Source organism: Somniosus microcephalus, chromosome 13, assembly GCF_052327205.1.
Source record: "Somniosus microcephalus isolate GS21.2 chromosome 13, FLI_Smic_1.0, whole genome shotgun sequence".
NCBI lineage: Eukaryota > Metazoa > Chordata > Chondrichthyes > Squaliformes > Somniosidae > Somniosus > Somniosus microcephalus.
The window spans coordinates 49006181-49516266 of record NC_140999.1 but is presented as its reverse complement, the minus strand read 5'-3'; the positions used below and the strand labels follow the sequence as shown (position 1 = coordinate 49516266).

General features: G+C 45.0%; 5 protein-coding genes across 16 annotated transcripts; 3 read left to right on the top strand and 2 right to left on the bottom strand.

Moving 5' to 3' along the window:
* The first annotated feature begins 23494 nt into the window (after positions 1 to 23494).
* mpnd (MPN domain containing) lies at positions 23495 to 73874 on the top strand. 3 transcript variants are annotated; one of them, XR_015080575.1, is made up of 14 exons: positions 23495 to 23774; positions 30632 to 30843; positions 34615 to 34845; positions 36654 to 36810; positions 39717 to 39801; positions 45616 to 45712; positions 47406 to 47478; positions 48272 to 48348; positions 62065 to 62233; positions 63609 to 63679; positions 69131 to 69220; positions 70147 to 70239; positions 70672 to 70831; positions 71159 to 73874. XR_015080575.1 is itself a non-coding variant. In XM_086004896.1 (13 exons), exons 1-13 carry the CDS (start codon positions 23525 to 23527, stop codon positions 70756 to 70758), a joined length of 1692 nt encoding a protein of 563 aa, XP_085861022.1. In that variant the 5' UTR covers positions 23495 to 23524; the 3' UTR covers positions 70759 to 71023. The 3 variants fall into 3 exon arrangements, 2 of the variants coding, with proteins under 2 accessions (XP_085861022.1, XP_085861023.1); XM_086004896.1 differs by lacking the exon at positions 71159 to 73874 and having other exon boundaries at positions 70672 to 71023; XM_086004897.1 differs by lacking the exons at positions 70147 to 70239; positions 71159 to 73874 and having other exon boundaries at positions 70672 to 71023.
* Positions 73875 to 80689: 6815 nt separating this feature from the next.
* LOC147108315 (endophilin-A2-like) lies at positions 80690 to 229076 on the bottom strand. Of its 5 annotated transcripts, none has more exons than XM_086004899.1 (10): positions 228848 to 229076; positions 147811 to 147879; positions 140951 to 141023; positions 119377 to 119520; positions 117650 to 117783; positions 113920 to 114078; positions 111493 to 111596; positions 91207 to 91334; positions 87229 to 87279; positions 80690 to 83852 (listed from the first exon to the last, which is right to left on the bottom strand). In XM_086004899.1, the coding sequence occupies exons 1-10, from the start codon at positions 228890 to 228892 to the stop codon at positions 83656 to 83658; spliced, it is 1104 nt and encodes a 367-aa protein (XP_085861025.1). In that variant the 5' UTR covers positions 228893 to 229076; the 3' UTR covers positions 80690 to 83655. The 5 variants fall into 5 exon arrangements, with proteins under 5 accessions (XP_085861025.1, XP_085861028.1, XP_085861027.1 ...); XM_086004902.1 differs by having other exon boundaries at positions 229042 to 229061; XM_086004901.1 differs by lacking the exon at positions 228848 to 229076 and adding an exon at positions 141159 to 141239 and having other exon boundaries at positions 147811 to 147855.
* Positions 229077 to 229163: 87 nt separating this feature from the next.
* Positions 229164 to 304852, top strand: chaf1a (chromatin assembly factor 1, subunit A (p150)). 5 transcript variants are annotated; one of them, XM_086004892.1, is made up of 17 exons: positions 229164 to 229294; positions 234445 to 234524; positions 237900 to 237988; positions 250830 to 250883; positions 251864 to 252702; positions 262527 to 262574; positions 265520 to 265755; positions 266804 to 266864; positions 267408 to 267488; positions 270112 to 270341; positions 277849 to 278020; positions 279075 to 279155; positions 285308 to 285400; positions 285986 to 286238; positions 287008 to 287534; positions 292591 to 292699; positions 304287 to 304852. In XM_086004892.1, the coding sequence occupies exons 4-17, from the start codon at positions 250832 to 250834 to the stop codon at positions 304685 to 304687; spliced, it is 3183 nt and encodes a 1060-aa protein (XP_085861018.1). In that variant the 5' UTR covers positions 229164 to 229294; positions 234445 to 234524; positions 237900 to 237988; positions 250830 to 250831; the 3' UTR covers positions 304688 to 304852. The 5 variants fall into 5 exon arrangements, with proteins under 5 accessions (XP_085861018.1, XP_085861020.1, XP_085861019.1 ...); XM_086004894.1 differs by lacking the exon at positions 237900 to 237988; XM_086004893.1 differs by lacking the exons at positions 229164 to 229294; positions 234445 to 234524 and adding an exon at positions 235890 to 236154.
* A 4337-nt stretch (positions 304853 to 309189) lies between these two features.
* ubxn6 (UBX domain protein 6) lies at positions 309190 to 347472 on the bottom strand. The gene is made up of 11 exons (XM_086004898.1): positions 347317 to 347472; positions 336153 to 336307; positions 333891 to 333949; positions 332989 to 333120; positions 330123 to 330220; positions 328117 to 328192; positions 326184 to 326268; positions 325169 to 325388; positions 316297 to 316427; positions 314593 to 314738; positions 309190 to 313928 (listed from the first exon to the last, which is right to left on the bottom strand). The coding sequence occupies exons 1-11, from the start codon at positions 347397 to 347399 to the stop codon at positions 313803 to 313805; spliced, it is 1311 nt and encodes a 436-aa protein (XP_085861024.1). The 5' UTR covers positions 347400 to 347472; the 3' UTR covers positions 309190 to 313802.
* Positions 347473 to 395964: 48492 nt separating this feature from the next.
* On the top strand, positions 395965 to 496233 carry hdgfl2 (HDGF like 2). 2 transcript variants are annotated; one of them, XM_086004889.1, is made up of 16 exons: positions 395965 to 396172; positions 436914 to 436990; positions 437623 to 437761; positions 442701 to 442847; positions 455111 to 455239; positions 455768 to 455839; positions 458806 to 459034; positions 459442 to 459517; positions 460755 to 461055; positions 474560 to 474675; positions 475653 to 475723; positions 476151 to 476221; positions 489083 to 489184; positions 492283 to 492487; positions 493185 to 493320; positions 494861 to 496233. In XM_086004889.1, the coding sequence occupies exons 1-16, from the start codon at positions 396101 to 396103 to the stop codon at positions 494955 to 494957; spliced, it is 2040 nt and encodes a 679-aa protein (XP_085861015.1). In that variant the 5' UTR covers positions 395965 to 396100; the 3' UTR covers positions 494958 to 496233. The 2 variants fall into 2 exon arrangements, with proteins under 2 accessions (XP_085861015.1, XP_085861014.1); XM_086004888.1 differs by having other exon boundaries at positions 395966 to 396172; positions 459439 to 459517.
* The last annotated feature ends 13853 nt before the right edge of the window (positions 496234 to 510086 follow it).

Below are 510086 nucleotides of genomic sequence, written 5' to 3'. Positions count from 1 at the left end.
AATTAAAGTTGAATTTTTCGGGTGTTTTCAGACTAGTGTGGCCGTAGGCATCATTTGACTGGCTATCCCTTTAATTAAAGGCTTGCCATCCTGTCACTCTTTTTGCTAGCTTATATATTTTTTTCCTTTCCCCCCTTCCCCACCTTCCTCTCTTGGTCCTCAGCCTCTCACACAAACTACAAGCCCTACCCTTCATTGCCTGCCCCTTGCCTCAACCATCAAAAGTCCATTAGCTTCACCATATCTTACTGCACTCACCCAATCACTCACTCAGAGGGTTACAAACCCTCCTGGATTGCCCCGGAGTCTCCAGGAGTGTAAGGTTAATCTCCAGGACTCTGCTGCAAGCAACCCAGGAGAAAAATCACAGAGGCATTCCTGAACTATGGTGCATAACTAATTCATTTGCCTCCTTTATGAACCATCATGGCTATCTGTACAGCTGTAGGGGTTTTGATTAAAGTGATGGTAGCACTAAAGTTATTGTACATGCAGACATTGTTCCTGACAAGGTTTGGAGGTGGCTTTTGATAAGGTGGTATGAATGGGATCTGTGTGAGTTAAAGTATTGGGCCGAATCCAACACTAGTGGCAACGGAACCCTGTGTGAGAACCTCTCTGGATACGTCGAGGGCATCCTGAAACCCATCGTACAGGGAACCCCCAGCTTCTGTCGCGACACTACAGACTTCTTACAGAAACTCAGCACCCACGGACCAGTTGAACCAGGAACACTCCTCGCCACGATGGACGTCTCGGCACTCTACACCAGTATCCCCCACGATGACGGCATCGCTGCGACAGCCTCAGTACTCAACACCATCAACAGCTGATCTCCAGATGCCATCCTACAACTCATCCGCTTCATCCTTGACCACAATGTCTTCACCTTCGACAACCAGTTCTTTACCCAAACACACGGAACAGCCATGGGGACCAAATTCGCACCCCAATATGCCAACATCTTCATGCACAAGTTCGAGCAAGACTTCTTCGCTGCACTGGACCTCCAGCCAATGCTATACACCAGATACATCGACGACATTTTCTTCCTATGGACCCACGGCGAAGAATCACTGAAAAGACTACATGATAACATCAACAAGTTCCATCCCACCATCAAACTCACCATGGACTACTCCTCAGAATCGGTTTCATTCTTGGACACACGAATCTCCATCAAAGACGGACACCTCAGCACTTCACTCTACCGCAAGCCCATGGACAACCTCACGATGCTCCACTTATACAGCTTCCACCGTAACCACGTTAAAGAAGCCATCCCCTATGGACAAGCCCTGCGAATACACAGGATCTGCTCAGACGAGGAGGAACGCGATGGACACCTACAGATGCTGAAAGACGCCCTCGTAAGAATGGGATATGACGCTCGACTCGTCGATCGACAGTTCCGACGGGCCACAGCGAAAAATCGCATAGACCTCCTCAGAAGACAAACATGGGACACAACCAACAGAGTACCCTTCATCGTCCAGTACTTCCCTGGAGCAGAGAAACTACGCCATGTTCTTCGCAGTCTTCAACATGTCATCGATGATGGCGAACACCTCGCTAAGGCCATCCCCACACCTCCACTACTCGCCTTCAAACAGCTGCCTAACCTCAAACAGACCATCGTTCGCAGCAAATTACCCAGCTTTCAGGAGAACAGCGACCACGACACCACACAACCCTGCCACGGCAACCTCTGCAAGACATGCCAGATCATCAACACAGATACCATTGTCACACGTGAGGACACCACCCACCAGGTGCATGGTACATACTCATGTGACTCGGCCAATGTTGTCTGCCTCGTGCGTTGCGGGAGGGGATGCCCCGGAGCATGGTGCATCAGCGAAACCATGCAGACACTGCGACAACGGATGAACGGACACCGCACAACAGTCGCCAGGCAGGAGTGTTCCCTCCCAGTCGGGGAACACTTCAGTAGTCGGGGACGTTCAGCCTCCGATCTTCGGGTAAGCATTCTCCAAGGCGGCCTTCGAGACACACGACAACAGAAAATCGTCGAGTAGAAACTGATAGCCAAGTTCCGCACTCATGAGGACGGCCTCAACCGGGATCTTGGGTTCATGTCACGCTACATGTAACCTCACATGATGTAGAGTCATCCAGACTCGAGTCGTTGTTGGCTTGTTCTCTCTACACAGTTGCGGCCGGACCTGCTGTGATTTCCAGCAAAAAAATAGTTTTTGTTTGTTTTTTGTTTTTCATACAGACCCCAGCATCTGCAACATTTGACCCCTTGTGACCCCACCTCATTGTTCTTTGATGTAATGTTTTCCTGACTGACCTGTTTGGACACCATTCACACCTGTGATTGCTGTGATTATCTCTCTGCCAAGGTGTGATAAAGGGCAGTTAGAAAGATTACCTGTAATCATCTGGCAGTGTTCTCTGACTATATATGCTGTGCTTATATGCAACTCTTCACTTCACCTGACGAAGGAGCAGCGCTCCGAAAGCTTGTGATTTCAAATAAAGCTGTTGGACTATAACCTGGTGTTGTGTGACTTCTTACATTAGTGTCAAAAAGCCATTGCTAAAGTCTGAATTACTCAGAATGACATTCTGAGGTTACCCTCTCTACCAGATGTATTTTCACTTTTGCGTGATAGTGGCCGGAAAGCTCCTTGGAGCTGCTCCCGCTCCCCCGGAAAGTCAATGTGTATAGCCATGGTATCCGCCGCGCTTCTGGTGAAGCAAGGCCACTGGAGTAGGAGCAGCTCCAAAAAAATTCCCACTCATTGATTTGCTGTTTTCCATTTTCCCTCTATTCTCTACTTTCCCATTCACTTTCTGTCTGTCTCTCTCTCTTTCCCTGTCCCTCTGTCTTTCTCTCTCTCTCTTTCCCTGTCCCTCTGTCTCTCTCTCTCTTTCCCTGTCCCTCTGTCTGTCTCTCTCTTTCCCTGTCTCTCTGTCTGTCTCTCTCTCTCTCTTTCCCTGTCCCTCTGTCTATCTCTCTCTTTCCCTGTCTCTCTGTCTGTCTCTCTCTCTCTCTTTCCCTGTCCCTCTGTCTATCTCTCTCTTTCCCTGTCCCTCTGTCTTTCTCTCTCTCTCTTTCCCTGTCCCTCTGTCTATCTCTCTCTTTCCCTGTCCCTCTGTCTATCTCTCTCTTTCCCTGTCCCTCTGACTCTCTCTCTCTCTCTTTCCCTGTCCCTCTGACTCTCTCTCTCTCTCTTTCCCTGTCCCTCTGACTCTCTCTCTCTCTCTTTCCCTGTCCCTCTGACTCTCTCTCCCTCTATTTCCCTGTCCCTCTGTCTATCTCTCTCTCTCTCTTTCCCTGTCCCTCTGAATCTCTCTCTCTCTCTTTCCCTGTCCCTCTGACTCTCTCTCTCTCTTTCCCTGTCCCTCTGTCTCTCTCTCTCTTTCCCTGTCCCTCTGTCTATCTCTCTCTTTCCCTGTCCCTCTGTCTATCTCTCTCTCTCTTTCCCTGTCCCTCTGTCTATCTCTCTCTCTCTTTCCCTGTCCCTCTGACTGTCTCTCTCTCTCTTTCCCTGTCCCTCTGTCTATCTCTCTCTTTCCCTGTCCCTCTGTCTCTCTCTCTCTTTCCCTGTCCCTCTGTCTATCTCTCTCTTTCCCTGTCCCTCTGTCTTTCTCTCTCTCTCTTTCCCTGTCCCTCTGTCTATCTCTCTCTCTCTTTCCCTGTCCCTCTGACTGTCTCTCTCTCTTTCCCTGTCCCTCTGTCTCTCTCTCTCTTTCCCTGTCCCTCTGTCTTTCTCTCTCTCTCTTTCCCTGTCCCTCTGTCTGTCTCTCTCTCTCTCTTTCCCTGTCCCTCTGTCTATCTCTCTCTTTCCCTGTCCCTCTGTCTTTCTCTCTCTCTCTTTCCCTGTCCCTCTGTCTATCTCTCTCTTTCCCTGTCCCTCTGTCTCTCTCTCTCTTTCCCTGTCCCTCTGTCTATCTCTCTCTTTCCCTGTCCCTCTGTCTTTCTCTCTCTCTCTTTCCCTGTCCCTCTGTCTATCTCTCTCTTTCCCTGTCCCTCTGTCTATCTCTCTCTTTCCCTGTCCCTCTGTCTCTCTCTCTCTTTCCCTGTCCCTCTGTCTCTCTCTCTCTTTCCCTGTCCCTCTGTCTCTCTCTCTCTTTCCCTGTCCCTCTGACTGTCTCTCTCTTTCCCTGTCCCTCTGTCTTTCTCTCTCTCTCTTTCCCTGTCCCTCTGACTGTCTCTCTCTCTTTCCCTGTCCCTCTGTCTCTCTCTCTCTTTCCCTGTCCCTCTGTCTTTCTCTCTCTCTCTTTCCCTGTCCCTCTGTCTGTCTCTCTCTCTCTCTTTCCCTGTCCCTCTGTCTATCTCTCTCTTTCCCTGTCCCTCTGTCTTTCTCTCTCTCTCTTTCCCTGTCCCTCTGTCTATCTCTCTCTCTCTTTCCCTGTCCCTCAGACTGTCTCTCTCTCTTTCCCTGTCCCTCTGTCTCTCTCTCTCTTTCCCTGTCCCTCTGTCTTTCTCTCTCTCTCTTTCCCTGTCCCTCTGTCTGTCTCTCTCTCTCTCTTTCCCTGTCCCTCTGTCTATCTCTCTCTTTCCCTGTCCCTCTGACTGTCTCTCTCTTTCCCTGTCCCTCTGTCTATCTCTCTCTTTCCCTGTCCCTCTGTCTCTCTCTCTCTTTCCCTGTCCCTCTGTCTCTCTCTCTCTTTCCCTGTCCCTCTGTCTCTCTCTCTCTTTCCCTGTCCCTCTGACTGTCTCTCTCTTTCCCTGTCCCTCTGTCTTTCTCTCTCTCTCTTTCCCTGTCCCTCTGTCTGTCTCTCTCTCTCTCTTTCCCTGTCCCTCTGTCTATCTCTCTCTTTCCCTGTCCCTCTGTCTATCTCTCTCTTTCCCTGTCCCTCTGTCTCTCTCTCTCTTTCCCTGTCCCTCTGACTCTCTCTCTCTCTATTTCCCTGTCCCTCTGTCTATCTCTCTCTCTCTCTTTCCCTGTCCCTCTGTCTATCTCTCTCTTTCCCTGTCCCTCTGACTCTCTCTCTCTCTCTTTCCCTGTCCCTCTGTCTATCTCTCTCTTTCCCTGTCCCTGTCTGTCTCTCTCTCTCTCTTTCCCTGTCCCTCTGACTGCCTCTCTCTTTCCCTGTCCCTCTGACTCTCTCTCTCTCTCTTTCCCTGTCCCTCTGTCTATCTCTCTCTCTTTCCCTGTCCCTCTGACTGTCTCTCTATTTCCCTGTCCCTCTGTCTATCTCCCGCTCCCTCCCTGTCTGTGTTGCCTGGAATTTCCATGGGGATTTTTCAGCAGGAGGTCAGTGGAACCCCCGGGGGAATGGTGTAAATGGCTAAAAATGCAGTTTGTGCTGTTTCTCCGGGGTTTCCACCGAGGTTATGGCGGGAGAGTGAGAATCCTGCTGATACTGTATGTGATGAAATATTCCATTCATCACTGCCTGTGACTGTGGTCGGTTTCAGTGTCATTTCCCCTCCCCCAGTCCTCATTGTATTGTTTATTGGAATGTGCTGTGTGTGTAGGGCTCCGCCCATACCTGGCCCCTTTTGTAAGCTAGCTCAGTCTGGCCTCAGTCTCCAGAAGGAAGATACCTCTCTCTCTTACGTGTTACTTTCTAAGTTAATAAAAGCCTTGTTTTGTTTCGCTAACATCGAGCCTCGGAATTATTGAGGCACATCAATTTTATTAACTTATTTTTCAACACTATGGATCAACTCCTGAAACCCGAACGTTTGGATTTGGATGAACATGCTCCGGACGCATCAGCACGCTTCGGACACTGGTTTGAGTGTATGGAATTCTTCCTGGACAATTCCGCAGCCGTCAAAGACGCTACGGACGCTGCGAGGATGAGACTCGGAATTCTGCGGAATTGGGTAAGCCACCGGGTTTACCCCCTCATCCAAGATGCCGATACGTACCTGGCCGCCTGCGACATCTTAAAGGCGCATTACCAGCAGCCTACGAATGAGGTGTATGCTAGGCATCTGCTCGCTACTCGCGCACAGCGACCTGGGGAATTGGTGGAGGAGTTCCTAAGCACCCTGAAAATGCTTGGCAAAGACTGCAAGTGCCGAGATGTAAAAGCCGCAGTGTACACCGACGAGCTTGTTCGCGATGCCTTTATCACAGGCCTCAGCTCCACTTACATCCGGCAAAGACTGCTGGAAAAAACGGGGTTGGACCTGAAACAGGCTGCGGACACCGCGCGATCCCTGGATGTGGCCCAGAGAAACTCGGACGCCTACTCTTCAGCCCGCGCCGTCCACGCCGCCACGTGTGCACCGAGGGCGCCGCCATCTTGGAAGGCATCTTCCCCGCCCGGCAGCCCGACACCGGCGGGGCCCCGCTCTCCCCCCAGAAGCCCTACAACAGCCGCGACGCGTCAGGGGCCCAACTGCTACTTCTGCGGGCAGCCAAAGCACACCAGAAACCTGTGCCCGGCGAAAGGCACCACCTGCTTTAAGTGCGGTAGGAAGGGGCACTTCGGGAAGGTGTGCAGAGGGAACCCCGCCGGAAAACCAACCGCCGGAAAACCCGCCACCGCCGCGTGTGCGCCGTGGGAGCGGCCATCTTGGACGCCATCTTGCCTGACCTCGTGGGGTCCGCCATCTTATGAGCAGACAGCGTGGACGCCATCTTGTATCGATCAGGGCCCTACAGTGGCATCGGTCACAGTGGACCAGACCAGGCTGCACCCGCTATCCAAATCAATGGTGGACATCGAGGTAAACGGGTGCCGGGTTAAATGTTTAATTGACAGTGGAAGCACGGAGAGTTTTATCCACCCTGAACTGGCACAGCAACTCTCCCTAAAGGTGGTCCCTGCTCAGGGTACCATCTCTATGGCTGATAAAACCCAGACATCGACCATTCTGGGTTACTGCACAGTACAATTGGGCGTTAACGGAACTGTATACGATAATTTTAAAGTATTAATCATGAAGAACCTATGTGCGAGCGTGATCTTGGGCCTGGATTTCCAGTGCAACCACCAAAGCATCACGCTCAAGTACGGTGGGTCCCAGCCGCCCCTCACAGTATGCGGTCTGGCTACCCTGAAGGTAAAGCCGCCTTCGCTATTCGCGAACCTTACCCCTAACTGCCGGCCAATAGCGACCAAAAGCAGGAGGTACAGCTGGGAGGACAGGCGGTTTATCGCGACCGAGGTAGACAGGCTCCTGAAAGAGCGCATTATTGAACGCAGCAACAGCCCGTGGCGCGCCCAAGTGGTAGTGGTAAGGGGTAGCGAGAAGAAACGGATGGTGATCGACTATAGTCAAACGATCAACAGGTACACCCAACTAGACGCCTACCCGCTACCCCGCATATCAGAAATGGTGAACCAAATCGCCCAATACCGGGTGTTCTCCACCATCGACCTCAAGTCAGCGTACCACCAGCTCCCTATCAGACCAGAGGACCGCCCGTACACTGCCTTCGAGGCGAACGGACGCCTCTACCAATTCCTCAGAGTCCCCTTTGGGGTGACGAATGGGGTCTCGGTTTTTCAGAGGGAGATGGACCGCATGGTCGATGACCACCACTTGCAGGCAACCTTCCCCTACCTCGACAACGTCACCATCTGCGGCCACAATCAGCAGGATCACGACTCGAACCTCGAGAGGTTCCTGGAAACCGCACAAAAACTCAACCTCACCTACAACGAGGACAAGTGCGTTTTCAACACCACGCGCCTCTGCATACTAGGCAGCGTGGTGGAGAATGGGGAAATCGGACCAGACCCCGACCGATTGCGCCCCCTACGGGAGCTGCCCCTGCCCAACACTCCCAAAGCCCTGAAAAGGTGCCTGGGGTTATTTTCTTATTATTCCCAATGGGTCCCCAACTACTCCGACAAAGCCCGCCCCCTCTTGAAAGCATCCTCTTTTCCGCTCTCTGCTGAGGCCCACGCCGCCTTCAAAAGCATTAAGCAGGATATTGAGCGGGCCATGCTACAGGCAGTGGACGAGAACACTCCATTTCAAGTGGAAAGTGATGCGTCTGACTTCGCCTTGGCGGCCACCCTCAACCAGGCGGGGCGGCCCGTAGCTTTCTTCTCAAGGACCCTCCAAGGGCCCGAGATCAGACACTCCTCCGTGGAAAAGGAGGCCCAAGCCATCGTGGAGGCAGTGCGCCACTGGCGCCACTACCTAGCCGGCAAACGCTTCACCCTACTTACCGACCAGCGGTCGGTAGCGTTTATGTTCAATAATAAACAGAGGGGGAAGATTAAAAATGATAAGATTCTTAGGTGGCGGATCGAGCTCTCCACCTTCGAGTATGACATCATTTACCGGCCAGGGGCCCTTAACGAATCCCCTGACGCCCTCTCACGAGGGATGTGTGCCAGCGCCACCGGGGATCGGCTACAGACCCTCCACAACGACCTCTGCCACCCAGGGGTCACGCGGCTGTTCCACTTCATAAAGTCCCGTAACTTACCCTACTCGATTGAGGAAGTTCGGTCTCTGACCAGGAACTGCCGCACTTGCGCTGAGTGCAAGCCTCGGTTCTACCGCCCAGATAGAGCCCACTTAATCAAAGCTACACGGCCCTTTGAGCGGCTCAGCTTAGATTTCAAGGGCCCCCTCCCGTCCGTCGACCGCAATGTTTACTTCCTGAACATTGTGGACGAATACTCCCGGTTCCCATTCGCCTTCCCCTGCCCAGACATGACCAGCGCCACGGTCATTAAATGCCTCAACAGCCTGTTCTGCCTGTTCGGTATGCCGAGCTACATCCATACGGATAGGGGGGCGTCCTTCATGAGTGAAGAGCTACGCCAGTACATGCTGTCCAAGGGGATCGCCACGAGCCGTACCACCAGCTACAACCCCCGGGGTAACGGCCAAGTGGAGCGAGAGAACGGGACAGTATGGAAAGCAGTCACTCTAGCTCTAAGGACCAAGGGCCTCCCTATCTCCCGCTGGCAGGAAGTCCTCTCGGATGTGCTCCATTCGATACGGTCGCTATTGTGTACGGCCACTAATGCCACGCCTCATGAACGAATGTTTGTCTTTCCCCGGAAATCCACCTCAGGCGTATCCATGCCGTCATGGCTCTCCACCCCAGGTCCGGTACTCGTGCGAAGGCATGTGAGGGACCACAAGACGGACCCTCTCGTGGAGCCAGTACACCTACTCCACGCCAACCCCCAATACGCATATGTCCGGCACGCCGACGGAAGGGAGGACACCGTGTCCATAAAAGACGTCGCCCCAGCCGGCATCGACAACAACCACGGCAATAGCAGCAACAACGATCACAGCAACTCTTACCCACCCACTACTCTTTCATCACCCCCGGAAGAACATCGACCAATGGCACCCCCACCAACTACCCCTTCAACAACCCTGGCGGCACCCCCGGCAGAGACCCAGGAGACTAGCGGGGACACCCAGCCGACACCCGCGGCACCACAACAGCCACGTCGGTCGCAGAGGACTATCAAACCCCCGAACAGACTAAATCTATAGAAGGGGTGAATGTGATGAAATATTCCATTCATCACTGCCTGTGACTGTGGTCGGTTTCAGTGTCATTTCCCCTCCCCCAGTCCTCATTGTATTGTTTATTGGAATGTGCTGTGTGTGTAGGGCTCCGCCCATACCTGGCCCCTTTTGTAAGCTAGCTCAGTCTGGCCTCAGTCTCCAGAAGGAAGATACCTCTCTCTCTTACGTGTTACTTTCTAAGTTAATAAAAGCCTTGTTTTGTTTCGCTAACATCGAGTCTCAGAATAATTGAGGCACATCACTGTACTCTTCCCATGTGTCTCTATCTACCTCACTTTCTGCTGTCTCTCTTCAAGTTTCTGTCTCTATCTGTCTTCCTCACTTTATGTTTCTCTCTTCTGTCTCTCTGCCCAGCTCCTTCTCACTGTTCCTATTTTTCTCTAGCTCCCTCTCTCTCTCTCTCCCTGTCGCTCTCGCTCCCTGTTGCTCTCTATCTATCTCTGACTCTCTCCCTCGCCCTCTCTCTCTTTGTTCCATTTCTATCTCCCCTCTCTGCTTTTCTCCCTTTATCTTATTTTGTGACATTTACTTTTTGGCTACTTAACTCTGCTTTTTTTAAATCTAAAAGTAACTTTAAAACTCTTTATTTGTGCTGCTTCCTCCTGGCTCATACTGTCTACTTTGGAGCCATTTAAAATTCAGCTGAAATCCAGCTCTAATTACAGTTTTTCAGTCAATTACAAGTCCAGACACTGAGATGGACACAGGCATGTCATAGACACAACCAGGGCATTATGTGGGCCCAGTAATTCCGGTCCCAACGCGTGAGTGCCGTTGGAAGTGCCGGATTTCAGCATGCACAGCGCATGCGCGGGAAACCGGCATTTCCTCCAAGGGGTTCAGAGGTCCAACGCGTGCGCGCAGGACTCTGCGTGCACGCGTTGAACTTCCTTCTTTTTGACAGGTTTGCCCGTGTGTAAGGGCCTCAACTTTTTAGAAATGTAAAAAGGAGACGTAAGGACTTGATTCTTTAAGGTAAGTGGTCTATTATTTAAAATTATAACATTTTTTCCACAGCTTTATTGTTTTTAAGGACTTTACAGTAAGGTAAGTTTATTTTTAGACCTGATTTCTTAAAAAATTATTTTTTTCAAAAATTTGATTAATTGTTTTAAATAGTTTTTTAAAGTTATTTATAGTTCATTTAATTATTGGGATGTTTTTTAAAATTTTATTTAAAGTTTAAGTAGTGTTTTGGGCACCCGTAGTTTTCATGAGTTTGACAGTTCTTACTATCAAACTCATGAATGAAGTTTCCCTCCCCTGATTGGCTGCCCAGTGCTCACCTGATCCCAGCCGGCACATCGAACTAACTACACCGCTGGATCAGGCAAGCACAGCACAGCGCGCCGACAGCTGAACCGGGCCAGTGACAGGAATTCCAAGCAGGCCCAGGCTTCAGCTGTCGGCGCGCCGGGTAAGTGCACATCGGGGGCTTGCACGCGTGGCAAGCCCCCGAACCTAATTTCTGGGCCGTGATGTATTAAAATTCATGAAAATGAGTCAGCCGTGACTCAGTGGCAGCACACTCGCCTCTGAGTCAGAAGGTTGTGGGTTCAAGTCCCATCCCAGAGACTTGAGCACAAAAATCTAGACTGACACTCCAATGCAGTATTGAGCGAGTGCTGCACTGTCAGAGGTGCCAGATTTCGGATGAGATGGTGCCAGATTTCGGATGAGATGTTAAACCAAGGCCCCATCTGTTCTCTCAGGAGGATGTAAAAGATCACTTGGCACAATTTCAAAGATGAGCTGGGGTGTTCTCCCCAGTGTCCTGGCCAATCTCTTACCTTTAATCTTACTTCTTTGATCCCTCGTTCCAGATTCCTCAACCATTGGAAACGGTTTGTTTCTATCTACAGAAAATTTCAGGTTTCCAGCAGCCGCAGTATTTTGCTTCTGTTTCTATCTATACTGTCCCATCCCTTCACTAAACATCACTAAAATCTGGTCATTACCACATTGCTGTTTGTGGGAACTAGCAGTGTGCAAATTGGCTGCTGCATTTCCTACATTACAACAGTAACTTCAAAAGTACTTCATTGGCTGCAAAGTGCTTTGGAATGTCCTGAGGTTATGAAAGGCGCTATATAAATTCAATTTTTTTTGTCTTTTCTTTTTGAAAATAGGAAAGCTGCCGTCAAACAAGTAAAGGCATTCGCAGCATGCTATGGGTTAATATAATAAACAAGTCGTTGTATAAAATAAATTGTAGGCATGATCAGGTATGGCACTGAGCCATGTAGAACAGAGAGTCCCAGATTCTATCCCTGTTCTGTGCTGTGTTTGCTGATCTTAGCTGGGATAGCAGGTGGGGTGCTACAGCTGGGCTGGTGGTGGTCGTGGGGGTGGCAGGGTGGGAGGTGGGATTAATCCGGGGTTCCTGCTTCTGATTGCTTTGCAGTGACTGCTGCTGGAATATGTGCGTGGACATCGCATGATAGGATCGGCCTCAGCTGCGATGCCCCTACGATCAAATATCCACCGACAGTCGAGGGTAGACTCACATGTAAAGCACGGTCACTTGGGTGTGGTACGACAGGGCAGTCAGTGACCTTGGAGCTATATCCCAGCAAGAGTCAGCGTCCTCAGGAAAGGAAGGGAGAACATACCAAAATATAAATTGTAACGATTGACGTCAAGGCGGATACATGAAATGGCAGGGGCTGGATTACTTTATAAATGAGCAGTATCAAACACTCCTCCCTATTGTAGAATGACCTTGTGGTCTACTTGCAATTTGCAGTTGCCCGTACACTGCGGCCCTTGTTTTGCTGTGTTAAAGATAAGCAATGCTATATTTTAATATCAATGTAATCTGTCTTGGCAGCCAATATGAAGTTTAAACAGGACCCTGTAAAGTCTGTGGGTTATATGGTGAATTAATACACAGACTACAAGAGTAACTTTAACAGGACTTTACTATTCGAAGGTCAGGGCGAATCTGCCCAATCAATCCTTACACAGCACTTATATACCGGTGTGGTCACCACCGGTATTACAGTATACAGTAGCCAAGACAAAGTAGTGCAACCCTTAAAATAGTTCTCTTAAAGGTGGAACGTTACATACACTACAATCCTCCCTTTTTAGGTTAACAATATATACATATTCCCATTAATATAACATCTTAACATATATACAACTTTATGTGAAACAGTTCACAGATTCAGTCTCTCTGGAGGCTTCCGGACTCTGTCCGGATAACGCCTCGGTGGTGTAGTCATTTTCGGTGGTGTAGTAGGTTCTTCTGGCAAGGTCGATTCGGCTTGAAGGACCGTTTCAGGTTCATCGGATTCCAGTATTACCGGATCGGAGGTAGATGCTCTGGGTATCTCTGCTTCAACATTAGACGTATAGAGTTGTGGAGTAGGTTGGGCCTTTGTGGATGATTCTATGATCTGGTCAACATGGCGCCTTATTATGCTTTCACCAATGTCCACGGTATACATCAACGGTCCTAGCCTTTTTCCAATAGTTCCAGGCTGCCATTTCTCGGTACGGTAGTCCCGGGCCAAAACTTGTTGACCTATCTGAAAGGATCTAGTTGGCCTTTCATTCATGCCTTGAAATTGCCGGTTCTCTACGTCCCTTCTGACGTTTGGCTTAATCAAATCCAGCCGGCATCTTATTCTTCTATTGAAAAACATCATGGCGGGAGTTTGGTTTGTGACCGCATGTGTTGCATTCCTGTACGCCAACAAGAAGTTATCTACCTTATGTTGTAGATTTATGTCTTCATTACCCATGGCCTTTATGGCCTTCTTGAAGGTCTGGACAAACCTTTCAGCTAATCCATTGGTGGCAGGATGGTATGGGGCGGACGTATAGTGCTTAACCCCATTGCTTTTTAAGAACTTCCTGAATTCTTCGGACACAAATTGCGGTCCATTATCAGAACAGATCTGTTCCGGCAGCCCATTCCTGGCAAATATGGTCCTTAATACTGTGATGGTTTTTTCCGTGGTGGTGGAGGACATTTTTATTACCTCCGGCCACTTGGAGTGTGCATCCACCGCGATTAAAAACATTGAGTCCATAAATGGACCAGCAAAGTCGATATGTACCCTTTGCCATGGAGATGAGGGCCACTCCCATGGATGCAGAGGAGCTTGTGGTGGCGCGTTTTGGACCTTCTGGCATCCTAGACAGCTCTTGGCTATTTCTTCGATGTCTCCATCAATACCTGGCCACCACACAAACGCTCTGGCTAGGTTCTTCATTTTCACTCCACCCAGATGCCCCTCGTGAAGCTCCTTTAGTACTTTCTGCTGGAGTTTGGGTGGAATCACCACTCTAGATCCACACATCAAGGTTCCTCGGCACACTGACAGCTGTTCTCTTCTGTGCAAAAATGCTGGCAGCATTGGTTCGCCATGTACTGGCCATCCCTCCACCGTTAAATCGTAGACTCGTGAGAGAGTCGGGTCATTTCTTGTTTCCTTTTCGATCATGGAATTTGTTACTGGTAGACATTCCATTATGGTTGAGTGGAACATCTCCACTGGGTCCACTGTAGTCGCCTCTTCTTCCACTGGCAACGGTAGGCGCGATAACCCATCAGCATTTCCATGCTATTTGGACCTTTTGTATTCGATGTCATATTGGTGTGCCCCTAGTAGAACGGACCACCTCTGTAGCCTTTGTGCTGTCATAGTGGAAACGGCCTTGTTAGGGTTGAATATGGACACCAACGGCTGGTGGTCTGTCAGCAATGTAAACTTCTTGCCCTGCAGGTAATGATTGAATTTCTTTACTCCCCACACAAGGCTGAGAGCCTCCCTATCTATCTGAGCGTAATTTCGCTCAGCGGAGGTCAATGATCGGGACGCAAATGCGACTGGCCTTTCCGAGCCATTTGGTAACTTGTGTGAGAGTACAGCTCCAATACCATAAGGGGAAGCATCAGAAGCTAGACGAAGAGGTAGCGTTGGGTTGAAGTGAGCCAACACTTCCTCAGAGGTAATCAACGCCTTGCTTCTGCGAAAGGCCTTCTTACAGTCCTCGCTCCACTTCCATGGTACTTCTTTCCGCAACAGAGCATTCAGCGGATGCAGCACCGTGGATAGATTTGGCAGAAACTTATGGTAATAATTAATCAACCCCAGAAACGACCTCAACTGTGATACATTTTCCGGAGCGGGGGCCTTCACGACCGCTTCGATCTTGTCAGGTGACTTGTGCAGCCCCTCTTGGTCAATGACATGACCGCAGTACGAGATCCGTTTCTGGAAGAACTCACATTTCTGGCGATTAACTTGAAGGCCATATTCCTTCAACCTGGTGAGCACCAGTTTCAAATTTGTGAGGTGTTCCTCCTCGTCTTCTCCCGTTATCAGGATATCGTCCAAGTAACACTGAGTGCTTGGAATACCCTGTAAGACCTGCTCCATGGCCCTCTGCCAAATTGCTGGAGCCGAAGCTACTCCAAAAACCAGTCTATTATATCGATACAAGCCTCTGTGCATGTTGATTGTGAGATACTGGCGTGACTCTTCCTCGACCTCCATCTGTAAATATGCTTGTGCCAGGTCTATCTTGGTGAAGTGTTTCCCGCCAGACAATGAAGCAAAGATATCCTCAATCCGCGGAAGCGGGTATTGTACCGTGTGAAGCACCGGATTAACTGTGATCTTGAAGTCTCCGCAGATGCGGACCTTCCCCGGTCCCCCTGGCTTGTTACTTGATGAAGACTTCATGACGGGAACAATGGGCGTGGCCCACTCACTCCAGTCCACCTTCGACAGTACACCTGCACGTTCAAGCTCCTCCAGTTCTGCCTCCACAGCAGGTCGTATCGCGTAAGGTACCAATCTGGCTTTGAAAAATTTTGGGCTTGCATGTTCTGCAATCTTGATTTTTGCCTTAATTCCTCTCAGTGTTCCCAGTCCCTGCTGGAATACCTCTTTAGCCTCGTCCAATATTCTGGACAACCGTTCAGGTTTGACATCTTTCTTTCCGAAATCTACCGTCATTGTGTTTAGTGAGTGCCAGTCTATCTTTATTTTCCTGATCCACTCCCATCCCAGAAGTGGTGGACCTCCCTCGGGTAGTACATATAAGTCCATTCCTTGGTGATCTTTGCCCTTGTGTCTCACCTTGACTATTATCTTTCCGATGGGGTATACTTTATGCCCCGTGTATGTCTGCAATACTATCTCCGTATCCCGTAGGGGAATATGTTTGAATAACTTTTTGTAATCTTGTTTATTCATGACCGTCAACGCCGATCCGGTGTCCACTTCCATCTTCACTTGGACTTTTGCAATCTGCAGTGTGACCCAGATAGTTTGTCGGTCAGCTTCTTTACTCACATTGTGAATCCTCAGACTACCCAGTTCCTTGCTGTTGGGGTCTGAATCCGAATTCAGTTCATCTGGACTCTTCACAGTCGCCTTATGTACCTTTCTGTACTTCTTCTGCGGTGACTTATTGTTGCTGGTCTTCTTTCCTGACCGGCATACTTTAGCTATGTGACCAAGTTTGCCACATTTTCTACATTCCTGGTTTTTAGACCAGCATTGGTTCTGGTCGTGTGTTGTCTTCCCACAACGGTAACATTTCGTTGTACCCGAAGTCATTTGATCCACACTGAGTACCGCTGTCTTCAGCTGCATTTCCGCCGTGCCTCTCGCTGCGGCTTCGTGCGATGCTGCAATAAGGACAGCCTTATCAAGTGTAAGATTGTTCTCTTCGAGCAGTCGCATTTGTGTTCCTTCCTTCGACATCCCGCACACGAACTTGTCTCTCAGTGCCTCTGTCAGATTTACCCCAAACTGACAGTATTTTGCTAGCCTACGCCGTTCAACCAGGTACTCCGCGTTGCTTTCCTCCTTTAGTTGCGTTCTCCCGTAAAATTTAGCTCGTTCCGCTAACATCAGCGGTGTGGGGTTCACATGATCCTTCAGGACAGCAACAATATTAGCGAAAGACTGATCCGCCGGTTTAGCTGGTGATAGAAGATGCTTCAATAACCCGTATGTCTTCGCACCCATTGAGTTTAGTAAGGTTAGAGCTTTATCATAATTTGCTATCTTATTGACCTTACAATATATCTCGATGCGTTCTACATACGTGGTCCAATCTTCCACATCAGAATCGAATTCGTTGATGTTGCCACGCTTAGGCATCTTCACAATCTTCCTGAGAAACAACAACGAAATTTTTCTTTAACTTTTTTTTTCCAAAAATGGCGGTTTCCCGCGCTTGTCTTCTTCCCCGCCCACTTTCAAAAAGGCGGTTTCCCGCTCCTGTCTTCTTCTCCGCCTACTGGCGGGAGGGGTAAGCTTTTCCCTCGGGCGACGACCGCTGGCTTTCGGGGTTCGCAGCCTGCGCGCCGGCTTCAGTGCGTTCTTTGTTCCCTTTTCTCGGCAGGGCAACCGGCGCTGGGGACAACCCGTTGACGGCGAACAGTTCCAGCCGCTGGCTGAATCTCCTCGGTCTCCCTCGCTCGGCTCTGTCTCTCCCTCAGCGGCTTCCAATCGCGCCTCCCAGCCCTCTCGTTGTCCGGTCCTTTCCTCCCCCGGCTGCGGCTGAGTTCTCCGCGGTTTCTTATTTTTATTTCTTCCCGCGCCTTACGATCCCGGTCGCAGCGCCTCGCGGCCTCGGTATCTGCCCGGCCTTTCGCCGGTCGCGGTCGAGCTGTCTCACGACGCTGTTGCGTCTCCCAGCCCGCTTGTAGCCCGGTCTCTCACACCGGCTGCGTTCCCGCTTGCACCGCGGCTTCCGTGCCCCACGCTGCCCCAGTCTCAGCGCCTCTGGGCCCGACTTCTGTCCGGCTCCTTTCCCCCCGACCGTGGTCGAGTTCACCGCCCTTCCTCCGTTCTTTTTTTAAATTTTCCCCCTACTCACAGTCAACGTGGCCGACTTGCTTCTCGTGGCTGATCGGCTCACTCACCACCGTGGCAGAAGGGACGATCACTGCCTGTTGCTGATGGAAGGCTTCGTGTCTGAATTCTTCCTTCTTCCTTGCTCTGCAGACTCGAGTCTTCTCTCAGCAGAATGACGAGGGCGGGTGCCTCCTCTCGACGCTCGTTAACTGCTTCGGATGTATCGCTGCCGCAGGGTAAGATCGAACTCGTCGCCACTGTAAAGTCTATGGGTTATATGGTGAATTAATACACAGACTACAAGAGTAACTTTAACAGGACTTTACTATTCGAAGGTCAGGGCGAATCTGCCCAATCAATCCTTACACAGCACTTATATACCGGTGTGGTCACCACCGGTATTACAGTATACAGTAGCCAAGACAAAGTAGTGCAACCCTTAAAATAGTTCTCTTAAAGGTGGAACGTTACATACACTACAGACCCCTTGCCAATTTCTTGTCACACCTGAGGCCACAGGCAATTATGAAATGAGCAGAGTATTTTTCTGGACTGTATTTCCAATAGAGTTATTTACATAAAGTCAGTAACTTGGGGCTCATTGTTGACAAGTTTGAATTTACTGATAGCGGAGCCTGCAGACTGCCTGGCCCTACCGTCTCTCCCTAGCCCCTGCATCCTTAATATAGAAATGACAGCACAGAAACAGGCCATCTGCCCCGACCAGTCCATGTCGGTGTTTATCCTGCACACAATCCCTCGTGCCCATCCTGTTCCCATATCTTTTTATCCCTCTTTCCATCAACTACCCATTCTTAAATGTTGGCATGGTCTCCGTTTCAGTACAAAAATATTCTCCTGCTCTCTGTCCTAAATCTCTTACCTTTAATCTTATTTCTATGATCCCTCATTCCAGATCGACCACTGGAAACGGTCTGTTTCTATCTATAGAACATTTCAGGTTTCCAGCATCCACAGTATTTTGCTTCTGTTGCTATCTATAATGTCCCATCCCTTCATAGTTTTAAACACCTCTATCAAATCATCCCGTAATCTCCTCTGTGCTAATGAAAACAGCCCCAATTTTCAAGTCTTTGTATTTGTATTTCCTCATACCAGGCAGCATCCAAGTGAATCTGCACTCTACCCTCGCTATTGCCTCAACATCCTCCCTATAGTGTGGAGACCCAAACTGTGCACAGTACTCCAATTGCAATCTTGCTCAGGTTTTTATATAGTTTCACCATTACATCTTAATTTTTGTTTCCGGAATCTCTTGCCATAAAACCCAGTATTCCATTAGTTTTTTTATTGCCCTATCCACTTGAAATGCTGCTTTGAATTGGTTAGACTAAGTGAGTCAGATCAATAATCACTCTGTATGTTCACTTGCTGTGAAATAAAGCAGCTTAATGATTGATATCTGGCCTCGTCTCACCAGGTGCCTGCTCGATCCTTCTTCAAAAAGATTAGAGAGGCGAGTGGGGGTAAGTGTGAAAGACATAAACATCCAGTTCAGATCACACCATACAAAGGATGTTAGATATTGGGTAGAATGGAGAATCCCTAAACGTAAGATGCTCAGAATACTTACTGCCACATCTCTCCCCTCCTTCAAAAGCCTCCTTAAGCGCTAACTTTTCAAGTGGCCCTTTCATTCACCTCCCCAACTCTTTCTAGGTTCAATGGTCTAGATAAATGCAGGTCATGCTGATTAAAATTGAAGAATTTGTTACATTCACCCATTCACAAGTCAATGTTTTATTGACCTATAAATGTGTACGTTTAACCATTTCTGCTACTTAGATTTTAATCAAGTTTTAAATCACAAACAATTGATCTGTCACTCCCCTGATTTCTCAGCTAGTAAGTGTGCTACCCAGTATAAACGTGGTTCACTTCCCAGTCTGGCCAGATCTAACTGACCTCAGCCATGGCGAGCTATGGAATGACAATTGACCTCAGCATCCCTAAGCGAGGGAGGGGTAAAATCAACCAGAATTCCCACTCCTATTCAGTAACCGTCGCTGGAAAACATGTGGGCTGGACACTGGGTAAGGACAGGCATGGGCTGCACTGAAATGATCCACCCTGGTCGAATATCCTGCTGACTCATGAAAAACTCCTCTAGACCAGTGACCGTTCAAACATACCAGGGAAAAGTCAGGGGGGGGGGGCAAAATTCAGTTAGCTGGGTGCAAAGCAACAAGCGCCCAGGCACGGCGCCGCTAACAGCTCCCGCAAAATTCAGCGGGGGGTTAGTGGCGGCGGTAGCCGGTAGTGCCTCGTGGCGCAGCGCCTCCGGTGATGATGTCCTCTTGAGTGCCGGGCTCTTTTGCCAGCACCCCGCTCCCTGGTGGCCCAGCTGGGCCCCGGGTCGCGCTGCGCAAGGCCCCTCCCCTTTAATAAGGGGAGGAAGGCCTGCAGTACTGCGGCACGTAGCGCCGCGATATTCCCTGGGAGCACCCCAAGAGGGAGGAGGAGCGCTTCCACTAGCACCCCGCCTCTTGCTTGGGGGCGCTACCATTGAATTTCGAGCGCGGAAGTGCTAACTTTTTCAAGTCACTAAAAGTAGCGCCCCGGCGAAGTTAGCGCCCCAAAGAGTGCGTGACCCAATTTTTGCCCCAGCGTCTGCAGGAGAGGAGGGAAAGGAAAAAATATCTTTGTAGCTGTTCAAAAAAAAGTTACCAGCATTTAGTGATGAATCTTGAATTATCAAACATCTGGTTTTATTAGAGGAGCCAGAATACCCAGCAACTAATGTCTGCCACAAACAGTATCTGTCAGTTTGTTCAGTGACTACTTCCTGCATTTCCCAACCCCAGATAAACTTATGCAGCCATGGGGAAGGATTTCCTCAGTGTAGTAAAGTCATTAACATGTTTTTTTAAAATGGGGTTACAATTTGCTAATCTTGGCCCACAGAGAAAATCTGCTTTCCCATTTTGTTTCTCACCTCTCCAATATTATTCCCTCCTCTCCTGAAGGCACTGACTCCACATGTGCTGGTATCTCAACCGATTGATCATTATTTATGCATGAGCCTAGACAGTGGGTGTCACCGAACCCAGTCTTAGGCACCAAAATCTGATTTTTAAAAGAGAAAGTGCATTTTTTCCTCTTACTTCTGTGCATTGTGATGTAGAGTTATTCGTTTTTGAGGTTTTCAATTAACTATTAGCATGGGAGCAAGCCTTTGGCTAGCATTCCTACCTCTGAGTCAGAAGGTGCAGGGTTCGAACCCCGCTCCAGGCAGTCCCAGTGAGTTCTGGCTCTGAATTCTGGATTGATAGCCAGTGGAATACTTGCGTCTGGTGCACGTGGGTGTTCCCCCCCCCAGTCATTGTATGGGTTGTGGGAGCCCATAAAACCCTACCTCTGTTTAGAACCAACCATCCTATCGACTGGTGCAAAGATGTTTACAGCCATAGAAAGAGCGTTCATGTTGCGGCCTGTCAGACTGTTAATCAGCCAGCAAATCCTTCCACTAGTTCACACTGTTCTCCAAGGGAAGAGTGTGACGTTATGAAAACAACTACAATTATTAGGACTAGAGCTGTGTTCCCATCCCCCTATCCAGCCCCTGGGTTTTATAACTATTCAATTCATCACAAAAAAGGAATTCTATCTATCCTGTGTTTGGAGATTTATATATTATATTGAGTTACATTGGGCTGGATTTTCATTCAGAAGTCGGGAAGGAGGCGGGACTACAACTTTCGGGTTTTAGTCCCGCCTCCATCGAGATGCAGCCAATCCACGCGATTTTCCCTTGATTGACCTTGTTGAGCCCGCCCAGCAGGCTCAGCAGGCCAATTAAGGGCCACCCGGCAACAGGTGATGTCACAGACTGAAATTTCATCTGTCAAGACGTGTTGACAGATGAAATATCAGTGTTTCACAGCTGTTTGAAGCTGTCAAACACTGACAGTCTTACTTCTAACCTGAGTCCTTCTACACAGACTCAGTTAGAAATCTCGCCGGCACTGAAAGCTGAAGGCTGTCACTTTTGACAGCTCACGGCCATTCTGCTTTCTGTGCCGGCTGAATGATGGACTCCCAAAGCCTAGAGGAAGAAAGGCTGTAAAGGTAAGTACAGGTAATTTAAACTTCTTTACACACTTTAGACACACCAAACACACTTACCTTTGCACTCATGCACCCATCACTCACCTGAACACCAACATCTCGACCCCTCCAAGTCCTTCAACCCGACAACCTGACTCCTCTAACCTGGCGTGGTTTGGAGCCATCGGGAATCCCACACGACACCCTTCAAAATAGGGATTAGGCTAAAAACTGCCTGTTAACTACCTGTTAACAGGCAGTTAATTGGCACTAATCCCTTCCCGCCTCGGGTTGGCGGGTCCCAGTGCGGGGCGGGTACCCGCCTCCTTTGAAACTTACGTGGAGGTGGGTTTTGGGCGGGATGGTGTCGGGACCCCCGAATTCGGGATTTTTGCCCCCCGCACGCCTTAATGCCCGCCTCACGGTACACTGAAAATCAACCCCATTGAGTCTATAGCACAGAAACAGGCCATTTGGCCCAACTGGTCTATTCTGGTGTTTATGCTCCACACAAGCCTCCTCCCACCACTCTTCATCTAACCCTATCAGCATATCCTAATATTCCTTTCTCACTCATGTGCTTATCTAGCATACCCTTAAATGCATCTATGCTATTCGCCTCAACTACTCCTTATGGTAGTGCATTCCACATTCTCAACACTCTTTGGATAAAGAACATAAGAACATAAGAAATAAGAGCAGGAGTAGGCCATATGGCCCCTCGAGCCTGCTCTGCCATTCAATAAGATCATGGCTGATCATCAACCTCAACTCCACTTTCCCACCAGATCTCCATATCCCTTGATTCCCCTAGAGTCCAAAAATCTATCGATCTCAGTCTTGAATATACTCAAAGACTCAGCATTCACATCCCTCTGGGGCAGAGAATTCCAAAGATTCACAACCTTCTGAGTAAAGAAATTCCTCCTCATCTCGGTCTTAAATGGCCAACCCCTCATCCTGAGACTATGCCCCCTAGTTCTAGACACTCCAGCCAGAGAAAACAACCTCTCAGCATCTACCCTGTCAATCCCCCTCAGAATCTTGTGTTTCAATGAGATCACCTCTCATTCTTCTAAACTCCAGAGAGTCTAGGCCCATCCTACTCAATCTCTCATCATAGGACAGCCCTCTCATCCCAGGAGATTCTCCAGAATTCCCTATTGGATTTATTAGTGACTGTCTTATATTTATAATCCCTCGTTCTAGTCTCTCCACAAGTGCAAACATTTTCTCTACATCTACCCTATCAAACCCTTTCATTACCTTAAAGACCACTATCAGGTCACCCCTCAGCCTTCTCTTTTCTAGAGAAAAGAGCCCCAGCCCATTCAATCTTTCCTGATCAGCATAGTAATGAATTTGCACTTGTAATTGTGCATGAGATCCTAAATCTGGTCATTTGCACCAGGCTACATTTTTGCGAGAGTGAACATAACAAACACTTCATTGAAAAAAAAAATTATAATGAGGTTCTGCCGTTAAATCCAGCAGTACCTCCGTGTCCCCGGCATTGATGCATTCCCCGGCTATTTTTGCCGTTCCCCACCTCTCCGTGAATAATGGGGCCAGAGACGCAGACGCACTAGCAGATCTCCTGTGCCATTGCTCACGGTGAGCCAGTGCGTGCCCTGTTTTATATAAATATATATAGATAGGGATGCTACCAATAAATTGGGAAAAGTTACAGGAAGTGTGTCACTTGAAGTGTGTGCAAGAGTTTTAGTATATAGATACATAAATCACAGCAAATTTGGAGATTTAGAATAAATATAGATCATAGTTAAATAGATTTAAAGAAAGATTTGCATTTATATAGCACCTTTCACGACCACCGGACGTCTCAAAGCACTTTACAGCCAATGAAGCACTTTTGAAGTGGAGTCACTGTTGTAATGTGGGAAACGCAGCAGCCAATTTGCGCACAGCAAGCTCCCACAAACAGCGATGTGATAATGACCAGATAATCTCTTTTTTTGTTATGTGGATTGAGGGGATAAATATTGGCCAGAAGTAAATTGCAGTTGCATAGATTTATGTCTCGCAAATTGCAATGATAGATTTAGAAATTGTTGCATTTTTGAGATTGAGACTAAAATGCAGTTGCATTTGGTGTGCGTGTGCTGTTGGCTGAAGAGTGCGGAGCTGCAGGCTCCAGTGTGTGTTTGTGAGATGAATGAGACACGTGGGGTGTTTGGTGTGTGTTCACGTGATGCGGTGGCAGATTGCTGAACATCCTCGCAGTGCCTGGCTTGTCTGTGTGTGTCTCTCATTAACAAAACCTGCTGCCTCAGTGCAAGGAAACTACCCTTTCAACACACTCAGTCCCCACAGGCTCTCTCCCTCTGCATTTCACCAAAAACACAGCAAAGAGGGGAGCAACCTGCTCAAGAACAAGACAAATAAAGAGCCTCTGCCAGGAATGGGTAAGTCCTTACTTATTGTGTGTGTGCGCCAATATTAATCATTAGAATTCATTTGAATTCTTTACTCGGCCACTTTATTTATCCTCTGCGTGCATTGTGTTTTTCACCTTTTTGGATTTTATTTTCTAAAGATTTTTTTAAATTCCACCCACAATTGAAAAGTGAAACCAAGATGAGCCCCAAGTGTCCCTCAGTTTGTTACAAAGGGAAGACGCAGGGCGCAACTTAACCTGCTGCCTTTTAGAGGGGGGGTGGGGCGCCAGTATCAGATTGACGGCGCCCTCAGCCAATGAGCGCGCCGAGCCGGCGATTGTAACTGTTCTCGGCGGCCAATGGGCGTTTGCTGGGGTTGGGCGGGGTTTCCGCTTTAGCCAAGTTCGGTTGCGGTGCAGGCAGTGTGGTGTTTGTGTCCTGGGTTTATTATTCCAGACCATCTCTTTTATAACCTTGTTTGAAACAGCTTTAATTTGAAGCCCATCCCTTGACTAACTTCCCTTTGGTTAAAAAAAAAAGGACTGGGTTTTTACTTTGCAGAGGTGTAATTTAAATTTTTTTTTTTTAATTCAATTTATTCACCACACAGCTGCAAGATTAACTCATTCTGGGCAAATCGTTCAGAATGTATGTGCACAGGAAGTTCTCCTCCCACCTGTGCTCATTTATATTCTAATAGGTCAGTTAAAAAAAAAAGGGGAAATTAACTGCCTTAAAAAGCTGAAGTAAGTTGCACCACTCAAACTAATTTTTTTGGTGCTATGATTAATTTTTTAATTCTCAGTATTACTTTAGCTACTTGCATTCCTGTTGCAGTAGGTAGGGCATCTTTTGCAGACTTGATTGAAGGGTTTGTGGAAGAGGCAGTTGCTGATTTACTTGTCTGGTTTTTGACGAGATTTCTAATGCGGCCAGATTATTCTTAAACCTAATTTGTAGAAATGCGCTCGTGATTATAAATCCCGGATGTGTACTAAAACCTGCTGGTTATCTGTTTAATAAATGGGTGAATACAATAGGTTGCACTTTAAGTATAGTTTAGATCGGTTCACATGAAGAATGACCATTGGTCTGTCGGATCCTATCCTTCCAGAACATCAAACTTACCGTTTCCCATTACAACTTTGACGTCCTATCAAACAGACAGACAAGACCTCCGATTAATGTCTTATCTGAAAATTGGCACCTCTGACAATGTAGCCCGCCCTCCCTACTGCACGAGATTGTCAGCGTAGGTTATGCACGCAGGTCCTGGAGGATTCAGATTCTGAGGCAAGACCATGAGGATCTGAGTAAATGTAAGACAAGATTCATTCAACTTTCTCCCATCCTTTCCTGAAGGCAGTGACTCGTGCTGGGGTACAGTTGCAGAGGGGTACCGCGCCCCTGGTGCTCTTGGAAATGACCGTTCTTCAGGCGTGAGCTGAGCTCTTTGACTCGGAGGATGTGGAAGCAGAGCCTGGTCGTGTGCTCGCCTGCACGCACGCACCCACCTTTCCCAACAGGTGTTGCTGGATGATGATCATGAGCACGGGCTGATTTTTCCCTATCCGAGCCCAGGGGTGCTGAGGTCATTCGTAGCCCTCTCGCCACCACCTGGCTGAACCAAATGGAATGACTGTGGTATCCTTGTGTCTCAGTGGCTATCCTCATTTCCCCGGTAGAGTACACGCTCAGGTTTATTAGTCCAAACCTACAGTATATCTAAAACCTTAAGGATGGATCTGAAATTATGTTTCTTTATAAAAGCTGCTTTGACGTTCAATTTTGTGGCGTGCTAGTGCTGTTGAACCCGGCTTGTGGGTCCCACATAGTTTGTAGATGGAAGGTCCAATTGTTTTTTTTTGCTAGGTCTTCCTGGCAGCCGGTCCTAATGAATCTGACCAATTTACTTTGGGTTGATGCTGGCTGTGCAAGACCCAGGTATTGGGAACTGCTGCCGTTAGCACACTGCTAAACCTAATGTAAGAGCAGCTACAGAATGAGTTTGTTACTCCCTGAGCTACTTCCTTCTGTCCTGCACCAGCCCCAGCCCCAGCAGACACCAACCTTGCAGAAAGACGAGCATTTATTGAGCACCGTTCACGTCCTCAGGATGTCCCAAAGTGCTTTACAACCAATGAATTACTTTTGAAATATAGTCACTTGTTATAATGTAGGAAATGTGCTAGCTCCCACAAACAGCAATGAGAAAATGACCAGGTAATCTGTTTTAGTGATGCAGAGTAAAGCTCCCTCCATATTGCCTGATCCTGCAGTCCAAGTGAAGTATGGCAGCAGTTGGAAGAGTAAAGCTTCCTCTACACTGCCCCATCAAGCACTCCTAGGGTAGCTACAGAGGAGTTTGATGGCGAGTAAAGCTTCCTCTATGCTGTACAATCAAGGTTGAGTATATCATGGTTAGCAGCAGAGTAAAGCTCCCCGTACTCTGCTCCAACTTCTGAAGAGTACCTACTGCAGCTTCAAGGTGATGTTTTTCTATTTGCCGTACCAAATATCCTGTGGCCTCTCTAAGTGACATTGCCAATATAATGCCATTTGGTGCTGTGGACAGGAAGTGCATTGTGACTGTCCCATAGGAGCCTTACAGCCAGTGACAGTAGACTTTAATCCCTGGTCTCACAGATAAAAGTGCAATGTCTCCCATCCTTCCCTCTGGGCCATTTGTTTTACATAGAAACATAGAAGATAGGAGCAGGAGTAGGCCATTCGGCCCTTCAAGCCTGCTCCACCATTCAACGAGATCATGGCTGATCATCCAAACGCTAGCACCCGGTCCCTACACCGACAGCCATCCCACACAAGCCCTATCCCCGTAACCAATCCCCCCTAACACTAAGGGCCAATTTTTATCATGGCCAATCAACCTAACCTGCACATCTTTGGACTGTGGGAGGAAACCAGAGCACCCCCACGCAAACACGGGGAGAATGTGCAAACTCCACACAGACAGTCACCCGAGGCCGGATTTGAACCCGGGTCCCTGGCGCTGTGAGGCAACAGTGCTAACCACTATGAGGGAAGCATTCATTGCAAGCACTGAGGCGCTTCCAAATAACTGATTATGAGGACTGTGTTGCCCACTGTGGGAATATTCCCATTAAAAGAGCTTTATTTTTCCAACAGCCGACTAATGCTCCAACATTGCCCGGTGCCAGTTAAGTTGAGCAGCCCTTTCAAATCCTGCGAAACTCCCATAACAGCTTCACAATGCTTCAGATAGCTCTGTGGAATTTGTATATTAAGATGTGCCCATATCATAGGTTGTTGTTTACACTGCACCATCGAGACTTGTACTTAATCTGCTGTAAAATGTGCAAAATAGCTTAGACTGAGATGAGAGTTTAGAGAAAGGAACAAAATCCACAACCAACAGACTGTAAATAACTTGCATTTATATATTTCAAAGAGAAAGAACTTGGATTTATATAGCCTCTTTCACAACCTCAGGATGTACCAAAGCACTTTTCCGCTTAATGAAGTACTTTTCAAGTATATTCGGTGTTGTATATAAGAAACATGGCAATCAATTTGCGCACAGCAAGGTCCCACAAACAGCAAAGTGATTAATGACCAGATTTTTAAAAAATTCGTTCCTGGGATGTGGATGTCGCTGGCAAGGCAGGCATTTATTGCCCATCCCTAATTACCCTTGAGAAGGTCGTGGTGAGCCGCTGCCTTGAACCAATGCAGTCCGTGAGGTGAAGGTACTCCCATAGTGCAGTTAGGGAGGGAGCTGGAAGCAGCTGAAGATGTTTGGGCCTAGGACACTGTCCTGAGGAGCTCCTGCAGCGATGTCCTGGGGCTGAGATTATTGACCTTCAACAACCACAACCATCTTGCTTTGTGCTAGGTATGACTCCAGCCAGTGGAGAGGTTTCCCCTGATTCCCATTGACTTCAATTTTACTAGGGCTCCTTGATGCCACACTTGGTCAAATGCTGTCTTGGTGTCAAGGGCAGTCACTCTTACCTCACTGGAATTCAGCTCTTTTGTCCATGTTTGGACCAAGGCTGTAATGAGATTTGAAGCTAAGTGGTCCTGGTGGAACCGAAACTGGGCATCAGTGAGCAGGTTATTGGTGAGTAAGTGCTGTTTGATATCACTGTCGATATCTTCCATCACTTTGCTGATGATTACGAGTAGTCTGATGGAGTGCTAATTGGCCGGATTGGATTTCTCTTGCTTTTTGTGGACAGGACATACCTGGGCAGTTTTCCACATTGTCGGGTAGATGCCAGTGTTGTAGCTGTACTGGAACAGCTTGGCTAGAGGCGCAGCTAGTTCTGGAGCCCAAGTCTTCAGCACGACAGCCGGGATGTGTCGGGCCCCATAGCCTTTGCTGTATCCAGTGCGCTCAGCCGTTTCTTGATATCACATGGAGTGAATTGAATTAGCTGAAGACTGGCTTCTGTGATGGTGGGGACCTCAGGAGGAGGCCGAGATGGATCATCCACTCAGCACTTCTGGCTGAAGATGGTTGCAAATGCTTCAACCTTGTCTTTTGCACTCGCGTGCTGGGCTCTGCCATCATTGAGGATGGGGATATTCATGGAGCCTCCTCCTCCCGTTAATTGTTTAATTGTTCAGCACCATTCACGACTGGATGTGGCAGGACTGCAGAGCTTTGATCTGATCCGTTGGTTGTGGGATGGCTTAGGTCTGTCTATAGCATGCTGCTTCTGCTGTTCAGCATGCATGTAGTCCTGTGTTGCAGCTTCCCAGGTTGGCACCTCATTTTTAGGTACTCCTGGCATGCTCTTCTGCACTCCTCATTGAACCAGGGTTGGTCCTCTGGCTTGATAGTAATGGTAGAGTGAGGGATATGCCGGGCCATGAGGTTACAGATTGTGGTGGAATACAATTTTGTTGCTGTTGATGGCCCACAGCGCCTCCTGGATGCCCAGTTTTGAGCAGCAAGATCTGTTCTGAATCTACCCCATTTAGCACGGTGGTAGTGCCACACAACACGATGGAGTGATGTCAATTGAGGGATAAATATTGGCCAGGACAACGGGGAGAACTCCCATGCTCTTCTTTGAAATACTGCCATGGGATCTTTTACGTCCACCTGAGAGGGTAGACCGGACCTCAGTTTAACATCTCATCTGAAAAACGGCCCCTCTGACAGTGCAGTACTGAACTGAACCGGAGTGTCAGCCTAGATTTTGTACCCAGGTCTTTGGAGTGGGACTTGAAGCCACAAACTTCTGACTCTGAAGCGAGAGTGCTACTCACGGAGCCATGGCTGACGATCGTAGAGGAGAGAGGCTTATGAAGGGAGTTCCAGAGCTTGAGGCCTAGGCAGCTGAAAGCACAGCTGCCAATAGTGGAGCGATGAAAATCAGGGATGCGTAAGAGGCCATTGGAAGAGATCTTGGAGGTGGGCCTGTAGAGCAGGAGGAGGTTACAAAGATGAGGAGGGGTGAGGTCATGGAGGAATTGGATGAGAATTTTAAAATCAAGGCATTCCTGGACAGAGATCCAATGTAGGTCAGAGAGCACAGGGATGAACGGGACATTACCTCAATTTAACGTCTTATTGAAAGAGGAGTGTCTCCAGAAATGTAGCATTCTCTTAACACTGTACTGGAGTGTTAGCCTGAAGTTCACAAACCACAACCTTCTGACCCAGAGGCAAGAGTTCCTAAATTGAGCTGCACCGACATGTGGTTTCCTACAGGAAGTGGTTAATTCTGAGTTCTCTAAATTACCTGAATGTTTGTTTATTTTGAAAATTGTTGACCACTTGGGAGATTTGATTTGCACCTATAGGAATGCTAAAAAATGTCACCTTGCTATAAGTCATGGAGTAACATTGTTCTCTCGGGTATTGAAGATCAAATTTACCATAGTGGTAAATACTTATTTATTTTTTCCCCTTTATTTTATTCATTCACAGCATGTGGGTGTCGCTGGCAAGGCCAGCATTTATTGCTCATCCCTAACCGCCCTTGAGAAGGTGGTGGTGAGCTGCCTTCTTGAACCGCTGCAGTCCATGTGGTGAAGGTACTCCCACAGTGCTGTTGGAGGGAGTTCCAGGATTTTGACCCAACGACGATGAAGGAACGGCGATATATTTCCAAGTCAGGATGGTGTGTGGAACTTGAGGGGAACTTCGAAGTGGTGGTGTTCACATGCTGCCCTTGTCCTTTTAGGTGGTAGAGGTCGCGGAAGCCTTGGCGAGTTGCTGCAGTGCATCTTGTAGATGGTACACACTGCAGCCACGGTATGCCGCTGGTGGAGGGAGTGAATGTTTAAGGTGGTGGATGGGGTGCCAATCAAGTGGGTTGCCTTGTCCTGGATGGTTCCGAGCTTCTTGAGTGCTGTTGGAGCTGCACCCATTCAGGCTCTGACCTGTGCGGGGTCACCAGGCTCTGTCCTGTGCAGGGTCACGGGGTCAACAAGCTCTCTCCTGTGTGGGGTCACGGGGTCAACAGGCTCTGTCCTATGCAGGGTTGCGTGGTCCACAGTCTCTGGCTGCCCTTTGGTACTTTGCTTAAGTGGCCAATTTTCATGTGTGAGTGTTGGCTGGTTATTCAGTCATGGGGGCAACACACCTGAGGCCAATACTGTCCTCATCCAACACACGCACACTTCCCAGCACAGGCTGCTTGAAAGAGATTGGGAGTGGGATCACTGGATTAATTTTTTTTCTCTCTCCCTATCACAAGGGCACTGATGCTAAAAGCGCAGCCCATTTGCTGGCACAGTTGAAACCCGCTAACTCGGTGCAGACCAGAGATCAAACTTGGGGCTTTCAGGTCGCAGTGGCTCAGTACCATACTGGGTGATGCCGTTATCTACTGACCGACCGAGGCCTGATCACCGTTAACTTTACTTTTCATTGTGTTTGCCCTTAGCTTCTGACCCGTCATCACCCGCAGTGGAAGAGGGAGTGGAGGATGAGGAGGATGAAGTGGACGTGAACCTGGAAGAGGCGGAGAATGGAACTGCTGGGAAAATGCACAATCCCCGGGGGACATTGCTCACTCGCCGTGGGATTACACTGCGCGTGCTTCTCAAAGATAAAGTCATCCAGCCAGGAGAAGGCCTGCTGTCCATTCACTATTTAGTAAGGAAACCTTCTCGCTTATATAAACTTACTTTTCCACCGCTGCCCCTGCTCCTCCAGTTTTCTCCCCACCTCTCCTGAAGATCTTGACTCATGGGGTACAGTTCCACAAGCGTTGGCCACCCTTTGGGACCTCGCCCAGGCTTCATTTTCCATGCCCGAGCCTGGAACAGGAGTATCCAAGGCTTCTTGTCTTTGTGGGCCACTTAGGTGTGTGTCTCGGAGCCTCGGGAGCCAATTCTAAAGTTTGATTCCATGTTCCCATCAATTTTCTTGTATCTTAAGTTGCTGATGCCATCAGATCCTTGTGTTCTGATTTTAGGACTTGCCCACCAATGAAGCAACAGCACTAGGAATGTTCCTTTTCTAAGAACATAAGACTTAGGAGCAGGAGTAGGTCATTTGGCCCCTCGAACCTGCTCCGTCATTCAATAAGATCATGGCTGATCTGATCTTGGCCTCAACTCCACTTCCCTGTCCCCTCCCCATAACCCTTGACCCCCTTACCTTCCAAAAGTCTGTCTATCTCCACCTTAAATATATTCAATAACCCAGCCTCCACAGCTCTCTGGGGAAGAGAATTCCAAAGATTCACGACCCTCTGAGAGAAGAAATTTCTCCTCATTTCTGACTTAAATGGGTGCCCCCTTATTTTGAAATTATGCCCCCCAGTTCTAGATTCCCCCACGAGGGGAAACATCCTCACTGCATTTACTCTGTCAAGCCCCTTCAGAATCTTATGGGGGAAAAATTCGGTTGCTTTGCGTCTCCCGTTAGTGCCCTAAGAGGGCGCAAAGCAACTAGCGACTGGACGCGGCGATGTTTGCGCTGCTCGCGAATTGACCAGACATTTTGCGGCGGCGCTAAACACTAACGCCACGATCTCCTGCGCCTGCAGATCGTGACGTCAGTCGAGCGTGCAACGCCCCGGTAGTCCCCCGGACCGGATATTGAGTTTTGCCCCCTGCCTTACCGCCTGCCGTTAACAATGACAGGTTGAGGGGAGCGTTTTGCAGTTGGGAAGGGACTCGGGGAGCGCTATTTAAAGGCGACCGCTTCCTGTCTTTTTTTCAGTGATATTTTTGCACCACGCATTCTGAGAGAGAGGGACTTCTCGAGAGATTCAACGCTGTGTGAAGGAGTTTGGGTACTGAGCAGCACTTTGCAGGTTCATTTTGATTTGACCTTCCTTGCATCGATTTAGAAGAGACTATGGGGCCTGCACTCTGAGCTCTTTCCCTGGGCCTCTCCATTGTTCTTTCCAGCAGATTTGATGTACAGGTCTCTCCAGGCCGAGATTCAAGGCTGCAATGAGCAGGGTGTGGATGGAGAGCCTCCCCTTTAAGAACTGGCCGGCGCCAGTGTGTCTGTGTTCCATTGCTGACTGACATCACATGAGCTTCGCCAGCGCTCCGAGGTAGCGCCTCGCTCCTCAGCGTTAGCGTCTTAAGAGAGGTGTGTAGCGCCTGATTTAGCGCTCCAATCACCTCCAGGGGCGATAGAGGCCAAGTTTGCAGTCGGAGGCGATAATTAGTGCCAGGCGCTAAACTTTGTGTCCGGCCGATAATAGCGCCCCAAACGGGGCGATACCCAATTTCTCCCCCTAAATGTTTCAATAAGATCCCCTTTCATTCTTCTAAACTCCAATGAGTATAGGCCCAACCTGCTCAACCTTTCTTCATAAGACAGCCCCTTCATCTCCAGAATCAACCTCGTGAACCTTCTCTGAACTGCCTCCAATGCAAGTATATCCTTCCTTAAATAAGGAGACCAAAACTGTACACAGTACTCAAGGTGTGGTCTCACCAACGCCCTGTACAGTTGTAACAGGACTTCCCTACTTTTATACTCCATTCCCTTTGCAATAAAGGCCAACACTCCATTTGCCTTCCTAATTACTTGCTGTACCTGCATGCTAACTTTTTGTGATTCATGTACAAGAGCCCCCAGATCCCTCTGTACCTCAGCATTTTGTAATCTCTCCCCATTTAAAAAATAATTTGCTTTTTTATTTTTCCTACCAAAGTGGATAACCTTGCATTTTCCCACATTAAACTCCATCTGCCAGATTTTTGCCCACTCACTTAGCCTATCTATATCCCTTTAGAGATTCTTTGCGTCCGCCACACAATATGCTTTGCCAGTTCCAAGCTGATAAAATTCCCACAGGACAAATCAGCAACATTAACTCCAAACAGGACTAAGTTGCCTGGGCTTCAAGGGCTGGGCACCCCAGCACAGAATAGTGATCATGGTGGGCATTGCAGCCAAGCCCTATCCTGTTCTTTCCTCGTATACACTTTCTAGCAGAAGAGCCACAAGTGGAATTTTTTGCTATTTTTCTCCTTCGTCCAGGGACACTGAGCCATTTGTCGTGATAAACTGTCCTGGCTGAGTTTAACTCTTCACAAACTGGGGCCCAAACCTAGGAGCCCTCCCAGTGTATATGGCTCAGTTCCATACCATTTACAAGAATGGTTCCAGGGACTCCAGTTACGTGGATAGACTGGAGAAGCTGGAGTTGCTCTCCTTAGAGCAGAGAAGGTTGAGAGGAGAATTGATAGAGGTGTTCAAAATAATGAGGGGTCTGGACAGAGTAGATGGAGAGAAACTATTCCCATTGATGGAAGGGTCGCAAACCAGATGACACAGATTTAAGGTGATTGGCAAAAAAAACAAAGTCGACATGAGGAAAAACTTTTTTACGCAGCAACTGGAATGCACTTGCTGAAAGGGTGGTGGGGGCAGATTCAATCACTGCTTTCGAAAGGGAATTGGATAAGCACCTGAAGGGAAAAAAATGCAGGGCTACGAGGAAAGGGCAGGGCAGTGGGACTAGCTGAAGTGCTCTTGCAGAGAGCTGGCACGGGCTCAACGGGCCGAATGGCCTCCGCCTGTGCTGTAACCATTCTATGATTTAGTACACTTAATTAGAGCAGCTTTATTTCCTTTTTTATTTTGTTTAAAGTCTCTTGGCCATCTTAAAAAGTGCATGTGAATCGCAGGACAGGCTATTTCTATAAAGTGACTTAAAAGTTCCTGTAATAACAACAGAAAATGCTGGAAAAACTCAGCAGGCCAGGCAACATCCGTGGAGAGAGAAATAGAGTCAACGTTTCAGGTCGAAACCCTTCGTCAAGACTGAAAAAGCACAGGAAATGAAACCGATTAAGAGGCCAGATTGGGGGCTGAGAAATGGGGATGAGAGAACAAAAGAGAAGTGAAGAGACATTAAGAGGTATTCAAAACGAGACGAGATGGTGATAGGACTAGTGGAGACAAAAGACGGCTCAGATTAGGTGTGAAATGCGCTGGCAGAATGGGAGACAGCTGCCATGTGGGAGAGAAAAAAAGAGGGAAGGGCCAAAACAAAGGTGTGGATAAAAAATATATGTAAAAATGTAATGGGGGCCGAGGTTATGATCTGAAATTGTTGAACTCGATATTGAGTCCGAAAGGCTGTAAAGTGCCTAATCGGAAGATGAGGTGCTGTTCCTCGAGCTTACGCTGGGTTTCCGTGGAACAATGCAAGAGGCCGAGGACGGTGAGGTCTGAGTGGGAATGGGGCGGTGAATTAAAATGACAGGCGACTGGAAGCTCGGGGTCATCCTTACGGACTGAACGGAGGTGTTCCGCAGAGCGGTCACCCAATCTGTGTTTGGTCTCCCCAGTGTAGAGGAGACCGCATCCTGAGCACCATCTTAAAAGTTCCTGTGTTTTGCGTATATGGCCTTGTCATCCATTTATGTTTCCCGCCCTGTTTTTCCACAGGGGAAGACGTTTGTGGGGGACCTGCTGCCCGACGGGAAGATCAGATGGCAGGAAACCAGTCAGGTTTTCAACTCCCCCAGTGCCTGGGCCACACACTGCAAGAAACTAGTCAACCCAGCCAAGAAATCTGGCTGTGGCTGGGCCTCTGTGAAGTACAAGGGACAAAAGCTGGATCAGTACAAGACCATGTGGCTGAGGAAACAGCAGCCGCCACTGCAGGCTGTGGAAATGGTACGGACCAAAAATATAATCCAGTTGAACAGAAAGGAGAGAAAATGCTGGAAATACTCAGCAGGTCAGGCAGCATCTGTAGAGAGAGAAACAGAGCCAACGTTTCAGGTCGATGACCCTTCTGATGATCTGAAATGTTAACTCTGTTTCTCTCTCCACAGATGCTGCCTGACCTGCTGAGTATTTCCAGCATTTTCTGTTTTTATTTCAATATTTCCAGCATCTGCCGTATTTTGCTTTTGTGTCAACAGAAAGGACTGTGGGTTTAGAGACGAGTTTCATTTTCTGGGAAGGGTGGGGGGGGGGGGGATGTTGTTCAAGTTCAGCCCAGACTTAAATAGGATGAAAATCTTCTCTGCCTGCCGGTTGCAAGAGTCTGGTGAGTTTGGGCAATCTCAGCCCAGTTCCTCGTGTTTTAGAGGGGGGTGTCGTGGAGAAATTTAGAGACCGCAGCAAGCAATTAATAAGTCAAAAGCATAAAAAACAGAAAATACTGGAAGCACTCAGTCAGCACCTGCGGAGAGAGCAGACCCGCTGCTGTTTCAGGTGTAATTCTTCATCGGAGCCGGAGCAGTTTTCTGCTGTGCGTGCTGCCAGCAGACAGACACTTTCATCCCCTCACTCTGTTCTGGATTTCAACTCCACCCCCAGAGGTGAAAGGCCAGTGTCTCTTTAAACAGAAAACTGCTGCACCAGCCATTGCCTTTTTATGATTTCAGTGAAAAGGAAGGATGGTAGAGTGTGAACACAGTTTGTATAAAATTGCTTCCTTCGCTGTTTTTAGTGCCTCTGTTAAAATAGCAGAGATCGGAGTTTCATCCAGGCCTGCTGTGCGATGGTATGCTACTATCCTTCAGCATAATATCAAAACTGTGGTAAAAGAAAAGTGGCCCATCAATTTAAAAATTAAAGGATAAAGCCACATTGTTGGGTCGGTATGAAGATGAGGAGTGGTAAAAGTGGGTTCGTGCACCATAGTCTCTGACCTGGAAGTGACTAATGGGATTTTGCAGAGGGATATTTACTCTGTTGTCAGCTAGATGCTGTTTGTATTCGCAGAGTGTCAAAAAGTCATGGCAAGGAGACAGCAACCTCTGCTTTGTTTATTCATAGCAGATGTTGGTTTACAGTTTTCCTGGTAATGGCATATGTCAGGAAATTCCAGAATTCGTCAATATTCCCAGTTTAGCCAAATAATGTCAGCAAGTCTTTAAATCGCATGTACAAAGTAGGCAGTATGAATGGCTGCTTCCAGCTTTTGATTCCCTTATGAGTGTATTAGTGAAGAAATGTATGTTTTTGATTGTCTGTAAGCAGGACTATCAAACATATCCTTCAAAGAGACATCGAGGCTTCCTTCAAGGCTTTATTGGATGAAGGCACAGCCTGGTGTAGCACTAAGCCACATCGGCCAGGCCATTCCAGGCTCGATTCGCCATCTCTGATTGTAGAGGCACTGCAGCTGACCCAAGTGTGCCTGGGCTGAGGAAATGGAAAATCCTCCAGGGTTCCTGCTCCTGGTTACTATTCAGTGGCTCCTGTGCTGGGATATGGTTGTGTGTAGAAGCCCCACAGTGTGCTGGCATCCGCTGCTCTTGGCTCGCACAGCAAGAATGGGCCGTTTGAAGGAACGAGATCCCAGGGGCTGCCTGATGCCTATAAAGGCCCCACTGCAGCATGGAATCAATGCCTTCAGGAGGGGGGATAATTGGTGCAAAATGGCCCCATCTCTTGGGGATCATCACATTTTCCAGTAGCTTTTTAGACCCTGGGTGAAGCAGTCACTAACGGTTTCATCTTCCCCACAGAATTTGGCCAGTGAAGGAGAAGATGAGGAAATTCCTGAAGAGGAAGACTTTGAAAACCGTGGCAGAAAGATCCCTAAATCGGATAATCCGGTCAAGAAGGTGGAAGAAAAGAGCAGGAAACTGCAAGCTAAAAGCCCTCGAGACTCCAGCCTGATGGGTACCACACCTCTTTCATTATTGTTTTGCAGAATTTTACCCTGTGGTGCAATTATTTCATGCTTTCCGTACGCAACATCTACAGGAGCACAGACTGACTCATTGGGTGCAGTACATACTGATGAAACAGTGTAACATGTTTACAGGAGCAGGGTGTTTGATTGGCGGTGGGGAGGAGATGGCTACCCTACCATATCCAGGTTTGGGTCATTTATTCTTTAGGCCGCAGCAGGTGGGGCTGCATTCCCATCTCCCCTCTTGTCCTGTAGTATTGGGGAGAGGTTGCAGGAAATAGCTGAAGACTGCCTGCTATGTAGCTCAGAGCCTCCCAATAATTGGCTCTCCTTGCTGTAGTATAGTGACCAGAATTGTGCACATTACTGTCAGTGTGGCCATACCAGTGCTTTGTACAGACTCATTATCGCCTCCAGCGATTTGTGCTCTATCTCGGCACCTGTACGTCACAAGAGCCGGTTGGTTTTCACTGCGCTATTGATTTCGGCAAGCTATCCACCAACACCCCCAGATTCCACTCCTCAATTCAATTCAATTTTATTTGCCATATGTAACCAGTACTAGTACAATGGAATGCTTACTCCCCGTAGGGACACGTCAGCTATTCTTACAGCGCCGTGTTCAGAAAGTCAATTCAATGGCTTCCAGTGGCAGTGGGAGCACGATGTCCCTCAGCCGCTCCGTCCTCCTCGTCACCGCGGCCTCCTCCTCACTGTTGCTGACTCCACGTGTGGTGGCCCGCTTCTCACGATCCGACCTCTGGCCGCCATGCTCGGCTCCCCTCCTCCCAGTCGGACTGCGAGCTTCCCGCCATGGAGCTGCCGGCCGACGTGCTGCAGCGGGTCGTCGTGGCTTCTGCTGCTGCTCGTTGCGCTGCGCTGCCTCCGCCCGACTCGCCGAACACATCGTCGGGATGTGAATGCTCCGGTCGCCGCGGCCTCCTCCTCGCCGTCGCCGGCTCCACGGTCCGATGGTCCGGGGCCTGCTTCTCATGGTCCGGCCTCTGGCCGCCATGCTCGGCTCCCCTCCTCCCAGTCGGAATGCCTTCCCGCCGAGGAGCTGCCGGCCGACGTGCTCCGGCTGCTGCTGCTGCTCGCCGCGCTGAGCTGCCTCCACCCGACTCGCCGAACACTTCGCTCCGGTTGCAGGAGCGAGCGGCGAGAGCGGGCCGCCTGAAGCAGGGAGAGCGCGCTAGCACCGGACTGTCTCGGCTGCCATCTTGACTTTATCCTGTGTAGTGACCATGTGGCGCCCTGTAACCTGGAACCATTTTGTTTATATTCCCACCGTTTATTTCCCATTCCTCGTCTCATCACCTCTTACTTTATCCACATTAAGTCCTATTTGCTACACAGCAGCCCATCTTCCCAACCTATCCAGATCCCTGTGCATTTGGTTGGTCTGTTTCCTATTGCTTGAATCTCTTTCAATTTGATGTCATTTGCAAACCTAGACAGCTTTCCCAATCTGGGAAGCGGCCAGACATCACTCACTGTGACTACCGTATGTCCGACAGTTGCTGAATTCACATGTTTGTATGGGAAAGATGGGCTTGACTATACAGTGCAATGGATCTTTTTGTCACTAGTAGCGGAAGCTGTGCTGGTCTATGTGTCACAGGTTCTTCAGTCCCCTGGGAGTAAGCCCAGAAGGCAGGAAGTGAATCTGAGGGGACCACAATCTCTGTGGCACCTGGACCATTGCCCTGACTGGTTGGATTTGAGGCAGGCACTGAAAATACATTGTGACCTGCACATCTAATTGTGGATTCCTTGACCTGCACTTACAAATGTCTGTTACAGCAATAGAGGTAAAAATAAAATTCTGGAAATGTTCAGGAGGCCAGTCAACTTTTGTAAAGGTTTATGTTTTGGTCTTGGCACATGATTCAAACTGAAGAAAATATCCCATCCCAAACACGGACCCGATCAATTCTGATTGACCTGCTGTGCACTTCCAGAATTTTCTGTTTTTTGTTTTAGGAAAATTTTGCTTCCGTCAAGTGCTTTCTGATGTAGTGGGTGTCGGAAAGCCTGTTGGGAGTGATCAGGCCCCGTTGAAGCGCACCCTTCGCACTCTTGGTCACCCTGGCACCAGCTGTGTGCAAGAGTGTGGCCCAGGCTGTCCCTTTCTCCTTCAGTTTGACCCCTTACTGACCTTCTCCAGCGACGGCCCAGTAGAAATGGTGTCCAACGCCCCTCTATTTAAGGAAGGATGTAAATGCGTTGGAAGCAGTTCAGAGAAGGTTTACTAGACTAATACCTGGAATGGGCGGGTTGTCTTATGAGGGAAGGTTGGACAGGCTAGGCTTGTATCCGCTGGAGTTTAGAAGAGTAAGAGGTGACTTGATTGAAACATATAAGATCCTGAGGGGTCTTGACAGGGTGGATGCGGAGAGGATATTTCCTCTTGTGGGAGAATCTAGAACTAGGGGTCACTGTTTAAAAATAAGGGGTCGCCCATTTAAGACAGCGATGAGGAGAAATTTTTTCTCAGGGTCGTGAATCTTTGGAACTCTCTTCCTCAGAGGGCGGTGGAAGCAAAGTCTTTGAATATTTTTAAGGCAGAGGTAGATAGATTTTTGGTAAGCAAGGGGGTGAAAAGTTATCTGGGGTAGGCGGGAATGTGGAGTAATCGGATCAGCCATGATCTTATTGAATGGCGGAGCAGGCTCGAAGGGCCGAGTGGCCTACTCCTGCTCCTAATTCGTATGTCTGAGGCCGAAGGTCAGCTGGCGAAGTGGCTCCCTGTCACTCCAGAGGCACTGCCGCTGCCTTTTAATCACACTGTGGGTGGAATGCAAACGGGCACCTAGAGACACTATAACCGTATATTATTGAAACACCCTTTGTACTTTTTGACTTAACAGTGTTATGCTTTCTCACACTTAAGACAATGGGCACAGCATAAAGAAAGCTGGCAACAAAGACCTAGGCCCTGTTCGATACTCCGTGATTGGGAGCAGAGACTCGGGGAGGTAGGTGTTGTATTTAACCAGTTCATTATCTGACCCTTTTTTTCTGGTTTTCAGTTGATTAGATAATTAAATTAATATTTTTTTATTTTTCTCCTCTGCTGAAGGCTTGACTCTCTGGGGTACAGTTCCACGGCACTGCTGCCTCCTGGTACCTTACCTAAATGACGTTATTCCTGTCTGAGGGTGCATTTATATAGTGCCTTCAACATTTGAAAAACATTCCAAGGTGCTACACAGAGGAGAAATGGCATGGATGCAGAGCCTTTCAGGGGGTTTAGAAGCAAAGTTCCCTCTAAGCTGCGCACGTGTGCGGCCGCGCAGTAATCTGCAGGGAACCGCGCAGGCTTTTCCATTGGAAATACTGCACATGCGGGCAATTTAAAGGGACCGCTGTAGGTGTTCGGGTTCACCAATTGTAGATGTTGGACGAATGCCTATCAAATAATCGAGGTCGACTCCAGGAGAACAATCAAATAGTTCTTTAATGCAAGAATAATCGAATTCCAACAGCTGGCTGAGCTCGGTACAGGAGAGCCATTAAGTAGGTCTTAACCAGACGGAGACGCCACGAGGACTGAGTAGTCAGTCCCGGGGATTGCGTCATGACGTCATCGCGTTTGCCCGCGCTTGGGGCAGTCACGTGATGTGCGACGTGACGTCATCGCATTTGCCCGCGTCATCGCGTTCGCCTGCGCTCCCAAAGGGGGAATGCCCCGCACAGGCAAACCGCATATATACATCGTTACGTTAAAGGGAATTATGTACGGTAAGTAAGGGACACTCGGTGGTACAACTACACCGTGCACTGAAAATAAACAGGCCGCGCGCAGCAAAGCGCGGCTTAGAGGGAACATTGGTTAGAAGAGGTGACGGTAGCTCGGCCAGAGGGATGGGTTTTGGAGAATGCAGGAAGGGAGATGGAGGAGCAGAAAAGAGTTTAGAACATAAGAAATAGGAGCAGGAGTAGGCCATTTGGCCCCTCGAGCCTGCTCCGCCATTCAGTAAGATGGCTGATCTTCTACCTCAACTCCACTTTCCTGCATTATCCCCATATCCCTTGATTCCCTTAATATCCAAAAATCTATTGCTCTCTGTCTTGCATATACTCAATGACTGAGCCTTCACAGCCCTCTGGGGTAGACAGTTCCAAAGATTCACCACCCTCTGAGTGAAGAAATTTCACCACATCTCAGTCCTAAATGGCCGACCCCTTATTCTGAGACTGTGACCCCTGGTTCTAGACTCCCCAGCCAGGGGAAACATCCTCCCTGCATCTACCCTGTCAAGCCCTGTAAGAATTTTGTATGTTTCAATGAGATCACCTCTCATTCTTCTAAACTCTAGAGAATATAGGCCGAGTCTACTCAATCTCTCCTCATAGGACAATCCCCTCATCCCACGAATCAGTCTGGTGAACCTTCGTTGCACCCCCTCTATGGCAAGTATATCCTTCCTTAGGTAAGGAGACCAAAACTGTACACAATACTCCAAGTGTGGTCTCACCAGGGCCCTATAAATAATCTTTACTCTTATAATCAAATCAAATCAACTTTTATTGTCATTGTTAGTGCACAAGTGCAGTACAACGAAATGTAGGCTCAAATCCTCTTGTAATAATGGCCAGCATACCATTTGCTTTCCTAATTGCTTGCTCTACCTGCATGTTAACTTTCAGTGATTCATGTACAAGGACACCCAGGTCCCTCTGAACGCCAACATTTCACAATCTCTCACCATTTTAAAAAATACTCTGCTTTTCTATTTTTCCTACCAAAGTGGATAACTTCACATTTCTCCACATTATATTCCATTTGCTATGTTCTTGCCCACTCACTTAGCTTGTCTATATCCCCTTGAAGCCTCTTTGCATCCTCCTCACAACTTATATTCCCGCCCAGCTTTGTATCATCAGCAAACTTGGATATATTACATTTGGTCCCCTCATCCAAATCATTGATGTAGATTGTGAATGGCTGAGGTCCAAGCACTGATCCTTGCGTTACCCCACTAGTTACAGCCTGCCAACCCGAAAAAGACCCGTTTATTCCTACTCTCTTTTCTGTCCATTAACCAATCCTCAATCCATGCTAGTATATTACCCCCAATCTCATAAGCCCTAATCTTGTGTGGCACCTTATCGAATGCCTTCTGAAAATCCAAATACACCATATCCACTGGTTCCCCCTTATCTATTCTGCTAGTTACAACCTCAAAAAGCTCTTAACAGATTTGTCAAACATGATTTCCCTTTCATAAATCTGTGTTGACTCTGCCAAATCCTATTATTACTTTCTAAGTGGCCTGTTACCACATCCTTAATAACAGATTCTAGCATTTTCCCTACTACTGATGTCAGGCTAACTGGTCTGTAGTTCCCCGTTTTCTCCTTCCCTCCTTTCTTAAATAGTAGGGTTACATGTGCTACCTTCCAATCCGCGGGAACCGTTCTAGAATCTATGGAATTTTGGAAGATGACAACCAATGCATCCGCTATCTCTATAGCCAACTCTTTCAAAACCCTAGGATGTAGGCCATCTGGTCCAGGGGATCAGCCATGATCTTAGTGAATGGCGGAGCAGGCTCGAGGGGCCAAATGACCTACTCCTGCTCCTACGTCTTATGTTCTTATTTATTGGCTTTCAATCCCATTTAATTTCTCCAGTAATATTTTTTTTACTCATTTCTTTCAGTTCCTCATTCTCGCTAGACCCTTGGTTCTCCACTATTTCCGGGAAGTTTTTTGCGTCTTCTTCCGTGAAGACAGACACACAGAATTTCTTTAATTTCTCTGCCATTTCCTTATTCCCATTATAATATTTCCTGTCTCAGCCTGTAAGAGACCCATATTTACTTTTGCTAATCTTTTCCTTTTTACATACCTATAGAAGCTTTTACAGTCTGTTTTTATGTCTCTTGCTAGTTTACTCTCATTCTATTTTCCCTTTCTTTATCAATTTATTGGTCCTCCTTTGGTGAATTCTAAAATCCTCCCAATCCTCAGGCTTACTCATTTTGGCAACATTATAAGCCTCTTCCTTTGATCTAATACTATCTTTAACTTCTCTTTTTAGCCACAATTGGACCACTTTTCCTGTGGGGTTTTTGTGCCTTAAAGGAATGTATATTTGTTGTAAATGATGTATTAATTCTTTAAATGCTAGCCATTGCTTCACTACCATCATACCTTTTAATGTAGTTTCCCAATCTACTTTAGCCAACTCGCCCCTCATATCTACGTAGTTTGCTTTGTTTAGATTTAAGACCCTAGTTTCAGATTTAATTAAATCACTTTCAAACGCAATATAAAATTCCATCATATTATGGTCACTCTTCCCTAAAGGCTCCTTTACTACAAGGTTATTAATTAACCCTTTCTCCTTGCACAATACTAGATCTAAAATAGCCTGTTCCCTAGTTGGTTCCTCAACATACTGATCTAGATAACTATCTTGTATACATTATATGAATTTGTCCTCCACACTGTTACTGCAGATTTGGTTTGCCCAGTCTATATGTAGATTAAAGTCGCCCATGATTACTGTATTACCCTTGTTACATGTGCCTCTAATTTCCTCTGCCCTATATTACAACTACTAGTAGTTTGGGGGCCTATAAACAACTCCCACCAATGTTTTCTGCCCCTTGCTGTTTCTTAGCTCCACCCAAACTGATTCTTCTACTTGATTTTCGGAGCCAAGATCCTTTCTCTCCACTTTCTTTATATCATCCTTTATTATCAGGGCTACCCCTCCTCCTTTTCCATTTTGCCTATCTCTTCTAAAAGTTAAGTATCCTGGAATATTTAGCTCCCAACCATGGTCACATTGCAAACACGTCTCCGTTATGGCTATTGGATCAAACCTGTTAATTTCTATCTGCGCTATTAATTCATCTATTTTGTTGCGAATGCTTCACGCATTCAGATACAGTGCCTTTAGCTTTGACTTTTTTCTATTTTTCCCTGATGTCACCTTAGTCACTGATGCCTTATTTCCTCTGTTACTCTCTCTGTCCCTTCCTGACCCACTCTGCTTATTTTTACCCAATACTCTGCTCTAGAGCCTTGACATTTATCTCGCTGCTTTTAAATTTACTCTTTCATGAATCCTCCCTCCCCCCCCCCCTTCATTAGTTTAAAGCCTTGTCTACTGCCCTAGTTATTCGGTTTGACAGGACACTGGTCCCAGTCCGGTTTAAGTGGAGCCCGTCCCAATGGAACAGCTCCCTCTTTTCCCAGTACTGGTGCCAGTGCCCCATGAACTGAAACCCCTTCCTCCCACACCACTCTTTGAGCCATGCATTTAAACCTCGTATCTGTTTGTCCCTATGCCAATTTGTGCGTGGCTCAGGATTATTACCTTTGAGTTTCTGCTTTTTAATTTGGATCCTAGCTCCTCAAACTCTCTCAGCAGAACCTCATTCCTATTTCTACCTATGTCGTTGGTTCCTATGTGGACCACGACAACTGGATCCTCCCCCTCCCACTCCAAGTTCTCCTCCAGCCGCGAGGAGATGTCTTTGACCCTGGCAACACAACCTTTGGAACTCTCGGTCGTGGCTGCAGAGAACAGTATGTAACCCCCTGACTATACTGTCCCCTACCACAACTACATTCCCTTTCACTCCCCCCAACTTGAATGGCCTCCTGCACCATGGTGCCATGGTCAGCTTGCTTTTCCCTCATCCACACAGGCAGCAAGAACCTCATACCTGTTGGACAGGGGCAAAGGCTGAGGCTCCTCCAGCACTGCATCTGGGGTCCCCTTACCTGCCCGAGTTGCAGTCACACCCTCCTGTCCCTGACCACTAACCAGACCTGTACCATTACCTAAGCTAAGGGGTGTGACTGCCTGCTGGATCAAAGGGAGTTACAGAGAGTAGAGCTGAGGCTGCTGAAGATTCAGCTGCCAAAAGTGGAGTGGAGGGTGGGGGAGATGGGAAGGAGGTTGCAGAGTGGGACAGGATGTGGGCAGCTGAACTTAGCGTGACAGCAGCTATCCGATTGTGGAGAGCATTGCAGCCAAGCTTGTCCTGTTTTCTGTGCTCACTCGATGTCCGTACGCTCACTTTCTAACAGAAGGCAAGAACAGCATTTGGGAGCAGGAATCCTGGCTGATTATCCTTTCCATAACCCAGGTGCGTTGCACCCAATTCTAGAGCCCCTACCACTGCCCTACTGAGATTAGCAAACACAGTGCAGACTGACAACCCAGGAGCTTCCTACTCTGTGTAGCTGAGAGTCGTAAACCCCTACTTCTGGCCTATTGGGAATGCCTAGAATTAATATTCAGTTTTGTGCTCAACATGATGAGAGATGTCCATGCTACAGAAAGGCCTTATACGTCTTTCGGATGAGACGTTCAACCGAGGCCCCATCTGCCCTCTCAGATGGACGTAAAACATCCCATGGCATTATTTCGAAGAAGGGCAGGGGAGTTATCCCCGGTGTCTAAGCTGATATTTATCCCTCAAACAACATCAATAAAACAGATTTACCTGATCATTATCTCATTGCTGTTTGTGGGAGCTTGCTGCACTCAAATTGGCTGCCGAGTTTCCTACATTATTACAACAGTGACTACACTTCAAATGTAATTCATTGGCTGTAAAGTTCTTTGGGATGTCTTGAGGCACTATATAAATCAAGTTCTTTCTTTCTTAGCCAAGGCCTGAAATACAGTAAAATTCCATCTATTGGACCTCAACAGTGAACTTCAGTTCCTAACATTTACTGTTTTGCTGAAATTCGAGTGTCACTATTGCAAGTGAGAGAGTTGAGTGATGTTCTAACTTGTTTCCCTCCTCTTGCTGCAGGGATCCTCATACCCTCGTCGAACTGATGTCATTCACATCTGTAAACAAGTTCCAGCCCTTTAATGTTGCAATATCAAGCAACGTGCTGCTACTGGTGGTAGGTGTTCAAGTGACTTAGACGTAAACACTTGGAATAAACATTTTATATTTTCTTCGCTCAGCCCCTGCCTTCACCTGCGCTACCCGCCATTCCCTGATGGAGAGGGCTAATAGGCATTTAGCCCTCAAGTCTCGGCCAATACTGGTCTCCAACCAACCAATAGAAAGTAAATCCTGCTCCTTGATGGCCTGGTGGATGAAGGTGTCACCTGGTATAGTGTTGAGCTACAAAGACCGGAGGAACCAAGACTTGATTCTTAGACTGCACTGAGTTATTTGAGCTCCGTTCAAGTGGTGGTAGGGTTAGCCTTAGTAGTTTGGGGAGAAATCAGCCAGGGTTGCTGCTCCTTGTCACTATGCAGTAGCCCTAGTGTGAAAGTGCATGTATGAGGACAGGAGCGGTCTCAGCAATGAGGTCCTCTGGTAGAATAGCTTGCTTACATTCTTTGCCTGCGCACACGTTATGAGGCATGACCTCGTACAGTGACGTGCTGAAGAGTGGTTCAGAGCTAACGGAACTCCCTTTGAGAATTGCAAGTATTGGGCAAGACTCTCATTGATGAGCCAAGTCTACTGTTCTAGTTGCACATACTGGTATAGTAATGTTACACTCTTTGGCATCAGGGTGTGTTGTTGGCAGTGACAATTCTGTGGGGTTGGGCAGGGATAGCAGAACTATCCTTTCTTGTCTTAGGGTGCCATTGGGATGTGTCACTAAGTCAGTGTCTATCGTTCAAGACGCTGCAATATTGCTAAGTGCTAGTTGAAGGTGAGAGAGCTGCTGAGTAACACCAGCAGCCATTTCATTGTACTGCAGTTCTGAACCAACACCATTGCATTGATTCCATGTAGTTTCATTGAAAAACTTGAGTGAAGGGCTGTGGTAAATGAGTACTAGAACAGACAGGATAACTCGACCAGTCGTGGTCAGGTGTTGCCAAGCGTTGGTTTTAAAAGCCTGTAGATTGTGGGAGGAAGAGTTCTCCTCACAAACTACAGGCTTTTAACATCTGCGGAGGAATGAGTTAGTTAGGAGCTGATGCAATTAATTAATTAACAACAGTGAGGATTCAGAGAGGAGAAAGCGTGCATAGAACAGCACATCCCTCCAAATTCTTCAATGGTCCTGGCCCCTCTTATCTGAACAATCTTCTCTAGCTACATGTTCTAGCCACACACTAGGCTCCTGACTGAGTTACTGCCCATCCATCCACCCTCCACTTTACCTCAGAGACTAATCTGCCGATCACTATGGTAATTCTTGCTAAATCGTCCACTTTGCTACCTCTTCTTCATTCTCTTCAAAAGCCTCTTAAAACCTTTGGGGGTTTGTCTCTTAACCATCCCATCTGCTACTGCGCACGTGTGTCTTCCCCTTTGCAAAACGCTCTGAATGTTCCTGTACGTGAGTGGGCGCAATATGAATGCAAGTTGTTGCTGTGCTCGCAGCTTAGAAGAGAGGAAAGTTCAGAAGAGCAATGACTAACAGATAAGAAAGGAAAAGCAAAGTTTATGATGGAGAAGCTAATTTTCTATGTTTTCCACAATAATTTTAGTACTGAAATTGAAAGTGATGCAAAATAGGAATTACTGTGTGATGTTAAATGAATTGAGCAGGCACTTTCGAGTATTCAGTAATTCTGAGCTCTCCTTCAGTATTCCTATTCCTGAAACCTTTTTTTTCCTTTTAGGATTTTCATTGCCACCTGACCACCAGTGAGGTGGTGGGCTACCTCGGGGGGAGATGGGACACAAGCACACAGCGTAAGTACCTCATAAATCAACCCTATATACAATAGATATAATTTAATTATAGATACTGTATTATTTATAGGTATGATATTGTGTAGCGAAAATACTTGGGTGTAAAAACAAAATTAAACACATTTCACGATAAACTATTAAATTTCTCCATTTAATTGTCTTTAGAATGTTTTGCTTAGAATTATATAGAATATACAGCACAGGAACAAGTCATTCAGCCCAACTAGTCTGTGTTGTTTATGCTCCACACGAGTCTCCTCCTATTCCATCTCCCTGATCTCAGCCTTTCAGCATATCTTTCTATTCCCTTTTCTCTCATGTACTCGACCAGTTTCCTTTTGAAAGCATCTAAGCTATTTGCCTCAGTCATTTGTTGTGGTAGAGAGTTCCACTTTCTAACCACTCTGAGTAAAGACATTTCTCCTTATTTCCCTATTGGATTTATTAGTAACTACCTTGTATTTATGACCTAGTGTTGGATTCTCCCACAAGTGGAAACATTCTCTCCACGTCTACTCTGCCCAACCAATTCATAATTTTAAAGATCTTTATCAGGTCCCTTCTATGTCTTCTCTCGCTCCTCCCCCTCCCCTCCGGCCTTTCTCTTGCTCCCCCACACCCCTGACCTCTTTCTGCCTCTCGCTCAAAGTGCATTGTTAGATTGAAGCCTAGGTAAAATGACTCAATTCTGCTAGAATAGATCCTGATTTGAATAGGTGCTGCTATCTGTAAATCCTGTCCCACCCTCATTTACAGTACAGTTCCCCGCTGACTGCTGTGTATGTTTTGACAGTGCTGACAATTCTCCGAGCTTTTCCCTGTCGAATACGGCTTTCCGACAAGGATGCTGCTTCTGCGGTCGAAGAAGAGGTAAAGCTTATAATTGTTTTCCCAGGTTTCTCCCCCCTTCTCTCCTGAAGATCTTGGCTCCCTGACTGGGGTACAGCTCAATAGGTGGCACGCACCCTCTTGTACATCACCCAAGTGCCATTATTCATGTGTGGGCTAGATAGTGTTGGAAAGCTGCCTGACTCCAAGTTGAGCCCAATCCTGTCCTCTTCCACCGGGTGTATGCACACCTATGCCACTGCAGATGATTTTTTATTCTGAGTTTGTAATTTGCTCTCTGTCCCACTTTGGGTCACTCCTCCCAATTCCCTTGACATTGAGGGCAAGAGGTTACCAATGTCGGCCTTGTTGAACCAATGGCAACAGTACTTGAGATAACCTACTGTTTAACTAAAACTATCAAGCTCAGTAACACTCCACTGCAAATTTCCTGGATTTATCATCTGGACAGTACGTTGATCATGGAGAGCTGTAGACCAAAGGTCACTTTTGCAGTATGACTCTGGTCAGATCAGCGAATCTGCCTCCACTGCACATTCAGTCGTGGGTTTCAGGCCCATTCTGCAGTGAGCAGGTGACAGGACAAGCCTGGTCTACTGGAATCCGATCGAGCAAGTTGTCGGATAGCATTCCTATTTTCAACTTTGTTTCAGACTTTCTAATTCAAGATTGAATTAAAAAGGAAAAATTCTTAAGTTTTCAAACTCATCATATACAGCAGCTCAGCCTCTCCTAACAACCTCCATCTTCAGCCCCTGGCTACAGGTGTCTGCCTCAAACTGGTTCCCGAATCGGTACATTGTCCGGGATTGTCTCTAAATTACATTCTCAAGCTAATATAAGACAGTTATAATCTAACCTAACCTCTCATCTTGTCCATGAGACCCACCTCCTGCTCTGTCGGCCATATTCCCAACAAACTGTTGACCACCCAACTTCCCTTCCTGGCTTCCATGTTCGCTGATATTGTTAACGGTTCTCGCCTCAGGTACTGTCACCCTCTCCTTTCAAGTCTGCCGTCATCACCCCCTCTTCAAAAAAACAAACCCTTGACCCCTTTGTCCTTAAAAACTACCGCTCCATCTCCAACCTCCCTTTCCTCTCAAGTCCTTGAACGTGCTGTCACCTCACAAATCCGTGTCCATCTTTCCCACAACTTCATGTTTGAATCCCTCCAGTCAGGTTTCCCCCCTGCCACAGTACAGTACCAAAATGGCTCTCCTCAAAGTCACAAATGGCATCCTATGTGACTGTTGTTACGTCCGTGTAATAATAAGAAAAGGACTGCAGAGAACGGTACAACAGGTGTTTACTCAACGTGGTTCAAACTGCAACTGAAACAACCGATTACTACTCAGCGTTATATACAGGTGTGGTCACTGCCGGTACTACAGTATACATGAGCTGCAGAAAGTAGTTCCCCCCCCTTAAAGGTACATACATTACAATTTCTCCCCTTTTAGATTAACAGTACCATAACACTCATTTAACAATTAAATATCAAACTAATTACAATTAACACTTTTAACATGCAACATTAGCTGAAAATAGTCTATTTATAAATTCAGTCTTTGGGGAGGCTTTCCCGAGTGTCTTGCTCTTGGTGTGGAGGCGATTCTGGCCCCCTGTCGTCGGTTGGTTCATCAGCTTCCGATGCTACTGTTTCTGGGGTAGATGCTACCTGTACGTCGGGTTCATCACCAGGTACGTATGGGCGAGGCATGGGGTTGACTCGTTCCTGTGACTCTAGGATCTGGTCAGCATGGCGTCTCACGATGCTCTCCCCAACGTCCACTGTGTACATTAGTGGCCCCTGCCGTGTGCATATCATTCCTGGTTGCCATTTCTCTGTTCGGTAGTCGCGGGCCAAGACTGGTTGCCCTACATTGAAGCTCCTTGTCGGCTTCTCGTTGATGTGCTGGAATTGCTTACTCTCAACATCTCTTCGTACATTTGGTCTGAGCAAATCCAGACGAGATCTCAACCTTCGGTTAAAGAACATCATGGCCGGGGCCTGGTTGGTGACTGCATGTGTCGCATTTCTGTAGGCTAACAGGAAATTGTCCACCTTATGCTGCAGTGGAATGTCGTCATCGCACATGGCCTTTACTACTTTTTTAAAGGTTTGTACGAACCTCTCAGCCAATCCATTTGTGGCTGGATGATACGGGGCGGATGTGTAATGCCTTACCCCATTCCTTTTCATAAATCTTCGAAACGCTTCGGACACAAACTGTGGTCTGTTATCAGAGCAAATCTGCTCTGGCAAGCCGTTCCTGGCAAAAATGGTCCGTAGGACTGCAATAGTTTTCTCTGTGGTGGAGGAGGACATTTTGATCACCTCAGGCCATTTTGAGTCCATGAATGGACCAGCAAAATCAATATGCACCCGTTGCCATGGAGATGAGGGCCACTCCCATGGGTGTAGAGGGGCATGTGGTGGTGCATTTTGGACCTTCTGGCATCCTGAGCAGCTCTTTGTCAGGTCCTCGATTTGCTGATCGATCCCTGGCCACCACACATAAGCCCTAGCAAGGCTTTTCATTTTCACCTCTCCCAGATGACCTTCGTGAAGCTCATTGAGCACTCTCTCCCTTAACTTGGGTGGAATTATCACTCGGGATCCACACATCAAGGTCCCCTGGCATACTGACAGCTGTTCTCTTCTGGATGAGAATGCTGGCAACAGTGAGTCGCCATGTGCTGGCCATCCCTTCACCGTCAAATCATATACCCGAGACAGTGTCGGGTCATTTCGGGTCTCCTCTAGACCAGCGTTAGTTACTGGCAAGCATTCAATTATAGTCGAATGAAATATTTAGACCGGGTCCACTGCTGGTGCTTCCTCCGCAGCAGGCAGTGGCAGGCGTGATAGCCCATCAGCGTTTCCATGCTGTTTCGTGCCCTTATACTCGATTTCATATTGGTGCGCCCCTAGAAAAAGGGACCATCTTTGTAGCCGTTGTGCAGTCATCACCGGAACGCCCTTCTTTGGATTAAAGATGGAGACAAGTGGTTGGTGGTCAGTCAGCAAGGTGAACTTCTGCCCGTGCAGATAGTGATTGAACTTTTTCACTCCCCACACTAGGCTGAGGGCCTCCCTGTCAATCTGGGGGTAGTTATGCTCGGCTGAGGTTAGTGACCGAGACGCAAAGGCTACTGGCCTCTCCGAGCCGTCCGGGAATTTGTGCGACAGCACCGCTCCAATGCCATAGGGTGATGCATCACACGCCAACCGAATTGGTAGTGCTGGGTTGAAATGAGCCAACACCTCTTTTGATGTGATCAATGCTTTGCTCTTCTGGAAAGCTCGTTTACATTCGTCACTCCACTTCCATGGTACCCCCGTTTGCAGTAGGGTGTTCAGTGGGTGTAGTACGGTAGACAAATTCGGCAAGAACTTATGGTAGTAGTTCACCAGCCCGAGGAACGACCTCAGTTGTGACACAATTTCCGGTGCTGGAGCCTTGACTACTGCCTCAATCTTTTCAGGGGACTTATGTAACCCCTCTATCAATAACGTGGCCACAATACAAGATCTGCTTCTGGAAAAACTTGCATTTGTGGCGATTAGCTCAGAGCCCATATTCCTTCAATCTAGTGAGCACCTGCTCCAGGTTGGCGAGGTGATCACTCATTTTCGCCCGTGACCAGGATGTCGTCCAAATAACACTGGGTCCCTGGAATCCCTTGCAGGACTTGTTCCATTGCCCTTTGCCAAATAGCCGGAGCTGATGCTACCCCGAACACCAGCCGGTTGTATTGGTAGAGACCTTTTATGAGTGTTGATCGTGAGGTACTGTTTCGAGGCTTCTTCTACCTCCATTTGCAGGTACGCCTGGGCCAGATCAATCTTAGTGAAGCGTTTCCCTCTAGATAGCGAGGCGAAAATATCTTCAATCCGCGGAAGCGGATATTGTACAGTGTGAAGGACTGGGTTCACTGTCACCTTAAAGTCCCCACAGATGCAAACCTTCTTTGGTTCCCCAGGCGTATTACTCAACGACCTCTTCATTACAGGAACGATGGGTGTAGCCCACTCGCTCCAGTCCACTTTGGACAGTACTCCTGAACGTTCCAAACCTTCCAGCTCTGCTTCGACGGCTGGGCGGATCGCATAAGGTACCGGTCTGGCCTTAACAAAAAAAAAAAAAAAACTTTGGCCTTGCATTTTCCTCTATTTTGATTGTCGCTGTTATGCCTTTTAGTGTTCCGAGTCCCTGCTGGAACACTTCTTGTGCGTCAGTTAGCATTTTTGACAGTCGTCCAGGTGTGACGTCGTCATCCTTTTTGGCATCTACAGTCAGTGCTTGTATGGAATGCCAATCTAGCTGTATCTTCCGGATCCATTCACGTCCTAGTAGTGGTGGTCCTCCATCTGGCAATACATATAGGTCCATTTTTGGTGTTTCCTTGCTGTTATATATAACGTTCACCCTTATTTTTCCTTTGGGGTAGACTTTTTGCCCCATGTACTGTTGTGTCTGTGTGTTGATAGAGACACTGAAGACAGGAGTTGGTTTCATAGGTGTTTACTAAACAAAGTCTGGAGGGGAACTAACTGATACAACACAATATACAGGCTTATATAGCCCGAGTGGCCATTACCGGCATTACCGTACACATGGGGCTCTTAAAGGCACATACACTACAATTCCTCCCCTTTTAGCCAACCAGTACATAATATTTTAAGTAATTATTAATTACATGTTACAAGAAAAATAATCTACACATTGCTGCAGTTAATTAATTATAAGTCTGTCTCTCTGGAGGCTTCCTGACTCGGTCCGGATAACGCCTCGGTGGTGTAGTAGTTTCTGGTGGTGTAGTAGGTTCTTTTGGCAAGGCTGATTCGGCTTGAATGCCAGTGTCTGGTTCATCGGGTTCCAGTATCACCGGATCGGAGATAGATATGGGTATCTCTACTTCATCGTTAGGCGTATAGAGTTGTGGTGTAGGTTGTCCCTTTTCGGATGACTCTATGATTTGGTCAGCATGGCGCCTTATTATGCTTTCTCCGATGTCCACGGTATACATCAGCGGTCCTAGTCGTGTGCAGATAGTTTCAGGCTGCCATTTCTCGGTATGGTAGTCCCGGGCCAAAACTTGTTGACCTATCTGGAAGGTTCTAGTTGGCCTTTCATTCATGCCTTGAAGTTGCCGGTTCTCCACGTCCCTTCTGATGTTGGGCTTGATCAAATCCAGCCGGCATCTTAGGCTTCTATTGAAGAACATCATGGCGGGAGTTTGGTTTGTAACCATATGTGTTGCATTCCTGTATGCGAACAAGAAGTTATCCACCTTGTGCTGACGTTTTATGTTTTCATTACCCATGGCCTTTATGGCCTTCTTGAAGGTCTGGACAAACCTTTCAGCCAATCCATTGGTGGCAGGATGGTATGGGGCGGACGTGTAGTGCTTAACCCCATTGTTTTTTAAGAACTTCCTGAATTCTTCGGACACAAATTGCGGTCCATTATCAGAACAGATCTGTTCCGGCAGCCCATTCCTGGCAAATATGGTCCTTAATACTGTGATGGTTTTTTCCGTGGTGGTGGAGGACATCTTTATTACCTCCGGCCACTTGGAGTGTGCATCAACCGCGATTAAGAACATTGGCCTAGAAATTCAGTAAGGCCCCGCCAGGTCTTCAGCGCCCGAAATTTAGCGCTCGCCCGGATTCCCGCAGCACCCGCCTGAAATTCAGTTGCGACGGGCCAAGACAGAGGCGGGCGCTACTGCAGGGTTTGGCCGCCTCGCTTGGGGCGATGAAAGTCTATTTCAGGCGTCCAGCTGCTGCTGCGCCACCCGATGCGGTGCGGCAGGCTGGGGTACTGCAGGCCTCCTCCTTCTCTTAAGGAGGAGCTGCCTGCAGCCGTGAGATCGCCGCTGGATTCCCCCGGCAAATGAGCCCGGCACCACGGAGAAGTGCCGGGCTCGCGGGAGTCAGACAGCAATGCCACGGGGGGGTGGTGCAGGAGTCCGGGGAGGGAGGTGCGGCCATGCGGCCGCCGGGAAAGCGGCCGGCCGCCCCTCCACCTTTATGTGCTGGCCTCTCGGAGCTGCAAGGCCCCGTTTTCCAAACGTTGTTTGCGGGCGAGGCGGCCGCAACTGAATTTGGCCTTCGGAACGGAATCGCGTTGGAACCGGGGCGCTGCGCACACCGATGACGTCATCGGTGCCGGCGCAGCGCTACCAGCTAACGCCGATGTTAGGGCCCAACTTAATTTCGGGCACTAAAAAACTTCTGGCGCAACCCACTCTTTCGCCCCTAAGTGGGCGCAAACGCAACTGAATTTCTAGGCCATTGAGTCCATAAATGGACCAGCAAAGTCGATGTGTACCCTTTGCCAGGGAGATGAGGGCCACGCCCATGGATGTAGAGGGGCTTGGGGCGGAGCGTTTTGGACCTTCTGGCATCCTAGGCAGCTCTTGGTCATTTCTTCGATGTCTCCATCGATACCTGGCCACCATACAAACGCCCTGGCTAGGTTCTTCATTTTCACTCCACCCAGATGCCCCTCGTGAAGCTCCTTTAGAACTTTATCCTGGAGTTTGGGTGGAATCACCACTCTGGATCCACACATCAAGGTTCCTCGGCACACTGACAGCTGTTCTCTTCTTTACGAGAAATCTGGCAACAGTGGTTCGCCATGTGCTGGCCATCCTTTCACTGTTAAATCGTAGATTCGTGAGAGAGTCGGGTCATTTCTAGTTTCTCTTTCAATGGCAGAATTTGTTACTGGTAGACATTCGACTATGGTAGAGTGGAAAATCTCCACTGGGTCTACGGTAGGTGCTTCTTCTACCGTTGGCAACGGTAGGCGCGATAACCCGTCAGCATTCCCATGCTGTTTTGATCCTTTGTATTCTATGTTGTATTGGTGTGCCCCTAGAAAAAGGGACCACCTCTGTAGCCTTTGCGCTGTCATAATGGGAACACCCTTTTTAGGGTTGAATATGGAGATGAGGGGTTGATGGTCAGTCAACAAGGTAAATTTTTGTCCGTGTAGGTAATGGTTGAATTTTTTCACTCCCCATACCAGGCTGAGTGCTTCCCTGTCGATTTGGGCATAGTTACGCTCAGCTGAGTTCAATGAGTGTGACGCAAAAGCTATCGGCCGTTCCGAGCCATCAGGGAATTTATGCGATAATACTGCTCCCACGCCGTAAGGGGATGCATCGCACGCCAGTCTGATTGGCAGTGATGGGTTGTAATGAGCCAAAACTTCTTTGGATGTGATTAAGTCTTTGCATTTATGGAAGGCACGTTTACAGTCTTCGCTCCATTTCCAAATTACTCCTGTTTGTAGCAGTTCATTAAGAGGGTGTAGAAGAGTTGATAAGTTCGGTAAAAATTTATGATAGTAATTTATTAATCCCAGGAATGACCTTAATTGTGAAACATTTTCAGGTGCTGGGGCTTTTATGACCGCTTCAATTTTTTCAGGTGACTTATGCAATCCTCCCTTATTAATTATGTGGCCACAATATGATATTTGATTTTGGAAAAATTCGCACTTGGGGCGATTTGCTCGTAGGCCCCATTCTCTCAGCCTAGTGAGCACCTGCTCCAAATTGGCACGGTGCTTGTTGTCGTTTTCTCCTGTTACAAGGATGTCGTCTAGGTAGCATTGAGTCCCTGGAATCCCTTGGAGGACTTGCTCCATAGCTCTTTGCCAGATAGCTGGAGCGGATGCTACTCCGAAAACCAGTCGATTGTACTGGTACAGACCTTTGTGTGTATTTATCGTGAGATATTTTTTAGAGGCCTCTTCAACCTCCATCTGTAGATATGCCTGTGCCAAGTCAATTTTGGTGAAACGTTTCCCTCCAGATAGTGAGGCGAAAATATCTTCTATCCTCGGAAGAGGATACTGTACTGTGTGAAGGACCGGGTTTACAGTCACCTTGAAGTCTCCACAGATGCGAATTTTTCTCTGTTCTTCAGATTTATCATTATTCAATGCTTTCTTCATGACTGGAACGATGGGTGTTGCCCACTCGCTCCAATCTATTTTGGATAATACGCCTGCCTTTTCCAAATTCTCCAGCTCTGCCTCGACTGCTGGACGAATTGCGTATGGCACCGGTCTTGCCTTAAAAAACTTGGGAATTGCTGCATCTTCCACTTTTATTGAGGCGGTGATGCCTTTCAAAGTTCCTAGTTTCTCTTGAAACACTTCTTTGGCGTTGGCCAAGATGTCATTTAATCGTTCAGGTATGACGTCATCATCGTTTTTTTTCTTACTGGTCACCGTCAGTGCCTGAATGGAGTGCCAGTCTAAACGTATTTTCCTGATCCATTCACGTCCCAACAGCGGTGGACCACCATCTTGTAGAATGTATAAATACAACTATTGTATTTCCTTGCCGTTGTATACAACAGGCACTCTTATTTTTCCTTTGGGGTATACTTTCTGCCCCGTATATGTTTTCAAGATAATGGATGTGTCTTTTAAAGGTATATGCGGAAATAGCCGCTCGTAATCCCGTCGATTTATGACGGTCAGAGCTGATCCTGTATCTAGCTCCATTTTAACTGGGGACCCTGCTATCGTGAGGGTAACCCAAATGGTCTGGTAATCATCTTTGGCAATTACATTATGTAATTTGAGACAGCTTAGTCTCTTGTTTTCGGAGTCGCTATCGCTCTTCTGGTCTTCGGAGCAACTGTCTGTCATCATTTGTACCTTTCTGTACTTTTCTTTATTGATTTTTTTTTTCCTGTCTGTGGATTTTTTTTGTCCAGATCGGCATACCCGTGCAATGTGTCCAATCTTTCCGCATTGCCTGCATGCTTTGTCCTTGAACCAGCAGTCCCTCTGATCATGGGTGGATCTGCCGCAGCGATAACATCTCTCGAAACCCTGTGTCATTTCATGGGTGCTGAAGTCCTGTGTCTTTTATTGTATCTCTGCAGCTCCTCTTGCGGCCGCTTCGTATGATACAGCCATACTGAAAGCCTTGTCCAGTGTTAAATCTTTTTCAGAAAGCAGCCTTTTCTGTGTTCCTTCACTTAGGAGACCGCAGACGAATTTGTCTCGAAGATAATCTGCTAGTCCTGCCCCGAATTGGCAGTGTTTTGATAGCTTTCTTAATTCGGTGAGGTAATCAGCGTTACTTTCATTCTTGTGTTGATTTCTCTTGAAGAATTTGAATCGTTCCGCTATCAGCAGCGGTGTTGGGTTTAAGTGCTCCTGTAGGGTATCAACAATTTCTTTAAAATTCTTGTCCTTTGGTTTGGCTGGAGTGATTAAATTTCGTAACAGCCCGTATGTCTTTGCGCCCATTAGATTTAGCAGTACTGAAGCTTTTTTTTCATCTTCTATTCCATTTGCGGTGCAATATACCTCCACTCTTTCCACATATGTGGTCCAATCCTCTATCTCGTTATCAAAAGCATCAATATTGCCAGACTTAGGCATCCTAGAAAAAAAATGGCGCTTTATAAGAAATAAATTTTCTTTCTTTTCTGCAGAAAAGATAAGGCGTTTCCCGCGCTTCCCCGCCGCTGCTGCCGATGCCAACGCTGTTTCCCGCGGTTTCCGTTCTTTTTATTTTTTTATTTACAGTTGGCGACTCGTTCCCGCCGGACTCTCTCTCTAGGTCTGAACGCCGACCTGCTTGCAGCGCCGGCCGTCTCCCGAGTGCTCCCTCCCCGTCTGTTACTGCTTGCCTCCGCTTTCGCTGCTTGGCCTAGCTGTAGAGCCAGCCGCTGGAGCCCCAGCCCGACGCCCAGCTGGTGAAACCACAGCTTTTTCTTTTTCTTGAGTTTTCTTCAACTTTGGACGCAAGAGGAATCGATGTCCTTGAGGTGCTGCTGAATTGCAGGTAAGTCCGTTTCCAATTCGTCGCCACTGTTGTGTCTGTGTGTTGATAGAGACACTGAAGACAGGAGTTGGTTTCATAGGTGTTTACTAAACAAAGTCTGGAGGGGAACCATCTGATACAACACAATATACAGGCTTATATAGCCTGAGTGGCCATTACCGGCATTACAGTACACATGGGGCTCTTAAAGGCACATACACTACATGTACGTCTTCAAGACAATCTTTGTATCTCTCAAGGGTATATGTGAGAATAGCTGCTTGTAGTCCCTTCAGTTTATGACTGTTAGGGCTGATCCTGTGTCCAATTCCATTTTCACTTGGACTCCTGCTATCTTGAGTGTGACCCAGATAGTTTGGTGATCCTCTGTTTTGATCACATTATGTAGTTTCAGACAACCCAGCTCCTTGCTTCCGGAGTCTGTATCACCTCTGTTCGTCTGAACTACTCTCCGTCACTTTATGTACCTTCTTGTACTTCTCCTGTGGAGATTTCTTGCTGCTGGTTTTCTTTCCCGACCTGCAGACTCTTGCTATGTGTCCTACTTTTCCACACTGTCTGCACACTTTGTCCTTGAACCAGCAATCATTATGGTCGTGTGTTGTTCTGCCGCAGCGATAGCACTTCACTGTTCCGTATGACATTTCATTTGTGCCATATTCTTGCGGTTTCCATTGTATCTCTGCAGCGCCCCATGCTGCTGCTTCGTGTGATACTGCAATGCTGAAAGCCTTGTCCAGCGTAAGATCCTTTTCTGATAGAAGCCGTTTCTGGGTTCCTTCACTTTGAAGCCCACACACAAACTTGTCCCTTAACGTATCTGCTAGTCCCGTTCCAAACTGGCAGTGTTTTGATAGCTTGCGCAGTTCCGTTAAATACTCAGCATTACTTTCATCTTTATGCTGGTTCCTTTTGTGAAACTTAAATCTTTCTGCTATCAGCAGCGGTGTGGGGTTTAAGTGGTCCTGTAGGATTGACACTGTTTTCAAAATCCTTTTCTACTGACTTCTCTGGGGTTACTAGGTTTCGTAGTAAGCCATATGTTTTTGCACCCATTGAATTCAACAATACCAGCGCTTTCTTGTCATCTGGCACTTCATTCGCCTTGCAGTATACTTCTATGCGTTCGATATATGTCGTCCAATCTTCGACTTCATTGTCGAACGCTGTGATACTGCCACTCTTCGTCATTTTTGGGTGTGGTTAGACTGGCTTAAAATAGCGTCTCCCACGCTTTCCTTTCTTCCCCGCTGCGGCTTAAAATGGCGTCTCCCGCGCTGCTGCCAACACCGCTCTCGGCGGTCCTCGTGGCAAATGGCGAAGCCCTGTGGGTTTCGTGCGCTGCTCCTGCGCTGCTGCCAACACCGCTCTCTGCGGTCCTCGTGGCAATGGCAGCGCCTCGTGTTTTCCTGCGTGCCTCTCTCCCCCGTTGACGCTGCTCGGCCCTTGACCACCGGCTGCGCTCTGCTCTCTCTCGCCTCTCTCCCCTGTTGATGCCGCTCGGTCCTGAACACCGGCTGCGCCCTGTGCGCTCTGCCCTCTCTCTCTCCTCCGTCGAGGCTGCTCGGCCTTTTTCTGTGCCGCTCGGTCGGGCTCTAGCCCGTCGCTGTCCGGGAAGGGTCTGCGCAGTACCTGTTGCCAGCCCGTTTCGCTGGACCACCGTGACTGGAAAGCCAAGCCTGGCTCTTGACAGCCTCCCCTGCGATGCTCAAATCTCCGCTGGATGACTGGGCGGTTGCCCGTGGTCGACGCCCGTGCTTCTGGACTCGACCTCCTTCCACTGTTCTCCAGGAGCGAATCCCTGGGAGGTGATGCAGAGTTGCAGGTAGGTTCGAACTTGCTCGTCGCCACTGTTACGTCCGTGTAATAAGAAAAGGACTGCAGAGAACGGTACAACAGGTGTTTACTCAACGTGGTTCAAACTGCAACTGAAACAACAGATTACTACTCAGCGTTATATACAGGTGTGGTCACTGCCGGTACTACAGTATACATGAGCTGTAGAAAGTAGTTCCCCCCCTTAAAGGTACATACATTACAACTGTGACCGTGGTAAACTAGCCCTCCTCATCCTTCTCATCCTGTCTACAGCCTTAGACATGGTTGACCACACCTCAAACGCCTCTCATCTGTCGTCCAGCTGGGTGGGACTGTACTCGCCTGGTTCCATTCTTATCTGGCCAGTCATAGCCAGAGAATCACCTGCAATGGCTTCTCTTCCCGCTCCTGCACCATTACCTCGAGTCCCCCAAGGATCTATCCTTGGCCCCCCTCCTATTTCTCATCTACATGCTGTCCCTCAGCAACATCATCCGAAAACACAATGTCCGGCTCCATACATACGCTACGTTTAGGACACCCAGCTCTACCTCAGCACCACCTCTCTCGATCCCTCCACTGTCTCTGATTTGTCTCACTGCTTTTCTGACATCCAGTACTGGATGAGCACAAATTTACTCCCAACTCTCCGCCACAAACCCTAACCACCGACTCCATCCCTCTCCCTGGCAACTGTCTTAAGACTGAACCAGACCGTTCGCTACCTTGGTGTCGTATTTGACCCAGAGATGAATTTCCGACCACATGTCGGCTCCATCACCAAGACCGCCTACTTCCACCTCCGTAACATCGCCTGACTCCGCCCCTGCCTCAGCTCATCTGCTGCTGAACCTCATCCATGCCTTTTTGTTACCTCTAGACTTGGCTACTCCAACGCTGTCCTGGCTGGCATCCTATCTTCCACCCTCCATAAACTTGAGCGAAATTCTGCTGTCCGTAACCTAACCTGCATCAAGTCCCATTTACCCATCGCCCCTGTGATCGCTGACCTACATTGGCTCCCGGTCCGGCAACACCTCGATTTTAAAATTCTCATCCTTGTTTCCAAATCCCTCTATGGCCTCGCCCCTCCCCTCCCTATCTCTGTAACCGCCTACAACCCGCCAAGGTTTCTGCGCTCCTCCAATTCTGGCCTCCTGCGCATCGCCGATTTTAATCGCTCCTCCATTGGTGGCCGTACACTCAGCTGCCTAGGCCCTAAGCTCTGGAATTCCCTCCCTAAATGTCTCTACCTCTCCTCCTTGAAGGAACGGTGATATATTTCTAAGTCAGGATGGTGTGTGACTTGGAAGGGAACTTGGAGCTGGTGATGTTCCCATGCGCCTGTTGCCCTTGTCCTTCTAGGTGGAAGAGGTCGCGGGTTTGGGAGGTGCTGTCAAAGAAGCCTTGGCGAGTTGCTGCAGTGCATCTTGTAGATGGTACACACTGCAGCTACGGTGCGCCGGTGGTGGGGTGAATGAATGTTTAAGGTGGTGGATGGGGTGCCAATCAAGCGGGCTGCTTTGTACTGGATGGTGTCGAGCTTCTTGAGTGTTGTTGGAGCTGCACTCATCCAGGCAAGTGGAGAGTATTCCATCACACTCCTGACTTGTTCCTTGAGATGGTGGAAAGGCTTTGGGGAGTCAGGAGGTGAGTCCTAATATCTCCTTAAGTGGCACTGTGTCAAATTTTCTTTGATCATGCTCCTGTGAAGCGCCTTGGGAAGTTTTGCTACGTTAAAGGCACTATACAAATGCAAGGTGTTGTTGTAACCTAGGAGAAGATCTATAAATACGCATATTATTACTGTCAGGCGTGCCAGAAGCAACTTTCCGTTTGCATTTGAAGGGATTCCAAGGAGAAGCAAACCTACTTTACACGTCATGTGCACGCGTGTGAAAGCATCAATGTGCTGTGTGCGTCCCGGGACTTGGAATAGGCCCCCACTGCTAAAATGCAACAGGGCTGAGAGTTGGTATAACTACAGTCTGTCCGACGCGCGCACACACCTTGAGCCAGTTTGTGCAGTGCAGCTGCACCTGAATTTGTATCTTCCCTGAACTGATCACAATTTCTCTTCTACAGATTTGCCAGAATCTGTTCCTGCGGGGGTTGTCGCTGGTCGGTTGGTACCACAGTCACCCGTACACACGCGCTCTGCCCTCGCTGCAAGACATTGATTCTCAGATGGACTATCAGCTGAAACTACAGGGAACCACCAACAGTTTCCAGCCCTGTCTAGCACTTATCTGCGGTAAGGAGTTCATTGTGCTTTAGTCTTGGGGCACTGCACTGAAGAGGCGGAGCGAGTAATTTACTGGCACGGTAAAGCAGGGGTGTGTGCAAACTAAGTCCGTGGACCATGCGTCCCCTGAGCCCTTGCAGTCTGGCCCAGGCATCCCGGTCCTATTTGTGCTTCTATTTCTCGATCACTGGTTTGTTCTGCTTGAATTGTGTGGGAGGTTTGGAAAGAGCTGTTGTTAGTGCTGCCGCTTGACTGGTGGCTAACTCTTTTTAAAAAAAAACGTAGCGCCAAGATCTGTTGGCATCGGTGGCTTGAGATATCTGCAAATTAGTGGGAGCGTGGATGTAAACTTTGTACCAGGTCCCGAAGCTCCATCTAGGCAGCCCACAGAGACAAATAACTTGGGACACCTGTGGTTTAAAGCAATTTGCTGCTTCATTCTTTTGCTTGTTACCAGGTTTGCAATCTTCCTGATGTCTTTGTGGTTAAATGCACCGTTCAGTATCATACCGAACCATACAAAGCAGAAAGGTCCCACCTTTAATCCTCTGCCTGCATCGAGTTAGTTCATTTCTGTCAATAGTGGCAGTTAGAAAGTCACAATTGGCCTCAGTGCCCTGGGAGCAATGGTCTCTGTAAGCGGCGCTTTGTTCTGTGCAGTCTGTTTCTTTTAATGCGCGGTCCCTTTAAATTTCTGCGTATGCGCGGTATTTACAATGTAAGAGCCGGTGAGCAGCCTGTGCGGGAGCTTTCTGACTGCTTAGAGGGAACATTGCTTGGAAGTGGTGCGGGAAAGTCAGCCAGGGTACCTGCTCCTGATCACTTTCCAGTGACCCCCTGGTGGAAAGTGTGTGTGGCTGTTGGATCAGGACGGGATCAGGCTTGGCTGTGAGGATCCTCATAGTTGAAGAGGCCATTGACATTGAGCAAGTAGGTGCCAGAGAGAGCTGGCGGCCATGAAATTGTAACCTGGAAAGAATCGGCATCTTCAGGGGAAGGGGAAAGAAAATTATTTGGAAAAACCCCAGTTGGCAGGATAGTGCGAAACTGCTGCATAACTTTATTCTTTTTGGAAGTAGCGGTGGGAGCAAGTGAAATTAACACAAGGCACAGCAAATTAGCAATCTGAAAATGCGGGAGAAAGGGAATTAGAAGCGCAAGGCCATAAGGGAAGGGGTGCTGGCAGTGGGCTCCGGGGCTGGCTTAAGATGACGAGTCGCAGAGCTGCAATCGTTCCTTGGAGCCTAAAACCGTGCCGGACGGGCGATGGATTGCGGCCACGTCGTGAGTGCTGATGGAATTTATCTCCGTCTTGTGGTATTTATTAACACCAATCTCCAAGGGAGGGGGAAAACATCCTAACTGGCTCTCTCTTTACTTACAGGGCCATATCATCACGGAAACACCAACTTGGAATCAAAAATGTCTCCTTTCTGGGTTCTGCCTCCTCCAGAAGTAAGTGGCACCTCCCCCATCTTGTCATTTTCAAATGGGATGGGTATTGTCGGGATCCTCAGTAATACAACAACGTTCTGAATGCAGCTAATGGAGAGTCAGTAAGCCAACCTGCGATCACTGTACTCCGCCTGTAACCTGTCTGTACCCCGGAATTATGGCTGGTGAAGTCCTCCTGAAGATGATCCTTTGATTCTTTCAGAATCTGAACCCAACCTGACATTAGTGCAGGATCGATGGTGCGACTGATCCCATTGCCTACCTCTGCCTTGCCTGAGAGTCGGTATCAAGCCGAGGCCAGGGTTAACCCCCCACCTGCTGGAGCTGGGCTGTGGGTTGGAGAGCAAACCACTGAGGGTGCAGCTAATGCTGCCCTTGTCCTGGAAGGCAGGCTGCTGGAGGTGGAAGGAACTGAAGAGGTAGCAGTCGATTAAAATTTCTCGGGCTCCAGGACCTGCGATGGAATCGAGCCCACTGATTTTTACGGGCGCACCAGTTGGGAGATCTCGCGCAGGCCGCTCACCAGCAACCGCCACGGGAAAAGATAACGCGCATGCGGCCACACAGTATACTTAAAGGGACCGCGCACCAAAAAAAAATTAGAGGGAACATTGGTGCGCACGTGTGCTGCGGCTAATCTAGAGTCCCATTACCTCCGATAGTGCTGTCCCTTACCCCAGTAACACCTCCTCCCGTGTCCCATTACCTCCGATAGTGCTGTCCCTTACCCCAGTAACACCTCCTCCCGTGTCCCATTACCTCCGATAGTGCTGTCCCTTACCCCAGTAACATCTCCTCCCATGTCCCATTACCTCCGATAGTGCTGTCCCTTACCCCAGTAACACCTCCTCCACTGTCCCATTACCTCCGATAGTGCTGTCCCTTACCCCAGTAACACCACCTCCCGTGTCCCATTACCTCCGATAGTGCTGCCCCTTACCCCAGTAACACCTCTTCCCGTGTCCCATTACCTCCGATGGTGCTGTCCCTTACCCCAGTAACATCTCCTCCCGTGTCCCATTACCTCCGATAGTGCTGTCCCTTACCCCAGTAACACCTCCTCCCGTGTCCCATTACCTCCGATAGTGCTGTCCCTTACCCCAGTAACATCTCCTCCCATGTCCCATTACCTCCGATAGTGCTGTCCCTTACCCCAGTAACACCTCCTCCACTGTCCCATTACCTCCGATAGTGCTGTCCCTTACCCCAGTAACACCACCTCCCGTGTCCCATTACCTCCGATAGTGCTGCCCCTTACCCCAGTAACACCTCTTCCCGTGTCCCATTACCTCCGATGGTGCTGTCCCTTACCCCAGTAACATCTCCTCCCGTGTCCCATTACCTCCGATAGTGCTGTCCCTTACCCCAGTAACACCTCTTCCACTGTCCCATCACCTCCGATAGTGCTGTCCCTTAGCCCAGTAACACCTCTTCCCGTGTCCCATTACCTCCGATAGTGCTGTCCCTTACCCCAGTAACACCTCCTCCCGTGTCCCATTACCTCCGATAGTGCTGTCCCTTACCCCAGTAACACTCCTTCCACTGTCCCATTACCTCCGATAGTGCTGTCCCTTACCCCAGTAACACTCCTTCCACTGTCCCATTACCTCCGATAGTGCTGTCCCTTACCCTAGTAACACTTCTTCCTGTGTACTGTAACTGCACCGCACATAGTAAAACAGCAGAAAAACATTAATTAATTTACATTAATTTCTATAATTATTACTTTAGGGACTGGGATCAAACCAGAATTTCCATATATGGAGATATTTGATATCTCAAAATTCCAAATAACAAGACTGCACTTTATTCAGACCCAAGTAACCTTTGGATTGGATCTTTTCAGCACAAAAGAATCTTTTTTTCATTTGAAAAAGCAGATATTTCTGATGATCTAAAGTGGAAACGTACAGCATCAGGTTATTATTAATCAGCACTATTAAAATAATCCTCATTTGATTCATTTAAATAACTTTAGAAAACCACCCACAATCCTGCTCTCGCACTGACTGTGACGAGGGCGTGTCATACATCACACGATACACTTTCCTGCCCCTGGGACTCTAAGCAAAGCTGGATTTGTAAAAGGGAAGTCGTGTGACAAATTGAATTTAACGCTTTTCAGGAAATTCCCGATTGTACTGATAAAGGAAATGTGGATGTTTTGTCTGTGGATTTTCAAAAGAAGAACTTGCATTTATATAGCGCCTTGCACAACCTCAGGACATCCCAAAGTGCTTTAAGTACTTTTGAAGTGTAGTCACTGTTGTAATGTAGGAAACGTGACGGTTAACTAATGCACAACATTGTGATAATGACCAGATAAAATGTTTGTGATGTTGGTTGAAGGATAAATATTGGCCAGGACACTGGGAGAACTCCCTTGTTCTTCTTCCAATAGTGTCATGGGATCTTTTACATCCATCGGTTTAACGTCTCATCTTAAACACAGCACCTCTGACAGTGCAGCACTCACTCGGTACTGCACGGAGGTGTCAGCCTGGTTTCGCTGCTTTATAATCAAACTAGCTGAAGTGCCCGGCGGTGCCGAGGCTTTTTCGAGGGCATGTTGTTGTTGGAAGAGAGAGAGAGAGAGAGCGACTGGGGGGAAGAGAGAGAGCGACTGGGGGGAAGAGAGAGAGCGACTGGGGGGAAGAGAGGGAGGGGAGGGAGGGGGAGGGGAAGGGAGGGCAGGGGAGGGGAAGGGAGGGCGGGGGGGAAGGGAGGGCGGGGGGGGAGGGGAGGGCGGGGAAGGGAGGGCGGGGAAGGGAGGGAGGAGGGGGAGGGCGGGGGGGGAGGGAAGGGAGGGGAGGGAGGGCAGGGGAGGGCGGGGGGGAAGGGCAGGGGAGGGGGGATGGAGGGCGGAGGGGAGGGAGGGCGGCGGGCGACCCCCCCCCCCCCCCCCCCCCCCCCCCGGAGGTGAAGACCGCCGATTGCGCGCGCAGCTGGAGCTGAGACGCGGCGTCTCTCTCGGCCGGCGGGCCCGGTTGCCAGGGCAACCGTGACGCTGACCAAGCCAGAGAGAGAGACACCGCGTCTCAGCTGCTCCTGCTGCGCGCGCGGCCCCCCCCCCCCCCCCCCCTGAGGGTCGCGGCCGCCCCCCCCCTCCCCCCCCGAGGTGAAGACCGCCGATTGCGCCCGTTGCCAGGGTAACGCTGGACGCTCAGCAAGCCCCGGCAGAGAGAGACGTCTCAGCTCCTGCTGCGCGCGCACCCTAGCGGCGCTGGGCTGAGGCTCGGCCCTCCAGCCTTCGAGTGGGGCCGGGAGGTGCCTAGCTCGGGTGTGGGTGCGGAGGAGACGCCGAGGCTTCTAGGCCTACCTGGAAAAACGGGGAAAGGTAGGAAAATTAATGAGATTAGATAAGTTAATTACTTTCTAAATCATTTTTTAAAAAAACAATATGTGTTTTAAAAGCAACGTTTTTTTTAAGACGCAGAAAGCGGGAAAAAGAAAGGAAAAGTTTGGAATCAAGATGGCGGCGACTCACCTCGGTTCAGAACGATAAAGCCCGGCCACACGCGCACCGATTGGCCCAGCGGCACACGCCAGCAACCCGGCGTACGATTGGTCGAGCTCGAGGTCACTCTGTCACTAATGAGCGGATAATGAGATGCTAATGAGCAGAATGTTGAAGGTTTTTGGGATACCGCGGGCGCAATTTTAGCCCGGCCGAAACGTAAATACGCTTAAAACCATCTTGGAAGCGTAAGCTTTCTTTGGAGGTAACGCGCGCGTAGGTACGCCCTGTAACTTTCGAGTGCATACCGCAACGCACACGCGATGACAGATAGACAGAATGACAGAAGTACCGATTTATATATATAGATTCAATAAATCTGGCACCAGAAAGTGACCAAGAAAGCTGGTGGATTGTTGTAAAACCCCAACTGGTTCACTGATGTCCGTCATGGAAGAGAACCCGCTGCCCCTTCCTGGTCTGGCCTACGTGTGACTCCAGTCCCACACTATGTGGTTGACTCTTAGTGCCCCCGGGGCAATTGGGATGGGCAATAAATAACTGCCTGGCCAGTATCACCCACATCCTAAAACAAATAATAAATAAGGCTGCAGAAGTGATTTACTAAGGTGATACTAGAGGTGACCAGTTTAGTTCTGAGAGACACCACAGAAACTGGGGCAATCATTCGAACATAGAAGATTAGCAGGAGATAGTGGTGTTCAAATTATGAGGAGTTTTGACACTAAATAGGGAAAACCATTTTCAATGCTGATTAGAAGGTTTAAAATTAAGGACAAAGGTCGAGGTTAGGAGAACTTTTTTTAAACACAGAGGGTTATTGGGACATAGGATGCCCTACCAGATACAATGGTGAAAGTAAAATCCAGAATAGCTTTAAAAGGAGGCATCGATAAGTATTTGAAAAAGATAAAATTGTGCGGGGAATGGGAATAATGGATAGTTTTCAGAGAGCCAACACAGACACAGTGGACCAATTAGTCTCTGTCAAGTGCCAGCTTGGATCAGAGGTAGCGCACTCACCGCTGAGTCAGAAGATTGGGGTTCCAGTCCCACCCCATGATTTGGATCATTTCAATGCTGAGGGAGTGCTCCATTGCTGGATGAGATGCTAAACTAAAACCTGTTCAAATGGACACCAAAGATCCCCATGGTACTACTCGAGGAAGAACAGGGTGATTCCCCTCACTTGCTGCCCAACATTTATCTCTGAGTCAGTACCATCAAAGCAGATTGCCTGGTCATTTATCTCATTGCTGTTTGTGGAGCCTTGCTGTGTGCAGACTGGCTGCCAGGTATGCCTACTAAACAGTGACCACACTTCAAAAGTACTTCATTGGCTGTGAAGCACTTTGAACGTCCTGATGAATGTCAGTTCCTTCTATCGTTCCTTGTGTGCTGTAAAATTCTGAGGTAGAAATTCAACCCCTGGCCGCCCGTTTTACGCTTGAAATTTGGGGTGGGGGTGGGGCGACCTTTGGCCCCTCCTTTGATGCCCAAAGCCTGCCTGATGCAATATTCAGGCGACCAGGCTCCCCCATCTGAAACAGACGCAAGACTGCTTAAATATGTAAATCGGGATCCTACACAAAATTTCCACGACCGGCTAACTCTAGCGGGTGCCCATGGGCCGCACGCAGCTCATCGACGGTATTTGGCCGAGCCCGGATTCAGATCGGGCCTTGCGTCTGCAGGAATCGGCGGGCGGAACAGCAGCTGCGTCGACCTCGCCCCGGTTTTGAGCGGTAGTGGAATTTCGCGGCCTACGATTCCATACTTGGGCAGCGAATTGTGGGTGGACAGCGAGTGTAGAAATTAGCAGGGAATTGTCACGGGATGTCGTAACGTGACATTATTTGACCCGCAGCAACTGCTAAAGGTTTGGCCATTTTATTGCTGATAGTCTGTGTCCTCTCCATTTGTTTCTGGTCTGTGTATCGTCTCGGCTTTTAATCCATTTTCATCTCTTCTAGCAAAAGCCCAACGATTACGGCGTTCCCATGGAGGTAGAGATGACCTATGTGCAGGATACGTTTCTAACCTCTGATGTCCTACATGAAATGGTACTTTTTTTTTGACTGGTGGACTTGTTTCACAAACTGAAAATGCATCTTTGAACATTTTATAAATGTTCTTCAGTACTCCCAGCCTGTACCCTGCAACTGTAGCATGACCTGCTGATACTGGATTCCTAGTAGTCTATTACAGCCAAATATTGTTGGGGCTCAGATGACGTTGCTACTTAAAACACTGAAGTGGTTTTATAATTTTGTTTGTTCCCTCCCCCCACCCCCATCCCAGTTTCTCCCAGTGTGACTCAAGATAGTGAGTGCCATCATCTGCGGCCTATCTCACCGTGACATCCCCTGAGCTATGGAACTCCCTGCCTAAAGCACTCTCCCATCCTTCAGGAGCCTCCTAAAAATAATTTCTTCAACTGTGCTTTTGGTCTGTTCCGCACCCCACCCATTATTCCCATCTCCTCCTCCTCGTAAAGAGTGCAGCGAGACACCGAAACACCAATGGTGGGTGCCAGGGAAGCAGACAAGAGTCACCATTGGGAACCCCACAACCAGAGTCAAACGTTGAGGAGTGGAGAGGAGAAACCTGAAGGAAAGAAATAATAACCAATAACAAATACATAATAAATTTAAAAGTTTTAACAAATACACCTGCCTGAGGAACAAAAACTTGAAAAAAAATCCTGACCTGCTTTCCTGAGCTTCAGGAACTTTTCAATAATGCCCTTCTAGTCCCACCCAGTGGCCAGAACCTGCAAGTACATGGAGCCCCAAAGCAGTTCTTCAGGTTGTCCAATGTCTCAAACTGTCACATTAATGGGGCATTGCTATAATAACATCACAGGTAGGTGTGGACACACTTTACATTGAAACCCCCTTCGAGACGTCAAGGGGGAGAAGGTGGTGGAAAACAGGACAGACCTGACGACTTTAATAATCTGTAGATTTTGTTGGAATTCCCTTGGCAGATGCTTCTGTTGGAATATTACAAAGCAGCTCCAGACATTGTGAAGTTCAAAGACAAATGGAATGAGGAGACAACATATTTAGATAAAATTAAAGTAAGTTGGCTTTTTTTCCCCCCCTGAATATTCCTTATGTATCTGAGGAGCCCGGATGGTGTGTTTGGGTGTGTTTTGGTCTCCATGTGCACCTCAAAACAATCAAACATTCAGGAAATGTGGATTGAAGAACGGGGTGATGTGGAATTTTTCATTATTGGAGATCATCAGTAAGCATTCTTGGACACAGGCTTTGTGTAACTGCAAAAGTTTTCTGGAGGCTATGTTTCCTGTTACAGTCTCAAATACAATGGCTGCCCATTGTTGTGCTTTGGCTTGTAGGTAACCCCAATCTGTTTGTACACATCAACAATAACAACTTGCATTTATGTAGCACCTTTAATGAGGCATAAGGAAATTCAACCAGATACTGCAATTGCCAGCGTGGTTATATATTAATTTAATCTTTTTCAAATTTATTTTGTGTTAAAGGGATCCCTGGCCAGTAAAACACCAAAGGACCAAAGCTTTGTAAAAGTTCTGGAACACATTTATAACCAGCTAGGTGCCTGCAGTTAGTTAACCTCAGCTGGATTCTTAGCATCTCCGAAAAGGAACAAAGCTGGAAAAAAGAGAGAAGGAACTGAGCAAGGTGAATGTGGAAATTATTCAGAAGAGATCAGGATCAAATCTGAATGCGATTGTTTAGTGTTTTCTGTTTTGAATAGTTTTTGTGGTAGAAACGGAAACAAATTTGCCTCAAAGTGGCTGAATGTTGACACCAGTTTCAGTTTGTAGACTGTTGGCGCTCAGCATCACGATAAAGTGCCAGCAGGATTTAAAACCGTTAAATATTGAGACCTTCATAGACACTACATTCAAGTAATGAATTGAAGAATGTTGTGGGAGTCATTTATTTAACTCTCTTTCTTCCTTTTTGCGCTATCTCCCTGTGTCTTGTACTTTTGCAAGCCTGCAGGACGAGCTGGAATCCTGCTGGTGAATTAGACGAAAAGGCCAGACCCCTAATTGAAAGCATTCTATCGGAGGCTGGAGACGGGGGCCACGATATCGAAATAACAAAGCTGCAAGAGGAGATATTTATATTGAGGGGCAAAAATGACTGCGTTGCTGCAAAACTTGAAGTGGTTCTGATTTGAAGCATCATGCGTTTGATTTTAAATCGTTTAGTACAAAGTTAGACACCCTATACGGGCTTAACCTAAGGTTCACTGGGTCTGCCACCGTCCGAATAGCCGGTGGAGAGTCTCGCTTCTTCTGCTCCTTTGCACATGGGCACAGCTGAGTTTGGGACCTCCCCAATGGGGAAACCATGGAAGTACCAGCAATCCATGTTGGTGGGACTGCCAACATGTGACCCTATCTGCCCACCCCCAAAGAATGTAAACTCCATTTTAACTCCATGCGGCTTCATTGCATTGATTTGCATGTTTCCACAATCCAAATTGGAATCAGCCCAGAGGATATTCATCAAAGCACCTGAGACAGGTGCATTTAGAACCTGTCTCCCCATTCCCCTTTGACCCCCAGGAGACGAGTTGCTTCCTGTGCCTTGGGGTTCACACCCATGAACTACCCAGCTGAGCACTACTGGCAGAGTGGAAATTTAACCGTGTTCCCTCTCCTCTTGCTGTCCAGTGACAGAAAACAAAATCATTTAGATGTGATTATCCCACCAGGCATTGAGCAGGTGAAGGGCCCCTATTAAAACTATAGAACCAATATGGCTTTCCCTTTCCTCTGAGCAACTGGCAGGAGTCATATTTAACAGGTGCCATGGGTGGTGGGTTTCAGGTCAGGAGCTCTATGTGCAGGGAATTGGAGGTACAGATCTATGTACAGCCAGCATCGTAGCATTCCTGTGTCGTCCTTAAACAAGACTCTGCTTGGGCCTACAGCTGACAACAGTTAGTACAAAATATTCACCTCCAATTTTCAAATCAATTCAATTTCTTTGTCACATAACCAAATACAACAAGTGAAATCCAGTCAGTGAAATGCTTTTTTCTTAACGAGCCGAGCGCACCAAGCAGCAAAGGACACTTAGCTGCCTGGTACGCACGGAGCCCGCAAGGACGGCAGCCATCTTCATCGGCGCCACACAGAGCTGTTGTCTCATTCTCATACCTAGTTGGACAAAAACTTAAATGCAGCAGTTCCAGGCATCAAATAAGGTTCTGGTGAGCCAGATACAAGTGAGTATGGGGTCACAGGCCTTTTACGGCCGTGGGTTAGTAGATGTTTCTTTTAAAAATAATTGGAAGGTGCTTTGTTAAATGTAAATACCTCCCACACTGACTTCCTACAGAAAACAAATTCTGAAAGTTTTACAAATATTCAGCAAATCCTCCTCCTGCTGATCATCAAGACACTATCCTGTCAACTTTGTAATTCTGATCTCTGGTTGTTAAAGGGCCACTGGCATCAGTTGTTTGGATAAACGAACCACTCGATGTGTTAGAGCCATACAAACTGGAGGATTCCAGGCTCCACCCAGGTCTGTTGCTGATCTTACCCAGGGTGGCATTAGGGGTGCAATGCATTGGCCTTAGCACCCGCCCCCGCCCCCCCCACCAGGGCTAGAAAGTGGAAAGTTCAGCCAGAGGTCCTGCTCCTGTGTGGGGACAGGATTGCGTTGGGCTATTTGGTCAAATAGCATGTGACATTCACTGACGAGATTCACGTGATGGTCACTTGGACAAGGCACGGGAGAGTGCCTGGCGCATGATTTAGTGCCTTCCGAGGAGCGAGCAGGCGAGGAACGTCTGGGACAGTTCAAGGGTAACCAAGGGCCTGATTGTATCTAAAATGGCAGTGGCCTTGGATGCTGCTGTGATCATTTCAAACACTTTTTTGACCAGTTCAAATCATCTTTGTTTGCCGCAGAAACTCTTATCGACTGCTGTCCGAGTTCTTAAAGTCTGTGGCCCACTTGCTCTCCTCCACCCATTTAAATTGTGCCACCCTGTTAACTCTAATCATTCACCACGCCCCCCCCCCCCCCAACAAGAGGACAGTGGTCCTTGTAAAGCCAGAAGCAAAACCTTCCCTGTCTCACACACACTCGAGGCACTCTCTGAATTGCTTCTCCTTGAAGCTGGGGTGCAAATAAGCAGAGGTTGCTCGTACTAAGGGATTCCGCAGGCCCAATAGCAACAACTACGAATACCAAAAACTAAATAGTGCCTGGCACCAGCAACAGCATTTACTGTGGCCACCAGATGGCTCTGCTCTCCTGAGCCAGCAATTGCAGCACTGCGGGGGGTTTGAGGAAAACAAAACTTGTCTGTTCTTTAGCCAATGTGATACCACGATTAATAGTATGCTGCTTGGGCCAGAGGCCCCGATAGCCCTCGCAAGGCGGGTTTCCAAAGAGCAAAGCAGCGCTGCCAGTAAACAAACAGATACCACTGTCGCCATTTTATCTGGCTCAGCGAGGGCTGGTTGAGCTCTCCATCGGTACAAACCAGCAGTGCAACTTTTAGGTGGTTGGTCTTTACGGACATTCCCCCGACATTAGGAGGGCGGCTGCAGCTTTTCATGAGTGGATACAGTAGTTTCAGTAATACTGTAGTACTTGTGAGTTTTACCAAAGGGGTGCAAGACATTGCCGGGCTGAACACTGGGAGCAGCTCCTCAGTATCAACATGTTCTGTGTGTGGGGGGGGTGGGGGGGGGGGGGGGGGGGGGGTGCGGAATCTGGCAGTTTCTTACTTGAGTGAAATCACTTTTGCCAATAAAGCAGCTGCTCTTTACCTGTGGGATAGATTGCCAGTCGCTAATGGCCTTCTACAAATGCTTAACACAGTAAGACCACAATCCCTTTTGCACTATCATAACATGGGAAGATTAACTGGTTAACACCCGTGGTAAAAATAGTACAAAGGAGAATTTGGTACAAATACATTAAATGCTTGCACCAGAACACCACCCTTGTGGGTGAACAGGCTCTGAAATCAGCATATGGCCTTCAACTGAAATGTAGAGATTTACTAGGAATCAGTGACCCTTTTATTCCCTGTGTCTCTTGTCCCTAGGCCTATTTATCATGTTGGTAGCAACAAAACATAGTAATTGCATTTAAAGCAGTACGCCCTTATGAAGGGACAAAACAATCATGCATGATGTGTGCCCGAATTGTCCCACTGTAGCGGGAGTGCGTATTCATTAAATGGACCCGATTGTGTGATGCCAGTAATTCAACACCTCAAACTTTCCCCACCAGCAGTGGACGAGCCTGTAACAACCAGTGTTGCACAGTTAAAAATGGCTTCTCAGACACAACTGTCTGTGGCACTTGAAAGTTACAGGAGCGTAATTAAGAGAAAAACTTGCACCAACAGAAAATTGCCTATTTGACTTTCGCAGTCACACTTTTTAAAAAAAGGTATTAACAAAAGCCACAAATGATCTCTAATTGACCTGAGGAGCTGTTAAGATCAATTAGCCTCTAATTGACCTCAAAGACACAGCAATTGCACTTTGTGACTTTAAAGGGGGCACAGCTGCATTTTAGCAGCAGAATAATGTGTTTTACATGGTATAATACTCCTGTTCTTGGCAGAATATCCTCTGACTTAGTGTGAAGAACACTACGTGGGATTTGCTTGTCGCTCAAAGACTCCGCAGACCCATCCATTAGACTTCACCTGAATCCTAGTGACAGCGCTGATTTTCAATCCTCGTCAACCATGGTTAATATAACTTGCACCTTTCAGGGACTGTGGGAACATACATCCGAAAAATGCTTTAACTGTTGGAATTCTTGTCTGTCTGCATTGCGTATTGTGACTACAGGTGTGCCACATGGTCCGTGGTACTGGGCGTTAGTGATTATATTTTTATATGAATTTTTCTTGTAGCACTTTAGAGTTGCCAGTTTTTAAGAAGAAAAAGTTTTAATTCTCAATCTTTTCAAATGTCTGTATCATACAAACCAGAAGGTGGTCGAGTTTGATTGACTGACTTTATCTATTTTGTGTTAGCAGATTTTAGCCGGGTGGGGACAGGATGCAACAATAATGCTGCTACAGCTAGCCTCGCTGAGCTAGGGAGAGGAAGAACCAGCCGGGGTTCCCACTCCCTATCCTGGCCCCTGCTAGAACGTGTGTATGTGGAGGTCAGGTGATTGGGCTTGACTTTGGTGCCATGCATGAACCTTCCAACACTCGCAGCCTAGATTTAGACAGGAAGAGTAGTCACTGAGGCCAGGCACTGGGGGGGGGGGCTGCAGGGGTCGTGGAGCGAGAAAGGGGAAATATTTCCAGAAAAAAGCTAACATATCTTCCGATATCATTGGGAGGAACGTGGGCCCCCCCGCCCCCCAAACACTTTCTCAAATTAATCAGAACAGGCATTGCGTGAACAAACTCGGGCTGGTTTTCCACAACAGAACTATTAATATATATTTTTGATAAGTTTTATTTTTCTACTTAATTCGGTTTTATTTTCTTCCTGGAGTATAGGTTCTGTAGGTTTTGGACTGCTAATTGTGTCACTCAAATTGGTGTTTTGTTTCTGCACCTCGCTCCTGTGGTAGAGGATCCCGTCATTACAAGCCCCTCAGTGTCCCAACCGTGTGATCTGGAATTGCTACTGTTTATGCTCAAGTGTCACAGCCATCCAGCACTCACACCAATGTTAGTAGGCAGGCGATCGACTGAAAACACTTCTTCCGGCTCTTTCCGATAACTTAGTAAATTAACTAGGGAGGGAGACGAGGAGAAATCAGCCACGGTCAATATCCAGATACTCTTACTGGAAAGCTTGACAATGCGTGAGGACAGGATCCGGCTCAGCCCTGATGTCCGGCTTAGGTGAAGCGTGGCTACTTGGATTAGGTACCAGAGGGAAACTGATATTTGTGGAGCTGGACCTTGCAGCCATGGCAGAGAGAGGGACACCTTGTGAATAAGGTATACCAACTCTCTGCTCAATGTTTTCCCAGTCACAGCGGAAAATTGAGCTGGTTTACTAGTAGCCTGGTTGAGAACAACCGAAAGGGCTCAAACCACACATTGGTACCAAGTTGCCTGGCTATTGACAAATGGTCCAACTAGAATTTAAGGTAGCCTGGGTGTTGCTTAACAGCATAATTGAACTCTACATGGAGTTTCAAGTTCCTCTGTAATTGGTCCTAAAGGGATGATGTAGATGAGAAATAAAATATTACCAAAAGAGCCAACTACACCTCTTCCTGTGGCCATTTATGGGATAGTAAACTGGAGGTGGATGAAACTTGAGATGCGTCTTTAACATATGCACGTGATATTCAACATGCAACCAAGACTGGCTATAGCCCAGACTGATGGGATGAAACGTCTCTTGCCAGCGGGCCATAAGGGCTCAGTGTGAAATGAGTTTGGGGCAGTTAATGTGTAATGCCCCAGTGCACAGAACAGCCCCTCATGTGGCACTAAATTGCCAATCTCTCAGGCCACAGGAGGCTGATATGAAAATCTGTCATACTAGTACAGTAAAGGGTGTTGAGGTTGGGACGCTTTGTTGGAAAAAAGTAGAAGCTTTACTCTGCGACTATACAGAAGCGTACCTAACCTGGGATTGATTAATGCAGACACTAAGTTCCCCCAGCACTAATGTTCCTCACCTTAATGAGCACAGAAGAAATTATAAAGACTGGCCTAGCACTGGGTGCATCACACCCATTATTGTACTTTGCAGTGTCTTCAAAGGAGGAACAGGCCCATTTAAACATCTGTTTCTGCCATGCCTTGAAAAGGGGATCTGGCTTATTGTAGACTGTTACTGAATACACCACGTGAATTTAATGTAAAACTGCTGTAAATATTCATAAACTTTCTTTTATGAATTGCAATTATGTTGTGGAGAGGAACCCAGATGTAGACACTTTTTAAAATCTAAAATATAATTTTTGTAAGTTTTAGTTTTCATTAATAAAATGGTTTTGAAAATCAAACTTGTGTTGAACTGTGTTTGTATTAAATACAGTCCTCAGGAAGTATCAAATGCATTGCCCAGTCTGTTACTGGCCCTTAGAGATCAGGAAGCTCCCCAACTTGTGGTACTAAGCCATATACAACACCAACTTGCACACAACTAGAGGGACAGCAACAATAAACAAGAACTTACCTAAAAGCTTATTAAATTATTTTTCCTTGTGGATTGGAAATTTGGATTTAATCCCGTTTACTCTCTCCTAGTTAGTAATTTTTTCCAGCTGTCTTTCCCGATTCCTGGAACCTAATGGGAGCTTAATGCAGTTAGACATTCCAGCCAACATTACGTGCAAAAAGAGGTCCTGATATGTAAAAGCAACTCTCTTGGGAAAATTGGAACACGTGGAATGTTTGAACTGCCACGTAATTGATCTTAAAATTGAGTTGTGCGACTGATGCCCAGTTTGTGGTTTTTAAATGATGGCCCAGTTGGTAAATGAACCGCCCAGGGTGAAACTGACCTAGAAGATCTCGGTTAGGATTGCTAGTCAGTACTGAGTTAGCTGACCATTTAACAAGCCCCTGCCCAGAAATGCAGGAATGTGGATAGGCGAGGCTAAAATCCTTTAATTACAGAAAAAGTATACTTTTTTTTAATAATCCAGCATTAAAATCTCAAATCAGGGTTCAAGGCTGCATATGCCTGAGATTTCATTAGCAAGTCGTTAATTGCAGACAGAACATATTCTCCCGCTTTACATTGAAAGGAATTTTGAACCTGCTGGTGAGAGGATTCATTGCGGTGCTGCTCATGGTCAAAGAGACAGTCCACACCCACCGTCTCTTCACACAAAATGGGCACTGGGCTAATGTAACTGAAGAAAGAGCAGCATCCCAGCTGAGTCAACGGATTCAGGACAGGACTGAAAATGTTTATTGGACTGAAAATGTTTATTTCACATCAATTGAGAACAGAGTTGCAGGAGTGGGTGAAAAAAGATGACATACCCACAGAGCAGTCACAAACTACAGTAATTACACTGCTGGCTACAGGCACAAAAAATAAATCTGTTTTCTCCAACCAGGAAAAAAATGAATTTTGACTTGTGGGTGTTACTGGCATCTGAAGTTACTGAAGACTGGTTTGAAAGCATTAAGATTATGCAGTCGATTGGATTTCTCCATGAGACCGGCCAGAAAGCTATAGCCGTTTCCAGGCTTCCTCCAGCCAGCCATTTAACCTCAAAGCTTTGACATATGGGGATCTTGACAGCTTAACGGTTAGTCATTTGCTGTTACCAGAACTTGGAAATTGCCAACAGTTGGATGAATTAAAAGTGTTGTGCTGATTTGGGCTTGTGTTTTATGCTTTTGATGGATCCCAACTGCAAAAGATGTGGTTGAGAAAAAAGCTAGGCTTTATTTCCCCACTGTTGGGCGAGTGACTTGGATGGAGTTACTGGAGGGTCCCCAGCAGATTCAGGAGGATTGCAAATATTTAACCTGTAACAAAATCAGGAATTGTAACACTCTACTTGAATCAAGACAGAAGTGAAGCTGTTCAAACCTGCCAGACAGCCTGCATCAAATCCAGTACATGTTTAATGATTGCATGAGGCCCAAATTGCTACCCAAGAACCATCATTTTAGTCTTGGAGCCAGTGAAAATGGCACTTTCAGAGCAGCTCAGCAGCAAAGTACTCATCATACTCACCAGGGATGGTAGAACAGGGCCTGTAACACTGTTCCACCTTTGATGCTCTGCGTCAGTGTTAAGCTTTTGTAAGTCGGATATACACTGGGTTGACTCTAATCCACCCTAACCTCAGAAGACAGCACTTAATACACCAGCGAGACAATCCTATTTCCCACTCCAGCTGTGAATAAAATTGCTAATTTAATAATAAATTGGGAGTTTTATGTGGCATCATGTGCCAGAAACTGGATTGCAATTGCTCACACTTGTTTCACTCAGAACCCTTACAAACAGCAGTTTCACCCCAGAACAGGTTTGATCAAAAAAAAGTCAGATGGCTGGAAGGGTCTTGCAGACAATAGTCATAGACCAGTTCTTAACAGAAGTAAGCCACAGCAGAAAAGAGGATAGAGTTACCAGGCTAGAAAGGATTAATTTGGGTCTTCAGCTTTAAAAAGGATATAAGTAAACAATATAGAAAAGGTAAATCAAGAACATAACTTCAAACTGAATTGTGGAAAGGGGACAGGTACAAACTGGCAAAAGGCTGATGTCAGCTCTTCACACAGAGATTGTTCAACATGTGGAACAAACTTCCTGGCAGAGAAGCAGAAACAAAAAAACCTTGAATTATGTAAGATACAGTTGGATGCTGTAGATATGGGGGAGGGAGCAAGCAGACGGTCTGGTCTTTCTGCACAAAAGAAAAAATGCTGGCAATGTTGGAAATCGGAATTGAAAACGGAAGTGCTGGAAATACATAGCAGGTCATTCAGCACCTGAAAAGAGAACAGACAGGTTAGCCTTTCAGGTGCATAGATGTCTTTAGAATGCTTTTCTGGAAGATCGAGTACAGCCTGCCTTGCCTGTATTTAGTGATTGTGACTGCTCTTTGTCAGATCGTGTGTTACAGGGCAATAGCAGACTATTTAAATTATACACCCACCACTCAAAGCAACTTCACGTTGGCTAATAGAGTTTACAGTTCTTGAGGATCTGTGCCTTCACTGGCGCCGTTACATCTTAAGCTGATGTGCACAGTAGAACTGCACAACTGGGGGGTCCTGAGCACTGCTGTCAACCGAAGGCCAAAAAAATAAGAGCATGTACCCTAGTTTTCATTTATTTCCACCTGGTCTGGAGACCTCTGTTCTGAAGCAGGTGTCATGATTTCAATTTGCTCCAACGACTTTTATTCATTCTCCTCATAAAAAGGCAGCTTTCATAGGGGAGTCTGCACTCCCTGTGAGCTTAAACACAATCTTGTGTTGTGCATGGGATACATATCTCATGCCAAATAACCCATCCTCTTCTTAGGAGGTACTTACATTTACTTAGTACCTTATTGCATCTTCAGGATGTCCCAAAGTGCATCCCAGAAGAAGAATTACTTCTGAAGTGTAGTCACTGTTGTTTTGTTGGCAGCTATAGAGGCCAACTGCACATAGCAAGATCCTACAAACAGCAAATGAGATGAATGCCCAGTTAATCTGTTTTTAGTGACATTTGTTGAGGGACAAATGCTAGCCATGGCACTGGAGAACGTGCCTTTCTTTAAACTGTGCTATGGGATCTTTTAAGTCTACCCGAGCTGGCACGTGGGACCTTGGTTTAACGCTTCATCTGAAAAACGGCATCTCCAACAACACAGCATTCCTTCAGTAATGCGCTGGAATGTCAGCCTAGATTAAGTCCTGGAGTGGGGACGTCTGACCCAGAGACGAGATGATACTGTCCAAAGCGAACACACACTAAGCTATACTGTCTTGTAAGGAATTAAAAAGTTAGTCAAATGCATATTTCATGTTTGACATTTTGGTCTGAAACAATCCCAAAAGAAAATCACTTTAGATTTATGCAAATCCCAGCCCAGATGTCACCTGCTATTTGTTTATTCTTTACATAATCTGAACAAAACACTACATCGTTTATAATTGTACTAAACATAAATCTACATGCAGGATTAAACAGTAAAAAAGATACATATTTTGAGTTATAAGCTCGTGGCTCTTATAATTATCAAAAGATAGATCAAATTCATAAAGAATTAGTACAGGTATGGTCACAATCTTCTCATTTTCACGATGAGTTGACGACACTATCAAAAAGTACTAGACAGATACATGGTACGTCATGATTAGTGTTAAAGAGCTAGTGTCAATATGGGAGTGCTACAGCATAATACCTGCCAGATACATGCTGCACGTGTTGTACCAGGTCATCATTCAACATCGTGGAGGTCAAAACAAGAATAGTTACTGAAAGCTTGAACTTGCTCATCATTAAACACAGGGAGCCAAAAGTTAGACTGTAGAAAATGATAGTGGGGACAATTCAAGTCTCACGGAAAACAAAATTCATTCCAGTTTTTGCCAAGAGAGAGGAGTGTGAAGGATTTGAATTTGTTACTGTGCACAACCTTTTTTGGATTCAGAAAACAGAACAGGTCAGGTGCAGCAGCAATAAGGTAAGGGCTCAGGGAAGTCGAAGAGCGTGCGACAGGACCGCCTTCGCTTACTGTCTCCACTTCCCTGTAAGACTGAATTGTGCCCCATTATATTGCAGACCTGGGGTCCTTCCAGATCTGCTGCATATACACCATAGGGTGGCATTCATAGCACCGGCTTCAATGTGCAAATTGTTCAAAAGTTAAGAATGTGACTACCATTTTTAGCTGCAGACACCCTCCAACCTTAGTGAAAGATTTGTACAGGCCAGCAATTTGAAGGTAGCCTGTTTGGGTTGGGGGATGGAAGAGAGATGGGGGCTGAGAGTTCAGCCCACCTGCAAGGAAGACGAAATAGTGGCCTGAGCGACCAGCGCCCAGGCGGGCAGGAGGGCATTTCTACCTGCCAGTGCTTTGGGTGCAGAGGCAGGGGATAAAACCACCTCACAGGCACATCCTGTATCTCGAGAGACATTTACGCCTGTTTATTTATATTACAGTGCTCCCTCCAACAGTACGTACACCAATGCATTTATGCTGAAGGTGCCTCCAGAGGCAGAGCACGAACAGAGGTTGGCAGATGGAAGGTTTAAGCTGTTCCTCCTGTGTATTGGATACAACACATGTCCTCTACTAGGGCCTTCTCTTCTATATAAAAAGTGGTTCACAGAAATGAGGTACTGTTTAAACATGTACTTGTAAACCAGTTGGTCTAATTATTTATAGCTTTCACACAACAATTGCAACCATGTTACAGTCCAGCAGTAGTCACTCTATATGTCTTCTAAATCAAATTAATTAATTTATTTGGACTCACACCACTAACACTCAAACACCCTCAATTGTTCTAAAACTGAGAAAAATGAACTTCCAGGTAGCTGGATCTGTTGTGGAGAAGACTTCTCATGAATTTTTTTTAATGCTTGTCCCCACCCCCATTTCCTCCTCTCTTCAAAGTGCTGACTCTTGCTGGGGTGCAGTTCCATGGGCACCAGGCACACGCCAGCACTTCGCCCAAGGAGCTAGTCTTCATTCATGTCAATGGGGCTATTTGTCTATGGCGGCATCACAGCAGAGCATGATCCCGTCCCATCCGATGCGAACACATATTCTCCAACAGGATAGCGATCAGGAGCAGGAACCCTGGCTAGTTTTTCCCTCTCTCTATTCTAGGGAAGTTGATGATTGATTTGAACAGAACCACAAAGATTCCCTGCTAACTATACAAGGTCATGACTTGTGAGGGAGGAAAAAGCATTTCTGTCACAAACCAGCGGACAGGATTTTCCTGGAAAAAGTCAAGTCTAAAACAGAGAGGAACAAAAGTCCTTTTTTGATGCACATCTTAAACTCAGGATCTTCCACAGTGGGTAGTCAATGTAAACATGGGGCAAACAGAAGGCAGTGGTGGGTTAGACAAAGTACGCTAACCAGTGAAGTTCAGAGACGTAAGTTGTACTGCCTGACATCACTACATGGATAGTGCTGGGTGCTGGGAATGGAACACTTTCCATTTCAGGCACCCAGTGTCACAGAGGTCAGGTACAGCACGGTTAAGCTCCCTCGACTGGGCTCAGTTTATGCATCTCAGTCCCAACCTCAGAGTAGCGCTCCCTACTGCACCAGTGTGACATTTGTCCATTTCTCACACCAGCCATCCTGTGGCCTGTCTGAATGAGATTGCCAATTTGTTGCAGTAGAAATTGGATTCAGCCTGGCCAAGCTCATTTCACATAGGACCCTCTTAGTCTGCAGACAGAGGAGACTTTCATCCCATCAGTTGGGGCTGAAAGCGAATCTAGGTACCAGAGGTGAAAGGCTGGTGTCTGACCCACTGCACCACCCAAGTCCCTGTATAGTGTGAATTATTTCAATATAAGCCCCATGTTAGTGTGAATTGGGAACAAAAGCAATTTTTAAAAATCCCTTTTTAAAAAAATGAAGGTGATGTGCGTAACCCAAGGTCACGTGACTCCGCAGCAGTAACTGCACAATAGAAACTAACTTACTGATGAGCAGCACAGGAGGGGGTACCTCATACACTACCCTACTGAGTGCGATAACACTGTCACAGCTGTTTCTTCTACAAAGCTAATGTCTAATTTCAGCCCTTTCACTTTGCCAGCACTAGACAGCTACAGAAAAAGATCCTTTGACCTAAATGCTGACCTTTCACAACCATATTGCAATACATGCAGAGTAACTGGAGCTGCACCTTGCATTAACACAGAAAAAAACATTTGTCGATTCAAAATAAAAAATGACGATGCATTGCACGCAATGTAACACTGCACTGTGAGAAACAACCCATGGAAGTGGACTAGTGTTTTAAATTAAAAGGAATGTTGAAAGTCTCCCTCTCTCCACATCTGCATCCGGTGTCCAGTTCAGCACCTTTACTGAGGTAATGGGACCAGCACTTCCACATAGTTGACGGGGAAGAATCCCGATTGGCCGTGGAGCATTCCTTCATACCAGTTGTCGTCAATCTGATTGGTCAATGTGATGGTGTCGCCTTCCTTGAAGCCAAGCTCCCCTTCATTCTCTGGCTCGAAATCGTACAGCGCCTTGCAGCACGGCTGGTCTAGGTGTGCTACACACAACACAAAATGCACTCGATGAACACTTTTAGTAAAACAGCTTTTTTTTTCTTCCCTCTTCTGGCTTTTATTGGGGTAAGGTTCCAGGATGTCAGCTGCCCTTTGGTACCTCACCCAAGTGGCCATGATTCATGTGCAAGCCCAGATAATGAGTGTCAGGAGGCTATTTGACTGTAGCATCTCAGCGAATAGTCATCCCATCCACACCCCAAATCCACACAGATCCACTTTCCAGCAGGAGTCAGTAGCTAATCTTTCCCCCTATAACCTAGGCGCACGGAGGCCAATTTAAAGGCTCAAGTGTTGCTCTGGGTGAGATCAGTAATACATCGCAGACTAAGGATTGAATCTGGGACCTACTTGGACATTGCACTTACCAACCGAGTCAGTGGAGAGAAGGGGAGGAATCTCCTTAGATGGTGCGAGGTTTCATTCATTTTTGAACTTCCAAAAAAAGCTTTTAGTAACTTACAGAAAGTGGGCTTTTTATTATAAAGCAATTCAGCAAATGCAAATGGATTGTAAAGGACATCTAGAGCCAAGGGGTGGGAAGGCAGGAAGATAGGTCACACTGAAGCACCCATGAACCCTTGAAAGCAGAGTGACATGGATTCAATCTGCTCACTCCATTGAAATCCAATTCTCGGCTGTGCTGCTTTGGGTGGGGAATCAAGAGACGTCATTGAACAGCAGCGCTGGTAAAAGCTGGGATCAAATCACCTGTTCTCTTGGCCACAGGAGGGAAGTGACTTGCCAAGATCAAAGATCATGGAGGGAAAAGCAGAAAGAAAAGGGGGAAAAGTAGAAGATTTGTACCCCTGTTAAAAAGTTAAAACAAAATTGTTGAACTGGAGTATTCAAACTGTGAATTTAGTGCCACACAATTAAACAATGGCGTTGGTTGGGACTGTCTAAAATCTTTTAGGCAATTTCGAATCATAGGGAGAAAACCGTAAAACCTGGGTAGGGTTTGACTCTAGGACACTGTGTGAACCCAGAGCATCAATTCACTCTCCCAAGGTGGTGTATTTACAGATCTCCCAAACACATTCCCACTCAAGAAATCAGAACAAAACAAATGATCGAGTTAGAATCTACTATACTCTAAAAATCAATGCAATCTTAAGGATAGAAAAGAACATTTTGAGCAAGGTTGCTAACTCAGCTAGTATTCAGTGCATTTAAATTCTTTTGTTGAATTCATGTTAACATTGCCACAGGCGCATTGCATTGACCTACCAAGTCTGCACCAAAAAAACACACAGCCGGCAAGATCCAGTCAAAAGGGCAGTCTGACACTAGAGTGGCACTTTACCTGCCGCAGTGTAGCAGAAGCCAGTGCATGTCATGACATGAATTGTGAAACTCTTATCAACCAGCGTGACTCAAACCCCTCAACTGTATCCTACTAGATTCACACGATTAAGTGTACATGGACAGGTGAAGTGGGCCACACAGAGAGTGGTCTGGTTTCCTCTGTGCACCACAACACCAGGCACACAGAAACAAACCCCATTGCCATGAGCTAGTAGGAGTGAGATACAATTTAGGCACCTCACTCACATCTGGACCCTTGTTAGAATAAGGATACAGAAGCAAATGCCAATTACTGGGAACCTTATTATATCTCCCTCCATCTCTACCTCATCCTCACCACTGCTGAAACTCTTACCCATGCTTCATCACCTCCATGTGCTCTCTCTCCCTCTCCCTCACGCCCCTAAGTTCCACCCTACAGAAACTCCACCCTATCCAAAATGCCTCTGACCACATCCAATCTTGTACCATGTCCCACTCATTTATCAACCTTATCATCTTCATCTTGTCCTGGCTCCATTTTGCCCAACTCACTGACTTTGAAATCCTCATCCTCATTTACAAGTCATTTAGCCTTGACCAGCCCCTTACCTCTGCAACCTCCTCCTGCCCTAGGTGCCAGTTTGCATCCTCTGCTCGTCAGACTCTTGCCTACCGAGCACCCGCTCATTCTCCACTCCACCTTACTGACACAGCTTCAGCCATCAAGCCCTACAAGCTACAAACTCCTCCCTCTTGCTACATCACTCTCCACTATCAAAAGTCTCCTGAAAGCTTTGATCAAGCCTTTGGTTCCCTCTCTTTACTGCTCCTCAGCGTTCATTCCACTCCCATTTTGTGGAGTACCTTGGGACATTTTACTACGTTAAAGGTTCTACATAAGCCACGGAATGTGTATGTGGCAACCTCAAACTAAATACAGTGCATCTCAACGCATGCAGGTACAGCAAGGGCTGACATGATTACTACACATTAAAGTCCGATTAGTTTTAAATCATTATTACAGCGTTGTTAGCACAAATGACAACCCATTTCCCAACAAATGTAATTGATGATGCCTGAAAATTAGTCCCAATAGTGAAATACAAAAGTCCGATACAGAAAGGTTTGAATAGTGAGTTATAGCAGAGTGAGAAGTATAATGTACAGCACTGGGTTTCAAACTGGGAGGTCGCAGACCTTTGGGAATCAGTGGGTTCATAATGTGAAAGCTGGATGTCAGTCAGTGCGGTGGTGAGTGATTGCACCAAGGATTGATGCAACGATCAACATGTTGTGTGGGGCAAAGCAAGCACAGCTCCCCGCTGACACAACACATTGGAGCTCAAGTCCACAGAACCGAGCACGAGAATTCTGTAAGTGTTCTTCAGCACTTCAATATTTGGTGCCAATGTTTTCTGTACTGGCAGCAGCGTCACCCTTTGGGTCACTGGCATTTGGAAATTTTAGGGCCAGTGTTATGCAGGAGTGCGCTCGTGTACCCTCTTCACACTTGAACATAACATCTCAAGACTAACAGGGAATTAGACAGATGCTTGAAAGAGAGAATTGTTAATGGAGTATGGAGAGCAAGCAGGAGAATGGGATTAGACTTGGTGGTTCGTGTGGAGAAAATCACTAGCACAGACATAATGGGGCCCCATGGCCTGTTTCTGTTCTGTAGCATTCCATGATTATGAATGTTGGCAGGGAAGTTTGGAAACCACGGGTGTACAGGAGAAGGAAAATACCATAGTGGCACAGCAGAGGGAGTTGGTGCTCGGGGTAGCACTACAAAAAGCAGAATTTTTGCACACTGCCCTCACACTCTCTCAAACAGTGGGACAAACAGCTCTTCTAAAACCAGATGATAGGGATACAGAGATAATTATGGCTATTTTCAGTGACTAAACAGCTCAGCAAAAAAAAATCCTTTAAATTCTTCTTACGCATTTTGATCACAGTTAAACATACGACCATTGATCCTTATTAAATCATCACAACCCCTGACAGCAAGGTTGACGTCTTTTTATCCATCAGAACTAAAAGCTGGGTATTAGCTACTCTACTCACAGGGGGATCCGCTGGCTGGCGTCCTATTGGGCTTGTCTGAATGGAAGGAGGCTGTTCACGGGAAAGTTAATGTAAAAATTAAAAATAAAATTCAATACAATGTACAAATCTTCTCTATAATTAGTAAACCAACTACTATCGACTGAAGACAAAACCTCTGTTAACTGATAGCAGCCATTACTTTCACCTCCCTCTCCCCCACCTCACCCAGAACCCAGTACCTTCCTGCAGTCAGACGGACATGGCTGTGTGACTCCAAGCCCTCCACAGGTGCCGTCACCATCAGTCACTGTACAACACAGGTTCTGTACAGTGCGGCTGCTCTTGCTTTTCTTCATTTTCTCTTCCCCCACCCCAACCAAAATTAGAGAACCCCTCCCTCCTCCGAGATCCAAAATCAGCCAAGACCTGCTAGAGCGGGGGTTTGTAGATTAGGCCCCGATACAATACTGGGTTGCTCCTGACATCCTCTTTTGTACGCTGGAGGGAAACAACATTTAATGCACAGTATTTGGAAATCAAAGAATCGTAGAAATTCTGTGACAGGGCTAGTTCCCCCACCAAAGAGATCTACGCTAGCCCCATTTCTGCTCTTTCAACTGCTTAATGCATTCCCTCTCAAAAGTTATCAACTGAGCTTCAACAGCAACATGTGGCAATGCATTCCATATTCTAACAAGTCTTTGTGTGAAAAAAATTCTTCTAAATTCTTTATGTACTAATCCCAAGATTCTTACCAATTCAGCAATCAGTGAATATAATTTTTCACAATTTAGCCTGTGGCTGAAGAGAGCACATTGAGCAGTATAGCACTACGGTCAGATACTGATGGGTACAGCTCTTTCACTGGGGGTCAGAGCAATTTGAGGGGATGAATAATGAGCATCACACAGGAAGTGCACTGCACAACATTGCGTACAGACTTAAATGCAATTTTTGTTGTTATTGAACATTACAACCAAAGCACTAAACGGACTTGGTAACAACACTGATGAGCAGCAACTGTGTATAGCCTGGATGTTTAGATCAGCACAGAGTGCGGGGAGAATTTACTGTTCTCCTTATGGCTAGCCATTTATACATCTGAATTACTGCTGACAGGGCAATAATATGCACATAATATAATAAACAAATTGCTAATTCCGTAACATGGAAAGAAATGTTATGATTAAGAAAAACACACAAATTCACCCTTTCGACTAGTTTGGGGATGGGTGAATGAGGGGCAATACTTCATACTGAAAGTGCCGCTATCCTCCCCAATGTAACTTTTTTTTTACACAACTATTAACAGTGTAGTTCTATTATTTTTCTTCCTCCTGCTCTTGCAGTTGCTGACTCTGGCTGATATATGGTTCCACTGGCACCAGCAGTCCTCTGGTACTTTGCCAACTGTCCAATCTTCATGGGAGAGCCTCAATAGTAAATGCTGGCAGGCTAATTGACAGTGGAAAGCATCACAGCTGAGCTTGATACGGAGTGCGTTGCCCTCCCTTACCCAGGGGTCTTGAGGCCAAATGCAGCAGTACCAGTGCCACCCTGTCCAAGATCAGCTAATTCAGCACAGACCAGGAATCAAACTTGTAGCATTCTGGTCTGTAACGGAACATTTCAATAGCATTATTGTACCAAGACTGGTTAGCGGGAGCCAGAAAAGATGCCTGTTCTTCCTTAATGCTGTGACGGTCAGCCAGAGATGCAGCTGCTGGGTAAGTTATGGAGTTGGAAGATTCTGGCATAGTGGGTCTTCGTGAGGTATTTGAGAATGGCTTACGAACTGGGTATCTCCTGTCATGGCAGAAACATTTGAACATTTAAAAAGGGCACTCTCTGAGAATGGGGGTGGGGAAGGCAGGAACGCAGTCCACTGAATACGTGGATGTTGGGCGAGAATAAGATCAGGCTGAGCTGTGATCACTTCTATGATCAGATAAACTGCTGAGACTCATTGTTAGGCTCACGCATGAAGAATAGCTAATTGGGCAAAGTATCAGGGGGATGCTGATTCAGTACCTTGTAAGTCAGTGCCCTTTGGAATAGGAAGGAGAGAATTAGCAGGGGGAAAAGTGCAAAAATTAGTAAAACACATATGAAGATGGGCAAGTAAAAGGTGATCGCCATGAAAAAGCTCAGAACTATGGCAAATTTGTAATCTCTGCGGCATTACAAAAATCCCAGAGCCAGAACCAAGGGTGGATCTATTTCCCCTTTGCCTCAATACCTCACAAATTCTTTATGTGCGAGGCTAGATAGCAGACAGGCTATTTGACTGCAGAGCACCAAGCCCAGTCACCCAAAGTCCACATACATGCACTCTGCAGCAACTATTGTTCAGGCCTCAATCACCAACTCGGGACAGTCCAGGGACCTTCTGCTCTGTTCAGATCAGTTACTCACTGGCTGTAAAAAATGATCCAGTGGGGGAAAACTGTTAAGGTACAGTCTTCAAGTAATTTACAAATTTGTCTGTCTTCCTGCTGTGCAGCAGATGTGAGCCACACAGCAGCAATGTCCTGTTCAGAAGCAGAGGCTGTAACGCATTTAATTTTTGTGCCAGACTGTCATCAATTTGATTTATGCAAACTCCCGACACAAATTTGCAGCTCAGCTCAGCACATGAAGTTAAAAAGCTCAAAAGAATTAGACAAAAATTCTAAGAAAACCAGGAAAATAATCTCGGAAATTAGTTGAATGGGTGGAACAGACGTTTTGTTCTTTGGGGAAGAGAAGTTAAACTAGATCTAGATGCAACAGAAAAAAGTCTGCTCATGGGAGTGAAAGATTGATTGATGATAATGAGTTCACCAGAGATGAGTTCTTCACTGCTCACTGTTGGTTAGTAGCATGAACTAATGGACACTCGTACATAAAAGAAACAGAAGCCACTTTTATATTGTGCTAATACTGCCGGCTCCTAACACTAGCACAATGTAAAAGATAAAATTGCCATCTGAGGCTGGTGGCCAAGAAGACCATAGCAAAATATAAAAGCAGCTGAAGCTCAGCTCTCAAGTCAATTCTTTCCCCTGTCATACTCAAAAGCCAAGTGTGTGCTGGTAGTTCATAATAACACTGGCAAACTCTTTGGTCTTTGTGACCAGCACATCAGGGTCTGTAACTACACAGTAGTGGAGGTATCAGTGCCCAGATAATAACTGAACTCTTTGCCAAAAAAAGTTAAATTCAAAGATAATCGATTTGTTAACTGTTGAATACTGGTAGTGGGACCCAATACCCGATCTAGGGCACCCATGAGCAATTCATTCAGCAACCGTTAGCTGGTCTGATATTCTGGCTAGTGGTCGAGAGTCTACTTCAATTCTTGCTTCCTCCCAAGTTTCTCCCCTCTTCTCACAAGGGGAGGCAGTTCCACAGATGATGGCTACTCTCTAGTACCTTACCCAAGTGGCTGGTCTTCATACACAGATCTAGACAGCTAGTGTCAGCAAGGCTTTTTGTCTATGGACCGCATCACAGGCTAACTTGGTCCCGAGCCCATTACGCATCCACATTTGCACTTTTCAGTAGGAGGTCCCTATTTAGCGATCAGGAGCGGTAATCCTGGCCGATCATTTCCCTTCCTAGCCTAGGATTGCTGAGGTTAATTCTGGTGCCCCAACTGCCACTAGGGGGGAGATCTGGTAACTCAGCACAGACAGGGATCAAACCTGGGAACTTCCTGATTTGCAAGGCTGAGCCAGAGGGAGCTGAAACCCTCCCTAACTTGATCCACCTTGGAGCAAACCCTGCTGTTGCATGGAACGGTGCGGAAATCCTCCATTTTTTAAACCCACTCTCCTGGTTTTACCAAAGTGCAGCTCAAGGAAAGCAAAGGATTCACAAAGAGGGTTTGCGGTGGTGTGGAAGAGCTTGTGGGAGGACTGACTGGCCAGTTAAGGTCTATTCACACTGTTGTGCATGACATCTCATGGCTCACTAATAATAGGCAAACAAAAAAAAAACCCAAAAATTGCTTACCTTGTGATTTTGTTGGCCCACTATAGGAAAAACCTCCATTGGAATGGTCTGTCTCTCCATATTCAGTGTAAGTGCTTCTAGGCTTGGGCTGGTATTCACGCTTGGGGCGACCCGATGCATCCCGTATCCTGTGTGTAACGATTAGTAGCATCAGACAAGGTGCACGATTAATGAGACAATTAATATTCACCACACTGTATAATGGAATCATTAGAATACATGACTACCAATTTACTTCATCGACGCTACATGTGGGGCTGATAGCACAATTGTGTCTAGATGAAAACCTATTTCAGGTATGACTTGGCTGTGTAAGATCCCATCACTTTTAACTTTATATTCATCATACCACTATCATATGTTTATAGAAGGTGGTGGGGAAAGTAGGGGAATGCTGAATACTCAAAATACCCTTTTAGGCAGCTGGCCATGAAAAAGGTTTAATAGGACATTGAAACTGTATAAAGCAGTTCAACATTAAGACTCTGGATACCAAGTCACAATGGAAACATTCAGACCAGAGAGTCAAAGAAGAGCCACGATGCTGACCCTTAACCTCAGAGGACTGAGCTCTCGAGACTGGAGAAACTTGGGCACTTTAATATTGAAACAAGGTGAGAGAGAGAGCCGTAGAGGTGCACAAGACATTCAATGGTCCAGAGCACTATTTCAATATAAGCTAAGCCAAGAAAGGGGAAAAAAAAACAGGGCACAGGGTAAAGCTGGCAGAAGATCAACGATTCCATGACTACTAGCTAAAGCAAAGACTTACTGTTAGATCCGTGTGTTAATGGAGACACGGAATGCAGGAGTTGATTTAACAAGTGTTTACTGAACAAAGTCTGGAGGTGAACTAACAACACAAGACGCTACACAGGCTTATATACCAGAGTGGTCACTACTAGTACTACAGTATACAGGGGCTTCAAAAACATAGTTCCTCTTAAAGGTACATACACTACAATCCTTCCCCTTTTAGATAAATAGTTCATAACATTTTAAGTAATCATTAAATAACATTTTTACAAGAACAATAATATACACATTTGCTGAAGTTAATCAATTACAAATTCAGTCTCTCTGGAGGCTTCCTGACTCGGTCCGGATAACGCCTCGGTGGTGTAGTAGGTTCTTTTGGCAAGGTCGATTCGGCTTCAATGCCAGTGTCGGGTTCATCTGGTTCCAGTATCACCGGATCGGAGGTAGATACTATGGGTATCTCTGCTTCATCACTAGGCGTATAGAGTTGTGGTATAGGTTGTCCTTTTTCGGATGACTATGATCTGGTCAGCATGGCGCCTTATTATGCTTTCTCCAATGTCCACGGTATACATCAGCAGTCCTAGTCGTGTGCAAATAGTTCCAGGCTGCCATTTCTCGGTATGGTAGTCCCGGGCCAAAACTGGTTGACCTATCTGGAAGGTTCTAGTTGGCCTTTCATTCATGCTTTGAAATTGCCGGTTCTCTACGTCCCTTCTGACGTTTGGCTTGACCAAATCCAGCCGGCATCTTAATCTTCTATTGAAAAACATCATGGTGGGGGTTTGGTTTGTAACCACGTGTTGCATTCCTGTACACAAACAAGACGTTATCTACCTTATGTTGTAGATTTATGTCTTCATTACCCATGGCCTTTATGGCCTTCTTGAAGGTCTGGACAAACCTTTCAGCCAATCCATTGGTGGCGGGATGGTATGGGGCGGACGTGTAGTGCTTAACCCCATTGTTTTTTTTGTTTTTTTTAAGAACTTCCTGAATTCTTCGGATACAAATTGCGGTCCATTATCAGAACAGATCTGTTCAGGCAGCCCATTCCTGGCGAATATGGTCCTTAATACTGTGATGGTTTTTTCCGTGGTGGTGGAGGACATCTTTATTACCTCCGGCCACTTGGAGTGTGCATCCACCGCGATTAAGAACATTGAGTCCATAAATGGACCAGCAAAGTCGATATGTACCCTTTGCCATGGAGATGAGGGCCACTCCCATGGATGTAGAGGGGCTTGTGGTGGGGCGTTTTGGACCTTCTGGCATCCTAGACAGCTCTTGGTCATTTCTTCGATGTCTCCATCGATACCTGGCCACCACACAAACGCTCTGGCTAACTTCTTCATTTTCACTCCACCCAGATGCTCCTCGTGAAGCTCCTTTAGCACTCTATCCTTGAGTTTGGGTGGAATCACCACTCTGGATCCACACATCAAGGTTCCTCGGCACACTGACAGCTGTTCTCTTCTTTGCGAGAATGCTGGCAACAGTGCTTCGCCATGTGCTGGCCATCCCTTCACTGTTAAATCGTAGACTCGAGAGAGAGTCGGGTCATTTCTCGTTTCCTTTCAATGGTAGAATTTGTCACCGGTAGACATTCCACTATGGTCGAGTGGAACATCTCCACTGGGTCCACTGTAGGCGCCTCTTCCACCGTTGGCAACGGTAGGCGCGATAACCCGTCAGCATTCCCATGCTGTTTTGTTCCTTTGTATTCTATGTCATATTGGTGTGCCCCTAGGAAAAGGGACCACCTCTGTAGCCTTTGCGCTGTCATAATGGGAACGCCCTTTTTAGGGTTGAATATGGAGACAAGGGGTTGATGGTCAGTCAACAAGGTAAATTTTTGTCCGTGTAGGTAATGGTTGAATTTCTTCACCCCCCCACACCAGGCTGAGTGCCTCCCTGTCGATCTGGGCATAGTTACGCTCAGCTGAGTTCAATGAGCGTGACGCAAAAGCGATCGGCCGCTCCGAGCCATCAGGGAATCTATGCGATAATACCGCTCCCACGCCGTAAGGGGATGCATCGCACACTAGTCTGATTGGCAGCGATGGGTTCTAATGAGCCAACACTTCCCTGGACGTGATCAAGCCTTTGCATTTATGGAAGGCACGTTTACAGTCTTCGCTCCATTTCCAAACTACTCCCGTTTGTAGCAGTGCGTTAAGCGGGTGCAGAACTGTCGACAAGTTTGGTAAAAATTTATGATAGTAATTTACTAATCCCAGGAACGACCTTAATTGAGAGACATTTTCAGGCGCTGGGGCCTTTACGACCGCTTCAATTTTTTCAGGTGACTTATGCAACCCTTCTTCGTTAATGACATGGCCACAATATGATATTTGTTTCTGGAAAAATTCGCACTTGGTGCGATTTGCTCGTAGGCCCCGTTCTCTCAGCCTCGTGAGCACCTGCTCCAAGTTGGCAAGGTGCTCGTTGTCGTTTTCTCCTGTTACAAGGATGTCGTCTAGGTAGCATTGAGTCCCCGGAATCCCTTGCAGGACTTGCTCCATAGCTCTTTGCCAGATAGCTGGAGCTGATGCCACTCCGAAAACCAGTCGATTGTACTGGTACAGGCCTTTGTGTGTGTTTATCGTGAGATACTTTTTAGAGGCCTCCTCAACCTCCATCTGTAGATATGCCTGTGCTAAGTCAATTTTGGTGAAACGTTTCCCTCCGGATAGTGAGGCGAAAATATCTTCTATCCTCGGAAGAGGATACTGTACCGTGTGAAGAACCGGGTTTACAGTCACCTTGAAGTCCCCACAGATGCGAACTTTTCTCTGTTCTTCAGATTTTTCATTATTCAACGTTTTCTTCATGACCGGGACGATGGGTGTTGCCCACTCGCTCCAATCTATCTTGGATAACACGCCTGCCTTTTCCAAATTCTCCAGCTCTGCCTCGACTGCTGGACGAATTGCGTATGGCACCGGCCTTGCCTTAAAAAACTTGGGAATTGCCGCATCTTCCACTTTTATTGAGGCGGTGGCGCCTTTCAGGGTTCCTAGTTCCTGTTGAAACACTTCTTTGGCGTTAGCCAAGATTTCTTTTAATCGTCCAGGTAGGACGTCATCGTTTTTTTTCTTACTGGTCACCGTCAGTGCCTGAATGGAGTGCCAGTCTAAACATATCTTTCTGATCCATTCACGGCCCAACAACGGTGGACCACCATCTTGCAGAACGTATAAATACAACTTCTGTATTTCCTTGCCGTTGTATACAACAGGCACCTTTATTTTCCCTCTGGGGTATACTTTCTGCCCCGTATATGTCTTCAAGATAATGGATGTGTCTTTCAAAGGTATATGCGGAAATAGCCGCTCGTAATCCCGTCGACTCATGACGGTCAGAGCTGATCCTGTATCTAGCTCCATTTTGACTGGGGACCCCGCTATCGTGAGGGTAACCCAAATGGTCTGGTAATCTTCTTTGGCAATTACATTATGTAATTTGAGACAGCTTAGTCTCTTGTTTCCGGAGTCGCTATCGCTCTTCTGGTCTTCGGAGCTACTGTCCGTCATCATTTGTACCTTTCTGTACTTTTCCTTATTGACCTTTTTACTGTCAGCGGATTTCTTTCCAGATCTGCATACATGTGCAATGTGTCCCATCTTTCCGCATTGCCTGCATGCTTTGTCCTTGAACCAGCAGTCCTTCTGGTCATGGGTGGATCTGCCGCAGCGATAACATCTCTCGAAACCCCATGTCATTTCATGGGTGCCGAAGTCCTGTGGCTTTTGCTGTATCTCTGCAGCTCCTCTTGCTGCTGCTTCGTATGATACAGCCACACCGAAAGCCTTGTCCAGTGTCAAATCTTTCTCAGAAAGTAGTCTTTTCTGTGTTCCTTCGCTTAGGAGACCGCAGACAAATTTGTCTCGGAGAGAATCTGCCAGTCCTGCCCCGAATTGGCAGTGCTTTGACAGCTTTCGTAATTCGGTGAGGTAATCAGCGTTACTTTCATTCTTGTGCTGATTCCTCCTGAAGAATTTGAATCATTCCGCTATCAGCAGCGGTGTTGGGTTTAAGTGCTCTTGTAAGGTATCAACAATCTCCTTAAAATTCTTGTCCATCGGTTTGGCTGGAGTGATCAAGTTTCATAACAGCCCGTATGTCCTTGCGCCCATCAGATTTAGCAGTACCGATGCCTTTTTATCATCCACTACTTCATTCGCCTTGCAATATACCTCCACTCTTTCCACATATGTGGTCCAATCTTCTATATCACTATCGAAAGCAGTAATATTGCCAGTCTTCGGCATCTTGAAAATCTAAAATGGCGCTTCCCGCGCTTTTCCTCCGTCCCCGATGGATCAAAATGGCGCCTCCTGCGCTTTTCTTTCTTCCCCGCCGAGTTGAGATGGCGCCTCCCGCGCTTTCCCGCTGCTGCCAACGCTGTTCTCTGCGGTTCCCGTTGCGACCTGCAGTTTAACGCGGTATTTCTATTTTTTTCTTTATATGTCGCTTCAATAGTGTCTCTGTTACTTGGAGAACCATTCCCGTCGTGGAGCAGACCCTCTGGGACTTTCCCCTCCCTCTGCTCGGTCTGAACGCTGACCTGCTTTGCAGCACCGGCCGCGCCCTGAGTGCTCCACCCTCTCTCTCTCTTTGCTTCTGCTTCCCGACTCGCTGCCCGACCCCGTTACAGAGCCACCCGATCGAGCTCTAGCCTGCCGCAGCCCAGGAAGGATCAGTGCACTACCTGCCACCAGCCCGTTTAGCTGGGGAAACCACAGACTGGAGACCAAGCCTGGCCCTCGTTTTCGAGTTTCTTCGAGTTATTTATTTATTTATTTTTTTCTTGCTTCTGGCTTCGACCTTCGTCTGAGGAATCGATTCCCTTGAGGTGCTGCCGAATTGTAGGTAAGTTCGTTTCTAACTCGTCGCCACTGTTAGATCCGTGTGTTAATGGAGACACGGAATGCAGGAGTTGATTTAACAAGTGTTTACTGAACAAAGTCTGGAGGTGAAGTAACTACACAAGACGCTACACAGGCTTATATACCCGAGTGGTCACTACCGGTACTACAGTATACAGGGGCTTCAAAAACATAGGGCCAGAAATTCGCGGCCAAAGGCGTGAGTGCGCTCGGGGTACTCACACATCTGGCCGTTGGAAATGCCGGCGTTCAGCATGAACAGCGCATGCGGGGAACGCCGGCATTTCCAGACCTCGAGCGCGTGCGACTGCACAGGCAGCGCTTGCGCAGTGAACTTCGTAGATTTCATTCATGAAATCCGTGAGGGTAAGTCCTCAGAAGTTACACTTGAAAAAAGCAAGTGTAAAGTGGTTCATTGGCTGCGGAGGAAGAAACATTTTATCGTGGAGCTTCTGAAATGCAATATTTTTGTTTGGGAAAGGGAGGGAAGTTATTTTAAGAAATTTTAAGTAAGTTTTAAAGTTAAAATTTTTTTTTTTTTTTTTTTTTTTTAAAAAAGGGTTTTCAGAACGGTAGGTAGAAGGAGCAATTGTGGCTGTGTGAATGGAATGTGAGAATGAGTTATGTATGTATGTCCACATATATTCCTTTACGTATATGTATGTATGTTTTATATTCCTTTACTAATGTGTATGAATGTATGTTTTTAATTATGATTTTCCAGTAAGTTACTTTCTCTGAAAGTCATAATTAAATAATACATTCATACACATAAATAAAGGAATATATACATAACACGCAAAGGAATATATACAGGCATACATACTTTCAGAAGCTCCACGATAAGAAATATCTTCCTCCGCAGCCTCTGGAGCAACTGTACCCATGCTTTTTTCATGTGTAAGTTGTAAGGACTTGACCTCACTGAAAGCAGTAATGAAAGCGGCGAATTATACTGCGCACGCGCTGCCTGTGCAGTCGCACGCGTTCTGCCTCTGAACCCCTTCGTTCAGAGGACAGGAAATGCCGGTTTTCCCCAAAAGCACTGTGCATGCTGAAAACCGGCATTTCATCCGGCCAGATGTGTAAGTACCCCGACCGTACTCGCGCAGTTGGAAGGGAATTACTGGGCCAACATTTTACATGTCAATAAAATGAAAAATTTAACAATTGCACGACTTGCCCCCTCGCATCTGCGACTGAGGGTCCAAGGAGGTGCATTGCGCAAGAGGTCATCATCGTACGTATCCTCACACTGTTCCCTTTGGGGAACTGTATGAAGTGGTGGAAGGATTTATGGCCGTGATTAACGCTCATTCCGTGACCGTAACCATCTTTGAACCAGCCATTAGGGTGGTTAGTCCTATGGCGGGAGGGTTTTACAGGCTCCCACAACCCATCTGAGGGGGGGGGGGGGGGGCCCACCAACACCCACGGACGCAAGTATCCCGCTGGATGTCCACCCAGAATTTAAAGTTGGAACTCCGACTCCACTTGCCGGGACTGTCTGGAGTGGGGTTCAAAACCCTACTCCTTCTGGCCCAGCGGCGGGGATGCTTACTGCTACGCAAAAGGCCCACTCCGCACAAAAGGTGACACCCATATGTTTCCTGCGCCTTTTCCCTCCCCGTGACTGGAGCCCTATGCTGCCATTTCACGTTGCTAATCGGATTGGGCCTTTGTCATAGCGGTAGGATCCCCGCCGCTGGGCCAGATCAGGGTAGGGTTTCGAACCCCGCTCCAGACAGTCCCGGCAAGTGGAGTCGGAGCTCCGGCTCTAAATTCTGGGTTGACATCCAGTGGGATATTTGCGTCCGTGGGTGTGGGTGGCCCCCCCTCCTTGTAGCGCTTGTGGGAGCCCGTAAAACCCTCCCGCCATAGGACTAACCGCCCTAATGCCTGGTTCAAAGATGGTTACGGTCACGGAATGAGCGTTAATCATGGCCATAAATCCTTCCACCACTTCATACAGTTCCCCAAAGGGAACAGTGTGAAGACACGTATGACGACGACATTGCTAAATAAATAAATGGAATTTAAAAAATTCTTTTAGGGCTTTTAAAAGTCTTTAAATTGCTTTAATTCTGTTTAAAACTACTTCAGATTACTCAAAATAATGTAAACATTTTAAAAAGTTTATAAAAGTTACCAAAATCTTCAAAAAACTTCCAAAAACCTATTTAAACTGCTGCTTTGCATGTAAAAATGCTTAGCAGCTTGACAGAAACATTGGGGGCGTGTCCAGTGAAACTGAGACCTCAAGGGGCGTGTCTCACTTGCACTGCACGCTCCTGGCTTCGCGCTGGCTGCACTCCTGGGCGGCGTGACGTCATACGCTGCCCGGGATTCTTCTTCTGGAAACACCAATTCCAGGCGTCCCTGGAGCTGATCGGCAGTAGCGCGGGGTAAGTGCAGAAACGGGGCTGCAAGCCCCGTTCACCAATTTCTGGCCCATAGTTCCTCTTAAAGGTACATACACTACACTTACGGATTTCAATACTGAAATAAACTCCAACAGCTCCATCTCAACTTAGGCTCAAATGGAGCATAAACGCCGACATGGACTGATTGGGCCGAATGGCCTGTTTGTGTTGTATATTCCATGTAATTCTATGTAACTGGGACACCAACAAAAATACTACATTCTGGGAAAAAAGTGATAAAAGGCAGCCTTCAGCAGGCCCCAATGACCACATATTTATCCTTATTTAGGTTTGTGGATGAACCCTGTGCAGCCTCCATTTACTTTCAAACTGATCTTTCCACATTTAGACACCACTCTTACACCCGGATAATTGCAGAAACGACCAAGTGATGCACAACATCTTACGCGTGGAATTTACCAGAAAGTTCAACTGAATCGAAGAATTTTTTTTTTTTTTTTTTATAAAAAGAATTGCATTTATATAGCGTTTAATCACATCTCTCAAACACCTCAAGGTGCTGCATGTACACTTAATTATTCTTAAGTACAATGGCTTATGCTGGCAAACTTGCAGACTATTTGTGCACAAGATCCCAGAAACATCAATGAGAATGTACAATTAATTGGTTTCAGGCTGAGCTGTTTGGGGGTGAATGGTGGTCAGGGCACCTGGAGAACCCCTTGCTCTTTGTCAAATAGTGCCATGTGATCTTTAATAAACACCTAAACAGGCAGACAGGACCTCTTATCCAAAGTTTGGCAACTCCAACAATGCAGCACCCCTTCAGCACCATCGGAGTGTCAAGCTAGATTAAGAGTTGAAACAATTGGAACTTACCACCTTGTGATCCAGAAATGAGCACCTTTCCTACTGAGGCAAGTTGACACACTTTTAAATGTATACATTATTTTGCACACCATTAATTACTAACAACTTCCATTCTTTCTAAAGTAATCCTTAGCAGAAGTCACTCTCAAAACAAACACTGGGTTGCTGGGCCCAGACCAGCTGTTTCTGGAACGGACTAGCCACGCTATAACATTTCTGATCTGTTAATAGAAACTGACTGCAGTTAAAAAAGTATGGATGACCTCTGCACAACACTTCTATTCTTAGGGTAAACTGCACTGCAGCACTGTGTTCAGTGTGGTTTTCCTGATCATACTGTGGAAATTTTGTTTGTGCTGCAGATACACACAAGTGAAGCTGATTTACATAATAATTACAGCACAGAAACAGGCCATTCGGCCCAACAGGTCCATGCCAGTGTTTAGACTCCACACAAGACGATTTCAATATATATAAAAAAAAATTGGGAAGAACAAGTGAGGGGAAAAAAACTGGAGTGTTGCAATTTAGTCATAATGAGGCTTTCAAATTAATTTTGAGCGCTGCAGTAGGTTGTTTCTCACACCAGGATCAGAGCTTTCCATCAGCCTGTACTTTTCCACTGAGGTTTTAGCAGACAAGCTCAAGAATTATTGGGGCTTTTATAAAAAAATCAGATGCAGTCTTTTTTGTCTTGTTCTTCCAATTCTCTCTCCTCCTGTTCTGAAGGTGCTATCGTGGTCTGGATTATGGCTCCACAGACTAACCAGCCACCCTGCGCTACCCGCCCCCATCAATGTTTCCATGCTTCAAGTGCAGGTTTAGGCTAAGCATCTGCAGACTATTCCACCATGAGAGAGGCCCAGACACGACTCCGATCCTGTCCTCATCAGACGTCCATTTTCCAGTAGCGGTCACTGGATAGGAGTTGGAACTCTGGTTGATTTTCCTTCTCCTTAGCTCCAGGGGCATTGAGGACAACTATAATGCCACCCAATACTGCCCAGGCTAACTCAGCACAGCCTAGGAATCAAACCTGGGAATGTCTCTGGCTCAGATACATCCTTTCTTTACCAGATTTGGTTGTTAGCTTTTCTTTCGAGAATGAAAATTCCTATACTGACCTTTAGCTGCTTCATTATTAAAAAGCATTTTGTTTAGATCCAGCAAATGTTAAAACTTTTATATTTTTCACCAACTTTTATTTGTAAATTTGAAAGTCAACCTCACAATGATTTGTGGTTTATAAGACATTGGGCCGGAATTTGCGGCCCTGATGACGGCAGCGTTTGCCGTCATTTTGCCTTTGAAACTGCCCGCAACTTCAGTAGTTAGCGCATGTGCAGCCTAACATGAAAAACCTGAAATTGCGGTCTGTTATTCGCTGCTCCTCCTCAGGCTGCGCTGTGCCCCTCCCTTCCCCCCCACCCCCCCGGCAAATCAGTGAAATCTCTCAAATCATTGAAACGGGCGAAAATGTCGGCTCTTCTGCGGTAATACCAGTGTTTTGGAAGTTTTAACAGCGTACTGACTGCTAAACAAAGGTTATGACACTGAAAAACTCATTTTAATTTTGTGGAGTGTCAAATTTATCCATTTCAATAAAAATTAAAATTTAAGAAACTTTAAAAAGTTTGTTCATCTTTATTTCAGGTTTGCCTTATCCTCATGTGAGAGCCCCAATCTTTGTTTAGCCCTCTCTAACATTAAAAAAAAAGTTAGAATCAAAAGGAGCTGACCCACTTCCTGGTTTGCTGTCTGAGAGAATTCTGTGCTTTGATTGGCTGCTTAGACAGCTTGTTGACGTCACAGCTGCTCTTCGCTGGGAATCCCCGTTAACTTGTGTTGATCTCAATTACGTGTCAGAAAAGCCAAACTTCTCAGCAGAGATGGCGAGTTCTTTGTGCGAAGCTTACTTCGGGGCCAGCGGCGAACACCTTCGCTTTGCTGCTGACCACAGATTACGGGCCAATGAAATTCCCTCTTATACAAGTCAAGGTTAGTAAAATATCAAAATGCCAAGATAAATGTTTTCAGTATGATGATGCTAATTTGGTTTCCCATGAAAAGTAAACTGCACAGATCAACATTTATATAATTACTCCAATCTCACATGGAACAGACCCCTGCGGTCAGAACACAACAACACATCATCAATAGAAACTTGAATTCTATAGGCTTGATTGATGCATCTTAGCAACAAACTGTCAATTCAATTCAGCAGCAGTGACCGAGAATATGCAGTCCAATTGTCAGGCCTCAGTCATACACCATCATCTCTCATTTGCCAATATGCAGAATTTACAGTACCATGGTGTCAAATTTACTCAAGCTCTGCACAATATTTAACAAATGTGGGAAGTCACACAACACCAGGTTATAGTCCAACAGCTTTATTTGAAACCATTTAAATGAAGTGATTTCAAATAAAGCTGTTGGACTATAACCTGGTGTTGTGTGACTTCCCACATTTGTCCACCCCAGTCCAACACCAGCATCTCCACATCATCAATATTTAACAAACCTGAATGATCCCTTTATTTCAATCCATCCTTACTTTTCCCCTCCTTATGGCACGGACTTATACTGGGGTACAATTCCATTGGCTGCTAGCAGCTCCCCATACCTTGCACAAGTGAAAATTCTTTGTGCATGAGCCTGAAAAGTTATAGGCTATTCCTCCACGGATGGCTCCATAGCTGAGCCTGCAGGGGTCATTGAATACTGATCAGGTGCAGGAACGGATTTTCCAGTCCCCAACGCAGAGTCACCAAGGCCAAATATAGAATCCCTCCCAACTCCCAGCTTAGATCAGGCAGTGTGAAAATTGAACTGTGTGGGACCTACTGGTAAATGGCTCACTAACTGACTAGCGCTGCTAACTGAGCTAACAAAGGATCTCAAGGGCGTGCAGAATAACACTGTAAGAACAAGTAAACTGGCATTGTTTTCCTGCCCTCACCCAGGAAATATGTTAGATGGGGAGGGTGTGAAAGATAAAACCAGATCACACCGAGTGTATAATTTTGACTTAATCAAAGCCTTTTCATAGTATTTCTCATTGTTATTTGACTTTTAAAGGAAACCCAGTTTTAAGTTTCTCCCTTAACCAATATCTCTCCAGGCCTTCAACATTAGAAAATCTGCCTTAAATCCAAAATTACATAAAAACAGATTGCAGCTGTAATCGTATATTCAAAACACTATATACTGCACACGCGGGCATGACTCACCAGCTCCAAGATTCCAACATCTGCAACAAATTATATTAGCCTGGAGTTAAACAATGGCATGATTTTAAAGAAAAGAGATTGGAATATACTTATTCAGTACCTTTGCAAACTACTAGTAGTTTCAGGATGCCATGGATAAATAAAGAGATTGCAAACCAATTAAAATGCAAGAGGAGGGCTTATAGGGACTATAAGAATGATGAAAATGCTAAAGGAGAATGAGAAAATAAGAGGTTAAGAGCAGGATAAGGAAAGCCAAGAGCGAGCATGAGGAAAAAAAATTCAAGAAACACCAAAAGGAACAGTAAAGTACATCAGTAAAAAGAGAATAATTAAAACCGAGGTGGGACCCAAGAGAGGATCGTCAATTTGTAAATGGCAGAAGTATTTCATAAGTACTTTAGTAAAGGAAAGGATAACGGACAGGATGGGAGTCCTGAAGTGGCTGAGAGGGAATTCAGCAAAATTTTACAAAGTTACTTAGGCTAAAGGAAGACTAAGTGCAATCATCCAAAGGGATACATTCTACAATACTGAAGATGAGGCAGGAAATTGCAGAGGCCCTTGAAATTATATTTCTGGTCTCTATTGAGTGTGGATGCAGGCCGTAGGACTGGAGGCTGGCCAGTATAGTACCCAATTTAAAAAAATGTAGTGTGTGCTAATCTAAGTAATTACAGGTCAGTTATCTTAACATTTGTGGTAGGGAAAAATTTAGAGTCTTTAATTAAGGCTGAAATTACCACCTATCTAGATAAAGAGAAAACAGAATTAGCCCAGCATGGGTTTCAAAAGGGACGATCAGGCCTGAAAAACCTCAAAATTCTTTGTGGAGATAACAGCCGTGGTAGATGGGGGAAATGCAGTGGATGTAATGTGCATGGATTTTAGGAAATGGGAAATTATTAGAGAGATTAAGGGATATGAAATTAGGGGGAAGGATGACAAACCAGATTAAAAATGGGTTCGGAATGTAGAAAACAGAAAGTAGGAGGTAAAGGGACGTTTTCCAAGTGGTTGGCAGTAGATAGTGGTGTCTCAAAGTTCACTTCTGGGATCACTTCCGTTCACTGTGTATATCAATAATTTGGATATACACCTAGAGGGAGTGGTGTTGAAATTTGCAGATGCTACCAAAATAGTAAATATAGTTAACTCTCAAAGACTGAAGGAAGCTGCAAAAGGATATTGAATGGACTAAAAAGTGCCAGATGGAATTTAATGTTAGTAAATGTGAGGGGATACATTCAGTTAAAAAAAAACAGTAATTATAATCTGAAAGTGGGCCTGGTGTTGTGGAAGAGCAGAGGGATTTGAGAGTACAGGTTCACTGGACATTAACAGCAGAACCTCGGGTTGCTAAAGCTGTAATATAGAGGCAGTGGAATTTTAGTTTTTAAATTCTATACTTGTGATAAAACCTAAGAGGTAATGATGAGCTAATATGAGATCCAAGTCAGAGTACTGTGTGCAGTATTGAGCTCCACACTATAGGTAGGATATGGAGCTTTTAGAGAAAGTACTACGCAGAAGCAGCTGCCTGGTATGAAGAAATACAAATATGAAAAGACCTGAAAAATGGGGCCTTTTTTAGTTAGACAAATGCAGATTACAAGATGATATGAAAGAAGTGTTTGAGATGGGACAGGGCAGACAGACGTTATTTCCAGTAGTCGAGGGGTCTAGAACAAGAGATCATAGATACAAGATTAAACGCAAGAGATTTAGAACACACAACAGGAGAAATGTATTGATAGAGTTGTGAAGTTAAAGGTTGAGGCAGAAACTACATCAACATTTAAATTAGATTAGATAAGTCGATGAAGGAAACAGGCAGGTAAATGTGATTAGGAATATTTGCTTGCGTGGAAGGCGAGACCCAACATGGATTGGTTGGGTCAAATGGTTGTTTCCATGTAGTAACTTTTATGTATTTCTGAAAATAAAATCCAGTGGCCTAGAAATTCGGTGGCTGTGCCACCAGTTAGCGCCCAAAGAGGGCACTTAGTGGGTTTAGCGCCACTGGCCATGCCTCCCGTGAAATTTAGGGGGGTGCTAATGGCAGCGTTAGCCTGTAGCGCTGCGCCGCCACCGATGACCTCATCGGTGTGCGCAGTGCCCCACTACCGCCCCGATCGCGAAATTTGGTACCGCCCCCCGCTGTAACGCCGGTTGCAATTTGCGACCGGTTCAGGGGTGCCTACCTGCGGCGGTAGAGGCGCTAATTAGAGGTGTGCGGGGCGGCCATTTTTTTTTGCTGGCCGCCTGCCAGCACCTCTTCGCGCCGCCATCCCCGGCCTCCTGAGCCCCCCCACGTTGTGCCGGCTGTGTCCCACTGAGCCCCCCCACATTGTGCCGGCTGTGTCCCAAGAGCCCTTCTCCTCAGTGCCGGGCTCTTTTGCCGGCACTCGCGATCTCTGATCGCGCTACAGCAGTCCCCTCCCCTTTAAGAAGCGGAGGACGGCTTGCAGAACCGCAGTGCGCCGTGCCGCAGCATGTGGCGCTGCGGCACGTTGCGCTGCGATTTTCAGTTGCAGCGCCCCAAGAGGGATGCGGGGCGCCTCGAGCAGCACCCCACTTCCGTTTGGGGCGCTGAAACTGAATTTCCGGCTGGCGCTCGCGGCTCCTTCCAGGGCGGTACTTCCGGCGCCCAGGCGAGACTGGCGCCCCAAACGGGGCACCACCGAATTTCTAGGCCAGTGTCTTTAGATTACATTTTGATGTTCTGGCTGCTCTGAAACACTTCCTATAAACCTAACATTAATGTTTGTTGTTTTTGAAAATTTCCAATTTTAATTGCATCATTTATGGTCTGTTTTATTAGTGCCATTAGCCCAGGTTTGCTCAAACTCCTGATATTCTAAGGTAGGTTCGATACAGCTTACCTGAAAGTGAATCAACTTTTCTGTATTTCAATACACAGTCAATCAAATTCCTCACAAACTAGAAAGTGATTTATGAAGACTACAACTTCTGGGTTTTATACTCTGAAAGGAATTTGTCACAATGTGGTTACGGGGGAGCACTGGAACTGTGATGGATCTGTCAAATTATAAAAGGTAATGATTATTAATGCACCTTTATAGGATTTTATACAGCTTGTGGCCCCCTTAACTCGATTACTACTTGCTAAAAAAAGGTAGCCCATCTATATATACACATGATGAAATGTGCACAATTTGGGGCTCATGTGCCTGTGCCATTCCAATGGTGGTGAATCACCTCCGTCTAGGTAGGCTGCTTATCCAGTGTTAGACACAAAGTTCACCCAGGTGCTAGAAACAGTTAATATCAATGCACAGGCTGCAAGAAAGAGGCAGAGCTAATCTTCTGAGTTTGCTGGCCCCACCAGTGGTGAGTCTGTTGTAGCAGACATTTCAGCCAGGCTATTTGATGATGGTGTTGATTGACAGCTCCATACTCGGAATCCACTGGAGAGAAACAAAATACTGGAGCCTTTTCCCAGTTTGGCAGTCCCCTTCTTGGTACACTGCAGTACGGTTGAGGGTAATGAAGGATTTTAGTTTCATGTAACACTTTTCTTCACAAACATGTTGCAAGTTACAAGAATGACTGATTTCTGTGGTTTTGTTTTTTTGGAATGGGGAGAGTGAATTAACCAAAGTTCTGAAACCTAGTGAAATCTACAGTGCTTGCTCTTATTTCAGTTTAATTTTACTTAATAAACCTGATTCAGTTTTTAGCCTGAGATATGGTCTGTCAAGTGGTATTTGCTCATCATTCTGAGAGATCAGGAACTTATGGTGGTAATCTATATTATTTCCAGCATGTAGATCAGTAAAATGATTCATTGTTCAACCTGTGGCTTGTTACCAGATTATTTCATGCAAAAGGTCACGTTTTGGCTCACAGGAAGTGCAGTTTTGCCTGTCTTTCACTTTGGGCATGACAGAAAGTATCTGGAGTGCACCCGAACTGAAACTGAAACAAATACCATGTCACAGCTCCTTAGCCAGAGAGTTTAAATCCTTGCACAGCTAGACTCTCCAACCCCTTGTCCTTCTAAAGGCATTGGACTCCAGCTGTGATACAATTTCAGAGGCACCAGCAGTCGTAAGGGACCTCATACAAGGAATCCCTTCTTTGCAAGTCTTGACAGTGAGCTTTAATAGGCTACTGGATTATCACAGCCAAGTCTGATTTGTCCACACACATGCTTTCCAATAGGGGTTGGTGGATAATGGTGAGGAGAGGGTATCCCTTTCCTGGCTCAGGGGCACCACAGTCAGTTGAAACACACCAACAGCTGCTCTAGCTGACATCTGCTAACTCAAGATAGATCTGGAATCAAATTTGGGGCTTCGGGCCGGTATACATTAATAAGGGGTGTGCTTTTAGCCTCTAGATCGCTCTGATGAATAGCCAACGTACCTTAATGATGTTTTTACATTGTTAATCTGCTGTTCTCAATATACATGCATCTCTGATGCTGTCAGCACTTTATCAATGCAAGGAAAGAACACCACCAACAGTATCTACAATCTGACTTTTTGTGGGTCCCTCGTGCTTCGGTCAGACACAACAAAAACAAATTCTTATTGCTCATTTTCTGCCAAAGCACCACTTTCCAACAATATTAAAATGCCTCAATTGTGAAAGCTTCCTCTTCACCAACTCACTCCTTCAATCAGAGTTTGATGTAGTGGAAGGAAGGGAGAGGGAGACAAGAAAAACAAACAGTGGAGCAAGGGAAGGAATAAACTGAAGTGAAACCCTCTTCTTAGGCAGTCCCTCGGAACCGAGGCTGACTTGCTTACACATTAAAAATAAGTTCTCAGGTGACTAATGAGTCCAATGCAGGACCTACAGTCTCTGTCACAGGTGGGGCAGACAGTGGTTGAAGGGGTGGGTGGGTGGGATGCTTGGGTTGACGTGCGCTCCTTGCACTTGGCTTCCGCTTGCTCCCAGCGAAGAGGCTCGAGCTATTCGGCGCCTTCCCGGATGCTTCTCTTCCACTTTGTACGGTCTTGGGCCAGGGATTCCCAGGTGACGGTGGGGATGTTACACTTTTTCAAGGAGGCTTTGAGGGTGCCCTTGAAAGGTTTCCTCTGCCCATCTGGGGCTCTCTTGCCGTGCCGGAGCTCCGAGTAGAGCACTTGTTTTGGGAGTCTCGTATCGGGCATGTGGATAATGTGACCCGTCCATCGGAGCTGATTGAGCGTAGTCAAAGCTTTGATGCTGGGAATATTGGCCTGAGCAAGAACACCAACGTTGGTGTGCCTATCCTGCTAATGGATTTGCAGGATCTTGCAGAGGCAGCGTTGGTGGTACCTCTCCAGCGCTTTGAGGTGCCTGTTGTACATGGTCCATGTCTCTGAGGGATACAGGAGGGCGGGTATCACTGCTGCCGTGTAGACCATGAGCTTGGTGCCGGGTTTGAGGTCCTGGTCTTCAAACACTCTTTTCCTCAGGCGACCGAAGGCTGCACTGGCACACTGAAGGTGGTGTTGGACTTCGTCATCGACGTCTGCCCTTGTTGACAGTAGGCGCCCGAGGTATAGAAAGTGGTCCATGTTGTCCAAGGCCTTGTCGTGGATTTTGATAATCGGGGGACAGTACTGTGTGGTGGGGGCAGGTTGGTAGAGTACCTTTGTCTTACGGATGTTTAGTGTAAGGCCCATGCTCTCGTACGCTTCGGTGACGGTGTTAACGATGGTTTGGAGTTCGACCTCCGAGTGTGCGCAGACGTAAGCGTCGTCTACATACTGTAATTCGACGACAGATGATGGGACGACCTTGGATCCGGAGTGGAGGTGCCGGAGGTTGAGCAGTTTCCCGTTTGTTCTGTAAATTAGCTCCACTCTAGCGAGGAGCTTACTGAGGGTGAAATGGAGCATTGCAGCAAGGAAGATCGAGAAGAGTGTTGGTGCGATGACACAGCCTTGCTTGACCCCGGTCCGTACGTGAATTGGGTCTGTGGTGGAACCGTTGGTCAGAATGACCGTATCACTCATTTTCTGCAAAAGCGCCACTTTCCAACAATATTAAAATGCCTCAATTGTGAAAGCTTCCTCTTCACCAACTCACTCCTTCAATCAGAGTTTGATGTAGCGGAAGGAAGGGAGAGGGAGACAAGAAAAACAAACAGTGGGGGAAGGAAAGGAATAAACTGAAGTGAAACCATTGTATTTCTAACTACATCCATTTGGAACTGTAGGAGGTTTCCTTTGAAAAGCCGACACATGGCACGTTCACAATGTGACAGCCAGGATGTGCTTCATGCTGCACAAAATACAAGCGGAAATTTCCTCAATGTTCAAAGATCACACACTAACTAGAGCTACTTGCTCTGAGTAAATGCGCCATTTTTTCTCCCCGTTTTTAAAATAACCTTTCCTGGCCGACAATCAAATCACCAGAATGAAGTATTTGCAGTGAACCAGGCTTTTAGAAAGGGAGCCGTTTCTAAGGAAACGGATTACAGACTGTCCAACAACAGACATTCTGAGAATCTCTCAGAAAGCACAGCGTCTTTACCAGATAGAAATGGACTTTCTGCAAAGCCAAAGAATAACACATGGAGCTCTAAATTCAACACACTGGCCTCCAATTAATGGACCCCCCTCCTCTGGCTGGACACAAGACAAAATAACCAAACTAATCCTGAAGTGAATTTCAATTAGTTAGCAACTTCAAGCTTAGTATTCATTTATGCTACTTTAACACTGCACTTAGTTTTATTACGTTAAAGGTGCTATATAAATGAAGTAGTTGTTGCAAGTGGGATGGTAGGGGCACCAGCTCTCAAAACACAGATCTCACAACCCAGTGGCTACCCAATAGTACACTTTGATTTGCTGAGGCTGACCATTGGAAAGACACTTTTTTCTGGGATTCCAACTGCTGTGAGAAATCTAAATGGTGGGAGCCGATGGCCCCAACACCTCACTAAGGTGCAATATAAAACTGTTTCAATGACCATGGTGTACAAATCTGGGCTTTTAGAAGCACAATCACCAGTGACAAACAGGCAATCACAATTTCCATCCATTGGTACACTGGTATGACTGCTAGCATAAAGCATCTCATAATAAAACTAGAATTGACAGCTAACGTTTTAGCAACATGCTTTACCATCCCTTCATATCGCGTAACTACATTACAACAGTAAAAGTACTTCATTGGCTGGAAAGTGCTTTGGGACATCCGGAGGTCATGAAATGCGCGATATAAAAAAAGACTTGCATTTATATATCGCCTTCCACGACCTCTGGGCATCCCAAAGTGCTTTACAGCCAATGAGATACTTTTGAAGTGTAGTCACTGTTGTAATGTAGGAAATGTGGCAGCCAATTTGCGTACAGCAAGCTCCCACAAGCAGCAATGCGATAATGACCAGATAATCTGTTTGTTTTTTTTAAAGTGGTGCTGATTGAGGGATAAATATTGACCAGGACACTGGGGATAACTCCCCTGCTCTTCTTCGAAATAATGCCATGGGATCTTTTACATCCACCCGAGAGAGCAGATAGGTCCTCAGTTTACCTTCTCATCCGAAAGACGACACTGTTGACTCCCTCAGTACTGCACTGGAGTGTCAGCCTAGGTTTTTGTGCTCAAGTCTTTGGAGTGGCTCAGAGGTGAGAGTGATACCAACTGAGCCACAGCTGACACTGATAATTATGTCTTTCTTTTATAAGTGGTTTGTTTCGCGCAGGAATAGTGGTACTTGCTTAGAGAGATCGCTCAAAAGCAAAAACAAAATAAATCATAAAATAAATTTTCCATATTCTCAAATTGCAATAGTACCATGACATTTTACTTACCAAAAACATTATTTGCCAATCTTGGCCTCTTCTCACCCACTTGATTCTGATGGAGGTTACCAGCCAGTACAGTAATGATCTGTGCTACACACACACGCCACTCTCCAGCATTTTAAATGTATAGCTGTTTAGAGAGTGACATTTAAAGTGCTGGTGACCAGAGCACAAGTTGACTAACATCAGCTGGTATCTTCCTCTACAATCAGACAGGTGAGGAGAACATCAAGACTCCGTCTTGCACCTTATGATCCCGATACCACAAAGATGTATCCTTACATTTAGGTTAAGGGCTCCCAAATCACGTGAAACAACCCTACCTCACTGAAAAGCTGACTGGGGTTGTATATATTTTGTTTCTTACCTCTCCTTTAGCTTATCAGAGAGCTCCTCCAGAATTTGTACGGCTTGCCTGTGATAATCGAGTTGCGCCTCCACCAGGGCCGACATTTGACTCACCTGTTCGATCTGCAAGAGAATTATTCATATTTGGTTGAGGCCATTTTAAAGTATGTACAAATTGTTAACAAATGAAAATCATAGATGGCTTTGACCCCCATGAAATAAATGGCCCCCATCCTAAGGCGCCCTACCTGTCCAATATCCGTTTACAGAGACAAGACAAGACTGATTCATGCCTAAACCCTTTTAACATTTATAAATTCTGCTGCGCATTCTCTTCAAAATTGGCCCAGGATCAACAAAAAACACACGAGGGGCAGTTTCACCCCGAGACCAATAAAGTGTATTTGGGAACCTGTATATGTTTGACACAATGGGCCATCTGCCTCTCTCATCATTATGCTGGTTCTTCTTTCCCTTACTGTCTTATTCCAACTGAATATATGAAAAATAAAGGTATGGGACCTCTTTATTTAGTACCAGTGCACTCTACGGCACTCAAGTACAGTATTGAGGGAGTTCTGCAGTTAGGAATTGCAGTCCTTTGCATGAGAGGTTAAACTGAGGTTCTGTCTGCCCATTAAAGATGGCATTATTTAAAGGAGTGATCCTATTGTCCTGACCAACATTCGTCCCTCCGCCAATACCACCAAAAATCACTGAATAACTGTTGAGTCATCCCATTGGGATCTTGCTGCTGCACCATGGCTGCTATGTTTGCCAACATAACAGACACTGCAGTCCAAGAGTGGTTCACTGTGTCAAGTGCTTTGGGACATTTCAATGACATGATATGGCTTATATCAATCCAAGTTATTTCTTCCACTACTAGACACTAACAGGGGTTCACACAAGAAAGGACACAGATGATGTTGCAAGGATGGGACAGGAACCTTGAGGGAGGGAGGAAACAGCAGATAAGAGGAGAATTCAGCGACACGATTTCAGGAGTATGCATGGGTATTTTTCAGTATCCAGCAGCACAAACAGGGCAATTCCTGTTTTGGGTATGACTCATCTTCAGAACTCTGATTTCTAAATGATCCCTTGGCTGAGCCCCCAGATGAAGCAATCTGCAGGATTAGATTATTCCAAGTCAAGGGGCAGAACCAAACATTCATTCTGCCCTGACTTGAACACTGGATAGTTCGTCAACAAAGTTGTGGAAATTGCTGTTGAGCATAACTAAAATAATTTATGTTGTTACAGAAATGAAGTTAGATTCCTTATAAATCTAAATAACTCTTCAATGGGAGCTTGGTAACTTTTCTCAGTGCACTCAATAAAGCTTCAGATAGTTCCTGTAATGTTCTACACACATTTATTTTATATTGTTTGCATTAGATGATTGGCTGAGACAGCACTTACTCCATTTCCTTACCACTTCATATAAACCAGAAAGTACAATCCTTGGAGGTATAATGGTACATTTACGAGCTGAATGATCACAAGTAAAACAGTAAAAGCACTTTTATTCTACAACATCTGTCATCATTTTCTTGCCTTTCCATCAGAAGGCACTGACCTTTGCAGAAATCGTTGTTAGCAAAAAAGGTGTGCGTTGGTCGGTTATTTGACTAGGGGCATCACAGCGGAGTCTAATTTGCTCCTTTGATGAAATGTATGCATGTGCAACTTCTAGCAGTGGCATTGGGTAGTGATCTAGAGCAAGAATTATAATGCTGACTTTTTTTCATTTAGCCCAGAGGTACTGAAGCCAAATGTCATTCCCTTACAGCTGAGATGAGCAAACTCGGAGAACAGAAACTCAATTGGGAACATTCCTGGTCTGGGTATGGCGCAGTACTGCACTGAGTGGTGCCTTTACTAAGCCACCGGGGAACTAATGTTTCCACCACAACATATAATCCTGTCATCAATATTCAAAGCCATATGAAAGAAAGAAAGAAAAAAAGAAAAAAGTAAGAAAGACTTGTAGGAAACGCGGCAGCCAATTTGCACACAGCAAGCTCCCACAAACAGCAATGTGATAATGACCAGATAATCTGTTTTTGTTATGTTGATTGAGGGATAAATATTGGCCAGGACACCAGGGATAGCTCCCCTGCTCTTCTTCAAAATAATGCCCTGGGATCTTTCACGTCCACCTGAGAAAGCAGACAGTGCCTTGGTTTAACGTCTCATCCGAAAGACGGCACCTCTGACAGTGCAGCACTCCCTCAGCACTGCACTGGAGTCTCAGCCTAGATTTTTGTGCTCAAGTCCCTGGAGTGGGACTTGAACCAACAAACCTTCTGACACAGAGGCGAGAGTGCTACCCGCTGAGCCACAACTGACACTATTTATTCCAAAGCATGAATATAGCATCATAAACATATAGAAGAGAGAAAGCAGAACAGAGTAGCTGGATTTATGACATTATTCTTACATCAGTTTCTAAAAGGTTGTACATGCTAGTTTCTGCGACATCTTTGGACTCATCGAATTTCTCCATGGCCTGTCTGATCTCCTCCTCAGGAATTTTACCCTGTCGCTTCTTCTTGTAGTCATAGTCCAGGCGCCGACCCTCTAGCTTCTTCAAGTGATGCTACAATGTCAAAAAGAATATGTAATATGCAATAATTTCTAAAATATTCTTGTACAGTTTTTTGTTCCCTTTTCCCCTGAAGGCCCTTACTCTTGCATAGTTACCCTTACTCTGCATAGTTCGACTGGTGCCGACAGTCCTCGGAGACCTTGCCCACATAATCAATCTTATGTGAACCCAGATAGTGAGTGTTGGCAGGCTATTGGACCTCTGAGCAGGCATCATAAGCCAGCCCAACCCTGCTGTGACTTTTCCTCTCTTTCTCGTAGGGGCACGGAGGCCAATTGTAGCACTCCAAATGACATCAGCTACCTCAGCACAGACCAAGATTGAACCCGTAGTCTTCTAGTTTACGTAGCCTGGTAACACCCACGCAGTGCATTAACTCATTAAGCTATATAGGAAGCTTTATCAATCAAGTTATTACCTTTCTCATGCAGTGAAATGCTTTTTGATAAATCATATTTGTCCTGTTCCTTTAGCTGTTCAGTGCTACCTCTTTAGTGTCATAATTCAGTGGGGAATGGGGGTGTTTCAACATTGAGGTCACTACTGTTCCATGGTCAGCTGATGGGACAGACTAGTTTACTGTCATGATACGCTGTGTCTGGCAGCCAGATCAAAAAATTCAGTCAACATGGACAACAAGTTAAAGTGACTACCGAGGTTGGGACTCCAACAAATCAGTCTCTTTGGGAGATGGTGTGGTTGTATATCAAGGTTTCCATCAAGATGGGAAAACCAGAGCACTGCAGTCAAGATTACTTTAGTCATGTTCAAAGGCCACAAGTTCCATCTTCCCCTTCTGTTTCCTCTGCAATCATATGGAATATACTTCCCTTTTCTTTAGGTCTCTCCAGGCTCATAACCCAGGATGATAGTTAGACAACCTACCCCTAGACTTTTGACGGAGCGGTTCTTCTGCCTGTTTCAAAGAGGTGCATGGAAAAGTGGCTGCGGTCTTTAGAGCTTCCCTCCCAGAGAGGTGGGGGAGCAAAAAGCATCTGTCCTCCACTCAAATGTTTTCCCCAATAACACAGGTAGGATCAGATATGTGAAGAATGAACCCACCCTCTACTCACTATTTTACCAAAAAGTACAGCACACCAGTGCCCTGAATTGCCTTTATATTGTCACTAAACACGTTTCTTGACTGATTTATTTTGACACTATGGCTTGGGCTCCGTTCCCCTACCCCCAACTCATTTTTGGGAGCACAGGAATATGAGCAGGTTATTCAGCTCCTCAACCTTGTTCTGCCATTCAAATAGATCATGGCTGATCTGCACCTCAACTCCATTTAGCAGCCTTTGCTCCAAATCCTTCGAGATCTTTACCTAAAAAAATCGATTGATCTCAGTCGTGAAAATTTCAATTGACCCACTGAAGCATCACTTCATCAATTCCGCCTGCCTTGGAGATGCCCTGCTGACCCCAGGATATCTCCAGCCCCGGGATCATTAACATAAAGGAGGAGGGGTTTCCCAACCTCTGGTGAGGTGTCATGCCTCAGTGGGAGAAAAAGATAGCCTGCTAGCTTCCCAAGTAGAATATTTTTTTCTTCAATGGGGCCTGTGCATGGCAGTACGCAGAAATCACTTCCATGGACTTCCCTTCAGTTTTTGCAGAGACCACCTCTGCCGATCCCGGATCGCAGGGATCTAACAGGGAGCCTGTGTTCAACATCTGAAGACAGTAAATGGCAGGAAACACAGCAGAGGCCATGTTTTTCTCATCTGCGTCTCTTTATCCTGTGCAATTCCCCGACAAACCAGCTACTTTTTTCTGGTCTACAGTTACGGTTTATTAACCTGCCTTATTGCAAAACACATCTTAAATACGAAGTACAAAAAGCAACAAATATTTTATGGATTTCAATCTTGGCCAGTACTGGCTTTCTTATTGGAAAAACAGGTGTACAGGCAGCACTTAAGAACTTGGGATTGTCACTTAGCTCTTATCGTGGGTTCATTGAACTTGAATTTAATGACTGTGTGACAGTCTATTGTTTTCTTGGCTAACATCAAACGCCGTCTCATCTTAGATCACAGCTGTTGGTTTAAACAGATGATCTCAGTAATGTAAATAGCGGGGCTTTCCTATGGCATAAAGAACTGGCTTGTTTAATTATACAAATTAACTATTTGAATTAGACCGGCAAATTGTTTTCCTGTTTATTCACATTTCATCAATCAAACTCGAGAGTGAATTGCGCCAGAGTTCACTTCAAGTTTGAAGGGTTGATCAATACTGGCACGTCCAAAATCAGAGTTCCCAGTGGTTTGTTAACTGGTGGCGTCATTCTGCATGTGAACAAAATCAGTTTGGATAATTTTGCACAACTACAAATATTTATTAACATTATCCTTTTAAAAGGGACAACCGATTGGGGAACAATTTTGAGGCATCATTACATTTTTTCCCTCTCTAGCCCTACTGAACTTTGTCCTTCGAGATCCAAACTGCAGAAGATCCTTTTTGCACAGCTGATATTTGCACTTTAGGTCTGAAACCAGCAGCAGGAACCATCTTGCCACAACACTATACAGTATATGATTGTGAATGCAGCTACAGTCTCACTTCAGATAGAAGATAGAAATGTATAGCTCCCTCTTTGTATTTATTAAGTTCTATTCACTTCCCAAGCATGGACCCCACACAGCTGAATGCACGCCAAATGTAAATGTGTAGGAAATTGCTAAAAACATGGCTTCCAAGCCACTGATCTTAGAGAGGAGAGCCTTGGCAGTTTTAAATTTAGCTTTCGGCCAGTTGCACAAAATCTGTGCTATTGAAATAGAAGTGTGTGTCTTATATTGATTTAAAAATTGTACGAGACATTGTTTGATTCAATGAAGAAAACAAACTATCTGGGAGCTACCTAGAAGTATTGGTTTTGGCACCTATGAATGTTAAGACAGCAAAAGAGTGCTTCCAAAAGCTGAAAAGATTTGTGAATTACTTTGTGTTTGTGTTCAAGTGGAGACATGGAATTTTCAATATCAAGAACCATATTGTGAAATGGACAGACATGCACAAACTAAGTCAGATGTGCTTAGTAAAGGTAATTAACCCATTTAGGACATTCTCATTGCTTGTGTTATACATACACTGTACTTTCAGCATCTGTGGTTTGTCATGCTTCTCATTGTTATTTGTTTGTAAATAGTTATTAGTGACTTACCCTGGTCTATGTGATATCAACCATTTCCAAGAGAATTTGGAAATGTGGTTAGCCTCTATGATGTACACTCTGTAGGGAGAGCATCAAAAAGGTGCAGATTCCACATCATTGGGGACAAGATCTGTTTATAGGAACAGCTGCATTAATCCCCCCCCCCACCCCAACAACACACCATAACAGGCATGAATAGGATCTTTTAGTGGGACCAGGGTAAAAGGTCATAATGTGACAGTGAAGTTCAATTGTACTCACAAACCATTGAAGCCCAATAGACAAAATAATAATTCCAAAATATATTTAAAAGTAGTGTTTCGTTTGGGGGTGGGGGAGAGAAGTATGGCTGGAGAATCATGAATGCAATGTGTTTACCTATAGATGACCTTTTACCTGAATTTCTTTGAAATCTTTATCACATAGACTTTGTAATGGGTCAATAAAGTTCTGTTTGACTTCAATATCCAGGGAGTCTTTAACCTCAGCCATCCGCTTCATCGATTCGCCAACATCAATGAGAGCCCCGCCTTAAATCAGAAAATTTAAATGCAAGAATCAACTGAAGTACATAAAACTGAAAGGATCGTTACTTCAGCGGATGACAAAACCAGTTCCACCCCTATACCAAATGTTCTTCCTCCTCTCCTGATGAGGATGACACATGTTGGGGGGGACACTACTTGCCCTCTCATATCTCTCCGTGTGTATACTTCACACGTGGTCTTGAACAATGAGTTCAACTGTGAGAGGCATCAGTTAAGTGCAATCCTGTCCTTATTTGACTTCCACACAAGCACACATTCCATCAGGGTTCACTGACTAACAAGGAGCGAGAGCTGCATCTCCCTTGTGGAGGGGTGCTGTCAATTTAGCACTCCTACCGCTACCAGCTAAAGCTAGCTAACTCATCACAACTCAGGAATTTGGCTTGAGACATTTCTGGTCTACGTATCTCAGTTTCATAATGGGTGGAGTTTTCAATAATTGAGCCACGAGAACAACCTACAAAACCGCAGTTATTGACAATCAGCTCATTTCAGCATCATAAATGTACAAGGACAAAACAAATTGTGTACAGAGGTGCCAGTGAGAGAATCTATGTACTTCTCAGGAGAGCCTCGGAGCTCAAAGTAGACTACAACTTCGAACACAAAATTAAACCCAAAAATCCATTTATGAAAAAAAATGCTTACTGTTAAATTCCTCAACAAAAGTTACTCTGTGCAGTACCATTACTTCTGGAAGCTTCCATACAAAACCCTTGTTCCTTTTTCCTGCTGGCTACCCCATACTAGGAAGAGTAAGTTTCACTTCATAGTTCATTTTTTTAATGCATTTTTCCTCCTCTTGCCCTTTTATTCAGTTTCCCCATACACCTAGCCAAGAGGGCAACCAGCAAATTGGTGCTGGGCTTCATTCGACACTGTTCTGAAGCTAGTGTCTTGGAGATATGTCAGAGTGAGTAACTCAGGTTACTTCTTCGTGGAGAAGCAACCAGCCTTCACAGCACTTCCAAACAAGGTGCGTCAGAGCCGGTGCCCAACATGTGGGGGAAATCGCTGGAACTAACTTTTTGTGAACAATTCTGAGGCACAAGCTAGGACTTTAATAAGCTGCACTGCCATGCTAGTTCGTCAATGAAGTGTCTCCATATTTAAATCTATTTTTTTTCTCCTCTGCTCCCCTTCTTTAAAAAGGTCCATGTCCCTTTAGACGAAGATGGAGGAGCAAACTGTTATCAAACATGGCAACTGTGAGCAGCCTCAACTGACTCACCTTCCCATTATCCCTCCAGTCCTGTGGGAGAGCCTCTCATTTCCACCCAACACTTTCCCTCACCTCGCCCCCCCCAGCTGAGACCAAGAACTGGTTCTGTGATATACAATGCAAACCTCTGCCAATCCACTCTGCACTGCAATGCACGAATACAATACTATACAATGAGGACATCTGCCTAGTTATCTTCAAAAAAAATTGATTTACATGCACATAAAATAAAGTAACAACAACAAAAATATCCAATATTGACAGTATGGATCCCAAAAGCCCTGGGTTACCTAACTCTGGCCTTCACTGGTTACTGTTGATAAAATGATCACTAATCAAAATACTTCACGTACCAAAATTTGATTCTTCACCCAGATCCTTCCCAAATTTTATCATGGATTCTCCGAGAAGCCCTTCCGGTTGAGGGTAGCCTGGGTTTTTCACCTGTCCGCGAATCTTCGACACTGTGTTCAGCATTGTTAGTTTAGCTCTGGATGCTGTGTAAAGAGGCAATGGGTTAATTTTGGCAATCAAAAGGACTTAAAGGATTCCACCTACCAGACAATTTTCCATCCTGCGGAAAATCTGAGAACTTGAAAGTCTTTACAAACATAAGTGCTCACGTAATCATCAACAACAACTTGTACTTATATAGCACCTTTAACGTAGTAAAACGTCCCAAAGCACTGCACAGGAGCATTACAAGACAAAAATCTGAGAGCCACATAAGACGAAATTAGGGCAGATGAAAGAGGTAGGTTTTAAGGAGCACCTTAGAAACATAGAAACATAGAAGATAGGAGCAGGAGTAGGCCATTCGGCCCCTCTTCTGTGGTAGAGAATTCCACAGGTTCACCACTCTCTGGGTGAAGAAATTCCTCCTCATCTCTGTCCAAAATGGCTTACCCCTTATCTTTAGACTGTGACTCCTGGTTCTGGACTCCCCCGCCATCGGGAACATCTTTCCTGCATCTGGTCTGTCTAGTCCTGTTAGAATTTTGAGATCCCCTCTCATTCTTCTAAACTTCAGCGAATATAAGCCCAATTGGCCCAATCTCTCCTCATACGTCATTCCTGCCATCCCAGGTATCAGCCTGGTGAATCTTCGCTGCACTCCCTCCATGGCAAGAACATCCTTCCTCAGATAAGGCAACCAAAACTGCACACAATACTCCAAGGTGTGGTCTCACCAAGGCCCTGTACAACTACAGCAAGACATCTTTGCTCCTGTACTTGAATCCTCTCGCTATGAAGGCCAACATACCATTTGCCTTCTTAACCGCCTGCTGCACCTGCATGCTTACCTTCAGCGACTGTTGCACAAGGACACCCAGGTCTCGTTGCACTTCCCCTTTTCCCAATCTATTGCCATTCAGATAATAATCTGCCTTCCTGTTTTTGCCACCAAAGTGAATAACGTCGCAATTATCCACATTATAGTGCATCTGCCATGCATCTGCCCAATCACCCAACCTGTCCAAATCATACTGGAGTTTCTCGGCATCCTCCTCACAGCACACACGCCCACCCAGCTTTGTGTCGTCTTCAAACTTATAGATATTATACATCTAGTTCACTCGTCTAGATCATTAATATATATTGTGAATAGCTGGGGTCCTAGCACCAATTCCTGCGGTGCCCCACTAGTCACTGCCTGCCACTCGGAAAAAGACCCGTTCATTCCAACTCTTTGCTTCCTGTTTGCCAACCAGTTCTCTATCCAAGTCAGTACCTGACCCCCAATCCCATGTGCTTTAACTTTACACACTAATCTCTTATGCGGGACCTCATCGAAAGCCTTCTGAAAGTCCAAATACACCACATCCACTGGTTCGCCCTTATCTATTCTACCAGTTACATCCTCAAAAAATTCCAGTAGATTAGTCAAGCACGATTTACCATTTGTAAATCCATGTTGACTTTGTCTGATCCTGTCATTGTTTTCCAAGTGCTCTGCTATTACATCTTTTATAATGGACTCTAGCATTTCCCCCACTACCAATGTCAGGCTTATATTTTCCCGTTTTCTCTCTACCACCTTTTTTGAATAGTGGGGTTACATTAGCTACCCTCTAATCCATGAGAACCGTTCCAGAGTCTATAGAATTTATTTATTTATTTATTTATTTTTAAAAGGAGGAGAGATAGAGAGGCATAGAGGTTTAGGCAGGGAATTCCAGAGCTTAGGACCTAGACAACAGAAGGCATGGCCACCAATGGTTGAGCAATTATAATCAGGGATGCTCAAGAGGGCATAATTAGAGGAACGCAGATATCTCTGGGGGTTGTGGGGCTGGAGAATATTACAGAGATTGGGAGGGGAGAGGCCATGGAGGGAATTGAAAGCAAGGATGAGAATTTTGAAATCAAGGCGTTGCTTAACCGGGATCAATGTTGGTCAGCGAGCACAGGGGTGATGGGTGAACGGAACTTGGGGCGAGTTAGGACACAGGCAGCCGGGTTTTGGATGACCTCAAGTTTATGTAGGATAGAACTTGGGAAGCCAGCCAGGAGTGCGTTGGAATAGTCAAGTCTAGAAGTAACAAAGGCATGGGTGAGGATTTCAGCAGCGGATGAGGTGAGGCAGGGGCGGAGACGGGAGATGTTACAGAGGTGGAAACAGACGGTTTTAGTTATGCTGCGGATACGTGGTCGGAAGCTCATTTCAGGGTCAAATATGACACCAAGGTTGCGAACAGTGTGGTTCACCCTCAGACAGGTGTTAGGGAGGAGGGTGGAGTCAGTGGCTTGGGAACGGGGTTTGTGGCGGGGACCGAAAACAATGGCTTCGATCTTCCCAATATTTAATTGGAGAAAATTTCTGCTCATCCAGTACTGTATTTCAGATAAGCAGTCTGACAATATAGAGATGGTGGAGGGGTCAAGAAAAGTGGTGGTGAGGTAGAGCTGGGTGTCGTCAGCGTACATGTGGAAACTGACGCTGTGTTTTCGGATGAGGTTGTCAAGGGGTAGCATGTAGATGAGAAATAGGAGGGGACAAGGATAGATCCTTGGGGTCACCAGAGGAAACGATGCGAGAGCAGGAAGAGAAGCCATTGCAGGTGATTCTCTGGCTATGATTAGGTAGAGAAGAATGGACCCAGGCGAATGTAGTCCCAGCCAGCTGGACGACGGTGGAGAGGCATTGGAGGAGGATGGAGTGGTCAACCGTGTCAAAGACTGCAGACAAGTTGAGAAGGACGAGGGGGGGCAGTTTACAAAGAATGTCATTTGTGACTTTGAGGAGAGCCGTTTCGGTACTGTGGCGGGGCACAATACAAAAAACATTGAATAGAAATTAAAAAGCCAGTATAACTTCATGAAACTCAATGTTGCCCCTAGGATTTTCATGTTAATGTCTGAATTTTCATACTATGCTCACTTGAGCTGAAAAACCTAGCAGTACAATTATGCGCTCTAACTGTCCTAACTTGGGTGCATCAGTAGAGAGCATTTTGAGCTGTATACTAGGGTGAATTACAGGTTTTGACACTGGTATTAGGTACAATTTGAAGTCATAAAGTTAAAGAGTTCCACACAAGGGTAATGAACACTGACGCTGCTTTTATCCTTCTAGTGCTGCTAACTACTCTCACACAGGTCTTGCAGGGCCAGCAGCAACCAAAAGCTAAATGCACCGGATTTTTTATGACCATCTGCCCAAAGATGTTCAGCTGTCTAACTTGAGGTACGCGTGGCTACAAGCCTGTCCCTGGTAATGGTGAGAGCACTTTGAGGTGATGAATTTTAGACCTTTTTATATTGATACGAGATGGTTATTTGTACCATCGGTTCCCAAAGCACAGGTCTCACTCATCTGGCAGAAGCTTGCCAGATTTGCTAAATCCAGCTGCCAGAAAGATCTCATAATAAAGTGGCTCTTCCCAGTAGCTGTATTTAGAAAATCTGGCAGGTTTACATTGAGTTTGCTGTTAGCTGCACAAGACCCACATTTTGGGAAGTAGCAGCACACTGACACCAATGTAGAAGGAGAACAAGATTATCATAGAATGATACAGCACAGGATGTGGTCATTCAACCCATCGTGCCTGTGCCGGCTCTTTGAAAGAGCTATCCAATTAAGTCCCACTCCACTGCTCTTTCCCCATAGTCCTGCAATTTTTTCCTTTAGCAAACAATAAATATACTGGATAACAATAAAGCAAATGGGCTTGCACAAATTTCCCTATGTGGTATTTGAACAAATACGATAAATAATTCTAGTGGAAACATTGATAAATGATGTAAGACAAGGCAACAGGAACACAGAATTTCACTTTTTTTTTAATGTTCTTATCTGGATAGTAATTAAAAACAGGAACCTTGCCTGATTTTTCTCTTTGCTGACACAGGTCTGTTACAAGTTTAGGGTCTTGTACCTGAGAGAATATCTAAGAGAGCAGAGTTAGTTGCTCCTATAAATCATCTGAGAGGGCGTGACCTTACTACCCAATATCTAAATATACAACAGCGTAACCCAGGGGATAACAACAGCATCCCCTTGTGATCTGAACTGGATATTAGTGTCATTCACACATATGCTCAAAGGTGGACCGAGTAAAAACTTGCTGAGATGAGCCCAGATACAAACTAAGCTGATTTATTGCTCAGTGAGTGAACATTCAGAGCAATAGTTGTGATAAGATTCATTTAGTTCAATCTGTACAACTTGTCATTGCATAACACAAACTAATGAATACACCACACTTCCCCACATTGGTAGGTCAACTTACTTACATAGTGGACTGTTGTTCTTTTGTGGAGCCAGGAGGGGTACTCCTGCTGCTTCAAACTCCACAAAATACTACAAATGTTTGTCGTTTTTGGACCTTTTTTAAACATTGTGAGGTTGGGCTGCTCAAGACCTGAAAATGCCAGTTGGAGCTTGCAATGGGAAAAAATGAATTTAGGATCCGTGTCTGAAATGAGTGCAGGAGCCTCATTCCAATATTGAAATGAGGCCTGCGCTCATTTCAGGCAGCCACCAGAGCTGGCTCAAAAAATGTCCCGACTAATTTAGTAGTGGCCTGAACTCCCGTGCAGATCTGGCGCGAGCCTCAGTACTACTAAATTGGTTATCATTGCATCTATTTTAGGCCCATAAAACAGGCACAGCAATGTTAAATTTATACCCATAATGGAAGAAAAGGAGCAAATTTTGAAGCTGAGGACCTTTAGTTCTAGGAGCATTAAATCAAACAGATTGTGCACTGATTTTGAAGTGTTAGATGAAAGTGTGGAAAGATAGACGAGTTGATAAAGGGGTTCTATTCAGCATACAAGGTACGACACCCCCACCATAGATGTGAGGGAAGTCGCCAAGACAATAAGAAAATTCAGCAGTCAGCCCCAGGCTTTACAATGCTATCTCCCCAACGTACACAGGAAGCTAGGAATGGCTATCAGCATCACTCAACATATGCATCCCTTCAAGAGTTCTGTGTTTATCTTGTTTTAAACTAAATTCACCATTTCCTCTGATGGCCTATGAGTAAAGGCACCACCTAATATAGCACAATCATACAAAGCAGAAAGTCCTGGGCTTCACACATCACATCACAGAATCCCCACAGTGCAGATAGAGGCCATTTCGGCCCATCGAGCCTGCACCGACACATGTCCCACCCTATCCCCGTAACCCCCGGTATTTAATCCCCTAACACTAAGGGTCAATTTATCATAGCCAAATCAACCTAACCCGCACATCTCTTGATCCCCAATTTGTGCTGAGTTAGCTGATTTCAGTAGCTGGGTTTCCTGCTCGATTGTTATCCAGTAATCCCTGTTGGAGAAGTAGGTCTTCGGCAGCGTTAGGAGAGGACAGGATTGAACGTGGCTGTATTGCATTCCATGGTTGAACAGCCTGTCAACATTTAGTGTTTAAGCTCACAGGACAGCCACTTAGGTGAAGTACTGGGAGGCCATCAGCCCCTGGGGAACCACAAACAGTACGAGTCAGCCTCTTCAAATGAGATGGGGCGAAAACTACAAGGCATGTCTGACCATAACAGCACAGGATTTGAACAATCGGAAGTTTTTTCCTGTAATGTAAACAGGTCATGTAGTAAACACCTGTAGCACGATAACCACATTTACACTTAGTAATTTTTTTGTCCTTTGTTTTAAGTGGGCTCAGCAAAAGCACTGATTAAACACGGAGAAAAATCCAGTTTCTTTCAGTATGTGCAATTTCTTTAGCCAGGGTTTTTATTTGACGGGTGTGTGGTGGTGGGGGGGTGGGGGAGGAGAAAAGAGTAACCACATGGGGAGAATGGCTAACAGACATGGTAAGGAAAGAAACCAGTATATTGTTAGCCAAGTATTTGAGAGTCCCTGGAGACCTAATGCCCTCAAATAAGTTTTTTTTCCCCCCAGAATAAAACTTCATTTATAATTTTGTCACGTCTAAAAGGCTCTGTAATTTTCCAGATTTTTTTGTATTCTGTACAATATTGAACTTCAGGAATGTACTGAGAATTTTGCAATGGTCCATCTGGAAATTTATTCTAAAAGCTGGAAAGGAAATTCAGCACTGAATCCTCAGAGTTCTGCATTTCCTTATCCCTTTGAGAACATAAACCTGTTTCTCATTTGCTGACAATATTCAATAAGTGCCGTTATAAATCACAATGCAGGGATTCGCGGTACAAGAACAATGCTTTATAATAGTTTTTATACTGAGGCCAATATTTTGTTTCCAATATTCTCAATCTGGTTACTTTTTAAAATGAGGAAACCAGCTACCCCAGAGTTCAATCTTCGACGATGTGACAAAGAACACAAAGTGCAGCTTATGGGAGCAATATTTGTACAAGATGCAGGACTGTACACAATGCAGAGATGGTTATCTTCACGTTTTATGGCCTTAAATCTACAAGCTGTACAAACATAAGTTGAGGGCTGTATATGTAAGAAATAGGAGCAGGAGTAGGCCATTTGGCCCCTATTGCAACCAAAGTACTGGTATCTTTAAGACAATCATTAATTTTCAAAACATAAAAAGGTTTTTCACAATTTTCTTCCTCCTCCTGAAGGTGCCAACTCATGCTCAGGTACAGTTCTGTGGGACCCAGCTGTCCTCAAGTATTCTTGCTAAGTAGTCATTTTTTATGTGCAGGGCTAGACAGCAACTGTCAGCAGGCTATTCAACCATGGGACATCACAGTGGAGCCTAATTCTGTCCAAACATGCACTTTTCAGCAGGAGTAACTGGATAGTGATCAGGAATGCTGGGTGATTTTCTCCTTCCCAGTCCAGAGGTCATTTGTAGCCTCGACCAGAAATCAATGAACACAACAGAGATCAAGGAATGATTAAATTATTCTTAAGCTTTTTTTTGGCCAGGTTAAATTTGTTCCATGCGGAGAATGGAGCAATTTTCCATTTTTGGCATCCACACAGACGAGAATAGCACAATCAGTTGCAGAAGCTCTGTAGAGTGCTGAACAATATGTTGTCGTTCAAGCAGTAAGCCTCAACTAGAATGAGTAGATATGACACACAATGGCCGACTCCTCACTATCTATTATCGCTAACTAGCTGTCACTTAGTTGAATCCACACAGGTCTGTGGCTGCGAAAATAGTTCCAAATATCCTGCTGTTCACTTTTCAATGATATTGATTCACAAAAGGCCCCTCAGTAATGTGTCTCAATTTACACCATTTTCAATTAAAAAGTTACTCTCACTCAAATTCAAAGCATATTTACTTGACAATTTTCACCTAACATCATGTTTTTATCTTGTGATAAAGGAGAATATACAATTCGAAAAGGTGGTTTAAGTTCCACCAAAATGGACTATACAACTCCTTTATTCATCAATTTTCTCCTCCTCCTTTCCTGAAGGTGTTGACTCTTGCTGAAGTACAGTTTGACAGGCATGGTTACCTCCATCTTCTCCACCTCCAGCGTGATCCCAACACCAAACACACCCTCCCCTCCCCTTTCAGCATTCCAAAGGGACCGTTCTCTCCGTGACACCCTGGGCCATTCCTCTATTATCCCCAACACCTAACTCCCTTTTACCTCCTCCCTTCCCACCATCCAGGGCCACAAACACTTCTTCCAGGCAAAACAGTGAGTTACTTGTACTTCTTTCAATTTAGTATACTGCATTCGCTGCTCACAATGCGGTCTCCTCTACATTGGGGAGACCAAACGCAGATTGGGTGACCGCTTTCCAGAACACCTCCGTTCAGTCCATAAGGGTGACCCCGAGCTTCCGGTCGCCTGTCACTTTAATTCTCCGCTCCACTCCCACCACTCTATCCTCGGCCTCCTACGCTGTTCCCAGCTTTCCGGGCTCAACATTGAGTTCAACAATTTCAGACTATAACCTCTGCCTCCATTTTTTCCAGATGGCAGCTGTTGCTGATGATTCTGATATTCCCATTTACACCTCCCCATGACGCATCTTTTGTTTCTTTACTTGTCCCATTACCATCTCCTCCTTGCACCATCATCCCTTTTGTAATTTAATCTCTCCTGCCTTCAAACCAATCACAGACCTTCCCTTTTCTTCTTTGCTTCAGCAGCAGCGGAGGCGACAGCGGCAGTGCGAACCTGCGAGGGACGAGGCTGAGCGGCAGTTTAAAAAGGGCGCCAGAGTTCAGGTGAGCCCCCACAGCGGAGGCGGCGGTGCGAACCTGCAAGGGACGAGGCTGAGCGGCGGTTTAAAAAGGGCGCCAGGGTTCAGGTGAGGCCCCACAGCAGCAGCGGAGGCGGCGGCGCGAACCTGCGAGGGACGAGGCTGAGCGGCGGTTTAAAAAGGGCGCCAGGGTTCCGGTGAGGCCCCACAGCAGCAGCAGAGGCGGCGGTGCGAACCTGCAAGGGACAAGGCTGAGCGGCGGTTTAAAAAGGGCGCCAGGGTTCAGGTGAGGCCCCACAGCAGCAGCAGAGGCGGCGGCGGGGGGAACCTGCGAGGGACGAGGCTGAGCGGCGGTTTAAAAAGGGCGCCAAGGTTCAAGTGAGGCTCCACAGCAGCAGCGGAGGCGGCGGTGCGAACCTGCGAGGGACGAGGCTGAGCGGCGGTTTAAAAAGGGCACCAGAGTTCAGGTGAGGCCCCACAGCAGCAGCGGAGGCGGTGGCGGCGGTGCAAATCTGCGAGGGACGAGGCTGAGCGGCGGTTTAAAAAGGGCGCCAGGGTTCAGGTGAGGCCCCACAGCAGCAGCGGAGGTGGCGGCGGCGGTGCGAACCTGCGAGGGACAAGGCTGAGCGGCGGTTTAAAAAGGGCACCAGGGTTCAGGTGAGGCCCCACAGCAGCAGCGGAGGCAGTGGCGGCGGTGCGAACCTGTGAGGGACGAGGCTGAGCGGCGGTTTAAAAAGGGCGCCAGGGTTCAGGTGAGGCCCCACAGCAGCAGCGGAGGTGGCGGCGGTGGTGCGAACCTGCGAGGGATGAGGCTGAGCGGCGGTTTAAAAAGGGCGCTAGAGTTCAGGTGAGGCCCCACAGCAGCAGCGGAGGCAGCAGCGGGAACCTGCGAGGGACGAGGCTGAGCGGCGGTTTAAAAAGGACGCCAAGGTTCAGGTGAGGCTCCACAGCAGCAGCGGAGGCGGCGGTGCGAACCGGCGAGGGACGAGGCTGAGCGGCGGTTTAAAAAGGGCGCCAGAGTTCAGGTGAGGCGTACCAGTCTCCGAGCTCAGAGGGAGGGAGAGAAGTAAAAAATAATTGAAGTGTGACGTCACCAGAAAGCAGGTAGGTGATTGGTTGGTGAGTATTTCTCTCTTTTTAAACTTAAACTCTGTGGTTTATAGTTACTAAGGTCTCTCTGGTGTAGCAGGGACTGTTGGTAAACCATTTAACTGTAGTGTAATAAGTGGGATTGATTGATTTAATTTAAATTCAATTAATTAAAGGGTAAGTCATGGCAGGACAGCCCGGTGCCGTGGTATGCACCTCCTGCAATATGTGGGAACTCGGACACTTCCTGTGTCCCTGACAAATACGTGTGCAGGAAGTGCATCCAGCTGCAGCTACTGACAGACCGCATTGTGGCACTGGAGCTGCGATTGGATGCATACTGGAGCGTTCACGATGCTCGAGACATCGTGAATAGCACATTTACGGAGTTGGACACACCGCAGGTAGAGGTTGGACAGGCAGAAAGGGAACGGGTGACCAACAGGCAGAGTACTAGGCGCAGGCAGGTAGTGCAGGGGTCCCCCTGTGGACATCCCCCTCTCAAACAGATGCACCACTTTGAGTGCTGTTGGGGGGGGATGGCTTATCAGAGGAAAGCAGCAGCAGCCAACTTCCTGGCACCAGGGGTGGCTCTGCTGCACAGGACGGGAGGAAAAAGAGGGGTAGAGCTATAGTAATAGGGGATTCTATTTTAAGGGGAATAGATAGGCGTTTCTGCAGCCGCAAACGAGACTCCAGGATGGTGTGTTGCCTCCCTGGTGCAAGGGTCAAGGATATCTCAGAGCGGCTGCAGAACATCTTGGAAGGGGAGGGTGAACAGCCAGTTGTCGTGGTGCATATAGGCACCAACAATATAGGTAAAAAGCGGGATGAGGTCCTAAAAGCGGAATATAGGAAGTTAGGTAGTAATCTCAGGATTGCTACCAGTGCCACGTGCTAGTCAGAGTAGAAATAGAAGGATATTTCAGATGAATACGTGACTAGAGGCAACGGGGAGGGATTCAAGTTCCTGGGACATTGGAACCGGTTCTGGGGGAGGTGGGACCAGTTCAAACCGGACGGTTTGCACCTGGGCAGGGCTGGAACCGATGTCCTAGGGGGAGTGTTTGCTAGTGCTCTGGGGGAGGGTTTAAACTAAAATGGCAGGGGGTTGGGAATCTGAGCAGGGAGACAGAGGAAAGGGAAACAAGGATAAAAGCAAAAGATAGGAAGGAGAAAAACAAAAGTGGCAGTCAGAGAAATCAACGGTTTAAATCAAACGTGGCCACAGTAAATAATAATTCTAATAGGTCCAAGAGCATTAAAAAAACAAGCCTGAAGGCTTTGTGTCTTAATGCGAGGAGCATCCGTAATAAGGTGGATGAATTGGCTGCGCAAATAGAGGTAAACGAATATGATTTGGTTGGGATTACGGAAACGTGGCTCAAGGATGGCCAAAGCTGAGAACTCAACATCCAGGGGTATTCGATATTCAGGAAAGATAGGCAAAAAGGAAAGGGAGGTGGGGTAGCATTACTGGTTAAAGAAGGGATTAACACAATTGTAAGGAAGGATATTAGCTCTGATGATGTGGAATCTGTATGGGTAGAATTGAGAAATACCAAGGGGCAGAAAACGTTAGTGGGAGTGGTATATAGACCTCCAAACAGTAAGGCGGAGGTTGGGGATGGCATTAAAAGGGAAATTAAAGAAGCGTGCAATAAGGGCACAGCAGTGATCATGGGTGACTTTAATCTACATATAGATTGGGCTAACCAAATTAGTAACAATACTGTGGAGGAGGAATTCCTGGAGTGTTTACGGGATGGTTTCCTGGACCAATATGTTGAGGAACCAACCAGAGATCAGGCCATCTTAGACTGGGTATTATGTAACGAGAAAGGATTAATTAGCAATCTTGTTGTACAAGGCCCCTTGGGTCGGAGCGATCATAATATGATCGAATTCTTCATTAAGATGGAGAATGAAGTAGTTGACTCAGAGACTAGGGTCCTAAATTTAAATAAAGGAAACTACGATGGTCTGAGGCGCGAGTTGGGTAGGATCGACTGGGGAATGTCACTCAAAGGGTTGACGGTGGATAGGCAATGGCAAACATTCAAAGACCGAATGGATGAACTACAGAATTTTTTCATCCCTGTTTGGCATAATAATAAAACAAAAAAGGTGACTCAACCGTGGTTAACAAGGGAAATTAGGGATAGCATAAGATCCAAGGAGAGGGCATATAAATTGGCCAGAAAAAGCAATAATCCTGAGGATTGGGAGCAGTTTAGGATTCAACAAAGGAGGACAAAGGGATTAATTAAGAAGGGGGAAATAGAATGAGAGTAAGCTTGCAGGGAACATAAAAACTGACTGTAAAAGCTTTTATAGATATGTGAAGAGAAAAAGATTGGTGAAGTCAAGTGTAGGTCCCTTGCAGTCAGAATCAGGGGAATTTATAATGGGGAACAAAGAAATGGCAGACCAACTAAATACATATTTTGGTTCTGTCTTCACAAAGGAGGACACAAATAACCTCCCAGAGATGCCAGGGAACATAGGGTCTGATGAGAGGGAGGAACTGAAAGAAATCAGTATTTGTAGGGAAATGGTGTTAGGAAAATTGATGGGACTGAAGGCCGATAAATCCCCTGGGCCTGATAATCTACATCCTAGGGTACTTAAGGAAGTGGCCCTAGAAATAGTAGATGCATTGCTGGTCATCTTTCAGAACTTGATAGACTCTGGAACAGTACCCATGGATTGGAGGGTAGCTAATGTTACCCCACTATTCAAAAAAGGTGGTAGAGAAAAAGCGGGGAATTATAGACCGGTAAGCCTGACATCGTCGGTAGTGGGGAAAATGCTAAAGTCCATTATAAAAGATGTAATAGCAGAGCACTTGGAAAGCAGTGACAGGATCGGACAAAGTCAACATGGATTTACAAAAGGTAAATCGTGCTTGACTAATCTACTGGAATTTTTTTGAGGATGTAACTGGTAAAATAGATAAGGGAGAACCAGCGGATGTGGTGTATTTGGACTTTCAGAAGGCTTTCGATAAGGTCCCACATAAGAGATTAGCGTGCAAAATTAAGGCACATGGCATTGGGGGCAAGGTATTGACTTGGATAGAGAACTGGTTGGCGGATAGAAAGCAAAGAGTTGGAATAAACGGGTCGTTTTCCAAGTGGCAGGCAGTGACTAGTGGGGTACCGCAAGGATCGGTCCTAGGACCCCAGCTGTTCACAATATATATTAATGATCTGGACGAGGGAATTGGATGTAATATCTCCAAATTCGCAGACGACACAAAGCTGGGTGGGAGGGTATGCTGTGAGGAGGATGTCTTGAAACTCCAGTACGATCTGCACAGGTTGGGTGATTGGGCAGAAACATGGCAAATGCACTATAACGTGGATAAATGTGAGGTTATCCACTTTGGTGGCAAAAACAGGAAGGCAGATTATTATTTGAATGGCAATAGATTGGGAGAAGGGGAAGTGCAAAGAGACCTGGGTGTTCTTGTGCACCAGTCGCTGAAGGTAAGCATGCAGGTGCAGCAGGCGGTTAAGAAGACAAATGGTATGTTGGCCTTCGTAGCAAGAGGGTTTGAGTACAGGAACAAGGATGTCTTGCTGCAATTGTACAGGGCCTTGGTGAGACCGCACCTTGAGTATTGTGTGCAGTTTTGGTCGTCTTATCTGAGGAAGGACGTTCTTGCCATGGAAGGAGTGCAGCGAAGATTCACCAGGCTGATACCTGGGATGGCAGGAGTGACGTATGAGGAGAGATTGTGTCGATTGGGCTTATACTCACTGGAGTTTAGAAGAATGAGAGGGGATCTCATTGAAACCTATAAAATTCTGTCAGGCCTGGACAGACTAGATGCAGGAAGAATGTTTCCGATGGCCAGGGAGTCCAGAACCAGGGGTCATAGTCTAAGGATAAGGGGTAAGCCATTTAGGACTGAAATGAGGAGGAATTTCTTCACCCAGAGAGTGGTGAACCTGTGGAATTCTCTGCCACAGAGGGCGGTGGAGGCCAGTTCATTAAATATATTCAAGAAGGAGTTGGATATATTTCTTAAGGCTAAAGAGATCAAGGGATATGGGGAGAAGGCAGGGACAGGGTACTGAATTTGGATGATCAGCCATGATCTCATTGAATGGCGGAGCAGGCTCGAGGGACCGAATGGCCTACTCCTGCTCCTATCTTCTATGTTTCTATGCTTCCCCTCCCCCGTCTCTGTACTTGCTTAAAACCTGTTGTATCTCTAACCTTTTCCAGTTCTGACAAAGGGTCATCGATCTGAAACGTTAACTCGGTTTCTCTCTCCACAGATGCTGCCTGACCTGCTGAATATTGCCAGCATTTTCTGTTTTCAATTCAGATTTCCGGCATCCACAGTATTTTGCTTTTGTACCTCCATATTCTTCATATGCACGCCCAGATGGTGCGCATCAGCAGGCTATTCATCTGTTTCAGGCATTACATTTGTGCGTGATCCTGTTCCCACACGAAGTACATCAATAATTTGGATATAGAGCTATAGGGAGTAGTGTTCAAATTTGCAGATGATGCTAAAATAGGAGGCTTTGTAAATTATTCTGATAACCAAATGGAAGTAGTAACAGGATATTGCCAAGATGGTGAAATGTGCAAAAATGTGGCAGATAGATGTCAATATGGGGTGGTAGATTTTGGTAAATAATTATATTTTGAATGGGGGAAGGCTGGGTGATGTGGAAGAGCGGAGTGATTTGGGGGTTCGGGTTCATAAGATATTAAAAAGCAGTAGTGGATAAGGCCATGAAGTAAGCTAATGGAATACTGGGTTTGTGGCAAGAGATATGGAATATAACAGACAAGATGTAGTGGGAATCTATATAAAACCTTCGTAATACTACTTAGGAGTACTCCATCAGGTCTCTTCTGAGTCTTCTCTTTTCCAGAGAAACATTGCTCAATCTTTCCTAATACAGGAAACTCTCGTTTAAACGGCACCTAAATATCCGGAATTCTCTATTAACCGGCAAAATTCATACTCCGAAAACAACACCTCAATAACCGGAAACGTTGCCGAGTCCGAGTCCAAGTCTCCTGCGGTGGCCGAGTTAGTCAGTGGGGGTAGTTCTCCAAACAGCCACTACTCGGCTTCTTGGAGCTGTCGGAAGTCCGAACACCTCAATAACAGGAGTCTGACTCTCCCGCGCTGCTGGTAGTCTCTTTAACACAACATTCTGTCGGTGAGTACCCAATTATACTGAACATTTCTTGATTTTTTTGTTTGTTAAAAATAGCCTCGGTAGATAACCCTCTCCGTCATCCGGAATTTTTAATCAACCGGCACCATCCCGGTTCCGGATACCAAAGAGTTTCCTGTAGTTGAATCCTCTCAATTCTGGGAACATCTTTGTAAATCTTTTCTGTATTTACTCCAGTACTTCAACATCCTTTTTGTAGTATGGAGACAAGAATCGCGCACACTACTCCACGTGTGCTCTCGCCAAGGTTCTATATAAATTGAACATTACCTCCCTGCTTTTGGTTTTATTCCTCTAGAAATGAACCCCAGTACTTTATGTGTACTTTTTATGGCCGTATCAACTTACATTGCTACTTTTAGTGATTTATGTATCTATTTCCAGATCACTTTGCTCCTCTACCCCATTTAGTTTCTTAATTCCAAGGAATAAGTGGCCTCCTTATTCCTCCCACCAAAATAAACCACCTCACAATTTGCTCTATTGAATTTCATTTGCATTTATCTGCCCACTCTACAAGTCTGCTCGTGTCTTCCTGTACTTTAATGCAGTCCTTCACATTATCAGCTATACCCACCCCCCCCCAAACAATTTAGTATCAACTGTAAATTTCAACACACCTCTAAATTCACAAGTTCAAATCATTCATGTATATTGATAAAATAGTGGTCCCAGCACAGATCCCTGCGGAACATCACTTCCCACTTTCCGCAAGTCTGAGAAACTTCGCTTAACTCCTGTCCTCTTTTGTTTTGTAACCATCTTTCAATCCATTCTACTACCTGGCCCCTGACTCCACATGCCCTGATCTTTGTCATGAGTCTCGTATGTTGCACCTTGTTGAAGGCCTTCTGAAAGACCAGCTCATGGGGTGTAGTATGATGCATTTGGAGCTTAAAAAGAGAGGAAACTTGAGAGGTACTATGACCATTGCAACATCTACAGAAGGAGTGAGTCAGCTGATAACAATAGCTGTAGCTATCTTGTAAACTGTACTACTATGCATCAAAGCGTAGAAGCCAATTGTTCACATTTTGCCTGAGCAAACAGCTTTTGACTAGGCTTACCCACATGCCTACATTTGCTCACCAAAACCTGCCTTTTTACTGCTTGGAGCGGAGTCATCCCAGGTTAGATTTTTGTGTGTGCATATGCATGGAGCTCCACATGTTTGTAGGTGAAAGTTCTGGGTTCCAGAGTGGCTTATGCCACAGTAAGTGAGTGAAAGACAATCATATTTTCTTCAATCTCACATTTAATTTTCAAATGAGGGATAGTGGCCAGGGAGGTTTTTGACCTCACTTTGAAGGAAGGTTCTTCCCCAGTTCAAAATAGTTATTCACACAAGATAAAAGAGCATACTTAGCAAAGAAATTCTGACTTTAGAAATGGTATTCCTGCTGCACTAAGAGAAAGATTCCAGCAGTCATTAAAGTAATAAATAATGACCACAGAAACAAGGGCAGATGTCTTTAGCTATTACTTGCATTATAGTTTGGAGGATTAAGCAGATAGTTAGAAGTTATTGCTACAGATAAACTGGTTATAATAATTTTCTAGCTTTGAGAGTTATTTCTAAAGAATGTGAACTTTTTTCCCCTCTTGATTACACCTTGGACGTTTTTCTATGTTGAAGGTGCTATGTAAATGCAAGTTGTACAAACAATATTGGTGTATGATCGAGAAGAGTGACTGGGAGTCAGGTTTGGACGTTGCATGGTGAAAACAGTAATTTTATGCAGGCAAGAATAGTACACTGACTAGAGCAAAAAAAGTTATAAAATGCAATAAAATATTCCCAAATACCATCAAGCACAAGGTGCAGACTGGAATCTGTGTTGATATTGAACTTATTTATTTAGGTATGTTCAGATATCAATGTCCATATGTAATAAATTATGTTAAGAATGTGTAAGCTTACATCTGGAACTTAAAAGCAACTGTGTGGGGAGGGGGTGATTATGATTCCTTTATCTGTTGTGGAATGAACATATTTCTGATACAAATCTACATCCTGGTACTATGGGGAATTTGTTTTGTCTTGCATCATGAAGTAGGAATTGGAGCCCTAGGTTATATCGTGTGCACAATGACCCTTTAACATTCTTTCTTGGTGGGGGGGGGGGGGGTAAACAGGGCCTCTTTTGGATTGAGATGGCTCCGTGGTAATCTAAGTTCAAAATCAGTTCAACCCTCTGGGGTACCTGAACCAGGCAGGTCTGCAGTACTCCAGGGCACTGTTGGTGATTGACCAGCCAGCCTGACTTACCCGAAGGGGCAGGGCAGACCCCAGTGTTTAACTGCCAATTAGACAGTTCAGTAGAATTTTTTTTTTTTTTTTTAATTGCAACAGGCCTTTAATACATCTCCTATCCATTTCTTCTCCATTAATAGGCTTGTAGCATGGCAATTTCAAACTAGACATAGCTGCTGGTCTAGGTGAGAAATAAATGGTAATGGTCTTGGAGAACAGAGGCAAGAACCATTTACAGGAAACTCTCGATTTACCGGCACCTAAAATAACCGGAAATCTCTGTTAACCGGCAAAATTCAGGAGTAGGTTCAGGTAAGTTTTACTTTATATTAGTGGCCGTTCCTGGATTTGTGGCTGTGTAATCGGGGTTCCTGCACTTGTTGCTAAGCAACAGGGACGCTTGGTCTGTGTGGCCAGGGTTCCTGCAGCTGTTGCTAAGCAACAGGGAAGCCTGGATTTGTTGCTGTGTACGGAGCTCTCGTACCTTTTAACTATACCTCTCTGTAATCCGGACTTTTTGATAAACCGGCACCACGTCAGTGCCGGATAAAAGAGAGTTTCCTGTACTCACCTTGGAACTGACTCTTCTAAGGTTGATGAATAGGTAACCTTGGTGTCCCAGTGTGCACTTTGCAGTTTCTAGTCACAGGAGGAGGATTATAGTGAGCCTGAAAGCTACCTGGAATCTCACTATTAAGGACTTCTAAGGGGTTCTTCGAGATGCACATCAGATGCTTTGAAGGCTCATAATGTAATCAAAGGAATTGGCTGCATTTTGCTCTCAAAGGAAGAGTGTGGGCAGATTGTGGCTTTATACAAAATTGTGGAGTGTCCTAAGGCTCAGGAAACGTGGTTATACTGAGAGTCTACCTTGTGCATCATGTGAACTTCATGGGGAAGCAATAGAAATACAAAACCAAATTTTGGATTTTATCTGGGACAATCCATTGATGATTTGGCCGACCAGATTATAAAACAGTCTAGCTGCCTGATCCATTCAGGGCAAGTTAGGAGACTCATGCAATCCATCAATGCCAAAAGAGGAGTGAGGCGAGTTATCCACTGTCAGCCATCTTATTGGATGTCTTCATCAACAGTCTGCTGGAAGTCATCAAAAAGGATAGTCTCAGTCTGTTCTGGACATTCTGAACTGTGCTCCTTTTCACAGATGATAGTGTTGTTGCTGGATTCCGCTGGTGCTTCACTCAACATTTTTGGCTTCAAAAAAGTTACAGTACACTCTAAAATGTCAGAAAATTAACCAAAGTGTAAAATACCAAAATTAACTGAGGAGGGAGGGGGATACATTTTACACCATGTGTTGTCTTCTGTCCCAAAATTTCTAAATCCACCACTGCAAAAATGACAGTTCTCTGTAGTCATTTTTTTTCAGTTTAATTCAAACAATGGAATATTGGAAATAACAACAGAAAATGCTGGAAAAACTCAGGTCAGGCAACATCCGTGGAGAGAAATTTGAGTTGACGTTTCGGGTGTTTCGACCCAAAACGTCAACTCAAATTTCTCTCCACGGATGTTGCCTGACCTGCTGAGTTTTTCCAGCATTTTCTGTTGTTATTTCGGATTTCCAGCATCTGCAGTATTTTGCTATCGTAATGGAATATTGGGTATAGCTAGACCTTAAATCACAACAAGGTTACCTCGCACTGCACTTGAATTATAACTGCTGCTTTTCAGAGGTCGTGAGAGACACTTAAGTTTTTGTTTCCAGAGATCAAAACTGAATTGCTGAATAGGATTCCAAAACACTAATAAAAATCCAGGTCCCAATTTAATTAAAAAAAGGAATTTAATTTATTCAGTCACCTCGAAGCACTGGCCCTAGTCATAAGCCTTAATTCAAGGTGTTTCTTCAGTTGTCAGATATTTTGGGGGCATGATGGATTTTTTCACGCTGTTTGCCAGCTTTTGAGTTTTGTAATAACAACAGAAAACGCTGGAAAAGCTCAGCAAGCCAGGGCAGCATCCTTGGAGAGAGAAACAGAGTTAACGTTTCAGGTCCATGACCTTTCGTCAGTACTGGAAAAAAGCAGGAAAAGGAACCTGCTTTTTTCCCAGTTCTGACGAAGGGTCTTCGACCTGAAACGTTAACTGTTTCTCTCTCCAAGGATGCTGCCCTGGCCTGTTGAGTTTTTCCAGCGTTTTCCGTTGTTATTTCGGATTTCCAGCATCCGCAGTATTTTGCTATCGTATTTGAGTTTTGTAGGCTGGTATATATGTAGTAAACAACTAGTGGCTTGGTATTCATACTGGTTCCTTATTAACTGTATATTTTAACAGCCAGGAGCACATCAAACAAATTATAGAAGACCAAAAAAAAATCAAAATGTAACTTCAACTGTCCAGACTGCGTTTTTCCTGTGCACAATTATATTAACAGCACGGGGAATCTGAAGGAACTGGGTTGTTTACCAGTCATCATTTTACTCAGTTCCAATTACAGAGACTCCAGAATCTATGCAGCCAATTGACAGCTGTAAGCTATTACTTGAACTCCAACGCACAGATAGGTATTGACCATTTTTAAAATTGTTTTTGAGGCTGTACCACAAATATTTTTCTCAGACATGAGAAATTGCAGTGAAAAAGACAATTTTTGTGAGCGAGTGCAGCCAGAAAAGTGTAGTCAGCATTTACAGCCGTATTTAGTTTAGTCTAGTCCAGTCGTTATAAAAAGGACTAAATTCACTTCAACATCCCTGAACAACATTGCAGTCACTGTTCATGAGGTGTCCGTTGGTGGTCCCTCTCTCTAAACGTCACAGGGACTCAAGAAGAACAATAATAAGTAATAAATTATGTGAAAGGCTACAGTCCAGAGTGCAGGGCACCAAGGATGAAAAGAGTACAAGAGAAGACAAGGTAATCAAAATGTAGTGATTAGGTGGCATCAAGTTTGGGTGTTAAAAGCATGCAGCCATCAAGACAAGACTGAGGGAGGTGAGAAGTCCACAGTTTTGAGGTAGGATGAGTTAGAGTAGTGGTTAGCGCCAGGACTCTGGATTTCAACACAGTGACAATACAGGGAGGAGGAAGAGCATGTTGTGAAGGAATAGCCATATTCAGAAAAAATACACCATCCTATGAACAGAATTCTGACTTTATTAAACATGACAAACTGGGTTTGAAAATCTAAAAGCCTCAATAATCTAAAGCTGTAAACAGCATACAGGCTTTTGAGAGAAGATAAGTTGTTGACACTGAGCTGTAAACAGCATACAGGCTTTTGAGATAAGATAAGTTGTTGACACTGAAACAATAGCCCTATTGAAGCAGAGGGTTAGAGCTTCCAGAAAGTCTGAGCTTTGGAGGGAACACAATGGAATGCCCAGTTAAAAGTGTCATAAAGCAACACTTCAGGAAAGAAACACATAAAATTAAAGAAACATGTGCCTTTGTAAAAATAACATCAAATGAAACATGGGAGGCATCAGCCGTTACATTGTTTTTGTGTTAAACTTGGAACACCGAGGAGACACGAAGTCTGTAATACAACCAACTGAGGTAGCTAAGAAGACAATGATGTACCCGGTTGAAGTGTTTTTAATTTACATGTTGTAAAAAGATTCTAACAGAAGACCTTCGTAAGAATGGCATCAAATAGAACCACTGCTGTCACATTGTTTTTATGATAAGTTTTGAACACCTAAAGGAGAGACACGAGTCTGAATGGTACAAGCTGAACTAACTAATAGCAGGGGTCAACAGAAAAATGACTAGGGATAATTAGCTTACATCAGCAGAAAACTTCAAAGGACATACCACTGAAAAAAGGGTATAAAAATTGGACTTTCAAATAGGAAGACAGAATTCGCTGGAAGGGGCAAAGCGATTCTCGGCTTCAGAGGCTCTGTAAGCCTACAACACTCTGAGTCTCGGATATCAAAAGGTATTTGATTTTGGTGGATATCATGGAATAAGACTAAATAAGAAATGTAAAAATGTAACGACGTTAAGATTTGAGAATAAGGATCTCTGAGAATAAGAATTGTAAGCTATTAGTTTTTGGAACTGTTAAAGTTGCGATTGAATCAGCAGCTGTAATTACATGTCGGTTCTTTAATAAATCTATATATTTTTAGAATTGTCTCACATAGTACTTCTGTATCAAGCTCGCAAACTCAATCTGAGTACACTCTTTGGTGAGGAGTTGCAGAATTCTGGGGGAGTTTTCCGGACCCTCATAATATCTGGAAGGTTACAGTCTAGTTAAATTTATTAAAAGTGCTATCTGGAGGACGGTAACATCTTCAGGTCATTCCTTTCCTTTAGGGAGAGGTAGTCTGGACCTTTAGACCCAGTTAAGCGTCTTTAGGATTCGGCTACCTCTAACTTTAGTTGAAGGTGAACGTCTGGGGAATACGCCTGATCCGGGGTGGCCCGAAAGGGGCTAGGACTAGTAATTATCCCTTCAATGTAGCATGGTGTATTTACAGCTTAGGAGGAAGAGAGAGGTTTCTGCAAATGTGGCCGAGGCATTCCCCTCTCTGGCATTAAATCTCTCCCTGTGGGGAAGCACTCTATCATCTCTGTTCGGTACCAATCCAAATGTGGATGAGACCAGGAGTCAGCAGAGGAGGGATCGACTTCCCTCCCAATGCTCCAAGTGTTGGTGTTACACCCTGCCCCAAAACATTAAAAAAAAAAAAAATTCCATTTTGAAAAGCAGATAAGGAAACACTGAATAAAGAAACACTAAAAGTGCCTGGTTAACTCAAGACTATAAACCATTTACATTTCAACATTTCAGAAAGTCTTTACCTGGATTCGGCTGCAGGTACTCCGTGGTTTTTGTCAGGACATCGGCCACAGCTTTGCTGGTAATATCCACTTTCTAAAACCAAGCAACAGAATGATTATCAATAACTATTTCGCTGTGTATTATAGCATCAAGAAGCCATAACAAAAGAATTATACTAATAATCTGTCATTGAACTGTAAACTAGAACATGCACATCATACAGTTCACCTGTGGCATTGACTTCATGCATGTGTGCAAAAGGCCTCCCACAGAGCTCACTTGCCCAACGCCTCACGTGGCCTACAAGAGCTATGAAGAAAAGTGATTCTTACTTCTGTGAGGGTAGCAAACAACAAGGAAGATTTTTTATACAGAATTGATGAGACAATCTGGAAGTTCTATCTCAACCAGTTACCACACATTTCTGGGTTGAACAGCATCAAAGTTATCTGGTACCACCATATGAGGGATCAATCTCTATGTTCAATGACTCACGACCAAGTCCCCGCTTTATACCAAGTATTGTGGTATTTGGCTAAAGTCTGATGTGGTGACTTTTATGCACTAGGTGTTTTAAACAAACCACCCGCCCCACCCCACCCATGAACTGTTTGAATGGAGTTTGAAAGGATCAGAACTGGGGCAGGATTGTACATAATGATAGGTCTGAAGGTGCCACTGTATAGGAGAGTAGATAATTTCCATCAATCTTTTAATCTGCAATTTGGTTCCCTTGAACCACATAACATCCACCAGCTGCTCTAGTCCACTGCTCCTACAAGTGCTGCTGTGGGACAGACAGCTGGGAAGTACCCAAGAGTGTTCTTGAAAGATCAAGGGGGTTGAAATCTATTGAATTGAAGGAGAAAAGATGCCATTAAATAGAAAGGACAGAGTTACTAATATTCATGAATCTGCATGAGTGTTTAAGTGTAGTTTTGCGATAAGCTATGCAGGCTGGAAGATTTCAAGTTCTATTCCTGCTCTGTGGTCAGTTTTTTGATATCAGCTGGTGCAGCATCCGAGATGCTACAATTAGCCTTAGTAGCCCGAGGTTAGGGAGGGGGTTTGGGAAATCAGTTTGGTTTCCAGCCCAATCACTATCTTCTGACTGCTGCTGGAAAGTGCAGAAGTATGGATGCAAGGCAAGGACAGGACTAGTTTCAGCAACAACATAACACTTTTAACATAGAAAGATGTCCCAAGATGCAAAGGCATATGAGACAAATAGAAACTGAGGCAAAGAAAGATATTAGAAGGAGTGAGCAAAAGCTTGGCCAAAGAAGTGGGTGGGTTTTAAGGAGAGTTTTAAAAAGGAGAAAGGTGGAGGAGTTTAGGGAGGAAATTCCAGAGAATGAAGTCTAGACGACTGAAAGAAGGGTAAGGATGCAGAAGAGGACCGAGTTGGAGGAACACATAGTACTGGGAAGGTTAGAGAGATAGGAAGGGACAAGACCATGAAGGCATTTGAAAATGAGGATAAGAATTTTAAATGAGGCAGTGGGGCACTGGGAGCCAAAGTTGGTCACCAAGGACATGAGTGATGGGTAAATAGTACAAGATATCAGCAGGAGAGTTTTGGATGAAGTGAGGTTTACAGAGAGTGGAGGATGGGAGGCCTGCCAAGAGAGCAGTGGAATAGTCGAGTCTGGAGGTAACAAAGGCCTGGATGAGATAATCAGCAGCAGAAAGGCTGAGTAAAGGGCATGGCAGGTAATATAATGGAAGTTAAGTAGGCGTTTTTTGTGACAGAGAGGATATGGGGTTAGAAGCTCAGCTCTTTATCGAATAGGAGTCAGAGATTGCAAGCAGTCTGGTTGCACCCGAGACAATGGCCAATGAGGTGGATGGAATCGGCAAGGATAGTGATAGCCCCAGAAATTGCCCACCGACACAATGTCTGGGCTGATATGAAGAATGGCCACTTGGGCAAATTGCTAGAAAGCTGCAGTGATCACAGAACCAACCCTCCGCAAAATTCGGTTCCCTCAGGAGTGATGGGGGTAGAATAGGAAAAATAAGTTTACATGAAATAATGGTTTAGGGTCATGTGCAATGGTTGCTGTTAAGTGAATGTGAGCATGGAGTACTGTACTAGTTTCTCATTATATTAAAGCTTTGTTTCTTGGCAGCTGTTGCACGTTAAAAGTCATTGAGTCATTCATATTTAGAAGGGATATTTCAAATAACTGGTGCAAGTGATAAGAACAATTATTGTTTAACAGCCTGGTATTAAAGACTATTTGTTACAGGCTATTCGGTCCAAGATGAATGGATGCATCAAATGTGTCATTCTTTTAAGTATGCATACTTAAGCTGGCTGTACTTCGTTAGGGACTTCTCCGTAACTAGTGGGGTGCCACAGGGATCAGCGCCGGGGCCTCAACTATTTACAATCTACATTAATGACTTGGATGAAGGAACCGAGTGTAATGTAGCCAAGTTTGCGGATGATACAAAGATGGGTGGGAAAGCAAGTTGTGCAGAGGACTCAAAAAATCTGCAAAGGGATATAGACAGGCTAAGTGAGTGGGCAAACATTTGGCATATGGAGTATAATGTGGGAAAGTGCGAGGTTATCCACTTTGGCAGGAAAGATAAAAAAGCTAATTATTATTTAAATAGAGAGAGATTACAAAATGCTACAGTTCAGAGGGACTTGGGGGTCCTTGTGCATGAAACACAAAGTTAGCGTGCAGGCACAGCAAGTAATCAAAAAGGCAAATGGTATGTTGGTTTTTATTGCAAGGGGGTTGGAGTATAAAGCAGGGAAGTCCTGCTACAACTGTAAAGGGTATTGGTGAGAACACACCTGGAGTACTGCGTACAGTTTTGGTCTCCTTATTTAAAGGAAGGATATACTTGCATTGGAGACAGTTCAGAGACGATTCACTAGGTTAATTCTAGAGATGAAGGGGTTGACGTATAAGGAAAAGGTTGAGCTTATACTCACTGGAATTTAGAAGAATGAGAGGTGATCTTATTGAAATATATAAGATACTGAGGGGGCTCGACAAGGTAGATGCAGAGAGGATGTTTCCCCTCGTGGGGAAATCTAGAACTCGGGGGTATAGTTTCAGAATAAAGGGTCACCCTTTTAGAACGGAGATGGGGAAGAATTTCTTCTCTCAGAGGATAATAAATCTGTGGAATTCTCTGCCCCAGAGAGCTGTGGAGGCTGGGTCATTAAATACATTTAAGGTGGAGATAGACAAATTTTTGCAAGATAAGGGAGTGAAGGGTTATGGGGAGCGGGCAGGGAAGTGGCTTTGAGCCCAAGATCAGCCATGATCTTATTGAATGGCAGAGCAGGCTCGAGGGGCCAAGTGACCTATTCCTGCTCCTATTTCTTATGTTCTTATGTAAGGAATGAAGTGTGTTTGCTTTTTAACATCCAGCAGATGGCAACAAATGCAATTCTTTCCCCATTGAAACCTGTTCTACCCGTTTTCCCCAGTTCACTCAATCTGCTTTTCCTGCACATCACAAACTTCACATCCTCAGATTCGATTAAAAACCTATTCACTGCACATGCAATGTTGAACCAATTATGGAAACCAGATGTGGATTTGAAGGGAAGCTGCTGGACCTTGGTAAGCTGCCACATTTTAGCAAGCCCAAGACCGACCGAGTTCCAGTATTTACTTTGCAGATCATGGAAAATTAAATCGAGAACCTCCACATTGGAAAGATGAGAAGTGAAAAGGCTTTTTAAAAAGACTGTCATCCAATTTAAGAAAAAAATTCTGGAATGCCTAAGCACGAACCAGGCAAGCCAGTCCAAAATCAAACTGTGGCAACCCGAGGCTGTGGGGGAAATAAGAGGACCCTGTGTTCCATCTTCTTTGCACTGATCAAAGTAAACCCTTTCTGGAGCAAGGTTGTGCTAGTACTCTCTAGGAGGTGAAAATCATTTCCCTCTAGGCAGCGTTGCACCCTTTTGAGATACCTCGACAAAGGACCAGAGCCCGCAGTGCAAAACACTAAAGGTTGAAAACAGTAGATGATGGAGATAAATTAAGAAATGATTAGGTGACACTAAGCTAGAACTTTCAAAATCTTCAGTTTGTAGTGGAAAGGAAGGACCTTGTGGGAAGGGGAAATTGAAGGATACTTTAGGATCAAGAGAAGACAACAATGTTGGAGCAGGGACAAATGAAGGTCTGTCCTTGGAAATGGTGTGGCGATGGAGCATCCCAGATGGAGGAAGACAAAAGACAGTAAAGGACATTAACTGTGTTTAGGTGCTGGTGTTTTGAATGGGGTTTTTCATCCAAGGAGACAGAGGTCTAAGGCTGCACTGAAATTACACTGTGGGAAGATTAGCATCTAAACATTTTGTATACTCATCTAATGAATGTGCCAGCCTGCTTATTTTGAACAGATTAACACCGCCATGAAAATAGCAGTTTTGGAATTGAAAACAAACATGTTAAGTGTCTCTATGCTAATCTTCATACACTATAATTTCAAAGCCCAGGTATACACTCAATGCCGCCTTTAAGCACACTAGCTTCCTCCACCTCTCCTCCCTTGTCCAGCTCAATGTAACTGCCCTCACTTGGTTCCACTCTTACCTATCCAAACACTAGCAGTGGCAGGTCTTCTCATCCCTGCAACATTACCTCCAGAGTCACCCCCCCCACGGATCTATCCTTTGCCACCTTCTCTTCCTCATCTACGTGCTGCCCTGTGGTGGCGTCATCCACAGACATGGGCTCCGCTTCCAAATGTGCACTGATGACACCAGCTCCACCACTCCACTAGCTGTCCCAATCCATGCACTGTCTGTGTTGTCAGATTGCTCGTCAGACATCCAATCTCAGATGAGCTGTAATTTCCTCCAGCTAAAAATTGTTAAGGCTCCAAACAAAATTACAATTCCATCCCCTTTTCCCTTCACTATCTAAGGCTGACCCAGACTGTTCACAACCTCAGCGGCCTACTGGACCACCCCACCCCGAGCTGAGCTTCTGACCCCATATCCTCTCCATCACAAAAGACCACCTACTTCCACCTTTAATAATTGCCCACCTCTGCCCTGCCTAGCCAGTCTGCTGCTGAAACCCCTCATCCATGCCTTGGTTACTTCCAGACTTGACTATTGCAATGCTCTTCTGGCTGACCTCCCATCCTCCACCCTCAGTAGACTTCAGCTCATCCAAAACTCTGCTGCTAAAACACAACAAGTTACCCCAAACCAATCACCCCTGTCCTCACTGGCTTACATTAGCTTCCCAATGCCTCAAACTTAAAATTCTCATCCTTGTGTTTATATCCAATCGTGGCCTTGCCCCATCCCATCTCTGTAGACTCTAAGCGATACAACTCTCAAACTCTTCATTCACCTGACTCTGGCCGCTTCTACATCTTCCCTTCCCCCTCCTCCCCCCACCATTGGCGACATCAATCCCCCACCCCCCTTTCAGCCACCTAAAGGCTCACGCGCTGGAATTCCCACCCTAAGTTCTTCCACCTCCACCTCCTTTGTTAAGACCCTCCTTAAAACCCACCTCTTTGACCAAGCTTTTGGTCACCGCTCTAATATCCTCTTCTTTGGCTCGCCATTCATTTGTTTTCTTACACCTCTGTGAAGCACCTTGGAATGTTTTTTCTACATTAAAAATGCAAGTTGTTGTTGAGGATGAAAGAAGGGTACCTCAGATGTACAGAACACAATAAACAGTATAGAAAAGGTAAATCCTGAACACTACATCAAACTAAACCCTGATAGTAGGAGAAAGGGGCACAAGTGCAAATAATTTATGGTAAATTTAGAACATGTGTGTGCGTGTGCAGGGTTGTAAGTCCTTTCCAAATGGAAGAGATGGGGAAGCTTTTCTCCTGTCATGCAATATGAGGAACAAGCATAAAACACAATTTTCAACATCAGAGTTTAAGAATGTGCTATTATTGTGGGGTTTTGATGCTGGACACATTTGACAAGATAGTACAGTACTGATGCCAATAACTAATTACTGATCTGAGAGATGATGCTCATAGCTAACAGTTGCTGCAGAAGAGATTTGCATCACTAGTGGACCGATTAGTGTAAAATACAGTGCAAGTGTCAACCCTTCAAACATTACAGCCAAGCTACTTTAAGAAAAATTGCCTTAAGGTGCTGACTCTGCTGGTGTACGGTCATAAAGGGTAACTAACCCAGTAGTACCTCACCGACATGGCCAATCTTCAGGTGCCAGTAATACAGACCAGGAAGATCTCAAGTTCAACTCCTGGCCTGTTCAGAGTTAGAGGAGTGCAGCCGGGATACCAGAAGGATGCTACAATTGGCCTCAGCAGCCCTGGACTTGGGCGGTGGGAGGCAAAAGGGTATGACGTTGAAATTTCCCCATGGAGTTTAGGTGCTAAGAGCATACTGATGTCTTTGTAAAAATGTGTTAGATTGTTGTAAATGATCTAACCTACAATCTGTGACTTAATGTATCCTGGCTTTGTGGTAATGTACAGCATATTAGCCAAAGCTGAGTGATTTATGACTAACCTCAGATTATACAGGAGAGCCAAGTAAGTCTCAGTGGAGCAAGAAAAACTGATGCAATTTCCTATCTGTTCCACAACATATCCAGCAAGACTCCCATCAGAATTGTAAACCAGAGTTAGTGAGCAGTAAAGCTAGATCAGTACACATTACAAAAGCAGAAGACGATGTTGCATTACTGGTAAAATAGGTCAAATGACAAAAAAAGACAAAAAACTGTAGCTGGTACAGTGTTATTTGAAAACATTTCATCAGTGGCTACAATCCTGACTAATGTCATGCTCAAGGGCCACCCTCAGGAAGTATTGCCGTATTTTCGGCACCATTGGTTTTCGTTGTGCAGTGTATGATTTGAAGGAAATCCATTCATTCACTTACCCGCTCCATCTCTTTGAAGTCTTCATCAAGCTTCGTTCCTTCTGCACCACCCACCTTTTCGCTGACAAGCTAGGGAGAACAAAACAAAATCATATGAACTTCCAAAATAAGAAATTGCATCAGTACTTACAGGACCCTATGCCATGCCACATCATCTGCCCAACATAAAAAACATGGGAAGCCTTACAGCAATGAGGTGGGGCACACAATTTTTATGTAGTCCAACAATTGTCTCAAGTACAGCGCGGTCACCTGGCTAAATTTAATGTATTGGTACCAAGAACTTATAGAAAAAAAACAATATGCTTTCAAGTTGGGTGATACTCTTGAGACACTCAATTCATCAGCTCAACCTGCTCGTACCACTGTTGACAGATGTGTTGTATCACTCAAAAAGTATTGCTTTCCTTTCTTGGAGTGTGTTCCTGTACTTTACAAATGACTCAGAATAAGTAAATTTGCATATAATTAGCCTCTGCCAAGTACAACACAAGTATGATGCTTACATGACAGGAGGTGTAGGCAGACGGGCATAGATCTATCTATAAATATATTAACAATTATAGATCCACATGATGCTTGACAGCTTTTTCCATTATAAATTCCAATGCCCACATTTATAATGGTGCCTATGTAAACTTGTCATCCTGGCATGACATCCTCCACCAATGTAGGTGCCATAACTCCATCTTTGGTGGAAGGATGGACTACAGTACAACAAGTTTACATTAGGTAGCTTCCATTAGAAATGTGGACATTGGAATTATTAATGTAAAAATTAAAATATAAAAGTAATGACCGAATTAATTACTTTAAAATGGGGGCTGAAGTACTTCTGTGCGCCCCAATCCAAATAACCCCCCAACTCTAATCCTGCTTCATTTGAAGACTACACCTGGGTATGGTAGCACAGTGATTATGTTACTAGGCTAGTAATCCAGAGATGCGTTCAAATCCCACCAGGGCAGCTGGGGAATTTAAATTCAGTTAATTAAATAAATCTGGAATAAAAAGCTAGCATCAGTAATGGTGACCAAGAAACTATCGGATTGTTGTAAAAACCCCTCTGGTTCACTCATGCCCTTTAGGGAAGGAAATCTGCCGTCCTTACTTGGTCTGGCCTATGTGCGACTCCAGACCTACAGCAATGTGGTTGACTCTTAACTGCCCTCTGAAATGGTCTAGCAAGCCACTCAGTTGTACCAAACCGCTACAAAGAAGTCACCACACAGACTGCAGTGGTTCAAGGCGGCAGCTCACCACCACCTTATCAAGGGCAATTAGGGATGGGCAATAAATGCTGGCCTTGCCAGCGACGCGTACATCCCATTAACAATTTTTTTTTAAACTGTGTACAAAAATGAAGGACAGGAAATGACCAGCTCGTCCACTGAACCCACACCATACCCTCATGGGGCTACTGCACACCACGACTCCCATCCGTACCCCCAAGAGATCGACTGGTATTGATTAAACGTCACCCATATTCTTCTGTGTCACACCAGCTCTTATAGCACATTCCCCGTAACACTTTGTTAACAAGGCATCTATTTTTATAGAACAGTGAATCCTCTGATTAAGTGGGTTTACAGATTACCCACAGCATTGCTCACATTTTACTGCAGTCAATATTCATCTTCACAATCCCTAAACCATCTGATCATGCCCAAATTTAAAAGCAAGGCTGATAGTAGAGGTTTGGAACATAGGAACAGGAGTAGGCCAATTAGCCCATCGAGCCTGTTCTGCCATTCAATGAGATCATGGCTGATCTGTGCCCTAACTCCATATATCCGCCTTTGTGGTATCCCTCAATACCTTTGGTTAACAAAAATCTATCAATCTCAGCTTTAAAATTAACCTAGCATCAACTGCTGTTTGCGGAAGAGTTCCAAAGGGCATCTGCACCCCCAGATCCCTCTGTTCCTCTACCCCATTTAGACACTTATCTTCCAAGGAGTATGTAGCCTCCTTATTCTTCTTACCAAAATTTATTACCTTGCATTTATCTAGATTGACGGTCATTTGCCAATTAATGTGTTTCCCAAGGGGCATTCCTCATGTGTGTTAAGAGTGAATGTTGGTAGACTATTCAACGATACAGCCAAGCACAACTGCACCCTCACATAACATACACGAACTTCCCAGTGAAATGGGGCACAAACTCTGTCCGGTTACTTCACTGCCTCCCCCGAAGCACTGCCTCCCTGGCTGAGATCAGCTAAGTCAGCACGGATTGCGATTAAACTCAAGACCTGTATGGGCCACAGAGCTTTCAGTCACAAAAATAAAAATCTTCAGGCTTTGTTGTTGAAAATGAATTGCAACCACAGTTGGGGCAGCAATACAACTACAGAAAAGTGGCTTAATTAGCTCCAATTGCTAAGTGGTTGATTACACCACTCGGTGCAGCACTATGCCACATGAACCAGCATATTCCAGATTACAACATGGTGAAGAGACATATATTTGGCCTAACAAAGCTCCGAACTTCAACACACTGCTCTAAAGACATATTTTATGAAACAGATAGATGAATTCGAAGTGAAAAATATTCCTGTTAGAAGAAATCCAGCATCAGCACATCATATTTCTCAAATGTTGGTGTCATTGCTGCTAGAAACATTGATTTCCCAGCCTACACTTCATTTAAGATCATTAGGCTGGATCATGACAGGTGATCAATAAAACAGCATAGAATGCATTTGGAAAAACACCATTATATTTACAGCACAGTGCAAAATTCCTGCCATGGTGAGGAGATTGGGGGTGGTGGGGGGTAAAAGAGATACAAGACGCAAAAACTGACAACCTCAAACTCGTCTATCTTTCTACCTTTGTATTAGAGTCTCAATAAAAGAGCCAGATTGCCTATTACACAACATGAGATATGATAAAAAAAATGTAAAGTACTTTTTTTTATATAAAGGAATCACTCTCATGTTTCCCCTCTTTTCTCCTTAAGGTTGTTACCTCATGTAAAGTATGGTTCCATGGACATCGCCCACTTCAGTACCTTGACTCAAGTAGCCATTCTTCATGCCAGTAGAGACAATGAGTGTCAACAGGTTATACCACTGTGGGGAGCCGCATAGCAAAACCTGATTTTGTCCTCATCTGACATCCACCTGTGCGATTTCCAACTGACGCCACTGGACAGCAAATCGGGAACAGGAAGTTTGCCTGATTTCTCCCTTCCCCAGCGCAAGGGCACTGACCAATTGTAACACTCTTACTGATGCCCCAGCTGAGATCAGCTAAATCATCGTAGGTTAAAGGTGGAACCTGGGAGCTTTCTGGTCAGTATGGTTCAGTTCCACATGGGCAGTGCCTTCACCAACTGAGCCATTTGGGTGCTTAGTTTTGCTCTTCATTTGCCAGCTGTTTACAATATCACCATTTTGTCAGAGAACACTTCAAAAAAATAAAGCCAGCTTGACAAGCCAAGCATTAATCCACCGCTAAAAGTAGCCGAGGTGACTCATGATGGGCTTGCTCCTCACCGCCTATTATTGCCAAGACACTGCCATAGGAGACAGTATGATCCAAATAAGTTAATGCAACTGAAATAGCTCCAAATATTCATCCATCCACTTTTCACTGACAATGCACCATACTAAACTATGTTCACAATTCTATTAATCTCTTAATATTAGTTCACAATCTCCAATCAAGTCAAAAACTCTTCTTGGAACTGGAAAGCCAGAATTGAAAATAACTAGGACAGATCTTTCATCAAGTGGTGTTATTTGGCTTATTTAGTGTAGATACCAACAGTAAGAATAAATCACATGTAAGCAGTACGCATTATGTGATACATGTGTGGAAGTGGTGTAATATTCCTCAGGTACTTAAACATTTGACACTTCTCTATTTTGGGTCATGGGAGTCAAACGTTTGTGCTCTGCTTCCCCCTATTTGCATGGCTAAACCAGCTCTCTTATCCTAACATAGTCCTAGGCTCATGAAAAAGCAAGTAGCTAGCACATGGATTCAGACTCCAAATTACAGAAGCATTAAATGCAAAAATGTCTTTAATTCATCCCTTCAAATTACTTCCATCACCAGTGACAGACCTGTAACCACCAGTACTTCATGAAAATTAAATTTAAAACACTGGTCTTCAAATCCCTCCACATCGTACCTCTGTAACCTTTCCTAGACTGGAGTCGCCTCCTTTATCCTCCGGTACTCTGACTCTGGGCTCCTGTGCATGTGCATCCTACTCCTCCAGTCCACTCCACCATTGGTGGCAGACACTTCAGTTGCCTTGGGCCTACTCTTTGGAACTCACCAGCTGCAGAAGACTTGTGCATGGAGAGCTTGCAGCACTAGAATAGCAGTAAACCCAGTATAAAAACAGATTAACTAAGAGTAAAGCGGGAATCAAATGTGGGCCTTCCTGGTTCAGTATCTCACCAGGACCTCCTAATATTTTGTGTTTTGGGAGATAATCAGGCAACATATTAAATGCCATAACCCTTTTATGTTTGAGATTTAATTTGTTCAGGATTAGAGCAATCTTTCAAGGTTGATGAATAATATCCATTTTCAAAAGCAGGTAGTTATCCAGTAATGTTTTCTCAAATCTTGTTTATAAACTTGCTAACCCATCCCATGTCTAAGCATGGTTGTAATACTCGGTTCTTGGGTGATGCTTACATCCAAAGGTGTAGTACATTCCACACTCAGCACCGTCATACTTTCATTTCTTGAACAAAAGAGCATACAAAACAATATGATACAAGCAGATCTTCGTACAACTCTATTGCAGCCAACAATGACATTCGTGGCCTGAAGATATTGAGACACCAGCCAGCCTCTCGCCAAGTTGTGACTGGCACTGTTTGGCAATCAGACACTGTACAACAAAGGGTCAAATATTGGGTGGGGGGAGCAGAGGAAAGAAAAACAGGAGCGTTGGAAATTTAAAACAGAAAATGTTGAAAATGTACAGGGCAGCAAATATCTCAGAGAAAGACAGGTTTCTAAAGTGACATGAGCATGAAGCAGCTTAAACCACACTCACACATCTCCCAAGGACACTTTTCTAATCAAGCTTCAACAGCTGATTATAACTCTTGATTGTAGCATGTTAGAAGACAACTTCATACTTGCTTCCTCATATACATGCTATTGCTGATGACATCACATTAAGTAGTGGCAGCCTAGGAGCTACACCAGACTTTTAAAGAAGTTCATTTGTACTAAGGCATATTCAATTTTTTTTTTTTTTTTTTGAAAGGCACCAAGACGAACATGTATATAGTAAAGATTCTTACATTTTGCCTCCCCTTTATGAAAATGGGAAAGGGAAATGATTATTATATGGAGAGCAAATGCGTTGCACAGTAACTTCCTGAAAAATCAGTATTGTTTGTTCAGTCAAGACAAATTGCACTTTTGAGCACTGTCACTGTTCGCTGCAAGAAACAAGTTGACACTGCACAGCATCAATAATACTCTGACGAATATCAGCTGGAAAACTAAATTAACCCTCCAGTAATCACCATTAAAATACTAAACTGATAATTTTTTCTCCATGCACACAATTGACATTTTGCTTTGATTTAAGACACAATTAAGGGGGCTTCTCACTGAACTAGATCATTCCAGCTGGTAGCAACTTTGGACAGTATATCAACCAACTGTCAGTGCACAAAGTTAGTTACCATCACTCGAAGAATGATGGAGTGAACATCGATATAGATTTATGCAGAGCTTTTAGACATGATGGGTCCAGCATTCCATTTCAGATTTAGATCACAAAGAAACTCAGGGATGAGAAAAGGCCATTTGACCCATCAAGAAAGAACTTGCATTTATATACATATTAAGAACATAAGCCGGTTCTGCCATTCAATAAGATCATGGCTGATCTTCGACCTCAACTCAACATCCCTCGATTCCCCTAGAGTCTAAAAATCTATATCTCAGCCTTAAATATACGCAACAATTCAGCATCCACAGTCCTTTGGGGTAGAGAATTACAAAGATTCACAACCCTCAGCGAAGAAATTCTTCATCATCTCAGTCTTAAGTGGCCAACCCCTTATCCTGAGACTATGCCCCCTAGTTCTAGACTCTCCAGCCAGGGGCAACAACCTCCCTGCCCCCATTTTTCATGCTGTATGATTTTGCCATTCCCATTTGCGACATTTTATCTTTCCTGCCTCTTACATAAGCACAGTATATTCCTTCATTTCCTTCCTCCCCTCCCACCGCCCCTGCTCAATACCTGTTACATCTCCAGCTTTTTCCAGGTCTGATGAAGGGTCCCAGGCCTGAAACGTTAACTCTGTTTGTCTACACGGATGCTTCCTGGCCTGCTGAGCATTTCCAGCATTTTCTGTTGTTATTTTAGATTTCCAGCATCTGCAGTATTTTGCTATTGTCTCAGCATCTACCCTGTCAATCCTCCTCAGAATCTTATATGTTTCAATGGGATCACCTCTCATTCTTCTAAACTCCAGAGTATAGGCCCACTCTACTCAATCTCTCCTCATAGGACAACCCTCATCGCAGGAATCAATCTAGCGAACCTTTGTTGCACCCCCTCGAAGGCAAGTATTTCCTTCCTCAGACAAGAACACCAAAACTGTGCACAGTACTCCAGGTGTGGTCTCACCAAAGCCCTGTACCATTGTAGCAAGACTTCCTTACCCTTGCAATAAAGGCCAACATGCCATGTGCCTTCCTAATTGCTTGCTGCACCTGCATGATAACACCTACATTTCTCTGAACACCAACATTTAATAGTTTCTCATCATTTAAAAATATTCTGTTCTTCCATTCTTCCTACCAAAGTGAATAACCACACATTTCCCCACATTATACTCCATCTGTCACCTTATTGCCCACTCACTTAACCTGTCTATATCCCTTTGTGACTCTGTGTCCTCCTCACAGCTTACTTTCCCACTCAGCTTTTTATCGTCAGCAAACTTGGATGCATTACACTCGGTCCCTTCATCTAAGTCATTAATATAGGTTGTAAATAGCTGAGGCTCAAGCACTGATCCTTGGGGCACCCCACTAGTTACAGCCTGCCAACCTGAAAATGACCCGTTTATCCCTACTCTCTGTTTTCTGTCGGTTAACCAATCCTCTATCCATGCTAATATATTACCCCCAACCCCATGAGCCCTTATCTTGTGTAAACGCAGGACTTGGATCCAGAAACTTCTGACTTAGAGGCAAGAGTGCAACCAACTGAGCCAAACTAGCACCGGGCCCGAGTGTATTCGTTTTGAGACTATCCTGGAGTGTTGTTACAGTGACCGTCTGTAGATTCTATTTTGCCAAAAGCACCACAGAAACATGGAATTACTCAAAAAATCACTAATATCTAGATGGAAAAATTGCATGTAAACTGGCACTCAAGCCAATTTAAATCATGAGTTGTGGTACTGTCAGGTAGAAAAAACACTACCGGTCACAAGACTAAAGAAGATGTTGTGAAATATTATACAAGAAGCTGACCATTAAGAGAACTGAAGCCTAGGGCAGAGTATGTGCTGCATTGTTCTTAACTTAGACCTTCACTGAAAGGGTTTCATATGAAGGTCACTTTTGAAACTGCTCAAAGAATTTGCTATTATATCACGTCTCACCATGTCGTCAGGACATCCCAAAATGCTCCAAATGCAATCAAATATTTCTGAAGTGTAGCCACTGTTATGTTGGCAAACATGGCAGCCAATTTAGCACAGCAAGATCCCACGAACAGTAAATGCAATGGATCACGAATCAATCTGCTCTTAATTGTATTGGTTGAGGAGGATGTTACCCACGACACTGGCAGAACGCCCGGCTCAACTCAATAGAACGTCACGGGATCTTTTATGTCCACTTGAACAGGCAGATGGGACCTCATTTTAATATCTCAGTTCTACATGTGTGACTGCCTTGATTATGTGCTCAAGTCCTGGAGTAGGCCTTGAACCCACAGCTGTCCAACTGAAACAAGAGTGCTAGCAAGCGGACAGTAGAATACTAAAATGGAATCAGGGTCATTTCAGTCTCCACGTTTGATTTTCCATTCTGATACACAGTATAACTTGCATGTCAGACACAGCTCCCTAGAGCAGGCATCTGGATAAAGGTCAGTGGTCCTGAATCATTGCAATTGATTTCACAGGCCACTTTGGAGTGAATTAAGAGTTAACTGCATAGTGTGCACTAAAGTTCAGGTGTAGACCAGACCAGGTCAGGTGTTTCAGGTTCCCTTCCATGAAGGACATTACTGAAACAGTTGAGTTCAAACTGGCAGCTCTCCGTCATTTTTAACTGGCGCTAGCCAGATTATTAAATTCAATTTCACAATTTGCCACGGCGGTATTTGACCTCTGGGTTGCTAGTCTAGTCCAGTACCAGTACTATAAGCACTGCATTACATACCCAAAGGTCACTTGTGTACATTTGCCGAAACATTTTAGTCAGAACCCTGACCAACACCATAAAGATTCAATCCCCAATGACTAATCAATTTAGGATTAGCCAATCCTGCCCCCCCCCCCCCACATGATAAAGTGTTCATCGAAATAAAAACAGAAAATGCTGGAGATGCTCAGCAGGTCAGGCAGCATCTGTGAAGAGAGAAACAGAATTAACATTTCAGGTCGATGACCTTTCGTCAGAACTGGAACAAAGCAGGAAATGGAACAGATTTTTAAGCAAGTGTAGAGGCTGGGAAAGGGGGGAGGGGATGAAAGAACAAAAGGGAAGGTCTGTGATAGGATAGAGGGCAGGAGAGGTTAAGAGACATTAAGAGATATTCAAGGCAAAAGGAGGTGGTAATGGGACAGGTTAAGAAACAAAGGATGGCTCTAGATGAAGTGTAAATTGCGCTGGCAGAATGGAAGACAGCTGCCATGTGGGAGAGAAGAGAAAAAGACAGACAAAAAGTGTGGATAAAAAATATATCTATGATAGGGGCTGAGGTTATGATCTGAAATTGTTGAACTCTATGTTGAGTCCAGAAGGCCGTTAAGTGCCTAATTGAAAGATGAGGTGCTGTTCCTCGAGCTTACGCTGAGTTTCAGTGGAACAATGCAAGAGGCCGAGGACGGTGAGGTGAGTGGGAGTGGAGCCGAGAATGAAAGTGACAGGCGACCGGAAGCTCGGGGCCCCCCTTACAGATTGAACAGAGGTGTTCCGCAAAGCGGTCACCCAATCTGCGTTTGGTCTCCCCAATGTAGAGGAGACCGCATCGTGAGCAGCGAATACAGTATATTAAATTGCAAGAAGTACAAGTAAATCGCTGTTTCACCTGGAAGGGGTGTTTGGGGCCCTGGACAGTGGGAAGGGGGGAGGTATAAGGGCAGGTGTTGCATCTCCTGCGCTTGCACGGGAAGGTGCCGGGCGAAGGGGAAGGGGTGTTGGGGATGATAGAGGAGTGGACCGAGTTCATCGAACCTGATTCCACATTACATCTTACTGTAAAGGATTGCAATGCAAATTGAAGTATATTCTGTACTTTCTGTTCACTAACCCAACTTGATCTTGTGCATTAGCACGCAATAGTTAAACTGCAGCTACCAATCAGAGCGCAGTTGGCAGACCCATATTACATGACGGGCACCAAGCTACACTGACAGCAGAACTCCTCTGATACCTCATTTTTAATGTTGAGAGTGTGAATGGCTTTGTCCTAATGTTATTCCATACTATAGATCACCTGGGCTCTTTTAAAATGCAGCTTTGCACTGGAGTGGAGTTATACATTAGCCAGTGTGTACTTAATGTGGTATGAAATACGCTCTTCAGATTGTATTAGCATCTGCCTGTTCCAGCGGTTCAGGTGCATGTTGCAGATTCCATGAAACTATTCAAAGAGCAATAAATTTTCCCAGTATACTGAGCAATATTCCTCCTTTAACCACCCCACCAAAAACAGATTAACTAGTCATTCATCCCATTGCCGTCTCCGGGACTTGCTACATTTATACAACAGTTACTGCACCTCAAGATAATTCGCTGAAAGCAACATACTTTGGCATGTTTAAAACACAAGATTTAGGTGCCATAAATGTGCAAATATTCCTTTTAATCCATTTGGATGTCAGCCCAACACCGGAGATATATTTCACATTGATAAAGACTCCCAAAATGGCTTTGCATAAGTGTAGTGTAACTGCAATCTAAGATTACCCATCAATAAGAAAATTAAACCTTCATTAAACAGGGAAAACTGCCAAAAGTAACTGCTATTATTCTTCACGCATGCACATTGACTACAATTTTCACAAAATATATGATTTAAATTCATCAATTAACTCTTTCTTTGTTTAAATTGATCATGTTTCATCTGTATCTATCCACTGGACTGCATTCAGATGCCATCAAGAGAAATTTATTCCTGGTATTAGTGTCAGCCTCGGGGCTAGTTTGTAATGGAATACAATGAACGTATTTGGAAGAGCAACAAAATGATATGGCAACAGATGACTATGATTATGCACTCCTAGTGTGCATGGTCACCCTTTGCTCCAATGCTTCATGTGAATGGGAGGGAAAAGTGTACCTGGTAACAATGAATATAATTCAGGACCACTACCCAGTCAAGTGTAAGGAAGCTGATGAATCCAAGTTAATAGTTCCTCATATCAGACCATTCCATAGATATCCTGTACTTTTTAAACTACAGTATCCTGGCTTCAAACAAGCACACAATGTGTGCTTAGCAAGAAATGAATGTCAGAGAAAAAAATAATAAAAGAAAATGTTAAATATATTTACAGTTCTGGGACACTGATAGAGAAAAGTGATCAGAAACACAGATTATTGAGTTTCCGGATCTCAGCTGGGAGTACTGAAAGAGAACAATTGGCCTCAGCACCTGGGGTTACTTGCTTCTAATTGCAATCCTCTGACCACCACTAGAAAGTGGGCTTGTGATTGATAAAGAACAGTGGTACACTCAGCTGTAATCTCCACTGCCCAAGACTCACTGTAGAATGGTTAGTTGGGTATGGTACAGATTAGTGCATGTGCCTATGAACTATACCTCAGCATGATTTGGTGCCTACAGGAGAAGAGCTGATGAAAATGCTGGTGATGGGGAGGGAGAACAGCAAGTGGGATTTTTTTTAAACTATATTGAAGAGGCTTTGCTGTCTCAATCCATCTTTAATACAAGGGGAAGTGACTGACATTGAAAAGACAGATGAAATATTTGTTGTAAGCTTTTTTCCTCTCTCTGTGGCAACAAGAGCAGGTCAGAGGCTAGGTATTCTGCGACGAGTGTCTCACCTTCTGACTGCCCAAAGCCTTTCCACCATCTACAAGGCACAAGTCAGGAGTGTGATGGAATACTCTCCACTTGCCTGGATGAGTGCAGCTCCAAAAACACTCAAGAAGCTCGACACCATCCAAGACAAAGCAGCCCGCTTGATTGGCACCCCATCCACCACCTTAAACATTCACTCCCTCCACCACCGGCATACCGTGGCTGCAGTGTGTACCATCTACAAGATGCACTGCAGCAACTTGCCAAGGCTTCTTCGGCAGCATCTCCCAAACCCACGACCTCTTCCACCTAGAAGGACAAGGGAAACAGACACATGGGAACACCACCACCTCCATGTTCCCCTCCAAGTTACACACCATCCTGACTTAGAAGTATATCGCCAGGTCAAAACCCTGGAACTCCCTACCGAACAGCACTTTGGGAGCAGCATCACCACAGAGACTACAGCGGTTCGAGGCGGCGGCTCACCACCATCTTCTCAAGGGCAACTAGGGATGGGTAATAAATGCTGGCCTTGCCAGTGACGCCCAGATCCCATAAGCAAATTTAAAAAAATAAAATAAAAAATACCAGTGTGTGGTGCAGCCAGCAAGGAGTAGGTACATGTCAGTGTGGAGACAAAACTGAAGTATTTAAACTGGGTCTTCCGGACTACTGATTTTCAGGGCTCCAATAAAAATGCTGCTCCAAATTCAGAATGCAAGTCCCTTGTCGGGACATCATCACATTGGCTGTAGAATGATTGCCTGGACCCTTTGCGCATCAGAATGTTACTTTGCGTGAACATCCTGATGCCAATCATTTGTTCATGTGCACTGGCCAAACCATCGTTTGATCTGTGGATGCACAGAATGCCGGGATAAAGTCCTAGACGGAGATGAACTACATTGTTTAGGCTGTAAGCGTAAAAGAGTGAATTTGAGGTTTCTTTTCCATGATCTGGGTGTCTTGTGCCATGCAAGGTAGAAGCTGGTAAAAGAACACTAGGTTCAGTTAACTGATCTCATTCAAGACAGTGTTAGAAGTTACAATTGCCCTCAGTGCTGTGGGTTAGGGTGGGGAAAATCAGCCAGGTTTCCTACCCATGATTGCTATCCAGTGGCCCCGTGTTAGAATGTGTAAGTGGATGTTCGGTGAATACCAGGTTGCGCTTGGTGGCACTCTACGATACAATGGTAAGCCAGAATTCATCTTCTGGCTTTCACATGAATAATGGCCACTTGGACATTGGAATGAAGGGCAACCGGTGATATGGAATGGTACCCCATCAAGGAATGCCTTCAGGAGGAGACGGGAAAGGAACAAAAAGTAGTTGAATGAAATTCCAATGGATTTCCAAGGCTCCCAAAGGCCATTGAACATTTAAAGGGTTTCAACAAGTGGTTTATTTTGCAATTCAGATGTTTTCATTAGTACATAAATCAGAAGTTGCATACCCTGGAAGGGTTTGGATTTCATCAGCATGCATCTTCATTTATGGGACCACACATGAATTTGCACAAATATTTTACACAGATTTGTACAAATCTTTGCCTACTCCTCTCCCACCCCCACCCCACACACGTTACAGAGCATCAAGAACATTGAGGAAAACTATAGGAATGTACTCTAAAAATGTACAGCCTTAACTATGAGCCCCAGCCCTGCATCCAAGTTTCTCAGTATGGACAAATATTTGTAGGCACGAGCTACGGCTGTGACCTGTCTCATTTTGTTGTGTTATTTTATACTGACCCATGCAAGGAAACAGGTGTATGTTAAAGGAAGAGGCCATGGAAGATTACTGCAATTGCCTTTCCTGGCACGGAAATGTTAAAGAACAAGTCAAAGAAAACATGCCATTTCCTTGCCAACTTCCATCCAATCTACCACGAGACCTCACACTGTTAAGGCGTCATAATTTATTGCAACACATTTCCCCTCCAAAGGGAAGCTGAAATTGCACATGCTGAAAAGATGGATTATATGCAAACAGTCCTTATTGATTGCACTTAATAAAAATAAGCATCTAAAAACTGACACTCGCATCTGAAACTCACTAGTCCAACCTCACAATCGAGATTTCAGAATGAAGTTTCATTTTACGTAAAACTTAAAACAAAATTCCACTACAGATTTTCCAATTTTCTCCCTTCCCCTCATGAAGAATTGACTCCTGCTGGGCCCTGATTCAACAGGCGCCAGCAACCTTCTAGCATCTTACAAGTGGTCATTCTTTATGTACAAGCCCAGACAGCAAGGCCAGCATTCTCCTCTTCGGGGTGGATTAACACCAGGGAGAATTACTGTCAATTAAATTGCAAGAGTAGGACACGGGGCCACAGATTCAAACTAGTAAAAGGAAAGTTTAGAACAGATATTGGAAAGTTGTTCTTCACACAAAAAGTGATAAAGACATGGAATAGTGAGAAGCAAAAATCCTGGATTTATTTAAGAATGAATGCTAAAATGAGGGGACTTCACGATGGACAGACCAAGAAGGGTCGAATGGCTTGCCTCACCTGTAAGTACTTTGTGAAATGCACCTGAGCAGATCCCTGCACTCTCACCCACCAATCCACAAGTGTGCGGGGCCCTAGACCCGAGCAGAACTTTAGCCCACATACTTCCATAGTCTTTTAACTGACATAGAACTAAAAGCTCAACTTAAGCTCCCTTTGAGATTGAACAAAGTAACTCTCTGCTCAGTTTTTACAAAATTGTAGTAGCAAACTATTTGTTATTTTGAAACATCCACATTTAATTTAACTTTTTTTGGTACCTAAATGCTTGGTTGTTCTTTCCATGTCCTGTGCACTTTCACCTAATCATATTTTGTGTTAAAACCCCAATTGTCAGGAAATTTAAATAGGTTACATTAAAAGGAGAAATTACACAAAGCTTGCCAACTAGATCCAATTTGCATCTGCTGAACAAGGTCAGCAGGAGTTTAGGAAATTAATGGTAAAATTTGAACATTATGTCCACTTGTACCAAAAGAAGCACTGAGCAGTACAAATTACAAATGTTGTCCTTCCAAATTTTACTGTCTGAAGAACCCATTTTGGGGCCGTGTTTATATTGTAAGTTTAGTGTTGCTGCTAACTTCACAGCGTTAAAGGTGCAGTGTAAATTCAGAGTTAGGGCCTGAACCAACTCCAAGGAGAAGTTTGGCGAGACTCATGTTGCTTTGGTTCGACACCACATGGAGCGTAACTCCAGTACAGTAACAAACCTCGTTTAGAAAGTTGTTCGGGAGTGCCTGTCTACTTTTAAGCCTACCTGATGTTAATTTCAACATTGAAAGCGAGAACTCTCTGAAAATAAAATCACAACTGCTAGTAGAGGAGCACTGTGCATGCTTATAACCACACATGCTCAGAGCTCTCATCTGAGCAGGACTATTGAGAGTACCAGTCAGACAGGAAACAAGCCAACAGGATATTAGCTAACAGGATACTACCTGGCTGGGAACCCATACTGCAGCCCTCATTGTTTAACAAAAAAGGTAGGTGGAATTGTAGGCAATGTAGATGAAAGCATAAAATTACAAAGGGATATCAACAGATTAAGTGAATGGCCAAAAATTTGGCAAATGGATTTCAATGTAGGCAAATGTGAGGTCATCCACTTTGGACCGAAAAAGGATAGAACAGAGTACTTTCTAAATGGTGAAAGGCTAAAAACAGTGGCGGTCCAAAGAGACTTGGGGGACCAGGTACATAGATTAAATTATCATGAACAGGTACAGAAAATAATCAAAAAGGTTAATGGGGTGCTGGCCTTTATACCTAGAGGACTAGAATACAGGGGGGTAGAAGTTATGCTGCAGCTGTACAAAACCCTGGTTAGACCACACCTGGAGCACTGTGAGCAGTTCTGGGCACCACACCTTAGGAAGGATATATTGGCCTTGGAGGGAGTGCAGCGTAGGTTTACCAGAATGATACCTGGACTTCAAGGGTTAAGTTACGAGGAGAGATTACACAAATTAGGGTTGTATTCCCTAGAATTTATACGGTTAAGGGGTGATCTGATCAAAGTTTTCAAGATATTAAGGGGAACAGGTAGGGTAGATAGAGAGAAACTATTTCCACTGGTTGGGGATTCCAGGACTGGGGGGGGGGGGGGGGGGGTAACAGTCTAAAATTAGAGCCAGACCTTTCAGGAGTGAAATTAGGAAATACCTCTACACACAAAGGGTGGTAGAAGTTTGGAACTCTCTTCCACAAACAGCAATTGATGCTAGATCAATTGTTACATTTTAAATCAGGGGTTGATAGGAAGGTATTAAGGGAGATGGGCCAAAGGAGGGTATATGGAGTTAGGTCGCAGATCAGCCATGGTCTCATTGAATGGTGGAGCAGGCTCGAAGGGCTGAATGGCCTACTCCAGTTCCTATGGTGAGATACCGTTGATTACTGCTGCCACTGGTTGCTGTGGGAACAATTTCAGATGATGAATTCAGAGCATCACAGAAGTGTATTGGTTTAAGCACTATTGTTCCCTCAGAACATTGGCACCAACAAGCTAAATCAAGTAGCACTGCAGGTTGCAAAAAAAGGCTCTCCTCTGAAACTCACCTCGAGGTGGTGCAAGTGTCTGCTTGATGCTGAATGCCATGATATTACTGCGTTTAGTACATACCAGTCAAGTAACAATTCGTGAAGATTACTGATTTTGTTGGTGAAAGTCCATTATTTCCACAAAGCACTTTCAAACACCTGGAGTACTATAATTTAAAAATACACAGTGTCACTTGTCACATACCCCACTTTATAAAAAAAACAAAATAGTGCAATACGATGTTTTGGTGGGCAGCCCAGCTGAAGGAAAACTTTGAGAGATTGATTACATTCCAAATCAAATAAAGCAATATCTCATTGCAGAATTGAGTATGATATGCTTGAGTAGCCAGTCTTTACTAACTCCTTATTAGAAATGGCATTTGAACACAACAGTGGTGCTGTTTTACTTCAGATACTGACTTGACAGTGGCACCCGCTTTAGCAGCAGTGCAATGCCAATTCCACACCTCTCTCAGTTCCCAGAGAAAACAAAGTGTGGCGCACGGGTACTTACAAACGCACAACGCTCTGCTAAACATCACCAAAATGGCAGTGAAATTTTTCATGTTAGTGAAGAAGCAACTGTCCTGTTGGTCCTTTACTAACATTAGAGTTAATGGTAGTCTGTGGGATATTTGTGAACTTTGAAATTTAGCTTTAAAAAGTTTGTCTCATATCAGTTGCAGTTATATTGTAACCGGGCCCCATTACATTGCAAAGCAGTCTACAAATCTGCACTAATTAGCAAAGGGCACAAAAATGTTTGATGTTCTATGCAATCTGGCAGTGTTTTGATGTGAACATTTGGGTAAAAGTTCTTCAGCATCAGTGTACCTCAGCCTGAAGCGCCCAAAATTCAAGCAGTAAAAGGGTCCACTGCCCAGTAGGTAGTCTCACACCAAACATGGACATTGAAACAAAGGAGCTCTTGGTTTCCATTTCACTGCACATTTGTGTCACTGCAAAGTGCTTTTGGCTTCACGCAGTGCAAGATGTGCAGCATAACTGCCCATATTATTCCTGTCACAGGATGCAGGTTATCATTTTATCATCAACAGTTGGAGGTTTTTTTTTAGTAGCAGTGTGATGAAAACTTTAATCTCAGTTGTTTCACTAAATGCACAGATCCATTTCTAAATCTGATGAGCAAGAGCAGTGTATGTAGACCATTTTGACCTGTGTGTCAAAAAAAGCAAGTACATATTACAAAGCAGGCACACCAGACCTAAAGAATGAACATATGAACATAAGAACATAAGAAATAAGAGCAGGAGTAGGCTATATGGCCCCTCGAGCCTGCTCCACCATTCTATAAGATCATGGCTGATCATCGACCTCAACAATGATTGTAAGGCTATCCGTCAAATCATTTCCTGATCAGCTTTTCTTTTGCTGGCTGAAATATTCAATGCCATTTCTATCAGTGATACAATGCAAATATATTCCTTTTTCATTTTTCTTCAATTGAAAACATCTAGGTGAAGGGCTAATGTCCATATAATAGTTGGAGAAGATTGAGCAGCCATTAGGAGGTGACCAAGCTTCAAGGATTTTGCTCTTCGCCCCCACCCCCCAGTTTTTTCCCCTCTCTTCCTTCACTCTTAAAGTAGCCATGGTGTGGAGATGCCGGTGTTGGACTGGGGTGGACAAATGTAAGAAGTCACACAACACCAGCTTTCGGAGCGCTCCGAAAGCTTGTGATTTCAAATAAAACTGTTGGACTATAACCTGGTGTTGTGTGACTTCTTACATTTGTTCACTCTTAAAGGGATGGACTTTCTACCGGGGTACAGTTCCACAAGCACAAGATGCCTTCCTGTGTCCTACACAACTGGCCACTCCTCACGTGTGAACCTAGAAAGTGAGTGCAGTGGGCTATTTGACTGCTGTTGAAGGAGAAGAGGATGACAGCAGAGTCCAATCCTGTCTTCACCTGACAAAAAAAACAAGCACACTTCCAGTAAAGGTCACAGATTAGTGATCAGGAGCAGAAGAGTGTCCAATTTTCCCCTTTCTAACCCAAGATTGCTGTGCCCAATTCTAATGTCCGTACTATCCATCATGGCTAGGTGAGATCACCAAACAGCACGGATCAGAGATCAAACATGAGACTTTGCTGCTATGTGTGATTCAGTTACTCGGTACGTTAAATAAACAAATCTATTAACTTTGGGTTTTAAAAATCTGTGGATTGTAGAAGGAATGGACAAATGAGGGAAGCAAGGAGATGTAGATCTTGAGATTGAGTGAGTTAAGTGCAAGAAATTGTGCACCGAGTCTTGGTTTCAACAGAGAGAGGATGAAGAGCATATTTGGAGCTTAGGAACAAGGGAATAAAGTTCCCCAGAGCAATGACAAAAGAGAGACACACAGGTTAACAAGGCCATAAAAAAAGCAAACCAAGCACTAGGATTTACTTCTAGAGGGATAGAATTGAAAAGTAATGAAGTCATGCTAAACCTGTATTGAACCCTGGTTAGACCACACTTGGAGTATTGTGTGCAGTTCTGGTCGCCATATTATAAAAAGGATGTGGAGGCACTGGAGAGGGTGCAGAGAAGATTTACAGGGATGATACCAGAAAAGCAAGGGTACACCCATCAGGAAAGGATGAACAGGCTAGGTCTCTCTTCTCTTGAAAAGAGAAGGCGGAGGGTTGACTCAATAGAGATCTTTAAAATCATGAAAGGTTTTGATAGAGTAGATACAGAGGGAGTGTTTCCACTTGTGGGGAAGAGCAAAACTAGAGGCCATCAATATAAGATAATCACCAAAAAATCAAATAGGGAATTCAGAAGAAACTTCTTTACCCAGAGAGTGGTGAGAATGTGGAACTCGCTACCACAGGGAGTGGTTGAAGCAAATAGTATAGATTCATTTAAGGGGCAATTAGATAAGCATATGAGGGAGAAAGGAATAGAGGGTTATGCTGAGACAGTTAGATGAGGAAAGACGGGAGGAGGCTCGAGTGGAGCATAAACACTGACATAGACTGGTTGGACCGAATGGCCTGTTTCTGTACTGTATATCCTATGTAAAGTAAGGTTGGGAAAGATCGAGATTGGAAGCTAGAGGTGACAGAAGAATGGCCTGTCAGACAAGAAGCTATTTCTTGTATCCTGTCCGGGGGTGCAGGAGAGGTGTTAGCAGAGCTTGCCAGATGTAAAAACCGGAGAGAGGCGAGGCCCGAGACCACAGCTGGGGCAGTCGGGAGAGCAGGAGGCCAGTAACTGGTGAGTTTAAAAGCTCACCTTTCGCGGGCTTTTTCTTTCACAGCTGGTGCAGTCGGGAGAGCAGGAGGCCAGTAACTCTTATATAGGTGGAGCTGTTGCTAAACCCGAAACACTACAGTGTAGTGTCTCCCACCCTTCCACCTCCTCTAACCTTTTAGGGGTTAGGGGAAGTTGAAAAGGTAGGTTCAATTTATTTCATTTCAGGAGCCTAACCTAGGTGGAGAAGGTTCCAGGACAGGAGGCGGCAGTGAAAATACAACACCAGAAAACAGGTAGGTGACTGGTTGGTGAGTACTTTCACAAACTTATTCTAAGTAGAATTCAATAATTAAGCTAAATCGTAGTAAATAAAAGGGTATTGTAAGGGTTAAGTCATGGAAGGGCAGCTCGGACCCGTGTCATGCTTCTCCTGTGCCATGTGGGAAATCAGGGACACTGTCCCTGACAACTATGTGTGCAGGAAGTGTGTCCAGCTGCAGCTCCTAGCAGACCGCATGGCGGCGCTGGAGCTGCGAATGGACTCACTCTGGAGCATACGCGATGCTGAGGATGTTGTGGATAGCACATTCAGTGAGTTGGTCACACCGCAGGTAAAGGCTAGCTCAGACAGTAAATGGGTGACCAAAAGGCAGGGTAAAGGCAGGAAGGTAGTGCAGGAGTCACCTGCGGTCATCTCCCTCCAAAACAGGTTTACCGTTTTGGGTACTGTTGGGGGAGATGACTTATCAGGGGAAGGCACCAGCAGCCAGGTTCAGGGCACCATGACTGGCTCTGCTGCACAGAAGGGCGGGAAAAAGAGGGATAGGGCTATAGTGATAGGGGATTCAATTGTAAGGGGGATAGATAGGAGTTTCTGTGGCCGAGACCGAGACTCCAAGATGGTATGTTGCCTCCCTGGTGCAAGGGTCAAGGATGTCTCGGAGCGGGTGCAGAGCATTCTGAAGGGGGAGGGGGATCAGCCAGTTGTCGTGGTACATGTAGGTACCAACGATGTAGGTAAAAAGAGGGAGGAGGTCCTACAAGCTGAATTTAGGGAGTTAGGAGCTAAATTGAAAAGTAGGACCTCAAAGGTAGTAATCTCTGGATTGCTACCAGTGCCACGAGCTAATAAGTTTAGAGAGAGTAAGATAGATAAGCTAAATACGTGGCTTGAGCAGTGGTGCAAGGGAGAGGGATTTAAATTCTTGAGGCATTGGAACCAGTTCTTGGGGAGGAGTGACCTGTACCAAGGGGACGGTCTACACCTGAACTGTGAGGGAGCCGATGTCCTCGGGGTAATATTTTCTAGGGCGGTTCGGGAGGATTTAAACTAATTTGGCAGGGGGATGGGAACCTAGATAGTGGAAAGGAGGGAAGTCATATGAAGTCAGAAATAGATGGTAGAAAGGTGAGAAGCAATAAGCAAAGGAGAGAAACACAAAGGGCCAAACTAATTCATAATGAGAGTGTGAAAAAAGCAAGCCTGAAGGCTTTGTATCTTAATGCTAGAAGCATTAGGAACAAGGTGGATGAATTAGTTGTGGAAATAGAGGTAAACAATTATGATTTGATTGGGATTACAGAAACGTGGCTGCAGGGTGGGCAAGGCTGGGAACTTAACATCCAGGGATATACAATATTTAGGAAGGATCGGCAAAAAATGTAGGGGAGGTGGGGTAGCATTGCTGGTAAAGGAGGGGATTAATGCAATGGAAAGGAAGGATATTAACTCGGATGAAACGGAATCTGTATGGGTAGAAATGAGAAATAGCAAGGGGAGGAAAACGTTAGTGGGTGTGATATATAGGCCTCCAAATAGTAATATGGAGGTGAGGGAAGGCATAAAAAGGGAAATTAGAGAAGCGTGCGATAAGAGCACAGCTGTCATCATGGGTGACTTTAATTTACATATTGATTGGACTACCCAAATTAGTAAAAATTCTGAGGAGGAGGAATTCCTGGAATGTTTTCGGGACGGTTATCTGGACCAATATGTCGAGGAGCCGACTCGAGATCAGGCCATTTTAGACTGGGTATTGTGCAATGAGAAGGGACTTATCAACAATCTTCTTGTACGAGGCCCCTTGGGTCAGAGCGATCATAATATGATCGAGCTCTCAGTCGAGATGGAGAGTGAGGAAATTGAATCAGAGACTAAGGTCCAGAACTTAAATAAAGGGAATTACGAGGGTATGAGACAGGAATTGGGTAAGATTGATTGGGTGGTGTTTCTGGGGGGATTGACAGTGGATAGACAATGGCAAGCATTCAAAGATAGAATGGAAGAATTCCAGAACATGTTTATACCGGTTTGGCATAAAAATAAACCTAAAAAGGTGGCTCAACCGTGGATAACGAGGGAAATTAGGGACAGCATAAAATCAAAAAAAAGGGCATATCAACTGGCAAAAAAAAGCACCAGACCGGAAGATTGGGGGCAGTACAGGATACAGCAAAAGAGGACAAAGGGATTAATCAGGAAGGGGAAAATAGAATACGAAAGTAAACTTGCAGCAAACATAAAGACAGACTGCAAAAGCTTTTATCGGTATATCAGGAGGAAAAGACTGGTAAAATCCCAAGTCGGTCCCTTGCAGTCCGATTCGGGAGAATATATAATGGAGAATAAGGAAATGGCAGACCAATTAAACTCATACTTTGGTTCTGTATTCACAAAGGAGGACACAAATAACCTCCCAGGAATATCGGCAAACATAGGGACTAATGAGAGGGAGGAGCTGACAGAAATTAGTATCTCTAGGGATATGGTGTTGGGTAAGTTGAGGGGACTGAAGGCCGACAAATCCCCGGGGCCTGATAAACTACATCCTAGGGCACTTAAGGAGGTGGCCCTGGAGATAGCAGATGCTCTAAGGATCATCTTCCGGAACTCCATTGACTCGGGAACAGTACCCATGGATTGGAGGGTAGCTAATGTTACCCCAATATTTAAAAAGGGGGGTAGAGAGAAAGCAGGGAATTATAGACCAGTAAGCCTTACATCAGTTGTGGGCAAAATGCTAGAGTCCATTATTAAGGATAAAATAGCGGAGCACTTGACAAATGGGGAAAGGATCGGACAGAGTCAACATGGATTTACAAAGGGTAAATCGTGTTTGACTAATCTGCTGGAATTTTTTGAGGAAGTAACTGGTAAAATAGATGGGGGAGAGCCAGTGGATGTGGTGTACCTTGACTTCCAGAAAGCCTTCGATAAGGTTCCACACAAAAGATTATCATGCAAAATTAAGGCTCATGGGATTGGGGGCAATGTATTAACGTGGATAGAGAACTGGCTGGCGGATAGAAAACAGAGAGTTGGAATAAACGGCTCGTTTTCGGAGTGGCAGGCAGTGACCAGCGGGGTGCCGCAAGGATCTGTCCTGGGACCCCAGCTGTTCACAATATATATAAATGATCTGGATCAGGGAATTGGATGCAATATTTCCAAATTCGCTGACGACACTAAACTAGGAGGAGGGGTGGGCTCTGATGAGGATGTCAGGAGGCTACAGTGCGATTTGGACAGGTTGGGGGAATGGGCGGATACGTGGCAGATGCACTATAATGTGGATAAATGCGAGGTTATCCACTTTGGGGGTAAAAACAGGAGGGTAGATTATTATCTAAATGGCAATAGATTGGGAGATGGGGAAGTGCAGAGGGACCTGGGTGTTCTTGTGCACCAGTCACTGAAGGAGAGCATGCAGGTGCAACAGGCGATTAAGAAGGCAAATGGTATGTTGGCCTTCATATCAAGGGGGTTCGAGTATAGGAATAGGGATACCTTACTACAGCTGTACAAGGTGCTGGTGAGACCGCATCTGGAGTATTGTGTACAGTTTTGGTCGCCCCATCTGCGGAAGGATGTTCTTGCCATGGAAAGAGTGCAGCGGCGATTCACCAGGCTGATACCTGGAATGGCAGGAATGACCTACGAGGAGAGATTGAATAGTTTGGGCTTGTACTCACTGGAGTTTAGAAGATTGAGAGGGGATCTCATCGAAACATATAAAATTATGGCAGGCCTGGACAGGCTGAATTCAGAGAGAATGTTTCCAATGGCAGGGGAGCACAGAACCAGGGGCCACAGTCTAAAAATAGCGGGCAAATCATTTAAAACAGAGATGAGGAAGAATTTCTTCACTCAAAGAGTGGTGAGCCTGTGGAATTCCCTGCCACAGAGGGCTGTGGAGGCTAATTCAATAAATATTTTCAAGAGAGAATTGGATATATTTCTGAAGGCTAAGGGGATTAAGGGTTACGGAGAAAAGGCGGGGACGGGGTACTGAACTGGTAAGATCAGCTAAGATCTCAGACGAAGATCAGCCATGATCTCATTGAATGGCGGAGCAGGCTCGAAGGGCCGAATGGCCTACTTCTGTTCCTATCTCTATGTTTCTATGTTTCTATGTAAGAGTAGCATTGATGTATTGATGTCTTAAGACTTGTGCTGTCAATACTGTTGAGAGAAGTAGGATGAAACCACAATGAGCAGTGAACCTACAGTTGTCAAGATAATAGTAACACGAAAACATGAAGAGTTCAATTCTGGGACATGGGCTCGATTCCATCCCAAGGCATCTCCTTAGTCTAATGGCTGCAAAGAACCAGAGTTAAAATGAGTTCAGGCGGACTCAAGCTCGTTACTAGTCAACCCACAGTAAAGCAGTCAATAAGTCTACACTAACTGACAGGGACCACAAAGATGGTGGGCGCTATGCAAGTGACCAGGAAATGTTTGCTATGAACACTGGTTACACAAATAAGGAGAAGGGGGGGGGGGGGGGCGGAAGTAGCCAGTTTCCCTGCAGAAACATCCATGATTCACCAAAAATTATAAAGTCAATAAAAGTGCTAGCGAGGAAATGAAATACAAACGTAGGCGAAAGGAAGAGACCCCCCTCTAGCCCAACCTGCGTAATGTACCAAAAAAATCAGCAAATAATGATGGAGAGTTTGTTGTTTCCCTTTTGGGACGGGGATTAAGTGTGCTCAACAGATAACAGACAGATGACAGATACTTCCTCTCTGCTACAACAATGAAAACCAGCTTTGATCCAGCCTCTCTCCCTGAAATGCGGTTTTAAAAAGTATTGAGGGACACAGATTTCAACGGTGCTAAAACTTGTGCAGTTTTTGTTTCATAGATGAAACAGGATACCCAAATAAAGAGAAGCTGCATTTCATTCTCTCCCCCTCTCACCCCCTTCCCCAACCCAGGTAGCTGCAACAGGATACGTTTTTTTTTTAACCATTGTCAGCATTTACAAATGCAGGGCAGATGGCTGCATGTAGAAGACACCGGGTACAAATCACGGAGACATGCATTCCAATCTAGCCTCTCAAAGGGAATGCACAGCCTCAACATCACTGGTTGCAGTTGATAACTGTACTGGGCAACCCAGAGGCTAGATCAGTGTTAGCAGGTTGAATTTTCTTTCCTTTTTAAATAAACGCTAGCAACACCAGTTAGGAAATAGTGGCCAGCTTAAAATGTGATGGGCTCGCCAGCTTCCATTTGTACTTACAGGTGATGAGGGGACTGGCTCAGCTGAGTAAACTGACAGAAAAGTGTTGTCCAAGTCTCAGAGCTTCATGGACACTTTCTGTTATGGTTATAGCCTCTGACTGATTTATGCTATGCAGTATTATCTGATATGTATTTAGCAGGGATCAATCCAAAAACACAACATTTATTAATAAGATGTTTTGGTGGAGGTTTGAGTTTTTTCTATCCCCCTCCCCAAAAGAGTACAAGTCCCTGGTAGCACAGAAGCACTCAGAATATGAAGCAGTATAAAGTATATTCAAAAGTTGAGAACTCTAAGAAATATTAACAATTTGTTTAACTCAAGACTTCCTCTTATGCTGTTGTACTGCGAGATACTAGCTATGCAGTTTTGGCATATGCGGAGGAAAATGCTTCAGAAGATATTTTCTATGTCAAGATCCAAGCGTCAGAATCAAGCACTTTCATGAAGTTATAGCAAACTAAGATGCACATTCCATCTCCCCCCACTCTACCTCAACAGTGTGCATCTATGTAATTTAATTACCCCAGAACATACAGTACAAACAAGTGCAACTGAAAGTGACCGAGTAGTCGACCACAGAATTTTATGCACCTGCCATTTACACTGATCCAAATTCAGTTTGAGACAGATCACATTTAACATTACAGAAGCATGATAGGGGCTATTTTTATGTGTGTACAACTAAATTAATTTGACCGAAGGTTCTGTCTCTTTGTCTTGTACACATTTGGATAGACCCTGAACACAGAGTTCGCTCATCTTGGCTGTGATGGCAACTGGGATGCTGTAAACCACCTCAGTACCCCTGAACTATTTGGGGGGGGGGAGGTGTAGAAAAGCAGCCAGGCTGCTCGTGCTTGTTCACAATCCTGTGACCCCTTGCTGGAGAGTGAGAGAGAAAACAAGAGTAAACTGGAGTAGAATAAATGACACTAATTTAAAAGGGGCTTTACTTGATAAATTATTTTGGCTTGGAAGTGGGCATTTCATTTACACCAAGGATAGAAGATTAATAGTAAGTTTGACAGAGCTAGCTGATTATTTCAACCACTAGGTTTTACAACTTATATTGCTTGATCTTTCTAGTCAATGGTTGGTACATCTTACAGTACCTACTAACATTAAAGTTCCTTCTTCAAATCTGCATCATGTTACATTTCTCCATTAACTTTCATCCATTTACATGCAGTGCAGTTTTAGTTCATAATATTTTTATTTCTTGTTGAAGCAGCACAAGGTCATATATTCAAGCAAGGTTAAACAAAAATTCCCTACAATGCTTGGCAACAGTGGACTAATAATGTTTGGCCAGTTATCAGATTTAAACAGATACCCTCACCATGACCTCCAGGATATCCTTGCCATTAGTGTACCGGAAGTCACATGGAGGATATCTGGTCAGAGATAAATGTTTAAAATCACCATTCTCCAGTACAGACCTATCAAAGTGTCCTTCCCAAGAAGCGATAGTAACACCCCCCACCACCACCATTTTCTCATGCCATGATACCAATTTGTGCCAGGGGTACAGTTCCATAGGCATTCCCCATTCCACAAGCCATTCTTCGGGTTAGAGTCCATAATGTAATAGCCTGCTGACATTCACCAGCGAGGGCTCACACAGGAATAATGGAGGGGCACACGTAGAACTATACTCCAGAAAGGAGTCAAGGCCATTAGGAACAATTGGGGGTGGGTGTGAAAGCAACCTGTTTGTTTTGACACTCGGTTAAACCTATTTGTGCGAGAACTGAAAGAACTGCAAACCTCTAGTCTTTTTTTTAAATAAACGTTCAGCCTACAAGCGATCTAGATTTTATGTAACAGGGCAGCTGCGAAACTGACTACATAAGTTATAATGCCAACGACATTTTAATCAAAATGGAATATTTGATAATATGCTGATTCTTAAAAAGGTCAAAAATTTGTAAACAACTTTTATCGAGTAGCTTAGTGCATTATTGCTGCATTATATGCTACTGAGAGTAAATTAATGACAAATTTCAGCAAATCTACATGGTGTGCATAGGGGGAAGTAAGAGACATCAAGCAGAGGCCAGGTGCTAAATGACAACCAGTAGCACTGGACTGGAGATTCGCTTGCTGTCCTGTTATATACCAGCTGAGACAGAAGTCTGGGAAGCAACTTAATTGAAAGTGTTTATATCTCACTGTATGTGCACATGAACTGTTGATGGAAGAGACTACAGGAAACTTTGTGATATCCGGCACCGACGGGACCGAGCTGTTGCCGTCCCATCAAAACTGCCCGACAAACCAGCGCTAATGTTAAAACATACGGAAGCTTTTGAGCTCCGTATCTAGCAACAAACCCTGTTACAGCTTCTAAACAGTCAGCCGTAGCTTGCAAGCGTCTCTGTAGCTAAGCAACAGCTTTAGCTAGACCTTGCAGAGCCTGACTGGTGAAAAAAAAAAGCAACGAAAAGAAAAAAAACTTACTGAACCGACTCCTGAATTTTGCCGGTGGCTCGAGCATTCCGGACAGTTAACCTCCGGATAAACCCAAGTTTCCTGTACTGTGAACAGGACACTATACGAACACAAGAATTGGGAGCATGAGAAGGCCATACGGCCCCTCAAACCTGCTCCGCCATTCAATAAGATCATGGCTGATCATCTACCTCAGCTCCACTTTCCCACCCTATCCCCATCTCCCTTAATTCCTTTAGTGACAAAAAATCTATCGATCAGTCTTGAATATACTTATCGACTGAGCATCCACATCCCTCTGGGGTAGAGAACTACAAAGATTCACAACCCTCTGAGTGAAGGAATTTCTCCTCATCTCAGTCCCAATTGGCTGACCCTTTATCCCTAGACTATGACCCTAGTTCTAGACTCTCCAGCTAGTGGAAATTGCCTCTCAGCATCTACCCTGTCAAGCCCTCTAAGAATTGAATACATTTCAATGAGATCACCTCTTTCTTCTAAACTCCAGAGAATATAGGCTGTACTAATAAAATGCTGACCAGTTTTAAGAAAAACTTTTTTTTTTTTTTTTTTAAATTACAATATCTGAGCAATGTCATACTTTCTACAACAGTGAATGCATTCTCCTTTCCAAAACAAAATTAGAAGCTCCCTAATTAATGACCCAGTTGGCAATGACAGCAAGTAACTGAACCACAGTCACTATGAAGAATGGCCAATCGGATGGAGTATCAGAGGGGGTCAAGTGCCTTCTGGAACCGTATCCTATGAAGAGTCAGTGCCTTCAGGGGAATAGGGGGAAAATAATTTGAAATCAAAAGTTTTTAAAATGAAATTAACAGTACCATGGTGAAACTTTGAAGATGTAACTAGTTGAGTTTAGGTTTAGCTTACTCCAGATATGTTCCTATTCACTTCCTCTTCCCCTATCACCAGTCATTTCAATAGGACAATTGTAACTGGAGCTGATAGTATAAAATGAAAAACAGGAATGCAACAAAGAAGGTTAAACATCCAAATATAAACAAAGGGAGACATTTATTAAATGATAGCACAAAGAAGCTACAATGTAATTCACAAAATGACACCACAGCACAATTCAGAATATTCTTCGGATTAGCGAGTCAGCCACAGACTTAGGTGTTTATCGTTTAAAAATACTACAGTGATCGTCCAAGGATTTAGACTTCAATTTACTTACAACAAATACCAATTTGAATTGCTGGTTTGGTTAGCAAATAAAAGGATGGATAGAGAGCAGCCAGAGTTACATTTATTGTGCCTGTAATCTCGACTGAGCCAATTTCTTTATACCAGAACACTAGCTGAAGCATAATCACTATTAGAAATGTTGTTTCAAAGATGGATCAAGTTGGAAAAATGGGGAAGGCAATATAAATTAAATGGTACAATTTTAATTTTAAAGGTGGTGCAGGAACAGGGCGGGGTTCACAAACAAATCTTTCAAGGGGGCAGGAGAAGCTGATACTGCTGTTTAAAAAAAAAAAAATACAGGCTTTATAAATAGAAGCATAGAGTACAAAAGCAAGGAGGTTTATAGTAAACCTTTATAAATCACTGGTTAGGCCTCAGCGTCGAGTACTGGGCCCAATTCTGGGCACCATACTTTAGGAAAGATGTTAAGGCCTTGGACAAGGGGCACTGGAGATATGCCAGTGAGGAGCAGAGACAAGAGAAGCAGCGATTGTTATCCTTCAAATAGAGAAGATTAAGGAGAAATTTAATAGAGGTGTTCAAACTTGAGGGTTTTTGATAAGAGTGGATAGGGAGAAACTGTTTCCACTGACAGGAGGGTCAGTAACCAGACAACATAGATTTAAGATAATTGGCAAAAGATGCGGGTGGGGGAGTGGTGGTGGAAATGAGGAGACAATTTTTTATGTAGAGAGAGTTATGATCTGGAATGCACTGTTTTAAAGGGTGGCAGAAGCAGGTACAACAGCAACTTTCAAAAGGGAACTGGATATATACTTGAAAAGGAAACATTTGCAGGGCTATGGGGAAAAAGTAAGGAGTGGCACTAATTGTTAGATCTTGCAAAGAGCCAGCACAGACACGATGGGCCGAATGGCCGACTTCTGTTCTTGTATGATTCTGTAACTGATTAGAATGGAATCAGGAGGGGAGCAGAATACAGTCCAGGCACTTGTTCATGGAAAGCTATTCCTGGTTGCAAGGTTTGAGATTACAATCAGGCTACCATGGCTGGACAATGTTTAAGAACACACTTATATTTATATAGTGCCTTTCATTTGTTTCAGTGGTATTGAATGAGGGATAAATGTTGGCCAATCCACAGAGAACTCCGATGCTCCTCTTCAAATACCATAGGATCTTTTACTTCTGCCTGAACAGGCAGACAGAGCTACAGTTTAACGTTTCATTCGAAAGACCGCTTTCACTGCACCAACAATGCAGCACTTCCTCAGTACTGCACTGGTGTATCAGCCTAGATTATGTGCTCAAGTCCTGCAGTGGTGTTTAAAATCGATGACCGTCTGACTCAGATCAGAGTGCTACCACTGAGCCAAGCTAGCACTGTAAACATGTTGAAGAGCCTTGGCAGGGGGAGGAGGAGATCCAAGAAAGAGAAAATTGGCTAATTTGATATTATGGTAGGTAAATGCACTGAGGCGAATAGCATAGATGCATTTAAGAGAAAGATAGGTAAGCACATGAGGGAGAAAGAAATAGAGGGTTATGCTGATAGGGTTAGATGAAGAGGGGTGGGAGGAGGCTCACGTGGAGCATAAACACCGGCAGAGACTGTTGGGCCGAATAGCTAGTTTCTGTACTGTACATTCAATGCAATTCTATGTAATACCTTAAGGCACATAGTTTAAGCACCAGGCACTGCCGGGTCAGGTATTGCATTGGCCCTGTGCTATGTTGCAATAATATGCCTTAATCCCAATCTCAGAGTAGCAACTCCTAACTGCACCTGTGTGAATTTTGCCTTTCCAGCCAGCCTTATTGTTTCTTTGAGCAAGCTGACAATTTAATGGCAATTCGTACTAAGTATAGATAATTCCACCCTGTGAATCTACACCCACTAGAAATTTGAGGTTACCCATAATCATTTAATTTAGGCACCTGAAAGCCAGCATACAAAGGTGACCGTCATCCTAATAGCCTGGGCTGGATTCAAGCATAGGTTTCAGGAGCCAAAGGCCAGTGTATAACATACTTCACCCTCCAAAATCCCTTCCCTGCTGTCCCTAGTGCGATAAAACTGGTCCTGAATTTTTTGATGAGAATTTTTTTTGAAATCCTTAAGTGCTTCGATTGCTGTAAAAGCAGGCGTCTATGGGGCAGAGATTAAATGCAGCCATCCACAAGATAATAAAATATACGATAGAGATGTAGCAGATGGAAATCAAGCTGCTTGTGACTCACTGCTATTTTCTGGCTCTTGCATGGAGAGGAAGGATTGCAATGTTTAATTTTAAATTGAGGGGAATAACTGGAAACCCTACACAAAGATTAAATACTATTCCCTTCTCGGTGGGACTCTTATTTTATAGCAGGAATTATTAGAAATCTAGGTTTTTAATGCTTGAGCAACAGCAGCTTCAGTGGCTTTTTAAAAAAAAAGTCCCTCCAATTTTTTTCTTCAAGATACTGATTGTTGCTGGGGGCACAGGTGCCTCATCTAAGTGACTGTCCTTGTGTGAGCCATTCTAATAATCCTGTGTATACCATGGAGGCTTGACAGCCACATGTATCGTTTAAATCCATGTTCACATTAATTTGCATAATTTGTGTCAGTATAGCTCAGGGGGTAGTATTTTCAACTCAAGAGTCAGAAGGATGCAAATTTAAGCCCCACTGCAGGGCTTGAGCACATAGTCTAGGCTGATATTTCATAGCAATACTGAGGGAGCTCTGCATTGAGGGAAGTGCCATCTTACAGACGAGACATTAAACCAAGACATTAATTGGTCTGCTCAGGTGGAAGTAAAAGATCCTATCGCAGTATTTAAAGAAGAGCAGGTGAGTTCACCCAGTATTCTAGCCAACACTTATCCTTCAACCAACACGATTAAAACATTAACTAGTGCGGTTTATCTCAATGCTGTTTGTGGGACCTTGCTGCCTGCAAATTAGCTGCTACATCTGCCTACAAAACAACAGTGATTACACTTACGAAAGTCATGAATTGGTTGTAAAGTATTTGGAATATCCAGAGGTCATGGAAGGCACTAAAAATTGCAAGCTTTTTTTATTTATTCTTCCCTTATTTGAATTGGCTGACACCAACAAATTTTAGTGTTCGGATTTTGGAGTTAATACACCAACTTAACAATACAGCTACAAACAGCTCTTTCCAAATCCACAAAATTCAAACAAAGCAAACCCCAAAAAATAAATATAAATGTAACTAGGGATTGTGTTATCTAGACCTCAAGGGCCACATCGCCAGAGCTTGTTGGCTGCTTGCGCCATAGTTTGGATTCCCCTGCACTAAACAATCGGGAACCAATAACTAACCTAATTCGAAAGGACAGTAAGGTAGCTCGGGCATCAGCAGTGCTTGTATTGTTATTGTTCCCATTAAGCTCCTGAGAAAGGAAGTTCACTGTGCTTTAGGTGAAGGTTGAAGGTTGGGGAAGTTGAGGCTTGTCTATTGCAGACGTATTCATATCAAGAATGTTAAATTGCGCCAACTAAAATAGTACTGCTGGAGGAATATTTCAGCAGAGTTAATTAAAAAATTCACTCACAAAAATAACCAAGATTTGTAATTGAAGGAGGGAATATCCAAAATGCGACGTTTGAGAGGTCAGTCACTGAATCAACACAAAAATATATATTAGTAAAAACTGCAACTCCTCGAAATAAATAAAAGGAAGCTTGAGAGAGCAAAGAAAAAGCATTTAACTTCTGCAGCAAAAACTTGAAACAAGTTGTTGCCCTCTAAATATTCCATAAAGCTCTCAACATCAGAATTTTAAGTTTTGGCTGCAAGACATGGAATGAAAGTTCATTTTATTAAACTCATTTCAAATTGTAAACATTAAACCACCCACTAGCAAACTACTCTCTGTACAGTTAGGGTAGTTCGAATTTCTGCCCTGACTCATACAGAAAAACAGCTGGACGTATTACTGGGAATCTGCCAATTGGTTTATTAACTTTTTGTAAAAAAACATCCAACTTTTCTTTTTAAAGGGAAGCAAAGGATTTTAAGGTAGAGAATTTATTCAGATTCTCATCTAACTCCAAGTTTTCCTTTTTGTAATCTTTTGCCATTTCACCTCTAAGTCAACTTGCATCATTCACCAACTGTCAAAAGCATGCAGGCTATTTACACAAACAAAAATTCTGCGGATGCTGGAAATTTGAAATAAAAGCAGAAAATGCTGGAAAACACTCAGCAAATCAGGCAGCAACTGGAGAGAGAAACACAGAGAACATAACATAAGAACATAAAAAGTAGGAGCAGGAGTAGGCCATACGGCCCCTCGGGCCTGCGCCGCCATTCAATAGGATCATGGCTGATCCGAATCTAGACTCACGTCCACTTCCCTGCCCTCTCCCCATAACCCCTAATTCCCTTATCTGCTAGGAAACTGTCGATCTCCATTTTAAATTTATTTAATGTTGCAGCTTCCGCAGCGCTCTGGGGTAGCAAATTCCATAGATCTACTACCCTCTGAGTGAAGAAGTTTCTCATCTCAGTTTTGAAAGGGCAGCCCCTTATTCTTAGATTATGCCCCCTAGTTCTAGTCTCACCCATCAGTGGAAACATCCTCACCGCATCCACCCGATCAAGCCCCCTCACAATCTTATATGTTTCAATAAGATCGCCTCTCATTCTTCTGAACTCCAATGAGTAGAGGCCCAACCTACTCAACCTTTCCTCATACGTCAACCCCCTCATCTCCGGAATCAACCGAGTGAACCTTCTCTGAACCGCCTCGAGAGCAAGTATATCTTTTCTTAAATATGGAAACCAAAACTGCACGCAGTATTCCAGGTGTGGCCTCACCAATACCCTGTATAACTGCAGCAAGACTTCCCTGTTTTTATACTCCATCCCCCTCGCAATAAAAGCCAAGATTCCATTGGCCTTCCTGATCACCTGCTGCACCTGCATACTAACTTTTTGTGTTTCATGCACCAGGACCCCCAGATCCCTTTGTACTGTAGCACTTTGCAGTTTCTCTCCATTTAGAAAGTAACTTGCTCTTTGATTTTTTCTGCCAAAGTGCATAACCTCACACTTTCCAACATTATATTGCATCTGCCAAATCTCTGCCCACTCACTTAGCCTGTCTATGTCCTTTTGCAGGTTTTTTTATGTCCTCCTCACTCACTGCTTTCCCTCCCATCTTTGTATCGTCGGCAAACTTGGATATGTTGCACTCAGTCCCTTCCTCCAAATCGTTAATATAGATTGTAAAGAGTTGGGGTCCCAGCACTGACCCCTGCGGAACACTACTAGTTACTGATTGCCAGCCCGAGAATGAACCATTTATCCCAACTCTTTGTTTTCTGTTAGATAGCCAATCTTCCACCCATGCCAGTATATTACCCCCAATCCCGTGATTTCTTATCTTGATCAGTAATCTTTTGTGTGGAACCTTGTCAAATGCCTTTTGGAAGTCCAAATACACTACATCCACTGGTTCCCCTTTATCCACCTTGTATGTTACATCCTCAAAGAATTTGAGCAAATTTGTCAAACATGACTTCCCCTTCATAAAACCATGCTGACACTGTCCTATTAAATTATGTTTATCCAAATGCTCTGTTACTGTTTCCTTAATAATGGACTCCAACATTTTGCCAATCACAGATGTTAGGCTAACTGGTCTATAGTTTCCAGCTTTTTGTCGACTTCCCTTCTTAAATAAGGGTGTTACATTAGCAGTTTTCCAATCTGCCGGGACCTTTCCTGAGTCCAGGGAGTTCTGGAAAATAATCACCAATGCATCCACAATCCCTACCGCCACTTCTCTCAAGACCCTAGGATGTAGGCCATCAGGTCCGGGGGATTTATCCGCCTTAAGTCCCATTATTTTACTGAGTACCATCTCCTTAGTGATTTTAATCGTGTTTAGTTCCTCCGCCCGCCCCCCCCCCCCCCCCATTGCCCCCTGTTTGTCCAGTGTTGGGATATTTTTAGTGTCCTCTACTGTAAAGATTGATACAAAATATTTGTTCAGCGTCTTTGCCATCTCCATGTTCCCCACCACGAGTTTCCCGGTCCCATCCTCTAAGGGACCAACGTTCACTTTAGCCACCCTTTTTCTTTTTATATAGCTGTAGAAACTCTTGCTATCTGTTTTTATATTTTTTGCTAGTTTACTTTCATAATCTATCTTCCCTTTCTTAATTAATCTTTTAGTTATTGTTTGCTGGCTTTTAAATGCTTCCCAATCTTCTATCCTCCCACTAGATTTGGCTAATTTATATGCCCTTGTTTTCAGTCGAATACTATCCTTTATTACTTTACTAAGCCACGGATGGCTGTCTTTTCCTTTACTCCCCTTTTTCCTCAGTGGAATATATTTATCTTGAAAGATGTGAAATATCTCCTTGAATGTAGACCACTGCTCTTGTACCATCTTACACTTTAATCTGTTTTCCCAGTCCACTTTAGTCAATTCTGCTCTCATACCGTCATAGTCTCCTTTATTTAAGCTCAGTACGCTGGTTTGAGATCCAACTCTCACCCTCAAACTGAATTTGGAATTCAACCATATTATGGTCACTCATTCCAAGGGGATCCTTTACTAGGACATTTTTTTTATTAATCCTGTCTCATTACACAGGACCAGATCTAAGATTGCCTGCCCCCTGGTTGGTTCAGTTACATACTGCTCAAGGAACCCGTCCCTAATGCACTCTATGAACTCTTCCTCAAGGCTGCCATGCCCAATTTGATTAGTCCAGTCAATATGAAAGTTAAAATCCCCCATGATTATAGCTGCTCCCTTATTATGATGATTTGGCGAAAGGTCATCAACCTGAAACGTTAACTAAAGTTGAAGTTCATGGAATTGAAGGCAAATTATTGGCCTGGTTAGGAAACTGGCTGAACGGCAGGAAAGAGTAGGGATAATGGACAAGTACTCAAATTGGCAGGATGCAACTAGTAGTATCCCACGGGGATCTGTATTGGGGCAGCAACTATTCACTGTATTTATTAACGACTTAGATGATGGGATAGCGAGCCACATATCCAAGTTTGCCGATAAAACAAAGATAGACGGCATTGTAAGCAGTGTAGATGGAAGCATAAAATGGAAGATATTAATAAATTAAGTTAATTGGCAAAACTGTGGCAAATGGATTTCAATATATGCAAATGTGAGATCATCCACGTTGGACTAATAAAGACTATATCCGAGTACAGGAAACTTTTGATTTACCGGCACCTAAATAACCGCAAATCTTGGTTAACCGGCAAAATTCAGGAGTAGGTTCATGCAAGTTTTACTTCATATTGTACTTGCCTTCCTCGATCTGTTGCTGTGCAAGGGTGTGGCTGCAGCTGTTGCTGAGCTACAGAGACGCTTGGAACTTGTGGCCATTGTTCTGAACCTGTTACTAAGCAACAGGGTTTGTTGCTTTATACGGAGCTCTCATCTCTCCGTATCTTTTACTGTAGCTTTCGGTTATCCGGAATTTTTGATGAACCAGCACCACGTCGGCGCCGGATAAAAAAAAAAGTTTCCTGTACATTCTAAATGGTGAAAAGCTAGAAAGAGTGGCGGTCCAAAGAGACTTATGGATCCATGTACTTGGATCGTTAAAATGTCATGGACTGGTACAGAAAATAATCAAAAAGAGGCTAATGGACTGCTGGCCTTTACATCTAGAGGACTAGATTACAACAGGGTAGAAGTTAAGCTACAGCTATACAAAACCCTAGTTAGACCACACCTGGAGTACTGTATTCAGTTCTGGGCACCACACCTTCGGAAGGATATATTGGCCTTGGAGGGAGAACAGCGTAGATGTACCAGGATGATACGTGGAGTCCAAGGGTTAAATCACAAGGAGAGATTACACAAACTAGGGTTTTATTCACTGGAATTTATACGGTTAAGGGGTGATTTGATCGAAGTTTTCAGGATATCAAGGGAACTGATAGCATAGATAGAAACTATTGCCGCTGGTTGGGGAGTCTAAGACTAGGGAATATAGCCTAAAAGTTAGAGCCAGGCCTTTCAGGAGTGAAATTAGAAACACTCCTACATGTAAAGAGTGGTAGAAGTTTGGAATTCTCGTCCGTAAACGGCAGTTGATGCTAGGTCAATTCTTAATTTTAAATCTGAGATCGACAGAGTTCTGTTAACCGAAGGTATTAAGGGATATGGGACAAAGGCGGGCATATGCAGTTAGGTCACAGATCAGCCATGATCTCACTGAATGGTGGAACAGGCTTGAGGGGCTAAATGACCTACTCCTGTTCCTATGGTTCTCTGTCCACAGATGCTGTCTGACCTACTGAGTATTGCCAGCATTTTCTATTTTTATATCAAGCTACTTACTCCTATGGCTCGGTCCATCCCAATCTATTTAAAAATGGTGCCTGGCAGTACACAATTTTGCAAGATACACTGCATTGTCTCCAACTCTTATTCATTCTTTCCCAGAAGCTCAAAGCCATTGAACTCATCTTCCTCAGTCTTACTTTCCTTTGGCAACCTACCAAAGCTTGGCGTCATCTTAGCTCCCACTCCTTTCAAACTTCGTGGTGTCCTGCATTCCAGGCCTTGATCCTTCACCTAGCTTTCTCAGTTTAGAAAATATTTCATCAAACATTTAAATGACTGAAAAACATTTAGATACATTTCAAAGAGCTCTTAAGGTGTACTAAGTTCTGGACCATTACTACAAGGAGAAAGAAAACAAGGATGTGCTTCTGGAAAATTCTAAGCTTCCAGCTTTCCCCTGTACATCGTAAGTGGTGTCATGTAGCAACCAGCCACATAACAGCTGGGAACCATTTCCTCCTCTTTTCCGTTCTCTCCCTCTACCTCCAACCCCATCCTCAGCAAGACTTCATTCACTCCCTGAAGCCCATCTGTTTTACAGATTTTTTTAAAGAATGTATTTATTGCTGAGCACACAAAAGCTTACTGTAGTTGGGAGAAGTACTTCAGGAGGCGATGCAACCTCTAATAGATCTACCCAGAGAAAACTTGTTCAGGATTAGAAATATAGTTAGGAAAACAAGTATACTGTCATTTGCAAAGTTACTACTGCAACAGGGTATTTAGATTAGCAGGTTTAATTCAGAGGGTCAGTGATTTATCCGTTGTATTGGCAGGGGGATGGGAACCAGAGAGTGGATTCAAAAGGGAGAGAAGCAAAGCTGGAAATGGAAGGCAGAAAATTAGTAAGCGAGTTTGGTAGGCAGAGGAAACAAAAGCTAGAAAACAGACAACAAGGGAGTTTGGCAGTGCTAAATGGTATATACTTCAACACAAGGAGTCTAGGGAATAAAGCAGATGAGCTGAGGGCACAGATAGACATGTACGTGGGAGTATGATATTATAGCTATTACTGAGACATGGCTGAAAGGGCAGCTCAACATTCCTGGTTACAGGGTTTTCAGGCAATAGATAGAGGGAGGGTAAAAAAGGAGGGGGGGTCACAATATTGATTAAAGAATCAATTACAGCTGTGAGGAGGGAGGATATCTTAGAAGGATCATCAAATGGGTTGAACTGAAAAACAAAAAAGGGGCAATCACACTGCTGGGAGTGTACTATAGACCTCCGAACAATCAGAGGGAGATAGAAGAGCAAATATGTAGGCAAATTTCTGAGACGTGCAAAAATAGGGCACTAATAGTAGGGGATTTCAACTTCCCTAATATTAACTAGGATAAAATTAGTGTGAAAGGCATAGAGGGAGCAGAATTCTTAAAATGCATTCAGGAGAACTTTCTTAGCTAGTACGTAGCAAGCCCAAGAGAGGGCGTGGTTTTGGACCTAGTTTTAGGGAATGAAGCCAGGCAGATGGAAAGGGTATCAGTGGGAGAGCATATTGGTGGCAGTGATCATAATTCAGTTAGATTTAAGGTAGTTATGGAAAAGGACAAGGATAGACCAGGAATAAAAGCTCTCAATTGGAGAGGTAAATCAGTGTCAGAGCAGTGGGAGGCATTCAAGGAGGAGATAGTGAGGGTTCAGAGCAAGTATGTTCCCTTAAAAAAAAGGGTGGGACTAACAAATCTAGAGCTCCCTTGATGTCAAGGGGCATACAGGGTAGGATAAAGAAAAAAACGGAAGCTTATGACAGATACCGAGGACTCAATACTGCAGAAACCCTAGAGGAGTATAGAAAGTGCAGGGGGGAAATCAAAAAGGAAATTAGGAAAGCAAAGAGGGCATGAAAAAATATTGGCAAGTAAAATCAAGGAACGCCCAAAGATATTTTATAACTACATTAAGAGCAAGAAGATAACTAAAGTAAGAGTAGGGCCTATTAGGGACCATAAAGGTAACCTGTGTGTGGAAGCAGAAGACATGGGTATGGTTTTTAATGAATACTTTGTGCCTGTTTTCACAAAGGAGAGGGATGATGCAGACATTGCAACCAGGGAGGAGGAGTATGAAATATTAGATGAAATAAACAGTGAAAGAGGAAGTATTAAGGGGTTTAGGATCTTTGAAAGTGGATAAATCCCCAGGCCCGGGTGAAATGTATCCCAGACTGTTAAGAGAAGTGAGAGGGGAAATAGCAGAGGCTCTGACCATCATTTTCCAATCCTCTCTGGTGTGGTGCCAGAGGAATGCTAACGTGGTACCGTTGTTTAAAAAGGGAGCAAGGGATAGACCGAGTAATTACAGGCCAGTCAGCCTAAGTGGTGGGAAAATTATTGGAAAAAATTCTGAGGGACAGGATAAACCTTCATTTAGAAAGACACGGATTAATCAGGGACAGTCAGCATGGATTTGTTAAGGGAAGGTCGTGTCTGACTAACCTGATTGAATTTTTGAGGTGGTTACAAGGAGGGTCGATGAGGATATTGCGTTTGATGTAGTCTATATGGATTTTAGCAAGGCTTTTGATAACATCCGCATGGCAGACTGGTCACGAAAGTAAAGCCCATGGGATCCAAGGCAACGTTGGATCCGAAATTTGGCTCAGAGGCAGAACAAGGAGTTTTTGTGACTGGAAGGCTGTTTCCAGTGGGGTTCTGCAGGGCTCAGTACTGGGTCCTTTCTTTTTGTGGTATATATCAATGATTTGGACTTGAATGTAAGAAGTATGATTAAGAAGTTTGCAGATGATACAAAAATTGGCCGTGTGGTTGATAATGAAGAAGAAAGCTGCAGACTGCAGAAAGATATCAATGGACTGGTCAGGTGGGCAGAACAGTGGCAAATGGAATTCAATCTGGAGAAGTGAGAGGTAATGCATTTGGGGAGGGCTAACAAGGCAAGGGAATACACTATAAATGGCAGGACACTGAGAAGTGCAGAAGATCAGAGGGACCTTGGTGTGCATGTCCACAGATCCCTGAAGGTAGGACAGGTAGATAAGGTGGTTAAGGCGGCATATGGGATTCTTGCCTTCATTAGCCGAGGCATAGAATATAAAAGAGCAGGGAGGTTATGCTTGAACTGTATAAAACACATGTTAGGCTGCAGCTGGAATACTGTGTGCAGTTCTGGTCACCACATTACAGGAAGGATGTGATTGCACTAGAGGGGGTGCAGAGGAGATTTACGAGGATGTTGCCTGGGCTGGGGAATTTTAGCTACGGGGAGAGATTGGATAGGCTGGGGTTGTTTTCATTGGAACTTAGGAGGCTGAGGGGAGACCTAGTTGAGGTGTATAAAATTATGAGGGGCCTAGTTAGAGTGGATAGGAAGGACCTATTTCCCTTAGCAGATGGGTCAATCACCAGGGGGCATAGATTTCAAGTAATTGGCCAGAACTTGAGGAGAATTTTTTTTCACCCAGATGGTGGTGGGGATCTGGAACTCACTACCTGAAAGGGTGGTAGAGGCCAAGACACTCATCACATTTAAAAAGTACTTGGCTATGCACTTGAAGTGCCGTAACCTATAAGGCTGGAAAGTGGGATTAGGGGGATAGCCCTTTGTCGGCCGATATGGACAAGATGGGTCGAATGGCCTCCTTCTGTGCTGTAAATTTCTATGATTCTATGATTGCTGGATCACGTAAAAAATTACTGCAGGTGAAAGATGGCAGGAGGCAAGCAGAAGATAGGTAACCTCTCATTTTATATGGCATGATTGATAACTTGCACGTTAAAAAAAATCACAAGTGCAAGCTGAATACCAAATTGGTCTTTCCAGTAATGGTCAATATTTGCCAAGACACAACTCTTCCCCCCCCAGGGTTAAGTTTCCTTTTTGCTGCTAAAAGCATTTCAAGATATATCACAAGTGCCCAAGAGCTCAGAGGGTAAATGTGCCATACAAACAAGGAAGACCCCAGGTTTAATCCTACCTTAGTCATGGCAGCAGTGGGTAAACAATTGGCCTCCATGTCCTCAAGCAAAGAAAATCTCAGATTCCTCCTCCTAACTAACCACCATCCAGCAAACATAGTTAGTAAATGCATAAATGTGGAGGTGGGTTTGTCAGGACTGAGCTTGATGTAATCTTCTTCTTAGGCAGTCCCTCGGAACCGAGGATGACTTGCTTCCGCACTAAAAATGAGTTCTCAGGTGACTGATGAGTCCAACGCAGGACCTACAGTCTTTGCCACAGGTGGGGCAGAAGGTGGTTGAAGGGGCTGTGGGTGGGGTGCTTGGGTTGACGTGCGCTCTTTCCGCTGGGCTTCCGCTTGCTCCCGGCGAAGAGACTCCAGGTATTCAGCGCCTTCCCGGATGTTTCTCCTCCACTTTGTGCAGTCTTGGACCAGGGATTCCCAGGTGTTGGTGGGAATGTTGCACTTTAAGGAGGCTTTGAGGGTGTCCTTGAAGCGTTTCCTCTACCCACCTGGGACTCTCTTGCCGTGTCGGAGCTCTGAGTAGAGCGCTTGTTTTGAGAGTCTCGTATCGGGCATGCGGACGATGTGGCCCGCTCATCGGAGCTGATCGAGCGTCGTCAAAGCTTTGATGCTGGGGATGTTGGCCTGAACGAGAACACCGACGTTGGTGCGCCTATCCTGCCAGTGGATTTGCAGGATCTTGCAGAGGCAGCATTGGTGGTACCTCTCCAGTGCTTTGAGGTGCCTGCTGTACATGGTCCATGTCTCTGAAGCATACAGGAGGGCGGGTATCACTACTGCTCCATAGACCATGAGCTTGGTGCTGGGTTTGAGGTCCTGGTCTTCAAACACTTTCTTCCTCAGGTGACCGAAGGCTGCACTGGCACACTGAAGGCGGTGTTGGACTTAGTCATCGACATCTGCCCTTGTTGACAGTAGGCTCCCGAGGTATGGAAAGTGGCCAACGTTGTCCAAGGCCTCGTCATGGATTTTGATAATCGGGGGAGTAGTAATGTGTGGCAGGGGCAGGTTGGTAGAGGACCTTTGTCTTATGGATGTTTAGTGTAAGGCCCATGCTCTCGTATGCTTCAGTGAAGGTGTTGATGATGGTTTGGAGTTCGACCTCAGCGTGCGCAGACGCAAGCGTCGTCTGCATACTGTAATTCGATGACAGAGGATGGGACGACCTTGGATCTGGACTGTAGGTGACGGAGGTTGAACAGTTTCCCGTTTGTTCTGTAAATTAGCTCCACACCAGCGGGGAGCTTACTGAGGGTGAGAAGGAGCATTATAGCCAGGAAGATCAAGAACAGCGTTGGTGCGATGACACAGCCTTGCTTGACCCCGGTCCGTATGTGAATTGGGTCTGTGGTGCATCCGTTCGTCAAGATCACGGCTTGCATATCGTCGTGAAGCAGGCGGAGGATGGCGACAAACTTCTGAGGGCAGCCAAATTTGAGGAGGACACTGCATAATCCCTCATGGTTGAGTGTCGAAGGCCTTTGTGAGGTCAAAGAAGGCCATGTACAGCGTTTGGTGCTGTTCCCTGCATTTCTCTTGTAGTTGACGCGCGGTGAAGATCATGTCCATTGTGCCCCTTCGTGAGCGGAATCCACATCGAGACTCTGGGAGGAGCTCTTCAGCCACTGGGAGAAGGCGATTGAGGAGGATTTTTGCGATGACTTTCCCTGTGGTAGACAGCAGGGAGACTCCTCTGTAATTACCACAATCGGACTAGTCACCTTTCTTGAAGATGGTCACGATTACAGGGTCTCCGAGATCCCCTGGCATGCTCTCCTCCTTCCAGATAAGAGAAATGAGTTCATGTATTCGCGCCAGTAGTGCTTCTCCACCATGTTTTAGCGCCTCGGCGGGGATTCCATCTGCTCTTGAGGCCTTGTTATTCTTCAGTTGTCGGATGGCCTTTTCAACCTCATGCCAGGCTGGGGTTGTGTTGAGATGGTGGCAGGTAGCATGCTGCGGGATGGATTTGTGGACACTCGCGTCGAAGGCAGTCTCGGTTAAGGAGATCTTCGAAGTGCTCCTTCCAGCGGGCACTGACTGCCTCTCTGTCCTTGATGAGTACCTCTCCGTTCTTGGCCCGCAGTGGGGTAGAACCTTGGATGCTTGAGCCGTAGGTGGTCTTGACTGCGATAAAGAATCCACGCACGTCGTGGTCGTCGGCTAGCTGCTGGATCTCCTGCACTTTCTCCACCCACCATCTGTTCTTTAGGTCGCAAGTTTTTTGTTGGCCCTCAGCCTTCAGGTGTCTGTAGAGCTGCTTTCTTGCTCTCGAGTTCTGTTGCTGTTTCCAGATCTGGAATGCCTTGCGCTTGGGCTCATTAGCTCCTGGATCTCCTGGTCATTCTCGTCGAACCAGTCTTGGTGTTTCCTGGTCGAGTGAGGATGTAATGCCTCAACAGTGGTTCAACAGAATCTCAGCACTCATGTTAAATTCACATGTAAAGAATGCCCATTTTGGGTGAGGAGCAGTGCGCTCTTTGAAGTTAGGATTAAGACACTTTACTTGGACAAAGCATTGTTTACTCTGCATCTGATCTTGCAATGAGTGAGCTTGGAATGCTTAGTTCTGATGCTGGAATGGATCATATTCCTTGCACTGACATTCCTCACCTTGAGAAGTACACAAAATAAAACATCTCCCAAGATATAATTTTAAGGCTGCATTTTCATTTTTGGTCTGCACTGTATTTGGTTTCAGGAACTGGTCACTGGAAGGCATGATCTTGTTCAGCTGCACATTACAAGATTCTTCCTCATCAAACCCAATATATCATGGCACATCCTTTTTTATAGTATCCAACACTAATATTCACACATAGGTTACTCGAGAATGGCTTACTGAAAATACATGTGTCCATAGCATGATTAGCAAGAGACGCATTTTTGTAACATTTTAAAATCGTACCACTGGAGATGAAAAATATGTTTGTTACATTCCAGGACCCTTTTTTTTGTTGAATAACCTGGAGGCAGGGCCAAGGCCCATTGTGTAGGAAAGCACCAGAGCTGAAGAGAGTTAGAAAGACGACAAGACAAGTCAAGTAGCTGTGGTTCGTTGACACCAAGCTTGGATTTTAAAAGCCTTTGGAGTATACGAGAAAGGGTAGATGAAAAGGGGGAGGGGAGTTTTGAAGCTCATGCAAATAGAAAATAGAATGTACAGCTTCACGAAACATATAAATTGTCTTCCTCTGATTTCCATACAACATAAAAACAGTAATACATCCCAATGCAGACAAAAATAATTACAAAATATGTTAATTGAATAGATTTCAGACTAAAGGCAGGATCTTCACAGGAATCCCATAAAGCCAGCATGTCCTTAATTAAAATCTCAAGGAAGGTTACCAATTTACACAGATGTGTAAGAATGCAATTAAGCTGCCTGTTTTATCATCACTACTGCATGATTAATGAAATACTGACAATCCATAATTACAGATGGTGAATTTGTTTAGAATAAAGTTAGGGGTTGAACTAATTGAGGGAACCAGAGCTGTTGGTGAGACAGGTAAGAGATAAACCACCATTTGGCCCAATTAAATTATACTTATCTCTGGTTGCCATTGAGCAGATGTCAGAGATTATTTTCATAACATGCTATCAACAAGCTGTCAAATAAAATGTCTTCATTCTGTTATTTTTGTGCTGTTCTGCGCAGTGAATCCTCTATTAATTGGTTATTTTGATCTTTGGGCTTTTGCACTTTTTAGCAACCCAGAAATTCATTGCTCCCCCTCCTGGCGTCCCCAAATCACAAATCATTCCACAATCAATTAGATGGCCAGACATCTGGTTCTAGGCTTTGTCAATAGTGCTCTGGATGTAGCTGCTGATAGATATCCAAGAGAATCCTGCAGTGACTCATTTCCCTGCTTTCTGCTTTTCTTGGGCGGGGGGGGGGGGGGGGGGTGGGCAAGAAAGGGAGGGCTGTTGGTGGAGGAACAATTCACAACATATTGATTTGGGACACTCACTGCATGAGAATTACTGGTGTCAACTCCAATCACAATAGTACACTGCGGATGCCAATATACTGGACTAGCTGTCACCGAATGCCACAGTCACTTAGAGCCGTCTGTATATCAACCAAACCTTCCAGAATTCAAGCTTTACTATTGTGTGGGAATGTAAATGTTCTTAATTGGAATACTCTGCTCCCATACCCCAGCAAGTGTGGCATGGACAGAAATATTGGGTGATGGGGTGAGACGAGAACACATTGCTGAGCAGTACATAAACTGCTTTTGGGGAAGGGGAGGGTGGGGGCTAATGCCACTTATCAATCATGAACACAAAACTTTGAGAAGTTCATAAATATCAGTAGAACCTGCAGTGAGAGTTTCAGCCTTGTAAACAGACTGTCAAAAAATTACTTAAAATGGGAAAGTGCTGTGTGAAAAATGTTAACAGTTTTAGGCATGATGAGCACAGTTGCAATGGCAGGACCTCAGACAAAGGCCATGTAGTGGAATTACACTCATGGGGGCCCTGGCAGAGGCCTCTCTATTCCCTCCTCCCAGCTGCATATGACCAAACAGCCTCAGGGGGAAACATACCATGGCCTGGGGCCCTGTGCAATTTCACTGGCTACTTACCCCTGAAGCATCACGTGACATTGGACCTAACCCCTTTGTCCCCACCTCACTCAACTGCTCATTCTGCATACATGAGCCTAGACAGCGAAGCCTCATCAGGACCAACAAATGTACACTTGCCAGCAGAGATCACTGGATAGCAATTAAGAGAAAGCCCTGACTCATTTTGTTTTACCTCCTTAGCCCAGGAATACCGAGGCAAACTCCTACACCATACTACGATAGCAAAATACTGTGGATGCTGGAAATCCAAAATAACAGAAAATGCTGGGTTCTGTAGAAGGGTTTCGGCCCGAAACGTTGACTCGGTTTCTCGCTCCACGGATGTTGCCTGGCCTGCTGAGTTTTTCCAGCATTTTCTGTTGTTATTTCCTACACCATACTGTTGCACCAACTGTGATCTGCTAACTCCACACAGAATGGGGTTTGAACCTACAGCATTCCTATATATGGTTCAGTAACATGGCTGGCAGGGAACTGTATGGTGCGCCCATTAACACAAAGATTTGTGTATGCATATTTGGTGCCAAAACAGATTTTTTTTAAAAATGCTGAACCAGTCACACATTTGGTTTTAATTTTTTTTTGGAAGAAATTCTAGTCCCATTATTGGAAGCAAGGAAACTGTGAAACAGTTAACTTCTCCAAGAGCTGCTTTCAAGTCTTTTCCATAAAATCTTACTGTATTCAAACTGAGTAGAACTGCTGACATCATCTAAACAAAATATATCTGGCAGCAAAGACAGTTTGAATAGAATCTGCATAAACCGGTTGGACAATGCTACAGTGCAGTGCAACATTTGGCTCAGCTGCAGTTCCCCCACAGCCCTCCCTGCAGTCAAATGGGCTGACAAAACGCAGCGTCTTGCACGCTGAAATTTATCACACATGCAACATATTAAAGATTCACTAGCATTACTGTAGTCTCGAAAAGTCATTTTCTGTTAGAGAATTGCTGTTCCAGCCCAGATGTATCAACTCCTTAAGAAGTCAGTTAGAAGCCAACGGTTTGTTCTGAATTGCCCAGATAGTTCAGCTGGTAAAGACACTATGGTAGGTAGGCAGATTCAGCCTCACAGTCCGGGAAGGTGCCCGGGTCCAGCCCTCTTCTCTGTTGAGTTAGATGATCTTATCTGGGATGGTGGTAGGTGCTCCAATTGGCCTCAACATTTCTGAGTTATGGAGTGAAAAGAAAATTCACCAAGCTTCTTATAAATTATCCAATAACCTCACTGAAAATGAGTTGTGGGGGGGGGGGTGGTGGTGGGGGGGAAGGTGGGCAGGATTTGGCTCAGCTATGCTGCCACCTCCATCCCCAGTCAAATGGGAAGCCAAAACTCACTGTATAAATGCCTACATGAAGAATACCCACTTGAATAAGATACCAGAGTTCTGCCAGCACCTGTGGTACTGTACCCCATCAAGAGGCAATACCCTCAGGAGTGCAACAAAGAAAACTGATGGAGTTGAGGAAAGAGAGTGAGCCTGCTAAATCTTAATATTTGATCCTAATCCATTTTAAAAGTAAATTAATTCATCCAAAATTATTTCTAAAAAAGAGCTGAATATCCTATTTGAATGGCAAAAGGTATATCCAGAAATTCAGACAGATTTTTTGAATTCCAATTTTGCTCCAATTATTGCTAGCACAAAATGTTTTTTGGTAGAGTCCCAAGAAATGTGACACAGTATAGCAATTCTCTGTTACACCACATTCATAATAGAGAATCTGTGAGGTTTTTGACTCTAGATTGCAGGAAGTGCACAAGTGTATATAAATCCCCTGATAATCAGTGTTATGTTAAACCAGGAGGTAAAACTGCCAAAACAACTGTAAACAAACCTTAGTGAACTAGATTAAGAAATTACTGGAAAATAGCAGCGGGTAGGACATGTATACAATTGTAATTCAGCCACTGCTGCACGTTTCCTAGCAGTCTCGGCAATGTAACAACAACAGGCACCCACGAGCAGATCACCCACCCTACTCAGCTGTAGGTGATGCATGGACCAAGGAGTCTGGAACTAAGAGGGGAACGTATCTACAACTGCAATAATGATTTGGGGGTTGGGGGGGGGGGGGGGGGAGGGAAAAGAGAGGGGAATTTAAAAAAAAATTGTTTATGGGATCAGGGTGTCACTGGCAATGCCAGCATTTATTGCCCATCCCTTGTTGCCCTTGAGAAGGTGGTGGTGAGCCGCCTTCTTGAACCGCTGCAGTCTGTGTGCTGATGGTACTCCCACAGTGCTGTTAGGGAGGGAGTTCCAGGATTTTGACCCAGCGACGATGAAGGATCGGCGATATACTTCTAACTCAAGATGGTGTGTGACTTGGAGGGGAACTTGGAGGTGGTGGTGTTCCCATGCACCTGCTGCCCTTGTCCTTCTAGGTGACTAGGAGACACCTAATTGTGTCTCTAGGATTACGCAAAAGTATTCCTGAAAGTTCTATCAGCATTGGGTACCGAAAATGGGAAAGTGATCCATTTCCCAGCATTTACAGCAACTTGAACACAAAACACTCACATACTCATCATGAATAAAGCTGTTAAATCTCATGAGTGTGTTTTACAATGAAGTTGAAAGCCATATTAAAAATCCTAGGATTCTGAAACATAGAAACTTTGTTTCCAGTTCCAAGGATATCGCGGTCAACAACTGACCCATAAGCAGCTATCTGAGTGCATGTTGTAATGCCCAAAGACAAAGGGCCTACACATTGCATTGAAAGTTATGCCTAACAGATAGTCAAAAGTTTACTGCCTATAAGCATTGTCAATTGATAGGTTTGGTTATATTCTTGCGTTACAGCTTAGACTTTTATCTGAACACTTCTCTGATGCTCCCAGCTGGGTGAGTTTCCATAAGCAGAGTCTTTTATGAACCAAAGCCTGCATTTTATAGCAGGTGCAGTGATGCAAATCATGATAAAAAATCACTTACAGATGCCAACCATGTTTTCAGAATACAATAAAATGCCACTAGACCACTATATACAGGCTAAACTACTTGGTTGAATTTATTTACAGATAAAGTACATCAATGCAAAAAGATTGCAAAATATTAAATTGTTTAATATATCGCTATCAGTCCACAAGTGATTAAAACACCCTTTTGGGGTTTTTTCAGTGCCTGGTCAACAAATTCTTAGAAAATGCAGACTGTGATGTTCCATTGCAGATCATTTCACACCGGAGTCCCATTTTCCACTTGGACAAAGGGCCTCAGGCAAATCGAAGACGATAGAACCCAAGGAGTTCCCTCGTTGACAAAGTGGTCTTATCCTTATTTCTTTGCAAAAGCCAGGCAAGCAAATGTTTTCTGCACCTTGATTGACAAAGTCAATATGGCTAAAAACGGCCCGCTTCCTTTGCATATTCCCGAGACTGGGCTACACACCTGGTCGCCATTAGTAATTACAACTTATCAAAAAAATCACAAGCGATCTCAGCCGGAGCAGTCGTGGGGCCACAATTACTCTGTGTCGCAGGAGATGGAGGTTCCCAATTCTTGAGGCAATTCAGCAACCCCTGCTGGAACGTTCACATGTGCATGTCAGATTTGGCTATGAAGCCTTCACATTCAAATAGTCTGCTAATACTCAATGTCTGGTAGCCATTTAATCAAGGTTGCAGAGAGTGGCAAGCAAATGGAACTTTCATAAGTAGCAGGAAATTGATAAAGATTTATTATATTACACACTTAATATGAAATCAGCAAATGTAGAATATAATCGTGGGATTCAGACATCAACTTTGCTCTTTCTCTCAAAAAAAAAATCACTGTTTGGGTTACTTCCTTGCAACTATTATTCTTCCTTTAATACAGGGATGGCATATGACTCTGTACCACAGGCATCAAGTTACATTGCCAGAACTAATCCACAACACATCAGGTAATGCAGTTACAAACTAACGTATCATGCACTTACTAGAAATGCTGCACCGATTTCCTTCAACTACAATAGGTTTACTTTACAATCTGGGAAAGAAGGTTAAACAATTGTTACTATGGTTGCAGGATAACCTTCATGGAATCCAAGAAATCTATCCTTGGTCAGAAGTGCATTTGCATACTAAACTAGCTATTCCACTGCCCACTCTGCACATGCCACTTTTTTCATGAACAATTTTTTCTCTTCCTGTTTTCTCATTTTTACTTCCTCCTCAACCAGGCACCGACTCCTTGCTAGGGTACAATTTCATGAGCACAAAATGTCCTCCAGCACCGCAGCCACATGGCTGAAAGTCCCATGTGATTTCAACAGTATGTCAGCCTATTCCATGCAGGGGCATCACAGCCAAAGCCAATCTTGTCAGATTGGTCTAATTGGTAGCGCACTCACAACTGAGATAAAGCTGGATTTTCTCAATGGAGACGTGCCGGGGGCGGGACTTCTGGTCGCTGGGTTTCAGTCCGCCCTCAGCGACGTCTGACCAACCCAGGCTATTTTCCCTTGATTGGCCTTGTTAAGCCTGCCACCGGCCAAATAAGCGAAAGCCGGTGACAGATGATGTCAGCGTATGACGCTTCATCTGTCGAAAACTTTTTGACAGATGACTTGGCAGCATTTGACAGCTTTGAGAAGCTGTCAAACACTGGCAATCTCTGTTCGAAGGTGAGCCCTTGCACACAGGCTCACCAAGATCTCTCTCCTCAGCAGAAAGCAGTTGGCTGCTGCATCCGAGAATGCAGCAGCCATTCTGTCATCTCTGCCGTTAAGATGAGGCACCTCCGGATCCTCAAAGGTTGAAGCCTGCAGAAAGAAGCAAAGGTAAGGAAACCTTTTCCAACACTTTACACTCACCTCTCATACTTACCTGTCCACACTTGCACCCATCACTCATCTCCACAGCGGACTTGTCGATCCCTCTCACCCCCGCAGACGCACTGTTCACCTCGCTGACCTTGGCGAGGTTCGCAGACGTCGGGAAGCCCGCAATTGCAGGCGTAAAATGGGGAAAAGCCTCAAAACTGCCTGTTAACTACCTGTTAACAGGCAGTTAATTGGCTCTAAGCCCCTTCCCGCCTCGAGGAGACGGGTCCCTGCCTCCCGGGAAGATGGCACAGAGGCGGGTTGGGAGTGGGGTCGGTACCCGCTCCCAGTTTCTGCCATTTTCTCGGCAGTCCCGCCTCCATACCCGCCTCCCCAGGGGTGGGAAAATTCCCCCCAAAGGTTACTGGTTAAAGCCCCACTCCAGGGGTCAAGCAGCTAATCTAGTACAGTATGCAGGGAGTGTTGCAGTGTTGGAGGTCCTGTCTTTCAGAGGTGGTGGTAAACCGAAGCTCCTACTGCCTGGTCCGGTAGACATAAATGATCCCACAAGGCTATTCAAAGAATACGGAATTCTCTTCAAGTCCTGACCAACATTTTTCCCTCAACCAACTCTAATCAAAAACTAACCAACCATTTATCTCATTGCTGTTTGTGGGAACTTGCTCCTGAATTTGCCTATGTAACAAAGTAACTGTACTTCAACGCAATTTATTGTACGTAATGCACTTCTGGGACGTCGTGAGAACATTGATAAGGTGCAGTATAGATGCAAATTGTTTCTTCTCTTTACCAATGTCCACAGATGCACTTCCATCAAGGGTGTTTGGGCAGGGATCACAAGTGGGATTCACACCCAATTTTCCTCTTCCTAGCCCAGAGGCACTGAGGCCAATTTAGCAGAGTATTTAACCTGGAAGCTTTCTGGTCTGCATGGGCCAGCTACTGTCTGAATCAGCTGAACCATTGGGGGAACACTCACTAACATTTCACTCCAGAATAAACTCATCAATACATGGATGAAAAAAGTTAATCTCAAAAACCTTTCTCTCTTCACATTAGCAGACACTTTTTTTATATATACAGTTCCAAATGGAATTTGCAAAGTGTGCTTGTTCTACTAAGTCACTATCAATTCCCAAACTTTTTCAAAGACCAAATCCAAATGTCTTGCACAAGGGTCACCTCAGCAAACGTTCAACAGACCATAGTATGATACAGCACAGAAACATACAAGATTCTGAGGGGGATTGACAGGGTAGATGCTGAGAGGCTGTTTCCCCTGGCTGGAGTGTCTAGAACTAGGGGGCATAGTCTCAGGATAAGGGGTCAGCCATTTAAGACTGAGATGAGGAGGAATTTCTTCACTCAGAGGGCTGTGAATCTTTGGAATTCTCAACCCCCAAAGGGCTGTGGATGCCGAGTCCACATTTGAGTTGAGTATATTCATGGCTGAGATAGGTAGATTTTTGGATTCTAGGGGAATCAGGTGATATGGGGAAATCAGGCATGAAAGTGGAGTTGAGGTCAAAGATCAGCCATGATCTTATTGAATGGCGGAACAGGCTCAAAGGGCCGTATGGCCTACTCCTGCTCCTAATTCTTATGTTCTTAAAAGGAGGCCATTTGGCCCATCATACCTATGCTGGCTCTTTGAAAGAGCTTTCCAATTAGTCCCACTCCCCTACTCTTTCCCCATTGCCCTGCAAACTTTACCCCTTCAAGTATTTATCCAATTCCCTTTTGAAAATTATTATTGAATCTGCTTCCACCACCTTTTCAGGCAGTGCATTCCAGATCATGACAACTCACTGCAGAATTTCCTCCCCCCCTCATGTCACTCTGGTTCTTTTGCCAATTACCTTAAATCTGTGTCCTCTGGTTACCGACCCTTCTGCCACTGGAAACAATTTCTCCTTATTTACTTGATCAAAACCGTTCATGATTTTGAACACCTCTATCAAATCTCCCCTTAACTTTCTCTGCTCTCTCCAAGTAACCCCCCATCCCTGGTACCATTCTAGTAAATCTCCTTCGCAGCCTCTCGAAGGCCTGGACATCCTTTCAAAAGTGTGGTGCCCAGAACTGGCCACAATATTCTAGCTGGGCCCTAACCAGTGTTTTATAAAAGTTGAGCATAACTTCCCTGCTTTTCTACTCTATGCCTGGATTTATAAAGCCAAGGATACCGTATGCCTTTTTAACATATATGGGCAATTTCCCATATAGTGAGTTCATGTCTCAGGTGCCACCTCAGGCTGTTACCAAGTGGATGCCAGGCACTTCCACGCAGAAAGGAGGAAAACCCTATAGGAATGATAGCGCTAATCGAGCCCTTCTACTTGTTCGACAGATGCTGGGCCAGTCTTGCTTCCCAATAACATTCTTTTGCTTTCTCTCACAGAACTGCAACAGAAAAAGGTCAGCACTGATGACCAGCTGCGGCAATAACCCACAGCTGGATGAGCTATGAATGGAGGCACATTGAGCAGCAAGTCTGCTGAGGGCCACAGGCAAAGGAGGCAGGCCACAGGAGAGACCTGAAGTGATGCTAATTATGCAAAAATTAACTCTGATGTGTCTTCTTGCTATGTCCAGCACTGCAAATTAAAACAAACAATGTGATTCCATTCAATACTACGATATCAAATTGCTAGAATTGAACCAGAATTGCCCCAAGGTTGGTTTGACCTCAGGATACAAGTATGTAGGTAAAGCTTTTCCAGAATTCCACAAGCAGCATCAAATAGGAAGTTATTGTGCACGTGACATGTTTCTATCATTTCACTCCTGGCCTGCGTTCTGGAGGCTGCAAGGAGACTTAACTGACGTTTTCAACATTTTGAATTGACAAAACTGATCCAGGAAATTGCTCACTGTGGTGAAGGATTCAAAAGCCAGGGATACGAGTTAAAAAATGAATCAGTTAGGAGTAACAGCCAAAGTTAGACAGAATATTTTTCACCCAAAGAATTATAGAGCTAGAAATAGGTTACCAGGGAAGGCCATCGAGATGGACAGTAATAATGGGTCCATGAGACAATTAGATATGTTTTTAGAGATGGGATTGAGGGCTACTGTGAGAAGCCAGATAACTGGAGTTAATCCAAAAAATGCCTTTTCCTCTTCCTCAAGTTCTTGCTGCATTTTACTCAAAACTTGGAACCAAAAGAATTATGGCCTGTATTGCAAATAGAGGTTCAAAATGGATGCCAGGCTGGGCAATTTGGAGTTCTACAGGAACATAATTCGTTGGGCAGAATGGCTTTTTCTAACTTTAATTTTCCTTATGTACCAAAATGTTATGTAGGCAAATGCAGCAGCTAATTTGCACATTGCAAGGTCCCACAAAAAGCAAATAAATGAATGACCAGGTAATGTGTTTATTGCAGTGCTGGTGGAGAGGAGGAGGCTGGTCAAGACACTGGAAAACAAATTGTTATTCTCTGAATAGTACTATGGGCTCTTTTACATCCAAGTTTTGGATGAGCTCAAGTTTATGGAGGGTGGAAGATAGAAGGCCAACCAGGATAGCGTTGGAATAGTCAAGGCTGGAGATACCAAAAACATGGATAACGCTTTCATCAGCAGATGGGCTGAGGCAGGGGTAGAGATGGGCGACATTTCGGAGATGGAAGTAGGTGGTCTTACGGATGCAGAGAATGAGGTTGGAAGCTCAGTTCAACGTCAAATATGATGCTGACATTACGAACAGTCTGGTTCAGCCTCAGATAGTGCCCAGGGAGGGGGATACAATCAGTGGTGAGTGAACAGAGTTTGTAGCGAGGGCCATAGACCAATGGCCATAGTCTTCCCAATGTTTAATTGGAGGAAAATGCAACTAATCCAGGACTGGATGTCGGATAAGCAGGCTGATAACACAAAAGCAGTGGAGGCGTCGAGAGAGGTGGTAATGAAGTAGAGCCGAGTGTTGCCAGCATACAGATGGAACCTAACGTCATGTCATCGGATGATGTCGCCGAGGGGCAGTATGTAGATTAAAACTAGGAGGTGACCAAGGATAGATTCTTGGGGGGCTGCAGAGGCAACGCTGTGGGGGTGGGAAGAGAAGCTGTTGCAGGAGATTCTCTGGCTAAGACTGGACAGATAAGAGTGGAATCTGGCGAGGGCAGTTCCACTCAGTTGGCCATCGGAGGAGAGACATTGGTTACAGAGAAGTCAAGAAGAATGAAGAGTGATAGTGCACCACGGTCACAGTCACAGAGGATGCCATCTGTAACTTTGATTGGGGTTGTTTCAGTACTGCGACGAGGTGGAAACCTGATCGGAGATGTTCAAACATGGAGCTGCAGGAAAGATGGGCACAAATTTGGGAAGGAAAGGGACGTTTGAGATGGGGCTGTAGTTTGCAAGGGGTGGTTGTTTTGAAGAGGGGGGGAGCTGATGACGATAGATTTTAAAGGGAGAGGGTCAGCAAATGAGGAGTGGGAACCATTTAAAATGTCAGCTGTATGGGTTCAGATAGGGAAATTGAAAGTCAGCAGTTTAGTGGGAATAGGGTCGAATGAACAGGAGGTGGGTCTCATGGACAAGATGAGCTCGGAGAGGACATGAGGGAGACAGGAGAGGAAGAGAAAGATGCGGGTTCAGGGCTAGGGGAAGGGGAAAGTTAAACTTGGTGGATAAGGGGAAGAAAGCGATACAGCAAAGGCAGTTGAACGGATGGTTTCAATCATAGTAAAAAAGTTCAGGAGCTCCTCGTACTTGTTGTTGGAGATGTGGGTGGAGGGGAGAGGGTTTTGGGAAGGCGGTTGGTAGTGAAAAAAAAAACTGGGTGTTATTTTTGCATTCCAAGATGATCCTGGAGTAGTGAGCAGTTCCACTTTGCACCAAAGCAGTTTCATTTTGTACTGAAGTTACAGGTATAGTGTAAAACTCAGTCTCACTCTGCTTAGCACTGGTATCAGGTTCAGCTTTGATCTGGATTGGGCTGCATTTACACTATAACAGCAACGTCAGTGCAAAGTGAACCTGCTTCTCGACAACACTACAGTTGTAGTGTGAATGCACAGAGACTTATCTTTTTGCATCCCTCACCTTATTCCTACAGAGTCTCACTGCTTCAGTCAGTTTGGGCCATGACACCCAATTATTTATAATACACAAACTTAGCATTGATGCAAAACCAAAAACAGCACTAATGCTAAACTTGTACTAGAAATGCACCTTTAGATGGTATTCTTTGTTTATTTTATTAAAAATATATTATTGGACCATAATTTGCTGTGCAGGGCATCTGTTCATTAGATTTGCCCCTGCAAGTTTAAGTTTTTAAATCTTTTGCATGGCAAGTTGCTGAAAGTGCAAGCGGTTAACATTGCAGCAAGGGAAACAGAGCAAGCAACTGTGTATCTCGTTAACCAATCAGATTGAAGGATTGTGAAATTAACAGCGCAAGGACCAAGAAGGAAATGCAAGTCAGAGTGGGTGAATTCAATGTCAAATCAGATACAGGGAAAGAGAGAGGGGGAAAGAAAGATTGGATTGAGAGAGAAAGTAAAAACATTTTTTCTACATTTTTAAAATCTCCAACAATTAAAACCTGAAGGAATAATACTCCACACTTATAATAGTTAATTTTCAGTGCCAGAGAAGTTGACTAGCAGTAATTAACACTTATCACATTGTTAAAAGGGTATTTATGGAATGGACAAGACTTAACTTTGTGGTGAGTTTAGTTCAGATCTACTGCACAAGTACAGCAACTTCGCGCCATTCAATGGTGAGGCAGACAGTGAGACGCTGTTATCGCGAAGCTAAGTCGGCACAACTCGGACACCAACTTTTGGATATCTGAGTTTAACTGCGCACCTGCCTGAAGCTGCACATAAATAAACAGCGAGTGCCATTAGACTCACCGTTAGTTTAACAGCAGAATCTGGGCCATTAGTTTTCATTTTGCAACTGCAGGAACCTATTTCTCCAAATTGATGGTGCTTGTTTTCTTTGAAAAGATGAACTTCAGTGTCAACGTGGAACTAACAGACTTCTCTGCAGACTACCAAACTGCAGTCAGTCCAAGAGGTGGGGAAAAAATTGTTAATATTGGAGGGTTTTTTCAGATTGTAGATTGCATTGTGTTCTGATTGCAAGCTACACCACAGTTCCAGGATTTGATACAAAGGTAAAGTGGTAGAACTGCTCACTGGGATTGAGTAAGTAATTACATAGCCATTAGTGACAAGCCTCATCACTGAAAAGCTTCCTTATTCTTAAGTATTTGATCAGCTGAACCAAGTTGACTTCTGAATCATTCATTTACTGGAAAAAAACATAACATGGAATGCAAAGCCTTGCTGTGTTTGTATGGTTGCAACATTTTTTTTAATATCACAAGACTAGTTTCAGCTGACAGACCTGCAATATGAAGAAGATAGTCCAGTCGTGGCAAATTTGCCCCGTTCATATTGCAAACAGTTTCAGAATTTGGAGCACACAAAAGAACTGCCGAGGCTTTTTCAGACCCCAGAGGGAAACATGAACTGCATAGGCACCAACAGCAACACTAAAAGAAATGGCAGTAATACAAAAAAAAACATACGCAATGCTTCTATTCTGCCAGCAGACCTCCTGTGATGTTGGATGAAGGGTCCATATCGGCCAAAAATGCGAAACGCACACTGCTGGCCCATACAGACCTAAAAGAACTTACTGGCTCACTGATGCCATTCATAGAAGGAAATCTGCTACCCCTATCTGGTCTGGCCTACATGTGATTCTAATCTCATACTATGTGGTTGACCATTAATGCTCTCACTGCAACTAGGGATGGTCAATTAATAACTGTCTTGCCAGCATCTGCCACATCAAGAACAAATTAAAAAATATATAATGGAAAAGATTTTCCCCAATATTTATGACACATTAAGAACATTCCTCATCCATTTTACCCCATTTTTCCTACCAGTTCCACAGGTGCTATCCACCCTCCAGTACCTTGCTTACATGGTCATTCTTCATACATCAGTCATTTGTTGGCGGGGGGAGGGGAGAGAAATGACTATTAAACTGTGTTCACCCGACAATGCACTTTCCGACAAGGGTCACTGGATAGCGATCAGGAGCGGGAGCCTCAGTTGACTTTTAATTCGGGTTTCTCTTAAGTTAATAAATGGAGAGGAGGACTTGAGTGGAGAACAAAGGAAAATTTTTAAAAATTAGCAATAAGGATGCCAGCAAATAAAGTCCGAGGTCGAGTATAAACTTATGGAAAAAAATCAATTTCAAATCAGACGAAACTTATTCACAAAAAGGGTATAAATGTCTGGAATAATTTGCTAGCCAGGACAGTGAAAATATTTCAGGGATGTTGAAAATGCAGCTGGATATTGGGGTGGGGCAGATGGAATACTGGATTGGCAAGCTTCAGTAGGCTGGGCAGCCTTTTGCCATCCTTAGCCTTTCTTCTGAGATTCCCAGAACATCAGAAACAGGGAAAAGGCAGAAAAATGATTAACGGTGAAATCAACAATGGACAAAATAGCTAGTGTGTTGGTAAGTTCGCCATTCTTGTCTCCCAATAGCTGATTCAAATGCAACAAGGTATATTGTTGTATTACAGCAGAAGATGCTGTGGTGAGGAATGTCATCACATTGCAACTTTTACTCAGCATGCTAACCATGGTGGTTCATTTGTAACAGAAGACTCTTTATGAGTTAGACTCAGAATCTCACACGTGGCAAGAACCCATCTAGGGTGAGCGCTCATCCTTCCATAAAAAGAAAAAGATAAATAACAGTTGAGTCACTTCAGTATATTCTTAACCACATCCTAGCAGTGGTTTGGTGTGGCATTTGCAGCATCTCAAATGGGAGATACCGGCTGGCATGAGTGGATCAACAGAAAAATGAGAAAACAAGGCATTTTATTTAAAATTTCATTTACAAAAAGAAATTTAACTACTATTGTAAAATTATTCTTTTTATTAAAATATAAAACTAAACAGCAGCTGATCCTACACTGACCAGACTGCAGTATCTCAAGATTTGAAATCACCAGATCACAAGCATGGTGGATCTTTATCTGGCTCTATTCTATACTTTTACTTTCTCTCTTCCCTCCCCCAAACCTTTCCTGAAGATGCAGACTCTCACTGGAGTACAGTTCCAGAGTGCCTGGACCAAATATTCCATGTTTGAGCCGAGACAATGAGTACTGAGAGGTTATTCAACAATGTAGGGCATGACAGCTGAGCCTGGTCTTGTCCCCATCTAACATGCAATCTTCAGAGTGAGTGTGCGTGTGCTACTGAGCTATCAGGAAATTGAATGCAGAACATATAACTGGTTAATCTCCAGCAAACTACATGGTTACATGTAAGTAGGTCATACACTTTGGATCCAACAAGGATAGGTTAGAGTATTTTCTAAATGGTGAGATGCTTGGAAAATTGGACGAGCAGAGAGATTTAGGGATTCATGTACAGAGATCACTAAAAGCTAGTGAATGGGTACAAAAAATTATTTGAGACCAACCCAGAGGCACCCAAGCTACAAATCAACCCCCAAGGAGATGCCTCTGTTAACTACAATTTCCAATTTTCTCTCACCATTAAGGTTCTGGAATACAGTTCCAAGGACCAGGATGCCCTCCAGTATATTGCCCAAGTGACCATCCCTCATGCAAAAAGAGGCAGTGAACATCAACAAGCCATTCAACTTGGGTAGGACTAGGATCAGTCACTGAAGGTAAGCATGCAGGTGCAGCAGACGGTTAAGAAGGCAAATGGTATGTTGGCCTTCGTAGCAAAAGGGTTCGAGTACAAGAACAAGGATATCTTGCTGCAGTTGTACAGGGCCTTGGTGAGACCACACCTTGAGTATTGTGTGCAGTTTTGGTCGCCTTATCTGAGGAAGGATGTTCTTGCCATGGAGGGAGTGCAGCGAAGATTCACCAGAGTGATACCTGGGATGGCAGGAATGACATATGAGGAAAGATTGGGTCGATTGGGCTTATACTCGCTGGAGTTTAGAAGAATGAGAAGGGATCGCATTGAAACTTATAAAATTCTAACAAGACTAGACAGACTAGATGCAGGAAGGATGTTCCCAATGGCCAGTGAGTCCAGAACCAGGCATCACAGTCTAAGGATAAGGGGTAAGCCATTTAGGACTGAAATGAGGAGGAATTTCTTCACCCAGAGAGTGGTGAACCTGTGGAATTCTCTACCACAGAAGGCAGTGGAGGCCAATTCATTAAATATATTCAAGAAGGAGTTGGATATATTTCTTAAGGCTAAAGGGATCAAGGGATATGGGGAGAAGGCAGGGACAGGGTACTGAACTTGGATGATCAGCCATGATCTCATTGAATGGCAGAGCAGGCTCGAGGGGCCGAATGGCCTACTCCTGCTCCTATCTTCTATGTTTCTATGACCGTGGGGTAATCCAGCTGACCCCAATCTTTAACAGGACATACATATTTACACGCACTGCTTTCTAGTTCCAGCAGGAGTCACTGGACAGTGGGAATAATGGCTGTCTTCCCCTCCCCAGCACTGGGTGTTGACACTAACTGTAGCACCCCTACCATTGGAGATTGAATCTAGCACCTTCCTGGTTTTAATGAATCAGTTCTACTCGGTGAAAAATTAACTAGTTGAGCGATTGTGAAGTCGACAAGAAAAAACTCAAATAATGCAAAAAGATAACTCAATCGACCTTTCTGATTTAATACCTCAGCATTGCACACAGGTTTACACTAACCAGACTTTGGTTCTTAAACTGATTCAATATTTACTGAGAATAATGTAACAGTATGCTGCACAGGTTATGACTCAATTCAACTGTTGTGGGAATAAAGACTAACTTATCAATTCAAATACCAACACAACAAATAGAATTCACCATTTGTGTATATTGCCATGGCTATAGCTTTAAATGCTAATATTTTTGAAGCAGCATTTTGTCACCAATATTAAATGTGATTTAGACAACACTGGCTCCTAGTAATGTGTAAAATACATATAAAAATGGTTAGCATCCCAATGGTTTAGTACAGGGGGTGTGCAAGACATGGCGTGTTAGCTCTCATTATGCAGTCCATGAAGCCGTAAGCCTTTTTTCCCTATTTGCATGCTTGTTTGTATAGGTTTCTTCCCCTGTTGGCTAAAAAACATATCCCTTCATTGGTCTACATCCTCCAGTAAGGGAGCAGTCTTTTTCAATCCTCCAGGCCCACGAAGCTCAAAACACTGCATCCAACAAATGAAACAGTAACCTCGAAGAGTAAGTGACGGAAAAGACTGCGCAGATGGCAGAGAGTGGAGCAAGAGGCAGTGAAGTAGGCCAAGTATGGTGGCAGCACATGGCGATGGAACAGACCACACCAGGCGTGGTGGAGCAACTAGACCGTGCCAGGAAGAGGATAGCACCAGCTGTGTTTGGAATACAGAAAACAGGGAGCTCCAGCCAGCCAAAAGGGTAAGCGAAGAACAGGCAGCCAGCTAATTTTAGTGCACGAGCGTCTTACCCAGATTTCTTTCATATGAATGGCAATGGGAAACTGTGCAGTGTTGCCAACACTCAGAAATCCTGTGATGTCTGCAAAGATTTCAGGGGAAAATTTGGATTGCTTTGCGCCTCCCGTTAGCGCTAACGGGGTGTAAAGCAACTAGTGCCCGGGTGCGGTGCCGCCCACGCCTCCCGTGAAATTCAGCAGGAGGTTAGCTGCAGCACTAACAGGTAGCACCCCATGGCGCTACACTGCCAGCGATGATGTCATCGCCATGCGCAGCGCCCCGGTCGCGATCTTCGGGAGCGCCCCCGACTTACCACTGGGCGCTATGTCCGATGGGGTCAGGGGGGCCTATCTGCGGCCGGGGAGGTGCAATGTAAAGGCGAGGTGCGGGGCAGCCATTTATGTTGCTGGCCGCCTACCAGCACCTGCCTGCGCTCCCGTCCCTGGCCTCCTGAACGGTTCCCCCCCTGCGGAGTGCTGGCTGCGCTCCAACAGCCCGGCACTTCTCGAGTGCTGGGCTTTTTTGCCGGCACTCCCGATCCCCAGGGGCCCAGCTGGGCCCCGGGTCGCACTGTGCAAGGCCCCTCCCCTTTAAGAAGGGGAGGAAGGCCTGCAATACTGCGGCACCCCAAGAGGGGTGCGGGCCGCTTCCAGTAGCCCCCCGCTTCCCTCTTGGGGTGCAACCACTCAAGTTCTGGCGCGGGGGCGCTAATTTTTCCGGGGCGCTAAATGTAGCGCCCCATTTCAATTTTTAGCCCTTAGATTCTAACCATGATTCTGCCTGATACAAAAGCATTTCCAGCCCACTCATTACTTGTGGCACATGGTTCCAGCCACCTATCCAAAAAGTTGGACACTTCTGATTTAGTAGGTAATCTAAACTAGTGTGGGACTGAGCCGTATAGACCTTCAAGACCCCAGGTTTGATCCCTGGTCTTATGCTCCAGTGAGCTGACCTTAGCCAGGATTGCAGTAGGAGCACTCGAACAGGCCTCAGTGCCCCTGTCCAGGGGGAATACCCCAGAGTTATTTGCGTTTACTGCACCCAATTAACTCTCCTGGATGTGCGCGCAGCCGCACACATGAATGGGCTCTGCTGAAGTTCACCACAGTCAAATAACAGACCAACAGTCACCCTCTCTGTTCACACACATGGCCACAAGGTGGGACTTAAGCCAGCCATTGCCCATGGTACCTTGATCACAGTATAAATCAGCACCTTTAGATGAAGGGGAACAGAGAAAAAAAAATGTTAAGTTACTCCGACAAGCAAGTCATCTTCCTCCCTCAAACTTAAAAAGACTGTTCGCATTATTTTACTTTGTTTTATACTGCAAACTAAAATGATCCTACTGTTAAAATCCCTAAACATTTCCTGCTGTTCTCAAAGCCTGGCACACACACTAACATAAGCTACCCAAATCCCTGACATTTGCCGTTTGAAAGGAAATAGCTTTACTTAAATCCTGCTCGTTTCAAACCATTTCCAGTTGGTCTGTTGGAAAAGTTACTGAATCAGCTACTTTGCCCAAGTAAATAAACAAACATTCATAGCCATTCTGTATCTGTTAACAAAATTTAAGTTTCTCTCTGTCCTTCCAGACTTTCAGCAGTCATCCCCTACAAGGACCTCTTGGCTGTCTTTTATATCAATTCATTCATCAAGTTCATAAACACTGGCCTTGCAAACATATCAACCAAAATAAGTGCTCATGATAACTTCCCCCACAGCCTAGGTTTTATATTTTGTCCTCCAGATTTGCACGGCCTGCAGCATATGGGAATTCCTAGACGCTTCTTGCAGTCAGGATGACATGTGCAGTAAGTGCCAACTGTTTGGCCAACTTGAGATCTGGTTTTCGGAGCTCGAGCGTCAGCTGGAGGCACTGCGGTGTATCCGCGAGGCTGAGAGTTACGTGGATAGCAGGTTTTTAGACGTGGTCACTCTGTAGCTTAAGAAAGAGAGGGAATGGGAGACCACCAGTCAGAAGGAGGGGGGCAGGCAGGTAGTCAGGAAAGCCCCAGAGTGCATCTCACTGAACAACCGTTTTTCTGTGTTGGAAAACAGTGAAAGTGACAGTTCCTCTGGGGAGTGCAGCCAGAGCCAAGTTCACGGCACTGTGGATGGCTCAGCTGCACAAGGGGGGAGGAATCAGAGTGGAAGAGCAATAGTGATAGGGGATTCTATCGTAAGGGGAACAGATAGACGTTTCTGTGGCCGCAGAGGTGACTCCAGGATGGTATGTTGCCTCCCTGGTGCCAGGGTCAAGGATGTCACTGAATAGCTGCAGGGCATTCTGGAGGGGGAGGGCGAACAGTCAGAGGTCGCGGTTCACATTGGTACCAACGACATGGGTAGAAAGAGGGGTGAGGTCCCGCAACAAGAATTTAGGGAGCTAGGTAGCAGATTAAAAAGCAGGACCTCAAAGGTTGTAATCTCTGGATTACTCCCGGTACCACGTGCTAGTGAGTATGGGAATAGGAGGGTAGAGCAGATGAATGCGTGGCTAAAGAGTTGGTGCAGGAGGGAGGGCTTTAGTTTCCTGGATCACTGGGTCTGTTTCTGGGGAAGGCGGGACCTGTACAAGTCGGACGGGTTGCACCTGAACCGGAACGGGACCAACATCCTTGCGGGGAGACTCGCTAGTGCTGTTGGGGGGGGGAGGGTTTAAACTAACTTGGCAGGGGGATGGGATACGGAGTGGAGCTATAGTAGGGGGTGATGCACAGCCAAATAGAGGAAAAAACAAGTCAGCCTGGAAGGCAGAGCAAATATGTAACGGCACAAGGGAGTATGGCAAGGCTGGATGGCATATATTTTAATGCAAGGAGTCTTACAAGTAAGGCAGATGAATTGAAGGGGTTGATGAACACATGGAAGTATGATATTGTTGCTATCACAGAGACATAGTTGAGGGAGGGGCAGGACTGGCAGCTCAATATTCCAGGGTATAGAATCTTCAGGCGAGACAGAGGGGGGTGTAAAAGAGAAGGGGATGTTGCAATATTAATCCAGGAGTCAATTACTGCAGTAAGGAGGGATGATATCTTAGCAGGTTCCTCTAAGGAGGCCATATGGGTAGAACTTAAAATCAAAAAAGGGGCAAGCACTTTGCTGGGAGTGTATTGTAGGCCCCCAAACAGCCAGGGGAAGTTGAAGAACAGATATGTAGGCAAATCTCAGAAGTGTAGAAATAATAGGGTAATAATAGTAGGGGATTTCAACTTCCCCAATACTAACTGGGATAGTCAAAGTGTGAAAGGCTTAGAGGGTGCGGAATTCTTAAAGTGCATCCAGGAGAGCTTTTTGAGCCAGCATGTAGAAAGTCCTACAAGAGAGGGGGCAGTACTGGACCTAATTCTAGGGAATGTAGCCGGGCAAGTGGTAGAAGTGTCAGTAGGAGAGTATTTTGGTGACAGTGACCATAATTCGGTGAGATTTAAGGTAGTCATGGAAAAAGACAAAGATGGACCGGAAATAAAGGTTCTAAATTGGGGGAAGGCCGATTTTAATATAAGGCAGGATCTGGCCAAAGTGGACTGGGATCAGCTACTTGTAGGAAAATCCACATCAGAGCAGTGGGAGTTATTCACAAAGGAAGAGAGAGTACAGTGCCAACATGTTCCCGTAAAGATCAAGGGTGGGACCAACAAGTCCAGGGAACCCAGGATGTCAAGGGATATACAAGAATGGATTAGGGAAAAAAGGGAGGCTTTTGGCAGATACAAAGGACTAAACAGTGGAAGCCCTAGAGGAGTATAAAAAGTGCAGGGGGGGGGTACTTAAAAAAGAAATTAGGAGAATGAAGAGGGGGCATGAAAAAACACTGGCAGGCAAAATGATGCGCTATCAATTACTCATAAAAGACTGAGAGTTAAGAGAGTAACTAAAGGCTTTTATTAACAAAAGAATGAAGGTCTACCTCGAGTGGTCGACCGGTCCAGAAATACAAAGGGCTGGGGAGCAGTCACCTTTATACTAGGACTTGTGGGAGGAGTCAGCCGAGGCATGTCCAGGCATGTACACAGTGGAATACAAACAGTGGTTTACCACACAAAATAAATGAAAATCCCAAGGTGTTTTTATAGGTATATTAAGGGCAAGAGGATAACCAGGGAAAGAGTAGGGCCCAAAGTGGCAATCTGTTTGTAGAGCCGGAAGATGTAGGTGAGGGTTTCAAATGAATATTTTGCATCGGTGTTCACTATATAGAGAAGGATGATGTAGGCATAGAAATCAGGCAGGGGGATTGTGATATACTTGAACAAATTAGCATCGAGAGGGAGGCAGTATTAGCAGGCTTAAAAGTGGATAAATCCCCAGGCCCAGACGAGATGTATCTCAGGCTGCTGTGTGAGGCAAGGGAGGAGATTGCAGGGGCTCTGACACAAATTTTCAGAACCTCTCTGGCCACAGGGGAGGTGCCAGAGGACTGGAGGACAGCTAACATAGTACCATTATTCAAGAAGGGTAGTAGGGATAAACCAGGGAATTGCAGGCCTGTGAGCCTAACATCAGTGGTAGGAAAATTATTGGAAACAATTATGAGGGACAGAATTAGTCTCCACTTGGAGAGGCAAGGATTAATCAAGGATAGTCAGCATGGCTTTGTCAGGGGGAGATCATGTCTACCCAATTTGATTGAATTTTTCGAGGGGGTGACTAGGTGTGTGGATGAGGGTAGTGCAGTTGATGTAGTGTACATGGACTTCAGTAAGGCTTTTGACAAAGTCCCACATAGGAGACTGGTCAAGAAGGTCCAGGGCTATTTGGCACATTGGATCCAAAATTGGCTTAGTGGCAGGAGGCAGAGGGTGATGGACGAAGGTTGTTTTTGTGACTGGAAGCCTGTGTCCAGTGGTGTACCGCAGGGATCAGTGCTGGGTCCCTTGTGGTTTGTAGTGTACATTAATTATTTAGATATGAATGTAGGAGGTATGATCAGCAAGTTCACAGATGACATGAAAATTGGTGGAGTGAAGCCTCAGGCTACAGGACAATATAGATGGGTTGGTCAGATGGGCAGAACAGTGGCAAATGGAATTTAACCCTGAAAAGTGTGAGGTGATGCATTTTGGGAGGACTAACAAGGCAAGGGAATACACAATGAATGGTAGGACAGAGGATCAGAGGGACCTTGGTGTGCATGTACATAGATCCCTGAAGGCAGCAGGACAGGTAGATAAGGTGGTTAGGAAGGCATATGTGATACTTATATTCTATGCCTCGGCTAATGAAGGCAAGAGCAGGGAGGTTATGATGGAGCTGTACAAAATGTTAGTTAGGCCACAGCTGGAATACTGTGTGCAGTTCAGGTCGCCACACTATTGGAAGGATGTGATTGCATTAGAGAGGGTGCAGAGGAGATTCACCAGGATGTTAACTGGGCTGGAGCATTTCAGCTATGAAGAGAGACTGGACAGGCTGGGGCTGTTTTCCTTAGTAAGAAGTCACACAACACCAGGTTATAGTCCAACAGCTTTATTTGAAATCACAAGCTTTCGGAGCGCTGCTCCTTCTTCAGGTGAAGAAAGCTTGTGATTTCAAATAAAGCTGTTGGACTATAACCTGGTGTTGTGTGACTTCTTACATTTGTCCACCCCAGTCCAACTCCGGTATCTCCACACCATGTTTTCCTTAGAGCAGAGAAGGCCGAGGGGGTACCTGATTGAGGTGTACAAAATTATGAGGGGCATAGATAGGGTGGATAAAAAGGGGGTAGATAGAAAGGAACTTTTCCTCTGAGTAGAGGGATCAATAACCAGGGGGCATAGTTTCAGGGTAAGGGGCAGGAGGTTTAGAGGGGATTTGAGAAAAAACTTTTTCACCCGGAGGGTGGTTGGAATCTGGAACTCACTGCCTGAAAGGGTGGCAGAGGCAGGAACCCTCACAACATTCAAGAAGCATTTAGATGAGCACTTGAAACGCCAAAGCATACAAGGCTACGGACCAAGTGCTGGAAAATGGGATTAGAATAGATAGGGCTTGATGGCCGGCGCAGACACGATGGGCAGAAGTGCCTTTTTCTGTGCTGTATAACTATGATTTTTGGCCCTCCTCTCCTGATTCTACCCTTTGACACCTCACCCAAGTGGCCAGTCTTCATTTCGAAGCCTCGACAGGGTCAGGAGGCTATCTGACCATGCTTACAGTAGGGGATAATCATATTATCAGGTGCCCACATATGCCTACTTTCAAGCATGGAGGCCATTGCATGCAGATCAGAGTGGGAAACTTGGCTGATTTCCCCACCCCACCCCCTCCTCTAACACAGACACGCTGAGGTCACTAAATTCTCTTTCTGCTGCCTCAAAACCGGAACTTTCTTGGTCTGCACCTGCAACTACTTAATTAGAAAGAGTCAATTGTTAAGCAGAAATATTTTAGTGGTCAACTTTATCATACCAGAATTCACCCATTAATTCTACAACACTGTCATATCATTTCTAAGGACTATATGATACATTCATGCAGTAAACCATCTATGTAAGCATGAGCATTTAAGTACAGTTATAATGACAGGGAGGATTGATGAAGGGAATGCAATGGATGTTGTCTACATGGATTTTCAGAAGGCATTTGACAAAGTACCACATAGAAGGCTGGTTAACAAAATTGAGGCTTGTGGGTCAGTGGCAGCTTGGACAGAGAAGTGTGAGGTGATGCATTTTGGCAGAAGGAACAGGGAGAGGCAATATACACTTAATGGCACAGCTTTAAAGAGTGCGCAGGGACAGAGGGACCTGGGAGTTAATGTGCATACGTCCCTGAAGGTGGCAGAACATATTGAGAGTGGTTAGCAAAGCATATGGAATCATGGGCTTCATAAATAGAGGTATTGAGTACAAAAGTAGAGAAGTTATGCTGAACCTTTATAAAGCACTGGTTAGGCCACAACTGGAGTATTTCGTCCAGTTCTGGTTACCACACTTTAGGAAGGATGTGAAGGCCCTTGAGAGGGTGCAGAGGAGATTTACCAGAATGGTTCTGGGGATGGGGATCTTAGCTACAAGGACAGGTTGGAGAAGCTGGATTTGTTTTCATTAGCGCAAAGGAGGTTGAGGGGTGATTTGATAGAGGTGTACAAGATTATGATGGGTTTAGATAGGCTAGACGGGGAAAGGCTGTTCCCACTAGTTGATGGTACAAGGACTAGGGGACACAGATTTAAGGTTTTGGGCAAGAGATACAGGGGGGATGTGAGGAAAAACTTTTTTACGCAGCGAGTGGTGAAGGTCTGGAACTCTCTGCCGACGGAAGTAGTGGAAGTGGAGACACTCAATGTTTTCAAGGGGAGACTGGATAGGCACTTGAGGGAAATAAACTTGCAGGGCTACGGGGATAGAGCGGAGGAATGGGACTGACTGGATTGTTCTACAGAGAGGCCGAATGGCCTCCTTCTGTGCCGTTATGACTCCATGACTAAGTTCTGAATGTATTCTTAGAAACATAATTACAATATTTTGCAGATTATGAGCCAATTTGGACACAGCAACTTCAGGTTTATTGCAAATGCCCAATCGGAGGATACAATATAGTATATGATGGACACAACAGGTACAACAAAATATACAATTATTCATTCTTATGCTCCATGTTTTCCCATTAATCCCACTCACTGTTATTCGGTCCCAGATATAAGCAATCATTTGTAGTCTTATTTGAAAACAGTTTCAAATGGCGGAAACAATCAACCCAGTGTTAAATTTTATGGACACATGGTTCGTTCATAATTCACTTCCATTACTTTTGCCTTTTAACTTGAGATGACCTCTTTTTGAAGTATTTTTCTCCCCTTTCCCCTCCTGGTCTCCCATCACTATTTGCAGCCAAACTGTTTCATGGCCTCGAGTAAAAGAGTAATTCTGCCAGCAGAGCCTGGGATTACTCTCCTTTCCCTTGTTGTGGGATTACAAAAACAGTTACTGCACTCCAAAAATCATTTGTGGAAAGATACTTATAAATACAAGTATTATTACGCCTATAATAAAAACAGAACATGCTGGAAATACTCAGCAGGTCAGGTAGCACCTGTAGAGAGAGAGACAGAGTTAACGTTTCAGGTCAATGACCTTTCGTCAGAACTGGAAAGTGTAGGGGCAGGGAGAGGGGGGAGGGGAGGAAAGAACAAAAGGGAAGGTCTGTGATAGGGTGGAAGCAGGAGTGATTAAATGACAAAATGTATGAAAGTACAAAGCAAAAGATGGTGGTAATGGGGCAAGTAAAGAAACAAAAGGTTAGTCTAGAAGAGGTGAAAATGGGAACGGCAGAATCATCAACAGCTGCCATGTGAAAAAATAGGGGCAAAGATTATGATCTGAAATTGTTGAACTCTATGTTGAGTCCAGAAGGCTGTAAAGTTCCTAATCGAAAGATGAGGTGCTGTTCCTCAAGCTTCATTGGAACAGTGCAAGAGGCCGAGGACGGAGAGGTGGGAGTGGAGCAGAGAATTAAAATGACAGGCAACCGGAAGCTCGGGGTCATGCTTACAGACTGAGTGGAGGTGTTCCGCAAAGCGGTCACCCAATCTGCATTTGGTCTCCCCGATGTAGAGGAGACCGCATCGTGAGCAGCGAATACAGTATACTAAATTGCAAGTAGTACAAGTAAATCGCTGTTTCGCCTGGAAGGAGTGTTTGGGGCCCTGGACGGTGGGAAGGGAGGAGGTAAAAAGGCAGGTGTTGCGTCTCCTGCGCTTGCATGGGAAGGTGCCGGGTGAAGGGGTGTTGGGGGTGTTTGAGGAATGGACTAGGGTGTCGCGGAGGAAGCGGTCCCTTTGGAATGCTGAAAGGGATGGGGAAGATGTTCTTGGTGGTGGAGGTGGCGGAAATTATTACGGTTATTGTCTCAAGGTTAGCAAGTGTGTGAAGAAGGTGGGGAGTGAACATGTGGTACCGTTCCATGGCACACGTTGGTGCTGCAATGCGCCGCTCTTCTCTTGACAGCCTCAAATTAGTTCATATAATTTACAAACTTCTCGACCCAGAAAACCTAAATTCAGCAAGGCCAGCAGTGGAACTCTATAACTGGGCTTAGTGCCTCGGCTTTAGGTTGGGGAAAAATCCCACCCCTGATTGTTATCTCATGACCCAGCTATTAACTGCATACATAATGGACACCAGGCGAGGACAGGATTAAGTTAGTCTGTGATTCCCTCGGCAGTCAAACATTCAGAGTCAAGGCTCGCATGTGAAAAATGGCTGCCTGGGCGAAGGAGGTGACCAGCACCCGTGGAGCTAAAAGGAATCAGCATCTTCGGGAGAAAGATTGTTGGGAAAAAAAGGAAATTTGAAGATACAACCAGTTTCATCACTAAGATTTCAGTAAAGCATAATGGCAGGCGAGAGAAACTTTTGTAGTTTGCATCAATTATGAAAAAAAAAGCAATACTTTGTTCTTCCAAGCATGGGTTATGTCAAGAGAGCATTTTGAGTTGTATAGTACTTGGGTGAGGTACTGGTGGCTGGAGATATCTAGTAATGGTTGGAGCAATTTGAGTTAATTAATTATCTCAGCATCAAAAGCATATTCAATTAAGCGTGATTTTCCCCCAAAATGTATTGGTACAGATATGTTAATATGTCTAGTGTCAATATTGATACCTGATTTTAGTCTGTTTGTTGATCACCTCTGCATCCCTATTGGCTCAGTCATAACACTCTTGCATTGGAGTCAGAAGGTCATGAGTTCAAACCCCACTCCAGAGACTTGAGTACATAAACTAGGTTGACACTCCAGGGCTGTACTGACGCCGAGAAAGAAACTAAATACAGAATTTGCATTTATATACCTTTCATGAGCTCAGGACATCCCAAAGTGCTTTATAGCCAATGAAGTAATTTTGAAGTGTATTCACTGTTGTAATGTAGGGAACACGTGGCAGTCAATTTGAGCACAGCATTTGACCACAAACAACAATGAGATAAATTACCAGTTAATCTGTTTTAGTGATGCTGGTTGAGGGATAAATATTGTCCAGAGCACACAGAACGCCCTTTCTCTTCTATGAATAGTGCCACTGAATGACGACACCTCTGATGGTGCAACAATCCCTCAGCATTGGACTGAAATGTGAACCTAGATTATGAGCTCAAATCTCTGGAGTGGGGCCTGAACCCACGACCTTCTGACTCAGACACGAGTGCTACCACTGAGTCAAGGCTGACACCCGAGTGACTTGCTGTTGGGAGTGCGAAGGAATAGCCAGGATTCAGAGAAATACACGATACTATGAACAGATTTCTAATTATTAATAAAAGACATACTGGGTTTAAAAGACAAGTCTCAGCAGAAAGGCTGTAAACAGAATACAGGCTTCTGAGAAAAGATCAGTTGATAACAAAGCTGTAAACAAGCTTTGAAATGGGAATTAGTTAAATATTCTAATAAAATGAAAGATTGAAGCAAACCATTGGTGGTTCCGAAAGGTCTACCGTTTGCAACGAACACAATGAAAAGGCCCAGTTTAAGGTGTTACAAACTAACACGTTGAAACAGAAATACAAACATTAAAAGAGGCATGTTCCTATGAAACATGACATCAAGAAAAGAAACATCTGCTGGTCAAATAGTTTTATGTTAAACTTGGAAAACAGGAACCGTAAGATGAAATATGCAACCAATTGAGATAGCTAGAAAGCAAGTAAACACACAGTTAAAGTGGTTTTGATTTACATATAGTAAAAACCATACCAACAAGACTTTGAAGATATAACTTCAATAGATGACACCAAGCAATTGCATTGTGTTTGTATTGAACATGGAGAATAAGGAAAGACACAATGTCTGCAAAAAAGCAGTTACGCCAAAATTAAGAATTGAATGAAGAATCTTTGGTAAGAATGGCATCCAACAGAAACCATAGCTGTCATTGTTTTTATGGTGGTTTTTGGAACACCTAAAAGTAGAGAAATAATTATGCATGCAATAGTTGAATTGATAGCAACATAGAAAGCATTCAAACAGAGGTATCAATAAAGACAACTAGCTAACATCAGCAGAGAACATCAAAGAAGAAGCCAAAGCCAAAAGGGTATAAAAATAAGACCTTTTTTAACAGAACGTCAGAACACGCTGAACGGGCAGGGCATTTCTCAACTTTCCAGAGCCATCTCTAAGTTTTTAACTATGAGTCTCGGGTATATCAAAGTGATTGATTTTTGGTGGATGTTCTGGATTTAGAAATAAGAAATGTAACAAAGTAAAGATTTGAGAATAAGGATCTCTGAGAAATAAGAAATGCAAGCTAATTGTATTTTGAATTGTTAATGTTGCGACTGATTCAGATGTTAACTGAATGCCGGCTCTTAAATAAAACTATATATTTTTAGAATTGTCTCAAAGAGTGAATCTGTATAGACTCACGAACCCACAAATTCTGTGCACTCTTTTGTAAGGAGTTGCAGAATTCTGGGGGATATTCCGGACCCTTATAATATCCGGAAGGTTACAGTCTAGTTCAACTTATTAAAAGTACTATCCGGAGGATGGTAACATCTTTAGTCGTTCCTTTCCTTTAGGGAGAGATAGTCTGAACCTTTAGACCCATTTAAGCGTCTTATGGAATTCGGCTATCTCTAACTTAAGTTGAGGGTGAATGTCTGGGGAATACGTCTGATCTGGGGTAGCCCAAAAGGGCTAGGACTGTAATTATCCCTTTAGGAGGTGCCATCTTTCAGGGGAGGACAGGAACCTATCGACCCTCACAGGAGGAAGTAAAAGATCCCATGGCACTCAAGAAGTACAGGGGAATTCTCTCATTGTCCGAGCCAATTACTGCCAAACAACCGCGCTGGGACTGATAATGAACTATTACAAGTGTGGATCATTTCTTCAGGTTTTAATTATTGTTAGAGATTTTCAAAATGTAACTTTTTTTTTACTTTTCCTTTCTGGCTCTTTATCCAACTTTATTTCCCTCTTTTTATTTTTCTTTCTGTACCAGATTTGACATTGAAGTCATCCACCATAATTTACACTTCCTTCTCAGTCCTTGCACTATTAATTTCACAATCTGATTGGTTAAGGAGATACACAGTTGGTTGTCCTGTTCCCAGACGCTCGGTTTCCCTTGCTGCGCCATTATTAGCTCGCATTTTCAGCAATGCCACACAAAAAAAAAATTAAAAACCTAAACGTGCAAGGACAAATCTAACTATGCACTGCTACAGCAAAATTCAGCCCAATATTCTCTTGTCCAGGAGAAGGCTCTACAACCTCTCCTCGTAGCTCAAATGTGTTAAGCTAACAGTTTGGTTTCCCTTTTCTGCACTGCCTCCAATTATAGGGCAGAACACAATGGATGAATGCATCTTGCATTTATCCACATTAAATACCATTTGCCACACCTCAGCCCATCACTCAACCTCTCCAGATCCTTTGTATTTGGCTTGCCTAGTGTACACCTATTTCCTTTTGCCCCACTATTGGTGGCTGTACCATCAGCCGCCTGAACCTCAAGCTCTGGAATTCCCCCCCTGAACCGCACTGCCCTCTAGATTCCGCTCCTCCTTCAAGACATTTATTAAAGCCCAAGCTTTTGAACAATGTATGTTCATTTATAATTGCCCTTTATATTGGCTGGCTTGTTTTAGATCCACTTTTTTGTAATTAAAGAACAAACATGCATTTATATAGCACCTCTCCCAGTATAAGGACCTCCCAAAATGCTTCACAACCAATTCATTGCTTTTTTTGAAGTGCAGTCATCGTTGTTTTGTAAGAAAACATGGCAGACAATTTATGCACAGCAAGGTCCCACAGACACCAATGTTGACTGCAGCATAAATATTGACCAAGACACTGGGAGAAGACCCCTGCTCTTCCTTGAATAGTAACATGGGTCTTTTATGTCCACTTGAACAGGCAAATAGGGCCTCGGTTTATCATCTCATCTGAAAGACCGGACCCTAGTACTACAATGAAATGTTAACCTGGATTATGTGCGCAAGTCTCTGGAGTGGATCTATAACCGAAGACCATCTGACTCAGGCAAAAGTGCTACTAGTGGGCCAAGCGAACACATTGTGCTGTAGCACTTGTAAATCAGTATTAAATCTCAAAAGGAGATAAATTTCAATAAAATATTTTAAATCTGTGTCCATTGTTTAGCTTTTAGTTGCAAATTTATTTTAGTCTATCCCAATTAAGTAGATTCTGAAGAGCCATAAAGCAGCTCATTTACAGAAGCCTATTGTACAAAGTGGAAAGTGTGCAGCAGATAAACAACCCTCTTTTCTCTTTTGTTTAGACTAATCCATATGTTGCTCATCTAAATGTGCAGGCTTAACATTTTATATAGTTCAGTTAACCTTACAGTGCACGCCATTGTACTGTAGCCTGAACTACTTTTCCAACTGTGTTCAGAGATAATGAAAAGAAATAAAGTTAAAACAATTTGCAACACACAAAGGCACAGAGAGCAGAATGTCCCACATCAGATTACCAGTCTGTACAGATTTAGCTTGGCTCAACTTGGGCAACAGTTGGAACATGCACAATTCACACAGAATCACACAGAATCACAGAATCTACAGTGCAGATAGAGGCCATTTCGGCCCATCGAGCCTGCACCGACACATATCCCACCCTATTCCCGTAACCCCACGTATTTAATCCCCTAACACTAAGGGTCAATTTTATCACAGCCAAATCAACCTAACCTGCACATCTTTGGACTGTGGGAGGAAACCGGAGCACCCGGAGGAAACCCACGCAGACACAGGGAGAATGTGCAAACTCCACACAGACAGTCGCCCGAGGCCAGATTTGAACCTGGGTCCCTGGCGCTGTGAGGCAACAGTGCTAACCACTATGCCACCGTGCCCCCCTTGGTCTCAGTGCCACTGGGATAATGAGGTTGCGGGGACAGAAAGTCAGGGTTCCTGCTCCTGATCATTAGCCAGTGACTCCTGCTGGAAAGTGTTCATTCGTAGCCAAGTTATGATGCCCCTCACAGTTGAATAACCAACACTTACTGTGCTGGCTAATATGTAAAAAATGGCCAAATGGCAAAGCACTGGAGGATTATTTTCTTAGCACTACGGCATGGGTCGAGAGAAGAACATTGGGGAGGACAATAAAGGGTTAATCTGCAACAGTGGAACAATATTGCTAGAAGCTATAGTTCAGTGTAATTTATGAAGATGCCCTTCAGCCTATAGTCTCATTATGTAATGGAATTTAGCTTTTATTCAAATTAGATACTCAATGTGACAACACAAATCCCAAACAGTATCAATTTTGTCAAAATATTGTAGTGACAAAAATGACAACTGCTCCAGCTCCCTATCTGGCAATGAATGCAGCCTATACATTACTGACATAACTGTGAAATGGATACACATACATTGAAGAGCAAGGTGTTAGGTTAATATTTTTTATCCTGTTCAAGGGTAACCATCATTGTTGGTGGTAACTGTGGAAGCAAATGGAAGTGATGTATCACATTACAACCATGTCGGCTTCAGTGAGATTTTGTGCCATTCTGTATTGGTGCAGATAAACTAAATTAACCCAGTAACAGTCATTAACATCCGTTATCACGAATGGCTCCAATTATGACCCCCTACAAATTGCTGAATCCTGCCACATGTCAGGAAGAGATCCTGCAACATCATATCATGATACCAAGGTTACAATCGGGGAGTGACATGGCTTACAGGAACGTGTTTAACTAAGAAATAACACACCTGCCTTCGATTACTCAACGGATGAAGTAAAATAATCCAGGCAGTGCATTCTTTTTCAGTACAGCATTCACTCACACAAGAGATGAATTTTTCTGCAAAATAAAACTGGTCTAGCATCATATTTCTGACTCCTCACTTCTGCCAGTCATGCACCTACATAGCAAAACAAGTTGTAACAGTGTGACAAAAGGAACAGAGAAAAAGTACCACACTCTAAATTCAACAAAAATATTCTAATATGAAACCTCATTAGCAAAAAAAAAATCAAAGAATGCAAGATGGAGTAGAAAAGATTAACAGCAGAATCGAACAGAAATGTTCAAATTATGAAAGGGTTTGAGTGTAATTAGTGAAGATTATTCTACCAGTTGATGAATTGGTAGCGAGGGACCACAGACTGAGGATTAATATTATAAAGGAGGGAGGCAAGAAGAAATCTTCTAATCTTTTGATTAGAATGTGGAATAATTACCACAAGTTATTGAAGCAGAGTGAAAATATTAAAGGTTACGGAAAAATGTGGAGAAATCGGATCAGAGTACTTAGCTCCAGTGGGGGAAATTAGCAGCGGAAAGAGGGGCCAAATGCCTCCCTCGGAGCTGAAGTTTCTATCATTCCATGACATGGACACAAGTAAGCAGCGCGGTGGCTCAGCTTATTGTAAAGTAATCTGAACTCTGAGTCATGTACTATGGCATTCCAATGGATACACAAGAGTAAATACTGTATTATTGGGTTATTATTTTTAGCAGAACGCCCTTCTACAAGCTGCAGAGCCAGCGGGCCAAGTGCTCCAGCAGTAAGGCAACACTGGCAGCAGCAGCTTGATACAAGGAATAGAATTCCATGCCACAAGTGGAAATTTCACACTGCCACACAGCTGAGAGATTCTGACTGGATAGACGATTCATAAGCTTGATCCTGTGGATTACCACATCAGGCCCATCTTTTTTATGCAAGACAAATACAAGCCAATTAGGAAAAGATTTTACAAAGAGAAATAAACAAATTTCAAGTATGAGCTTGGCTCATGGCAGCATTCGCACCTCAAATCAGAAGTCTGCAGTGCTGAAGGAGCGCTGCACTGACATCGCTGCCTTCTTTCAAAGGAAAAATTAAATAGAGGCTCCTTCTGCTTGTTCATATAGACATAAAAGATACCATAGAACTATTTAAAGAACACCACTCAAGAAACAGATTAACTACTCATTCATCTCACTTGCTGTGCCCAATTAGCTGATCTATTTGCGACATAATGGTGACTGCTCTTCAAAACTGGTTGTCAAGCACTTTGAGATGTCTTGAGGCACGAGTACTTTGTTTATTGGAAGATTTGATCAAAATCAACCCCCGCAACCTACGCAAACACTGCAAAAGTACCCCAAGCCAGCTCCCCGCCATTACTGCCCAATGGTCGGCACACCCCTTACATCCACCTGCCAAGGAGCAACTTCAACCATTCTACTTAACTGTACAGATCTATATATTTGCAAAGAAGGACATGGTCCAACACAAGTCATTACTCATCTGAATATGTTAAAATGTGCTTATATCCAAGCATCGTGAGGCTGTCCCCGCCCCCAGTTTCTCCCCTCCTTTCCACATGGTACTAGTCCAGCTGACACAGGCACCCCCCAGTACTTCATCTAAGTGGCCATTTTTCACAAGCAAACCAAGATATTCTATGTGATCACGTCCTTGCTAAAAAGCTACCCAAGTAGTGGTCAAACTAAAACCCATTTTAGAAACAATTCTGGTGCAAGTACTAAAATACCCATTCTGTTGCCAGGTGCACCACAAACCCTATTTAAAAAGGCAACAATAATAGAATAATGCACAAATAAATGAGAACTGATACATTCACAGCTCAAACTATATTATAAGTCTCTCATTTTATATTCATTCTAACTAGGAAATAATTTGAAATGTCCACCATTTACTAACATTTCCTACTTCTGCTATAAATTTGGACTCAAATATCTGGTGCATTACCATAAAACAGTATACTCAAATTATGAGCACCTGATGTGGAATATTAATATTAATCTGCCTTCATATCTACATAACGTAAGAATTAGGAGGAGTAGGCCATTCGGCCCCTCGAGCCTGCTCCGCCATTCAATAAGATCATGGCTGATCTTCTACCTCAACTCCACTTTCCTGCACTATCCCCATATCCAGTGATTCCCTTAATATTCAAAAATCTATTGATCTCTGGCTTGAATATACTCAATGACTGAGCCTCCACAGCCCTCTGGGGCAGAGAATTCCAAAGATTCACCATCCTTTGAGTGAAGGTATTTCTCCTCATCTCAGTCCTAAATAGCCAACCCCTTATTCTGAGACTGTGACCCCTGGTTCTGGACTCCCCAGCCAAGGGGAAACAGCCGCTCAGCATCTCAGTCCTAAATAGCCGACCCCTTATTCTGAGACTGTGACCCCTGGTTCTGGACTCCCCAACCAGGGAAACATCCTCCCAGCATCTACCCCGTCAAGCCCTGTCAGAATTTTCTATGTTTCAATGAGATCACCTCTCATTCTTCTGAACACTGGAGAATATAGGCCCAGTCTACTCAATATATGTTGATGAACCAGTATGGTTACAAGAGTTCCAAACAAACAAGTAAGTTTGCCTCACTAGAAAATTGTGAACACATCAATGCTACACACAATGCATAGGTTTAGACAACACATCCCTTTTCAAAGCTCTACACTACCATTTTTTCTCTCCCTACCTGCTGCCCCCCACCCCAATCACCCTTGCAGAGTTTAGAAGCACAGACAAGTCTCTGCCACTTTATCCAAGCGGCCACTGTTCAGGTAGAACCCCAGACAATGAATGCTGTGGGAATATCAGAGCTGATCTAGATTCTGTCCTCACTGGATATCCACATGCACCGATTAGTAATCAGGAGTGGGAATCCTGATTGAATTCCACCCCCCCAATCTCAGAAGTGCAGATGCCAATTGTAGCAAACCAACTGACACTCAGAGGTGCTAATTTGACACAGCCCAGGGATGGTGCCTGGGGCCATTCTGGTCAGTGTGGCTTGGCCATAATGCAAAATACTACAGCATTACTACTGCTGAAACATAGGATTTCACAAAGTGTACAGGTTTAGCTAACACACCCCTAAAATGTATTTCAGAAACAATTCTACCAGTACATGCACTGTGTATGATAGATAGATATATATCTCCACCTGGCCAAGGTACTGGGGGAACTTTACCCCAACAAGAGTTGGTACCTTCAGGAAGAAAAGGGAAGGAAATCAGAAAAATGCAATTTAGGTCTCAATTTAAAAAAATAAACAGAGGTGAAAAATCAAGGCTAATCTTGGTGGATGCTACCAAGACTAAAAAATAGGAAGATGAAAAGATCTTATAAAAATGTATTACCAAAACACATATGTAATAAATATATAATAAAATACATATAATGCAGCACAGTTATATGATAATTTTATTCAGAGCTGATGAACAGACAATCTGGTACTTTATATTCAAGTCCAGTGTTAAGCCCTCAATGTTACACAGGTCATAATTCATGTTTCCTACTCCGCTCCAAGAGAGAAATCTTACATAAAATATGCTGCCTTTGTATGACTTCCAACGACAGTCTACTTATGTGATTGCACTCAAACGAACAAAGCTGTCCATAGAGTGCCTCAAGACTTCCTCCCACGCTTTAGAATTGCAAAGTCTTAGCTGAGCAATTCCACTGCCGAGATCATTCTTAGAATGAAGTCCCTCTGTGTACTGTCATAATATCTTCATAAGTTGTCCCACCCCCCGAAACCCATTTTACAAATTTTTGCAAAACTGCACTTTAATTTTTTCAAATACACACACATTCTGGAATGCCTGCAAGCCCTAGTTGTCATAGAAACAGAACTCTTCAAGATAAATCATTTTTTCCTCTCCTTTTCTCTTCTCCCACCCCCAATCAAAGACACTGACTTGCTCGGTTTTGGGTCCACTGGCGCTTCTCCAGTACCCAAGTTGCCATTCTTCATGTGTGTGCTAGACACTGACTGTCAGCAAGCTATCCAACCACGAAGGACATCACACCCAAGCCCACTCCTGTCCTCACACAACAGCCACACACAAGCACTGTCAAAGAGAGGTCACTGGATAGCAGTTACGAGCAGGAATTTTGGCTGATTTGGTTATGGCACAGGCTGTCCCTCCCGCAAACATCACCACAATAGCCATTCGGCATATCTTTCTCTCTCACTTCCACTATTGCCTGAAAGTAACTAGCACAGAATTAAACGTTTCAATTAAAAAAAGCTGTCAATACATTGAAATTAAATTACCACACAATGTGGCAAATGGGTTTCTTTACAAAAAGAACCAATGAGAAACCAACAGTTTAGTGAATGGCAGCCAATCAGATACACCAGTGGATTTTGTTTTCCTACCTCTACTGAATAAACTTATGCTGCACCATGGCTCCACAGCCACCAGCAATCTTCCAATACTTCATCCAACTGGTCATGAGACTGGGGTTGTTTTCTTTGGAACAGAGGAGACTAAGGGGAAACTTAATTGAGGTGTATAAAATTATGAGGGGTCGAGATAGAGTGGATAGGAAGAACCTATGTCCCTTAGCAGAGAGATCAATAATGGCGGGAGTGGGGGGACATAGATTTAAAGTAATTGGTAGAAGGATTAGAGGGGAGTTGAGGAGAATTTTTCACCCAGAGGGTGGAGGGGGTCTGGAACTCACTGCCTGAAAGGGCAGTAGAGGTAGAAACCCTCATTGCATTTAAAAAGTACTTGGATATTCACTTGAGATGCCGTAACCTACAAGGCTACGGACCAAGAACTGGAAAGTGAGATTCGGCTGGATAGCTCTTTTTCAGCCTGCACAGACACGATGGGTCGAATGGCCTTCTTCTGTGCTGTAAATGTCTATGATTCTATGAGTTCAGTGTGACTATTTGACCATGGGGAAACATCATAGCCAACCTCAATTCGATCCTCACCCAACATCCATATAGATATTTTACAGAAGGAGTTAACTGTTGGATGGAAATCAGGAGCAACGACGCTAATTTTCTATAAGTCAAGGTAGGTACTAAGGCCAACCATATCACCCCAACTGCTGATCCGGCTGAAATCAGGGACTAAACCTAAACTGTTTAGCTTAGTACAATAAGCTGTGAATTTTTCATCTTAGCCACCAGTTACTAATTTATGGGTTGAAGTTAACTGCTATACTTTTTCATTACCCAGAGGCATGGTATGAAAGTGCAGATGCTTTAAGTTTGAAACGTCCAGGCAACCAGCAAGTAAACAGAGCTTGGATGCTTCACTTGTGACAAAATTATACCACCGCCTCCCTATAAACCCTTAACATGAACGCTGAAACACCGCAGGGCTGTGCTTCTGGAGGAACGCTATTTTAGAAACACTTCCAAGATCAAAGCGTTCAAAAAAAATTCAGTGATAAACATCGCAATCGACTGGCTTGAAATCGGTCGTGCATTTTCAAATTAATAAACTGACAGGTTGTCAATGTTAAAAAAATATTAAAAATACGATTGCGTCTGATAATTTGGGATATAGAAAGGTTTTATAACCAGTCTCTCTTTTCCCCCCCATTTAGATAATAAAATACAATTATTTGTCCTAAAAACAAAGCATCTTTCCGGTTTCCCGTTCCCAATTTCCTTCTACACAGGAAAAAGTTGCATTCAAATTTGAATGCATTCGAATTTGCTGACTAGCGAATACCAAGTTAAAAGTCTAATCGATTCCACAGCAGCAAACATTAAAAAAACTTGTTTTTTATCCTTTTACATAAACTTGCTTATGGGGAAAGGAGTCGGGGGGGGTTGCATTGACGCCACATTCCCAGCCACACTGTTCACGCTGCTGCAGTGAGTGAGTTGCACTGTTGGTGCTGGGCAGCGCCAGCTGAGTGACACTGGCAGCACCCGGGGCGCGAGCTCATTCCTCCACACCGAAACCCCCGGCCCGGCCCAGCCCGGCCCGCTGCACCGCCTTACCTGACTCGCTTTGTAAAACTGCTTCTTCAACCCAGCCACCGACATCCTCGCACACTTTGAACGGACGACAATTTTTTTTAAAAACCCACAACAGGCGGCTGTTTTTAATTATTATTTCCTTCTCTCTCTCTCTCCTCTTGTGTTAAACAAGCGCCGACGGATCCCAGCTCCCAACGCTCTGTCAGGGATCTTACATGGCAACCGCAGCTACTTCCGGCAGCGCAACAAGGAGCGCCACCCGCCGGCAGGGAAGGATTAAAGGCTGAACGGCTGGCCTGGTCCTCCGGACACAGCGCCCACTGCCGTACCGTCTACAGATACAGCGCCACCTATCGCCCTGGAAGACAGGCATTCTCCTCTCTTTGTGAGCTCCTTGGGATTTACTCTGAACAAAATAGTCCTTCGAAGGTGTCAATCTTCGTGGCTATTGCTCAGGAAGGTAAAAAGGTAAGTGGTCGGAATCTGTAAGCGTAGATATTATTTTTCTTTTTCGTTATTAAGAAACCCAAAAGGGAAGGGCCTAGGTCTCCTAGTTCAGGACCTCCTGAAAGTTGAAAAGGTGAGGTGAGTCAAAAAAGTTTAAGTTGGAGGGGAGATTAACTGCAAGTCTGTTTAAATGTATTGAGTGAATATATATTATCCTTATAAGTATGGGAAAAGTGAAAACCGGTTTTAATTTTACGCAAGGGAGTTGCCCTCCAAAAGCAGCAGACCTAACAGACCCATCTTTGATACTCTAAACTTGAGGTTTGCATCAGGGTTTTCTGTCTTGCTTTTTGGGAGGGCCAGAGGAGGAGAAGTTTTTTTTCTGTCGCGCAAGATTGAAATGTGGGTCAACAATGCCCTTAAATGAGTGTAGCACACACTACATTCAGGAGAAGGGTTGCCTCTTTTTTTTAAAACCATTTATTTTTAACCTCCATTCCATTGCAGTACAAACTGATCCTTAAGCTCTGCTACTGGCAACGGGAAGGTACGCAAGAGCCGGTCAGAGTAACTCAGTAGCCAATTTTTGCTGTTTTCTTGTGGGCCACTACCTTGCTGCTGCTCAGCCACTTTGCTTTTTTTTCTTCTCCCCTCATCCAAATGCATTGCTCGATGCTGGGGCATCTTTCCATTGACAGCAGCAGCAGGACTCCAGACCCCCACCTAAGTGCTGATTCTGCATGTTTGAGCCGAGGTGGAAAATGTCAGTAGGCTATTAAACTGTGAGGTGCCATCTTATGCGAGTCCAGACCTCTCCATAAATGCAGTTTCCAGCAAGGTTCACAGTCCTTAGGTTGGAGCACTCGGGGGAAATTTTAAACAATTACCCTGCCTGAGATTAACTAACCCAGCTCAGACAAGAGTTAAGTGTGGGGCCTTCCTAGTTTGTATGGTCATTCCTTAATTTATTCACATTCACCAAGAACAGAGGAGATTACGGGGTGATTTGATAGAGTTGTTTAAAATTATGAAGGTATGGGACAGGGTAGATAGAAACAGACTGTTTCTAGTGTTTGAGGAGTCTAGAACAATTGGGCAGATATTGATTTAAATGTTGTGGCGGAGCCACTAAGGGACTCTGATCAATTGTATATAATTCCCTTTAATAATATGTTAGCTACAGCCTGAGTCTGTATCTTTGTTTTCACTGTTTACATGTACAGATCACTTTAATAGCACGGGTAAACGCGATGACGTCACGCCGTTCATCACGTGATACCCCACCGGCGGGAAAAACGTGATGATGTCATGACGTCAGCCACGGGACCGCCCAAGCAGTCCTCGTGGAGTCTCCGAACTGACTAGACCTATATTCGATGTTCTCCTGTAGTTATCCGTTAAACTCTGTTAGTTTTCATTAAACCTCGTTTATTTGATCGCCTGAGTGGACCTCAGTCTTTTGATAGGAACTAGACATTCCTACAATGTAAGAGATTTAGGACAGAGAGCAGGGGGAATGTTGTTACATAGAAGGTTGTGTGGCCATGGAATATACTACCAAACTTAGTGATGGAAGCAAGAGACCATGTCAGTGTGTAAGAATAGGTTAGATAGGTGGCTGAAGGATAAAGGGATATGGGAACAAGGTGGCCACATGGGATTAGGACATCTGCTCATGTTGAGGAATGCACCGACACAGACTGGATGGGCCGGTCAGCCTGTTTCCATATTGTAATTTCTATGTCATGTGCTTGATGCTGGAAACTGAGGACTACTGTGAGCATTTTATCACTTTGTGGTGCTGTGTTTAGTTAAAATTATATCATATCTTCAGGGGTGTTTAAAATCAATTTTTACTGATTTTCTTTTTACGCTGTTAAATTTCCAGATTTTTATGGGGTGGTGAATCAGCAAAATCTGATTTCCTTCTGAATTTGAGGAAAAAAACCTGAAAGTTCCCATTGTTTTCTTATCAAAGATTAGGTCTGCAGATTTCACACCCTATGCCATGTCAGGACGCATGTTGTCAAGCCTTGATAATTACTACATCCATGTTATTATCAAAATGAATACATTGCATATAATAATCGCAATGTGCGAGTTACAGCCCATACTGTAAAATTTAATTTTAGCACCAACGTTTTTTATTTCAATTAGATGTTAAAAATATTAATGCTTCCTGATACTATGGTGGTGATGTGCTACTTTGAGTGTTAATTTAAGCAGTAAACACTTTGCAGCACAAAAACAATCAATGTATTTCACTGCTAAAATAACAGTATTTAGTGATCATAAAAAGTTGTATTACCGTAGAGGCCCATGAAAGTGGTATCTAGTAACTGTGTGAATAATTGTTAGTTGTCATTTAGCTTAACTATACCTTGTTAGTCCCTTCCTTGTTTCCTGACAATTTAGTGATGTTCAAAATAAAAAATAGCTTTTTCTGTTTTACTCGAAATTTAGCCTGTTTTATGGGGTCAAATCTCCCTCTTTCCCCCCCCCCCCCCAACCTATTTTGTCCCTAGTTCTTGATTTAAAAAGTAAAAAACTGAAAAACACCTTGTGGGCAAAAAGCGATGGGAAAAACTGACTTTAAAGGCCCTTAACTTTCATTATCACTGGCTTGATGGCTTACTTGCTTCTTGTTAGGGGTATTCATAACATGGGAATCCTAAAATTAACTAACAGTAACTTTTAAAGGATGAGTCAATACCTGAAATGCTAATCTGTCTTTTCTCTATTTAGATGCTGACGGACCTGCTGTGTATTTCCTACATTTTCTGTTTTTTATTTTCAATATTAGCAGTTTGCATCTTTTTATTCTTGCATTTTAAGTATCCTGTCATGAACCGATATTCCTGTCATAGATGGTGTTGCGTGTTTATGTACCTTTTTATGTACGTTGTTAATAAAATGTACACTGCACACATTAAAGCTGCAGTGACCACCGGTGATCATTTTTTGAGAATGTAGGGTGCCACTGAGGAATTGTTTGTGGATTCATTTTCTTATCCCCCCCCCCCCACCACCCCCTCTCTCCTGAAGGCATTGAATCCTTGCTGGGGTTTGGTTCCACAGGTACTAGGTGCCTTTCTTTAGCTCAACTGAGTGGCCTTTATCAAGTGTGAGCCTTGACAGTTGAATGCAGATAGAAATAAAACCAAGACTGATCTTGTCCTCATCCTGATATCCACATGTGCACTTTCCACATTGGGTAGCAATGAGGAGTGGGAACCTTGGCTGATTTTACCTTCTCTAACTTATGGACACTGAGAGCCATTGCAGTGTCCCTCAGCTGAGATCATCTAGCTCAGCACAAACCAGGGATTGAACCTGGAACCTTGCTGGTCTATACGGCTCAGATACACACGAGATAAAATCACAGCGCCATTGGCAGCCTAGAGCTGTTTTTATTGCGTGCATCAAGTCTGTGAATATTTAATTTATGGGAACATAAATAAGAATTGAGTTTTCTCTTTTAAAAATGTAACGGACATAGACATTTTCAAGATCCATTTTAAATGTAGACAGTGCCCCTTGTAGGACAATCAGATTATTACATACAAAATAACAACAGAAAATGCTGGAAAAACTCAGCAGGCCAGGCAACATCCGTGGAGAGAAAATAGAGTCGACGTTTTGGGTCAAACCCTTTGTCAAGACTGAAGGCCAGGCTGGGAGAGAACAAAAGAGAAGTGAAGAGACATTAAGAGGTATTCAAAACGAGACGAGATAGTGATAGGACTAGCGGAGACAAAAGACGGCTCTAGATTAGGCGTGAAATGCGCTGGCAGAATGGGAGACAGCTCTTCACTTCTCTTTTGTTCTCTCCCAGCCTGGCCTTCAGTCTTGGCAAAGGGTTTGACCCAAAACATTGACTCTATTTTCTCTCCACGGATGTTGCCTGGCCTGCTGAGTTTTTCCAGCATTTTCTGTTGTTATTTTGGATTTCCAGCATCTGCAGTATTTTGCTATCATATTATTACATACAAACACTACCTGGACAGTCATAGCCTTGAAACAAAGGGGATAATTTTAACTTTGGGCGATATTGGTTCAGCTGCCTGTTATACACCCCGACCGATTATATTTTCCATTGAAGCAAGGGAGATCGGGCGGGGTGTATAATGGGAGGCCAATTCGATATCCCCCATTTTACACCCTCGCTCAATATTAAAATTACCCCCAAAGAGTCTCACCAAATGAATGCAAAAAAATGGTTCTGTTTACAACATTCCAGTGAAGCAGACTGTGGTGGAAAGTGCATGTGCTGTGTTAGTGGGAAATGGTGTTTATAATACTGCTATCTAAATCGTGCCTTTCAAGTTGAATTGTCTCAATGTACTCTGCACAATGAATTACTTTTTGAAGTGCAGTAACTATTGTTCTGGAGGTAAACATGCTGTTCATTCCTTCCCAGGATTGTCCCACAAATAGCCATGAGATGAATCTATTAATCTGTTCTAGGGTGGTTTTGCTTGAGGGAAGAATGTTGGCTCAAACACATTTGAAATCCCCCCCCCCGTTTTTCAGTTGGTGCTGTGGCATCTTTAACTTCCAGCGGCACCACTGGACCAGCCAGAGGCGATTTTGGTTTCACATCTCAATCACAGTGCCTCACCTCTGACAATGCATCACTCCCTCAAGTACTGAGTGTTGATCTAGGCTAAAGCCTTGTTTTGGGGCTTTTTTAAATTCGTTCCTGGGATGTGGACGTCGCTGGCAAGGCCAGCATTTATTGCCCATCCCTAATTGCCCTTGAGAAGGTCACGGTGGTGAACCGCTGCAGTCCACCTGGTGAATGTACTCCCACAGTGCTGTTAGGGAGGGAGTTCCAGGATTTTGAGCCAGCGATGATGAAGGAACAGCGATATATTTCCAAGTCAGGATGGTGTGTGACTTGGAGGTGGTGGTGTTCCCATGCGCCTGCTGCCCTTGTCCTTCTGAGTGGTAGAGGTTGCAGGTTTGGGAGGTGCTGTTGAAGAAAGGTACGAGCCTTCTGACTTAGAGGTAAGAGTAATACCAAATTAGCCAAGCCGACAAATGTTAAGCCCTTAAGTTTTGTTACAGGTATTTGTTTGTTACAGTTGTAATGGATGCAGTCAGTGAATTCACTTAAAATAAACAGCAATGTTATTTTTTCCTGACTTTTTTCTCTTACTTTCCTGAAGGTGCTGACTCTATTGGCTGTATACTTCCCAGGCTCTCTCGTACCTCTACCAGTATGATGCTTTGTGTGGAAGCCTAGACAGTGAGTATCCAGCTATTCAACCACAGAGGATATTCTAACTGAACACAATTTTCACACAATTTTGTCCTTGCCCAATATACTCACACTTCCAGCAGGAATCACTGGATAATGATCAGGAGTGGGAATCCCCAACGGGTTTATTTCCTCCCTAACCCTGCAGCATTGTCCATTGCTACAGGGGGCAGGGCGTTTTCCCACTAAGTTTTTGAAGCATCCCCTTATAGTAATAACCTAACCATTATTTTATAATGAATTTGGATTTTCATGTATCGTTGGGGGTGGGGGGCTTTTCATGGAACCCGAGGAAACTATAGGTTTTTAAAGGTTTATATAGAAGCCACAGTTGCTCGGCAAAAATGAGCTCATTTGTATTCTAGAGATGATGCCAAAGTTCATGCAATCAAAAATATAAATGGAGCATATTTCTGTTGGAAAAAATATGTGGAGCTTTGGCGGTTACCCAAGCTGTACATTATCTGTAATCTACATCTAATGCTTCAGTCAAAGAACTGCAACATTTAAAAGGCACTGAGGATGAGAGAAGAGGCTGCAGAGTTTATTGTTTTCCTTTATTCGACAAAATTTATAAGACAGTTTATTGGTATTTGGCCACGCAAAACATGAATCTGTCCATCACCGAGGAGACCCTGACCCGTGATTTACAGAGGATGAAGTCCTACTTCGGCCAAACCCACAAAAGACCGTCACCTCCACATTCTACCTCAACACCCATCAAGCAAACCAAGCTTTGAAAGTCTCCTTTTGTGGCGCAGAGGTAAACCTTGTCAAAAAACCCTCCTATTTAGGAGTTACACTCGATCGTACCCTGTCGTATAGACAACATCTCCAGAACCTTGGAAATAAACTAAATGGTAGGGTCAACTTGATCCAGAAACTTGCCGGATCCACACGGGGAGCAGACGCTCAAACCCTCCATACGGCAGCACTCGACCTGGTGTACTCTACAGTGGAGTACTGCTCTCCGGCATGGCTATCAAGTCCGCATGTCAAATCCGTTGATGTCCAACTGAATTCTACTGTGAGAATTATCACCGGTATGCTTTTATCGACACCAACACCTTGGCTGTCCGTGCTTGCAAACATCGCACCACCACACCTATGCCGTGAATATGCAGTCTCCAGAGAATACATCCGCTACACCAGCAAAGACATGCCGATCCAGGCCGACTTGAACAACCTACCACCAGCCTGTCTCAAATCTAAAAGGCCATTTGGACCATCGCCGAAGCCCTTCAGCGATCTTCCCACCGCCTTGATAACAGATGGTGAAATGCTTGGAAGAACTGTGACATACGGAATGGATTCCTTATAGAAGACCCCACAGTACAACCTGAAGGATCAAAACTTCCTCGCAAACAGTGGGCAACCAGAAACCGCCTCAGAACCAGTCATGGTAGATGCTGCCACCTTCTCCATAGATGGAAGATTAAAACTTCCCCATCATGAGACTGTGGAGCTCCTAATCAGACCCTGGAGCATATCATTGAGCACTGCCCTCAGAGGAAATTCGCAGGCAGCCTACAAGATATCCACGCTGTTACACCGGAAGCTATGGCCTGGATATCTGACTTGGATATTGATTTGCTTTGCTACTACCATACGAAAGAAGGTATTTGCATTATCGATTTATTCATAGTTATTTGTTCTTGCAAAAGAATTCTATATTTTATATTAATAATAGATTCCACTAGTGCTGTGCTAGGGCATTGAGGACAATCCTGTCTATTCAAAGCGCAAAAATTGTGAAGCTAGCCTTGGTTACCTGGTGCAGTACCGTAGCCAAACATCAGTCTGGAAATCTGCTGTATGAGGCTCGCACACTTCAAAGACAACAGAGTGTTAACAGTAGAAGATGGGCATTGTCACAGAAAAGCCAAACAGTGACAGTTGGCATATGGACTACAATGGCGAGCTGTTCATGTGGCCATCCATGTCCATTGCACATTGCTTAATGGCACCATTTCTGCAAACGCTGCTAACTGTTTCCTATACATGTGTCTCCTGATCACCTTTGTTTCAGAAAGACTTCTATAATATCATTGTACAAGTGGAATTTGTTACTACTTCGCAACTTTCCTTATTCATTTTTAGAAGGATGCTGGTCGAGTCAATGTCATGTTTTTTTGTGGTAATTAGTGAAGTCAGTAAACCGACTGATTGATATAGTTTGCCATACTGTGAATTTAAGTGCAAATCTAATTGCCAGTATTCAAACTCGGGACCAGGAAAGGTTCATTGAGCCCTATAAGCATGTGTCTTTATCATTGATCTCAACCCCATCCAGCCACATTCCCATGTTAGGCTTGAAGCACATATATGATTAGGATCCCTACCTCTCTGGTTTTCAACCAATTTGTGAGTTGACTACTCAGAAATTCTGATAAAGTAAATTCGCCATTCTTTGTTTATATATAAAAAAGGTGCTCCCTCCTATTTTAAATGCTGCTGTGTCTCGTTATGCAGACACAGTACAGCAATTATTAAGGTTTTCAATTTTCATCAGAACTCAAATGGTCCTTTGTACTGTTTTGGACTTTGGAAAGAGCGACGACCCAATATGTAATTGTGATGGTTTATTACTGCATTACAAAGTTGTTACCGGGGCTTCTGTCCCAAGTTACCAGTAACTGCTTCAAACCTATTTACTAGATCATCCAGTTTGAACAGATCTTCACTAACTGGGAGAAATGTCTCCATTTATAGCTACTTATAGCCAAATTATAAATGTATGTATAAAGAACACATTTCCAGTTTTGCTATAATTAGTGAACAGTGGATATCTTCCCCTAATATTCCTTCGCCCGTGTGGAGCATAAACACCAGCATGGACCAGTTGGGCCAAATGGCCTGTTTCTGTGCTGTACTTTCTATGTAATCATTTTGAGTATGGTACTCTCAAGTAATTTGGAATATTCGGCCACTTTAAAATACAAGTATTTTGACAGCTGTGGTCACCAAGGCACAATTTACTCCCTGGAGGCAATGCAGAGCTGATTCATGAGACTGATCCTTACTGAGTTATGGGGAAAATACTGATGAAACTTGGGCCCTTCAGCTTCAAAAGGTGGAAACTAAGCGGGGGGTGCCATAGAGGTATTTAAGATAGTAAAAGGTAAATCTGGAACACTGCTTCAAGTTAAACGCGACAGTAAGACGAGGAGTTGCAGGTTCAAACTGATGAAAGGCACATTTAGGACTGGTGCCAAGAAGTTCTTCTCCACAACTAATGGAATGGGCTTGCAGCTAAGATAGTGGAGACAAAAATCTAGTCATTTAATGTAAGGTCAAAACTTTGCTATTATCAGGCACTGACAAACCTGCTGTGTGTTTTACCATTTTCTCTTTTTATTTCAGGCTCCCAGCATTGGCAATTTTTTTCTTTTAATCTTGGAAGAGGACTTTACAGCTATAATTTTGAATAACGTTTCCTCAATTGGTTTTGAGTATGTAGCCAGTTTAAAATTCAAATGCATTCATCAGCATGAATAAGTAAAAATTAACAAGTGTCTGTTCAGTGCATGCTAGTTACTTCCAAAGTTGAGTTCATTGGAGTCCAAATGTTTCCCAGTATATTGCAAGTGTATTCCAGTACTATATTTTCCAACAAGGAAACATCTCTGCAATGGTAAGTGGCACAGGGAGACCTAAAGTGGTCAGAAGTTCACTCAACGGGTCTGTGTGCAGCTCAATCTTATACTTTGCCAGCTACTGTACTGCTCTACCATATGAACTAGGAAGGGCCCAAGTTTCATCCACAGTCGGTGTTGGGTTACTGATCTTAACTGGGGCAGCAATAAGGGTGCTAAAATTGGCCTCGGCACCCATGGTTTAGAGAGGGGAATTTCAGACAGGGTTCCTGATCCTGATCACTATCTAGTGTCCCATGTTACAAACTGTGTCTGCATATGGATGTTGAGTGAGAACGTGATTGGGCTAAGTTGTGACAGGCTACCCCTGTAAGTAGCCACTAGAACAAGCGTGATAGATGAGCAGGACTTAATATGGCACGGGATACCTACAGCAGAATTTTACATTAACTTTAGATATTCTAAGGATTTTTTTCCTCCTAATTTTCTCCCCTCCTCTCCTAAAGGTGCCAATTCTTCATGTCCGCCCAGACAGTGAGTGGCAGCAGGCGATTCAATTTTTACTTCTGTGCCTGGACAAAGGATTACATCAACAGAACTCACGTGATCCTTTGTCCAGTTTTGGACGGGGGGGGAGGGAAGAGAGAGGGTGAGCAACCCAATTTCTAATTCTGATGGTTTATGTTGCACTTTTAAGTAGCCAACAGTAGAGACATTTCACCCAGTCAGTGAAGAACTGTTGAAATTGGCTGATCTACTGAATAGGTTTCAAGTAGTAATCACTGTCATTTGGCCCAAGCACCCTCATGTGACCGCTTTGCAATGGGTTCAGAAAAGCAGATTGCATCTGACCAATTTACTGCTATCTTTACGGAGGTTGCGGATCTGATATATCAGGGTGAGGCAGTGAACTTTATCTGCCTGGATTTCAGTAAGACAATTAACACTAATCTACATAGAAATTTGACTTGTAAGGAGTGTGCTCATGGGATAGCTGGCAAAGTATTCGACTGAACTGATATATGGCTACAAGTCAGCATAGGGTGGTGGTGCGTGGGGACGTGTCAGTGAGACTAGTGCCAGTAGAGTCCCATAGAGATCAGTATTCGGGCTGTCTTTGTAACTTTTCTAAATCATTTAGAGGATAGAATATTGTTCCAAGATGTGGTGTCAGCCTCGGCTCAGTGGTAGTACTCTTGCCTGAGTCAGAAATTTACAGGTTTAAGCCCTGATGTAAAAAGACTACTGAGCACTTGGTTTGAGTATAAAACAAGGCTTTAATCAACTGTTTCACAACCATGAGATTCTAGTTACATCACTATTTCCTGGTTAGAAAAACATCCTGAACAAACTGGATCCACGCCTGAGTACTTATACTCCTTGGACGGCGCCACCAGCTGGCCGCCCAGTGTTATTTCATGAGTCATTTCTTCATAAATGATAAGATTCATGACAAGCCCCACCGCAAAGACTTGAGCGCACAATCTAGGTTGATACTTCAATGCAGTACTGAGGGAGTGCCATCTTTCAGATGAGATGTTAAACTGAGGCCCTGTCCTGTCTGCCTACTCAACTTGAATCTCCCTTGAATCTACCCTTTGAAGGGCCCATAGAGGCACCTGTTGTTGCCTTATGAGCAGCAACCCCAACTGCCCCATCTCTCTCATTAACCTTCACACCCAGTGCATCCACTGAGGACTAACCTTGCCAACCTCCTTGTCCCATCCAACACCACCCTGGACTCTGCCAATGATCAACAATTGTTGCTATATAAATGCAAGTTCTTTTTTGAAGTTTGCATATGACGCTTAATTGGGTGCAGTAGCCATTGATGCGAATGAATATGCAATAATCCAAAGGGATCTGGGCATTCTAGGTCAATGGGCAGAGAGGTGGCAGATGAACTTCAACACAGGTAAGTGTGCAGTCACAAGATTAGGTAGAAGCAGCAAGAATGTGGATTACATATTAAATGGCACACTGCTCAAGCTAACAGAGCAGGAAAGAGATCTGGGAATTTGGTTGTATAGATCATTAAAACTGAGTTCAGTGTTTGCAGATGGTGAAGAAAGCAAATTAAATGTTAGAATGTATAACTAAGGGTATGACCTAAGTCTAAGGAGGCTATGATGACGTGCCAGCTTATGGTGAGTTTGGAGTACTGTGTTCAGTTTGGGTCTCTGTGTTATGCGAAAGATGTATAATTATTGGAAGGAGTCCAGAGGGCTGCAAGGCTGATTCCTGAACTTAGGGGGCTGAGTTACGAGAAAGGATTGTCCACCCTGAGGCTTTACTTTCTGGATTAGAGGCGAATATGGGGAACTTGCTGCAGGGTTTTAAGATTTTCAGAGGTATAAAAAATTTGGATTCAGAAAGTTCTGTTGAGTATGGGGATTGAGGAATGGGGACACAGTTTAATATTCAGGGTGTCAATAGAAAATAGGAAATTTAGACCACTTTTTTAAGCAACTGAGTGATATAACTGTGGAACCAATTATCAGTGGAGGTGCTAGAACAGAGACATGGCATGGTTGAAAACCGGACTGGATGAGTTCTGAAGAAAGGTCATCAACAATAACTTGTATTTATATACAGCATTTTCTATTTTTATTTTGGATGAATGATTATTGAGAGAAGAGATGCAGGGTTATTAATTCCAGAATCACAGTAAAGAAACTAATGGGTGGTTTGGAAGGGTAAGCTTGATGGGTTTTCTCCTGTCTAAAACATTGTTGCTATCCTCAACTTTTTCTTGGATTTAAGATTCCTCGAGATTGACAATCCCTTAAAAAAGGGTGAAATGTTGCTCAAGATGTTGCTGATTAATTATAATAAAATATGTATATATGTTGGATCCAAAGTTCCCACAACAGTTTCCTCCAGCCTATCTCTTTGCCTTTGAAATCAGTCATTTCCGAGTTTGTGCCGGCTGATCATCTAATTGGCCAAACCATCTGTCAATCAGAATCCGCCCAGCCTTTCTCCAGTGGCCACTCAGGGGGAGATAGGGGCGGACTCGACACGGTGACAAGTTTAGTATTTTTTTTGAAGCTTAGTTTTAGGCTCTGGACAAAACCTTTTGTCAAAAAATGATGTGTAAAAAGTTTTCAAAAATTACAGTGCCGTTGAAGCGGCCCACGTGACGGAGAGCAGCCAATGGAGGAGGAGGTGATGCCGGCTCGTGTCGGTTCCCGCCAAATACAAGCGGGCTGGGGGTTGGGGGAGGGGAGTGAGCAGTGAGCGGGAGCCGGAGTGAGGGAGGGCGAGAGCAGTGCCGCGCTGAGCCGGTCCACCACAGCCCAGGACTCGGCACCAACGCCGCCGGGGGGGGTTGGTGGGGGGGGAGAAGAACTGCTGCTGCTGCAGACCCCGAGCCCAGCCCAGCACAGCAAGAGCAGGCGGCCACTCGCACAGCGGCGAGAGAGAGCCGAGCCGAGGTGAGTGAGGCTCCCAACTGGCGGCAAGGCCCCGCCTGAGGTACTGAGCGAGTGAAGGTACCCGGGCCCCGGCACTGACAAGGCAGCTCATGTATCCTGACAGGCCCGGGGCACCCTGAGTGGCTGAGTCCGTGCCGGCTTTGGAGAAGGGGGAGCAGGAGATAAACCCGCACTTTGAATCACTTAAAGCAATTTTTTTTTGGTTGTTAAAACAAGAATTAAACTCGTTTTAAGGCGATGACAGGAAGTTTGCCGGCGAACGGTACGCAGTGGCCCCCCGACCCCTTTCACTCAGCTGCTGAGCCGTAGAAAGGCGGGAGAGGCAGAGAGTCGGATTAAATGGAGCAGCATCAGGATCGGGCAGGGGAGATCAGTTGTTTAAAGACTAATATAAACTATATCTGTACTTCAAATCAAAACATCTATCTTTAGACATTTCTATTTCGTCAGTGTTTGGGTGAACATCTAGTCTTGAATATTGTTTCAGGTTGGGGTTCTGAAACTTTTTTGATCACTTTTTGGGACTGTTTACAGTGCTGTTGACTCTTGTATAAAGAAACGGAATTTGTAAACAAGCCTAACTTCTTTTTTCTCCATTCTGTAATCCGATTTTCACAGTACTCCTCACTTTTATTCCCCAAATTTGTACGGGATTCTCTTTGTTTCTTTTTCCTGGTCAATGCTTCAAATTTTAATTTTCCGTCTAACATTACATCTTTTAAGGCATTAAACAGTAATTTTACATTTTTACAAGCAATAGAGTTGGTTCATGCAAATGAATTGTGAAAATTGAAAGTTCTTGGTGAATCCATAGTAAATGAGTATTGTGCTTCCTACTGCATTGCTCTCATACGTGCAGCATTTCATTGGAGGCAATTTTTAACCCCTTGTGAATACTTGTGCAGTGAGATCACAATGGGTAACACAAACATGCTGATATACATTCCATGGATCAATCATAAGGTAACCAAATTAATTGCATTAAAGGGGTTCTGGTGACCCCATGATAGCAAATACTGTGTTTTATGAAAGTCATCTCTGATGTGAGATGAATTTTGTTTCATCCATGCTAGTGGTCATTTTGAAGTTTATGTTTACTTTTTTTCCAGTGCGAAGCGTTTGGTTGGAGACTTCTCCAAGATTTCTTGTGCTTGATTTACAGTTGGGGGCTGTGATATGTGCTTTGGTTGGGGGAGGGAAGAGAGAGAATATAGCTACAGCAACAAAATGGTACTCTCCGAATGACAGCTGCCTTGTGAATGGCACTAAAATGGTATGTTTCAGCAGATAATTGAAATAGCATTGAGCAAAGTTTTTTTGTGATTCCCATCTTTTTGGGTGCCACTGTCATCCCAGGTGGGTGGGCAGGCAATGATTACCTCTGCCTTTAATTCGCTGTTGGAAGATTGTGAATACCCTGTGTGAGCCTCCCCGCCCTCTTTCCCCCCCCCCCCCCCGGCCTCCCAAAAAAAAACCTCCCTGTACAGAACTGTTTGATGCGGCCCTTACAACAATGTGATTTAAGATCGGGACCCGTAAGGAATAAACCATTTTGTGGCATATATTGTAATTCTGGATTGCAACAGTTTTTGCAAGGATTTTGGCAGCGTACTGACAGTTGTGAGATGGAATTTAATATCAATTTCTGGAAGAGGTTAATAAAGTAATGGATAGGTGTACCAGCTGAATGTTAATATGTTGGCTTGAAGGTGTTTTTAGCTGGACTGTTGGCATCTTATTTCCCTACTCTTTGTAAAAGGGAAGATTAATCATGTGGAATTGCCCTATGTGTCCAAGAAACTAATTAAGCAGAAGGATGTTCTGTATTTTAATGGAGGTATTGGGGAAGGGAAACTTATCCTTAAGTCAACAGTTGAGTTATCTTTCAGGTTTTGAGAAGGGTAATGTGTCTCTTGCATCTTTTATAGGATTGTGCAAATCTCTCACAAGCCATTTGTGTACTATTGAAGCCAGAACCATGGGCACTTATCTTTTACATTTCACCTCCACCCTGCCATTACTTGTTGCTTCCCTTTACTAGTCAGCTGAGATTTAAAACTTCTCATTGGGATGCACTTCTGCCTTTTGTACTTGGTGGCAGCACTAGTGGTGCAGGACATGCTGTGCCATTGTTCACTCAGGATAAAGTAATTTATAGATCAGAACTATTGCTTGGTAACAAGCTGCTTAAGGGTATTTCTCTCTTTTTCTCCTTCTTCACCCCTTTTCAAATAAACACCTTTCTGCTTACCTGGCAACCTGGACAATGCACGTTGACATTCAAGCTCCTTTTCACAAGGTATGCTGGAGATTCTAAAAGTAAAAAACCTCTGTAGTAAAGAACTGCGGACCAAATGGAGAAGCCTGTGTCCAATCCTGACCCTAAAATCTTGAAATGTTTTGGTGTGCTACCAGAAGTTGAGCTATTCTCTAAATATCATTACATGCCTTGAGGAAATCTCTGAAGTAGCTTGGTTATTTTGTACAGTTTTACACTGCTGAAGCCTTGCATTTTAGTCTTGTAAAGCTGAGTGGCCATGCAGGAGCAAGATTACTGTATGCAACACCTCAAATTATGCTTCACAACATTTCAAGGGGCGTTTGAGCTCGTTATACCTCAATCTTGTACATGGCAGGTTAGTTTTTAAAGTCACTTGGCTGAAGAGATTCCTGATTTACACTCAATTGAGAATTTATAAAAACCATTGTTAAACTAAAATCTTAGGTTTGATTATCCTGTTGAATAAGTAGAATAGCTGTAATTTTTTTCTGTTGTATGCAATGGTACATTGGCCATAATGTTGATCAGTGTTTATCACCGTTGAGTGGATGTCATTGTGATAAATGTTTGGGTGTAATAACTGAGGTTTGTGAGACTTTTGGATAAAAATACTTGCTACCACTCCAGATAGGGCGGAGTACAAATATTCTATGCTATGGGATGTGAGTTATGCCAAATAAACTAATGCAGCTAAATTCCAAAGCTCTAGCCTTAAAAGTGCTGGGTAGAGGCTCTACTTTTCTTCCTCAAATTGTTCTTGAACACTTTGCGTGGTGTGTTTCAGAGCTACATTGGTGAATGCCTGAGCAGGCTGCACACCTGCAATCTTTACTGTAGGAAGCAAAGCGAGTGCACCACTGAACAAGAAAATTACCATCTATAGATTGTAAGTGTTTGTTGTATTCACACTCCTACCTCTGCTAAAGCTGGGTTACAGTTTGACAGTTGCTGGCACCCTTCCAGTTGCTACATATTGTGAACCTGGAGAGTGATGGCAGGTTATTCAACTATGGAGGGCATTACACCCAAGGTGTATTTTTACCTGATAGCCACACCTGAACTTTCCAGTAGGGATTAATGGGTAGCACTCAGAAGCAGGAACCTTGCCGTACTACTTTTTTGTCACTCTGTTGGCCATACACTGTGCAGGCAATTCTAGTCACTGCTACTACCTTGGTTGACATTGGATAATTGAACCTGGTCAGAGTGGCCCAGTACTCCTTTCTGCAAGATATTGATGAGCAATTTTGTTTGTCATCACTAGGATTATCATGATCAATTTTCCACATTTATTCATAGTGAAATCTTTGCCTTCTGAAATTTATGCAGTCTACACTTTTTGTGCAAAGTTGTTTAATTCAAATGACCTGATACAATTTCTTTTGCACTAATATGTTCTTTGTTAATTCAGAGCACTGGATAATTCAACTTTTGTAGCTCACAGAATGAATTTGAATTATCACTGGACTGTATTCTGGTAACTTGCAATCTAACAATTTTGTTAAGTGCCTGTTCATTATTTGAAGGGTTCAGTCAGGACTTTAGCAGCTAAGATGGAAACTATACGTAGAATACAGTTGGTTACCAGCTGAAGTGCACATGGCAATGCTATCTCCAAATTTTTGAAAAGTATGAGATAGATAAAGGAATTTAATATAAAAATAAGTTGAGCCCCATTGCAATAAAAATATATATATATATATATTTCTGCAGGTGTCTTTTTTTCCCCAAAAAAATCCTTATTTCTTTGGGAGGTTTCTGGGCCAACTGCTTCCAACAGGGAAGTCTTTGCAGATACTCAAGTCAACTGCACCAAAACATTTCTTCATCTTTGAATGCATATGAAGAAATGCAAATGTCAACTCTTACGGTTGTTCTCAGAAGCATGCTACAGGAAACTTTTTTTTTTTATCCGGCACCGACGGGACTGACGTGCCGGTTCATCAAAAATTCCGGATAACCGAAAGCTATAGTAAAAGATACGGAGCTGAGAGCTCCGTATAAAGCAACAAACCCTGGTGCTTAGCAACAAGTGCAGAACAATGGCCACAAGTTCCAAGCGTCTCTGTAGCTTAGCAACAGCTGCAGCCACACCCTTGCACAGCAACAGATGGAGGAAGGCACTGAGTGCGAGTCAGCAGAGAGTGCTGTGAGTTTGGGTAAGTGAGTTAGGGTAAGTGGGGTGTTAGGTGCTCTCTTCAAACTTTAACACTGGGTTGTAGTTAATAAGGCCTTTCTGGTGCAGAGTGACTGTTGGTAAACCATTTAACTGGTGTAATTAGAGGGATTGATTTAATTTAAATCCAATTAATTAAAGGGGATACCAGCATCTAAAATCGGGCAGAGGGTGTCCATAACTAACAATAAAAAATTTAATTAATTACATAGAATGGAGCAGGTGATGTGTTACTGTTGTGAGATGTGGGAGCCGGTGGACCCCATTGAGGCTCACGGTGATTACGTCTGTGACAAGTGTCTGCTGCTACAGGAACTCCAGCTCCGTGTTGATGAGCTGGAGTCTGAGCTTCAGACACTGTGACACATCAGGGAGGGGGAGAAGTACCTGGACTCTGTGTATCAGGAGGTGGTCACACCTATGAAGTTAATTAATTCAGATGTAGCCCATGGTTAGGGACAGGACAGTGTGACTACAAGTGAGGCAGGTACGGGGATCCAGGAGGTAGTGTTGGAGGAGCCGCAGCCCTTGCTCTTGTCTAACAGGTTCGAGGTTCTTACTCCATGGGGACAGGAGCAGGGACTGCAGGGAGGATGAGCAACCTGGCCACAGCACCGTGGAACGGGGGGCCATTCAAGAGGGGAGTAAATAGAAATGTTGTAGTGGTAGGGGACAGTATTATTAGGGGGATAGATAGAGTTCTCTACAGCAGAGAGCGAGAGTCCCGAAGGCTGTGTTGCCTACCCGGTGCCAGGGTTAAGGACATCTCCTCTGGGCTGGAAAGAAACTTGCAGTGGGAGGGGGTGGATCCAGTTGTCATGGTCCATGTTGGTACAAACGACGTAGATAGGACAAGGAAGCCGGTTCTGTTAAAGGAGTATGAGCAGCTAGGGGTCAAATTAAAAAAACAGAACCTCAAGGGTAATAATCTCCTGAGCCACGAGCGAATTTGGCTAGGACAAATAAAATTAGAGAGTTAAATGTGTGGCTCAAAGACTGGTGTGGGAGAAATGGGTTTTGCTTCCTGGGACACTGGCACCAGTACTGGGGCAGGAGGGAGCTGTTCCGTTGGGACGGGCTTCACTTGGCCAGTGCTGGGACTAGAGTCCTGGCGGATCATATAACTAGGGCTGTAGAGAGGGCTTTAAACTAACTAGTGGGGGGGGAGGTTCCCAGAGAGCAAATAATAAAAATGACAACAGAGAAGGTCATAGACTTAGGTAGCAGTGGGGAAATTAAAAACCAGAGTGTGTCAGGAAGGGGCAGAAGGTATGGAGTAAAAGGTAAAGTAATAAAAAGGGCAAAAGCAGGAACTAAGTGTCACAAAACATATTTGAAAGTTCTCTTATCTGAATGCACGTAGCATTCGTAACAAAATAGACGAGTTAATGGCACAAATAACTACATATGGGTATGATCTTGTGGCCATTACAGAAACATGGCTGCAGGGTGACAATGCCTGGGAATAAAACATACCAGGTTATTTAACGATCAGGAAGGACAGGCAGGAAGGAAGGGGAGGTGGGGTGGCTATGTTAATAAAGGAAGGAATCACTGTAATACAGAGAAATGATATTGGGTCAAAAGATCAGGATAATGAAACAGTTTGGGTGGAGGTAAGGAATAATAAGGGGAAAAAAACACTAGTGGGCGTAGTCTATAGGCCTCCGAACAGTTGCAACTCTGTTGGACTGAGTATCAATCAGGAAATAGTTGAGGCTTGTAATAAGGGAACATCTATAATTATGGGGGATTTTAACTATCATATTAATTGGACAAATCAAATTGGGCAGAGCAGCCTTGAGGATGAGTTCATTGAGTGTATTAGGGATGGGTTTCTTGAGCAGTATGTAACTGAACCGACCAGGGGGCAGGCAACCTTAGATCTGGTCCTGTGTAACGAGACAGGATTAATTAAAAATGTCCTAGTAAAGGATCCCCTTGGAATGAGTGACCATAACATGGTTGAATTCCATATTCAATTAGAGGGTGAGAAGGTTGGATCTCAAACAAGCGTGCTAAGCTTGAATAAAGGAGACTATGAAGGTATGAGAGCGGAATTGAGTAGAGTGGATTGGGAAAATAGATTAAAGGGTAAGACGATACATGATCAGTGGTGTACATTCAAGGAGTTATTTTACAACTTCCAAAAAATATATATTCCACTGAGAAGAAAAGGGTGTAAAAGAAAAGACAGCCATCCGTGGCTAAGTAAAGAAATTAAGGATAGTATTCGACTAAAAACAAGGGCATATAAGGTAGCCAAATCTAGTGGGAGGATAGAGGATTGGGAAAACTTTAAAAGACAGCAAAAAATAACAAAAAGATTGATTAAGAAAGGGAAGATAGATTATGAAAGTAAATTAGCGAAAAATATAAAAACAGATAGTAAGAGTTTTTATAGTTATATAAAAAGAAAAAGGGTGGCTAAAGTAAATGTTGGTCCCTTAGAGGATGAGACCGGGAAATTAATGGGAAATATGGAGATGGCAAAAACAGAGTGAATATTTTGTATCAGTTTTTACAGTAGAGGACACTAAGAATATCCCAACACTGGACAAACAGGGGGCTATAGGGGGGGGGGAGGAGCTAAACACGATCAAAATCACTAAGGAAGTGGTACTCGGTAAAATAATGGGACTCAAGGCGGATAAATCACCTGGACCTGATAGCTTACATCCTAGGGTCTTGAGGGAAGTGGCGGTAGGGATTGTAGATGCATTAGTAGTAATTTTCCAAAACTCCCTGGATTCAGCAAAGGTCCCGGCAGACTGGAAAACTGCTACTGTAACACCCTTATTTTAAAAGGGCAGTAGACAGAAGGCTGGAAACTATAGACCAGTTAGCCTAACATCTGTGGTAGGTAAAATTTTGGAGTCCATTATTAAGGAGACAGTAACAGGACATTTGGATAATCATAATTTAATAGGACAAAGTCAGCATGGTTTTATGAAGGGGAAGTCATGTTTGACAAATTTGCTGGAGTTCTTTGAGGAAGTAACATATAGGGTGGATAAAGGGGAACCAGTGGACGTAGTGTATTTAGACTTCCAAAAGGCATTTGACAAGGTGCCACACAAAAGATCATTGCTTAAGATAAAAAATCATGGGATTGGGGGTAATACTCTGGCATGGATAGAGGATTGGCTATCTAACAGAAGGCAGAGAGTTGGGATAAATGGTTCATTCTCAGACTGGCAATCAGTAACTAGTGGTGTTCCGCAGGGGTCAGTGCTGGGTCCCCAACTCTTTACAATCTATATTAACGATTTGGAGGAGTGGACCGAGTGTAACATATCAAAGTTTGCAGATGATACTAAGATGGGAGGGAAAGTAGTGAGTGAGGAGGACATAAAAAACCTGCAAGAGGACATAGACAGGCTAAGTAAGTGGGCAGAGATTTGGCAGATGGAATACAATACTGGAAAGTGTGAGGTTATGCACTTTGGCAGGAAAAATTGTAGAGCAAGTTATTATCTTAATGGCAAGAAACTGGAAAGTACTGAAGTACAAAGGGATCTGGGGGTCCTGGTGCACGAAACTCAAAAGGTTAGTATGCAGGTGCAGCAAGTGATTAAGAAGGCCAATGGAATGTTGGCTTTCATTGCTAGGGGGATAGAATATAAAAATAGGGAGGTATTGCTTCAGTTGTACAAGGTATTGGTGAGACCGCACCTGGAATACTGCATACAGTTTTGGTGTCCATACTTAAGACATACTTGCTCTCGAGTCAGTACAAAGAAGGTTCACTCGGTTAATCCCGGGGATGAGGGGATGGACATATGAGGAGAGGTTGAGTAGATTGGGACTCATTGGAGTTCAGAAGAATGAGAGGCGATCTTATTGAAACATAGAAGATTGTGAAGGGGTTGGATCGGGTGGATACGGGGAGGATGTTCCCGATGATGGGTGAAACTAGAACTAAGGGGCTGCTCTTTCAAAACTGAGATGAGGAGGAACTACTTCACTGAGGGTGGTAGGTCCATGGAATATGCTGCCCCAAAAAGCTGTAGAAGCTACATCATTACATAAATTTAAAACAGAAATAGACAGTTTCCTAGAAGCAAGGGGAATTAAGGGTTACGGGGAGCGGGCAGGAATTTGGACACGAGTCTAGGTTTGGATCGGTCATGGCCCTGTGGGTAGCGGAGCGGGCCCAGGGGCCGTGTAGCCTGATCCTGCTCCTATTTCGTGTGTCTAATTCTGTTAGATTCAGGAGATGGTTCTGTGATAGTGGATTGGCGGTTAGGATCAGATCAGCCATGATCTTATTGAATGGCGGCGCAGGCTCGAGGTGCTGATTGGCCTACTCCTGCTCCTATTTCTTATGTTCTTATGAATATGAAGTAAAACTTAGCTGAACCTACTCCTGAATTTTGCCGGTTAACCGAGATTTCCGGTTATTTAGGTGCCGGTAAATCAGTTTCCTGTATTTGGTATGCACATTAAGTATCAAAACCAGTTAACCTGCCATAATGACCAGAAATTCTCTCTCCATCTGAACACTGAAATTGATTTAATAAAATGATTTTGATCTGAAGTATCATGTTGTTTTAGATTATATTAAAAGTTTCTGAAAGACAGTAAAACTTTGGATTTATTTTTGACAGTTTAAAGTACGGTATTAGATTATTTTAACAATTACTGTGAGGGGTGAATAAGGTTAGGTTATGTGCTGTAGGACACTTGACTGACATTTTTATTTATATAGGAAAGGTGTTAACTTGCTCTTTTTTACATACAAGTGGTTTCAAGTTTTTTCTGTTCTTTTGTGTGAATAACTTTAATTTTTTTTCTTTGCAGTAATGGAGGAGTGCAAGTTGAAAGCAGCCACTCCAGCAAAGAAACTGGTCCAAGGTAACTTAATTCTTGTGTATTACAGTAATATGTTGTGTTTCCTGATGGTGGTATAATGGGTTGCAACATGGTCCTTTCAGGCTTCTGAGACTTGAACTAAGTTTTAGCCTAGACAGAAACCATTTAATGTCTCCCGTGAATTGAACGCTACCCTTATTGTTTCATCCAGTGGTACGCTTGAATGGTTTTTTAAAACAAAATCCTTTGCCAAAGTGGTGCTTTGTTTGGAAGTCTAGTTTGTAGCTTTTCTATTTCTCTCTTTATCCCAACCTCATGACTGTAACCTACCATATGTTCTGTGAAAATCTCTTGCACCTTTACACTAGTCATCGAGTTGATTTTTATCCTCAGTGACCCACTGCTGATGGTTTTTAGCAGGGTGTTGCTTTTTATGAAAAACAAGTTACCTCTGCAGGAGGCATGGTCAGAATGGCACAGGAGTACTAAATGGACTCGAGCATAGCAGGATGTGACTTCAACTAAATTTTGAGATTTAACGCTGAATCCTTTACATTTTTTTTGATAATTGGCAGGGCAGAGTTGGGGCCGTTGCAGTTGGCCACCATCGAGCTGAGCCAGGGAGAGGAGAAATCATCCTGTGTTCCTACATGTTATTACTATCCAGTAAACCATGGTCGAAAGTGCTTGTGTGTGGACACCAATTGAAGGCATTATAGTACTCGGCCATGATGCTCCAGTGGTCTCCAAACCTGCTGACACTCAGTCAAAGCTCACACATTAATAATTGCAACTTGGGTGAAATACTACAGTGCTGTTGGTGCTAATTAATGAAGCAATTTTGAGTTTCTGGAGTGCTGCTGGCAGCTATAAAGTCCATACTCAACCACTGGATTGGAGGGGCAAAATTGGAAGAAACCATTCTGTCTGTCTTTTTTTGTTTTTTAGTATGTTGTAAATTGCTCCTTGTTTCTAAATCTGTTTAATAACGGTAGAAACTTTCGTTTATGCTTATGTTGCAGCGCGATTGCCTTTCAAACGTCTCAACCCTGTACCAAAGCCAGAAAATGAAGAGACTACTGATGCCAAGCGGGCAAAAATATCGACCAGTGCACCTGCACAACTAGCTGCAGTCAAACTGATTGCCTCTGATGAGGATGTTGAAAATGACTGCAAAGTAAACTTGGACGGCCAAACTGGAAATTCTGCAACAACAGATGGGGATCTGGCTCCTTCCAAACTTGTTAATGGGAAAGGACCTCTTGATGATTTCTTGCATTCCATTCAGAAGAGTAATCCTACGGTTAAGATTCACAGTAGCAAACTCCATTCCACGACAATTGACTTAACATGCGATTCTAGCAACGAAGTCTCGGACAGCGTAGACACCATAGGTGTAAAAATGGTGACTTCTGTTAAAGATCTAAGTAAGAAAGTAAAAGTTGATTCTGAAAAGAAATGTAACTGGCTGGATAGCCTGAAGCCAAGAGTAACTAAAGGGGTAAATTCTTCTCAATCTGTGAATTCTGAAAGTTCAGCACCTGGGCAGACTAGCAGGGAAACTAAAGCAAAGCAAGGACAAGAAATTGAAGGCGATAGCCTTGTTGCTAACCGTGTGCTCAAAGGCAGAGTTCCAGTAGTGGTTTTAAAAGATATAATGGCTGACAAGTCATGCTGGACTGGGAGTCTAGAGAAGGGCATAGTGCAAGTGGAAGGAACTCGGTCACTTGCAAATGAAAGCAGCGACTCACCCGTCAGTTCATTATCGAGTTCTGTTTCAGCTACTGATAGCTCACCAGAAGCAAGATCTCGAGAGGATGAGAAGAGTCCCAGATCTACATCATCAACTCCTGGAAGCAAGGTTGATACAAAATTATTATTTTTGCACATTCTGAAATTTGGGGGAGGGGAAGAGAAAGAAGTGTGTGTTAATGTCTATACTTCTAGTACATTCATGAGAACGTACTTTATACTACGTCCACTTGAACTGTGAAACATCTAGGAATGCAATTATGCATGTGTCTGGAAAAATCATTTTGAGCTGTTTAACAAAGATGAAATGCTACTTATGGGAGTGATGAGAGCCATTTATAAAAAAGAGGGTTGTGCAATATTAAAGTCTATCAACAAGTGCATTTAAAAACAATTCTGTATAGCATGTTTTCAAAGTGGTAAATAAGCCTAATGTACACTACATACACTTGAGCCTCAATTGTTACCTTGTGTATTTTTTTTCTGACATTATCCAAGTTTTAAATTGACATTTGGTCCCCTTCTGGTTGTGTTCCAGTTCCAATAGGCAAGATTGCCACTTGATGATTCTGTGGTTGTTGGCTGCTGTATTCACAAGTTTAAAGACCTTTTGTAAACATAACTTGGCACTTTCAGTTCTCCTGCATCATTTCTGTTATGAAATCTGCCAACATGGCATGTTTTAAAAAATTTTTTGAATATAATGTGATATTGCTGTACCTTACCTGCATATAATGTTTTTAATTGTATAGCCTCCCTAGACAAAATGATTGTGCCCATGAAAATCAGACTGGCTGCCTGGGCTATAGTGGGTGCAGTACTGTTCCTTTTCATGTAAGTGAAGGAAAACGAAAACAGAAAATGTTGTAAATGCACAGCAGGTTGGATGGTATCTGAAACCGGCACCTAAGTTAACCCACAAGGGTGGGGTCACTCAATCAGATTGTAACACTTTACCGGAAACACTTTCCTTACGTTTCCTACATTGCAACAGTGACTACGCTTCAAAAAGTACTTTGTTGGCTGTAATGCGCTTTGGGACGTCTGGTGGTCGTGAAAGGTGCTACATAAATGCAAGTTTTATTTGGAGTCTTTAGATAATTAAAATAGCCTGCAATTATGACTAATACACACTCGCCTAATTTATCTCAAATTTCAACAATTTTTTTCAACTGCTTGGCATTCTAACATTTCCAGTAATGTGACTGATCTCTTGGTGTTCCTTAGCTCAATCCAGCGATTCTGTTTTAACCATTTCTCGTATTCTCGCGCTAGGATTTTGTCTTTACTATTGCTAGCTCTTTCTTTGTCACCTCTTCTACCCTATCCACCCTTAAGTTTTATAGCAATATTTAATTGCCATTTTATTTCTGTTCTTTTACAAATACTGATCCAGTTCCCTTTTTTAATGAAATAGCCTCCATTAATGGTCACTTGTAAAGAATTCCATGAGGAGACTAATGATCTAATAATCGTCTTTGGTTGGAGGGGGGCGCGGGGAAAGATCCTTATAATTTAATTCTTCTAGTGATCATCATCAGTCTACGGCAACCAGTGGAAACAATCTTTACTACTTGCCATCAAGACTTTTCATAAAGGTTCTTCTCTCCTTTTTCTCCTGCCCCCCCACCACCAACCTTCTCTGTTTGTGAAAAAGCCCACATTGGTCAAGCCTTTCTTCACAGCTATAACATTTTAATCCTTCTAGTGAATCTTCATTGTAATCATTCCATGGCTCTAATATTTCTATAATTGGTTGAACCCCATGTGTACAAATTTAACATTTCCTGATGTCCCATGTATAAAACTCTCTGAATCCTATTTTGCCTTTTGTCTCTTCTACACTCCCATCATTTATAAAGATTTCTGCATTCATAGTTCTTTTCCTGCACTCATAAGAATCTTGCTGTTTTATCCTGTACTTCGTTTGACTTTTTCCTAAAATGTACTATTTCACATGTCTGCATCTGCCACAGTTTGCCATACCACTTTAAATTGATAATCAGCAAATTGTGATGTGATATTCTCTTGTGCCTGTATTCTAATCCTTACTTGAAAACAATGTGGTCACAAAATTGCTAAGTAGAGTTGGCAGTGGGACATTCTGAGGAATTGGTAATATAGAAGCATACTTTTGTTAGGTAGTGCTGAGAATTTGCAGTAATTAAACACCCAAAAGCCATTCACCGACTGGAGAGAGGCAGAGCAGATGCCATTGCTGGCTTCAGCTCCTCCAGAATGCATCAGAAAGCCTGTCTGCAGCCATCAAATTGGTCAAGATAAAAAAAACTCAACATTTACTGCTTTAAAATACAGAATTATCACTGTTCTCAATTCCTTTCCTTCTTTGTTAAAGCAGCCTGATCACTTCCTACATAAAGAAAAGTTTGCTTTTTAAACCAACCCTAAATGCCTTTGTGACAGAGACTAGTCTATTTGCAGTGTAAGAGAGTATCAGTCAGTGTTTTGTCAAATTGTTGCTTCTCTAAGCAAGTAGTGGTCACGGCTGCATCTGCAGATTGCCAGCTGCAGACTGTGTTCAGTGATGTTGCCCTAAGTCCAACTCCTCCCTAATGAACCCAATTCTGGGATTACTGAATAGGAAACTCCTAGACCTTGGGCTGTAATTTAATCATATTTTGGAAAATCATGAATTAGTAATGTTGAAATAGTACAAGTTATGAAAAGTTTATTGTGGCAATAAACTCCCCTTCTGGTTTTTTCCCCTTCCACTTTTATATATCTCTTGCTGCTATTTTCCCTACTTAACTGTTTTCCTTATTACCTTTTTTTTGCCATTTTTGTTTTTCACATTTGTTGTTCCTGTTGGCAGATTAGAGGCAGTTGTGGACTAGATGTAGCAACGACAGCTGTGTGATTGGGAAAGGATGCGGGAGCCTGGAATTTTTCTGTTTCCACAGGGAGGAGGAAGTGGGAAGAAAGAGTAGGGGTACTGGTATGCCCTTGCTCAACAGTCCTGTGTCAACCTTATTTGCTTGAGTCAGTCTTTGGCCAAGCCCTCATAGCATCCTACCCTCTCACTCCCAGAGCACACCTCTAGTAAAAGCATTTGTTGGGTAATAAAACAATGCTGCCAGATTTCGCAATGAGGGCACGCATGGTTGCTGACTTCCCAACCGTGCTGTGGTTTTTTTTTGTTCCCATCCAGCCTCAGAAATGAACCATACTGCAAGTCCTGAGTACAGACGCATAGCAGTGCTGCTCTGAACAGGAGCCACATGTTAGCTTTGTGTTCTCCTGCTGTGAGAGCTGACTACGTTAAAAAAAAAATTGTTCAGATGCTAATTAACTTGATGTGCATTACTATCTTATTTCAGACTTCCAGCATTTTATTTTTACCTCTACTATGTATACAATGTCAAGTGGCTCTTCGTTTATAGCTGAATATGCTTTGTATCTGAAATTCCACCCTCAATCTTCAAAATGCTAAAATGAGTGAGATATTGAATGGGATAAAAATTGATAGAGGAGGTACTAGAAAGGCTGTCGGTGACTTATCAACGTTAAGTACAAGGAGCAGATGGGATGCATCCTAGGATGCTGAGGGAAGTAAAGGTGGAAATTGCAGAGGTACTGGCCATAATCTTCCAATCCTCCTTGGATACGGGGGTGGTGCCAGAGGACTGGAAAATTGCAAATGTTACACCCTTGTTCAAAAAAGGGTGTAAGGATAAACCCAGCAACTGCAGACCAGTCAGCTTAGCCTCAGTGGTGGGGAAGTTTTTAGAAACTATAATCCGGGACAAAATTAACAGTCACTTGGACAAGTGTAGATTAATTCAGGGATTACTTTTGTTAAAGGTAAATCGTGTTTAATTAACTTGATTGAATTTTTTGATGAGGTAACAGAGGGTTGATGAGGGCAATGCGGTTGACGTGGTGTGCATGGACTTCCAAAAGGCATTTGATAAAGCGCCACATAATAGGCTTGCCAGCAAAGTTTAAGCCCATGGAATAAATGGGACAGTGGCAGCATGGATACGAAATTGGCTAAGTGACAGGAAACTGAGTAGTGGTGAACAGTTGTTTTTCAGACTGGTGAAGGTATACAGTGGTGTTCCCCAGGGGTCGGTACTAGGACCACTGCTTTTCTTGATGTATATTAATGATTTGGACTTTGGTGTACAGGGCACTATTTCAAAATTTACGGATAACACAAAACTTAGAAGTACAGTGAGGAGGATAGGGATAGACTTCAAGAGGACATAGGCTGGCGGAATGGGCAGACATGTGGCAGATGAAATTTAACGCAGGAAAGTGTGAAATGATACATTTTTTGGTAGGAAGAACGAGGAGAAGCAATATAAACTAAAGGGTACAATTCTAAAGGGGGTGCATGAACAGAAAGATCTGGGGGTATATGTGCACAAATCGTTAAAGGTGGCAGGGCAGGATGAGAGGGGTTTAAAAAAGTACACAGGATGCTGGGCTTTATAAATAGAGGCATAGAGTACAAAAGCAAGGAAATTATGATGAACCTTAATAAAACACTGGTTTGGCCATAACTGGAATATTGTGTCCAATTCTGGGCACTGCACTTTAGGAAGGATGTGAAGGCCTTAGAGAGGGTGCAGAAAAGATTTACAAGAATGGCTCTAGGGATGAGGGACTTCAGTTATGTGGATAGACTGGCGAAGCTGGAGTTGTTCTCGGAGCAGAGAAGGTTGAGAGGAGATTTGATAGGTGCTCAAAATCATGAGGGGTCGAGACAGAGAAACTGTTCCCATTGGCGGAAGGGTTGAGAACCAGAAGACACAGATTTAAGGCGATTGGCAGAATTTCCAAAGGTGACATGAAAATCTTTTTTGCACAGCGAGTCGTTGTGATCTGGAATGCACTGCCTGAAAGGATGGTGGAGGCAGATTCAATCGTGACTTTCGAAGGGAATTAGTTAAGTACCTGAAGGAAAGAAATTTGTAGGGCTGTGGGGAAAGGGCGGGGGATTGGGACTAGCTGAAATGCTCTTGCAGAGAGCTGGCACGGGCTTGACAGGCCAAATGCCCCCCTACTGTGCTGTAATGATTCTATGACTCACTTGCTGCTTTCTCAAGCCACTTAAGATTTTATGGAATGTGAACGGGGAGCTGAACCACTAGCCTAGACCTGACACCAAATCCACCTGCTAAGTGTATTCTACCTATCCATAATGCCAGATTGCTCTTTTGAAAATGTTGCATCTATTCCTGTATTGCAGTTGAAATGACTGCTCCTGAAATATTTGGTTTGCTAAATACTATATCCCTAATGTATTTTGCAGCATTACTTTTATGTATGTTAATGAATTTTCACCTTTTGACTTTAGTGCTGCAGTTTACCTCCCCTGTTTCCTGTAGCTAAATTGTTCTAATCTGTGTCCTGCTTTCTTCGGCTTCTCCAGGTTTCTAAATTATTAGTAAAACCTTGTGAACAGGGTGCAGTAGGTGATGCGAAGGTCATGAACAGTGGTGCCTTTTTCCCGAAGCCCGTGTTATGAGCTATGCAGTTATATATGTAACTGAAATGACAAACCTGGCTCAATTTCGAGCAGCTTTTAAAATAAAATAAAAAGACAACCAGGCACTTCAGGATTTAAAGAAGGAAAATTGTTAAAAGGTTAATAACTTAATTTACACAGTATTGTTCTTTGTAAAAATGAGACCTTTTTGGCACAAAAATGAGGGGTGATTGTAAAGAGTGCAAAGGTAAGAAATTTAACATGGCAATATAGTAGTACTTCTCATGAATAAATCTTGGGTTTGGTAATCTTTCTGTATGAAATTCCTGCTTCATCCCCAGGCTACGTGCCAGCTGAGGCCGAACCTGCTCCTTGGCCTCTTGCTTCAGCCAGCTGCTATGAGGCATGCATGGCTGGCCTGTAACATGACCCACTTTCTTCCTGCGTACTGGACTAACATTCTCTTCAAAGCAATGTAGCTGAGAATGAGAATCTGATCTGTCTTTTGCCCAGTATGCTGTGTTCCCACATCACTAACGGGGAGGTGATGGTTTCCCCCCCCCCCCCCCCCCCCCCCCCCAATTAAATTAGTCCATCTGGAAGTTAAATATACCTGACGGCAGATTTTATGAATTTGCGCTCCCAGCATGATGCTTCCACAACTGGTAACACATTAGGAAATCGTGGAATCTCTCAACTCGATTTTCCATTCATTTATTTTAAAATATGCAATATCATGGCCAGTCCGTCTGCGATTTCCCAATTTGCTGTATGCTACCCAGTGGCCTCACCAGCTGAACAGCAGGGAAGATTCAATCTCTGATCTGTGTTGGATTAACTGACCTCTATTGGGAATGGAACGGGATTCAACAGTTGATCTTTGCCCTGCTGGGTTCGCGAAGGGGAAATTGTTCAGGTTTCCCTAATGATCTATCCAGCAACACCCTGTTCCTGTTACAAATGTGTGTGTTGGATGAGGACAGGATCAGGTCTGGGCATGATTCCTCCCATGGTAAACTGGACTAACATTCACAGAAGTTGGCCGATGAAGTGACACTTGGGTAGTACTTTATACTCTGCTTTGGAGGGAGGGATTGAATTCTGAAATCTTGAAGTATCCATTTTGGAAGCTCGAACCCAAACATTAATTCCACTTTTTTAAAATCTTTTTTTTCAACCTCCAGCTAACGTGCAACTGTTTCTGCAACAATGGAACCATTGAAAAGGGGGTGCGGGCAGAGAAGATGAACTAATTTCATGTAGTCAGGGATTGGAAGGATTTGGGCTTGGCACTGGAGCAGGAGTCAGTGGACCTTGTAGGCAGACCTAACCTAAGCAGCATGCCCTCTATCTTCTGTTTCAGACCCCCAGAGCTAGAGTGTGTGGCAGAATAAGCTTTGAAGCATTTTATATTGTAGCACTTGGCTGTATTTGTGCACCCTGTTTGTTGAGATTGCCATTGCTTTATACTAGTAAAAGAAAAGATTTTATCGGTCTTTGAAAAACCACTGTAGCTTCATTGGGGCACTCTAGATAGGCTAAATTCCTTTTATCAGTTTGTTTTTAAAAACTGCACAGGCTCTATTGGGGATTTTATCTACTGCAGTACAATATTTTTATTATTATTTTGAAGTCTGATATTTACACTGCTTTCTGTCTCATTTAACATTGTAAAATGTTTTTAAAAGATAAATTTTATTTGAATTGTATTTTGGGATGAAGGATGTCTGCTCGGGAATGGATGCCTTTCCCCACAGTATCAACAGCTAGCACTTTGGGTACAGCATATGAGCCAGGTGCAGTGTAAAGATTTCATCCGATCTTTAGTCTATATTTCCTCTTCAGCCTCCGCAATGACATCAAATTCTCCAACTGTGTAAAGTTTCCTTTTTTCCGGCTGTCCATTCTGATTATCAGATTGTCGACAGTTTTGTGCAGATCCTGCAACTGTTGGAATAAGATTGAGCTGGATTTGAATCCAGATCCCAGAAGTGAGTGGACAATGTGCAAACCCCCTTAAATCTTCAAGATTTTTTTTTTTTTGAAATGTATATAAAAGTGTCCTTTTAGAAGATAAATTTGTACGTCCTCTTTATTCTGGATTATTGTGCTGGGAAGGAGTGTTGCGTGTGGCTAATCATGATTCCTGGTATCTTCAGTTATCCTTTTGAAATGGCAGCATGTGTTTTATGTCCTTTTGCGTACTCCTTAAAAGCTATAAAGAACTAGATGGTGTAGTAGGGTAGTGCGACTTCTCTTTTCTGGGATCCGGGTTTGAATCCAGCCTAGACTGATTGGCATCAGAGTCTCTCCTATACTAGCTATTAAGATTTAATGTGACTTGAGTTTCATATTCTGACCCTGGGCCTATACAGACAACAGCTCAATCGAGCTTAAATTGATACCAATCCATACCAAGGATAATGGTGTGGGGAATGCAAAACTTCACACTACAGGAAACTTTCTGGTATCCGGCACTGACGGGACCGAGCTGGTGCCGTACCATCAAAACTGCCGTAGAAACCAGCGCTAATGTTAAAATATACGGAGCTTTTGAGCTCCGTGTGAATCAACAAACCCTGTTGCTTAGCAACAGCTTCAAAACAGTCGGCCGCAGCTTAAAAGCGTCTCTATAGCTAAGCAACAGCTTCAGCTAGACCTTGCAGAGCCTGACTGGGGGGAAAAAAAGCAACGAGAAGTAAAAAAACTTATAGGAAATGGCTCCTGAATTTTGCCGGTAGATAGAGCTTTCCGGACATTTAACCTCTGGTTAAATGAAAGTTTCCTGTCGTATGGTAGTAAAATTTCCTTCATGGTTTTTAAAACTTTTTTTTTACTGGTAGTTCCTGCAAGTACAGCTGAAATTTTTTTAAAAGGTCATTGAATGTGTATGTCCTGTATCAAAAGCTTTTGACGTCTCTTGAGCATGCCTGATCCAAGCTGAAATATATTGGGCTAGTAATCAAATTTTGAAACTGCTTTAACAGCATTGAAATCATGTTCATCAATTCTTAGAAACTCTCCTTTCAATTTGAATGAGTACCTATTTGAGCATGTCATTTCTTGTGATGTAATTTGATTTTGACATCTGTAATTTTTAGTTGATCTGGGCCATCTTAAAGCAAAAGTGGTCCTTGACTGGCAAATATAAGTGTAGAAATTCAAAGGATGCTATGCCAAATAACTTCTTTTTATTAATGGTATTATACTGAGAAAATGACCAATTTTACTACCATGCTGTACCAGCTGAGCCAATAACCTTCTTAAAAATTTTTTTAAAAAAGTTAAATGTTCAATAACTGAACTTTGCCATTTAGCTGATTATTACACAGTTGGTCCAAAATTGAATCTACTTCATGAAGTCAGCTGCAGTTGTGCATTGGCTTGTTTGAAAGCTGCTGCTTTAGGTACTGTGCTAAAATATAGCTGAATTTCCTAGTAAAAGTCAAATTACTTTTAAAGGAACTTAAAATAATGTAACCAAAGTTGAGGGCTTGCAAAAATAAAGAACTTGAAGCTTGTGTGCTTTCAGTATAAAAAACGTTTGCAACTGTACCCAGGTTTCTCTGTTTAAAGCCTTGTGCCTGGAGAAATTCTTGTGTAATTTCATGCCAGCACTCCCATGGAAATGTGACATTTCAGATCAGGCAATGGCTGGAATAGCAATCGGCCAGCGGTTCTGTGCAGCATATGTTTAGTGAAGACCCAGCATTTTTCTTTTCCTGGATGATATTGTGAAGTTGTTAGTGATTAACTCTGGCATTTTTATGGCCATGTACTTGCCCAATAAGTGATTATTTAATAAAGTTGCAGACAGTTAAATTGTTAGCAGTTTTTTTCTGTGCTCCTGCTGTAAGTCTCTAAATTGGAAGAACTTAACTGTGACCTGTTTTTCCATCATCTTAGTGCATGAAAATCTAAAAATACTGTCAGTGGGGAGAAAATGGATGCCTAAGTTTTCAGGTATCTTGCAGTTCATCTAAAATGCAATCTTAAACTATAGGGAGACTGAATTAGTGCATACTGTCCTCTTGTCTTAAACCTGACTTTGAATGTAGCCCGATACTGATGAGATTCACTTTTGAAGCCCTGGTTTAACTATCACAGCCTTGTAACTCATTCCTTGGAGACATTGTTCTATGTATGTAAATCATTCGGAAGAATTTAAAATTGAGTGATATTTGTTGAACAGTAAAGAACAAAATAACTAATTTTTTATCTATACCTCATGTCGGATGCTATCATTTTATAACCTATTGCAGTAATATTCCCATAACTTGTTGGGGAGTATCTTCAGATGATTTCAAAATGTTGCTGCCATGCAGCATTGTTTTAAAAGGGTGGTGTACATGTAGTGAGGGATTTTCAAACTGGTCAGGACGACAGTTGGGATTGTGCCAGTTAGCTTTTCTGTTTAATATTGGGTGTAGAAGTTTTATTTCCATGCTCTATTTAAAAAGAACTATTGTGATTTGCAGATTACGCAGACGCCCAAGCTGCAAGGCAAGAGACTCCAGCAGCAACAGGTATTCTGATTTATTTGCTTAATTAACTTAATGGCAGTGGTGTATTGAGTTAATTATTTGTCTGGACTCCAACTACATCACAGGTGTAGAATCATGAACTCCTCCAATTCTGACCCACATAACTTCTTTTCAGATGACTTCTTGTTGTGTTTTCTGTTGCTCTAGCATCCAGGATTGTTTTCAGAATTTGGAAGCAGTAGTAATCCTGGTGACTGCATAGCATCTGATATTATGCAATCGAGCACTGACTCCAGAGAGATGACCTGTTGCCATAGATGAAGGGCCAGATTTGTATGGTGCTGTGAGACTCTTGATCTAACTTATACAAAGGAATTTTCCTTTGGCTGTATTTTCCGGTGGCATCCATTTTGAAAGTTTACAAAATTGGAAGGAAATTATTCATTGTGGCAAGGATAGCTAATGCAACCCTTTGCGATGTAATATACTGTATATTAAGATACACAGAACATGAAATCTTTACTTGCCTGGAATATCCAGTAATGTACATGTTTGTTCAAAAGAAAAAGTGAAACCTAAACAGTTTTTGTTCAAATCAGAACACCTACCTTGAACCTCTGTGTTGACCCATTTGAACTCTGTTTGTTGTGATTTTTATAAGTTATTTGGTCTTGCCTGTGCTGACAAAGTGAATGAGTGTCACATTTTGATAGCAATGTGATACCGGGGCTGGGTAGCCCTCAAGACTGAAGCTCATTTGTCTTTGGGGATAATGTTGCTTACTTCCACATAGAAACATAGAAGATAGGAGCAGGAGTAGGCCATTCGGCCCCTCGAGCCTGCTCTGCCATTCAATGAGATCATGGCTGATCATCCAAATTCAGTACCCCGTCCCTGCCTTCTCCCCATATCCCTTGATCCCTTTAGCCTTAAGAAATATATCCAACTCCTTCTTGAATATATTTAATGAATTGGCCTCCACTGCCCTCTGTGGTAGAGAATTCCACAGGTTCACCACTCTCTGGGTGAAGAAATTCCTCCTCATCTCTGTCTTAAATGGCTTACCCCTTATCCTTAGACTGTGACCCCTGGTTCTGGACTCCTCGGCCATCGGGAACATCCTTCCTGCATCCAGTCTGTCCAGTCCTTTTAGAAATTTCTAGGTTTCAGTGAGATCCCCTCTCTTCTAAACTCCAGCGAGCATAAGCCCAATCGACCCAATCTCTCCTCGTACGTCATTCCTGCCATCCCAGGTATTAGTCTGGTGAATCTTCGCTGCACCCCCTCCATGGCAAGAACATCCTTCCTCAGATAAGGCAACCAGAACTGCACACAATACTTCAAGGTGTGGTCTCACCAAGGCCCTGTACAACTGCAGCAAGACATCCTTGTTCTTGTACTCGAACCCTCTCACTACGAAGGCCAACATACCATTTGCCTTCTTAACCGCCTGCTGCACCTGCATGCTTACCTTCAGCGACTGGTGCACAAGGACACCCAGGTCTTGTTGCACTTCCCCTTCTCCCAATCTATTGCTGTTCAGATAACCTGCCTTCCTGTTTTTGCCACCAAAGTGGATAACCTCGCATTTATCCACGTTATATTGCATCTGCCATGCTCCTGTCCAAATCATACTGGAGTTTTTCAGCATCCTCCTCACAGCACACACGCCCACCCAGCTTTGTGTCGTCTGCAAACATATATGTATATGTTTATATATGTGTGTGTGTGTGTATTCCAACTCTTTGCTTCCTGTCTGCCAACCAGTTCTCTATCCAAGTCAGTACCTTGCCCCCAATCCCATGTGCCTTAACTTTACACGCTAATCTCTTATGCGGGACCTTATCGAAAGCCTTCTGAAAGTCCAAATACACCACATCCACTGGTTCTCCCTTATCTATTCTACCAGTTACATCCTCAAAATTCCAGTAGATTTAGTCAAGCACGATTTACCTTTTGTAAATCCATGTTGACGTTGTCTGATCCTGTCACTGTTTTCCAAGTGCTCTGCTATTGCATCTTTTAAAATGGACTCTAACATTTTCCCCACTACTGATGTCAGGCTTACTGGTCTATAATTCCCCGTTTTCTCTCTACCACCTTTTTTGAATAGTGGGGTAACATTAGCTACCCTCCAATCCATGGGAACTGTTCCAGAGTCTATCGAATTTTGGAAGATGTGATCATGATCATATTGTATCTAAAAGGACAATGTTTGCACAATTGAGAAATGTTTAATAGATAAAAAGGACATCTAATATAGGCAGCTGATTATTTGGTAACAAACATTTGGTAAAGCAACTTCTAAACTGCTTGTCTAGTTATTAGAGGTTCTCTATGCGACCAACCAGGGAATATTAGGGTGCATTCTGCTTATGCTATGACTGCATCTTGGGCAAATCTGTAGCAATGGTTTTTTTTAATTCTATCTGCAATCGGGCATCTTAAACTAATTGGCACGTTTGCACCACAATGCTCCCAATTGGTCCCAAATTTTAATGCTAGACTTTATCGTCTGTTTTCTTCCTCCTCCTTACCGCTTTGTCAGAGTTCAGTTGTGGAGATTGAACAAATAAGCAGTGTTATTTGCTTGCTGTAAGTGCTGGTCACTGTTATCTCAAATAGAGTTCAGCCTCCTTGCCTCATGGTTCTCTCTGACCTTCATATAGTTAGAACTTCCTGTTTTGTGTGTGTTCCTTCTTTGCGAGACTTGGGTCTCTGCTATGACATTCTTTTGGAAGAACTGGAATATGTTTCCAGGATGTGTTCCTATGCACAGCAGGGATTGAACAATGTGGTCCATATTAGATCACACTCTTAAAGGATTAATGTCTTGGTGGTTTTTCCTCATTTGATGGGAGTTAAAGTTGAACTTCATTCCAGGAGTGCCAAAGACTCTACCTATAGTAGGTACTGCTAACATTCCATTAATAGCTTTAAACATATTTTTCACATGTTGAAGCTTTATGTTTTCCTTTGTGTCATAGGAGCGTGAAGAGAAAAGGCAAAAACTTCAAGTAGAAAAGGAAGAGCGGGAACGTGTAAGAGAAGAGGCCAGACTTGCCAAAGAACGTGCAAAGGAAGAAGCGAAGAGAAAAAAAGATGAAGAAAAAGAACAGAAAGACAAGGAGAGGAAGGAGAAAAGGGAGAAAGAAGAGAAAGAGAAAGCAGAGAGGTTAAGATTAAAAGAGGAAAAACGGAAGGAGAAACAAGATGCACTGGAGTGAGTAGCTCCCTCCCCATCCTTTAACTTGTAGGATTTTGATAAGTATAACCACTTGCTAGGGACGGTTTGGGTAGTTGTCGAATTCTGTTATTTCAATTCTTGGCTCGTCTAGAAAACATTGCTGTAAGACAGGTTTGTAAAACTGTTTTCCATCATGATCCAAGATGCACTACCGTAACCGTCTCCCACTTAAGCAGTTTGGTCTAGTGAAATGAAAACACAAACACAGCTGTGTGTTTCTAAGCTCTTTTCTTACAATTTGTCCTAAAAAGGAATACTTTTATGTTTTGATACTGCATGAGCAGTGTCCAAGCTTTAGAATCTGAAATACTCTGCAGTCAGACACCTATATGCAATTTAGTTTTAACATTTATTAGACTAGTATTGTGTAAATTCTTGCCTGGATTGACACATACTGATTTTGGCGCACATTTGAGGTTTGCTGTGATCTTAATGGGACTGCGCTAGCCTGTCCACATATTAAGAGAAAGAAGTTGCATTTATATTACACCTTATGCCTTTAGGATATCCTAAAATGGTGCACAGCCAATGCATCTATTTTGAAATATGGTTTCTGTTATATGTCGGCAAACGCAGCAAAGTCAAAACAATTGAATGGCTATGTAATCTGTTTTCAATAGTGTTGATTCAGGGAGGAATGTTGGTGAGAGAATGAGGAGAACTCTATGCTTCTCCAAGTAGTGCCATTGGATCTTTTATGCCCACCTATGCAGATAGATGGTGGTTTGATTTAAATTGTATCCAAAAAACAGCACCTCTGACCACGTCCTCAGTGCTACACTGAAGTGGCTGCCTGGATTATTTCCGAGTTCATCGTGGAGCTTGAACCCACAATCTTCTGACCTTGAGAAGCAAGAGTGCTGTCAACTGAGCCAAGCTGATACTAAAACACCACTATTTATTTTGTACAGTATGCATTTCTATGTTTTTAATGAAGTATTGGCTGAATATTATTTGCCCTTTTTGATTTGTCCACCTGGATGCAAAGAAAGATGTATTAAACATATAATTGCTTTTATATAAGGGCCAAATTGGAAGAGAAGAAAAAGAAGGAAGAGGAGAAACGGTTGAAAGAAGAAGAAAAGGTAAAGACAAATTATCTCTTTCAAATTTCCTGGCCTTTGGCCTTCCCTGATACTTTTGCAGCTGTCAATTTAGCTCCAACTATTACCCCCCATCGCCACCTTTTGATATCCTTATCCTCATCAAAATCTTTACACGCTCATCCTGGTTGTTCCCCCCCCCCCCCCCAATCTTTTGTTTCCTCAAGTCCAAGGGGGCACACACTTGAGCATATCTGGCAAACAATTGGTTTCACCATCCATCACCAGAACTGGCTGAACCACATCAAAGTGCCATCGTACCTCATTCTCCTCTGCCAGAGCTATCCCAGGATCATCCTGGAGAGCATAGATAACCCTGGCTGCTGCTGCTTTACATATGCTGCAATAATCTATCTACCCATAGATGTGCACTGGAAGTACTTAATTAATGAAACTTTGCCCCATTTCCAAATTATGTAAATTCACTCTTAATGTGGTAGCTTGTACTGTGTTGCACTCTGATGTTCACTCTTGTATGATAGCTATATTGCCCATTGAGGTGTGCCATGTTAAATATGATTACAGCGTTTGAAGGCAGAAAAAGTGAAGGAGATTTCAGAAATAACTAGATTCTTCCAAAAGCCAAAGGCTCCACAAGCCCCTAAGGTAAGAATTATTTTCATAGACTTAAATATAGTTGCATCTTGTCTGAAACATTCTCTCTATAGTGCAAACAAAGTTAAATCCTAACCTGTGTAAGGTGCTTCCACCAATATCTCAATATCTTTCTTGATGTTGTGGCCATTACATTTTTAAAAATATGATGTAATCATGTGAGCAAAATATTGCCCATGGACTTGAAAATAAATGTTTCTTTTTACTTTTATCTTTGCCCTATCTTTTATTTTCCTATCCTGACTGAGTAAGCAGGTGCACAATGCTATCAATATACCTTAGTTTTCTCTATTCTATGGCATTTCAACTGTGACCTGTGACACTGATATAATAGGAATTAGGAACTGCTTCTGATGAAATGTATATTGTAATAAATGAGCTTGAGTGATTCCAATTCTGTGGTTATACTGCTCTTGAACTAGCTGCAAGATGAAGATGGGTTGACTTTGTGATCTAGTTTTATTTTCCTGTGTGAAACTTGCCTTGCCTCTGCTCTAATTTTGGAACTAGAGGATGTCAGAATAAAACTTGACCAGCCTGAATCAAGATTATAGTTTGCAAGAAAATTTGTGCCACTTGTTCTCATCCATCCTCCCTCCCTCCCTCGCTCGCTCCCTCCCTCGCTCGCTCCCTCCCTCGCTCGCTCGCTCCCTCCCTCGCTCGCTCCCTCCCTCGCTCGCTCCCTCCCTCGCTCGCTCCCTCCCTCGCTCGCTCCCTCCCTCGCTCGCTCCCTCCCTCGCTCGCTCCCTCCCTCGCTCGCTCCCTCCCTCGCTCGCTCCCTCCCTCGCTCGCTCCCTCCCTCGCTCCCTCGCTCGCTCCCTCCCTCGCTCGCTCCCTCCCTCGCTCGCTCCCTCCCTCCCTCCCTCCCTCCCTCGCTCGCTCGCTCCCTCCCTCCCTCGCTCCCTCCCTCCCTCGCTCCCTCCCTCCTCCCCCCCCCCCCCCCCCCCCCGTTCCTTCCTCTGTCCCAACCCCCAGGCTCTGAAGCAATACAAACTGTATTTTAAGTATTGGATCTGGTCACAAAGAAACAACTGAGACATTCAAGTGTGGAAGCAGTACAAAGAACCACCAGAGGGATGGTCTCTTGTGTAAATAAACTTGGACTTTTCAGCCTTGAAAGAAGGTGCCTGACAGAGTGCATGCATGTATGATAGTTAAGAGAGTCGAAAATGTAAATCTGGAATATTACTTCAACTTAAATTAAGTGGAAAAGGAGACAACGGTTCAAAGTAGTAAAAGGTAAATGTAAGGCTGATACCAGGCGGATAGTCATACAAAGTGAGCAACAAATGAAATGGGCTTCCCAATAAAGTAGTAGAGGTGAAAACCCTGGAATTAAACAGTTAGATGATTACATTTGGGAGTCTTTCCAGGTGGATGAGTGAGAATGTGTCAAATGGCCTTTTTTATCTGTAATTATCTTGTGTGAAATTGGTTAACATAGTCCATGAGTTCCTTTTTTAAAATGGAGCTATGTGAATATTTGGGAAGAGACTGAAGATTTATTTTCTGCTTTCACCTGGTTGCTCTTTTAGACTTGTGATTTCCACAAGCTTCTGGGGTTGTTGTAACCTCCACTTTGCCGGACATTACTGCTGAGACTGTATTCTATGCAAGACTGCTATTCCACTACCTGAACAACTTGTGTGGGATCAATTTCTGCTCCTCCACTTGCCAGCTCTGATCTGCTGCCGTCTTCTATTCTGCTCTGAATGCTGCTGAATGATCTCCACCCTGCTACTGTACACTTGCTTCCTGTGGCTACAGACTACTCTGCCCTGCTCTGTGCACTCCACTCTACCTTAAGAACTTTTCCATTGCCCTTTGCTGGACTTGGTTAGATAAGTTTCTTTGGCTCCTGCTGCTCAGCTATTGTGTGTTTCTTGCCCTGCGGCTATTCCGCAGATCATCACCCTCTGCCTCCCAAGTCTTTTGCTGCTCTCGACCTCTGAGTTTTAACTCCACTGCTCCATGCTGCTTTGTTGGTCCACCAGATCCATTGGCCACTCCATATCTCTGCTGGATGCATTGGTCAACCTCCATTGGATCGTGATTTAACAGCAGCAATTCCACTGACGGCTCCTAAGTCTACTTCCTCACTTCTGATGTTGAATATTAGTTGGAGGCTGCTCCAATTTCACCCAATGTTGTCTACAAGTGGACTTCATCCCACCCACAGCCTCCTGGCCCACAGAATATAACTCTTGGACTGTTTTTCATATTCATTCCTCCCTGCCCGACTGAATGTCTTGCCTAAATTGGACTGTTTTTCATATTCATTCCTCCCTGCCCGACTGAATGTCTTGCCTAAATTCTGTCCTGCCTGTGTAGCCCAGAATTCCCTTTGTCTATCTGCTTATTTTGATGCCATTCCAGATCTGAGCCCATTCCTTGTTTCCTTTTTGTTTAAGCCTTTCGTTTCTCTCCCTTTCCATTGATTAGATTTCATCCATAATTTTGATACTTTTTTGCTGCATTTGGCGAACAGTCACATTTCTTTCTTTAATACATTATTGTGAAAGTGCACCATAATCGAATACTCCCAACAAAAATAGCACACACTATATGTACAGTGCATACTACATCTCTAACCAAAAGTCCATCTGTTCCTCAGACTCTAGCTGGATCCTGTGGGAAGTTTGCTCCTTTTGAAATCAAAGAACACATGGTCCTTGCTCCAACAAGCCGGATATGCTTAGATCAAGAAGTTCTTGAGCAGTTAGATGAGTTGCTGGAACATCAGAGTTTTAACTCTAATTACTTCAAAGAATTGCACAGCCAGAAGCCCAGAACATCGGGCCCTACAAGTCCCAGAATAAGCATCACAGAAGGCAGTTCATGCAGGTAAAGATAAAGTATGATATTTTTCAGAATTTCTATTGATTTTCCTTATGAATTGGTGGGGAGGAGGATCGCGACAATATCCAGGTGGAGACAAATGGATTAATATTGTAACAATCTTCCCTCCCTCCACTGCCTTCCTTCCCCCACCTTTTTTATTAATGACCTTAAGACACCTGACGTACAGTTTTTAATGTCTTATGAACCTGAACAGTCATCCCTCTTCTTCCTAATCATCCAACCTTCCCCCATTCAAAGTATAATTTTTTTTTGCCAAAATGTTAAAAGCAAATCGTGTTTAACTAACTTGATTGAGTTTTTTGATGAGGTAACAGAGGATTGATGAGGGCAATGCGGTTGACGTGGTGTACATGGACTTCCAAAAGGTGTTCAACAAAGTGCCACATAATAGGCTTGCCAGCAAAGTTGAAGCCCATGCAATAAAAGGGACAGTGGCAGCATGGATACGAAATTGGCTAAGTGACAGGAAACCGAGTAGTGGTGAATGGTTGGTTGTTTTTCGGACTGGAGGAAGGTACACTGAGGTGTTCCCCAGGGGTCGGTACTCGGACCACTGCTTTTCTTGACCTATATTAATGACTTGAACTTGGGTGTACAGGGCACAGTTTCAAAATTTGCAGATGACACAAAACTTGGAAGTGTAGTGACCAGTGAGGAGGATAGTGACAGATTTCAAGAGGACATAGACAGACTGGTGGAATGGACGGACACGTGGCAGATGAGATTTAACACAGAAAAGTGCAAAGTGATACATTTTGGTAGGAAGAACGTGGAGAGGTAATATAAACTAAAGGGTACAATTCTAAAGTGGATGCATGAACAGAGACCTGGTGGTATATGTGCACAAATTGTTGAAGGTGGCAGGGCAGGTTGAGATAGTGGGGGGCAGGGTTCAGATGAGCGGAAATTTAAAAAGTCAATGAGAAAGGAGAAGGTAATAGTGCAGGGTATCGATAGGGGTAATGATAACCAGAGTGACAGGAAGGGACAGAGCATATAAACATGAGTGCATCAGAAAGTGGGGTCAGAGTAGGGAAAAATGGTAAAAAGACAAAATTAAAAGCTCTTGTTATGAATGCTGCGTGCATTCAGATAAAGATAGATGAGTTGTCGGCACAAATAGAAGTAAATGGGTATGATCTGATGGCCATTACAGAGATGTGGTTGCAAGGTGACCAAGGCTGGGAACTGAATATTCAGGGGTATTTGACATTTCGGAAGGATAGGCAGAAAGGAAAAGGAGGTGGGGTAGCTCTGTTAATAAAGGATGAGATCAGTGCAGTAGTGAGAAATGATACTGGCTCAGAAGATCAAGATGTACTGAAGATCAAGTTTGGGTGGGGATAAGAAATAATAAGGGAAAGAAGTCAGTAGTGGGAGTAGTCTACAGACCCCCTAACAGTGGCTACACTGTAGGACAGAGCATAAATCAAGAAATAATGGAGATTTGTAAGAAAGGTACTGCAATAATCATGAGCGATTTTAATCATCTTCATATTGATTGGACAAATCAAATTTGCCACGGTTGCCTTGAGGAAAAGTTCATAATGTATTTGGGATGGTTTTTTAGAACAATACGTTGTGGAACCAACCAAGGAGCAGGCTACCTTAGATCTGGTACTGTGTAATTAGACAGGATTAATTAATTAATGATTGCATAGTAAAGGTAAAGGATCCTCTAGGAAAGAGTGATCATAGCATGATAGAATTTCAAATTCAGTTTGAGAGTGAGAAAGTTGGGTCTCAAACCAGTGTCCTTAACTTAAATAAAGGCAATTATGAAGGCAGAGTTGGCTAAAGTTGACTGGGAAAATAGATTAAAGGGCAAGACAGTGGATAAGCAGTAGCAGACATTTAAGGAGATATTTCAAAACGCTCAGCAAAGATGTATTCCAGTGAGAAGGAAAGACTCTTAAGAGAAGGCTGAACCATCCGTGGCTAACTAAGGAAGTAAAGGATAGTATCAAATTAAAAACAAAGGCATACAATGTAGCGAAGATTAGTGGTAGGCCAGACAATTGGGAAATTTTTAGAGACCAGCAAAGGATGACTCAAAAAATAATAAGAGAACATAGATTGAGAGTAAACTAGCAAGAAATATAAAAACAGACACTAAGAGCTTCTACAGGTATATAAAAAGGGAGAGTAGCTAAAGTAAATGTTGGTCCCTTAGAGGATGAGACTGGGGAATTAATAATGGGAAACAGGGAAATAGCAGAGACTTTGAACAAATATTTTGTATTGGTCTTCATGGTAGAAGACACTAAAAGCATCCCAGTAATAATCGATAATCAAGGGGCTATAGGGATGACAGAACTTAAAGCTATCACTAGAGAACAAGTACTCGGTAAAATAATGGGACTAAAGGTTGACCTGATGGCCTGCATCCTAGGGTCTTAAAAGAAGTGGCTGCAGAGATAGTGGATGCTTTGGTTACAATCTACCAAAATTCTCTGGATTCTGGAGAGGTCCCTACGGATTGTAAAGCCGCAAATGTAACGCCCCTATTTAAGAAAGGAGGAAAACCGAAAGCAAGAAGCTATACACCAGTTAGCCTAACATCTGTCATTGGGAAAATGCTGGAGTCCATTATTAAGGAAGTAGTAGCAGGACATTTAGAAAATCATAATACAGCCAAGCAGAGTCAGCATGGTTTTATGAAAGGGAAATCATGTTTCACAAATTTTCTGGAATTCTTTGCAGATGTAACAAGCAGGGTGGATAAAGAGGAAGCAGTAGATGTAGTGTATTTGGATTTCCAGAAGGCATTCGATAAGGTGCCACATAAAAGGTTACTGCGCAAGATAAGAGCTCACTGGGTTGAGGGTAATATATTAGCATGGATAGAGGATTAGCTAACTAACAGAAAACAGAGAGTCGGGATAAATGGGTTATTTTCCGGTTTGCACTTTGATGAAGGGACCGAGTGTAATGTAGCCAAATTTGCTGATACAAAGATAGGTGGGAAAGAAAGCTGTCAAGAGGACACACAGAATTTGCAACGGGATACAGATAGGCTAATCGAGTGGGCAAAAATTTGGCAGATGGAGTTTAATGTGGGAAAATGTGAGATTATCCACTTTGGTAGGAAAAATAAAAAATCAAATTATTATTTAAATGGAGAGAGATTACAAAATGCTGCAGTACGGAGGGATCTGGGGGGATCCGTGTACATGAAACACAAGTGAGCATGCAGGTACAGCAAGTAATTAGGATGGCAAATAGAATGTTGGCCTTTATTGCAAGGGGTTGGAGTATAAAAGCAGGGAAGCCTGTTACAACTGTGCAGGGTGCTGGTGAGACTACACTTGGAGTACTGCGTACAGTTTTGGTCTTTTTTAAGGAGGGATATATTTGCATTGGAGGCAGTTCAGAGAAGATTCACAGAATCACAGAAACCACACAGTGCAGATAGAGGCCATTTCGGCCCATCGAGCCTGCACCGACACATATCCCACCCGATCCCCGTAACCCCTATACCAACACATATCCCACCCTATCCCCGTAACCCCACATATTTTAATCCCCCTAACACTAAGGGTCAATTTATCATAGCCAATCAACCTAACCTGCACATCTTTGGACTGTGGGAGGAAACCGGAGCACCCGGAGAAAACCCACGCAAACACGGGGAGAATGTGCAACTCCACACAGACAGTCACCCGAGGCCGGATTCGAACCCGGGTCCCTGGCGCTGTGAGGCAACAGTGCTAACCACTATGCCACCGTGCTGCCCTTCACTAGGTAGATTGCTGAGATGAAGGGGTTGTCTTATGAGGAAAGGTTGAGCAGGTTAGGCCTATACTCATTGAAGTTTAGAAGAATGAGAGGTGATCTTATTGGGCCAGAAATTCGCGGCCAAAGGCGTGAGTGCGCTCGGGGTACTCACGCATCTGGCCGTTGGAAATGCCGGCGTTCAGCATGAACAGCGCATGCGGGGAACGCCGGCATTTCCAGACCTCGAGCGCGTGCGACTGCACAGGCAGCGCTTGCGCAGTGAACTTCGTAGATTTCATTCATGAAATCCGTGAGGGTAAGTCCTCAGAAGTTACACTTGAAAAAAGCAAGTGTAAAGTGGTTCATTGGCTGCGGAGGAAGAAACATTTTATCGTGGAGCTTCTGAAATGCAATATTTTTGTTTGGGAAAGGGAGGGAAGTTATTTTAAGAAATTTTAAGTAAGTTTTAAAGTTAAAATTTTTTTTTTTTTTTTTTTTTTAAAAAGGGTTTTCAGAACGGTAGGTAGAAGGAGCAATTGTGGCTGTGTGAATGGAATGTGAGAATGAGTTATGTATGTATGTCCACATATATTCCTTTACGTATATGTATGTATGTTTTATATTCCTTTACTAATGTGTATGAATGTATGTTTTTAATTATGATTTTCCAGTAAGTTACTTTCTCTGAAAGTCATAATTAAATAATACATTCATACACATAAATAAAGGAATATATACATAACACGCAAAGGAATATATACAGACATACATACTTTCAGAAGCTCCACGATAAGAAATATCTTCCTCTGGAGCAACTGTACCCATGCTTTTTTCATGTGTAAGTTGTAAGGACTTGACCTCACTGAAAGCAGTAATGAAAGCGGCGAATTATACTGCGCACGCGCTGCCTGTGCAGTCGCACGCGTTCTGCCTCTGAACCCCTTCGTTCAGAGGACAGGAAATGCCGGTTTTCCCCAAAAGCACTGTGCATGCTGAAAACCGGCATTTCATCCGGCCAGATGTGTAAGTACCCCGACCGTACTCGCGCAGTTGGAAGGGAATTACTGGGCCAACATTTTACATGTCAATAAAATGAAAAATTTAACAATTGCACGACTTGCCCCCTCGCATCTGCGACTGAGGGTCCAAGGAGGTGCATTGCGCAAGAGGTCATCATCGTACGTATCCTCACACTGTTCCCTTTGGGGAACTGTATGAAGTGGCGGAAGGATTTATGGCCGTGATTAACGCTCATTCCGTGACCGTAACCATCTTTGAACCAGCCATTAGGGTGGTTAGTCCTATGGCGGGAGGGTTTTACAGGCTCCCACAACCCATCTGAGGGGAGGGGGGGTCCACCAACACCCACGGACGCAAGTATCCCGCTGGCTGTCCACCCAGAATTTAAAGTTGGAACTCCGACTCCACTTGCCGGGACTGTCTGGAGTGGGGTTCAAAACCCTACTCCTTCTGGCCCAGCGGCGGGGATGCTTACTGCTACGCAAAAGGCCCACTCCGCACAAAAGGTGACACCCATATGTTTCCTGCGCCTTTTCCCTCCCCGTGACTGGAGCCCTATGCTGCCATTTCACGTTGCTAATCGGATTGGGCCTTTGTCATAGCGGTAGGATCCCCGCCGCTGGGCCAGATCAGGGTAGGGTTTCGAACCCCGCTCCAGACAATCCCGGCAAGTGGAGTCGGAGCTCCGGCTCTAAATTCTGGGTTGACATCCAGTGGGATATTTGCGTCCGTGGGTGTGGGTGGCCCCCCCTCCTTGTATAGCTTGTGGGAGCCCGTAAAACCCTCCCGCCATAGGACTAACCGCCCTAATGCCTGGTTCAAAGATGGTTACGGTCACGGAATGAGCGTTAATCATGGCCATAAATCCTTCCACCACTTCATACAGTTCCCCAAAGGGAACAGTGTGAAGACACGTATGACGACGACATTGCTAAATAAATAAATGGAATTTAAAAAATTCTTTTAGGGCTTTTAAAAGTCTTTAAATTGCTTTAATTCTGTTTAAAACTACTTCAGATTACTCAAAATAATGTAAACATTTTAAAAAGTTTATAAAAGTTACCAAAATCTTCAAAAAACTTCCAAAAACCTATTTAAACTGCTGCTTTGCATGTAAAAATGCTTAGCAGCTTGACAGAAACATTGGGGGCGTGTCCAGTGAAACTGAGACCTCAAGGGGCGTGTCTCACTTGCACTGCACGCTCCTGGCTTCGCGCTGGCTGCACTCCTGGGCAGCGTGACGTCATACGCTGCCCGGGATTCTTCTTCTGGAAACACCAATTCCAGGCGTCCCTGGAGCTGATCAGCAGTAGCGCGGGGTAAGTGCAGAAACGGGGCTGCAAGCCCCGTTCACCAATTTCTGGCCCATTGAAACATATAAGATGCTGAGGGGGATTGACAGGGTAGATGCAGAGAGGATGTTTCCCCTAGTGGGGGAATCTAGAACTAGGGGGCATAGTTTCAGAATAAGGGGTTGCCCATTTAAAACGGAGATGAGGAATTTCTTCTGAGGGCTGTGAATCTGGAATTCTGTGATTCTATGTGCCACAGGCCATTTAGCCCCTCAAGACTGTTCCACCATTCAGTTGGATCATGGCTGATCTTTACCTCAACTCCATTTACCTACCGTTGCTCCATATCAACCTCGGTCTCGAAAATTTTAATTGACACAGCATTCACAGCCTTTTGGGGAATGAGTTCTAGATTTGTAGTACTGTGGGGGAAAAGTGCTTCCAGATTTCACTCCTAAATGGTCTAGCTCTCATTGTAAGGTTATGCCCTCCTTGTTCTGAATTACCCCATCAGAGGAAATAGTTTCTATCTACCTCCTCGATCCCTTTACCATTTTAAACCTCAATTTGCTTACACCTCAACACTTGTTGACATTGAATTCCATCTGCCACTTTTTGTTCATTTCTTCATCTTCTCAATATCTCTTTGCAGCTTCCTTTAGTACTCCAAATTATTTACTCTGCCTCCTATGTTAATGTCTGTAAATTTTAACATCACATCCGCTAGCCCTATCTCCTTGTACGCTGAACAGAACTCTCTTTCCTTTCTTCTAACCAGTTTTGAATCCAATTGCTACCTTCCCCTAATTCCATACTCTAATCTTCTCCAGTATTCTCCTTTGTGGTACCTTGGCAGAGGCTTTCTGAAAGTTCATGTACATGCACTGTATTTCCTCCATCCAACATGCCTGTCACCTTCAAAGAGCTCTGAGTGTGTTGCTTTGTTTCTCTTGACATCTTTGCCAAAGTTGTCCAGAAATGTTCCCTGATTGGGATAACTTTTAATCGATGGATATTCAACTTAATGTTAATTGTGGGAGACTCAAATGTTTCCACCATAAATGCAGGAATTGGTTTGTTACAGGTCCTTTTATGGTGCTATTTGTTACATGCATAATTTTGAGGCGGAGGTAAACTGCAGGAATTGTTTACATTCACAATCGCGCTGCCCTTCCCTCTTACATTCTGGGTGAAAAGTGGGTGTCAGCTGTGTAGGTAAAATGATCAGCTTGTAGAATTGTATTTTGCATATTGGAAATCTTTCCTGATTTTGGGGGGCTGTTACCTGCAGCGTACTGTTTTGACAGTAAGCTGAGGTTTGACGGTCGCTGTTATAGTTGTACATGCACAGGGTTCTTGGGCGCAGTGAGTAACTGAAGAAGCAGTGAACCACCCAGTCTCGTTGCAGATGATCTACGTTCACTTCTGAATTAATGCTAATTTTACTCTTTTTTTTCTAGCAGTGATGTGATTCTGATAGACACTAATCCAAGTAATGGAACCGTTGATCGGAAAAAGTTTTGCAGGATGAAGCTGTTGCAGTTTCGTGAGAATCATCGCCCTGCCTACTGGGGGACCTGGCAGAAGAAGAGTGTGAAGGTGAACCCTCGGAATCCTTTAGCTAAAGATGAGGTAAGGAAGTTGGTGCAGAGGTTATTGGGGGAAGAGAAACTGACTAAGATAAATTGGGGATTTCTCCTGAAATCATCAACCTTTCAGTATAAAATGTAACGCCAGGTCCTGTTAGAAATGGAGTATTTAGGATAATTATCCTGGGAATAGGCTAAAGGTTTTAACAATGGTGATTGAAGTGTCCTCTGAGCCCATGATTGGTTCCAGCCTTAACTACCTCCCAGATGTGGGTTTAAAGCAACATTTACAGGTACTGGCGAAGTGTCTCAGGATATTTAGAACAGCAGGACAGTTTGTCATACAGGGTGAATAAGGGAGGCAGCTTTTTATTCCTTTGAACCAAAATATTAGGGCATGTCGAACTAGACCATGTCTGTGCATCTCCTTGTGGCAGGTTTAAGAGCTATGATATCAAAATGTCTCACCTGGTTGTGCTCTTCAGTCAGTTGTGGTGCCTAGGGATCTAAGAGATGGATCACTTAAAAATAGGTGGAAAGGTTCTGGGTAAATGCACCACTTGTTTGCAGATTTCCGAGCCAGCAGCATGGTTTCACACCATCACTCTTTGCTTCCTAAGATGCACCCCTTAAGTGTCCGAGCAAAGGAGACTGGAGTTGAGTGTCTGCATGCTATTAATAAAATTTATCTTTCTGTGAAGGCAGACAAAATGATGTTTGAGTATTTTGCTAATATGGAATGGGGCAACAGGTTCTACCCCTTTAGTTTAATGGGAAAATTACTGGATAATTTGTGGTATATGAAAATAATTTAATGTTTTATAAGGCCCATCCTTGTAACCTTTTAGTACAAATGGAATGTGCTAATGCCCTGGTAACTGTTGCTAGGTTACACTGTTCTATCTCTGCTTTACACTAAATGCAGTGAAAACCATGTTTTTGCTCCTTGACATGGTATTTATGATTGTAATAAAGAGTGCAGGAGCTGATTGTTATCCTAATTGTGTAAATATTTGCTAGTAATTCCAAAATTGAAGCTGATTTTTTTTCCCCACCCTCCTTTTTTACTAACCTGATATTTAAATTTGTTCCTACAGAAGTTGTTGGATTATGAAGTGGATAGTGATGACGAGTGGGAGGAAGAAGAACCTGGAGAATCTCTCTCTCATAGTGAAGGAGTTAGTAAAGACTTTTTATTCTCATTTAAAGTAAAACATTTCACTGTTTAGGGAATGTCTAACAATCAATTTTATAGATGCTGTGTGGTATGTGATAAAATGTACATTTTTTGTTTGGATGGATTTAATGGGAGAACTGACAGTATTAAATGTCACCTTGATCACACACTTTATATTGCACTCGAGCTTTTCCAGTTGATATCAGTAGTGTACAGAAATGTGCAGGACCAGAGAGACAACTCCAGTTCATTTGGCTAGACTCCCCAAGAAAAAAAAAATGCTATGTACTATTTTACATCCCATCCTTTTCTTTGCTAACTCCACATTTCTGTATGTAGTAGGTGGCGTGCAGCAATGTGTTCTGTGTCTAATCAGTCTGTAATGTGATGACTGGAAGGAAAAATCTTTACAAAACAACAAGTGACTACACCTTTTAAAAAGCAACTCTTCGGCTGTGAAATGTTTTGGGATGTCCTCAGGACATGGAAGAAGCTGTATAAATTCTGTTTCTTTCTCCTTCCCATAGGAAAAATGATTGGAATAACAGTGCTCCCCAGTTTCTGTGTTTTATTAGGGTAAACTGAATCTCTACAGACTGCCAAATGTACAGAAATCAAATTTGTAAAATACATATGATCACTGAAAAATATCTTTCCATTAAGTTCTAAAGCAATTTTACTTGCACTGAAGAGGATGGGAAGCTCTGTATATCAGTGATACCTTACTGTAATTAATTGGAACAAAGAGTAGTTCTGGAAAATGGAGGTAGAGGTCCAGCAGAGGATCATCATTGCAATAAACTAACTGGAGAGCTCTTTTTTAAAAATGTGTTGACCCATGAAACATAGTATTTCACATCCAATACCATTTAGTGTATTTATACCTTGCATTCTGACACTTGTATATTCCACCAAGAAAACTTCTGTCAAATATTCAACTAGTAATTCCTTTAAAATTAACATTTGTACTCCAAGAAAAGAAGCTACAAATGAGGAAAAGTTGTTTTTAAACTCACTGCTGGAAACTGAAACCGAGCTGAGTCTCGCCCAGAAGGATCTTGACCCATCTTTATTTCAGCTGCTGACTGAATTGTGCATTTTCACCATTTTTCTGTTGCCGACAATGGGAACATTTGATGGAATGCGCAACTTAGCACGAATGTGTACAGCATTACAAAAATGCCAGGGATTTGATTTTTCATTGAGTCTTGCATGCTTTCGAGAAAAAGATGATGTTGTGGCGGTGCCACCATTGGGCTATGGACATTGTATATAATTCCTTTTTACAGCTCTGTTATATAGTCTGACGATGTACCTTTTAAATGTATCTGTTACTGCACTCGGGCTTCATTCCTGTACTCTACGTGATGACGTCAGAGCTCAGAACCCTCTAGCAGTTCCAGACAGTTGGAGAGAGGGTCATAGCTCGGAACCTTCTAGCAGTTCCAGACAGTTGGAGAAAGGTTTCCAAGCAGACCAGACATGTTTCCAGTTCATCCTGTAGTTGTTAACTTGCTTCGTTTACTCATTAAAATTTATTGTTTTGACTTCGTGAGTTGAACTCCATCTTTTGGTAAGGAACAGAGGTTCCTACATTGGTGACCCCGATTTTCTTCGAACGAATTCGTTGAAAAAACAACATGGACACGAACGCCGTCACGATCAAACTACCGCACTTTTGGGAGCAGCAGCCAGCCGCGTGGTTTTGCCAGGCAGAAGCTCAATTCCGGATCCGGGGAATTACAGCGGATTCGACCCGTTACTACTACGTGGTCTCCGCTCTCGACAGTGCCACGGCCTCGCGAGTCGTCAGCCTCCTCAAGTCCGCCTACCGACGGCAAGTATGAAGCATTAAAAACCCGCCTTCTCCAAATTTTCGGTCTGTCCAAATCCAAATGTGCCCGACGCCTAATCGCCATGCCCGGTCTCGGGGACTCGAAACCCTCGGAGCTCATGAGCCAGATGCTCACGTTGCTCGGCTCGGAATCCCAATGTTTTTTATTCCGTGAGCTTTTCCTCTGCCAGCTACCGGAGTCCGTGCAGACCGCCTTGGCCAACTCCGCAATCACGGATTGTGCCGAACGCGCCGCGGAGGCGGATAACATCTTTTCGGTCGCCCAACAGTCCTGCGCAGCCACAAAACGCCCAGGCAGTCTGAAGCCCCCCGCCGACACTGACCCAATTTACCCCGAGCTGCAGCCATGTTGCGCCACCACGAGTCACCCATCCCCCATGAGGACGAACCAGTCTCCTCTTCCTACGGGTTGGTGCATTTACCATTCTCGTTTTGGCGCGAAAGCCAGGAATTGCCGTCCACCCTGCAGTTTCTTCCAAAAAAGAAAAAATCCTTTTTCAAGTCGCCAGGGTTCAAGTCGCCAGGGTTCGAGACACCATTCTAATCCTGCTGCACACGCGGGGATCACGATGTCTGTGGGATCTGCAGGAAAACTCCTGTACATCATTGACTCCCTTTCAGGACGCCGCTTCCTCTGCGACACTGGCTCCCAGTGCAGTATCCTGCCGGCGTCGAAGCTCGACCTGCAGTCCGGCGGCCAGGGTCCCTCCCTCGAGGCAGCTAACGGCGCAGCCATCCGCACGTTCGGCAAGTGTTGGGTCCAATTAAGTTTCGGCGGCCAGCGTTTTAGATGGGAGTTCATCACTGCAAGGGTTTCGCAGGCCATCTTGGGGCCGGATTTCCTCTGCGCTAATGGTTTCTTAGTCGACGTTCGACACTGCCGGCTCATCAACGCCTCGTCTTTTCATTCGGTACCCTGCCACCGAAGCACTGCAGCGCATGGGTCTGTGGTTTTTGCAGCCCCCGCCACCAATGATTTCTCTCGTCTCCTCAAAGATTTCCCCGAGCTCACCAGGCCTACCTTCTCTGCATCAGTAGCAAGACACGGTGTGACGCACCATATTACTACTACAGGGCCCCCCGTTTACGCAAGAGCACGTAGGTTGGAACCCGGCAAACTTGCAGCGGCCAAGGCAGAGTTTCACATAATGGAACGCCTAGGCATCATCCGACGGTCCAATAGTCCTTGGTCCTCGCCCCTGCACATAGTCCCAAAGCCAGGCGGTGGACGGCGACCATGTGGCGAATACAGGCGCCTGAACGAGGCTACTACCCCGGACAGATATCCAATCCCTCATATACAGGACTTTTCGGCCCACCTGGCGGGGAATTGCATTTTCTCTAAAGTATACCTCGTACACGGCTATCATCAAGTGCCAGTTAATCCTCAAGACGTCCCCAAAACCGCAGTCATCACACCCTTTGGGCTTTTTGAGTTTCTCCGTATGCCGTTTGGGCTACAAAATGCAGCACAGGCTTTCCAATGGCTTATGGATTCCGTCTTTCGAGACCTAACATTCGTCTTCGTCTACTTAAGACGACATCCTCATCGCCAGTACCAGCCACACTGAGCACATCACGCACCTGCGTGCCCTGTTCTCTCGCCTTAGTCAGCATGGCCTAATCATCAACCCGGCCAAGTGCCAGTTTGGTCTGCGCACTATCGACTTCCTGGGCCACAGAATCACCGCAGATGGTGCAGTCCCTCTAGCCTCCAAGGTGGAGGCCGTCGCATCTTCTCCCCTGCCGAAGACCGTGAAGTCCCTCCAGGAATTCTTGGGACTGGTCAACTTTTATCACAGATTCGTTCCCAAGGCAGCCTTGTTGATGCAACCATTGTACGAGGCCATCAGAGGCAGAGCAGGCAAAGATCAGACAGAGTGGACACCTCACATGAACCAAGCCTTTGTTGATACCAAAAATGCCCTGGCTGCAGCAACCATGTTGGCTCACCCCCCCCCCCCCCCCCCCCCACCCCTCCCAGGCGCAACCATCGCCCTCACTACAGACGCCTCTGACTACGCCATCGGGGTGGTACAAGAACAGTGGGTCAATGGGGCTTGGCAACCGCTGGCTTTCTTCAGCCGACAGCGGAGGAAGAATGAACAGAAGTATAGCACCTTCGACAGAGAACTGTTGGCACTCTTCCTGGCCATCCACCATTTCCGCTTCTTCCTGGAAGGACGGCCATTTACGGCTTTTGTTGATCACAAGCCGCTGACCTTCGCGATGGCTAAGACAACAGAACCATGGTCGGCGCGCCAGCAACGCCATCTCCTATGTCTCGCAGTTCACCACCGACATCCAGCATGTCTCCGGGAAGGATAACATGGTGGCGGATTGCCTCGCCCACGCTCAGCTCCACGCAGTACATCTTGGTGTCGACTATGTCAGATTGGCGGAAGACCAGAGGGCGGATCCCGACGTGCAGGCGTACAGCACCACACCTTCCAGTTTGCAAGTGGCTGACGTGCCTTTCCAGTCCGCAGGGACCACACACCTGTGTGACGTTTCCATGGGTGTTCCACGCCCAATCGTCCCGGCCGAATGGCGCAAAAGAATCTTCGACACTATCCACAGGTTGTCGCATCCCGGCATGAGAGCATCTCAGCGGTTAATGGCGAAGAAATTCGTTTGGCAGGGCATGCATCTCGACGTCCGTGACTGGACAAATTCCTGTGTGACCTGCCAGAAAGCCAAAATACGATGCCACATTAAAGCCCCACTCTCCACTTTTCCGGTCCCGGAGCGCCGTTTCGACCATGTACACGTGGACCTCGTTGGCCCTCTTCCTCCTCACTCATTTTCTCACCATAATTGACCGCACTACTAGATGACCAGAGGCGATTCCTTTGGTTGCAACCACGGCAGCGGACATCTCCAGGGCTTTCATCTCGTCATGGGTGGCACGTTTTGGGGTACCGGCTGACAGCTCTTCGGACCGAGGACCTCCGTTCACCTCTGAGCTTTGGAACGCCGTTGCTCAAAGTTTCGGTGCCAAACTTCATCGTACCACCGCCTACCATCCACAGGCGAACGGCCTCTGAAAGGTTTCACAGGTCTCTTAAAGCAGCACTACGTGCCGGTCTTACCGGGCCAGGGTGAATAGACAAGCTTCCTTGGGTGCTCCTAGGTCTTCGCACAGCGCCAAAGGACGACCTGCAATCTTCCTCGGCGGAGCTAGTCTTTGGGCAACCGCTCAGGGTTCCAGGTGATTTTTTTCCCTCCTCACACTGAACCTTGGTCTCCAGCTCAGCAACTCATCAGCCATCAGGAAGCGGCCAAGGACGTCATCCCGGTTCCTATTTCACATCATGACCCGCAACGTTCCCACGTTCCAGGGGACCTCAAGAACGTGGGGTACGTGTTCATCCGGCAGGATGCACACAAAGACCCTCTCAAGCCACCGTACACAGGTCCTTTTCGTGTCATCTCCTCAGGCGATAAGACCTTCATAGTCGATATCGGCGGTAAACGCGACCACATCTCTGTAGACCGGCTGAAACCTGCTCATCTTGACCTCAGCGCACCAGTTGTCACTGCCCAGCCGCCTCGTCGCGGTCGTCCTCCTTCGACTGCCGGTGTCCCACAGTCGACCACCAAGACACCAGGGTCCATTGCACCAAGTCGCCTGCGATCGTCGTCGTCTTCTGCTTCGGCAACGTCATCCCAGCCTCAAACTACGGCTGTTTCATCTTCTACCTCTTCATTCCAGCCACCAGAGTACCGTAGTCGTTCGGACAGGCTTGTCAGACCTCCTTCTCGCCTTACCTTCGCCGTTAAAAGCAATTCTGGGGGGGCGCATGTGGCGGAGCCACCATTGGGCTATGGACATTGTATATAATTCCTTTTTACAGCTCTGTTATATAGTCTGACGATGTACCTTTAAATGTATCTGTTACTGCACTCCGGCTTCATTCCTGTACTCTACGTGATGACGTCAGAGCTCAGAACCCTCTAGCAGTTCCAGACAGTTGGAGAGAGGGTCATAGCTTGGAACCTTCTAGCAGTTCCAGACAGTTGGAGAAAGGCTTCCAAGCAGACCAGACACGTTTCCAGTTCATCCTGTAGTTGTTGACTTTGTTTGCTCATTCAAGTTTATTGTTTTGACTTCGTGAGTCGAACTCCATCTTTTGGTAAGGAACAGAGGTTCCTACAATGTATAGAAATGTTACTCCTAATCTAGGGCACGGGAATAAACCAATTGCGGTGCAAATCTATACTTAATGTAAAAGAAAGAAAGACTTGCATTTATATACTGCGTGTCGCATTTAAAATTTTTACTCCTTCCTCTTTAGGATGATGATGATGAGGCAGATGATGAAGATGACGACGATGGATTTTTCGTCCCTCATGGCTATCTGTCTGAAGGAGAAGGTGCAACTGATGAGGTATGGGTTCACAGTTTGAGACAATGGGATTTGTGGTTAATCGATCACCAAGCTATCGTAACAAAACCTTCTTGGCTACCCGATAGCTCGTGAACAAAGGAACTATTTATGATGTAGTACTAAGCCACGCAGATCAGAATGTCGGCTCATCTGTGCCGAGTTCACTAATGTAAGTTGGACCAGTAGCTGCGTTTAGTGCACCTGGGTTAGGGAAAGGGTAAGCTTGATTGCAGCCAGTGGATAACAGGGAGTGTAGTGGATGCCAGGTGAGGACCAGATTGGGCATGGCTGTGATGCCCTTGTGATCAAATAGCCTGCCAATACTTGCCCTATATAAATTAGCCACTTGGATGAGGTACTGGTGTGTTGCCTGTGGAGCCCCCCTCCACCTGAAGACAGATTTTTTTTTTTTAATTGGGAGATTTGGAGTGCTGCAGGGCAAGTTTCTGCCTGGCATCTCTCTGCCCTGGCTGCGATCAGTGAAAATGACTTGTACCAGCAGATGTATTAGCGTCTCAATGATCCGTTCCATTTAAATGCTGACTCTTCTAAAAGGTGTGGCTATTCAATTTTTGCTTTGTTCAGGAGGGCGAAAATCCTGAAAAACAGAAAATCCGTCAAAGGATGAAGGCAAAAGAATGGGATGAGCTGATGAAAGGGAAGAAATTCCAGGTGCTGCAGCCCACCCTGATTGGATGCTTTTGGGAGAACGGCAGTGAGGTGTTGCACAGCTCGGCCATGAAGATACTTCAGCAGTTTTCAGTCCATCTGTTTGAAAACCAGATGGAAGATGAGCAGCTACAGGAAATGCACAATGGAAAATTAAAAGAAGAACAAAGTAAGAGAACTTTATACAGTGTTTTAAGTCCATCTAGAATTTGGAAGGTGCAGAGAATATTTAACTTTTTTAGTTCAAACTGTATGTGACAATTCTTAAACTTTGATTCCTAAATATTCTTACATTAGCATCTTAAGAAAATATTGTAAGATTAATTGGAGTGCATACTACAATCTATGGGGAAAAATGCCTGTCTTTTTACTAAAGATTATATCTGAAATGTACAGAACCTTATGGAAGCATAGACTGTTTCTATGGCAGATCAGTGTGTTGCTTTTCCAGATGCTCCACGGACTAGTTTTTAATATATTAAAAAAAAACTTCTCTTTTCCTGGAGACTGTTACGTGTAGCTAAACCAGCAGATAAGGCCTTCGCTTAATGGTTTATCCGAAAGACAGCATCTCCAAAAATGTACCACTCCCTCTACTGCACTGAAGTATCAGCCTAGGTTTTCTGCTCATTTAGCTGAATCTGCATCCTTCTGACTTGGGCAACAATGCTCCCGTTTTAGCCAAGCTGACATTTATTGGGGCTGAACTCCCAACTTTGGGGTGTTTGCTTTACACAGAAGATCCAGACTTTTACCCACTGAGAAAATACTTCAAATGTACTTGCATTGTTGCAGCATTGACTCATAACATGTTTAGACCATGTGATCCTTAGTGTCCTGTCTTGCAAGTCACAGTAAAGGATTCAGTGGGTTTTTTTTTGTGCATGTATAATATGAAATGCTCCCTCCGTCCTAAGTATGTGTTTTCTCCTCCTCAGTATTAATAAACCTGCTTCCACTTCTTCATGGAAATGTGAATGGAAGAAAAGCCATAATCAAGGAATTTCAGGAGTGGTACAAACACAAACCTTCTGCAGACATGCTGGCGCTCCCTCCTTCTGATTCTACGAGTCCCCTAGGCTCTGATGCCTCTAGACCTGAGACTCCCACGGTGGATGAGGACTTGACCATTCCGTCCAAGGCAAAATTACAACGGCTTATTTCAGAAAATGGAGTATATGAAAAAAGAATGGCTTTCAGACTGAGGTGCTGGTACGTACATGAAGAGGTGCTGAAAAAGTTTAGGATGGAGAACCTTCCTGTTCCAGGACAGTGGAATTACCTCACCCAAGTCCAATCTACAGCCAAGGAGGAGAGTACCATTGCAGCAGGAAGTGTACAGAATTCTCCCAGTTTGGGGAGGAACACTGGGCAATGCGTAACTGGTTCAGGCAAGAGGAAGTCAGCTGGAAGTATGTCGATCAAAAAGTTCATGCATAAGTTCGTAGATGCTGAAGCAGGTCAGGTGAGATCTTGTCCTTTGAGTCAATTGCATTCAAGTTGTCTGTTGAATGTTGGCCCCTTGTATGCTTTCTGTTCTAAGTAACTTCTTCCCCATCGCTACCACTTTATGGAGAAGATAATGTACATTGCATTCCTATGGCATTCCTGAGGAAAACATTACAAAGTACTTCACATTGAGAACAAAACGGTGGACATAGCAAGCGAAAATGGAGACAGTTAGAGTAGATCAAAGACATAGTTGAAGAGTAGTGTTTTTGAGGAGGACTTTGAAGCTGAGACGGGTGACGAGGTAGTAGCTGAACAAGAACCTGCTAATGTTGAAGTGGGAGATAAAGGGCAAGCTCAGTGTTTGGCAGAGAATAGAGGGAGTGTGTGTGAGGGGAGGGGCCTTAAGATAGGAAGATCGCCACGGTAAGATGGGTGGGGCCACGGAGGGACGCAAGCTAAGATCATTTAAAGTCAACTCACCGGGGTACAGGGAGCCAATGGAGCTTGGAGAGAATCGGGGTGATGGGAGACTGATTTCATCTGGGTTAGAACGTGGGTTGCAGTGTTTTCAGGTTGAACTTTGAGGACAGTTAAGGCTAAGCGACAGATAGTTAAGTGATAGACAAGCTGAAGCTCAATGTTGAATGCACAAACTAGGTTTTCAGCAAGGGAAGCAGGAGTTGAGGAGAGCAGTCTTGATTTGGGTGTTTGGGTTGAAGCCTAGCTCAAGGTTAAGCAATATGTCTCTTCTGTAACTCCTAAGGTGGCAGTCAGCGAGGTTGATGAGGTCAAAGTCAGAGGTACGTAGATGCTGATAGAGCTTTGCCAAAATGAAACCAGAGGATTTTTTTTGTCAGTTGGAGAGTGTTGCAACGGTTTCTGAATCGACAGCAGTGGCAGAAAGGTAGAGCTCGGTGTTGTCCGCATACAAGTAGAAGCTGATCCCTTATTTCCGAAGTCACCCATGGGTAATGTGTAGATGGTGGAGAGGACCAATGGAGCACACTGGAGGTGACTGGACAAAGGAGGAGAAGCCACTGGAGGCATTACGGTGCATGGAAATGTACAGGTATGAACGGAACTAGGAAAGAGCAGTGCGCAGAGGTGAACTGTGGAGGAAACGCTTGAATTTGGAGTGGTGAACGGTGTTGAAGGTCCCGGGGAGAGTGAGGAGGACGAGATAGTCACAGTCATACAGGATATCATCTGATTTTGGTGCAGTATTCGTGTTGGTAGAGGAGCAGAAATTAGATTGGAGGGTCTCAAATTGGGAGAGTAGACCTGTGGCAATTTAAGAGTGAAAAGGAAGATTGAAAATTGGGTGCAAATTGGGGAGTATGGAGCAAGGTAATAATCTTGGAGGTAAGGTAGTGCCAGAGGATAGTGATAGGCTGATAACATTTGCCTGAGAGAGAGAATTTGGATAGTCAGATACTGGAGTGGGAGAGGATGAAGGGAGAAAGTGGTAGGATTCATGGATGGGATGATGGAGAAACTGCAGAGAGAAGAATGGTTGAAGACTTAGTGGGGAGAGGGGAAGCTGAGACTCAGGAGGCAGTGTCACTATGGGTGACCTTGATTTTTGACACAATTCCCTGTGGATACTTGCCAAAACCAGTCTCCACATAATTTATTAGCTGCATGTAGACCTTCAGTTGTGCCTTCTGCCCTGACAGACTGCTCCAAGATATCATTGTTGGAAGACCGCTTCATTAGAAATGGAAGCTGTGACCTTGGACTTGCCCAAGAGCCAATCCAGAGCCCTGAGCAGGCATGCTGCCAGCTGGTATCATGGTTTCCCACTGTTGTGACTTTGGGTTGGTGCTCAGGCCAGTCCAGAGTCCTGGGGAACGATTTTGCCAGCCCTGGGGAGGTGGGACTACTGGGAAAATGGCAGAATCTTGGGTGGGGGGGGGGGGTGGGGACCCATTCCGCCTCCGCGCCATCTTCCCAGGAGGCGGGTACCTGACCTGCACCGGGTCCCGTTCCCTGGAGGCGGGAAGGGGATTACAGCCACTTAACTGCCTGTTAACAGGCAGTTAAGAGGATTATCCCCATTTTTCCAGCAGAGGTGCGGGCTTCCCGACGTCGGGAAACCCTGCCAGCGTTGGTGAGGCGAGCAGTGGGTCTACGGAGGTCGGAGGGGTCCAAAAGTGCGCTCTAGAGGTGAGTGATGGGTGCAAGTGTGGAGAGATAAGTGTGAGGTGAGTGAAAAGTGTTAGAAAAAGTTAACTTACCTTTGTTTCTTCCTGCAGGCTTCAATCGGTGGGGATCCAGAGGCTCCAGCATCTCAATGGCAGAGATGACCGAATGGCTGCTGCATTCTCCAATGCAACAGCCATCTGCTTTCTGCTCAGGAAATAGGGTTGGTGAGTCTTGAGTACAAGAACTCACCAAACAACAGAGAATGTCAGTGTTTGACTGCTTCTCAAACGATGACAATTCATCTGTCAAAAATTTTTGATAGATGAAATGTCATACGCTGACGTTCTCTGTCACCGGCTTCCCCTTAATTGGCCTGCTGAACCCACTGGGTGGGCTCAAGGTCAGTCAAGGGAAAATAGTGTGGGTTGGCCACAAGTTGATGGAGGCGGTACTAAAACCCAACGAGCAGCAGTCTCTCCTCCAACGAGCCACACGAGTTCCTCATTGGTGACGTCTTGGTGTAGTCTAGCAGGAAGTGTCTACTGAGGATTAAAAATGGTGGGGAAGTTTCTGCTTTGGGGAATCGGTGACACTGTTGCACTTTTTTTACACACACACCACGCCCCCCCCCCCCCCCCCCTCCGAGTTTCTGCTCAAATCTATTTGCATGTTGCTGAACCAGTGCAATCGGGCAGCGTTTTAAAACTCAAATTGCTTTTTAAAATATTCCTTGATATATTGGATGCAGTTTGATTAATACAGCTGAAAATGGGTTTATCACAAAAAATAAGCATTTTTAATCCGTGTCAATCCAGCATCTGAGTAACCCAATGTTAAATTACTGAAAATTACTATTAAAAAAATATAAAGAACCATATTGGTGTACAGTCGTCAGTTTCTTAGTAAATTTAAAAAATATATACTCAAAAGCTTTTAAAACGTGCCTATTGGTGTCATTGCTCCCAAAAGAACACTTTTTTAATTTTCAGAGCCTCCTCGAAGGCCTACAAATGAGTGCAATTGGAGAAATGGTGATTAGTTCATCCTGGGGGCTTGGCCAGTTTTGTGCTGGGAGACTGGCTTCCAGCACTATGTTCTTTAAACTAGCGCAAAAGATCGCAAAAGCTAGAGTTGCACTGAATGTAATTTGTGCTTAAAATTCCGTGATCTTTTGCAACAGTTACGCCGCTTATGGCTGAATTACACTGAAAAAACCCAGCGCAGCAGAGCAGAAACTCCAGGCCATATCAAATTTAGATTTCTTTTTTCTAAAATGAAGGTATACTCCTGGATGTTGCTTACCCTTGAAGGGATATAGAGAAAGTATTGCAGTAACTACATTTGTGAACTTTGTACTGATCAAATTGGGTGACATTTTGCTGTGGAATGGAACACTTTTTTTTCCATTTCTGGTGTTTCCCAGGATAAGTGCAGGGTGGTTCAATACAGGATAAAGCCTCAAATGTTCCTCAGCCCCAACTTCAGATCGGCACCTGTGTGACATTATCCAAGTTCCCACACTGGCCATCCTTTGTCTTTTCTGAGGGATTGCCAATTGAGCAGTTTTGTGTTGTGGATCTGTGCCCATCAGGAGCTGCATTAAGACTGTCCAGACTCTCCACTTACATCCCATAGGTGTCTCGATGGCAGCTGTTTCACCAGCTGCATTTGCTAGGGTTTGTAACTGAGAGCCTGCAGTGAAAACTTGTAGTATCTTGACATGAAGATGGAAAGTTTCAATTTAATTGAAAGAGCTGGCTTCTGTGTCCGCATTCCAGCTTATTATCACTAAACTATTGATCTGTCTCAAAATCTGAGCAAACAACTTCAAAAAACAATGTTAAACTATTGCTACTAAGTGAGAGATCAGTTTAAATTACTATTTATTTATGGAGTTTCTACTTGAGGGTTAGAGAATAAATGGACTGCAACTGTTTAAAAACACTTAATGTTATTGTTATACCAAAGCATTTTATATAGTAAGTTGTGCAGTTTATTAAATCATGATTTGAACCGAGAGAAAGTAAACTTGTGCTGCCATCCTATCGGGACTTTCCCCAATTTAGAAACTATCCCTTCCCACCCTATGTGGTAGCTGAGCTGTTTTTCCATCATTTGTACTAGTTGATAGTTGAAGCAAAGAAAAGCTGCTTATATTCCTGAGCTGATTTTTCAGTGGAGGGATGGTGCCTTTTTTTGCTCCAGCATCTTCTCCATTGTCAATGAAGCACTGTGGAGACCCACAATAGGGGAAACTATTGTTGCTTCGAGGGTTAAAACTGGAGGACTTGGGCTAGTGGCACCTGGTATCATTAACATGTCTGAGAACGCGAGTGCATTGATGGAACAGGCATGAAGAGCTGTGGGCCAGCTGCCTGGTCAAATGCATGATCCAACTTCATAAGTGGCACCTTCACAGGGGAATGGTGTATGGATGACCAGTGTCCATAGGGAAACTTTAACAACAGAATAATGTCATCTGCCTTAAACACCAGATCCTACTACTATGCCAGAAGTACTTTCCCACCCAAGTTTCCATGGTGATGCTCCAGGAAAGAGAAGGGGTGATTAATGCCTATTGTGTAAAACATGGCTTATGGAACAATTCTTAAAATGTTAACCACTGGGCAAGGCTTTCCACTAAGTGTAGAATGGGTGTTTAAAATTACACTCTTATCAACAAGTGTTTGCCAGTGGTTTGATCTCGTGTTAGCCAAATAGTGATGTACGTTGGTGGCCCAGCTTAATTTTCTTTCCTCCTTGCCATGATCTGGTTAGAAGAGCTCATTTTAAGGCTTGCTTTGTGGCCACAACAGCTTTTCTCTGGTTCCTGTGAAGCCTCACTTTTGCCAAGTGTTAAGCATACAGTGGAGATGATCTTTTGAAAGAACAGATTAACCTTGCGATGCACTTCTGGTTTCTAGGCTGAAACTACAGAGACGGATGGTTTTCAGGCGGATACAGAAGAGGATGATGATGCAGATTGTGTAATCGTTGAAGTACAGATGGACAAGGCTGTTCCAATCAAAAAAGGTACACGCTTCCTCAATGTGCCAATAAATTGCTGCATTAACTATATGGGGGAAAATGGCAAGAGACCTGAGCCTTTGAGTTTTGGGCAGACTTGCATGCATTGTGTTAAATTCTATCTTGTGTCCCTATGTTGTTCCTATTATCTAGCTGTTCTCATTCCCAGTTGGAGCAATAGATTCTTTAAGGTATTTCCTCTCTTGCAGTTGGCTTACCTGCTTTTTGTTTTTGTAGCCAGTGTCAATACCTTCTGTTTTTAGTGAGCTTCCACGCTTGTTTGCTGCCAAGCCCAGTGTTGACTATTTTATCTACGTGTTTTTTCAATTAAGACAAAGTTGGTCTTTGGCACTTGGCTTCAAACATCCGTAGATTGTGCCTTATTTGCCCTCCCAGTTATAGATGGTCACTGATGGCTGCTTTTCTACCTGAGATTTTGTGTGTGAAGACTGCTGGTTTCTAAAAGAGCTCAGTGTAATGATTTAAATACTGATGGGTGATCTGAGGACATAATTGTTTCCTCCACATACCAGGAACAAACCTGGATTTGTTTGAGATTTTATAGATACTTTTGGTATAAATGTTGGGTAACCTTCATTGATAGATGTTCAGATGTCACCTTAAGGTAATATAGAGTCATAACGGCACAGAAGGAGGCCATTCGGCCCATCGAGCCCGTGCTGGCTCTCTGGAGCGATCCAGTCAGTCCCATTCCCCTGCTCTGTCCCTGTAGCCCTGCAAGTTTATTTCCCTCAAGTGCCTATCCAGTCTCCCCATAAACATTGAGTGTCTCCGCTTCCACCACTTCCGTCAGCAGCAAGTTCCACTTCCTCACCATTCACTGCGTAAAAAATATTTTCCTCACATCCCCCCTGTATCTCTTGCCCAAAACCTTAAATCTGTGTCCCCTAGTCCTTGTACCATCAACTAGTGGGAACAGCCTTTCCCCGTCTAGCCTATCCAAACCGTCATAATCTTGTACACCTCTATCAAATCACCCCTCAACCTTTACTCTAATAGAAACATAGAAGATAGGAGCAGGAGTAGGCCATTCGGGCTCTCGAGCCTGCTCCGCCATTCAATGCAATCATGGCTGATCATCCAGATTCGGTACCCTGTCCCTGCTTTCTCCCCATACCCCTTGATCCCTTTAGCCTTAAGAAATATATCCAAATCCTTCTTGAATATATTTAATGAATTGGCCTCTACTACCTTCTATGGTAGAGAATTCCACAGGTTCACCACTCTCTGGGTGAAGAAATTCCTCCTCATCTCTGTCCTAAATGGCTTACCCCCTTATCCTTAGACTGTGACCCCTGGTTCTGGACTTCCCGATCATCGGGAACATCCTTCCTGCATCTAGTCTGTCCAGTCCTGTCAGAATTTTATAAGCTTCAATGAGATCTCATTCTTCTAAACTCCAGCGAGTATAAGCCCAATCGACCCAATCGCTCCTCATACGTCATTCCTGCCATCCCAGGTATCAGTCTGGTGAATCTTCGCTGAACTCCTTCCATGGCAAGAACATCCTTCCTCACAAGGCGACCAAAACTGCACACCATACTCGAGGTGTGGCCTCACCGAGGTCCTGTACAACTGCAGCAAGACATCCTTGTTCCTGTAATCAAACCCTCTCGCTACGAAGGCCAACATACCATTTGCCGCCTTAACCGCCTGCTGCACCTGGTCAGTGACTGGTGCACAAGGACACCCAGGTCTCGTTGCACTTCCCCTTCTCCCAATCTATTGCCATTCAGATAATAATCTGCCTTCCTGTTTTTGACACCAAAGTGGATAACCTCACACTTATCCACGTTATATTGCATCTGCCATGCTTCTGCCCAATCACCCAACCTGTCCAAATCATCCTGGAGTTTCTCGGCATCCTCCTCACAGCACACACGCCCACCCAGCTGTGTGTCGTCTGCAAACTTGGAGATATTACATCTAGTTCCCTTGTCTAGATCATTAATATATATTGTGAATAGCTGGGGTCCAAGGACCGATTCCTGCGGTACCCCACTAGTCACTGCCTGCCACTTGGAAAAAGACCCGTTTATTCCAACTCTTTGCTTCCTGTCTGCCAACCAGTTCTCTATCCAAGTCAATACCTTGCCCCAATCCCATGTGCCTTAACTTTACACGCTAATCTCTTATGCGGGACCTTATCGAAAGCCTTCTGAAAGTCCAAATACACCACATCCACTGGTTCTCCCTTATTATTTTACCAGTTACATCCTCAAAAAATTCCAGTAGATTAGTCAAGCACGATTTACCCTTTGTAGATCTATGTTGACTTTGTCTGATCCTGTCACTGTTTTCCAAGTGCTCTGCTATTGCATCTTTTATAATGGACTCTAGCATTTTCCTGGCCACTTACTCTCATATATTCTATTTTCCCCTTCTTAATTAATCCCTTTGTCCTCCTATGTTGAATCCTAAACTGCTCCCAATCCTCAGATTTTTATGCTATCCCTAATTTCCCTTGTTAGCCACGGTTGTCATTTTTTTTGTTTTATTTTTATGCCAAACTGGGATGAACAAATTCTGTAGTTCATCCATGCGGTCTTTGAATGTTTGCCATTGCCTATCCATCGTCAAGCCTTTGAGTGCCATTCCCCAATCAATCCTACCCAACTCGCGCCTCAGACCATCGTAGTTTCCTTTATTTAAATTCAGGACCCTAGTCAGTCAACTACTTCATTCTCCATCTTAATGAAGAATTCGATCATATGATCGCTCCGACCCAAGGGGCCTCGTACAACACGATTGCTAATTAATCCTTTCTCATTACATAATATCCAGTCTAAGATGGCCTGATCCCTGGTTGGTTCCTCGATATATTGGTCCAGGAAACCATCCCGTAAACACTCCAGGAATTCCTCCTCCACCGTATTGTTACTAATTTGGTTAGCTCAATCTATATGTAGATTAAAGTCACCCATGATGACTGCTGTGCCCTTATTGCACGCTTCTCTAATTTCCCTTTTTAATGCCATCCCCAACCTCCACATGACTGTTTGTTTGGAGGTCTATATAGGTCTATATACCACTCCCACTAAAGTTAACTGCCCCTTGGTATTTCTCAGTTCTACCCATACAGATTCCACATCATCAGAGCTAATATCCTTCCTTACAGTTGTGTTAATCCCTTCTTTAACCAGCAATGCTACCCCGCCTATCTTTCCTGAATATTGAATACCCCTGGATGTTGAGTTCCCAGCCTTGGCCACCCTGGAGCCATGTTTCCGTAATCCCAATCAAATCATATTCGTTTACCTCTATTTGCGCAGCTAATTCATCCACCTTATCATGAATGCTCCTCGCATTAAGACACAAAGGCTTCAGGCTTGTTTTTTTTTAACACTCTTGGACCTATTGGAATTATTATTTACTGTGGCCACGTTTGATTTAAACCGTTGATTTCTCTGACTGCCACTTTTGTTTTTCTCCTTCCTATCTTTTGCTTTTATCCTTGTTTCCCTTTCCTCTGTCTCCCTGCTCAGGTTCCCAACCCCTTGCCATTTTAGTTTAAACCCTCCCCAGGAGCACTAGCAAACACTCCCCCTAGGACATCGGTCCCGGCCCTGCCCAGGTGCAAACTGTCCGGTTTGTACTGGTCCCACCTCCCCCAGAACCGGTTCCAATGTCCCAGGAATTTGAATCCCTCCCCCTTGCACCATTCCTCTAGCCACGTATTCATCTGAAATATCCTTCTATTTCTACATGTGGCACTGGTAGCAATCCTAAGATTACTACCTTTTTTGAGGTCCTATTTTTTAATTTACCTCCTAGCTCCCTATATTCAGCTTTTAGGACCTCATCCCGAATTTTACCTATATCGTTGGTACCTATATGCACCACGACAACTGGCTGTTCACCCTCCCCTTCCAAAATGTTCTGCAGCCGCTCTGAGACATCCTTGACCCTTGCACCAGGGAGGCAACACCCCATCCTGGAGTCTCGTTTGTGGCTGCAGAAACGCCTATCTATTCCCCTTACAATAGAATTCCCTATTACTATAACTCTACCCCTCTTTTTCCTCCCGTCCTGTGCAGCAGAGCCACCTCTGGTGCCAGGAAGTTGGCTGCTGCTGCCTTCCTCTGATGAGCCATCCCCCTCAACAGTATTCAAAGTGGTATATCTGTTTGAGAGGGGGATGTCCACAAGGGACCCCTGCACTACCTGCCTGCACCTACTACTCTGTCTGTTGGTCACCCCTTCCATTTCTGCCTGTCCAACCTTTGCCTGCGGTGTGACCAACTGCTTAAACGTGATATCCACGACGTCCTCAGCATTGCGAATGGTCCAGTATGTATCCAATCGCAGCTCCAGCGCCGCAATGCGGTCTGCCAGTAGCTTCAGCTGGACGCACACATGGTTGTCAGGGACACAGGAAGTGTCCCTGAGTTCCCACATAGCGCAGGAGGAGCATACCACGGGGTTGGGCTCTCCAACCATGACTTACCCTTTAATTAATTGATATTAAATTTAATCAAATCAATCCCACCAATTACACTACAGTTATTAAATGATATATTTAAGGGCCCTGGTTTACCAACAGTCCCCTACACCACAGAGACCTTAAAAACTATAAACACAGAGTTAAAGTTTAGAAAGAGAAATACTCACCAACCAATCACTTACCTGCTTTCTGGTGACGTCACACTTTGATTACTTTTTACTTCTCTCCCTCCCTAGAGATTAGTAAATGTACCTGGTCCTCGCCGCTGCTTTTAAACCTCGCCACCGCTCAGCCGCCTCGTCTCTAGCTGCTCTGAGGTCTACCTGGTCCTCGCCGCTGCTCGTGAAAACAAACCCAGCTTCTCCAACTTGTCCTTGTAACTAAGATCCCCCATCCCCGGAACCATTCTGGTAAATCTCCTCTGCACCCTATCGAGGGCCTTCACATCCTTCCTAAAGTGTGGTGACCAGAACTGGACACAATACTCCAGTTGTGGCCTAACCAGCACTTTATAAACATAGAAGATAGGAGCAGAAGCAGGCCCCTCGAGCCTGCTCCGCCATTCAATAAGATCATAGCTGATCATCCAAATTCAGTACCCTGTTCCTGCCTTCTCTCCATATCCCTTGATCCCTTTAGCCTTAGGAAATATATCCAACTCCTTCTTGAATATATTTAATGAATTGGCCTCTACTGCCTTCTTTGGCAGAGAATTCCACAGGTTCACCACTCTCTGGGTGAAGAAATTCCTCCTCATCTCTGTCCTAAATGGCTTACCCCTTATCCTTGGACTGTGACCCCTGGTTCTGGACTCCCCCGACATTCGGGAACATCCTTCCAGCATCTAGTCTGTCTAGTCCTGTTAGAATTTTATAAGTTTCGATGAGATCCCCTCTCATTCTTCTAAACTCCAGCGAGTATAAGCCCAATCGACCCAATCTCTCCTCGTACGTCATTCCTGCCGTCCCAGGTATCAGCCTGGTGAATCTTCGCTGCACTCCTTCCATGGCAAGAACATCCTTCCTCAGATAAGGCGACCAAAACTGCACACACTACTCAAGGTGTGGTCTCACCAAGGCCCTGTACAACTGCAGCAAGACATCCTTGTTCCTGTACTCAAACCCTCTCGCTACGAAGGCCAACATACCATTCGCCTTCTTAACTGCCTGCTGCACCTGCATGCTTACTTTCAGCGACTTCCCCCTTCTCCCAATCTATTGCCATTCAGATAATAATCTGCCTTCCTGTTTGACACCAAAGTGGATAACCTCGCATTTATCCACGTTATATTGCATCTGCCATGCTTCTGCCCATGCTTCTGCCCAATCACCCAACCTGTCCAAATCATACTGGAGTTTCTCGGCATCCTCCTCACAGCACACACACCCACCCAGCTTTGTGTCGTCTGCAGACTTGGAGATATTACATCTAGTTCCCTCGTCCAGATCATTAATATATACAGGAAACTTTGTGCTATCCGGAGATGAGCTATCCGGCAATCTGGAGCCACCGGCAAAAATCAGCAGCAGTTTTTTATTCTTTGTTTTTTTTTTGCTTTGTTTGAACAGTCAAGCTGTGCAAGGTCTGCAGCTATAGCAACAGCTTCAGCTACAGAGCTTGCAGGCCACACCCGAGTGTTTAGAAGCTGTTGCTAAGCAACAGTGTTTGTTGTCAAATGAGATAAGAATCTCCGTATCTCTCAACATTAACTCTGGAGAGTACGGCAGTTTTGAGGCAACGGCAGCAGCTCGGTCCCGTGGGTGCCGGATAGCACAAAGTTTCCTGCATTGTGAATAGCTGGGGTCCAAGGACCGATCCCTGTGGTACCCCACTAGTCACTGCCTGCCACTCGGAAAAAGACCTGTTTATTCCAACTCTTTGCTTTCTGTCTGCCAACCAGTTCTCTATCCAAGTCAATACCTTGCCCCCAATCCCATGTGCCTTAATTTTACACGCTAATCTCTTATGCGGGACCTTATCGAAAGCCTTTTGAAAATCCAAATACACCACATCCACTGGTTCTCCCTTATCTATTTTACCAGTTACATCCTCAAAAAATTCCAGTAGATTAGTCGAGCACAATTTACCTTTTGTAAATCCATGTTGACTTTGTCTGATCCGGTCACTTTTTTCCAAGTGCTCTGCTATTACATCCTTTATAATGGACTCTAGCATTTTCACCACTACCGATATCCAGCTTACCGGTCTGTAATTCCCCGTTTTCTCTCTACCACCCTTTTTGAACAGTGGGGTAACAATAGCTACCCGCCAATCCATGGGTACTGTTCCAGAGTCTTATCGAATTTTGGAAGATGACCAGCATGCATCTACTATTTCTAGGGCCACTTCCTTAAGTACCCTAGGATGTAGATTATCAGGCCCTGGGGATTTATCGGCCCTCAATCCCATCAATTTCCCTAACACCATTTCCCTACAAATACTGATTTCTATCAGTTCCTCCCTTTCATTAGACCCTATGTTCCCTGACATCTTAGGGAGGTTATTTGTGTCCTCCTTTGTCAAGACAGAACCAGAGTATGTATTTAATTGGTCTGTCATTTCTTTGTTCCCCATTATAAATTCCCCTGATTCTGACTGCAAGGGACCTACGTTTGACTTCACCAATCTTTTTCTCTTCACATATCTATAAAAGCTTTTACAGTCAGTTTTTATGTTCCCTGCAAGCTTACTCTCACATTCTATTTTCCCCCTCTTAATTAATCCCTTTGTTGGATCCTAAACTGCTCCCAATCCTCAGGTTTGCTGCTTTTTCTGGCCAATTTAAACGTCCTCTCCTTGGATCTTATGCTATCCCTAATTTCCCTTGTTAGCCACGGTTGAGTCACCTTTTTTGTTTTATTTTTATGCTAAACTGGGATGAACAAATTCTGTAGTTCATCCATGCGATCTTTGAATGTTTGCCATTGCCCATCCACCGTCAAGCCTTTGAGTGACATTCCCCAATCAATCCTACCCAACTCGCACCTCATACCATCGTGGTCTCCTTTATTTAAATTCAGGACCCTAGTCTCTGAGTCAACTATTTCACTCTCCATCTTAATGAAGAATTCGATCATATGATCGCTCTGACCCAAGGGGCCTTGCACAACAAGATTGCTAATTAATACTTTTTCATTACATGATATCCAGTCTAAGATGGCCTGATCTCTAGTTGGTTCCTCGACATATTGGTCCAGGAAGCCATCCCGTATACACTCCAGGAATTTCTCCTCCACAGTATTGTTACTAATTTGGTTAGCCCAATCTATATGTAGATTAAAGTCACCCATGATAACTGCTGTGCCCTTATTGCATGCGTCTCTAATTTCCTGTTTAATGCCATCCCCGACCTCCACATTACTGTCTGGAGGTCTATATACTACTCCCACTAACGTTTTCTACCCCTTGGTATTTCTCAGTTCTACTCATACAGATTCCACATCATCAGAGCTAATATCTTTCCTTTCGCTTGTGTTAATCCCCCTCTTTAACCAGCAATGCTACCCCACCTCCTTTTCCTTTTTGCGTATCTTTCTTGAATATTGAATACCCCTGGATGTTGAGTTCCCAGCCTTGGCCACCCTGGAGCCATGTTTCCGTAATCCCAATCATATCATATTTGTTTACCTCTGTATTTGCGCAGCTAATTCATCCACCTTATTACGAATGCTCCTCGCATTAAGACACAAAGCCTTCAGGCTTGTGTTTTTTTAACGCTCTTAGATCTTTTAGAATTATTATTTAATGTGGCCATGTTTGATTTAAACCGTTGATTTCTCTGACTGCCACTTTTGTTTTTCTCCTTCCTATCTTTTGCTTTTATCCTTGTTTCCCTTTCCTCTGTCCCCCTGCTCAGGTTCCCAACCCCCTGCCATTTTAGTTTAAACCCTCCCCCAGAGCACTAGCAAACACTCCCCCTAGGACATCGGTCCTGGCCTGCCCAGGTGCAAACCGTCCGGTTTGAACTGGTCCCACCTCCCCCAGAACCGGTTCCAATGTCCCAGGAATTTGAATCCCTCCCCCTTGCACCATTCCTCTAGCCACGTATTCATCTGAAATATCCTTCTATTTCTACTCTGACTAGCACGTGGCACTGGTAGCAATCCTGAGATTACTACCTTTTTGAGGTCCTATTTATTAATTTACCTCCTAGCTCCCTATATTGAGCTTTTAGGACCTCATCCTGGTTTTTACCTATATCATTGATACCTATATGCACCACGACAACTGGCTGTTAACCCTCCCCTTCCAAAATGTTCTGCAGCCGCTCAGACATCCTTGACCCTTGCACCAGGGAGGCAACACACCATCCTGGAGTCTTGTTTGCGGCCGCAGAAACGTCTATCTATTCCCACAATAGAATTCCCTATTACTATAGCTCTCCCCCTCTTTTTTCTCCCGTCCTGTGCAGCAGAACCACCCCTGGTGCCAGGAAGTTGGCGGCTGCTGCTGCCTTCCCCTGGTAAGCCATCTCTTTCCTCCCCCCCCCCCCCCCCCCCCCCCAAAATCAGTATCCAAAGCGGTATATCTGTTTGAGAGGGGGATGGCCACAGGGGACCCCTGCACTACCTGCCTGTGCCTATTACTCTGCCTGTTGGTCACCCGTTCCCTTTCTGCCTGTGCCACCTTTATCTGCGGTGTGACCAACTGATTAAACGTGCTATTCACGACGTCCTCAGCATCGCGAATGGTCCAGTATGTATCCAATCGCTGCTCCAGCGCCGCAATGCGGTCTGCCAGTAGCTGCAGTTGGATACAGTTCCTGCACACATTGTTGTCAGGGACACAGGAAGTGTGTGTCCCTTAGTTCCCACATAGCGCAGGAGGAGCATACCACGGCACTGGGCTGTCCTGCCATGACTTGCCCTTTAATTAATTGAAATTAAATTAAACAAATCAATCCCACCAATTACACTACAGATAAATGACATATTTAAGGGCCCTGGTTTACCAACAGTCCCCGCTACACCACAGAGACCTTAGAAAGTATAAATCACAGAGTTAAAGTTTAAAAAGGAAATACTCACCAACCAATCACTTACCTGCTTTCTGGTGATGTCACACTTCCATTACTTTTGACTTCTCTCCCTCTGAGATTGGAGAGTCGTAAACCTACCTGAGTCTCTGGGGCCTTTTATAGCCTCGCCGCTTGCGTTTCCTGCCGCTGCCGGGAAGGTTCAGCATAACTTCTCTACTTTTGTACTCAATACCTCTGTTTATGAAGCCCAAGATCCCATATGCTTTGCTAACCACTCTCTCTATGTCCTGTCACCTTCAGGGACCTATGCACATTAACTCCCAGGTCACTCTGTCCCTGCACACTCTTTAAAACTGTGCCATTAAGTGTATATTGCCTCCCCCGTTCCTTCTGCCAAATGCATCACCTCACACTTCTCTGTATTAAATTCCATCTGCCACTTGTCTGTCCATTCTGCTAGCCTTTCTATGTCCTCCTGCAGTCGATTGGTATCATTCTCACTGTTTGCCACTCCCCCAAGTTTGGTGTCATCGGCAAATTTAGAAATTCTACTCTTCCAATATCCAGGTCATATCACAAAAAGCAGTGGCCCCAGCACTGACCCTTGGGGAACACCACTGTCTACCATCCTCCAGTCTGAAAAACAGCCATTTACCACAACTCGCTGTTTTCTATCGTTAAGCCAATTCCTTATCCAAGCTGCCACTGACCCTCCTATTCCATGAGCCTCAAAATTGTTAACCAGCCTTCTATGTGATACTTTGTCAAACGCCATCCTAAAATCCATGTAGACAACATCCATTGCCTTCCCTTCATCAGTCCCCCTGTTACTTCGTCAAAAAATTCAATTAGATTAGTCAAACATGATCTGCCTTTTACAAATCCGTGTTGACTCTCCTTAATTAGCTTAAACTTCTCCAAGTGCCTGTTTATTTTTTCCTTGATTATTGTTTCTAAAACTTTACCCACCACTGATGTTAAACTGACCAGCCTGTAGTTACTAGGATTGTTCTTGCACCTTTTCTTGAACAATGGTGTCACATTTGCCACTTTCCAATCCTCGGGCACCTCCCCAATTCCCTTTGCAATCTGGGATGCAAGCCATCTGGACCAGGCGACTTATCCACTCTAACCATACCCAGCCTTTCTAGTACATCCTGCCTATCAAATTTCACCCCTTCCATTGCTTCTACCTTTTCCACTTCTACTGATATTTTGTCAGCATCCACCTCCTTAGTAACAACATACTCATTGAGCATTCTAGCCTTGCCCTGCGCCTCTAAGCATATATCACCTTCTTTGTTCCTAATGGGCCCCTACCCGCTTACTGTTTACATGCTGGTAGAAGATTTTTCGGTTCCCTTTTTATATTAACCACCATTCTACTCTCATTGCCAATCTTACTTTCCTCTTCACTTCCCCTCTCAACTTATTCTATTTGGTCTGATTCTCCCTTGAAGAATTCACCTGACATGCATCGTACACCCTTTTTGTTTCATCTTCTCTATCTCCCTCGTCATCCAAGGAGCCCTTGCTTTGGTTTTCTTACCCTTCCCTCTTGTTGGAATGTACCTAGCCTGTACTTGGAACATCTCCTTAAAGATCACCCATTGTTCCGTTAGTTTTTCCTGTCAGTCTTTGGTTCCATTTTACCCTGGCTAGATCCTTTCGCATCCCATTGAAGTTAGCCCTATTCCAGTTTAGAAGTTCCACTCTAGATTGTTCTTTGCTCCTCTCCATTGCTAATCTAAATCTTATTATACAATGATCTCTTGTTACCCAAGTGTTCTCCTCCCACAGACACTTGGTCGACCTGGCCCACCTCATTCCCCAGCTCCAGATCCAGCAATGCCTCCTTCCTAGTTGGGCCAAGAACATACTGGTCAAGGAAATTCTCTTGAACACATTTCAGAAATTCCTCCCCCTCCTTTCTCTTTACCCTGGCATTGTCCCAATCGATATTTGGGTAATTAAAGTCCCCCAATATCACCACTCTATAGCTCTTGCATATCTCTGCGATTTCCATGCAGATTTGCTCCTCTACCTCCCTCTCACTATATCTACGAAACAACCATGGGAATTTACATGGCTTCTAGTTACTAATGAGATGTTGTTTCTCTTTTTTCACCCACCTGCCTCCAAACCCTCAGTGAGTAAGGAAGAATCTGCAGATTCATGCTCTGCATTGGTCAGGAGTGAGGAGCAGCCCACCAAGTCTCGCTCTGCATTGGTCAGGAGTGAGGAGCAGCCCACCAAGTCTCGCTCTGCATTGGTCACGAGTGAGGAGCAGCCCACCAAGTCTCGCTCTGCATTGGTCACGAGTGAGGAGCAGCCCACCAAGTCTCGCTCTGCATTGGTCACGAGTGAGGAGCAGCCCACCAAGTCTCGCTCTGGATTGGTCAGTAGTGAGGCACAGCCTGCAGAGTTGTGTTGTGATTTGGCTGCTGGTGATGCTCAGTCTACAGAGCTAAGCTCTGAACTGGCTGCTGATGAGATGATGGAAATTGAACCCTGTGAAAATGCTGCTGTCAACCCACCCAACAGTACCTGAATTGATTTAAGATATATATACTAATAGCTGTATGTATGTAGGGTGCTTTTTTAGAAACTTTTAAGAACATTTTTCTGTATCACTTCATAAACTTGGACTTAAAATACTTGAAGTTCTGTAAAAAAAAAAAAAAAAAAATAATAAAATGGCACTTCTCCAACAAAATATTGTAATTTGATAATTGAAGAAATTGGCTGATCACAATATAATTAAAATCATTGGCATTAATAAACTCATTCGGTTACTATGTACAGTATGAAATGTCTGCTTGTATAATGACATTTTACAGACTTAAAACCTTACTGTCCTTGCTTCACTTTGTTTTGAATATATCTGGTAATGCACTACAGATTATTTGTTGAATGTGGATGTTTTAGAGACAGAAAAATAGGAGTAGGCCATTCGAGCCTGCTCCACCATTCAATATGATCATGGCTGATCCTCTATCTCAATACCATATTCCTGCTCTCTCCCCATACCACTTGATTGTGTCTAGAAATCTATCTACTTCTTAAATATATTCAGTGACTTGGCCTCCACAGCCTTCTGTGGTAGAGAATTCCACAGGTTCACCACCCTCCGAGTGAAGAAATTTCTCATCTCAGTCCTAAATGTCCTACCCTGTATCCTGAGACTGACCCCCCCAGCCAGGGGAAACATCCTCCCTACATCCAGTGTGTCTAGCCCTGTCAATTTTATACGTTTCAATGAGATCCCCTCTCATTCTTCTAAACTTTAGTGAATATAGGCCTAGTCGACCCAATCTCTCCTCATACGACAGTACTGCCATCCCAGGAATCAGTCTGGTGAACCTTCGCTGCACTTCCTCTATGGCAAGTATATCCTTTTAAGTAAGGAGACCAAAACTGCACACAGTACTCCAGGTATGGTCTCACCATAACCCTGTATAACTGTAGTAAGACATCTTTGCTCCTGTACTCAAATCCTCTTGCAATAAAGGCCAACATACCATTTGCCTTCCTAACTGCTTGCTGCACCTGCATGTTTGCTTTCAGTGACTGGTGTACAAGAACACCCAGGTCCCTTTGTACATCAGCATTCCCCAATCACCATTTAAAAAATAATCTACCTTTTTCCTACCGAAGTGGATAACTTCACATTTATCCATGTTCTATTGCATCTGTCATGTATTTGCCCACTCACTCAACTTGTCCAAATCGCCTTGAAGGCTCTTTGCATCCTCCTCTCAATCACACCTAGTTTCGTGTGGTCAGCAAACTTGGAAATACTACATTTGGTTCCCTCATCCAAATCATTGATATAGTGAATAGCTGGGGCCCAAGCACTGATCCCTGCAGTACCTCACTAGTCACCGCCTGCCACCCTGAAACAGACCCATTTATTCCTACAATCTGTTTCCTGTCTGTTAACCAATTTTCAATCCATGTCAGTATATTACCCCCAATCCCATGTGCTTTAATTTTGCACACTTAACCTCTTATGTGGGACTTTATCAAAGGCCTTCTGAAAATCCAAATATACCACATCCACTGGTTCTCCCTTATCTATTCTACCAGTTACATCTTCAAAAAACTCCAGGAGGTTTGTCAAACACTATTTCCCTTTCCTAAATCCATGTTGATATTTTCTAAGTGTCCTGTTATCACATCCTTTATAATAGACTCTAGTATTTTCCCTACTACTGATGTTGGGCTAACTGGTCTATAGTTCCCTGTTTTCTCTTTTCTAAATAGTGGGGTTACATTTGCCACCCTCCAATCTGCAAGAACTGTTTCATAATCTATATAGAATTTTGGAAGATGACAACCAATGCATCCACTATTTCCATGGCTACCTCTTTTAGTACTCTGGGATGCAGATTATCAGGCCCTGGGGATTTATCAGCTTTCAGTCCCATTAATTTCTCCAGCACTTTTTTTTACTAATACTAATTTCCTCCTCACTAGACCCTTGGTTTCCTAGCATTTCTAGGAAGTTATTTGTGTCCTCTTCTGTGAAGACTGAACCAAAGTATATGTTTAATTTCTCCTGTTTGACTGTAAGGGACCTACATTTGTCTTCACTGATCCTTTTTTTACATACTTGTAGAAGCTTTTACAGTCCACTTTTATGTTCCTTGCAAGTTTACTCTTGTACTCTATTTTTCCCCTCTTAATCAATCTTTTGGCCCTTTTTTGCTGAACTCTAAACTGTTCCCAATCCTCAGGCTTGCTACTTTTTCTGGCAACTTTATATGACGACTCTTTGGATCTAATACTATCCTTAATTTCTTTTGTTAGCCATGGTTGGGCTGCTTTTCCTTTTGTGTTTTTGCACCAGAAAGGAATGTATAACTGTTGCCAATCATGCATTTGTTCCTTAAATGTTGGCTATTGCCTATCCACTGTCATGCCTTTTAATGAAGCTCCCCAATCTATCATAGCCAACTCACTCCTCATACCATTGTAGTTTCCTTTTCGATTTAGGACCCTAGTTTTGGATTGGACTTTCACTTTCCATTGTAATGAAGAATTCTATCATGTTATGGTCACTCTTCCCTAAAGGACCCTGCACAAGATTATTAATTAACCCCTTCTCATTGCACAATGCCCAATCTAGGATAGCCTGTTTCCTAGTTGGCTCCTCAATGTACTGGTCTAAAAAAAAATCTTGTACACACTCCAGGAATTCATCCTCCACAGTATTATTGCTAATTTTATTTAACTTGACATTTACTGCAATACAACCTACCCTTTTCACAGTGCCATTCATCTGCAATGAGAAACCTAGTTTGTAATGCTATTTACTTGTAGAAAATGACCTATTTTTGGAACACCTCTAACTTTTTATATTCTCATTAATGGATGTTGATTTTCATCCATTTTATTTCTCCTTGCCCCCTCCTTCCAGCACCCACAAGTGAGTGCTCTTAAAATTACTTAATACATCAGGTGCACATGGGTTATTTGGAAGTTGGTCACTGCAATTGTCTGTCAGATGAATAGTGAGAGTGTAATAGACTTTGAACCCCAATCCATTTTTACAAACTTGTACTAAGGTTACTGCAATACAACTACCCAAAGGTGACATGTGGACATTAGTTGCTATTGCAATGGGAGCTTGGAGACTGGTCTTACCATTTGTTGGATGCATATGTTTGAATTTCCAATAATTGTGTTAAAGGGGATGGTGTGTATTTAAGTGTCTAGTTTATATCAAAATCAACACCTGTTCACAAGTGAGATGATGGTCTTGTTGAAAGAAAGACTTGCATTTATATAGCACCTTTTATGACCACTGGATGTCATAAGCACTAAGTGTAGTTACAGTTGTAATGTAGGAAATATGACAGCCAATTTGCACACAGCAAGTTCCTAAAATCAGCAATGTAATAATCAGATCATATGTTTGTGATGTTGATTCAGGGACACTGGAGAGAACACCCCTCCTCTTCAAAATGCCATAGATCTCATGTCCACCGGAGAGCACAGATGGCAAATGTCTCATGAAAGATGGCAACTCTCAATACTGCACTCGAGTGTCAACCTAGATTTTTGTGCTCAAGTCTCGAGTGGGACCCATAATCTTGACTCAAGCAAGGGTGCTACCAACTGAGCCATGGCTGCCAGTTATATTTGTTGAATTAATTAATTTATTTGGAGGAAAATGTTGAGTGATGAGAATTGAGCAAAAATCATGATACTTTAGAATTCTTTGGCATTTGCCTTTTAATCTAGATCAATGTTTATACAACCTACAATGTGTCCTCCTGCTGATCCCTGATCAATGTGTATGGGAAGAAGCTCATGATCCTAAAGCCTAAATGAATTAGGACTCCTGGTGCCTGTGGCAGTCTACCCTGGCACCAGCTGCTTTGCAGGGGTGCAACAAGGATAATAAAGTGTGAAGGGGTGAGAATTTACTCAATACCATGCTGTGCGTACACCATTTACCCTGAGAGTGGCTTGTTAATGAAATGTGCGGGGGGGGGGGGGGGGAAAGAGAGGAGAGAGCATGCAATGCTGAGGTTTACACTGACTCAAAGCCTTTGACAAGGGCAGGGAAGATTAAATGGTATGGAATTCAGGGAAGAGTAGCAAATTTGATTCTAAAATTGGTTAGAAGGGAGTAAACGAGCACTTTGGTTAAGACTGGGTAATGGCATCTGATTTTGTTCTGAGACCCCTGCATAAATTAATGATTTGGATATAGGTAATGGAATACTGGATTTTATGCAAGAGATGAATCTGCATAAAAAGATACAATAGTGAAGTAAATGTTTTAGCACAAGTCAAAACTTTCTAAATGTTCCTTAACTGGGACCCTCTCATTTGTCTTGGCACAGACTAGGAAGCAAACCTGGGCTGCATGATCTGCATGACCATTTCTCATTACCTTTGCTCAGTGAGGAACAAGCAGAGCATGTGATAAACTTCAAATAATCAAATTTTGTTTGGAATGCAAAAGGAAAACCAGACTATAGTATATGCATCTAGGATGCAGTTAACCCACTAACGTGAAAGTATATTAAAGACAAACAGTTGAATTGCTAAATGCAATTAGTTTATTACTTGAGTAGGTAGTGTATGAAAACTACAGCAATATTACATAACCATAATGTGCAAAACTTTAGTACATTATTCAACACCTCTAGCCTTCAATCAGTAAAATCAATCAGCAGTAGCTTCATTCTTAGCTATATAATAATTTATCTTTGTTAAATATATGGAGCAAGTGACTAGTTATGGGGGGGGGGGAAGTTACAAAAATGATTAGCTCCTGCAAATTAAGATATTTTTCCACAGCACAATTTCATTGAAGTACAAATGCCACAGTAATTAAAGTGCAGTCATTATTAAAATGTATGCAGTGATTTCTGTTGCTGCATCATTAACAAGATCAAAAACTGACAATAACTCTTCTCTCCCTGCGAGTAAAGATGTCCCCCATTTTAAACTCATTTTAATTTACAGCATGTCAAAAGTCTTCCAATTTTTGGTGTGGAGCAAGTCATTAATATACATTAAACATAGCAGTTTGGTAATACAATTTTCAGCTTTACAACATTTTAAAGAATAGTTACTGTCTGGTTCAGTAGTAGTTGTCATTAATAACAAATCTGAACGGATGGCCTGGCTGCAAGGTTACACTAATTAGCCGCAGTGCCCAGGCTAAAAAAGGAAATAAAATCGGTCCCAAGAACAAACACCAAAATGAAGAGCGGCCAAGAAAAACACTGGGCTCGGCTGTGTTACTCCACAGTTGGCAAAACCCTGCCCACAACAATCACAGTTTCAGCTCTCACATAAAAACCACCCTGTGTTACTGGAGAACTGATAGCACTTGTTGAACTGTACCCCAGGAAGAGTCAGCACTGAGGAGGGAAGAGAAGAAACTAAATGGATAGTGCCTCTTTTGGGCCTAAACTCAAAATGAAATACTACAAGGCCCTTGGCAGTATGGATCTATGCTGCTTTGCAAGTTTAAAACAAGGAAACTTCTTGACTGGAAGTGGAGTTGAGGTCGATGACCAGCCATGATCTTACTGAATGGCGGAGCAGGCTCGAGGGGCCGTATGGCCTAATCCTGCTCTTATTTCTAATGTTCTTATGGAACCAAAGCTTAATTTTTTTTAAAGTAATGATTGACAAACATAGGTAACTGCCTTGAAAAAGATTTAGGATGGGTTCTGTAATCAAGGTTCAGTACTTTGATCTAATCTCAGTTTGGTTTAGTTTTGAACACAAGACCATTTTGAATAGATGTGCAGCACTAATGGGAGACCTCGCTCACTGTAGAAATATGCAGTTACTGGGTAAGCGCTCCCTTTTCATGTATATGATGTAATTGTCAGCCTGCAGTGAACTCCATCAAATTAAGAATTCTAAAAGGTTCAATTGGTCAGTATTTGCTTCACATCTCCAACATAAGTATAACAGCTCAGCCTGCATTCAATGCACAGATGGAGGCTGGTCCCTGACCCATTAACAGTTCCAGTAACAGTAAGGTATGGTATGCAGCCGAAGCAATTAAAACACTCCAAGCATAGCCAGCTGACCAAAGAAACTTAAAGCTGCTCAAAATATGTTTGGCAAACAGTGTGGGCAGGCCATGTGTATAACCAAACATTCAGTAAATTGACATGCAAATAATCAGTATTTGGACAGAAATGCCAAATTATTGTAAAAGCCACTGTTGAAATCACACTTTTAGAAATTTGTTCTCCAACCGGAAATGGCAGGAAGATCCAGAAGTGGAGTTTATAATTTGTATTTAAAACAGTTCAGATCTAGCAATTTTATAAATAAAGTAGAACTACATTTACAAGTTATTTTTATGCTTTTTTTTTTAAACAAAAAAAAGCAGAATTCCACCAGTTTTCAAATGTTATGCTTCATTTCCTGGCGCAATACCAAGTGTTATAAAGAAAAGAACTTGCATTTATATTGCACCTTTCACATCCTCAGGCGCTTTACAGTCGATGGATTACTTTTGCAATGTCACTATTTTGTAAGTAAATGCAGAAACCAATTTGTACACAGCAAGGTCCCATAAACAGCGATGACCAATTAATCTGTTTATGGTGAAGGATAAATGTTGACCAGGACACTGGGAGAATGCCCTCTACTCCTCTTCGAATAGTGCCACGGGAGCAGACAAATGGCCTCAGTTTAATGTCTCATCTGAAAAACAGCACCTCCAATAATGCATACTCCCATTCCACTGCACTGATAGGGCAACCTAGATTATGTTCTTGTGGGGTGGGACTTGAACCCACAACCTTTTGACACACAGGCAACAGTGCAGTGATGATTCCCAACCCACTCCCCAATATTTGTTGGGGACTAATCTATGAGCACTGGCTACACATAACCTATGACTGAGTTTTGGCAAACAATTCAACTGAGGATTAAGAGCAAATCCACTCGCATTACATAATTAGGAGCAGGAACCCAGGCCTATATTTCTCCCTCCTACCCCAGTCCAAGAATGCAGAGGCCAATGGCAGCATCTGTACCACTTTCACCCACTAAAATCGGCAAACTCAGCGGAAAGAAGTGATGGCACCCGTGCCTTTCCTGGTTTGTATGGCTTAGTTCCACACCGGCTTGCCTACGCAAGAGGCACCATACTTCAAAAAGCAATTCAACTGACAAGTGCTTTGAAATGTCTCTGCATGATTAGGTGCCATATAAATGCAAATATTTGTGTGTCATTTACCGAGTAAGCCCTGCCATTCGCTCACACTTGGAGGACACCTGTATCCTGTCTTTTGTTAAAACACTTCCTCTTTTCCCCTCAGTGTTCAACTATACACTATCATTTATTAAAATTACAGTATGAAACACCTTTTAGAAATCTCATTTACATAATAAATTACTTAAAATGTTAAGTGTTGCACATACTGCATTGTTAGCCAAAGAATAATATTGAATTTGTTGCTAAATAAGCAATATTGTAGAGGAAGGCGTGCTATGGGGTACAAATTAATACTGTATCATGGCAGGCTTACTTCAAACGAAACAGGAGGAGTGGAATGGTTTACAGGGAAAAACTAGACATTAAGAATGTAGGGAAATTATAGCATCACAGTTCACCCTCAGAATAACAGCCAAAAGATGGTTTGAATTCTACAACCCAGATAAGAACAGGAAATGCTAGGAATACCTAGCAGGCCAGCCAGCAGGTGAACGAATACAGCCCAAAGGGAAACACTTTGACTCAATGGTAGGTTGCTGTGTAAACTTAGCCTTCCTCTGACTCCACTCAATGGCTCACGTATGCTTTCACCTGAGCTGGCATACAATATGCTGTTATTAAACTGCTTCGATTTGTACTGCAGGCTCGCAGACTTGCACACAGAAAAGGGAAAACACATGGGGCTTCCGGCAGCCCACTTTATCCTGCAATGGTCCCTTCTTAGTGATGTCACCACTGCCAATGCTAATTTAATTTGATGTGTTCATGGTAACGGAGCCACTCGGGTCGTTTTTTGCAAGATCTGGTTCTTTTCTGAAACTATGAGACAAGGTACAAAGGATAACTTTTGGCAGTTCAAAGCAGACTTTTATTTATCACACTGCAAACATCACAGAATATAAAACAAACCTCAGCAAGAACCAGCTACAATTCTATCATGGGGTTTAGACAGTATCACAAATAAATTATCTGAACTCAGAGATGGAGGTCAATGGGTAAAGAGGCAGTGAATATCATTCAACCTACTCAACAGCAGTCCCCGGTACTGGAATACTAAATGCAGCACATGATTGGTGAATAACATATGGTTAAATTAACACCAAGACCAGATCCTGTTCAAAACTAAGTTTAGCACCATCGGTTTAATCAATGGTCTCAAATCTTTGCCTGTTGCCTTCTCTGTAACCAGAAGGTCCATTTATTTTTGGAAAGTACGCTCTTCCACTCATTAGTTTAAACTGTTGACGTGCAGAACTTCTCAACTAAGAGTTGTTCCATTTCAACATAACTCTCTACTAACTGGGGTTACACTGTGCAACCTAGATTCAAACCCATTCAGTTCTTCTGCCCTTTGGGAAGTATCTCCTTAAATGGGCCAGGCCAAGAGCAAGAACCTGGTATCTAGGAAACTGCATCCAACTGCTGCATTGTATGGTGTATTAATACAGCAATGTACAGGAAACTTTGGTTTATCCGGAGGTTAACTGTCCGGAATGCTCGAGCCACCGGCAAAAATCAGGAGCCGTTTCGTTAGTTTTTTTTTCCACCAGTCAGGCTCTGCAAGGTCTCGCTGAAGCTGTTGCTAAGCTACAGAGACGCTTGCAAGGTACGGCCGACTGTTTAGAAGCTGGGGTTTGTTGCCAGATACGGAGCTCAAAATCTCTATGTTTCAACATTAGCGCTGGTTTGTCCGGCAGTTTTGACGGGACGGCAACAGCTCGGTCCCGTCAGTGCCGGCAACAGCTCGGTCCCGTCAGTGCCGGATAGCACAAAGTTTCCTGTACTGTCACCGGCCTGCCTCGAATCACGTTACTTCAAATGGCTCCAGAAAAATTCTTGATTTCTCCCCTCCTCTATGATACAGTATTAACATGACTCCATTTATATTATATTATACAGTATAAAATAAAATTTACATACAATATTCAACTGAGCATTCAAAGTCCATTTTTACTTATACAAGTGTTTGGACGTTAGACAGTAGTTCTCCTTTTAGCATGTTGGTTTGACTTTGTCCTGCAGCCTCGAGATCTGCTAGAACCTCTGCATCCCACGTCAAAGTCAGCAATGCAGCAGGAACCTGAAAACAACAGAGCAAATGTCGATGCTGCAAGTTTAATGGGACATTGGTCTTGAAGACAGTACTCCTTCTGACTGGATAAAACCTCCACCCCCCTCCTTCCAACACAAAGAAGTCTCAGCTTGTACACATATCAGATGATCATGAATAAAAACAAAGATACTGGAAATTCACATCTGCATCTGTACAGATAGGGTTAGGAGTGGAAACTGGAAAGCAGTTCTGATAAAAGGTCATTACTTGAAACGTTAGCCAGCGTTTACCGTTTCTTTTCATTTCACCAGTCAATCCTTTGCCACGTTCAACATCAGCCTTGTGCCCATGGAACACGAGCACCATCCTAGTAGATGCTGGCATTTGTGCCATTTCCTATCCTCTAGATAGGAAAATGCTAAAAATAGGTAACAAAATAAGTAACACTCCAACCCCCTTCCTGATGCTGAAGACAGCAAATTTGAACATCTTGCTACACCCAAAAGGCCAGATGGTTCCTCAGTGTAAGAGGTGGGGGAGGAACAGATCACCCAGAGCACCTCCTGGCTAATTGTTTTCAACAGGCTTCACCAGAGGCCAAGGAACGGGGAGACACCCCCACCCACCACCTCTGACTGAAGGGAAAAGGGAGAAACACAAAATAGAATAGGGAAATTGTAAAGCAGTTTACCAATCCCACTTCAATAAACATTGCAGATTCATCCTTCAGTTTCTGTCCTCCAGGGGCCACCAGTTCAAATGGAATCCAGTCATTTTCCAGAACACCGTGGATAAATTCACGAAGAGCTAAAACCCTCTCTCGTGCATAGAATGTTCCTGGAAGAAAGGAATGCGCTTAATAAATTTAACACCAAAAGGCAGAGATTCACATTTACATTTGCCCTACATGCGGCACAAAGGTTGATACGTCAGCTTTAGTTATCAGACATTGATGGCCTCAGCAGAGTGCAACACACATTTCCTAAAACTGTTAGGGTTATAAACATCATTTTATTCAAAAAAACATTGCATTATTCTATCAAGCTCATGTCAACACATTGAAATACAAGTATTCAATTCCCTTGCCTAAACAAATTTGAAATCCTGATAAGGAGAGTGCTGTGATCTATGCCTTAAAAAAGGTGTGTAGCCTTTTCACACATGTGGAGAATGTAGGAATGAGAAATAAGCCCAAAGGGCATTTAAATGATTAGAAATAGTCATTAGTAGAGGAGAGGAGAATCGAGTCACTTGAAATCTTTACAAAAAGTTATTGGCTCAGTAATTCGGGTCCCAACGCGCGAGTACGGACGGGGTACTCACGCGTGGGCCCGTTGGAAGTGCCGGATTTCAGCATGCACAGCGTATGCACAGAAAACCGGCATTTCCTCTCCTCTGAACCAAGGAGTTAAGAGGCAGTTCCCGTGCGACGTTTCAGGCAGTGCGTACGCGTTGAACTTCGTTTTTTTTTGACAGGTTTGTCCGTGCGTGAAGGCCTTCACTTTTTACGAATGAAAAAAGCAGACGTAAGGGCTTAGTTTTAAAAGGTAAGTGGTCTAATAATTAAAGTTAGAAATTTTTTTCCACAGGTTTATTATTTTTTAAGAATTTACAGTAAGGTAAGTGTATTTTTGGACCCGATTTCTTGAAAAAAATGTTTTTGCAGAAATTTGAATAATTGTTTAAAATAGTTTTTTTACAGTTAATAATAGTTCATTTAATTAGTGGGATTTTTAAAAACCTTTTATTTGAAGTTTAAGTACTGTTTTGGGCGCCCGGAGTTTTCATGAGTTTGACAGGTCTTATGTCTAACTCATGAATGGACTTTTGCAAACTCCCATTGGTTGCCCAGTGCTCACGTGATCCCAGCCGGCTCATCGCACTAAGTACGCCGCTGGATCACGTACGCACAGCGCGTCGGGAGCTGAACCGGGCCACAGACCGGAAATCCACGCAGGCCCAGTCTTCAAATGTCAGCGCGATATGTAAGTGTAGGTCGGGGGCTTGCACCCGCGGGAAGCCCCCGACCCGAATTTCTGGGCCATTGAACACTAGCTCCTGCAGTTAGAAAAGATCACAAGACAGAAATGATCTGCATATAAAACAATCTAGAAAAGAATAAATGTATAGATTGTGACCTTTTATTGTTTTATTTCATTCCAGCAGCTACATAATATAATGCATATATATTTACAGTGAAAATTCTATCAAGTATTCACTTGTTCATCTTTTATAAAATAAAGTTAATTAATTTAATACAGGACACTACCAAGGTTTAAAGGAATTGGAGTGAAGATGATTTAAATCAAGAAATCGTGAAGCAACACCTTTCTTGGGATTTAACAGTCCATAGGAGTATGGTCAGACTGACTGCAGATTTCCAAAAGGAGATTACCTTGTAAAATGTATCCATCTGGGAACCTGATGCGCAAGAGGGTGTAGTTATATTTCTTCAACTCCCTCTGCTCATCTCTCTCCCTCATGACTTTAGTTCTCAGCATGATCGTCTTTTCCACAGCTTCTGATCTGCCATAAAACATCCAATTGCCGCATTACTTTAATTAATACAACAAAGATCTACACAGACAATGCATCACCCACTGTGGCACCGGCATAAAGACCAGGTTCGATTCTGGGTCTGAGCCAAGTAAGCTCTCAGCCAGGCGACAGTAGGGATGCTACCAATAGCCTCAATGTTCCTGGGAAGGGAGGGGAAAGAAATGACAGTTTTTACAGCACAGAAACAGGCCATTCATCCGAACTGGTCTATGCCTGTGTTTATGCACCACACGAGCCTCCTCCCACCTTACTTCATCTCCCCCATCAACATATCCTTCTATTCCCTTCTCCCTCATGTACTTCTCTAGCTTCCCCTTAAATGTATCTATGCTATTCACCTCAACTACTCCATGTGGTAGCGAGTTCCACATTGAAACCACTCTGGGTAAAGAAATTTCTCCTGAATTCCTTACTGGATTTATTGGTGACTATATTATATTTATGACCCCTTATTTTAGACTCCCCCACAAGTGGAAACATCTTCTCTGCATCTACCCCATTGAAACCCTTAATTTTAAAGACCTCTATTAGGTCACCTCTCAACCTTCTCTACCCCAGCCTGTTGAGTCTTTCCTGCCAATTATAACCACTCGGTTCCGGTTTCATCCTTTTAAAATTATTTTTGCACCTTCTACAGTGCTTCTATATCCTTTCTATAATATGGAGACCAGAACAGAGCACAGTACTCGAAGTGTAGTCGTATCATCCAGGGTTCACTTTTCCCATCACTAGCCAATGACTCATGCTGGAAATTACATACATTTGGAGATAGGACAGGGACAGGATTTAAGTCAATTGTGATAACACTCAATGGAAAGAACAACATTGGGGCAGAAATTCCTCCCCAAACGCGTGAGTACGGAAGGGGTACTCGCGCGTCTGGCCGGAGGAAATGCCGGTGTTCAGCATGCACAGCGCATGCGCTGAAAACCGGCATTTCCTCTCCTCTCACCCAAGAGTTGAAGAGGCTAGCGCGTGCGCTGTAGGGGGCAGCGCGTGCGTCTTGGATTTCCTCTGTTTTGGGGGATTTGCGCATGTCTAAAGGCCTCCGGTCTTTACGCTTGTAAAAAGCACACGTAAGTATTTATTTTTACAGGCAAGTGGTGTTTTAGTGCAATTTAGAATTGTTTTCCCCCCCCACAGGTTTATTATTTTAAAGAATCTACAATAAGGTACGTTTAGTTTTAGACCCTTTTTACTAAATTTTTTTTTTTTTTTTGAAAAAAATAAATTAAGTTTAAATTATTTTTTTTAAACTTATTTATACTTAATTTAATGATTGGGATGTTTTTTTAAATTTTATTTAAAGTTTAAGTAGTGTTTTGGGGTGCAGTACTTCATGAGTTTGACAGTTCTTACTCTCAAACTTATGAATGAAGTTTCCCCTCCCCTGATTGGCTGAACAGTGCTCACCTGATCCCAGCTGGCACATCGCACTAACTACGCCGCTGGGTCAGGTTAGCACAGCGCGCCGACAGCTGAACCTGGCCTGTGAAAGGAAATCCACTGCGGGCCAGGTTTCAGATGTCTGCGCGCAGGGTGCGCGCACATCGGTGGCTTGCACGCGCGGCAAGCCCCCGACACCAAGTTCTGGGCCATTGTATTTATGTAGTGGCTTTCCTGTCTTCAGGACCCCCCCTAAGTACTTTACAACCAATGAATTACTTTTTGAAGTGCAGTCACGGTTTTTGTAGGCAACCATGGGAGTGAATTTGCATACAGCAAAGTCCCCACAAACAATAACCAGTTAATCTGATTTTGGTGGCAGAGGTTGTGGAAAGAATGACAATGTGGGCAAGGTACTGGACGGCTGCCAGTGCTCATGGAGCTGTATTCCAGGAGACATCGTCAGGAGCAAGCAAAGAAGGGGAAAATGGGATGGGGAAGTCCGTACAGAACTCCATGCCATTGCTGAACACAGCACACTCTTGGTTATCAAAAGGGGAGAAACTATTTATGGCTTGGAAAGTTATACAAAAATGGTGCAACAAAGGGTCAGAGAATCGACAACAACTTGAACAATTTAAAGCCAAATTAGCACAGTGCCATGGAGGTGCAAAAACTGTGCCAGTATGGCAAGATACAGATTGGCACCTATGAATCCCAACATCTAGTTCCCAATCTCAGGCAGCATCCTGTGTACAGAGCTTAGGGGCAAAGAAAATTGTCAAAAAAAAGCAACATAAGCAGAGGTTAATAGGGCCTGTTCACCTGCTCAGCATTGACAACACTCACGATTCTCGAAACAGTGTCTCAACGCAGCACTGAAGTGGAACTGAAAGAGTTGCCCTCAGCTTTGCTTCAGTACAAACTTGATCCTCCCACTTGGGCGCGGCCTAGGACTGCTTTCGAAAAGCGCATGTTTTGGCAATGCTGTCTGCTCTCGTGTGTAACCCTTAGTGACCACTGCAAAGAAACACTGGCACATTCTGTTCATAATTTGGAGGAAAGAGGGTCACAACCAGAGGTTGGCAATGCTATTCAATTCTCAAAAAGTAAAAACTGCCAGTCAATAACTTCTATAAAATCTTCGGATTTGCCAGTTGTACAAGAGTCGTCGCTGCTGCTGTGACGTTATTCATACAGTCGGTTAATGCCATGTTTTGCTACTCGGGGTCACTCAGAGAGAGGCATCACCACCATAGAAAAAGGCAATTAAACAAATAATCCCCCCCCCCTCCCCCAATAGCCATCCTCGTGGACATATACTCTTAAAGTTGATCTCTTAAAACAACTTTGCTTTTGTCAGATTGCTGTGCAAGTGACACCACTTCTGACGCGCACATCTTGCACAGCTGATGACAACGCCAAAGATAAACTTGCAAAGGCTATCCACAGGAAGGCTCGTGTGTCAGGAGCTGGCAACACCCAACACAATATTAAAGCAGTTTATATCAGGATCAAGACAGAGAGGGTTTTGTGCCAGTGAAGAAACTTTCACCAATTCTTACACAGCAGTAGCTGAACCCAGTGGGACGCAAGGCCGAGATCTGTAACTCACTGTGAGGAGCACCAAGAATGTAAACCCGTTTCACTGATCTATAATGCAGAACAGTGGAAAACCAACCCCCACTGCTTAATAATAAATGACTTGCATTTATATAGTGCCTTTAACTTAGGAAAACGTCCCAAGGCACGTCATAGGAGTGCAATCTGACAAAAATTATCACCGAGCTAAGGAAGGAGATATTAGGATAAACCGACCTCTTTGCCCAGCTTTTAGACACCCGTCATATATTGCAGAATAGTTGAAAAACCACCACCCCCTCCCCCACTGGCTAATGGTAATTGATGGATAATCAAGTCCCCAAATGTTACAGCAACACCCTCAACACAGAAATGAGGACAAGTACAAGTACAATACAAGTGACTGTGCCAGAGCCACTAAGGGACTCCGATCAATATTTGTATATTGTGGCATTGCCACATTGGGGAAACACTGTGTATGTAGATAAACCTGTATAATCCCCTTTTAACTGCTGTATTCCCCCTCCCCCCGCAAGACAGTTGCAAGCTGAGAGGAATAAGGCACGTTCAGACTTGCCTGCTGCTGATAGAAGGAAAACCAACCAGGTTCCAGCAGGTGATCAATCCGTGAGTCATCACAGGTTCGCAGGCTTCACGAATTCAGTACTGTATTGAGAGAGTTGGAGTAAAGACCTATTTCTTTACGCGGGAGACCGTAGTCCCCCACAATATAAGTCCCTTTAATAATGTTAGCTACAGCCTAAGTCTGTATCTTTGTTTTCACTGTTTACATGTACAGAGCGCGATCACTTTAATAGCGCAGGTAAACGCGATGACATCACGCCGTTCATCACGTGATCCCCCACCGGCGGGAAAAACGTCATGACGTCAGCCACGGGACCGCCCAAGCAGTCCTCGTGGAGCCTCCGAACTGACTAGACCTATATTCGATATTCTCCTGTAGTTATCCGTTAAACTGTTAGTTTTCATTAAACCTCGTTTATTTGATCGCCTGAGTGGACCTCAGTCTTTTGGATAGGAACTAGACATTCCTACATTGGTGACCCCGACTTTTGCAAATGGTTTTCGCAGAAGTTACTGAACATGGAATCGAACGCCATTGCTTTGAAGCTAACATCGTTGCGGATCAGACCCATTACTATTGTGGTCTCCGCCCTCGACAGCGCCACAGCCTCGTGGATCGTCAGCCTGCTTGGTAATCCACCAGAAGATCGCAAGTATGAAACGATAAAGGCGCGGATGTTACAGGTCTTCGGGCTCACGAAGTCGGAGTGCACCCGCCGGCAGCTCAATATGCCCGGCCTCGGGGACTCCAAGCCGTCCGAGCTCATGAGCCAAATGCTCACGCTCCTGGGCTCCGAACCAGAATGCTTCCTCTTCAGGGAGCTATTCCTCAGCCAGCTACCGGAGCAAGTTCAGGCTGCCCTAGCCAGGTTGAAGTCACAGACTGCGCAGAGCTGGCTGCCGAAGCGGACAAGATCTTTGCGGTGACACAGCAGTGCTGCGCTGCCACGAGGCGCCCATCCCCCACAGACGCTGCTCCAGCCCCTCAACCTGCGGGGTTGTGCTTTTACCACGCCCGTTTTGGCGCGAAAGCAAGATGCTGCCGCCCTCCCTGCAGCTTTTCGCTCAAAAAAAAACCCAGCAGCCGCCCTGTCGAAAGAGGACCGGTTATAACGAGGCCCCGTGGCTGCGATGGCAATCGGTAATTCGGGAAAACTCCATCACCGACTCCCTATCTGGTCGACGTTTCCTCTGCGACACCGGGGCGCAGTGTAGCATCCTACCCACGTCAAATCTTGATCTATAAGCCGGGGGGGCACGGCCCCTCCCTCGAGGCGGCCAATGGCGGAGCCATTCGGACCTTCGGAAGATGGCAGGTCCAAGTGTGCTTCAGCGGCCAGCGGTTTTACTGGGGTTTCATCATGGCCAAAGTCTCTCGAGCCATCCTCGGGGCTGATTTTTTGTGCGCCAACGGCCTCCTGGTGGATGTACGGCACCGCCGGTTGATCAATGCGGCCACTTTTCACTCCATCCCGTGCCACCGCGATAACACCGTGGCGCGCACGGTCTCCTGTGCGTTCCCACCTCCGGATGACTTCACTCGCCTCCTCGGAGATTTCCCAGACCTGACCAGACCCACTTTCTCTTCCACGGCCACGAAACATGGTGTCGAACATCACATCACCACTACTGGCTCCCCGGTCTACGCACGGGCCCAGCGCCTTGAACCTGGCAAGCTCGCGGCTGCGAAAGCGGAGTTTGACACGATGGAGCGGCTAGGGATTATTCGCCGGTCAAATAGTCCCTGGTCTTCGCCTCTCCACATTGTTCCGAAACCTGGCGGCTGATGGCGGCCTTCCGACGCCTCTACTCCTGATCGGTACCCGATCCCTCATTCAGGATTTCTCTGCCCATTTGGCGGGAAATACCATTTTTTCAAAAGTCGACCTTGTTCGTGGCTACCACCAGGTCCCCGTACACCCGCAAGACGTCCCGAAAACTGCAGTCATCACCCCATTCGGCCTGTTTGAATTTCTGCGGATGCCGTTTGGATTGAAGAACGCTGCACAGGCTTTCCAGCGCTTGATGGACTCCGTGCTTCGGGACCTCAAGTTTCTATTCATCTACCTCGACGATATCCTCATCACCAGCCCTAATAAAGAGGAGCACATCTGCCATTTGCGCACCCTCTTCAGACGCCTCAGTCAACACGGCTTGATCATCAACCCGGCCAAGTGCCAGTTCGGCCTGCAGCAGATTGATTTTTTAGGCCATCACATCACATCGGACGGCGCAATTCCCCTGCAAACGAAGGTGGAGGCAGTTACTTCGTTCCTGCGCTCGCAGACCGTAAAGGCCCTGCAGGAGTTCCTCGGGATGGTAAATTTTTTATCACCGGTTCATCCCTAATGCAGCTCTGCTCATGCAGCCCATGTACGAGGCCCTCAAGGGCAAGTCCGGCAAGGATCCGATTAGCTGGACGGTCGACATGGACCGGGCGTTCGTCGACACAAAAGGCGCTTTAGCCAACGCAACCATGTTGGCGCACCCGCTGCCAGGTGCCACCATCGCCCTTACCACCGACGCGTCAGACTACGCCATCGGCGCAGTGCAGGAACAGTGGGTGCATGGGACGTGGCAACCGCTGGCATTTTTCAGCCGTCAACTATGGCGAAACGAACGGAAGTACAGCACGTTCGACCGGGAGTTGCTGGCCCTTTTTCTGGCCATCCGCCATTTCCGGTTCTTCCGAGAGGGACATCCGTTCATGGCTTTTGTGGACCATAAGCCACTAACGTTCGCTATGGCCAAGACCGCCATACCGTGGTCAGCTCGGCCACAACGTCAGTTGACGTTTATCTCAGAATTCACCACTGACATTCAGCATGTGTCCGGTAAAGACAACTTGGTGGCGGATTGCCTCTCCCGCGCGACCGTTCATGCAGTCCAGCTCAGCATCGACTATGCCCTCATGGCTGCGGATCAAGCCTCGGATCCGGAAGTCCAATCTTACAGAACCAACCCCTCTAGCCTCCAAGCGGCCGACGTCAAATTCCATGCCGCGGGCACTACGCTACTCTGCGACGTCTCCGTAGGAGATCCTCGCTCTATCGTGCCGGTCGCCTGGTGCCGAAAAGTTTTTGACGCCATACACGGGTTGTCGCACCCTGGCATGAAGGCCTCGCAACGGCTGATGTCGTCCAAATTCGTGTGGTGGGGCATGCACATGGATGTTCACGACTGGGCCAACACCTGCGTGGTCTGCCAAAAGGCCAAGGTGCAGTGTCACGTCAAGGCTCCATTGGCCACTTTCGCTGTTCCGGAACGTAGGTTTGATCATGTGCATGTGGACCTGGTGGGGCCACTTCCGCCTTTGCACGGGTTTACTCATCTTCTTACAATGGTGGACCGCACCACTCGATGGCCGGAGGCGGTTCCTTTGTCATCCACCACTTCTGCAGACGTCGCCAGGGCATTCATCGCCTCTTGGGTCGCCCGTTTCGGGGTACCGGCGGACATCTCGTCTGATCGTGGGCCGCAGTTTTCTTCGGAGCTCTGGAACGCTGTGGCTCAGGGGCTCAGCGTCAAGCTACATTGCACCACTGCCTACCATCCACAGGCGAACGGCCTGTGCGAACGATTCCACAGGTCGCTCAAGGCCGCACTGCGAGCCAGCCTTCAAGGCGGGGGCTGGGTGGACAGGCTTCCATGGGTCCTTTTGGGTCTTCATACGGCGCCTAAAGAAGATCTTCAATCGTCCACGGCGGAGCTCGTATATGGCCAGCCGCTACGCGTACCAGGGGATTTCCTTCCCACTCCAACAGAGCCATGGTCCGCATCCCAGCAGCTCACCAGAAGTTTCGCTCCAGTGCCTACGTCACATCACGGCTTGCTGAGCTGAAGAACGCCGACTGTGTTTATCCGCCACGACGCTCATCGGGATCCGCTCAAACCCCCTTACACTGGTCCTTTCCGCGTGATAGAGCCAGGAGACAAATCTTTTTCAGTCAATGTCGGAGGTAAACCGGACCACATTTCGGTTGACCGGTTGAAGCCGGCTCACTTGGACCTTGACCGCCCAGTCGAGATCGCACAACCGCCGAAACGTGGCCGACCGCCCACAGTCGCCGTGCCAGACCAAACGCAACCGCCTGCCAGCTCGCCCATCAGCTTCCACTTCAAGGCTACAGAAGTCAATCTGACAGGCTTGTCAAGCCTCCTCTCCGTTTTACTTTTGCTATTAAAGACAATTCTGGGAGGGGGGGGGGGGGGGCCACATGTGGCGGAGCCACTAAGGGACTCCGATCAATTGTATATAATTCCCTTTAATAATATGTTAGCTACAGCCGGAGTCTGTATCTTTGTTTTCACTGTTTACATGTGCAGAGCGCGATCACTTTAATAGCGCGGGTAAACGCGATGTCACGCCGTTCATCACGTGATCCCCACCGGCGGGAAAAATGCGATGACGTCATGACATCAGCCACGGGACCGCCCAAGCAGTCCTCGTGGAGCCTCCGAACTGACTAGACCTATATTCGATGTTCTCCTGTAGTTATCCGTTAAACTCTGTTAGTTTTCATTAAACCTCGTTTATTTGATTGCCTGAGTGGACCTCAGTCTTTTGGATAGGAACTAGACATTCCTACATGACTAAAGAAACATTATATGGTTTATTCACCAAGAAAAGGGGATTAAATACAAACAGATAGGGTGTTAGCAGGCTGTAAATTGAGCCATCGTTCGCACAAGGCTCCGTCCCATGAAAACTGTCGCTGACAATTGGTAAAGCAGCTAACAGATAGCAGACTCTCCACTGTACTCTGCAACTGGAACACGTACTAAAAAGAGAACAAATCCCAAACCTTTAAATGATTTTTTCGAAACAAAGCATTTTTTGGCCAAAATGATCGGAGAGCCAGCTTGGCTCAGTTGGTAGCACTCTGATCTGAGTCAGAAGGTGGTGGGTTCAAGCCCCACCACGCAAGGATGCAGTCTGACACTTCAGTGCAGTACCGAGAAAGTGCAGAGTTCAGCTGTTCAGATGAATGTAAAAGGTTGCAGTGGGGAAGAGGGTTGGGGGTTGGCACTCTGGAAGGATGAGATCAGACCTTCGTCATCCAAACAGAACTAATTTTAAAAAATACAACTGTTCCTCTAATTATTAAACCAGAGATTTGAATCCAGCAGCCCCTATTGTATGAATCAAGCCTCACCTCATCAGTTGCTCCCGTTTAATTTCTTCAGCACTCAGGTTGTAGAAGTCGCTGGGTAATTCAAATCTTGCTGCCTGGGGTGAAGGTCGAAAAACTTTGATCCGTCGGTCCAATTGTGCTCTAACTGGCTCAGCACTTAAAAGTTCATCCTTATATTGTCTAAGCTCTTCAAATGTGGTGAGAAACTCCTCATTTAACACATAAAAATCTTCTTCATTTTCTACAAATAAAAATATAATAAAGGTTTGTTAAGTTCCATAAAAGGTCAATTTCTTACCCCACTGAAATCCCACTTTGTTGGTTTCTCCTTCCCTGCAGTGCTGACACAAACAGACAGGAGTGCTAACTACGGCAGAGCAGCTCCATTCATTGTAATTGGAAGCTGCAACTTTGGACCAGCCCCAGAGCCAAACTGAAGGCACCAACCCCTGGAAAATGTGCCATTCACTGGGTACTTACTGATGAAAGGGGGAGGTGGGGGCAATGTTGTCGTTAATTTGTTTGGGGTGCGCGGCCCCTTTAAGGAGTTGTGTGACCTGTTCAAAATACCAGGCATGCGCGTTTTTTCCCCACTGAAAAGCCAGGAGTGCGGTATTTTGACAGGGCCACGCAGCCCCTTAAAGGGAACATTGGTTGGGGGGGGGGGGGGCGGGGGCGGCGGGTAAAAGAGCTTTTTCATCAAGGTGTCTTATTTCAATGACGCTTCAGGTCATTCGACGATGGGCACAGTGACTGTCAAAAAATGTTTTTAATGTTTTTTCTGGTTGAATAGAAAAAAGTCCTTTGGAGGAAACTTCAGCCCAAAGATTCAACTAAGATTCACACTTTTCAAAGCAAGCACTAATTCACTTCTGCACTGATGTTACTACTTGCACACACACAGGGCCACAGCAAACACAAACAGGTAGTGATCTGGTCCACACAATGGCTGATCAGGAGATGGCTGAATGCGCTCCGTACAGTTTAGAAACAGCTCTGAACAATCTATTGAGAGTTACTGAAGATTCATGGTTACCTTGTCCTGATACAGGCAGCATTTTCCTTTCAAACCCAATCGACTGTAAAAATTCATATGTTCCTTCCAGTTTGGATATCTTTTCCTTGGAGGGAGAGAGAATTCTTTAAAATTCACCTACTGAAAACATTTGACTGCTAATAATTTCATAATTCACTTTCGCCCATGAGAATAATACAAACTTAGACAAAGGTTAAGTCGACAAATCGATCACAATTTGGTAATCCCAGAGGGTCCATAAAGGACAGATGTATACGCAATAAATGGTGGTGAACTAGCTAGGCAAGAAGCTAAAAGATATGACCATGGCAGTAGACTCAACTTTCAACACATCCAGGCATTATGGAGCAGCAATTAACAAAACTAATACAATGCTGGGCCATTTTGCTAAAATCAGAGCGAGGCCGGCATGACCCCTCCCATAGGTACTAACTTCAGTTCTAGTCACCAAGCCCGAGAGGTGGTGCAGAGACTGATCGAGTGTCTGAGGATGGAGTTGTGAGGTTAAACCAGCACTCCTCAGAATTGAAAGGACGACAAGAGGGAACCTCATTAGATATAAACTGGAATAGAAAACATTAATCCAGAGCTCTAGTCCAAGTTAAATAACTGTAGGGCAAAGGGGGATGCAGGTATAATATTTAAAAGACTGATGTCAGGATGCATTTCTTCACTCAGAATAATTAAAACCAGGAATGGTCTTCCTGGTAGGGAAATGAAACAACTCTAGAGTCATTCAAGAGGTAGTTGGGTTCCGTAATGGGGACACTGTAGATTTCTAGGAGAGGATGCGACGAGTGGATTTAATTAGCTCTCATCTGTACTTATGCTTGTGACAGCTAAAGTGGGAAATGGGAACATTCATTCTGGCATAATAGGAGCTTTTATTCGGAGGTTGGGATTAAGGCATCCTTTGGATTCAAACATTTGTCATTCACATCTGCCAGTAATGCTAATTTTCTGCATTTCTTGGTAACATGTCCCACGGACACCAGACTCTTCACATTTCAGGTCTTGTATGTCTGCCAGGGTCTTTGGTGAAATGACTGGGCAGTCTGTATACAGTTCCTAATGCACAGTTCCTAATGCACACAGTACCACATCACTAAACTGGTTCTGGTTCTGGTTCCATATTAAATTGAGGATCTCATTCAGGGAGGCCGCAGGACTGCTGTTTTCGGAACTGGGAAAATGTTGCACTGGTGCAGTGGGGTGAGGGTGAGGTGTGGGGGGGGGGGGGGGGGGGGGGAGGGGAATGCCCTACTGAGTTTGGGACGTGGAGTAGAGGGAGCTTTACTCCACATCTAACCATGCTGTACCTGATGTGGAAGTGTTTGGTGCCTAAAATGGAAAGTGTTCACTGCCAGCACTAACATCCATCATCTTCAATACATTTTTCAAGAAATTAAAAAAGTCATTCAGCATTTTGTCTCAAGGGTTAAGTGCTCCTGTTAACTGTGACACTGCCTGCCCTTGGAAATGAGTCTTAAATAGAGTCACTGATTTACTGTGACTGAATCAGTTAAATTCCATTTTTATTAAATGAGGCTCTGGATTTCTACCAGTGTTTTTGAGATTGTATTTCGATTCCATCCATTCTTCCATGAAAACCAGCAACTATTGGCCTTGGATGTGAAGCATCACAATCCACCACTGGGCTGAAGATAGCACTCCAAACCAAGTGGTTTTGTGACAGAAAACAGTCCAAAGATGTGCGGGTCATGGTTGATTGGCTATGATAAATTGACCCTTAGTGTTAGGGGGATTAAATACGTGGGGTTACAGGGATAGGGTGGGATATGTGTTGGTGTAGGGGTTACGGGGATCGGGTGGGATATGTGTCGGTGCAGGCTCGATGGGCCGAAATGGCCTCTATCTGCACTGTGGGGTTTCTGTGATTCTGTGAAAGAAGAACATTAATTGGGACTTTTACCTGGAAGACTTTATTTTGCAACTTGATTTTTCTGTATTTCTCTTCACTGGGGTTATTGCATATGTTATCAATGTACCTGTAATTTAAACAAAGTTTGAAGGACAACACAGAAACTTGGTTTACTTCTATAGAATTTTTTTTGTAAAGAGGGGGGAAAAAAATGAAAATTGAAATAGCAGCTGGAAACACTGGAAATGCACAGCAGGCCTGTCATTATCTGAAGAGACAAAGGTCAGGTTCATGTTTCAAGTGGCAGCGGGGGGTAGAGGGAGGAGTGCGAGGGGGCGGGCAGGAGAGAAGCAGAGACCGAGCGAGAGAGAGAGAGAGCGCGAGAGAGAGAGCGAGAGAGAGAGGCAGAGACCTAGAGAGACCAAACTCGAGGCAGAGACAGACCACGAGGCCGAGACCGCGGTAGCGAGAGAGAGAGGTATTCAAAAAGATATTTAAAGGAATGGCAAGTAATTAAAAGAAACGTTTAACAGGAAAGTTAAAAATGAAACATAAAAGTATGCAAAATAATAACAACCAGGAAACAAGTATGGGAGACCCAGTGTACAAACGTTTGTGTTTATGGATCTGAACTTATCAAAAATCAGGAGGAAAACACATTAATTCCTTCACCACTGGCTGTTTCTTCCCCCATTCCCATTAAAACTAAAACTTCAAGAAGTTTAAACAATCTTGTGTGTCGATACAGGGACAATAATAGTGTCAGAATGCCAGCAGGTTGTACTGGAGGGTTACAGGACACAATATTACACCAGCCATTTCCACCACATCAAGCTTATGATCTCAACTGTTCTCGAACTGTTGACGTTGGGAAAACATTCAGAGTGGAATGCTTGATCAAAAAGAGGGAGACAGATCATAAGCCCTTTTAAACACATGAGGCTGTGTTTATTTTTTAAGAGAAAGTTACAATACAAGATACATGTTTAAGCCAAAATGTGCAACTTTTGAGTGAGAGTTGACAGGCCTGACCATGCTACTGAGGGGAGGAGCAAAGGGAGATGGTTACCTCACACCACTGCAGGAAAAGGCAAGGGATCCAGGGGAGCACAAAACTGTTCACAGAACAAGTCACCCAGTCAGATGGATAAAGAGATCAGGAGAGGTACAAAAGCAACACTCTGTATCGCAACGGCTGGAGGAGATGAGCAAGGCTCAGAGATGAAATTTACCAAAGAAATTTACTGTGAACCGTTCTGGTCTCCAGATTATTAAAAGGACATAGAGGCACTGGAGAAGGAGAAAAAAATGTTTACTAGAATGATACCAGAACTGAGATTATACCCATCAGGAAAGATTGAACAGCTGGGGCTCTTTTCTCTAGAAAAAGAGAAAAGACTGAGGGTGACCTGATAGAGGTCTTTAAGATTATGAAAGGGTTTGACAGGGTAGACTTGGAGAAGATGTTTTCACTTGTGGGAGAGACCAGAACTAAGGGCCATAAATATAAGAATTACTAATAAATCCAATAGGGAATTCAGGAGCAACTTCTTCACCCAGAGAGTGGTGAGAACGTGGAACTCGCTACCACAAGGAGGAGTTGAGGCAAATAGCATAGATGCATTTACGGAGAAGCTAGATAAACACATGAGGGAGTAAGGAATAGAAGGGTTAGATGTTGATAGGGTTAGATGAAGAGGTGTGGGAGGAGGCTCGTGTGGAGCATAAACACCAGCATGGACCAGTTGGGCATATGACCAGTGTCTGTGCTATAAATACTTTATAATAATGTATAACTGTTACAGTTTTATTTATATTTATTAATAGTTTCTCTTATACTCATTTCACTAGTCATCTAAACAATATATCAAAGTCTAGTTTAGTGGTCAATAAGATATTGAGGTGGACGAACTATCTGGCAACAATGCATGCTTGTGCTTTCACAGTACTCGATTGCACAGTCCGAGACCGATACAGAAACGCACACGACAAACACAATTACATTTCCATAGTTAGAAATTAATCCAAGGGAACAGACACATTCGTCCTTTACTTACTTGCCAAGAGTTTCACAAGCAACCTTTATTTTTTCTTTATCCCTGTTAAATGTGTGAATCATCATTATAGAGGCTCGTATGGGATCGTCAGCAAATTTCTAGATTGGAAAGATGTGATCCATTTAGAAAGGGTGCACGACCCCAACAACTTGCACTTTCAATATCCAAAACATCCCAAAACAGTTTACTGAGAAAGAACAAGGGGAATGGACATCAAGCCAAGAGAGGGTGTTAGGAGAGGTGACTGAAGGCTAAATTGCCATACAGTACACGCAGAACCACTGAAGTGCTTTTTACATATCATACAGCAATGCCGCAAGAGCAAAGTTCCTCCTAAAGTGCGCGGCCGAATCGGGAGGTCCCACGCAGGCTGCTCACCAGCTGCTGCACAACAAATTTAAAAGGGACCGCGCACTTAGACCGCAAATTAGAGGGACCATTGCTCAAGAGGATTGACTGAAACATCTACTTTTCCCTCCTCCACCACCAATTATCAATTTTCTCCTCTCTCCTGAAATTGAGCTCTTCAAGTGGCAGGCTACCTTCAGTACATCACCTGAGTGACCATTATATTTATGCACGAGCTTCGACATCAAAGACATTACAGCCAAACCAGATTCTGCTCTCACCCAACATACATACCTAAAAAAATTATGAAAATATAATAGACACGCACATAGCTACCTACGTACTTCCAGCAGGAGTCACTTTGTAGCAGTCAGAAGTGGGAACTCGGCCCGATTTTCCCTTTCCCAGCCCAGGGATGCTGAGGCCAGTTGTAGCGCCCATACTGCTACCCCAGCGAGTCTTCTGACTTGCTCAATTTCCAGTGCATCTGGGCACAGACCCAGGAGAACCTCCCCTAGCATTTAACGTAACTCATTTAAAAACATTTTTTTTTTTTTTTTTTAATAATCCTCTCTATGGAAAAATGGTCATAAGATCCTGAAATGTGACAAGGAGCTGCAAGGAGTTTGCACAGAAGACTAAAGTCGAGAATTAAAAGATAACAGGCTGGTACATAGGGCCGGTGGAGGTTGCAGAGGTCAGGAGGGGCAAGACCTAGAAGGGTTTGTAAACAAAGGCTTTGAATTCAGAGGTTTAAAAGATGGAGCCAGTGGGGGTCAGCGAGGGTAAGGGTGTCAGGCTATCAGGACTTAGTGTGGGCCAGGATACAGCCAGTGGATTTCTGGATAAGTAGGAATTTAGTAAAGGGAACCAAGCCCAACAATAAAGGGCTAAAATGCCATTTAAAAAAAAAATCAAGATTAATGTTAAAGAAAATTAAGTACGTGTCAAGTTCAAGGTTCCAAGAACTTTTATTCAATATTTACCCAGCCAGCCATTGTTTCTACAGTCTTAGAAATACTGAATATTCTGCCTCCTCTTTCAGGGTTCTTGCTGTGTAAACACCCACTCAACTCTGCCCTCACACCACTTGAGGAAGAATTTCAGTCTACTACAGGCCAGGCACCAATTAAACAATCAGTTCAAACAGGCACCAATTAAACAATCAGTTCAAACAATACGCTCAGCTATTGTGAGGTCAGCACATATCATTCACGCATACAGCCCCTTAAACACACAAAACTGACCTCTAATCAATTTCAGTTGCAATTTTTGGATAGCTCTTTCAAAGAGCCGGCACAATGGGCTGACTGGCCTCCTTCTGTGCTGCATCATTCTTGGCCAGATTTGATGTGAATAACTGGGTAGGAAGGTAAGGTCTTTGCAATATTGATTCTCTATTTTTTTCTCCCCTCCTCTGCTATTAAAAAGGTACTGAATTTAGAAAAAAAATGGTTCCCAGGATGTGGACACTTGAAGTCTACATTTATGGTGCATGCCTAGTTAGCCTTCTTTGTTGAACCATTGCAGTCCTCGAGGCATTCATGCTGATATTTTTCTTGTTACTATGATTCATAGCAGTTTTGTTCTTTTATCACAACTGTGTGGTTTTCTAGGCCACTTCAGAGGGTGGGGAGAGTCAACCATGTAGTGTAGATTGAATTACTTGTAGGCCAGCCTAGGAAGGACACTAGTGAACCAATTGGGTATTTACGACAGTCCACCAGTTTCATAGTCATCTTTCTGATTTATTGAAGTCAAATTGAACTCACTAATCTGGGTTGCTAGTCCAGCACCATAACCACTGCACTATCATGCCAGTGTTGAATCTGGCTAGGGTATAATTTCACAGGCACTGGGCACCTGCTGGTACATCACCCAAGGGATCATTCTTCACATATAAGTGTCCAGCCAGAGTGGCCAGCAAGCTATTTTACCATGGAGGGTCATCGCAGCAGAGCCCAATTCTATTCTCGCGCAACATCAACACAAGCACATTTTCCAGCAAGGGTTACTAGATAATAGCCCAAAGCAGGAACTCTGGGAGATTTTACTCCTCCGGAACACAGAAGCTAACTATAGTATTCCCATCAGGGCCCTGCTACGACCCAGCTAACAGCACAGACCAGGGATCGAACAGGGACCTTTCTGGTCAATGTTGCCATATGATGCAGCTACACACGGGGAGTCAGGGGAGAAATTTAAACTGTGTGCCTATACAAGGCGCTTAGATACCTCCCTGCAAAAGACATCTCATGGGACGAACAATGCATGCCACACTAAGAAACATTAAGGCCAAAAATTAAAATTAAAATTCCAAGCCATTCCGAGAATTTATGCAGTGGGTGGATCTTGTACAGAGAGTATACTGAGCCCACGCCACAAGGACACTGCAACAACTTCATTTTAAAAACTGAGCCCCATTGCTCTACAAAGGCAAATGGAAAACTGATCAAAGGCTCCTTTAATTAATATTGTGAAATACCAGCTTAGTTACAGCACTGTATCTAAAACCTACCACAAGAATGGCCTCCTTAATATGTGACTCTCTCGCACTTTTGGAGATCGAGGTATTTGTTAAAGGGCAGATAAAGTAAACGCCAGACACAGAGAAGCTGGTGCGATCTTCCTTCACAGCGCTGCTCGGACCCTAGGATCACAATGAAGAACTTTTTATTGATAGTTTAATGTTTAGAGCATTTGGTCCTTTCTTTATCCTGATATTAAAACACTACTGTGGAGAATATCATGGGACATAGCTAGCAGGAGTGCTGTAGGACTGCTGAAGTTTTTTTGGGGGGGGGAGGGTGAAGAATTCCTGATCATTGGGAAGTTTGTACTATGTTCAGTAGGACCCTTGTAGACAAAGCAGAATTTCATCACATTAGACTGACCTGGATTTAAGCCCAAAGTCATTGTTGTGCTTAAAAAAAAAATCAAATAATTTAAATTAAGCAACATAAATAACAATAAAAAAATTTGCATTAAATTCCCATTTTGCAATCATCTGATAATCGGAAATTGACTTGGAATTAAGAATAGACGGACGGTGATTATTTTTTTTAGGTCCATAACTGCTAGTTATGTACTTTTTATGCTGGTGCAATCTCTATCTATAGTGTCAGAATTACTGACTTCAATACAATCAGGGAGCAATAATATCCCAGCACTGTGGCACATAAATAGGACAGTTTGACACCGCTTAAAGATGTGAACTTCTGGTCTGTATAGCTCAAATGCTATTCCCAATTGAGAATTGAGTCATTGGGAGAGTTTCAAGTTTAAAGTTAGAGTTAAAAAAAAAAGTACATGAAGAACATACACTTAAAACTATAAACTATGTCAAAGGTAACCAGGTGCAATTTTTGGTCAGTTAAAAAAGACTCCATATTTAATGCAATATATTATTGCAATACTTACCTGATGGTTTAGAGTTTGCGCTTCAGGGAATGCAGCCTCTGCCGTCAGTTCGTTCTTTACTGTATTAAAAATAAATTATGAAAATTCAGATAACCGCTTCGCATAAATTCAAATTAAAAAAATATAAACCCAGTGTCTGAATTGAAACAAGGCAACATTTATACAAGAGGTATTGTGCACAGAGTTGTTGTGGCAATCCCCTTGTGCAACAGATTGATCACACACTTCTCAGCCCATTCACTGAACACAGCAGTTCTCGCTCTTTCATAGCACAACATTCGGTTTTATGGGCTCCTTGACCCTTTAGAGTTACACGGCTGTCAAATTCTGAAATCCAGTTTGCAGTCTGACCACTTGGTGGCGTAGTTGGCTCTTAATGCCCCGTGACATAACCTAGCACGTCACTCAGGTGTAAACTATCGCTACCAAGTCCAAACTTGGTAGCAACCCCCTTAACTTTAGACAATGAGGAAGGCGAGTGCGTGACACAACAGAGGTACAGATAAGGGAGATCATTTAGCCCGTTATTAGATTATCGATCAGAATAAAAGACGTATATTCCTCACCACTGCCTCTGGGACCAAGATGGCCCCCTCATGTTGCAGTGACCAGAACTCATTGCCTTACTCTAGGTATCAGTCACAAGCTTTCGGAGCGCTGCTCCTTCTTCAGGTGAAGTGGAGAAATGCATAAAGACACAGCTTATATAGTCAGAGAATCATGTCAGATGTTTACAGGTAACCTTTCCAACTGCCATTTATCACACCTCGGCAGAGAGATAATCACAGCAGTCAAAGGTGTGAATGGTGTCCAAACAGGTCAGTCAGGGAAACATTACATCAAAGAACAATGAGGTGGGGTCACAAGGGGTCCGTCTGTATGAAAAACAAGACAAAAAACATTTTTTTTGGCTGGAAATCACAGCAGGTCCGGCCGCATCTGTGTAGAGAGAACAAGCCAATGTGATTGGCATTGGCTTGTTCTCTCTACACAGATGCGGCCAGACCTGCTGTGATTTCCAGCCAAAAAAAATGTTTTTTGTCTGTTTTTTTGTTTTTCATACAGACCCCAGCATCTGCAATATTTGACCCCTTGTGACCCCACCTCATTGTTCTTTGATGTAATGTTTCCCTGACTGACCTGTTTGGACACCATTCACACCTTTGACTGCTGTGATTATCTCTCTGCCGAGGTGTGATAAATGGCAGTTGGAAAGGTTACCTGTAAACATCTGACATGATTCTCTGACTATATAAGCTGTGTCTTTATGCATTTCTCCACTTCACCTGAAGAAGGAGCAGCGCTCCGAAAGCTTGTGATTTCAAATAAAGCTGTTGGACTATAACCTGGTGTTGTGTGACTTCTTACATTACTCTAGGTAGAGCCTGACCAGAGCACTCTAATAGCTTCAGCATGATTTCTGGGGACTTGCATACAACTTATTTGGCAATATATTCAGCATCCTGTTCAATTTATTTATTACTGCCTCACCATGTGCTAATCAAGCTACTTGGATTTGTTACCAGATTTATTAATTCTTTGTTCAGGGGTACTTGCCAACTTTTGGTCGAGAGCCAGAATGCCAAGCAGTGACCTGCTCAAGGGTCATTGTCATAGACTGACTCCTTGTGCTTATTTTAAAATACTATTTTTTTTTTTCTTCTCATTCCACAATCTCAGCTATAACAACATCCCTCCACCCACATCGATGAGCCTAGGTATACAGCCGGGCAGGTTTGAACCTAGGCTCACGAGGGCAGGTGGGTCAAGTGACCCACAGATTATGTTGGATGTATCAATGGTAACTGATACCAGTAGTTCTATCTTTTCAATAGCACTGCTGAGAGATTAGATAGAATAAACTCGACAGTATGGTCACTGAGTCTGTTCAGCATATTGGTACCAATTCATTAGAGGTTGGAGGGGGGGAGGGGGGAATATATAAGCACATACACTTCAATGCTGTGATATTCTTAATTCAGCACCTCATATTTCCCTCACTGCTCCTACCATCAGTGATATTGTTGTACCCACCAGTACTTTATCCCAGCGAAGTACAGTTCTAAACGTGCTCACCAAGCACAACCCAAGTTTGCAAGTTTCAAGAATCAATAATCTTACTGCTGAGTTTTAAAATGCCTACAATGCAGCTGTGCGGAAATGTCACCGGTCCAATTATATACTTTACTAAATCCTGGTGACAACCCTCTGTAAAGGTCAACGGGCTCAGTACATTTTGCTCCCCTCTCCATGTCCACCTACCCTCTCTCTGCAAGCTGCTCGATCCAGATGTGCTTCGCCCCTTATGCTGCTTAATTTCCAGTCTTGATAAAGCTGCAGCAGCTGCCATCTGAGATTCTTCGGCCGGCAGTCTGCGAGGTTTCTCTGGCCCCTTGGATTTGGTTTCTGTTGGTTTTCTAAACCAGACCACAGTAACAGAATTTGTTTGTCAGTATGGAGTCGCTTATAATTTGAAACCTGTGCGTGCAGTTTTATGCCAGCAAATGTCCATTTTTTAGTGAATTCTGCATGTAATGAGGTGTTTTATATCAGTCCTAGCAGAAAACAGCAACTATAAAAGGTTATAGGATTCTTCATATGTGGCAAGAGTTAAATTTGCTAAACCGGACATAAAAAATTTAACATGTTTTTTTTTGGAACAGGAAAAGATTAGACCAAATAATCCCACCCCTTCTTCAAGATGAATCGCACCCATCCACATTCTCAACTTACCTCGTGGACCCAGTTGCCTCTTGCACCTGTCTGTTTCAATGCCCTTCTGTGATAAATTATTCCCAGGGCAGACTGGCCATCTGGGAAATCAGTGCCCTTGAATGGTCCACAGCGCTCTATTATCGGCGTCCGTCTCCCTTTTTGTGAGAATCCTGTGCCCTTTCAAGGGAGCCATTCCCCCCACCCCCCAGTTTATTGCACACCCTTTATGGCCCTCCGAGTGAAAAAGTTCTGCTCAACTTTCCATCTTACTCGTAGTTTACTATTTTCTTTTAAATTTGTGTCCATGTTATTTAAATCCTTCAACATAGCGAACAATTTTCCTGGATTAATTTTGTCAATTAGGTCACCTCAGTCTCTTTTCCAAAGAAAGCAATCCAGCTTCCTTAACTTTTCCTCAAGTTAAATTTCTCATGCCCAGAATCAGCTTTGTTGTATACCTCTATACCACCAACGGTGGCATCATCCTTCATGTGAATACAGCTGCACACTGAACCCGACCAGGTCAGATCAATGCTCCATAGCTATACAATCTCGATTTGTTTGTAACTAAGCTCTCTGCTGACAGTTCCATAGATTTACCCACTGTAATCCTCAGATCTCTTTCTTGATCAGCATCCTGTAGCACTGTTCCATTTATCACATACTAGCTCTTTTGGTTCCTTGCTCCTAAACTCCCATGTTTACTTTACACATGGTTTATCAAATTGTGCATCGGAATTACAGGGAAAAAAATCTCATAACTCTGAAGGAGCAAGATTCTTTCAGGAAGAAAAAGAGAGCGGGGTGTGTAACTGGATAGCACAGTAGGCTACATACTGGACTTTCACCTCCGCGACGTGGGTTCAAATCCAGCACAGACATAGGGTGAAAGCCTCCTCTGTCGATTGGCTGCAAGAAAATGATTTTCAGCAGTCATAATCCAGTTCTTAAAACCACAGGGAAATGGAAAAGACGTCACATAGCTACAGTTGGAGATGCTCTTCTGAGATTGAGGCACATTGTTGAGGCAGCATAGAGGGATCTTTACTCTGCATCTGGCTGTTCTATACTTGACCCGGGAGTGCTTAATTATGTCACTGGATGTCTGATATGGGAAGAGTTCCATTTGTAACACTAATATCCTTCACCTTGATGAGCATAACATTTGGGAAAAAAACACACACACCTCTCCATGAACCCTACACCATGCACTGTAAAAAATAAATAAATAAATAAAATGGGATGCATGCAAGAGATTTCAAGGCTGTGGTGTTTATGACATCGCAGGCCTGCTTTGCTTAGATCACTGCCTTGCTCCCAGCTGGGCATAATTTCTCCATGTCACCGTCAGCCTCTATTCGCATGAGCTGAGACCATCACATCGATCATGTCACTTTATAATACCACATGGCTCAAAGAAGCAAATAATCTACCAGTGGCAGCCGCCATCAGGATTAATACAAGCTAGAAACTCAGTCGATCAGGCAATCCCAGTGGCCCAGTTGGTAAAGGGGTACAGGGACCAGGAAGATCCCATGATTCACGCTGCAGTGTGTGTTCTCATGCGATGCACTCTGGTACTTTGCCAACTGCCCATGCCAACTGCCCATTCTTTAAGTGCAAGCCTAGACAGGAGGAAGGGAAGGGGAAGAAAGGAAGAGAGCGAGTGCGAGAGATTTTCCTTCCTCCCTAGCCCAGGGGGAACTGAGGCCAACTGTACCACCCCTACTGCCACCTGGTGGAAATCGGCCAACTCCGCAGAGATGGGATGGAGCTTGGGATATTCCCGAACTGTTTGGCTTAATTACACACTGAGCAATGCACTTCGAACTAAGCCACCTTAGTAAGTGCAATAATTCAACAAAAAAGAGAAAAAAGAAGTTATTTATAGGGGAAATGCAATAAAGTAATTAAAATGGAACAGGGATGGAGGTACTAAATGCTGATTACATGGTGCTTGTGGGTGGAGTACACGGATACGTTAAGGTTTCGCAGCATGTTGAGCTTGTGCTGGGAACAATGCTGGTTTACAGTTGAAGCAATTTATTTGTTCTTGATCCTTGGGGTTCTGGTGGCTCAGGGAATGAGGGAAATATTTCTATGCCATTGCTCACTGGATGACGTTTGCTTGTCTCATCTCGTGTGTCTTTGCTTTTTTCCCCCCACCCCCTCCAGAGAACCACAGGGGTGTGCACTGGGTAGATTACACCAACTTTGTGCATGCCCAATGCAAATCACTTGATGCAAAGCAGATGTTAAATGTTAGATATTTTACTTCAAATCTGAAGACTGAAATAAACATGTTACATATGCAGCACCGCAGAAAGCCTCTTTCAACAACAAACTTAATTGAGTAACAGCTCCCCGAGATCTACAAGACTGTAATCCAACACACAGATCCAAGCATTTGGCTTCATGGGCCAGTTGCATACCATGGAGTCCTGGAGGCAGGGGAGCACATATGAAGTTTAAATCTATCCTCCTATTAATGTGCACATATGTCAAATTGCTGATACTAACTGATCTCAAGTGTTCTGATATAGAATTTATTCAGAGGCCAATAGTGCTCAGACCAGCCCTTTCCAAACCCACAGGCCCACTAAAGTCAAAACAGGACAGATCCGTGAATAAGAAATACAAACGCGTTTAGGGGTTGCCTGGGGTTCAAGGGTTGGAATACTAGGGCTTATGGGCCGCAGGTTGGCAGTACCTGATCGACAAAACACTCTCTCTGAACGGACAGGTTACACAGCCGCCGAGTGGACAAATTAAACAGTAGCATAAACTGAGCTAATCAGCCCAGGAGAGTCGAAGGCTCGATTCTCCATCAGTGCCAAGCAGGCTGCTCTCTGTTTCAGCAGCAGTATGGTGATACAATTGGCATCAGTGACCTTTGGGTTGGCGTTTTAGGACAAACAAGTTAGTCAGGGCTCGCATACCTTATCGCCATCCAGCAACCCTGGAAGTGCACATGTGAAGACAGGACAGAGGTTGACTGTGATGTCCCTTGTAGTTAACCAGCCTGGTGACATTCACTGGAAGGCTGACATGATTAATGGCCAGTCAGGTGAGGTCTTAGCAGACATCAAAAGTGTTTGAAAATGTACCCCAGCTAGGAGATTACAGGAAAAACTAACATTGGAAACTGTAAGTTTGTAGCTTAGTGCCACTCCTAGTTATTTCCTCCAGTACAATTTAAAAACTTTAGCACCTCACCGATATTGGGACAGCTCGTGACTTTCTGCTGAGACATTTACAAGAGGAAATTACACTCCGATCCTGAAGTTATTACTGAAGTGTTACTAGGGATTCACTTACAGTCAATTAGAAGGAGGGCAGCTCTATTGCAGGGCTATGGGAAAAGAGCCGGCAGAGTGGGATTAACTGGGTAGCTCTACCAAAGAGCTGGCACAGGCACTATGGGCCGAATGGCCTCCTTTGTGGTGTGCGATTCTATGACTCTAACTACAAGGACAGAATGCATAACCTTAAGTGGCAATTGAATTACTTCTGTCATCCTGGTTCATTTACTCCCTGTCCTCTAACCTCCCTTCACCTGAAGACCCGGTTTAATCTTGATTCCCTGTGTACAACATCACAGGAGATTGACCAGTTATACATCCTGTAAGAACTCTATTCCATTCTCCCAGTTTCTCCGTCTCCGCTGCATCTGCTCCGACGATGCCACCTTCCACACCAGTGCTTCCGACATGTCTTCCTTTTCCCTCAACCAAGGATTCCCCTCTACCATGGTTGACACGGCCCTCGCCCGGGTCCATTCTATCTCCTGCACTTCAGCCCTCACCCCTGCCCCTCCCTCCCGGAACCACGATAGGGTTCCCCTTGTCCTCACCTTTCACCCCATCAGCCTCCACATTCAACGGATCATCCTCCGCCATTTCCGCCACCTCCAACGTGATCCCACCACCAAATGCATCTTCCCCTCCCCTCCCTTTTCAGCATTCCGTAGGGACCGCTCCCTCCGAGACACCCTAGTCCACTCCTCTATCACCCCCAGCACCCCTTCCCCTGGCACCTTCCCGTGCAAGCGCAGGAGATGCAACACCTGCCCATATACCTCCCCCCTTCCCACTGTCCAGGGCCCCAAACACCCCTTCCAGGAGAAACAGCGATTTACTTGTACTTCTTGCAATCTAGTATACTGTATTCGCTGCTCACAGAATCACAGAATCTACAGTGCAGATAGAGGCCATTTCGGCCCATCGAGCCTGCACCGACACACATCCCACCCCATCCCCGCAACCCCACGTATTTAATCCCCTAACACTAGGTCAATTTATCACAGCCAATCAACCTAACCTGCACATCTTTGGACTGTGGGAGGAAACCGGAGCACCCGGGAGGAAACCCACGCAGACACAGGGAGAATGTGCAAACTCCACACAGACAGTCGCCCGAGGCCAGATTTGAACCCGGGTCCCTGGCGCTGTGAGGCAACAGTGCTAACCACTATGCCACCGTGCCCCCCTGTGTTGCCTGGCCTGCTGAGTTTTTACAGCATTATCTGTTGTTTTTTTTCCAGATTTCCAGCATCCGCAGTATTTTGCTATCGAAGAAGCTGCATGGTCGGGGGGGGGGGGGGGTGTCACTCGGGCCCGCTGTGGCTTGGAGGGGAAGTAAGCCGGCCCAAGGGCCCCCATGGCGGCTGGTGTCCCAAAGTCCGGGCGCGGCTGCCGGTCTCTGGAGGAGGTTGTTTTCGGCGAAGGTCAATTGCAAACTGGGGCCTTTATTACCTCCACAGTGACCCGTGACCCTGGACCAGGTGTCCCCCCCCACCTCCCGACTTTCAAAAACGCAGGACGCATGCGTAGCTTGGAAGAGGCTGAAGTTGCTTAATATGACGTCACGTCATTAAGCTGGAACTGCGCAGGTGCAAGAAATTCTAAAAGGAAAATCATGACTTTCTAACAGATGACTCGCGAGATGGGGAAATTTTTAATTATAAATCGCATGTCTCGCGATTAATTCGCAAGAGTTGGCATTACTGACTACACATTTGGCAACAAAGTGATGCCAAAACCACTTTGCATGACTGTATAGTTTAACTGGCTCATAGAGCAGCCTGCAGATCACTTAATTGCTCTTCTGCACACGATTATATGCAAATGTTGTAGTCAGAGCAACCAGTGGCCATTAAAAAGGAACAATTAAAATAAGCAAAACAAAGACTGGTAATAAACAAAATGTGCAGAATAACCAGTGTTGAAAATCATAGTAGTGATCACTTCAGGTGAGCTCAATCACTGGTACGGTGATCTTTCCCAACCCATTCCCATAAATACACACGGATACAACTTAAACAACTTGCATTTATATAGCGCCTTTAACAGTAACAGTAGCATAGTGGTAATGTTATTGGACGAGTAATCCAGAGGCCTGGGCTAATGAGCCAGAGACAGGAGTTCAGAATCCTACCATGCTTATTATTGCCCATTCTGTAATAATGAAGGCCAACAATTTCATAACAAATTTTCAACTTTTCTTTATTAAATACCTCTGCAATAGTATTTAGTGTTACCAAAACAAGTTTAATTTAGTGTTACCAAAATAAGTTTCAACATACATTTAAATTCAGGGCTTTAATTCAATATCTCCCTCCAAACTTGAAAAAGGGTAAAATCCTTCAAGAATATGCTGTTTATATTCACAATACAGGGAACGGTAACATAGTGGTTATGTTCCTGGACTAGTAATCCAGAGACATGAGTTCAAATCCCACCACGACAGCTGGGGAATTTAAATGTAGTTAATTAAATAAATCTGGAATAAAAAGCTAGTATCAGTAATGGTGACCATGAAACTATCGGATTGTCATAAAAACCCATCTGGTTCACTAATGTCCTTTTGGGAAGGAAATCTGACGTCCTTACCTGGTCTGGCTCCAGACCCACAGCAATGTGGTTGACTCTTAACTGCCCTCTGAAATGGCCTAGCAAGCCACTCACTTGTAAAAAAAGAACTGCTATAAAACTGGACGGACCACTCGGCATCGACATCGGTACTGGCTACAGACACGACACAACCCAACCAGCCCAGTCGACCCTGCAAGGTCCTCCTCACCAACATCTGGGGACTTGTGCCAAGATTGGGAGAACTATCCCACAGACTAGTCAAGCAACAGCCTGAGAGTCAGACTCAGAATCCTTAGGGTAGTGTCCCAGGCCCAACCATCTTCAGCTGCTTCATCAATGACCTTCCCTCCAACATAAGGTCAGAAATGGGAATGTTCGCTGATGACTGCAGTGTTCAGCGCCATTCACAACTCCTCAGATAACGAAGCAGTCCATGCCCGCATGCAACAAGACCGGGACGACATTCAAGCTTGGGCTGATAAGTGCCAGGCAATGACTATTTCCAACAAGCAAGAGTCTAACCACCTTGACATTCAACGGTATTACCATCGCCGAATCCCCCACCGTCAACATCCTGGGGGGGGGGGGGGCGGGGGGGTCACCATTGACCAGAAACTTAACTGGACAAGCCACATAAATACTGTGGCAACAAGAGGTCAGAGGCTAGGTACGCTGTGGCGAGTGTTTCACCTCCTGACTCCCCAAAGCCTTTCCACCATCTACAAGACAAGTAAGGAGTGTGATGGAATACTCTCTACTTGCCTGGATGAGTGCAGCTCCAACAACACAAGAAGCTCAACACCATCCAGGACAAAGCAGCCCACTTGATTGGCAACCCATCCACCACCTTAAACATTCACTCCCTCCACCAGCAGCGTACCGTGGCTGCAGTGTGTACCATCTACAAGATGCACTGCAGCAACTCGCCAAGGCTCCTTTGGCAGCACCTCCCAAACCCGTGACCTCTACCACCTAGAAGGACAAGGGCAACAGGCGCATGGGAACACCACCACCTCCAAGTTCCCCTCCAAGTCACACACCATCCTGACTTGGAACTTTATCGCTGTTCCTTCATCGTCGCTGGGTCAAAATCCTGGAACTTCCTACCCAACAGCACTGTGGGAGTACCCTCACCACACGGACTGCAGCGGTTCAAGAAGGCGGCTCACCACCGCCTTCTCAAGGGCAATTAGGGATGAGCAATAAATGCTGGCATTGCCAGCGACGCCCACATCCCATAAACGAATAAAAAAAAAATTTAAAAAAATGTAGGAAAATGTCTCAAGCCACTTCACAGAAGCACAATCAAACAAAAATGGATAACGAGCCAAAGGAGATGATATTAGGAAGGGTGACTAAAAGCTTGGTCAAAGAGGTAGGTTTTAAGTAGGATCTTAAAAAGGAGAAGAAGGGAAAGAGGGAGAAGAGAGGGACAAAGAGGGAGGAGACCTTTAGGAAAAATAATTCCAGATTTGAGTTCTTTATTGCCCAAGTAACCTGTCCCTACTAACTTTTGTATTATATATTTTATGTTTCACATTCTTCAGCATTATAGCACTACACCTGCAATCTCCTACCTACTACTTTGACAAGGCTATATTGCATGATTACTTAGAATGTATTCAAAGAGAGAGCATAATGGCATATTCTGGTTAAAAGCACTGTTAACACAGCCACCTGACAAGAACATTTTCTAGTAATTGCATACTTGATGCATTTAGATACAAGTTGTGACTGTACATATTACAGCCAAATATTATTTAAGAAAAGGCGAGCAGTGCCTAAGCAACCAGGCACAAAACTGCACCTGGACACTACTAGTTAAATTCGATTTTGGAACCAACAGCAAGCATTTTAAATTCAGGTGTTTTCCACTACTCTGGCACAGGTTGGTGTGCTGAATGTTAGCTAGTTATAGCGGATAACAATTGTTGATCTAGGTGCGTCACAAAGAAAAATCTTTCAATTACAACACTGTATAGAGAGAGAGAGAGAGAGAGAGAGAGAGAGAGAGAGAGAGAGAGTAAATTACAATACTTCACAACATTTGAACATGGTAAACACTTTGCAGTACCCTTCACATACTGGTTAAAGTCACTGTGCAAACAAATTGCTCAGCTAATGAGGATTTCTTAAACATTATACACTTCAGTGTCTCAGTCTGTCGGTCTCTCACGCCCTTTTCTAACCAAATTTCTGGCATTAAGCATCACTTTTTAAAGCAATACATTTTTCTCCCTGTGCACTATTCAATTATGTAAACATGGTCTTTAAAACAAACTTGGCCAAAGAGGGGGACCTTCACAGGCAATTATTGTAAAAGGGAACTAACTTTCATAAGACCTACTTTGTTTTTCATTTTTAGTACAATTATTTGCCATTCCTCTGGTCAGAGCACTTGGTTATTTTTCCTCTTTCTTGGACCACCAAAGGTGCTAACATTTTTCCTCTTTCCCCCAAAAATTCTACCGAACCATCAGTGCAGGAGAAGTCATGATGGCAAACCAGAACAAAACAAACAAGGTTTAATCCCTGGGAAAGCATTATAAACAAACAACTTGCAGTTACATCACACCTTATACATAGTAAATCGTCCCAAGGCACTTCACAGGAGCGTAATCAGACAAATAGACACCAAACCAAAGGCGGAGGCATTAGGACAGGTGAAGATAAGCTTGGTCAAAGATGTAGGTTTTAAAGGAGAGAGGTGTGGAGGAGTTTAGGGATTATTTTTTAAAAATAGAATAAAAAAAGCATTTATGGTCCGCATGTAGATAGCTTTCCTCAGGCAAGATTAAGGATCTGACCCCAAATAAAGAGGGGGAAAAAAAAATCACAGGCAGAATCTTCACCAGACCACTCCATGGAGCAGCAATCGATCACAACAATCTAACACAGCACCAGAGAGCAAACAGTAACTATAGCCTGGCAAAGATCAGTGCCTTAGCGAGAGGAGGAAATTTAATTTAAAAATCCTTTCGACATATCTCTCCTTTAATCTTCCAAAATTCCCTTGACTCTGGAAAAGTCCCAACGGATTGGAAAACTGCAAATGTAACACCCTTATTCAAAAAAGGAAGCAAGCAGAAAGCAGGAAACTATAGGCCAGTTAGCCTAACATCTGCCATTGGCAAAATGCTCAAATCCATTATTAAGGATGTAGTAGCAGGGCATTTAGAAAATCATAATACAATCAAACAGAGTTAACATGGTTTTACAAAAGGGAAATCGGTTTGACAAATCTATTAGAGTTCTTTGAGGAGGTAACGAGCAGGCTGGATAAAGAGGAACCAGTCGATGAAAAGGCATTCAACAAGGTGCCATAGAAAAGGTTACTGCATAAAATAAGAGCTCATGGTGTTGGGGTAATAGATTAGATAGAGGATTGGCTAACTAACAGAAAACAGAGTCGGGATAAATGGGTCATTTACAGGATGGCAATCTGTAAATAGTGGGGTGCCACAGGGATCAGTGCTGGGACCTCGACTATTTTCAATCTATATTAATGACTTGGATGAAGGAAGCAAGTGTATTGTAGCCAAATTTGCAGACGATACAAAGATAGGTGGGAAAGCGTGTTGTGAGGAGGACTTAAAGAATCTGCAAGGGCTATAGATAGGTTAAGAGAGTGGGCAAGAATTTGGCAGATGGAGTATAATGTGAAGTTATCCACTTTGGTAGGAAGAATAGAAAAGAAAAATATTATTTAAATGGAGAAAGACTACAGAATGCAGCAGTACAGAGGGATTTGGGTGTCCTCATACATGAAACACAAAAGGTTAACATGCAGATGCAGCAAGTAATTAGGAAGGCATATGGAATGTTGGCCTTTATTTCAAGGGGGATAGAGTATAAAAGTAGGGAAGTCTTGCTACAACTGTACAGGGCGCTGGCGAGGCCACACAGAGTACTACGTACAGTTTTGGACCCCTTATTTAAGGAAGGATATACTTGCATTGGAGGCAGTTCAGAGAAGGCTCACGAGGTTGATTCCTTGGATGGAAGGGTTGTCTTATGGAGGAAAGGTTGAGCAGGTTGGGCCTATACTCATTTGGAGTTTAGAAGAATGAGAGGTGATCTTATTGAAACATAAGATTCTGAGGGGGTTGGGCAGGGTAGATGCTGAGAGGATGTTTCTCAAACGAGGGGGGCATTGTCTCAGAATAAGGGGTCGCCCATTTAAGACAGAGATGAGGAGAAATTACTTCCATCAGAGAGTTGTTAATCTTTGGAATTCTTTACCCCAGAGAGCTGTGGAAGCTGAGTCATTGAATATATTCAAGGCTAAGAGAGACAGATTTTTGAGCAACAGGGGAGTCAAGGGTTATGGGGGGCGGGCAGGAAAGTGGAGTTGAAGCCAAAATCGGATCAGCCATGATCTCATTAAATGGTTATGGGGGGCGGGCAGGAAAGTGGAGTTGAAGCCAAAATCGGATCAGCCATGATCTCATTAAATGGCGGAGCAGGCTCGAATGGCCTACTCCTACTCCTTATTTCTTATGTTTAAGTTTACGAGACGGGTAGAAGGCAAAGATGGCACAGTCTCACATATCCGCATTATGGTGGGTGCGCCTCGCAGACAGATAGTCCAGGACCGTTATCAGGGGAACAGGAGCAGTGAGATTGATCAGAGAGAGTGAGGCAGACTGAAGACTGATTTATACACGCGGAGCGGTCGTTCTTTAGGAAAAGGAAAGGAATTTAATCCTGAACCCAAAGCTCCAAACTTCCTGAGGTCTTCGATTCCGGTCTCCCAGATGTTGCTTTCCCCCAGCTCCAGCTCCAGCTCCCGCTCTCGCACCCTCTCCCTCTCCCCGTCTCCACGGTATCCCTCTCACCTGGTGTCCTCGGTCAGGGCATGGCCCGGCCCCAAGTTTTTAAACTTTAAATCCCGCTTCAACTCGCCAAATAATTTCTTCATCTTTCTGCCAGGCCCCGTGTGTCACATCATCACAAGTACCCCCCCGCGCACCGGAAACCCACGCCGCGCCCAGACCGGAAGCGAGCCATTTCAAAGCTGCACTGGCGCCGTTGCCAGGGGCAACACACGCAGCGCCAACTTGCAGAGGCTGCAGGAGGCCAACACCAAGGTTCGTATTGTTGCCAGAATTGGAAACTTCCACTTCTAATCAATGGCAGAGTGAAATAAAAAAATAACATCTGCAAATGCTGAACATAGAAAATAAAAGCAAATGATAGAAAAATGCAAATCTTAAGCAAACGTAGAAGAAAATCCTGGAAATCTGAAAAAAGCAGGGAATGCTAAGCAGATCAATCAGCATATATGAAGAGAAGAGACAAATTAATGTTTACGGTACAGGCCAGTGGAGTCCCATAGGGTTTAGTCCTTAGACCTCCGATCTGATGAAAGGTTACGCCTGAAATGTTAACTTGCCCTTTCCTCTTTAAAATGCCTTTTCTTTAATTAAACTATAAAGAGATACTGGGTTGTCCCAGTGTCATCAAACAAAAAACTTAACAAAAGTGCCCCCTTTATAGAGGGGCACAACTAGTTGATTTAGAAAACTAAATCATTAATAAAAAAAAGGAAACTTACCAAATGAAATAATAATATTGCCACCCGTGTCCAATATGGCCTTGTGTACCCAAGTCCAGGTCATTAATATATATCAATAAGCGCAGTGGTCCTAATACCAACCCTGGGGAACCCCACTGTATTCTTATATATATACTAGCTGGAGTGCCCGGCGGTGCCAAGGGTTTTTTGAGGGCATGTTGTTGTTGGAAGAGAGAGAGAGAGAGACTGGGGGGAAGAGAGAGAGTGACTGGGGGGGAGAGAGCGAGCGACTGGGGAGAGAGAGAGAGCGACTGGGGGAGAGAGAGAGAGCGACTGGGGGGGAGAGAGAGAGCGACTGGGGGGGAGAGAGAGCGACTGGGGGGGAGAGAGAGCGAGAGACTGGGGTAAAGAGAGCGAGAGACTGGGGGAGAGAGAGCGAGAGACTGGGGGAGAGAGTGAGAGACTGGGGGAGAGAGAGCGAGAGACTGGGGGAGAGAGAGCGAGAGACTGGGGAGAGAGAGCGAGAGACTGGGGGAGAGAGAGCGAGAGACTGGGGGGGAGAGAGAGCGAGAGACTGGGGGAGAGAGAGAGAGAGAGAGAGACTGGGGGAGAGAGAGAGAGAGACTGGGGGAGAGAGAGAGAGAGACTGGGGGAGAGAGAGAGAGACTGGGGGGGAGAGAAAGAGAGAGACTGGGGGGAGAGAGAGACGGGGGAGAGAGAGAGAGAGACTGGAGGGGGAGAGAGAGAGAGACTGGGGGAGAGAGAGAGAGACTGGGGGGGAGAGAAAGAGAGAGACTGGGGGGAGAGAGAGACGGGGGAGAGAGAGAGAGAGACTGGGGGAGAGAGAGAGAGTGAGACTGGGGAGAGAGAGAGAGAGACGGGGGAGAGAGAGAGCGACGGGGGAGAGAGAGAGCGACTAGGGGAGAGCGACGGGGGGAGAGAGAGAGCGACTGGGGGGGAGAGAGAGTGACGGGGAGAGAGAGAGCGACTGGGGGAAGAGAGAGAGCGACGGGGGGAGAGAGAGAGCGACTGGGGGGGAGAGAGAGAGCGACTGGGGGGAGAGAGAGCGACTGGGGGGAGAGGGAGAGCGACTGGGGGGGAGAGAGAGAGCGACGGGGGAGAGAGAGAGCGACTGGAGGGGAGAGAGAGAGCGACTGGGGGGAGAGAGAGCGACTGGGGGGAAGAGAGAGCGAGCGACTGGGGTAGAGAGAGCGAGAGACTGGGGGAGAGAGAGCGAGAGACTGGGGGAGAGAGAGCGAGAGACTGGGGGAGAGAGCGAGAGACTGGGGGAGAGAGAGCGAGAGACTGGGGAGAGAGAGTGAGAGACTGGGAGAGAGAGCGAGAGACTGGGGGAGAGAGAGCGAGAGACTGGGGGAGAGAGAGAGAGAGACTGGGGGAGAGAGAGAGAGAGAGACTGGGGGAGAGAGAGACTGGGGGAGAGAGAGAGAGAGACGGGGGGAGAGAAAGAGAGAGACTGGGGGGAGAGAGAGAGAGACGGGGGGAGAGAGAGAGCGACGGGGGAGAGAGAGAGCGACTAGGGGAGAGCGACGGGGGGAGAGAGAGAGCGACTGGGGGGGAGAGAGAGTGACGGGGAGAGAGAGAGCGACTGGGGGAAGAGAGAGAGCGACGGGGGGAGAGAGAGAGCGACTGGGGGGGAGAGAGAGAGCGACTGGGGGGAGAGAGAGCGACTGGGGGGGAGAGGGAGAGCGACTGGGGGGGAGAGAGAGAGCGACGGGGGAGAGAGAGAGCGACTGGAGGGGAGAGAGAGAGCGACTGGGGGGAGAGAGAGCGACTGGGGGGAAGAGAGAGCGAGCGACTGGGGTAGAGAGAGCGAGAGACTGGGGGAGAGAGAGCGAGAGACTGGGGGAGAGAGAGCGAGAGACTGGGGGAGAGAGCGAGAGACTGGGGGAGAGAGAGCGAGAGACTGGGGAGAGAGAGTGAGAGACTGGGAGAGAGAGCGAGAGACTGGGGGAGAGAGAGCGAGAGACTGGGGGAGAGAGAGAGAGAGACTGGGGGAGAGAGAGAGAGAGAGACTGGGGGAGAGAGAGACTGGGGGAGAGAGAGAGAGAGACGGGGGGAGAGAAAGAGAGAGACTGGGGGGAGAGAGAGAGAGACGGGGGGAGAGAGAGACTGGAGGGGGAGAGAGAGAGAGACTGGGGGAGAGAGAGAGAGAGACTGGGGGAGAGAGAGAGAGACTGGGGAGAGAGAGAGAGAGAGACTGGGGGAGAGAGAGAGAGAGAGACTGGGGGAGAGAGAGAGAGAGACTGGGGGAGAAGAGAGAGAGAGAGAGACTGGGGGAGAGAGAGAGAGAGACTGGGGGAGAAGAGAGAGAGAGAGAGAGACGGGGGGAGACTCACCGCCGCCGCCAACTACTCGCAGAACGTTTGCAGCCGGCCGTCTTATGACGCGGCGCTCCGAGGTCAGGTAAGGAGGAGAGCGGCGGGTAGAGCGGAGCCCTGGGCCTGACCTCCCGCTCGGAGCCCGGGAGCCCCGGGGCAGCGGCACTGTCTGCAGCGGGCGGAGAGCAGCCCCGAGTCCCCCCTGCATGAGGAGGAGGAGGGGCTGCAGCGGAAAACGCTGCCCCGCTCACAGCCGTCAAAGCAGGAGCGCATTTCTTCCTCCAGCCGGCCAATCGCGGCCTAGCGCTTCAGGCCCGGCCGGGCTCTCGGGACGCGACTGAACACGGGGGCGGGGTCAACGGCCCTGGGTGGACGTGCGCGTGCACCATGCGCGTGCCTCCGGGGCTTGTTGTTGTTGGCGGTTGCACTGAGGCTGCAGCGCGAGCGCGAATGAAGTTCGAGCAACTTCCAAGCAGATTGAGTTGTTTTGCCGCAGCCTCAGTTCCGCCCCACCAGCCTTTACAAAGATGGCGGCGGTGGCTACGCTCGGCTCAGACCCGCCCGGCCAGCCTTTAGAAAGATGGCGGCGATCGCGGGCCGCTTGTTGAGCGGGACAGGAGGTGCCTAGCTCAGGCGTGGCTGGGCAACAGAGGCCAAGGCTTCGAGGCCTGGAAAAACGGTGAAAGGTAGGAAAATTAATGAGGTTAGAGAAAAGATTTACAAATTAATTAACTTTTTTGAGAAACAATTTGTGTTTTAAAAGCAACTTTTTTTTGCTGGAAATGTAGATTTGAAAATAAACACGCAGAAAGTGGGAAAAAGAAAGGAAGAGTTAGCAATCAAGATGGCGGCCACTCACCTCAGCTCAGAAGGATTAGGCCCGCCCACACACGCACCGATTGGTCAACCATCAGGTCACTGAACTGTAGGATTGGTCAATCATCACGTCACTCAACTCTAGGATGGCCCGCCCGCACACGCAATGAACCCGCCCCCGTGACGCAGCGATTGGTGAACCGTCGTGTCGCTCGACTGTACGATTGGTCAACCTTCACGTCACTCAATGCTAATGAGCGGATAATGAGCAGAATTTTGAACGTTTTTTGGATACCGTCTGAACAATTTTTGTCTGACCAAAAAGTAAATATGCTTATGACCATTCCGGAATCATAAGCTTTCTTTTGATATCGCATGTGTAGGTACGCGCTATAACTTTTGAGTGTATAGAGTACATACAGACAGACAGACAGACGGAAGGACAGACAGACAGACAGACAGAGAGACAGAAGAACACTTTTATTTATATATAGATAAAAAGTGGTTGGTTTGTCTGTCTGTTTGTCTGTCTGTCTGTCCGCTATACACTCAAAAGTTATATAGCGTACCTACACGCATGTTATATCAAAAGAAAGCTTATCATTAGGGGAGTCTCATAGGCATATTTACTTTTTGGTCAGACAAAAATTGTTCGGACACTATACAAAAAACGTTCAAAAAAAGGTTGACCAATCCTACCGCTCATTAGCGTTGAGTGACGTGATGGTTGACCAATCCTACAGTTCAGTGACCTGATGGTTGACCAATCCGCCGTCTGTGGGCGGGCCTAATCCTGCAGCCTCCCGAAACTTCGCCGCCATTTTTTTCATCCCCACAGCGACAGCACCAGCCAAACAAACCCCCACATTGCGGCTCCGGGAGCGGGAGGTGAGTTGGTGTCCCTCGGGCCGGGCCTCACAACCGCTCGGCCCGAGACACAGAGCGGGCGGGGGAGCGTCAGCGGCCGGCCGTTAACCACACCACAGCGCCCTGCCGCACCGGGAGCTCAGCTGGGGTCCGTCTCGGCCCCAGAGCCCGGCTGGGCCTCAACCGCTAGGCCCCGCACGTCCACCGCGGCCGGGCTCAGTTTTCAAAGCCCTTCCCCTGGTCCCAAATTATCACAGCGGTCCGGGCCTGAGGCGCTAGGGAGGGAGAGGGGAGGGAGGGACAGAGAGCAAAGCAGGGAGAGACAGGGGGAGAGAGAGAGGGGGAGGGAGAGGAGAGCGGGAGAGTGAGAGAGAGGGAGGGAGAGAGAGAGGGGACAGACAGGGGCAGGGACAGAGACGGGGGTGGGGAGAGACAGAGGGGACACACAGAGGGGCAGGGACAGAGAGGGGCTCAGAGAAAGAGGGGGAGGGAGAGAGAGAGGGTCACGGAGGGAAAGAGTGACACAGAGCGGGGGAGCGGCAGTGCCCGGCCCTAAACCGCGCGGCCCACAATTGCCCTAAAATGCTGCCCTATTGCGCTGGTTCATTGCAGGTTTTACGTTCAGCGATACGCAAATGAGTTTGAGCGGAAACTTGAGAAATAAAAACACTTCTCAAAACTCGTGCACTTTTGGGTGCAATTTGCATCCGGCTCGCCGATTGCACCCAAAGCGGAAACTCCAGGCTGCTGTGTGTTTCCAGCATTTCTTTTTTATTTCAGTAATAGAGTGGCACGTGCCGCAACAAATCATAGCCTGCGGCCTCAGTCATCTGTTAAAGTATCAGTGTCAACCTGGCTCAGTTGGTAGCTGCATTGTCACAACGGGACTTCAACTGGGCTGCAGTGACCAGTCAAGTCCTAATATTCAATCCTTAGACCTCTGCTGTTCATAATATTTATTAGCGAACTCGATGAGGGTGCCAAAACGTGTGGGAAAGGATATTGTTTAAAGACATTTACAGAGAGTATAAATGACTTCATAAGTGAATAGCAATTGCAATTAAAAATGTATAATAAAAAGTTTTTTCAACAATATTTTAAAATAAAACAAGTTCAAGAATGATGCACAACCAAAAGTAAAGCCATTTCTGTTGAGGCATTCTCAGCTACACTCTTTTTTAAATACATTTTTGTGCATATCAAAATGAGACATGTTAGCACTGTGAAAATGAACACTTCCCCATTTCAGGCACTCAATCAAACACTCCCAGGTCACATATAACACAGTTAAATATAAGATCTACTTATGTCGGCTGATGTGTTTGATTCTTGAGAGGGCATTTGTGATCTTCAAAAGGAATTCAGCAACATCGAGGTGCACTGACACTAAAGCATAAGAAGTCGGCAACAGATTAAAAGTGGGTGAAATACTCCATCAGGAGCTGTCAGTGTTTGAAGATAAAGTTTAAAAAGTGTGAAAAATAATGCAGTACTTCACCGTGGGAGTGGTGCAGTATGCAGAACCCTCCAAGTGGCATGTGATAGCAGCAGAGACCAGGGAACCAGAGGAGAGGAAGAATTGAAATGGGAACAACTGAGAGAAGCAAAATTAAGAGTGGAGCACCATAAAGAATTATAATTAGGACAGAGGTGTGCTTGTTATGTTATGCACAAAAAATTGATTTTTCAGGGATGAGTGAACCATACTCAGTAACTGAATCATCACAGGATGGTAAAATGGATGGACTAGCACTAGACCCCAAAAGAGAATCATTGGAAATGGAGATAACTAGATATAGGATTTCCTTGAAAAAGAGAAGTACAGGGGGAAACCAGCATTGGAAATAGGATAACCTGGTGCCCATCTTCAGAAAGCATGATAAAACAGATGCAGGCAAGAACAAACCAGGTCTTCACTACAGAAGATGATGCTGAGTTACTAATAATACATTGTGCAGTTGATGCTAAATTTGAAAGTATCAAAGTGAATGCAGGTATAGTCCTTGCTAAAATAAGGAATCGCAAATCAGATCAGGCTGTTGATCCTGGTGACACTCACCAAGGGTGCACAAAGAAATGCGAGCCTCTTGCTCCTTTGTTTTACAGCTCACTAGGTTCTAGAATTGTTCCCATCGATTGGAGAGAGATCCATGTGGTGCAAATATTCAAAATGGGCAGTTATTCAGAACCAAGGAATTACAGGCCCACTGACTTGACTTTGGTTATAAGCAAGTTGCTAGAAGGGATCATTGGAGATGAACTATATGACCATCTTAACAGAGAAGGGGTTATTAGACTATCAACGTGATCTCTGGAACACAAGGTCATGTCTCACCAACCTGGTTGAATTTTTTGAGGAAATTACTAGGTTGGTAGCCTAGTTGATATTATATACTTTGATTTTCAAAAGGTTTTTGACAAGGTGCCACACAATAGGCTACTTAATAAGATAGAGCCCCAACAGGCAGATTTTGGGTTGGATAAGGAATTAGTTGCATTCTTATCGGCAGAATGTCATTATTGATAGCAGTGGTTCTACAGGTATTGGTGTTAGGGTGGTTGCTTTTCACCATCTTTATCAATGATCTGGATGAAGGCATTGGGGGAACTGTCCACAAGCCCACAGATGATACAAAGTAATGTGTGGGTGTTGGCGGCTTAGATGAGAAAAATATATGACAAACAGATCTAGATATGAATCTGTACCGTAAGGCTATTGCAAAAGCAAATATAGTGCTAGGACACATTGTCAGGATGATCAAATACAAAACAAAAAATACTATACTGATATAAGACTTTGGTTAGACCTCATCTAGAATACTGTGTCTACTTTTCGTCCCCTCACATTGTGGGTGATATAGAGGGCCTGGAAACAGTTCAGAGGTTGCCACTAGATTGATAACTAGTTTAAAGGCCCTTAGTTACCACATTAGGCTGAGAGTGCTGGGCCTTTTACCCTAGGAAAGTGTAGACTTCAAGATGATTCTTGTGATCTTGTAAACCTACTTGTACACTGTCTTGTAGGGGTCGCAAAATCCCCTCAGCCCCCGAAGATCGGGAAATATTAATCCACATCATGGACGAAGACCTGTGTGATTTAAATTGTCTTTGGGTTGGACAATGTTTTAAAACATACCTAGGACCGCAAAAGGCTGCGTTAAAAAGCTCGTAAGCTAGGCAGCACTTGGACACTGGAATCAAAGAACTTTGTGAAAATCGCACACTTCAAGATTGTACATTTTATTAAAAGATGTACTCTTGAGTTTTGGACTGTTTAAATTGCCCAGGGCATAAAAATGGCTGAACAGACCTCATGGAAACAGAATTTTAAGTTTGAATGGAGCCCGAGCTGTCAGTCACCCTGTGGTATTGGGCGGGTCCGGTAACCTACAAGCTGCTTGTTTACACTGGGGAGTAGCCCGTTTGAATCAGCCAATCATCAGACAGCAAGCACACTGGGTTGTTTACACACATCCATTCACTGAAATTGACTCTAAGATCAAGGGCTTGAAACTGCCAGCATGAACAAAGGGACTTTGTTTGCTAAGCACTCAAGACTGTCAATCAATTATGGTTCCAGATGACCACAGGACAATGCTTTGTTTACAAAGCAATTGAATGCTATTAGCATTTGTTTGTATATCAAGTGGACACATCCAAACTGAGGAGGAACCGTTTAAATGAATGGGAGAACACATTCAAACCACTGCAGCTTTATTCAAAAGCCATCACAGACAATGGACACATTTAAACTGCAACTTTATCCAAACCCATCCCAGACAAGTGGACAGTTTGGATCTCTTTTGTTTTAGCCCAGAAACATCAGTTATGGCCCGCCCCAAAAAAGGGGTATAAAAGATAGCTTCCCAGAAGCATCTCTCTCTCTGGCCTTGCCTCCGTGTGCCTCTACAGCGTGGGAGTCTGTCTGAAGAAGTAAAACACCAGCAGTTTGCTTTTAAAACACTGGGGTGTTCTCTTTACTTCGGGGCAGTGAAGATCTAGGTTCGCAGGGCACGGAGCTGGCATTGCAGCGGTGAGCATATATTTTTTCTGGCCTTCCACAAGGCAACTTAGGATAGGCATAAGGGTGGGAGTAAAGTGGGAATTTCATTAGAATTGCGATTTTAGTCGTTTTCCCTCGTTGTGTCCGTTTTTCCTCCCCTATTTAAGCAATTTTACCGTGATTACTTTGATCGTGTGGTGTAGTTTCTTTAGTTTTAATAAAGTTTGACTTTCTTGCATCCAGACCATTTGTCCGTTTTTAATATATCATTAATTATAAGTTCCTCCAGTCAGAACTGGAGGGGTGGGTTTAGCGATTCGAAACCGCTGATTGGAATTGGTCACAGTGCAGTGGTAAAGGCTGCCTGACCAGGTAAATTACCGTAAACCAGGTAAAGGATGCCCCACTACAAATTGGCGACCGCGGCAGGACTGGAGGCAGTTTTTGATATGATAAGTGGTCTGGATCTGGAGAAAGCATCAGCTCTTGCTTTTCTGGCTTTCAGTCTGTGGGTAGCCCTGCAGAAGTTAGCGGCAGCATGTAAGCTGACCTATTATAGTATAGGTGGCTGGGTTAAGAAGGGTGAGATGAGGGTGCGGGAGGAGGTTACAGAGGCCAAGAATCGGGAGTCAGAGTTTGAAAAATGCCAGGCGGAGGTAGAACGCCTCATAAGAGAGGTGAATGAGGCCAGAGATAGTGGGATGAGGGTGCGGGAAGAAAATGCACGCCTCACACTAGAGGTCACGAAATGCCAGGCAGAGATAGAGCGCCTTGTGCAGGAAGTCACAGAGGCTAGGGACAGTGAGATGAGGCTGCAGGAGGAAAACGCACACCTCACCCGAGAAGCTAGCGAGGGCAAAAGCCATGCGAGGCACAAGATAGAGTTCCTAAAGTGCCAAATTACAGAAGCAAAGAGTAACGAGATGAGACTGCGGGAAGAGAATGCCCGCCTCACCTCAGAAGTAACGGAGCAGGAGGAAATGGTTAGGGAGGTAAAGGCAGCTTATAAGCTGGCCTGCGACCAAAGGTTTAGTGGAGCAGATCATACCCCATGTAACAGAAAGATAGAGAGTTTGGTTATGGAGTTATTAAGGACTAAAGGGATGGTATGTCTCATAAGTCCGAAGGGAAGTCCGTCAGACAGTACCAGCAGCCCAAATCAAACCGCCCCACAGGCAGCACCCAGAACAGAGCTGGCTAGGGAATTAGAGATCTCAAGACCGCAGCCCACAGCTCCGAGTTTTGAAGAGCTCTGGCAGCAAGAAGGGGTGGACAATGGGGTGGTAGGAGAATGCCAGCAGGTCCCGCTAGGCAGGCGGGGACCAGGACCAGTGTACCCCCTCCGACAACGGAGGTACGGTCCGCCCGTGAACGATAATGACCCAGGGGCTGTTCAGCATACCTATCTGCTACCCTATGATACCCAACAGCTCAGAGGCCTGGTGAAACATATTCCCCTGCTCTCCGAAAAAGGAGATCCCTCAATGCACTTCCAAGAGATAGAACAGGCAGCCTGTGTTAACGGCTGTGATGACGAAGAGAAAGCCAAAATGTTGCTTTTCTCTGTAGATAGTAAGCTCTATCAGACCCTTTCAGATGAGGCTAAGAGAGGGCAGAAGGGTTTTGAGGACCTAAAGGAGGAAATGCTGGAAGAACATAAGAAATAGGAGCAGGAGTAGGCCAATCGGCCCCTCGAGCCTGCTCCGCCATTCAATAAGATCATGGCTGATCTGATCCTAACCGCCAATCCACTATCACAGAACCATCTCCTGCATCTAACAGAATTAGACACACGAAATAGGAGCAGGATCAGGCTACACAGCCCCTGGGCCCGCTCCGCTACCCACAGGGCCATGACCGATCCGAACCTAGACTCATGTCCAAATTCCTGCCCGCTCCCCGTAACCCTTAATTCCCTTTACTTCTAGGAAACTGTCTATTTCTGTTTTAAATTTATGTAATGATGTAGCTTCTACAGTTTTTTGGGGCAGCATATTCCATGGACCTACCACCCTCTGAGTGAAGTAGTTCCTCCTCATCTCAGTTTTGAAAGAGCAGCCCCTTATTCTAAGACTATGCCCCCTAGTTCTAGTTTCACCCATCATCGGGAACATCTTCCCCGCATCCACCCGATCCAACCCCTTCACAACATCATATGTTTCAATAAGATCGCCTCTCATTCTTCTGAACTCCAATGAGTAGAGTCCCAATCTACTCAACCTCTCCTCATATGTCCATCCCCTCATCCCCGGGATTAACCGAGTGAACCTTCTTTGTACTGACTCGAGAGCAAGTATGTCCTTTCTTAAGTATGGACACCAAAACTGTACGCAGTATTCCAGGTGCGGTCTCACCAATACCTTGTACAACTGAAGCAATACCTCCCTATTTTTATATTCTATCCCCCTAGTGTCAGGGATGTGGGGAGCCACGGGGCTGTATAGATACGGGGCCGTGCTCTCCGGGCAAGGTAGGTTCTGGACCCAAGTGCAGAAAACGAGGCGAGAGGCAAATATACAGTACTTTGTTTGAACTTTACTAGATTCACACATAACTAGATTCATACAAGGAACACAACAATATACATAGAACTCGAGACAAGTTACAAAATGGCTAGTCAAGAATAGGAACTCAGGACAGCTTCCATGAGGCAACCTACTTGTGCATACTGAGCTGGGATAAGCTTACCACAAGCGCAACCAGCTTGCCGAGACGAGACTCGAGACAAGCTATCACGAGGGGCTGCCACAGGGGTAACAGGCTTATCAATACAGAGCTCAAGACAAGCGCCAACATGGCAACACGCTAGTCCAGCCCAGCACCTTATCAAGACTAAGAACAACAAGAACACAGACTTAGATACATCTTAAATACAGAGCTTGAGAACCATGGCAGCCAGCTAGTCAAAGCCAGCAGCCACAGAGCGAACGCTAGTCCCCGGTTCCCCGGTTCCCCGGTTAGGACTAAGCACAGAGGAAAGCAACCACAGAACTTATATACCAAGAAAACCAGGTGAAACCCATGAACAGCTAACAGGCCATTAAGAATTAACACAGGAGGCTAGGAACAATTAACAAAGGGCTAGAAACAAACAAGTGAAGGTGCCATCTAGAGGTTACAGAAGGAACTGACTGGCACCCTCACAACCTCATTGCAGGCCTTGCTCTCTGAGGAGCAGGTTGTGCTGCTGCTGCTGCTGCTGTGTGGGAGGTGGTGGTCGCCTTGGCCTGGGAGTGGAGGGGAAGGAGTGACCCCAGGCCACCGCTACCAGCAACCTACCATCTACATTCAACCATCTACATCTACCGAGGTGCCTGGAGAGGGAGGAGTAGAGGACAGAGGAGGCCAGCATTACAACTGGAGAGGCCTTCCATCACTGCCTCCCCAAATTGGCCTCCAGTCCAGGAGAGGGAGAGAGGAGAGAGGAACACCACTCAGCTCCAACTTGGAAGGAGGGGAGGAGCTGCATCTTTCAACATCTGCAGGTGGGTGTCTTTTGTGCATTCCCCTAAAGACTTTGTATTCTAGGCATGGGGAGGAAAGAAGACGGGCCGAAAAGCCTCACCTGGGTTGGCTGGAGCTGCCCAGGTGAAGCTTTTTTCCCTTACATTGAGAAGACCTGGTGTGGGGCTGAGCCTGGGCTTTCTCCAGCCTACCCAGGCGAAGACATCTTCTCCCACTGCCCGAAGACCATCTGCCTAAGACTTTGTTTTTCCATCGGGGAGTGCACCCTGCCGACACCCACCCACCGAATACCACCTTGAGTGGGGACCCTGCCTTTGCGGCCCCCCTCCTTCCCACCCCCCCTCTCTCTCTCTCTTTGTCCTCTCTTTGCCTCTCTGAAAAGGCACCTCCTTTTAAATCTACTAATTGCCAATTGAGCAGAGGGAAGGAAGGCCCCTCTCCCATTTAACTCCATCAAGGGGAGAGGCGGGCCAGTTACTTTAAACTCCCTCTGCTCAAGGGAAGACTTTTTACATTACCAAGGCCATTAACACCGTAGGGCCTGTGACTTGGGGTGTGTGTAGCTCTTTAAAGAACCACCCCACTATGGCTTCCACATCTGCGGCGGTGACGGGGCGGGCAAGAACCTATGCGGCGGTGGCGACCAAAGCCACGGCTACTCCCGCTTCTGCTGCTGCCCCGTCGCCGTTCCGACTCATAACAAAGAAGCTTGGGGTGAAGAGCTACACCCACCCCAACATGACCATCGAGGCGTGCGTGAAGGCCATGGCTGGGGTTGTCGGCCCTCCAGCCATACTCGTCGCCTCGAAAATGTACGGGAAGGCTGTGTTCTTCCTGGAGTCGGAGCGGGCGGTGGCCCTGGCCATCACCAAGGGGCTCACCGTGGGCGGGACCTTCCTGCCGGTGGACCCTCTAGAGGCCACCGCGCAGAGGGTCGTATTATCGAACGTCCCGTCCTACATCTCGAGTGAGCTCCTCCTCCCCCACTTGCTCCAACTTGGGGAGGTGAGGTCGGGGATCACGCCGATCCCGCTCAGATTCCGGGAAGCCAGCCTTCGCCATGTCTTCTCCTTCCGGCGCCAGGCCTTTGTTCAGCTGGCGTGGGAGGGGGAGACTGACGGGGCTTTTTCGGTCCTCCATGAGGGGACCCTTCACCGCGTCTTCTGGACGATGGACGGCGTGCGGTGCCACGCCTGCAAGGAGGTGGGGCATATACGAAAAAACTGCCCCGCCTCCAAGGCCACCAGGTCGTCTGGCGTGGCCGAGGCTGGCGCCGCCGCCGCTCCTCCCCCCGGGTCTGGCCGTGCCCCCCCCCAAACAAATACTACCGGGGTGCGGTCGTCGTCGGAGGTCGATTCCATCCAGGCCTCCGGCGAGGGGGAGGAAGTGCGTCCGGTCGGGAAGAGGGCGCGGAAAAATAAACACCGTGGGGTGGGCCCCCCCAGGGAGGGCGTGCTCCTGGATTTGGAGCCCCTGACACCCGAGCGCGTTACCGCGTTAATCAGGGAGGGCGAGAGTGGGAGGGACCTCGTGCCCGAGCCTGTGGCCGCGACCGCCGAGGCGGGAGCGCCAGAACCTGCAGCCGGGCTCGGGCCCGAGGGACCCGACGAACCTGCTCCACCGGAGGGAGCAGGGGAGGCTCCTGCAGAAATGGAGGTCTCCCCCTATCTCTCCACTTTAAAAAGAAGGCGCGACCCCCAGGAGGAGGAGGAGGACCAGGAGGAGGAAGGTCCCTCCGGTCAGGGGGAGTCGTCGCCCGCCGCGGGTACTGCGCCCCACCCCACCGCTGTCACCATCGTGAGCGATCGGCAGGGGTCGCCTGTCCCTGGGGAGGCTGAGGCAGAGGTGTCTGCCCAGCTCGTGCCTCCCGGGGATGGGGACGAGACCCTGCCCGTGGGGGGGGGGGCCGCGGAACAACCCGCGGACGTGATCGATCCCCTTTCGGTGGCGTTACCCCTCGACGAGTCGGGCGGCCTGGAGTCTGGGTCGGGCGAGCTCGAGGAAGATGAGCTCGCCCAAAGCGGCCCGGACATTTCCCAGGTGCTGCTCGACCTCGTCGAGGATTTCGCTAGAAATACCCCTTCTGCTGGGTCGGAGGCCAGTGGCGCGGTAGCGGAAGGCCATCTGTCTGTGTCTCTGGCGCCGGGCGACTTGGAGGAGGTCGGTTTTACATATTGTCCGGTCTCTCCGGTCGTTCCGGCGCCTGGGGCGGAGGGGGGCTCCGCACCGCCGCCGTCCTCTGGCCCGGCGCCCCTGCAGGAGCCCAGGGAGGAATCCTCCGCCACCGATCCTGGGGGTGCGATCCGGGCGGAGGCGGGGCCGGCCGTCGCGGCCGAGCCGTTTGCTGCGCTTTGCGTGACGGACGGGTCGGCCGCCGGTGGCGACCCCCCGGAGAAGGACGGGGACTCGGTGGTGGGGGCGGAGGACGACTGGGATTCCATCGCCGATGAAGCGATGGATGACCTCCCGTCCCTCGCCGGGACCCCCCTCATTCCCATCGAGGAACTCCGGGACTTTGTGGCCACGTGCCAGGGTCGTCACAGGACTCGGGTGGCCCTCGACAGATGGCCGGACCTGGCGCTGCTCATCGGGTCGGCCCGCACCGCCGTCAAAGCCATGGACGCGGGCGCAGGCGTGAGCCCGCTCGGGCTGCGTCAGCTCCGGTCCTTCCTCACTGGGCTGCTAAGGGAGTGGCGGTCGACTAGCGGCCGCTCTCCCTTCCCCCGTTAGATATAAGTAGAGGTTGATCTATGCTTCTGAGATGAAGATAACCATAGCCAGCCTCAACATCAATGGCAGCAGGGAAGCTAGCCGCAGATTTAATAACTTTTCGGTCCTTCGGGACGGGAAGTATGCGGTGTGCTTCCTGCAAGAAACCCACACCGTTCCGGGAGACGAGGCCACGTGGCTCCTGGAGTGGCAAGGAGGGGTCAGCATGAGTCACCTCTCCAGTGCTTCCAGTGGGGTGGCTATCTTGCTGGCCCCGCATTTTCAGCCGGAGATCTTGGGGGTCAAGGAGCTCGTGCCGGGCCGCTTGCTCCAGGTCACTGTTCGCCTGGGGGTTGTGCCACTCCATCTAGTGAACGTGTACGCCCCTGGGGCCGGTGCGCAGCAAGCGCGCTTCTTTGAAGAAGTGTCCACTCTTCTGGGCTCCATCGACGCGGGCGAGTGCGTCATCCTCGGGGGGGATTTTAATTGTACCCTCGAGGCGAGGGACCGCACGGGCACCCTGCCATGCCCGGCGGCGATGGAGAAGTTGAGGGACCTGGTCGGGTCCCTCGACTTGGTGGACATCTGGCGAAATCTCCATCCCGACTCCAGCGCCTTCACTTGCGTGAGGTCTGGGAGAGGAGCGTCCAGAATCGACCGCCTCTACATTTCCCGGGCATACGTCTCCTGCGTTCCGGCGGCTTCCTTGCGGCCGGTGCTGTGCACGGACCACCACCTGGTGTGGGCGGAGCTCGTTCCGCTGCGCTCAGGGGGGGTCCGCGTATTGGCACTTTAACAACCTGCTGCTGGAGGACGCACGGTTCCGGGATTCGTTTAGTCGGTTCTGGGCCGGCTGGAGAAGGAAGCGGGGGGGCTTCCCCTCCTTGAGGCTATGGTGGGATGTGGGCAAGGCTCACATCCATCTCTTCTGTCAGGAGTACGCGAAGGGGTCGACCAAGAGGCAGGAGGCCCGGGTTGGGCAGTTGGAGAAGGAGGTGCTCGACCTGGAGTCCCGTCTCGGTCAAGTCTTCAAGGACCCGGCCCCGCGGATGGTGTACGAAGAGAAGAAGGGCGCGCTGAAGGACCTGCAGCTTGTCGGGTCCTGAGGCGCGTACGTGAGGTCGCGGATCCAGTTCCTGCGGGACCTGGACCGCGGCTCCCCCTTCTACTCGCTGGAAAAAAGACGGGGGGTCCATAAGCAGCTCTTGGAGCTGCTGGCCGACGACGGATCTCTGGTCTCGGATCCGGAGGGAATCCGTGCGGAGACCCGTGCTTATTACGGGGCTCTGTTCTCTCCGGATCCGTCCAGCGAGGATGCGCGCAGAGTTTTGTGGGAGGAGCTGCCGAAGGTCGGCCTGGAGGACGCCGATAAATTGGACGCTCCTCTGAGTCTGGAGGAGCTGACCGGCGCCCTCCGCCAGCTCTCTAGGGGAAAGTCCCCGGGGCTGGACGGGCTGACCGTGGAGTTCCACAGGGCGTTCTGGGACGTCTTGGGGGGCGACTACGCGCGGGTCCTGGGGGAAAGTTTGGCGACCGGGGAGATGCCCCTCTCTTGGCGCAGGGCGGTTATTGTCCTGCTGCCTAAGAGGGGTGATCTCCGCCTCCTTAAAAACTGGCGCCCGGTCTCCCTCCTCAGCACGGACTATAAAATTTTTGCCAGGGCTATGTCTGCTCGCCTAGGCGCCGTGCTGGCCCACATGATCCACCCCGACCAGTCCTACACGGTCCCGGGCCGGACCATCCATGATAACATCCATCTGGTCCGGGACCTGGTCCACCATTCCCAGAGGGCTGGTCTGTCGGTCTCCTTCCTTTCCCTGGATCAGGAGAAGGCGTTCGACAGGGTGGATCACGAGTATCTCTTCGGGACTCTGCGCGCATTCGGGTTCGGGACGCATTTTGTCGCCCGGATCCGACTTCTGTACGCTGCCGTGGAGTGTCTGATTAAAGTTAACGGGTCCTTGACGGCGCCCCTTCGCTTCGGGAGGGGTGTGCGTCAGGGATGCCCCATGTCCGGCCAGTTATATGCCGTTTGCGTAGAGCCTTTCCTGCGCCTCTTGCGGAAGAGGTTGACGGGACTGGCTCTGCAAGGGCCGGGCGTGGAGGTGGTCCTCTCGGCTTACGCCGATGACGTGCTCCTCGCGGTCACAGATCCCGCTGACTTGCGGAGGATGCGGGAATGCCAGCAGATTTACTCGGACGCATCCTCCGCCAAGATCAACTGGGAGAAATGTTCTGGACTCCTGGTGGGTCAGTGGCGAGTGGACTCCCTGCCGGAGGAGTTCAGGCCCTTCGCCTGGAGCACCACGCAGCTCCTCTACTTGGGAGTCTACCTCAGCCCTGCCGAGGACGCCTGGCCGGCGAACTGGCAAGAGTTGGAGGCCAAAGTCACCGCTCGCTTAGGACGCTGGACAGGATTGCTCCGAGTGTTGTCCTACAGGGGTCGAGCGATGGTCATAAACCAACTGGTGGCCGCCATGTTGTGGTACCGGTTCGTCACTTTGATCCCTCCCCCTGCGTTTGTCGCCAAGATACAGAAGAAGCTCGTCGACTTCTTCTGGGACAAAAGGAAGCACTGGGTCTCTGCCGCGGTTCTGAGTCTCCCGCTTAGGGAGGGCGGTCAGGCGTTGGTGTGCCTCCGCACCCAGGCTGCGACTTTCCGTCTTCAGACGCTGCAGAGATACCTGTACGTTGAGAATCCTCCGAGATGGTGTGTGCTGGCGACGTATTTTTTCCGCCAGCTGCACGGCCTCAATTACGACATGCAGCTCCTGTTTTTGGAAGTGGGCGGCAGGCGTGCCAGCCTGCGGGAGCTGCCTGTCTTCTACCAGGAACTGCTATGGGTTTGGAACTACGTCGCCTCCAGGCGGAGCTCTCCCCCGTCAGGAATGGCGGCTGTCCTCCGGGAGCCGCTGTTCAGGAATCCGCACCTCCACGTCCGCGAGTTCGGGTGGCTGGCGGAACGCAGGGCTGTGCCTGGCAGGGTGACTAGAGTCGGGGACCTACTCGATGGCGGAGGAGCAGGCTGGATGGCGCCGGAGGAGTTGGCGCTGCGCATGCCTTGGGACAACGGCCGGCTCGCGGTCGATGCCATCGAGGCGGTGAAAGCGACGCTGCACCCTGGCGCCACGAGGTGTATCGAGGCGGCTCAAGCGCGTGGGGCGATCCCGTCTGAGCTTTCCCCCGTTCGGACGGAATTCCTTATCGGCGCCCTGCCCCGAAACTCCCCTCGGGGATCGGCGCCTCACAACTTGAGCCGTCTCGAGGAGATGCCCTCCATGCCTTTTCATTCCGCACGGAGGGGTTTCCTGTACGGGCTGCTGCTGCACACCTTCCACTTTGTCATCTTCGCCTGCCGTCCGGACACGCCGTGGCGTGCCGTTTTGCCTTCCGGCGGAGGCGGAGGTCCCCAACGGAGGGCTCTCTATGTGGGAGTCCTCCCTTGTTCTATTGGGGACTTGGCCTGGAGGGTGTTGCACGGAGCAGTCCCGTGCAATATATTGTTAAATAGATTCACGGACACCCAGACCGCCTGTTTGTTCTGCGGTCTGGAGTAGTCCGTTTTCCACGTTTATGTTCAATGTGTGAGGTTGCAGCCCCTCTTCCATTATTTGAAGGGGCTGCTCCTCGATTTTTGGTTGCACTTCAGTCCCACGCTCTTGATCTACGGTCACCCGGTGCGGAGGGGAGCGGTCAGGCTGGAGGACCTCCTCGTGAGTCTGCTCCTGGGACTGGCAAAAAAAGCCATTAATTGGTCCAGGCAACGGGCGGTCGAGGGGGTCATCCAGCCAGATTGCCTCCCTCGCTTCCGCGGCCATGTTCACGCCCGGCTGGCCCTGGAGATGGAGCACACAGTGTCCGCCGGCGCGCTCGAGCACTTCCGTGATCGGTGGGCGCCGCGGGGACTGGAGTGCATAATTGGATTAAATGACCAAATTTTAATTTGATTTGTTAAGCTTTATTTAAAGATTTATTAGAGTTTTAGTTACAGTTTATTTGTTCAATTTATTTTGGCCTTACAAAAGAGGAACAAACAAGTGAAGGTGCCACCTAGAGGTTACAGAAGGAACTGACTGGCACCCTCACAACCTCATTGCAGACCTTGCTCTCTGTAGAGCAGGTTGTGCTGCTGCTGAGCTGCTGAGTGGAGAGTGTGTGGTCGCCTTGGCCTGGGAGTGGAGGGGAGGGTGAGACCCCAGGCCACCACTACCAGCAACCTTCAACCACCTTCAACCATCTTCCTCTACCGAGGTGCCTGGGGAGGGAGGAGGAGAGGACAGGGGAGGCCAGCATTACAACTGGAGAGGCCGTTCCATCACTGCCTCCCCAAATTGGCCTCCAGTCCAGGAGAGGGAGAGAGGGGAGAGGAACACCACTCAGCTCCAACTTGGAAGGAGGGGAGGAGCTGCATCCTTCAACATCTGCAGGTGGGTGTCTTTTGTGCATTCCCCTAAAGACTTTGTATTCTAGGTGGGGGGAGGAAAGAAGACGGGCCGGAAAGCCTGGCCTGGGTTGGCTGGAGCTGCCCAGGTGAAGCTTTTTCCCTTACATTGAGAAGACCTGGTGTGGGGCTGAGTCTGGGCTTTCTCCAACCTACCCAGGCGAAGACATCTTCTCCCCCTGCCCGAATACCTTCTGCATAAGACTTTGTTTTTCCATCGGGGAGTGCACCCTGCCGACACCCACCCACCAAATACCACCTTGAGTGGGGACCCTGCCTTTGCGGCCCCCCCTCCTTCCCACCACCCCCCTCTCTCTCTTTGTCCTCTCTTTGCCTCTCTGAAAAGGCACCTCCTTTAAATCTATTAATTGCCACTTGAGCAGAGGGAAGGAAGGCCCCTCTCCCAATTAATTCCATCAAGGGGAGAGGCGGGCCTTTAGTTTAACAGCTCCCTCTGCTCAAGGGAAGACTCAAAACAAAAAAACCTACCTGAGGCCTTTTAGCACCTTCAGGCCTGTGACTTGGGGTGTGTGTAGCTCTTTAAAGAACCACCCCATTATGGCTTGCACATCTTCGGCGGTGACGGGGCCGGCAATGACCTATGCGGCAGCGACGGCCAAAGCCACGGCTGCTCCCGCTTCTGCTGCTGCCCCGTCGCCGTTCCGACTTATAACAAAGAAGCTTGGGGTGAAGAGCTACACCCACCCCAACATGACCATCGAGGCGTGCGTGAAGGCCATGGCTGGGGTTGTCGGCCCTCCAGCCATACTCGCCGCCTCGAAAATATACGGGAAGGCTGTGTTCTTCCTGGAGTCGGAGCGGGCGGTGGCCCTGGCCATCACCAAGGGGCTCACCGTGGGCGGGACCTTCCTGCCGGTGGACCCTCTAGAGGCCACCGCGCAGAGGGTCGTATTATCGAACGTCCCGCCCTACATCTCGAGTGAGCTCCTCCTCCCCCACTTGCTCCAGCTTGGGGAGGTGAGGTCGGGGATCACGCTGATCCCGCTCAGATTCCGGGAAGCCAGCCTTCGCCATGTCTTCTCCTTCCGGCGCCAGGCCTTCGTTCAGCTGGCGCGGGAGGGGGAGACCGACGGGGCTTTTTCGGTCCTCCACGAGGGGACCCTTCACCGCGTCTTCTGGACGACGGACGGCATGCGGTGCCACGCCTGCAAGGAGGTGGGGCATATACGAAAAAACTGCCCCGCCTCCAAGGCCGCCAGGTCGTCTGGCGTGGCCGAGGCTGGCGCCGCCGCCGCTCCTCCCCCCGGGTCTGGCCACGCCCCCCCCAAACAAATACTACCGAGGTGCGGTCGTCGTCGGAGGTCGATGCCATCCAGGCCTCCGGCGGGGGGGAGGAAGTGCGTCCGGTTGGGAAGATGGCGCGGAAAAATAAACACCTTGGGGACCCCCCAGGGTGGGGCGTGCCCCTGGACTTGGCGCCCCTGTCACCCGAAAGCATCGCTGAGTTGATCAGGGAGGGCGAGAGCGAGGGGGGCCCCGTGCCCGAGCCTGTGGCCGTGACCGCCGAGGCGAGAGCATCAAAACCTGTGGCCGGGCTCGGGCCCGGGGGACCCGACAAACCTGCTCCACCGGAGGGAGCGGGGGAGGCCCCTGCGGAAATGGAGTTCTCCCACTATCCCTCCGCTCTAAAAAGAAGGCGCGACCCCCAGGACGAGGAGGAGGACCAGGAGGAGGAGGTCCCTCCGGACAGGGGGAGTCGTCGCCTGCCGCGGGTGCTGCGCCCCTCCCCACCGCTGTCACCATCGTGGGCGATCGGCAGGGGTCGCCTGTCCCTAGGGAGGCTGAGGCAGAGGTGTCTGTCCAGCTCGTGCCTCCCGGGGATGGGGACGAGACCCTGCCCGTGGGGGGGGTCGCGGAACAACCCGCGGACGTAATCGATCCCCTTTCGGTGGCGATAACCCTCGACGAGTCGGGCGGCCTGGAGTCTGGGTCGGGCGAGCTCGCGGAAGATGAGCTCGCCCAAAGCGGCCCGGACATTTCCCAGGTGCTGCTCGACCTCGTCGAGGATTTCGCAAGAAATACCCCTTCTGCTGGGTTGGAGGCCGGTGGCGCGGTAGTGGAAGGCCCTCTGTCTGTGTCTCCGGCGCCGGGCGACTTGGAGTAGTTCGGTTTTACATATTCTCCGGTCTCTCCGGTCGTTCCGGCGCCTGGGGTGGAGGGGGGCTCCGAACCGCCGCCGTCTTCTGGCCCGGCGCCCCTACAGGAGCCCAGGGAGGAATCCTCCGCCACCGATCGTGGGGGTGGGATCCGGGCGGAGGCGGGGCCGGCCGTCGCGGCCGAGCCGTTCACTGCGCTTTGCGTGATGGACGGGTCGGCCGCCGGTGGCCACCCCCCGGAGGAGGACGGGGACTCGGTGGAGGGGGCGGAGGACGACTGGGAATCCATCGCCGATCAGGCGATGGATGGCCTCGCGCCCCTCGCCGGGACCCACCTCATTCCCATCGGGGAACTCCGGGACTTTGTGGCCACGTGCCAGGGTCATCACAGGACCCTGCTGGCCCTCTAAAGATGGTCGGGACTGGCGCTGCTCATCGGGTCGGCCCGCGCTGCCATCAGAACCACGGGCGCGGACGCGGCCGTAAGCCCGCTCGGGCGGCGTCAGCTCCGGTCATTCCTCACTGGGCTGCTAAGGGAGTGGCGGTTGACTAGCGGCCGCCCTCTCCCTTCCCCTGTTAGTCTTAAGTAGAGGGTGAATTATGCTTCTGAAATGAAGATAACCATAGCCAGCCTCAACATCAACGGCAGCAGGGAAGCTAGCCGCAGATTTAATAACTTTTCGGTCCTTCGGGACGGGAAGTATGCGGTGTGCTTCCTGCAAGAAACCCACACCGTTCCGGGAGACGAGGCCACGTGGCTCCTGGAGTGGCAAGGAGGGGTCAGCATGAGTCGCCTCTCCAGTGCTTCCAGTGGGGTGGCTATCTTGCTGGCCCCGCATTTTCAGCCGGAGATCTTGGGGGTCAAGGAGCTCGTGCCGGGCCGCTTGCTCCAGGTCACTGTTCGCCCGGGGGGCGTGCCGCTCCATCTAGTGAACGTGTACACCCCTGGGGCCGGTGCGCAGCAAGCGCGCTTCTTCGAAGAAGTGTCCACTCTTCTGGGCTCCATCGACGCGGGCGAGTGCGTCATCCTCGGGGGGGATTTTAATTGTACCCTCGAGGCAAGGGACCGCACGGGCACCCTGCCATGCCCGGCGGCGATGGAGAAGTTGAGGGACCTGGTCGGGTCCCTCGACTTGGTGGACGTCTGGCGAAATCTCCATCCCGACTCCAGCGCCTTCACTTGCGTGAGGTCTGGGAAAGGAGCGTCCAGAATCGACCGCCTCTACATTTCCCGGGCATACGTCTCCTACGTTCCGGCGGCTTCCATGCGGCCGGTGCCGTGCACGGACCACCACCTGGTGTGGGCGGAGCTCGTTCCGCTGCGCGCACGGGGGGGGGGTCCGCGTATTGGCACTTTAACTACCTGCTGCTGGAGGACGCACGGTTCCGGGATTCATTTAGTCGGTTCTGGGCCGGCTGGAGAAGGAAGCGGGGGGGCTTCCCCTCCTTGAGGCTATGGTGGGACGTGGGCAAGGCTCACGTCCGTCTCTTCTGTCAGGAGTGTGCGAGGGGGTCGACCAAGAGGCGGGAGGTCCGGGTCGGGCGGTTGGAGAAGGAGGTGCTCGACCTGGAATCCCGTCTCGGTCAAGTCGTCGAGGACCCGGCCCTGCGGAAGGTGTACGAAGAGAAGAAGGGCGTGCTGAAGGACCTGCAGCTTGTCGGGTCCCGAGGCGCGTACGTGAGGTTGCGGATCCAGTTCCTGCGGGACCTGGACCGCGGCTCCCCCTTCTTCTACTCACTGGAAAAAATACGGGGGGTCTGTGAGCAGCTCTTGGGGCTGCTGGCCGACGACGGATCTCAGGTCTCAGATCCGGAGGGAATCCGTGCGGAGACCCGCGCTTATTACGGGGCTCTGTTCTCTCCGGATCCGTCCAGCGAGGATGCGCGCAGAGTTTTGTGGGAGGACCTGCCGAAGGTCGGCCTGGAGGACGCCGATAAATTGGACGCTCCTCTGAGTCTGGAGGAGCTGACCGGTGCCCTCCGCCAGCTCTCCAGGGGAAAGTCCCCGGGGCTGGACGGGCTGACCGTGGAGTTCCACAGGGCGTTCTGGGACGTCTTGGGGGGCGACTACGCGCGGGTCCTGGGGGAAAGTTTGGCGACCGGGGAGATGCCCCTTTCTTGGCGCAGGGCGGTGATTGTCCTGCTGCCTAAGAAGGGCGATCTCCGCCTCCTTAAGAACTGGCGCCCGGTCTCCCTCCTCAGCACGGACTACAAAATTTTTGCCAGGGCCATGTCTGCTTGCCTTGGCGCCGTGCTGGCCCACATGATCCACCCCGACCAGTCCTACACGGTCCCGGGCTGGTCTATCCATGACAACGTCCATCTGGTCCGGGACCTGGTCCACCATTCCCAGAGGGCTGCTCTGTCGGTCGCGTTCCTTTCCCTGGATCATGAGAAGGCGTTCGACAGGGTGGATCACGAGTATCTCTTCGGGACTCTGCGCGCTTTCGGGTTCGGGACGAAGGCTGTCGCCCGGATCCAACTTCTGTACGCTGCCGCAGAGTGTCTGATTAAGGTTAACGGGTCCTTGACGGCGCCCCTTCGCTTCGGGAGGGGGGTGCGTCAGGGATGCCCCATGTCCGGCCAGTTATATGCCATTTGCGTAGGGCCTTTCCTGCGCCTCTTGCGGAAGGGGTTGGCGGGACTGGCTCTGCAAGAGCCGGGCGTGGAGGTGGTCCTCTCGGCTTACGCCGATGACGTGCTCCTCATGGTCACGGATCCCGTTGACTTGCGGAGGATGCGGGAATGCCAGCAGATTTACTCGGACGCATCCTCCGCCAGGATCAACTGGGAGAAATGTTCCGGACTCCTGGTGGGTCAGTGGTGGGTGGACTCCCTGCCGGAGGAGTTCAGGCCTTTCGCCTGGAGCACCACGCACCTCCTCTACTTGGGAGTCTACCTCAGCCCTGCCGAGGACGCCTGGCCGGCGAACTGGCACGAGTTGGAGGCCAAAGTCACCGCTCGCTTAGGACGCTGGACAGGATTGCTCCGAGTGTTGTCCTACAGGGGTCGGGCGTTGGTCATAAACCAACTGGTGGCCGCCATGTTGTGGTACCGGTTGGTTACTCTGATCCCTCCCCCTGCGTTTGTCGCCAAGATACAGAAGAAGCTCGTCGACTTCTTCTGGGACAACAGGATGCACTGGGTCGCTGCCGCGGTTCTGAGTCTCCCGCTTAGGGAGGGCGGTCAGGCGCTGGTGTGCCTTCGCACCCAGGCTGCGACTTTTCGTCTTCAGACGCTGCAGAGATACCTGTACGTTGAGATTCCTCCAAGATGGTGTGCGCTGGCGACGTATTTTTTCCGCCAGCTGCGCGGCCTCAATTATGACACGCAGCTCCTGTTTGTGAAAGTGGGTGACACGCATGCCAGCCTGCGGGGGCTGCCTGTCTTCAACAGGAACTGCTATGGGTTTGGAACGTAGTCGCCTCCAGGCGGAGCTCTCCTCCGACAGGAATGGTGGCTGTCCTTCGGGAGCCACTGTTCAGGAATCCGCACCTCCGCGTCCACAGGTTCGGGCGGCTGGCGGAGCGCAGAGCTGTGTCTGGCAAGGTGACTCGAGTCGGGGACCTGCTCGATGGTGGAGGAGCGGGCTGGATGGCGCCGGAGGAGTTGGCAAGGCGCATGTCTTGGGTCAACGTCTGGTTCGCGGCCGATGCCATCGAGTCGATAAAGGCGATAGTGCCCCCCGGCACCACTAGGCGTATCGAGGCGGCTCAAGTGTGTGGGGCGATCCCGTCTGAGCTTTCCCCCGTTCGGACGGAATTCCTTGTCGGCGCCCAGCCCCGTACCCCCCCTCGGGAACCGGCGCCTCACAACTTGAGCCGCATCGAGGAAATACCCTTCGTGCCTTTTCATTCCGCACGGAGGGGTTTCCTGTACGGGCTGCTCCTGCACACCTTCCACTTTGTCATCTTCGCCTGCCGTACGGACACGCCGTGGCGTGCCGTTTTGCCTTCCGACGGAGGCGGAGGTCCCCAATGGGGGGCTCTCTATGCGGGAGTCCTCCCTTGTTCTATTGGGGACTTGGCCTGGAGGGTGTTGCACAGGGCAGTCCCGTGCAATAGGTTCTTAAGTAGGTTCACGGACTCCCAGACCGCCTGTTTATTCTGCGGTCTGGAGGAGTCCGTGTTACATGTATACATTGAGTGTGAGAGGTTGCAGCCCCTCTTTCATTATTTGAAGGGGCTGCTCCTCAAGTTTTGGCTGCACTTCAGTCCCACGCTCTTGATCTACGGTCACCCGGTGCGGAGGGGAGCGGGCAGGTTGGAGGACCTCCTCGTGGGTCTGCTCCTGGGCCTGGCTAAGAAAGTCATTAATTGGTCCAGGCAGCGGGCGGTCGAGGGGGTCGTCCGGCCGGATTGCCTCCCTCTCTTCCGCGGCTATGTTCGCGCCCGTGTGGCCCTGGAGATGGAGCACGCGGTGTCCGCCGGCGCGCTCGATCACTTCCGTGACCGGTGGGCGCCGCGGGGACTGGAGTGCATAATTGGGCTGGAGAACCGAATTTTAATTTGATTTCCAAGGGTTTAGTTGAAGTTTTTAACGGTTTATTTACAGTTTTATTGTTGATATTATTTGGTTCTTTAAAAGAGGAACAAACAAGTGAAGGTGCCATCTAGAGGTTACAGAAGGAACTGACTGGCACCCTCACACCTAGCAATGAAAGCCAACATTCCATTGGCCTTCTTAATCACTTGCTGCACCTGCATAGTAACCTTCTAAGTTTCGTGCACCAGGACCCCCAGATCCCTTTGTACTTCAGTACTTTCCAGTTTCTTGCCATTAAGATAATAACTTGCTCTACGATTTTTCCTGCCAAAGTGCATAACCTCACACTTTCCAGTATTGTATTCCATCTGCCAAATCTCTGCCCACTTACTTAGCCTGTCTATGTCCCCTTGAAGGTTTTTTATGTCCTCCTCACTCACTACTTTCCCCCCCATCTTAGTATCATCTGCAAACTTTGATATGTTACACTCGGTCCCCTCCTCCAAATCGTTAATATAGATTGTAAAGAGTTGGGGACCCAGCACTGACCCCTGCGGAACACCACTAGTCACTGATTGCCAGTCTGAGAATGAACCATTTATCCCAACTCTCTGCCTTCTGTTAGATAGCCAATCCTCTATCCATGCCAGAATATTACCCCCAATCCCGTGATTTTTTATCTTAAACAATAATCTTTTGTGTGGCACCTTGTCAAATGCCTTTTGGAAGTCTAAATACACTACGTCCACTGGTTCCCCTTTATCCACCCTATATGTTACTTCCTCAAAGAACTCCAGCAAATTTGTCAAACATGACTTCCCCTTCATAAAACCATGCTGACTTTGTCCTATTAAATTATGATTATCCAAATGTCCTGTTACTGTCTCCTTAATAATGGACTCCAATATTTTACCTACCACAGATGTTAGGCTAACCGGTCTATAGTTTCCAGCCTTCTGTCTACTGCCCTTTTTAAATAAGGGCGTTACATTAGCAGTTTTCCAGACTGCCGGGACCTTTGCTAAGTCCAGGGAGTTTTGGAAAATTATTACCAATGCATCTACAATCCCTACCGCCACTTCCCTCAAGACCCTAGGATGTAAGCCATCAGGTCCAGGTGATTTATCCGCCTTGAGTCCCATTATTTTACCGAGTACCACTTCCTTAGTGATTTTGATCGTGTTTAGCTCCTCCCCCCCTTTAGCCCCCTGTTTGTCCAGTGTTGGGATATTCTTAGTGTCTTCTACTGTAAAGACTGATGTAAAATATTCATTCAGTGTTTTTGCCATCTCCATATTTCCCACCATTAATTTCCCGGTCTCATCCTCTAAGGGACCAACATTTACTTTAGCCACCCTTTCTCTTTTTATATAACTATAAAAACTCTTACTATCTGTTTTTATATTTTTTGCTAATTTACTTTCATAATCTATCTTCCCTTTCTTAATCAATCTTTTTGTTATTTTTTGCTGTCTTTTAAAGTTTTCCCAATCCTCTATCCTCCCACTAGATTTGGCTACCTTATATGCCCTTGTTTTTAGTCGAATACTATCCTTAATTTCTTTACTTAGCCAGGGATGGCTGTCTTTTCTTTTACACCCTTTTCTTCTCAGTGGAATATATATTTTTTGGAAGTTGTAAAATAACTCCTTGAATGTACACCACTGATCATGTATCGTCTTACCCTTTAATCTATTTTCCCAATCCACTCTACTCAATTCCGCTCTCATACCTTCATAGTCTCCTTTATTCAAGCTTAGCACGCTTGTTTGAGATCCAACCTTCTCACCCTCCAATTGAATATGGAATTCAACCATGTTATGGTCACTCATTCCAAGGGGATCCTTTACTAGGACATTTTTTATTAATCTTGTCTCGTTACACAGGACCAGATCTAAGGTTGCCTGCCCCCTGGTTGGTTCAGTTACATACTGCTCAAGAAACCCATCCCTAATACACTCAATGAACTCATCCTCAAGGCAGCCCTGCCCAATTTGATTTGTCCAATTAATATGATAGTTAAAATCCCCCATAATTATAGATGTTCCCTTATTACAAGCCTCAACTATTTCCTGATTGATACTCCGTCCAACAGAGTTGCCACAGTTCGGAGGCCTATAGACTATGCCCACTAGTGTTTTTTTCCCCTTATTATTCCTTACCTCCACCCAAACTGTTTCATTGTCCTGATCTTTTGACCCAATATCATTTCTCTGTATTACAGTGATTCCTTCCTTTATTAACATAGCCACCCCACCTCCCCTTCCTGCCTGTCCTTCCTGATCGTTAAATAACCTGGTATGTTTAATTCCCAGGCATTGTCACCCTGCAGCCATGTTTCTGTAATGGCCACAAGATCATACCCATATGTAGTTATTTGTGTGATTAACTCATCTATTTTGTTACGAATGCTACGTGCATTCAGATAGAGAACTTTCAAAGATGTTTTGTGACACTTAGTTCCTGCTTTTGCCCTTTTTATTACTTTACCTTTTACTCCATACCTTCTGCCCCTTCCTGACACGCTCTGGTTTTTAATTTCCCCACTGCTACCTAAGTCTATGACCTTCTCTGTTGTCATTTGTATTATTTGCTCTCTAGGAACCTCCCCCCCACTAGTTAGTTTAAAGCCCTCTCTACAGCCCTAGTTATATGATCTGCCAGGACTCTAGTCCCAGCACTGGCCAAGTGAAGCCCGTCCCAACGGAACAGCTCCCTCCTGCCCCAGTACTGGTGCCAGTGTCCCAGGAAGCAAAACCCGTTTCTCCCACACCAGTCTTTGAGCCACGCATTTAACTCTCTAATTTTATTTGTCCTAGCCAAATTCGCTCGTGGCTCAGGTAATAATCCAGAGATTATTACCCTTGTGGTTCTGCTTTTTAATTTGGCCCCTAGCTGCTCAAACTCCCTCAGCAGAACCTCCTTCCTTGTCCTATCTATGTCGTTGGTACCAACATGGACCACGACAACTGGATCCTCCCCCTCCCACTCCAAGTTTCTCTCCAGTCCAGAGGAGATGTCCTTAACCCTGGCACCGGGCAGGCAACACAGCCTTCGGGACTCTCGCTCTCGGCTGCAGAGAACTCTATCTATCCCCCTAATGATACTATCTCCTACCACTACAACATTTCTTTTAACTCCCCCCATGGGTGCGAACGACGGCAGTCCGTTCGATCGCATAGGGAAAACGGAAAACACTGCAGAAGGAAGGGGAGACCCCACAGGCATTTGCAGACGGGCTGTGGCCAGTCTACAACAGCGCGTTGTCAGGGGGACAAGATAGGGCACACCTGAACCAGCGGCAGCGGACCCAATGGCTTCATTGCCTGGTGTCCAATTGCCTGCCGCAGATAAAAGCAAAGGCTGATACTTGGTTTGACCACCGAGACCCCCTAGCAACCGAAGGGACTGTAATCCGGCAGCTCATGGCAGCATATAGGAACGATAGGAATAGTGGGACACACCAGCAAAAGGATAAGGTCAACAAGGTTAAACCTGGGGCTCAATACAAGAAAGAGTGGTGCCAGGAGGGGAGCCATCCCTCCCAGAAAAAGGTCACTTGTTACAGGTGCGGGGAGGATGGCCACTGGCACAGGGATTGTGAAAAGCCTGGGAGAGACGATAAAGCCAGGACCCCCGCAGCCCCAACTCAGAAGGCAGAGACAGAAACTCCTCCCGATACAGTCGAGTCCGTCATGGAGTCGATAAAATCTTTCCTCAGGGCCAATCAGGGAAAGGTAGCAGCCATCAGTGGTGCTGCAGCCCCCTCGCCCACCTCTGCCTCCCCACAATGACTGGAGCCCGCGCAGCCTGTCTATCTGTGTAATCTCCGGTACGATGAATGGAAGAGACCGCTCGTACAGATGGAGGTAGAGAAGGTTACAGGGACTTATCTATTGGATACGGGGGCATCATGCACCGTGATCCATACGGATAATCCCACCACCTCACCTCTGTCTAACGGGGTCCCATACATACTATTGGGATTCACCGGTCAGGAGCAGGCGGGGGTACGAATTTATGGGCAGGCAGCAGACAGCATGGGGAAGCAGCATCGGAATAACCGGCTGCTGCTCGAGCCTAACAAGAGCCACCAGTGGGAGATAGGAGACCTAGTGATGGTAAGAAACTATGCCCGGGTGGGAAGTTTAGAGCCACTCTACATGGGACCCTATAGTACAGTTGATAGGGCCAGCCCCATGGTCTATGCAGTAAAACTACCCCGGTGCACAAAGTGGTTCTACGCCAACCAATGTAAATTGTATAACTCTGACCATACAAGTTCAAGTTCACAGGCTGTAAAGACAGGCGCTGTGGCTTGTTTCAAGGGAAAAGTTGTCCGGCCCACCAATTGGGACACTTCCCCGCCCCAGTGGGACCTAAGTTTTGGCCAAAGTTTAAATTTGAACCAGTTATTTAGTTCAGAAACAGAGAAACCGCAGCCTGAGAGTAGAAATCTGCAGGCTGCCGCGAGTTCATTCACAGAAAATCACTTGGGGGGCTCCAGGGAGGAGCTGCCCTGTGAAGAGACTGCCTACGCATGCGTAGTCGCTGGTCTGGAGACAGGAATTCCCCAGTCTTTTGAACGGACGGTTCGTGCAGGCGCAGTTCCCCAGCCCGTGACCACAGTGGCTCCCCTTCACTTTTCCCTCGCAGGCGCAGTCGCCTGTTTGAATACAGAGGTTTCACAGCCTCTGCCGTGGGACTCCGGGGAGGAGGTTCGTGCAGGCGCACTTCCCCAGCCTGTGACCACAGCGGCTCCTCTTCAGTTTTCCCACGCAGGCACAGTCGCCTGTTTTAGTACAGAGGTTTCACAGCCTCTGCCGTGGGACTCCGGGGAGGAGGTTTGCACAGGCATAGTTCTCCAGCCCGTGACCACAGCGGCTCCTCTTCAGTTTTCCCACGCAGGCGCAGTCGCCTGTTTGAGTACAGAGGTTTCACAGCCTCTGCCGTGGGACTCCGGGGAGGAGGTTCGCGCAGGCGCAGTCGCCTGTTTAAAGGGACAAGCTTCCCAGCCGCATCTAGAGTAGTTCCCCCTATGGTGTGGGACTCTGGGGAGGAAGGGATAGCAATTCCTCTTGCAGGAGACATATGGAAAGAGCCGGTGCCAGGTTTTGGACCTGGAGAGGAAGATTTTCAGCCACCAACAGCGGGTGGTGAGGGGATACCTGCCCCCAGTACAGGAGTGGGTAGGGAAAAGGAGACAAACCCAGATTACTGGCAGGCTGACAGGTATATTAAACAGTGCAGGCTGTTTGCATCAGGGGGAGAAGGTTCCCAGCCAGCTAGGGCTGTGACCCAGGCTCAGGGTCCGTCAGCCAAAGTTTCCCCCACAGAGACGCCCCTCAGAAGGTCTCAGCGGGTCCGCAAGCCCAAGATAAGATGGTCACCAGAGTACCCGCCACAAAGAGCAATCTCCCGAGCCCAGGAGGAAACAGATCACAGAGGTCCCCAACTAGCAGCCATAAGCTGCCAGGGACAAGAAGCAGGAGGCAGTCCAGCTTCGCTGCAGGCAGCAGTAATCTGCGACAGTGACACCAGAGATTAGCCTGGCCGTCTGGAGACGGGCGGCATTTGTATTATAGCTTTGTGTTAAGTTACCAATGTTTATAGCTTGCTTTTAAGCTGTTTAAATTTTAAGTTTAGAATGTAACTAGTAGTTTTCAGTTTAAGTTTAAAGTTTAAGTTTATAAGTGTGCCAAGTGCTTGTATTTTGGTCCGAGGTTGAGGGACCCGACCATGTCTCCACCTAAGGCAGCAGGTCAGTGATAGACCTGGCTGCATGTACTTTTAAGTTCTTTTGCAGGAGAGTGGACAAAGGAGCAGCCCTGTTCGCCCAGCCCGAGCTGGGCATCGAATGAAGATATGGTTATACAGAATGTTGGGGATCACCTCGCCACTGGACAAATCCAGGAGGAGACCCCGCAGCGACCTTCGGGAGAAACCGGACAGGGTCTGGAGGAACCTGCCTACTCATCCTATGCAGAAGAGATGGCCCCAGCTGGGTGCCCCACCCCAGCACTATCCTGACCGAATTTCACTTGTGGGAGACCTCGCTATTGAGGAGTCATGGTGGGGAAGCGCGGGCGTCTTGTCAAATAGGGATGCGTTCCCCGGGAGTGGGTGGTGATGGCCCGGGAAAGATTGTAAAGGGGAGGGGGAGACCCAAGAGTCGCGTGGGTGCGTTCGGGGAAGGGAGGAACTCACCCGGGGCCCACGGGCAAAGTTAGAGTGTAAGTGTGGCTGGGAAGGATGAGTGGGTGGCCGGATCTGGGATCCAAGTTTGAGTGTGGGGCCAGTGAGAGCCGCCACACAGGCACCCATCATTTTCTGCAGCCAGTCGAAGGAAGACGAGAGGGGAGGGACTGGGAGTCGCGATACCATACTCCCGGTCTCGGTCTGTGAAACATGAGGGGTACCCCGTCTCCACAAAGGGACAAGGGAACGGCTCGGGACTGGCGGATCAGACTGTTCTGTAAAATCCATTCTGTATATTTTAAAAGTTTAAGACCATTAAAAGAGGGGGGGTGGTGGAAAGAACATTTACTGCCCGGGTGGGAGGAGCAATACCCACTCGAATTTCGTGACCCATCATTGGCACGTGATGGTCGGGGTTTATTTCAGCGTTTTGTTTCAAATGTTTAATGAAGATTTTTGTATTTTGTTTTACAGTTCCAAGCAGTGCAGAGGCGTAGGACCCTCTCCGTGCTTGGGATCATTTTGATTACATTGTATAACCAAGATTGCAACATTTTGTAATATGTTATAATGTAACAAGCGGTGCAGGGGTATGAGACCTGATGTAAGCCCCCAAAGTGTGGACTAAGTGATATACAAAGTCGACAACACTGGCTTGTTATAAGAAAGACAGACCCAATAATTGAAGTAGAAACGGTTTATTCAGGCCTGGGGAGCTATGGCTCTTGCGTCCCAACACAAGGCTCCGACTCCACCGAATCTCTTGAGGTTCACACAGTTATACAAAAATTAAGGCCCTGCCCTAAAGGCGGGGATAAGCTTATTAGCATATACAGAATTATAGTTAAATTGTAATTATAAAACCGTGACATTCCATTCTTCCAGTCGCTTACAAATCTCACATTTCGTTATCAGTTGGTCCTGTTACTTTCTCATGACCCAGGGGCCTCAACTTTATTACTTTACGATCGTCCATTTGCTGTTGTCAGATGGCTTGGTCTTTTTAAGTATTTCTCTAAGATAGTAGATCTTTCCAAAGCGGGCAATCCGCAGATTTTCTGTCTCTCTCTCTTAAATTATTTCTACAGAGCAAAAACACTTTAGTTAGTTAAAAGAATAGAACCCTATTGAGCTTCACACTTAACAAACCCTTAAGTGCAAAGGTGTCGACTCGCGTGGCCGAACCCATATATCTCTCCCTCTTTCTAAGGGGTTGTTTTGACAGTTTTAATCTCTCAGCAGTTAACCCGTAGTCCTGTTTAAACCTTATCTGGGTTTATACAACTTTTACAGACTTCTATTGTTCAACTCGGAGCACGAATTAACCTATTCCCTCCATTTTGTATATTGGTGTTACAGATGAATCCTGGTTTGTTTTTCCTTATTAAATCCAATTTTTAATATCTTACTTCAGTCCCCCCTTTTGACCTTTGGACAATTGCTCCAAACAGGTCAACATGTATTTCCACTTCCTGGTGTCTGCCAGAGCGTGCACTCCCTGGCCTTCTACCAGTTTAGGTTATACATGTATATATATCTTATCAATTTGGAGGCCGACTTCCCCCTCTGTGGTATGGTGGTCTTTCCTTTACGGTGGTCTTTCCTTTAGGGTGGGCTTTCCTTTATGCACTCCGTCCGGTGTAACCATTCCTGGGGCCCCTTAGACCCTACACTAATGGTTAAGGCTTTCCTGCTCAAGCCTGTCCCTCATTCCCACGTGGGGTGTGTGACGTGCCAATTCGAGACTGTCATCACACACCAGTCCTCATTCACCACCCTCCTTCTGCCACCCTCCTTCTGCCACCTCCATCTTACGGTTGGCCGGCCCGGTCTTTAATTACCATGCCCAATTAATCCCACATAATTTCAGGGCTTCCCATCGCGTCTCACACCATTTGCCTTGGAGAGGCGGGGGAGTTGTCCATTCTTAACATCGCTACCTGCCCCTCCTCAGGCTCTACTTCCTTCACCGCACCAATTTCGGCCTTACTCATTCTGGCACAAAGGCACTGGAGAAATAAAAATACACAATATATCAGAATAACAATCAAGAGGAATATCATTATGCCTTGTACCACCGAGGCGCCCAAAGTCCCCGACCATCCTGATCCCCAATTGTCAAAATATGAGGAAGTGGGTGAGTTTCCTCTAATGTTGTACTAATATCTTTTTGTTGTTTCTTTAAGCCTTCTTCTATTTTATGATAGTACTTTAAAATTTCCTTTGTTTCCTGCCGTAACTTCTGCCAAGCTTCCTCTAACTTAGGAATTGCCTTGGGCTCTGGTATGACATAAGTTTCAACCCTTTTTAGTAAGTCTCATATTATCAAATGACCAGGTTTTCCTATGTGTAGGTATCTTTAGACCAATACAACGGTTTGGTTGGGGAATGGTATAAGCCATATCTTGATATTCATATTTCTGTTCAATTGTGGTGACACAACAGGTCCCATTGTTCCTTGATGCTACCCGGGTCCGGTGTATCCCCTTGGGTGAACCTCGAGGGTGCAATTGGTAATTTTCGCAAATCCGCACTCGGATGTGTCTCCCTCGGTGGGGGGGTGTGTGCACACCCATGTCCTTCCCTTGTGGTGGCACCCGTCCACTACCACCCCCCTTTAGGTTTCATTCTTCTGTTTATTATCTTCATCCCTTTCCCAAAGTGTCTTGGTAGGGACATCATGATATTTAACCCACTTTCCCTTTGTACTTCTCCTATATTAATCACATCGTATCGGGGTTGTCCCCCTTCTGGGAATTGTGGGATGGCCAGTACAATGCCAATCATCTTAGTCCATGGGGTCAGACAATCACCTGCCCGGTGTACTTGTCCCATTTTACACTCCTTACATAGGCTTTTATTTGTGTCAATCCAAGGTTCCAGATCCTTATTAGTAATCCAATCAGGGATCTGTCCATTATTTATTTGCCTCATGTTATGCTGAGCATTCGACAATAGCCATGAGCCCTACGTGGCACATATTAGTTCCTTATCGGTTTGGCGAGAAGCATTATTAAGTCTATCAATAATTGTATTGATTGTTTCTGCATGGGGGGCTACTATCTCTTCCACCCCCGACAATTGCATTATTGTTTGGTTTCCCTGCCAGTGTCAATTGCTGGCTATTTCCAGTAGCTTGTTTTAGTAACTTCTCTATTTTTGCTTGTAATTCTTCTACTCCTTCGTTTACTCCTTCTATGTCCAAGCTATTGACTGTTGCTAACCCGGCCGCATACCCTGCTCCGGTCGTTTCCAATACTCCCGTTTCTTACATCTTTGTAAGATAGATTTTTTTCTGTGGATCCTCTAATTGTTTTACCCACAGGGAGTTCCAGGTTTGTTTTGTATCTCAAAAGTACTCATATTAATGGCAAGCTTAGTAACTCTATGTGCTACACTAAAATACACCTCATCCTGTGTTCTCCTTATTACTAATCCCCCTCGATAATGGCAATACTTATATTTATCCCTAGAATCAAGGCGAGGACGCTCCATCTCATTCCGGACGTCCAATGTTCCTGTAATTACAAAAAGGGGGCTGGTCGTCACCAGCCAGTTAGAATTATTCTGCTCTTATCCATTTTATCAGTTCAAAATGCTGTACATCTGGTTCATTTCTTGTTCTGTGGCTCTGTCCCCAGACATACCTGAAGATGCAAACTATGGCATATAATATTATCATCATACACAGCCTATTATCATCATACACAGCCCTATCATTGATATATGTAGTAACTCCCCTTCCCATTCTTTATATCTTCTAGTATACTCCTCACTCTGTCAAAAAGGGCACCATCTCTGGTTTACTCATTGTCTTTCTTATATATTTTTAACTGGGTCCAGTGTTTCCACCTTCCTTTACCCGTTCCAGACCCATCTACATGAGCACATGTGTCATTATTCATTAATACTTCATAAGGTCCTGACCATCTGGGTGCTAGCCCTGGTTTGGCTGGTATTATTTCTGCTATCACTTTGCTATCTATTGCTAAGACCTCCTTCTGGTCGTCCCGTGTATCCTGTTCTCGATCCCGTATAATCTGTTGGTCTTTGGCCTCATGTCTCTAACTATCTGTCCAGATTTATCTTTGGGTAACAGGACAGCTTCCCAAGCAGCCTCCCTGCCGTTTGAGACGGTGCTGCAATTAGTTTATAAGATAACTTCCATTTATCAAATCCTAATTTTCCTTCTATCACTGTGGGGAAATATTAACTCAACATTAAGAAATTTACATTTAATAATGTCCAATATCTTTAAATTCTGTTCAGTAATACTGAAGTTGTTACTTGGTGAACTCAAACAGCTGTCAGTGGAAAGGGTTAACTCCTTCGCAGGCTTTTGAAGGTGGAGCTAAACATTATTGCGTCACTTCACGCAACCCAAAAAAACATCCCTGACTGAAAGAGTTGTGGTTTCACACTTTGATTCAACATGAACATTTGGGCTTCATTGGTCAGATTCCCTCTCTCAATTGCTCGTTTAGCTGCCCATCCTCTCGTGTGCTTTAATTTATTATTATGCACTCTTTGGGTAGGAGAGAGGTTCCTTCTAATTCCTTGGTTATATTCTTGTCTCTTACGGGTCTTCTCCTGGTGTCATATATCCCTGCCTACTCCCGCTATCATGTAATCAGACACCACCCCAAAGGCATTCCGACTATCTATATAGGTTTACACATTTTCCTTTGGCTACCCCCCTTTGATCAAATCCTGTATAGGCTGGGCCATTTCTACTTTGTTTCCCGGGCCTGCCTGTTTGTTTGACTTATAATCTGGGGGCCAGTACACTTCATTCGCTTTAGGGTTGACTAAAGCTCCTACTTCTCACAGTATATCTATCCCTAGGATTGTTCCTTCCGTGTTCTCGCATACCCACAACTGTGTAGGTATTATTATACATCCAATTTCTAGTAAGACTGTTTCGCTCTTATAAGCCCTGATTCTTCGTCCACCGATTCCTGCTATACTAACTGAAAGTTTCGTTCGGGGTAAGGGTAAGTCTGTCAATGAGATTGTGGCTCCTGTGTCTATTAACATTTTTTCACTGTCGGCCCCCTACCAATACGTCAACAAACATCCTCGGATCCCCCTCCCCTCTCTGGCGCGGTCCCTTCCTGCTGCCATCCCTAGAAGCTTGCGAGCAATCAAAGCACGCAGCCAGTCCTAACGCCCCTCCCATCTGTTTTTGGGCATTTGTCTCTTCCCTTGTGTCACTATGTATCCTAGGTAGACTACTTCATCCTTCCCTACCTATACCTTTCTAAGGTTTAACTCTAGTCCCGCCTTCTATAAGGCTTCCAGTACCATAGTCAATTAAATATTGTAGAGGGACCTGCCACTATCAGATATTCTTGCGGAGTGGAGTTATCTTATTCAATTCGGACTACACCAATTTACATCAACCAGAATTTCACTGTGGCCACAATGAAAGTCTGGTTTTAATAGGTTAATTTACCTCATAACTTCAAGGTTAGATCTTAGACTGAAACTTAATCTTTCATTAAACAAACTTTTTGTTGCTCTTCTCAATTTTTACACTCCAGCTTAACTTAAATTGTAATAGTTTTTTTTCATTCTGAGGGCACAATCTTATTTGCACATTCTTAAACTTCCAAAATCCCCGACAAGACAAAAGGGTTAAATGCTTTTACTTTAACACAGAGAAGTGGGTGGAGCTACAACACACAGCAGACAGTTCTTTTTCTTAACAGACAGATTTTCAGACAAAGGAATATTGAATCCTCTTAAACATTCCTAATCAGGAAAACATCCACACTCACACATTTTTATACAAACTGTAATTCCAGCATATGTCTAAGGTTCCTTTCACTCAGCAAATCTCGTGTTTTACTTGTCTTGGTACAGATGCTAATAACTTCCATGTTGGTAAAGCTTTAAGTTTATCTTTTCCTTCCTTTTTAAATCTGTGACTCAACAGCTTTCCCTAGTTTCCAAATCCCTGTTTGTTTGTTTTTTTTTTGCTGGGGTTTCAAATTGGTTCGCCTGCAAATTAGATCTTTTTCCTTCTTTATCTCTCCCTTCTGTTTCAATTCCTTACATTATCTGTTGCCTCTTTATCTTTAGCTCCTCCCCACCAAGCCTTTGGCTCTCTGCACTGTTTCTTTTTATTTTCCAGGAGTCGGGTTATAGAATCCAGGTCCTTTGAGGATTCTTCTTCCACCCTCTTAGTCACAACTAACTGCTACGTTTAATGCTTAATTCACGGTATTGGTGAATTAGGTTTGTACGCTACGTTGTTCGCCCCTATAGCGTCACCTTAGTTAGTTTCTTGCTTTCTGTTAGTCACTTCGTTTTGTTAGACACACACCAACCCCTTAGTCCCGAGGTTTTGGTACCGTGGGGTCTGTAGCTCCCGGCGTCCTACTTGATCCTGGCCGTCACGTGGGACTGCTGTCCTCTTAATTCAGGCTCAGGCTAGGTGCTGGGGACAGACCTCACCCTTGTCCGTTCTAACCTCTTTATGACCGTAGGGTTTTATCTCATTCACTCACCACGGTGCACCCATTCATTCAATTGTTGAGATTTCGCCGTCTCACGGATTTTAGGGAACTACCTGTCCCAAAGGTTGGTAGGGAACTACCTGCCCCTACTGAGGTTTTCCCGCCTCACGGTCCTTAGGGAACTACCTGTCCCAAAGGTTGGTAGGGAACTACCTGTCCCTACCGAGGTTTTCCCGCCTCACGGTCCTTAGGGAACTACCTGTCCCAAAGGTTGGTAGGGAACTACCTGTCCCTACCGAGGTTTTCCCGCCTCACGGTCCTTAGGGAACTACCTGTCCCAAAGGTTGGTAGGGAACTACCTGCCCCTACCCCTACTGCAGTTTACTTTTTAACCGCCTTCAATTAAAGGTGTCTTTCTTTTTATAGTTCTTTTATACGTCGATTCTGACTCAACGTCTCGCCAGCAGTTAACCCCTAATTTTACAGGTGGTAATTAAAACATACTCACCCGTCTTAGGTTAACGCTGTCCGAGAGTCTGGTTCAGAACGCCCATCCCATCCTCGTCGCCAATTGATGTAAGCCCCCAAAGTGTGGACTAAGTGATATACAAAGTCGACAACACTGGCTTGTTATAAGAAAGACAGACCCAATAATTGAAGTAGAAACGGTTTATTCAGGCCTGGGGAGCTATGGCTCTTGCGTCCCAACACAAGGCTCCAACTCCACCGAATCTCTTGAGGTTCACACAGTTATACAAAAATTAAGGCCCTGCCCTAAAGGCGGGGATAAGCTTATTAGCATATACAGAATTATAGTTAAATTGTAATTATAAAACCGTGACATTCCATTCTTCCAGTCGCTTACAAATCTCACATTTCGTTATCAGTTGGTCCTGTTACTTTCTCATGACCCAGGGGCCTCAACTTTATTACTTTACGATCGTCCATTTGCTGTTGTCAGATGGCTTGGTCTTTTTAAGTATTTCTCTAAGATAGTAGATCTTTCCAAAGCGGGCAATCCGCAGATTTTCTGTCTCTCTCTCTTAAATTATTTCTACAGAGCAAAAACACTTTAGTTAGTTAAAAGAATAGAACCCTATTGAGCTTCACACTTAACAAACCCTTAAGTGCAAAGGTGTCGACTCGCGTGGCCGAACCCATATATCTCTCCCTCTTTCTAAGGGGTTGTTTTGACAGTTTTAATCTCTCAGCAGTTAACCCGTAGTCCTGTTTAAACCTTATCTGGGTTTATACAACTTTTACAGACTTCTATTGTTCAACTCGGAGCACGAATTAACCTATTCCCTCCATTTTGTATATTGGTGTTACAGATGAATCCTGGTTTGTTTTTCCTTATTAAATCCAATTTTTAATATCTTACTTCAAGACCCCTTATTGTAACATTTTGTAATCGATGTATCTGTAGATGCCTACCGTACCACGTTTTTTCTCGGATTTGAGGGGAATAGACGGGTCGGGGGATCAATGAAAGGTAGCTATAGGTAAATACAGGGGATGATTGTTTGTGGGGGGTCAGAAAATTTTGCTCACTTCTTCAAGAGGATGCTACAAGCAAGTTGGAAGTATCCAAGGGTGCAATGTAGGGGTTGCAAAATCCCCTCTGCCCCCGAAGATCGGGAAATATTAATCCACATCATGGACGAAGACCTGTGTGATTTAAATTGTCTCTGGGTTGGACAATATTTTAAAACATACCCAGGACCGCAAAAGGCTGCGTTAAAAAGCTCGTAAGCTAGGCAGCACTTGGACACTGGAATCAAAGAACTTTGTGAAAATTGCACACTTCAAGATTGTACATTTTAGTAAAAGATGTACTCTTGAGTTTTGGACTGTTTAAATTGCCCAGGGCATAAAAATGGCTGAACAGACCTCATGGAAACAGAATTTTAAGTTTGACTGGAGCCCGAGCTGTCAGTCACCCTGTGGTATTGGGCGGGTCCGGTAACCTACAAGCTGCTTGTTTACACTGGGGAGTAGCCCATTTGAATCAGCCAATCATCGGACAGCAAGCACACTGGGTTGTTTACACACATCCATTCACTGAAATTGACTCTAAGATCAAGGGCTTGAAACTGCCAGCATGAACAAAGGGACTTTGTTTGCTAAGCACTCAAGACTGTCAATCAATTACGGTTCCAGATGACCACAGGACAATGCTTTGTTTACAAAGCAATTGAATGCTATTAGCATTTGTTTGTATATCAAGTGGACACATCCAAACTGAGGAGGAACCGTTTAAATGAATGGGAGAACACATTCAAACCACTGCAGCTTTATTCAAAAGCCATCACAGACAATGGACACATTTAAACTACAACTTTATCCAAACCCATCCCAGACAAGTGGACAGTTTGGATCTCTTTTGTTTTAGCCCAGAAATATCAGTTATGGCCCGCCCCAAAAAAGGGGTATAAAAGATAGCTTCCCAGAAGCATCTCTCTCTCTGGCCTTGCCTCTGTGTGCCTCTACAGCGTGGGAGTCTGTCTGAAGAAGTAAAACACCAGCAGTTTGCTTTTAAAACACTGGGGTGTTCTCTTTACTTCGGGGCAGTGAAGATCTAAGTTCGCAGGGCACGGAGCTGGCATTGCAGCGGTGAGCATATATTTTTTCTGGCCTTCCACAAGGCAACTTAGGATAGGCATAAGGGTGGGAGTAAAGTGGGAAGTTCGTTAGAATTGCGATTTTAGTTGTTTTTCCTCCCCTATTTAAGCAATTTTACCGTGATTACTTTGATCGTGTGGTGTAGTTTCTTTAGTTTTAATAAAGTTTGACTTTCTTGCATCCAGACCATTTGTCTGTTTTTAATATATCATTAATTATAAGTTCCTCCAGTCAGAACTGGAGGGGTGGGTTTAGCGATTCGAAACCACTGATTGGAATTGGTCACAGTGCAGTGGTAAAGGCTGCCTGACCAGGTAAATTACCGTAAACCAGGTAAAGGATGCCCCCCTACACTGTCTCAACATTGTATCTTGACTTCAGTCTCCCAGAAGTAGCCCTATTGCACCGATGGTACCTTTTCATGTTCTACGCAGCCACCCTGTGGCCTCTCTAAACAAGTTTGCCAATTAGTTCCAAAGGTTTATGTTGTGGATGAAGCTCACTACTGGGGAGACCATCCCAACAGTTTAGTCTAGATTCAAGCTCACATTGTAGATGTAAAAGTTCAATATGCTAATCCACTGTGCTACCCAATCCCCCAGCTACATTTGTTTCATTATATACTTAAGGCCAATTCAATTGCCATTTTAAAGCCATAGCTTCTGTCCTTATTTTTCATATACTACTAGCCAGTCTCCTGTGACATTGCGCACAGGGAGTTAAGATCAAGAATCATCAGAGCAGGGATGAATTTCACAGGTACATCTGACAGATATATTTTTTAAAAGATGCTAATTGTGCCATAAGAATATAAGAAAGCATGTAAAAAGGAAAGGCCATTGGCTCATCAAACCCACTTTTTCCACAGACAATGTAGAATCTACCCTATCATGGATATGCCCCATCCATTTAGTCTTATGAGGAAAAGTTAGCGTAAATACTCGCTGATCCCTAATGGTCATTCAGAATATCTCCATGGTAGTCATCCATCCTCACAGCTTCACTATTTAATCTATTATATATTAAAAACAGTGAGTCATTTCAATATTCCAAAGGTAATGTGCCTGTAGGTGGCATTGTGAACATAATGTTACGTTATGTGAATAACTGATTACAATGGAGCAGCACCAAACATATGGCAGTTACAAACTGCACCCTCCATAATCCCCAGGTAGGCTTCTGATCATAAAAATTGCAGTTAATCTCTCCTAGGAAATGGCGAAGAGTTAAAACTAAAGTCTGGAACAACCTGTGCAATGAGATTTTGAGGCTTCACCTGTCATCGGTATGGAATTTCTGAAAGTAAGCCTGAACTTTCAAAGTCCATCAATTAATCTACTGAAGATGGTTGCACCGCCAAACAGTGATTGAATTTGGAAGAGATTGCAGTGAAAACACTCGTACTGCATTGAATAAATTAAGCAGGAACACAGAAGAAAAGTTGAATGTTTGAAACAGAAGCATGTAACAAACTGGAGTAGTGATGCATGGGCTTTCTCACCAAACCAAGCCATGAAAGTGGAAAATATGGCACGAAAACAACCATAACATCTGCAACAATGCATTTATATAGCATCTTCAATATAGCAAAGCGTATCAAGGTGCTTCATAGAAGGAAATATTAGGAGGGGCGTCTAAAAGATTGGTCAAAGAGTCGGGATTTTAAGTGCGGTCTTAAAGGAAGAGAGGGAGGTGGAGTTGGGGAGGTCTGGGAAATAATGCCAAAGTATAGGGTCCAGATGGTTGAAGGCACAGCCACTAATAGTAGGGTGAAGGAACAGGGGATGCACAACACCAGAGTTGGAGGTATTCAGAGTTCTTGGAGAGTTGTCAGATTGGAGAAGAAAGGGAGGGGTGAGGCCTGAAGGGATTTAAACATGAGGATGAGAATTTTAAATGTGAGGCATTGGGGAACTGGGAGCCAAAGTAGGTCAGTAAGGACAGGAGCGATGGATGAGCAGGACTTGGTGTGGGATAGGTTATGGGCAGCAAAGTTTTGGATCAGCTGATGTTTATGGAGTGGGGTCCAGCCAGGAGAACATTGGAATAGATGAGTCTGGACGTGACAAAGGCATGGATGTGGGTTTCAGTGACATTGTGCAACACCTCTCACAAAGTATACCCCTCACCACTGAGCAGAAATTGTGGCAATCTAACTGACCAGTGATTACACCCTCTCCACCACACAGGACCAGAGTTTGTCCCTCCACCCTGTCTAACAACCCCACCCCCACTGAACAGAAATTCCAGCAGAACATTCCCCCACTGAACAAAAATCCAGCTAACTCGCCCCCCGCCTCCCCCCCCACCCCGTCACTTAGTAGAAATTTGGTCAAAACCCCAACTCTCCCTGAGGGCAAACTCAGCCTTCCCTGCCCCCTATTGATAACAAAGAGATCTTGTCAACCCATCCCCACTGAGGACAAAGATGACCTTCGCCCTACCCACCGAAGAAAAATTCAACCTTCACCCCTCCACTGAAGGCATATTTATCCTCCTCCTACCACTGAGAACAAAATGGGTAATTCCTCCCACCACTGAGCTCAAACTGGGCCCTCCCCTTTCACCTTAGAACAAATCCTCTACCTCTCCCGCTGAGCTGAACCTTGTGACCCGGTGCTTAGAACAAATTCGGACCTATTCTTGTCCCCTTTGAACATTAAATTAACTCCCCACCAATTGAGAAGCATATTTTTCTCCTACCACCTGCTGAGAAAAAAACTTGTGCGTCTTCTAGCCCTTCACCCAGAATCAACACAGCACCTCTCCCCACCCTGAACAGAAAACCGACCCTTTATAGCATTCTACCCTTTAGAAGAAAAATGCCCTTCACGTGGTGATGCTTCCTCCTCCCACTGAGAGCAAAATTAATCCTGGCCCAGTGCCACCCAACCATTTCCCATCCAGCAATGCCTCCTCTCCTACATTCACTGCCCCCATTCTCTTCCTCCGCTCTATTCCTCTCCCCTCTTCGTCCCCCATCAACCAAAACCTTTCTCGTAATCCAACCCCTCCACCCCTTTGCTGTGAAGAAATAGGTTCTTGTTCAGTGCTGAGCACCCATTCTCACTTTCCTTCACCCTCTCCTCCAGCCATTCTCTTTCCTCCTCTCCTCACCCCTCCCCATTCTCTCGCCTTCATTCTTCTCCCCGCCCCTTCCCTGTCTGGCATTCTCTACCTTTCCCACTCACTCTCCATCCTCCCATACCCATGACCCCTTCCCCAGTTATCCCATTATTTTCTAATCTGCTGAACCTGAATACCAGGCTTGAATTTTATGCCCCAATGCCATAGGAGATCTTACATTTATCTACGTCTTTAACATAGGAAGAGAGGTGGAGAGGCAGAAGGGTTTAGAAATGGAATTCCAAAGTTTAGAGCCTAGAAGGCTGAAGGTGCGCCTGCCAAGAGTGGAGCAGAGGGAGAGGGAACAAGAGGTCAGAGTTGGAGCAATGCAGAGTTCTGGGGGGTTGCAAGGCTAGAGGAGGTTACAGTGATAGGGAGGGTCTAGACCATGAAGGGATTTAACGACAAGGATGAGAATTTTAAATTGGAGGAGGTGGGGGACCAGAAGCCAATGTAGGTCAGAGTTGGGGAGTGGGACTTGGTGTGGGATAGTATATGGGTAGTACAATTTTGGATGAATTGAATTTAACGGTGTGTAGGATGGGAGGCCAGCCAGTCTGGAGGTGACAAAGGCATGTTTTAGAGTTTCAGCAGGTGAGCTGAAGCAAGGGCTCAGGTCGATAATGTTACAGAGATGGAAGTTGGTAGTCTTTGTAATGGAGCGGATACAGAGCCATCAGCTCAGCTCAGGGTTGAATAGGATGCTGAGGGTGCGAACACTCTGGTTCAACTTTAGAGAATGGTCCTGGAGGAGGATAGAATTGGTGGCATGGATATGGAATTTGTGGTGCGGGTCAAAGACAATGGCTTTAGACTTCCCAGTGTTTTAACTGGACGAAATTGTGACACATGCAAGACTGGATATTGGAACAGCAGCCTGACAGCAAAGAGGCAGCGCAGGGGTTAAAAGAGGCGATGGTGAGGTAGGGCTGGGTATCATCAGTGTACATGTAGAAGCTGAGCCCGTGTCTTCAGAAGATGTTGCCAAGAGGCAGCATGTAAATGAGGATAGGGACAATTATGGATCCTTGGGGATAGCAATGTGGGGGCAAAAAGAGCAGCCAGCAGCCATTCTGGAAATGCTCTGGCTATGATTAGATAAGTAAGAGTGGGACCAAACGAGGGCAATCCCACTGAGCTGGACAATGGAGAAATGCTGGAGGAAGCTGGTGTGGTCGACAATGTCAAACACTGCAGAGAGGTTGAGAAAGAACAGGAGCAAAAATGCACCACAGTTGCAGGGAATGTCATTTGTCATTTTTATTAGGATCGTTTCAGTGCTGTGGTAGGGATGGAAACCTGATTGGAAAGATTCAAAAATGGAATTGCAGGAAAGATGGTAATGGATTTGTGAGGTGACAACATGTTCAAGGACTTTGGAGCGAAAAGGAAGTTTGGAGATGGGATTATAATTTGCAAGGTCAGAAGGGTCAAGGGTGGGATTTTGAGGTGTGACAGCAGATTTGAAAGGAAATAGGACAGAATCTGAAGATTTGCAATGTCAGCTAGCTTGGGGGCCAGAAAGGGAAGTTAGGTGGTCAGCAGTTTAGTGTGAGTGGTGTCAAAGGAAAAGGAGGTGTTCTCTTGGACAAGATGAGCTCGGAGAGGGCATAAGGGTAGATAGGAGGGAAAGATTCAGGATCGGGTTAGGGCAGGAGGGAGCCTGAGTAAGATTTGGTTTGCTGGGCAAGAATTGGAGGAATGCAACAGAGGTAAATGAACAGATGGTCTCAACCTTAGTGACAAAGAAGTCAAAAAGCTTGTCATACTTATTGAAGGTGAGGGTGGAAGGAGCAGGGGAGAGGGACAAGTATAAAGAAAAAACAGCAAATACCGGAGACCTGAAATAAAAACAGAAAATGCGTCAGCATCTGTAAAGTCAAAAGACAGATTATTGAGGTTTTATGAGTGTAACCCTAATTTGAACATTTTAATACAGTAAGAAAGGAGAGAAAAAGAAGCCTGATGCAACAGTGAATAAAGGTGATACAATTAGAGTTGGTGGAGCAAGAGAGACTTTGGTATTATAGTTGACGAAACATTGTAATCTTTGTTATAATATGGTATGGAGAGGGAATAAACAGATGCATAATTCAAAGAAATTGATACTGACACGACAGAACATTTGTGGCATCGATCTTGAAATACTGCATCCAATTTTAGTGACTATACTTCAAAATTCACAGATCTATTGGAAATGCTTCAAAAATAGCAATTAATGTGCTTTTAGGTCTCAGATGACTAATTTTTGATGAAAATATTAGGGATGTTAACTTGGTTTTAATACAAAAATGAAGCCTGAAGGTCATGATTCAAGTATTTAAAATAATACATTGATAAAATGTCTGGGAGAAATCATTGGTGTGAACCCATCAGAAGAGAACCATAATTTCTGTTGCATACCAGATGGTGTAACTAGGTGCAAATGGAGAGAACCATAACAAGGAGAGATGTCTCATTAATGTTATCCTATTATTTCCTGGAAGCACATAAAAACTTAGCAAAATTGTATCACAGTATCTATCAGCAGATGTGCTGACAAAACATGTTCCAATTACTGAATCAAGGCATCAAAACCCAGCAAGTGTTTCAGCAAATGGTGGTTTACTGTGCATTTTAAGGGTCAGTATTTAGGCAGAAATGCTGCCTTGTTGAGAACATCACAATCAGAGGTAGTAGTTTGCCTTTTGTCTAGGCTGCTGGGCTGGTTTTAACCAGCATTCCCACTTCATCAGTATCCATCGACTCCTTCTGGAAAGTGTACTTGTGTGAATTTGGGTGAGGATAGGAGCAGTTTGGCTGTCCACAGTCAAAATATCCTGCTAACAGTCACAGTCCAGAGCCACACATGAAAAATCATTACTTTGGCTAGATACTGGAGGGCAGCCAGTGTTGATGGAATTGTCACCCAGCAAGTCAGCACCTTCAGCAGACAGCGTAGGACAGCAGAGAAAATTGGAAAAAAGCATAAAGTTATGGAATAAATTGTCAGCTGAAATGCTGAACCATTGAAGGAAATAAATAGATTTTTATCTGTATAAGGAACAGACAGATGCAGACACGGAGGAAGAGCTAAAATAGTCTGTTTAGATCTGGAACATGAACTAAATGTTGGCATAAACTGGACAACATGAATAGGATATTTTGTCCATTTAAACTTTTTTATATTTAATATGAAACTTGCACCATTGGAATGGTCATCAATTGGTGGCATTCTTCATCTCTGCGTTTGAAGGTCGTGAGTTTAGACCCCTGTCCAGGATAGATCCCATAACCTAGGTTGACACTTTCGTGCAGTACTGATGAAGTGCTGCAGGTGCTATTCCTAAGATGAGGTGTTAAACTGAGGTCCTGTCTGCCTATTCAGGTGGATGTTAAAGATCTATTTGAGGAAGAGTAGTATTGTGACAATTAAGTAATGCAATTTACTGTAACTTTGCAACCAAGTGGGCATATCATACCCAATTTTCACCCCACTTTGCTACACAGACAGGATATTAAAGCCCCATTTAATACCTTTTAATGGTTCATGACTGCCCATCCTGAAATACTATGCACTGCAGGCAGACCCTTGAGAATTCTGAATTCTAGATTTTTCTGACATACTAGTATGCTATTTTTGTTACTGTATACTAATAAATGTTTTATTTTTCAAATGTCTTTTGACAGCTGTGTCTGCCATTCAGAAGTTAGGACCAGGGGTACCCAGGAATGTGTCAATATTTGCAAAGGGTCGTCCGCCCAGAAATGTTTGAAGATCATTGATTTGGGCTCACAGACGAAGAACGGCCACTGGGAAAAGGTACAGAGCTGTCACATTTTCCAAGTCCAAAATCAGATTGCATTTTTCCCCCAAACGCTGAGATGCATGAGATGGATCTGACCGCGCATGTGCAAATGCAGAACTGGTATGCTGTGCATGCAGCGGTCAAAATTGTACTTTTTCTGATTATCAAAATTACCAAGACAGTCACCCCCAATATGGACAGGTGGCCTCCCAACCCAACTCCTCCCCTTTTGCAAGGTAGCAGAGGGCTGCCAGTGCTGGGTTAAGTGCCTCAGCACCTGAAAAGAGAAGGAAAATTATAGGGGGAAATCTTGTGAAATAGCCTCTAGGCAACAGCCTAGAGACCATAGCTGATTATCCCACATTCAAGCCAACCACCCCCTCCCTTTCTACGCATCACACGAACCTGGCAGCTCCCCCCCCTGCCTGACGTCATAAGACTGACATCCGCACCCGCTAATCAGAGACTGGGATTGTGGCCTAGTGAGCAGCAGAAGCCAATCAGAGGTGGGAGAAGGCGGGACTTCTGGCAGCAGGTTAGGCTTTACCCTCCCCCCTCGGGCGCTGTACAGTATTGGAAACGCTAGGAATCGCGCTGCGGTGCTGCCGGAGTCCCGTTTTATTTAAAAAAAAATTATTGCTTCATATCAGACAAGACCGAGCAGAAAATGCCTCACAATTTCAAAGCGGGAGACCTGGTCTTCGCCAAAATGAAGGGTTACCCTCACTGGCCGGCCCGGGTGAGTATCGCGCTGTCTGATGCGCTTTGGCGGGAGGGAGAGAGTCTGACAGGGGGAAAAAATATAAAAGCAAAATCAAAACTTTTTAAATTTCAAATATGGCGCTCGAATCCGTGTGAGGTAAATTGAAACCCTTCTCCTTTTGCATTTCAGTTTTTTTCCTCTTGTGGCCAATTCTTTTGTTGATATTAATGGAGAAGGCAAGAGGCCCGAGGTGTTTTGGACCTCTCTTTCTTTGTGAGAACTTTCTTTTTTTAAGCCGATATTAATGCCGAGTCTCTCTTTATTGGTGCGAGATTTGTGGCTGAAAGTTTTTTTTGTTTGGGGGGGGCGGACGGATGTGTGTTGTACAGTGGATTTTTCTGGATGCACTCGCGGTACTGCGCATGTCTGGTGCTTGCGATGCATTGTGGGGGTTGTAGTCCTTCAAACTGACCAGGGTTCGTGTGATGCAATGCAGGCCGTGGTCCTGGCGGACTACATTTCCCAGCATGCAGCGCGCCGAGGGCTGCTGCTACACACAAGCTTACCCCAACCTATCCCATGCCTGTGTATCATCATTACCTGACAGGTTACCTGGAGAAAGTGCTCGGGTTAAATTTCTTCAGCCCACATTTGTAACTGGATTCTGCTAAAAACATTAATTAATATTATGGGTGATTACGTAGAAACTTTACACTATAATGTAACAATAATAAGGTGTCAGCCTTGGCTCAGTTGGTAGCACTCTTGCCTCTACGTCAGAAGTTTGTGGGTTCAAGCCCCACTCCAGAGATTTGGCGTGTAATCTAGGCTGCTACTTCAGGGCAGTACTGAGGGAATGCTGCACTACTGAGGGAATGCTGCACTATTGGAGGTGCCGTCTTTCAGATGAGACGTTAAACCAAGATCCCATGGCACTATTTGAAACAGAGTTCGCTTGGTGTCCTGGCCAACATTTATCCAAAACACCAATGATATTGTAATTAATTTCATTGCTGTCTGTGGGACTTTGCTGTGTGCAAATTAGTTGCCATGTTTCCTACATTACAACAACGACTACACTTCATAAAGTACTTGGGGACATAGCATCAGGAGTAGACCATTGAGGGGCTGCACTGCCATGCAGTTAGATCATGCCCGACCTACCCCTCAATTTCACTTTCATACCGTTTCTCCATATCCCTTGATAACCTTACCTAACAAAAAATGATCTATCTCAGGCTTGAAAGCTCCAATTGTTATAACATCCAACAAAGATCATCCTAGATGTACCCTCACTGGGAAGCAGGATAATCAAGTAGTTAAAAACATAGTGGTTACGAGGAGTGATAACAAAACTGCTAAGGAGGTTCAGGTTTTGTTGATGGGTTTATAATTATTTGATTTTAGAGGCTCGATTACTGCTTTTAAATTATTCCGGAGTATATTTAAAAAATAAAGTATATTGATGCGGATCTGTTTTTTAAAAATCTGTGCCAGTGTTTTTGCTGATACTGAGTGTGAATGTAATATATTGTGGAGATGCTCAAACTGAAAGATTGATTTGAGTGTTTTCTTCTATTCCTATTTCTGAATGTGATCAATGGGAGTCAACACCAAAATTGTGTAGATCTGGAGCTTATTGGTAATTAAGAACACTTCTTTGCTGAAAACCTGCACCATATTAATGGTGCATCTACAGTGTACATATGGTGCAGAAGTCCCAGGAAATTATGGGGTGAATACGCCATGCCATAATTTCTTGCGACTTTTGCGCTGCTCCCTTGCCAAAAAAATTGAACAGCTAATTGTCATAGGCCCTCATTAAAATCAATGGCGAGATTGAATTTGCTGAATTAACGCAACTGAGATATCCACAGCCACTTAGACCATTGCAGAATGGCGCTGGTGGGCTCAGTATGTTTGGTGCAATAACAGGAATCTTTGTTTATATTATTTTAAATTAATAAATAATTGTTTCCTTAATTAGGTGCTTTTTAAATTATTCAGTGGTGCAGTTATGACTGTGTCTCAGATCACTGGTGCAAAGCAACAAAAATTATATATATCTGGCAGGAGCAGGTTTCCAGTTCCTAGCCTTAAACTACCATCCAAATATGACTTAAAAAAAAAAATGAAATGTTGATCGTTAATCCTATGTGTTATGAATGGGAACGTTTACTATGTGCCCATTTGCACCTTATTACAATCCAAGCAGCAAGAAGAAATTGTACAGGGATTATAGACTGCTTGAGCAATTGAGGACTGAAAGCCCCTGGTTTATTTGTACATTCTCAATGGGTAGTGTGGGCGGGTGGGGGTCACTGTACCGTCCAATGAACTACAGACAGATATTTTAAAAGTCCTTGAGCGAAACGGCGCGCTCTCCCATTTAAATTTGTTCTTTTTTCTGCCCACCAGTTCAACTTTTAAACATCTACATTAAACACTTCTGAGCCTGAGTAGCATCATATCGCAATATGTTTTTACTTTGGCCATTGACCGCCCTGCTACCAATTCGCCACTAAGCTTGCTGTGGCGTATTCTAATTATTTTTTCAGCAAATTCTGGTGTAAATTCGCCACTGAAGGATCGGAGAGCACAATGATGTAACCTGTGGCATTTGTTACCAATTTCACCATTATAGCGAATTCTGGGCCTTTGTGATGTCTTCTGTGTAATGACAGACATTGGTCACTAGGGTTTTGGTAGAGTATAATACTGAGTTTTTGAAAAACACCCAACTGTATTCTACAAATTTACGCTGTATCTGGAGAGAGCATTTTGTGCTGTATAACACTAAGCTGTTACAGGTCGACCATAGTGGTGGAAGTGACAAAACACTCCATTATCACAGAAGTAGCACTTGAGCTCAAGTGCAATTTTTTTCCCCTCACTGTCTGGTGAGAATGCTGATGTCTGAGGTGCAGAATTACTGTATGTGGATCTATGGATATAACATACAGTTTAGTGGGATGTTATTTTTAATGCCCCATATATACTGTAATGCATTTTGTGTCCTGTGCACAGTTGTGGTTTCCACTTTCTAAACAGGATATAGAGGCACTGAAAAAGGTGCAAAAAAGATTTATAAGGATGATACCTGAACTGAGAGGTTATATCCATCAGGAAAGATTGAACAGGCTGGGGCTCTTTTCTCTAGCTGTGACCTGATAGAGGTCTTTTAAGATTATGAAAGGGTTTGATAGGGCAGATGTTTCCACTTGTGGAGGAGACCAAAACTAGGGGCCATAAATATAAGATAGTCACTAATAAATCCAATAGGGAATTTAGGAGTAAATTCTTCACCCAAAGTGGTTAGATTGTGGAACTCGCTACCACAAGGAGTAGTTGAGGTGACTAGCATAGATGTATTTAAGGGGAAGCTAGATGAGGGAGAAAAGAATAGAAGGATATGTTGCTGGATATGCCCTCCATCTCTTTAACAGTTTCCTGGCCCCAACCGTCTCCTTTTCACTATGGACGTCCAATCCCCCACTAGGATGGCCTTCGGGCGCTCCGTTTCTTCCTTGAACAGAGGGCCAACCAGTCCCCATCCACCACCACCCTCCTCCGCCTGGCTGAACTTGTTCTCACATTGAACAACTTCTCCTCTGACTTCACTCACTTCCTCCAAATTAAAGGTGTTGCTATGGGAACCCGCATGGGCCCTAGCTATGCCTGCCTGTTTATGGGATATGTGGAACACTCTTTGTTCCAGTCCTACTCGGGTCCTCTCCCTCACCTCTTTTTCCGGTATATTGATGACTGTATCGGTGCCGTTTCCTGCTCTCGCCCTGAACTAGATAAGTTCATTCACTTTACTTCCCATTTCCACCCTTCCCTCACCTTCACATGGTCCATCTCCGACTCTCCCCTTCCTTTCCTCGACTTCTCTGTCTCCATTTCTGGCGATCGGTTTTCGACAAACATCCACCACAAGCCCACCGACTCCCACAGCTACCTGACTACACTTACTCCCACCCCGCTTCCTGTAAGGTCTCTATTCCATTCTCTCAGTTTCTCCGTCTCCGCTGCATCTGTTCTGACGATGCCACCTTCCATACCAGTGCTTCCGACATGTCTTCCTTTTTCCTCAACCGAGGATTCCCCTCTACTGTGGTTGACATGGCCCTTGACCGTGTCCGTTCCATTTCCCTCACTTCTGCCCTCACCCCTTCCCCTCCCAGAACCACGGTACGGTTCCCCTTGTCTTCACCTTTCACCCCACCAGCCTCCACATTCAACGGATCATCCTCCACCATTTCCGCCACCTCCAACGTGATCCCACCACCAAACACATCTTCCCCTCACCTCCCCTTTCAGCATTCCGAAAGGACCGTTCCCTCCACGACACCCTGGTCCACTCCTCAATCACCCCTAACAGCCCTTCTCCTTCACCTGGCACCTTCCTGTGCAAGCGCAGGAGATGCAACACATGCCCTTTTACCTCCTCCCTTCCCACTGTCCAGGGCCCCAAACACCCCTTCCAGGTGAAACAGTGATTTACAGGAAACTTTGGTTTATCCGGAGGTTAACTGTCCGGAATGCTCGATCCACCGGCAAAATTCAGGAGTCGGTTCAGTAAGTTTTTTTTCTTTTCGTTGCTTTTTTTTCACTAGTCAGGCTGTGCAAGGTCTAGCTAAAGCTGTTGCTTAGCTACAGAGATGCTTGCAAGCTACGGCCGACTGTTTAGAAGCTGTTGCTAAGCAATAGGGTTTGTTGCTAGATACGGAGCTCAAAAGCTTCCGTATGTTTTAACATTAGCGCTGGTTTGTCCGGCAGTTTTGATGGGACGGCAACAGCTCGGTCCCGTCGGTGCCGGATATCACAAAGTTTCCTGTACTTGTACTCCTTGCAATTTAATATACTGTATTCGCTGCTCACGATGCGGTCTCCTCTACATTGGGGAGACCAAATGCAGATTGGGCGACCGCTTTGCGGAACACCTCCGTTCAGTCCGTAAGGGTGACCCTGAGCTTCCGGTCGCCTGTCACTTTAATTCTCCGCTTCACTCCCACTCTGATCTCTTTGTCCTTGGCCTATTACATTGTTCCAATGAAGCTCAATGTAAGCTCGAGGAACAGAACCTCATCTTTCGATTAGGCACTTTACAGCCTTCCGGACTCAATATCGAGCTCAACAATTTCAGATAATAATCCCTGCCCCATTTTTCACGCTGTATGATTTTGCCATTCCCATTTGCAACATTTTCACAGTATGTTCTTTCAATTCCTTTCTCCCCTCCTAACCCCTCCCCCTGTCTCTGCACCTGCTTGATATGTGTTACATCTCCAGCTTTTTCCAGTTCTGATGAAGGGTCCCAGACCTGAAACGTTAACTCTGTTTCTCTCTCCACGGATGCTGCCTGGCCTGCTGAGTATTTCCAGCATTTTCTGTTCTTTCAGATTTCCAGGATCCGCAGTATTTTGCTATTGTGATATGTTGATGGGGTTAGATGAAGAAGGGTGGGAGGAGACTCGTGTAGAGCATATGGACCAGTTGGGCCGTATGGCCTGTTTCTGCGCTGTACGTTCTATGTAATGCAGTATTAAAGCTTTTGAGATGATAGATTTGTAAATATTTGAATGTGTTAAAGACACTTGGTAAACTTTTCACTCTCTACTTGTGTTTCCTACTTCAGTACAATAAACCAGATAAGATTCCATATTTAATAGAGATGTGCAATATGAGTTATACTGTGCTGCTACGCATAGTTTTGTGTGTATGCTCTTTTATACCTGCTCGCCTCACTAAAAGGAGGGAAATGCAACAAACTCCCAGGTCCCATTATAGTTTTGTTGTGTCAGTCAGCCAGAGTGGAGTGGAGCAGGATAATTACATAAGAAGTAGGAGCAGTAGGCCATACGGCCCCTCAGGCCTGCTCCACCATTCAATAGGATCATGGCTGATCCGAACCTAGACTCACGTCCACTTCCCTGCCCTCTCCCCAAAACCCTTAATTCCCTTATCAGCTAGGAAACTGTCTATCTCTGTTTTAAATTTATTTAATGTCACAGCTTCCACAGCTCTCTGAGGTAGCAAATTCCATAGATTTACTACCCTCTGAGTGAAGAAGTTTCTCCTCATCTCAGTTTTGAAAGGGCAGCCCCTTATTCTAAGATTATGCCCCTTAGTTTTAGTCTCTCCCATCAGTGGAAACACCCTCCCCGCATCCACCCGATCAAGCCCCCTCACAATCTTATATGTTTCGATAAGATCGCCTCTCATTCTTCTGAATTCCAATGAGTAGAGGCCCAACCTACTCAACCTTTCCTCAGAAGTGAACCCCCTCATCTCCGGAATCAACCGAGTGAACCTTCTCTGAACTGCCTCGAGAGCAAGTATATCTTAAATATGGAAACCAAAACTGTACGCAGTATTCCAGGTGTGGCCTCACCAGTACCCTGTATAACTGAAGCAAGACTTCCCTGCTTTTATACTCCATCCCCCTTGCAATAAAAGCCAAGATTCCATTGGCCTTCCTGATCACCTGCTGTACCTGCATACTAACCTTCTGTGTTTCATGCACCAGGACCCCCAGATCCCTTTGTACTGTAGCACTTTGCAGTTTCTTTCCATTTAGATAATAACTTGCTCTTTGATTTTTTCTGCCAAAGTGCATAACCTCACACTTTCCAACATTATATTCCATCTGCCAAATTTCTGCCCACTCACTTAGCCTGTCTATGTCCTTTTGCAGGTTTTTTATGTCCTCCTCACTCACTGCTTTCCCTCCCATCTTTGTATCGTCGGCAAACTTGGATACGTTGCACTTGGTCCCCTCCTCCAAATTGTTAATATAGATTGTGAAGAGTTGGGGTCCCAGCACTGACCCCTGCGGAACACCACTAGTTACTGATTGCCAACCCGAGAATGAACCATTTATCCCAACTCTGTTTTCTGTTAGATAGCCAATCTTCCACCCATGCCAGTATATTACCCCCAATCCCGTGATTTTTTATCTTGTGCAGTAATCTTTTGTGTGGCACCTTGTCCAATGCCTTTTGGAAGTCCAAATACACCCCATCCACTGGTTCCCCTTTATCCACCCTGTTTGTTACGTCCTCAAAGAATTCGAGCAAATTTGTCAAGCATGATTTCCCCTTCATAAAACCATGCTGACTCTCTCTGATTAAATTATGCTTATCCAAATGTCCTGTTACTGCTTCCTTAATAATGGACTACAACATTTTACCAACCACAGATGTTAGGCTAACTGGTCTATAGTTTCCAGCCTTTTGTCTACCTCCCTTTTTAAATAAGGGCGTTACATTAGCAGTTTTCCAATCTGCTGGGACCTTTCCTGAATCCAGGGAGTTTTGGAAAATTACCACCAATGCATCCGCAATCCCTACCGCTACTTCTCTCAAGACCCTAGGATGTAAGCCATCAGGTCCGGGGGATTTATCCGCCTTAAGTCCCATTATCTTACCGAGTACCATCTCCTTAGTGTTTAGCTCCTCGCCCCCCCCCCCCATAGCCCCCTGTTTGTCTAGTGTTGGGATATTTTTAGTGTCCTCTACTGTAAAGACTGATACAAAATATTTGTTCAGCGTATTTGCCATCTCCATGTTCCCCGCTACTAATTTCCCAGTCTTGTCCTCTAAGGGACCAACATTCACTTTAGCCACCCTTTTTCTTTTTATATAACTGTAGAAACTCTTGCTATCTGTGTTTATATTTTTTGCTAGTTTACTTTCTCTCACTGACTTTATTTTTCCTTCTCAAGGAGATTGGGAACACTTGATGTAGGGAGTTATGGCTATCAATCCTATCCGCTATCACTTTGGTCCAATGCATTCATGCATCTCCTGTTTTTCTTGCAACATACATTTGTAAATGTGTCTGTGGCAGCTACTTCACGAAATGAGTTATAAAATAAATCGTTTTTATACCGAGTATTCTGTATTTTTGATGTAAAACTTACTGATTATAGGCTGTAGAATAAACTTTTAAAGTTTGTAATGCTTTTTTCAATTGTGACTGACTTGTGTTGAGGTAGTTGGCATTATTTAGTGATGTGCTCTGTGGTGAGCAATGATATTGGAAGGGCTATTTTAGTGGAGGCTATCGCTGTGTGGCGAGAGCCTTGTCTAGCTGTGGAACAATGTACTGTAGGAACATAATCAAGACATGGTAGCTTCCAAGTCAGTATGAGGATCAAAGATAATTTGACCAATTTACCTTTTCTCAGTCAACAGTGTGATCCATTATTACTTTGTAGTTGGAAGTAACAGAAGTTTCTTCCTAGTTTCTTGAAGGAGGAATAAGCAACATGCAGTTCTGGGTACTTCATTATGGGAAGAATATTGCAGCCATGGAAAGGGTACAGGGAAGATTCACTAGAATTAACTAGGGAGGATCTAATAGAGTTTTTAAAAATTAGATGGCTTTTTAAAAAATTCATGCTCGGGATGTGGGTGTCGCTGGCAATTTCTTGGGCAAGGGCATTTCTTGCCCATTCCTAGTTGCCCAGAGGTGGTGGTGGGCTGCCTTCTTGAACCACTGGGTAGCAGTTTTTGATACAACTGAGGACAGTTAAGAGTCAAACACGACACTTGTACCAATACCAGCTTTTTACTCCTGCGAGTCTTTTTTTAAACTGAATCAAATTCTCAAACTGTCATGGTGGGATTTGAACTTGTGTTGTCTGGATTATTAGTACAGGCCTCTGGATTCCTAGTCCAGTAACAATACCACTACACTACTGTACCCCATTGAAGTGGTAATTAATGAAAGGTTGTTTCCACTGGATGACAAAATAATAACAAGGAGGCATGGAATCAGGATTATCACTAGAGGAACAAAGGGGGAGGTTAGAAGACATTTTCTTAAGGGTTATTGGAATGTGGACTGCTTTGTCACAAGTGACTTTTGAGGCAGAGATTGTAATATTTAAAAGGGAATTGGTTAAGTGTTTAAAAACAGAATATAAAATGAATGGCGTATATAGTTGAAGAGCAAGCACTGGCACAGGTTAACATAGCTGGTCAGATTCCTGCGGGGGCTGACCGGAAAAAATCATAACAAAAGTGAGTATTCCATCTGTTGACCGGTATAATGTAGTGTGCTTTCTTATTTAGTAGGTTGCAGGAAGCATTGTAGAAGTTAAATTTTGGAATTACTACTGTTTGGTTACATGTATTCTGCAAAATAAACTCGTTTCTTGATTCTTGCATTGACCATATCTCACCAAAATGTTCATTACTTCCACCTACCAGAACATTGTGTGGAATGTAGTTACAATTAAAAAGCATTTCACTCTTTCCCTTCAGTGGTCTCCGTTAGATATAGGCTTGGAGTTTAACTGCTAGCAGCTTTCTGGCAGGACACCACGCTAGCGAGTTAATTTTCCAATTTTAACAGCCAGGCCACATTAAAATCCTGTTGGCCGACTTCCCAGCAGAAAATTGTGTGGCCCAGAAGCTGCCCACCAACACCAGATAGGTGGCGGAATTGGGTGCTGTGCATGTTTCGCAAGGGTCTCGAGTCTGGGACAGTGGGTGCATGAGCTTTCCTTGTTGGGCCCTGAGTGGCATTTTGCTCCTCGCACAAAGGAAAGTAAAAACAACTTTCCCTTTTTGGCATCTTCCAGCGCTGATTCTGTTCTGTCCTGGGTTAGCCTGGCGGGAAAGTCAAAGCAGCTTCCCCACTCAGGCCTGAGTTAAAATTGCAGTCAGGCCCTGGTGACTTCATGAGGACCCGATATGCATATGTAAAGAAAGATCCCACCGGCTTTGGGTGGGTGTCCTTGCCGCCTGCTCAGAAGAGTAGGTTAAAATCACATAACGTGGAATACTGGTGTCTTCAGGCCAGGTAACTGGAGGACATTTTAACTGCTTACCCTCCCACTTTCCGCTGGGTGGGTAGAGTTAAAATCGTCCCCGTAATTTTCTTTTTGTGATCAGGTTGTTAGCATATACTGTTGACATTAAAGAAGCTATATGTCATAATTCGAATCACCAAAACTTATTTGATATCCAGACCATGCCTTAACAATCCATATTAAAATATTTTAAGTTACAAGCAAGTTCTTAAGATTTATGTTACCTCAATATAATATTGCTAGTGGTGGAATTTTGGATGTGTTTCTCTAGGCTGGCATTAAACAGCCTGCATTTAGTATGACTGTAGTAACCTATTATAAATTACATTTATAATGTTGCTGGAAAATGCCTATAGGTAAGCATTCCAGTGATGTGTTTTTTGGTTCTAATGTGCCCTTGTACAACATTTAAAGAAGCTAGCTTCTTTAATTGTGCCTGCTTACTTGCGTTTTGATATGAGTTTGCCAAAAATGGACTTACCGTCTGTAGTTTGGTGCTCTGTCTGCTGTAATTCCTTTTTTATTGGCTTTCTTTTTCTATCCCAAGAGTTACATACGTTGTGAGGAAATTTGAGTTTCTTTTGCCCCAAGTTGAATCTTGTACTGTACCTGAAGTAGGCTCTCTTTCACTTGAATTTTTCAATTTAAAAGTCATCCTGGACCTGAGGCCCAAGGTAACTTTCACAGTGTGTGTTTTCTTAACTTTATGCAAATTTGTTCAATCTGGCATCAAATGTGAATTTAGGGCTTGAAACGAGCTGAATATTTTTAAACAAAATATTTTTGTTGCATATTATACACACTTGCTATTGGAGATAATTTGTTTTCGAAAAGATATGAGTTAGAAGTTGCTGGTCTTCTTCTGATTATGGGTATGTTCAGTGACGCTAAAGTTTGTAAACCTGCAGGACCCCAAGCTTGATCTCTAGTCAGTGTTGAGTGAGCTGTTTCCACTGGAGCAGTGATATTAATGTGATGATTTGGCTTCAAAGGTGACGCTTTAAGGAAGCGGGGATCAATCAGAATTCATATTCCGAACACAAATGCTGGACATGCACTGCAAATTGGTTAGCATCTGTAAAGATATAAGACAGGTTTGGACATTTTGGGTGCGTATCAATTCCAATTCCATCACTACAGTGCATATGGGAAGCTGAGAGTTTTGTGGATAGCACATTTCAGGAGATGGTCACCCTGCAGCTACAGAGAGTTCAGGAGGAGAGGAAGTGAGTGAAATTCGGGCAGACTAGGAGGAACAGGCAGGAAGTGTAGGAATTCCCTGGGAGTGTTGAATACCAGTGAGGGTGATGACACCTCGGAGGAGTGCAGTCAGAAACAAATCCATGGCAGTGTGGGAGACTTGGTGGCAGAGGGGGGCACAAGAAAGTGTAGAAATGCAGTTGTTATCAGGGGGATAGACAGATGTTCCTGCTACCACAGACGTGAGTCCTGAATGGTGTTGCCTCCCTGGTGCCAGGGTAAAGGGTATCACTGAACGGGTGTAGCACATCTGTGAGAAGAAAGTGAACAGCCAGAAGTCATGGTTCATGTTGGACTCAGTGAGATTAAAAAATAAGAAATTGGAGCAGGAGTAGGCCATACGGCCCTTCGAGCCTGCTCCGCCATTCAGTAAGATCATGGCTGAACTTCTACATCAACTCCCCTTTCTCGTCCTAGCCCCATATCCCTTGATTCCCTTAGTGCGCAAAAACTAGAAACATAGAAGATAGGAGCAGGAGTAGGCCATTCGGCCCCTCGAGCCTGTTCCGCCATTTAATGAGATCATGGCTGAGCATCCAAATTCAGTACCCTGTCCCTGCTTTCTCCCCATATCCCTTGATCCCTTTAGCCTTAAGAAATATATCTAACTCCTTCTTGAATATATTTAATGAATTGGCCTCAACGGCCTTCTGTGGAAGAGAATTCCACAGGTTCACCACTCTCTGGGTGAAGAAGTTCCTCCTCAACTCACTCTTAAATGGCTTACCCCTTATCCTTAGACTGTGACCCCTGGTTCTGGACTCCCCGCCATCGGGAACATCCTTCCTGCATCTAGTCTGTCTAGTCCTGTTAGAATTTTAAAGTTTCAATGAGATCCCCTCTCATTCTTCTAAACTCTAGCGAATACAAGCCCAATCGACCCAATCTCTCTCCATACGTCATTCCTGCCATCCCAGGTATCAGGCCTGGTGAATCTTCGCTGCACTCCCTCCATGGCAAGAACATCCTTCCTCAGATAAGGCGACCAAAACTGCACACAATACTCAGGTGTGGTCTCACCAAGGCCCTGTACAACAGCAGCAAGACATCCTTGCTCCTGTACTCGAATCCTCTCGCTATGAAGGCCAACATACCATTTGCCTTCTTAACCGCCTGCTGCACCTGCATGCTTACCTTCAGCGACTGGTGCACAAGGACACCCAGGTCTCGTTGCACTTCCCCTTTTCCCAATCTATTGCCGTTCAGATAATAATCTGCCTTGCTGTTTTTGCCACCGAAGTGGATAACCTCGCATTTATCCACATTATACTGCATCTGCCCAATTATCCAACCTGTCCAAATCATACTGGAGTTTCTCTGCATCCTCGTCACAGCACACACACCCACCCAGCTTTGTGCCGTCTGCAAACTTGGAGATATTACATCTAGTGCCCTCATCTAGATCATCAGTATATATTGTGAATAACTGGGGTCCTAGCACTGATCCCTGCGGTACCCCATTAGTCACTGCCTGCCATTCGGAAAAAGACCCGTTTACTCCAACTCTTTGCTTCCTGTCTGCCAACCAGTTCTCTATCCAAGTCAGTACCTTACCCCCAATCCCATGTGATTTAACTTTGCATGCTAATCTCTTATATGGGACCTTATCGAAAGCCTTCTGAAAGTCCAAATACACCACATTCACTGGTTCTCCCTTATCCTACCAGTTACATCCTCAAAGAATTCCAGTAGATTAGTCAAGCATAATTTACCTTTTGTAAATCCATGTTGACTTTGTCCGATCCTGTCACTGTTTTCTAAGTGCTCTGCTATTACATCTTTTATAATGGACTCCAGCATTTTCTCCACTACCGATGTCAGGCTTACCGGTCTATAATTCCCCGTTTTCTCTTTACCACCTTTTTTACATTACATTAGCTACCCTCCAATCCATGGGAACTGTTCCAGAGTCTATAGAATTTTGGAAGATGACCAGCAATGCATCTACTATTTCTAGGGTCACTTCCTTATCGATCTCAGTCTTAAACATATTCATCGACTGAGCATCCGCAGCCCTTTGGGGTAGAGAATTCCAAAGATTCACAACCCTCGGTGAGTGAAGAAATTTCTCCTCCTCTCAGTCCTAAATGGCCGACCCTTAATCCTGAGACTATGACCCTTAGTTCTAGACTCTCCCGCCAGGGGAAACAGCCTCTCCGCATCTACCCAGTCAAGCCCTCTAAGAATTTTATATGTTTCAATGAGATTGCCTTTCATTCTTCGAAACTCCAGAGAGTATAGGCCCATTCTATTCAATCTCTCCTCATTGGACAGCCCTCTCATTTTAGGAATCAGCCTAGTGAACCTTTGTTGCACCACTAAGGCAAGTATATCTTTCCTTGGGTAAGGAGACCAAAACTGTACACAGCACTCCCGGTGTGGTCTCACCAAAGCCCTATATAATTGCAGTTAAACTTCTTTACTCTTATACTCCAACTCCCTCTCAATAAAGACTAACATACCATTTGCTTTCCTAATTGCTTGCTTTATCTGCATGTTAACTTCCTGTGATTAATGTACAAGAGCACCCAAATCCCTCTGAATACCAACATTTACCAGTCTCTCCTTCTGTTTTTCCATTCTTCCTACCAAAGTGGATAATTTCACACTTCGTCACATTATATTCCATCTGCCACCTTCTTGCCCAATTACTTAACCAGTCTATATCCCTTTGCAGCCTCTTTGCGTCCTCCTCACAGCTTACTTTCCCACCTAGCTTTGTATCGTCAGCAAACTTGGATATATTACACTCGGTCCCCTCATCTAAGTCATTGATATAGATTGTAAATAGCTGAGGCCCAAGCACTCCATTAATTACATCCTGTCCTCCCAAAAAATGATCTGTTTATTCCTACTCTTTGTTTTCTGTCCGTTAACCAATCCTCAATCCTAAGAGTTTTTATAGTTATATAAAAAGAAAAAGGGTGGCTAAAGTAAATGTTGGTCCCTTAGAGGATGAGACCGGGAAATTAACGGTGGGAAATATGGAGATGGCAAAAACACTGAATGAATATTTTGAATCAGTCTTTACAGTAGAGGACACGAAGAATATCCCAACACTGGACAAACAGGGGGCTATAGAGGGGGAGGAGCTAAACACGATCAAAATCACTAAGGAAGTGGTACTCGGTAAAATAATGGGACTCAAGGTGGATAAATCACCTGGACCTGATGGCTTACATCCTAGGGTCTTGAGGGAAGTGGCGGTAGGGATTGTAGATGCATTGGTAATAATTTTCCAAAACTCCCTGGACTTAGCAAAGGTCCCGGCAGTCTGGAAAACTGCTAATGTAACGCCCTTATTTAAAAAGGGCAGTAGACAGAAGGCTGGAAACTATAGACCGGTTAGCCTAACATCTGTGGTAGGTAAAATATTGGAGTCCATTATTAAGGAGACAGTAACAGGACATTTGGATAATCATAATTTAATAGGACAAAGTCAGCATGGTTTTATGAAGGGGAAGTCATGTTTGACAAATTTGCTGGAGTTCTTTGAGGAAGTAACATATAGGGTGGATAAAGGGGAACCAGTGGACGTAGTGTATTTAGACTTCCAAAAGGCATTTGACAAGGTGCCACACAAAAGATTATTGCTTAAGATAAAAAATCACGGGATTGGGGGTAATATTCTGGCATGGATAGAGGATTGGCTATCTAACAGAAGGCAGAGAGTTGGGATAAATGGTTCATTCTCAGAATGGCAATCAGTAACTAGTGGTGTTCCACAGGGGTCAGTGCTGGGTCCCCAACTCTTTACAATCTATATTAACGATTTGGAGGAGGGGACCGAGTGTAACATATCAAAGTTTGCAGATGATACTAAGATGGGAGGGAAAGTAGTGAGTGAGGAGGACATAAAAAACCTGCAAGAGGACATAGACAGGCTAAGTAAGTGGGCAGAGATTTGGCAGATGGAATACAATACTGGAAAGTGTGAGGTTATGCACTTTGGCAGGAAAAATCGTAGAGCAAGTTATTATCTTAATGGCAAGAAACTGGAAAGTACTGAAGTACAAAGGGATCTGGGGGTCCTGGTGCATGAAACTTAGAAGGTTAGTATGCAGGTGCAGCAAGTGATTAAGAAGGCCAATGGAATGTTGGCTTTCATTGCTAGGGGGATAGAATATAAAAATAGGGAGGTATTGCTTCAGTTGTACAAGGTATTGGTGAGACCGCACCTGGAATACTGCATACAGTTTTGGTGTCCATACTTAAGAAAAGACATACTTGCTCGCGAGTCAGTACAAAGGAGGTTCACTCGGTTAATCCCGGGGATGAGGGGATGGACATATGAGGAGAGGTTGAGTAGATTGGGACTCTACTCATTGGAGTTCAGAAGAATGAGAGGCGATCTTATTGAAACATATAAGATTGTGAAGGGGTTGGATCGGGTGGATGCGGGGAGGATGTTCCCGATGATGGGTGAAACTAGAACTAGGGGGCATAGCCTTAGAATAAGAGGCTGCTCTTTCAAAACTGAGATGAGGAGGAACTACTTCACTCAGAGGGTGGTAGGTCCATGGAATATGCTGCCCCAAAAAGCTGTAGAAGCTACATCATTACAAAATTTAAAACAGAAATAGACAGTTTCCTAGAAGTAAAGGGTTATGGGGAGCGGGCAGGAATTTGGACACGAGTCTAGGTTTGGATCGGTCATGGCCCTGTGGGTAGCGGAGCGGGCCCAGGTGCCGTGTAGCCTGATCCTGCTCCTATTTCGTGTGTCTAATTCTGTTAGATTCAGGAGATGGTTCTGTGATAGTAGATTGGCGGTTAGGATCAGATCAGCCATGATCTTATTGAATGGTGGAGCAGGCTCGAGGGGCCGATTGGCCTACTCCTGCTCCTATTTCTTATGTTCTTATGTTCAATCCATGTAAATATATTGCCCCCAATCCCATGAGCCCTAATCTTGTGTAACAACCTCTTGTGTGGTACCTTATCGAATGTCTTCTGAAAATCCAAATATACTACATCCACTTGTTCCCCCTTCTCTACCCTGTAGTTCCCCCCTCAAAAAAAATCTAATCGATTTGTCAAACATGATTTCCCCTTCATAAAACCGTGTTGACTCTGCCTAATCATATTGTGATTCTCCAAGTGCCCTGTTACCACGTCCTTGATAATAGATTCTAGCATTTTCCCTACTACTGATGTCAGGCTAACTGGTCTATAGTCCCTTATTTTTTCTCTCCCTCCTTTCTTGAACAGCAGGGTTACATTTGTGACCTTCCAATCCACTGGGAACATTCTAGAATCTAGGGAATTCTGGAAGATCAAAACCAATGTATCCACTATCTCTGCAGCCACCTCTCTTAAAACCCTAGAATGTAGGCCATCAGGTCCAGGGGATTTGTTGGCTTTTAGTCCCATTAATTTCTTTACTAATATTAATTACTTTGTTCTACTAATATTAATTACTTTGTTCCTCACTCTCATTAGACCCTTCGTTCCCCACAATTTCCAGTATGTTCTTTTTGTCTTCTACTGTGAAGACGGGTACAAAATATTTGTTTAACGTCTCTCCCATTTCCTTATTCCTCATTATAATTTCTCTGCCTCCAAGGGACCCATGTTTACTTTTGCTAATCTCTTCCTTTTTACATACTTGTAAAAGCTCTTACAATCTGCTTATTTTTTGCGAGTTTACTTTCGTATTCTATTTTTGCCCTCTATATCAATTTCTTGGACATCCTTTCCGGATTTTTTAAAACCATCACAATCCTCAGGCTTACAACTTTTTTTTGATAACATTTTAAGCCTCTTTTAATCTAATACTACCCTTAACTTCTCTAGTTAGACATGGTTGTACCACTTTTCCAGTGGAGTTTTTATCCTTCAAGGGAATGTATATTCATTGAGAATTATGAATTATTGCTTATCTACCGTCATAACTTTTAATCTAATTTCCCAATCTACCTTGGCCAACTCGGCTCTCATACCTCCGTAATTGGCTTTGTTTAAATTTAAGACCCTATTTTTGGACTTAACCACATTACACTCAAACTTAATAGGAAAATCACACTCAAACTTAATAGGAAATTCTATCATTTTATGATCACTCTTCCCCAGAGGATCCTTTACTATAAGATTGCTGATTAACCCTGTCCCATTACACAATACTAGATCTAAAATAGCCTGTTCCCTAGTTGGTTCCTCGACAAATTGTTCTAGAAAACTGTCTTGCATGCAATCCATGAACTCGTTTTCCATGCTACTTTTGCCAATTTGGTTTGCCCAGTCCATATGAAGATTAAAGTCCACCACGATTATTGCAGTACCCTTGTTACATGATCCTCTAATTTCCTGATTTATACTCTGTCCAACACTATGATTACTGTTAGGGGGCCTATAAACTACTCCCACCAGTGTTTTCTGCCGTTTGTTATTTATTAGCTCCACCCATACTGATTCTACATCCTGTTTATCCGGTCTAAGATCCTTTCTCACTACTTCCTTTTATTATCAGGGCTACCCCACCTCCTTTTCCATTTTGCCTAACTTTTCTAAAAGTCAAGTACCCCGGAATATTTAGTTCCCAACCTTGGTCAGCCTGCAACCACGGGCTGGATTTTGTCAAGGGGGAGTTTTTGGAGGCGCGACTCCCACTTGTCGGGTTTTAGTCCCGCCTCCATCGACTTGTGGCCAACCCACGCTATTTTCCCTTGATTGACCTTATTAAGCCCGCCAATTAAGGGAAAGCCGGTTACAGGTGATGTCAGCGAGTGACGTTTCATCTGTCAAGAGCTTTTGACAACTGAAATGTCATCGTTTGACAGCTCTGTGAAGCTGTCAAACACTGACAATCTGTCTTCTAAGTTGCGTCTTTACTCAAGACTCAATTAGAAAGCCTTCCTGCCCAGAAAGCAGAAGGCTGCAGCTTTTGACAGTTCAGCGGCCATTCTGCTTTCTGTGCCGGTGAGCTGAGGGACTCCCGAGACCTGAAGGGAGGAAGCCTGCAGGAAGAAGTAAAGGTAAGTAAAACTTATTTAAACACTTTACACACACCTCACACACTTACCTCTGCACACATGCACCCATCACTCACCTGCACACTGGACATCTCGGCCCCTCTGACCCCTACAGACTGACAGCCCGCCTCGCTGACCCTGGCGAGGTTCGGAGCTGTCGGGAAGCCCACATTTCAGGGCTCAAAATAGGGATTAGCCAAAAAACTGCCTGTTAACTGGCAGTTAATTGGCACTAATCCCCTTCCCGCCTCGAGGAGACGGTACCCGGTGCGGGTCGGGTACCCGCCTCCTGGGAAGATGATGGAGGCGGGATGGGTACCCGCCCCCAGATTCTGCCATTTTCCCGGCAATCCCGTCTCCAAACCCACCTCCCCAGGGCTGGCAAAATCGCCCCCCCATGTCTCAGTAATGGCTAGTAGATAAAACCTATTTATCACTATTTGTTCCATAATTCATCTATGTTGTTATGAATGCTTCGCGCATTCAGATATACAGGAAACTCTTTTTTATACGGGACCGGCATGGTGCCGGTTTATCAAAAAGTCTGGATTACAGAGAGGTATAGTAAAAGGTACGAGAGCCCCGTACACAGCAATAGATCCAGGCGTCCCTGTTGCTTAGCAACAGGTGCAGGAACCCTGGCCACAAGATCCAGGCGTCCCTGTTGCTTAGCAACAGGTGCAGGAACACAGCCACAGATCCAGGAACGGCCACTAATATGAAGTAAAACTTACCTGAACCTACTCCTGAATTTTGCCGGTTAACAGAGATTTCCGGTTATTTAGGTGCCGGCAAATCGAGAGTTTCCTGTAGTAATTTTAATTTTAACTTTTTACTATTTTTCCTTTTATGTGGCTTTAGTTGCTAATGCCTTATTACTGTTGTTAAATGCTCTGGGCTAGATTTTCAGTCGCTTGCGCCAGCAGTTAGCGCCTTAAGAGAAGTGATTTCCGGGCGCTATGCGTGTAGCGCCCGGGCGCAGTGCAGTTTGCGCCCCGCCCCAAATTAAGTTGCCCGTTAGCGCCGGCGCAAAGTTTAGCGCCCGCCCGGATGCGCGCGCAGAAAATGACGTCACATCCTCGTGCAACGCCCTTTGGCCGCCCCGATTCCAAACTTCAGTCGGACCGCCCCATTGTGCGGCGGGCGGCCGGAGCGTTTGGAAAAAGGAACGCAACACAACCAGCGCGGGCCCCGGGGGGCGCTAATTAAAGGGAACGTCCTCTCCAGTATAAAGGCCAGCCTTTTTTCAGAAAACAGTCTTGTGCAACGCATTTCTGGAGACACAACAAGGAGGATAGCTAACTGGTTTCAAGCAGCAAGAGCCAGGTATTTTTGGACTCAGGCCATAGCGCTGCAAGTGGCCATTTGGAAATTAGACTGTTTGCCAGGATTTGATGGGGCCTGCATGGGGTGCCAACGCGGAGCTGCAGCGCCATGTCCGTAGGGCTCGCAGACGCATTGTGAGAGGGGCAGCCCTGGCTAGAGGCAGAGGGGGCTACAGGCGTCGGCCACGTAGGCCTTACCCAGTCAGGCTATACCGCCAGCAGCGCTCCTACCTAAACATGAGTGCCGCGCGATGTGTTAAAAGGCTCCGATTCCGAAAGGAGGTGATTGCAGAGATCTGCCACCTGCTTCGCCGAGATCTGCGGCCAAAGCTCAGGTGCAGGACGTCTCTGTCGGTGGAAGTGAAGGTGACGGTGGCATTGAACTTCTATGCCACTGGCTCCTTCCAATACGCTGCTGGGGACATAGCAAACATCTCCCAGTATGTCGCGCATCGCTGCATCCGCCAGGTGACCGAAGCACTGTTCAGAAGGAGAAGCCAATTCATCTCCTTCCCCATGGCCCTCGAGAGCCAGCATCAGCGCGCATTGGGATTTGCCAGACTCGGGGAATTCCCCTTGGTGCAGGGCGCCATTGACTGTACGCATGTGGCTTTGCGGGCCCCTCTGGAGCATGGCGAGCAGTATCGCAACAGGAAGGGCTACCATTCTCTGAATGTGCAGCTGGTATGTGACCACAAGCAGCGCATCATGGCAGTCAATGCCAGCTTCCCAGGCAGCAGCCACGATGCCTTTATCCTGCGGCAGAGTACTGTGCATGACATGTTCCAGGCACAGCCTCCCCCAAGAGGATGGCTCATCGGGGACAAAGGCTATCCTTTGTGCACCTGGCTCATGACCCCGCTCCGCGCGCCCAGGACCGCTGCTGAAGAGGCCTACAACGAGAGCCATCAAACCACCCGCAACATCATCGAGCTAACTATTGGGGTCCTCAAGCAGCGGTTCCGCTGCCTTGATCGCTCCGGAGGAGCTCTCCAGTATTCGCCGGACCGGGTCTCCCAATTTGTGGTGGTTTGCTGCATGCTACACAACCTGGCTATCCGCAGGACTCAGGCACTGCCACCTGACGTTGGACCTGCACCTCAGGAGGAGGAGCAGGAGGAGCATGAGGAGGAGGAGGAGGAGGAGGAGGAGCAGGAGTACGTTCCCAGGAGGGAGCGACCAGGGCCAAGGGCCGCACGACGCCACCTTATTACACGGTACTTCTAAGCCCCCTGTCAGGGAATGGCCAGGGGCCATGAGGGAAGATGAATGCAGCCGCTCCGCAAGCCCTCAGCCGGCGAAGCCAACAAACACTAAGAAGAACAACCATGGAGACTGCATGAATAAAGATAATTTTTTATTGCACAAAAATGAAAAAGCCCTTCCCACATGAATCCCCAAAAACAATAAACGGGCCCCACAAAAAGCCCAACAAATGACTCACTCCCACAAACTGGGGAGGAGTCACTCCACCTTTCTTCAAACCGGGCCTCAACGTCGGCCTAACGCAAAAAATAAGCCCTCCAACAACACAACCATGGGCAAAATAAAGATGGCCACCGCCATATTAAAGGAAAGCTGCCCACACCCTCTACTGAGTGGCCCGCGAGGGCGAGACCTTGGCCAGCCTTTTGCCTCCCCTGCCCGGCCTGCTGCTCCTTCGCAAGCTCTGCCCAGTGGCTGCTGCGAGGCTGGGGGAAGGCGCCTGAGGCTCAGATGCCCTTCCGCCAGATGCCGCTGGGGGGCGGCCTACACGGCGTTTGGGCCTCGAGGGGCCGTCTGCTGAGTGGCGCACCTGAGCCTGGCCACCATCAGCTGCAGCCGCTTGCCCTTGACGCCCCAGTGGGGGAATGGCGGCGACGGATGGCGCAATGTGGGCCAGCTGGCGTCTGGGATGCGCTGGCTGGTGCTGTGGCGCGGTGGCACTCGGCCGGGCCCGCACTGCAGGATCCGCAGCAATCAGCCGAGGGGCGGCTTGCTGGGATGGTCCAGCGCGGCGGCTGCCCTGGCGATGCCTGCCTGAGACAGCGCGTGTGGCAGCAGTGAGTGCCCCTGTGGTCCTGGTGTGCGCGCGCATCACAGCCGCCAGGGTCTTGACGGCATCAGTCAGCATGCGGCCACTCGCGGCAGTTGCTGCCCCGAACTCGCGCACACTGGTCGCCAGCGACTCGATGGCCTCAGGCATGCGCCCCACCACGCTCATGAGCTCCGTGTGGCGCCGGTCCGAGTCCTCGGCCATCTTATCCAGCTTCCGCACCTCCTCCGAAGTGAAGGTGTCCGGACTGGAGTCGCGACTCTCCCGCTGGGGAGGAGGGGGCCGAACTAGGGGACCCTTGCCGCGTTGGTGGCGGCGAGTGTGCCGAGCAGCAGCACTCCCCTCTGATCCTTCCCCCCTTTGGGGGGGAAGGCCGCGGGCCACGCGCACGGCTGCTGGGTGGCTGGACGCCACTGGTCCCAGAAGCTGCATTGCCCTGCGACAGTTCCTCCAGGCACTCGTCCAGTGAGGAGGTGTCAAGCATTTCCTCCTCTCCTGCGGGACGTGACTGTTCCCCCGAAGGTCCGGCTTGCTCCTCCTCCTCCTCCTGCTCGGAGGTGCTGTCACTGGCAGCTTCAGGGTCCTGGTCGTCACCAGCTGAAAGCAGGAATGCACAAGAGTAGCTTCAGAGTGAGGAGACGGCGTCAGCGAGGGAGTTAGGACTGGTGGCATTCAGCGCATTGGTGGGACAGTGGCAAAGGAGGTAGCTCGGATGGGCCAGTGCGACGCGAGAGGGCCAAAAGGCGAGGTCCTTACCATTGCCGGGCAGTGGAGGGTCGGATACACCGCACGCTGTGGGGACAATCACACGGGCTCCCATGAGCACACACACGCGCTCCTCCAGCCGAGTGAGCTTCTGCAGCTTGGCGCGGCCACTCCTGGCACGGGCCTGGCGATTAAACGCTACTTTAGCCTACAAGAGAAAGGACGGGCTGTAAGTGCACAGTGAAGCCCTGATGTAGTGTGCACTGCCTCCCATGGTGGAATAGCTTGGACAGAGTGAAGCCCTGATGTAGAGTGCACTGCCTCCCATGGTGGAATAGCTTTGCCAGAGTGAAGCCCTGATGTAGAGTGCACTGCCTCCCATGGTGGAATAGCTTGGACAGAGTGAAGCCTGATGTAGAGTGCACTGCCTCCCATGGTGGAATAGCTTGGACAGAGTGAAGCCCTGATGTAGTGTGCACTGCCTCCCGTGGGGGAATAGCTTGGCCAAAGTGTAGAGTGCCGAATGGCCATTTGATGCTCATGACTGTCCCAATGCTGCTGGCTGAGGGCTGGCCAATAGGACTTTCAGCTCCCTTTGCCCATCATGTCAGGTGTACATGCAAGAATGAGGAGGAGACTGGAAAGGCTACTCACCTTCACAATCCTGGTCAGATCGTTGTATTTTTTACGACATTGTTTGTGGGTCCTGGGGGCATCGCCGGTGAACGTCACCCTCTGGGCGATCTGCTTCCAGGCTTTGGTGTAGTCATGGTGGGTTGGATTCCTCCCACTCTCTGGAAACAAGATCTTGCGCCTCACCTCCAGAGCTGTGACCATTATGTCCAGATCACCCTCTGAGAAGCGCAGGGCACGCTGACGGGCCTTCTCTGGCATTGCCATGACTCCCTGGGGCTGAGCAGCAGTGTTGAGGCCTCTTTGCAAGGCTGCAGTGTGCAGGGCGTGGCAGCAGACCAATTCGTCCCTTCCCCCTTTAACAGCTGGTCGGCACCACGGGGTCTGCTGTCAGTGCAAAAATGACCGCACCCGCGCTGCGTCCTGCCTGGGCGCTATCCCTCTGGACCGCCGGCTTAGTGCCTAAAGGTAGGAGTGGAACGCCTCTTTTAGCGCTCCACCACTCTCTTAGGGCAAAGCCACTGAATTTCCGGCAACGGGGCGCTACTTTGGGGCGGGCGCTAACTTCGGGCGGGCGCTAAGGTTAGCGCCCCAAAACTGTCTATACTGAAAATCTAGCCCTCTGTCTCTTCCTGACACAATCTGCTTGATCTTACCCAAATTGCTACTCTGCTCTACTTGACGTTTCTCTTCAAGCTTATAAATTTACCCATACCTGAACCCACCCTCCCCCTTATTAGTTTAAAGCCCTATCTACTGCCCTAGTTATTCGATTCGCCAGGACACTGGTCCCATCTCAGTTTAAGTGGCACCCATCCCAACGAAACAGCTCCCTCTTTTCCCAGTACTGGTGCCAGTGCCCCATGAATTGAAGCCCCTGCCTCCCACACCACTCTTTCAGCCACACACTTAAACCTCTAATCTATTTGTCCCTATGCCAATTTGCATGTGACTCAGGTAGTAATCCAGAGATTATTACCTTTTTGAGGTTCTGCCTTTTTAATTTGTACCCTAGCTCCTCAAACTCCCTCAGCAGAACTTCATTCTTAATTCTACCTATGTCATTGGTTCCTACGTGGACTACGACAACTGGATTTCCCCCTTCCTGCTCCAAGTCTCCAGCCGTGAGGAGATAACGTAGGTAGGAAAAGGGTTGAGGTCCTACAGGCAGAGTTTCAGGAGCTAGGAAAAAGATTAAAGAACGGGACCTGAAAGGTGGTAATCTCTGGATTACTCCCACTACCACGTGTTTGTGAATACAGAAACATGACGGTGGTGCAGGTGAATGCATGACTGGAGAAGTAGTGCAGGAGGAAGGGCTTCAGATTCCTGGGGCATTGGGACCAGTTCTGGGGCAGTATGGACCTGTACAAGCCGAACGGGCTGTGACCAATGTCCTCGCAGGGAGATTAACTAGTGCCGTGGGGTAGGGTTTAAACTAACTTGACGGGAGGGGAACCAGGATGTAGCGGCAGAGAAGAGAGACAAGACGCATAGAAAACTAGGAGGGACAAACAGCAACAGAATAAAGAATAGCGTATAAAGAGCAGGAATTAGATGGAGGGAAAAAAGCAAAGCTGACTAGCATGGTGTTGGAATGCATGTGTGTTAATGTGAGGAGTGTTACAAATAAGGTTGAGGAGTTGCAGGCTCAAGTTGACAGATGGGGTTATAATATAGTGGCTATAATGGAGACCTGGCTTAAACATGGGCAGGAATGGGAACTAAACATTCCTGGCTACAATATATTCAGGAGGGATAGGGAAAGAAAAAATAAAGGAGGAGGGCAGTGGTAGTTTTGATCGAGGGTAATATTACAGTTCTACAGAGGGATTATATACCAGAGGGTTCAAAGACTAAATCTATTTATAAACTCAGGGATATACCTGTTTATACACTGTATGAATGGAACCGCGTTTATATGTTCAACCATAAATGTATTTTGATGCTTTGGCAACATAAGATGTACCTTATCATGCCAATAAAGCGATTTGTATTGTATTGTATTGTACAGGAAACTTTGTGCTATCCGGCACCGACGGGACTGAGCTGTTGCTGTTCCCTCAAAACTGCCGGACACACCAGCATTAATGTTGAAGCATACGGAGCTTTTCATCTCCGTATCTGACAACAAACACTGTTTGTTAGCAACAGCTTCTAAACAGTCGGCCCGTACCTTGGAAGCGTCTCTGTAGCTTAGCAACAGCTTCAGAGAGACTTTGCAGAGCCTGACTGTTGAGGGAAAAAAAAGCCACAAGAAGAAAAAAAAAATGGCTAACAAAACGGCTCCTGATTTTTGCCGGTGGCTCGAGCTTGCTGGACATTTAGCGCCTGGATAACACAAAGTTTCCTGTAGTTGGAGTTGAGGAACAGAAAAGGAGCTGTTACATTGCTGGGTGTTTACATTAGACCCCCAAATAGTGAAAGGAGGTAGAGGAGCAAATCTGTAGGCAAATTTCAGGGAAATGTAAAAATAATAGAGCAGCAATAATAGGAGACTTCAATTACCCTGATATAGACTGGGGGGAAACACATAGTAAAGGACAAGGAGGGGAAGAATTTGTAAAATGTGTACAGGAGAGCTTCCTTAATCAGTATGTTTCTACCCCAACGAGGAAGGAAGCCGTGCTGGATCTAGTTCTAGGGAATGAAGTGGGCAAGTGGAGTGTGTTTCAGTGGGAGAAGATCTGGGAAATAGTGATCATATAATTGGGTTTAAAATAGTTATGGAAAGGGACAAAGAAAAATCAAAGGTGAAAATACCCAACTGCAAGAGAGCCAATTTCAGTGATTTGAGGAGAGATCTAGACAGGTGGACTGGAAACTAAGATCGTCCAGGAAAACTGTAAATGAGCAATGGCAGGCTTTCAAGGCTGAGTGTGTTTGAGTAGAAACCAAGCATATTCTCATAAGGAGGAAAGATGGGGCATCCAAAGCTAGAGCTCCCTGAATGACAAGGAAAGAGAGGTTAAAATAAAACCGAAAAAGGTTTACGACAAATGTCAGGTGCAGAATACAGAGAGTGCAGGGGGAAATTGAAAAAGGATATAAGAAGGGCAAAGAGAGAATATGAACAGATTAGCGGGTAACCTAAGGGTATCCATAAATATTTTATAAACAAAAACAGTAAATGGATAGTTAAAGGAATGGTAGGGCCGATTAAGGATGATAGGAAATCTTGTGAAATATGCTGGTGTCAGTCCAGTGGGCCAATGTTAATTTTTAGCCCCACGTGAGTGCAGAGTTACTGAACCATCACGATTTTCTGACATTCTCTATTTGTCTTGTAGACTGAGCTTTCTTAGTAACCAGCCTGTGCAGTTCGCATGCAGCCAAATTGTTGACTGATTCAAGACTTATTAGTTTCCCTAACTATATCAAGGTATTGGAGGATGCCTCTTTGTGAGATAGTGTGACAGGAAATGTTTGTTGTCTGCAATGTGTTATAGATTTGCACGGCAAAAAATGATTTGTGTGAAATAATCTCTCCTCTGTGTGAACTTTCCTGCTTGCTCAGATATAGTTGTCTGAGGTTGATGCAGAAATACTTACAGAAACTAAACTTTATCCCTTGGATTTTTCTTGAATCCAGAGGAGCAAGCATGATTCAATGTTTTGACATACAGGATTGCAGTTTGTAACTTTGAGTTGTGATACATTCCTCTTGCTGCAAATGTCACTGGTTAAGGTCAGGACTAAATACTTTTAGATCAAGCTCGGCTAAAATTATTCTGCGACACATGAACTTGAAATTTAGACTGGGAGAGGAAAAAAAAGCCACGCTATAAAATTATGATGGTGTAAGTTAAAAGTAGAGAAAAAGAGAAGGGCCTAGAAGAAAAATTGGATAACAATCCTGACCAATATAAGACAGTTAATAATAGTTTTCTTGAGAATTACAGTATTAGGGCTACTAACTTAGTTGTATAAATGGCAATCTCTTTCATTTAAAAGCTGATTTCTATAACAAAATTGTTTTAATGGTGAAGGAAAGAAATTCCTCTTAATGGAAAAATGGGTGTAATAACTATTCTTGCTTTTAAATTCTCACAGTTGTGCCTCCTGAAGTAGTACAGCTTAGATCGAAAACTCAGTGGAGTGCGAGGATTTCTTTACTCTGTGCTGCTCTGCGTTGGTGCTCCAGCACCTTTGTGCCATCGTTTCTTTCTCGGTAGGGACTGTGGGTGATACCGCTTGACACTAATTTGCATGTGCTAATGACTTTTAGACTCTCCTTGTCTCTCCGGGGACTAAGTGTGCTAACACAAGGTCCCCAGTCCTAGGATAGAATTTGTACATTCCTGCAATTTGTTATGAGTAATTAGTTCTAGTCAGTCACTGTAAGAACGTATCTGTTACTGTTTTCAACTGTAAGCTTGCTTTACTAAATTGTGGGACTCTTATTAGCAGTAGTCCTTGCTTACAGTTAGATTTGCTATCTAACGTGGAATAGCATTTAAACTGCACAGCTGTCAATGTATTGCATAGTGCTTTTTGTTCTGATAAAATCAGGAGAGTGAAATTTTGTATTTGTGAGTCATGCTTGTTGATATCTGGTATTAAACCAGTCCCTGCAGCAGTACAGATGCCAGCTGCAGCTTTCAGCAGGCGCTGTGATCAAACTTGAAACCTGTAGTTAATGATGAATTTCGAAAATCATTTGACTTGCACCTTGTTTATTTCCTCTTGTATTGCTGCAGCTTACTATGCAAATGCAGTAACAACTCAGTGCACGTTAACTCATCCGAATTAGTTACTCCCAGCCACAGATACAAGGTTTGATTAATTACTTAATTATAATTTCAGGGCACCCACACATATATGCTTGCTCAGATTTAAATATATTGGTGAATGCAGGTGTTGAAACATTAACTTTTTTAAAGCTGTTTTATTGTTTTGAATCGAGATCTCTGTTGAAGTTTGCATGTAAATCACGTAGTTGAATACACATTGCTGTTCTTTTGTGTGCCCCATAGCATAATATACTAAACAACCCTAGTGCCAGTGTTGCTTAGAACAGACCCATTCTCCCCAATACAGAAGAATAGGTCATAAAACCCCATCAAAAAATGGGGAATGTGAAGAACTATAGAAATGCGCTGTTCCTAATTGAGATTATGCTGATAAAGTGTTCCAGATCCTTCGTGCAAAATAGATCTGAGCAGACTACAGCTCTCATGAATTATTATCATTTTAACTTGTGCACCACTATTGAAACATAGATTTTATATGCACCACTGCCCCAGGTGGTGACCTTGCCAGATTGCTTTGTTGTTTTTGGGCATATCTAATATAGACATTTCAAACCCTTTTTTTTTAGAAATGTTACCTTGATACATAAATGCTGTTGCAGTCTTTAAAAGTTTAATGGGAACATCGATAATAGAAGATTTGGGCTATTTTAATTTTTACAGAAAATCTATCTATATATAATTAATATATATTTAAAGAAAATTATGTCTGCACGCAGCTCCTGACAACTTTTTCAGATATAAATTTCTGTATTCACATTTAAAGTGGAAACTACCTGTAAACTTGTCACAAAATGTAATTACATCCTCACATCAATGGAGACACTCATAGAATCATAGAATGGTTACAGCACAGGTGCTGACTCTCAGCTAGTCCCACTGCAACACCACTACTTATAAGAGGGTGTAATTCAAACAACAAATTTACATAGGCAATTTTGGTTATAAATGTGGATATAGGAGTTTATAGTAGAAATATAAAAAGGACAGAATGTATAACTTTACAGTGGAGTTGAATTACATCTGTGTCCCAGTATAGTTATCCCCTGCCCTCTAACCCCACCTCCCCTAAAGACTACATTTGTGTCTGCAATGCCGTGGGAGATTGATACATTACAGATTAAGAATAAAAGAAGGGCTTTTTTGACTAAGGGGTGTGCATGTGTGGAAAGTGCCCCAGCTATATAGTAAAGAAATGGGGAGCAAAAGTGTGGGCATGTTCTTTTTTTCTCGCCAGTTTTCCCTTTTGCTGTGACCATTAATTCCTTGTTGGTGTACAGTAGCATAGGTTCTAGTTGCCCTGAAATGCCTCAGCCAAGTGGCCACTATTCATATGTGAGCCTTGCAGGGAGTGTTGGCAAGCTATCTAATCACAGGGGCAACACAGCTGAGTACAATCTATCTTCATCTATCGTCCACACATGCGCACTTCTAATAATGTTGCTGGATCAAGCTCTTTTCAATCTCCCGCCCCAATCCAAGATTGCTGAGGTCACCTGTAGCATCCCTACCACAGCTGCAATTCCAGCTAGATCCACTAGCTCCGCACAGACTGGGAATCAGGATATGTAGCCTTCAGTTTTCCCCCCTCCTGTTCTGAGCCTGCTGATTCCTGAGACGGTGGGTGCCATGTAACCTCTCTTCAAATGCTGAGCCCAGCAGTGATTGTTAGCAGGCTATTCAACCAGTTGAACCCAATCCTATTCTCTCTTGATATTCACACACAAATGCGCTTTCCAGCTAACACTACGGATATGGAACTGTGGTGGAATGTATATAACAAAATAAGTAATAGTATCTCCCCAACCATGAGGCCAGTTGTAACATCCCAATTGCTGATCTGACTCAGATCAGGTGTTGGACCTGGGATCACTTGGCATAGAAATGCATGGGGTGCTTGCTGTCTTTACCAACAAGGCCATTGGGCAACTTTGGACAGAGCGTTAGCTACATTTGGACCTGAAAGTTAGGAATTGCAACTACTGTCGGAGTGAACTTGTACCCATGTCTGCAGCACCTATTATGTCTTCCCAGTGTGATCCTCTCATGCACGTTGATGAAAATAGAGGTATATTTATTTGGTGTTAATTGTTTGAAAATCCATTAAAAATGACCCAAGAATAAATGAATTACTGACACAAAACAATCTTTACGCTGAGCTCTGCACAGAGCGACATTAAACGGAGTGCACTTAAACAAAGTGTTTTATTTGGGAATTTGGAAAGAGTGGGAATTTGGAGAAGAGGGGGAAGGAGTTGCTGCTTTTTGTCTACACTACTTGAGTGCTTTGTGGTACAGGTGGATATTTAATTTAATTAGCCATAACTTAATCTAGATCAAGTAAGTAGTCAAGAAACTAACCTGTAAACTAAGTTACTTAAATACAAATTTAATTAAATAGAACTAGGTCATATAGGGATGGCAGTGCAGGTGGTGTGCTGCAACTGCAGCATGTGGGAGTTTGTGGAAGCATTGCGATCCTGGACAACCACATTTGCAATAAGTGCCTGCACCTTGACGAACTTCAGATTGGAGTTTTTGAGCTGGAGTTTGAGGTGCAGACATTGCGGGGCATCAGGGAGGGGGAAGAGTTAACTGGACACTTTGATCCAGCAGGCAGTCACACCCCTTAGGTTAGGTAGTGGTACAGGTCTGGTTAGTGGTCAGGGACAGGAGGGTGTGACTGCAACTCAGGCAGTTAAGGGGACCCCAGGTGCAGTGCTGGTGGAACCTCGGCATTTGTCCTTATCCAACAGCTATGAGGTTCTTGCTGCCTGTGTGGACGAGGGAAAAGCCTGCAGGATGGATGAGTAATCTAACCATGGCACCGTGGTGCAGGAGGCTATTCAAGAGGGGAGAGTGAAGTGAACATAGTTGTGGTAGGGGACATTATAGTCAGAGGGATAGATACTATTCTCTGCAGCCGCGACTGGGAGTGCCGAAGGTTGTGTTGTCTACCCGGTGCCAGGGTTAAAGACATCTCCGGCTGGAGAAGAACTTGGAGTGGGAGGGGAGGATCTAGTTGTCGTGGTCCACGTAGGAACCAACGACATAGGTAGAATTAGGAATGAGCTTATGCTGAGAGAGTCTGAGGAGCTGGGGTCCAAATTAAAACTCAGAACCTCAAAGGTAATAATCTTTGGATTGTTACCTGAGCCATGCGCCAATTGGCATAGGGATAAGCAGATTAGAAGGTTAAATGCATGGCTCAAAGAGTGGTGTGGGAGGCAGGGGATTTACTTCATGGGGCACTGGCACCAGTACTGGGGAAAGAGGGAGCTGTTCCGTTGGAACGGGCTCCGCTTAAACCGGGCTGGAACCAGTGTCCTGGCGAATCAAATAACTAGGGCAGTAGACAGGGCTTTAAACTAATGAAGGGGGGCTGGGAGGATTCAGGAAAGAGTAAATGTAAAAGCAGCAAGAGGAATGTCAAGGCTCTTGAGCTTTGGGTAAAAATAAGCAGAGTGGGTCAGGAAGGGACAGAGAGTGTAACAGAGGCAATAGGGCATCAGTGACTAAGGTGACCTCGGAAAAATAGAAAAAAGTCAAAGCTAAAGGCACTGTATCTGAATGCACGAAACATTCACAACAAAATAGATGAATTAATAGCACAGATAGAAATGAATAGGTTTGATCTAATAGCCATTACAGAGACGTGGTTGTAAAGTGACCAAGGTTGGGAACTAAATATTCCAGGATACTTAACTTTTAGAAGAGATAGGCAAGATGGAAAAGGAGGGGGTAGCCCTGATAAAGGATGGGATAAAGACAGTGGAGAGAAAGGATCTTGGCTCTGAAAATCAAGTACAGGAAACTTTCTGGTATCCGGCACGGACGGGATCGACATGTTGCCGGTTCATCAACAATTCCGGATAACCGAACGCTATAGTTAAAACTTACGGAGCTTCTGAGCTCCGTATCTAGCAACAAACCCTGTTGCTTAGCAACAGCTTCAAAACAATCAACACAGCTTGCAAGCGTCTCTGTAGCTTAGCAACAGCTTCAGTTAGACGCTTGCACAGCCAGAAATGAGTTTAAAAAAAAAGTAACTAAAAGTAAAAAAAGTTACCTGAACCGACTCCTGAATTTTGCCGGTTAACCGACATTTCCGGTTATTTAGTGGCCGGTTAATCGAAAGTTTCCTGTAGTAGAATCAGTTTGAGTGGAGCTAAGAAACAGCAAGAGGCAGAAAACATTGGTGGGAGTTGTTTATAGGCCCCCAAACAGTAGTTGTAATGTAGGGCAGAGGAAATTAGAGGCACACGTAACAAGGGTAATACAGTAATCATGGGGGACTTTAATCTACATATAGACTGGGCAAACCAAATTTGTAGTAATAGTGTGAAGGACGAATTCATGAAATATATACAAGATAGTTTTGTTGATCAGCATGTTGAGGAACCAACGAGGGAACAGGCTATTTTAGATCTAGTATTGTGCAATGAGAAAGGGTTAATTAATAACCTTGCAGTAAAGGGGCCTTTAGGGAAGAGTGAGCATAAATATGATACAATTTAATATTAAGTTCGAAAGTGATTTAGTTAATTCCGAAACTAGGGTCTTAAATCTAAACAAAGCAAACTACGTAGGTATAAGGGGCGAGTTGGCTCGGGTAGATTGGGAAAATGCATTAAAAGGTATGATGGTAGACAAGCAATGGCTAGCATTTAAAGAATTAATACATAATTTACAACCAATATACATTCCTTTTAAGGCACAAAAACCCCACAGGAAAAGTGGTCCAACTGTGGCGAACAAGGGAAGTTAAAGATAGTATTAGATCAAAGGAAGAGGCTTATAATGTTGCCAAAAAGAGCAGTAAGCATGAGGATTGGGAGAATTTTAGAATTCAGCAAAGGAGGACCAAGAAATCGATAAAGAAAGGGAAAATAGAATGAGAGTAAACTAGCGAGAAACATAATAATAGACTATAAAATCTTCTATAGGTATGTAAAAAGGAAAAGATTTGTGAAAGTAAATGTGGGTCCCTTACAGGCTGAGACAGGAGAAATTATAATGGGGAATAAGGAAATTGCAGAGAAATTAAACAAATATTTTGGGGGTGATTTTCATTCAGAAGTCGGGAAGGAGGCGGGACTACAACTTTCGGGCTTGTAGTCCTGCCTCCATCGAGATGTGGCCAATCCACGCGATTTTAACTTGATTGACCTTGTTGAGCCCGCCCAGCGGGCTCAGCAGGCCAATTAAGGGCCACCCGGCAACAGATGATGTCACAGACTAACATTTCATCTGTCAAGACATTTTGACAGATGAAATATCAGTGTTTCACAGCTGTTTGAAGCTGTCTGACAGTCTTGCTTCTAACCTGAGTCCTTCTACACAGAATCAGTTAGAAATCTCACCGGCACAGAAAGCTGCAGGCTGTCACTTTTGACAGATCGCAGCCATTCTGCTTTCTGTGCCGGTTAAATGATGGACTCCTGAAACCTAGAGGAAGGAAGGCTGTAGAGGTAAGTACAGGTAATTTAAACTTCTTTACACACTTTAGACACACCAAACACACTTACCTTTGCACTCATGCACCCATCACTCACCTGAACACCGACATCTCGACCCCTCCAATTCGATGGCCCGACTCCTCTAACCTGGCGTGGTTTGGAGCCGTCGGGAATCCCACACTTCAAGTTTTAAAATAGGGATTAGGCTAAAAACTGCCTGTTAACTACCTGTTAACAGGCAGTTAATTGGCACTAATCCCTTCCCGCCTCGGGTAGGCGGGTCCCAGTGCGGGGCGGGTACCCGCCTCCTTTGAAACTTACATGGAGGCGGGTTGGGGGCGGGATGGTGTCGGGATCCCCGAATTCGGGACTTTAACCCCCCCCCGCACGCCTCCAATCCCGACTCCACGGGCCAATGAAAATCGACCCCTTTGTGTCTGTCTTCACGGAACAAGACGCAAAATACCTCTCGGAAATAGTGGAGAACCAAGGTTCTAGCGAGAATGAGGAACTGAAAGAAATTAGTATTAGTAAAAACATAGTACAGGAAACTTTGTGCTATCCGGCACCCATGGGACCGAGCTACTGCCGTTTTTTTAAAAGCTCCGGATAGACCAACGTCAATGTTATCAGATAGGAGCTTTTCATCGCAGTATCTGACCACAAACACTGTTGCTCAGCAACAGCTTGTAAACACTCGGCCCGTGGCTTGGAAGCGTCTCTGAAGCTGTTGCTAAGATACAGAGACGCTTTCTAGAGCCTGCCGTGTCTGACCACAAACACTGTTGCTCAGCAACAGCTTGTAAACACTCAGCCCAGTAGCTTGGAAGCGTCTCTGAAGCTGTTGCTAAGCGACAAAGATGCTTTCCAGAGCCTGCCTGTGAAAAGAATGCTAGGAGAAAAAAAAACACCTAACCAAAACGGCTGCTGATTTCTGCCGTTAGATCAAAGTTGCCGGACATTCAACTTCCGGATAGCTCAAAGTTTCCTGTACTGGAGAAATTAATGGGACTGAAAGCCAATAAATCCCCAGGACCTGATGGTCTATATCCTAGAGTTTTGAAAGAGGTAGCTATAGCGATATTGGATGCATTGGTTGTCACCTTCCAAAATTCCATCGATTCTGGAACGGTGCCTGTGGATTGTAAGGCAGCAAATGTAACCCCACTATTTAAGAAAGGAGGGAGAGAGAAAACATAGAAAAATAGGAGCGGGGTGGGCCATTCAGCCCTTCGAGCCTGCTGCACCATTCAATATGATCATGGCTGATCCTCTATCTCAATACCATATTCCCGCTCTCTCCCCATACCCCTCGATGCCTTTTGTGCCTAGAAATCTATCTATCTCCTTCTTAAATATATTCAATGACTTGGTCTCCACAGCCTTCTGTGGCGAGAATTCCACCGGTTCACCACCCTCTGAGTAAAGAAATTTCTCCTCATCTCAGTTCTAAATGTCCTACCCTGTATCCTGAGACTGTGACCCCTTGTTCTCGACCCCCTAGCCAGGGGAAACATCCTCCCTGCATCCAGTCTGTCTAGCCCTGTCAGAATTTTATACGTTTCAATGAGATCACCTCTCATTCTTCTAAACTCTAGTGAATACAGGCCTAGTCGACCCAATCTCCTCATACGACAGTCCTGCCATCCCAGGAATCAGTCTGGTGAACCTTCGCTGCACTCCCTCTATGGCAAGCATATCCTTTCTTCGGTAAGGAGACCAAAACTGCACACAGTACGCCAGGTATGGTCTCACCAAGACCCTGCATAACTGTAGTAAGACATCCTTGCTCCTGTACTCAAATCCTCTTGCAATGAAGGCTAACATACCATTTGCCTTCCTAACTGCTTGCTGCACCTGCATGTCACTTTGTACATCAGCATTTCCCAATCTATCACCATTTAAATAATACTCTGCCTTTTGGTTTTTCCTACCGAAGTGGATAACTTCACATTTATCCACGTTATACTGCATCTGCCATGTATTTGCTCACTCACTCAACTTGTCTAAATCGCCTTGAAGTCTCTTTGCATCCTCCTCACAACTCACAATCCCACCTAGCTTTGTATCGTCAGCAAACTTGGAATTATTACATTTGGTTCCCTCATCCAAGTTATTGATATGTATTATGAATAGCTGGGGCCCAAGCATTGATCCTTGCAGTACCCCATTAGTCACCACCTGCCACCCCAAAAAAGACTCAATTTATTCCTACACTCTGTTTCCTGTCTGCTAACCAATTTTCAATCCATGCCAGTATATTACCCCCCATCCCATGTGCTTTAATTTTGCACACTAACTCTTATGTGGGACTTTATCAAAGGCCTTCTGAAAATCCAAATACACCACATCCACTGGTTCTCCCTTATCTATTCTACCAGTTACATCTTCAAAAAAACTCAGTAGGTTTGTCAAACACGATTTCCCTTTCATAAATCCATGTTGACTTTGTCTAATCCCGTTGATATTTTCCAAGTGTCCTGTTCTCACATCCTTTGTAATAGACTCTAGCATTTTCCCTACTACTGATGTTAGGCTAACTGGTCTATAGTTCCTTGTTTTCTCTCCCTTTTTTAAATAGTGGGGTTACCTTTGCCACCCTCCAATCTGCAGGAACTGTTCCATAATTTATAGAATTTTGCAAGATGCCAACCAATGCATCCACTATTTCCATGGCTACCTCTTTTAGTGCTCTGCGATGCAGCTCATCAGGTCCTGGCGATTTATTGGCTTTCAGTCCCATTAATTACTCCAGTGTAGGAATAGGTGTATTCCTAACAAATAATGGAGCTTGACTCGGAAGAACAACAAACAGGATTTTAATGTTGGATTAGATGAAGTACAGCAAACAACGTAGATCGATGTAGGAGAGTCGTGGAACAGGTCTTTCCCCAGCGGGAACGCCACGAGGACTGACTAGGCAGTCCGGAGGTTTGTGCGATGACGTCATCACGTTTGCGTCGTGACGTCATCGCGTTGCTCGCGTTTTCCCCGCGCTTGGGGCGTCACGTGACTTGCGACGTGACGTCATCGTGTTTGCCCGCGCTTGGGGCGGCCACGTGAATTGCGTGATGACGTTATCACGTTTACCCGACATTGGAGCTGGCCGTTGCGGCCGAAGTCGCGGGAGCGGGATGCCGAGCTGGGCCGGCGATCGGAGCGGGAGGCCGAGCTGGGTCGGCGATTGCCGTGGGAGGCCGAGCTGGGCCAGCGATTGCCACGGGAGCGGGAGGCCGAGCTGGGCCGGCAATTGTCGCGGGAGCGGGAGGCCGAGCTGAGCCGGCTCGCGTTTACCCGCGTCATCGCGTTTGCCCGCGTCATCGTGTTAGGTCGCGTTCTTAAAGGGGCAACGCCCCGTACAGGTAAACTATATACATCGTTAAGTTAAAGGGAATTATGTATAATAAGTAAGGGACACTCGGTGGTACCGCTACACCAGCACTTTTTTTTACTAAGACTAATTTCCTTTAATTCCTCCTTCTCACCAGATCCTTGGTTCCCTAACATTTCTAGGAAGTTATTTGTGTACTCTTCTGTGAGTATTTGTTTAATTGCTCTGCCATTTCCTAGTTCCCCATTATAAATTCTGCTGTGTCTGACTGTAAGGGACCTACATTTGTCTTCACGAATCTTTTTCTTTTTACATACTTAGAGAAGCTTTTACAGTCCGCTTTTATGTTTCTTGCAAGTTTACTCTCACTCTATTTTTCTCCTTAATCAATCTCTTGGTCCTTTTTTGCTGAACTCTAAACTCGCAATCCTCAGGCTTGCTACTTTTTCTGGCAACTTTATATGACTCTTTAGATCTAATACTATCCTTAATTTCTTTTGTTAGCCATGGTTGGGCTGCTTTTTTTTCCTTTTGTGCTTTTGCGCCAGAAAGAATGTATAACTGTTGCAATTCATGCATTCGTTCCTTAAATGTTAGCCATTGCCTATCCACCTTCATGCCTTTTAATGAAGCTCCCCAATCTATCATAGCCAACTCACTCCTCATACCTTCGTAGTTTCCTTTGTTTAGATTTAGGACCCTTGTTTCGAATTGGACTTCTTCACTTTCCATCTTTAATGAAGAATTCCTTCATGTTATGGTCACTCTTCCCTAAAGGACCCTGCACAACAAGATTATTAATTTACCCCTTCTCATTTCTCAATGCCCAACCTAGGATAGCCTGTTTCCTAGTTGGCTCCTCAAGTACTGGTCTAAAAAAAAGGGGAACTACAGACCAGTTAGCCTGACCTCATTAGTAGGGAAAATGCTAGAATCTATTATTAAGGACGTGGTAACGGGGCACTTAGAAAATAATACGATTGGGCAGAGTCAACACGGATTTATGAAAGGGGAATCATGTTTGACTAATTTGTTAGAGTTTTTTGAGCTTGTAACTTGCAGAATAGATATGGGGGAAACCAGTGGATGTGGTGTATTTGGATTTTCAGAAGGCATTCGATAAGGTGTCACACAAGAGGCTATTAAACAAAATTAGGGCTCATGGGATTGGGGGTAAAATACTAGCATGGACTGAGGATTGGTTAATGGACAGAAAACAGAGAGTAGGAATAAACGGGTCATTTTTTGGGTTAGCAGGGTGTAACTAGTGGGGTACCGCAAGGATCAGTGCGTGGGCCTCAGCTATTCACAATCTATATCAATGATTTGGATGAGGGGACCAAATGTAATATATCCAAGTTTGCTGATGATACAAAGCTGGGTGGGAATGTAAGTTGTGAAGAGGATGCAAAGTGGCTTCAAGGGGATATAGACAGGCTTACTAAGTGGGCAAGAACATGGCAGATGGAATATAATGTGGAAAAATGTGAAGGTATCCACTTTGATAGGAAAAATAGAAAAGCAGAGTTTTTTTTAAATGGTGAGAGTTTGGGAAATGTTGGTGTTCAGAGGGACCTGGGTGTCCTTGTACATGAATCACTGAAAGTTAACATGCAGGTACAGCAAGCAATTAGGAAAGCAAATGGAATTTTGGCCTTTATTACAAGAGGATTTGAGTATAAGAGTGAAGACGTCTTGCTGCAATTACGTAGGGCCCTGGTGAGACCACACCTGGAGTATTGTGTACAGTTTTGGTCTCCTTATCTAAGGAAGGATATACTTACCTTAGAGGGAGTGCAACGAAGGTTCACCAGACTGATTCCTGGGATGGGGGGGGGGATTGTCCTATGAGGAGAGATTGAGTAGACTAGGCCTATATTCTCTAGAGTTTAGAAGAGATGAGGGGTGATCTCAGTGAAACATACAAAATTCTTACGGGACTTGACAGGGTAGATGCAGGGAGGATGTTTCCCCTGACTGGGGAGTCTAGAACTAGGTGTCACAGTCTCAGAATAAGGGGTCGGCCATTTAGGACTGAGATGTGGTGAAATTTCTTCACTCAGAGGGCGGTGAATCTTTGTGCAGGAAACTTTCTGGTATCTGGCACTGACGGGACCGAGTTGGTGCCATCCCATCAAAACTGCCGTATAAACCAGCGCTAATGTTAAAACATACGGAGCTTCTCAGCTTCAAAACAGTCGGCCGCAGCTTAAAAGCGTCTCTGTAGCTAAGCAACAGCTTCAGCTAGACGCTTGGGAGCCACGACTGGGGAAAAAAAAAAGCAACGAGAAGTAAAAAAAACTTATAGGAAACGGCTCCTGAATTTTGCTGGTAGATAGAGCTTTCCGGACATTTAACCTCCGGTTAAACGAAAGTTTCCTGTAATTCTCTACCCCAGAGGACTGTGGATGCTCAGTCGTTGAGTATATTCAAGACCGAGATCGATAGATTTTTACATATTAAGGAAATCGAGGGATATGGGAATAGTGCAGGAAAGTAGCGTTGAGGTAAAAGATCAGCCATGATCTTCTAGAATGGCGGAGCACGCTCGAAGGGCCAAATGGCCTACTCCTGCTCCTACTTCTTATGTTCTCTGATATTGTTAAATAAAACCTTACATGTAATGAGAATATTTCAAGGCATCTGATCTGAAAGGAATTGTTTGTATAACAGATCCTGTACAGAGTGAAAGGACACCTCAAGATTACATCGTGTTTAGAACTTGGGGCCAATTTTATAAGTTTGTATTCAGCCAAATAGTAATTGCTGTTCTTGCTGAGAAGACTCATTTAGTAAAAAGAATACAGAAATAGATTTGAAATTAAAATCATAGGATGATATAGCACAGAAGGAGGCCATTCAGCCCATTGTGCCTGTGCTGGCTCTTTGAAAGAGCTATCCAATTAGTCCCATTCATAGAATCATAGAAACATAGAAGATAGGAGCAGGAGTAGGCCATTCGGCCCTTCGAGCCTGCTCCGCCATTCAATGCGATCATGGCTAATCATCCAATTTCAGTACCCTGTCCCTGCTTTCTCCCCATACCCCTGGATCCCTTTAGCCTTAAGAAATATATCTAACTCCTTCTTGAATATATTTAATGAATTGGCTTCTACTGCCTTCTGTGGTAGAGAATTCCACAGATTCACCACTCTCTGGGTGAAGAAATTCCTCCTCATTTCTGTCCTAAATGGCCTGCCCCTTATCCTTAGACTGTGACCCCTGGTTCTGGACTCCCCGACCATCAGGAACATCCTTCCTTCATCTAGTCTGTCCAATCCTGTCAGAATTTTATAAGTTTCAATGAGATCCCCTCTCATTCTTCTAAACTCCAGCGAGTACAAGCCCAATCGTCCCAATCTCTCCTCCTACGTCATTCCTGCCATCCCAGGTATCAGCCTGGTGAATCTTCGCTGAACTCCTTCCATGGCAAGAACATCCTTCCTCCGATAAGGCAACCAAAACTGCACACAATACTCGAGATGTGGTCTCACCAAGGCCCTGTACAACTGCAGCAAGACATCCTTGTTCCTGTACTCAAACCCTCTCGCTACGAATGCCAACATACCATTTGCCTTCTTAACTGCCTGCTGCACCTGCATGCTTACCTTCAGCGACTGGTGCACAAGGACACCCAGGTCTCGTTGCACTTCTCCTTCTCCCAATCTATTGCCATTCAAATAATAATCCGCCTTCCTGTTTTTGCCACCAAAGTGGATAACCTCACATTTATCCACGTTATATTGCATCTGCCATGCTTTTGCCCAATCCCCTGCCCTGTCTCGATAGCCCTGAAAATGTTTCCCCTTCAAGCATCTTTCCAGTTCACTTTTGAAAGTTTATTATTGAATCTGCTTCCACCCTTTCAGGTAATTTTGGGTCCTTGAATTTAGATTATCTTGTATTAAAATAAACTTGTGTTCCTTTTGAGAACGGAGCTGCTTGTATGAGCTCGCTGCAAGCCCCAGACTGATGCTTTCTATGTGTTTACAACTTCTGGCAGATATTCAAAAGGCTAGGAAAGAAATGACCGTTTCTTTGCTACAGTTGATGTCACCAGAGTTCTGGCAGTTGGTAATATTTGCTGAATATTACCATGCTTTTAGTCTGGATGCTTGATTTCTGATCTAAGGTGAAGATAAAAGAAATAGTTTACAAGAGAGCTTGTGTGGGGGAAATGTTGGCTGTGTGTGTGTGTACGTGCGTGTGTGTACACACAAGTGGAGCAGGCTTGAGGGGCCGTATGGCCTACTCCTGCTCCGCAGTCGTATGTTCTTAACATGGTTACCAATGACGTTACAAACGTTGTTTCTCTGATTATTAATGTACAGTTCATTTGCATGTTGAAATGGACACAGTGATATTATGACCTGAACAAATCATTGGGCGTGTGTGTTTCAAACATGTAAACGGAGCTGTTTATGTTGGAAAATTAGTGTTTGTTGAACCCTGAAGTATATTAACTCCATATTGTTCGGTTTCAGATTGACGATGTTGCAGAGGGAGCTGTGAAACCGCCATCAAATAAATACCCAATTTTCTTCTATGGCACTCATGAAACGTACGTATCTCTGCCTTGTAACAGCACAGTAATGTATGATCAGTCATTATATCTCAGTTGTGAATCTGGATTTGTTTACCAGCATACACCATCATTTTCTAGTTTTCAATCCTGAAAGTTTTTCATCAGTGTGGTGCTTGTATACAGGAATGAGTCTTTGTTTTGCCAAGTAGTAGCAGGTTTCAATCTGGTCAGTGACGGCACACTTGTATAAAAGGTGATGTTTAATTTTGCATAGTGTTCAAGGAAATAATTGACTGTGGTTTAGAGTATTTTAGAAGGACAGATATGTGTCAGTACTTGCAATGCATGGTTGGGCCATAGCCTTGCAAGTACAGTTGGCAAATAAAGTGCTAAAAAGTCATCTCTAATCTTGTATTTTGCCTTTACTTTTAAACCAAACAAAACTGGAAAGGAGAAGGAAAGGTTACCTGGAGAAAATACTCCCTGATTTGCAATCCTTCAGATTTTACACTTTTAAATCTCCACTTCTCTCCCTTCCCCACTTTCACCCTCAAATAGTGACCAATTTTGTATTTTATACACAAATGCATAAATAATGTTTGAAGCTAACACTGTCTCTTAGCCTGTATGGTCCATTAGTTTATGTTTCTTTTATTTTCGTTGTCCAGGGCATTTTTGGGACCAAAAGATATTTTCCTTTTTGAAAAATACAAAGACAAATATGGAAAACCAAACAAGAGGAAAGGATTCAATGAAGGATTGTGGGAAATACAAAACAACCCGAATGTCAGCTTTGCCGCGCCACTGGTGAGTTAGGCATCATCCTGTCTTGTGTTGAGTTCCACTGTTCCAAACCAAGTTCATGGCAGTGTTATGCCTGACAGTGAGAGACGTAGGCCTAGTGCGTGTGAAATCTTGTGGTAATTTTAAGATCATCTCCAAGTTCTCTTGTCAGCAGGATTATACTATATTAACCGTGGGAATCTTTCACTTGTGTATAACTATAATAACAGCAATGGTGCAGGTGGAAATTTCCCAAAATTTGAGATTGAGGATAAAAATGACTTGTGTTGTCCAAATATTCGCGGTCACAATATCCAGTTGCTGCCTGCATACATTATGGAAGCAGATGGGGAAGCAATCTGGGAATTACTAATTTATATTTTGCAATTCTTTTTATAAAATATATATATATTCTATTAATTTATGAAAAGTCAGGGAGGAGAAAAAAAACATTTGGCCGGTCAAAGTTTGTGTCTCTAGTACACTAATTGTCCCATTGTGGCTGTGACAAATTATGGATGATCAGTGTCAGAAGGGGAAGACCATTCTGCAGCATGTTTAGGGGAATAGGAGGTACACCTAATCAAATGATTTTGGACAGGTGAAAGTGTAGCTGGTGCAGGAGAGTGGGATACCTTATTCTGTGATGCATTGCAGGGGAAATATTTCAATCTTGATGTGGAAGTAGGCTATCCAGAGCTGGGTAAAGGCTGTAAAGAAAAGCTAGGCTGAAGCAGTCTAATAGCAGCTGCAACCTGATGCAGCAAGAGGTTCCACAACTGAACCCAGCTTAACCACAGGCTGCAGGGGTAAGAGATTTCTGTTGTAGCAGACAGAAGATTTCTTGTGAAATTTCCCAGCACACAATCAACTAGGGAAGCCTAAATAGGTTTAACTGACTGACTTTAAGCTCAAGTGTTAAGCACAGCAAGAACAGATTGTTGCACTTTTATTAGCCCTATACCTCCAGTGATATGACTTGAGTATTGTAGAATGTGTGAGCAGATGCTACCCTTGCCCATTATTAAAAAATCTTTTACAAGGGTGGGTATAGATATCGTAGGACCAATACTTGTCAGAAGTAGATCAGGGATACTGTACATAGTAGACTATTACATTATGGTACCCAGATACAATGGCTCTTAATACATACCAACACCACGGCCAGCACCATGTTCGAAATGTTCACCCAGATTGGGTTCCCAGAAAGTATTCTGCTGACCTGGGTGTTATATTTTGATATCCCAGTTAGTGCTGCACTCAGTGTAGCAATGCCAGGTTCGACCCAATACCATCCTCTGATAAATTGGCTGATGAAATGGTGTAATGGCACCCTGAAATGCATGTTGCACATGTACACTGAACAGGACCACAACAACAACTAGCATTTGATATAGTGCCTAACGTAGTTAAAACGTCCCAAGGCACTTCACTAGCGTTATCAAACAAAATTTATCACCAAGCCTCCTAAGGAGATATTAGGACAGGTGACCAAAAACTTGGAGCATCTTAAAGGTGGAGAGAGGAGTACAGAGGGTGGTGGAGGGGGGGCGGTGAAATTCCAGACCTTGAGGTCTTGAGAACGGAGTTAAGTAGTTGCTCGATCTTTTGGTTGTGCATAAGGAGCTGCCATAAGATACAATTGGATTTTTGCCATTTGAGTTGCAATACTGATGCCAAATGTGTGGATTGTTAAGCATGATCAAAGAGCCTTGATTGTGGAAGACCCCTGACAAGGATTGGAATGTAGTGGGTTATGTTCAAGAAATTGCATCACTACTTAAGCCAAGCATATGTAGGAAAATCTTCAGCATGTACAAAGTCACCAGAAAAGTTTGTACAATTGAAATGTTATGGAACTTTTGTAATATATTCTGGCTGTGCCTTTGGGTCTCGGCCTTCTGGGCGGAATAATGGACATGTAGAACATTCATTCAGCAAAAGCTGTTGCGGCTAGGATGATTAACACTTTCAAATGTTGTGATCGGTATAGATGACTACTATCCCATGGAGAACGATGATTCCTTGTGTTCATGTGTAAAATCCAGAACCAAGCCTGGAATGAGAGGGCTGTCCTATGAGGAGAGATTGAGTAGAATGGGCCTATATTATGGAGTTCAGAAGAATGAGGTGATCTCATTGAAATGTATAAAATTCTTAGTGGGGTTGACAGGGTAGATGCTGTGAGAGGCTGTTTCCCCTGGCTGGAGAGTCTAGAAGTAGGGGTCATAGTCTCAGGATAAGGGGTCGGCCATTTAAGATGGCGATGAGGAAAAACTTCTTCATTCAGAGGGTTGTAAATCTTTGGAATTCTCTACCCCAGAGGGCTGTGAATGCTCAGTCGATGAGTATATTCAAGACTGAGACTTGAAAATCCAGCACTAGTACAATTGAATGGAAATAGCACAATTTCATGGGAGTGCACTGCAATTCTGTGTCTGCGCACAGTTTAAAAACAAATGTGATTTTAATTATGAGTCTGTAGTAGGAGAAAACGCTGTGGATTGAATAGCAGGGGTTGTGAAGGCCAGCAGGGTTTTTAAATGCATTGATTAATGGAGTTAGTTGAATGTGATTGAAGCATATTTCAAGCCAGATTGGGGAGCAAAGTAATGTGTGCAGTTTTACTGAACCTAGAATCTGAATGGAAGACCCATAACGACCTGTTAGTCAGCTATGATAATAGAGAGGGGCAATGCTGCTCTCCTGCTTGGGTTAAATCTACAGTGGCTGTGCAGTTAGATGTGTAAGCCATTGGTTCCATATAATTAATTTTCTGCTAATAGAGGATTGCTGATTTTATTTTTAGTTAATTTCCATATAAATATATTTAAGGAGCTCTCTGTGGTGTTAAGTGTCTGGTTTAAAGATGTTGTGGAGTTTATTCAATCTGTTATTTTGTAGGCTGCCATTTTATTTGCATGGCTGCCCTTCAGGATCTGCAATACTTTTATCATCATTTAAGGTGCCCTGCTACTCGATTCCTTCATTGTAAAACCACAGGACAGACTCATCATGGATGTTGTGATGGAATTTCCTTCTCTGCATTTACCTCTTGGTTTGTGTTGGGGACAGAGTTTGCATTTTTCAGTAAAATAATGTGACAGAGGATAGCAAGTGCACAATAGCAATGCTTGAGTGAGTGTTGTATAAAATTGGACTGTAAAGCTGCAGTGTACAATGAAGACCCTGAAGTTTAGTGGATAGAAGCACCACCTGGTGTGGTCCAGTTATATTGACCAAAAGGTTCCAGGTTCAGCCATAGTCTGCTGAGTTCGTTAGTCTCGGGCAGCATGGCATTTGGAGTGCAATAAATGTCCTCCATGCTTCTGGGCTGGGGAGGGAAAAAGTCAGTCAGGAATTCCAATTCCTGATCTCTATCATAGAATTACAGAGAAATTACAACACTGAGACAGGCCATTCGGCCCAACCGTGTTGGTGTTTATGCACAAGTGAGCAGTAGTCCTAATCGAATGTACCTGCTTGGTTCCCATATCCCTTTATTACCTTTTCTTCTATTACCTTTTCTTCAACTACCTATTCTTAAGTTTTGACATGGTCTCTGCTCCAATTACAACTTTCTGTGTATTTAAAAGAGAAAGAAGGCTTATCCTGCTGTCTCTCCTAAATGTCTTGCGTTTAGTCGTATCTTTGCCCAGTGATTGCAGGGTCTAGAACATGGGGAAACAGTCTCTATCTATTTAATCTGTCCCATTCCTTCATAATTCTAAATATCTCAATCAAATAACCCTGTAATCTCCTCTGTTCTAATGAAAACAGCCCTAACTTTTCCTGTCATCTTATTTGTATTTCCTCATACCAAGCAGCTTCCTGCGGCAGGTGGTGAGAGAACCGACACGAGGGAAAAACCTACTTGACCTCGTCCTCACCAATCTATCTGTCGCAGATACATCTGTCCATGACAGCATTAGTAGCGGTGACCACCGCACAATCCTTGTGGAGACGAAATCCTGTCTTCACACTGAGGACACCGTCCATCATGTGGTGTGGCACTACCACCGTGCTAAATGGGACAGATTCAGAGCAGATCTAGCAGCTCAAAACTGGGCATCCATGAGGCGCTGTGGGCCATCAGCAGCAGCAGAACTGTATTCCATCACAATCTGTAACCTCATGGCCCAGCATATCCCTCACTGTACCATTAGCCAGGGGACCAACCCTGGTTCAATGAGGAGTGCAGAAGAGCATGCCAAGAACCACAACAGGCCTACCTAAAAATGAGGTGCCAACCTGGGGAAGCTACAACACAGGATTACATGCATGCTAAACAGCAGAAGCAGCATGTTCTAGACAGATCCCACAATCAATGGTGGATTCTCCACCTCCCCCCTGCTTTGTGGGAAACTGACTTCTACTTTGTGCCTCCTTACAAAGCCTGCAACTAAGATTTGCATCTAACTTGCTATGTGAAAGAACATGGGTACGCACCCATATCCTGGGACTCATCCATCAATATATTCGTGGTTCATTGTGCTACAGTGGCTTGCCCGGGGATGAATTGTTTTTCTTTTCCAGCGCATTGGGTGAGGCAGCTCAGGGGCTGAGTGACAAGCTGGTTGATTGTTGGATAGCAGAAATATGTTTGAAGTCTATGCTACCCACACATGTGATGTACAAAATCACAGTTTACTCCATTCTCCCTAAAACTTGCCACTTTCTCTTCCTTTAAGATGCTCCTTTAAAGCCTGCCTCTGAAAAAGTTTTTAGTGTCCCGTCCTAATATCTCCTTCAGCTTGTTGTCAATGGGGTGTTTTACTGCATTAAAAGCGCTATATAAATGCAAGAAGTTCTTTTTTTTTATACTGCTTTCCCAGGGACAAAACCCTGCTAGTTGTTGGCTTGGTGTGCATTTTCCTTGAAAATGAAGAGAATGAATAAATAATGACCCTGCAACTTTTATTTTCTTTATGCCATGCTGACCCCGTTTGACTATTTTGTTTAGCCATCAAGCTCATCAGACAGTGAAGTTCCAGAAAATGAAGTGGCCCCAGGAAGTGGGGCAGAAGAGGAGAAAGAAGTGAGTGATGTGGAATCTGACAAGGGCAGCATTGAACAGAGTGGAATCAAGAGGAAGCCCCTCCTTGCAAAGGTAAACCCTTAACAATGAGACTGTTGTTGGTCTTTTGTTTTTTTAAATATCTAGCCTTATTAAGAAGGAGGCTTGTTTTGCTGCCCCCCTCCTTTGCGCCCCCATCCCCTTCTCTCCTGAAGATGCTGACTTATGCTGATGTATTGTTCCATTTGTACTGTTTACTCTTGAGTTTCGTATCCAAGTGACAATATAAACTAAAGTGTACAATTCTAAAGGGGGTGCATGAACAGAGAGACCTGGGGGTATATATGCACAAATCGTTGAAGGTGACAGGACAGGTTGAGAAAGCGGTTAAAAAAGCATACGGGATCCTGGGCTTCATAAATAGAGAGTACAAAAGCAAGGAAATTATGATGAGCCTTTATTAAACACTGGTTCAGCCTCAACTGGAGTATTGTGTCCAATTCTGGGCATCGCACTTTAGGAAGGATGTGAAGGCCTTGGAGAGGGTGCAGAAAAGATTTACAAGAATGGTTCCAGGGATGAAGGACTTCAGTTCGTGGATAGACTGGAGAAGCTGGGGTTGTTTTCCTTGGAGCAGAGAAGGTTGAGAGGAGATTTGATCGAGGTGTTCAAAATCATGAGGGGCCTAGACAGAGTAGATAGCGAGAAACTGTTCCCATTGGCGGAAGGATCGAGAACCAGAGGACACCAAGGATTTATGGTGATTGGCAAAAGAACCAAAGGTGACATGAGGAAAAACATTTATGCAGCGAGTGGTTAGGATCTGGAATGCACTGCCTGAATGGGTGGTGGAGGCAGACTCAATCATGGCTTTCAGAAGAGAATTGGATAAGTACCTGAAGGGAAATAAATTTGCAGGGCTACGGGAAAAGGGTGGGGGAATTGGGACGAGCTGAAGTGCTCTTGCAGAGAGCCGGCATGGGCTCAACGGGCCGAATGGTCTCCTCCTGCACTGTAACCATTCTGTGATTCTATAAGTGGTTGTAAGTATCAGTTTGGTCACTCGTAGCACTCTTGCCTGAGTCAGATGATCAATGGTTTAATGGTTCAACTTGAGCACATAACCTAGGCTGACATTTCGGTGCAATACTGAGGGAGTGTTGCATTGTCAGAGAGGCTGTCTTTCGGCTAAGAGGTTAAACCAAGGCCCCACCTGCTTGTTTAGATGAATATAGAAGATCTTGCAACACTTTTCGAATTAGAGCAAGGAGTTCTACCGGTGTGCTGACCAACACTTATCCCTCAACCAACACCACTTTTTAAAAAAATAAAGAGTACAGGAAACTTTGGTTTATCCGGAGGTTAAATGTCCGGAAAGCTCTATCTACCGGCAAAATTCAGGAGCCGTTTCCTATAAGTATTTTTACTTCTCGTTGCTTTTTTTTCCCCAGTCAGGCTCTGCAAGGTCTGTAGCTAAGCAACAGCTTCAGCTGGAGATGCTTTTAAGCTGCAGCCGACTGTTTTGAAGCTGTTGCTAAGCAACAGGGTTTGTTGATTCACACAGAGCTGAAAATCTCCGTATGTTTCAACATGTCTGGCAGTTTTGATCTAACGGCAACAGCTCGGTCCCGTCGGTGCCGGATATCACAAAGTTTCCTGTAACTGGTCATCTATTTCATTGCCGTTTGTGGGACCTGTGTGAAAATTGGCTGCCACTTTTGCCCACATAACTGACTGCCTTTTCAAAAGTATTTTAATGGCAGTGAATCATTTGGGACATTCCGACGATGTGAAAAGCCTACATAAGTGCAAGGTCTCTGTGTGCTTGTCTCTGTGGTGCGCTCGGGCAGCGCAGTTACCGAATAAGCCATTGAACAGTTGAGGGGATTCAATGCTGGTATATGAATACAATTTTAGTCAGCTTGAATTAACTGTGTATTGCAAACTTCAATTCTTGGTCGACACAGCATTCCAAATGAAGGAAATTTGCTAACACACACCAATCCATAGAAATTACATTGCAGTGTATTATTGGTCTTAACTTCTATATAAATTACTACTGTGGATACCAGGTAATAAAAATATTGGCCCAGCATTTGTAGTCAGCGGCGAAGCAAAGGCGTTTGCCACTGGCCCCGAAGAAAGCTGCCCACCGAGAGATCTCGATCTGTGGTGAGAAATTTGCCTTTTTTGACGCGCAAGTGATTTCAGTGCAATATAGTGGGGAATCTCTAACGCGATCTGCTGTGACCACTGTTTCCCCCCGCCCCCACCTCCCCCCCCCCCCCCCCCCCCAAGATGCGCGGGTTGCGCAGTTACCTCGAGGCTGCCACGCACCAGGTGTTGCAGGCTGCACAGTTCTGCTGGAGCGGGCTCCAGTGCGCAGGCGCTCTTTTCAATCGCGTCCTACACGCCCGTTCTTTATGCCCGCAGGAGCAGGCTTCGGCTCCTGCAAGCTGGACCCATTTCCACGCCTGCGCACTGGAACCCACTACAGGCCTGATCCTGAGGTATTGAATGTGAGCAATGTGATTATCCACACAACCAGTTTTGCGGCCTTTACGCATGTGCGCGGTATCCCAGAGCCGCGCATGCGCATTACCCAACAGTTGCGGCCTTGTAGCGTGGCCACATTTTCTTCAGCTCCGTGGTTGGGGGGGGTGGGGGGGGAAAGAGAGTGAGAGAGACGGGGAAGGGGGTGGGGGAGAGAGCGAGAGACCGGGGGGGAGAGAGAGGGAGACGGGGAGGGGAAGAGGGAGACTGGGAGGGAGACTGGGAGGGAGGGAGGTAGGTCGAGAGAGAGAAACCGGGACAGAGACAGAGAGGGGGGAGGGGAGGTGAGGATCCAGGCGTGCGCATGTAGTCCATTCCTGGGGACTGAGCAGTTGCCGCACTTTGGAACAACACAGATGGAGGCGTAGCACATGTACAATGGCTGCTGGAATGAGGCTAAAGCAAACAATTTTTCAGCCCACGGTGACATTTTTGGTTTAAATTTGGATTACAGGAGCGTGATGTAGAAGTCCCAGTTAACTTTTGCCAGGCGCTGTCCCCCTTTTGAAAGTTTATCAGGGTTATTTAAATCATGTTATGAGAGAGGGAAAAATGTTTGTGCCCCTGTTTGTATCTCGGAGTCTGTGAGAGACGGAGAGAATGGCAGCAGAAAAAGAGGAAACAACTTTTCCAAAACTGATCCCAACTTATCGCCAAGACTGGGGATAGATAACCTCACCACCTTCTTAGGAAGTTTAACCACTTTATTCACTTTCTGAATTGAGCTCCGTTTGGAATTCGTTTATTGTATTATTTTTTGTTATATGTTTAATGACGGCGTTGAAGAGAGAAAGAGAAACTTGGAGCAACTTCTTCTGTCAAAGCTGCAATGAGACTTGAAAGAATTTAAAGATTTTTAATGAACTTTTTACAAAAAATTGAGTGATAAAAACACTTTTTTCCCCCTAAGTTTCAAATACGATTTTGGAAGAAACAAGCAAAAATCAATTTTCATCCTCATCTAAACAAGTTTCAACCAGCTCTTGAAGTCCAAACACTTTTTAAAAGGCTCAGAATTGCTAAAAACGTTTTAAAATTGAAATTTCTCAATATTTGATTTTGAACAATCGACTGATTTACACAAATATGCAACCATGCTGTTGAGGAGGGGGAGGGCAGGGGAGGATTTGTAGGAGTTGCATATTTTTTAAAAAAGTCAATAAAAAGTAATATCATTAAGACGTTTAGGAAGAAAACTAAAAAAGGGGAAAAACACAAACCATCGATCTATAGTCCGAACAAGTCCCAGGAATAAATTAAATATAGATTTCCTCTTAAATGTTTAGTGGGGTGTTAATAGAAACAAGAGTTATGTAATAAAAACAGAAAATGCTGGAGATACTTAGCAGGTCAGGCAGCATCTGTGAAGAGAGAAACAGAGTTATGTAATGATGTATAAAGATTGCAGGAAGCTACTTTAGAAGAAACCACAAAAAATACTTTGATTAAACTGATAATGTTACAATTTCGATTTGGTATAAATGTTTGAAATAGGAGATTCAAAATTGAGAGTACAATGAAGTTTGTTTCCAGCTACTGTATTAAATTATTTTAGGTACTTCGCAATTAAACACTTTTTGTGATAAGAGCAGGGATTAATATTGTGGAGAATGTTTATTTGAGAGAAAAACATTAGAAGTGAGATTTGTAAATTAACATCTTTACGTCACCATATTAGTAAGCATTTCCAAGTCAGTCTGATTGGTTCTCCTGTCCTGGAAGAAAGACGAATGTTTGTTTATTTCTGTTAAATCAGCTTTTCCTGCTTTTTGTTTTTAATTCGGCGACGCAAATTGTCTATGTGTTGTTCTGCACTTGTGAATAAGTGCTGCATTTCTGACATGTTACATGGCGGGTGTGCTGGTTCAAGAAGACAATGTTTATTAATGGAAGTGATTGAAATTGAAAATACGGATACCCGTTCTTGTTCAATATTTTAATTCTTTTTAATACTGTGAACTAATGAACTACAGCACTTTATATTTGTTGGTTGTCAGGTTGCATTGTGATTAGAATATTAATCACTTATGTGGACGTACAGCGCGTCAGCGTCATAGGAAAGCTGCTACTCCTGCTGCTTGTGCAGCCATTGCTATAGTGACATGAGGGATGGGCTAATACGTTGAAAAGCTTAAAATGAATACTAATTGCACGAATAGGTATGCCTCTTTCAGCTTACCTTGGGTTTTTGGATTGTTTGTCGATGCATAAAACAGAGTGACATTTCTGAAGTGTTCATAAATTATTATGCAGTTCTTTTATATCCCAGTCATTCTGACAAGTAATTTAAAAAAAATAGTGTTTGTACATGACGAACTAAAAGCTTTTAATTAATTCTATCATAAACAAACTTGCAAAATGGAAATGGAAATGACAGATGAATTTCAATATAGAGAAGTGTGAGGTGGTGCATTTTGGTAGGAGGAATAAGAAGGCCACCTACTCCTTGGAAAATAAGAATCTAACTGGGGTAGAGGTGCAAAGGGATCTAGGGTATAGTTTCACAAATCATTCAAAGTAGCAATGCAGGTTAAAAAAGCCATAAAAGTGCAAATAAAGCACTGGGGTTCATTTCTAGAGGAATAGGATTCAAAAGCAGAGAAGTTACGTTAAACCTGTATCGAACCTTGTCTGATTGTCTCATGATTTGAGATGGTGGGGTGGCAATATGGCATTACTGTATATATGCCTTTAAGTGGTTGCTGTTGCTGTCGTCGTTGTAAATGTGTTGTAAAATTTGCCCACGGACGAAATGGTCGCGCTCAAAGGAGTTCATGGCCCGCTCAGTACAAAAAAAAATTAGGGAACATTGGCTGTGACATTAATGAGCTGTCTAAGCAGCCAATCACAATGCCGAATTCTCACAGACAGGGAATCAGGAAATGAGAACCTGCTTTTATCCTGATTTTAAAAAAAAATGTTAGAAAGCAAAACAAAGATTGGGGATCTTGCATGGGGATAAGGTACATGTAATGAATATAAATAAACTTAAAAAATAATTTTTTTAAGGTTCTTTAAAAATTGTAATTTTTATCATAATGGAGAAATTTGACACTCCACAAAATTAAAATTAGTTTTTCAGTGTCATAACGTTTAGCAGTCAATACACTGTTAAAACCCCAGTTATACCTAATCCAACAAGGCCTAACATTTAATGGGGTATTTAACAGTGATATTAGCGCAGAAAAGACCAATGTTTCGTCAGTTTCACTGATTGCTGGCTATGGAGGAGCGGCCACATCGCAGCCAATGTCGGTGCAGTGAATGACTGTCTGCAACTTCAGGATTTCTGTGTTTTAGATGCGTATGCGCTACATCCTGAAATTGCGGTCAATTTCAAAGAGGTAATAACGGCAAACGCTGTTCGTTTGCTGTTACTACCCACCGCAAATTCTGGCCTGATCTGTCTTGCTTCCCTGTAACCGGAGTGCCAAGCGAATGGCACGCATTCGAAGACCTGTGATTTTCAAGCAGTTTTTTTTGTTTGCAGCTTGCCCCCAGGCCCATTGGAGGACCAGCACAGCGGCCTCTGATTTGCATTGTGTCTGACAACTACTCTTGGAGCCCAACTAAAATTGGGTCCCAGAGCCAAAGTGCAAAGTTCACCTCTTTTTTATATTGATGATGTGCTGTTAGCAGCAGCTGCCCAGTAGTCTTACTGACAACAGCATATTACCAATAGAAAAGTGCCGTGAATTGTTTACTCCAGCACTGCAATCAAGGGATGGTTCAAACACTTGCTATTTATTTGAACTATTAAGAACAGGTACCATTGCATCCTTTGTCATTTAGCTCTGTAAAATTGCATCGTTAATGCTGACTAATGGCTTCATTAAACGTTAATGCTACTGTTGTCCTAGGTAATGTTGTGCAATTTCAGTTCTATAATAATACAGTATAGGTGTAATGAAGCAATGGTTTTGTGTATTAAATAACAATGTTGAGTCCCTTGATGGTTAAAGCTGGTGATGTATCATGGTCACAGGAACAAAAAAAAACATTGAATGTTATGAACTTGGACCCATGGCAGTATTTTAGATGCCACAACATTTCTTTAATCTTTTACAATTAAAATGATTCAAGTTCCTATTAACGATCAATGAACAGAATTTGGTCTTCCCAAGGAGATTGCATGTCTGGTTGGTAGGGGGTAGGGATTAAGGCAGATGGGGATCACGATGTGCAGGCTTGACAGACCATCTGGACTTTTCCTGTCCTTCATTTTCTTTGTTCAAACTTCAGTAATAAAAGTACCACACAGTAATAACAGAGAGTGCTGGAAACACTCCGCAGGTCAGGCAGCCTCTGTAGAGAGAGAAACAGAGTCAACGTTTCGGGTCGAACCCTTCATCAGAACTGGAAAAGGTTAGGGAGGAGAGATTTTTAAGCAGGGGCAGGGAGGATGGGAGGAAAGAACAAAGGGAAGGTCCGTGATAGGATGGAAGGCAAGCTAGAAAGGGGTGAAAAATTACAACAACTTGCATTTATATAGCACCTTTTAACGTAGTAAAATGTCCCATGGCTCTTCACAGGAACATTATCAAACAAAAGGTTGGTCAAAGAGGTAGGTTTTAAGGAGCAGCTTAAAGTAGGAGAGAGAGGTAAAGAGGCGGAGAGATTTAAGGAGGGAATCCAGAGCTTGGAGCCTAGGCAGCTGAAGGCACAGCCACCAATGGTGGAGCAATTAAAATTGGGAATGCTCCAGAATTGGAGGAGTGGAGATCTCTTTGCGGGTTGTAGGGCTGGAGGAGGTTACAGAGATGTGGAGAGACTAGGCCATGGAGGGATTTGAAAACTAAGTTGAGAATTTTAAAACTGAGGCATTACTGGACTGTGAGCCAATGTAGGTCAGCAATCGCAGGGGTGATGGGTGAATGGGACTTGATGCGATTTAGGATACGGGCAGTCGAGTTTAGGATAAGCTCAAGTTTATGGAAGGTTGACGATGGGAGGCCTGCCAGGAATAGTCAAGTCTAGAGGTAACAAAGGAATGGATGAGGGTTTCAGCAGCGGATGAGGCAAGGGCGGAGATGGGCGATGTCACAGAGGTGGAAGTAGGTGGTCCTGGTGATGGAGAGGATATGGGGTCGGAAGCTCATCTTGGGGGTCAAATAGGACGGCAAGGTTGCAAATGGTCTGGTCCAGCCTTAGACAGGCAGAGGGATGGAGTCGGTGGCTAAAGAATGGAGTTTGTGGTGGGGACCGAAGACATGGCTTCTCAATATTTAGTTGGAGGAAATTTCTGCTCACCCAGTACTGAATGTCGGACAAGCAGCATGACAAATCAAAGGCAGTGGCGGGGCCGAGAGAGGTGGTGGGAAGGTAGAGCTGGGTGTCGTCGGCGTACATGTGGAACCTGAAGTTGTGTTTGATAATGTTTATCTCAGTTGAGCTGTGAAAGGGCACTAGAAAGGTGAAAAGGGGAGTTAAAAGAAATGCTAGGGAACCAAGGGTCTAGTGAGAAGGAGGAATTAAAGGAAATTAGTATTAGTAAAAAAAAGCGCTGAAGAAATTAATGGGACTCAAAGCTGATAAATCCCCAGGGCCTGATAATCTGCATCCCAGAGTACTAAAAGAGGTAGCCATGGAAATAGTGGATGCATTGGTTGTCATCTTCCAAAATTCTATAGGTTATGGAACAGTTCCTGCAGATTGGAGGGTGGCAAATGTAACCCCACTATTTATTTAAAAAAGGAGGGAGAGAGAAAACAAGGAACTACAGACCGGTTAGCCTAACATCTGTAGTAGGGAAAATGCTAGAGTCTATTATAAAGGATGTGATAACAGGACACTTAGAAAATGTCAACGGGATTAGACAAAGTCAACATGGATTTATGAAAGGGAAATCGTGTTTGTCAAACCTACTGGAGTTTTTTGAGGATGTAACTGGTAGAATAGATAAGGGAGAACCAGTGGATGTGGTGTATTTGGATTTTCAGAAGGCCTTTGATTAAAGTCCCACATAAGAGGTTAGTGTGTAAAATTAAAGCACATGGGATTGAGGGTAATATACTGGCATGGATTGAAAATTGGTTAACAGACAGGAAACAGATTGTAGGAATAAATGGGTCTTTTTCGGGGTGGCAGGCGGTGACTAGTGGGGTACCGCAGGGATCAGTGCTTGGGCCCCAGCTATTCACAATATATATCAATGATTTGGATGAGGGAACCAAATGTAATATTTCCAAGTTTGCTGACCCAAAACTAGGTGGGATTGTGAGTTGTGAGGAGGATGCAAAGAGGCTTCAAGGCGATTTAGACAAGTTGAGTGAGTGGGCAAATACATGGCAGATGCAGTATAACGTGGATAAATATGAAGTTATCCACTTTGGTAGGAAAAACAGAAAGGTAGAGTATTATTTAAATGGTGATAGATTGGGAAATGCTGATGTAAAAAAGGGATCTGGGTGTTCTTGTACAGAAGTCACTGAAAGCAAACCTGCAGGTGCAGCAAGCAGTTAGGAAGGCAAATGGTATGTTGGCCTTCATTGCAAGAGGATTTGAGTACAGGAGCAAGGATGTCTTACTACAGTTATACAGGGTTATGGTGAGACCACACCTGGAGTACTGTGTACAGTTTTGGTCTCCTTACCTAAGAAAGGATATACTTGCCATAGAGGGAGTGCAGCGAAGGTTCACCAGACTGATTCCTGGGATGGCAGGACTGTGTCGTATGAGGAGAGATTGGGTCGACTAGGCCTGTATTCACTAGAGTTTAGAAGAATGAGAGGTGATCTCATTGAAACGTATAAAATTCTGACAGGGCTAGACAGACTGGATGCAGGGAGGATGTTTCCCCTGGCTGGGGGGTCTAGAACGAGGGGTCACAGTCTCAGGATACGGGGCAGAACATTTAGGACTGAGATGAGGAGAAATTTCTTCACTCAGGGTGGTGAACCTGTGGAATTCTCGACCACAGAAGGCTGTGGAGGCCAAGTCACTGAATATATTTAAGAAGGAGATAGCTAGATAGATTTCTAGACACAAAAGGCATTGAGGGGTATGGGGAGAGAGCGGGAATATGGTATTGAGATAGAGGATCAGCCATGATCATATTGAATGGCGGAGCAGGCTCGAAGGGCCTACTCCTGCTCCTATTTTTCTATGTTTCTAAAAGAGCACCAAGTTTGAAAGGAAAGTAGAAATTAAATGGGAGGAGGAAGACATGAGAAAATGAATGACCTGTGGTTTGAAATTGCTCAATACGATTTTAGATTTTTGTTTTCCTGATTTTTGGGTTGTGTCCAGAGAGAGCAATGAGATGTATATCATGAGGGTGAAGTGCAGATAAATAACACTCATTCTGTACGCTAAGCTTTAATGGTGACTTGAATCATTCTAATTAATTGTCACTGGTAATGGTGGTTAGTGTTGCCAACCCTCACAATTTAGATAATGAATTACTGACTTTCCAGTATTCTCTTAATTTGCATGGCTTATGGGGATAGAATCCATATGAATTGCACACAAAGAATAGTGCAATATCAGTAATTATTAGAACAACTGAGTGTTGGCGACACTGGGTAATGTTGGGAGCAACATATGACAATGTTTCAAAAATATCTCAAAGTTTATTGACCCAACATTAAAACGTATTGGCTTAAGTATGAAGAGCAAGATTTTAAATCGAATAACATCACTGTAGGGAAGGAACTGTGTATGTTCTCAAATTTAAAAAAAAAAATTAAAAAAAATTCTCCCTGCTAGTATAGGTGCTTGTGGGAGGAGATGAAACTGGAAGGGGAGATGTTGCAAGTATCCAGGATGACCATTTTCCAAATTCAGCCTTGGCTCAGTGGTAGTGAGGGTTTGGCCTGCCAAGCTGTCTATCACCAAGGGCTCCAAATTGGACCCACTCTTAAACATAACGGCCCTGATATTTACCGAGGCGCGATCTCGGAGTAGGGGAGAGGCGTTATGGTCAGGAAATCTGGAAGTTTTAACTCCAGGGCGTGTTTGAATTTTTTTCGCCAGGTTGCCCACCTGACCACCAGCCTGATTGACCGGGAAGAGAAGTGATCGCAGAGGATTGGACAGATCACATGGATGGGGGGATGGGAATTTATAGGGTTAGCTTTTTAGGCCTGGAGGAAACATTCCTGCTCTTCCTGGCCCACAAACAGTGCTGTAAAGGCACTTGCCTTATGGATCCAACTCTTCTCACCTCCTTTTACCTGCCTGGTTTCCCGAGGCCTAGGAAACTCAGTCGACAGCAGTTTAAAAATAGAAACTTTGTTATAATGGAGGCACGCAGCCTCCTTAAAAGATTTCAACGACCGATTCGTCCACTGAAAGCGGATTGATCGCCTGCCCCTCGTTCCGCCTCCATTAAAACTGGAAGTGGGCAGATTTGACTTTTTTAACATTTTAACTTCCCACCCGTCCCGAACCCACCCATTTTTGGGGGTTAAAATTGCCCCCAACATGTCTTTCACTGTTGAATTAAATCAAAGTAGACAGCTATAAAAGAAAAAGAAAGACTTGCATTTATATAGCGCCTTTCACGACTTCAGGATGTCCCAAAGTGCTTTACAGCCAATTAAGTACTTTTTGAATTGTCGTCACTGTTGTAATGAAGACCATTCTTGCTGACAGCCTAAGATGTTTGTCGGTACCGGGTCATTGTAACTGACTGACCTCGGGTTTCCTCATTGTCTCAAAACTGTAGAAACTTATACAAATAAACAGTCTCATGGCTGCATGTCCCACTTTTGGTAGCTAAATAACACTTCAACGGCCAAGTTCACCAACCTACTTTCATGTCTACTGGTTAATGTTAAGTGCAGCACTTTTGACTCAGCATTATAAGAAATATTATACATTAACAAATTCTGCTTAGTTAAAACCCAAAATGCTACCACGGACAAGCAAGACCCTTGCCTCCTAAAACTGATGATATCTGTAACAATCTGGTCCTGGTTTTAAAAATAAAATCAGCCTAGGGAATAGTCATCAACTATTAATTGATGGAACTAAATTCAAAGGATGGGGACTTAACTAGAACAAAGCCACAATACCCTAATCCTGGTTTTTCACTTGAATTACTGTTTTTGCTGTCTCGTTTTAGTTTATCCCGAGGTGAATTTCCCAAATATAGTTACAATTTTAACAGTTTGCATTTCGATCAAGTTATCTTTTTTAAATAAAAGTTACTATTCTCTTGTCCTCATTATGTTACATTGATGATCGTTGCCATTCCTTGGCCAGACAGGTAGTTGGTACTTGATCTGTTTGCCAGACCTCTCCATGTTTGTTAGGACATAATATATTGTATGGGGTCTCCAGAATGTATTGTTTCCTCACCTTCGTAGTATACGTTTGGCCAAATGTAGCCCTTTAAACAATTCTTGTTTTTAAAAAAGGATTTAGATATTGTTCTTGATGCTGAATCCAAAATAGGTATTAATAACAGGAATCAAACTTGCATGGAGAATGCAGTCTTTGGCTGTTTTTCTCTCAAATATTAAAATTACACTGTTGCATCTTGTTTTGTGACAGTTAATCTACTTTGTGAACCACAAAATCATTCAAGCATACAAAAAGCTGAGAATCTCTAAGAGACATGAAATTTTATTGGAAAGGCTAAAATTTGTAGTCAGCAGAAGTGGTACTTTGCAGTCTTTATGTATTTACCAGTGAAGAATCAATGAAAGCATCTTCAGAATAGTTGTATAAAATGCTCGCACGGTAGCATTTTCATGTTCATCAAAGCTGCTTTTTTTTAAGATGATAAACCCCAACCAACAGCAAACAAATGCTGATAGTGGAAAAAGTGACATTTGCCCTTTTTTCCCTAAATTTAGAAACCACCTCCGAAACGTGCTCGTAAATCAAGTGATGAAGAGGAGGAGGAGGAAGAGGAAAGTGGCTCCAACTCGCTGGAGGAGAATTCTGAAGCAAGTTCTTCAGAATCTGAGAAAAATAGTGACCAAGTGAGTAAAAACATAGTAAATGCTGAATCTCTGAAGAGAAAAATAATAAAAATGAGATTTTACCCTTTTCCTACGTGCAGTTCTTGTAAAATAATCAATTAACAGACTTCCTCTCCTCTTCCACCCCTTTCAACTGGAAGTAGAATTTTCATATTTCCATGGCGCTCGCGATGACTCACTGAGTTTATCTAGTGAGTAGCTAAGCTATACAGGCCAGAAAGGTCCCAGGTTTGTGCCGAGTTATTTGACCTCTGCTGTGATAGTACTTGGATCACTATAACTGGGCTCCGTGCTTCTGAGTTAATGAGGGAGAATCTGCCCACTTTGATTGCTATCCAGTGATCCCTGCGAAATTATCAAGGGGGCAATAAAGAAAACTACAGACGAACGTAACTATTTGTTTACAAATGTGTTACTCTGTTATTGTGATGGAAGTATGGTTGATCTTCATGTCAGCTGCACAGTAGCCAAGGACCATCCCCAGGGCAGTCAGCATTAAATTGATTTGTTTCACATTTTGTCCTTCAGGAATTCACGCTAGAAAAGAAAGTAATTTCCAGAACACCTCGGCGAGGCCCTGCAGCTGGAAGGAAGAAAAAGGTAATCGTCCCTTTCAACTTGGTGACCGAGTTGCACTGTGTTACTGTCCGGGTGTGGCAGGATAAATGCACTCTCTTAATGGAAGATGGAAGAATGCCTGATTAATTAATGACCCAAAGGTGTCATTTTCTCTTTTGGGTTCTGTTAATTGCAATTGAAAAATGCAAATGCACATGTCTTCTGTTATGAGGAATTTCATTCCCCCAGTTGGCCTGCTTTTGTCAAGTTGCTGACTTCCATTGGCTCCCTATCCATAATGCATCAATTGAAAGTACTAATCCTCATAAAGAAGTTACTCAGAAGTATAAAGTAAAGTAATCTATTCATTTGCCATTTATCCACCTACATATCTACCAGTATAGGCAGAGGTTTGTGTAGGATGGAGCTTGGGAATACAGAGTGGACGTCAAATTATGAGATACGGAAAGTGTTGATAATGAGCTAAGGATGGGATAGGGTAATATTGCAGAGGTAAGCAGTCTTGGCGATGGATAAGATGTGGGATTTGAAGCTCAAGAACAGGACACCAATGTTGTGCATCAATTTTCAGTATGTAGGTGCATAAATGGTGGACAAATGTACTCCTCTGCTTTCCACTTCAGAAATCCAGCAACCGGCTTCATTAGATGCACATTCAGTTTGTCCCAAAAAAATGTTTAATGCCAATCCACCTTTTTTAACATTTGTTTCACACTTGGGTGAATTTTGTGCTCATCAATGTGAGGCAAGTCCTTTCTTCATTTTGTTTTAGAAACAGGCCCCACCCACAAAACTGGCCCTGCCCCTTGGTCGACATTCCACTGATTGCGCTGGTTTGGGAAAGCTCTTCAAATTGCACTAATTTTCTTCGGCTCACAGGCACTAGTAGGCCCGTTTTTAAAGTTTTTTTTCATATCAAAAAAAAATTAATTTACTAAGAAACTGACTAGTGTGGAGAACTGGACACCAACATCCTCTCAGCTACGCGGCCGTGCAGTTCTCTGCCGGTCCTGCACAGCCCGGGACTGGCTTTTCTGGTGTTAAGTTTCGCGTATGGGCCGTCTATCCCCTCTAAAGGGGCTTGTGCACCCAAAAAGAAATTAGGGGGAACATTGCTGGACACTTATTAGTTTATTTTTTGTGATTAAACCCATTTTCAGCTGTATTAATAAAACTGAATCAGGTTACCAGTCTTAATTGCATTAAGATTACATTACATGGAAAGAAAAAAGAAACAATTACGTTCTATTAGGCTGCCGATTGTGCTGGTTCATAGAAGAGCTTACGTTTGTGATTATGCAAATGAATTTTATCGTAAACTTGAACTGTACCCTAACCAGCACAATAACGAGCACATTTTTGACGCAATGTCCCAAAGCAGAAACTCTACCCCCATTGTTTCAGAAAACTGTCCTGGATAGTCTCTAGGAATTCATTGCCTTTACGACTTGAGCTGTTTTGCATCTTCCAGTCTGTGAAAATTAAATCTCCCACTATAACTGCTTTGCCTTTGCTATATGCTTCTCCTCTGATCTCTGTATTTATGCATCCTTCTACTACATCACTGCTTTCAGGAGGTCTGTAGATAACTCTCGCCAGTCTTGCCACTGCTGAGTGGCAATTGGCGTTCAATGTGGGCAAGTGTGAGTGCAGTAGCTGCAGATAGTGCCAGCGACTCAATAGTGAAACAGTAAATGGTAAAGCTGTGTTTCATTTTGTTTCTATTAAGCCTCTCCTCTTCACCTGCAGTCTATCCAAATGATTGTGGAGAATCAAACATTTTTTTTAACCCTTTGTGTTCAATTTGTAACCATGATTTAGCTGATTGTTACTTTTATTTTAAAGTTTACTCACTGGGTTTTGTAGGTTAGAACTTTAGGAAAAGAGAGACACATAATTCAACTCTTACTTAAAAAGTCTGTTAACTTGCCCCAATTGCATCCTGCCACTCAGAGGCTGGAACATATGGTATGCAAAGCTGGTGTCCTCTTTGACCTTGACCTTTGCTTCAGTCCCGTATCCTATCTATAACCAAGACTTACTACTTCCACAATATTGCCTACCTGTACTCCTATCCCATCCTTTATCCTGACTTTTGTTGCCCCGACTTCTCCATTTCCCCTTCTCACTGGCTATCCAAGCTCCAGCTAACACAAACTTCACCTGTTTCAAAATTCTGTGCTTGCTTCCTGTCCCACACTAAATTTTTGCTGACCTCCATTGGCTCCCTATACCCAATGCAACAAATTCAAAATTCTCATCCTCATTTAGAAGTTCTTCCATAACCTTGCTCTACCCTCTCTCTGCAACTACATGCAGCCCTATGTCCTCACCCATTCCCTTTGATTCTTCAGCTGTGGCCTCCTATGCATCTCCCATCAATCCCTTTCTAGAATTAGGGGTCAGCCAGTTAGGACTGAGATGAGGAGAAATTTCTTCACTCAAAGGGTTGTGAATCTTTGGAAGTCTTCCCGAGAGCTGTGGATGCTCAGTCGTTGAGTATATTCAAGATAGAGATTGCTATTTTTGGATACTAAGGGACTCGAGGGATATGGGGATAGTGCAGGAAGGTGGAGTTGAGGTAGAAGATCAGCCGTGATCTTATTGAATGGCTGAGCAGGCTGGAAGGGCCGAATGGCCTACTCCTGCTCCTATTTCTTATGTTTCACCATTGGTGGCAGAGCCTTCACCATCTTGGCACAATCTTTTGGAACTCTCTTCCTAAACCTGTTTGCATTACTTCCCTCACTGCCTTTAAGAATCTCCTCAAAATTTATCTTTTTGATTGTGCTTTCATTTAACTCTCTCTCTCTGTGAAGTGTCTTGGGACATGTTATTGCTTAATGGTGCTATACAAATGTCAATTATTGTCATCCAGTTTTTGGATGACTTATCAATCACTCAGACTTTGTTGCAGTTTGTGATTTTTCCCCCCCTCCTAGATTAATAGGCTAGGTATCCATTATTCTCTGTGTAAACCTTTCTAGAAGTATGATTCTGATGATGATGATGATGAGGAAGAGGAGGATGAGAAGGAGCAGGAGGAAGTGGAGGATGAAAAGAAGAAGGAGGAGGATGAAAAGGAGGAGGATGAGGAGGAGGAGGAAGAGGAGAAGAAGCAGGTACAAGAGAAGGAAGACGATGACGATGAAGATTATAAGAGAGAATCTGACTCTGATGACTCTGTAAAGAAACCTGCCAGAGGCAGGAAACCAGGTATCACAACGAGGCTTAATAGTTTCTGCATTCAGCTGTTATTTTATTAGCCACTGGTAATGTTCTAACATTGGCTAGTGAACAAGTTTATTATTGTTTAATTGTAAGTATGTAAATCACTAAACATTAAATGAATCAATTTGAGTTCTGTCACAGTATTATTAGCGTTTGTAACCTATATTTCCTATGGTGCATCAATTAAACAAAACAAAAATCTTGCAAAGATTATGTAGATTGCTATTTTGATGCCTACAATACCTGTACCTTTTTAAAGATACTGTAGTGTAGTCAGTTTATTATGTGAAAATACAGTGCTTAGTACAACAAACAAGTAAACTGCAAATATCAGATTAACCATGGGCCCATTTTAGAGATGATTTCCTCCATATTCACTTTCTGTTCAGCAGCTCAAAAGAAGACGCCTAAACCTCGAGGGAGGAAGCCAAAGATTGAGAGGTTACCTTCTGTCTCCAGCAGCCTCAGGTTAGTAAAATGGCCAAGAACATTTGGTTTTGCAAATAGACCAAACTGAATTCCCAAAGTTACTGGACATAGAATGAGATGTATATTTTAATATAGTAAGTGGAATTACATTTTGGAAATTGTAAAGGATTGCCTACATAAAGACTAAGTTTGGGTATTGTAGTAATGTAGGTTACCTTGATATGAGCAGAATAGTAAATAAAAAAGAAGGATAAATGACTTGTTTTAACGTGCATTAGTCATTGCTCTTTAAAGGTCCTTGCCTCCCTCGTTCTTCCCTTTTTCATACAATTTACAGGCTTTTATACAGTAACATGATGTTATAGGTATTAATTCATCCAGCCTATTCTTCCAAACTTCCCATCAGTTTTCTTACTGTGATTCCGGAACTAATAGCTCAGTTTGGCCTTTCCTAACAGAAATTTGTTCATTCCTAAAACCCAAGCTTGATCACTGCCACTTGATTTTACTGTGTCATCTAATCACTGCTACTTGATTCACTACAGGTTCTGGCCTTTTAACTGGATTTCTAAATATATATATTTTTTAAAAAGACTTAATTTACTGCCCCAAAAGTCTGGTTCTTTGACCAGAGAAGCTACTTAGAGCGCTTCCTTTCACAGCCCTGCCCAATTACCACCCCTCAGCACCTCCACCACCACCATCAGGAAAGATTTGCAATTTGCCATTGGGTGAGTGGTAGATAAAAAATAATTTATGCCTTTTAAAGAAAAGCTAACCATGTTGTTTGCATATTAGTACTTCTGTAAAATAATTGTAGTAACTGCTTCATTTAGTTCCTTGAACTTGCACCCAACTTGCCAAGATGATTTTCATTATTACAAATAGATAATGTTGAATTTAATACGTGACCAAGTGACATGCCTTACACTGAGGTCAATTGTGGTTTTCCAACCTCCACCCCCCACTAAGATCTACTAACTCAGTCAAGAAGGATAATTAAACCTGGCTGGGACCTTCTAGTCTGTATGGGTCAGTACTACACAAGGTGAGGCCTTTGCCCACTGAACAATTTGGAATGGAGCTCTGATGTAGATCAGAAATGCCTCAAGACGGCTTGTAATCCCAAGAATTGGTAAAACCCCACCTGTAATTATAACAAGCAATCATAGAAAATACAGCACGAGGAGCCATTTGGCTCATTGCAATAGTGCTAGTTGTTTAGAAATCCCTTATGAAAATATGTATGCACCTTACATTTAGTGTTTAATTTTAGCAGTGACAGTGACAGCGATGCTGATGACAAGATCAGCGACTGGAAAAAACGAGATGAGGAACGAAAGAAAGAGATAGAGGAAAGGAGAAGGAAACAGCAGGAGGAAGAGCTAAAGAAGTTGAGGGAAAAGGAAAAGGAGGAGGAAGAGGAAGATAAGAGGAAACGAAAAGAAGAAAAAGAGAAAGAGGAAGCACAGGACAAAATAATTGGTGAAGTAGATGAAATAAGGAAGAAAGAATCATCAAAGAAGACCAAGAAAATTCGGGCTAAATCAAAATACTCCTCCGATTCAGACTCTGAGGTAAAAAAGGAAAAGGAGTTGACTGTCTTCATATATTTAATATTGCTTGGATTTAAAATGTTTTATTTTTGTCGTTCAGATTTTCATGCCAGTGTTCCTAAAGATGCAGACTCATTTTTGGGTATGGTTTTGTGGGCATTAGCTGCCATCTGATACTTGCCCAAGTTGCTGTTCTTAATGTATTGGTCGACACCGTGAGTGTTGGCAGGCTATTTGACTGTGGGTAGTAATAATGATTGGAACAGTAAACTTGTAGATTAAGCAATATTTATCGAAGGGTATTAATCTTTTATCCCTTTCCTACAATTAGATTCTAAAATTTAGGTTGCCCCTGAACTGTGTTCTAGAAACATAGAATATAGGAGCAGGAGTAGGCCATTCGGCCCCTTGAGCCTGTTCCGTCATTTAATGATGGCTGATCATCCAAATTCAGTACTCTGTCCCTGCTTTCTCCCCATATCCCTTGATCCCTTTAGCCTTAAGAAATATATCTAACTCCTTCTTGAATATATTTAATGAATTGGCCTCAACTGCCTTCTGTGGTAGAGAATTCCACAGGTTCACCACTCTCTGGGTGAAGAAATTCCTCCTCATCTCAGTCCTAAATGGCTTACCCCTTATCCTTAGACTGTGACCCCTGGTTTTGGACTCCCCTGCCATCGGGAACATCCTTCCTGCATCTAGTCTGTCTAGTCCTGTTAGAATTTTAGGTTTCAATGAGATCCCCTCTCATTCTTCTAAACTCTAGCGAATATAAGCCTAATCGACCCAATCTCTCTTCATACGTCATTCCTGCCATCCCAGGTATCAGTCTGGTGAATCTTCGCTGCACTCTCTCCATGGCAAGAACATCCTTCCTCAGATAAGGCGACCAAAACTGCACACAATACTCAAGGTGTGGTCTCACCAAGGCCCTGTACAACTGCAGCAAGACATCCTTGCTCCTGTACTCTAATCCTCTCGCTATGAAGACCAACATACCATTTGCCTTCTTAACCGCCTGCTGCACCTGCATGCTTACCTTCAGCGACTGCTGCACAAGGACACCCAGGTCTCGTTGCACTTCCCTTTTTCCCAATCTATTGCCGTTCAGATAATAATCTGTCTTCCTATTTTTGCCACCGAAGTGGACAACCTCGCATTTATCCACATTGGGCAGATGCATGGCAAATGCAGTATAATCACCTAACCTGTCCAAATCATACTGGAGTTTCTCTGCATCCTCCTCACAGCACACACGCCCACCCAGCTTTGTCGCCTGCAAACTTGGAGATATTACATCTAGTTCCCTCGTCTAGATCATTTATGTGAATAACTGAGGCCCTAGCACAGATTCCTGCGGTACCCCACTAGTCACTGCCTGCCACTCGGAAAAAGACCCGTTTATTCCAACTCTTTGCTTCCTGTCTGCCAACCAGTTCTCTATCCAAGTCACTACCTTGCCCCCAATCCCATGTGCCTTAACTTTACACGCTAATCTCTTATGCGGGACCTTATCGAAAGCCTTCTGAAAGTCCAAATACACCACATCCACTGGTTCTCCCTTATCTATTCTACCAGTTACATCCTCAAAAAATTCCAGTAGGTTAGTCAAGCATGATTTACCTTTTGTAAATCCATGTTGACTTTGTCCAATCCTGTCACTGTTTTCCAAGTGCTCTACTATTACATCTTTTATAATGGACTCTAGCATTTTCCCCACTACTGATGTCAGGCTTACCGGTCTATAATTCCCCGTTTTCTCTCTACCACCTTTTTTAAATAGTGGGGTTACATTAGCTATCCTCCAATCCATGGGAACTGTTCCAGAGTCTATAGAATTTTGAAAGATGACCAGCAATGCATCTACTATTTCTAGGGCCACTTCCTTAAGTACTCTAGGATGTACATTATCAGGCCCTGGGGATTTATTGGCCTTCAATGCTGTCAATTTCCCTAACACAATTTCCCTACAAATACTGATTTCATTCAATTCCTCCCTCTCATTAGACCCTATGTTCCCCGACATCTCTGGGAGGTTATTTGTGTCCTCCCTTTGTGAAGACAGAACCAAAGTATGTATTTAATTGGTCTGCCATTTCTTTGTTTCCCATTATAAATTCCCCTGATTCTGACTGCAAGGGACCTACGCTTGACTTCACCAATCTTTTTCTCTTCACATATCTATAGAAGCTTCTCTTCACATATCTATAGAAGCTTTTACAGTCAGTTTTTGTGTTCCCTGCAAGCTTACTCTCATTCTATTTCCCCCCTCTTAATTAATCCCTTTGTCCTCCTTTGCTGAATCCTAAACTGCTCCCAATCCTCAGGTTTGTTGCTTTTTCTGGCCAAATTATATGTCCTCTCCTTGGATCGTATGCTATCCCTAATTTCCATTGTTAGCCACGGTTGAGTCACCTTTTTTGTTTTATTTTTATGCCAAACAGGGATGAACAAATTCTGTAGTTCATCCATGCGATCTTTAAATGTTTGCCATTGCCTATCCATTGTTCTTACCCAGTCCAAATTATATTACACAAACCAAACTGATCACAACAAAGCACATCACACTACTGAGTCAAAGATAAAGTCAGGCACAGAGATGCATCAACTAATACATCTGTGATAACTGTTGACACAATTACAAGGTTAAGCATTGAGAATTATAATACAGGAAACTTTCGATTTACCGGCACCTAAATAACCGGAAATCTCAGTTAACCGGCAAAATTCAGGAGTAGGTTCATACTTCATATTACTTGCCTTCCTCCATCTGTTGCTGTTGCTAAGCTACAGAGACGCTTGTAACTTGTGGCCATTGTTCTGAACCTGTTGCTAAGCAACAGGGTTTGTTGCTTTATACGGAGCTCTCCGCTCTCGTATCTTTTACTATAGCGCTCGGTGATCCGGAATTTTTGATGAACCGGCACCACGTCGGTCCCGTTGGTGCCGGATAAAAAAAAGTTTCCTGTAGATACATATGTAGATATTAACTGATCAAGTTAATAATTACAGGTATGAATGTAGTTTAAATGGATTCCAAAATTAGGGGTCATAAATATAAGATAGTTACTAATCAATCCAATACAGAATTCAGGAGAAACTTCTTTACCCAGAGAGTGGTTAGAATGTGGAACTCGCTACCACAGGGAGTAGTTGAGGCGAATAGCATAGATGCATTCAAGGGGAATTTAGATAAGTACATGAGGAAGAAAGGAATAGAAGGATATTGCTGTGATTTAACCAGTCTTTGGATTGGGTTGCCCAGTGAAAAGAATTAGTCCAACTCCAACTTAAGGGTGCAATTTCACTCTTAACTACCAGTTTGAGACTGATAGCTGCAGTTTTTGTTTCAGCCAGGTCATACTCTTTTAAACTTAACTGGACTAGCCATATAAATACAGTGGCTAGAAGAGCAGGTCTCATCTCCTGACTCTCCAAAGCCTTTCCACCATCTACAAGGCACAAGTCAGGAGTGTGATGGAATACTCTACACTTGCCTGGATGAGTGCAGCTTCAACAATACTCAAGAGGCTTGATACCATTGTTAGAAATAGCCAAGTTACGGCTATCTCTGGTCACTTTAAATAATCAGGTTCGAGTGCAAACCAATATGGTGGGTATATTGTGTTTAATCAGAGTTTAAGATGGAATATACAGTTACACAGCAAAAACATACGACCGTGATAAGAAGCTGATACCGATCCGATCGAACAGACGGTTGACATACGTGAGCAATTCTCCTCTTCCTTTCGTCTAGAGCCTCCTTCTCTCTCTCTCCCGTCTCTCCCGTCTGTGAGTACAAGCTCTCGCTCTCTCTCCCGTCTGTGAGTACAAGCTCTCTCTCTCTCCCGTCTGTGAGTACAAGCTTTCGGGAGGTCACTTTTATTCTACTTTTAGGGGTGGGCCTGAACCGAGATATTGACAAGACCTTTTGACCTATAGAAGTTCCCCATAAACCTTAATATCCAATGGGACTTCTAGTTCTTTGTCTCGCTTCTTGTGTCAAAGCCTGCCCTAAAGATGTTTTATGATTTTGGCCACATGTCTTTCTCTGTTTATATTTTCCCAGGGTTTCCTCCCTGTGGAATTCATGTCTTTTCTCTTTTCGTCCGTATCCTCCTTTTGATCTCATGAGATCCACCCAGAAACCTGTTCGCTTCAGAGTGTTACCTCCTTTATGACGTAGCAAATGTTTCCGTTAACTTCCCCAAACTTCCTTCTGTTATTTCGCAAGCAGTTCTGTTAAGCTAACTTCAAATCCTACCTTAGCATTATACATAAATACATAAACAAGGTTCAAGTCTTTAATTAAAAACAATAGATAATTGCTTGGCAACAGGGAGATTGTATACCCTCTGTAGGAAACCAAAACATTAGGGCCTAGAAATTCGGTATAGCCGCGTTTGGGGCGCTAGTCCTGGCGATGCGCAAAGTTTAGCACCAGGCGCAATTTAGCGCCACCTGGCGTGATATTGGGTTGCAGCGCCCCTAAAGGTGATTGCGGCGCTACATCAGGCGCTGCACGCTACTCTTAAGGCGCTAACCCGGCGGCGCAACCCAATTTCGCGGCGGCGGGGCGCAGCGAGGGTGCTGTCAATAATCACTTTCCCTGAGACACAGTGGCGCCGGCCAGCTCTTAAAGGGGCAGGTCAATTGGCATCACCAGACACACTCACTGCCTTGTAGGCCTTCAAAGCGGTGGGAGCCTACCTGTGGCGCACCAGCCTAGCAAGACATGGAAAGGGTGAGGCAGAGGGCGGAACGCCTCACTGATGGGGCATTGGATGCTTTGGTTGGCGCAGTGGAATCGAGGCCAAGGAAGATGGTCGGAATGTGATTTATGTTTTGGACAGTCTCCTGGGTGTGAGAGGCAGTTATGTGTCAGTGTATTAATTTTGCTTTCTGTTGCCATAGCTTTCTCATGTTTGAAGGAACCACATTTTGTGTAATGAAACACTTTCTTCATTTACAATGGCCATGCCTGCTATTTACATGCATCTTGCCCTTCACAGGCTTGGGGGTATCAGACCGGTTCCATTCCTGTTCTTGGAATGGCAGCAAGCATTCCGTGAGAGGGGCCTAGAAGCTACTTCTGATCAGCCTCTGACGCGCAGCCTGAGAAGAGCCGCTCGCGTAGAAGTTCAGGCCAGCAGCCATCTTCTCAGCCGCCGACAGAGATGTCCTGCACCTTATCTGAGGCTGCAGATCTGGCTGAAGCAGCTGGCACAGCTCAGTCACCACCTCCTTTCTAAATTGCAGCCTTCTGACACACTGCTCCTCCGGCATGTTCATGTAGGAAAACTGCTGTCGGATAACCCTGCCAGCGTAAGGTCTGCTGTGGCGACGCCTGTTGGCCCTCCTCCGTCTGGCCATGCCCGCCCCCCTCTCCCTGCGTCTCAGTGCCCTTTCCAGATGATTCAGCAGCAGGACGTTCCCCTCCAATGCAGCCCCCATAATAAGTGCCCACAGGAAGGTTCCCCGTTGTCAAGGCTCACCAACAGCAAGGTGATGGTCAGAAGGCTGAAGATCGTCTGCCTGCGCTGGCTCAGTGGTCAAATGGCTCTCAGTGTGCAGCTCAGCAACTCTTTGTAGCTCTCGAGGAAGTTGTGATCCAAAAATGGCTGCCGCTTTTAAACCACACCAGTCCCCTTTAAATAACGCTCCTCCAGCCCGAGAGCGACTTGGTAAGGCCCAGGTAAGCTGTCACTATTAGCGCCAGGCGCTACGGAGGGGGGCGCCACTGAATTTCCGGTCCGGGGCACCCAAAAGGCGTTGCACACTCAAATGACGTCATAATCAGCCTGCGCCCATGAGCGGGTGCTAAGATTTAGCGCTGGCGCTAAATGCATGCTCTATATGGGGCGAGGCGCTAGGCGCCTTGCGTCCGCCTGGAAATTGGCTGGCGCCCCACTTCTCGGCCTCTTTAGGCGTTAATCGGTGGCGCTATCAACCAAATTTCTCCCCCTAGCACTTCTAAGCATCTCTCTGGTCCGAGGAGACTTTCTGTCTGCAATTCGAACATAACCATTTAAACACAGCATTTTTTGCATCACAGTTTTAATCGCATAACCATATACATTTTAGGCATCTTTAGTTTGTACCAGTCCCCACCTTGAGAGGGAGAAAACTCTATTTCGACCTCTCATTTACGAACCTCTACCAACCGTGTCAACTCTAGATTATTGGTTCGACAGTTCAATTGGCGTGTCAAGCATCTCAAATAACATGACATTATAGTTAGAACTATTAAGATCCGGCATTGAGCCATTACTAGGGCTGCTGATATCATCGTGCCCAAGGATGCTGACTAACATTATAGGCTACTTCCCACCACTTGTGGTCCCTAACTTGCTCATTGCTTTCTCAATTTGGGCATTGTCTTGCTGCATTTTAACCAAGTGTTTCTGGGAGGTACTATTTCTTTCAATAATAGACTTTAAACTGAGAGATAGTGGTGGAATCGGATGTCCGAATTTTACCAGCGCCTTTAGGGCCTCCTGCTGCATAGTAATATTTACTTGTATTTGAGTTATATTGTGAGTCCTTAACAGGAATCAAATGAGCGTTTCCTACCCTAGTCATTTCAGTAGGTCTTCAGCAGAAGGTTGGCCATCTGGTGTCTAGCCCATGGGTATATTGGGTAGCAGAGGTGGTCACACAGTAACGTCCCTGGCTTCGATAACTGACCAGAGTGTGATTATTACCCCATGTTTGTACTTGGATGATGCAAGTAGGTGACTCTTCATCATCTACAGTGAACCCGCATGCTGGTATCCCTGGTTCGAGACTGTCACATCTACACATCCATAATCCTTTATTTTTAGTACAACAATCCAAATTAGGGGCCTTCCAGGTCACGCCTTGTTTAATCAAGTAGTGTGGATATTCTGCATACTGTTTGTGTACCTTCTCTTCCATAGATCCTATTGATTCTACCTTGAACACTTCCTACCTATTTGTCTTGTTTAATTGGGGCAACCATAGGACTACTGGTATGAGAATGCTTTTGGAGTCTAGATAATCATTATTCTCCCCACCTGGGCATGGCAATTTGGCATAGTAAGCTGCTAACCCATGTTTCCTAGCAGTACGCCATGGTTCAGTCTTGTTTAAACCATTTCTCTAAATGTTTGTCATTCACAAAGTTAGGTATCTGATTATTTTCAGTGTCCATCAGACCTTTCTGTACCTGATCCAATAGGAAACTCCCATACATAGCACAAGCGATACCCTTAGAAGACTGGTTCTTCCTTACTTCAGATTCTTTAATTATCTCATTAACCTTATCCTGAATCTCTCATTGTGTACCATGTCTAAGGTTGTTTTTAGTGCTTCTTGCAATTCTTTAATTTGGTCTGAACCTTTCTTACTTATTTTGGTTAAAATTCCTTTCAATTGTCCCCACATAGATTCTATGTCTATTCTATTCCATGCTGCAGTTCCTGCCGTGGCTCCTATTCCTACCCATTCTCCCAACCCTCGCCTATTTCTCAACTTACTCGTACCGTTTCCTCCCCCTACCACTGGTTCATACCATTGTCCATCAATCGGGGGCCAAGATTCGGCACTGTCTTTTCCCGCATTCCTTTCAACAAAATCCTTAACTATTTACTTCACCAGATAACTGTAAAATCACTCCTGTGCTTGGTTGCACAGGCCCTTTAGCATTTGGACTGCTGAAAGATTAAATATCACTGGGACAATCTCATATCTAACATCGTTATACAGGCTCTCATGGGTGCAAGTTACTACTAAACCATTATCGGGACCTTCTGTTATTTCAGGACAGTTTCCTTTCCTATTACTGTTTTTATTTACCCTGATCTCTCTTTTTTGTGTTACTACAACTACACCTCCACTACTAACACACCATCCCGCACAGCATCGTGTGTTATTTCTCGTATTATTTTCGTGCCACTTGGCTGTCCACTGGTATTCATCGTCATGTCTCAGCCAAAAAGACGGCCAATTCAAATCTTATTTCTTAATGTCCCATTTTTCGCTTTTTACTTCATAGGGTATTCCCATTAGTCCAGTTTTAACCAATTCTGTGGATACCTTCCAGTACTTTCCGGGGCCTCTGGGTTGTATCTCTCTGCGACAGTGTAGTTGTACCCGAACTCCATTTCCTTCAGGAACCAAAAGGTGGTGCTTCCAAGTAGTAGCCGTCGGTGGACGTACCACACATCCCTCGCATATAAATTTTACTTCGCATATTTCTTTCAAAACTCAACATGATATACCCTCGTCGTTGGTTTGATCGTAGTATTCCACCCAGTTCGTAGAGCTTGGATAGGTGTTCGAGTGTCTTATGTATATGATGACCCCCCCAGCAGGAGGGTTCGATAACTGATACAGCGTGTTACATGTTTCATTATCATTCTTAACTGGTTCTGTAAGGTAAAATATTCAATATTTATTTTTTCTCAATTTTCAACTGATTGATTATGGTACCATTTAGCCACCTTGGTCCTCCCCTTTTTCCTCAGGGAATTGCTCCAGATAGACCGAAGGACTGGCCCTGTTGATAATCGGAAAGGGGCCATTCCACTTTGCTTCGAAGCAATGTTGCTTCTTCCCAGAGTTTAACATCATTACAGCCTCTTCCCATAGTTTAATACCATTACAGCCTCTTCCCATAGTTTAATACCATTACAACATCTCCCACTTGATACTCAAATGGTCAAACTTTCTTGTCGAAGTATTTCTTTGCCTGGCTTTTTGATTTGCCTGCTTGTGTAGCTACAAACATGTTAGTTTGTTCTATGTTCTCTATCAGCATTTCAAGCCATTTTTGGTTGGCAATTCCCTGTACTAAGAGTGTGCCTGAAGGGGTTAACAGATGGGCTGGCATTCACATTAGTCGACCGGTTATAGCCTGGTAGGGCGAGATACCCGTTGTGCTATGTGGGGTGGATCTAATAGCCATTAGACACATTGGCAACATACTGGACTATTTGGTGGGGTGATCTGCACAAAATTTGTTTAACATAGTTTTCAGAGTTCGATTTCCTCTTTCCACCACTCCAGATGATTGTGGGTGATGGGAGAGGTGAAGTTTATGCGAGATGCCCATTATCCGTTGTAGTTCGGTAAAAATTTGGGCGGCAAAGTGTGATCCTTGATCACTATCAACTTGGATCGTCACTCCCCACCTGCAGATCACCTCACCCAATAAAAGTCGAGCCGCTGTCAATGTGGTGTTTGTTTTACATGGAAAAGCCTCCATCTATTTAGTAAATTTATCAATTATAACCAGACAATACCGCAAACCAGAAGGACTTGTAGGCAAGGGCCCTATAAAATCAATTTGAAGGTGGGTCCACGGCCCATCGGGAGGAGGGGAACTACGCAACAGTGCTCGATTAGTGTGGGCACTTGGATTGTGCTGCAAACAACGATTCACCCTATGAGTAACATCCGTCACACAATCGGGATACCATGCAAATTTCCGTAGCTTCTGAACGGTTACATCAGCTGAATAGTGATCTCCTACCGGGTGTGAGTAGAGATCAGAAATTTCAGGTGCCATGGATGGGGGAACACGGACAACTGGGAGATCAGACGATAGCCACCGCAAGCGGGGGTTGTACATTAACGGGGGGCTGCTTCCCCAGACTGATCTGGAGCCAATTGTGTGTCTGCAGCCCATGGAGTGGGCTGAGGTAACGGACATGCATTTTGATGCCATGCAATAACAACTGCATAGGGGGAATAACTGGACTGGAGGGAAGGGAGGTCGATGTCCCCACCTGGGATACTCGAGACTGACCTTAAGGGAGGAGTAGGGGCTTGCCAGAAGTCACCATTAACAGTGGCGTCTTTAGCAGCACGATCTGCCTGAGAGTTAATCTGGGTGTGTATGTTAGAAGAACGTGAGTGGGACTTCACCGTACCAACATAAACAGGGGCTGAACAAATTAAGTTGCGTCTGTTTCCCGGCTGGGGAGGGGTCTGGAATTAGAGGACCCTCCACTGCCAAAACTTTGGACTCAGTAGGGGCGAGGGACAATTTAACTCAGTCCCAAGCTTGAGTGCAAGAGTCCAACAGATCAGCCCACGGGGTTCCCTGATGGACGGTAATACCAAGAATGTCTCTTACAGGGGGTAAGAGAGCGTTGATGAATGTCAATTTAAATCCCTCAGTTTCCCAAAACTCTTGATTGTCACGGTTTTCCTGGGACTGGTCGTACAAATCATACAATTGATTTGCAAAGGCCATGGGGTGTTCGTTAGCCTCTTGCCGGGCTTCCCCAGCCGCGCAGGTAAAATTGACTGATTTCATGCCCAAACGAGTGATTCCTTGAGTTGCCATGTGGCACTTGCCAACAGAATTTGTTTTAAGTCTTTCAACTCTAACTCGGGGTGACCGCGACGGAAATCACCCCAGTCACTTGTTAGGGCAACTGGGTTCGTTCCCCAGTTTATTTGCCCAAGTCTTCGGCCAGTGCTTTGCACTCCGGCGGGGTCAAACTTCTACTGGTAGTAGATATTTGGAGGTAGGCTGTAGGCTATAGAGGAGGTATCATTATCGAATTCATCATCCGAGGGTGTAATGTCAACAAATCGAGAGGTAGTAGTGACTATATCCTGCTTGATTTCTACCGGGGCAGTTTGCCCTGGTTAGGGAGGGGGATGCGCAGAGAGTGAGGGACTATTTTGGCAGCTGGGGTTATTATTGCACTGGGCTTTTTTTGTTAGATCGTCCAAATTAATAATGGGATTCCCGGGTTTAAGGCGACTGACGGCTGCAACAGCCGTCATTTGTCTCCCCAGTTTTCCCTTCAATTCCATGATTTGTAATTCGTATTGAGTATGGTCGGTGCTCGCCAGTGGGGGTTTCTCGAGTAACTCTCTCAAGGCCCCCCTGGCGTCCTCAAGTTATGAGATCAAGGATTTATTTTTAATTTCTAAAGCCTTGTTATCCTCATAGACCTGATGGTGGCGTCTTGAAGCAAGTCGTGCTTCATCTGCCGAGGCTTGCTCCTGACATAGAAGGGCACGGTTTGTGACGTGTCTGTCCTGCCAGTCCTGTAACTCCCTTTCAAGTTGTGTATTTTTCTCTTTCAGGAGTACAACTTTGCCTCCCTAGCGAACGGCACATAAGTGGGCTGCATAAGCCAGCCTATTTCTGGCTTCCTTAACTTTACAGTTCTTCGCATCTACCTGGGACGCTATCTCGCCCCAAATCTCAGAGTAACTCTTCTCGCTCTTCTCATCACCCTGCACTATCTCAATTACCGCTTGGGCCCCCGGGACCCCTAACTTATCCGAGAGACTGTTCCCAACTTTGTCTCTAAAATACGCAGCTGCCATGCCGATAACAATGCCTAGCACCTTTATAAACCGAAACCATCCTCAACTCTCTTCGACCACAATAACCCTTTTGCACTCCTGCCTGACTTCGCCAATTTGTTAGAAATAGCCAAGTTACGGCTAACTCTGGTAACTTTAAATAATCAGGTTCGAGTGCAAACCAGTATGGTGGGTATATTGTGTTTAATCAGAGTTTAAGACAGAATATAACACATCAGTTATACAGCAAAAACATACGACTGTGATAAGAGGCTGATACCGATCCGATCGGACAGGCGGTTGACGCACGTGAGCAATTCTCTTCTTCCTTTCGTCTAGAGCCTCCTCTCTCTCTTCCATCTGAGTACAAGTTCTCTCTTTCTCTCTCTTCCGTCTGTGAGTACAAGCTTTTGGGAGGTCACTTTTATTCTACTCTTAGGGGTGGGCCTGAACCGGGATATTGACGAGACATTTTGACCTATAGAAGTTCCCCATAAACCTTAATATCCAATGGGACTTCTAGTTCTTTGTCTCGATTCTTGTGTCAAAGCCCGCCCTAAAGATGTTTTATGATTTTGGCCACATGTCTTTCTCTGTTTCTATTTTCCCAGGGTTTCCTTCCTGTGGAATTTGTGTCTTTTCTCTTTCGTCTGTATCCTCCTTTGATCTCATGAGGCCCAACCAGAAACCTGTTCACTTCAAAGTGTTACCTCCTTTATGACGTAGCAAATATTTACGGTAACTTCCCCAGACTTCCTTCCGTTATCTTCGCAAGCAATTCTGTTAAGCTAACTTCAAATCCTACCTTAGCATTATACATAAAATACATAAACAGGGTTCATGTCTAACTTAAAAACAACAGATAATCGTTTAGCAACAGGGAAACTCCCTCTGTAGGAAACCAAAACATTAGCACTTCTAAACATCTATCTGGTTCGAGGAGACTTTTCGTCTGCAATTCAAACATAACCATTTAAACACAGCATTTTTCGCGTCACAGGTTTAATCGCATAACCATATACATTTTTAGGCATCTTTAGTGTCTAACACCATCCAGGGCAAAGCAGCCTGCTTGATTGGCACCCCATCCACCACCTTAAACATTCACTCCCTCTACCACCGGCGTACTGTGGCTGCAGTGTGTACTCTCTACAAGATGCACTGCAGCAACTCGCCAAGGCTTCTTTGACAGCACCTCCCAAACCCACGACCTCTACCACCTAGAAGGACAAGGGCAGCAGACGCATGGGAACACCACCACCTCCAAGTTCCCCTCCCAAGTCACTCACCATCCTGACTTGGAAATATATCGCCGTTCCTTCATCGTTGCTGGGTCAAATTCCTGGAACTCCCTCCCGAACAGCACTGTGGGAGTACCTTCACCACACAGACTGCAGCGGTTCAAGAAGGCGGCTTACCACCACCTTCTCAAGGGCAATTAAGGATAGGCAATAAATGCTGGCCTTGCCAGCAACACCCACAGCCCATGAATGAATTTGAAAAAAATACTGCCTGGCTGAAACTTAAATTTTGCTGCCCAGGAGAAAGCTCTATGCGTGTGTGTTTGCAAGCATATGCAGTTAAATTTTGAATGTTTAGATGGTGTGCGTGGCAGTGTCTGCACACTAAATATTTAAATTAATTGCATGCAAGTTGAAGAAGTGTTGAGGCGGTCTAAGGAACCCCAGGCATTTTTTACCCTGGCTTGACATTGTATTGGCTGTGCACTCTGGGAGAGGAAGTCTCGCACTGCCTCTACGTGACACTGCACAAAGAGTCTCTTTCCACTTTAGTCTGGCATCAGTTCGGGCTCTGATTCTGGATTTACACCACAAACTGCTTTTCACTAATGTTAAAGTTGTAGTGTCAATGTACGCTGAGCTGCCTTGGTTAGGAATGTAAATTTGTTTTGATTGCGGAGTACGCTTGGAGAGAGAAGAGAGGGGTTTAATACTTTTATAGGACAAGATTTTTGTCTGCTTTAAATCACGTTGGTCGGCAGAGCATCTCCCTATACTGGAAAATCCTAACTTTTCTTTTGCTAAGGGTTAATGTACATGAAAATGAGGAAAACCAGGATGCATTCTGGAAAATGTGGGGTAAGAGTTTGGTATCCTGTTTTGCCGCATTGCCTACATTTTAATGTGTGTATTTTTTTTTTTTAAGTGCTTTCACTAGATATAGTTATAAGAAAATGAATGGGATCACATCACTTTATCGTTTACAGGTGAAGAAAAGGTCTAAGAAACCTCATCCCGAGCCCACAAATAAACAGAATCAACAGAAAAAAGAGAGAGAACAAAAAGAAAGAAAGCGTAAACTGGAAGACCGGCACAAAGAAAGGTACGTTGTGTTTTGTAGTTCTGTAACTGCAACAAGTCAGCCTTCAGCACCCTTTTCTTTACCCAGTGGTATAACCAAAACGATCAAAAAATCTGTTCAACATCCAATTGTTCAGAAAAAAGCTGCCTTCCTATTTCTGGAGGAAGTTCTGGCTAATCCATGACTTGGTGTCGAACAAGCAATCCGACTAGTTCCTGGGCTAAGGAAGGCAAAATCAGCCAAAGTTCCCACAGCATTTGCATTGTCCCAGCTAAAGATAGGATTGGCCTTGGCTGTGATGCTCTCAACGAAAGAAGAGTCAGCTACTCGCACATGAAAAATAGCCACTCGGACGAGGTTCTGGAAGGCTGCCAGTGCCATGGAAATACAGCCCGTAAAAAGCTATTGAGACGTTCAACTGAGGCCCCGTCCTCAAGTGGGCGGAAAAGATCCCATGAGCCTACTATATTTCGAAGAATCGCAGGGGAGTTCTCCCCAGTGTCCTGGTCAAAATTCATCCCTCAACCAACACCTTTATAAAAAACAATTTAAAAAAGTTATCTGGTCATTATCACATTTCTCTTTGTGGAACTATTGCTGTGTGGAGATTGGCTGCCACATTTCCTACATTACAACAGTAACTACACTTCAAAAAGTACTTAATTGGCTGTAAAGCGTTTTGTGACACCCTGAGGTTGTGAAAGGTGCTACATAAATGCAAATAATGTTCCCCCTAATTTTTTTTTTGCGTGCGAGGTCCCTTTAATGGGCTGTGTGGCCCATTCAAAATGTCACGCATGCGCGAAATCTCCTGATGAAAAGCCGGTCCCGGGCTGCGTATGACCTCCAGACCACACAGCTTAGCTGAAACGTTGAATTGCAAGTCTTTTCTTGTTTGGGATCTGAAAAATGTTGCTTCTGAAACCCAAATCTGAAGTTATTGATTGAAAGATTTTTTTTGTTTTTTCCACTCACTTTTGTAATTCATTTTTCTGCAGGGCAGCCAAAGCAGAAAAGGAAAAGAAGAAAGAAGAAAAGTTGCAAGTTAAGAAAATAGAAAAGAAAAAAGGTGCATACCTCATGGAATTTAAGTTCCTGCTGGAGACAGTCAATTTAGACTTGCATGGTGGCCTAAAGGAAACTTTATATTCTGTGGTGGAGTAGCCTCTCCAGAGGTTTTGCAGTTACAAAGGATCCTTTTTCTAGTTGACAGCAGCCTGATCTTAATCTACCAAGCTCGTCTTACTCTCTGTAAGTAACTGACCATTAACTCCTGGAGTACGTCTCCTGACCCTATTGAGGAACAATAGCAGCACTCTAAACAAGCTGAATCTGAGGCAGGTCTGTGGCTGATGTGCAGGAGTACACATCACCCCTACAGCTGGGCTGAGCGTTTGGCTGGCCTGCCGTCTTCATGCCGTCTCCCTCTTGTGGTTTATAAAGGTGTATTGTGGAAGATGCAACACATTTCTGATTACACTTTCTTTATTTAACAGAGGTGACGGCAGAACAGAAGCTTCAGAAGATACACACAGACATTAAGCATGCTCTGAAGGTTGATAATCCTGTGAGTATCACTAAAGACTTGCGTTAAAGGCCAGACTTCGTATTTCTGTTGAGGGGTGGGCTGATGTAGAACTTGTATAGGATTTTTAAAAACTTAAAAAAATTCTACTCACTGAGGATTCTAGCCACTTTAAAGTTGAAATCAATTAATGTAAAAATTTTCTTTATTCCATTTTAATGGTTAATTTTTTTGTTAAAGTTGTGCAGATTTTTTCCCAGCTCAGACACTTCAGTTTACATTTGCATTTATTTATATCAATTCAGATTAGGAAAAATTACTCCTATTTTAAGATCAAAATGTGTTAAATCAGGGATGTCCAATCTTTTGGAGCTCGGGCGAGATACATGTGTGAAGACCAGTGAGTGCCATACACAAAAATGTGAGCCCCTATGCAAAAAAAAAAGTGAGACCGCCAAGCACAGTTAAAGCAAAGGACCCCCATTACCAAAAAAGGTATTTTGGGAATTTTGATTATTTAATCTTGGAGGAATTTCAGGTTATCTATATTAAGACACTGCTATTAAGTTAAATTCAGTTGAACTGAGGTTAAGTTCACAACATACAGCTTTTGGGAATGTGAATTAGAATTCAGCACAAAGAATTATACTCTGTTAAAGTGTCTATCCAGGATGTTACTTCTCATGCACCACATCAGTTTGAGGCAATTAGATTCTTCAACACGTCTTGGAGAAAATTGGGTGTAATGTTTCAATGGCTTTATTCATGTGGGCCCAGCAAAGGTGTGGCAGGCGGTGGGGATACTGACAGGGAAGCTTACAACTAGGATGGTGGCGGGGAGGGTCAGATCAAATTTTTTTGCTTCCTGCCCTGCTAAGTAAGCATGCTGAGGGAGAGTATATGGACAGTTTGCAAGAGCTGGTAAGGAAGTATATCTGGAAAAAAAAAAGCTCTCCCCTTGGATCTAGTATGACTAGACTCTGGATGAATGCTATATGGAAAATATTTAGCCTGCTAAACGGGAATAGTGTAGAGTTTCTGGGGGAAAAATTCAGTTGGTAGCGCCACCCATTAGCGCCTTAAGAGGGCGCTAAGCGGGGCGCAAACCAACTAGTGCCCGGGCGCGGCGATATCTGCGCCTCTCGCGAAATTGACCGGATATTTTGCGGCGGCGCTAAACAATACCGCCCGATCTCGTGCGCACGCAGATCTTGACGTCATTCGAGAGTGCAACGCCCTTGGGGCGCCCCCCTCCTTTCCGCCTGGCGCGACCAACGACAGGTTGACTGGAACGCTTTCCAGTCGCTGTGGGGCTGGGGGGGGTGCTATTTAAAGGGGGCCTCTTCCTGGCTTTTGTGTGGTAGCCATTTTTGCACCACTCGTTCTGAGAGAGAGATTAAGAGAGAGACTTCTGCATTGAGTCAACGCTGTCTGAGGTAGTTTTGGCTTCTGACCATAACTTTGCAGGTACTTTGCTTTTTGACCATCGTAACTTTGGTTGCCCAGATACTATGGGGGCTGCAATGGATGGGAACGTCGTCCTTCTCCATCACATTCAGAGGGCACAGAGACGCAGAGAGAGAGTGGCAATCATGGCCAGACAGAGGAGGGCCAACAGGAGACCTTACCCTCCCAGGGTTTTTCGCCAACAGTTCTCATACATTAACATGTCTGAGGAGCAGTGTTTGCGAAGGCTGAGATTCAGCAAGGAGGTGGTCACTGAGCTCTGCCACCTGCTTCAGCCAGATCTGCAGCCTCAACTGAGGAGCAGGATGCCTCTGTCGGTGGCAGTGAAGATAACAGTGGCTCTCAACTTTTATGCCACCGGCTCCTTTCAATCCGCTACTGGGGACATCGCCAATATCTCCCAGTTCGCGGTGCATTGCTGCATCCGTCAGATCACAAATGCCCTCTTTAAAAGGAGACGAGAGTACATCTCTTTCCCCATGACCCCGGGCAAGCAGCAAGAACGCGCAATGGGCTTTGCTCGGATAGCGGGCTTCCCCATGGTGCAGGGCGCCATTGACTGCACCCATGTGGCTTTGCGGGCGCCGCAAGAGAATGCCGAGGATTTCCGCAACCGAAAGGGCTTCCATTCCTTAAACGTTCAGTTGGTCTGTAACCACAGACAGCTGATACTCGCTGTCAATGCCCACTTTCCAGGCAGCAGCCACGATGCCTTCATCCTGCGCCAGACTTCTGTGGCAGACCTTTTCGAGGCACCGCTTCACCCAGGAGGTTGGCTTCTCGGGGACAAGGGATATCCTCTGTGCACGTGGCTGATGACCCCGCTCCGTTCGCCCAGCACCCCTGCTGAACTGCGATACAACGAGAGCCATCAAGCTACCAGGAACATCGTTGAGCACACAATCGGCGTGCTCAAGCAACGGTTCCGCTGTCTGGAACATTCTGGAGGAGCCCTGCAGTACTCGCCTGAGTGAGTCTCCCACTTCGTTGTTGTGTGCTGCATGCTGCATAACCTGGCAATCCTCAGGACCCAGCCAATGCCACCAGACATTGGAGCAGCAGCAGAGGAGGAGGAGGAGGAGGAGGATGAACATCAGCAGCACCAAGGCAGGAGGGAGGCACAAAGTGGAAGAGCCGTCCGTCAAAGGCTCATAGCAAGTCGCTTCTAGGCCCCCTCTGAGGGAATGGCTTCTGCCATTCAAACAACCTGAATGAAACCATCCCGCAACCCCTAAGCCGGTCAAGGCAACAATGAGTGCAAAGACCAAACATGCACATTTTGAATACAGACACTACTTTATTTCCCAAACTGTGTCTCATTTCCGCATGACAAAGTAATAGAAAGAAACACCAAAAAAAAGTCATTCACATAACTGGCTCTCACAACCTGGAGACAATGTCCAAAACAGTAACAAAAATTTGACCACGACCCTTGGCCTTCAATAAAACAATGAAAAACATTTTGCCACACCTCCTACTTTTTGCCCTTCGAGGGTGATCTGCCTCCCTTGCGAAATTGCCCCCTTCCCACCCTGCAGCTCCTCCGTAATGGGACCCCAGTGGCTGCAGCAAGGCTGGGGGAAGGCTGCTGAGTGTCAGAAACTGAGACTGCAGATGCCCTTGAGGGACGGCCTGGACCAGCTCTGGGCCTGGAGGGCCCGGCTGCTGACTACTCCAACTCTGCATGGGCGGCAGCAGTCTGTCCTTCTACTTTGGTGGCAAAAACAGGAAGGCAGATTATTATTTGAATGGCAATAGATTGGGAGAAGGGGAAGTGCAAAGAGACCTGGGTGTCCTTGTGCACCAGTCGCTGAAGGTAAGCATGCAGGTGCAGCAGGCGGTTAAGAAGGCAAATGGTATGTTGGCCTTCGTAGCAAGAGGGTTCGAGAACAGGAACAAGGATGTCTTGCTACAGTTGTACAGGGCCTTGGTGAGACCGCACCTTGAGTATTGTGTGCAGTTTTGGTCACCTTACCTAAGGAAGGATGTTCTTGCCATGGAGGGAGTGCAGCGAAGATTCACCAGGCTGATACCTGGGATGGCAGGAATGACTTATGAGGAGAGATTGTGTCGATTGGACTTATACTCACCGGAGTTTAGAAGATTGAGAGGGGATCTCATCGAAACCTATAAAATGCTGTCGGGTCTGGACAGACTAGATGCAGGAAGGATGTTTCTGATGGCCGGGGAGTCCAGAACCAGGGGTCACAGTCTAAGGGTAAGGGGTAAGCCATTTAGGACTGAAATGAGGAATTTCTTCACCCAGAGAGTGGTGAACCTGTGGAATTCTCTGCCACAGAGGGCGGTGGAGGCTAGTTCATTAAATATATTCAAGAAAGAGTTGGATATATTTCTTGAGGCTAAAGGGATCAAGGGATATGGGGAAAAGGCAGGGACAGGGTACTGAATTTGGATGATCAGCCATGATCACATTGAATGGCGGAGCAGGCTCGAAGGGCCGAATGGCCTACTCCTGCTCCTATCTTCTATGTTTCTACAGGTGGTGGCAACTGCAGTGGAGAAGTGACAGTGTTGGCAGCAGGAATGCTGTCATCTTGAGCGAGGACAGCAACTCCCTGCTCGACCGACACACTGGCACTCCGATGGGGCAGCACCTCAGCATGCAGAGCAATCTGCTGGAGCACAGATTGCTGGCCTGCTGCGGCACGGTGAGAGCCTCGGGGAAATCTGCCCGATCCAGCGAGGGTGGCAGCAGTCAGTGCTCACGTGGCCTCAATCTGTGTCTGCATGAGACCAGCCACTGACTGCATTGCAGCACTTAGCATTTGCGTGGCAGCCGCCTGTGCTCCAGCGAAGTGCTCCACACTCCTTGCCAGTGATTCAATGGATTCGGGCATCCTTGCCACTGCAGCCATGAGCTCAGTGTGCCTTTGCTCCGCCTAGGCGCTCATTTCAGCGAGGACCTGCTCCTCGTCTGAGTTCAGTGCAGCAGGACTCGAGGCCATACTCTCCGTGTTCTGGACCGATGGACATTATGTGACATTCTGGACATTTTTACATGCAATAACACCCTCTGGTGGCGGTTATTGTGTTAACAGTTTGTAAGCTGGAAAGGTCATCTGTTCCTTTCTTCCTGTGTGAGGTCATTTGACCTTTGTTCCTTTCTTCCTGTGAGAGGTCATTTGACCTTTGTTCCTTTCTTCCTGTGAGAGGTCATTTGACCTTCCTACCTTTCTTCCTGTTGACCCCAGGAAGCAGTTTTACCAGGAAGAACCTGACTTGAGTAATGGAGAATTTGCTATGAGAGGTTCCATTTACAATCCAGTGTAATCTGACTTCATATGTTAGGCCAAGCGCAATATCTGTGAGTATCTTTGGTTCTTAGCATAATAGCAATGTTGTCAGAGTAATATTTTGATAATACTATGTTTATAAAAGGTTAATATTTAATAGTTACAGGAGTTAGTTCAAATGTTAGTTAGTTATACAATTAGTCCATTCTACTGTTGTAAATATGTTTATATTTTATGTAATATCGAATGTATAGTACTCAGTTTATGTACAAAACATACTTTGTCTTTGTTTACAGTTTCACAAATTTGTTCAAGTAAAAGCTTCAAAACAGCAAACGGCTTCAAGAAGAATGATTTTGAATGAGTGTTTAACTTGCTGGATAGCTAGATAGGAGCACGTCTAGCGCGGCCAGTAGAGTGAAAAGATATCAGTGAAAAGATAGCAATACGGCTAGCAGTGAAAAGATATCAGTGAAAAGATATCAGTTAAAAGATACAGTGAAAAGATAGCAATACGGCTAGCTGTGAAGAGAGGAGCAGGAGGAACCCAGAGTAAGCCTTAACCTCGTAGAGCACATCTACCTCACATCAACATGTCAGAAGATAATAACGAAAATGCTTTGCAGCAAGTAGGAGACCTTAAACAGGCAGACGAAACTGTAGAACGTGACAATCGGTCTATAAGCACCGGTTACTACAGATCGCAAGTTCGTTCACGGTCATCGGGTGGTTCTAGAGTAAGCATAGCCATCGCCAAAGCACGGGCTAAGCTAGTAGCAGCTCAAGCCAGAGCTGCGCATACGGACAGTGAAATAGAAATAAAAGTAAGACAGGCACGTCTCCAAGCTGAACACCAAACAGAACAGGCCCGGCTCCAAGCAGAACAGGCCCGACTCCAAGCTGAATTCCAAGCGGAACAGGCCCGACACCAAGTGGAACGCCACATTAGAGGCTCTGCAGCAACAAAAAGAGATAGATGCTGCATTAGCCGAGACACAAGTATTCGAGGCAATTTTGGAGGGAGCTGATCCCGAGACAGCTTACAAACCTTTAATTCCCGTTCCGTGGCAGAGTCCACGACAGCGCACCATAGATTACGTGAGCGACCATGCCGACATACAGTTTACAGGAGAAAGGGATGGAGGCCCGCACATCTCTACAGACGCAAACACTTCGTATAACATGCCACAAGTTGCCAACCAAGGTCAAAGCAGACGGCGTGCCTCAAGCCGCAGAGTCTCCGCCAGCAGAACAGAAGACACGGTGCAAAGGAATAGGACGCCGAATAGAGAAAGTCAGAGGCAAATCCCCTCTCAGTTCCTTGAGACCCCCAACAGAGCCCCAGCCAAGGCAACCCTGGCACAGGTCCCAGCACCTACGACCTCGCCAAATACCTTGCACGCACCCAGCTGGTGACTTCGGGGTTAATCAAGTTTGATGACAGGCCAGAGAATTATTGGGCTTGGAAGTCCTGCTTCCACGATGCCATATCGGGCTTAGACCTGTCGGCAGGAGAAGAGCTCGGCCTCCTTATCAAATGGCTCGGCCCAGAGTCCGCCGGACAGGCCTGCAGGATAAAAGCGGCCAATGTGGGGCAGCTGCCAGAGGGGTTGAAGAAGGCTTGGGTGAGGCTGGAAGAAAGCTACGGCTCGCCCGAAGCCATTGAAAGGGCTCTCTTTGACAGGTTGGAGAACTTTCCGAGGTTGACGAGTAAGGAACCCCAGAAGCTCCGCGACCTTGGAGATCTGCTGTCGGAACTCGAAGCCGCAAAGCAGGACGGCTACCTACCCGGTCTATCGTACTTAGACACTTCCAGAGGGGTAAGTCCCATCATTGAGAAGCTTCCATTTAACCTGCAGGAGAAGTGGATAACGTTTGGAGCAAAGTTCAAGCTAAAGCACAACGTGGCGTTCCCACCATTCTCTGCGTTCGTTAAATTCATCCGTAAAGAAGCCAAAGCCAGGAACGACCCCAGCTTCAACTTCTTCTCCTCCCACCCAGCACTTGCCAGAAGAGACAAGTTCGACAGACATGGAAAGACACCAATATCTGTCCACAAAATGCAAGTGTCCTCAACTGAGCACACAAAGATTCAGAAGAAACCTGAGGAGATGAGCAAACAATGCCCTATCCACAACAAGCCCCATCCTTTAAAGAAGTGCAGAGGCTTCAGGGAGATGTCCCTGGAAGATCGGAAACAATATCTTAAAGAGAACTCTATATGTTTCAGGTGCTGCTCGTCCACGAGCCATCTCGCCAAGAACTGCAAGGTATATGCAAAATGCACAGAAGGCGAAAGTGATCGGCACGTTTCAGCACTACACCCAGGCCCAGCTCCTTGGAAGTCAGAGACGCCTCCTCCCGCTTCAGAGCACGGCGGGGAGAGAGAGGGAGCTGCTGGTCCAGAGATTACATCCAGGTGCACTGAGGTGTGTGGAGAAGGAGTGAGTGCAAGAGCATGCTCCAAGATATGCCTCGTTAATGTGTACCCTGTAGGACGTCGCACACTAGAGAACAAGCCATCTCAGGTGAGCACACTCAAGACTTCCATCTTGGAGAATGGTCGTCCAAGCTACCTTACACCATGCAGTAGTCAGATCTGCGTGGTGTTTGACTCCAGTGCGCCATATCAGGGCGTCTCTCTCAACGACGTACTCCTCACAGGGCCTGATCTTAACAACAGCCTCTTGGGAGTGCTCATGAGATTCAGGAAAGAGCCCGTCGCCATCACTGCCGATATCCAGCACATGTTTCATTGCTTCGTGGTGAGAGAAGACCACAGAGACTTCTTCCGCTTCCTGTGGTATCGGGACAATGACCCTAATAGAGACATTGTGGACTACAGAATGCGTGTCCATGTCTTTGGGAATAGCCCATCCCCTGCTGTCGCCATATACGGACTAAGGAGGGCTGCCAAGGAAGAAGACGACGACTTTGGCAGTGATGTGAGAGGGTTCATCGAACGAGAGTTCTACGTCGACGACGCACTGAAGTCATTCCCGACCGAAGCAGAGGCCATCAGTACCCTCGGACGAGCCCAGGAACTACTTGCACTATCCAACCTCAGGCTGCATAAGATAGCCTCTAACAGACCAGCAGTGATGGAGGCATTCCCCCCTGAAGATCGTGCTAAGGACGTCAAGGACCTAGACCTCTTCACTGATGACCTCCCCCTACAGCGTAGCCTAGGGGTGTCGTGGAACATAGCAACAGACACGTTCACGTTCCAAGTCCTAGACGCCAAGAAACCCTTCACACGTAGAGGAGTGCTCTCTACAGTCAACAGCCTATACGACCCTCTCGGCTTCTTAGCCCCTGTCACCATACAAGGCAGGCTGCTCCTCAGGGAACTCTCCACACGCGCTGAAGAGTGGGATTCACCTCTCCCTGAAGAGATGGAAGCAGAGTGGGACAGATGGAGAGACTCACTCCAAGACTTACAGGAGATCCGAATACCTCGCTGCTATTCGTCTTTCTCTCCCTTAAATGCCCAATTCAAAGAGCTTTGTGTCTTTGCAGACGCATCCGCTAAGGCCATTGCAAGTGTGGCTTATCTGAAGGTCACCACTCAAGAAGGACAAAGCAAAATCGGCTTCGTCTTTGATAGAGGCAAGTTGGCGCCCCAGCCAGACCTCACCATACCCAGATTGGAACTGTGCGTAGCAGAACGCAACCTACCCCCTCACAGCAGTCTACGGAAGCTGCATCCTATCATCGAAACCGACAGACTGCCTCCGAGGTGGTGGTTCTTCTGTCGCCAGAGGACTCCAGTGACAAGTAGAGTTTGGACTATGTGGAGTTGTTAATGACCCCAGACGGGGAGTGTTCTGGACCAATGGACATTATGTGACATTCTGGACATTTTTACATGCAATAACACCCTCTGGTGGCGGTTATTGTGTTAACAGTTTGTAAGCTGGAAAGGTCATCTGTTCCTTTCTTCCTGTGTGAGGTCATTTGACCTTTGTTCCTTTTCTTCCTGTGAGAGGTCATTTGACCTTCCTACCTTTCTTCCTGTTGACCCCAGGAAGCAGTTTTACCAGGAAGAACCTGACTTGAGTAATGGAGAATTTGCTATGAGAGGTTCCATTTACAATCCAGTGTAATCTGACTTCATATGTTAGGCCAAGCGCAATATCTGTGAGTATCTTTGGTTCTTAGCATAATAGCAATGTTGTCAGAGTAATATTTTGATAATACTATGTTTATAAAAGGTTAATATTTAATAGTTACAGGAGTTAGTTCAAATGTTAGTTAGTTATACAATTAGTCCATTCTACTGTTGTAAATATGTTTATATCTTATGTAATATCGAATGTATAGTACTCAGTTTATGTACAAAACATACTTTGTCTTTGTTTACAGTTTCACAAATTTGTTCAAGTAAAAGCTTCAAAACAGCAAACGGCTTCAAGAAGAATTATTTTGAATGAGTGTTTAACTTGCTGGATAGCTAGATAGGAGCACGTCTAGCGCGGCCAGTAGACTCCGTCTGGGGAGAAGGCCCCCGAGCTTCCCTAGCCCTCTCGCGTTGCTGCAGCCCGCTGGGTCCTGGAGCTTCACCCTCATCAGACCATTCCACCCCGCTGCCCTCCAGGGATGTCGTGTCCCCAGTATGGGCATGGGCTGCCTTGGCAGAGGGTTGCGCTGATGGTCCGGCTTCCTTTTCCTCCTCGCCTTCAGCTTGACTCCCAATGGCAGCTTGAGGGCCCGTCCCCTCACCTGGTGAATCACCATCTGAAAGCAGCGAGGTACAAGAGTGGCTTTAGCGTGAGGACAGGTGGCAGCAAGGGAGATATGAGTGCAGCGATGTACTGATTTGGATTGAAAGTGTCAAAGGCTGCTGTTGAGGAACAAGTGGAAGGAGAGAGGACAAAAGGGTGATGACCTTGCCATTGCTGGCCAGAACAGGGTCGGCGTCTCCAGTGGCGACGGGACCAAGCATCCGGCTTGCCACAATCCTGTGGACGCGCTGCTCAAGATCGCTGAGGGCTTGAAGCTGAGGCCGCCCTCCACCGGTCTTTTGCTGCTGTCTCCTATTATGAGCCAGCTTGGCCTGCAAGAAAAAGGACGGCGTCTGAGCAAATATGCAGCCATGATCTTGCCTGAAATGCCTCCCATGGTTGAATAGCCCTTACTGTATGCAAAGTGTGGAATGTGCGTGTGTGTTTCATGAAAGGGCCATAGGTGTTGATGAGTGCTGGGCATTGGGGCTTTCAAGACCCTCTGGCCATAAAGTGAGGTGGAGATGGAGGGATGAAGAGGTTTTGAAAAAAGGCACTCACCCTGACGACCCGAGTGAGGTCGTTGAACTTTTTCCTGCATTGCATAGGGGTCCTAGGCACCATGCTGCTTGAGGTCACTCTGTGAGCCACCTCCCTCCACGCTTTCCTGTATTCGCTTGGCAAAGGCCTCCTGCCACTCTCTGGGTACAGTAGAGATCTTCTGCGCTCCACCGCGCCAACCAGAGCCTCCAAGGCACGCTCGCTGAAGCGCTGTGCTTGCTCCCTGGCCCCCTCCATGGTCCTTGGCTGGAAGATTTCGCCACAGGTCTGTCCAGGCCGAGACTCGAGGCTCCAGTGAGCAGGGCATGGCTGCAGAGCAAGATCGACCCTCCCCTTTAAGAACTGACCGGCGCCAGTGTGTCTGTGTTCAATCGCTAACTGACAGCACCTGCGCTGCGCCCGCCCTCTGAGGTAGCGCCTTGCTGCTTGGGCTTAGCGCCTTAAGAGAGTTGTGTAGTGCCTGATTTAGCGCTCCAATCACCTCTAGGGGCGAGAGAGGCGAATTTTGCAGTCGGTGGCGATAATTTGCGCCAGGCACTAAACTTTGCGCTCGGCTGATATTCACGCTTCAAAATGGGCGATACCGAATTTCTCCCCCTCCTATGTTAAGAGGAGTATTACAAAATAAGTTAAAAGTCATTGTAATTATTACTCTGTTCATTCACACGTAAAATAAATTGGTTTATTGGGGCAGAAATTCCTCCCCAAACGCGTGAGTACGGAAGGGGTACTCACGCGTCTGGCCGGAGGAAATGCCGGTTTTCAGCATGCACAGCGCATGCGCTGAAAACCGGCATTTCCTCTCCTCTAACCCAAGAGGTGAAGAGGCTAGCACGTGCGCTGTAGGGGGCAGCGCGTGCGTCTTGGATTTCCTCTGTTTTGGGGGATTTGCGCATGTGTAGAGGCCTCTGGTCTTTACGCTTGTAAAAAGCACACGTAAGTATTTATTTTTACAGGTAAGTGGTGTTTTAGTGCAATTTAGAATTTTTTTCCCACAGGTTTATTATTTTAAAGAAGCTACAATAAGGTAAGTTTAGTTTTAGACCCTTTTTTATTAAAAATTTATTTTTTTCAAAAAAAAAAATTATTGTTTAAATTATTTTTTAAAACTTATTTATACTTAATTTAATGATTGGGATGTTTTTTAAATTTTTATTTAAAGTTTAAATAGTGTTTTGGGCCCCCGTAGTTTTCATGAGTTTGACAGCTGTTACTCTCAAACTCATGAATGAACCTTCCCCTCCCCTGATTGGTTGTACAGTGCTCACCTGATCCCAGCCGGCACATTGCACTAACTACGCCGCTGGATCAGGTAAGCACTGCGCACTGACATCTGAACCGGGCCAGGGACAGGAAATGCAAGCAGGCCCGGGCTTCAGATGTCAGCGCGCCGGGTGAGTGCAGATCGGGGGCTTGCACGCGCGGCAAGCCCCCGATCCTAATTTCAGGGCCATTGTTTTGTAATTGGCCTCGTCGCCCTAGAGCGTTCAGGCACTTGCAAGATTACAGTATAACAAGATTACACATAACGAAGGATTTTCTCATTGTGACCCATGGTCATGCTATTATATGACTAGATATTGAGCAGAAGATATAAAGTCCTGATCATAAAGGATGCTGGTCCACTTACAGGAGAGACTAAATGATGCTGAATCCAAAAGATTATATAGCCCAGGCCCGAAATTTGTAACCCCCACATAAAAAAGCAAGATCCTGATACACAAAAAACAAGACCCCTATCTGCACTAATTCTGTAGAACTAATATTAAGCACATTATTAAACACAGAATTTACAACAAAGAAACCAAAATTAGATGGGGGAAAGCTTTAAAGTGCTACTACAGGTAGACTATCCTTTATCCGAAAACCTCGGGACCAGCCGAGTTTCGGATAAAGGAGAATTTCGGATTTCGGAAGGTGGGTCGGCGGGGGTCCGCGGGGGGGTCGTGCGCACGACTTACGCTGACGCTCAGCGTAAGTCAGTCGGGGTCGGCGGGGGTCGGGGTCCGCGGGGGGGGGGTCGGCGGTTGTCGGGGTCCGCGGGGGGGTCGGCGGTTGTCGGGGCCGGCGGGGTCCGCGGGGGGGTCGGCGGTTGTCGGGGCCGGCGGGGTCCGCGGGGGGGGGTCGGCGGTTGTCGGGGCCGGCGGGGTCCGCGGGGGGGTCGGCGGTTGTCGGGGCCGGCGGGGTCCGCGGGGGGGTCGGCGGTTGTCGGGGCTGGCGGTTGTCGGGGCTGGCGGGGTCGGCGGTTGTCGGGGTCGGCCGCACGACTTACCCTTTATCCGAACTTCCAAAACTGGAACCCTCTAAAAACCGAAGGTTCTTTCGTTCGTACGCACGACTTACGCTGAATGAAAAAACCTTCGGTTTTTAGAGGGTTTCGGTTTTCGGAAGTCCGGATAAAGGGTAGTCTACCTGTACTGTATTATCTATTGTTGAATTGTTTTTCTTTGCATAAAAAGAAAGCATCTATTTGCTCCGTATAGAATGAGAGAGCAGGACAAGTGACTGCTCTATTGGATGAGAAAGTTTTGAGTATTCAGGCCATTCAAGTACACTGTTCATAGAAAGTCACTGGGTGGCACCATTGCTCTGGTTTTGTGTGTATAAGTCACAGGCCATGGCCGGTCTGCATGGGAAGCAGTGATTGCTATCATCCAGTTGCTTTTGCCAAATACAGTGATGTGTGACAGAAACTGAATGAGAAATGTCAGGGAAGCCAGAGCAATCTTCAAAGCTGGGGATACACAGCAGCTTGTGATGGTTGGCATACAGACAAAAACTGAGCAAAAAGGGATACAGAGAGTCCACTGGAAAATAACTGAAAGCTAAGCAAACAATACACCGAGGCCAGAACTGTTTCCAAACGCTTTAACTCTTTAACACCTGGTGTGTTGCAGGATGTAAAGAAGTGTGTGGAGGCACTTGAAGAACTACGAACACTGCAAGTCACTACACAGCTCTTGCAGAAACACAGTGATCTGGTTGCAACACTAAAAAAGGTATGTTTGTTGTACTGTGTTTTTATTGATGTCTATAGCACTTGATCCTAATTCAGCTCTGTCTGTGTCACTGTCTTGTAGTGTGGGCTTATTTACTAGTGTGTTAAATTGTTTGAAAACTTAGTGTAAGTAATGGTGAAATGAGTTTATTTTGGTGCTTGTTTGTCATTGCTACTGCATTTAATTCAAAAGTGTTTTAATTCTGCGGAACTTAATATTCTAATAGTAGTGGGTGAACTACTCGTGCAGTATTGTCTGCAACGCTGACTTGTGTTTAAGGCGGACAGCTTGATTTTGGAAGTTTGCAAGATAATGATTATTGGATGAGGTTTTGATGGCACAAGGTGGTGCTGAAGGTTGCACCACCACTGCTTGGTTCTCAGGCTGAGCTGCGGGGCTCCCATTTAAAAGGCGGCGGTGCTTTCTGGTAGGGGAATGAAAACTAGTCGGCAGAGTCCAGGTGGAACAGAACATTAGAATAACATGCCCCTCGTGGTTTAATTTTTTTTTAAACAAAAAGGTGTGGTTTTAAAATTTCTCAACAGATTGAGAGGCAACCTACCGGGAGAAAAAGGGTCTTGTGTGGAATGGCACTAGCATAAGTAGTACCACACTGTGGACTGTTCCTACCCCAGCTTAATTCATTTAAACATGAAGAATAGCCATTTAAAAGAAAACCCAAAGGGCAGTTAGCATCTGTAAAGCCATACCACCGCAAGAGTCAGCACCTTTAGGAGAAGAGGGGAGAAATATTGGGGTAGGCATTTTTTTTCTTGCTAGTTTCATTCAAAAGCAATTTAAAAAACTCAATTGTTTCCTCTTTTTTTTGGGTCTTTGTCTACCCTTCTTACTCTAGATTTTTTATGGCATCCGTATCTTAGATCACTGTCATAGGTGAGTCCTAACTCCCTATCCCTTCAAGAGCATCTTCACTAGACTTGATTTCTGGGTAAGTTTTTGGTAACATGCCCAGGATAATGAGCAGAAGAACATTTCTGTTAATTTATTAGCTACTAGAATTATCCTATGCCTCTGTCTTTGATGAGCAGTAGAGCATCACAACATTAGATCCCATTTTGGGTTTAAATGATTATTTAACAACAGATGAATGAGTGAATAACAGTAATGTACCACTAGTATGCAAGGCCTCCTCCCCCAACTCCAGGCCTAACTAACCTCCAGAAACCAAATCCAAAACAAGCTACCTGAATGCGCTGATCAGCATTACTCTCCATGCAAGTACAGTCATGCCAAGAAACCTGATGCATCAATGTATTCCTTCCACCAGCACTGTGCAATCAATGTACAATCTTCATAAAATATATATATGAATGTACTGCTTAAAAATTCAAGATTTTTTTCACACCAGTTGTACAGCAGGTGCAAAGCTGAAGTAGTGCAAAGTGCTGTTACACTGTTGGTAGTGTATCTCTGAGAAGTGAAGTTGCTGTGAGCAAATTCTAATATATTTTGTGTCGAAGCAAAATTTAAACCACTTCGTATTGATGCAAAAATGGGTAATGTATTCTGTCAGCTGGGCTCAGTTGATAGCTTGCCTTTTGAGTTAGATGGTTGTGGTTTCAAGCTCCATTCTGGAACTTGAGTGCTAATCTTTGCTGACACTCGTACAGTACTGAGCTGCTTTGTTAGAGGTGCTGTCCCCAGTTGAGAAATTAAATCGGGACCTTGTGCATCTGTTGGAGTGGTTCACGTGGATGTAAAAGGTCCCGTGTCACCTATTTGAACAAGTGGAGAGAGTTTTCCCAGATGTAAAAAGTTGAAGATAGGTTGATATAGTACATGTACTTACTGTTTGAGTATAAACCAGGGTTTTTCTTAGGAGCTGCTTTACTGAGAATTGTACAGACTGAGCAATGAAATGTTCAGCAATCTAGTGATTATATAAATATAACAAATCACCGTAAAATTATATCTATGAAGTGAGAGAAAAATCCTTCTATTTAGCTCTTCTAAAGGAAAACAACTTGTATTTATATAGTGCCTTTTAGCGTAAGAAACATTCCAAGGTGCTTCAAAAATAAGTATAAGGAAAACAGATGGCGAGCCATATAGGAGAGATTTGGGTGACTGAAAGCTTGGCAATATTGAGTTTTTTAAAGCTAGTGAGCCAGAGGGATCTAGGATGCAAAAAGTAGGACTGAGGCAATTGGATACTCTTCCAACAGTGTGGGGGATCCTCAGAAGAATGGAGTGTTTGGGAAGAGACGCAGGGTTGGAGGAGATTGCAGAAATAGGGTGGGGAAAAGTCATGAAGAGGTTTATAGATGCAGGCAAGGAATTTAAATGTGCTACATTGGAGGATTGGGAGCCAGAGCAGATCAGTGAGGATGGGGGTGATGGGTGAGTGAGGCAGAATACATGCATCAGTTTTGAGCTAGTTAAGAGTTTGTGGAGGATGGAAGGGCCATCAAGGAGATCATTGGAATAGTCGAGTCTGGAGGTGGCAAAGATGTAATTAAGGGTTTCAGTGGTGGATGGGGCTGAGGTAGGGGTGAAGACTGGCAGTGTTGTGGAGGTGGAAGTAAATGGTGTCGGACAGGGCGTGTGTTTAAAGATTTGCACAGGGTCCAACAGGACGCTAAGATCACAGATGCTCTGGTTCGACGTAAAAGATTGCCATCTAAATGCTAAACGAAGTATTTTGTAGATAACTTTGACATATTCCTCCCTCAAGAGTTGGAAACAACTGATGAAATATGCAACATTTGTATTGAGTTAAGCTTGGGACAAGATTCTGACTACTTAGTAGTTTTTTTTAAACTCCTCATGACGAAGTGACTGAATTAATGGACGTCTACCAAACTAAAACGAGAAATATATGCTTTATTTTTGTCCACAATCTTCCCCCCCCTGCGATATTTGTTTGTGAATTCACCTAGGCTGTTTGAAAAGTCACATAATCAAGCGGAGATATCTCCCCCAAAGGAGAATTGACAGAACTGGCAAGTGTTAACCTGCACCAATCCCCATCTATATTTTTGGGAGTTGCCGTGAGAACTCGGAGACAGCCCTAAGAAGTGCATAAAGTGCTCTGTTGTGTAGGACCACTCTAACTCATTGTTGGCAATGTTTTCTAGATACGCCGCTATAAAGCTAGTCAGGAAGTCATGGCAAAAGCAGGTGAGATCTACAGTCACTTAAAGTCCATGTTTATGGGAGGAGATGATTCTGGCAACAGTACACTGAAGAAGACTCACTCCGACCAGGAGCAGCAGAAAGATAACAAAACCAAAGAGGAGGAGAAAGAAGCTGAGAACAACATAAAGGAGAAGCAAGATTCAGGTGAACGCTGTGTAGGTGGGATACTGTGGTGCAGACTGCGGCTGGGCACTATGATGCCTGTTACCCCATCCAATCTCCCTTTCTATGACTCGGTGTTCATTTCCCTGTCTCTGTGAAATGTTTTGGGATAGTCTTTTATGTTAAATGCTCCATATAAATACAAATAGTTGTTGGGGTTAACCACATCACTCACATTCCTTTAACTTGTCAGACTGATTATGTTTTGATGTTGGTTCTTAATTTTAGCATGGATCTTGGTTCATTGATGCAATTATAAAGTTCACATCTTTCCTTGATGGTTTTGTGTAAAATTCTATTCCTTGGTGTGGTACTGGGTCACACATGTTTGAGAGTTAGCTGGTCTCTGGCAGTTGGGGCATTGCAGTTCGCATGAGGGCCCTTGGGCTAGGGAGGGGGAAAATGATCATTCTCCTACAACCCGTGCTAGAAAATGCTTGTATGTTTGTTACGAGGGATAGGATCAGGTTTGACTTTGTTGCCTCCATGGTCAACTAGCCTGCTGGATGTTCGTTATCAGGTGAGAATACCTGAATATGTGGAGACCCAACTTAAGATATGAAAACAGAATCTCTGTTTAATTATTGTACTAGTTTATCCCTGAGGTAGGCTCATCTATTTTTTTTTTTTTTTTAAATGGTCTGGAATTGATCTGTTTTCTCCAACAAACTATCAACAGATTCATCTACTGCAGTAAATGGAGAGACAGCAGCCTCTCAGAAGAATGAGATACTCCCAGAGAACCAAGAACAAGATCAGTCACGGACAGAGGAAAAGAAGAATACTGAGGAAACACTGGTTGGCAAACAGAATAGGTGAGTATGACATAAGCAACAGCAAGTGATTCATCCACATCCTTGAAGATACATTGCACTTGAACCGTTAGCAGTTTCCATTCAGCTTGGCTCAGTTGGTAGACTCTTGCCTTTTATGTCAGATATTTGTAGATTCAAGCCACATTGTGGACTTGAGCCCATAATCTAGGCTGACCATTGCACTTTTGAAGCTGCCTGTTCTGGTAGTTTTGGTGATCTAAGTAACCCCAATGCATTATTTGAAGAGTTCTCCCTGTGTCTTGGCCAACATTCCACATTCAAACATCACCACCGAAAACAGATTAACTGGTCATTCATCTCAATTGCTATCTGAGACCTTGTGCACAAAATTGTTTGTTTAACGTCTCATCAGAAAGACGGCATCTCCAACAGTACAACGCGCCTTTAATACAGCACTGAAGTGTCAGTCCAGATTAGGTGCTCAAGTCTCTGGGATTCGAACCCACCACTTTCTGACTTGGAGGTGAAAGTGTTGTCACTCAGCCATGGCTGACGCCTTAGATCCCTAGAATATAGTGTTTTGCCTTTAATTATCTCCTAGCTGTGTAGTTCCTATAGAAAGTTAATTTTCTTCAAACAAGTTGATTAGAAAAGATTGTTTAAATAATATTTTCTATTTACTTTTGCCTGTGTTCGATTTCTTCCAGTTTGCTTCCTACTGTGTATCATTCCCTCGCCCCCTTGCATATGCGGAAAGGCATAATAGCACCACCTGTTGATTCCCACCAAATGAGAACACAAGTGTGCCCAGCCACCAAGCCATTCATGGGTTGCAAAACTTTTAAGAAATGTTGTTTAGTTTGAATTGTACTGGACTTTAAATTGGCAGTTCCTTTGTAGTAATCTCTGTTTTCTGTCAGCCTTGTATTTTTGCCTGTAACTTTCATTTGCTTCTTGTTGCCTTTATTATTTCCCTTTCCTCAAGTTTCCTCAAAACTCTCATGCACTGTGAGGTTCCACAGAATAGAGAGCAGACCTTCTCAAACCAGAGCTAAGCATCTCCTCCAAACATTAACTTTGGGCCTCTTCCCTTCCCCCTGCAACATTTCCCTAGGCAGGAAATGTTGGTAGATTTCTCAACTGTGGGAGATATTTGTCAAGGCCCGTCACTCAGTAGCAATGACGATTTGGGGATCATGGCTGATTTCCTCGCCGCCTCCTCATCTGGCCCAAAGGAAAGCAATTGTTGTGCCCTTGTGCTTTCCTGGTTGAGAACAGGTAACATAGCACAGACTGAGGATCAAACCCTGGACACTCTTAGCTTGTGTAGATCAGCAACGTACCTGTGATTGCCAAGTGGATAAAGACACCCACTTAACCATTGACAAAGCTTTGGTAATCATTTTCTTCTCATAATTTATAATATAATTTCAAAATAAACACACAGAAGTGCTTGGCTCCTCCTCTGAGATGCTGGATTCATGCCTAGAACGTCCATGCTTAATATAGTCATGTCCCAGTGATTTTAACTTTTTGTGTAGAATAGAAATGATGTGGTGTTTTATCATTTCTCTTGTAGTGCTCCGGACATATCTGAAGTGCATCAATCAGATGACCAACACACCACTGACACAGAGCCCGTTCCAATGGAGATGGAGTCAGCTAATGAGAGCTGAGGCTTTGAGCCGTAATCGACTATGGGACACGTTTTAAAATCTGGGTTGCTTTCAAATAAGAACATTTGTCACTTGAATCGTCCTAGAAACTAGTAAAGACTGTTTGGTTTTGTTGTCTGCCCACGTGAAGAAGCTGAAAGAGGTTACTTGCTATGCGGAGCTCTGTATTTCTTCATTTTGTTGAAAAGAGAAAACAAAAATATTGGTCTGCACATTTAACGTCTCTTTTTTTTATCTTGAGCAGAGGAAGTGAATGTGACGCAAAATGCAGAAATGGCTGCTTTTTGGTGGATATAGACTATCAGCAGGAATTTCCTCGGGATTCTCACAACCAGTGGAAATCCTGGATAGACATGCAAGCAGGGTTCCTGCTGAAGTTATGGCGGCCAATCGGGAGAACACCCGAGGAAATTCATGGCAGATGCTTTAATTAATTTCAGAGCGTATTTGTTTTTTTACTTCTCGTGAAATTATTAGTTTGAACTTTTTGTCAATCTGAAGTATATTCTCCATGATGGGTTGGCTCACAGAATTAGACAAAGAAAGTGTGTTTTTCTTTCTTTTTTAACCTCTTCCAGCTACAATGGTCCATTACATGATTTCCCCAAAATGGCTAATTTCTAAGCCCCTACCTAACTTTTTTTTAAAAAAGAACTGATTATGTAGAGATTTCAGTTTTATGTCATTGTAAAGTACGGCTTTGTAACCAGTTATTAAAGTTTGACCTTGTGGGAGTTTTTACATGATGTTGACACTGATGTAGTGAGCTCCCTTTTTAAGCTGCTTTTGAGTTGAGAGTAGAGTGCAAGAGAGCAGCATTGCAGGGGAGACCCACAACTACTTATGGGCGTTAATCCTCTGAATTTCTTCCCCTCGTTCCTTGGAAACTCCTAATACGGCATTCTACATGCTCTTCTTTCATCTTTACTATATCGGAATCAAGACTTGTCACATCATCTCCTACTCTAATTCTTTCACATGACCTCAAAACTGTGCAACTCCGTATCTTCCTTTGTCTCCCAAAAACCTACAGGCTTTCAAAACTCAATTTTGGCATCACCTAACCTCTACTTCTTGATTGACCTCATTGTCACTTTTCGTCTTAACTGTGGTGGTCTGCACTGTGAGCCTTGACCTCTGGCTTTTGTTTGTTAATAATTTAAAGGAAAAAAAAATCAAATCTGTTGTAAAAGACCACCAAGGAAAAATGGCCTTTAGCAGGTTAATCCAGAAAGTTTTAAAATGCAAACTTTTATATAAAAAAAGATTTTGTGTGGTGTTTTCTTTGAGTTTGTTTTCTGCTAGTCATCAAAACTTATTGAACATGACACAAACCTGTCCACTGCGGAAATCTGAACAGACTCTTAATATTTCTCCAGTATGTGAGAACTCTGTGGTCGTGGATTAGAGTCTCAAAGGCAGTGTGTATTTTTTTAAACTTGAGGGAAGAAAGTCCAACTTCAAATATTGTAGAGGTTACCGAACAGACACCATCGCCTGTCTCCGAAAACTAAAACGCTGAAACCAAAAGTAACAATTAGTCTTATGTTAGTAATTGGATTACTCTAGCTTACAAGAAGCTATCATCGCGTAGGTAGTTGTGGCAGAGGTATCTAGGTACATTTTGGTGGAGTGGATGAATACAATACAATACAATACAATACAAATCGCTTTATTGGCATGATAAGGTACATCTTATGTTGCCAAAGCATCAAAATACATTTATGGTTGAACACATAAACGCGGTTCCATTCATACAGTGTATAAACAGGTATATCCCTGAGTTTATAAATATATTTTCGCCTTGTTTATATATACTCTTGTCTTAGTTTACTGGTTGTCCCTCTGTTCATGGCAAGCTGTAACATAGTGTGCCGCCAGTGTTACACAGCTTCTCTCCTCCCCCAGTAGGAATGGGAGTTTTTGGTTGCTCTTTTGTATTATGGCATTTGTATTATGGCATTGCCACGTGGACATTGTTTCTACTTTGGCAATAGTATAAGCAAGATAGTGGCAGCACGAGAATGACTCCTGCACGTTTTCAAGGGGCTGCAATTCTGCAGCAAGGAGAAGAGAACCATCTTTAGCAGTGTCAAGGCAAGGAACATAGGAGCTCAAAGATGCAGTGATCCAATTTTAACAAATGACTGCAAACGTGACTTTAGTTATAGTAAATTGCTACTAGGGCCATTGTTCCTCTGAACTTTCTTGTCGTTCCTAAGCTCCAACTCCACCATCACAGATGTGACTCCTCCTCCCCTCCCCTCCCCCACACTGGCATTGTGTTGAAATCAGGACTCATTACACATAAGAACATAAGAAATAGGAGCAGGAGTGGGCCATTCGGCCCTTCGAGCCTGCTTCGCCATTCAATGAGATCATAGCTGATCATCTGCCTTGACTCCATTCACTGGCCCCATCACCATATCCCTTGATACCCTTACTAGTCAGAAATCTATCGACTTCTGTTTTGAATATACCCAACGACTAAGCCTCCACAGCCCTCTGGGGGAGAGAATTCCAAAGATACACCACCTTCTCTCCTGAATGGCCTACCCTTTATCCTGAGGCTGTGGCCCCTGGTTCTAGACTCCCCAGCCAAGGGAAACATTCTCCTAGCATCGACCCTATCAAGCCCTGTAATAATTTTGTATGCTTCAATGAGATCCCCTCTCATTCTTCTGAATTCAAGAGAATACAGGCCTAGTTTACTCAATCTCTTCTCATACAACAGTCCTGCCATCCCAGGAATCAATCTCGTGAATCTTCGTTGCACTCCCTCTATGGCAAGTATATCCTTCCTTAGGTAAGGAGACCAAAATTGTACACCGTACTCCAGGTGTGGTCTCACCAAGGCCCTATATAATTGGAGTAAGACTTCTTTACTCTGGTACGCAAATCCTCTTGTAATGAAGGCCAGCATATCATTTGCCTTCCTAATACACCCTGTTCCAATTTATTTTTTTCTTAGAAAAGTGGAACTCCTTGTCTCCTTCAGTCTTGCCTCCTTTCTTTTAAACTCCAAGCGTGGTGGTAGCTGATGCCTTTTCTTACCGACACATTGGGAAAGCTAAACCTGACAGCTGAGTGGGGGACTGGTGACTGGGCGAGTCCTTTTGCCCGATTTAGAAATATTACATCAGTGGTGCAGAAACACATATTTGTGGCCATTTCAGGTTACTACCTCAGCCCACACAACAAATAAAATTTCAAATGAATGCATTTCACTGCAGCTGAGATAGAGGTTAGAAAACAGACTGCATTATTTGTTTTTACATTTAAAAGAAAACTGGCCATAATGGAAACTCCTCACTGCATAAATCAACTGTAAACACTTGAAGTACTGATTGATGGTTCAGGGGCAGGTAAGTCACCACCTATATCTCAAGCTGGCTCCAGCTGAGAGGTGACTATATCCAAGTGGCAGCTCCCATAGGGTGTGAGGATTATAAGACACAATCACTTTGGGCACAACAGAGGTGCCAGTTTTTCAAGGATGCAAACAATGCCTAAACTCCCCTGGGGGGCTCAGTTACATAAGCTAGTTTATAACTGGTCTCTACAGGCCAGGAAGCTCCCAGCTGCTGCGCACCGTTAACTGCTGTCTTAGCATTTGGGGGAGTGGGGGAACTCAGGCAGTTGGTAGTCTGTTCCCAAGCTCTGCTGGAAAGGGCATGTGTCTACAGCTGGTGATAAGATGGAGCTCAGCTGTCATGCTCTCCATGGGTAACTGTCCTGCTGTGATCTATATCTATGCTCCTATGTAACTGAGCACTTTCTAGGACTACCAGCAGCCATGGAAATATACTGCAGCAGGAGTCAGTAGCTTAGGGGAAGAAAACAAGAGTTGACTTTTGTGGCAATGATTTTGGTACATTTTCCATTACAATGTCACCACCTTTAAAATGTTTGGCAGACAAACAGTGTTTGGCAACCATTTTTGGATAGTTTATGCACCCCTTTAATACAGAATCAGACTAACCTACATTTGTTACTATGGTCCTAACCATACATGAAGGTGGAAGAGAGACAACATTACACAGGCCTGAAAAAGAGAAATCGTCACCCTCTTCCGCTCAAGGAATGTGGTTTGGAGGGGGAAGAAAGAAGAGGACATATACACAATTTGGGTATGTTGGTGGTTTACTTCTACAGTTATTTACATATAAAATTTGCTTTAAAATGTTAATTATGCAATTAACACTAATATAAATGTCAAAAACCAGACAGAGGACACCAAACCATTTATATAGGTATTAGTTTAATATCCAATTTTATCTGCATTCAATAAGGCTCTGTAAGCAAACATACACATTTTGTGATGTGGTCTGCAATAAAAACCTCATTGTTAATTTAAATGTTCTTATCTCTGCAGATGATCTATCCATCTAGCTGACATCTCTATCACAGACACTATCATATCCAAGAAACAGGATCACCAATGAGGAGCTTACTAAAGGGGAAAATAGCCCTCAAAGAGTTCATCAATACTTGCCCCGTTCACTGGATACTGCTACCTCAGTTGGGGATTTTCACTGGTGGATACTTGTCCTCCAGCAGTACAACAACAACGGCATTGAGGTGGTTTCAGTGTGTTTCTTCCCCTTGCATTCCTGTTTACAAGACTGGCTTGCGTTCTAAAACTATAGAGGCCGGCTTCATCAACATACCCATTCTTTTTGCTACAGGATATTCAGAGCACAAGCAGCAAGTTCCACCTCATCTGTAACTGGTCATCCCCTCAAAAAGAAACCAGAGGAAAACTAGCTTCAAAAATGAACTTCCAGCTGTGCTGGAGACAAGACCTGAAATTGCTGCCCGTGGGAGAAGTAGGTATCAGTGGTGCCTCCGTATCGTTGGACTCCTGCGGTCCTGGGCCTGCAGGCGTAGGCTTGCGTAAAGGCTCACATCCCGCGGCGCATACGGTTCGCAATCATCCCTGGTATCACGTGGGCCGGCGCAACCAATCAAAAAGGGGGATTCCCATTATGCTTATCGGGATTCCATTTACGTACGGAATCCCCATAAGCTTGAATAGGAACCCCCTAAAAAATACATTTTCACACACTATAAAAATAAATCATCACATGTTTAAAATGAATTAAAATACAATTTAATTAAACAATTAAAACAAATTTAATATTTTGAATAATAAATGTAAACATTTGTAAATGGGCCAAAAATAAATGATTTTATTTTGATATTTAGTTAAACCCATATGCTGGTAAAAAGGCCCTACGTGCAAGAGTTTCGTGGGCAGTAGTTGGGTAAATAGCCCCACACTCTGCCAGCGAATGTCCATTTCCTGCACATGCGGTTGATCTGTTAAGCTGAAACTTGACAGATCGCAAGTTCTGGGTTTTTGCGCAGCGCATGCGGAAACCCAGAACTTGCGGGGCATTTACAACTGTGTACGCAGTCATAGGCCCTGTAAAGTCCAGGCCAATATGTTTTGGTGGGTAGCAGGTTTGCTTGTGGCAGTGTCGTGATGCTCCCCTGCCTTGTAAACAGTTAGGATTTTTGGAAGTGGTTGCAAGTCATTTTTACTTCAGGAAGATGTTTAGATTTAATTCAAACTGGAAGTGCATATAAAATCAAAAGGGTTTATCTCCATTTCCCCTTCCCAGACTGCACTCCACTTCAGCCTGGCCTGTCTGTAACCACCAAATCTTCACACCCCTGTACCCTAAAAGGTTTTATCTCCCAAAGATATTTGTGATCTAGCTCAAGCTCCAATCTTGGCTCGTACTTCTATCTCAAATATAGAGAGGGGACAAGTGGTTACACAATGTCTCATTAACCTTTTGTACCCTATCATGTATGTAATTTAAGTTGATCTAATTATTTCAAACAAAACAAAAACCACTCAAACTGCCTGAGTTGAGTTTACTGATGAGCAGAGATTAATAAATATTAATTGAACTAGGTCACAAATGGCACTGGAAGATGAAATATATCCTGAGATTTGTTACTGCAATACCAACATGATATCACTAGGTCACTGAGAGATAGCATAGCACCACGAGGCTGCACAATATCTTCCCACCCCCTCAAAAGAGAAACTTTACCACAGTTAAGAGCTAAATAGCCAGTCTGGCAGATGCACTTCAATAAGGATAGTTAGAATAAGTATGGGAGCAGGGAAACAAAGGAGTATTTGTTGAACATAAACGGGTATAGTTGGCTGGTTAGGAAAGAGATCTAGCGGTTATAATGGATTAGTATGAAACATCAGAACACTGAGCTTCAGTTTTTAAAACCCCCCACAATTTCTGCTGGTTGCATTAGCAGAGGGATAATAATAGTATAAATGAAAAGATGTATTGCTGCTGCCTATAGCATTGGCCTCACTGTATCTGGAGTACAGTGTTCAGTTCTAGTCACCTAATGGAAAGTCATTACTGAGATGATAGAGGGGTAAGACAAAGTCAGGGTATGGATCTATATAACAATATAGTACATATTTATATATAATGGGGGCGGGGGTAATTTCTGCTCTATTATTTTTCTAATAAAGCTGAAACCTGCCCCTTATTAACAGGAAATCTGCCCCATGGCAGCTGAAGCCCTAGTTAAAATTATGTTATAACTTTTAATAGCAAATATAAATGATAGAACCAAGGCCCACAATTCACATGCTACAGGTGGCTGTTTCAGTAGCACACCAGAAAGTCCCAATTTGCACCATGATTATATAAATCCTATCCCATGGCTGCTCACTCCCTTGTCTCTATCCCCCGACCCCCAAGACTAATCATTACAAATGCAGCATAGGAAAAGAGACATTAAACTAGCAGTTAAGGGAGAAAGCCATTTTTAAACTTGTTTGACAGGGAAATATACACTTTTATATATTGGTGCTGTTTACTACTTCTTAACAAGGCAAGCTGGGGGAGTGGGTAATGGGGGAGTAGGGGATGGGTGAGTAGGGGATGCAGTAGGCTTGTGGAGTGGGTAATGGGGGAGATGGGGATGCAGCAAGCTTGTGGAGTGGGTAATGGGGGAGTAGGGAATGCAGCAAGCTTGTGGAGTGGGTAATGGGTGAGTAGGGGATGCAGCAAGCTAGGGGAGTGGGTAATGGGTGAGTAGGGGATGTAGTAAGCTTGGGGAGTGGGTAATGTGTGAGTAGGGGATGCAGCAAGCTGGGGGAGTGGGTAATGAGTAGGGGATGCAGCAAGCTGGGGGAGTGGGTAATGAGTAGGGGATGCAGCAAGCTGGGGGAGTGGGTAATGGGTAGGGGATGCAGCAAGATGGGGGAGTAGGGGATGCAGCAAGCTCGGGGAGTGGGTAATGGGGGAGTAGGGGTCACAGCACTTTTCCTGCTGGAAGAGACATCCAAACTTACTTTAAAATTCAGCCTATGCAGGGTGTGTTTTATGCATGGTAAGTACTTTCAGGAAGGACTCGAGACTATGTGGTAGTTCTGGCAATTCATTTTCTCTTAACAATTAGAGCTGGTATAACAGAATCCAAGGCTTTGCATAATCTCAAGTGAGAGATGCTTACTCTGCAACTGTTAAACATCTAACCTAGGAGTGCTCACTGATACTGGTTATTTGAAATGGGAAGTTAATACTCCCATTTTATTTCTAATTAAGTGAAGTGAATAGAGTGAAGTTACCGGGTTATACTAGGTAATGACCACAAATCCTTCACTGTGCATTGTACAATAGTGCTGCTGGGTCAATTCATTTAGGATTAAGAATACCTTTTGAACAGAGAGTTAGATCCTGTCAAGGAAACAGCCCATCATTAATTCATCAGCAGGCCAAGTAGAAGAGGAAGATATACAAATATAAAGCTGTGCTTGCACCTGTAATGCATTAGAATTAGGTCAGTTAGGAATGAAATCAGGAAGTGTTTTTTCACACAAAGCAGAGCAGAAATCTGGACCTCTCTCCCCCAAGGCAGTGGATGGTGAATCTATTAAAATACAAGTGAGGCTTAAGAAATAATGTTGAACCCGACTCCAGTGAACCTACCTGCCATAACAACAATGAGTTTCACGAGCATTTCTAGCGCTCCCTCCATCAGAGGGAGATACTTGTGTCTTTCACTACAAGTTTCATTGCTGGTATTATGGGCTTAGTCCTTTTAGCAGAGTTGCACAGTGATACATAATTCATACAAAAACAAGTTAGATTTATGTTCAACATTGACACAAATGCCTTTACCATAGACACCTTTAGTGTGAATTGCTTATTGCAGCTTCACTAGTTGGCACTGATAAGCGGTAGAGGCTTTGCATTCCATTCCTGACGATCAGACTGATGTCTTTTTCCAATTTGTGTTGTAGAGCCCAAGATGCAGGATGGTAGCACTGAGGAAAGAGGGTACTTTCCATTTGAGGCACCCAGTGTCACACCAAGATTAGTTATAGGATGCAATTGACGTTATGCTTAGCTCTTTCCACACTGCTCTTAGCACCAACTAATTGGGAGTTACCTGCTCAGATTCTCCCGTGACAAAAAAAAAACTTCAGGTTAGAAATCTGAATAGAATTATGTAGATTTATTGCCACAACCAGTGTCTATTTAAAAAAGTCCAATATCATTCCCTATAGGTCAGGGTTAGTGTCAAAACTCTGATTGGCTAACTCAAGCCAGGCCCAAAAGGTGGGGTCCTGGGAGATGCAGAAGGGTTGGGGCTAATTGTGCAAGTTCATGCTCCCCCCACCCACCCCCTTTTTAAAGCTTCAGCGAGGAGAAAGCAGGTTGTCCACTTTCAGCAGCACAAAGGAGGTTCTGCACTTGGGTTTTAGCTTCAATTCAACTTCAGGCACCAACAGAAGGCAAGGCTCAGATTGTAAATTTACAGTTTGGGGAAATAACTGCTGATCTGCAACTTTGTTTGCTCCTCAAATTCCCACTTCAGGTTTGAGGTACTTCAGTCCAGCATCTTGGCTGCTTCTTCACGATGGAGCTTCTCCTGAACACTCCTTTCCTGTGCAATTATTATCTCTTAAAAAGGGTAAAGATAGGCTAAGTGTGGTGCACCATGAATAACTGTTCAGGACATCTTAGGGCCTTGCAAACATGATTTCAACAGGTTGTTGACTTTGTGATCTTATATCAGATATGCTAACAATATTCTCCTTTTAGATGCAGATTCACATCGGGAGGTGATTAAGTAGGACATAATATGCAATAACCAAAAAATCACTGTTTACGTGCTAAAGTTGTGATTCTTCTGGACTAGTTTGGAGTTGCAATCAGTTTGGATGCAGCATTCTCTAAATCAGCCCGATCTAATTTGCTATTTTACTGTGTGGATAATTATGAAACTAGAAGCCAGTTTGGACATAGTAAGTTGCTCAAATCCAATAACAGTGGGCTATGTATTTGGTAGTATTACGTCCGTGAATGATTGAGACACGGACAGCAGGAGTTGAACAAAACACGTCTTTACTGATGGAAGTCAATAGTGAAACTGAAACAACAGAGGCTCACTAGCGCCTTTTATACAGGGGTGGTCACTGCCGGTACTGCAGTCTGAGACCAGTTATTCTCTTAAAGGTACATACACAACAGGTAGAATACAGTACTTAGTAGAATACAAGACCTGTACATACCCCTAAAGGCTAAGCGCTCTACATGTGTAATTAAATAAACTTGGTCAACAAGGGAAGTGAGAGAGAGTATATAAAACTAAAAGAAAGGGCTTCGAAGGCAAAGAACAACAGAGATCACCCAGGCTGAGAGATTTTTTAAAAAGCAGCGCAGGGATACAAAGAAAGTGGTAAGAGCTGCAAAAAGGGAATACAATAAAAACCTTGCGAGTGATATCAAGGACAACTTTTGAGGTTTCTACAAATATATTAAGAGAAAGAGGATGGCTAAGAGTAACATGGGCCCTTTAATGACAGACGCAGGTGATACTGGAATTGGAAACAGCAGAGTTACGAAATAGCTCATTTGTATCGGTCTTCAGAGTAGAGGATGAGGATAATTGTCCCCTTGGATTGGAAAATTGCCAATGACACTCCATTATTTAAGAAGGGTAGGAGAGATAAACTAAGAAATTATAGGCATATTAATCCAACATTAGTTGTGGGGAAGTTACTAGAATCTATTATTAGGGAAAAAGTGACTGAGCATTTGGCCAAATTTGAGCTGATCAGAGAGAGCCAGCATGGATTTGTAAAGGGTAAGTCATGTCTAACGAACCTAGTTGAATTTATTGAGGAGTTAATGAACATGGTAGATAAGGGAGTGTCTTTGGATGTTATTTATATGGACTTCCAGAAGGAATTCGACAAGGTTCCACATAAGAGAATGGTAACAAAAATGAGAGTGCATGGAATTGAAGGCAACCTATTGACTTGGATAGGGAATTGGTTAGGAGACAGAGTAGGGATAATGGGTGTGCACTCCAATTGGCAGGAGTCTCAGCTTTGTGGAACACCTCCGTTCAGTCTGTAATGGTGACCCTGAGCTTCTGTTCTGTCACTTTAATTCTCCGCTTCACTCCCACTCTGATCTCTCCGTCCTCGGCTTCTTACACTGTTCCAATGAAGCTCAACGGAAGTTCGAGGAACAGCACCTCATCTTTCGATTAGGCATTTTACAGCCTTCTAGACTCAACATTGAGTTCAACAATTTCAGACTATAACCTCTGCTCCCATTTTTCATGCTATATGATTTTGCCATCCCCATTTGCAACATTTTATCTTTCCTGCCTCTTACCTTAGCACAGAATATTCCTTCAATTCCTTTCTCCCTTCCCACCCTCTCCCTGTCTCTGCATCTGCTTAAAATCTGTTACATCTCCAGCTTTTTCCAGTTCTGATGAAGGGTCCCAGACCCGAAACATTAACTCTGTTTCTTTCTCCACGGATGCTGCCTGGCCTGCTGAGTGTTTCCAGCATTTTCTGTTGTTATTTCAGTAAATAGTGTAGATGGGAGCAGAAAGTTGCAAAGGTACATCGATAGATTAAGTGAGTGGGCAATGTAGGAAAGTGTGAGGTCATCCACTTTGGACCTAAGAAAGATAGATCAGACTATTTTCTAAATGGTGAGAAGCGTGTAGCTGTGGAAGAGCCGAGAGATTTAGGGTTCCACGTACAGAATCACTAAAAGCCAGTGAACAGATACAAAAAATAATTTAAACGCTAATGGAATGTTGGCCTTTATCTCGAGAGGGCTGGAATACAAAGGGGTGGAAGTTATGTTACAGCTGTACAGAGCTCTGGTTAGATTCCATCTGGTCCATCAAGCCTTGCCCTGGCATTTCATCTTGCCCTCCGGCAAAGGTGGGGGTCCCCAGTGGAGGACTCGATATGCGGGAGTCCTCTCCTGTGCCATTGGGGACCTGCCGTGGAGAGTGTTGCACGGACTGCCAGGCAGCCTGGAATTTTTACAACCCAGATGACTCCGTGTTTCACATACACGAAGTGTGAGAGGTTGCAGCCCCTCTTCCACTATTTGAAGGGGCTGCTCCTCAATTTCTGGCTGCATTTCAGTCCCACGCTCCTGATCTTTGGCCACACGGTGCGGAGGGGAGCGGGCAGATCGGAGGACATCCTCGTGGGACTGCTCCTGGGCCTAGCTAAGGTGGCCACCCACTGGTCCAGGCAGCGGGCGGTTGAGGGGGGTTCATTTGGCCCGACTGCCTGCCTCTCTTCCGTGGCTATGTCCGCGCCCGGGTGTCCCTGGAGAGGGAGCATGTGGTGTCCACTCATAGGCTTGAGGCCTTCTGCGACCGATGGGCATTGGAGGGACGAGTGCATAGTCTTTCAAAGTTCAATTATGTCAGCTACCAAGATTATGACTGCTCCCCCATGAATGGCAGCATCTTATTTTCTAAGCACAACAAAACGATACCTGTTGAGGCTGCTGGCTTGGAAAATGGCATCCTGCTTAAGTTGCTGGTCACTTCCTTTTGGAGCAGCAACATGGAGTGGTGGTGTTTGAATTTACTTCATCACTTGAAGGAAACTGGTCAATTTCCTCCATGGGATACAAATCCAAACAGTATCCATTTTCCACAAGTGGGAAGTATTATAAGCAGGAAAGGAATTTCTTTTGAAGCCTTATTCAGGAAACGTTATACAACCATAATCTACAGCTGGGATGTGTAAACTGCAGCACTTTAGTCACAAGCGTCCTGAAACACTGGCAATCTGGTCCTTGAAGCCTGGGTAACCTAGTCTCCTTTGTGCTTCTATTTCTTGCTCACTGGTTTGTCTCGTTGGCATTTTTGGACCTGGAGGTATGGAACGGGCCATTCTTACTATTGTTGCTTTGTTGGTGGATGAATTCTAAATCAGAACTCCAAAGTCTGTCACGAACCTGATTAAGCAAGTTAATGGAATATGCAAGTTAATAGTTTTACAGTATTTAAATTTTGTAGCCTTGAGGCACCATGCTGCCTAACCATGCAGCCGACAAAGAACCCTGAACTACAAGATTCTCAGGATAGAAGTAGAACTGTGACACATTAGCCCAAACATTCTTGGATGTGTCACATACTTGTATCTGTAAGATACGTATATGATCACTTGCCAATTCTCTAGTAAGCTTAGTAAACTTCCCTTGTGAGTGCAGCCAGTTTTACATGGCAAGAAAAGTTAAAGTTAAAAAGAGTCCTACTAGGCTGTCTGTATTTTTGCTTTCTCTTTGTAGAATTCCTACTATCTGGACTGCAAAGGTGGAAGAAACCCTCAAAAGTTAATTACTTGGAAGATTTATTGCATTTGTCCCAAGTTAATAGGGAAAGTTGGCCAGCATAAAAACCTCCAACTGGGTTAGAGCAAAAACTAGCACAACTTTTGATTAGATACTGAACTTACTGTATATCCTGACACTAGGGAAACAAGTTTATTGGAAAGGAAGTGTGAAAAGTGAAGCATTCTGTCTATGATGAGTCATTGTATTAATATCTCGATGTCACTTCATATTGGATTAAAAGCCAAGCTCACAAAAAGTGGCTGAGCTTGCTTTGATATAGTAGACCTAGAATGTGGTGTATGAGAGATGGAGCAAACAGTCACTTCAAATTGAAGGATAGGATAAAAATAGATACACAGAAGGTACTTAAAAATTTGGCAGTCTTCATTGTAGAAATGCCAGCTGGGCCAGATGGGATGCATCCTAGGTTACTGAGGAAGTAAGGATGGAAATTACGGAGCCTCTGGCTACAATCTTCCAATCCGCCTTGGATAGCGGGGTGGTTTAAAAATGGAATGAAGGATAAACCCGGCAACTACAGGCCTGTCAGACTAACATTGGTGGTGGTGAGATAACAACCAGGACAACATTAATTGGCATTTGGAAAAGTATGAGCTAATAAATGAAAGTCGCATGGATTTGTTAAAGGCAAATCATGTTTGTCTAACTTGAAACTGAACTGGACCAGCCATATAAATACTGTGGCTGCAAGAGCAGGCCAGAGGTTGGGATTTCTGTGGCGAGTGTCTCACCTCCTGACTCCCCAAAGCCTTTCCACCATCTACAAGGCACAAGTCAGGAGTGTGATGGAATACTCTCCACTTGCCTGGATGAGTGCAGCTCCAACAACACTCAAGAAGCTCGACACCATTCAGGATAAAGCAGCCCGCTTGATTGGCACTCCTTCCACCACCTTCAACATTCACTCCCTCCACCACCGGTGCACTGTGGCTGCAGTGTGCACCATCTACAAGATGCACTGCAGCAACTCTCCAAAGCTCCTTCAACAGCACCTTCCAAACCCACGACCTCTACCACTTAGAAGGACAAGGGCAGCAGACGCATGGGAACATCACCACCTACAAGTTCCCCTCAAAGCCACACATCAGCCTGACTTGGACCTGTATCGCCGTTCCTTCACTGTCGCTGGGCCAAAATCCTGGAACTCCCTTCCTAACAGCATTGTGGGTGTACCTACACCATATGGACTGCAGCGGTTCAAGAAGGCGGCTCACCACCATCTTCTCAAGGGCAATTAGGGATGGGCACTAAATGCAGGCCTAGCCAGCGACGCCCACATCCCATCAATAAATAAAATTAAAAAAATCAGGTTCTTTGATGAAGTAACGGAAAGGGTTGATGAGGGTGGTGCGATTGATGTGTATATGGACTTTCAAAAGGTGTTTGACAAAGTTACACATATTAGACTTGTTAGTAAAATTAAAGCCCATGGATTAGAGATAGTGACAGCATGGATACAAAATTGGCTAAGGGACAGAAAGCAGACCGTAGTGGTGAACTGTTTTTCAGATTGGAGGGAGGTATACAGTGGTGTTGCTCAGGGTATTCGGACCACTGCTTGTTGATATATATTAATGAGCTGGACTTGGGTATACAGGGCATAATTTCAAAGTTTGCAGATGACACAACTCAGAAATGTAGTAAACAATGAGGAGGATAACAACAGCCTTCAGGAGGACATAGACTGGTGAAATGGGCAGACACGTGGCAGATGAAATTTAACGCAGAGAAGTGTGAAGTGATACATTTTTGTAGGAAGAATGATGAAAAACAATCTGAGCTAAATGGTACAATTTTAAAAGGAGTGCAGGAATAGAGAAACCTAGGGGTGCATGTACACAAATCTTTGAAGGTGGCACAACAAGTTGAGAAGGCTGTTAAGTATTTGGGATCCTTGGCTTTTATTAAGAGAGGAATAGAGTGCAAAAGCAAGGAAGTTTAAAAAAATTTGTTTATGGGATCTGGGCGTCACTGGCAAAGCCAGCATTTATTGCCCATCCCTAGGTGCCCTTGAGAAGGTGGTGGCGAACCGCCTTCTTGAACCGTTACGGTATGTGTGGTGAAAGTACTCCTGACTGACCTGTTTGGACACCATTCACACCTTTGACTGCTGTGATTATCTCTCTGTCGAGGTGTGATAAATGGCAGTTGGAAAGGTTACCTGTAAACATCTGACATGATTCTCTGACTATATAAGCTGTGTCTTTATGCATTTCTCCACTTCACCTGAAGAAGGAGCAGCGCTCCAAAAGCTTGTGATTTCAAATAAAGCTGTTGGACTATAACCTGGTGTTGTGTGAACTCATGAAAGAGTACAAAGACCTATTTAAGGGTCTAGGCTGCATTCCAGGAGAACACACGATCAGAGTAGATAAAAGTATGACACCAGTCATACATCCATGCAGAAAAGTCCCGTTTGCTCTTCAAAAGCAACTGAAGG

Excerpts from the sequence above, each read along its gene's own strand:
- mpnd (XM_086004896.1), top strand. The coding sequence starts at position 23,525 with ATGAGACACGTGGGGTGTTTGGTGTGTGTTCACGTGATGCGGTGGCAG. Across the intron at positions 36,811-39,716 it reads TCGAGACTCCAGCCTGATGG|ACAATGGGCACAGCATAAAG; the intron begins GTACCACACCTC and ends CTCACACTTAAG. Across the intron at positions 39,802-45,615 it reads GGGAGCAGAGACTCGGGGAG|GGATCCTCATACCCTCGTCG; the intron begins GTAGGTGTTGTA and ends CTCTTGCTGCAG.
- LOC147108315 (XM_086004899.1), bottom strand. The coding sequence starts at position 228,892 with ATGTCGGTGGCTGGGTTGAAGAAGCAGTTTTACAAAGCGAGTCAG. Across the intron at positions 147,880-228,847 it reads AGTTTTACAAAGCGAGTCAG|CTTGTCAGCGAAAAGGTGGG; the intron begins GTAAGGCGGTGC and ends TGTTCTCCCTAG. Across the intron at positions 83,853-87,228 it reads GCCAGCCAGCGGATCCCCCT|CACACCTAGACCAGCCGTGC; the intron begins GTGAGTAGAGTA and ends TGTTGTGTGTAG.
- chaf1a (XM_086004890.1), top strand. The coding sequence starts at position 245,961 with ATGGAGGAAGGCACTGAGTGCGAGTCAGCAGAGAGTGCTGTGAGTTTG. Across the intron at positions 266,865-267,407 it reads GGTTGAAAGAAGAAGAAAAG|CGTTTGAAGGCAGAAAAAGT; the intron begins GTAAAGACAAAT and ends ATATGATTACAG. Across the intron at positions 287,535-292,590 it reads TAGATGCTGAAGCAGGTCAG|GCTGAAACTACAGAGACGGA; the intron begins GTGAGATCTTGT and ends TCTGGTTTCTAG.
- ubxn6 (XM_086004898.1), bottom strand. The coding sequence starts at position 347,399 with ATGAAGAAATTATTTGGCGAGTTGAAGCGGGATTTAAAGTTTAAAAAC. Across the intron at positions 326,269-328,116 it reads TGCAAAATAAAGTCTTCCAG|GAAAAGATATCCAAACTGGA; the intron begins GTAAAAGTCCCA and ends TCTCCCTCCAAG. Across the intron at positions 314,739-316,296 it reads AGATGGATACATTTTACAAG|GAACATTCTATGCACGAGAG; the intron begins GTAATCTCCTTT and ends CCTTTCTTCCAG.
- hdgfl2 (XM_086004888.1), top strand. The coding sequence starts at position 396,101 with ATGCCTCACAATTTCAAAGCGGGAGACCTGGTCTTCGCCAAAATGAAG. Across the intron at positions 396,173-436,913 it reads ACCCTCACTGGCCGGCCCGG|ATTGACGATGTTGCAGAGGG; the intron begins GTGAGTATCGCG and ends GTTCGGTTTCAG. Across the intron at positions 493,321-494,860 it reads CTGGTTGGCAAACAGAATAG|TGCTCCGGACATATCTGAAG; the intron begins GTGAGTATGACA and ends TTTCTCTTGTAG.